General features: G+C 48.0%; 10 protein-coding genes and 2 long non-coding RNA genes across 17 annotated transcripts; 5 read left to right on the top strand and 7 right to left on the bottom strand.

Moving 5' to 3' along the window:
* The first annotated feature begins 8538 nt into the window (after window positions 1-8538).
* On the top strand, window positions 8539-18834 carry CALM3 (calmodulin 3). Its single transcript, XM_083516051.1, has 6 exons — window positions 8539-8681; window positions 14437-14467; window positions 14973-15116; window positions 15987-16093; window positions 16317-16452; window positions 17214-18834. The coding sequence occupies exons 1-6, from the start codon at window positions 8679-8681 to the stop codon at window positions 17240-17242; spliced, it is 450 nt and encodes a 149-aa protein (XP_083372177.1). The 5' UTR covers window positions 8539-8678; the 3' UTR covers window positions 17243-18834.
* A 24415-nt stretch (window positions 18835-43249) lies between these two features.
* PTGIR (prostaglandin I2 receptor) lies at window positions 43250-97377 on the bottom strand. The gene is made up of 2 exons (XM_083515951.1): window positions 95201-97377; window positions 43250-44259 (listed from the first exon to the last, which is right to left on the bottom strand). Exons 1-2 carry the CDS (start codon window positions 96041-96043, stop codon window positions 44008-44010), a joined length of 1095 nt encoding a protein of 364 aa, XP_083372077.1. The 5' UTR covers window positions 96044-97377; the 3' UTR covers window positions 43250-44007.
* On the top strand, window positions 49334-328366 carry LOC310712738. The gene is made up of 2 exons (XR_014528967.1): window positions 49334-49560; window positions 325714-328366. It is a non-coding gene; the product is annotated as an uncharacterized lncRNA (long non-coding RNA).
* On the bottom strand, window positions 113667-115737 carry GNG8 (G protein subunit gamma 8). The gene is made up of 2 exons (XM_083516080.1): window positions 115627-115737; window positions 113667-114389 (listed from the first exon to the last, which is right to left on the bottom strand). The coding sequence occupies exons 1-2, from the start codon at window positions 115708-115710 to the stop codon at window positions 114261-114263; spliced, it is 213 nt and encodes a 70-aa protein (XP_083372206.1). The 5' UTR covers window positions 115711-115737; the 3' UTR covers window positions 113667-114260.
* On the bottom strand, window positions 132174-175882 carry DACT3 (dishevelled binding antagonist of beta catenin 3). The gene is made up of 4 exons (XM_083515870.1): window positions 175565-175882; window positions 137771-137882; window positions 135573-135731; window positions 132174-134228 (listed from the first exon to the last, which is right to left on the bottom strand). Exons 1-4 carry the CDS (start codon window positions 175775-175777, stop codon window positions 132592-132594), a joined length of 2121 nt encoding a protein of 706 aa, XP_083371996.1. The 5' UTR covers window positions 175778-175882; the 3' UTR covers window positions 132174-132591.
* PRKD2 (protein kinase D2) lies at window positions 198713-258797 on the bottom strand. 2 transcript variants are annotated; one of them, XM_083515813.1, is made up of 18 exons: window positions 257212-258797; window positions 235542-235680; window positions 226869-227000; window positions 222183-222337; window positions 219458-219659; window positions 218944-219024; window positions 217994-218141; window positions 215389-215506; window positions 212393-212470; window positions 210351-210609; window positions 208967-209019; window positions 208741-208813; window positions 206680-206786; window positions 206387-206548; window positions 205595-205693; window positions 203122-203389; window positions 201883-201968; window positions 198713-200412 (listed from the first exon to the last, which is right to left on the bottom strand). In XM_083515813.1, the coding sequence occupies exons 1-18, from the start codon at window positions 257449-257451 to the stop codon at window positions 200194-200196; spliced, it is 2619 nt and encodes an 872-aa protein (XP_083371939.1). In that variant the 5' UTR covers window positions 257452-258797; the 3' UTR covers window positions 198713-200193. The 2 variants fall into 2 exon arrangements, with proteins under 2 accessions (XP_083371939.1, XP_083371940.1); XM_083515814.1 differs by lacking the exon at window positions 257212-258797 and adding an exon at window positions 252927-253094.
* LOC310712751 lies at window positions 246731-310368 on the top strand. The gene is made up of 2 exons (XR_014528983.1): window positions 246731-246866; window positions 309542-310368. It is a non-coding gene; the product is annotated as an uncharacterized lncRNA (long non-coding RNA).
* On the bottom strand, window positions 274952-303000 carry STRN4 (striatin 4). Its single transcript, XM_083515825.1, has 18 exons — window positions 302269-303000; window positions 296766-296869; window positions 296415-296488; window positions 295029-295107; window positions 294690-294890; window positions 292199-292358; window positions 289483-289633; window positions 289128-289241; window positions 288531-288646; window positions 288105-288280; window positions 285975-286022; window positions 285670-285791; window positions 284752-284922; window positions 282837-282977; window positions 280571-280669; window positions 280269-280355; window positions 278376-278565; window positions 274952-278265 (listed from the first exon to the last, which is right to left on the bottom strand). The coding sequence occupies exons 1-17, from the start codon at window positions 302653-302655 to the stop codon at window positions 278396-278398; spliced, it is 2400 nt and encodes a 799-aa protein (XP_083371951.1). The 5' UTR covers window positions 302656-303000; the 3' UTR covers window positions 274952-278265; window positions 278376-278395.
* On the top strand, window positions 301994-517473 carry FKRP (fukutin related protein). Of its 5 annotated transcripts, none has more exons than XR_014528953.1 (3): window positions 302106-302247; window positions 306856-309357; window positions 517455-517473. XR_014528953.1 is itself a non-coding variant. In XM_083515911.1 (2 exons), exon 2 carries the CDS (start codon window positions 306948-306950, stop codon window positions 308457-308459), a length of 1512 nt encoding a protein of 503 aa, XP_083372037.1. In that variant the 5' UTR covers window positions 301994-302247; window positions 306856-306947; the 3' UTR covers window positions 308460-310368. The 5 variants fall into 5 exon arrangements, 2 of the variants coding, with proteins under 2 accessions (XP_083372037.1, XP_083372038.1); XR_014528954.1 differs by lacking the exon at window positions 517455-517473 and adding an exon at window positions 417379-417478; XR_014528955.1 differs by lacking the exon at window positions 517455-517473 and adding an exon at window positions 357635-357664.
* On the bottom strand, window positions 324214-368610 carry SLC1A5 (solute carrier family 1 member 5). Its single transcript, XM_083515898.1, has 11 exons — window positions 367666-368610; window positions 348697-348739; window positions 344818-344928; window positions 342253-342419; window positions 340274-340507; window positions 339157-339351; window positions 332237-332371; window positions 326940-329103; window positions 325491-326534; window positions 324701-325256; window positions 324214-324329 (listed from the first exon to the last, which is right to left on the bottom strand). The coding sequence occupies exons 1-8, from the start codon at window positions 368196-368198 to the stop codon at window positions 328875-328877; spliced, it is 1647 nt and encodes a 548-aa protein (XP_083372024.1). The 5' UTR covers window positions 368199-368610; the 3' UTR covers window positions 324214-324329; window positions 324701-325256; window positions 325491-326534; window positions 326940-328874.
* On the bottom strand, window positions 390618-408100 carry AP2S1 (adaptor related protein complex 2 subunit sigma 1). Its single transcript, XM_083516063.1, has 5 exons — window positions 407952-408100; window positions 398675-398824; window positions 396782-396895; window positions 393866-393925; window positions 390618-391272 (listed from the first exon to the last, which is right to left on the bottom strand). The coding sequence occupies exons 1-5, from the start codon at window positions 407952-407954 to the stop codon at window positions 391171-391173; spliced, it is 429 nt and encodes a 142-aa protein (XP_083372189.1). The 5' UTR covers window positions 407955-408100; the 3' UTR covers window positions 390618-391170.
* Window positions 420383-511268, top strand: ARHGAP35 (Rho GTPase activating protein 35). The gene is made up of 7 exons (XM_083515718.1): window positions 420383-420841; window positions 450123-454017; window positions 467646-467790; window positions 499956-500033; window positions 500489-500620; window positions 504370-504475; window positions 505632-511268. The coding sequence occupies exons 2-7, from the start codon at window positions 450181-450183 to the stop codon at window positions 505993-505995; spliced, it is 4662 nt and encodes a 1553-aa protein (XP_083371844.1). The 5' UTR covers window positions 420383-420841; window positions 450123-450180; the 3' UTR covers window positions 505996-511268.
* Window positions 517474-518592: the final 1119 nt, after the last annotated feature.

The raw sequence follows: 518592 nt of genomic DNA, 5'->3' as shown, positions 1-518592 counted from the left end.
GTCTTTAAAATACAGTAGTACCTCGGGTTAAGTACTTAATTCATTCCGGAGGTCCGTACTTAACCTGAAACTGTTCTTAACCTGAAGCACCACTTTAGCTAATGGGGCCTCCCGCTGCTGCCAGAGCACGATTTCTGTTCTCATCCTGAAGCAAAGTTCTTAACCTGAAGCACTATTTCTGGGTTAGCGGAGTCTGTAACCTGAAGCGTATGTAACCTGAGGTACCACTGTATTATTTTTGGGTGTGAGTAATTCAGATCTGGGGTTTTTGTTTTGCAATTGGACAACATTTAGATTGGTAAGTCTGCATTTGATGAGAGGTGCTAGTAAGTTCCGGCTGAAGAAAAGCCCTGAATTTAACCAAAATCCCTTTTGAATTCCCAAGTCATGCTGCAGCTTCTTGGCACCCCTCATTTTTGGAATTTGAAAGTTGGAAAATTTGACACGCCCTCCTTTCCCCTGACCCCTGATGAGGCACGGCTACCCTACCACCCTCCGGCCCTCAGCAAAGAACCTCGTACCTACGGGACCGCCTCTCCCGGTATGCCCTTAAGGTCCATAAATAGCAACACCCTAGAGGTGCCCTAAGGAAGTCAGATTAGACTCAACCAGAGCCAGGGCCTTTTCAGCACTGGCCCCGACCTGGTGGAACGCTCTGTCTCATGAGACCAGGGCCCTGCAGGATCTGATTTCTTTCCGCAGGGCCTGTAAGACAGAGTTGCTCCGCTTGGCCTTTGGCTTGGAATCAACTTGATCCCCTTCCCTTCTATCCTTTCTCCTGTGATGGAACTCCTATTTGGGGACTTCCCTGGCTTTTTTCTGGCCCATGTAGAACCAGTCTGGATAGCTGGTCTTGGTGAAGACTTGACATTTTCATCCCCCAAAAGTTTTTGATTTGAGTTTCTACTGAAATGAGGCTGCATTTTAATGTATTTTAATCTTGTTTTTAAGTTGTATTTTAATCAATTGTTTTTATACCTGGTGTTAGCTGCCCTGAGCCCAGTCTTGGCTGGGGAGGGCGGGGTATAAATAAAATTTATTATTATTATTACTAAGGAGCGCCTGCAGGATCAGGCCTGGGTGTCCATCTAGGGCAGCATCCCGTACCCACTGTGGCCCCCCGGATGCCCTGTGAGACCTGAGCACAAGAGCTGCCCCCACCCTCCTGGGAGACCAGGGTTCAAATCCACACTCACTGGGGAGCCACGCACTGCATCTCTCAGCTTAACCTACCTCACAGGGCTGTTGTGGAGATTCAGGGAGGAGGAGGAGATTAAGGTGGGATATGAATACAGTGGTGCCCCACAAGACGAATGCCTCGCAAGACGGAAAACTCGCTAGACGAAAGGGTTTTCCGTTTTGGAGGCGCTTCGCAAAACGAATTTCCCTATGGGCTTGCTTCGCAAGACGAAAGCCCATAGGGAAATCTCCGGGACAGCGGGGAAGCGCAGCGCGTCTTCCCCACTGTCCTCGGACCTCCTCCCGCCGCCCGGCATCGGAACGAAGCTCCGATGCCCGGCGGGGGGGGGAACGCCTCCTCCCGCCACCGGGCATCGGAACGAAGCTCCGATGCCCGGCGGGGGGGGGGGAACGCCTCCTCCCGCCACCGGGCATCGGAACGAAGCATCGGAACGAACCGTGCTTCGCAAGACAAAAAACTCGCAAGAAGAAAAAACTTGCGTAACGAATTAATTTCGTCTTGCGAGGCACCACTGTACAGTGGTGCCTCGCAAGACGAAAAGAATCCGTTCCGCGAGTCTCTTCGTCGTGCGGTTTTTTCGTCTTGCGAAGCAAGCCCATTAGCGGCTTAGCGGATTAGCGGGCTTAGCGGATCAGCTGATTAGCGGCTTAGCGGATCAGCTGATAAGCGGCTTAGCGGATCAGCTGTTAAGCGGCTTAGCGGATCAGCGGGTCAGCTGTTAAGCAGCTTAGCGGCTTAGGATCAGCTGATAAGCGGCTTAGCGGCTTGGGAAAATGGGGGGGGGAGGAAAAAACCCCGCAGGAACTCACAAGACATTTTCGTCTTGCGAAGCGAGCCCATAGGAAATTCGTTTTGCGAGGCACTTCCAAAACGGAAAACCCTTTCGTCTAGCGGGTTTTTCGTCTTGCGAGGCATTCATCTTGTGGGGCACCACTGTAAATGAAACCACTCAGTCGCAGATGTATCGTCACGCTCGGCTTCTGCAGCAGCCAATGGTCCCGGGCCCTAAGGATGTCAGACTATCCTCCGCCAGGGCCAGCGCCTTTTCAGTGATGGCCCCCGACCTTGTAAGACAGAGCTATTCCGCCTGGCCTTTAATTTGAATTCAGCCTGATCTTTTATTCCCCTTCCTTCCCTCCCCTTTTATGAAGATTACCCGCTCTGAGACCCCACAGCTAATTCTCCCCGGTCTCCTCGCTGGCCCAAGTAGGACTAGTTCAGCCAGCTAGCCCTGGTGATTATCTAATGCTTACTGGATGGATTTCCCCTAAATTGATTTCTGAACTTTGAATTTTATTGTTATTCATGTTTTTATACTTTATTTTATGCTTTTAAATTTGTTGTTAGCCGCCCTGAGCCCGGTTTTTGAACCGGGAAGGGCGGGGTATAAATAAAAAAATATTATTATTATTAATTATTATTATTATTATTATTATTATTATTAATGCCCGTTTAAAAGCCATCTCAAAAAAACCACACCCAGCTTTATTGCAGTCCATAGAACCCAAATACACAGTACAGTGTTAGTACATATCAGCAGTTATTAAGGTTATCTACAAGAGGGAGAATCCCAATACAGTGGTACCTCGGGTTAAGTACTTAATTCGTTCCGGAGGTCCGTACTTAACCTGAAACTGTTCTTAACCTGAAGCACCACTCTAGCTAATGGGGCCTCCCGCTTCCACTGTGCCGCCAGAGCCCGATTTCTGTTCTCATCCTGAAGCAAAGTTCTTAACCCGAGGTAATATTTCTGGGTTAGCGGAGTCTGTAACCTGAAGCGTATGTAACCCGAGGTACCACTGTAGATTATTTTATTCATTTAAAAGCTGTTTTAATTGACTTTCTTTAAAATACAAGAAAATCCTTGTAAGCGGTGTACGAAATAGCATTAAAACAACATGATAAAAGGAAGAGTTCTGAAACATCAAGGTCCAATCTCTGGGGTCAAGCAACGCATCCAGCAGTTTAGAAACGGGCCCCTCTCACACCAGAAAGAGGCATTTTTGTGGGCAAAAATAGGTGTCTCTCTGCACTCTCTGCCCCCGCCCCCCGTTCTTTTTGGGGTTTTGAGTGACAGCAATGCCAGCCTCTGACAAACCCAGGCTGACGGGATCTCCTCTCTTGCTTTTCCCAGCGAGCGAAACCCCCTCCGGGCTGCTCCTGTCTTGGGCGCGAGGAGGATCAGTTTCCTTGGCACCCGATCCCCATCTCTGACCTGTTCTGCCTGGCTCTCTCGCTCTCTGCACCTCGCCACCTTCCTCGCAGTAGCCGCAGGAAGAACGGGTGGCCATTCAAAGTGGAGCACAGCTCATTCTAGATGGCAGTGATTTGGGGGCAGGCTGTGGCCTGCCCTTGCCTTGCCCTCGGCTCTCGGCTCCTGAGAACAGAGCGGGGCTGTGTTTCTGGGTTCCTCGGCTCCCAACCTGTAAGGGCAGGGCAAACTGTTTCCAAAACACATATAGACACACACAACGGCATCAGGGCTCACTGGGCAAACATATACACACCAGCTGCCGGCCCCAGTGGCTATAGGAGGGCGTGGGACTGGGATGAAGAAATCCCGGTGCGGTTGCGAATTTCCGACTCTTGAACATTTCAAAATAACCAGCCACCTGCAGCGTGGAAACAGGGGCAGCGCCAACCGTCGCTTTGGAGCGAGTTTCTAGACCTCATGGGTCCACACTGGGGTCGGCAGCTGAGGTCTCATGCATTTACATGTTACACTACAAGTCACAGGGAACCAGGCAGAGCGCCTTCTCGGTGGTGGCACCCGCCCTGTGGAATGCCCTCCCACCAGATGTCAAAGAGAACAACTACCAGACTTTTAGAAAACATCTGTTTAGGGAAGCTTTTAATGTTTGATGCATTGTTGTTTAGTTGTGTCCGACTCTTCGTGACCCCCTGGACCAGAGCACGCCAGTCACTCCTGTCCTCCACTGCCTTCCGCAGTTTGGTCAAACTCATGCTGGTAGCTTCCAGAACACTGTCCAACCATCTCGTCCTCTGTCGTCCCTTTCTCCTTGTGCCCTCCATCTTCCCCAACATCAGGGTCTTTTCCAGGGAGTCTTCTCTTCTCATGCGGTGGCCAAAGTATTGGAGCCTCAGCTTCAGGATCTGTCCTTCCAGTGAGCACTCAGGGCTGATTTCCTTCAGAATGGAGAGGTTGGATCTTCTTGCAGTCCATGGGACTCTCAAGAGTCTCCTCCAGCACCATAATTCAAAAGCATCAGTTCTTCGGTGATCAGCCTTCTTTATGGTCCAGCTCTCACTTCCATACAGCATTACTGGGAAAGCCCTGTTTAGGGAAGCTTTTAATGTTTGATGCCTTACTGTATTTTAATATTTTGTTGGAAGCTGCCCAGAGTGGCTGGGGAAGCCCAGCCAGATGGGTGGGGTATAAATAATAATAATAATAATAATAATAATAATAATAATAATAATAATAATAATTTATCCATGCATTTATTTGACAAGATATACCTGAGCGGTTTGCAATAATACATACGGCAGAAAGCTAAAAGCTGAAGCCGGCGATTGTGGAAAGATGTGCACTTAAGTGTCCGTACGAGGTTTCTCGGCGTTTTGAGCAGAAAAACCTTTCCTCAAAAGCCTTACATACGAGCAATATTCAGCATTGTAGAATAGGGGAGAGTTCCTCTGGGCCTGTGCTGAGCGACATCTGAGAGAAGGACCGCTTTGGAGAGAGAGGGGAGCCCAGGGAGAAATCATCCCCTCCGTGTCAGAGAATCCTATTTTCTGTTACTGATAAACTGTTCTTAATATGGTGTTGAGGGAGAACCGGGACATATATCTTTGGAATAGGGAAGAGTGGGGGGGAAATTAACCTTTATGTCTATTTGTACTAAGTGAGGCTGAATAACAGCCATCACGACAACATAGCGGCCTCTGCTGGCAAGGGGGCCACCCCCCCCAAAAAAGATGCAGTATGTGGGGCATTCTGGGAAAACAAAATGGCAGCCCTCAACAGCGGCTGCAAAAATTATTACAGCCACCACCAAACTAAAAAGGAATGTGAAATGCAGCAAAGCAGATGGGGAACTCGACAGTTTCATTTGTGAGAACGAAAATGGATAGAGTAACAAAAAGTCCTTTATAAACTTCTCTGTTCATGCGCCATTCCTGATAAGACCTGAAGCCGCATCGATTCTGGGTGGAATTAGAACCACCAAGGTCACTTTTTTTTTGCTGTAAAAGCGGCAACAGCGAAAAACAAGTTCGTCTTGAAAGCCGGGCACTCTCTGCCCTGCTTAGAAGGCTCCAGGGTAACATTATCTTCCCTGTTCAAGCTCACCAAAAGTCCATTACAGTCCATGAAAGGCAGGCGAGTCAGCGGGCGAGAGGAGGTCTCTGTTACAGGATCCATGGCCCAGAGCCATTTGCTCAATCGTTAATAAACTCCGCGCCAAGAGATCAGGATACGGACAGGCGCCAGGCCAGGTGTGTGTGTTTCTGGATAATCATTTAGCATTTAGGGGTTGGTGGAGAGGAGAATGAGAGACGAACCACCTCGAAAACGAAAATTGTGCAGCTGGAAAAGGGTTCAGGAAAGGGCGAGCAAAACGACCGAGGCGATGGAGAAAGGGGACAGGTTGCAACATTTGGGGCTTTTTAATTTAGAGGGAGGGATGCGGGTGGTGCTGTACGCCGTCTCCATTGGCCAATAAAGTGAGATGAGCGCTGCAACCCCAGAGTCGTCCGCGATTGGACCTAATGGTCAGGGGTCCCTTTACCTTTTAAGCTCAGTATGGGACATGGGTGGCGCTATGGGTTAAACCACAGAGCCTAAGGCTTGCTGATCAGAAGGTTGGCAGTTCGAATCCCTGTGACGAGGTGAGCTCCCGTTGCTCGGTCCCAGCTCCTGCCAACCTGGCAGTTCGAAAGCATGTCAAAGTGCAAGTAGATAAATAGGTACCGCTCCGGCGGGAAGGTAAACGGGGTTTCTGTGCGCTGCTCTGGTTCGCCAGAAGCGGCTTAGTCATGCTGGCCACATGACCCGGAAGCTGTATGCCGGCTCCCTCGGCCAGTAAAGCGAGATGAGCACCGCAACCCCATTCTGCTGTGTATTCTTTGAAATTCTTTAACGTACCCCTTATGGGTACATATGCGTGCCACACTTTAGGAAACACTTTGGGTGACCCGTGGTCTGGTTCAGTAGAAGGCAGCTTCCTAGGTCCTTACCTCAGCAATGTCTGGAAGGCCTTTTGTGTGTTCTCAGAGGCACTCTTGTCCCTAGGAGCACTTCATTTCATGGAGGCATGACTGGAAACAAAACGTTAGTTGCTTTCCATATGACCCCCTCCAGCAACGCGAGCCAAAGGTCTGTGTTGCCCGTGCATTTTAATGCCTGAGATCCTGTTCCCTATGCTTTTCCCACTCCAAGCAAAACTCCACTTAAAAAAAATTAATAATGAAAGGAAGGAGGATCAAATTCAGTGATTTCATAGGGAGATATTCTAGAGTTCCCGTCTACTGTACTTCCCTATAACTCCTTGTGAACATTTTGCTGACCACATTATTCCTCACCTGCCGAAAGATGGTATCTGTGGTTGAAAGGGGCGTGAAGTGATCTACATTTCATGCATTCAAACCGTTTTTAACAGGTAGAGAGAGCTGGGAGGGCCTGTTGTCTCAAACCCTGACTGGAGAATCACTGGCAGTCTGTGCAGGGAATACTGAGCTTAAGGTAAAGGGACCCCTGACCGTTAGGTCCAGTCGTGGCCGACTCTGGGGTTGCGGCACTCATCTCGCTTTATTGGCCGAGGGAGCCGGTGTACAGCTTCCGGGTCATGTGGCCAGCTTGACTAAACCGCTTCTGGTGAAACAGAGCAGCACACGGAAACGCCGTTTACCTTCCCACCAGAGTGGTACCTATTTATCTACTTGCACGTTGATGTGTTTTTGAACTGCTAGGTTGGCAGGAGCAGGGACCGAGGAATGGGAGCTCACCCCGTCGCGGGGATTCAAACCACTGACCTTCTGATCGGCAAGTCCTAGGATCTGTGGCTTAACCTACGGTGCCACCCACGTCCCATACTGAGCCTAAAAGGTAAAGGGACCCCTCACCATTAGGTCCAGTTGTAGCCAACTCTGGGGTTGCGGCGCTCATCTCGCTTTATTGGCTGAGGGAGCCGGCGTACAGCTTCCGGGTCATGTGGCCAGCATGACTAAGCCGCTTTTGGCGAACCAGAGCAGTGCATGAAAACGCTGTTTACCTTCCCGCCAGAGCGGTACCTACTTATCTACTTGCACTTTTATGTGCTTTCCAACTGCTAGGTTGGCAGGAGCAGGGACCGAGCAATGGGCGCTCACCCCATCGCGGGGATTCGAACTGCCGACCTTCTGATCGGCAAGTCCTAGGCTCTGTGGTTTAACCCACAACGCCACTCTCGTCCCAAATACTGAGCTTAGTGGACCTTTATTTCTAATGTGGCCAGATCAACAGACAGGAGAGAAGCCAGGGAGAGCAGCTGCAGCTTTAACTTCTTCATTGACAGGCTGCAGTTCAACAGGTAAAGCGCCATACCATCACTGCATTGCCCTGCGTGGGGAAAACTGCGGCTGTTAACACCCAGTCTCCTCCACGTAGCAAAAGGAAACGCACCAGTCTAGGGAAAAAATTGCAGGTAAAAAGTTTGGGAGCGGAAAGGGGCGGGGAAACATGGGGTGGGCGTGGTCAGGGGTGTGGCCTATCTGCGATGAGCGCGTGGCTGCATGAAGGAGGCGGGGCTATTGCCTGCCTGGTGGTTATTGCGGCTCCGCCCCCTATGCCCAGATTGATCTATTTGTGCTGGGAGTGGGGGGGGTTGTTGGCTTGTACCATTCGAAAGAGCGCGAGCGGCTGCCTTCGTCCCTGAAACCCACGAAGCAAGCAGCCCGCTGCCCCGCTGGCTCCCCTGCCTTTCCGCCCATTCCTCCCGATTTGGTTCCTCCCTCCACCCCCCCTCTTTCCCGCTCCAACATGGCCCGCTCCGATTTTGACGCATTGCAGGTGAGAGGCGACCAATGGCCGCGGCAGTCTCATCCTGCGCCTCGCTCCCCAGCCAATGGGGACGCGCGTCACAAGCGCGTCGTCACAATACTGTGTCCTTCCGCTGGAAGGCGGTTCGAGGGAGGGGCGGACGAGTGAAAAAGCGGCGACGGGCGGGAAAAAAAAAGAGAGGGAAAATAGTCCACCTCTTCTTCACCCCACCCCACCCCGCAAAGAGGCGGGGAAGTGGGCGGGGCTTGCGCGGCGGCCGAGAGCAGTTCAGGCGCGCGGAATGCGGGGAGAAGGAAGGGGGCGGGGCGCTTCCCCGGCGGCCGTTGGCGGAGGGATCCCTCTCGCGCCGTGTGTGTGCGTGAGGCGGCCCGCAGCGGGTTCCGGCTAGTGCTGCTCCCACCTCCCTTCCCCACATCGCCGCCGCTGCTCCGCGAAGCCTCTCGACGCTCCAGCTGCTGTCGCCACCCGGACCCGGCCATGGTGAGGGGCGCGGGCGCCTGAGGGGTTAATTGAGGGAGGGGGGTGGGGGCGAGGGGGGAAGGGGTTAATGGAGCGGGGTCTTCAGGGGGGCTGTATGAGGGGGGAGGGGGCCGAGGGTCTCTGAGGAGGGGGCTAGGTAAGTGCCCCATTGGTTTTATTGTGTGTGTGGGGGGGTGTTAATGGGGGGGCAGGGGAGAAATGGCGCCAGTGAAATGGGTGTGGGGGGTGCAGAGTCAAATAGGGGGTATTTGGGGTGCGTGAGACGGGGGGGGGGGGTTCACCGCACTGCAGGGCACATGGGGGGGTCAGCGCGTGCAAGTCCTGGGTTGCAGATGGGGGAGCACTGGTTGGGGGAGGTTTTTTTGGGGGGGGGTGAGTGAATGGAGCTGGGGAGGAAGCAGATGTGGGGAGGAGGGGGGCAGTTTGAGCGCAGGGTTTTTGGGGTGCCAGCTTGACTGCAGGGGAGGGTTTTTTTGGGGGGGAGGCTTAGGACGCCCCTCCTACGGAGTGAAGGGGGTGCAATGAGCATTTGGGGGCTGGGACGAGTGGGGCAGCGAGAGAGGCGAGGCGTGGGGGGAGGCTGATCTCATTCCCCCCTCTCTCTCCTGAGCTTTCCTTCCGAAGAAGCACGAAGGGGAGAGGCGAAATGTGATAAGATGAGCAGTGTGTGTGTGTTTTGGGGGGGAGTTGTTGATGCTGGGGGGGGGGTCCAGGGGGTGAGGCTGTGCAGAGCTGATGGGGGAGAGCTGAGAAGGGAAGAAAGCGCTGGCGTTGATTCTCAAGAAAGCTGGGAGGAAGTGCCCTGGATGCTGGGTTTTCCGGAATGGCTGGCTACCTGGCCGGTTAGGCTCTTGGGCAATTGCGGCAAGGAGCAGGTGGCAGGGTTAATGGGAGTGGATCAGAAGCGCAGGGCTCGGCTCAGGTGTGGATGTGGTTTCAGGGAGCTTGGCTTTTGGGGTGGGAGGTGATGTGGGGGTGGGAGCACCACAGGTGCTGAACAGAGGAGGTGATGGCAGCAGGGGCACTGGGCAGAAGGCCCACCTGGCTGGGGATGCCATTGGGCAGGAGGACGGGTGGGGCTGGAGAAGCGTGGTAGCCGAGTGTGCCAGCTGATCATCACAAGGCCTTTGGATCTGCCCTTCAGGAGTACTTTGGGTAGGGGTCTTGTTTCTGGAGATGTTCTCTTGGGTAACAGCGCTGTAAGGAGACATGATGGCTGCTGAATGATGTTGCTGAGAGTCGAGGGCCATGGGAAAAGGGCTGGAGGTGATTCGTTGAAGGGGATGTGTGGGAGATGGCATTTTGTAGCCCATTGTTCAGAAGCCGACAGACAATGAGCCTTTGTGGGAGGTGGCCATGTAGAGTATCTGGTGTGAGATGAGTGAATGGTGTAGAATTGGAGGAAGTGAACTGACAGGACCCTCAAAGGTCAGGCTGGTGTTTCTAGGAGTGGAAGATCTAATAGGCAGAAAAGATAGGGGGAAGCGTATTGAGAGAGCTTTATGATTTGAAGAGAGAATGCATGGAGTTGGTGGTCTTTTGAATGGTCTTCTCTTGTTGGGGCTGGAAATGGCGGGGCTGGGTTGCTGATGAGAATTCACTTTCCATCATCTAGAAGAGCAGAGAGGCTTGTCTTGGGGATGCAGGAGAACATGGGTGTGGATCCTGACAAATATGAGCTGTCTTCTTAATGAAGGTTTTATTGCATGCATGTCCTTCTGTTCTATGAGGCTCTTGGTGGTCTGCTTTCCAGGTTACTGTTTAGCTGCAGCATCTGATGTTCTCGTGCACTGGGCCTCAGAAACCCCTTTGATTTGCCTCAACAAGGAAATTGACAAAATCCGGACTCAAACAAAAGCATGGAAGTAACCATTCCACTCCGTGTCTCACCTCTGACTGGCTTTGGGGGGAAGTGGGGAAGCCATCCAACACGATAATTTGAAATGTAGTGGGGTAGTTCTGGTCTAATTGCAGCGTGACAATTTGGCAAGAGAGAATAGTGTGAAGACTACTTTGTAGTCTGGTGATGAGGCGAGGGAATCTTGGGGACCTTAGGGATGCTTGGAGAGGAGCCATAGTTCAGTAATAGAGCCACATGCCTTGCATACAGAAGGACCCATGTTTTAGTCCCTGGCATCTCCCAATAAGGCTGCAAGAGACTCCTGTCTGAAATTCTGGAGAGCCGCTGCTTGTCAGTGTAGACAGTACAGTAGCCCGGGTGTAAAGCACAAGGTTTGGTGTCTCAGTATTACAGGGTCACTTGTCTGTGGGTGGGAAGAGTGCTCACAATGGAGAAAGAATGCCTTTAAAAAGCCACCCTCCTGTAATGAAGCCAGGGGTCCTTCTAGTTTTGATCTTCCTCTCCCTGCTGCAGCTTCCGGCGCGTGGATGACGCACTAATTCCTTCAGTCCCTTGCTGGAGCCTCCCTCAGCCCGTTGCAATAGAGAAGAGTGGCTTCCTGTTTGAGTCTGCATTTCCCTCTGGCGGCTTGGCTTATCTACCAGAAGCTATTAGATTATTATTTTCATGCTGGCTGCTCTTGCCATGCTAACCTACTTTCCAGAGCATCTTTCCCTCAGGCCATCTAGATTGGCTACCCTGAAGGGCCACCATCTCTCTCTCTTTCTCCAGCAATTATTGAGATGTAGGCCATCTTAAGCAATGCTGAAAAGGCCAGTGAGATTGGGGGGGGGGGGTAAAGCATGATTTGATTGGGGAGGGGGATGAAGGCCAGGACTGTCCTTCCTTGATCTTACCACGGCCTTTGGTCTTCTGTCCTGTAGGGGAGCCATTATAAATGCCAAGCCACTTCTGAAGGCTGATTCTGAAGAGCAACGCAGTTCTTCTAGCTCTTTGCCTTTCCCTCTCGTCTAGCAGACCCTGTGTAGCTTATGCGATCTGACAAGTTTAGACAGGGATGTCAGAGTTCAAGCTTTTGCCCTGGAGAAATCTTTGGCCAAGATGGAAGTCAGGTGGCTGTTCTGACCCCCTCCTGCCCTGTCGCCCCTGACAGTTCTGTGCCTGAGCTCAAAATGAGGATTTTTTCCTCCCTTGGCTGAGATGTGGGTGGTCCCACCCACCCTTTCCTGCATTGATGTGACCCTTTGTGGTGCAGTGTATTAAAACCTTCCCCAGATCCTCACTTTCTGTCGCTGCATTGGAAGTGCTTTATCATCCTTGTTTCCTTTTCTGACAGTAGAGGGCTCCTAAGTCCACTGCAGTCTGTTTAACTGAGCCCCTGTTAATCCGGGGTAGCATTAGTTTCTCTGCAAAAATACCTCTAGCTCTAAAGCCTGAATGGGTCGTTCCCCCAAGAATGTGGGGCGTGGGGAGGACTTCATATGGCTGCATCTGGACTTTCATTGGGGGCTTTCCTTCTTCTCCCCCTCCCCCAGCGGACTTCGCCCTTCTGCATGTTGCACCCTTGGCAGTCCTTGGTGATATCTGCATTTTGCAAGGAGCGACTCTCAGGCGGTATCAGGTTTGCCTTGTATCTTCTGCTCTGGCTCTCGCTGTGCTGCAGTGTTGGACTGGCTGGGACCGCAGTGAAGGCTGGAGTCCAAGCAATCCTCGTGTTTTGCAGCTCTTACTTCCAAAAGCACTGAAGTAGAATGTTAAAACTCCTTTTTTTAAACAAGTGCACCGAAATGGGTGTGAGCTGCAGGCTGCTTCTTAGCCAATGCAGAAGCACGATGGAATGGTGCAGCCAACTTCAGCAAGGCCAGACAAGGGGGAATGCGGCAGAGGTGCTCTTGTCCAGGATGTCAGAAGTCCCATGATGTGGTAATACAAAGGTGGAAATGTGCCTCACTTCCCCTTGGAATCCACTTTACTCAGTACCTATACACTGCTGATGAACACCCTCACTTCTCCTTAGGCCATGATATTTGCATTTCTATTCCCACCATTCTTCTGAGATATATTAATCATTCTCACCACAATGCTGTGACATAAGGTAGGCTCAGATATTAACTTGCCTACGGTCACCCATTAAGTGCCCTGGCTGATTAAGGATTTGAACCAGTGTCTTCCCGATTCAGTTCTAAAGCTTTGCCCTTGTCATCCCAGAGCCCTACATTTCTGTAATAACATTCAGCCAGAAAACTCCCTTCTGAATGTTGCCTTATTTTAAGGAAGAAGAATACTGGTTGGGTTCAGCCATTGAATGCTCAGGTCGAGTCGTGGATCCCAACAGAAATGAGTCTGCAGTGTTGCACTGTCTGTCCTTTTTTTATCCTGCCTTTCCTCCATTCTGGGGCAGCTTAGCATAAACCCAAAGACAAAACCTTAATACGGTGCAAATAAAACATCAGTAAAACCACATATTTGCAATATAAATACAACGAAACAGCAGAGATAGGTTATCTGTGTCTGAAGGCATGCCATTTTGGGTTTCATTTCTGAAAGCATTGTAAATGGGAAATGGGAAGAAATCATTGCTTTGAGTTCTTTTTCCAGTTCTGTTATTTCTGGCTGTGTAAATGGCCACCAACATATCTTGTGGCAGTGAATTCTGTACTTGATGGTCAAACTAGCTAATGACCCCACCCCTGTGGTTTTTTTCCAGTCCTTCCTGCATGAAGCAGCTGGCACTGTTGGTCTCTGTCTGCACCTTTTGCGGTGCATCTGCTCTCTGGTCACGATACACTGTGGCTTAGATTGCAGAACCTGACTTGTGAGAGGCCAGCGGGTGGGTGGGTGCTGCCACCGCTCCTGAAACTGGCATGGCTTCAAGGGCCTTTTGGTGCCTCCTGTAAACATAGGCATGATGCAGAAGGGGGATGGGCGTGTCTAGCTCAGAGCAAAGCTTGGGGGAAGTGGGCTTGAGAGTGTTAGGCTTAACTTCTATGGTATTTCAGCAGATGTTGTAAGTTACTTGATGAAGAATCCAGCCACCTTAAAAAAAAAAAAATCCTCCTGACTTGCTCTTAATTGTTTATTTGCTCCATCCTGACAATTTTTGAAAGCCAGCAGAAAGAGGAAGGAGAATGTTATTTCACCAGGGTCATCCCTTTAAAGAGGACACAATCCACTGGGTCAGTGCTCAGCAAAGCAGGCATAGATTGGCTGTTGAGGGGTTTAATGAAGCGGTGTGGTTCAGGCCCCACCTATCCTGCTCTGAAACATTTAGGTTTCGGCACGTGACTTAAAATCATAGAACTGTAGAGTTGGAAGGGACCACGAGGGTCGTTTAGGAGAACCCCCTGCAATGCAGGAATCTTTTGCCCTGCTTGTTCCAATGATGCAGCTGTTGCCGTCCACCTGCAGTTCTTCTGCATTGTGCCATATTATGGGGGATGTGCATAGCTCCAGGTTTAAGACTTCTTGGTGAGAGCCAGGGTGAAGGAAGGCAGCAATGACAACCGTAGGGAGGAAGCAATAGAATGATGGACAGGCTTAGAGGCCATGGCCTGTCCTGGCATGAGGAGCGGTGTGCTTCGAAGCCCTTTCTCACCCTCTGTGGATTGGGCTGCTGCTACAATCTCAGCTCTGTAGCCCTGAATTGCAGAAATGAGACTGGGGGTTAAGCCAGCAGGTTGGCAGCAGGACACCCTTTGGATACTGCAGGTGGAGACTGCGTCCAGCTTGGTAGGTCACAAGGTGTGCGAACCTGAGCTGGGGGCTTACAGGTAATGTGGAAAATGGCATGGGCTCTGCTGCTTCCCCACCAGGGAGGCTGATAAGAGATGTAGAGAGGTTTGACTTGGGATGACTTTTCATTTTATGTGTGTTTTTCTGTCTCACTTCTTTCAGGCTGACCAACTTACCGAAGAGCAGATTGCAGGTGAGTCCTCAGCATACAGTGGCAGTAAATATTAACTCGACTGGCACTGAATAGATTTGCACGTTGAGGGAAGGCGAGCAGTACATCCCCTTGTCTATTGGCTTTGAAGCTGGGCTAACTACTGCTCAAACTGAGCCAGAATGCACATGGTGAGGGGCAGCTTGTGAGCTTCTTTGCAGAGAAGGAGGATTTTTTTTCTGGTAGTCCTTGAAGTGCAGAATCCTTACTACACTTGTTTTAGGAGAGATAATTTCCCCATCTGCTGGGTTTGGGTGGTGTGAGGGCAAGGCCACAGAAGATCAAAGCAAATCCCTGGGAAAATGCGAACAGGCTTGTGCTGCCACCAGCATTTTAGGCACTTGGGATTTCAAATACATCACCAGACTCACTTGGTTCCCCTCTCTCCCAAGTCTTTGGAACGGGGCTGGCTAGACTTCCAGGATAATCACTGGTTGCAAGTACATGATCTCTGTGTAGCTTACATCAACCCTGCTTCCCCCTGCAGAATTCAAGGAGGCCTTCTCCCTCTTCGACAAGGACGGGGATGGCACCATCACCACCAAGGAGCTTGGCACTGTGATGAGGTCTCTGGGTCAGAACCCCACTGAGGCAGAACTGCAAGACATGATCAATGAAGTTGATGCTGATGGTAAGTGGCCCCAGCACTAAGGGGGCCTGGGCAGAGTAAGTGATCCAAAACCCATGGCTTCTGCCAGTACTTTATGCAGAAATTCGGGGGGGTGTGTGCTTAGATTGGGGAGCAAGCTTTATTCTTGATAGACAAGAGGAACAGTTTACCTTTCCCACTGAGCTTCTCTGACTCCTGTGCTTAGACATCCACCCATCCCTGCTGTTTCCGTGCCTTTTGTGACTGAGAGGCAAGAGGTAGAAGCAAGAGGGATATTGATTTATTTGATCTTGCCAGACTAACATAGACTGGCCTATGTATTAAGTTGCCAATGAATGCAATGGTGGGGACTGGTTCTGATAGGGTACTAGCTGACAGTGGAGTGGGGGATGGGTCAAGGCTTGTGATGGACCCAGAAAGTCAATAGTTGTTGTAGTAGTAATAATAATAGCAATAATAGGAAGTAGCACCCTATTTCCTTCCAGGGATAACAGAAGGGCACAACATGAATGTCTTGAAAATGCCACTCACTTTCTTCAGTGCATATACTGCCTTCCAAGTTGCACTGTCCAAGTTGCTTAAAATAAAAACAAAATATCAACACTTGGGTAACACCTGCAGTATCTTGAGATATTATTTGTGATTGCTTCACAGGCAGACCGTTTAGCAGGCACTAGTTTCAGTGCTGGGGTGTGGAACTCCTTTTGTGCCATAATGTGTCCAACTCCAACACATTCCACCAGCTAGTTCGGTTCCCTTCAAGCGGGGCTTCAGTCTTCCCAGGCTGGCTTTGTCCTAGGGTGGCTATTTGGGATTGGTCTCGGCATCCCAGTCTGCAGCTGCTTTGGTTTCTGCTGGCTTTGTCTTACTGGTTCTCATTTCTGTTTTCAGGGAACGGCACAATTGACTTCCCAGAGTTCTTGACCATGATGGCAAGGAAGATGAAGGACACAGACAGTGAGGAGGAGATCCGAGAGGCTTTCAGAGTGTTTGATAAGGTGAGGAAGTGGAGAAGGACTTCTGGAGGGAGGGAGGAGAGTGGACAAAATACTGCCGTGCATCCCCATATACTCTGAGGGAGAATGGCAAGGAAACAGCAGTGTCCCTTTCCCTTAATCTGGAGCATACAGAATGGAGAAGGAAACACCATTTGCCAGGATAAAAGTGGAAGGTGCTGCCTAGCTGTGCTGCTCCCTGCTAAACTGATTCCTTTGCTTCCAGGATGGGAATGGCTACATTAGCGCAGCAGAGTTACGCCATGTGATGACAAACCTAGGGGAGAAGCTCACTGACGAGGAGGTGGACGAAATGATAAGGGAGGCAGATATTGATGGGGACGGGCAGGTCAACTATGAAGGTGAGTCGGGGATGGGATCAGCATCTTGCCTGCTGCCGTTTTGGCAGCCAGAACGTTGCATGAAAGAATTGAGGTTCTGCTTCGGCAGAGGGTCTCTAAAGAACTGTATGGGCCCTCTTCTGGTTTTCAAGGGCCGTAATTGTGTCACAGACTTCAGCCATCTGGGTGGCGTGGAAGCACCGTAACCATTTTTATATATCATTGTTGAGGGGGGGATGTTTTGAGCTGTGTGGAAATAACCCCAAATTTAATACTCCCGAGTCCATCAGCGAGGTCCACATATATGCAGAACGTATTCAAAGGCTTTGAAGTTTCCTTTTTTTATAGGCCTTGGCTGGATAGAACCAGGGCTTTCTTAGCCCTTCCCCTCAAATCTTGATGGTACTATTCTGGGGATTTTTCTTTGCTTCTTGAAGCCTACGGTAGTCTTCACACATTGTTCAATATAGCAGGGTACACATTAAGGTCGTGTTCAGTGGCGGGGGTACCCTTGACTTTCCCTCTGGTAGTTTTCTCTGGATGAAGGCATTATGAGAGTGGAGCCGACACAGTTCACAGCATTATTACAGCTCTGTTTGCTTTTATCTTTTGAAAACTACATCGAGTGTAAAAGTCGAATCATGTCAAGCCAAAGTAACTGTGACCGCTGACTGGGCTGATGTCTAGGGAGCTTTGCGACTAGGTGATCTCAAGTCTTCCAGCTTCAAAGGGTGTGGGCACCGCCGTACTGACTTTGCTTCCTTACACTGTGTCTCTTGCAGAGTTTGTGCAGATGATGACTGCAAAGTGAAGCCCGCAGAGTGGGTGGCTGGCAATGCCCATTCTCCTTCGATACTTTTCTCCAACACACTCTCTCTACTTAAGTAACCTGGTTCTCAAAGCAAAACAATCGGCTGTGGAATAAATCTGACCAAGCAATTAAAAAGAAAAAAAAAGAAACTCCCCAAGCTGCATGATTGCACTCATCTCTCCCTCCTCCTTCTTGCTCTCCCTCCTTCCCCCTCCCCGCCTTTCCTTCCTTCCACCTCTTCTGGTGCATCCCCCCCAGAAAAAACCTCCCCGAGAACCTCCAACCTTGTGGATGTCTTTTGTTTCCATCGGGTCTTCTGTTCTGCAGCCAGAGCTGGCCTGTCTCCCAGGGCGCAGATATCTTTCTCTTTCTTTCAAGAATCCACACGACGGGGGTGGAGAGAGCGCAAAAACCTTCTTAATCGTGTTGCATGTGTCTGGCACTGTGGTCGTGCGCATTGACATGGCGGTTGCCACCGAAGGTCTTGCCCCAGGGAACACCGAGGAGGGGTACAAGGAGGAAACTGGGTTGTTGTTGTCCCCCCCTTCGTTTTCGTGGGAGGGGGGGCGCTATCCCACCGCCGGGGTGCCTGTGGCTGAAGGCGGGTTCCAGAGAGCTCCGTCAGCATGATGTGGGGAGAAGAGGCTGTTAAAAAGAGGGGGAGGGGGGAGCGTCCGACAACTGTCCGATTGGCTCTTTAAAGAAAAAAAACACGCAAAACCGAACCAACCGCCCATAATTTTAACTTCTGTCTTTGTTCTTAACCTTCTTGTATAAATTGTAAATGTCCTTACAGTTTCCTAAGCATTGTGTCCAGACATTGGAGCTGCTATGTAAATACCTGATGCTACAGGCCCCTTTTGCGGGGAGGGGGGGTCGCCCCGCGTATGGCGACGGCGAATGCTTTTGATTGGCAGCTTGAGGGGTTTGGGAGGGGGGGAGGCGTCGGAACGGAACCGCAATAAAACAGTGAAGCCGCTGCTGAGTGAATGCCAACTGCGCCAGAACGCCCTCTTCTCCCTCCCTCCCCCTCCTCCCCCCCAGCCTTCCTCATGCGACGCTTCATTTTTTTCGTAGTGGCTCTCTCGGTTTTAATGCTTGTGCCGCACCTTTGGCTTCAGTGTCTCTGCTCTTTCAATGTTGCTTCCTTAACTCCGCCCGTCCCCACCCGCCCCCCCCCTTTTCTCGTGGCAAAACAGCATGGGCCGCAAACTTGCTTCTCTTTACTTTTTTTCACTTTTATTTTTTAATCCAAAAAAAAAATTAAATAAATAAAGAAGAAGAGAAAAAAAAACCAGTTTTGGAGGGGGAATCGAAACAGAGCTGCAGAATTTCCCTGAAACCGGGTGAAAGAAGAGTGCTTTGCGCAGTCCGTGGCGGATTTGACCACGCCCCCTCTTCTTATTATTTCCTGTCTTCTGCACTCCTGTGTTGAGCAGAGGTGGAGGGATCTCACCTGAGAACTTAGGCAGGGGGCGTGGGGAAGGTTGGAGCAAGAATGTCTTTGAAAGCAGGTGGTGTTGTGTTCAGTTCAAGCTGTGAAAATAAAATTATATCAATGTTTTCCAATAAAATGCAGTGACTACCTGAAATGGCTGTTTGCTTTGATATTCCCTGTCCCTTTAACTGGACCGCCTCGTTCGGTTGTTTTGTTTCACAGTTGCTGGAACAGCTTAAGATGTGAGTGTCTCTTTTCCCCATGGGCGAATGCAGCAAATTCCCCTTGGGGAAACTTTTTGAAAACAAATTAAATTGGTAAGAGCTTTCCTCTGAAGGTTGTAATCGCTGAGCCACTTCCATGGGCTCGTGGTATAAGCCTGGAGCTACTTGCGTTGGAAAGCATCATTTGACTTAGTCATTTTGAGCAGAAGCAGCTGTGTTCGTTATGCTGCTACCATTGATCCTGGGTGGGCAAAGGAAGGAAATGGAGGACAAGGGAGCCAAAAAACTGCGAAAGGAGGGTAAGGAGATGGCAAAGAAAGCTGAACGAATTCTTTGCCTCTCCACAACCAAAGATACAGGCAGATCCCAGTGCCTAAACCTAACCTTTGCAGGAGGCGAGTCTAAGGAACTGGGGCAGATAGTTGTGATGAGAAGTTATTCTCTAAGCCTAGTAGGCAACACAAAAATTGACAAATAGAAATACTTTATTGTCACTGTACCACTTGTTTACAGTAAGATTAATCACTGTGTCCAATGGCACCCACCGGGAGTTATAAAAGAACTCAAATGTGAAATTGCTGATCTTCTGTCTAAAGTATATAACTTGTCCCCTCCGTTCTTGAGGACTAGAAAGTAATAATAATAATAATAATAATAATAATAATAATAATAATAATAATAATATCTTTATTGTCATTGCCCCCTCTCGGGGACAACGAAATTACTTCCAATGTAATAACTAATAACTAGTAACCAATGTAACACTAGTTTTTTTAAAAAAGGATGCAGGGGGAATGCTGTTAGCATACTGTCTGCCCCAAGAAAACTGGTGGAAAGTGTTAAAGATAAAATAGCCAAGCATAGAGGAGAACAAGCCTCGCTGAAGCAGAGCTGGCATGGCTTCTGCAAGGGAAAATCTTGTCTCGCAATTCTATCGGAGTTCATTGACAGTGTCAACAAGTATATGGGTATAGATTGGTTAACACAGTGTACTTGGACATTGAAAAGCATTTTGACGAAGTACCTCATCAAAGACCCCTGAGTAAGCTTAGCGGTCAAAGAATAAGAGGAGAGGTCCTTTTATGGATCAGGAATTGGCTAAGTTGCAGGAAGTAAAGGAGGAACAAATAGACAATGCGGAGAAGTAGAAAGGATCAGTATTGGTACCTGTGCTATTTAACTTCTTCATAAATGATCTAAAGAGGTGAGCAGTGAGGTGGCCAAGTTTGCAAATTATACTAAATGGTTCTGGATCATTAAAGCAAAAGAGATTGTAAAGAGCTCCAGGAGGACCTCCCAAAGCCGAGTGAACGGGCGGTAAAATGGCAAGTGCAATCCAAGGTAAAGGTAAAAGGACCCCTGACCATTAGGTCCAGTCGTGACCAGCTCTGGGGTTGCGGCGCTCATCTCTCTTTATTGGCCGAGGGAGCCGGTGTACAGCTTCCGGGTCATGTGGCCAGCATGACTAAGCCGCTTCTGGCGAACCAGAGCAGCGCACGGAAATGCCGTTTACCTTCCCGCTGGAGTGGTACCTATTTATCTACTTGCACTTTGATGTGCTTTCGAACTGCTAGGTTGGCAGGAGCAGGGACCGAACAAAGGGAGCTCACCTTCTGATCAGCAAGTCCTAGGCTCTGTGGTTTAACCCACAGCGCCACCTGCGTCCCACAATCCACGGTAAACAAGTGTAAAGTGATAAAATACTGGAGCAAAAAATATTAATTTCATATGCTCACGGGGTCTGAATTGGCAGTGACCACAAATAAAAATTAGGGGTTGAAGTAGGTAGCTTGATAAAGGCATTGAACCAGTGCGTGGCAGCTGAGGCAATTTCCATGCTATGGGTCATTAAGAAAATGAATTGAAAATAAAATGGTTGATATAATGTCGTTACAAACATCCACGGTGCAACTGCATTTGGAATACTGTGTGTGTTTCTGGTCACCTCACCTCAAGCAGGATATTGAAGAGTTGGAAATGGTTCAGAAAACGGCAAGAGAAAGGAAGCAAGGTTGCAGCGTTCAGGACTTTTTAGTTAAAAGAAAAGGTGAGTTAGAGTGGACAGGATAGAATTTAATGACATAATAATACATGGCATGGAGAAAGTGCATAGAGAAAAGTATTTCCCATTCATAACACTGCAACTGGTAGACCTCCAATGAGACTGAACGTTGGAAAATTCAGAACAGATACAACAATTTATTCTCTACGCATAGTAGGAACTATGGAATTCATTCCCTCTGGAGTCAATGAGGGCCACCAACTTGGATGGCTTTAAGAGGATTCAACAATTTCATGGAGGAGAGGGCTATAACTTCTCTGGTAGCTTTGATGGCTTTGCTGTGCCTCCATAAAGGTAAAGGGACCCCTGACCATTGGGTCCAGTCGTGACAGACTCTGGGGTTGCGGTGCTCATCTTGCTTTATTGTCGAGGGAGCCGGCATACAGCTTCCGGGTCATGTGGCCAGCATGACTAAGCCACTTCTGGCGAACCAAAGCACACGGAAACGCTGTTTACCTTCCCACCAAAGCGGTACCTATTTATCTACTTGTACTGGCATGCTTTTGAACTGCTAGGTTGGCAGGAGCAGGGACTGAGCAACGGGAGCTCACCCCGTCGTGGGGATTCGAACCACCAACCTTCTGATCAGCAAGTCCTAGGCTCTGTGGTTTAACCCACAGCGCCACCCGTGTGCCTGCTGTGTCTCCATAGCTGGATGTAATAATGCTTCCAAATAACACTTGCTGGAAGCCACATGTGGGGAGAATTGCTCTCGTTCTCAGATCTTGCTTTTGAGGGTTTTCTACGGGCAACTTGTTGGCCACATTGAGAACATGATGCTGGACTAGATGGCCATTGGCCTGATCCTGCGGGCATTTGTGTGTGCCTGTGTGTGTCTGCATACACTTAGCTGCGGGTGACCCAGTCCCATTTGCATTTCAGTGCAACATTGTCTGCAAGACCTAGAGCTGTGCTGGCTGCGGACGATGGGAGCTGGAAGTCTCTAAACATCTGGAGCACACCAAGTTGGGGGCAGCTGCCCAAGAGAGCTGATCCGCGGCCTGCGCACATTCTACACTAGCTGCCAAAACCCTGCCCCTCTGGCCACCCAGTTCCTCTTGCATGCAATATTTATTTACAGTATTTATAGGCTGCCCTAGAACACAAGTCCTCTTGGTGGTTGTCAACAAGAAGAGAAATTAAAATCCGGGAACAGTCAGAGCAGCCAGAAACACAGGATAGAAACACTTAAATCTGCAGCTGTTAAAAGTATAGCGTGCACTTGGGGGGGTTTCTAATGCTTGTGGTTTTTGCAAGAGCGGAAGATGACACCCTCTGCTGTGGAACATGGCAGAGACCTCTCTTAAAGTTGAGGAGTTCTCAGAAATACGGGTATTTGGTTACAGCTGCTCAACTGATGCCAGCCTTTTTGCTCATAGGGGGTCAGTCATGAGCTGCTTCGAGGCAGAATCCCAGCCGGCCTGGATTAATAATAATAATAATAATAATAATAATAATAATAATTTATACCCCGCCCATCTGGCTGGGCTTCCCCAGCCACTCTGGGTGGCTTCCAGCAATATATTAAAATACTGTAATACATCAAACATTACAAGCTTCCCTAAACAGGGCAGCCTTCAGATGTCTTCTAAAAGTCTGGTGGTAGTTATCTTTGACATCTGGTGGTAGGGCGTTCCACAGGGCGGGTGCCACTCCTGAGAAGGCCCTCTGCCTGGTTCCCTGTAACTTGGCTTCTTGCAGTGAGGGAACCGCCAGAAGGCCCTCGGTGCTGGACCTCAGTGTCCAGGTAGAACGATGGGGGTGGAGACGCTCCTTCAGATATACTGGACCGAGGCCGTTTAGGGCTTTAAAGGTCAGCACCAACACTGGGAGCCAGTGTAGGTCTTTCAAGACCGGTGTTATGTGGTCTCGGCGGCCGCTCCCAGTCACCAGTCTGGCTTCCACATTCTGGATTAGTTGTAGTTTCCAGGTCACCTTCAAAGGTAGCCCCACAAAGAGCGCATTGCAGTAGTCCAAGTGGGAGATAACCAGAGCATGCACCACTCTGGTAAGGCAGTCTGCGGGCAGATAGGGTCTCAGCCTACGTACCAGATGGAGCTGGTAAACAGCTACCCTGGACACAGAATTGACCTGCGCCTCCATGGACATCTGTGAGTCCAAAATGACTCCCAGGCTGCGCACCTGGTCCTTCAAGGGCACAGTTACCCCATTCAGGACCAGGGAGTCCCCCACCCCCTATCCCCCCAAAACAGTACTTCTCTCTTGTCAGGTTTCAACCTCAATCTGTTAGCCGCCATCCATCCTCCAACCACCTCCAGATACTCACACAGGACCTTCACCGCCTTCACTGGTTCTGATTTGAAAGAGAGGTGCATCCATTCATTGCACTTAAACCCCACTTATGTGCTGGTCCAGGGGGGGAGGGTTACCGTGCGGCGTGGTCCGTGTCTGGTCCAAGGCTGAAGCGGGGTCCAAGGCAGGGAGTCGGGTGAGGTCAGGAACTCCGGCAGAAAGCAGGACAGGATGCCGGCAGGACTAGGTAACCAACGATGTTGCTCCCGCAACCTGGGACTGGGCGGACTGACCTTTATCTCCTCTGAGGCATAGGGCAGCCCCGGTCCACAGGTGACTCGCCTCTCCTTGCCTGGAAGTAAGCTCTCCGCCTTTCTGCCCTGAGGGCAGCTCAGGAGAGGCTGGAGGGTTACGGGACCCAGAGGCAACCCCACCTTCCCCTGACAGGGCTGGGAGAGGCGCACCTGCGGGCAATGGGTCCTCCATCACCTCTGGAGCCAGAGCAGATTCAGCTGGTGTCTGCTCATGAGGATCTGGCACAGGTGAGGACCCTTCAGGTTCAAGCCCCTGCCCTGGCTAAGCTGGCCCTGGAGGCGGGGACTCCTGTGCAGGCTGGGATTCCTCAGCTTCAGCCTCTGAATCCGATTCCCAGGCCATCACAACTTAGCTGGAGGTGTCCGAAAGCTGCTCTAACCACTTCACCATCCAGGTTCTCTTGGGGTCAAGTTTAAGCGTTCCTATACTTTGCTTTTATTCACATACATACCCACCCTTGCTGGAGCCCTGTGTTCTGTTGCTAAGGTGGATTCGTCTCCCAACTGGAATTGGTGCTGAGACGCAATGGGAAGCCGTCTCTTGAGAGAAGTTAAGATGATGCCTCTGATCATCACTTCCACTGTTCAAAGATGCAGCGGATTGACTTGCCTTGGAAGATGCTCTTTGGAAGGAGGTGGGGCCAGACCAGTGACTCTCAAAGCCTCCTTTGATGGTACCCTCTTGTGGGAGCCCCTGAGGACCTTTCAGCACACTTCTCAGTTGTATCCTTGGCAAGCCTAAGTCAGGGCGATGTCTTTTCTGCTCCTCCTTTTTAGTGGTTTGGTGTTTTCAGACATGGGGCCCTCTAGATCAGCGTTCCTCAAACTTGGGTTTCCAAATGTTGTTGGACTACAGTTCCCATCATCCCTGGCCATTGGCTAAGCTGGCTGGGGATGATGGGAGTTGTAGTCCAACCACAGCTGGGGACCCAAGGTTGAAGGACTTTGCTCTGGATTCTGATTCCCATCAGCCCCAAGCAATATGGCCTATAGTCAGGGATGACGGGGTCTGTCTTGCACTCAAAACACCTGTTGTGAAAATGAGTATTACAGTATTTAGAGATGGTTTCATTATGCAAACATCAAACTGGTGTAGGATAGAGCACAAGTGAACATTGGTAAGAATAGGATATGATAAATATAAATTCAACAGCATCCCAACAAAAAGAGAATGGTTGTGGAAACTTTGCGAGTACCTGGAACTAGCAAAACTGACGGATATAATAAGGAGAAAATCCAAAACCATGGTTATGAAGCATTGGGAGTTTTTAAATGATTATTTACAAAACCAGGGCTCGACTACAAAAATCTGGTTGTGTTTAGAATAATCTTGTGCGTAATATAAAAAATACAAAGTGAGACATTAAGGAAATCCAAAGGGAAAATATGAAGAACAGAGGATCTGACGAATGGATTATTAAAAATGCGTGAGGCAAACGGTGGAAGTCTTTTAAAAAACAACAACACTTTTTAAGGTAGATGAGGACAAGATGAAATTATACAATTGAATATAAATATAGATGGGAAACGGCTATGTATAGTGAATACCATATTTTTCGCCCTATAGGACGCACCGCCCCATAAGGCGCACCTAGTTTTTTGGGGGGGAAATAAAGGGGAAAAAATTATTTTCCCCCCAGGCGCGGGGCTGGGGCGGCCCGAGCTTCCCCCGACCCCATCCCCCAAACAGGCAGCTCTCTGCAAGCCGTGGGAGCCGAGCGCTGGCTCCCGCTGCTTGCGGAGAGGTCTGCGAAGCCTGGACGCGCTGACCTCAGCGCGCGTAGGCTTTGGCATGCCGGCAACTCTCCCCAAGCAGCGGGAGCACTCCCTCTGCTTGCGGAGAGGTCTGCGAAGCCTGGACGCACTGACCTCAGCGCACGCGGGCTTCGGCATGCCGGCAACTCTCCCCAAGCAGCGGGAGCACTCCCGCTGCTTGCGGAGAGGTCCACGAAGCCTGGAGAGTGAGGTGCGCACCGACCCCTCTCGCTCTCCAGGCTTCAGCGAAAGCCTGCATTCGCCCCATAGGATGCACACACATTTCCCCTTCATTTTTGGAGGGGGAAAAGTGCGTCCTATAGGGCGAAAAATACGGTACTTATCTGCTTTTAAAAATTTTCACCTATGATCCTTTTCTTTTACTTCTTTATTATTTCTTTGTTCTTTTTTCTGATATCTTATCTTTCATATCACTCCTTTATTGTGAATAGCATTTTATAGAGGTATAAATAACTGTAAATATGAAAAGAGGCAAAGTATTCTCTAATTTTTTTCCTTGGTTATATGTATTTTCTTTTTCCTTTGTATTTTCTTTTGTTGTAAATATGTATGTTTTCTAATTTGTACTTAATAAAAATTATTATTATTTATTTTTTAAAAAATTCAGCAGCGTCTAATAAATGATAACCTGTGGCTCAGTTCCTAGCGCTGAATTGTTTGGATCTATAGAAAGAAAAAGAAAAAAAGTTTTGGGTTCATCTCTCTCCTTCCTAAAGGTGATGGTTGCCTCTTTCACTTTTTCCTCCTACAGGACCCAAGCATTCGCCAGCTCCGATTGTCCTCCTGAGATTCTAAATAGGTTATAGAGGTTGATGGGGAAAGCTGACTTCTTTTTTCTTCTTCAAAATAGCCGTGGGCATCTCTGAAATCTCTGGCGTTTGCAGTTTGAAACAATGGGAGGGCAGATTTGGGAGCTCACTTGAAGACAAGCAAAACTGACGGCTGGCTGTGAAGTTGACGGGAGACAAAGTGTATCCGAATCTGCAATGTCTCCTTGAGCACAGCAGAGGGAGCCAGCCGCCATGGGGAGATGGCTTCTTGAACAGGCTTTCCTGCTTGGAAACTGTTGAAGCCCTGTCCTAGAATCATAGAATCATAGAGATGGAATAGACCACAAGGGCCATCGAGTCCAACCCCCTGCCAAGCAGGAAACACCATCAGAGCACTCCTGACATATGGTTGTCAAGCCTCTGCTTAAAGACCTCCAAAGGAGGAGACTCCACCACACTCCTTGGCAGCAAATTCCACTGTCAAACAGCTCTTACTGTCAGGAAGTTCTTCCTAATGTTTAGGTGGAATCTTCTTTCTTGTAGTTTGGATCCATTGCTCCGTGTCCGCTTCTCTGGAGCAGCAGAAAACAACCTTTCTCCCTCCTCTATAGGACATCCTTTTATATATTTGAACATGGCTATCATATCACCCCTTAACCTCCTCTTCTCCAAGCTAAACATGCCCAGCTCCCTTAGCTGTTCCTCATAAGGCATCGTTTCCAGGCCTTTGACCATTTTGGTTGCCCTCCTCTGGACACGTTCCAGTTTGTCAGTGTCCTTCTTGAATTGTGGTGCCCAGAACTGGACACAGTACTCCAGGTGAGGTCTGACCAGAGCAGAATACAGTGGCACTATTACTTCCCTTGATCTAGATGCTATACTCCTATTGATGCAGCCCAGAATTGCATTGGCTTTTTTAGCTGCCGCGTCACACTGTTGGCTCATGTCAAGTTTGTGGTCAACCAAGACTCCTAGATCCTTTTCACATGTACTGCTCTCAAGCCAGGTGTCACCCATCTTGTATTTGTGCCTCTCATTTTTTTTGCCCAAGTGCAATACTTTACATTTCTCCCTGTTAAAATTCATCTTGTTTGTTTTTGCCCAGTTCTCTAATCTGTCAAGGTCATTTTGAAGTGTGATCCTGTCCTCTGGGGTGTTAGCCACCCCTCCCAGTTTGGTGTCATCTGCAAATTTGATCAGGATGCCCTTGAGTCCATCATCCAAGTCGTTGATAAAGATGTTGAATAAGACCGGGCCCAAGACAGAACCCTGTGGCACCCCACTAGTCCTCTTTCCAGCTAGGTCTCATTTGTTAGGTACCTGCTAGGTGCAGACTATGTTCATTACATGGCTGCAGCTGCAGCCTCCATGCTTTCACATGCAGTCCTGCCTTCTTAAGAGTAGGAAAAAGCCTTCAATGCAGATGGTGACAGTAGTCACGAAATTAAAAGACGCCTGCTCCTTGGGAGAAAGGCAATGGCAAACCTAGACAGCATCTTAAAAAGCAGAGACATCACCTTGCCAACAAAGGTCCATATAGTTAAAGCCATGGTTTTCCCAGTAGTGATGTATGGAAGTGAGAGGTGGACCATAAAGAAGGCTGATTGCCGAAGAATTGATGCTTTTGTATTATGGTGCTGGAGGAGACTCTGGAGAGTCCCATGGACTGCAAGAAGATCAAACCTCTCCATTCTGATGGAAATCAGCCCTGAGTGCTCACTGGAAGGACAGATTCTGAAGCTGAGGCTCCAAGACTTTGGCCACCTCAGGAGAAGAGAAGACTCCCTGGGAAAGACCCTGATGTTGGGAAAGATGGAGGGCACAAGGAGAAGGGGACGACAGAGGATGAGATGGTGGGACAGTATGCTTGAAGCTACAAACATGTGTCTGACCAAACTGCGGGAGGCAGTGGAAGACAGGAGTGCCTGGCGTGCTCTGGTCCAGGGGGTCACGAAGAGTCAGACATGACTAAATGACTAAACAACAACAGCAGCAGCAGCAGCAGTATACTACACCTTCTCATCCAAGGAGTTCAAAGTGGCACATATGGTTCTCCCCCTCTCATTTAATCCCCACAACAACCCTGTGAGGAAGGCTAGGCTGAGAGGCAGTGACTGGCCCCAGCTTACCCAGTGCGCCTCATGGCTGGATGTGTCTTAGTTCAACACTCTAACACCCAGTAGATTGCTGTGGTCTCCCCTGTAAAGGTCTCAGAAGCCTGCTTCACAGTCACTCAGAGCAGGGCTTGTAATGTGGTTGCTCCTGTTCTGTGGAATAGCATCCCTGTCAAAATAAGGGATAATAAGATGATAAAGGGTCTAGAAACCAAGCCGTATGAGGAACAGTTGAAGGAGCCATGTTTAACTTGGAAAAGAGGAGACTGAGAGATCATCATCTTCAAATATCTCAAGGGCTATCACATGGAAGATGGAGAAAGCTTGTTTTCTCTTGCTCCAGAAAGTAGGGCTCTAACCAATGGATTTGAGTTACAGAAAAGGAGATTCTGATTCAACTTCAGGAAGGACTGTCTAATGGTAATGTGATAGGAATTTTGAAGTCTTAGATATATGGTAATGTTCATAACCTCACGTACATAGATCAGCACAGGAAGACCGACCTGAAGCCATTTTGATTCCTAAACTGAGCAAATGTTTTCTCTGCAAGGTCAAAGTGGAAAAGCCTCCCCATTGTCTTTTCCTTCACAAATCCTGTCTTAAGGGTATGTCTGTGTTTGAATAGGGTGTGAGCCTGTGACCTGGCCCAGGAACTAAGTATTTATCATTACAAAAGACTGGCCAGGCTCCCCAGGAAATCCAATCAAGTAACCTGCCAGACAGGAGATAAACAAGGACAGGAGAAAAACAACATTCAAATTTCTGTTTAGACTGCCTTTTTTGTGATGTAGGTATGATGTATCTGAGGGGTGGTCTTAGGTTACACCCCTTCTGTGATGTATGTATGATGTTTCTGGGGGTGGTCTTGATCTACAGGGTGGCAATTTCAAAAGTATTTATAAGGCCTTGCGCACCATTTTTCTGGGTCCCTCCTCTCTCCTGCGGGTGAGGGGAGCACCCTGTTGCAACAGATCAATAAAGGCCAAGCCTACAGGCTGCTGTTTTGCTCCAAGTTATCCTGGTTGGTGTCTTTGTTTTTGTCCAAGGGAGCCCTCGGATTTTTCCGTTAACAGTAAAAGCTGTTCCAGAGTGGAATGGACTCCATCGGGAGGTTGTGGATGGACTCTCCTTCCTTGGAAGATTTTAAGAAGAGGTTGGATGGCCATCTCTCATGGATGCTTTAGCTGAGATTCCTGTATTGCAGGGGGTTGGACGGGACGACTGTTGGGGTCCCTTCCAGGTCTAAGATTCTATAGTTATCTGGAGGGTGCTAGGCTGGGGAAGCCTGATGTCGATAATCTGCTTCCGTCGGCTCCCTGGGAAGGAATCATAGAGTTGGAAGAGACCACAAGGGCCATCAAGTCCAACCCCCTGCCAGCAGGAAACACCATCAGAGCACTCCTGACATATGGTTGTCAAGCCTCTGCTTAAAGACCTCCAAAGGAGGAGACTCCACCACACTCCTTGGCAGCAAATTCCACTGTCGAACAGCTCTTACTGTCAGGAAGTTCTTCCTAATGTTTAGGTGGAATCTTCTTTCTTGTAGTTTGGATCCATTGCTCCGTGTACGCTTCTCTGGACACGGAGGGAGGGATAAGTGTCGAGTGCGTGACATGCTTCCCTGCCTGGGTGCTGTGGTCTGTCTTTTGCTATCTCTGCGGGCTGTTCTGGAGGAAGTGGATGAGCTGCTCCAAAAAGGGACAGCTGCAAAAACAAAGCAGAAATGGCTAAAGCAAGGTACACATCTGACCTTAAGCAACCGCGGCCACCATCCTCTCCCTTACCCCCCCCCCCCGCATTGTAGCATGCTTGGATTTGTATATGCTAAGTGACTGTTTATATGTAGCTGTTTGTTCAGGCGGCAGCAAATTTAAGGCTTGCGGTCTTAGCCTGGGAGCAGCTGTATTCAGCACTCTTTCAAGAGGAAGTCCTCCCTCTTCAAATGGCTGTTGTGCGGTTCACTGTTTAACCGGAATGGTACAGCATGGAAACATCTGCGCTGACTCTGGTTGAGGGTGAATGCAGGAACTGAGCACTTCTCAGGTAGAGCTGCCGCAGAACTGGGTGCCAGGACACAGCCAACCGTCGAAATGTGTCCTTCTCTTGATTTTGCAGTGCAGTCCTCCAGCCAAGCAATGCATGCAAAATGCCATATAATGGAGGAAATCATCCATAAAAATGTGTATTAATGAAAATAATGCACTATTTCAGGAGAAATTGCTTTGCAGAAATGCATGCACATTATGAGAAATTAGCATTAAAAGGCAGAGAAGTTTTCATTAAAAAAACAAAAACAAAAAAGTCCACAAACTGATGTGAAAAAGTAGAGGACTGCACTTAAGATTTTGAAAACGAGAAATAGGGTGGGGGGAAGCTGAAACTGAGTGATTCATTCGTTTTTACTCAGGGCATGCCCAACAATCTTGGAAACACAAGGGCTGGTCTAACTTAAGGGTAGGTAAGTGGTGACTCTGCTTCTCCCCCCCACTACTCTAAAATGGGTTGAGAACTTGTGGTCCCCCAGACATTTTACCTTGAAGTGGGCTGGAAGCATATTGGCAGCCAGTTCTTCTGGTATTGTGTGGATCTTATATGATACTCTCTTTTTAAAAAACTTTTTATTTTGCTTTTGCAATATTAGCCATGGCAAACAATGACATCAAAGGTTTGGCAGGAAGAATGCATGATGAGTGAAAATAGCACTTAGATGTGATTCCTGCATTGCAAAGAGTTGAACTAGTTTACCCTTGGGGTCCCTTCGAGCTCCACAATTCTGTGATTCTATAAATCCCATGTGGGACGCGGGTGGTGCTGTGGGTTAAACCACAGAGCCTAGGACTTGCTGATCAGAAGGTCAGTGGTTCAAATCCCCACGACGGGGTGAACTCCCGTTGCTTGGTCCCTGCTCCTGCCAACCTAGCAGTTCAAAAACATGTCAAAGTGCAAGTAGATAAATAGGTACCACTCCCGTGGGAAGGTAAACGGTGTTTCCGTGTGCTGCTCTGGTTCGCCAGAAGCGGCTTGGTCATGCTGGTCACATGACCCGGAAGCTGTACGCCGGCTCCCTCGGCCAGTAAAGCGAGATGAGCGCCGCAACCCCAGAGTCGGCCACGACTGGACCTAATGGTCAGGGGTCCCTTTACCTTTTATAAATCCCATAATGCCTAACCATTGGCCAGGATTGCCGAGGCTGATGGGAACTGGAGTCCAACAACATAGAGAAGTCCACAGGCTCCCCAACTCTTCTCTAAAACGACTTTTTTGGGGGGGGGGGAGCTGAAATGTGTGGTCATCGCAAGCAGAATTACCGCTTCAGCTACCAGAAGTGTGGGGGCCCTTGGAGAGAAAGGTTTGCCTGCCCCCACCCTACTGCTTGAAATAACATTGGAAAAAGTCATTTCTCACCAATATGAGCACCTAACAAGTTTTTATCCACTTTTATGAATTCAGTGTGATTGATAGGTTGGGTGTGGGGTCTGCCTACCCACTCCTTCCTCCTATCTGCATGCAAGGACAGTTGAGATCTATGGGGTGCTCAGCTGATGCATTGACATTCCACCTTCGGATTGATGAGATGCAGGCACCGCTGTTTATTCGAAGGCAGCCGGGTCAATGCCTTGTTTGGCATTTTTTCCATTGCACCAGGTGCTTTGACTCAAGCATGCAGACGCGCACCCCCCCCCCCGCCACTTGACTTTTTGGAGGAGATGGCATGCAGTAGCAGGCACAGTACAAATGGACTCATTCTCGCTCCCTGAGCCATACAAGTGCCATTTCTGCGCACTCCTTGGAACTTCACCTAAAAGGTAAAGGTAAAGGGACCCCTGACCATTAGGTCCAGTCGTGGCCGACTCTGGGGTTGCGGCGCTCATCTCGCTTTATTGGCTGAGGGAGCCGGCATACAGCTTCCGGGTCATGTGGCCAGCATGACTAAGCCGCTTCTGGCGAACCAGAACGGAAATGCCGTTTACCTTCCTGCTGGAGTGGTACCTATTTATCTACTTGCACTTTGACGTGCTTTCAAACTGCTAGGTTGGCAGGAGCAGGGACTGAGCAACGGGAGCTCACCCCATCGCAGGGATTCGAACCACCGACCTTCTGATCGGCAAGTCCTAGTCTCTGTGGTTTAACCCACAGTGCCACCCGCATCCCTAGAACTTCACCTACTCGTTCATTAATTTTACTTGGTTGACTCTGAGTAAGGGCTCCTATGCACATTCTATGGTCCCGTTTGAAAAAGTGGCAATTCAGGTTTACCCCACATTGCCATTTGCTTCAATCTCTCACTAAAGAGTGGGTTTTCCCTTGGAAAGGAGCAGCTCGGGAAAGAAACTGCTTGAACCCATGCCCGGAAGGTGTGTTCAAGCGAAAAACCACCCATCCCTGTGCTTTCTTGGCACAAGCAGAAGTGTGAATGAGCCCTAAAACTTAGTTGAATACCACCCTTTCTCCCTCTGTCCATCTGCTACCTCTACTTGCAGTTTGCAAAGGGTAAAATTAAATTAGGGTGATGGCTGACGCATGCCCACCTAAGCCCAATTGTATACAGAGAGAGCCAGTGTGGTGTAGTGGTTAAGAGCGGTGGACTCATAATCTGGGGGACCGGGTTCGCGTCTCCGCTCCTCCACATGCATCTGCTGGGTGACCTTGGGCCAGTCACACTTCTCTGAAGTCTCTCAGCCCCACTCACCTCTCAGAGTGTTTGTTGTGGAGGAGAAAGGGAAAGGAGAATGTTAGCCACTTTGAGACTCCTTTGGGTAGTGATAAAGCGGGATATCAAATCCAAACTCTTCTTCTAAAGCTACCTCTTTTACACATTCAAAATCCTTGGTCCATCTTTGGTGGAAGGATCTCAAGGCCTGGGAAATATCCTGGAGAAGTACCACCAGCCAGATGAGACCAAATGGGTATGATGGACCAATGACTCTGTAGAACATGGACCTTTGTCCCTTCAGATGATGCTGAGTTTCATCTCCACCATCCCTTAAAAAAAATAAAGCAAGCTGGACCACAGTCTGTCTGAAGGAAAGGCAGGGGGGCCTTTCCTAGGTGACTGACTGCCCACCCCCAACCTTCTCAAGCCCCCACCAGTGACCAGCACATCCTTCTGGCCTGCTTTGACCAATTCCCATGTTACATTTGCTTTGTTCATCCTCCTAAACTCTTTGAAAAGGAAAGTCAGAAATAAGTCAGTGTCTCAGTTGCCGTTAAGATACATGTATATTTTAGTGCGCGCTAATAAAAGCACATGCTTTAAAACTGCGCCATCATTCTCCTTCCACAAATAGTCTTCCGGTGGGTTTCTCTGCCAGCATAAAGAACGAAACAGTGCAGCTTTGCAGAAGTCACATTCGAGCCTTAATGGCTGTCAATCTGACTTCAATAATGTGCTGTAATAATTAAGAGGTCCAGTGGGGGGGGTGGGATGGACCTAAAACCCTTTTGCGCCTTAAACTGCTCCTGCAGGAATGAAGTGTGCAAATTTCTGCAGTCATCTGGGCATTGTCTTTGCTTGCGAAAAATATCCATCTTTCGTTTGGGGTCTTGGACTTCTCTTTTTCCGCTGCTTTCTCTCTGACGGCGAAGAGATCGGGGGTTGAGCACAGTGCAGTTAACATAACAGGGAGTCAGGACATGTGGAGGTCCCGTGACCGATGAAGACGCCTCTTGCTGTAGCCTTTGTGAAGCTCACTACCAGCAGGGATGCAGAAATTGGCTAAAAATGGGAGAGCTGTGATTCACTAGAACTAGGGCCCATCTGGCCCAGGGCACTGTCTCCAACAGTGGTCAGCTGAAACTCCAAAGCTGAACATGGAAGACAAAAACTCTCCCCTGTTATTTGTCCCAGTGTCTGGCGTACACACCATACATTTAAAGCACACCCCCTCCCAAAAAGAATCCAGGGAACTGTATTTTCTTGTGGGTGCTCGTAATTGTAGTTCTGTGGGGGGAGGGACGACAGTTCCCAGGTATCTGGGCCTTTTGGGGGGGTGCTTTAAATATACAGGGCAGAATTCAACTAATAAGCCCCACCAGCAGAAAACCTGCACAAATGATTCTACAATGGGGCTCCCCCCATTTCCTTCCCCTGTGCGCTCCCTGAAATTGCCTTGGCTGGGGGTGCTGAGGGAAAAACAACTGGCCATTTTGCAGAAGCACCTCCCTAACTTTCCAGGGCTTTCTGGAACGACATTTTCTTCAGCAGCTAGAACCAAGGGCAGTATGTGCAGGCCAGTGACGTAGCATGGGGGTGCAGGGGGGGCCAGCCGCACCGGGTGTAACATCTGGGGGTTAGGGTTAGGGGGCGCAAATCCACGGGTTAGGGGGCGCAAATCCACAGGTTAGGGGGCGCAAATTACTTGCCTTGCCCCGGGTGCTGACAACCCACGCTACGCCACTGGTGCAGGCCACCTCTTGTGTGTTTTCCTGGGGGCGAAGCGCATGAAAATTTTCTGATGCTGACATGTACCATATTTTTTGCTCTATAAGACACACCAGACCATAAGACGCACCTAGTTTTTGGAAGACGAAAACGAGGGAAAAAAATTCTGAATCCCCGAAGCTAGGACAGCAAGCGGGATTGCTGCGCAGCGATCCCGCCGGCTGTCCTGGCTTATGGGATAGCCGCAAACAGCCTCTCTTGGGCAAGGGGAGCCTTTATCCCCTGCCTGGGAGAGGCTGCGCACGGCTAAGGCTCCCCCAAGAGCCGTGCTCCCTTTAAAGAGTGTGCAGAGTCTGTGTGCGGCTCTTGGGGACTTTTCCCCGAGGAGGGAGAAGGGCCCACGCTCCACGCAGCTCTTTAAAGGGAGCGCTGAGCAGAGCCTCCCACCTGCATTTGCTCCATAAGATGCACACACATTTCCCCTTACTTTTTAGGAGGGGGAAAGTGCATCTTATAGAGCGAAAAATACGGTACTCTGGGGTAACTCTGGCTTCTCCCCACCCACTGGTGTCGTTTCCTCCAGCCTAAGTAAGGGGTTGTTGCAAAGAAGCACAATTGCTCAAACCGTTGGCCCGAACCGCCCCTAGGGAAATGCCTTTGCATCCTGCGAACTCATCTGCCCTGCGGATGGCAATGACCAGGCACTTGCGCAAGGTGGGTCATGTGCACAGAAAGAGGTGGAGGGTCAGGAAAGTGGTGGGAACTTCTTGAACGTGTTGCACCAGACAGAGGAAGTCACCCCCTCCAGCATCCAGCTTCAATGGAAGTCTTCGGGTTTGAGAGTTAAGAGAGAGGGAGACAAAACTCTCTCAAAGTCGAGCATAATTCGGTAAACTTCTATTGTGTCGCCCTCTCGCTTGCCTTTTCTCTAAACTAAAAAGCCTCTCCTGCTGCAGCCTTACAGAGGAGCGGCTCCATCCCCTTAATCATTTCAGTCTCTTTTCCAAACCTTTTTCAACTCTGCAATCTCATAGCTGTCAACTGTCCCTTATTTGGCGGGAAACTCCCTTATCCCAGTGCCGTGTCCCGCTGCTGTCCCTTATTGATGATGTCCCTTAAATTTCCAGGGTTTCATGCTCGCCCGGCTCGGGAGGGAATCAGCGGCTTGGGGTCCTCCACCGTGAGAGAGAGAGCGCGCACGAGCTGCCGCGTCTCCGTCTCTCCCTTTTCCCCCTCAGGGGCGTGTTGTGAGGAGACGGGTGGCGGCGGGCGGGCGGGCAGGCAGCCCCTCTCTTACTGCCAGGGGAAGCCGGAAGTGGCAGTGGCGGCTGAGGAGGCGGCCTGAGGGAGGAGGAAGAGGAGGGGATGGGGAGGGACACAGAAGGGCGGCGCTTCAGCGGCTGCCACGGCGCCACAACCGTCTCATGCCGGGCTCATGGGCGGTGTGGGTGAGAGTCTCTCTCCCTCCCTCCTCTCTCGGGTGGGGAAGGGCCGATGGAACTCCTCACCCCAGGACGGCGGCAGCCGCGACGTGCTGCTTAGCATCCCCTCCAACCAGTGCAGCATCTTAATGTAGTGATTTCCCCCTCTGCATCCCTTTCATAACTCTATTTTTATAAATCATTTGTCCATCCATAGTTCAAATTTTTACTACAAGTGTTCTGTCAATCCTACCAATGTATGTAACTCTTTACAACAGCTTTTCAACTAAATTATAAACTTTCCCCATTCTTTATTAAAGAGGTCCTCTTCCTGGTTTCTAATTCTGCCTGTAAGCTTTGCCATCTCGACATCGTTCATCAGTTTTGTCTGCCACTCTTCCTTGGTCGGAGTTGTAGACCCTTAGGATCATCTAGTCCAGCCGCCTGCAAAACACAGTCAGTTGCAGCAAAAGCAGCATAGCTCCATCAGTGCCGGATTTCTGTATAAGCTCAGCAAAATCCCTTATTTGGGCTGCTGATCCCTTATTTTCGAGGCTGCCGGTCCCTTATTTTCAAATCTGTAAGTTGACAGCTATGTGCAATCTCTTTTCTGAGGTGGGCCAACCAGATATCTCTTTCCTCGCATTTCCATCCCGGCAGCTCCCTTTGCCGGTCTGCTGGAGGTTGCTAAACCTATTGCATCTTGCTTCGGTGAGGTACGGCGACCTGGTATCTCTGCTTCCCAGCAGAGGCATTAAGAGGTTCACGCTTGGCAGCAAAGAGCTTTTCGAAGCAAGGCTTAATGGTGCGTGGCCCCGCCGATTGAGCTAAAGATGCTGAATTTCCCCCCCAAAAAATGAGCTGGCTCTCGACTGTGCAGGGATAATGGAAGGGCTGAAACCATCCCTTTGTGCTGTACAAAGGATGCCTGTCTCTGCACTGGTCCTTAGGGGTCCAGTGCTTTGCTTCTCTCCCAGGAAAACTGGACGGGGCGTTACACCTCCCTGCTCCTGGGCAGCACCAGGGACAAACTCACTGCTAACTGGCCATGGAAGGTGGGGAGGGGGACAGGTTGAGTGCACGGGTTCTACCTTAATGTCGGAGATGGTATGCCTTTGAATACTAGTTGCCAGAAACCACGGCAGAGTTGCATTCAAGTCTTGCCTGCAGGCTTCCCAAGGCCATCTGGTTGGCCACTGTGGCTTGATTCAGCAGCGCCCTCTCCTTCTCCCCATGCGTCCCTATTTTCCAGAGACAGTCCCGGATTTACAGAAGCCGTCCCAGTTTCTGAATTTATCCCCAAAATGTCCCACTTTTCCTTAGGACATCCCTATTTTCACCAGAGAAATGTTGGAGGGTATGGTAGGATGTCCCTATTTTAATGGGAGAAGTTACAGATAGGTAGCCGTGTTGGTCTGCCATAGTCAAAATAAAAAAATTCCTTCCAGTAGCACCTTAAAGACCAACTAAGTTAGTTCTTGGTATGAGCTTTCGTGTGCATGCACACTTCTTCAGATACTTCTTCAGGGTATCTGAAGAAGTGTGCATGCACACGAAAGCTCATACCAAGAACTAACTTAGTTGGTCTTTAAGGTGCTACTGGAAGGAATTTTTTTATTTTAATGGGAGAAATGTTGGATGGTATGGAGTTATGCGACCCCTGAGCCAAAGAGATAAGTAACAATACAACCTCTATAAAAATGTTTTATTATATTTTTATAAATGTTGGAAGCTGCTCAGAGCAGCTGGGGCAACCCATTCAGATGGGCAGGGTATAATAATAATTAATAATAATAATAATAATAATAATAATAATAATAATAATAATAATTACTACTACAGTGGTACTTGGGTTAAGTACTTAATTCGTTCCGGAGGTCTGTTGTTAATCTGAAACTGTTCTTAACCTAAAGCACCACTTTAGCTAATGGGGCCTCCTGCTGCTGCCACGCCGCCGGAACACAAATTCTGTTCTTATCCTGAAGCAAAGTTCTTAACCCAAGGTACTATTTCTGGGTTAGTGGAGTCTGTAACCTGAAGCATATGTAACCCAAGGTACCACTGTACTACTACTACGATTACCATATTGCCCCAAATGTGCCTCACTTTTTCCCACATTCCGACCATGAAAAATTAAAGTGTGGCTTAAATTCGCAACCTTGCAAAAATGGGCTTTTGCGATATCGTTGCTGAAAGAGACATACATTAAACGGAACAGGTGTGTGTGCCTGTGGAATTTTAAGGGAGCGGCTTATATTCTGGTATTGTGTTTTTCTCTCTCTCATCCCCCGGTGATTTTTAAAGGTGCAATTTATTTGCGGGTGCGGCTTATATTCGGGCCAATACGGTATTATTATTATTATTATTGAATAGTGCTTCCCTATTCTCACTGGAAAAATATTGGAGGGTAGGCTTCTGGCCTTACGTTCTTCGGTCTCTTGCTTTCAAGCTTCTGAATGATTCCTACAAAAACTGACCTCCTTGTTAGTGTGAGCAGCTACTTTCCAGGTGGAGTCTTCTAAGGGGCGTGTGAGGGGTGGTGGGCAAAGGTTCAGGGACCAACTTCTCTCTCAAACAACTACAGTGGTGCCTCGCAAGACGAAAAGAATCCGTTCTGTGATTCTCTTCGTCTAGCGGTTTTTTCATCTTGCGAAGCAAGCCCATTGACGGATTAGCGGATTAGCGCTATTAGCGGCTTTTAGCGGCTTATCGGATCAGCTGATAAGCGGCTTAGCGGCTTAGAAAAAGGGGGAAAGGGAAAAAAACCCCGCAGGAACTCGCAAGACATTTTCATCTTGCGAAGCAAGCCCATAGGAAATTCGTTTTGCGAAGCACCTCCAAAACGGAAAACTCTTTCGCCAGCGAGTTTTCTGTCTTGCGAGGCATTCGTCTTGCGGGGCACCACTGTACTTGAAACCAGTGGCTTACCAGTTTTTGCTGGGCTCCAGCACCCATCAGCCCCATCCGGTGTGACCAAATGTCGGGAATAATGGGAATTGTAGTCTGGCAACTTCTAGAGGGGAAACACGTTCCCCACCCCTGTGCTAAAGCCATATTATCATAGTCTGCCGTGACTGCTAGAGTGTGCCTGAGTGGTACCGCCTGTGTGTTGCCTAGCAACCAGTGCTAGGATGAGTGTTGTGCAGTCCAGCCATCACTGTCAGAAGTATCAGGGTTCTGCTAAGTTTGGGCCGCAAAGCTGAATCCTCAGGTATCGGATTCCAGCTAAAGGATGCAAATGTAGAAATGAGTCACTTTATGCACAGATGAGAAGTTGGCTTTATTTCTCTCCACTGCTATACGTGTGCAAGGCTGTCATCACACTGTAGTTAGCGTGGCTGCTGACAGATGGCGCTGTCCCTGCAAACTGCAGCCTTATGGCAACTGGGAAGAGGGGAAAGCAGCACGACAGGGCAAAATTCTGCAGTTCAGTTTTCCAACAGAGTTTTATGCATCTACAATGGGCAAAGTGTGTGTGTTAAAATGCGTGCGCTTGTGAAAACAGCATATCAAATGCATGATATCAGGGGAAAGTCAAATGTCTGGGGAAATATGCTTTGCAAAAATGTGTATGTCAGAGGAGAAATTTGCACCAAAATGCTGGTGAATTTTCACGAGGACCTAAAAATTACAATTGCAGACTTGACCCGGGCTAATGGCAGTCATCTCCAGAACACCCAGGGGCTAAGGCCCTATCTCAAGTGCCATCTCATTCAAAGGAATCTCAGAACCCAGTAGAGTGCCTGTGGAACTTCCCACCACTTGAGGAAACAGTGAGGAATTCCACATTAAGTATGGGTGCAGGAAATTCTGGGCTATTAAGCAACCTCCTCACTCCCCCCTCATCAGGGTGTTTGGGCTGGGTGTTCATCAATATGTGGATGATACCCAGCTCTGCCTCTCTTTCAAATCAGAACCAGTGAAGGTGGTGAAGGTCCTGTGTGAGTGTCTGGAGGCGGTTGGAGGATGGATGGCGGCTAACAGATTGAAGCTGAATCCTGACAAGACAGAAGTACTGTTTTGGGGGACAGAAGGCGGGCAGGTGTGGAGGACTCCCTGGTTCCTGACTGGGGTAACTGTGCCTCTGAAGGACCAGGTGCGCAGCCTGGGAGTCATTTTGGACTCACAGCTGTCCATGGAGGCACAAGTCAATTCTGTGTCCAGGGCAGCTGTCTACCAGTTCCATCTGGTACGCAGGCTGAGACCCTCCCTGCCCGCAGACTGTCTCCTCAGAGTGGTACATGCTTTGGTTATCTCCCGCATGGACTACTGCCATGCGCTCTACATGGGGCTGCCTTTGAAGGTGACCCGGAAACTACAGTGGTACCTTGGGTTAAGTACTTAATTCGTTCTGGAGATCTGTACTTAACCTGAAACTGTTCTTAACCTGAAGCACCACTTTAGCTAATGGGGCCTCCTGCTGCTGCTGCGCCGCCAGAGCACGATTTCTGTTCTCATCCTGAAGCAAAGTTCTTAACCTGAAGCACTATTTCTGGGTTAGCAGAGTCTGTAACCTGAAGCGTATGTAACCCGAGGTACCACTGTACATTTAATCCAGAATGTGGCAGCTAGACTGGTGACTGGGAGTGGCTGCTGAGACCATACAATACCAGTCTTGAAAGACCTACATTGGCTCCCAGTACATTTCTGAGCACAATTCAAAGTGCTGGTGCTGACCTTTAAAGCCTCAAATGACCTCAAAGGCCCAGTATACCTGAAGAAGTGTCTCCATCCCCATCGTTCTGCCTGGACACTGAGGTCCAGCTCCGAGGGCCTTCTTGCGGTTCCCTCCCTGTGAGAAGCCAAGTTACAGGGAACCAGGCAGAGGGCTTTCTTGGTAGCGGCGCCTGCACCGTGGAACGCCCTCCCACCAGATGTCAAAGAGAACAACGACTACCAGACTTTTAGAAGACATCTGAAGGCAGCTCTGTTTCAGGAAGTTTTTAATGTTTGATGTTTTATCGTGTTTTTAATATTCTGTTAGGAGCCGCCCAGAGTGGCTGGGGAAACCCAGCTAGATGGGCGAGGTATAAATAATAAATTATTATTATTATTATTATTATTATTATTATTATTATTATTATTAATTAACACAGAGACACATAAAAATTGCAAACTCATGGGGAAATGTGGAGAACTGGACTTAAGACTAAGAAAAGCAAAAGAGACTGAGAGAAACGGAAATTAAGATTTACCTATAGACACTCCTGCACCCCAGAAAATGAAGTATATGGGAAAGTTCCCTTGGTGGCACTTTCAAATAGAGGGGGGATGAGGGATAGGTGGCAGTTCTGTGTGTACTTGCAGGTTGTCCATTTTCTCTCTTGCCCTATTTCCTCTCCCACTGGTGCCCCCAAATATTGGTGGCGGCAAAAGCGCCCTTCTAAATGACAGCTGTTCAGTTCAGCACATGTGCAGAGAGAGCTATGATGGGGGAATTCTAGTACTCCTGTCTCGGGACTTGGATTCCAAATATTTACACAGAGGGGATTATTGCTTAGTTGGATGGTGGAGTGGGGGCGGGGGATGGAGAGATCTGGAAGAACATGCAGGAGATTAGCAAGTAAAAGAAATATTTACTCTGGGACCTTAAGTCTTCCGGAGCTTCTGGCAAGTGTGGTGCAACTTGGGGGAGGAAGGACAGGAGCTACAGGTGCTTGGATGGGCAGAACAAATTTGCTCTCCCAAATCAGTCTACTTCCAAAAGCAGGCATTCAGAGAGTAACAATCTAAGCGGGGCTTGACACTGAGGCCCCATCCTGTCATGCTCAGCTCTCCCACTGGTCTTTAGCCTAAGGTTACCAGATTTTTTTCAATGAATCTGGGGACACTTTTCAACTTCAATGGATTTTGTATGGGGACTGATTTGTAAACCCGGGGACTGTCCTCGGGAAACGGGGACATCTGGTAACCTTACTTTAGCCATAGATTTTCAAGTTCATCCCGATAATCATATGGACTAGCAACCTGATTCTCTTTTGAGTGGAAAGCTGTAGGCTGGAGAGCAGAAAGGCGAAGTCAGCTGGAAAGAGGGATTATAGCTTGTAGGCTCACCCCACTTTGAGCCTCTGGGAAAAAGATTTTGGCTGCAATTCTAACCCTGCTTACCCGGGAGTAAGCATCATTGAATTCAGCAGGATTTATTTCTGAATAGACTTGTTTAGGATTGGAGCGTTAGCTGGCTTGTATTGGCTGAACAACATGGCAATAGAAAGTTGTGTACGCCTTGGAAACTTTTCCCCAACCTGATACCCTGGAGATGTTGTGGACTACAACTTCCATCAGACACAGCTGAAGGAGCGTCTCCACCTCCATCGTTCTACCCGGACACTGAGGTCCAGCACCGAGGGCCTTCTGGCGGTTCCCTCACTGCGAGAAGCCAAGTTACAGGGAACCAGGCAGAGGGCCTTCTCGGTAGTGGCGCCCGCCCTGTGGAACGCCCTCCCACCAGATGTCAAAGAGAACAACAACTACCAAGCTTTTAGAAGACATCTGAAGGCAGCCCTGTTTCGGGAAGCTTTTAATGTTTGATGTATTATAGTATTTTAATATTCTTTTGGAAGCCGCCCAGAGTGGCTGGGGAAGCCCAGCCAGATGGGTCGGGGTACAAATAATAAATTATTATTATTATTATAGCTGTGCTGTGCTGGCTGGGGCTGATGGGAGTTGTAGGACAGAGACTGGATGGCCATCGGTCATGGATGCTTTAGTTGAGATTCCTGCATTGCAGGGGGTCGGACTAGATGACCCGGTGACCCCTTCCAACTCTATGATCCTAGGTTGGCGAAGGTTTCTTCCATGCTGTGTTTAAAGGTAAAGGGACCCCTGACCATTAGGTCCAGTCATAACCGACTCTGGGGTTGCGGCGCTCATCTCGCTTTACTGGCCGAGGGAGCCGGCGTACAGCTTCCGGGTCATGTGGCCAGCATGACTAAGCCGCTTCTGGCGAACCAGAGCAGCGCACGGAAACGCCATTTACTTTCCCACCAGAGCGGTACCTATTTATCTACTTGCACTTTGACGTGCTTTCGAACTGCTAGGTTGGCAGGAGCAGGGACCGAGCAACGGGAGCTGACACCGTTGCGGGGATTCGAACCGCCAACCTTTTGATCGGCAAGTCCTAGGCTCTGTGGTTTAACCCGCAGTGCCACCCACGTCCCCTATGCTGTGTTTATGTGAGAGTTAAGCTGCAGACTCGCCAGGCCCTGTTTGAGCTCTGTCTGTGTGCATTTTAAAGTACAGTCGCGCAGGCGTGCTGGATAGAAACTTGCCGCTTTTTATTTCTACACCTTTGAAGATTCACAGTAAAAGCTTCACAATCGAACCCTGTGCGCTAATCGACGCCGGAAGCGTGAAACTGGACAAACTTAATATCCATTATCCGTTTTGGTACGTTAGCAAACAAGGCAGAGCAGGGACTGGCACAAGTTGCTCAACATGCAGGCTAACCCAAAGCTATACAGTCACATTTATCTTTTCTCTCTCTCTCTCCATCCTCTTCCTCTGTTTTGCCCTCTTGGTGCTTGAATTACAGACGCCCTTTTAATCTGATCTCCAGCCCTTTTTAACCAATGAGAAAACGCAAAGCAGAGCATCCCTATGGAAAGGGCCATCGCTCCCCAGATATAGAGCACCCGCTTTGCATGTTCAAGGTCCCAGGTAGCAGAATCTCCCGGTAGGGCTGGAATTGTCTCCTGTCTGAAACCTTGGAGAGCATCTGCCAATCAGTGTCGAGACATTCCTGAGCTGGACGGACCAACTGGGCACTTCCCGTGTCCTCCTGGAAATTTCCCTATGGGGGATGCGATTGTAGGGGAAAGAATCTCTCCCCTCCAAAGACCTGTTCCTTCGCCACCACCTGCACCTGCTCCAACCTAACCCCAGCAGTTCCTGGATCCTTGTGGAGATGCTCTGCAGGTGGGACCTCATTTCAGCTCCTCCTCTGAGTCGTCACCCCGTCCCTCTGCGCCCACTGCCAGGAAGCTCCCCGTCCGTAGGGTGGCTTTGGCTCTCAGCATGCGGAATAGTCTTGGAAAGGGATGCCATCCTGCGTCCCGTGTGTGGCAGATGCTTTCTGCGTCCTGGACCACCAGGGCCACCAGAACTGGGAGTAGAAAAAGTTCCGGATGCTGCGGAAGACGGTTTTGCGGAAAATGATGAAGAGCCAGGGGTCCACGATGGGGTTGAAGGCACTGAATCGGAAGGCTTTCATGTCCTCGTTCTCGATGTGGTCAGGGTTGATGCCCCCAATGTAAGCCCGGATCTGTGGCGGAAGAGAAGAGAAAGGGTCAGGAGAGGGGGAAAGCAGCACAAGGTCATAATATTGTGATGGAAGATTGGGGAAAATTATGGAAAACTGATTTAAAAATTTACAGATTGTTCCCTATTGAAGGAGAATTGCGTAAAGATGATGTACAGATGGTATATGACACTAGTGCAGTTAGGGAAAATGTATAAAACTAGTTCAAATATACTGTATTTTTCGCTCCATAAGACGCACCAGACCACAAGACGCACCTAGTTTTTGGAGGAGGAAAACAAGAAAAAAAATATTCTGAATCTCAGCAGCCAGAACAGCAAGAGGGATCGCTGCGCAATGAAAGCAGCAATCCCTCTTGCTCTTCTGGCTTCTGGGATAGCTGTGCAGCCTGCATTCGCTCCATAAGACGCACACATTTCCCCTTACTTTTTAGGAGGGAAAAAGTGAGTTATAGCGCAAAAAATATGATATGTTGGAAGTGTAAGGAAAAGGAGGGGACATTTTATCATATGTGGTGGGATTGTAAAGTAATTAAAAAATTTTGGGAAATGATATACAACGAATTGAAGAAAATGTTCCATTTGACATTTGTTAAAAAACCTGAAAAGCTGAAAAACATCTCCATGTATGTGACAAGGGCCGCAAGAGTTCTAATAGCACAAGGATGGAAGACTGAAGAAACTCCAACTAAAGAATCATGGCAAGAAAAATTGACGGACTATGCAGAACTGGCAAAACTGACATATAAGCTACGGGTCAAGGATAACTGTGACTTTAAAGATGAATGGGAACCCTTTACAAAGTATCTGAAGACGCAACAAAGCGAACTGGACTCCTTGGCAGGTTTTGAATAAACATTCACAAACTTTTTATTGATAATAATCAGCTAAATAGTTTGAGGATCTATACAACTGTGTAACATGCAGAAAACAGCATTCTTAGAGAAACCAAAGACTGGAAATGAGGGAAGTCGGGGGGTGGGGGTGGGAGGGTTCTGTGGTGTGAGGGAGGGAAAAAGGGAGGGGGAATAAGGATGATATGTTTCTGGATAATATGTTTTGTTTTAATTTTGAATTTAATTTTTTTTTTAGGGAGAAGGGGACAGCAATAGCTGCTTCCAGCCCAGTACCATGTGGGTGCCTGAAAGGAACCCCTGGCTGCTTTGGGCAATAATAATAATAATAATAATAATAATAATAATAATAATAATAATAATAATAATAATTTATTATTTATACCCCGCCCATCTGGCTGGGCTTCCCCAGCCACTCTGGGCAGCTTCCAAAAGAATATTAAAATACTATAATACATCAAACATTAAAAGCTTCCCGAAACAGGGCTGCCTTCAGATGTCTTCTAAAAGCCTGGTAGTTGTTGTTCTCTTTGACATCTGGTGGGAGGGCGTTCCACAGGGAAGGCGCCACTACCAAGAAGGCCCTCTGCCTGGTTCCCTGTAACTTGGCTTCTCGCAGTGAGGGAACCGCCAGAAGGCCCTCGGCGCTGGACCTCAGTGTCCGGGTAGAACGATGGGGGTGGAGACGCTCCTTCAGGTATACTGGGCTGAGGGCGTTTAGGGCTTTAAAGGTCAGCACCAACACTTTGAATTGTGCTCGGAAACGTACTGGGAGCCAATGTAGGTCTTTCAAGACCGGTGTTATGTGGTCTCGGCGGCAAGTTCCCTGCCTGCCCTCCCACCTCCTTTGCAAACAGCTTAGTTGGATCACAGCCAACTAATGCACACAGAGAGTCTTGGGTTCAATTTCTGACACCTCCAGTTGCACCTCAGGAGGTGAGTGGAGACCCCAGGAAGCCAAGACAAGCAAGCTATACCTGAAGGAGCGTCTCCACCCCCATTGTTCAGCCTGGACACTGAGGTCCAGCTCCAAGGGCCTTCTGGCGGCTCCCTCATTGCGAGAAGTGAGGGTACAGGGAACCAGGCAGAGGGCCTTCTCGGTAGTGGCGCCCACCCTGCAGAACGCCCTCCTACCAGATGTCAAGGAAATAAACAACTATCTGACTTTTAGAAGACATCAGAAGGCAACCCTGTTTCGGGAAGTTTTTTAATGTTTGATGTTTTATCATGTTTTTAATATTCTGTTGGGAGCCGCCCAGGGTGGCTGGGGAAACCAAGCCAGATGGGCAGAGTATAAATAATAAATTCATATTACATTATTAAGCTACTTGGAGAAAAACAATAAGTGGTTTTCACATTAAGTCTGTATTAGACTCATCCCAAATTGGCAAAAGACGTGGTTTGGAAGTTTAAAAGGACCAGTACACCTGGCATTTCAGGAATTTCCTTCCTTGCCTCTTCCTTCAATCTGTACACATGTTTGCCATCACCTGTGGCCAATGGGTTCCTCTTTCATGAGCCCCCTGCAGCGCATCAGGGAACCAACTCTATTTATATATCTGCAAGGCGGGCTGGAGTGAAGACCCATTGGCAGTCTGTTTTTAAGCAGTTTCCTCAAATATTTGCAGAGGCAGATCTAAAAGGGAGAGCAAGCCACAGCTTTCCCCACCACACATTAGTCAACATGTGTTATGTACTGAGTTGAATAGGATTCAGAATGCAGCAGTCTGATTGGTCCTAGAACAATGCAGCAGTATGATTGGTCTGCAGGAGCCACCCAATCCATCTCCAGATGGAAGTGAATCCACAACCTGATTGGCCAACAGGAGAATCCCGGAATTAGTCAATCACGTGCAGCCCATTGTGTAAATAATGTATATAAAGCAGATATTGTGGGGAAACTTCCATTCCTCCTCACCACTACGAGCTGAATAAAGAGCATGAAATCCACTCTAGACTCTGAGTATATTTCAACACGCTTCGAAGACCCAAGAAGATTTCAAAGAAGGGAGAGGCAAAAACAGATGGTTTAACAGCGAAGAGCATATAAAAAAGACAAGTTGTGTGTGCATTCTGGATCTAACCCAACCCTCGAGTGAGTTCAAATTCCTGGTGACCGCCTCCTGCGCTTCAGGCATATTTAGAAAATAGTGTAATTGCTGAATGTGTAAGATCTTGTTAACCGACCGAAAGCCCCTCTTCTGATAGAGGGGTTTTTTTGCCCATGAAAGCCCATTGTGTGAACACAGCGCAAGTGTCGTTGTTTTCAATTAAAAAGTTGGCAACTCTCACGGTGACCAAACACTGAGAGTTGTGAAATTGTTCTGAGAGGGAAGTGTGACTGAAACAGAGAAAGTCCCTCAGTGAGCTGCGTGTAGCAATTTGCTTGAGAGGGAGATTTCCTCATGCCTCAAGAATCTTAGGGGGCCAGCTGTGATCCTTTTGCTGTGGCTTCCGCAAGAGCTCAGTGGAGATCCAGGCGGATGGACCACCCCACTGATGGTTGCAGGCTTCTTCCATATCCCATTTCATGACAGAGAAGAGATGGGGTCTTTAGCCTAGTAGGAATACGGGCTTGCAAGCTCTTGTTGCTCAAACCACTGTGAATCAATTCTAGCTCTAACTGATTCACCACTGGGAGCATGTTTCTTTTTTCTTTTCTTTTCCTTTTCAAATAATCTTTATTAGTTTTTCAATTAGATACGCCACATACAAATACTGTATTACATTTTTCATTTATACTTGCTCTTCAGAGCTGACTTCCCTCCTTCCTTCTTCTGGTTTTTTATATCACATATAATTTTATCGCATTATTTTCTTCCATTTTATATATTGTTATTCATTTTCCATATTTGTCCATAGTGTATCTGTAAACAAATGAATCCTCATGTTTATACAATTCTTGTTGTCTGCCTGTATTCATTTACCACTACTGTTAGTTATAATAGTTTCCTTATACATTTTTTTTCTTATTATTTTCATTATGCTTCACTTTTCTTAATCTTTTCCGTTATGAGGTGTGTTTCCAATTCTACTGGTTTCACTATTTCATCTTATCTTTCCTATATACAACATAATTTCCCTCCATTCTTTATGAAATGTTTCCTCGCCCTGTTGTCGAATTTTCCCTGTCAGTTTGGCTGTTTCTGCATATTCCATTACCTTCTGTCGCCATTCTTCTACGGTTGGTAATTGCTGCTGTTTCCAAACCTGGGCTAGCAGTAACCTCGCCGCTGTTGTTGCATATAAAAACAGTTTCTTATCATTTTAACTATATCTTCTCCTACCATTCCTAACAAGAATATATGTTACATGTTTCAATATATGGGTTAAGAGTAAGAATCATAAAATTGTAGATCTGGAAGGGACCCCAATGCTAAATGTCATGATGCCATGACATAATTTAAACTACATTACTGTATTTTAAAGGAACGTGGGTGGCGCTGTGGGTTAAACCGCAGAGCCTAGGACTTGCTGATCAGAAGGTCGGCAGTTCGAATCCCCGTGACGGGGTGAGCTCCCGTTGCTTGGTCCCTGCTCCTTCCAACCTAGCAGTTCGAAAGCACACCAGTGCAAGTAGATAAATAGGTACCACTCTGGTGGGAAGGTAAATGGCGTTTCTGTGCACTGCTCTGGTTTGCCAGAAGCGGCTTAGTCATGCTGGCCACATGACCTGGAAGCTGTACGCCGGCTCCATTGGCCAATAAAGGGAGATGAGCGCCGCAACCCCAAAGTCGGCCACGACTGGACCTAATGGTCAGGGGTCCCTTTACCTTTACTGTATTTTAATATTTTGTTGGCAGCGGCCCAGAGTGGCTGGGGAAGCCCAGCCAGATGGGCAGGGTATAAATAAAAAATAATAATAATAATAATAATAATTATTATTATTATTATTATTATTATTATTATTATTATTATTATTATCTAGTCCAACCCCCTGCAAGGCAGGAATCTCAGCTAAAGCATCCCTGACAGATGGCTGTCCAATTTCTGCTTAAAAACCTCTGAGGAAGGAGAGCTCACCACCTCCTGAGGGAGTCTGTTCCTTTCTCTTCCCCCTTCTATTCCTAGGTCATGCTTTGCAATTGCTTCCGCATTCCTGATACGTTAGTGCAACAGTTTGCCAACACAGATTTTTTAAAAAAAACAAAAACAAGAAGTACTCTCAGCATGGGCAGTTTTGAATTGTTTTAGCTTGTCAAAATAATAATAATGTTACAGTGGTACCTTGGGTTACAGACGCTTCAGGTTACATACGCTTCAGGTTACAGACTCCGCTAACCCAGAAATAGTACTTCGGGTTAAGAACTTTGCTTCAGGATGAGAACAGAAATCGTGCTCCGGCGGCGCGGCAGCAGCAGGAGGCCCCATTAGCTAAAGTGGTGCTTCAGGTTAAGAACAGTTTCAGGTTAAGAACGGACCTCCGGAACGAATTAAGTACTTAACCCGAGGTACCATTGTATATGTAATGTATTGTAAGACTATTAATAAAGCTTGTTACATTGCAAAAAAAGAGAAAAAAGCGCTAGTTGCCAATGACCTTTTTACAATACCCGAATGACCGATTTACAATATTAAGTCTATCCACAGTTGGGGGTGGGGGTGGAGGGTGTTTTTGATTTTTTGCTGGTGGATGAGGAGAGCAGATCCCTCTTTGTGCTTCAGTTCACCCCCAGCCTTCCTGCATATAATATAATAAGTTAAATCCAGACCCCAGAGAGGTACCTTAATGATTCTTGCACCCTGGGATGTTATCACGCAGGAAACCCCCGGCTCCTTCCGCTGCCACAACCGTAATCATACCAGAAATAATCCCGCCGTGCTTTTATGACGAGGGGGGTTAATGAGATTGCTAGGTAATTGCAGACCTCGTCATAATTGGTTGGCACAAATTAAGGCTGATGACTCCAAGCCTTGGAGCGAAGCGAGGCCTCGGTGTCACCTCTGAGGCCGATGCTCCAGGAAATACAATATTGTATACTTAGTCAAATGACACTCGGATCCATTCAACAGTGTTTGAATTGGGATATGGATTTGTCAGGAGGGAAACATAAAATAGACAGTAAGATTTGCAGCCAGGACCAGAGATTCGGCCAACTTCCTTTCTAAACAAAGCGTCTCACAGTTGCCCTTATACATGCCATTTTATACTTTAAACTCACATCAATCAAAACATGTTCATTTCCCTTTCCCATTTATTTTCAAATTGTAAGGGCTGCCCTCAGTAGGACTGGGGTTTATTGCAGTGGTGTAGCGTGGGGGGTGCAGGGGGGGCTGGCCGCACCGGGCGCAACATGGGGGGGCGCTCGCACTCGCAGCTCTCTGCCCCTACCTGGCTCACTCACTCACTCTCACTGCAGTGCTGGCTGTGCGAATCTGATCCGAGCCGCTGGGTCGCCGCCCACTGTGGAGGGGGGGTGGGTGCCAGGCGTGCGGTGCGGAGAGAGAGCGAGGTGAGTGCGGGAGAGAACCACACCAGACCAGACCAGGCAGCAGCAAGAAGAAGCTGGCAGCGGCGGCAGGTTAGGGGTTAGGGGGCGCAAATTACTTGCCTTGCCCCGGGTTAGGGGGCGCAAATTACTTGTCTTGCCCCGGGTGCTGACAACCCACGCTACGCCACTGGTTTATTGTTCCCCTTAAGGTATGTCTACACTACCAATTTAAACCAGTTTCTGACCCATTTAAACTATACAATTCTTCATACTCAGCCGAGGAACTTTTGAAACTGAAGTCCTGTGAAGGGGTTACAGTTCTCAAAGAGCCCTCACAAAATTACGGTTTTGGTCAGGGAGGGGGAGCTGCGACAGTTATGAAGCTCGTTTACATTGGTTTCAAGCTAATTTAAATTTATCGGAAGATACACTCCCTTATCTACTGTGGATAAGATAAAAACTCATGCATTTCAAGTGGCAATTGGTCTGATCCAAGGTCCACGTTTCTGAAAGCACCGTGAACAAAGGTGGCTGGATCTGTTCCAGCTGCGGTTGCATCTTCACAGTCATGATGCGAGCTAGTCAGCGGAACTGGGATTTTAAATTATAAATTATTGGATGGATATACAGCCTTTCTGCCAAGTCTCCCGGCCCTCCCTGAGGCAGTGCACAGTTTTGTTGTTGCTGTTGTTTAGTCATTTAGTCGTGTCCGACTCTTCGTGACCCCCTGGACCAGAGCACGCCAGGCACTCCTGTCTTCCACCTTCTCCCACAGTTTGGTCAAACTCATGCTGGTAGCTTCGAGAACACTGTCCAACCATCTCGTCCTCTGTCGTCCCCTTCTCCTTGTGCCCTCCATCTTTCCCAACATCAGGGTCTTTTCCAAGTCTTCTCTTCTCATGAGGTGGGCAAAGTATTGGAGCCTCAGCTTCAGGATCTGTCCTTCCAGTGAGCACTCAGGGCTGATTTCCTTAAGAATGGATCGGTTTGATCTTCTTGCAGTCCATGGGACTCTCAAGAGTCTCCTCCAGCGCCATAATTCAAAAGCATCCATTCTTCGGCGACCAGCCTTCTTTATGGTCCAGCTCTCACTTCCATGCATCACTAGTGTACAGTTTTAATTCTTCCCAATTCTCTGCTAGATGTCAGATTTCATGTGGGACTCTGTGTGTGCCTGTGTGTGAGAGAGAGAGACTGCAGAAATCAAACAGCCCTCCTTAAATCTTCTTTCTTCTTTGGCGATCACTCGTAGCCAAGTAAGATTGTCTTCCATAAACATGGTTTTAACAATGAGTCCGTAAGTGACTATGAAGGCCAATTTTTTTCCTTAGTGCCACAGTTTCTATCTTTTCGCCAGCTCTGAAAGGCCTTCCTTTTCTTGTCACTCATGTGTTCAATCTCACTGTCATTCTCATCAAACCAGTCCTGGTGTTTCTTGGTTTGGTATCCAATAGTTTGTTCACAGGCTGCAATAATGGGTGTTTTTATCTTGGTCCAGTGTTCCTTAATGTTACCAGGGAACTCAGAAAGCAGATGGTTCTTAAGAGTCATTTGGAAGCAATCTCGCTTAATGGGATCCTGAAGGGCTTGAGTGTTCATTTTGCGCCATGGTTTCCTTCCTTGATTGGGACGCGGGTGGCGCTGTGGGTTAAACCACAGAGCCTAGGGCTTGCCGATCAGAAGGCTGGCGGTTCGAATCCCCGGGACAGGGCGAGCTTAAGTTGCCAAAGGTCCTACATACGTCTCACCTTGCATGAAAAAGAAAGGATGTTCTTGTTCAGATAGACCTTTCCAGAAGAACGTGTAGCCTCCTTTTTCTTCTTTCTGGTTGGCCACTGTGAGAATAGGACTCTGGACTCGATGGACCACTGGCCTGATCCTGCTGGGCTCTCCTTACAATTTATGGCCTTACTTTCTTTTTAGTAGTGTACCAAAGTTTCTCTGGATATGTGAGATCTGAGTGCCTTTTCCTCCTCATCTTTGAGCATCCCCACCTGAGCAGCTCCATCCCTTATAGATGTGAACCTGGGCAAAATTGTTTCTTAGTTTAAAAGAGAGCACAGTGGTACCTCGGGTTACATACGCTTCAGGTTACAGAAGCTTCAGGTTACAGAAGCTTCAGGTTACAGACTCCGCTAACCCAGAAATATTGTTGTTTAGTCGTGTCCGACTCTTCGTGACCCCCTGGACCAGAGCACGCCAGGCACTCCTGTCTTCCACTGCCACCCGCAGTTTGGTCAAACTCATGCTGGTAGCTTCGAGAACACTGTCCAACCATCTCGCCCTCTGTCGTCCCCTTCTCCTTGTGCCCTCCATCTTTCCCAACATCAGGGTCTTTTCCAGGGAGTCTTCTCTTCCCATGAGGTGGCCAAAGTACTGGAGCCTCAGCTTCAGGATCTGTCCTTCCAGTGAGCACTCAGGGCTGATTTCCTTCAGAATGAAGAGGTTTGACCTTCTTGCAGTCCATGGGACTCTCAAGAGTCTCCTCCAGCACCATAATTCAAAAGCATCCATTCTTCGGCGATCAGCCTTCTTTATGGTCCAGCTCTCACTTCCATACATCACTACTGGGAAAACCATAGCTATTACTATACGGACCTTTGTTGGCAAGGTGATGTCTCTGGTTTTTAAGATGCTGTCTAGGTTTGTCATTGCTTTTCTCCCAAGCCAGAAATATTACCTCAGGTTAAGAAATTTGCTTCAGGATAAGAACAGAAATTGGGGGGCGGCAGTGCAGCGGCAGCAGAAGGCCCCTTTAGCTAAAGTGGTGCTTCAGGTTAAGAACAGTTTCAGGTTAAGAACAGACCTCCGGAACAAATTAAGTACTTAACCCGAGGTACCACTGTATGGCATTTGGGTAAACTCCAGTCTCCGGGGTTTGGGTTAGAGGGGGTAGAGGGGGGTGTTGTTTATTTTGACAGCAAGGGAAAGGGAGGGTTGTCGAAAACAAGAGTTTGTAGGGAAAGCTTCTACTGTGTTGTGATCTTTGCCCCACTTGGGGTTATTTTAAGGAAGGCAATGAATCACAGAAGGGCAGGCCAGTACGCAAGGGATGGGGAAAGAGGGAAAGCATTGCAAAAGGGGGATGTGAAGATCAGACAACGTTCACATTTCAGCCACTCTGAGATCAGCAGTGAAGATGACAGAGAGCTTCAGCTGGAACCTGCTACCTAAGAACAGACGAAGAGCCACGAAAGAAGAATGGCAGACAAAATTAATGGACTACACAGAGTTAGACAAAACAACAGGAAGGATTCGAAACCTGCGGGATCAGAGATTTACAGAAGATTGGAAGAAATATACGAACTATTTGAAGAGCAACTGCAATCAACAAATAACGTTAGTAGGACTGCAAGAAGTTTTGTAAGGAGAAATATATGAAATATTGCCGAAGAGAGACTTTAGTTATGAAATTTAAATAGTGAAAGTAAGAAATGTATATTAAGTGAATAGATTGGAAAATTTTCAGACGTGATTGACGGAAGTCCAAAAAATTGTATAAGATGTAAAAGTATGTTTAATTATTTGAAAACGATATGTTAAAAACTAATAAAAAATCTATAAAAAAAAGAACAGATGAAGAGCCGGATGGATCAGGCCAATGGCTCATCTAATCCAGATGCCTGGGAGGATCCCACTAGCAGGATTGGAGCACAAAAGCGATCCTGTGGTTTCCAGAAACTGGAATTGAGATCATTGCTGCCTCTGACTGTGGAGCAGAGCCATTGTAGCTGGTAGCCATCAATAGTCCTCTCCTCCATGAATTTGTCTCTTTCTCTTGAGGATTGGATTTTTTTTTTTTAAAAAAAGATATTTTATTAAAGTTTCCAAATTATAACAGAACAAATGAAAAAATAAAGAAGAAAAAAACATAGAAAATAAAAACAATTAAAAACACATTAATTTTCATAACATATCTTCATACACTTATTTCCCCAGACCTCCTCATCCCTCCCTTTTTTGTATTCCAGTTCAATTTGTTAGTTCAGCAAATCCTTACCATCAAGTTTTTACCCTATTCTAATCTTTCGTTACATTACCTTACTCTATTCTCCTCATTGTCTTATAAAAAACCTTAACCTAAATCTTATTTTTGATAACTTCTCTTAACCATTATATTATTTGAGGATTGGATAAAATTAGGGAATTATGATTTCACAAAACTGGAAGACCGGAGAAATTCAGTGGTACCTCGGGCTAAGTACTTAATTCGTTCCGGAGGTCCGTACTTAACCTGAAACTGTTCTTAACCTGAAGCACCACTTTAGCTAATGGGGCCTCCTGTCGCCAGAGCACGATTTCCGTTCTCATCCTGAAGCAAAGTTCTTAACTATTTCTGGGTTAGCGGAGTCTGTAACCTGAAGTGTATGTAACCTGAAGCGTATGTAACCCGAGGTACCACTGTACCAACTAAAGAACAATGGCAAGAGAAGGTGATGAACTATGCAGAACTGGCAAAAATGACAGACAGACTAAGAGAAAAAGGCAACACTGACTTTGAAAAAGAATGAGAACCGTTTATATTATACTTGCAGAAACAAAGAAAGTCTATAGACTTGATGGCAGGATTTAAATAAACATTCACATTATTAGCATTAGAAAATTTGTGGAAGATAGAGAAATAGGATGGTGTGTTTTATTTGCAGGTTTTTAGGTTTTATGTTTTAAGGTTTGATGTTGTTGTATAAATATGTTACTAGTATTATTTTCTTTTAGGAAGTAGCAAAGTGGGTGAAACCAGAAACGAAAGTTGGGGGAAGTCCAGAAGGGGAGGGAGGAAGAAATGTATAGTAAATGTTATGGATATGAGATGTATGTAATGAATGAAAAAGGAAAAAGAAGAAAAAGAATTTGTCGCTTTTAAGCCACCTAGGTTGGTGGCCATCTTTGTCTCCTGTGGCAGGGAGTTCCATAGATTATGCACTACATGAAGAAGCACTTTCTCTTCTCTGAATCTTTCAACATTCAGCTTCACTGGAGCTCCATGCGTTCCAGAGAGAAGGGAGTGGACTTCTCTCAGTCCATCCTCTCTGTGCCATGCCAATTTTTTTGTAATCCTCCACCACTTGCAAAGTGTCTAACTTCTAAGGGAAAAAAGGAAGGTGCGGGGCCCAAGCCTATGCCCCCAACACGTCGCCCCATCTTTAATTTATTTACTTTCAGCACTTTCAGTCTGCTCTTTGTTGTAGCAAATGAACAACATCACAGCATGTCATACCAATGAAACAAGTTTAAAACAAAGAGGAAAAGAAAGGGGGGGAACCCAGCCAACCATATAACCCAATGGCAAAACATTGTTTATACAATTGCTTTAGCACCCCCCTTCTCGCAAACGCTGGGATCTGGATAAGCAGGTGCTGCTGGTCTAAACTGCGGCGGAAACTGGGCAGCAGAAAAGAATGCTAAAATCAGGAATGAACACATTTTGGAGATGTGGCCTCTCAGTGCAGCTCACATGACTCAGCTGCACATCAGTGCTCCCCCCCCCCGATCTGCACATGGCACAAGCCACATGCTTTAGTGCTCAAATAAAGGGACATTTAAGTCCAGTCGTGAACGACTCTGGGGTTGCGGCGCTCATCTCGCTTTACTGGCCGAGGGAGCCAGCGTTTGTCCGCTTCCGCAGACAGTTTTTCCAGGCCATGTGGCCAGCATGACTAAACCGCTTCTGGCGAAGACAGAGCAGCACACGGAAACGACGTTTACCTTCCCGCCAGAGCAGTACCTATTTAGCTACTTGCACTGGTGTGCTTTCGAACTGCTAGGTTGGCAGGAGCAGGGACCGAGCAACGGGAGCTCACCCCGTTGCGGGGCCTTGAACCGCTGACCTTCCGATCGGCAAGCCCAAGAGGTACAGTGGTTTAAACCACAGCGCCACCCGCGTCCCCAGTGCTCAAATAGCGCCTGGCAAATCTGTGGTTTAACTATTGTGTAAACACACTGTGGCAGCTGTGCTGTCTGGGGCTGATGGGAGTTGTAGTCCTAAACACCTGGCAAAGTCTGGCTTAAAGCATGGTTCTGTAGCTGGTAGACGCAGCAGTCGATTCACCCTGGAACATCCACCCTCTTGTTGGTGTTATGTATTGAGTTGAATAGGATTCAGAATACAGCAGTCTGATTGGTCCTAGAACAATGCAGCAGTATGATTGGTCTGCAGGAGCCACCCAATCCAGCTCCAGGTGGAAGTGAATCCACAACCTGATTGGCCTACAGGAGAATTCCGGAATTAGCCAATCACGTGCGACCCATTGTGTAAATAATGTATATAAAGCAGATACTTTGGGGAAACTTCCATTCCTCCTCACCACTATGAGCTGAATAAAGAGCATGAAATCCACTCTCGACTCTGAGTATATTTCATCCTCCCAGAACAAGATTGGTTGAGGAATGAGATGGTGGCAGATGGATGCCTCTCTGACCTATATGTGAACGACAGGTAGACACTACCTCACTTCCCTGAAACCTTTGGGAAAAGACGCCCAGATGATGCTGTCTGGGCTTTTTCTTGGTCTGTTCTGTTCTGCTTGCTGCCTAATTAATTTTCGGTTTCTTCTTCCTCGTTTCTCATTTCTACAGGGCTTTGGGTTCGTCTATTTTGTTTTTGTTTTTTGAACAGATGAGCTGCATCTTACGACTTATGCCTGAGGGTGGCTTCAGCAGTCAAAAGCATTGAAACAAATATATACTATCCTCAGATATTTCAGAAATAGGGACCGTTCTCTGGTGTATTTAGAAAATGCACAACCTTCTATGTTAAGGGATGGTTTTTCTCTCTCTCCCTCCCTTCCCCTCACTCACACACACCCTGCTGCTGAATGCTCTAGTAGAGTTGCGTGACTCTATTAATTTTGATTTCTCTCGATTTCTGGTTTTCCCAGTCTAAAGTTCAGTTCTCTACATCAGCTGCGATTCCGATTCCTGCAATGGCGGGGTTTGGGGCTAGATGACTCTTTGGATCCCTTCCAAATCTGCAATTCTATAATTCTATGAAAACCACACTTAGAAAAATGATAGCGCTTGAGCTGCAGCATGCGTGCTTTGTGCTGCCTTAGTGCCCATGCGCTCACCTGCATTTGCAGGCGCACTAAGGTCGAAACGCTTTTGGAGCCAGCGGAGGGGGTCCAAATGAGATCCCTTTCAACTCTGGGGGAAAGGAGGGCTACAAGCAAAGCATCCTGTGAAAATGTATTCCCCTCTCCTTCTCAAGCAAAGCAGGAACAAATTACAGGCAGTGTTTTAATCTGGGACAGGTAGCTCAAAATAGGGACAGTTCGAATGTATTTTAGAAATCCAAATTTAAAACGCACCGGTGAAAACAGCCAATGTAGCCAAGTAATTCAGAACTGCGCCAAACTCAGAAATCTTGCTGGAGGCAGAGCCGAGCCATCGTGACTAATAGCCATCGATAGCCCTGTCAGAACTGGACGAATTCTCCTTGAGGTGCTTTCTAAGTGATCCATGCGACGGTCACCTCCAGGCTTGACTACTGTAATTTGCTCTACGTGGGGCTGCCCTTGAAGCTGTCCCAGAAACTCCAGCGGGTACAGAATGCTGCAGCAAGGCTCCTCACGGGGTCTCTGCCATGGGAGCATATTCACCCAGTGCTTTTCAAGCTGCACTGGCTCCCGGTGGAGTACAGGGTCAGGTTTAAGGACTCTCAAGAGTCTCCTCCAGCACCAGAATTCAAAAGCATCAATTATTTGGCGATCAGCCTTCTTTATGGTGCAGCTTTCACTCCCATACATCACTACTGGGAAAACCATAGCTTTGACTATACGGACCTTTGTTGGCAAGGTGATGTCTCTGCTTTTTAAGATGCTGTCTAGGTTTGTCATTGCTTTTCTCCCAAGCCAGAAATATTACCTCAGGTTAAGAACTTTGCTTCAGGATAAGAACAGAAATTGGGGGGCGGCAGTGCAGCGGCAGCAGAGGGCCCCATTAGCTAAAGTGGTGCTTCAGGTTAAGAACAGTTTCAGGTTAAGAACGGACCTCTGGAACAAATTAAGTACTTAACCCGAGGTACCACTGTACGGCATTTGGGTAAACTCCAGTCTCCGGGGTTTGGGGTAGAGGGGGGTGTTGTTTGTTTTGACAGCAGGGGAAAGGGAGGGTTGTCGAAAACAAGAGTTTGTAGGGAAAGCTTCTACTGTGTTGTGATCTTTGCCCCACTTGGGGCTATTTTAAGGAAGGGAATGAATCACAGAAGGGCAGGCCAGTACGCAAGGGATGGGGAAAGTGGGAAAGCATTGCAAAAAGGGGGTGTGAAGATCAGACAACGTTCACATTTCAGCCACTCTGAGATCAGCAGTGAAGATGACAGAGAGCTTCAGCTGGAACCTGCTACCTAAGAACAGACGAAGAGCCACGAAAGAAGAATGGCAGACAAAATTAATGGACTACACAGAGTTAGACAAAACAACAGGAAGGATTCAAAACCTGCGGGACCAGAGATTTACAGAAGATTGGAAGAAATATACGAACTATTTGAAGAGCAACTGCAATCAACAAATAACGTTAGTAGGACTGCAGGAAGTTTTGTAAGGAGAAATATATGAAATGTTGGAGAAGAGAGACTTTAGTTATGAAATTTAAATAGTGAAAGTAAGAAATGTATATTAAGTGAATAGATTGGAAAATTTTCAGACGTGATTGACGGAAGTCCAAAAAATTGTATAAGATGTAAAAGTATGTTTAATTATTTGAAAAGGATATGTTAAAAACTAATAAAAAATCTATAAAAAAAGAACAGATGAAGAGCCGGATGGATCAGGCCAATAGCTCATCTAATCCAGATGCCTGGGAGGATCCCAATAGCAGGATTGGAGCACAAAAGCCCTCCTGTGGTTTCCAGAAACTGGAATTGAAAATCATTGCTGCCTCTGACTGTGGAGCAGAGCCATCAATAGTCCTCTCCTCCAAGAATTTCTCTCTTTTTCTTGAGGATTGGATAAAAAAATTTTTTAAAGATATTTTATTAAAGTTTCAAAATTATAACAAAACAAAAGAAAAAAGAAAAAAGAAAAAAACATAGAAAATAAAAACAATTAAAAACACATTAATTTTCATAACATATCTTCATACACTTATTTCCCCAGACCTCCTCATCCCTCCCTTTTTTGTATTCCAGTTCAATTTGTTAGTTCAGCAAATCCTTACCATCAAGTTTTTACCCTATTCTAATCTTTCATTACATTACCTTACTCTATTCTCCTCATTGTCTTATAAAAAACCTTAACCTAAATCTTATTTTTGATAACTTCTCTTAACCATTATATTCTTTGAGGATTGGATAAAATTAGGGAATTATGATTTCACAAAACTGGAAGACCGGAGAAATTCAGTGGTACCTCGGGCTAAGTACTTAATTCGTTCCGGAGGTCCGTACTTAACCTGAAACTGTTCTTAACCTGAAGCACCACTTTAGCTAATGGGGCCTCCTGCCGCCAGAGCACGATTTCTGTTCTCATCCTGAAGCAAAGTTCTTAACTATTTCTGGGTTAGCGGAGTCTGTAACCTGAAGCGTATGTAACCTGAAGCGTATGTAACCCGAGGTACCACTGTACCAACTAAAGAACAATGGCAAGAGAAGCTGATGAACTACGTATGCAGAACTGTCAAAAATGACAGACAGACTAAAAGAAAAAGACAACACTGACTTTGAAAAAGAATGGGAACCGTTTATATTATACTTGCAGAAACAAAGTCAATAGACTTGATGGCAGGATTTAAATAAACATTCACATTATTAGCATTAGAAAATTTGTGGAAGATAGAGAAATAGGATGGTGTGTTTTATTTGTAGGTTTTTAGGTTTTATGTTTTAAGGTTTGATGTTGTTGTATAAATATGTTACTAGTATTATTTTCTTTTAAAAGTAGCAAAGTGGGTGAAAGGAGAAACAAGCCAGAAACGAAAGTTGGGGGAAGTCCAGAAGGGGAGGGAGGAAGAAATGTATAGTAAATGTTATGGATATGAGATGTATGTAATGAATGAAAAAGGAAAAAGAAGAAAAAGAATTTGTCGCTTTTAAGCCATCTAGGTTGGTGGCCATCTTTGTCTCCTGTGGCAGGGAGTTCCATAGATTATGCACTACATGGAGAAGCACTTTCTCTTCTCTGAATCTTTCAGCATTCAGCTTCACTGGAGCTCCATGCGTTCCAGAGAGAAGGGGGTGGACTTCTCTCTGTCCATCCTAATGTGCCATGCCAATTTTTTTGTAATCTTCCACCACTTGCAAAGTGTCTAACTTCTAAGAGAAAAAAGAAAGGTGCGGGGCCCAAGCCTATGCCCCCAACGCGTCGCCCCATCTTTAATTTATTTACTTTCAGCACTTTCAGCCTGCTCTTTGTTGTAGCAAATGAACAACATCACAGCATGTCATACCAATGAAACAAGTTTAAAACAAAGAGGAAAAGAAAGGGGGGAAACCATATAACCAAATAACCTAATGGCAAAACGTTGTTTATACAATTGCTTTAGCACCCCCTTCTCGCAAACGCTGGGATCTGGGTAAGCAGGTGCTGCTGGTCTAAACTGCGACGGAAACTGGGCAGCAGAAAAGAATGCTAAAATCAGGAATGAACACACTTTGGAGATGTGGCCTCTCAGTGCAGCTCACATGACTCAGGGGCGCATCAGTGCCCCCCCCATCTGCACATGGCACAAGTCACATGCTTTAGTGCTCAAATAAAGGGACATTTAAGTCCAGTCGTGAACGACTCTGGGGTTGCGGCGCTCATCTCGCTTTACTGCCCGAGGGAGCCGGCGTTTGTCCGCTTCCGCAGACAGTTTTCCCGGGCCATGTGGCCAGCATGACTAAACCGCTTCTGGCGAAGCCAGAGCAGCACACGGAAACGACGTTTACCTTCCCGCCAGAGCAGTACCTATTTATCTACTTGCACTGGTGTGCTTTCGAACTGCTAGGTTGGCAGGAGCAGGGACCGAGCAACGGGAGCTCACCCCGTCGCGGGGCCTCGAACCGCTGACCTTCTGATCGGCAAGCCCAAGAGGTACAGTGGTTTAAACCACAGCGCCACCCGCGTCCCCAGTGCTCAAATAGCGCCTGGCAAATCTGTGGTTTAACTATTGTGTAAACACACTGTGGCAGCTGTGCTGTCTGGGGCTGATGGGAGTTGTAGTCCTAAACACCTGGCAAAGTCTGGCTTAAAGCATGGTTCTGTAGCTGGTAGACACAGCAGTCAATTCACCCTGGAACATCCTATGGCAGTTTGTTATCAGGCGTGACTCCCGCTAATTGATTTATGGCCCTCAATTAGCTCTTCACTGCCCGGCACACTTCTCCTGCCGCATGCTCTGCTCCGAGCTCTCCGTCACGCCATAGCAGAGTTTTGCACAGCAGTGTAAACTGTCACGTTGCTTGGCTTCCAGACAAACACACACAGAGTCCAGGTTTGTCTATTTACAGCTTTTATTCCGATATTTCTCAGGAATTTCCAGGACTAGTTGCAGCCATCACAGCACTGCATCCTTTCCCCCACAGAGTACAGAGTGGGACTGGCAAACTTTGCCCAAAGCTCCTCCCAAGCTTCCAAAATTGACGTCAGAATGGTGTGGCATCATGGGAAGAACTTAACTCGTTAAGTTCCAACTCCAACACCCCCCTTTGCCGCACCTTCTGACAAGACCCTTTTGAGTTCAACACCTTACCCTTTGCCTTGTGCTTCTTCCCAGCATCTTTCCCAGGCACCTGTTGAACCCCTTCAACACTCCCAGAATCACACTGTGCGACACTTTTCCACGCACCCGTGACCTGAAACCCCTCTGACCCACTTGAGCCAGCAGTTGTGTCTCCTCCGTCAGACTTTTCCCCCTCTGACTTGACAACCCGTCCGTGAGCTTTCTCCATTACGCTTACCGGAGATGAAGCCTCACACCTGGACATTCCTTTCACAACCCTTGGAGATGCCCAAACCTGCCCTGACCCCTGACCCTGGACCTGGTTCCCATCACCGGGTTCTGAACCCTGATTCTGGACTTGGTCCCCGTCACCGGGATCAGCCTCTGCCTCCCTCTCCTCCCTTTGAGGAGACTTTGCACCCGTCACCTGGTGACGTATTTCCTTTTCCTTGAAAACCTTCTCCAGAGCAGACCCAGTAAACTGTGACCCTCGGTCGCTCTTGAACCCTTGCACCCTGGTGGAGAACCTTTGTTCCACCTCCGCAACCCAATCCTGGATCAGTTGCGCCACCTCCCCCTGTGATTTGAGAGAGAAACACCAGCCAACCTGGCTGTGGTCACCTGTCAACGACAGCACATACCTGGCCCCACCCAGACTCTCAGACCTCTTGGGTCCTGACAGATCTGTGTGAACAAGCTCAAAGGACTCTTTGGTTACCCTCCCAAACCCGGGAAAACCAAGCACCTTTGCACCTTTGCATGCCCTGCACCCTTGGGACCTCCTCCCACATTGTGTGATTTTACACCCTTTTGTGCACCTGTGCAACTTTTGCACATGACTGGGAACCTTAGCACACTTCACCTGTGCTTTTCCAGCATTCCCACCACCCTCCAGAGGTGAATCCAGAACAAAGACGTTGTTCTCCCTCTGCATGTTGACCAGTTGTCTCCCTCCTCTGAAAATGGAACAGGTGTCATTTTCAAAACGAACATCGTATCCCTGCTTCATTAGAGCTGATACAGATAAAAGACAACACTTCAGTCCCGGCACAACGTAGACCTCTAGCTCCTCCTGTGAAGGAGAGAAAAACACGTTAGCCATACCACAGACTGATTTTTGTGTTCCGTCTGTGAACCTAACAGTCATCCCTGTTAAAACAGCCCTGCATTTACGCAGCTTCCCAGCAGATGTCTCTGGAATCAAATCGCAATTAGCAGCAGAGTCGATAACAAAACGAAGCTCTGCCCTTGTCCCACGGCTGTCTTCAGCCAACGCCAGACTAGCCGTGATCTGATAAGTCCCTTCCTGGCACCTGGCACGTTCACCAGCCTCAGTCCCATGCCTGGTTGTTCTCCCAGGCCGGTTGCCATGGAAACCCGACTGGTTCCCATGAGAGTTCAGCTGTTTGACCTTGGCAACATCCTGTCTTGCCTCTCTGCTCCGGTGGGGGCAATCTCGTCGCAGATGTCCCGGAGCTTTACACACGTAGCAACGACGAACTCCAGTGGAAAAACACTGCCTGGGGCTCTTTTCAGCTGGCCTGGCCCTCCTTCTTCCGGAAAAGCACTCCTTGCCAGATCCGCCCCCCTTGAACTGCCGCTCCACTCCAGCAGGTTCAGTGGAAAACTTTTCAAACTTGCCTTTTGGAACCTTCCGCCCCCCCGACTTGCTCACTAGCACTCCTTGAGGCTAAAGCATCAGGAACAGGGCTCCAGCCATCTCTAGGCTCTCAGCTTCCATCTGCCCTTGGCCTCCTGCTGAGCCTTCATACAGACGTTTCAGCACACGCCAAGCCTCACACGCAGATTTAACGCTTCCCAGGTGATGTTGCAACTTAGCATGCACACCTGCCCGCAACATGCAGATCTCAGCTCTCTCAGCTTTCTCTTTCTGCATCTTCTCCTTCAGAGAAACAGACTTCAGCTTTCCTGAATCTCTGACATCTCTGTCCACCAGTTGCACTGGTTCCCTCTGGGAAATGTCCCAAACTTCCGTGGCTAAAAACCACGCTCTCACCCTTTTTGTCCAGGTATTCCACGCGTGGACGGTGAGTTCCTCAAGCTGTTCAAACGGAGCTTGAATCACCTCCTGGCCATCTGCCATCTCCTTCCGTTCTCCCAAGGGGGCCCCAAGCTGTACTTACAAGATTTCCAGCTCCCCTGGCGTGGAGAAACGATTCTCTGCTGCTCTCAGCTCCTGGCTCCACAGCAACACAGGCAAATCTCTGCGTCTTGCAGCTTGCTTGTTTGCTTCTGCCTCCGCCTCCTGCCGTCTCTGCTCGACACCGCAGATCAAAGCCCCCGGCAGTATCTTCCGTGACAGGTTTACAAGCGATGATTTAGGACACCCATAACCTATGGCAGTTTGTTATCAGGCGTGACTCCCGCTAATTGATTTATGGCCCTCAATTAGCTCTTCACTGCCCGGCACACTTCTCCTGCCGCATGCTCTGCTCCGAGCTCTCCGTCACGCCATAGCAGAGTTTTGCACAGCGGTGTAAACTGTCACGTTGCTTGGCTTCCAGACAAACACACACAGAGTCCAGGTTTGTCTATTTACAGCTTTTATTCCGATATTTCTCAGGAATTTCCAGGACTAGTTGCAGCCATCACAGCACTGCATCCTTTCCCCCACAGAGTACAGAGTGGGACTGGCAAACTTTGCCCAAAGCTCCTCCCAAGCTTCCAAAATTGACGTCAGAATGGTGTGGCATCATGGGAAGAACTTAACTCGTTAAGTTCCAACTCCAACACATCCACCCTCTTGTTGGTGTTATGTATTGAGTTGAATAGGATTCAGAATACAGTGGTGCCCCGCAAGACGAATGCCTCGCATGACGGAAGATTTGCTAGACGAAAGAGTTTTCCGTTTTGGAGGTGCTTCTCAAAACGAATTTCCTATGGGCTTGCTTTGCAAGACGACAATGTCTTGCGAGTTCCTGCTGGTTTTTTCCCCTCCCCCCTTTTTCTAAGCCGCTAAGCCGCTTATCAGCTGATCCGATCAGCAGATAAGCCGCTAAAAGCCGCTAATAGCGCTAATCCGGTAATCCTTCAACCGCTAGACGAAGAGAATCACAGAACGGATTCTTTTCGTCTTGCAAGGCACCACTGTACAGCAGTCTGATTAGTCCTAGAACAATGCAGCAGTATGATTGGTCTGCAGGAGCCACCCAATCCAGCTACAGGTGGAAGTGAATCCACAACCTGGTTGGCCTACAGGAGAATTCCGGAATTAGCCAATCATGTGTGACCCGTTGTGTAAATAATGTATATAAAGCAGATACTTTGGGGAAACTTCCATTCCTCCTCACCACTATGAGCTGAATAAAGAGCATGAAATCCACTCTCGACTCTGAGTATATTTCATCCAACAAGATTGGTTGAGGAATGAGATGGTGGCAGATGGATGCCTCTCTGACCTATATGTGAACGACAGGTAGACACTACCTCACTTCCCTGAAACCTTTGGGAAAAGACGCCCAGATGATGCTGTCTGGGCTTTTTCTTGGTCTGTTCTGTTCTGCTTGCTGCCTAATTAATTTTCGGTTTCTTGTTCCTCGTTTCTCATTTCTACAGGGCTTTGGGTTCGTCTATTTTGTTTTTGTTTTTTTGAACAGATGAGCTGCATCTTACGACTTATGCCTGAGGGTGGCTTCAGCAGTCAAAAGCATTGAAACAAATATATACTATCCTGAGATATTTCAGAAATAGGGACCGTTCTCTTGTGTATTTAGAAAATGCACAGCCTTTTATGTTAAGGGATGGTCTCTTTTTCCCTCCCTCCCCCTCACTCACTCACACCCTCCTGCTGAATGCTCTAGTAGAGTTGCGTGACTATTAATTTTGATTTCTCTCAGGGTCAGGGTCAGGTTTAAGGTGCTGGTTTTGACCTTTAAAGTCCTTCTCTCCATTTGAATATAAAGGGAAAAGACATAGATTATTGAATCCAGAAGAGACCGGGAAATTCCTGAGGAAATATAAGGAACTAAGAACAGAGGAGGGTGGAGCAAGAGAAGTAGAGGAAGGATCACCTAGAAACACGAGAACAGAGGACGAACAAGAAGCGAACGGAAACGGATCAGACGAAGAAGAAGAAGAAGAAGGGGAGGAAGAAAACACAGAAAACCAATAAAGGAAAGAGAGAGGGAAAGAGGAGGGGAAAAAGGGAAAAGAGAGAAAAGTTCAGTGAATGTCAGGCATTATGGGGTTAAGAATTTTGAGTTGGAATGTTAATGGAATAAATGAGAAAAAAAAGAGGAATAAAATTGAGCAATTCTTGAAAAAGAAAAACTTGGATATCATCTGTCTCCAAGAGACGCATGTGGCTAAAAAACACAAAAAACTGCTAATCAATAAAAGACTGGGAATAGAATTTGAGTCCTCCGATAAAGAAAAGAAAAGAGGGGTTGTGCTGTACATTAAAAAAAGGATTGAAGCTAAACAAATATTCAGAGACGAGGAGGGGAGGATGGTCGCTATCCGAATCAGTTGGCAAGGTGAGAGTTTGATTGTGATTGGGATCTATGCACCAAATAATAATAAGACCGATTTCTATAAACACCTCGAAATGAAAATTGCAGAATATATGGATCAGAGAATCATTCTTATGGGGGACATGAATGGTGTAGTCTCCGTAGAAATGGACAGATTGAGGGAAGGTGTAAGTAAAGAAGGGAAATTGCCAAAATCATTTTTCTCAATGGTCAAAAACTGTAATCTGATGGATATTTGGCGTCTTAGACACCCATTGGATAAGCAATATACATTCCACTCCGAGCCACACCATTCGATGTCATGGATTGATCAGGTCTGGATATCAAATGAACTTTGTCCTAGGGTAAAACAAATTGATATAAAACCGAGAGTAATCTCTGACCATAGCCCGATAGAATGGGAATTGGAGAGCTATGATAGAAGAACTTTTAGATGGAAGCTAAAAGATTATCTTTTAAACGATCAAAGAATTGTAGAAAATGCACATAAAAAGCTATCAGAATACTTTATGGACAACCGAGATAAAGGTACAAATATTAATATAGTCTGGGACGCCAGCAAAGCTGTGATAAGAGGATACTTCATCCAACAGAATGCGATTAAAAACAGGAATAGAGAGAAAGGAAAAGAGGAAATTCTAAGGCAGATTATGGATAGTGAGCAAAAACTAATTCGGAAACCCAACTCTCAGAAAATAAAAGAAAACATAAAAATCCTCCAAGCCCAATTTGCTGCGATAATAAATAGAGAGATAGAGTGGAACATCAAAAAGCTAAGACAAAAGAGTTTCGAATTCTCAAACAAATCTGGAAAGTGGCTGGCGTGGCAAATTAAGAAGAGAAAAGAGCAAAGTACAATAAACAGAATTATAATAGAGGGAGAAGAGGTCACCGATCCAAAAGGAATCAGGAAAGAGTTTCTAGACTATTATAGAGGCCTTTACAAAAAGAAAGATAGAAACAACTCAAGGAAGATAGAAAGATTTTTGAAAGAGAAAATGGTGCAGAAAATCCCAATCGACAAAAAGCAACGATTAAATAAGCCAATTGAAACAGAAGAGATAGAGGAGGTAATTAAAGATCTAAAAAGAGGGAAGGCTCCGGGACCTGACGGATTCACATCAAGCTATTACAAAGAGATGAAATCTGTACTTTTGAACCCTTTGAAGGAAACTATGAATAATGTTTTAAGAAAAGGAGAAATCCCGGAGACCTGGAAGGAGGCGTTCATCACCCTCATTCCGAAACAGGATGCAGACCTAACCCAGGTTAAAAACTATAGGCCAATTTCGTTGTTGAATACGGACTACAAAATATTTGCAGGTATTCTAGCGAGAAGGTTGAAGTCCATATTGGCGGAAATTATCCATAAAGACCAGACCGGGTTTCTCCCAGGCAGGAACATGAGGGACAACATAAGAAATATAATTAATATGCTAGAATTCCTATCGGTAAGAATTGATAAACAGGCGATAATGATGTTTGTAGATGCGGAAAAAGCGTTTGATAATGTGGCATGGGACTTTATGATGAAGAACTTAGAACACCTGGAAGTGGGTAGGAACTTTTACAATGGGGTGAACGCAATATACAGAGAACAAAAGGCCAAACTGATCATAAATAATATCGTGACAGAGGAAATAAAGATACAGAAGGGTACAAGACAGGGATGCCCACTCTCCCCGTTGTTGTTCATAATGGTATTGGAGGTACTTCTGAACTCAATTAGACAAAATGGGAAAATTAAAGGAGTGACAATTGGACAACACGCCTATAAGACCAAAGCATTTGCAGACGATCTTGTTATAATGACGGAAGACCCAATAATTACAATAGAAGAAATTCTAAAGGAAATAGACCAATTTGGAGAAATAGCAGGCTTTAAATTAAACAAAAGGAAAACAAAGATGATGGTTAAGAATATAGATCAAAGAACAATAGAAATAATCCAAGAACAGTCACAGATACAGGTGGTTAAGAAAATAAAATATTTGGGGATTTGGCTCACGCCTAAAAATATAGATTTATATAAAAACAACTATGAGCCGGTGTGGAGAGAAATAAGAAAAGATTTGGAAGCATGGGGAAGACTGAAACTGTCCTTTTGGGGAAGGATCAATACTATTAAGATGAACGTACTACCGAGGGCACTATTTCTATTTCAGACCATTCCCATAATTAAGGGGAGTAGAGTGTTTAAAGAATGGCAGAGAGTACTATCAAGATTTATATGGCAGGGCAAAAAACCCCGTATAAAATATAAATTGTTGACAGATAAAAGGGAAAGGGGAGGCTTTGCCTTACCGGACCTGGGACTCTACTATGAGGCAGTATGCCTCTGTTGGCTAAAAGATTGGGCTAAGCTAAAGAACAAGGAGTTACTTGATTTAGAGGGCTTTAATAACAGGTTCGGTTGGCACGCCTATCTGTGGAGCGGTAAGAGGAAAATACATAAGGGGTTTGAAGACCATATTTTTAGAGGCCCACTTATTGAAGTATGGGAAAGGTATAAGAATATACTGGAACCTAAGATTCCACACTGGCTCTCACCCCTCGAAGTGATGAGCCTCAAGAAAATTAATATGAGTGAGGACTGGGCAACATATGAACAACTGCTAATGAAAGAGAATGGGAAATGGAAATTAAAACCGTATGAGCAGATTAAGGGGTATGTGTACGATTGGTTGCACCATTTCCAAGTCAACGAGATGTTTAGGAAAGAGGCTAAAGATAGAGGGTACGCAGATAAAGAATCAAAATTCCAGAGGGAAATTATAAATAGCGAGGAGAAAATAATATCCAGAATGTATAAAATGTTATTGGATTGGAATTTGGCAGACGAAGAAGTTAAGACAGTAATGATTCGATGGGCTAATGATGTGGGACATGCTATACAATTTGAGGATTGGGAGAATTTATGGAAAGAGGGTCTGGACTTCACCGCGTGTATAACTGTGAAAGAGAACGTCATGAAGATGTTTTACAGGTGGTATATAACACCTGTGAAATTGTCAAAAATGTACAAAGTAGACAGCAAATGTTGGAAGTGTGAGGAGAAGGAGGGTGTTTTCTACCACATGTGGTGGGAGTGCAGGAGAGTGAGAGAATTTTGGGAAGAAGTGTATACCGAATTAAAGAAGGTCCTAAAGTATACATTCACCAAAAAATCTGAAATCTTCCTGTTAGGAATATTAGGGAATGAAATTAAAAAGAAAGACCATAAATTTATGTATTATGCAACAACAGCTGCAAGGATAGTCCTTGCTCAGAAGTGGAAAAAAAAAGAAATGCCAACAATAGAGGAGTGGAGATCGAAGTTACTAGATTACGCGGACTTGGATAGGTTAACGGGAAAGATCAGACATCTAAGAGACCAAAAGTTTGTCAAGGACTGGGGGAAATATGTAGATTACTTGGAACATCTTAGTGAAGGTCAAATAACGTTAAGGGGATTCAGAGAAGCACTGTAAAAGAGGAAGAGGTATTGTCTAAGGAAAACAGAGGTAAAAGAGTATCTAATGACAATACATAATAGGTAATGTGTATCCTAGATTCTTATTGCGGAAGATTCACGGGCGGGCTGAAGGAAGTCCAGAAAGACATGACCATGTTAATTTTGTTAGATGGAAAAATTTTATTGTATATACGAAGTATCTGCTTTGTGCTGTTATTTCTTTTCTTTAACTTTTGATTCTTTTTTTTCTTTTTTTCTTTTTCTTACTTTTGGAAAATCAATAAATACTTATATGCAAAATAATAATAATAATAATAATTTTGATTTCTCTCGATTTCTGGTTTTCCCAGTCTAAAGTTCAGTTCTCTACATCAGCTGCGATTCCGATTCCTGCAATGCCGGGGTTTGGGGCTAGATGACTCTTTTGATTTCTTCCAAATCTGCAATTCTATAATTCTATGAAAACCACACTTAGAAAAATGATAGCATTTGAGCTGCAGCATGCGCGCTTTGTGGTGCCTTAGTGCCCATGCGCTCACCTGCATTTGCATGTGCACTAAGGTCGAAACGCTTTTGGAGCCGGCGGAGGGGGTCAAAATGAGATCCCTTTCAACTCTGGGGGAAAGGGAGGGCTACAAGCAAAGCATCCTGTAAAAATGTATTCCCCTCTCTTTCTCACGCAAAGCAGGAACAAATTACAGGCAGCGTTTTAATCTGGGACAGGTAGCTCAAAATAGGGACTGTTCGAATGTATTTTAGAAATCCAAATTTAAACCGCACCGGTGAAAACAGCCAATGTAGCCAAGTAATTCAGAACTGCGCCAAACTCAGAAGAACATAAGGAAATCTTGCTGGAGGCAGAGCCGAGCCATCGTGACTAATAGCCATCGATAGCCCTGTCAGAACTGGACTAATTCTCCTTGAGGTGCTTTCTAAGTGATCCATGCGACGGTCACCTCCAGGCTTGACTACTGTAATTCGCTCTACGTGGGGCTGCCCTTGAAGCTGTCCCAGAAACTCCAGCGGGTACAGAATGCCATGGCGAGGCTCCTCACAGGGTCTCTGCCATGGGAGCATATTCACCCAGTGCTTTTCCAGTGGAGTACAGGGTCAGATTTAAGGTGCTGGTTTTGACCTTTAAAGCCCTTCATGGCCTAGGACCCTCGTACCTACGGGACCGCCTCTCCCGGTATGCCCCATGGAGAGCCTCAAGGTCCATAAATAGCAACACCCTAGTGGCCCTGGGCCCTAAGGAAGTTAGATTAGCTTCAACCAGAGCCAGGGCCTTCTCAACACTGGTCCCTGCCTGGTGGAACGCTCTCTCTCATGAGACCAGGGCCCTGCGGGATCTGATTTCTTTCTGCAGGGCCTGTAAGACAGAGTTGTTCCACCTGGCCTTTGGCTTGGAGCCAATTTGATTCCCTCCCCTCCCCCTCTTTCTTTTTTCTTTTCCTTTCTCCTCCTGCGATGAGATTTCAATATTTTAATGTTGTATTTTAATTTTGTTTTTAAGTTGTATTCATTCAATTTGTTTTTATTATTGCTTGTTAGCTGCCCTGAGCCCGGCCTTGGCTGGGGAGGGCAGGGTATAAATAAATATTATTATTATTATTATTATTATTATTATTATTATTATTATTATTAAACTCCACCCAGGAAGTGGAGAGATGTGCCTCCTCTGTCAGCTCTCGTCCCAAGGCCTCTGGGTCCCTCAGACGACTTGTGGAAAAGCCCACAATATCTCTGATTGCTAAACGCACGCGAAAGAAATAAGGCGAGTAACCACAAAGCATTCTGAAGAATTGCCTTTCCCCCCCAAGTTATCATCTGAATCTAGAACAGGGAAGCGCTTTCAACCTTGGCCTCCCCTTGCCGTGTCAAAAAGCTGCTTTCTGCCCTGCTGAAATCTGAAACCGCACCTATGCTCGATGTGCAGAAATGAAGCAGGCGCAAGCCTCCATCTGATACCACGTAGCGCGGCCTCGATTCTGAACCCATGACACTTTGCTCCTTAACCGCCCCGGATTGGTGGTTAAGAGCGGCTGCGGCGGTTCATCAGCAAGCAGAGACGGGCTCTTTGCAACATGCCCAGAGACCTCCTTGCCCTTGCCGTGGCTTGGCACGCCAGATGTGGCGCTGAAACCAGGACGTGTGGTCCGATTGCTGCTGAAATTTGGCCCTGCTGCAGGGATGCCCCCCTGCAAGGTCTCCTCGAGGAACAGCAGCCCTTGCAAGCACAGCCTGTCCTTTGCCAGGCTGATGGCATAGAATCCTAGAGCTGGAATAGACCACAAGGGCCATCGAGTCCAACCCCCTGCCAAGCAGGAAACACCATCAGAGCACTCCTGACATATGGTTGTCAAGCCTCTGCTTAAAGACCTCCAAAAGAGGAGACTCCACCACACTCCTTGGCAGCAAATTCCACTGTCAAACAGCTCTTACTGTCAGGAAGTTCTTCCTAATGTTTAGGTGGAATCTTCTTTCTTGTAGTTTGGATCCATTGCTCCGTGTCCGCTTCTCTGGAGCAGCAGAAAACAACCTTTCTCCCTCCTCTATGTGACATCCTTTTATATATTTGAACATGGCTATCATATCACCCCTTAACCTCCTCTTCTCCAGGCTAAACATGCCCAGCTCCCTTAGCCGTTCCTCATAAGGCATCGTTTCCAGGCCTTTGACCATTTTGGTTGCCCTCCTCTGGACATGTTCCAGTTTGTCAGTGTCCTTCTTGAACTATGGTGCCCAGAGAGCACCCTTCTTTGCATTCTGCCACGTGGCACTAGCAAACTCGGCATTCGCCACTGGCATCTTGAGCCAGGGTCCTTGTGTGCCTGCAGGCCTTTCAGCCCGGGCTCCTTATCGCCCGCCTGTTGCACAACCCTCTGTCCACGCCCGGTTGGCATCCTCAGCTGTTTCAACAAAGCCCTGCCTTGCCCCTTTCTTGTTGCTACAGTAATGCAAAACAATCCTTCAACAACCCCGATTTGGGCCGGAAACCCCACCGTGGGTGGTTAGAACTGCCTGGCATTTTATGGGCGATGGATGCAAGCTGTCCTGTTTTCAATATATATATACATTTTATGGTTATTTCACATGTAGTATACGGCAGGCAACGAAAGTAGCAGCTCATCTGCCCTTTCTCAGAAAGATGCGTAACAGCAGTCTAAAGTTTACGATGCATACGAAAATCTCTCGGCCAATAAGTCTCTCCAGATATTTCTGTGGTTCGGGAGAGATGTTGTCTCCATTGATCGTCTCATATAGGAGATAAATGAATGCCGGGTGTAATAAAAGGGTATCTGACCGTGCTAACCTGGCATCTGAGATCGCACCGTGCGTCTGTCGACAGGCCAACATTTAGCAATTTCTAAATGAGCAGCTACCAGCAAAAATGTCAGCGTCTCCCAGTGAGATAATTGTTGATTCATCTATTATTCCTAACCCCGCCTGGTAAACAGAACCCGGGGTGTCTTCCTCTTTAATCCCAAATAGATGGGCAATGGTTTGGGTTGCTCAGCTGTGTGTGTGTATGCCAGCGGGGGGGGGGGGGGCGACACTCTGTACATGCTCAGTGGTGTTAACACACACAAAAATGTAATAAAAACATTCCTTAGAGACCAACTAAGTTTGTTACTGAGGTGCTACTGGAAGGAATTTTTTTATTTTCTTTCAACTACAGCACACCAACACGGCTACCGTAAAGGTAAAGGGACCCCTGACCGTTAGGTCCAGTTGTGACCGACTCTGGGGTTGCGGCGCTCATCTTGCTTTACTGGCTGAGGGAGCCGGCGTACAGCTTCCGGGTCATGTGGCCAGCATTACTAAGCCACTTCTGGCAAACCAGAGCAGCGCACGGAAACGCCGTTTACCTTCCCCCAGAGCGGTACCTATTTATCTACTTTGACGTGCTTTCGAACTCCTAGGTCAGCAGGAGCAGGGACTGAGCAACGGGAGCTCACCCCATCACGGGGATTCGAACTGCTGACCTTCTGATTGGCAAGCCCTAGGCTCAGTGGTTTAACCCACAGCGCCACCTGTGTCCCTACCTGTAACAAAAAAATGTGTTTGCTTTGCTGTTGCATCACTTGTTCCAAGACTGCTGCCCTGGGTATCTGGGAGAGGAAAGGTAGGTATAAATTCAATTGCTACTAAAATAATGTTTTGAACGGTTCCTATTTTTGTCTGTAAGCCACCTTAAGTTCTGACCGGGGGAAAGGAAGGAAGGAAAAGAAAGAAAGAAAGAAAGAAAGAAAGAAAGAAAGAAAGAAAGAAAGAAAGAAAGAAAGAAAGAAAGAAAGAAAACTACTACTACTATTATTACTGCAGAAAGATTCTCAGCTGATTCTTTATAATAATAATAATAATTCATTATTTATACCCCGCCCATCTGACTGGGTTTCCCCAGCCACTCTAGGCGGTTTCCTACAAAAGATTAAAAATACATTAAAATACATCAGTTATTAAAAACTGCCTTCAGATGTCTTCTAAATGTCACATAGTTGTTTATTTCCTTGATATCTGGTGGGAGGGTGTTCCGCAGTGCAGACGCCACCACCGAGAAGGCCCTCTGCTTGGTTCCCTGTAACTTGGCTTCTCGCAGTGAGGAAACCCCCAGAAGGACCTTGGAGCTGGACCTCAGTGTCTGGGCTGGACGATGGGAGTGGAGACGCTCCTTCAGGTATACTGGGCCTTTGAGGCCATTTAGGGCTTTAAAGGTCAGCACCAACACTTTGAATTGTGCTTGGAAACATACTGGGAGCCAATGTAGGTCTTTCAAGACCGGTGTTATTGTGGTCTTGGCGGCCGCTCCCAGTCACCAGTCTAGATTTGCTTTATTCAAATCAAACCACAGAAATCTCCAGGGTGATGACAGGGGTAGGTAAAACAGTTCAAATTCTCGGGAGCCACAAAGACTCAGTTTTTAAAGAGCTATCCCCATACGGACGAAAGACAAAACTAAAATTCCTGGTACTGGCCCAGAGGTTTTAAAGCAACCTGAATTTTCCCAGGCTGGAGAGCCCACTGTGACTGCTCTGGGGTCTAGACAACGCAGCTTAAAGCCGAGGCAAAAGCCCCATCATGGTTGCCCTGGGCAATGTCTTCAGCTCTGGTGATTCTCTCTGGAGATTCTCCTCGGGAGCATCCGACATTTTTCAAGCTTCTTTCACAAAAATAGAAGAAGAGCTTTGCTGGAAGAGAGCTAAGGCCCGCCAAGTTCAACGGGCCATTTCCCACATTAGCCAAGCAGATGTTTTGGGACGTGAGCCCAGTCGCTTTCTCTGCCTTCCCTCCCCCAGCAACTTTTACTCAGCAGTAGGGGTGGGCAGATCTGCCCAGTTCGGTTTCCATTGCTCATCCTTCCAGTCTTATATTCAGTACATTTGCACATCAGCTTCCTAACGTGGGGTTCTTAATAATAATAATAATAATAATTAATAAATAAAAAATAAAATCCTCATGAAAATTCCCCAGCAGTTTAGTGAAATTTCCCACAATGTACCATATTTTTCGCTCTATAACACGCACCCGACCATAACACGCACGTAGTTTTTAGAGGAGGAAAATCCGTAGGCATGCCACCCGTAGGCATTCCCTCCATAACACGCACAGACATTTCCCCTTACTTTCTAGGAGGAAAAAAGTGAGTGTTATGGTGCAAAAAATACAGTATATGCTTTTGAACGCATGTGGGGCTACCTTTGAAGGTGACCCGGAAACTACAACTAATCCAGAATGCGGCAGCTAGACTGGTGACTGGGAACGGCCGCCAAGACCATATAACACCAGTCTTGAAAGCCCTACACTGGCTCCCAGTACGTTTCCGAGCACAATTCAAAGTGTTGGTGCTGACCTTTAAAGCCCTAAACGGCCTCGGTCCAGTATACCTGAAGGAGCGTCTCCACCCCCATCGTTCAGCCTGGACTCTGAGGTCCAGCGCCGAGGGCCTTCTGGTGGTTCCCTCACTGCGAGAAGGGAAGTTACAGGGAACCAGGCAGAGGGCCTTCTTGGTAGTGGCACCCACCCTGTGGAACACCCTCCCACCAGATGTCAAAGAGAAAAATAACTACCAAACTTTTAGAAGGCAGCCCTGTTTAAGGAAGCTTTTAATGTTTAATAGGTTATTGTATTTTTGTGTTTTGGAAGCTGCCCAGAGTGGCTCGGGGGACCCAGCCAGATGTGCGGGGTATAAATAATAAATTATTACTGTAGTTGTTGTTGTTGCAATTTGGCCCAAAATGCAAATTTCAGAGACGTGCGAAATTTTGAAGGCTGGTGTTTATGGACTGGCTGCATGCAGAGGAATGGTGAAAGGCACCAGCTGGGGAACCCCCAAGGGAATCCCCAGGGTAAGAAGGGTTGGGGAGTGGTGGTGGGGTGACGATGAGAGGGAGAAGAGGGAGCAGACTGGTTGGAGGAGGTGTCAGAAGCTGGAGAGGCAACAAGGTTTAGTGAGCAGGAAGAATCTGTGGCAGAGAGCAGTTCAGAATCGGAGGCAGAAGCTGGAGAGGAGGGAGGCCAAGAGGCAGAGATGAGGCAGGCTGTGTCTCTCTCTCCTCGTCTCCCAGGACCAGAAGAGGGATGAAGAGGGTGGAGCAAAGATGGACAAGATGACAGAGTCTCAGATTGCTTGGGAAGGACTTGGGGGAGGAGGAGACTTAGGTTGAATCCTGACAAGACCGAAGTACTGTTTTGGGGGGACAGGGGGCGGGCTGGTGTGGAGGACTCCCTGGTCCTGAATGGGGTAACTGTGCCCCTGAAGGACCAGGTGTGCAGCCTGGGAGTCATTTTGGACTCACAGCTGTCCATGGAGGCGCAGGTCAATTCTGTGTCCAGGGCAGCTGTCTACCAACTCCACCTGGTATGCAGGCTGAGACTCTATCTGACCACAGACTGTCTCGCCAAAGTAGTGAATGCTCTAGTTATCTCCCGCTTGGACTACTGCAATGCGCTCTTCGTGGGGCTACCTTTGAAGGTGACCTGGAAACTACAACTAATCCAGAATGCGGCAGCTAGACTGGTGACTGGGAGCGGCCGCCGAGATCGCATAACACTGGTCTTGAAAGACCTACATTGGCTCCCAGTACGTCTCTGAGCACAATTCAAAGTGTTGGTGCTGACCTTTAAAGCCCTAAACGGCCTCGGTCCAGTACATCTGAAGGAGCATCTCCACCCCCATCGTTCTGCCCGGACACTGAGGTCCAGCGCCGAGGGCCTTCTGGCGGTTCTCTCATTGCAAGAAACAAAGCTACAGGGAACCAGGCAGAGGGCCTTCTTGGTGGTGGTGCCCGCCCTGTGGAACGCCCTCCCATCAGATGTCAAAGAGATAAACAACAACCTGACATTCAGATGACATCTTAAAGCAGCCCTGTTGAGGGAAGTTTTTAATGTATGACATATTAGTGTATTTTTGGTCTTTGTGGAAGCTGCCCAGAGTGGCGGGGGAAACCCAGCCAGATGGGCGAGGTACAAATAATAAATTATTATTAGGGAGCTGTTGGAACGTGGGGACCTTCAGGGCTCGCAACTGCCTCGTTGGGGCAAGATCTAGCGGGAAGAGTTGCTGTGCTCACTAGGCCTGGCTTCCTGAGCTGTTTCGTTTCTTCAAATAAAAAGTTCACTGAAGCCGTGTGAGTGGTTGCTGACCTGTTCCTGGCACCTGCTCTTGTCAGGTTCTGCGCTTCGGTTCACATAGCATTTTGGAAAGTGTGAATCTCACGGGCTCGCCTTTAAATGCAAACTTTATTGAATTGCTCCCCAACCCTCTTCAAAGGCCCCCTGTCTCTGATCCAGAAGGTTACATAGAGCCGTCATGACTAGGGAGGGGTGAATCGGTCCATTCTGGTTCTCTCCGCTTCTCATTTTCACAAACTTAAATTTGGTTTTCCACATTTCTGCAGCAATGTGCGAATTTTCTTTTAAGAAAGCACCCTCCTGAAAGCTCTCGAACGTGTTCATGTGAATTCCTCCTAATGCCATTTTGTCTGCAGATTTAACTTTTTAACATTTTTGCCCCAGATTTCTCTTAACCAGAGTACCTTTTCATTCCCGGTCTGTGGTGAGATTTTCATAGTGCTGAATTCTCAAACTTTCTACCCACAGGATAGAGGCTGAGCTCCACTAGTCACAAAATGGCGGTGCAGGGGCAGAGCCACTCACAAAATGGTGGCAAGCGAGGACAGAGTTTGGCAGAACCCCATATCAATTGCTGACATTGTTTTCTACTGATATCTGACCCATCTTTGGAAACCACCACACTCTTTCCCACAGCATTTCCCCTGTGGCAAGGAGTTCCGCAGCTCAGCTTTCCTTGAAACATGTGTAGATATTTGCTCCGGGGGTGTTATGACTCAGCCTCCCCGTTTTAGGCAATATTTGCTGATCCAGAGATTCTAAACAGAGATGGCTTTTTCTTTGATAGATTTCCCTTTCCACCCCCACTGCCCTCTCAAAGTCTTTTTACTTACCGTATTTTTTGCTCTATAAGACTCACTTTTTCCCTCCTAAAAAGTAAGGGGAAATGTGTGTGCGTCTTATGGAGCGAATGCAGGCTGCGCAGCTTTCCCAGAAGCCAGAACAGCAAGAGGGATTGCTGCTTTCGCTGCGCAGCGATCCCTCTTGTTGACCAGGCTTCTGGGATTCAGAATATTTTTTTTCTTGTTTTCCTCCTCCAAAAACTAGGTGCGTCTTGTGGTCTGGTGCGTCTTATAGAGCGAAAAATATGGAGTTTCCTCTCCTTTCCTGCTTTCACGCTTGATTTGTACCCCATTCTCCACTCCCCAAACTGCCACTTCCTTTGACCCCTCAGTCATTTCTTCCTCCTGCAACAGCTTCCCTCTCTTATCTTCTCCCATTTTGATCTCAGGTGGTTAGTTTGTTTATTCCTCCTCTTCCTAATATATCCATTTTTTATCTCCCATCCTGATTCCCTTCAGCGCCTCCCCTGGCCTGTTCTCATTAGAGGGAGAGAGATGTACCTCTCCCTTGAGCATCTCTGTCTCCCAGCCACCTTTACTCGGCGTGCAAACCACCTTTGGGAGTTGGTGGTACTGGTCAAATGAAGAGGCTGTTGCGGTGAATGACAATGAGCAGTTAGGGGGAAAAGAGGGAGCAAACAGGGAGACGGAGGCGTGGGAAGCGGAAGAAATAATAGGGTTCAGTGAGTGGGAAGAGGCTGTGGCAATGCGCTCTGTGTGGGGCTACCTTTGAAGGTGACCCGGAAACTACAACTGATCCAGAATGCGGCAGCTAGACTGGTGACTGGGAGTGGCCACCAAGACCATATAACACCAGTCCTGAGAGACCTACACTGGCTTCCAGTACGTTTCCAAGCACAATTCAAAGTGTTGGTGCTGACCTTTAAAGCCCTAAATGGCCTTGGCCCAGTATACCTGAAGAAGCGTCTCCACCCCCATCGTTCAGCCCAAACACGGAGGTCCAGCTCCGAGGGCCTTCTGGTGGTTCCCTCCCTGCGAGAAGCAAAGCTACAGGGAACCAGGCAGAAGGCCTTTTTGGTAGTAGTAGTAATGATAATAATAATAATTTATTTGTACTCCGCCCATCTGGCTGGGTTTCCCCAGCCACTCTGGGTGGCTTCCAACAAAGATTAAAAATACATTAAAATATCACACATTAAAAACTTCCCTGAACAGGGCTGCCTTCAGATGTCTTCTGAATGTCAGGTAGTTGTTTATTTCCTTGACATCTGATGGGAGGGCATTCCACCGGGCGGGCGTCACTACCAAGAAGGCCCTCTGCCTGGTGGTCTATGCCCTCTATGCTCGACTCGATATATAAAAGGATGTCACATAGAGGAGGGAGAAAGGTTGTTTTCTGCTGCTCCAGAGAAGCGGGCACGGAGCAATGGATCCAAACTACAAGAAAGAAGATTCCACCTAAACATTAGGAAGAACTTCCTGACAGTAAGAGCTGTTTGACAGTGGAATTTGCTGCCAAGGAGTGTGGTGGAGTCTCCTCCTTTGGAGGTCTTTAAGCAGAGGCTTGACAACCATATGTCAGGAGTGCTCTGATGGTGTTTCCTGCTTGGCAGGGGGTTGGACTCGATGGCCCTTGTGGTCTCTTCCAACTCTAGGATTCTATGATTCTATGATTCTATGACTCCGGCTCCTGAGAACTAGGGAATAGGAGTGTTTGGGGCACTGTGGCACACCTATAAGGGGCCCAGTGCCCACGAGAGCTGTAGGGTTAGAAAAGCACCCCCAACATGATCAAGCGGGTGGGGTGACTTCCCGATGAAGAACGGTTGCAGCATTTGGGACCTTTCAATTTAGCGAAAAGGCAAGGAAGTGGAGACAGGACAGATGTTCATAAAATTGCGTGTGGTGGGGAGAAAGTGGGCAAACTAAGGTTTTTCTCCCTCTCTTCGTGACACCAGAACTTTTGGATTGGTGATGAAGCTGAATGTTGGAGAATACAGGACAGATAAAAGGAAAGACTTCTTCGTGGTTAGACTATGGAACTCCCTGCCACAGGGAAGGCCACCAACTCGGAAGGCTTTAAGAGAGGACAAGTTCATGGAGGAGAGGGCTATCGATGGCTGCCAGGCACAATGGCAGTGTTCTGCCGACACAGTTGGAGGCAGCGATACTTTTGAATACCAGTTCAGGGCCTGATCCTGCAGGGCTCTTCTTACACTGCTGTAGGTGGTTTAATAAGATTGCTGATCTGCAAGTCAGGTGCACACATGACCTGGAAACTCTGACCTGAGGTCGCCGTCGCCTTGGCTTCAGAGCAACTCCTCTGCTGGGTCGACTCTCTGTTTCCTCTGACTGAACTCAGCTTGCGGCTTGCCTGCGTGGGTTCCCATCGCCCTTGTGCACTTATGCACAATATTGCAGTGCAGGCAGCATTTCCTGCAACAAGCCGTTCAGCCATCGGGCGTTCGGAGGGTGATTCACGGCTTCCCCTCCTCTTTTGCAAATGAAAACCGGCCTTTCGACTTCATCTCGGGGCCTCGTCTATCTCCAGGGAAATGTTTACAGAAGGAAGAAATGAGGACAGAAGTGGGGAAAGGTTATGGGGGTGAAGAAACTGCACTCTGCATATGGTCAGAGACATACCGTATTTTTTGCTCTATAAGACTCACTTTTTCCCTCCTAAAAAGTAAGGGGAAATGTGTGTGTGTCTTATGGAGCGAATGCAGGCTGCGCAGCTATCCCAGAAGCCAGAACAGCAAGAGGGATTGCTGCTTTCCCTCTTGCTGTTCTGGCTTCTGAGATTCAGAATATTTTTTTCTTGTTTTCCTCCTCCAAAAACTAGGTGAGTCTTGTGGTCTGGTGCCTCCTATAGAGTGAAAAATACGGTATTTTTCTGAGAGCAGGCAAGCTCCCAGATAATGCTGCCGCAGGTAATGAACCTACCAGTGAACTGTTTTCTCCCAAATGATCCTGTCGGTCCATTGTAATCTTCCGAGGAGGCTCACCTCCATGTCCTCCAGCTGCAGAAAACTTTGGCCCTCCAGCTGTTGCTGAACTACAACTCCCATCTTTCCTGGCCACTAGGCATGCTTCCTGGAGCTGCTGGGAGTTGTAGTCAAAAAGATCTGGAGGGTGCTAGATTGGCAAACGCCGATCTAAGCTGAATTAGGCTGGGCCCTCCCTGCCAGGGGACGCCCATTGCACCCATTTCCCCATGATTTTCCTACGCCACGCAAAGCGATTCATTTTCTAGCAGACGTTCAGCCTGCCCAGCTGTTAATTCTAAATAAATTTTAATCGGGAGGTTAAACGTTTTATCTGCTGTTTCCTCTCTCCCTCTCTCTCATATTGCTTTTTGTTTTCCTTATTCGTCTTTGTCTTTTATATTTTATCTTCCTTTTTAACGATTATTGGATTGCAAAGTGGCTTAGGCATTTCTTTAAGTGGAGAATGGGAGATAGAAACACTTTAAGTCAATTAGCAAGTAATGCCATATCATTTACGTTTTTTTTTAAAAAAAATAATACGGGAAACTTTTTATTTGTTTGTTGATATTGGCCGTGAGCTTCCAGAATCTTCTGGCTGGCTGGCTGGCTGGCTGCAGCCTCTGCGTGGGCCTCTGGTCTGATTCAGATGGGGAAATATTGAAAAGAGGTTGCAGGGAGGCTGCAGTTCAATTGGTAGGGTATCTGCTTGGCCTACGGAAGGTCCCGGGTTCAGTGCCCAGCATCTCTAGGTCAGTCTTTGAAAGACTCCTGCTGGAAATCCTAGCGAGTCCCTGCCAAACAGCGAGTCCCTGCCAAACTGAGCTGGCTGGAGCAATAATACTGAGCTTGCCAAAGCAATTTTTGTTGCTGTTTAGTCGTTTAGTCGTTTCCGACTCTTTGTGACCCCCTGGACCAGAGCACGCCAGGCACTCCTGTCTTCCACTGCCTCCCACAGTTTGGTCAAACTCATGCTGGTAGCTTTGAGAACACTGTCCCACCATCTCATCCTCTGTCGTCCCCTTCTCCTTGTGCCCTCCATCTTTCCCAACATCAGGGTCTTTTCCAGGGAGTCTTCTCTTCTCATGAGGTGGCCAAAGTATTGGAGCCTCAGCTTCAGGATCTGTCCTTCCAGTGAGCACTCAGGGCTGATTTCCTTCAGAATGGAGAGGTTTGATCTTCTTGCAGTCCATGGGACTCTCAAGAGTCTCCTCCAGCACCATAATTCAAAAGCATCAATTCTTCAGCGATCAGCCTTCTTTATGGTCCAGCTCTCACTTCCATACATCACTACTGGGAAAACCATAGCTTTAACTATATGAACCTTTGTTGGTAAGGTGATGTCTCTGCTTTTTAAGATGCTGTCTAGGTCTGCCATCACCTTTCTCCCAAGGAGCAGGCGTCTTTTAATTTCGTGACTGCTGTCACCATCTGCAGTGACCGCCAAAGCAATAATACTGAGCTACCTGGAGCAATAATACTGAGCTTGCCAAAGCAATAACACTGAGGAAAGACTCCTGCCGGAAATCCTGGAGAGTCCCTGCCAAACAGTGTAAATACTGAGCTAGCTGGAGCAATAATACTGAGCTAACTACAGCAATAATATGGAGCTAACTACAGTGGTACCTCGGGTTACAAACTTAATTCATTCTGGAAGTCCGTTCTTAACCGAAATTCTTAACCCGAGGCACGCATTCCCTACACAGGCCCTCTGCGGCCCCGGAAGCGGATTGCGTTCGTATCTCAGGGCAGAGTTCGCAACCTGGAACACTGCTTCTGGGTTTGTGGAGTTCGTAATCCGTGTTCATAAGCAGGACTGTTTGTAACCCGAGGTACCACTGTACAGCTATACTGCTCAGCTAGCTGGAGCAATAATACTGAGCTTGCCAAAGCAATAACACTGAGCTAGCTGGAACAGTTACTGGACTCAGCATAAGGCGCCTACCTATGTTCCTAAGTAAAGGTAAAGGGACCCCTGACCATTAGGTCCAGTCGTGGCCGCCTCTGGGGTTGTGGCGCTCATCTCGCTTTATTGGCCGAGGGAGCCGGCGTACAGCTTCCAGGTCATGTGGCCAGCATGACTAAGTGGCTTCTGGAGAACCAGAGCAGCACACAGAAACACCCTTTACCTTCCCGCTGGAGTGGTACCTATTTATCTACTTGCACTTTGATGTGCTTTCAAACTGCTAGGTTGGCAGGAGCAGGGACCGAGCAACGGGAGCTCACCCCGTTGTGGGGATTCAAACCACTGACCTTCTGATCTGCAAGTCCTAGGCTCAGTGGTTTAACCCACAGCGCCACCCAAGTCCCATGTTCCTAAGTAGATCTGGGGGGGAAAACCCATCCGTAACCTTGGAGAGCCACTGCCAGTCCCTGTAGACAACACTGAGCTAGTTGGACAAATTCTCTGACTCAGTAGAAGTCTTTCCAAAGGCCGAGGTAGACAGGATGACTTTATATCACCATGCATGGTTCAAAAATAAAGTAATATACCAGGTGTCTGGGGCAGGGCAGGCAGGCAGCAAGTTATATTGGAATTGTGGCGGAGGGGGAGCAGGTCTTTAACCCTTTGCCCCCTGCTGCAGTGCTGACCAAAAAGGGTCTTCTTCCCCATTTCTGGAAATGGAAAGACAGCTCACTTTGGCTCCCTCATGCGCCCAAGCATGGGGGACAGGTTCCATAATGGAGAAAGAGATCTGTTGTGATCAAATTACAGTGGTGCCCCGCAAGACGAATGCCTCGCAAGACGAAAAACTCGCTAGATGAAAGGGTTTTCCGTTTTTGCGTTGCTTCGCTAGACGAATTTCCCTATGGGCTTGCTTTGCAAGACGAAAACGTCTTGCGCTTTTCTTAAAAAGCCACTTGAAGAGGCGCAGTTGCGACGGACCGTGCTTCGCAAGACGAAAAACATCGCAAGACGAAAAGACTCGCGGAACGAATTCTTTTCGTCTTGCGAGGCACCACTGTATATGCCCCAAGCCCAGGACAGCCACAGACCATGTCGACAACACTGAGTGGCCAGAGGTCTGACAGGGGTACCCAAACTTCTTGGGCCTGAGGCTGGCACAGGTGGAAATGTAAGAAAATGTCATAGGCGCTGCAAAATACCCATTTCACAGAAGAAAAACGGACGCTGCACAGATTCTCCCCGGAAACAGGAAAAACACCTGCCCACCGCCACCCTGAAAACACAGGACATTTGGAGACTGTCGTTATTGGCTGGTGAGACGCAATCACATACAAGCAAATTCAGGTTACATGAATATTGAGGTTGGTTGGGAGGTTTCGCACTACAAACCCACTTCTCCCCAAAGATCAGACTGTTTACAAAAAGGAAAGTGATGCAGAAATGTAGTGGAAAGTGCCGGATAATATTTGCTGCAATGCGACATCATCTAACCTCCCCACAAACAAATCAGGATTAATGCTCATTAAACAGCCACTAACATCTATTCTCCTCGCACAGAAACCAGGCTCAGCGCTCAATAAACAACGTCATCTGGAAGGAGCTTTGGGCACAACCCTTCAGTTTTGCCTTCTCTCCGTTCCTTGTTTCCCCAGCCTTACATTCAGTTCTCCACATTAGCTTGCAATTTATTCATTTTATAAAGTGCTTGTGAACATTCATCCGCATTATAGTGCAAATTTCTCCTAATATATATTTTTATGTGCAATTTCCCTTAATACACACCCTTTCCCTTTTTCCTTTTGCAAAGCAGCTTGCCCTCTTATGATGCAATTGTGTATAATATTTTTTTTACTAGCATAAGCACACTTTGCCTGTGTATCTCTCTGCACGTTACTTGCCTAGAGAACTGCATTGCAAAATTTTGACGGGTGCAGATTTCCAAGGAAGGCTGTGTTTGCATTTGCACCTTGCTTCTGAAAGCGCAGGATTGTGCCTGCTCTGGCACACTAACCTCGGAAAGCGAGAATTGAGTTTGGGGCCCCTTAAGTGAGGTGAGCTCCCATTGCTGGGTCCCTGCTCCTGCCAACCTAGCAGTTCAAAAGCACGTCAAAGTGCAAGTAGATAAATAGGTACCGCTCCAGCGGGAAGGTAAACGGCGTTTCCGTGCGCTGCTCTGGTTCGCCAGAAGCGGCTTGGTCATGCTGGCCACATGACCCAGAAGCTGTACGCCGGCTCCCTCGGCCAATAAAGCGAGATGAGCGTCGCAACCCCAGAGTCAGTCATGACTGGACCTAACGGTCAGGGGTCCCTTTACCCTTTACCTAAGTGCAAACTGAACCTTTAGTTTCTCCTGAATTCCTGTCTGGAAGCAACCAGAGACGAGAAAGCGGACCGCCCCAGCCAAAACAATAGCAGCATCCACCCCCACTCCTCTGAATGTACGAACTCCAAGAAAACGACCCTCTCTTTAAAATCAATTTTTTAAAAAGTAATTGGAGGGGTCCTGGCAGATGCCATCTGTAAGCACCTTGAGGACCCCATAATTTGGAATAAGACAGCTTCCTCTGCTCCTAGGACCTGTGGCTTAGAAAGCACAGCTCCTTGGACTGGCAGCGTGTTTCACACCTGCTTGTAGGTATCTCTGTTTGCCTAACCCTTGTTAGGAGGCCTGCAGAGACACACCCGAGGAGGAAAGATAACAGGACCCGACTCTTGCCGCCACCTTTGGTCAGCCCACGGATCCGGATACGCAACCAGTTGCCCGAGGAGCCCCAGCAAATTCAGCTGCCTGGCACCCCCCCCTCCTTGCCCACCCTGATCTTGCCCTTTATTTCAGAAAGGCAAGGTGTGTTCTGGAAATTCCACCAGCTGAGGCACAAACAGCAAGCCTGCTGCAATACCCACCCTGCTCTCTCGGTGGCCCAGGATGTGGTCCAGGAGAAACCCAGATATTGTTGCTGTGTCTCGTGACACACATAACTCCCTGTTCCAGAGCCTCCTCCTTTATCTCAGCTTTCCCTAACTTGGTGCGCCTTCATACTACGACTCCCAGGAGGCCCAGGGGTACTTGTGGAGGTGGAACGAGAGAGGGTGAGAAGCATGTTGTGGTGGCGATCATGCCAAGCTTGCAGGTTTGAGCCCCGCTGTCTTCCAGGGGGTTGGACTACATGATCCCCAGCGTCGCATCCAACTCTACAGTTCTGTGATTCTATGTATGTCGCCTTGAGACCCTTGAAGCGAGAGGTGGGCTATAAGTATAAATCGGTGGAAGTCTGGGGTGGGGTTACCTGAGGGGAGCTGCTGAGCTGTGAATGACTACCAGGCTTCGGAAATCCGGTATCACTGGATCAAGGTCACCAGTTGTTGAATTACTTCAACTGGTTTTAATCGGATGTTGAACAAACGGCCCTTTCAAATTTCATTGCATTCTTATCTTCCTTAGTAAGGTAAAGGGACCCCTGACCATTAGGTCCAGTCGCGGACGACTCTGGGGTTGCGGCACTCATCTCGCTTTACTGGCCGAGGGAGCCGGTGTACATCTTCCGGGTCATGTGGCCAGCATGACTAAGCCGCTTCTGGCGAACCAGAGCAGCGCACGGAAACGCCGTTTACCTTCCCGCCAGAGTGGTACCTATTTATCTACTTGCACTTTGACGTGCTTTTGAACTGCTAGGTTGTCAGGAGCAGGGACCGAGCAATGGGAGCTCACCCCGTCGCGGGGATTCGAACCGCCGACCTTCTGATCGGCAAGCTCTAGGCTCTGTGGTTTAACCCACAGCACCACCTGCGTCCCTTAGTGGGAGCATGCAAATCTCTATTCTGATTAATGTTTTTTTATATAAAGTAGGGGGCACCGAGGATGAGTTTATGGAGCCAAGTGGCCCCAAAATTTTCTGGAATCACTAATGTAAATAATAAAGATTAAGGTCTTAGGGTAGCGAACTAGGTCACAAAAAAGCAACAGACCCTGGGAAGGATGTGGTCTGAGAGTTTACAGTATCTCTCCTTGCCCACCCTCTCCTGCTGGTCCTGAAACCATAAAACTCAATAGCTCAACTGATGCTTGATGATGGGGCTGCTGGAAATTGCAAGCCACATCTGGAGGGCAACAGGTTGGCGAAGCTTGAAACAGCACTAGGCCCATGATCCTGGCCTGCTGCACCTCTCCGGTGTTATCAGATAAAGGTCCCTACCCTCCAACATTTCTCCAGTGAAAATAGGGATGTCCTAAGGGAAAGCGACTTGCCGATCAGAAGGTCGGCGGTTCAAATCCCCGTGATGGGGTGAGCTCCCGTTGCTCAGTCCCTGCTCCTGCCAACCTAGCAGTTCGAACGCATACCAGTGCAAGTAGATAAATAGGTACCGTTCTGGCGGGAAGGTAAACGGCGTTTCCGTGCACTGCTCTGGTTCGCCAGAAGCGGCTTAGTCCTGCTGGCCACATGACCCGGAAGCTGTACGCCGGCTCCCTCGGCCAATAAAGCGAGATGAGCGCCGCAACCCCAGAGTTGGCCACGACTGGACCTAATGGTCAAGGGTCCCTTTACCTTTACCTTAAGGAAAAGCGGGGCATTCCAGGAACAAATCAGAAACCAGGGCGGCTTCTGTGCTGGAAAATAGGGACACTTGGAAGCTCTGGAAGTTTCTTTCGCTGGGAGTTTTTCTAAAACTAAGATACAATATTGGCAAATTGCGTGAGCTCTCTCAGCTCCCGGGCCAGGCATCCTGGAAGAGGTTGGCACCCTCAGGCGGAAACTGCAGATAGACTCGCCTCGACTTGGCTGCCTCTGCGGCAGGATGTGGGGCGGCTGAGGAGATGCAGGAAATCGGCAGCACCTCAGGGAGTCTGGCTGTTTTCCATGCCAATTCCGGTCGTGCCAATTTGCTCACTTCTGCAGTGTGGGCGGGTTGCGAGGCGGCGGGGCAAAAGAGCTTTGAGCCCGGGTTTTGGCATGGCTGGTTTGGGCCTGGACGTGGTTGGCAAACCAAAAGGTTTTGGAGGGGCGGAGGCAACACACTTGTCCTAGGAAGGCCCCATAGCTGTGGGGAAGGGGAGAAGCAGGGCTTGGGGAAGTAAGTGGGTCTTGCAAATAGGGCAAATGCCTCAGAGTCCCATAATAATAATAATTTATTATTTTTTATTTATACCCCGCCCATCTGGCTGGGTTTCCCCAGCCATTCTGGGCGGCTTCCAACAAAACACTAAAGTACAATAACCTATTAAACATTAAAAGCTTCCCTAAACAGGGCTGCCTTCAGATGTCTTCTAAAAGTTTGGTAGTTATTTTTCTCTTTGACATCTGGTGGGAGGGCGTTCCACAGGGCGGGTGCCACCACCGAGAAGGCCCTCTGCCTGATTCCTTGTAACTTGGCTTCTCGCAATGAGGGAACCACAAGAAGGCCCTCAGCGCTGGACCTCAGTGTCCAGGCAGAATGATGGAGGTGGAGACGCTCCTTCGGGTATACTGGACCGAGGCTGTTTAGGGCTTTAAAGGTCAGCACCAACACTTTGAATTGTGCTCAGAAACGTACTGGGAGCCAGTGTAGGTCTTTCAAGACTGGTGTTATATGGTCCCAGCGGCCGCTCCCAGTCACCAGTCTAGCTGCCGCATTCTGGATTAGTTGTAGTTTCCGGGTCACCTTCAAAGGTAGCCCCATGTAGAGCGCGTTGTAGTAGTCCAAGCGGGAGATAACTAGAGCATGCACCACTCTGCCGAGACAGTGTGCGGGCAGGGAGGGTCTCATCCTGCGTACCAGATGGAGCTGGGAGACAGCTGCCCTGGACACAGAATTGACCTGCGCCTCCACGTACAGCTGTGAGTCCAAAATGACACCCAGGCAACGCACCTGGTCCTTCAGGGGCACAGTTACCCCATTTAGGACCCAGGAGTGGCATGGACCTTGCTGGGAGTCGACACTTAATGAGCCTTCGTCACTCCCCCATGCAACCTGCCTAACCCCACCCACTTTTATCTTATACCTGTGTAAAGGTAAAGGGATCCCTGACCATTAGGTCCAGTCATGGCCGACTCTGGGGTTGCGGTGCTCATCTCGCTTTACTGGCCGAGGGAGCCGGCATACAGCTTCTGGGTCATGTGGCCAGCATGACTAAGCCGCTTCTGGCGAACCAGAGCAGCGCACAGAAACGCCGTTTACCTTCCCACCTATTTATCTACTTGCACTGGTGTGCTTTCGAACTGCTAGGTTGGCAGGAGCAGGAGCTCACCCCGTCGCGGTGATTCGAATCGCCGACCTTCTGATCAGCAAGTCCTAGGCTCTGTGGTTTAACCCACAGACCACCCGCGTCCCTATACCTGTGTACGTCCTGTTAAACTGCAGTTCCCAGGATTCCTGTTGTTGTGGGTGGGAAAGAGAGAGATGCTTTTAAAATGCAGTGTATGCACAGCTTACACTGCTCCGAGCCTCTTGGGGAAAGGGTGAGATGGTAATCAATAAGAATAATAATTGGTGAGAATAATTCTCCCTGTGCCTTATGGTCGTAGAAATGCAGAGTTGAAAGGAACCATGGGGGGGGGTGTAATGTAGTCCAACCCCCTGCTTAGGGAAGCTATTCATGTTTAATAGGTTATTGTATTTTAATATTCTGTTGGAAGTTGCCCAGAGTGGCTGGGAAGCCCAGCCAGATGGGCGGGGTATAAATAATAAATTATTATTATATTATTATTATCTTTTGCCCAAAGTGGGGCTCGAACCCTCAGCCCTGAGATTAAAAGTCTCAGAAACGGAAGGTACATTCTTTCACCTTTGGTGGACGTGCCCAAAGATTAAGGCTTTCTGGGAAATGATATATAATGAACTGGAAAAGGTATTTAAATATACCTTCCTGAAGAAACCAGAGGCCTTTCTCCTGGGCATTGTCGGCCAATTGGTGCCAAAGAAGGACAGAACTTTTTTTATGTATGCTACAACAGCAGCAAGAATACTCATTGCAAAGTATTGGAAGACACAAGATTTACCCACACTGGAAGAATGGCAGATGAAGGTGATCGACTACATGGAATTGGCAGAAATGACTGACAGAATCTGAGACCAGGGAGAAGAGATGGTGAAAGAAGACTGGAAGAAATTTAAAGATTATTTACAGAAATATTGTAAAATTAATGAATGCTAGAAGGATGTTGGATAGAAACTAAGGGGTTTCCAGCTGTAATGCTTTAGGAGATACGAAAAAAAAGGTTTACAAATGGGTAAAAGCTTAATTGTAAGGATTTGCTGAACTAACAAATTGAAGTGGAATACAAAGAAGGGAGGTATGAGGAGGTCTGGGGAAATAAGCGTAAGGAAGATATGTTATGGAAAACTATTTGTTTTTTAACTGTTTTTATGTTGTATTTTGTTTCTTTTTATTTTTCATTTTCATTGTTATATTTTAAAAACTTTAATAAATATCTTTAAAAAAAGAGAGAGATTAAAAGTCTCATTAGTTGCCAGCTTCTTATTATTCGTACCCAGGCTTGCTCCTGCGCCTTAATGCCCTGTAGGCTTTATCAGTTGATAACGCTTAACTCCCAGCTTTGCAGACCAGGATGCTCTTAAAAGCAGGGGAGGAGGCCTCACCCCCCTCCTCTTTTGCAACCTTGCCATTGCCCCATCTGCAAAGATCGGAAATGATGAAAGCTTCCCTTCTCATCAGAATCCAGCCTCGTCAGCTGCCGGCCCTCCAGAGTTTCTGAAGAGTCACGCTGTCGTACTATTACCTCTAGCCCACACATGCACCAGGTCCCTCACGCGGGAGAAGGGCAGGGCCCTTTCCAGGACTGATTCACATGTCTGAGGCCGGATTCTGCTCTGGCAGCGGCAGGGAACTGGGAAAGGCAGCAGGAGAATTTCTGGGACCGTTCTGGACACTGCTAGGAGGACGGGTTAGAGAAGAAAGGCGACGGGGAGGGAATTGGCAACTGCAAAATGTCTGCGACAAACGTTCCTGAAAGAAAGGGGCTGAAGGGTAATAGAATAGTTGGAAGGGAACCCAAAGGTCATCCAGTCCAACCCCTTGCAATGTAGGAATCTCAATGGTGGGTCGATGTTTGCTTTCAGGACATAAGAAGAGCCTGCTGGATCCGGCCAATGGCATCCGGCATCCTGTTCTCACAGAGGCCAATCAGATGCCTGTGGGGAACCAGTGATCAGGATTCGAACACAAGACCAACTCTTCCCTCCTGTGGTTTCCAGCAACCGGGAACCAGAAGCATTTCTGCCTCGAACCAAGGAGGCAGAGCGTAGCTAGGAGCCATCAATAGGCTTCAACTCCTGCCAGCTGAAAACGAAGAAATCATTGGTGCTCTGGTTCTAGTTTTCTGTATTAATACAGGCAGGTTATGTGTGAGCATCTGACTGTGTGTAGGGTAGCCAATTCCTTTGCTGGCTCACGCTCTTCTGCCTTGGTCCCGTATACCTGAAGGAGCGTCTCCACCCCCATCGTTCAGCCCAGACACTGAGGTCCAGCACTGAGGGCCTTCTGGAGGTCCCCTCATTGCGAGAAGTGAGGTTACAGGGAACCAGACAGAGGGCCTTCTCGGTAGTGGTGCCCGCCCTGTGGAACGCCCTCCCTTCAGATGTGAAGGAAATAAGCAGCTATCCTATCTTTAAAAGACATCTGAAGGCAGCCCTGTTTAGGGAAGTTTTAAATATTTAATGCTGTACTGTTTTTAACATTTGATTGGGAGCCGCCCAGAGTGGCTGGGGAAACTCAACCAGATGGGTGGGGTATAAATAATAAATTATTATTATTATTATTATTATTATTATTATTATTTTAACAACAGCTTGGTTGCCAGAAACCTCACAAGCAGCGGCGGAGCAGGCCGATTGGGCATCTGGGATGGCATTTGTGCCCCGTGCCCAGGGGCGGGGCCAGCTGCCTGCAGGGGTGGGGCCTCCGAGGAATCTGCCTGTCTCCTCCCACTCAGCTGACCTACAGCTGGGGGGAGGCGGCAGGCGGACCGTGTGGGGTAGCACGGAGCCTCCGGGCCCCCAAGCCCCCGCCTGGCATCTTGTCACCCCCCTCAGTGGTGACACCCGGGGTGGTCTGCCCCCATCGCTCCCCCCTTCCTCCACCCCTGCTCACAAGGTGGTGAGCTCTTCCTCCCTGGAGGTTTTTTCCCCCAGCAGAGGTTAACCATCAGGGATTCTTTAGTTGTGATTCGTGCATTGCTGTGGGTTGGGCTAGATGACCCTCAGGAGTCCCTTTCAACTCTGCAATTCTGTGTCTTGAAAGCCTTCTGATCCTAAGCTGCTGTGAAATGCTCCGAAATGGAGCCAGTTTTGCTCCAGCTGTTTAGCAAACCCTTTTTTTACAACCGAAACACTACGCTTTTCTTGGCCGTTGCGTTTCTTCGATTGGGCAAGCAGCAGGAAACGGAGGAAGAAAAGGAACAGGAAAGATATGGAATAGAAAGCAGGGAACGGGTGCGAGGTCTAACCTCTTATCTCAAGGCACACACATTCCTCCTCTGCTCCCAGCATTTTGCCTTGCTAGCTCTACACTGGTCTCGTCTTCTCCCAGGCTGAACAGAGATCTGCCATCATGGTGATGTTATAGATCAGCCTTCCCCCACCGGGCGCCCTCCAGATGTTTTGTACTACAACTTCCACTGGCCACAGCACTGCCAAGGCTTTTATAGTTCTTCCTGGCCCCAGTTAAACTTCCTTTTAGCAGCAGGAGGAGCAAGGCAGAAATACAGGCTGAATGTCACTGGGGTGCAGTGGCGTAGCGTGGGGGGTGCAGAGGGGGCCGGCCGCACCGGGCGCAACATCTGGGGGTTAGGGTTAGGGGGCGCAAGTCCACGGGTTAGGGGGCGCAAATTACTTGCCTTGCCCCGGGTGCTGACAACCCACGCTACGCCACTGCTGGGGTGTGCGTTTCAGGACCAGATCTAAAGGGCACGCTTAAACGACCGTGTGCCCCAAACCTAACAAGGAAACTGCTCTCTCTCTCTCTCTCTCTCTCTCTCTCTCTCTCTCTCTCTCTGTGTGTGTGTGTGTGTGTGTGTCATAGCTGTCAACTTACAGATTTGAAAATAAGGGACCAGCAGCCTCGAAAATAAGGGATCAGCAGCCAAAATAAGGGATCAACAATTACATTGACAAAATACATATTTTGTTGCGTGCAAATGGCTTTAGATACCTATTAGGTCCATAAATTACCATATGGCATATATTCAGCACACACAAAAAGCAACAATTTGTTGTTGACAAAGGACAGCTGGACATAGAAAGGGCCGCATTACCTTCAGTAGCTTATTTAAGGGACATCATCAATAAGGGACAGCAGCGGGACATGGCGCTGGGATAAGGGACTGTCCCGCCAAATAAGGGACGGTTGACACTATGGTGTGTTTGTTGGATTGACCTTTCTGCATCAGAGAAGCCCCAACTTTGCTTCCAGCAGAGCTCAGGTGGCTTCCAAGGAAGGCATGAGGACAATGGGCTTCCTCTGCTGTTCCTCTCCAGACTCTGATATTCAGAGATAGACTGCCCCTGAACCCGGAGATCCTTCATGTCATGTTATTTTTGTTTATGACAGCTATTGCACAGCAACAGGGGCCCTGGAATTCAGATCAGAAGCTTGGTCTCCCATCGTCCCTGGCCTGGATATCTGTCGTGGTTAAATAACTATTTGCAGACCCCTCTGCGTAACTGTCTAATCTCATGTGTGTGTGCATCTCTCGTTCGAGGAAGTCTGTGACATGCTGATCGGACCACATCAACCGCACCACGGATCCCAGCTTGGTTTTGACAGCTTCTGCGCAACGGCCTCTGTCACTTGGGGGTCTCTGTGAAGTCACTGTGTGCACAGAAAGACTGAGCCGCCTATCTCAAAGTTGTCTACACAGACCAACAGAGGCTCCCCCATGTCTCAGCCCTGCCTGGGGGAATCCCGGGGAAGGGGTTGAACCTGGGACTTTCAGCTGCTCTAACCACTGAGCCACAGTCCTTCCCCTACAGAAAGCAGGTTGCAGAAAGCTCCCAGCCTGGGACAGTCTTGTGCACCCTCCTCACTCGCACGCAGGCGGGAGATGAAAATGTGGCACAGCGTTTCCTGTTGTGGCCTTCGGCCCGAACCCGGTGCAGGATACGGCTGTGGAAAATCCTCCTGCAACAGCCACCTGAGGCCATGTGGAAGACCCAGGCAGTGGCAGGTCATGAGATGCTTGACTCTCCCACTGTGCTCACAGGTGAGCAGTCGCGGGGCTCCCTAGTCTTGAGATGGAGCCGATTGGCTCACGATTCTTGACCACCTCGGATGAAAACTGTGTTGTCTCAGTTGCAAACCTGGCTGACCCTTATCATGTCACTTCCTGTCCCCAAGACATTTATCATTATTGAGCCAAGGCATTTGCCACCACTGAGCCAAGACATTTGCCATTACTGAACCAAGACGTTTGCCACCAGTGAGCCAAGACATTTGCCTCCATTGAGTCAAGACATTTGCCATCATTGAGCCAAGACATTTGCCACCAGTGAGCCAAGACATTTGCCATTATTGAGCCAAGACATTTGCCACCATTGAGTCAAGACATTTGCCATCATTGAGCCAAGACATTTGCCACTATTGAGTCAAGACATTTGCCATCATTGAGCCAAGACATTTGCCACCATTGAACCAAGAAGTTTGCCATTATTGAGTCAAGACATTTGCCACCATTGAGCCAAGCTGCCCTCCCTCACCTCACCAGCCCCCTACTTTATCCCTCCCTGCCCCCCGTGACCCCCATGGCAGTACTTACCGTGAGGGGCAGAGAGCAGATTACAAAGATGACCGTCATGAGGGCCAGCAAGATGAGGTGGTCCACCTCCTCCTCGCCTTGGCCGAGCCAGCTCTTGCGGCGCCGCTGCTGGGCCACGTTGATCGAGCCTCTCCGCCGGGCCCTCTGCTTGCGGTACATCTGGCAGAGGCTGATGATGACCAGGCCGTTGCAGACGAAGATGGCGAGGATCAGCAGCGCCATCAGCGTGGCGTAGGACAGCGAGAAGGCCGCCTTGCTGCGGTCGCCCCCCGTCAGCTCCACGTCCATCTGGACAAAGCACCAGGTGCCCGGGCAGTACTGCTTGTACTTCCCAACGCCCAGGAAGGGCAGAGCGCAGAAGAGGGCGCTGAAGGCGTAGGTGGCGGGCAGAGAGAGCTTGGCCCACCGGCGGATGTTGTGCTGCGAGTAGAAATAGGGGTAGGAGATAGCTAGGCACCGCTCCACCGCCATGGTGCAAAGGATGAGCATGGCGGCTTGGCTGAAATACATCATCGAGAAGGCAAAGAGGTCGCATAGCCAGTGCCCTCCGTCCGCCAGGCCCAGCACGGTGGCGTTTCGCGAATAGGCCACAAAGACCACGGGGCTGACCACGCAGGTGCCCAGCAGGTCCGTGATGGCCAGGCCGGTCACCAGGATGCAGAAGGCCGAGCTCTTGGTCCGCAGCTCCTTCCGGTGGAAGCCCAAGATGGCCAAGGCGGCCATGTTGCCCACCACCCCTGCCGCAAACATGAAGGAGCTCATTCCGGGGTTGCCGTCCTTCTGCAGTCGGGTCAGGCTGCTGCAGTCCTCCGGAGGGGTCAGGTTTGCTTGCGGCGCTTGCATTGGCACGGAGAGGGGGCTGGAGGTCTCAGAGGGGGAAGGCCGGGAGGAGAAAGGGGGAAGCTTTGGGACTTCTTGTTCTCAGATGCGAGGCCTCAGAGTTCCGAGAAGGAAGGAGGCGGGTGGTGAGTTCAGATCCTTCTCCTCCTCCTGCTTTCAATCCCCAATTAATTCACGTTGGAGGGCAGCGCCTCGTCGCGACAGACGAGCCCGGAGTCCGGTTCCCAGAAGCTGTGAAAGACGACATCAGAGTCCAGCCGATTACGGAGCAAGAATCCAGCCGGCGTTCTGGGGTTAGGGTCACGACGGGGTCATGCCCCCTGGCTAAAGCAGGTGGAGCTGGGACCCCCCCCCTCCGAAAAGGACTGAGTGGTCCTGGGTTCTGTTCCTCCCAGCTCTAGAAAAGTCAGAGAGCAGGAAGAGGGGCTAAGCCGAGGCAGAGGCGTCCGGGGCTCTGTTTCCTCTGCAGCTCAGGAGTTCCCAGATGTGACAACTCTGGGCTGGTGTATCTGAGGACGGAGCCTTCCCCATCCCATCCCTGGCTGGGTGTGAAGAAGTCTGCTTGCTTCCGAATGAGTCGCCCAGCGTCGAAAGTGTGTCTGGCTGCTGCCGGCTTTGCGTGGGTGAACATCTGAGCTGTCAGGAGCTCGTAAGGGAGTAGCTTTCGACTCAAGTAGGCAGGCGGGGACTGGGGAGGGACAGGGTGGGTGGGGCTTGGCCTACCCACCCAATGGGTGCTGATAGCTTTCTTTTTTTCCAACCAGACTCCCACGCTTATTTCTCTCTCTCTCTCTCTCTCTCTCTCTCTCTCTCTCTCTCTCTCTCTCTCTCCTTCCTTCAATGACTGCAAACTGGCTCGTCTGCTGAGTAAAGGCACGAGAGCTTTCCCCGTCAGCGAGACTCATTCCTTATTATATAGACAGATCCCCCACCCACCCACCTGCTCTAATGCAATCCAGAGGAAAGTTTGCTGCAGGCTCCCCAGGGCTGCCTAGTAACAGGAACTTAAGTCATTTAACCACAACCAGACCGTAAGAATTTGCAACGAGGAACTTGCTCCCTCGGGGGGCAGCGATGGCCGCCAACTTGGAGGGCTTTAAACGAGGCTCAGACAAGTTCATGAGGAGAAGAAGAAGAAAAGTTTGGATTTGATATCCCGCTTTATCACTACCCGAAGGAGTCTCAAAGCGGCTAACATTCTCCTTTCCCTTCCTCCCCCACAACAAACACTCTGTGAGGTGAGTGGAGCTGAGAGACTTCAAAGAAGTGTGACTGGCCCAAGGTCACCCAGCAGCTGCATGTGGAGGAGCGGAGACGCGAACCCGGTTCCCCAGATTACGAGTCCACCTCTCTTAACCACTATAGGTAAAGGGAACCTTAGGAGGGAAGGCATAGTAAATGTTATGAATATGAGATGTATGTAATGAATGAAAAAGAAAAATGAATAAAATTTTTAAAAATAATAGATGACCCATGTGGTCCCTTCCAACTCTACAATTCTATGTTTCTATGACTAGGTGAGCCACTGGCATGATTCGGCAGGTTTTTCTGATGTTCTTAACTACAGGGAGGAGGAGTTGGCCAACTTGCCTGGCCTCAGGGCCGGCGCTGCCATTAGCCAGAGTGCGGCAACCGCCTCAGGCGGCAAAAACTGACAGCTGGGGAGAAACAGAGAGTGGCTGAAGGCCTACAAGGGCTCTGCTGCCACCCTGTTTCCTGGCCTTCCACTGGCAGGCTGGCCAGCTTTTGTGCATGGGGCAAGAAAGAGGTAGCGTCCTATCCTCAGGGTCAGGCAGCAAATGGTATTGATCCAGCCCTGGCCCTTCTCAGTTGGTTGGGAAGCTGAGCAATGTGTGAGTAGGATTGCCACATTTTCAGACCTTTAAAGGCAGCCCAAGGAACAGGGATTTTGCAGGCAAGCCCTTTCCCAATGTCGAGACAATGTGCGAGGGAATTATTACAGTTCCTGGCAACTCGGATGGACGGATATGTTTAACTGTAACTGAGACTACAGCTGGTTTTAGATATGGTTTTATTGTTATTGGATTGTTTTAACCGTCTTAGACTGTTTGTGCTTTGTTTTTGTCTTTGGACTGCAGATCCTTTGGCCGTCCTGGGCTCCTTGGGGAGGAAGGGCGGGGTATAGATACAACCAATCAATCGGTTGCTTAATTTGGGCTGGGCGGTAAAAGGCACAGGAGCGAAACCAGCTAAAAAAGTTGGCAACCCTTACTGCATTGAGGCAGGGCTGGAAAAAGAGGAGTGCTTTTTGCTGCAGCAGGGAGAAGAAGCTGGGTTCATTCTATGATTCTAATCCGGCACACTCCAGCTGTTTTGGACTACAACTCCCATCATCCAATGGGAGTTGTAGTTCAAAACATCTGGAGGCCACCAGGTTGGGGAAGGCCAGCTCAGATGACCTTTGAAAGACCTTCTACCTCTATGGTTCCATGAAATCAGGGCAACAGAATATGTTGTTGTTTAGTCGTTTAGTCGTGTCCGACTCTTTGTGACCCCCTGGACCAGAGCACACCAGGCACTCCTGTCTTCCACCTTCTCCCGCAGTTTGGTGAAACTCATGCTGGTAGCTTCGAGAACACTGTCCAACCATCTCGTCCTCTGTCGTCCCCTTCTCCTTGTGCCCTCCATCTTTCCCAGCATCAGGGTCTTTCCCAGGGAGTCTTCTCTTCTCATGAGGTGGCCAAAGTATTGGAGCCTCAGCTTCAGGATCTGCCCTTCCAGTGAGCACTCAGGGCTGATTTCCTTCAGAATGGAGAGGTATGATCTTCTTGCAGTCCATGGGACTCTCCAGAGTCTCCTCCAGCACCAGAATTCAAAAGCATCCATTTTTCGGCGATCCGCCTTCTTTATGGTCCAGCTCTCACTTCCATACATCACTACTGGGATGTATATATGCAACTGAATATATGCATCCCAATTGCCACTTCGGACGCACAAGGTTCTTTTGCACGACATCAGACAACATTCAGCATCCCACACACCTGCCTTCTCTCGCCCCCGTTCAACTGGCATCGTTTGCAATAATAATAATAATAATAATAATAATAATAATAATAATAATAATTTATTAGTTATATCCCACCAATCTGGCTGAGTTTCCCCCAGCCACCCTGGGCGGCTTCCAATCAAGTGTTAAAAACCATACAGCATTAAATATTAAAAACTTCCCTGAACAGGGCTGCCTTCAGATGTCTTTTAAAGAGAAAATAGCTGCTTATTTCCTTCACATCTGAAGGGAGGGCATTCCACAGGGCAGGTGCCACTACCAAGAAGGCCCTCTGCCTGGTTCCCTGTAACTTCACTTCTCACAATGAGGGAACCACCAGAAGGCCCTCGGAGCTGGATCTCAGTGTCTTGGCTGAACAATGGGGGTGGAGATGCTCCTTCAGGTATACTGGGCCTTTGAGGCCATTTAGGGCTTTCAAGGTCAGCACCAACACTTTGAATTGTGCTCGGAAACGTACTGGGAGCCAATGTAGGTCTTTCAAGACCGGTGTTATGTGGTCTTGGTGGCTGTCACCAGTCTAGCTGCCACATTCTGGATTAATTGCAGTTTCCGGGTCACCTTCAAAGGTAGCCCCACGTAGAGCACATTGCAGTAGTCCAAGCGGGAGATAACTAGAGCATGCGCCACTCAGGCAACCATTTGTGTGTCTTTTTCTCCAGCCTTCCCGTTCTCTCCATCTCCACCCATACTTCCTCCAGGGTTGTCAGCTGTTTTCTGGGAGGGTCCTTGGAGAGGAGTCCTGCAGATCCATCTGCGGTAGAGTGAGCAATGGAGACCGTCAATAATTTGCTGGAAAGGAAGACCTCAGCTTCCCCTGCTGGGCAGCTTGGGTAGTTGCACCCAGTGTCTGCAACAGGACACTAACCTGGGCTTCTTTTTCTTCTTGGACAATCACTTGTAGCTGAGTAAGATTGTCTTCCGTCAACCCGGTTTTAAAAGTGAGTCCATAAGTGACTGTGGAGGCCAATTCTGGACCCACACGTCCTTCCACAGTGGGGACATTGGTTTCCGGGCAGGAGTTGATCATGGTGAGGGGTTTGCTAAACTGTGCCTTCCTCTTAGCACATTTCTCTCTTGCGTCCTCAGTTCAAGTGTCTTCAAAGCCCATGGCACCTTTGTTAAAGGCTGTTCTCCAACTGGAGCGCCCGCAGGCCAGTGCTTCCCCGTTGTCTGTGTTTATAGTACTTTTTAAAGATTTGCCTTGAGACAGTCTTTAAATCCTCTTTTGTTGACCACCAGCATTACGCTTTCCTTTTAAAAGTTTGGAATAGAGTACAGTGGTACCTCGGGTTACATACGCTTCAGGTTACATACGCTTCAGGTTACAGACTCTGCTAACCCAGGAATAGTACCTCGGGTTAAGAACTTTGCTTCAGGATGAGAACAGAAATCGTGCTCTGGTGGCGCAGCAGCAGCAGGAGGCCCCATTAGCTAAAGTGGTGCTTCAGGTTAAGAACAGTTTCAGGTTAAGTACGGACCTCCGGAGCGAATTAAGTACTTAACCTGAGGTACCAGTGTAGTTGCTTTGGAAGGCGATCATCAGGCATCCGCCCAACATGACCAGTCCAACGAAGTTGATGTTGAAGAATCATTGCTTCGACACCTCCAGTGTAACCTGGGCACACTAAGACTGTGTACCCTATTGGATTTCGAATTGCAGTTGTGCATAATCATGCACATCAGCACAGTGGAATGTGTTTTCAGGTCTCTCCTCGCCAGCGCCTGGATATTTCCCTTACTAGTCATGATGGCTTTTGCTGTCTCCATGGTTGGAGGAGGGCTCCTGCGATTGGCTGCTGCTTGCTGGTTTCCACTGGCATCTGGTTGGACAAGGTGAGAACAACATGGTGCTGGACGTGGGTGGCGCTGTGGTCTAAACCACTGAGCCTCTTGGACTTGCTGATCAGAAGGTCGGCGGTTCGAATCCGGGCGACGGGGTGAGCTCCCGTTTCTCCGTCCTAGCTCCTGCCAACCTAGCAGCTCGAAAGCAAAGCATGCCAGCGCAAGTAGATAAATAGGTACCACTGCGACAGGAAGATAAACCCATCATTCAGACCAGACACTGAGATCCAGCGCCGAGGGCCTTCTGGCGGTTCCCTCATTGCGAGAAGTGAGGTTACAGGGAACCAGGCAGAGGGCCTTCTCGGTAGTGGCGCCCACCCTTTGGAACACCCTCCCTTCAGATGTGAAGGAAATAAGCAGCTACCTTCTCTTTAAAAGACATCTGAAGACAGCCCTGTTCAGGGAAGTTTTTAATATTAATGCTGTATTGTTTTTAACACTCGATTGGAAGCTGCCCAGAGTGGCTGGGGAAACTCAGCCAGATGGGCAGGGTATAAATAATAAATTATTATTATTATTATTATTATTATTATTATTATTATTATTATTATTATTATTATTATTATTATTAACATATCATTTTAGGGTTTCATCTTGTTTTTATTTTGAGTTATGTATGTGGGGGCCATAGCTGTCAAGCTTCCTTCCCCCCCCAGGAAATTCCCTTATTTCAGCGTCGTTTCCCGCTGCTTCCTGCTGCTCTCCCGGAGTGTTAGATATCCCGTAGACTGTCCCCCGGACAGGTGAGGCTGCTGATCCCTTACAGTGGTACCTCAAGTTACATATGCTTCAGGTTACATACACTTCAGGTTACAGACTCCGCTAACCCAGAAATAGTGCTTCAGGTTAAGAACTTTGCTTCAGGATGAGAACAGAAACCGTGCAGCGGTGGCAGCGGGAGGCCCCATTAGCTAAAGTGGTGCCTCAGGTTAAGAACAGTTTCAGGTTAAGTACGGACCTCCCGAACAAATTAAGTACTTAACCTGAGGTACCACTGTATTTTCAAATCTGAAAGTTGACAGCTATGGTGGGGGCCCACCACCAATTTAGGAGCTTAGGACCCCTGAAGGTTGTGACCTCTGTATCTAGAGACGCTTCTCACCTTCTTTGCCACACACCCCTTTCTCTGGCCTTTTCAGCCCAGACTCCTGGCAGTGCAACAGGTGGGAGATGTTTCCGTCCTTTGTGCCAGAGATAAACTCGCCTTTAATTGGCTTGCCCTTTCAAGGCATTCGGCTTCCAGCTGATCGTTTTGTCTTAACGCCGCTGGGAAGGCAGCATTCATTATTCAGCAGCCTCTGTTCCAGGCCCTTTTCCAAATGAAATCATCCATCCATTACTGCGGGACGATGATCTCAGGCCTTTCTCAACAGTCCTTTGCAACATTCTGCAACCATCCGCCCAGCGACACTGCGAGGTAGGTCAGTCACGCGAGGACCAGCTTCAGCAAGTCTCTCTTATGTTTTGTCTGCTGGGATCTGACCAAGGTTTTGTCCCAGAAAATAAAAAAAGGAGGCCTCTGAGGACTCGCAGATCTGAGAGTGACATTTTTTTACTGCCTCGGTTCTTGGCAGTGTGATGCAAAGACCCTGAGGTCACAGTAAGAAGCAGATAGCTCGATGATGATGTTGAGTCAATGCATGACGGGCGTGAAGAAGGCAAATTTCATGCCAGGGACCATTAGAGAAGGAATTGAAAAATAAAACTGCCGATATAATGCCATTATACAAATCCATGGTGCAGCTGCAGCTGGAATACCGTGTCCAGTTCTGGTTGCCTCAGTTCAAAAAGGATATCCTAAAGTTGGGAAAGGTTCAGAAAATGGAGCAATTCCTGCATGAACAATTTCAATGTTTGGGACCTTTTCTCTAAACTAAAAAGGTGAGGAAGAGGTTGCATGATAGAAGAAGAAGAGGAGGAGGAGGACTTTGGATTTGATATCCCGCTTTATCACTACCCTAAGGAGTCTCAACAGGACGCGGGTGGCACTGTGGGTTAAATCACAGAGCCTAGGACTTGCCGATCGGAAGGTCAGCGGTTCGAATCCCCACGACAGAGTGAGATCCCGTTGTTCGGTCCCTGCTCCTGCCAACCTAGCAGTTTGAAAGCACACCAGTGCAAGTAGATAAATAGGTACCACTCCGGCGGGAAGGTAAATGGCGTTTCCATGCTCTGGTTCACCAGACGCAGCTTAGTCATGCTGGCCACATGACCCGGAAGCTGTACGCCGGCTCCCTAGGCCAGTAAAGCGAGATGAGCACCGCAACCCCAGAGTCGGCCACGACTGGACCTAATAGTCAGGGGTCCCTTTACCTTTAGGGTCTCCTTAGGAAAGAAAGAAGGAAAGGACAATCCCCATGGGATTTCATTTCTCTGTGGCTACAGGAAACAAAATTATGCATGCAAAATACAGGCAGATGTGCTTGATTGGCATGATGTGTGCCAGCCTCGGAGAAGGGATTTTGTTTGAGCGTAGGAATTTCGCACGCATTCTGGGTGATGGTGTTTGGGACTCGAGAGAATGAAGAAGGGTCCTCGGTCGGTTGCGGAGAAAGGCAGCCGGTTCTCAGGGTCCTACTTGGACGCTCTCCATCCTCCTTGAGCAAGGCAGCAGACCGGGCACAGCTGCCGCATGATGGATTGCCCACCTCTTGCCAAAGGGATGCTTGGCGAGGGCTGCCAGCTACCGTGCCTGTAAAGCCTGTCTAAATCTCCATTTCTTCGGGGACGGGCACAACGCTCTCCCTTAACTTATTAGGAAACTTATTAGGTTTACAAGAAGTCAGGTCATTACTTGTGGGGCAGCTGAGGGGCCTGCACTCCTTCTCCCTCGCAGTGCTTGGACAGCTCTCCATGGCTCCTGATCCAAACATACCTCACCATCTCCCTTCATGGGGCTGGCCTGTCTCTCCCGATCCTTGAGAACTGTGGTGAAGCCCAGCCAGCCCAGCCGCCTGGTTTTCTTCCCAGTAATCTGGAGTTTATGTGCTCTCTAGCGACCCCTCCTGGTTTGCTCGAGGTATTACACCTTATACCTACACCATCCTTTGTTTCTTGAGCCCTGTCTGCCATCCTTTGGATTGTATCCTCCAGCGCCCTCTTCTGGCTGAATGAAGGATTGCACTTCACAACTCTTTTCTTCGGAACAGTTGGGAGTTGCTGATCGCTCCTTTTATTGCACCAGCAGAACTACATACACCAAAGGGAGCATGCGGGGTTGCAGCTTGGACTACTGCAATGCGCTCTACGTGGGGCTACCTTTGAAGGTGACCCAGAAACTGCAATTAATCCAGAATGCAGCAGCAAGACTGGTGACTGGGAGTGGCCGCTGACACCATATAACACCGGTCCTGAGAGATCTGCATTGGCTCCCTGTACGTTTCCGAGCACAATTCAAAGTGTTGGTGCTGATCTTTAAAGCCCTAAACAGCCTCAAAGGCCCAGTATACCTGAAGGAGTGTCTCCACCCCCATCGTTCAGCCCGGACACTGAGGTCCAGCGCTGAGGGCCTTCTGGCAGTTCCATCATTGCGAGAAGTGAGGTTACAGGGAACCAGACAGAGGGCCTTCTCGGTGGTGGCGCCCACCCTGTGGAACACCCTCCCTTCAGATGTGAAGGAAATAATCAGCTATCTTATCTTTAAAAGACATCTGAAGGCAGCCCTGTTTAGGGAAGTTTTTAATATTTAATGCTGTATTGTTTTTAACACTTGATTGGAAGCCGCACAGAGTGGCTGGGGAAACTCAGCCAGATGGGCGGGGTATAAATAATATATTTTATTATTATTATTAATTATTATTATTATTATTATTATTATTATTATTATTATTATTATTATTGCAGCAGAGCCTGTGAGACCAGGGTTCAATTCGCTGCTCGGTCATGAAGCTCACTGGGCCTCAAGTCTCTCAGCTTAACGTACCCCACAGGGTTGTTGTGAGGCTAAAATGGGGAGAACCACCTTATACTCCATGGAGGACAGGTGGGAAATAAATGTAATAATACATACATAAATTATTTTTAAAAATAGTTCAGTGCACTTTGAGTCCAAATATCTGGGTTCAAATCCCTGCTCAGTCGTGAAGTTTACTGGGTGACCTTGGGGCAGCCTCTGTGCGTGTCACTCTAGCCCACCTCACAGGGCTGTTGTAAAGGGAGTGCCACGACTTCTTTTTAAGAACAAAAAACATACCAGCTGAAATATACTCAGAGTCGCAAAGTGATTTCATGCTCTTTATTCAGCTCATAGTGGTGAGGTGGGATGAATGGAAGTCCCCTCACAGTATCTGCTTTATATACATTATTTACACAATGGGCTGCACATGATTGGCTAATTCCGGAATTCTACTGTAAGCCAATCAGGTTGTGGATTCACTTCTAGGTGGAGCAGGATTGGGTGGTTCCTGCCAACCAATCATATTGCTGCATTGTTCTAGGACCAATCAGACTGCTGCATTCTGAATCCTATTGTTCTAGGACCAATCAGACTGCTGCATTCTGAATCCTATTGTTCTAGGACCAATCAGACTGCTGCAGTTTGGATCCTATTCAACTCAGTACATAACACCAGCAATATTTCTCTCCTCTGACAGATGAAGCTTTTCCCTGTACGGGAAGAACGAAGTGATGGGAACATTTCAACTGGTAAATTTCCTGCTGGTAAATATAACAACGCAAGTTTTTTGTTGCCAAATTTAATTCTGATTCAAAGGCACAGCACTAATTTGTTTCTAGGTCACAACCCTTTTTGCTTCCCCTCTTCATCTGAAGCATTACAACAGGAGGCAATTGGGCTTAATTCCATTTCCCAGTCTCTAATGTTTTCAGCGTTGGATCATTATCTACCATACATTTCAATAAGGGAATGCCAAGCCTTAACCACAACAAACCCACATCTCAGAGCCACAGGAAGCCATAAAACGGGCTCAAATTTCAAGCATTGGAAAGCTGGTCAGGCTGGCGCTGCAGTTGTGGTTTTTCCACACACAAAAATACACATCATCATCTGAGAGAGACAGTGTGGTGTAGTGGCTAGAGTTCAAATCCCCATTTGGCTACAAAGCTCAGTGGGTGAGAGCTTGGGGGCCCATCACTGCCTCTCAGCCTAACCCTACCTTGCAAGGTTGTTGTGGGGATTAAATGGGCAGCGGGGAAACCATGAGCTCCTTGGAGGCAAAAAAGGGGGGGTTAGAAATGCTAAAAAAGCAGACACATCACTTTGCCAACAAAGGTCCATATAGTTAAAGCTATGGTTTTCCCAGTAGTGATGTATGGAAGTGAGAGCTGGACCATAAAGAAGGCTGATCGCCGAAGAATTGATGCTTTTGAATTATGGTGCTGGAAGAGACTCTTGAGAGTCCCATGGACTGCAAGCAGATCAAACCTCTCCATTCTGAAGGAAATCAGCCCTGAGTGCTCACTGGAAGGACAGATCCTGAAGCTGAGGCTCCAAGACTTTGGCCACCTCATGAGAAGAGAAGACTCCCTGCAAAAGACCCTGATGATGGGAAAGATGGAGGGCACAAGGAGAAGGGGATGACAGAGGACGAGATGGCTGGACAGTGTTCTCGAAGCTACCAGCATGAGTTTGACCAAACTGCAGGAGGCAGTGGAAGACAGGAGTGCCTGGTGTGTTCTGGTCCAGGGGGTCACGAAGAGTCGGACACGACTAAACAACTAAACAACAACAAGTTAGAAATGCAATAAATGACTAAATCATGAATGAGGCGGGGGGGAGGGAAAGGAAGGTGACATCACTATGCTGGAATCCAATGGGCTGCCAACAGCATCATGTGGGCAAAAGAGACACGTAAACAAGACCTGGCAGTTCCAGAGAAGAGGGCTAGAGTGAAAGCAGATGATCTGTCCCCAACAAGATGGAGCATGGCTCGTGGCTCGGTGGAAAAAACCATCTGCTTTGCATGTGGATGGTCACAGGTTCAAATCCCCGGTGTCACGGTCCGGTTCATGGGCGATCGATGTCCCCGCAGGGGACGTCGGGACCAGAGGCAAGATGGCGGGGTGGGAGCAGGAACGGGTGTCCAGAAGCCAGGATTCAGGAAGCCAAGGGTCTGAGGGTCAGGAAGCAAGGAGTCAAGAAGTCAGGGGTCTGAGGATCAAGAAGCAAGGAGTTACGAAGTCAGGGGTCCGAGGGTCAAGAAGCAAGGAGTCACGAAGTCAGGGGTCCAAGGGTCAAGAAGCAAGGAGTCACGAAGTCAGGGGTCCGAGGGTCAAGAAGCAAGGAGTCACGAAGTCAGGGGTCCGAGGATCAAAAAGCAAGGAGTCACGAAGTCAGGGGTCCGAGGGTCAAGAAGCAAGGAGTCACGAAGTCAGGGGTCTGAGGGTCAAGAAGCAAGGAGTCACGAAGTCAGGGGTCCGAGGGTCAAGAAGCAAGGAGTCACGAAGTGAGGGGCCCAAGGGTCAAGAAGCAGGGAGTCACGAAGTCAGGGGTCCGAGGGTCAAGAAGCAAGGAGTCACGAAGTCAGGGGTCTGAGGGTCAAGAAGCAAGGAGTCACGAAGTGAGGGGCCCAAGGGTCAAGAAGCAGGGAGTCACGAAGTCAGGGGTCCGAGGGTCAAGAAGCAAGGAGTCACGAAGTCAGGGGTCCGAGGATCAAGAAGCAAGGAGTCACGAAGTCAGGGGTCCGAGGGTCAAGAAGCAAGGAGTCACGAAGTCAGGGGTCCGAGGGTCAAGAAGCAAGGAGTCACGAAGTCAGGGTCCGAGGGTCAAGAAGCAAGGAGTCACGAAGTCAGGGGTCTGAAGATCAAGAAGCAAGGAGTCACGAAGTCAGGGGTCCGAGGGTCAAGAAGCAAGGAGTAACGAAGTCAGGGGTCCGAGGGTCAAGAAGCAAGGAGTCACGAAGTCAGGGGTCCGAGGGTCAAGAAGCAAGGAGTCACGAAGTCAGGGGTCTGAAGATCAAGAAGCAAGGAGTCACGAAGTCAGGGGTCCGAGGGTCAAGAAGCAAGGAGTAACGAAGTCAGGGGTCCGAGGGTCAAGAAGCAAGGAGTAACGAAGTCAGGGGTCCGAGGGTCAAGAAGCAAGGAGTAACGAAGTCAGGGGTCCGAGGGTCAAGAAGCAAGGAGTCACAAAGTCAGGGGTCCGAGGGTCAAGAAGCAAGGAGTCACGAAGTCAGGGGTCTGAAGATCAAGAAGCAAGGAGTCACGAAGTCAGGGGTCCGAGGGTCAAGAAGCAAGGAGTAACAAAGTCAGGGGTCCGAGGGTCAAGAAGCAAGGAGTCACGAAGTCAGGGGTCCGAGGGTCAAGAAGCAAGGAGTCACGAAGTCAGGGGTTCGAGGGTCAAGAAGCAAGGAGTCACGAAGTCAGGGGTCCGAGGGTCAAGAAGCAAGGAGTCACGAAGTCAGGGGTCTGAGGGTCAAGAAGCAAGGAGTCACGAAGTCAGGGGTCCGAGGGTCAAGAAGCAAGGAGTCACGAAGTGAGGGGCCCAAGGGTCAAGAAGCAGGGAGTCACGAAGTCAGGGGTTCGAGGGTCAAGAAGCAAGGAGTCACGAAGTCAGGGGTCCGAGGGTCAAGAAGCAAGGAGTAACGAAGTCAAGGGTCCAAGGATCCAAGGATCAGGAAGCAAGGAGTAAAGAAGCCGAGGAGTACTCAAATGCAGGCACATTTTCACGAGGATTTGAACAAATAATGCGGAAATCTGAACCCGAGACTGGAGAAATGAGAAAGCAGAATTGGCAGATTTGCCCATCCTGGGCCCCCCTGCTTCTATGGGCAAACTCTGCTGGTTAAAAAAATGCAGCTGTCTGTCATAATCAGTAACCACATGGGTGTCTGTGTGTGCTCACACTGGATTTAAATTAATAACTTAAGTGAAAAGTGAAAACTCCCTCTTTTGTATTCAAGCTGTACCCTCTGCCTGACTCACAAAGCCTTTGCAATCTTTCAACTTGTCTCGCTTATTGATCTTACACTTTTGAATTACCCTAATTGCCCTCTTTATTTACTTAAGACCAATTAAAGTTGTAATGTAAACTTTCCTTTCTTTTCCTTATTGTTCCTCCTGTAATAAGCTATTGTACCACTTTGCCCAGGCTCTGTTCTATTTACGTTGAAACAGCAATAAGCTTCTTTTCATTTTTTAAAATAAACCCACAGGTCTGGTTTTCAACGGATAAAATTCAGAGAGTCTGGCTACTTGCAGGGGCAGAACCACATCACACATTTGAATGATATTCAATGCACATTTAAGGCGTATGACTTCCCTCCAAGCATCCCAGAAACTGTAGTTCGTTAAAGATCCTGAAGGAAATGGTAGCCCTGTGAGGGGTAAACTGCAAGTCCCAGGATTCTTGGGTGGGTGGGTGTTTTAAATATGGAGTTGACCCCCCCCCCCAAAAAAAGCAGAGACATCACCTTGCCAACAAAGGTCCATATAGTTAAAGCTATGGTTTTCCCAGTAGTGATGTATGGAAGTGAGAGCTGATGTATAGAAGAAGGCTGATCGCCGAAGAATTGATGCTTTTGAATTCTGGTGCTGGAGGAGACTCTTGAGAGTCCCATGGACTGCAAGAAGATCAAACCTCTCCAGGAAATCAGCCCTGAGTGCTCACTGGAAGGACAGATCCTGAAGCTGAGGCTCCAATACTTTGGCCACCTCATGAGAAGAGAAGACTCCCTGGAAAAAACCCTGATGCTGGGAAAGATGGAGGGCACAAGGAGAAGGGGACAGCAGAGGACGAGATGGTTGGACAGTGTTCTCGAAGCTACCAGCATGAGTTTGAGCAAACTGTGGGAGGCAGTGGAAGACAGGAGTGTCTGGTGTGCTCTGGTCCATGGGGTCACGAAGAGTCGGAGATGACTAAACGACTGAACAACAACAGGCAAACTAAGGCCCGGGGGCCGGATCCGGCCTAATCGCCTTCTAAATCCGGCCCGCAGACTGTCCGAGGATCAGCGTGTTTTTACATGAGTAGAATGTGTCCTTTTATTTAAAATGCATCTCTGGGTTATTTGTGGGGCATAGGAATTTGTTCTTGTTTCTTTTTTCCTCAAAATATAGTCTGCCCCCCCCCACAAGGTCTGTTGAAAAAGTTTGCTGACCCCTGGAGTTGACCTTTGCTATCCCTTTGAGGAAGAGCCTGAGCATGTGCAGAGTGCACCTAAATATTCAACACTGCCTAGCTCATCAATCAGATTCTCTGGTTTCTGAGTCAATGTGGAGTGAGCTAGCTTCCCCCCTCTCCCCTTTTGTTATTCATAGCTTCCATCTGTCATTGTGATTCATGCAGATTCTTTCCCAGCTTCCTCACAGGCCTTTTCCAAAGGCTCCCTTGACCCTTGCTGCTGGGGTTTCCCCTCCTCTTTATGTATCGATGGGGTTATAGTGAATTTACTGCCTCTGCAGCCTGGAGTGCCAGAGGTCACAAGCCAAGTGGATTATGAAACATTTCTTAAAAGGAAGTTATTCCCCAGATTCATTCCAATTAATCCTGGGAGAGTCCCCATCCTAGCTGCAGTTTTCTTCAAAATCTCCGACACAGGTTTTTTATATACGAGGGGGGGGGGGAGAGGTCTTCTGGGATCATCTTTGCCGAGAAATGATGCTTTCTTGGATGGGTGGGTGAATCAGCCGAAGAGCGTGGGAGATGTGCTCCTTGCCATGGAGGGGAGTACTTTGTGGCTGCATTCTCAGATTCATGGCTGGTAGACGGCCCTTGTCTTTTGCTTTGCTGCCAGGAAAAAAGGCATATTTCCCACGGTGCCCAGTCAGACTACTTGCAGAAGTCCAGAAGTAGGCTTCAATACACCACTCAGCCTTCTTTGAACAATTTACCTGCTTTCTTGCTGCCTTGTTGTTCCATCATCACATCACCGCCCATTGGTGGCCACATGAACTACAGCATGACAACAGCATTCCAGTTTTCTTATATAGCAATAATATAAAATAATATAAAATAATATAAAATAAAATAAAATAATATAATATAATATAATATAATATAATATAATATAATATAATATAATAGGATGAAAGAGGAGAGTGCAAAATATGGTCTGAAGCTCAACATAACCCCCCCCCCTAAGATATTGGCCACTGGTCCCATCACCTCCTGGCAAATAGAAGGGGAAGAAATAGAGGCAGTGAGAGATTTTACTTTCTTGGGCCCCATGATCACTGCAGATGGTGACAGCAGTCACGAAAGGAAAAGACGCCTGCTTCTTGGGAGAAAAGCAATGACAAACCTAGACAGCATCTTAAAAAGCAGAGACATCACCTTGCCAACAAAGGTCCGTATAGTTAAAGCCATGGTTTTCCCAGTAGTGATGTATGGAAGTGAGAGCTGGACCATAAAGAAGGCTGATCGCCAAAGAATGGATGCTTTTGAATTCTGGTGCTGGAGGAGACTCTTGAGAGTCCTATGGACTGCAAGAAGATCAAACCTCTCCACTCTGAAGGAAATCAGCCCTGAGTGCTCACTGGAAGGACAGATCGTGAAGCTGAGGCTCCAATACTTTGGCCACCTCAGGGGAAGAGAAGACTCCCTGGAAAAGACCCTGATGTTGGGAAAGATGGAGGGCACAAGGAGAAGGGGACGACAGAGGACGAGATGGTTGGACAGTGTTCTTGAAGTTGCCAGCATGAGTTTGACCAAACTGTGGGAGGCAGTGGAAGACAGGAGTGCCTGGCGTGCTCTGGTCCAGGGGGTCATGAAGGGTCGGACACGACTAAATGACTAAACAGCAACAAATATTCTTGAAAGAAGCTTCATGCTCGGCTCATTCTTCCAGGCCTCCTCTCTTACTCTACATACATACTGTACATTTAAAGCACATCCTCACACGCAAAAAATCCTCAGAACTGCGGTTTAGCGCAGAGCTACATTTCCTCCATTCTACTTTGTGAGCTGAAATTTCTTAGATTTTCAGTTTACAGAATCACCAGCATGCATTGACTGGGACACCCTTTCACTGGCGTCACCTGACAGATGAGGACGCGATTTGTTCCTTTACATGCGCCCTGCTCAGTGCGTCAAAACACAGATGGAGGAACAAGGCTCTTTTGACGGAAGACTGGGAGATCTCAAGGAGAAGTTCATGGTCTAGACGGAGCCAGCAGTGCAGCTACTGGCCTGATCATCAAGAAAAATGGCAAATTAGCAGAACTTAAATCAAGACTTGTGGAATGGATTATAGACTAATTGAGAGAGCAGAGAGTTATTTGCTCATTGTGACCGACAGAAGTTAAACATTATGGTTATACTAATGCAAACCTTTGCTGGGGAAGGAAAAAGAGAACATAAAGCAAGATTAAAAGAGCAATCATTAGCCAATTTTGCTGATAAACCCTATTTTGCCTTTTGGGCGCCTAATGAAAAAACATGTTAGGACACCAACACATGCAATAATGAGGTAGAGTGGTTGTTGTTTAGTCGTGTCCGACTCTTCGTGACCCCCTGGACCAGAGCACGCCAGGCACTCCTGTCTTCTATTGCCTCCCACAGTTTAGTCAAACTCATGCTGGTATCTTCGAGAACACTGTCCAACCATCTCGTCCTCTGTTGTCCCCTTCTCCTTGTGCCCTCCATCTTTCCCAACATCAGGGTCTTTTCCAGGGAGTCTTCTCTTCTCATGAGGTGGCCAAAGTATTGGAGCCTCAGCTTCAGGATCTGTCCTTCCAGGGAGCACTCAGGGCTGATTTCCTGAAGAATGGATACGTTTGATCTTCTTGCAGTCCATGGGACTGTTGCAGTCCATGAGAGTGGTTAGTGCAGCCAAACTCCTTCCTGGTGCCTTCCAGATGTTTTGGATAACAGTTCTCAACACAAAATTCAGCAGAGCCAAAGAACACAAATGATGATAATTGCACTCCAAAGAATCAACTGGGGCCGGGGGCACCAGTTTGGGGAAAGGCTGAGTTATGGAGTGCTTAAGAAGGAGCAGGAAAACCCACTGATGGGATGAGTGCCTGACCACAGAGCCTAGGACTTGCTGATCAGAAGGTTGGCGGTTTGAATCCCCGCGACGGGGTGAGCTCCCGTTGCGCAGACCCTGCTCCTGCCAACCTTGCAGTTCGAAAGCACATCAAAGTGCAAGGAGATAAATAGGTACCGCTCCGGCGGGAAGGTAAACGGCGTTTCCGTGCACTGCTCTGGTTCGCCAGAAGCGGCTTAGTCATGCTGGCCACATGACCCGGAAGCTGTACGCCGGCTCCCTTGGCCAATAAAGCGAGATGAGCGCCGCAACCCCAGAGTCAGCCACGACTGGACCTAATAGTCAGGGGTCCCTTTACCTTTACCTTTAAGAAGGTGCAGGAAAAACTACTGATGGGATGAGTGCCTGACAGCATCGCTGTTGGCAAATTGGCTTCTTCTTAAAAGCCCCCAATGTTTTGGCAATGGCTTCTCAGCAGTACAATATTATGTTTCTCCCACTGAGGCCAGGGGTGGAAATCCGTCTCCCGCTTCGAACCGCATCAGCCACGAAACCGCAACAGATTTAAAAATTGGGGAGAGGGGCTGCTCCCTCTATCTAAGGAACTGCACCATTTCCCTAACTCTGCCCTCAAAAACATGTGTGTGATTGATTAAGCTCTGAAACCCGGCCGTGGGCTTCCGGGAACGTTTGCCTTCTGTCCTCCCACGTTTGATGGAAAGGCTGCTAAGGTAACTGTTCTGCCTTGCTGCTGTTCCGCAGAAAAGTGAGATAACCGTCAAAGAACGCCACCCCCATTAGGACATTTTGCCTCTTGTGGACTCGATGCCCCGAGAGTGTGGTTGGTGGAAACAGGAAAGAGGCGTGGAAATAATCAGTTCAACGTTTATTGGAAAGGAAAAACAAAGGAGGAGATGGGAGGTAGAATTCTCCTCTAACAGTACCCTGGGGGCGATTCCTTGAATGGAAGGAGATCATAGAACCATAGAATTGCTGAATTGGAAGGGATCATCAGGGCTCATCTAGATCAACCCATGTCGAGGTCACTTCCTCCCTCCCAGTCCCTGGGGCAGAAGGTTGCCAACTTTCTTGGGCCTGCGGGCACATTTGCCTAGCAGAGAAACTGTCATGGTCATCATGTACACATACCAGGTTTTATTTGTTTATCAATGGGATCAGGAAACAACACAGGCCGGACAAGCTTATTTTTGACAGCAATGAGGACCAGTAACTTGCTTTAAAAAAGAAGAAGCTAAGACACGTTTTCTCTACAGAATACACACAGTCCTGTTTTTTGTGGGGGTTTTTTTTGCTGGATGGAGATAGGACCAGGTTAGAAATGGGGATTTGAAAGGGGATCAGGGTGTACCACGAACATACAAGAGGAAGTTCCGCCCACCACTGCCCTGGTCTGGAAGTGGGAGGAGCCTGCCATTTGTCTCTCCCGTCCAATCCGCTTCCAGGCTCACAGCACGATGCAAAAGAGCCGTTTCTCGCGGAAGGGGTTCTCCGCAGATGGCACTGGGGTCACCAGTGGGTCCTCTTTGGCGTGGGCTTCGCAGTGGGCCAGGAGGTCAGCCGCTGCCTTGGACACCTGGAATGGAGGGAGAGAGAGTCAGCACGCCATATATATATACCGTATTTTTCGCTCCATAAGACGCACTTTTCCCCTCCTAAAAAGTAAGGGGAAATGTGTGTGCGTCTTATGGAGCGAATGCAGGGGGGAGGCAGGCGGAGAAAGCCCCCAAGAGCCGCACACAAGCTTTGCGCGGCTCTTGCGGGCTTTTCCCCAGGAGGGAGAAGGGACTGATGTGGCCAGCCAGTTCCTTCTCCCTCCTCGTAGAAAAGCCCGCAGGAGCCGCGCGCTCCTTAAAGGGTGCGCAGCTCCGGTGGGCTTTTGCGGGAGGTGGGGGAATTGCCATAGCCGCGCGCAGCCTCTCCTGGCCGGAGCGGCTGCATGCGGCTAAAGAAGCCAAGACAGCAAGCGGGATCCATCCTGCTCGCTGTCTTGGCTTCTGCCATAGACAGCTAAAGAAGCCAAGACAGGGAGCAGGATGCATCCCGCTCGCTGTCCTGGCTTCCTCTTTAGCCAAGTGCAATCTCTCCAGCCAGGAGAGGCTGTTCGCGGCTATGGCACAAGCCAAGACAGCGAGCAGGATGGATAATATTTTTTTCCTTGATTTCCCCCTCTAAAAACTAGGTGCGCCTTATGGTCCGGTGCGCCTTATGGAGCGAAAAATATGGTGTGTGTGTGTGTGTGTGTGTGTGTGTGTGTGTGTGTGTATGTATTTTAACATATCATTTTTAACAGTAATTAAACATACTTTCACATCTTACTCAATTTTTTTGACTTCCATATGTCCTGTCTGAATATTTTCCAATCTAATCTCTTAGTATGCATTTCTTATCTTCCCTATTACATTTCAAACTCATAACCAATATCTCTATCTTTTCCTACTTTGTAACACTTCATATCTTTCTCCTTACAAATCCGCTTGTAGTCCTACTAGCGTAATTTGTTGATTACAGTTGCTCTTCAAATAATTCCTATACTTCTTCCAATCTTCTGTAAATCTCTGGTCCGGCAGGTTTCGAATCCTTCCTGTCATTTTGTCCAATTCTGCATAGTCCATTAATTTCGTCTGACGTTCTTCTTTCGTCGGAACTAGTGAGCACGCCTTTTGCAACACTTAAGCTAGACTACCACACGGCAGGCCGGGCTGCCCTTGGGGACTGTTCGGCTGCTTCACCGCTCAGAACCGAAACATGGTGTTGTATACATGGAAGTGCACCTCATACAGTAGGTGAGGAGAGGAGATGGGGAAGCTCACCTTCATCCGGTCGATGTTCACTTCCAGTTTCAGCTGCTCCACTGTCTTCCGCGCCTCTGCAATCTTGGCCATGTTGTTAGACATTATCCCTCACCTGGCTGGAGTGGATTTGTGGTCAGCAGGTGGGCAGAGAGAGAGAGAGAAAGAGACAGGCAGATAGTAATATTCAGTGGAAACAACTGACCTCTGAGCCCTCTCCTCCCAGATTAATAATAATAATAATAATAATAATAATAATAATAATAATAATAATAATTTATTTATACCCCGCCCATCTGGCTGGGCTTCCCCAGCCACTCTGGGTAGCTTCCAACCAAATATTGAAATACAGTAATACAATCAAACATTAAAAGCTTCCCTAAACAGGGCTGCCTTCAGATGTCTTCTAAAAGTTTGATAGTTGTTTATCTCTTTGACATCTGGTGGTAGGGCGTTCCACAGGGCGGACGCCACTACCGAGAAGGCCCTCTGCCTGGTTCCCTGTAACTTGGCTTCTCGCAGCAAGGGAACTGCCAGAAGGCCCTCAGTACTAGACCTCAGTGTCTGGGCAGAACGATGGGGGTGGAGACGCTCCTTCAGGTATACTGGACCAAGGCCTTTTAGGGCTTTAAAGATCAACACCAACACTTTGAATTGTGATTGGAAACGTACTGGGAGCCAATGTAGGTCTTTCAAGACCGGTGTTATGTGGTCTTGGTGGCCACTCCCAGTCCCCAGTCTAGCTGCCGCATTCGGGATTAGTTGTAGTTTCCGGGTCACCTTCAAAGGTAGCCCCATGTAGAGCACATTGCAATAGTCCAAGCAGGAGATAACCAGAGCATGCACCACTCTGGCGAGACAGTCCGTGGGCAGGGAGGGTCTCAGCCTGCGTACCAGATGGAGCTGATAAACAGCTGCCCTGGACACAGAATTGACCTGTGCCTCCATGGACAGCTGTGAGTCCAAAATTACTCCCAGGCTGCACACCTGGTCCTTCAGGGGCACAGTTACCCCATTCAGAACCAGGGAATCCTCCACACCTGCCAACCTCCTGTCCCCCCAAAACAGTACTTCTGTCTTGTCAGGATTCAACCTCAACCTGTTGGCTGCCATCCATCCTCCAACCGCCTCCAGACACTCACACAGGACCTTCACCGCCTTCACTGGTTCTGATTTGAAAGAGAGGTAGAGCTGGGTATCATCTGCATACTGATGAACACCCAGCCCAAACCTCCTGATGATCTCTCCCAGCGGCTGCATGTAGATGTTGAAAAGCATGGGGGAGAGGACAGAACCCTGAGGCACCCCACAAGTGAGAGCCCAGGGGTCTGAACACTCATCCCCTCCCCACTTTCTGAACACGGCTCAGGAGGAAGGAGCTGAACCACTGTATAACAGTGCCCCCAGCTCTCAGCCCCTCTAGACGGTCCAGAAGGATATTATGGTCGATGGTATCGAACACCGCTGAGAGATCCAGCAGATCTAGGAAACAGCTAGTTCTAGATCCAGCGATGTTCACAGAAGCCGTAATTTCAGCAGAGCAAACCACATTCTGGATATTTATGACAACACTAATATATATGAAGGGATCTTTTTGTTTGTGTGCGAGAGATTCTTTTTGCAAATGCGACATTAGGAGAGATGCAAGTTAAGCGCTGGTTAATTTTTGTGCAGCTTTTAGAAACAAAATAAAATCACAAGTGAGGCTGCATTTTAGTTTTTTAAGAGTAGAAACTCAGAGAGGGCAAAGAAATAGACAAATTTCTCTCACCCTACTAGTCAGGGCTGATGAGAGCCACAGCCTTATAACATCTGCAGAGAGGCAGGTCTCCTCATCCCACTATAGGCAAAACACCTTGAATAGCACAGGACGGCTAAATCTTACTAAATTAAGTCCTTGGTGAGTTACACAATGTAGATAATGCAGCTCTGAGCATTTGCTTTCTAAAAGCTGATCCCTCTGGGAGCGAAGGCGTTCTTCAGTTAATGAGCCAGAATCAATAGCGGGTTGTTCAATGACTGCCATTTAACTACTCACGCTGGTAGGGGGCAAGGTGCTGTTTCGAAAGCAGAACAAATCCCTTGTCCAGAGAGCCTGCCCCTCTATGCCCCAAACTTATAAATACCTTTGGTGAGCAGCCGCAGAGTAGTATTTGGGGGTTTTGTGCTGGGACTTCTCCATTTAATGAAAAGATTGTGTGTGTGTTTCTGGTAAAGGTAAAGGGACCCCTGACAATTAGGTCCAGTCACGGATGACTCTGGGGTTCCGGCGCTCATCTCACTTTATTATTCCTCCATTCTGAAGGAAATCAGCCCTGAGTGCTCACTGGAAGGACAGATCGTGAAGCTGAGGCTCCAGGACTTTGGCCACCTCATGAGAAGAGAAGACTCCCTGGAAAAGACCCTGATGTTGGGAAAGATGGAGGGCACAAGGAGAAGGGGACGACGGAGGACGAGATGGTGGGACAGTGTTCTGGAAGATACGAACATGAGTTTGACCAAGCTGCAGGAGGCAGTGGAAGACAGGAGTGCCTGGCGTGCTCTGGTCCAGGGGGTCACAAAGAGTCGGACATGACTAAACAACAACAATTATTACAGTGGTACCTCGGGTTAAGTACTTAATTCATACCAGAGGTCCGTTCTTAACCTGAAACTGTTCTTAACCTGAAGCACCACTTTAGCTAATGGGGCCTCCTGCTGCTGCCGCGCCGCCGGAGCCCGATTTCTGTTCTCATCCTGAAGCAAAGTTCTTAACCTGAAGCACTATTTCTGGGTTAGCGGAGTCTGTAACCTGAAGCGTCTGTAACCTGAGGTACCACTGTATTATGGATGCTGCCTGCAGGATCTGTGAGATGGAGATGCTGGATGAATTTCGTTCAAATGCCTTAATTAACAGCGCTGCAACAATGGTGTCCACGCCGTCTGGCTCTGCCAGGTCCACCCGCCCTGAGAGTTTAATAGTTTAATAAAGGAAACAGACCCAAAGAGAGAGGCGCGAGTAGATGAAGGGGAAGCTGAACAGCTGGGCGTGACTGAGGAACAGCGGGAAGCCCAGAAGCTGAGCCACGATCCAAGAGAAAAGGGAATTAGCTACACGGCAGGAGCAGCAAGAGGGTCGTGGGGGGCAAATGCAACTCATTAGCCCCCTTCCTTCCACCTCCATGCGCTCCTGACCCCTCACATCAGCCATGCTCAAAGCCTTTGGCTAATTGAGAAGCCCCCTGCAAGGGAGAAGGGAAGGTTTGGGCACATGGAGATGATAAAAGTATGTGGGAACATGGGGGGGGGGAGCTCCATTGTGTGCAGGGAAAGTGCAATAGGGGAGGGACAGAATCGGTATTTAAAAGATCCACTACTGAGACCCTCCCTGCCCGCGGACTGCCTTGCCAGAGTGGTGCATGCCCTGGTTATCTCCCGCTTGGATTACTGCAATGTGCTCTATGTGGGGCTGCCTTTGAAGGTGACCCGGAAACTGCAATTAATCCAGAATGCGGCAGCTAGATTGGTGACTGGGAACGGCCGCCGAGACCACATAACACCGGTCCTGAGAGATCTGCATTGGCTCCCAGTATGTTTCCAAGCACAATTCAAAGTGTTGGTGCTGATCTTTAAAACCCTAAACGGCCTCAAAGGCCCAGTATATCTGAAAGAGCATCTCCACCCCCATCATTGAGCCCGGACACTGAGGTCCAGCGCCGAGGGCCTTCTGGCGGTTCCCTCATTGCAAGAAGTGAGGTTACAGGGAACCAGGCAGAGGGCCTTCTCGGCGGTGGCAGCCGCCCTGTGGAACGCCCTCCCACCAGATGTGAAGGAAATAAGCAATTATCTTATCTTTAAAAGACATCTGAAGGCAGCCCTGTTTAGGGAAGTTTTTAATATTTAATGCTGTATTAACACTCGATTGGAAGCCGCCCAGAGTTGCTGGGGAAACTCAGCCAGATGGGCGCAGTACAAATAAATTATTATTATTATTATTATTATTATTATTATTATTATTATTATTAACTACCTCTGAAGTATAGAAAAAGCCAGCAGTGCCTCTGAGCATGGGCAGAGTCATTCCGCTGCCCACCAAGCAACTCATGCCATGATTCAAGCCAGCCGGTGTACATAACCCGGGACAGGGTTGAAGAATGTGGCCCCCACACAGCCCAGCAAATTTGCTGGGGGTGGGGTTGGAGTCACGAGGAGTGAGGAATTCAGGATTTGCGGACATAAGGTGAGGGACGGGTTTGAGCCAAGTTGGTTTCCCAATGGTCGGCTGCGGAGCAGCCGAAGCACTAAGCAAGAGGGCCTCTGAGCATGTGCAGAGTGCACCTGTGAATGCAAAGGGCAGCTTACATGGGGAGGCCACGGGTGTCTCAGCCTGGTACCCTCCAGATTATTTAGACTACAGCTGATGGTGGGGCTTGTAGTCCAAAACATACCTGTAGGTTGGAGATGCTGCGATTCTTCACCTGCTTTTCCTCCCTCCCTGTGGAGGCACCATCTCACTGCAGTGCCCGCCCTCGCCAGCTGTGCCCAAAGCCCTTTTGAGCTTGACAGCTGCTGCCGAGGGAGAAAGGAGGTCCCTCATCTTAGATCTACACAGGTAAATATCAAGGAGGGGAATGAGCTCTTGTAAGGCAAGAAGGTGGACCCAGTCTCTCCCCGTCGTATCTCACGACCATGGTAAAACCACTTGGATTTTTAAAAAGACACAGAGATCCAGTTCACAGGCAGAGCGCACCATATTGCGGCAGGTATAATTGGCAAGTAATTTCCTGGATTCGGGTGCAAAATTCAGTGGGAAAATCCATACAGTACCGTGGCTCCTAAGAAAGGGGATCTTATTCTATGTACCAAGCCAGACCGTTAGTCCATCTAGTTCAATAGTGTTCACACTGACTGGCAGCATCTCTCTGGGGGTTCAGGAAGAGGTCTTTTCCTAGCCCCACATGCTGTCGGTGATCGAACCTGAGAACTTCTACCTGCAAGGCAGATTGCCTTCCTCCTTGAGGGCATCGCACTCTCCTGGCCTCAGTTCTACCACCTGTTAAATGGGCGCAATAGTGACTTAAATGGACATTTTGCATTTTAAAAGGGATCTCTGAGTATTAAGAGTAAAATCACAGCAACGGAGCATCTGTTAAATAGTTATAGCTAGCTGTTTGTGGTTCATTGCCCCTCTGCCTTATAAGAAAGCAAAAAGGCCCAAGAGATTCGAAAAGGAATCTAGCTCATGAAAAAGCCAACTTTTCAAACCCACATGGATGAACAAAGCCTGAGATATTTTGTTTTAATGCCGTTTGTAAGGAGAAGGAAGCCCTCTCTCTTTGCAGCCATGAACAGTGCAGTCCTGTGCATGCCTACTCTGAAGTAAGCCGCACTGAGTTCAACAGAAAATGTGTAGAGGATTGTAGTCTAACAGTACATTCCTAACCACATCTCCCCAGAAAGAAGTCTTGTTCAATTCAATGGGACTAACTCCTAGGGGCGCTCGGTGCACAATTATCAAGCATTGCTTGCATGCCATTTTGTATTCTGAATTCTGCCTCGTATACAGTATTGCAAATATTTTTATTTCCTGCCAATCCACACTACCCTGGTATAATCTGATTGCCTGCAAAAGAGAGAGAGAGAGCGCATGGAGAAGCATTGCGATTTTTGGTTCCAGCAGGGAATTTCAACTTGAAAAGTGAAATAAAAGGTTAGATGAGACAGGGAAGATCTACCAAGAAGACCTAACTTGGAGAATCAGATGCATTTGGGGGAGAAGCGAGGATTTAAAAAGTACCTCCTCAAAGGTGCAGGATCCCACCTACCTTGGCCAGATCCAACGCCAAGTCAATCCTCACGCGCTCAGAATCACTCCAGAGCAATAAGCCTCTCGCCCAACCCAACCCAACCCTTTGCCTTGCCTCTCCCCAGCCTGGGACAGCTCCGGGTTCGAAAGGAGGCAAGCGAGGGGGAACTCTGGCTGTTACCTGTTGTCCACGGCCGTCCTTGCAAAGTGGCTCCTCTCCGCTGTCTCTGGTCGGAATGAGCAGCTGCTGCCACCTGGGGCACGGGAGCCGCAGGAAAGCAGGCAGGGAGGGGAAGAAGGGAGAGAGGCGCCTCCCAGCCCACCCCTGGGAGACATGGTTTCAGAGGAAGGCGGCTTGTAGGAAGAGGGGGTGGGAGGGAAAGCAGGCCCAAGCGCTTCAGAGAGAACTGGCTTGGATTTCAGGTGTCTGAGGTCTGAAGGGCATCGGATGATCCTGCTGGACCAAGCCAATGGTCTTTTTGGTCCAGCATCTTCTTCTTGCAGCAGCCAGCCACATGCCTGTGGAAAGCCTGCAAGCGGGATTGGAGCACAAGAGGAACTCTCCCTTCCTGGGGTTTCCAGCAACTGGTACCCAGAAGTGTTGGTGTTGTTGTTGTTTAGTCGTTTAGTCGTGTCCGACTCTTCGTGACCCCATGGACCAGAGCACGCCAGGCACTCCTGTCTTCCACTGCCTCCCACAGTTTGGTCAAAAGCTGCAAGAACACTATCCAACCATCTCGTCCTCTGTCGTCCCCTTCTCCTTGTGCCCTCCATCTTTCCCAGCATCAGGGTCTTTTCCAGGGAGTCTTCTCTTCTTATGAGGTGGCCAAAGTCTTGGAGCCTCCGCTTCAGGATCTGTTCTTCCAGTGCGCACTCAGGGCTGATTTCCTTCAGAATGGAGAGGTTTGATCTTCTTGCAGTCCATGGGACTCTCAAGAGTCTCCTCCAGGACCAGAATTCAAAAGCATCAATTCTTCGGCGATCAAAGTGTTGGTGCTGACCTTTAAAGCCCTGAACGGCCTCGGTCCAGTATACCTGAAGGAGCGTCTCCACCCCCATCGTTCTGCCCGGACATTGAGGTCCAGCGCCGAGGGCCTTCTGGCAGTTCCCTCATTGCAAGAAGTGAGGTTACAGGGAATCAGGCAGAGGGTCTTCTCAGTGGTGGCACCCGCCCTGTGGAACGCCCTCCCACCAGATGTGAAGGAAATAAGCAGCTATCCTTTTATTCTCTCCTCCACATATCGAGTCACATTTATCATAAAGATTTTTTAAAACAATAAAAGACAGTCTGAATACAAGTTTCCTGGTATTCATTCCTGGTATATTGCACTCGAAAAGCAATGACAAACCTAGACAGCATCTTAAAAAGCAGAGACGTCACCTTGCCAACAAAGGTCCGTATAGTCAAAGCTATGGTTTTCCCAGTAGTGATGTATGGAAGTGAGAGCTGGACCATAAAGAAGGCTGATCACCGAAGAATTGATGCTTTTGAATTCTGGTGCTGGAGGAGACTCTTGAGAGTCCCATGGACTGCAAGAAGATCAAACCTCTCCATTCTGAAGGAAATCAGCCCTGAGTGCTCACTGGAAGGACAGATCCTGAAGCTGAAGCTCCAATACTTTGGCCACCTCATGAGAAGAGAAGACTCCCTGGAAAAGACCCTGATGCTGGGAAAGAGGGAGGGCACAAGGAGAAGGGGACGACAGAGGACGAGATGGTGGGACAGTGTTCTGGAAGCTACTAACATGAGTTTGACCAAACTGCGGGAGGCAGTGGAAGACAGGAGTGCCTGGTGTGCTCTGGTCCAGGGGGTCACGAAGAGTTGGACATGACTAAACGACTAAACAAAAACAACTTCCCTGAACTGTCAAGTTGAGAGGATACATTCAGGCACTATTTGTAACATTAAACTTTAAAGATCTGCCCCCCCCCCAATATCTATAACATACTGCTGCATCACACTGTTGACACATGTTCAGCTTGCAGTCCACTAAGACTCCTAGATTCTTTTCACATGTGCTACTGGCAAGCCAGGTGTCGTCCCCCCCCCCCCATATCATAGATCTGTGCAGCTGATTCTTCTCGCCCCCTCCCCCCCCCCAGCCACAGTTTCTGCAGAGGAACGGTGTAAAGGCTGGGAAGGATGACTATAACGTAAAGAACACGGTAGAGAAATGAGAATAAAGTATCTCTGGATTTTTTTGATTGCATGCAATGTCAACTTGCATCCATGTGGAGGCAGCATAAAGCAAGAGAACGATGCCATGGAAAATCCTAGACTCTTCAAGGTTCCCTCTTGCCACTGGAATTTGACACAAAGGTGCGGGTCAACCCTGTTCGCCAACCTGGTGCCCCTTCCAGCTGTTTTGAACTACAAATCCCGGGGGCTGGTGATGAGAGTTGTAGTCTGAAATATCTGGAAGCGGCACTGGGTTGCCGAAGGTTCTGCGAATCCCAAATCCTGGAGCTGGGTTTATTGAAATCTCCCCCTCCCCACCCGAAAAAAGCCAACCCAGACTCATATTTGACCAGGATCCTTTCCAATAATAAAACCACAAATGCCTGTGTTGGAATTGGACTAGTGAGAACTGCGAGATGAGCGCAAAACTCCAGAGTTGGCCACGACTGGACCCAACGGTCAGGGGTCCTTTTACCCTTACTGAAATATACTCGGAGTCCTGTAGTGATTTCATGCACTTTATTGCAGCTTGTAAAACAGTGATTGAATTGCCCCCCAAACCTCAGGCTTTTATTTACATTATTTACAAAATGAGTCCCGTCTGATTGGCTGATTCTGCTTCCCTCCTGGAGCCTGATTGGTCTTTTCCTGCAAGCCAATCAGTTGTTGCATTCTACGATCCACTTGTCTCTCACTGCATCCGTTGGATCAGCAGATGGAGCAAGCAAGGGTAATCTGCAGAGCGAAGAACCACCTTCCAGATCTTGCCACTGTCGCCGTGAAGTGAAAAACAAGATAAAGCAGGCATCCCCAACCTTTGGCCCTCCAGATGTTTTGGACTACAATTCCCATCATCTCTGACCACTGGTCCTGTTAGCTAGGGATCATGGGAGTTGTAGGCTAAAACATCTGGAGGGACGAAGGTTGGTGATGCCCGAGATAAAGGGTCAGATCCTTTGGGTGAGAGATAGCCAACTGCCACAAATGACTTCCTCGGGGGGGGGGGTGCAGATTCAGCTCAGTGGCAGCCAGCAGACCAGTCATACTCTAAACCATGGGTAGGCAACCTAAGGCCTGGGGGCCGGATGCAAGCCAATCGCCTGCTCAATCCAGCCTGCGGAATGAGCGTGTTTTTACATGAATAGAATGTGTGCTTTTATTTTAAATGCATCTCTGGGTTATTTGTGGGGCATAGGAATTCGTTCATTTCCACACACCCCCCCCAAAAAAAGTCCGGCCCACCACATGGTCTGAATGATGATGGACCAGCCCACAGCTGAAAAAGGTTGCTGACCCCTGGCCTAGGGTCTCTCTTCATCTAAATGCAGCCATGCATGGACCACTTATATATTTTTTTTATTAAAATATATTTATTAACTTTTCAAAGTTTATACAAAAAAGACAAAAAACAAAAATACAAAAATTAAAAACACATATAATTTCATTCACTTATTTTCTTTTGACTTATTTCTCGGACCTCCTCATACCTCCCCTTTTTGTATTCCAATTCAAATTATTCATTCAGCAAATCCTCACCCTCAATTTTCACTTAATTTTACACCTTTCTTTCTTCTTCCCCCCCCCCAATTATCTTTATCATTACAGCTGATAACCACTTAGATTCTATCCAACATCAAACTAACATTCCCTAATTTTATAATATTTCCCAAGATAGTCCTTAAATTTCTTCCAATCTTCTTCTGCCGTCTCTCTTCCCTGGTTTCGGATTCTGCCAGTCATTTCTGCCAGTCCCATGTAGTTTATCACCTTCATCTGCCACTCTTCCAAGGTGGGTAGATCTTGTGTCTTCCAGTACTTTGCAATGGACCACTTATAAACGCCATCTGCAACTCCTAGAAAGATTCCATCAATGGTGTCTCGGGAAGTCAGGCGAACTAATGCCAGTGTACTCGAAGAAGCAAAGATCGCCAGTGTCAAAACGATGATTCTTCAACATCAACTTCGTTGGACTGGTCATGTTGTGCGGATGCCTGATTATTGTCTTCCAAAGCAACTATTCTATTCCAACTTAAAAATGGAAAGTGTAATGCTGGTGGTCAACAAAAGAGATTTAAAGACTCTTTCAAGGCAAATCTACAAAAATGTAGTATAAACACCGACAACTGGGAAACACTGGCCTGTGAGAGCTCCAGTTGGAGAACAGCCTTTACCAAAGGTGTCTTGGGCTTTGAAGACACTCGAACTCAGGGCGAAAGGGAGAAACGTGCTAAGAGGAAGGCATGTTTGGCAAACCCTCACCGTGATCAACTCCCGCCAATGTCCCCACTGTGGAAGGACGTGTGGATCCAGAATTGGCCTCCACAGTCACTTACGGACTCACTGTTAAGACCGTGTTTATGGAAGACAATCTTACTTGGCTACAAGGGATCGCCAAAGAAAGAAGACAGAATTCTTGCTTAAAGTTATCTGCAACCAACCTGACCTCGTGAGAAACTGGCCACTCAGATGGACCTACTGAGACCAGTCTCCTCATTGGAGTCTTAGACCTTTCTACCTCAGACTCTAACCTCTGCAAAGCTGCCTCTTTGCAACGCTTTTGGCTCCGGCAAAATTGGTTAATAAATAGATCCGGGGGGGGGGGTTACTCTCAAGGGCATCTCCGACACTCTGCCCCTTCCAGAAGCTTCCAAATTTTTGAGGGTGGAGGAGGGAATGCAGACGACCTTTTCCCATCCCTGACAGAAGTGACTCCATTTTGAGAGGGGCGGGGGGTAACTTATCTATTTAGGAGACCTTGGGCGGCTTTGCTCCTTTGTTCAAGGGAACTTTGCCGGGCGATGTGGCATTTGATCGAATCCAGATGGGATTCCAGTTCCTTCGACCTGATGTCATGTTTGTGTGTGTGTGTGTGCATGCGCGCAGGGCCTCGCTCACAAACACGCACACGCAGACATGCTCGTGAGGTGGTCACCTCCTGACTCCGGTTTCGCCTGCCCTTCCCCGCCCCCCTTTGCGGCAGCTGCGATAAAGGATGCCGAGGGGGCTAAAATTAACCCCAGGAAAATCTCGGGCCAGCGTCTGGAACAGATCAGAATCATTCCAGACACCGAGAGACGGGGGGCGAGGCATGTGTCTGTGAGTGTGCGCATAGTTCAGCGCACTTTGGAGGAGGGCGAAGGAGGGATTGCAAACGGAAAGGAGAAACACACACAGAGTTAAGGTTTTTAAAAACCCCAGCCCTTTAAAGCAGCAGCTGAGCGAAAAAGTAAAAATTAGGGTCTTCAGGAACTTTGAGACCCCACCAGGCGAAGAGAAGGCAGTTTAAGTAGCACCACGGCAAGGAGAGTGGCCGGGCGAATAAAAGGAAGCAAGGAATGGGCTCGGGCTGCTCTGCACATGCTCAGATGCACCCCTCATTTATCTGCACGAGGGTTGACAACCAGCCAATGGAATGTAGTGTTTAGGACCTGGGAGATCAAGGTTCGAATCCCACCCCGACTCAGCCATGAAACTTACCTTGGGCCACTTGCAATATGCTACTATTCGGAATCCTCAGTAATTTTTCCATTTTAAGTGAGAATATCCTAATAACCTGTTTTGTTTTGTTGTCGTTTAGTCGTTTCCAACTCTTGGTGACCCCCTGGACCAGAGCACGCCAGGCCCTCCTGTCTTCCACTGCCTCCCGCAGTTGGGTCAAACTCATGTTTGTAGCTTCGAGAACACTGTCCAACCATCTCATCCTCTGTCGTCCCCTTCTCCTTGTGCCCTCCATCTTTCCCAGCATCAGGGTCTGATCTATCTGACTTTTTCTGGGGGAATCTCCTTTGCCTTTCAGCAGGAACGTTTCTATCATGGCCGAGTGTCCCGTGAATTTCACATGTGTTACCTCAGCCTTCCTTACGAGCCCCTATAAGGTAGGCCTGTCCCAATTCTCCTGACGTTAAGGACTGGCAACAGGATGAGGGAACGTAACCTGGCCTCCCAGTGACTCCAAGGCAGGGGCGAGATTTGAACCCGGGACACGGTATTGCCCAGCTCTCTACCCCTGCTTTGCCCCGCCTCTGCCACCATCTCAGTTCCTCGGCTCCTAATTAACCGACTTGGGCGATTCGAGACGCCCGTCTCTCCTCTCAGGCTTCCGGTATAGGGACCGGCTGGTGCCGTTGCCATGGCGACTCTTCTGCAAGCGCCAGCATCCTCCGTGATGCGGGCAAAGGAGACGATCACCTTAACCCTTGCTGGGTACCATCCATCTTGTGCGTTCTCTCACATATCGCGGAATCATGGGATTGCAACGCATGTTCTGGAACTTTCCGCCGTGGGCAAACATCACCCGCTAGCCGCCAACTTTGGCCTGGCAAGGCTTCAGCGAGCCCTCCTGTCTTTCCTGCCTGCCTGGGGCTGACGAAACAGGGGGAGAAGCATCTCTTAGCCCCCCAAATGTGGCCGCAGGTTGTGTCGACTCACTTCCCAGCATCCTCTTATCGGTTAACCTATTCTGGCCTTTGGAGAGGGCTAATTTGGGTCATCTTTGACCCTGTTTCTGGCACTGTTTTTAAAACTCGTACATAAACGATTCAGCTGCTTCCTTTAGCACTTTGTGTTCTCCAGAAAAAAATGGATGGTCCTTTGGCCAGGGTCTCAGGCTTAGCTAAGGCCTCACTCACATTTAGACACTTTCTAATTGGGGGGTGGGTTTTGGTAAGTTTCGCAACTTGTCTTGATGCGCATCACACCAAAAATGGGACACACGTTCTCAGCTTTCCCAATTTAAGCAAATAAGAAGATGCTATTTGATTAAAGAACCTTTTTTTTTTTGTTAACCAGTACGGTATATATACATACTAATATATATACATACTAAAATGAGCCTAAAATGTTCATAAATATTAACAAGCATATGCTACTATTCGGAATTCTCAGTAATTTTTCCATTTTAAGTGAGAATATCCTAATAACCTGTTTTGTGTTTTTGCTTTGCTTTACAAACCTTTTAAAAGCATTACTAGCCTTCACAATACCAATATTTTTTCCCAGGGGATGTGAAACAGTCAACTTATTCTCTCTCTCTCTCTTTAATAATATTTTTATTAAAGATTTTCCTCGTTTACAAAAGCACAAGCATTGTCTCTTCCTTCAGGTTGTTTTTTCTCTGTGTGTGTGTGTTTGATTTTAATTCCCCTTCAACTCAATTGCTTTCCTTTACTCTTCCATGTCATCGAAGCATATGCCCTTGTTTAAACAAATAAAATTAGATAAATATGAATGCAAATATATAGGCTCTGGTGGCCCAGGATTAGATCGTGATGGACAGAGTCCTCTCGGATCAGCAACTACTTTAGCACAGCTTAAAGCACGCTTCCTCAACCTCGGCCCGCCAGATGTTTTTTTGAGACTACAATTCCCATCATCCCTGGCCACTGGTCCTGCTAGCTAGGGATCATGGGAGTTGTAGGCCAAAAACTTCTGGAGGGCTGAGAAAGCCTGGCTTAGTAGGCTTCAGAACCTGGAAGTGGCCTGGGGATCTCACGACCTTTGAGGGTGCTTGCTAAAGAGCACTTTGCCGCCGAGTGCCGAGTGCGAGAGAGGGGCGACAAGGGCCTTTCCCCACCAGCAACGCAAATCTTCGTACAACTCAGCAGCTGGTGACGAGCGCCAAAATCCAGGCGCAGAGTAAAAGGGAGGAAAGGGAGGTGGGGTCTCGTGTCTCTCATCTGGAACACATTAGGAGAGGCCCCGTCCACGACATGAGTTTTTCTTTTTTTTTAAGTCAGCCGCAGCCTAGACGAAAAGGGACTCCAAAAGACTCCCTTCCCTCACCTCCCCCATGCTCAGGTTTCCATTACGAGCCGGTGAGATATTCAGATGGTACAAATTAGCCACGCACTTCATAAAAGAAGCCTTCCCCCCCCCTCCATGCCTGGTTCCAGCTTAAGTTTCTACAATTCCCTAACCGTGCGTCAGGCGAAAGGAGTAAATCAAATTGTGAACCCAAAGGACTCGCCCAGAGGGAGGAGGTTCCCTGTTGCCCTACTGCATGAGTCGCTGATCTGGCCTGGGAGACACATGATTCTGCTGCGTCTTTCCTTTGGGCCCATCAACACCTCCACCCTCGATTCAGGGACACAACAAGGACTCCAATGTGGGCCAATAAATAGCCTTTCTCCCAAACAGGTTTTATAACCAAGGTTGCTTCCACACCATACACTTAAAGCACTATGATACCGCTTTAAATGGTTGTGGTTTGCCGCAAAGGATCCTGGGAGCTGTAGTTTGTTAAGAGCGCAGAGCGATCTTAGGAGACCCTCCCCCATCCCTCTCTCAGAGCTACAATTCCCAGATTTTTTAAACAAGAAATCCCCCTTCCCAGGTACTCTGGGGTGCAAATATAAGGTAAGACTGACCATTAGGTCCAGTCGTGACCGACTCTGGGGTTGTGGCGCTCATCTCGCTTTATTGGCCAAGGGAGCTGGCGTACAGCTTTCTAGTCATGTGGCCAGCATGACTAAGCCGCTTCTGGCGAACCAGAGCAGCACACGGAAACACCGTTTACCTTCCCGCCGGAGCAGTACCTATTTATCTACTTGCACTTTGACATGCTTTTGAACTGCTAGGTTGGCAGGAGCAGGGACCGAGCAACGGGAGCTCACCCTGTTGCAGGGATTCGAACCGCCAACCTTCTGATCGGCAAGTCCTAGGCTCTGTGGTTTAACCCACAGCGCCACCCGCGTCCGATCTGCAAAGATGGTGCTCAGCAATTTTTTTTTTTTTTTTAAAAAGGGCACAGGAGTGGTGAATTTATTTCACAGGGGGCTGGGAAGAGAATCCAGATGTCAACCCTCGTGAACACATCTGTATGCTTCTTAGGAGACATAGTTTTGGGGAGCTGAAATGGGTTGTCCGTGTGCCCCTAAGCGAATGAGGCCCTTTTATCTGAAAAGGATCCCCTGTCCCTGATCTATAGAAATCACGGGGAGCAAAGGATCCCGTTCCAAACACACAATGGCCCAGTCTTTGGGACCCAGGTTCAAAGAGACACAAAAGTCCCTTTTTGGAGGAGGAGGAGTTTTTGGAGCCAAGGAGGCCACGGGCTCATTTCTCTGGCTCCCGCCTTGCAGAAGCCGTTGCAATAATTTAGCTGAGCCAGGATTGCTTGGAGGGAGGAGAAGGGCTGGCGGAAAGGAGCCGTGCTTTCCCCTATATTGGGGGCAGCTGGGGGATGGGAGGAGTGCCGAGCGTTCCTGGGGAAGGAATTTGGAAAAGCAGAACCCGCCTTCCTGGCTGCGCGGAGAGCATCTGGTTTTCATAAGGGGCTGGAGCTCTGAGCAAAAGGGAATATATATGAGAGAGAGCGAGAGATGGACCTCAGATAGCAGTGCGGAAAAAGCAGAATTTTGTCCCGAGATGCCCAGCGGTTATAGGACTCAAATGGGCTCGCAGGATCCAAGGCATAGCTGTCAACTTTTCCCTTTTCTTGCGAGGAATCCTATTCGGAATAAGGGAATTTCCCTTAAGACAAGGGAAACGTTGACCGCTATGATCCAAGGATTTCCTGCTGCTGCTTTAAAGGGACGGTCCAGAATTGGAATCGCTTGGGCTGGTTTGCATACTACAAGGACAAAAAGAATATATATAAAAAGCTTGAGGCACAGCCCCGTTCTGCAACCAAATTAAAAGCTTCCTCTGAGCAAGTGCAGAGTGCTTTTTCCTGAAGCCACACGTTAAGCTTCAGGAACGGGGAGTTTCCAGAGAGGGGATACTATTTTTAAGCAGGCTTGAGGCCTACTGCAAAAGCCGTTTTTCTCCCCATTTCAGAGTTTTGGCTCTTGTTCCATCCTACTAGGCTGGACTTTTAGGTATAGCTTCATTCCACAGCCCATACTTGCTTACTTTCCCCCAAAGGAGATACAGTAAAGGTTTTCTTTTTCTCCTTCTCTACCCTACCACACCCCTCATTGTCAAATCCTCCTTTTTTTCTCCTCTCTCTCTCTCACACACAAATGCATTGCTGCAATGAGAGTTATGCAAACCAGAAACGCACTCTGTTCTTGCCGTCAGTTAAACAGATTTTGCAGGTTTTGGAAGCCAAGCAAACCCCTACAAAATCTCTTTTTCCTAAGTCAGAAGCGGGATGTGTGTGCAATCATCGCAGGCCCCTCTTTCAAACAGCCTTCAGCTCGCCAAATAAAACTATCACCTGGTTCATGAGACGAAACCTAGAGCCCATGATGTGCCCCTCTAGGTCCCTCAGAAAACCTACGCAGCTAAGCGTTTAAGCTTCATTGGCTTCTCAGCTTTATATCTGGATCTCGGCCACAAAACTTAAGCTTTCAGGGCTGATTCATACTGGGTTTCGCCGGGATTTGGCCAGCGTTTGAGGCAGCTAACTCGTAAAATGTGAAGGGGAGACGCACGTCTCTTAAATAAAAGGAGGGGTCGGCAGCTGGACTGTTCAAGGGCCCCATTCTGCCCCCCTCCCAGTATCACCAGTGGCCTTCCCAGCTGCCGACCCAGAGACAACATAAACATGGAGGGCCAAAAGCCTTTATGAAAGGGGGGAGAGTTCCCTCCCCCGTCACCATCTTTAAAGCAATCTTCCTTTACAGGCAAGTCGTTGACATCATCCACAAAAAACAACCCCCCCAAGAAACAAAACACTGAATTTTATTTACACAGAGAGAAAGGATATCTTTACAGGAATACAAGATTGGCAGTGTCAATGCAGACTCCAGAGTTTTGCAGCGGAACCCGGACTCCTGAGAAGTCGACTGTACAAAAACCATAATAAATACCTCTCCTTTAAAAATGGACGGGATTAGAAAGGGGTGGCAGCAGGGGGGGGGCGAGAGGGAGGGAGACCATTTTAGCGGTTTTTCGTGCAGCTGGGGAAAGAGAGTTAAGAATCATGGGCACCCCAAACTCTGTTCAAAGGCAGTGTTAACTTCCCCAGGTTTTCCCTGGAGGATGAAAATGGAGCAGATCACACAGTCCTGGGGTTGGTGCCGGACCGGATGTTGGGGTGTTGGGAATGCCAAAAGAGGGACAAAATGGCCGCCCTCCTTCACACAGTCGTCATGACTTTGAGGGAGCCCGAGCGGAAGCGCATGATCTTCTTCTTCAGCGCATGCGAGGCCTTGATCTTAACGAAGACCTTGGGCTGCCCGCCCGCCGCCTTCCCCGGCCCAGAGGCCGATACGAGCTGCGGGGAGAGCTGCTGTGGCCACACCAGGCCGCCGCTCTCGTCCGTGTCGCTGGACGCCCCGCTGCTGTAGGCCGGAATTGAGTCCCCCTCGCTCAGGCTCGACTCGCTGTCGCCGTAAACAAGGCCTTCCTCCAGGCGGCACATGGGCGCTTGCCGGGCTGGCTCGGCCGAGCATTCAGAGTCGCTCCCGGCGTAGCTGTACCCCACCGGCCCGGCCCCCCGACGGCTCCGGTGCGGCTCGGCGGCGCTCCCGCCGGCGGCCTCCTCCTGGCAGATCTCCGCCGTCGAGCGCCACTTGCGGTAGCCGCTGGCCACGTTGCCGTGAGGCCGCCTCGGGCGGGCCGGCTTGCTGGCGGCCTCGTCCCGCTCAGCCGTGCCGTACTTGACCCCCGGTTTGTTGAGGAGGCTGTTCTCCGACTGCGAGCGAGCCGCCTTCCTCGACCTGGGGGAGCTTTTCCGGCCACCCCCTTTCCTCCCCGCCGCCTCGCCGCTGCCCTCCTCGCTGAAGCGGCATTTCTTGGGGAGCGCCGACACCCGCGGCCGCTCCCTGGGCAGCAAGGGGGCCCGTTCCGGCGACAGTTCCACGGAGCGCCCCTTGGTCAGGGGAGGGGGCTTCTTTTTGCCAGGCCGCAGGGCCTGCTGCGCCCGTGGAGGCTGCTGAGCTGGGATGTAGTGGGCCTTGACCATCAGGCAGGCCCCGTCCTCAGACTCGTAGGAGGCCAGGTCCTGGTTGCTGCCAGGGGCCACTCTGTCGTCTCTATCCAGCAGCGGGGACGATGGGTAGGCTGCTTCATACTGGTCAGCGGACGGAGGTCTCATATGGGCCAAGGCCTGCAGCTTGGGGGGCTTCTTGAGGCTGGCGTGGGGTGGGCTGTAGTCCTCAGAGGCTGCTTTGGCCGCCAGCGTCCTCTCGGCAGCGGCATCCCAGGAGGACCAGATCCGCGTGGCCGCCGCGGCCCCCCCTTCATGGCCGCAGGGCGAAGGGGTGCTGCTGCCCCTCTCCACGGCCGGAGGGTGTTTGCGTTCAGCCGGCGGGGGGAGAAGCTCCAGAGGCCTCTTGCACAGGCTGTTTTGCCTGGCCACGCCGCCCTTGGCGGGCGGCTCCGAACCCAGGCTCGTCCGGGGCTTGCTGCCCCTCACCAGCTGGCTGCGGCGGCGGACGAGCCGGGAGATGTAGCTCTCCACTTTGTGGCAGTGCGAGGCGGCGGCTTCCGAGTAGAACTGGAACTCGCCGCCGTAGGCGTCCAGGCCCCCGTCCTCGTCTGCTGGGTAGGCCTGGGAGGCGGCCGAAGAGAAAGCGGGGTCTTCGTAGAGGTGGCTCCGCAGCAAGGGGTTTTGCAGGGCCACAGCGTGGAGAGGGCTGGGGTACAGGAAAGGGTCTGGCGGGTAGCCGGGGGGCTCTTCGGCGTAGTCGTGGGAACTGGAGTAGGGGGCAGAGAAGGAGCGGGGCACTGTGCTCCGATGGGGCCCGTCTTTGTTGCTGTTGCCCACATCGCCTGGGAACCGAGGCGGGAAGAAAAGGAGACAGAGAGAGAGAGAGAGAGAGAGAGAGAGAGAGGTTGGCTGAAACTCTCTGGCCACATTGCCGTCCTACATTTAAAAAGTGGCATGGCGCCATTTTAAACATGGCTTCCCCCAAAGAATTCTGGGAGCAGTAGTTCGTTGAGGGTCCTAGCAGCTGTTAGGAGACACCCCCACCCAACCACCATTCCCCTCCCAGAACTTCAATTCCCTGCTCCATATGAAGAGGGATTGCTTGCTAAAGCACTCTGGGAATTTAAGCTCTAGCGGGGGGGGGGGTCTCCTAACCGCTCTCAGCACCCTCAACAAACTACTGCTCCCAGAATTCTTTGGGGGAAGCCATGACAATTTAAAGTGGTGTGATTTCGGACGTGTCACCTGCCTTTTTTTAAATTTATGATTTTCAGTTCTATACATTTCCATAGTTTTACAATCAACATTTTAAAACTTGACTTCCTTCCCCCTCCTCCTGCGGTTCCTTAAATTTATTTTAAATATTCTCTGCATATCCAAATTAACTTAATTAGCTCATTTATTCATCTACTTTAAATATATACTCTTATAAAACTGCAGGTTATTACAATAATCCTGTCAATGTTCTTATCTGTTTACAGTTTGTAAATATTCAATAAACCATTTCCATTCTTTTATTAAAAGCTTGTTATCTTGATTTCTTATTTTTCTGGTAAGTTTTGCCATCTCTGCATATTCCATAAGTTTTTGTATCCATTCTTCTTTTGCTGGGAATTCTTCTTCTTTCCACTTTTGAGCAAGTAACATTCTTGAATAAATTTCTATACAGTTTGGGTGGTTCTGTCCCTATACTTCCCAAAAGGAAAGCTTTTGGGCTTTTTTTTTTTTCTTTTTTTTTTACAAACGTTATTTTAAACATCTATTTCAGTTCATTATATATCATTTCCCAGTAAGCTCGTGTCACTGGCCTTGGACGTCATCTACGCTATACCTTGTACCACTTTGAACAGTCCTGGCTGCCCACCCCCCAGAATCCTGGGAGGGGTATGTTTTCAGGGTGCTGAAAACTATTAGGAGACCCCCATATTATCCTCAGAGGGGTACAATTCTCAGAGTGATTTAACAGTCAGTCCCCCTTTGCAAGGAACTCTGGGAATGTGGGGGTGTCTCCTTGCAACTCTCAGTCCCTTTAACAAACTACATCTCCCAGAATTTCGGGGGGGGGGGAGCCAGGCCTGCTTTAAAGTGGTATCATGGTGCTTTAAAAGTCATGACCTGACTTCCACACGGGTTAGGACTCAGGACCCCCACCCTCCAATACCCTCCTTCCGCTGCCCCTTACTCACCCACGGACTTGGGGCGCTCATTGGCGTAGCCCAAACGGGACTCTGGACGGCCGATCCGGGAGTAGGACCCCGAGGCTGACGGGAAGCCGGAAGAGGAGTCCCCAAACCCGGAGGCAGGAGAATCGGAGGCCACCGCCGACTGCGTCCCCTCGTAGAAACCTGGCGGCAGAAACAGGCATCTAGGGTTATCTTTTTGCCTCGCACCCCCCCCCCCAATGTCCTCTACTTGCCAGCCTAGCAGAGGGGCTGGCTGGCCTTATTGCAAGCAGGCCCTTCACGGCCTAGGACCCTCGTACCTACGGGACCGCTTCTCCTGGTATGCCCCGCGGAAGACCTTAAGGTCCATAAATAGCAACACCCTACAGGTCCTGGGCCCTAAGGAAGTCAGATTAGCCTCAACCAGAGGCAGGGCCTTTTCAACACTGGCCCCGACCTGGTGGAACGCTCTGTCTCATGAGACCAGGACCCTGCAGGATCTGATTTCTTTCCGCAGGGCCTGTAAGACAGAGTTGTTCCGCCTGGCCTTTGGCTTGGAATCAACTTGATCCCCTCCCCCTCTTTCCTTTCTCTTTCTCTGATGTAACGCCTATTTGGGGACTTCCCTGGCTTTTTTCTGGCCCACGTAGGACCAGTCTGGATAGTCGGCCTTGGTGAAGACTTGACGTTTTCATCCCCCAAAAAGTTTTTGATTTGAGTTCCTACTGAAATGAAGCTGCATTTTTATGTTATATTTTAATCTTGTTTTTAAGTTGTACAGTGGTACCTCGGGTTAAGTACTTAATTCGTTCCAGAGGTCCGTTCTTAACCTGAAGCACCACTTTAGCTAAATGGGGCCTCCCGCTGCAGCCATGCCGCCGCCACGTGATTTCTGTTCTCATCCTGAAGCAAAGTTCTTAACCCGAGGTACTATTCCCGAGTTAATAATAATAATAATAATAATAATAATAATAATAATAATAATAATAATTTTATCTATACCCCACCCTCCTCAGCCAAGGCCGGGCTCAGGGCGGCTAACAAGCAATAATAAAAACAAGTTGAATGAATACAACTTAAAAACAAAATTAAAATACAAGATTAAAATATTGAAACATTAAAATATTAAAATGTAGCCTCATCACAGGAGGAGAAAGAAAAAAGAAAAAAGAAAGAGGAGGAGGGAATCAAATTGGCTCCAAGCCAAAGGCCAGGCGGAACAACTCTGTCTTACAGGCCCTGCGGAAAGAAATCAGATCCCGCAGGGCCCTGGTCTCATGAGACAGAGTGTTCCACCAGGCTGGGGCCAGTGTTGAAAAGGCCCTGGCTCTGGTTGAAGCCAATCTAACTTCCTTAGGGCCTGGGACCTCTAGGGTGTTGCTATTTATGGACCTTGAGGCTCTCCGTGGGGCATACCGGGAGAGGCGGTCCCGTAAGTACGAGGGTTAGCGGAGTCTGTAACCTAAAGCGTATGTAACCCGAGGAACCACTGTATTTCAATCAATTGTTTTTATACCTGGTGTTAGCTGCCCTGAGCCCGGTCTTGGCTGGGGAGGGCGGTGTATAAATAATAATTATTATTATTATTATTATTATTATTATTATTATTAACTGTCTGTGACCAAGAAGAGAACATTTACCGTATTTTGCGCCCCATAGGACGCTCCGGCCCATAGAATGCACCTAGTTTTTTGGGGGGGAAATAAAGGGGGGGAAATTATTTCCCCCCCAGGTGCGGGGCTGGAAGAACCAGGTCGGGGAACAGTGGGAAGGCACGCTCTGCCTTCCCGCTGTCCCCTGAGCTTGTGGGGCTGACGATGGGGAGAAGTGCGCTGATCCCGGGACGGCAGGCAGCTCTGCGCCGCCATCTGGAGCGGGGCGGGACTTAGCGCCCCGCTCCCGATGGCCGCGCAGAGCTGTGCTGAGCCGGGGACTGCAAGCAGCTCTGCGCAACCCTCGGAGCCGGTCTCCCGAGGGTTGCGCAGAGCTTCCTGAAGCCTGGAGAGCGAGAGGGGTCGGTGCGCACTGACCCCTCTCACTCTCCAGGCTTCAGCGAAAGCCTGCATTCGCCCCATAGGACACACACACATTTCCCCTTCATTTTTGGAGGGGGAAAGTGCGTCCTATAGGGCGAAAAATACAGTATTCGGGGAGAAGCAACAGGCCAACAATAGGGAAGTGACCAGGGGGGCTGCAGTTGTGGGGTGGGGCTTTTCACTTACCTGAACTGGGCCAGCTGTCCGTCTCGCCTGCCTCCCCGCAGGTCTTCTCAGGGTATAATCTCAGCAGCCCCAGCTGCTGCTCCAGCTCCCACATCAAACCGGGCAGGGCATCCTGCAAGAAAAGCAGCAGCAGAGAATATAAAAGTGGCTCAAAGAATCAGGGATTTAGGATGCACAAAAAGTCTGCCCCACCCCTCATCTGGATCTCTGCACAACTGCCACAAGGCCACAGACCAAGACACGTGATGTGGTCTTTGTGGAGAAAACCACGGCATGCTTTCCCTTAAAAAATAAATAAACACAGCGATCTAGTCCTCATTGTTGCACACAAACAAGGAACAATAAGGGTTGTGGTTTTTTTGCGGGGGTATTGCAAATGTGTACAACTGATGGAACAACTGATTGGTTCAAAATTGGGAAAGGAATACAACAAGGCTGTATATTGTCTCCCTGCTTATTTAACTTATATGCAGAATTCATAAGGTTGGGTTGGATGAATCCCTAGCCGGAATTAAGATTGCCAGAAGAAATATCAACAACCTCAGATATGCAGATGACACAACATTGGTGGCAGAAAGTGAAGAGGAATTAAAGAACCTTTTAATGAGGGTGAAAGAGGAGAGCGCAAAATATGGTTTGAAGCTCAACATCAAAAAAATGAAGATCATGGCCACTGGCCCCATCACCTCCTGGCAAATAGAAAGGGAAGAAATGGAGGCAGTGAGAGATTTTACTTTCTTGGGCTCCATGATCACTGAAGGTGGTGACAGCAGCCACGAAATTAAAAGACGCCAGCTTCTTGGGAGAAAAGCAATGACAAACCTAGACAGCATCTTAAAAAGCAGAGACATCACCTTGCCAACAAAGGTCCGTATAGTCAAAGCTATGGTTTTCCCAGTAGTGATGTACGGAAGTGAGAGCTGGACCATAAAGAAGGCTGATCGCCAAAGAATTGATGCTTTTGAATTATGGTGCTGGAGGAGACTCTTGAGAGTCCCATGGACTGCAAGAAGATCAAACCTATCCTTTCTGAAGGAAATCAGCCCTGAGTGCTCACTGGAAGGACAGATCCTGAAGCTGAGGCTCCAATACTTTGGCCACCTCATGAGAAGAGAAGACTCCCTGGAAAAGACCCTGATGTTGGGAAAGATGGAGGGCCCAAGGAGAAGGGGACGACAGAGGACGAGATGGTTGGACAGTGTTCTCGAAGTTTGACCCATGAGTTTGACCAAACTGCGGGAGGCAGTGGAAGACAGGAGTTACTGGCGTGCTCTGGTCCAGGGGGTCACGAAGAGTCGGACACGACCAAATGACTAAACAACAACAACATCTCTCCTTGGTTGTGTTTTAGCACTAGAGGGACACCATGGCAGTCTTCTCACCAAACTTGGCACAACCCAAACAATTGGTCCCCCGCTGCCGTTTCTCCTAGTGAGATTTTTTGGGGGAGTCTCAGGCGTTTCCCCCAAGCCTTGTTGCAACTGGGCTAATCCCTGCTGCCCGAAGCAGCAGATGTGGGGTTGGTGGAAGGGAACAGGGAAGGGTGGTGCACGCCAGGGGAAAATGTCGCTTTTCAGCAAACAAACTCTTTGCCCTGTTTCCAAAGCTTGATGCCTACGCCAGGCCGGGCAAACTCCCCTACCAAATCCTCATTTTCTGGTCTCTGTGTAGCACTGCGTTCCAAACCTAAGAAGTAAGGAGAGCTAAGAGTACCCCTGAGCAGGTGCAAAGTGCATTTCCCTAACCATGCAACGTCTAGACAGGTTTCAGTGGCACAGCAACTGCTAAGGTCGTAGAAGCAAACCTGGCTTTTTCCATTGAATGGTCAGGTAGCGTTTGATTTGGGAGAACTCTCGCTTTTTAAAATTGCATTTTAACCTGTATTTTAAATTGGGGTTTTTTTCCTATTATGTTTTTTACTGTAATTTTACTGGTTAGCTGCCGTGAGCCCGGCTCTGGCTGGGGTGGGTGGGGTATATATAAAATTTATTATTATTACTATTATTACTATTATTATTATTACCCAAGACCTTGGTGCCATGCTCAAGGGAGACATTGTTGAGCTAGATGAAGAAAGTGCAAGACAACGTCTTATGCTTAGACCTCCTTCATTGCAGCAAAACAGTGAGCGGGCTGAACTATTCTTCCTTTTTCCGAGCACGTGACTTCTGGAGTGCGTGTTCCCCTCCTTCGAGAAAAGAGACAGATCTCCTCCCGAATTCGTGCAGCAAAGGGTGGAATCAGCAAGGGGGGACCCCCCGCTGCCAACAAATGGGGTCAGAAGTCCAACTCCACACACAAACACGCCACCTTTGTAGACAGCTGGAACTTGAACCCCAGGCACCAGGAGAGGGGGGTGTGTGTGTGTGTGTTTGTGTATAGAAGCATAGGCTGGGAAGAAGAAGGAAATTGAGTGGGCTACAGTGTGACATTTGACCGCTAGGCAGATGGGTGCGCAGGGGACAAAAAGGACTCATTTAAGATCGTCACTCAAACTCCGGTCTGGAAACAAAGGGGCAAAATTCTCACCGCGCCAAAGGAAAAGGAGAATGTTTGTGTGTGTGTGTGTGTGTGTGTGTGTGAGAGAGAGAGAGAGAGAGAGAGAGAGAGAGAGAGAGAGAGAGAGAGAGTGCCTTCACACCATTCATTTATACTTCAACTAGTAGTTATGGCTTGCCCCAAAGAATTCTGGGAGCTGTTACTTGTTTAGGGTTCTGCTGAGAGTTGTTAGGATACCCCCCTGCTCCCCTCTCAGAGCTATAATTCCCACAGTTCCTTGTGAAGAGGGATTGACTGTTAAACGACTCTGGGAATTGTAGTTCTGGGAGGAGCGCAGGGTTCTCCTTAACAACTCCCAACACCCTTCACCAAAGACAGCTCCCAGAATCCTTTGGGGAGTGGGGAAGCCATGGCTGGTTGAAGTGGGATCACAGTACTGCAAAATAATAATAATAATTATTATTATTATTATTATTATTATTATTATTATTATTATTATTATTAATTTATTATTTATACCCCGCCCATCTGGCTGGGTTTCCCCAGCCGCTCTGGGCAGCTTCCAACGAAACACTAAAATACAATAACCTATTAAACATTAAAAGCTTCCCTAAACAGGGCTGCCTTCAGATGTCTTCTAAAAGTTTGGTAGTTATTTTTCTCTTTGACATCTGGTGGGAGGGCGTTCCACAGGGCGGGTGCCACCACCAAGAAGGCCGTCTGCCTGGTTCCCTGTAACTTGGCTTCTCACAGCGAGGGAACCGCCAGAAGGCCCTCAGCACTGGACCTCAGCATCCGGGCAGAACGATGGGGGTGGAGACGCTCCTTCAGGTATACTGGGCCTTTGAGGCCATTTAGGGCTTTCAAGGTCAGCACCAACACTTTGAATTGTGCTCGGAAACGTACTGGGAGCCAGTGTAGATCTTTCAAGACCAGTGTTATGTGGTCTATTATTATTATATTTGTATGCGGCCCACCTGACCGGGTTGCGCCAACCACACTGGGCGGCTCCCAACAGAATATTAAAAACATGATAAAAGTGTTTTACGTGGCTTGGAATGAGGATTAAACAAATGAATGGAGAACTCTATGCAAGAGTGCTGTGGTTTTCTTTTGCCAACCATTCCACATGCCAACACCAAGCGCAAGGAATTGTGGGGCAATAAGCCACAGCACCCTTTGAGTTCAGGGAGCACTTTGGCACCTGTGGTTGGTTGGATGGGGGGGTGGACTAGGGGGAGGTTGAGGTTTTGTTTATTTGCTAATCAGTGGGTCAGAGTATTGCTTTGTTTAAGGTAAAGGTAAAGGGGCCCCTGACCATTAGAATCATAGAATCATAAAATCATAGAGTTGGAAGAGACCACAAGGGCCATCGAGTCCAACCCCCTGCCAAGCAGGAAACACCATCAGAGCACTCCTGACATATGGTTGTCAAGCCTCTGCTTAAAGACCTCCAAAGGAGGAGACTCCACCACACTCCTTGGCAGCAAATTCCACTGTCAAACAGCTCTTACTGTCAGGAAGTTCTTCCTAATGTTTAGGTGGAATCTTCTCTCTTGTAGTTTGGATCCATTGCTCCGTGTCCGCTTCTCTGGAGCAGCAGAAAACAACCTTTCTCCCTCCTCTATGTGACATCCTTTTATATATTTGAACATGGCTATCATATCACCCCTCAACCTCCTCTTCTCCAGGCTAAACATGCCCAGCTCCCTTAGCCGTTCCTCATAAGGCATCGTTTCCAGGCCTTTGACCATTTTGGTTGCCCTCCTCTGGACACGTTCCAGTTTGTCAGTGTCCTTCTTGAACTGTGGTGCCCAGAACTGGACACATTAGGTCCAGCTGTCGCCGACTCTGGGGTTATGGCGCTCATCTCGCTTTACTGGCCGAGGGAGCCGGCGTACAGCTTCCAGGTCATGTGGCCAGCATGACTAAGCCGCTTCTGGCGAACCAGAGCAGCGCACGGAAACGCCGTTTACCTTTCCCGCCGGAGCGGTACCTATTTATCTACTTGCACTTCGTGCTTTCGAACTGCTAGGTTGGCAGGAGCAGGAACTGGACAACGGGACCTCACCCCGTTGTGGGGATTCGAACCGCCGACCTTCTGATCGGCAAGTCCTAGGCCCTGTGGTTTAACCCACAGCGCCACCCGCGTCCCATCTATTGCTTTGTTTACTATTTAATAATTCCTTGGTACTATTTGTAGGGGTGGTATTTCCCCCCCCCCCATGAGCGTTACGTTATATGTTATCTTTGACAGCTCGGTAGAGCAGGAGGCTCTTAATCTCAGCATCGTGAGTTCGAGCCCCACATGAGGCAAAAGGATTCCTGTGTTTCAGGGGGTCTGACTATTGTCATCTTGTCCAGTGATGTCATGTTCAGCCAGACACACGAAAGGAGGCGGGGAAAGAACAGGTTTGGTGGGGGTGGGAAGCCCTTCACGCTTTGCGATGCAAGTTTGGAAGGGGAGGGAGAGCGCCCTAAATGTAGCTCACCTAATCTGCATGATTGCAGCAGCCCATTTTGAACGCTGTGCAAATTAGCTTGGAGGCAGATTTCAGAAGGCCACAGATACAGCAAGCCAACAGGCCAATTTGAAATCTGCATGCATTTGAATGAATTAGCACATATGTATTTTGAACCACAGACAGAGGAAGTCGTCTTACTATGCATGGTAGACCATTGGTCCAATCCTACACCAGGGAAGAGGTACCTCAGACCAGGGGAATAAATGCTGGCCTTCTAGGTTTTACTGTCTGGGTCAGGGGTCTGCAACCCGCGGCTCCGGAGCCGCATGTGGCTCTTTTACATCTTTGCCGCGGCTCCGGGGCGGATACTAGCGAGGGGAGGAGGCGCATTGTGCGCCCCGACACTCCTCACTGTGGCGGGCGCTGTACTGGCTGTGACGTCACATGGGGGCGGTGCGTGCGTTAGTCACGCACCGTCCCGACGTCACCTTCCCGCCCGCTGTCAGATCGTGGCTCCGGAGATATATTTGTTTTAAATGTCGCAAAGGTTTTGCGGCTCCCAGTTGTTGTTTTTTCTTCGGAAACAGGTCCAAGTGGCTCTTTTTGTCTTAAAGGTTGCAGACCCCTGGGTTTTGGGTCTCTGCCCCAGGGCATGCAGCTGGCAGCTAAATAAATAACCACTAAGAAAAGGCAAAGGTGGCGTTAAACAGCAACTTTTACACCTTGCCAACTTGCTCTTGCCAACCTGGGGTGGCAAGAGCTTTCGGATATGCTCTGTCCTGGGGTGAAATTCAATTTGGTTTGCATTTAAAGGCAAATCTACCTATTCTGCCTTTTCCAAAATGATATGCAAACTGGAACACAATCCACCCATCAAAATTCACACTTCTCTGAATTTTGCAGTGTCATTCTCCAGCCGGGTAGCGTGTACAAAAACCCATCTGCCAGGGTAAAGCGCTCATATTTAAAATGTATATATCAGTGAAAATAACATCAAAAAATGCATGATGTCGGGGGAAATGGCTTTGCAAAAATGGGTAAATTAGGAGACATTTGCACCAAAATGCTGTTGACTTTTCATGAGGACCTGCTGATGCGGAAACATGAAAAATTGAACTTAAGACGGGATAAATGAGAAACCAAGAGAAACTGAAACTTACAGATCTTCCCAATGCCAGGTCCCACCTCAAATGAATGGGGTACCATTTTCTGGTAGGCTCACATACTGGCAAAATCAGACTGAATAATAAAAACTGTGATGCAACAAACGTATTCCCCGTCCCCTGCAAAATTGGAGTTTTTGCAGTAAGGAAAGTGATGGGGAAACCCGCTGAGTAGTGTGGCCTAATATTTGCTTGATGCGATGTCAGTGTATCTGGCTGTTAACCAGAATCATAGAATCATAGAATCATAGAATCATAGAATCATAGAATCATAGAATCATAGAATCATAGAATCATAGAATCCTAGAGTTGGAAGAGACCACAAGGGCCATCGAGTTCAACCCCCTGCCAAGCAGGAAACACCATCAGAGCACTCCTGACATATGGTTGTCAAGCCTCTGCTTAAAGACCTCCAAAGTAGGAGAAGACTCCACCACACTCCTTGGCAGCAAATTCCACTCTCGAACAGCTCTTACTGTCAGGAAGTTCTTCCTAATGTTTAGGTGGAATCTTCTTTCTTGTAGTTTGGATCCATTGCTCCGTGTCCGCTTCTCTGGAGCAGCAGAAAACAACCTTTCTCCCTCCTCTATGTGACATCCTTTTATATATTTGAACATGGCTATCATATCACCCCTTAACCTCCTCTTCTCCAGGCTAAACATGCCCAGCTCCCTTAGCCGTTCCTCAGAAGGCTGGTGGTTTGGGTTCACCCAGGGATGGCTTGCAGTTCCACAATTCTATGATTTCCCACCAACAAATCGTGATGAATGCTAACTAAAGAGCCAACATTGCATGAAGTCTGAGGAGAGGTTAGACAAACAAATCAGGATGAGCGCCCAGTAAGCAGGTTGTGTGGAAACAGCCCCTGAAGTCCCCTAACATTGAACCACTTATTCACAAGGGTCTAATCCGTGACCACTGACAGGTTGTGCCTCCGTAGCAGTGACCAGAGGAGCAGTGACTGCTGGGAGAAGATGCGCCCTGGCGCACCTGCGGCGGCACAACCAGACGCCTTCATTTGCCCCTGCTGCCACAAAACATGTCTCTCCCACAGCCTTCAAAATTCGCCAGCCGCATTTTGCATCTGGCTATCGGCCACTGGCGACCAAGTGAAGTTGCCCGGGCACCAGGATGGCACCTGATGTCTCCACCACCTGCAGGTTGCGTGCCTGGGGATCCTCGGATCCGGACTGTTTTTACACACGAGCAACCCGTCCCATAGAATTCTATCCATATGATCTGCCCAGTCAAAACGAATTTCAGGAACCGAAAAGTCAGGTTGAAAAATACGACTTCCAAGCGGTCTGTCCCCCAAATGACAACTGGACATTCCATTTTGGCGACCGTAACCCTGGTTTAAGGAGCCTTTTGGCGCCTAGCTTATATATCTGAGTTTCTAACACAGCTCTGCCGTTTCAGCCTCTACAGCCACAGCAGGCGCTGTGATTCCCCAACGGTTTGACTTCACCCCCAAAGGCGAACTCCTCCATTGTCTCCCAAGACAGACGGATGCCAGCCAAGCTACCAATGGTCCAATGGGCAGGCCCTTGAAGTCCTTCTGTCAATCAACACCAGCTACCAACAATCAAGGAACCTCAATGAATCTCACCGGATACAGATGACGACTTTTGGTCCCAACGTTCCCCAATAGCGCAGCAGTAGTGGAAGCCTGCCTTATTCCCCATAGCAAATGGATTTCCACCCATGTAAAATTTATTTTCCTCTGATCTCCTCTCGCCTAGCCCCAGCCGCTGTTCTTATGCCTATAAATTTCTAATCCCTCCTGGAATCCTGTTAAGCTCAAAGCTATCTGGCTGGTAAGACGCGCCAATACACACAAACATTTAAATCTGCGCAAAGGAGGTTTTGCACAAGCCAATTGCCGGCGGGGCTTTGCACGGAAAACTCTGCGTGAAAGCTGCATCCCATAATGATCAAGACCAGAGGTCAGCAAGCTTTTCCAGCTGTGGGCCGGTCCACCGTCCCTCAGACCATGTGGGGGGCCGGACTATATTTTGGAAAAAATAATAATGAACAAATTCCTATGCCCCACAAATAACCCAGAGATGCATTTTAACTAAAAGGACACATTCTACTCATGTAAAAACACGCTGATTCCCGGACTGTCCGTGGGCCAGATTGAGAAGGCGATTGGGCTGGATCCGGCCCCTGGGCCTTAGGTTGCCTACCCCTGATCAAGACCCTTTTTCACGGCTGGATCTCTGCCAGATCTTTGCAAGCAACAAGGCTCGGACCACAACGTCGCCGGCTGGACTTGGGAACTGCCTCCATTGCTCTCCTTGTTTGGAATATCAGAGCAGATATTAAAACAATGGACTGCTTCTTGGCCGCCAAGTCATTTAGGCCCCAGAAACAATTGGGATCAGCTGGAAAATTAAGCAGGCTACTTAATATCATGGCCACTGGTCCCATCACCTCCTGGCAAATAGAAGGGGAAGAAATGGAGGCAGTGAGAGATTTTACTTTCTTGGGCTCCATGATCACTGCAGATGGTGACAGCAGTCACGAAATGAAAAGACGCCTGCTTCTTGGGAGAAAAGCAATGACAAACCTAGACAGCATTTTAAAAAGCAGAGACATCACCTTGCCAACAAAGGTCCATATAGTAAAAGCCATGGTTTTCCCAGTAGTGATGTATGGAAGTGAGAGCTGGACCATCAAGAAGGCTGATCGCCGAAGAATGGATGCTTTTGAATTATGGTGCTGGAGGAGACTCTTGAGAGTCCCATGGACTGCAAGAAGATCAAACCTATCCATTCTGAAGGAAATCAGCCCTGAGTGCTCACTGGAAGGACAGATCCTGAAGCTGAGGCTCCAATACTTTGGCCACCTCATGAGAAGAGAAGACTCCCTGGAAAAGACCCTGATGTTGGGAAAGATGGAGGGCACAAGGAGAAGGGGATGACAGAGGACGAGATGGTGGGACAGTGTTCTAGAAGCTCCCAGCATGAGTCTGACCAAACTGTGGGAGGCAGTGGAAGACAGGAGTGCCTGGCGTGCTCTGGTCCAGGGGGTCACGAAGAGTCAGACACGACTAAACAACTAAACAACAACAACAATTTTAGCCCATTCCAAAAAAAAGGTATTGCAGTTCTGGGAGAGGTGAGATGGGTACTGGAATTAGGGTGAATTGAGGAACTGAGTGGCACACAGCTGCCTAATTTAAAGCGACCATAGGTTATGCGTTTCCCGATTGCAAAAATAAATATAAAAATAAGAGGGGGCCGCAAAACACCCACACACACCCCACACACTTTTGCCCGCCAGTCAAATTTAAATCTAACCTACTTTTCACCTAGCACAGTTGTGGAGATTATTCCAGCTGCAGCTATTATAATCAGGCGAACATCCCTCAAGGGAAAGGACTGGATAACTTCAAAGCCAGAGACTTTAGAGGCGGCGGGGGGGGGGGATCCTATTTTCTCTGCTGTGAGTTTATTGCTCTTGGCAAGGCAAGCCTAGTATTAGACCAGTCTCTCTCTCTCTTACAATCTTGCCGTAAAGTGGTCATATGGCGTGCTCTCCAATATTTCGAATAAAAGATGGACATTCTGGTCTGTATCAGGATGTGTCCTATACACATCAATATTGGTCACTTTGAGCCAATTGCAACCTCTCCGCTGAACCACCCTCACAGGATTGTTGTAAATAAAAAAATGTGTGAGGGGTTGGGGTTTATGTACACCACCTTCCACAGATAAATGGAATGAAATAAAATGGTAGCTGGAAGCTGCCTTGAGTCCTTGTCAGGGGAAAATGCAGGAGATAAATTATTATTAGGGACGCGGGTGGCGCTGTGGGTTAAACCACATAGCCTAGGCTTTGCTGATCAGAAGGTTGGCGGTTCGAATCCCCGCAGCAGGGTGAGCTCCCGTTGCTTGGTCCCTGCTCCTGCCAACCTAGCAGTTCGAAAGCACGTCAAAGTGCAAGTAGATAAATAGGTACCGCTCTGGCGGGAAGGTAAATGGCGTTTCCGTGCGCTGCTCTGGTTCGCCAGAAGCGGCTTGGTCATGCTGGCCACATGACCCGGAAGCTGTATGCTGGCTCCCTCGGCCAATAAAGCGAGATGAGCGCCACAACCCTAGAGTCGGTCACGATTGGACCTAATGATCAGGGGGCCCTTTACCTTTTAAAATTATTATTATTATTATTATTATTATTAAACTGTGAGAATGAACAGGAACATAGAGAGTAAATCCTATTGAACTCAGTGGGACTTAGTTCTGAGTAAAAATGCTTAGTAGGCAGACCTACTTCATTCCCCAAAAATATCAGAACCGAAACAAAGCCATCTTTGGACATCATCTGAATTTTGCAATGAAGTTCTCCAGCCTCGTAATGTGTCCAAAAAATGTATGTATCATGGTAAAGTATGCATAAAAGTGCATATAATAGTGAAAATAGCATCCAGAAATGCACTATACTAGGAAAAATTGCTTTGGAAAAAAAAAAGAAAAAGAAAAAGTGTGTCTTAGGAAAAATTGCATACAAACATGAATCTGTTAGGAGAAACTTGGGCTAAGATGTGGGTGAATTTTCAAGAGGACTTATTTATTTATTTATCTATCACAAACGGATGTGGAAATGTCAGCAGCTGAGCTTAAGAATGGAAAAACGAGAATCTGAGTGAAAGCAAATTGGATAGCTTCGCCCTTCTAAGAAGTTCCCTGCGAAGATTGTGGCTGCGGGGGGGGGGAATAACACCTCTCTGCACCCTAACGAAAAAACTACAGTTCCCAGAATTCTTTGTGGGAAGCCATGGCCGTTAGAACTGGTATCGTAGTGCTTTAAATTTATGGTGTGAATGTGGCCTTGCACCACTATCTTCGAAATCCGAAGTAGGCAACAGCACCCCAAATTCAAAACCGTGAGGGACAGAACCTTGGGCATTTGATTTTTGTAAAAACGGAAGGCGACGTTTTCCTCCAATTTGTCGCGTTTCGCGCCAGGGCCTTGCACAGCAAACAGCCCCTGCGGCAAGAGCCCAGAGTTAGTGGCACACAATTGGCACAATGATGGCAGTTTCGCCTCTGTGCTTCTCCTAATGAAAGGCGCTATTGGAATCGCGGCTGAGGGAGCTGCCATCCTTTGCGACCCACTGCCAAGAGGAGGAGGCGGGTGTTGGTGGGGAGAGCAGAAAGAGGGAGAAAAGCCCATAAAATCTTGTTGGTTAGAAGCTAGGCTCCTGGTTTTGTTTTTTTTCCTGAAGGAAAGTAATGCTTGAACGGTTACGTCTGGCTTCCTGAGCTGAAAGGCAAGGAGATGGAAAAGAAAGAGGCAGCAAAGATTTCTCTCTCGTTCTCCGTTTAAAGACCTCACAGACTGTTTTGCTGTCGTCGTCCCCCATCGCCATTTCTGAAACATTCTTATTTCTGAGTGGTTCAGAAGAACAGGAGCCTGGAATTGCACACCAAATTAAGTCAGGAACAGACATGAAAAACGGTCCTATTTTCATAGCTAGGACTCTACTTCTACCTGCTAGATTAAGAGACTCAGCAATAGGCCTGTTGTCCAGTTGATTTAGAACCCAAGGTGGTATTCTTTTCTTTAACAAACAAACATAGGGGAAAAAAGGACCCACAATTTGAGGGGTTTTGCCCTGTGTGGTGCCTTAGATCCCAACTGCACTGTGCATTTAAAGAAGGACTGCACCGCTTTAAACAGTTGCGGTTTCCCCCAAAGCATCTTGGAGAATTGTAGTTTGCTCAGGGCGCTGAGAGCTGTTAGGAGACCCCTGTTCTCCTTGCAGAGCTATATTTCTCAGAGCGGTTTAACAATCAAAGCTTCTTTGCAGAGAACCATGGAATTTGCAACTCTGTGAGTCGAAAGAGATTCTTTCAAAGACTAGAAGGAGAAGGAGGAAAAGGAAGGAACAGGGTCGGGAGGCAAGAGTTTGAGACCAAAGCAATGCCCATCTCCCTCCCCCTTGAAAAATAAAAACAACCACCCCAGATTAGTTTTGAAAACATACATCCTTCCTCTGGAGAAGCGTCATAGTTTTGTCAAATAATATTCTGGGCTAATCTTGACTACCGTATTTTTCGCTCTATAGGACACACCGGACCATAGGAGGGGGAAACGGGGGGGGGATCTCTCCCTCTCTGCTCAGCGCCCCTTCAGCGAAGCGGCAGGAGAAACGGAGCCCCTTCCATTTCTCCTCCCGCTTCACGGAAGGGGCGCTGCGCAGCTCTCCCTCTCTGCTGAAGCCAGGAGAGTCTTGCTCTCCCAGCTTCAGCAAAAGGAACCCGAAGCCTTTGGAGCGCAGCGCGAGTTCCCTCCGTGCTCCGGAGGCTTCAGGCGGCTATCGCTGAAGCCTGGAGAGCGAGAGGGGTCGGTGCGCACTGACCCCTCTCGCTCTCCAGGCTTCAGCGAAAGCAACGCGAAGCCTCTGGAGCGCTATTGAAGCCTCTGGAGCGCTATTGAAGCCAAGGAGCCTGCATTCGCTCCATAGGACGCACACACATTTCCCCTTAATTTTTGGAGGGGAAAAAGTGCGCCCTATAGAGCGAAAAATACGGTAATTGCCAAGTAGATGGAATTGCTTAGCATGCAGCAATAGGAAAGTCAGGATCTACACACACTTTGGCTGATCGTAAGACAGGCCTCTCCAAACATAGCAAAGGTCAGACAGAATTAAAAACAAGACCATTTACAGGCAGGCAGGGCTACACTTCAGATTGCTGGAGACTCCAGTCCCGAGAAGATCATTAACCACCCTCATTCAGAAATGCCAGCCAGGGACATTTTGCCGCTTGAGGCAATAGCTTCTGCCCGCCAGACCCTCCAAGTGTCCCTATTTTCCAGGGAAGTCCCGGATTTATAAAAGGTGTTCTGGTTTCTGATCTGATCCTGGAACATCCCGCTTTTCCCTAAAAGGTAAAGGGACCCCTGACAATTAAGTCCAGTCACGAACGACTGTGGAGTTGCGGCGCTCATCTCGCTTTACAGGCCAAGGGAGCCGGCGTTTGTCCGCTTCCGCAGACAGTTTTTCCAGGTCATGTGGCCAGCATGACTAAGCCGCTTCTGGCGAAACCAGAGCAGCGCACGGAAACGCCGTTTACCTTCCTGCCAAAGTGGTACCTATTTATCTACTTGCACTATGACGTGCTTTCGAACTGCTAGGTTGGCAGGAGCAGGGACCGAGCAACGGGAGCTCACCCTGTCGCAGGGATTCGAACCGCCGACCTTCTGAACGGCAATTCCAATGGCACAGTGGTTTAAACCACAGCACCACCTGCGTCCCTCGCTTTTCCTTAGGACGTCCCTATTTTCATCACCTTTCCAACAAAGGTCCGTATAGTTAAAGCTATGGTTTTCCTAGTAGTGATGTATGGAAGTGAGAGCTGGACCATAAAGAAGGCTGATCGCCGAAGAATGGATGCTTTTGAATTATGGTGCTGGAGGAGACTCTTGAGAGTCCCATGGACTGCAAGAAGATCAAACCTCTCCATTCTGAAGGAAATCAGCCCTGAGTGCTCACTGGAAGGACAGATCCTGAAGCTGAGGCTCCAAGACTTTGGCCACCTCCTGAGAAGAGAAGACTCTCTGGAAAAGACCCTGATGTTGGGAAAGATGGAGGGCACAAGGAGAAGGGGACGACAAAGGACGAGGTGGTGGGACAGTGTTCTCGAAGACACCAGCATGAGTTTGACCAAACTGCGGGAGGCGGTGGAAGACAGGAGTGCCTGGCGTGCTCTGGTCCAGGGGGTCACGAAGAGTCGGACACGACTAAACAACTAAACAACAACAACAATTTTAATCAGAGAAATGTTGGAGGGTATGCAACCACAACCGCCATGTCCCTGCAGGAGACAGCACCCTCCTTAGCGCAAGATCTGCCCAAGGTGAATGGTTCTCCTTGCCTCATAGGCGGGCCGGCCTTTTTATTTTTATTGTATTTTTATTTATTTTTTTATTAGATTTATATGCCACCCCTTATCAAAAGATCTCGGGGCCGTTCACAACATAAAGACACCCAAATTTGTGTGTGTGTGGCAGGATGCGCTCATAGTGCCCATAGGCACAATGCTCCCTGTAAGGTCTTCCCCTATTCTAGACGTGGAGAAACTGTGGTCCTCTGGGCCTTGCTGAACTACAACTCCCATCTTCCCTGGCCATTGGCCATGCTAGCTGGGGCTGAGGGGAGTTGGAGTTCAGCATCTAGAGGGCCACAGATTCCTTGCCAAAGCTGCATACATTTAAAGCAAAACGATATCGCTTGAAACCAGCTATGGTTTCCCCCAGAGAATCCTGGGAACTGTGATTTATGGGGGTTTTCTGTATAATTTTTATTAAGTTTTTCTGTTTTACATTATAGAATATTCACTTAAACAACCTTAAAATGTCAGCGAATTCCCTTCTTCTCTTTCCATGGTTCAGTTTGCATGCCATAAATCCCTGCACATTTTACGTAAACCAAACCATTCAGTATTCCATTATTGCATCCGTCAAAATTTATTTACACTGCCGAATTTATCTCAATGCCGCCCATGTTTCAGATGCACATGATTTCCCCCCATATATTCAATAAACATTTCCCAATCTTCTTTAAACGTATGTTCTTCTTGTTTTCTTATTCTGCACATATTCCATCAGCTTAAGTTGCCATTCTTCTTTGGTTGGGACCTCGCTCGCTTTCCATTTTGGGGCTAATAACACACAGGCCGCAGTAGTGGCATACCTAAATAGCCTTTTTTTGACACCTGGGAATTTCCATCTGAATTATCCCCAATATAAAGGACTCTGGGGGGGTTTTTGGGGGGGAAGTACTTTTGAAATTTTTTTTCAATTCATTATAAATTATTTCCCAATACACTTTTACCCTTTTTCAAGTCCGCCACATACGATGGAGTGTACCCTGATTTGCGAAGGGTGCTGAGAAGGGTGTTAGAGGTAAAGGTAAAGGGACCCCTAACCATTAGGTCCAGTCGCGGACGACTCTGGGGTTGTGGCGCTCATCTTGCTTTATTGGCCGAGGGAGCAGGCGTACAGATTCTGGGTCCTGTGGCCAGTATGACTAACCAGAGCAGCGCACGGAAACGCCGTATACCTTCCCGCCAGAGTGGTACCTATTTATCTACTTGCGCTTTCACCCCGTCGCGGGGATTCGAACCGCCGACCTTCTGATCGGCAAGTCCTAGGTTCTGTGGTTTAACCCACAGCGCCACCCGCATCCCGAGAAGGGTGCTAGGAGACCCCTATTTCCCTCACAGAGCTGCGGTTCTCAAAGTGAAGAGGGAACTGTTCTGCGAACTGCGAACACCCGTAACAAACCACGGCTCCCATAATTCTTTGGGGGAACCCATGACTGTCTAAAGCAGCGCCATTGTGCTTCAAGGCCCACAAAACCTCTCAGCCCCCTCCCCGCTTCTGTGACGGCAAAAGGTGCTTTCACCTTTCTCTCCGCGCTCTCCCACCCAAGAAATTCAGTTCATAAAACGGAAGGCAAGCCAGGACAGCAAAGGTCTTCTTGACTCTTAGCCATGGTTTGGAGCACTGCTTGGAGATCTGCTGCATCCCACGGCCCTTTATTGTACCGTATTTTTCGCTCTATAGGACGCACTTTTTCCCCTCCAAAAATGAAGGGGAAATGTGTGTGCATCCTCTGGAGTGAATGCAGGCGCCTTGGCTTCAGCGCTAGCAACGCGAAGCCTCCGAAGCGCAGAGGGAGAGCTGCCCCTGTGCTACGGAGGCTTCGCGTTGCTTTCGCTGAAGCCGCCTGGAGCCTCCGGAGCACAGGGAACTCCCACTGCGCTCCAGGGGCTTCAGGCAGCTATCCGCAAGCCTTCAGAGCGCAGCAGGAGTTCCTGCTGCTCTCTGAAGGCTTGCAGATAGCCGCCTGAAACCTGGAGAGCGAGAGGGGTCGATGCACACCAATCCCTCTTGCTCTCCAGGGTTCGCTTCGCTGGAGAGGCGCTGCACAGTTTTCCCTCTCTGCGCAGCGCCCCTTCAGTGAAGCGGGAGGAGAAATGGAAGGGGCTCTGTTTCTCCTGCCGCTTCGCTGAAGGGGCGCTGAGCAGAGAGGGGGAGAATTCCCCCCCCCCCCGTTCTCCCCCTCCCATGGTCCGGTGCGTCCTATAGAGCGAAAAATACGGTATGTTTGAAGTGCCCCTTGCAAACCACACTGGGAGGAAATTTATCCCAGAAATCCATATGCAAATAGATTCAATAAATAAAGCACAGGCTACGCTTCTGTGAGGCTACAGGGTCGGGCAGAGGGGGTTTAAGAGGGACGCTGCCGGCTGCAGTCGTTTCCACCCTTCCTGTCGAAATATTTGGGAATCTGAATGCTCCAGGCTCCTCGAGTGCCGAAGAATTCCAAACAAATACTGCTCAACGGCAGCAGCGCCACAGCACCTCTAAGCCTTTATCCTGGCACGGCGCCATGAACATTCGTCAGAATAACAGCCGTCCTGGAAAGGATAACACTCCCATTGTCAGCCAAGGAGATGCACCAAGGCCATTTTTAATATATATATTTTTTGTATGTGTGCAGAGAAGCCGCCTCCGCTGAGCACCGAAGCATCTTGTGCGAAGCCTCCCACCTCTGCTTTTGTCTATTCCGCCCCCCCCCCTTTCTTAATTACGGAGGATATTTGCATTCCCGCCCCCTTTCTAAATAGAGATCCTTTTGTTCCTTAACAGCTGTTTTCCTACCAGAAGCTTAGAGATCAGCTTTTTTTGGGAGAAAGGCCAATAGAACAAAATCTTTGCCGGTGGGGATGGGAATGCTTGCCTTTGTCCCGGCACTCGCGCATCAGTCTGGAAGTGTGTGATAAAGCGGTTATCTTGCAAACACGGCTGGGGGTGGGGTGGGGGAGTTTCTTTCTAAGCTAGGGGCTACACCTGACTGTTGAGCTAAAAATCGTACACAGAGAGAGAGTTTGGAGAGGTGAGAGTTCAAAAACATGTGCCAGAAACACAGATTAAGGATTGCAGACTTGGAGATGTGCCCAGGGCAAAGGTATTGCAGAGACCACACCTGAAGCTGCCCTCGCATACACCAGATCCTTCAAGTGCCCCTATTTTCCAGGGACATCCCCGGATTTACAGAAGCCATCCCGGTTTCTCATTCGATCCTGGAATATCCCGCTTTTCCTTAGGACGTCCCTGTTTTCCCAAAGTCTTTGTCGGCTCTGCCAACATCCCTTTTAACAGGGGATTCGTCCAGAGACCCTCTGCATGCAGAGCACACACTAATTTTTTATTTGTTTTTTATTATTATTATTATTATTATTATTATTATTATTATTATTATTATACCACCCTATACCCAGAGGTCTCAGGGTGGTTCACAGAACAAAATCAAAATGTAAAACCACAAAATATACAGTCATACCCTCGGGATGAATACGCTTCAGCTTAAATATTTCCAGGTTGCGCTCTGCGACGACCCGGAAGTAATGGAGCACGTTACTTCTGGGTTTCGCCGCTCGCGCATGCGCGGACACTCAAAATGACGTCATGCGCATGCGCAGAAGCGGGCGAAACACGACCCGCACATGCGCAGATGCACAGACGCGTCTTACGTTCACTTCAGGATGTGAACGGGGCTCCACTGCCAAATATCAGGGCCGGCCCAAGAGATTTTGCCGTCTGAGGCAAAGGACAAGGTGATGCTCCTCCCCTCCTTATTCCATGTGCAGAAGTTGACTGGACAGGCAGTTCCGCTCAGCGTCCTCCACCACCCCTAGTGTACAAGATCTGCCCTCCAACAAAGGAGAAATGGCCCGGGGAGGAACAGCTGCTGCCATTGACCTCCTAGAAACAGCAGCCTGAGGCAACCACTTCCCTTCGCCTAATGGTAGGGACGGTTCTCTCCATATATCACCCAGGATGGAAAAGGTTGGGTTTTGTCAAGAGAGGAACAAATCACTATAGAACAGATTGGACATTTTACAGAGAGGAGCAGCAATACCCAAAGGACAGTACCTTCTTAAAGCAGGCTGGGAAAACATACATTCATTCCCTGGGAATCAGTTTTGCTGTGAAGGCCACTGGGGCAAGCAGAGGCAATCTATGCCAGTGCGCTGTCGTGGCTGGAGTGTCAGACTACGACTTGGGAGAGCAAGATTCGAATCCCCACCTGCCCACGAAGCTCACTGGGCCCAACAACATCACACATACCATCTCGGGACTATTTAATTGCTCATCGTCTAACATTGTGTATGCCATCAAATGCCAACAGTGTCCTTCAGCTCTCTATATTGGACAAACAGGCCAAACCTTACGCCAAAGAATAAACGGACATAAATCAGACATCAAGAATCACAAAACAGAGAAACCAGTAGGGGAACACTTCAATCTCCCAGGACATTCTATACAAGATCTCAAAGTAGCTGTTTTACTACAAAGGAATTTCAGAAATAGACTGGAAAGAGAAGCTGCTGAATTGCAACTCATTACCAAACTTAAAACCATGGAGAGACCTGGTCTGAACAAAGACATTGGATTCTTATCCCATTATACATGACTAAGCCATTTCTCACCTTCTCACCCCTTGCCTTTTCCTGTAAGACCTATTGCAGTCGTTAAGAGTCGTCAACAGGCTCATCTCAGCTATCTGCCAATCTCCCATTCCCACCACCCTTCTGAGTAATACCCCTCCCCACCTTCTCACTATATAGAAGGGTCTGGCAACTTCTGTTTCAGTGTATCTGAAGAAGTGTGCATGCACACGAAAGCTCATACCAAGAACTAACTTAGTTGGTCTTTAAGGGGCTACTGGAAGGAATTTTTTTATTTTGGGCCCAAAAATGGTGGGATATAAACGTGATAAATAAATGAAAGAGCCAAATGCATTTTCCTAGCAGCATCTTGCAAATCCAGCTTTCAAACCTGCGCAGAACCATAAAGAGATTTCTGGTGATTATCTAAACGGATGCAGAAACTTCTACATTTTTATCAGTAGAGCAGAGCTTTCAGCAAACAGATATCCTTTATACTGTTCCGCCGCCACCGTTTATTCCTGGCTTGCACAACTGGAAATTTTCTAATGCATGTATACAGAATGCATGACTCCCATATAGTAATCTTCTCCTTCCTGCATGTTTCCAATCACGAGTTCTTGTGGGTAAGGCAGTTTAGTGGGGGAAAGGAAAGGGGTGGGGGGAGCTGATGACATGAACAAGTCAGTTCCTTCAGGGTAACAACACAGAGAATTGGGATGATCTGAGCCTTTTGCAAATGGTTATGATTTTACACATTGATAAAGGCTTCAGATCTCGTATTTTTAGCACGGCATTCCTGTCACGCGTGCTGTCTGGGCTTTTTTTTTTTTTGCAATTGAGGCTGTGCCTTTAGGACAAGAGAGGAGGAATTTTTAAATATAATTGCCAAATACATGCAAGGCGCTTCCCTCTCTCTGGAAACCAACAAGATTCGTCAGCTGTGAGCAATATAATTAGAGGGGTTTGCAATTAGAGCTTTGCATATTTTTGAGAGCCAGCAGAGATTGGAATTCGGTGCCTGCTTACCTGGGAGTAAGCCTGATTGAACTCAGTGGAACGGGCTTCAGAGTAAACACACGGACTGCAGTTCTTACAGAATTCCCTATTCCTGATCCTGGCCATTCCCCAACCACCCTAAATCAGTTTTCAATGCTTACCTACCTCAGTTCACAAGAGGCAGGGTGGTGTAATGGTTAGAGTCTTGGACTAGGACCTGGGAGTAAAGGTAAGGTAAAGGGACCCCTGACCATTAGGTCCAGTCGTGGCTGACTCTGGGGTTGTGGCGCTCATCTCACTTTACTGGCCGAGGGAGCCGGCGTACAGCTTCCGGGTCATGTGGCCAGCATGACTAAGCCTCTTCTGGCGAACCAGCGCAGCACATGGAAATGCCGTTTATCTTCCCGCCAGAGTGGTACCTATTTATCTACTTGCACTTTGACGTGCTTTCGAACTGCTAGGTTGGCAGGAGCAGGGACTGAGCAACAGGAGCTCACCCCGTCGTGGGGATTCGAACCGCCGACCTTCTGATTGGCAAGTCCTAGGCTCTGTGGTTTAACCCACAGCGCCACCCACGTCCCAGGACCTGGGAGACCAGGGTTCAAATCCTCACTCGGAGATGGAGGCAGTCACTCCCTGTCAGTCAAACCTACCTCACAGGGTGGTTGTGGGAATTAAATGGGGAGGAGGTGAATCATGTACCTTGGGCTCCTTGAAGGAATGGGGGAGGGGGGATAGAAATAAACTAATAAGACTAATTGAGGTTTCAAAGAGCAGTTTTTGAGTCGCAAGAATACTTTGCGGCTGGGATTTCAATGGCATCACTGAAAAGTCAAACCTAATCCAGCTGAAATAAAAACATTCCTTCCAGTAGCACCTTAAAGACCAACTAAGTTAGTTCTTGGCATGAGCTTTCGTGTGCATGCACACTTCTTCAGATACACTGAAACAGAAGTTGCCAGATCCTTCTATATAGTGAGAAGGTGGGGAGGGGTATTACTCAGAAGGGTGGTGGGAATGGGAGATTGGCAGATAGCTGAGATGAGCCTGTTGACGACTCTTAACGACTGCAATAGGTCTTACAGGAAAAGGCAAGGGGTGAGAAGGTGAAAAATGGCTTAGTCATGTATAATGAGATAAGAATCCAATGTCTTTGTTCAAACCAGGTCTCTCCATGGTTTTAAGTTTGGTAATGAGTTCTCCCATTCCCACCACCCTTCTGAGTAATACCCCTCCCCACCTTCTCTCTATATAGAAGGATCTGGCAACTTCTGTTTCAGTGTATCTGAAGAAGTGTGCATGCACACGAAAGCTCATGCCAAGAACTAACTTAGTTGGTCTTTAAGGCGCTACTGGAAGGAATTTTTTTATTTTGACTATGGCAGACCAACACGGCTACCAATCTGTAACTAATCCAGCTGAACGTTCAGAACTTTGTACCTCTATATATATGCAAAGGGGAGAGAGAGAGTCGTTTGAACTTCCGTAATTCCACCAAATCCGATCTGAAGTTCCAAACCCCTGCTCTGTCCCTAAACACACAGTGGGGGTGGCTGACCCACACCCCTCCTTGTTGCTCAACTACCCCAGTTGTGAGAAAAGAGCCTTGGGTGAAACTGCAGAGAAGTTAACAGGCCTGGCATGTGCGTGCGACAGAATCAGCCGGCCGAGTCCCGGACCCAAATTGCCGCTGCAGGTGAAAGAGACCACTTCTGAACGCTCCCCTATGTACAGTGGTACCTCGGGTTAAGAACTTAATTTGTTCTGGAGGTCCGTTCTTAACCTGAAACTGTTCTTAACCTGAGGTACCACTTTAGCTAATGGAGCATCCCGCTGCCGCCTTGCCACTGCTGTGCAATTTCTGTTCTCATCTTGAAGCAAAGTTCTTAACCCGAGGTACTATTTCTGGGTTAGCGGAGTCTATAACCTGAAGCATCTGTAACCCATTTTTCGCCCTATAGGACGCACTTTTTCCCCTCCCAAAATGAAGGGGAAATCTGTGTGCGTCCTAAGGGGCAAATACAGGCTTTCGCTGAAGCTTGGAGAGCGAGAGGGGTTGGTGCGCACTGACCCCTCTGGCTCTCCAGGCTTCAGGAAGCTATCAGCAAGCCTGGGGCTTCCCACGCTGTGGATAGCAGCCTGAAGCAGAGCGCCCCGTGCGCCGGGCAGACATCTGCAGTCTGGGGAGCCCTGCGGAAGTTCCTGCAGGGCTCCCTAGGCTGCGGATAGCAGACTGCTGCACGGAGCGTGGGGCGCACTGAAGCAGAGCGCCCCGCGCTTCGGGCAGACATCGGCCAGCCCCACAAGCTCGGGTGACAGCGGGGAGGCGCAGCGCCACCATCCCGCTGTACCCTGACCTGGTTTTTTTGGGGGGGGAAATAAAGGGAAAATTTTTCCTTTATTTCCCCCCCCAAAAAACTAGGTGCGTCCTATGGGACGAAAAATACGGTACCACTGTACAGTGGTACCTTGGGTTACATACGCTTCAGGTTACATACACTTCAGGTTACAGACACCGCTAACCCAGAAATATTACCTCAGGTTAAGAACTTTGCTTCAGGATGAGAACAGAAATCGGCAGCACAGCAGCAGCAGGAGGCCCCATTAGCTAAAGTGGTGCTTCAGGTTAAGAACTGTTTCAGGTTAAGAACGGACCTCCGGAATGAATGAAATACTTAACCTGAGGTACCACTGTATTGAAACAGCCACTCTCAAATCCCTGCCCATAGAAATCTAGCACAGCCAGAAGCAGACAGGCTAAAAATGCCCTCCTGGTGTGCTAGATTATTATTATTTTTGCTTGCAGGGTTTGGGGTTTTTTTTGTTCCATGGGGCAGGCCGCACAATTTGTCAACGCTGAAGGTGACAAAGCAAGTCTCCCTTTGCAAGGGGGGGGGGGGGAGAGAGAAAGCAAAAAAACCTGACGTCTCTTCCCAGATTAACAAAGTGAATTTCTGTTCCAATGACTGGCTTGTGCAGATGCCAGAGGGTGGACGTTCTGTTGACACACACACATGTAGCAAAAAAAACCCTTTCTGTGGAAACCTGGTCCTTTCTTTGGACTTTTCCGAAGACCAAAGAAGCAAAGAGCCCTGTCCCAGTAAGTGGGGTGCAAAATGCAGAGGCCTGGGTCAAGTGAGGCTAGGGGGTCTCTGAGGCCTCCCCCCACATCTGCTGATCCAGTTTCTTTCCCTTGGCTGTGCCTGGCAGGGAGGCAGTTTTGGAAGAACACGGTTGCCTGCATGCCTCCCGTTCATAAATCCAAAGATAAGAATCCAGACAGGAGGGAGGAGGGAGGCTGGCGGAGACTCGGCCCAGGACTGTCCATTAGGAAGAAATCAGATCAGCCTTCCTAGGCTGAGCAAAGCCAGGATGCAAAGGTGGTTTTGACAAGCGGACGACAGCGACACAACTCCCTTTGAGAGAGAGAAAGAGAGAGAGACAGCAGCTTTCCTACAAAGGATGAAGAGGTAAAAAGTGTTACGATTAGATGGCCCCAGGATTTGGGACATCATATTGACTTTGAAAGGTGGGGGAAATTATGGACAAAAACAATTAAATTTACAGCATGTGTGTCACTTAAAGAGAATTTAATGAAGATGATGTATCGCTGGTACATTACACCGACTAAACTTGCCAAAATGTATAGAAACCAAGATAAAAACTGTTGGAAATGCAAGGAGAAAGAGGGGAATTTCCTTCATATGTGGTGGACTTGTACCAAGACGAAAGCCTTCTGGGATACAACATATAATGAGTTGAAAAAGGTTTTTAAATATAATTTCAGTAAAAAACCAGAGGCATTTTTGTTAGGGTTAATTGGAGAGGAAATTCAGAAATAAAGATGTAAGTTTGTTTATGTATGCCACAATGGCTGCAATAATACTCCTGGCTCAGAAATGGAAGCTGCAGGGAATTCCTACATTGGAAGAATGGCAGATAAAAATGGTAGAATATGTGGAGATGGCAAAGCTGACGGGGAAGATCCGGAATCGGCGAGACGAACTGTTTCAGAAGAACTGGAGCAAATGTATATTTCATATGAAAGAAAATTGTAAACATTTGAAAACGTTTGTAGGTTTGATTTGAAATGCTTTGTGATGTGAAAATAAGGAACCGGTTTACATATAAGGAGGTGATTTTTAAAAAAGAAAAGAAGATACAGTATAAGTTAAAAAGTGGCTATAGAAATGGGAAGAATTTATTAAAAGATGTTGGGAAGTCAGAAAGAGGGAGGGAAGTCGATGCTCTGTTGGAGCAATGCTTTATGTTATAGATTTGTGTAATGCAATGTAATTAAATATGGAAAACTCAATAAAAATCATTATAAAAGAGAGAGAGACAGCAGCTTTCCCCGAAGATCGGATATGTGTGTTCTATTTCTTCTCCAATTCCATGAACCTGGGCTGCATCTCAGGGGCAGAAGGACCCAGATTCGTTCCTCAGTAGCATCTCCCATGAGGGATGAGGATATTTCCTCTCTGAAACCCCAAAGACCTGCTGCTGCCAGTCTGTGTAGGCGACACTGAGCCAAATAGGGCAGTGGCCCGACTCAGTAGAATGCAACTTCCTCCATAACACAACAAAAAGGGCACTTCCCGCAGATTTCTGAGAAATCCGCCTGCAACTGCGTTGTGCCTTCGAGGGCCGTCCCCTGGTATCCAGCGCATAGCTGTCAACTTACAGATTTGAAAATAAGGGACCAGCAGCCTTGAAAATAAGGGATCGGCAGCCAAAATAAGGGATTTTCCAAGCACAGGTATGTTCAACTTCTGAGACCCTCCCAGCCAAAGGCAGAAAGCCCAGCCAGCAGCCAAACGAAACCTCAAGTGGTGGTTCCCACAGCGCAGCAACCCGGCAAAGGGATGCAGCAAGGAAAACCACCGTCACCTCTCCGCTGGGAAGCGCTGAGCAAAGGCGAGTCCCCAGGCAACGCGGCCGATTTGATCGGCACAAGGCATGCAAGCTCCACCCCCCAGTCGTTCTTAGACTCCTTATTGGGTGAGCAACGCAGCCAAGCAACACAGTTGGAGCCTCCCTCCTCCCTGGCCGGCAGGGAGGGAGGGAGGGAGAGGAGCTGCTTCCTTTGAAACCCGGGAAATTTAAGGGACATCATCAATAAGGGACAGCAGCGGGACACTGCGCTGGGATAAGGGACTTTCCCGCCAATTAAGGGACGGTTGACAGCTATGATCCAGCGCCCCACACAGATCTTTGCTCCTTTAGATAAACACGTCCAGAAGGAATAATCTCCTAGAGCTGTGCTTGCAAGCGCTCCAGGCGTTGGGGAGTTGCAATCCAAAATATCTGGAGGTTGGAAGACGCTGTCGGTTGGGGAAATTAAGGCATTAAACACACACAGTCCGGATCCCTGACCCCGGGGGCCTGCATGAGATCACTGGAAGTGGCAAGGAGGAAATAAATAATGGAAGAACATTTGAGCGAGGGCGGCTGCACAGCTTTTGCTGAACAAATCTCCTGCCCCCTGTGCTCTCGAAAGATCTCCCTCCCCTCCGTCAACCTTTACCCAAATTACATTGTCCCACCATAAACCGCCAAAATGCCCCTCCTTGCCCCATGACACCTCTTCCTCCCCCCTTTATCTCTCCTGTCGTCAACATACCTGCCATATTTTTTAGTATTTACCCGGCTCCTCGCACCGTTCTGAGTTTCAGTAATTCGCCCACCCCACCCTCTATTAGAGCAAAGCTTCAAGCGTTTTATAGTGTTTGCCTGACCTTCCTGCTGGACTAGTCATCTTCTTGGCCCGGCCTATTGTTCACCCACCATCCCTGTCCACATGTGACCAGACTGTATTGAAATAGTCCGGAACACTCAACACTCTACATGGGGCTGCCATTGAGACTGACCCAGAAACTCCAGCGGGTGCAGAAAGTCGCAGTGAGACTCCTTACGGGGTCCTCGCCGCAGGATCACATTCACCCGGTGCTATACCAGCTGCACTGGCTCCCGGTGGAGTACAGGATCAGGTTCAAGGTGCTGGTTTTAACCTTTAAAGCCCTATACGGCCTAGGACCCTCATACCTACAGGACCGCCTCTCCTGGTATGTCCCACGGAGGACCTTACGGTCTTCAAACAAAAACATCTTGGAGGTCCTGGGCCACAGGGAGGTTAGGCTGGCCTCAACCAGAGCCAGGGCTTTTTCGGCTGTGGCCCCGATCTGGTGGAACGCTCTGCCACAAGAGACTGGGGTCCTGCGGGACTTGACATCTTTCTACAGGGCCTGCAAGACAGAGCTGTTCCACCAGGCCTTTGGCCAAGGCACAGTCTGACCCCCTCTCTCCTTCGGTAATCCTCAAAGCACTCTAGCCCAATGGTTGCCATTAATTTGATTTTGAATTGATTTTAAAATGAATTGATTTTAGAATGCTGTGTTACATTTATTGTTGTTAGCCGCTCTGAGCCCGGCTTCGGCTGGGGAGGGCAGGATATAAATAAAAATTTATTATTATTATTATTATTATTATTATTATTATTATTATTATTATTATAAGAGAAAAGGCAAGTCAGAGGAGACAAGTTTATAAAAGCACGTCTGGCATAGTGAAAATTGGAGGGAGGGAGGTTTTTCTTCCTCTCTCCTCATAACACTAAAAATTGTGCGCATTCAAGGAAGCTGAACGTTGGAAGATTCAGGGCAGATAAAGGAAAAGGATTTCTTCGCACAGTGCAAAGTTAAACATTGTGTTGCAAGGGGTTGGACTAGATGGCCCCCAGGTGTCCCTCCCAACTCTCCTATTCTATTCTACTCTATGGCACGGCGCAGAAATAAAAGACAGCAGCAACAACAAAAGAAAGCCACCTTTTCCCCACCTCCAACCACGAGATGCTTCCAATCCAGATTCCAAAAGTGGATATTTCTAAAGCCTTTGTGATGCATGCTGTGGAGCTGTACAGTGGTACCTCGGGTTACAGACGCTTCAGGTTACAGACTCTGCTAACCCAGAAATAGTACCTCGGGTTAAGAATTTTGCTTCAGGATGAGAACAGAAATCGTGCGGTGGCAGCAGGAGGCCCCTTTAGCTAAAGTGGTGCTTCAGGTTAAGAACAGTTTCAGGTTAAGAACGGACCTCCAGAACGAATTAAGTTCTTAACCCGAGGTATCACTGTACTCATGCGTGTTATCAACCCCCAGCCAAGCTCAGAGCCGGACTGTGGAAGGCGAGGACATCAATATGGCGGAAGGGTAAACACAGATGACCCCTCTGACACGCACAAACACACCAGTCTCCGAGACAAGAAAACGCAGGAGACCTGGCCAATCCAAAAAGATGACTCAGCTCTGTCGACTGCACCAGGGTCTGACTCAGCAAGTCTGTGAAGGCAAGGAGGTCTGGAATGTCAAAACAGCTCTTACTGTCAGGAAGTTCTTCCTAATGTTTAGGTGGAATCTTCTTTCTTGTAGTTTGGATCCATTGCTCCGTGTCCGCTTCTCTGGAGCAGCAGAAAACAACATGACCCAGAAAGCTGTCTGCGGACAAATGCCAGCTCCCTCAGCCTGAAAGCGAGATGAGCATTGCAACCCCATAGTCACCTTTGACTGGACTTAACCGTCCAGGGGCCCTTTACCTTTTTTTTACCTAGACAGGGGGTGAACAGTCAAGGCTGGTCCCCTAGGGCTGGTGGGGATCCTGCCAGCCCCCTTGTGCTAAAATTATGGTTTTTAATGGGGATGCAGTTTAAACAGGTGGGTGCTGTTTATTGGGGGCATGTTTAAAATTGTTCTTAACTGTTTTATGCTAATTTGTATTTTTTCGTTTTACAAGGCTGAGTAATATTTACAGCCTTTTAAATGCGTATCGGGTTATTGTTTTGTTGTTTTCATTTTAACTCTTGTGTTTCCACCTTGTGTTTTTAGCCTGTGAACCGCGCTGAGATGAAGGGCAGCATATAAATCTAATTGATAATATTTTATTGATATTTTACTCAGGGAATTTCATTCATAAATAGAGGGGGAAAGGAAAGGGGGGGAAAGCAAACGAGAAAGAAAGAAAGAAAGAAAGAAAGAAAGAAAGAAAGAAAGAAATGATGTAGTATTACCAGACATTAAAATACAGATGTGTATATTCTTATTATCCTAATACACATATAATTGTCAGTAACCTAATATATCTGTGTAAACTCATTCCAAATTAATAGTGACTGGAGGCGATTGGAGGGTGGATGGTGGCTAATGGATTGAGGTTGAATCCTGACAAGACAAAAGTACTGTTTTGGGGGGACAGGGGGTGGGCAGGTGTGGAGGACTCCCTGGTCCTGAATGGGGTAACTGTGCCCCTGAAGGACCAGTTGCGCAGCCTGGGAGTCATTCTGGACTCACAGCTGTCCATGGAGGCGCAGGTCAATTCTGTATCCAGGGCAGCTGTCTACCAGCTCCACCTGGTACATAGACTGAGACCCTACCTGCCCGCGGACAGCCTTGCCAGAGTAGTGCAGCTCTGGTTATCTCCCGCTTGGACTACTGCCATGCGCTCTACGTGGGGCTACCTTTGAAGGTGACCAGGAAACTACAACTAATCCAGAATGCGGCAGCTAGACTGGTGACTGGGGGCGGCCGCCGAGACCACATAACACCGGTCTTGAAAGACCTACATTGGCTCCCAGTACATTTCCGAGCACAATTCAAAGTGATGGTGTTGACCTTTAAGGCCCTAAACGGCCACTGCCCAGTATACCTGAAGGAGCGTCTCCACCCCCATCGTTCTGCCCAGACACTGAGGTCCAGCACCGAGGGCCTTCTGGCAGTTCCCTTGCTGCGAGAAGCCAAGTTACAGGGAACCAGGCAGAGGGCCTTCTCGGTAGTGGCACCCGCCCCGTGGAACGCCCTTCCACAGATATCAAAGAGATAAACAACTACTTGACATTCAGAAGACATCTGAAGGCAGCCCTGTTCAGGGAAGTTTTTAATGTGTGACATCTTAGTGTATTTTTGGTCTTTGTGGAAGCTGCCCAGAGTGGCTGAGGGAACTCAGCCAGATGGGCGGGGTACAAATAAATTATTATTATTATTATTATTATTATTATTATTATTATTATTATTATTATTATTAATAATATAAGAAAGATAACATTTGCCCGCCCTCAGCCAGGCCCCACCTGCCTGAGAAGACATAGGGAAGTCATCCAATTCATGGGAAGATATTCCCCCTCAAGCTTTTTCTGTGGCTAGGAGATCTGCTGCCCAGCTTAGGCTGGCTTTCCATGATGTCTATGCTTGTTTATTTCATAAAATGCACACACCGTTTGCTTGTTGGAAGAACAACTCAAAGCAATATACTGAAGAAAATGAAGAAAAGTAAAAAAAGAACTCTGTAAAGCACTCAAAAGATAAAACCAGCCATAAACGAAGAACAGATGAAAGCAAACACTCTGTTGCCTAAACGAAAATGGTGCCAAAAAGTTCCCCTGCCTGGTGTCAAGAGGCAGGGAGTTCCAAAGGGCACAGTAAAAATTCCGCAGTTCTATCTGCATTGCAAGGGGTTGGACTCTCTGCCATGGGAGCAGATTCACCCAGTGCTTTTCCAGCAGCACTGGCTCCCGGTGGAGTACAGGGTCAGATTTAAGGTGCTGCTTTTGACCTTTAAAGCCCTTCACGGCCTAGGACCCTTGTACCTACGGGACTGCCTCTCCTGGTATGCCCCACGGAAGACCTTAAGGTCCATAAATAGCAACACCCTAGAGGTCCCGGGCCCTAAGGAAGTTAGATTAGCCTCAACCAGAGCCAGGGCCTTTTCAACACTGGCCCCGACCTGGTGGAACGCTCTGCCTCATGAGACCTGGACCCTGCAGGATCTGATTTCTTTCCGCAGGGCCTGTAAGACAGAGTTGTTCCACCTGGCCTTTGGCTGGGAGCCAATTTGATTCCCTCCCCCTCTTACTTTTTTCCTTTTCCTTTCTCCTCCTGTGATGAGGCTGCATTTTAATATTTTAATGTTTCAATATTTTAATGTTGTATTTTAATCTTGTTTTTCAGTTGCATTCATCCAACTTGTTTTTATTATTGCTTGTTAGCCGCCCTGAGCCTGGCCTTGGCTGGGGAGGGCGGGGTATAAATGAAAATAATAATAATAATAATAATAATAATAATTATTATTATTATTATTATTATTATTATTATTATTATTATTATTAGATGACCCAACTCGACAGGTCTGTGATACTGTCTCCAATGTCTGAAGCAGTACGTGGGTGAAGACCAGTTGCTGTGGGTCACAAAGTGGCTGTGATGCTCAGATCTGGCTTGCAGGCTGGCCGCCGAGAGACCAGGATACTGGACTGGATGGGCAACTGGCCGGATCCAGCCAAGCTCCTCTATGCTTCAGAGACTCTGACAAGGGCGCGGTTTCTCTCCTGCCATAAAGGAAAGGAGCAGGAGGGAGGCGATTGTACCAGAACCAGCCAAGAGGAGAAGCCGCGTGACTTTTTCCTTTTTACTGGACGCCAGGGACGGTCGAGAGCACTGCTTGAATTTAACGCTAGTCAGCGGACCAAGAATACAGGCCCTCTTTGTGCACAGACAATGGATTTCTAGTTAAATACCGTGATCCTTATGCACAAATCAGCAAGTGGCTTCTGTGACCTGTTAACCCGCCATTGGTCAAGCTTTTGTCATGTGAGGTCATCACGGACACTGTCACCGTACAGGGTGCCTTCAACGGAATGCTCACCAACAGCGCAACTTCTGGGAGGGGGGTGAAAGCACACCTGGAAGGAGTACAGGGCAGGTGGGCAGGGTTTGGGGAGAGGGGTACAAAGGCAAAATGCTGAAGGGAAGGGGGCAGGGGGCACAGGGGGCTGACCAGAGCTCCTTTGCACTCCAGTAACTGTGTCATGTATTTGGGTGGAGGGAGAGGGAAGTAGCTTCCAGGACAGAGGGTTAGGGACGCCTTGCCAAGCTGAGATTCTGGCTGTGTATCCGTAACCAGCTTGTGTACACATTAAAAGGTAAAGGGACCCCTGACCATTAGGTCCAGTCATGGCCGACTCTGGGGTTGCGGCGCTCATCTTGCTTTACTGGCTAAGGGAGCCGGCATACAGCTTCCGGGTCATGTGGCCAGCATGACTAAGCCGCTTTTGGTGAACCAGAGCAGTGCATGGAAACGCCGTTTATCTTCCCGCCAGAGTGGTACCTATTTATCTACTTGCACTTTGACGTTCTTTCGAACTGCTAGGTTGGCAGGAGCAGGGACCGAGCAATGGGAGCTCACACCATCCCGGGGATTCGAACCGCCAACCTTCTGATCTGCAAGTCCTAGGCTCTGTGGTTTAACCCACAGTGCCACCCGCGTCCCTGTGTACACATTACAGGCTTCAAATGCAGCCAGGTCATTCTCAATTAGGACCAAAGCTGGTTTGGGGGGAAACACATCGAAACAACAAGATAGCTATGGACTGCGACCAACGTCACATTATCGCCGCTTCCCAAACTGGCAATGGGAGCGTGTGGGATGCAGAGCATAAGAGGAGTGCACAGGCTGTCCCCGTCAGTCTTATTTTAGGAACTGGGAGCAAAGAGATTCGCCGAACCAGAGGGCTGGTGTTCGCTGGAGCTGGTAGGGCAAAAAGTAGGGAGCCCAACAGCAGGTGGCGCCAGTGCCAACGACAGGCAGAAGCTTTGTCCCCATGCTTCTCCCTGCAGAGTCCTGCAAGGGCAACACAGAAGGAGACTAAAGGGGGAAGCTGGGTGCCAGTGCCACCCCCTGGACTGGTTGTTAAGTTAAAGGTAAAGGGACCCCTGACCATTAGGTCCAGTCGTGACCAATTCAGGGGTTGCGGCGCTCATCTCGCTTTATTGGCCGAGGGAGCCGGCGTACAGCTTCCGGGTCATGCGGCCAGCATGACTAAGCCGCTTCTGGCGAACCAGAGCAGCGCACGGAAACGCCGTTTACCTTCCCGCCGGAGCGGTACCTATTTATCTACTTGCACTAGTGTGCTTTCAAACTGCTAGGTTGGCAGGAGCAGGGACCGAGCAACGGGAGCTCACCCCGTCGCGGGGATTCGAACCGCCGACCTTCTGATCGGCAAGTCCTAAGCTCTGTGATTTAACCCACAGCGCCACCCATGGTTGTTAAGTTAGAAGGCAGGTAAACCGGGGCTAAGAGCAGAGGCTGGTGGGGCAGGGCCCCATTTTCTTTAATGGACCAGCCTCTTCTGTGAATAGCCTTGTTTTGATGCAGGCACAGTCTTAAGATTTTATCACCACTGCAAAAACAGCCATCGCCAATCTGGTGGCCTCCAGATGTTTTGGATCGCAACTCCCAGCCGTGCCAGCCACGGATGCTGGGCGCTAGGTTGGCAAATGGCTGAGGCAGAACCGCAAATAATCTTAGAGCGCCTTAAAGACCAGCCCATCCATCATTTTGTGGACCAGAGTCTATACCATCCGACGCACAATGCAGATATTCTGGCAGGCGTCTTCTTGTGTTTTTAATTAGGGTCCCAAGATGATGAGGGGGTTTTTATTATTATTAATCAGTTGTTCCTGCGGTGCTTTATTGTACCGCTTTATGAATGTTCCTGATTGTATTTGAAAAAACGCATGGTACTCAGGCAGGGAGAGAGAGAAATATATCACAGAAGCGCTGGGTGGATGGGTTTTATTGCACATTTATAATCAAAATGAAAACAAAGGATATGATGCTAATTTAAAAAGAATGGCGTTGCGGAGCATTCTTTTACCAGTGTTTAGCTTGCAAGCCATTCTCGCTTGCCTTGGGCTGTTCAGACATTTGGGAAATATCTATACCAAAATTGAGGTGTTTCAGCTGTGGAACAGGTCAGTCCCAAGAGCAATGGGAGGCAAGTGCTTGACCAAACATCAGATTTAGGGGACGCGGGTGGTGCTGTGGATTAAACCACAGAGCCTAGGACTTGCCGATCAGAAGGTTGGTGGTTCGAATCCCCATGACCTTTACCTTAGGCTTTTCTATTCCCGCCCATCAAACGCGGTCAATACAAAAGCTTCAAGGGTACATTTTAATTCTGCCGCGAAAAAACAGCAGAATAACATATAGCTGCTGGGATCAGGTCATAAAGCATTTCGCAAAGAATTCTGCTCTTACAGTGGCCAGCCAAATACTGAAAACAGTATCTACCATATGGGAAAAGAAGGAAGCGCGTATGTTTGTCTAAAGGAGATTCCGGGCCTCAAAAGATTGAATTGGCAGGGTTGAGGGGCTTCTGTGGTCATCTGTGGGTGAAAGAACGAAAGCAGGTGGGAGGAAGCTTTGACCCTCCAGATTTTGCCAAACTACAACTCCCTTCAGCTCTGGCCATTGGCCACGCTTCCCAGGGATTATGGGAGTTGTAGTTCCGCAATGTCTGGTTCCCCCACTTCTGAACTAGAGGACTGGCTTCCAGGAGCAAGGATAAATAAACAAGATATCTGAAGTATCCGAGGCATCTGGAGAAGTGTGCATGCACGTGAAAGCTTATACCAAGAATAAACTTCGTTGGTCTCTAGGGTGCTACTGGACAATTTTTTTATTTTTATATATATTTAAACAAGATATGTAGTTCTTTGAGCCTCTTAGCCTCTGTTTACAAGTTACCGTATTTTTCGCTCTACAAGATGCACCAGACCACAAGACGCACCTAGTTTTTGGAGGAGGAAAACAAGAAAAAAAATATTCTGAATCTCAGAAGCCAGAACAGCAAGAGGGATCGCTGCGCAGTGAAAGCAGCGATCCCTCTTGCTGTTCTGGCTTCTGGGATAGCTGCGCATCCTGCATTCGCTCCATAAGACGCACACACATTTCACCTTACTTTTTAGGAGGGAAAAATGCGTCTTATAGAGCGAAAAATATGGTAAGTGCTGGGGACATCTTCCTTCATCAACTACTCCCCAGGACTCTGGGCTATATGCAAACACCTCTCCGAAGAAGAAAATAAACCAAATCACCCCCCGACTGTCGCCATTTTGCAGGCGGGGTTCAGTCACATGCTGGAAATGTTGGTTTGTGCAACTGAGGTAGGTTAAAGTGCTCTGTCGCAACAAAGAGGAGTTTTTGCAGTTAGGAAAGTGACAGGGGAGGCAATACAAAGCGTGGAATAGCAACTGATTGGCAGGAAGTCATATACCTCCCCACAACAGATCAGGGTGGAAGTTCCTTGGCGTACAACCTCCCAGCAAACAGATCAGCAAAGAGAGAACTTGAGTATGACCTCCGAGCAAACCACTCAGGATGCATGGTCCATAATCTGTTTCCCTGCAGGAACCTGAAGTTTGCAACCAGTATTAAGGTAAAGATAAAGGGACCCCTGACCATTAGGTCCAGTCGTGACCGACTCTGGGGTTGCGGCGCTCATCTTGCTTTATTGGCCGAGGGTGTTGGCGTTTGTCCGCAGACAGCTTCCGGGTCATGTGACCAGCATGACTAAGCCGCTTCTGGCGAACGAGAGCAGCGCACGGAAACGCCGTTTACCTATTTATCTACTTGCACTTTGACGTGCTTTCGAACTGCTAGGTGGGCAGGAGCGGGGACCGAGCAACGGGAGCTCACCCCGTCGCGGGGATTCGAACCGCCGACCTTGTGATTGGCAAGTCCTAGGCCCTATGGTTTAACCCACAGTGATTATGCGCTGATAAATCAGTGCATGCATACTTTATTCCCATCACGCACAATTGCTAGACCTCTGTGGGCTATGCATCTGCCACAATTTTAACTTGGAGCTGCATTGATATATATTTTTATTTTAAATAAGACAGAATTCTCCTCCGGCATTAATATTTCATGCTTAATCACCAAATAGCTGCCATTTCAACCACAGGCGGTGAAAGATTTAAGAACTTTACTCCAATGAAATAAGCATTTACTTACCATGGAGAGAGGAGAACCAATGGCAGTTCTCTTTTTTCCACCCCCAATCTCTTCCCCTTTTGAGTCTCCTCCCAGTTTACTGGGGGTGGTGTCCTCAGCAATCTCTCTACCCCCCACCCCCCCAAAAAGCCTGGCTTTCTAAGTAAAAATGGTGCATCTACAGCAGCACAACCGGACGCCTTCCTCTGCCCCGGCTGCAACAAAACATTTCTCTCCTCTATCGGTCTCCACAGCCACAGCAGGCGCTGTGATTCTCCAACGGTTTGACTTCACCCCCAAAGGCGAACTCCTCCATTGTCTCCCAAGACAGATACCAAACAACCACAACCAACAAGTTACTGGATGCATTTGGAAATGATAATGTTCCTTTTGGAGTGAGATTGTATTTTATTTATTGCATTCACACCCCCACCTTATCCTGCAAGGAGCTCAAGGTGGCGTACACGAATCTACACCGCCTCATGTAACCTCCACAACAACCCTGTGATGTAGGCTAGATCGAGAGGCAGCGACTGGCCTAGTGAGCTTCACGGCTGAGCGGGGATTTGAACCCAAGACCCAGAGGTCCTAGTCTGACACTCTCACCACTTCACCACAGGGATGCTCAAAGCTCAGATGGCAAGCTCATAGGTATTAAAACACCCTGCGCTTGTCGCCTGAGACCTTTCTCTGTGTCCCTCCTGCCCAAGAGGTTTGGAGGGTGGTAGCAAGAGAACAGGTCCTTCTCTGTGGTGGCTCCCCATTTTGCGGAATACTCTCCCCAGAGAGGCTCACCTGGTGCCATAATTACACGTCTATAAGCGCCAGGCAAAACGTTTCCTCTTTACCCTGGCCTTCAGCCATTAAATAATCTATGGATTGTTAAAGGTCAGGTGGACAGCTGTTATTATGATTTTTTGATTACTGTGCTTTGTTTTATGTTATTATTATTATTATGCTCTGTAAAATATGTTTTTAATGTTGCACACTGCCCTGAGGGTTTTTTTTATAATGGGTGGCATATACCGTAAATCTAATAATAATAATAATAATAAGCAATCAATTTGACAGTGCTGACTTCAACCTCTGCAATGGGAAAGGAAATCGTTGTCTTGATTCAGACCTCAGTGAAGAGAGTTGAACTGCAATTCAGGGGTTTCACACGGAGCCCTGCTTTTAAGTTTCTTTCCCCAAGTATGGCCAGTAACTGGGGGCCTGGTTTGTGAACCCCTTGTACGCTCATTTAATTCCCCCTCACCCATGAGTTGCCCCACACGCTCTCCTCCTTAATCCCATAGATTTTTGATGCAATCGTTGCAGTTCTCCTGTTCCAGTTTTCAAAGACGACAGAGGGCGAGATGGTGGGACAGTGTTCTCAAAGCTACCGGCATGAGTTTGACCAAACCACAGAGCCTAGGGCTTTCTGATCAGAAGGTCGGCAGTTCGAATCCCCGCGATAGGGTGAGCTCCCATTGCTGGGTCCCTGCTCCTGCCAACCTAGCAGTTCAAAAGCAAGTCAAGTGCAAGTAGATAAATAGGTACCACTCCGGCAGGAAGGTAAACAGCGTTTCCGTGCGCTGCTCTGGTTTGCCAGAAGCGGCTTAGTCATGCTGACCACATGACCCGGAAGCTGTACGCTGGCTCCCTCGGCCAGTAAAGCGAGATGAGCGCCGCAACCCCAGAGTTGGCCACGACTGGACCTAACGGTCAGGGGTCCCTTTACCTTTGCCTTTACCTATCCCCAGGGAAACCCAGGATTTTGTGGGTCTGCAATGGGCATGGATAGCTCACGAGTACAGGGAATTCCTTGGCACCTCCTAGTAAAGTACAGTTCCCAGAATGCTTTGGGTAAAAAGCTGATATCAAGTCCGTATAAATGTAGAATGCAGACACATCCGAAATTGTGGGCGTGTGAGATTCAACAGGTAACTTCCCAAATCACTTGGTTCAGAAGGCCAGGGTTGCGAGGCCGGAGCTAACATTGGCTTACTGAGATTATCAGTCTTCCGTCTCACTCCTTCTTAAGATGAACACACTGTAAATAGACTTTCAGATTTGGCAACAGAAGCCAAGAATCCTCTGGCTGGATGGGACCAGTGGTGCTCATCTAAGCCTGCATCCCCCTTCCAACAGCAGCCAGCAGCTTATGGAACACAGAGCTCCTGGAGAGAGAGGTTCTATCACCAATAAGAGTATTTTCCCACAGGTCTTCAAAGCCCCTTCTCACCCCCCTTGCAAAGCTGAAGCTGGATTCTTTCAGAGCATCGGTTCCAAACCTGGTGGCCGTGAGTTCCACTGGCGCACCGCCTATATCTCATGATTTGCACGCACATATTGTGAGCAACGCACTGTTTGCCCAACCCAAAATCCTTCCCACCCTTTCTTCCTCCCCCGCCCCCCCCCAAAAAAATCGTCCACAGACCAAAAAGCTGCTTCATCTCCCCACTCCCGGGCGTCAACACTAACAACCCCCAACCACTCCCCGCCGCCTTCCCTAGCCGGCGCTCCGCACTCACAGAGTCCCCAAGCCCCAACCTCAGAAGAGAACCCAGGAGTCCGAGCATTGCCCTCCCCGCCCCCAAGAGTGTAACCGACCAGAAGGACCCGGGTGGACGGGCCAGAGGGGTGGGCGCGTTGAAGTTCAAGGGCTGGGCTGGAGAGGGGAGCGGCGACTCATCGGTTGCTCAAGACGAACCGGCAGGAGATAAAAACGGCGAGGCGAGATTCCCCGGGTTTCGAAGGCGCACAGGCAACGCTCCTCTGGCATTTCTCGCAAACCCATTAATGAAACCGCAGAGAAACCGACTCGTCGGTCTCCCGATCCCTTTACAGCCGTGCTCGGGCTTATTTAAAAAAATGAAATAAATCTTTGCTCTCTGGTGGACAACGCAAGATATGGGGGGGGGGGGGAACAAGAAACACAGGCAGACGATACAGAAGCCCCCCCCTCCAGCAACGTCGCAGAAGGACCCTTCCCCCAAGGGCAGCCACGCGTTTACACCGCTGCAACTCGTCCGGTGCAGCAGGATCGCAGCCTTGATGCGCGCGCCCCGCACCCCCCCAGAACCACACTAGAGAAGCGGGGGAGGGATAATCGCGGCGGTTCGCCCCCTCCTCCCCATTTTAACCCTTTCACGCCCACCAACAGCACCACGGTGCGTACGGACCTTTCCCCTCGCGCGAAGACCCCTCCCATCGCAAAGCCCCCACCGCCACCATCTCCCCGTGAATGCAGCCTCGGGTCTCCTTAGCCCCCGAACCTATTGGATAGATCAACCCAGCACCTCCCCCGAGCAGGATCGGACCGGATCCCCGCGCAGGGGTGTCCGGCAAAGGCCCCCGCCAGGGCGGACAATGAGGCTCCCTCTTTCTGTCTCTCACCAGCTGGTCCTCCGGAGCCGCGTCGCCGCCTCCAGCCTCGCCATCGCCCTGCTTGCTCGGGGACTCGGCGGCCAGGCGCAGCGCCTGCCGGACCCGGCGCTCCTGCCGCTCGCGGAGCAGATGCAGCTCGCACAAGCCGGCCAAGGTGCCCTCCAGCCAGCCGCGGAGCCGGCTCCGCTCCGGGCTGGCGGGGAACGAGAACGCCCGGATCATCCTCCTCCGATGGAGCGCGGCGCCGGGTGCGAGTCCTGCTCCGCCAAGCGCAGCAGCGCTAAAGCGACCCCCGGGCGCGCTCCGGCCGCTGCAGCTCCGGCGCTGTCACCGCCTCATCTGCATAGCAACGCTCATTGGCCGGTCTGCCGGGGATGATTTGCATGCGCAGCCCTCCATTGGGCGGCCCCGGGTTCCGTGGCCGAACCTCCCATTCAAACAATTGGACCCTCGCTCACCCTGCTGGGCTTTTTTGCATAATAACCCTTCCAAAGAAGCCATTGGCTCGCCGGGCTCCGCTTTATTTTACAAAGCCACGCCCCTCCTGCCCGGTCTCTTCTTGGGACCCCGTGGTTGAGTTTCGCTGGCCTGGCCGCGCCCAGTTAGAAACCCCGGCCTACCTGATGGCCACGCCCTGAAACCGAGCTATTGGCTGTGCTCCCTTGGTTTCTGCACTTTGGCCCCGCCTTCGAGCCAAGCCATTGGCCGGCGGGCAGAAGGCGATCTGCATAGCCCCGCCCCGGAGCCGAGCCATTGACTCACCTGCGGTGCCTTATCTGCATGGTAAACCCCGCCCCAGGAATGTTTCAGCCGTCCGCCATTGGTTCGCCCAACCCACCTTATCTGCATAGTCACGCCCTTCCACTCGCTCCATTGGCTCGCTGGTCTTAAATTACCTACGCAGCCACGCCCACGGTTCAAGCCATTGACATTCTAGAGCTCCCTCGCTGGAAATGTGGTCAGTCATTGACACTAATTCTGTTTCAAAGCTTCTATGAACTCATCTGTCGTCTCGAAATTCCATTTCCTTTTCCTTCTTCATTCCAACTCCCTGTTGCCGAAGTGTTACATTTGTTCATATGCCTAGCCCCGCCCCCCTATATTAATATTGCTTTGCAATTAATGGGCAGGATCTCCGTCCTGACCATGTCCCGCCTCCTCATTCATAAAATAGTAACTTGTGCGCTTTGAACTCTGCTTTGCGCTCCCGCCCATCTAGCAGTACCCCCCGCCCCCGCCCTACCCGCCATGAATGGAGGAAGCGCTGGGAAGCCCAGATTCGTTTTCCTCCAGGGCTTTCGCCCCGCCAACTTTCCTCGCCCATCGGCCTCAGACCCGTTTCTCCCAAGATTTGCAGAAAGTGCAATTTTGCACCAAGTGTAAGAGGAGGAGGTGAGACGCCGAACGCCCCTGGGATGGGTGGGGGAGTGACTGTTATGGGATGGATTCTCTTAATCCCTTAAAAAGACGACGGGCGAACACGTAGGGAACGCACAGTTTAGCAGGAGACTAACATCTAGCGCACACATACACAGACACATCCCTCTCTCCAGAAAAATTAAGGAATTGCAGAGTTGGAAGGGACCTCACGGGTCTTCTAGTCCATGGGCAGTGGCGTAGCGTGGGGGGTGCAGGGGGGGCCGGCCGCACCGGGCGCAACATCTGGGGGTTAGGGTTAGGGGGTGCAAATCCACTGGTTAGGGGGCGCAAATTACTTGCCTTGCCCCGGGTGCTGACAACCCACCCTACGCCACTGTCCATGGGTAGGCAAACTAAGGCCCGGGGGCCGGATCCGGCCCAATCGTCTTCTAAATCCGGACTGTCCGGGAATCAGCATGTTTTTCTATGAGTAGAATGTGTCCTTTTATTTAAAATGCATCTCTGGGTTATTTGTGGGGCATAGGAATTCGTTCATTTCCCCCCCACAATATAGTCCAGCCCCCACAAGGTCTGACGGACAGTGGACCAGCCCCCTGCTGAAAAAGTTTGCTGACCCCTGATCTAGTCCAACCCCCTGTATTGCAATCCTTAGGGAGCAAAGCAAGGCCAGAAGTGTCCTGAGGGCCTGATGGGAAGAGCGGGAGGGCCGCATCAGCCCTTTGGCCTGAGGTTCCCTGCCTCTGGTCTGGTATCACTCTTAGCTGGGTGAGAGAGGGGTTTCCCCAGCATCCCATCCGCTAGGGTGGAGATCTCACACACAATCCTCTCCTAATCTTCCTAAGTGTGTTTGGCTGGGGGGTGCTAAATTGTAGTCCAAAACATCTAGAGGCATCTCATAGGCAAGTGCTGGCTTATACCGTCCCATTTTCACAATCCTGGCTCAGAGGAGATGGTAAACCAGGAATAAGATTTTTATTTTATTTTTCCCTCCCCTATTCTGGATATTGTGCCAACTTTCAAGAGGAAGCTGAGTCTTGCAGTTCAGATAGGCAGTTCAAAAATAATATATATATATATACAGTGGTAGCTCGAGTTAAGTACTTAATTCGTTCCAGAGGTCTGTTTTTAACCTGAAACTGTTCTTAACCTGAAGCACCACTGTAGCTAATGGGGCCTCCCGCTGCCGCCGCCCGATTTCTGTTCTCATCCTGAAGAAAAGTTCTTAACCCGAGGTACTATTTCTGGGTTAGCGGAGGTGTAACCTGAAGCGTATGTAACCCGAGGTACCACTGTATTAATAATTCGGGATAACTTGCCCAGTGGATGAAGTGCAGAATGGTACCTAGTCACAACTTGCTCTGCTTGCGTCAGTCTTGCTCATGCAGTTTTGAACACTACACCTTTCACTGGACACAGGGGAAATTGCGTTGGTATCAAGGCCTAGGTGAGCTCCCGTTGCTCGGTCCCAGCTCCTGCCGACCTAGCATTTCGAAAGCACATCAAAGTGCAAGTAGATAAATAGGTACTGCTCCGGCGGGAAGGTAAACGGCGTTTCCATGCGCTGCTCTGGTTCGCCAGAAGCGGCTTAGTCATGCTGACCACATGACCCGGAAGCTGTGCGCCGGCTCCCTCGGCCAAGAAAGCGAGATGAGCGCCGCAACCCCAGAGTTGGTCACGACTGGACCTAACGGTCAGGGGTCCCTTTACCTTTACAAGGCCTGTTCTTAGCAAGCAGACCCTTTCGAAAGGCTGGCTACTAGATTTGTAGTGAACCTGTGTGAGCCTTGGACATCGCCCCCCCCCCTGCTGCTTTGGTGGTCCTGGTCTTAGCTGACCATCTTTCCGGGAGGGGCGGGTCGGTGGGTACAGGGAAGAGTCCTAGCCATCTGAGAATGGTCCTAAAAATACGGAGGGCACAGTGGCGATGGCTCAAACCTCGGGGAGAAAGGGGCTGGCAGATGTGACAGTGACGGGGGAAAGGAGCGCAACAATGGTTTATAAATGGTTGTGATAATAATAGTGCGAGGATGGTAGCCATGGTGATGGGGACGGTGGTAGCCATGACAATGGGAGGTGGGGGTGGGGGTGGCAGCTGGCAACAGGGGCAGTGAAAAATAGCAGAGTCGGCTGTGGCGAATTTTAAAAAAAACACCACACGCACACAAAATAATCCTGCGGTAGCTGCAAGGCCAAGAGTGGCTCCTCGTGAGCTGTGGTGAAAGGGGGGAAAACGCACTCCCCTTTTCCACCACTTCACGGTGAGCATGTCTTGCTCTCAGTGCGCTGGGAAATCATTCCTGCGTTTTGCTTTTGCTAATTTTATCAGCTGCGGGGAAGGAGGTCCGTTCTTAACCTGAAACTGTTCTTAACCTGAAGCACCACTTTAGCTAGTGGGGCCTCCCACTGCTGCCGCGCTGCCGGAGCACGATTTGTGTTCTCACCCTGAAGCAAAGTTCTTAACCCAAGGTACTATTTCTGGGTTAGTGGAGGCTGTAACCTGAAGCGTATGTAACCTGAAGAGTATGTAACCTGAAGCGTATGTAACCTGAAGCGTATGTAACCTGAAGCGTATGTAACCCGGGGTACCACTGTAGTTGTTTATCTCCTCAACATCTGATAGGAGGGCATTCCACAGGGCGGGCGCCACCACCAAGAAGGCCCTCTGCCTGGTTCTCTGTAACTTGGCTTCTCGCAGTGAGGGAACCGCCAGAAGGCCCTCGGAGCTGGACCTCAGTGTCCAGGCAGAACGATGGGGGTGGAGACGCTCCTTCAGGTATACTGGGCATTGTCCACGCAATCCACACATCAGTTCTCGGTGGGCTTCTTTCTTTAAAACCTCAAGAATCATGGAATTGTAGACTTGGGAAGAAACCCCCATTTAGTCGAACCCCACACATGTGTGGGGCCACCCTCGAAGCAAACTTAGAGGTTTTAACGCATGAAATGTGGGGCGACTTTGCACACACATTGTGGGCCTGCGGTATCATTTTCATTTATTTTACTTGGTAAGATTTACGTGGCGCTTTCTTCATAAGCCGCCGCTTTGCGGTTTTATCACGATGGGGTGGAGTTTACAGGTTGCAATATGAACAAAAAATAAATCTACAAATATTTCCATGTGGTTAAATGAAACGATATCCTGTATTCGGAATAGAATCATAGAATCATAGAGTTGGAAGAGACCACAAGGGCCATCGAGTCCAACCCCCTGCCAAGCAGGAAACACCATCAGAGCACTCCTGACATATGGTTGTCAAGCCTCCGCTTAAAGACCTCCAAAGGAGGAGACTCCACCACACTCCTTGGCAGCAAATTCCACTGTCGAACAGCTCTTACTGTCAGGAAGTTCTTCCTAATGTTTAGGTGGAATCTTCTTTCTTGTAGTTTGGATCCATTGCTCCGTGTCCGCTTCTCTGGAGCAGCAGAAAACAACCTTTCTCCCTCCTCTATGTGACATCCTTTTATATATTTGAACATGGCTATCATATCACCCCTTAACCTCCTCTTCTCCAGGCTAAATAAAACGTGGGTAAACATGTAGACAAGGTATTTATCGAAATATTTAGGTTGTTAAATTTGTACGCAGCTTGATTGTAAAATAAAATAAAATGGGGGAAGCCTCAAAGTGGTTTATGAGGATACAATTAGTAATAAAAGCAGAGTAAAAAACAGAGACATCACCTTGCTGACAAAGGTCTGTATAGTTAAAGCTATGGTCTTCCCAGTAGTGATGTATGGAAGTGAGAGCTGGACCATAAAGAAGGCTGATCGCCGAAGAATTGATGCTTTTGAATTCTGGTGCTGGAGGAGACTCTTGAGAGTCCCATGGACTGCAAGAAGATCAAACCTCTCCATTCTGAAGGAAATCAGCCCTGAGTGCTCATTGGAAGGACAGATCCTGAAGCTGAGACTCCAATACTTTGGCCACCTCATGAGAAGAGAAGACTCCCTGGAGAAGACCCTGATGTTGGGAAAGATGGAGGGCACAAGGAGAAGGGGACGAGAGAGGACAAGATGGTTGGACAGTGTTCTCGAAGCTACAAACATGAGTTTGACCAAGCTGCGGGAGGCAGTGGAACACAGGAGTGCCTGGTGTGCTCTGGTCCACGGGGTCACTGTTAAGTTGTGGGTGCACATATCCAGGGACGCGGACTTATAAAAAATATTGGGGGGGCCCGGGAAAGCTCATGAATAATAAATAAGCTCATGAATATGCAAATAAAGTGGCTCCGGCCCTAAATAGGGCAAGCCACGCCCCCCAGCCAGCCGATTGGCTGGCTGGGAGGTGTGGCCAGTCGGGATTCCCCTGTTCTCGAGGGGGCTGAAACCGCCAGGAGGAAGGAAATTCCCCCCGGCAGTGCCTTGGCAGTGGCGGTGGTGCTGCGAAGCAGCGAGGCAGGAGCCCCCGCCCCCGGGGATTCCCTAATCTCGCGGGGGACGGCCGGGGCTCTCTGACTAGGGCGCACGGCTGGCTGGCTGGCTGGCGAGGGAGCAGGTGGGGAGGAGGCGGGGGACGGCGGCGGCGCTCTGCTGGAAGGGCGCCCGAGATTATTGGGGGGGCTGAGCCCCCCAAAAAAAATTTTTGAGGGGGCTCGAGCCCCCTCAGGCCCCATGGAGTCGGCGCCTATGCACATATCAGACGACACAGCGATTCTTCAAACAGCTCATGTTTATTCACAGGCCAGAACAGAACTGAACTGAAGTGTTCAGCCAGCCTGCTTATATAGAGCTCCAGTACAACGCAACTGTAACAATTTTCTGTAACTATCCAATCACTGAACGTCACTTTCAATCCTTTATTTGCATATGTGGACCTGAGTGAAAACTATCTACAGCATGCTCCTGCTGGCGCAGGGTGAGAACTTCAGTACATAACAGTTACAAAGAGTCGGACACTACTAAACAACAACATACATAATAAAATTACATATCTGGGTAGGCTTGCCTAAACAAGTTTTTAGCATGGACCAGAAATAATACAGCCAAGGCCTATATAAATGGGCAAGGAGTTTTAGAGAATTGTGCTGCCACAGTGAAGGACTGACTCACTGCAAGTTTAATTATCTAATTAAACTGCAAAAGTGACAGTCCTGCGGTCCTGGTGAATTTTTGCACGCAGCCTAGACCTCAACAGTGCCCTTGAACGCATGCAGAGTGCATTTGTCCTATCGCTGCATATCTGCTGCCCCACACCAGGGACCGGGTATGGTTTCAAATCTGCGGCAGTTTCTGCAGTAACTCTGAGTGACACTGGTTGGTTTGTTGGAATCCCGCAAGCAATATCTTTCTAAAACAGCTCAGCGCCTGATGGACTGCAGAGCCACAATCAGATTTTTTAAACAGATGCACACAGTGCCGGTAAAAAGCACACAGGTTTTTTTCCCTAAGCCTTGCAAATGTTATTATCTGTGTTCCACCGTTGCTATAGCCACACAAGTCGCAGCAACTCACGCTACTCCAGAGTAGCCACATTGCCATCTATGGAATTGTTCCTGGAGAGCTTGGCAGATCACACGCAGCCACAGAATGCTAAAGGGCTGGATCATTTGTGAAATATATTCGGAGTCAAGAGTAGATTTCATGCTCTTTATTCTGCTCATAGTGGTGAGGAGGAATGGAAGTTCCCCCAGAATGTCTGCTTTATATACATTATTTACACAATGGGCCCCACGTGATTGGCTAATTCCGGGATTCTCCTGTAGGCCAATCAGGTCGCGGATTCACTTCCACCTGGAGCTGGATTGGGTGGCTCCTGTGGACCAATCAGACTGCTGCATTCTGGAGCCTATTGTTCTAGGACCAATCAGACTGCTGCATTCTGGATCCTATTCAACTCAGTACATAACAATTCACTTCAACACAGCCTCCACCAACCAGCTGTTTGGGACTACAACTCCCATCAGCCCCTGTGTGGTAGCCAAGGCTCATGGGAGTTGTAGTCCAAACCAGCTGGAGCAGGCCAGCTTAGCAAAGCCTAGCTTAACGTCTTCTCTCTTGCACTGCGATCCAGTGCCGAGGGCCTTCTGGCGGTTCCCTCACTGCAAGAAGTGAGTTCAGTAGTAGATAGGTAACCGTGTTGGTCTGCCATAGTCAAAATAAAAAAAATTTTTCAGTAGCACCTTAAAGACCAACTAAGTTAGTTCTTGGTATGAGCTTTCGTGTGCATGCACACTTCTTCAGATACACTGAAACAGAAGTTGCCAGATCCTTCTATATAGTGAGAAGGTGGGGAGGGGTATTACTCAGAAGGGTGGTGGGAATGGGAGAACTCATTACCAAACTTATAACCATGGAGAGACCTGGTCTGAACAAAGACATTGGATTCTTATCTCATTATACATGACTAAGCCATTTCTCACCTTCTCACCCCTTGCCTTTTCCTGTAAGACCTATTACAGTCGTTAAGAGTCGTCAACAGGCTCATCTCAGCTATCTGCCAATCTCCCATTCCCACCACCCTTCTGAGTAATACCCCTCCCCACCTTCTCACTATATAGAAGGATCTGGCAACTTCTGTTTCAGTGTATCTGAAGAAGTGTGCATGCACACGAAAGCTCATACCAAGAACTAACTTAGTTGGTCTTTAAGGTGCTACTGGAAAAAAAAAAATTATTTTGCAAGAAGTGAGGTTACAGGGAACCAGGCAGAGTTTGTAACCTGAAGCGTCCGTAACCTGAAGCGTCCGTAACCCGAAGTACTACTGTAAAAGGACACATTCTACTCATGTAAAAACACGCTGATTCCAGGACCGTCTGTGGGCCAGATTGACAAGGTGATTGGGCCGGATCCGGCCCCTGGGCCTTAGTTTGCCCGCCCCTGCTCCAGGGCTTCCAGAAACGTAGCCCTTTGAATGTGCCAATTTGGCACAACTTGCTGCGGTGCCTGCTAGCCAGCATGAAGGCAGAAGAGTTCTGCCAAGCCACCCTGTTCCTGGAGGAAGCCCTTCTTAAGACGCCATGGCACGTGCCTTGATGAAAGCAGATCAACCCCATTCCCCGTTGAGGGCTAGAAACTTGTGTTTGAAAATAAACAAGAGAGTGAGAGAAATGTGAACACCTTCGGCAAGGTGTGGCATCGCTAGAGTTTTCCCTTTCTGTTGTCACGAGGCCACAAAGTCCTCTGCCAAGTGAAGTCTGGTTCCCCAACCTAACAACAACAACAACAACAACAACAACAACAACAACAATAATAATAATAATAATTTTATTATTTATTATTTATACCCTGATAATCTGGCTGGGTTTCCCCAGCCACTCGGGGCGGCTCCCAACAGAATATTAAAAACACAATAAAACATCAAACATTAAAAGCTTCCCTACACAGGGTTGCCTTCAGATGTCTTCTAAAACTCAGATAGTTGTTTATCTCCTCAACATCTGTTGGGAGGGCGTTCCACAGGCTGGGTGCCACTACCGAGAAGGCCCTCTGCCTGGTTCCCTGTAACCTCATTTCTCGCAGTGATGCAACCGCCAGAAGGCCCTCGGAGCTGGACCTCAGTGTCCGGGCTGAACAATGGGGGTGGAGACGCTCCTTCAGGTATACTGGGCCGAGGCCGTTGAGGGCTTTAAAGGTCAGCACCAACACTTTGAATTGTGCTCGGAAATGTACTGGGAACCAGTGTAGGTCTTTCAAGACCGGTGTTATATGGTCTCAGCAGCCACTCCCAGTCACCAGTCTAGCTGCCGCATTCTTGATTAATTGTAGTTTCTGGGTCACCTTCAAAGGTAGCCCCACATAGAGCACATTGCAGTAGTCCAAGCGCGAGATAACCAGAGCATGTACCTCTCTTGTGAGACAGTCTGCGGGCAGATAGAGTCTCAGCCTGCTGACCAGATGGAGCTGATAAACAGCCACCCTGGACACAGAATTGACCTGTGCCTCCATGGACAGCTGTGAGTCCAAAATGACTCCCAGACTGCACACCTGGTCCTTCAGGGGCACAGTTACCCCATTCAGGACCAGGGAGTCCTCCACACCCACCCCGTCCCCCAAAACAGTACTTCTGTCTTGTCAGAATCATAGAATCATAGAATCATAGAGTTGGAAGAGACCACAAGGGCCATCGAGTCCAACCCCCTGCCAACCAGGAAACACCATCAGAGCACTCCTGACATATGGTTGTCAAGCCTCTGCTTAAAGACCTCCAAAGGAGGAGACTCCACCACACTCCTTGGCAGCAAATTCCACTGTCAAACAGCTCTTACTGTCAGGAAGTTCTTCCTAATGTTTAGGTGGAATCTTCCTTCTTGTAGTTTGGATCCATTGCTCCGTGTCCGCTTCTCTGGAGCAGCAGAAAACAACCTTTCTCCCTCCTCTATGTGACATCCTTTTATATATTTGAACATGGCTATCATATCACCCCTTAACCTCCTCTTCTCCAGGCTAAACATGCCCAGCTCCCTTAGCCATTCCTCAGGATTCAACCTCAATCTATTAGCCACCATCCATCCTCCAACTGCCTCCAGACACTCACACAGGACCTTCACTGGTTCCGATTTAATAGAGAGGTAGAGCTGGGTATCTGGCCCTCACAGGGTTGTTGGAAGGAAGAACACCATATACACCACCTTGACGTCCTTGGATTGGATGAAAGGGGATGGCTCAGTTGGTTGAGCATGAGACTCTCAATCTCAGGGCTGTGGGTTCAAGCCCCACGTTGGCCAAAAGATTTCCACGTTGGACTAGATGACCCTGGGGGTCCCTTCCCACTCTATGATTGTGTCTCATCAGGGCAGGAAGGGCTCTTCTTTTCCTCCATGTCTGGGATAGGGGACCTGCGGCCCTCCAGATATTGCTGTGTTCCAACTCCCAGCAGCCCCTGCAAGAAAGCGTAACCGATGGACAGGGGCATGATGGGGGATGTAGTCCAGAAACATCTGGAGAGGCATGGGCTGTCCATCCCTGGCTCTGTGCTCTCTAGGCTGCCAAGACTAAGTGGCAAGGCAATGGGATGCCATTTTGCGATTTCAAAGGATGTCGGGCATTCTGGTCTGCTGGTTCTTTCAGAAAGTGTGGACTATGGAGAGATAAAATCGGATATGGAAACATCATGAGAGGCAGGACTGAGATTTGGATATGCTTTGACGTTCTGACTGTGGGAAGTCATAAAATCAAAATTACAATCCGGGAGACAATTTGATCTTTTTTATTTTTATTGGATTATGATTTGATACGTTAATTGGATGTTTTTTATTGGAAAATTAATAAACACTCTAACAAAACAAAAATAAAGTGTGGATTTAAGGCTGTGTGGAGATAAACTTTCAAACCAAAGCATGTTTTAAGAAGAGCGTGGAATGTATAAGAGCTTTCGAATGACGCAGTTAAAAATGCCGTTGCCATATTGGAAAGTTCTGTCGGAGGTCTTGAGTCTGGGAGGAGAAATCTGTTTGGACTGATTTGGACTGATTTGGACATTAATGCAGTAACAGTGTGACGCGGCAGCTAAAAAAGCCAATGCAATTCTGGGCTGCATCAATAGGAGTATAGCATCTAGATCAAGGGAAGTAATAGTGCCACTGTATTCTGCTCTGGTCAGACCTCACCTGGAGTACTGTGTCCAGTTCTGGGCACCACAGTTCAAGAAGGACACTGACAAACTGGAACGTGTCCAGAGGAGGGCAACCAAAATGGTCAAAGGCCTGGAAACAATGCCTTATGAGGAACGGCTAAGGGAGCTGGGCATGTTTAGCCTGGAGAAGAGGAGGTTAAGGGGTGATATGATAGCCATGTTCAAATATATAAAAGGATGTCACATAGAGGAGGGAGAAAGGTTGTTTTCTGCTGCTCCAGAGAAGCGTACACGGAGCAATGGATCCAAACTACAAGAAAGAAGATTCCACCTAAACATTAGGAAGAACTTCCTGACAGTAAGAGCTGTTTGACAGTGGAATTTGCTGCCAAGGAGTGTGGTGGAGTCTCCTCCTTTGGAGGTCTTTAAGCAGAGGCTTGACAACCATATGTCAGGAGTGCTCTGATGGTGTTTCCTGCTTGGCAGGGGGTTGGACTTGATGGCCCTTGTGGTCTCTTCCAACTCTATGATTCTATGATTCTAAGAAGATGATCAGAATCCCCCTTCGGATCTTGAAATATGGGTCCCCCCAACAAAATTTAAAATTCGGCTTTGTAATTCGGAATTTATGTGATGTGATTTAATTTGATTTGATTGGCCGGTTAATAAAAATTATTTTAAAAAAAGAAGAAAGTGTGGGCTACACAGGTTTACCATTAAAATGTGAGCTCAATCCTAGCTATAGGGTTGAGCTGAGAATGTGGGGGTGCTCAGTACCTTGTGCATCCCCCTAAAAAGCCCCAAACTTGTCAGGTGGTGGTTTGGGATGTGGAGAGCTATTTGCTGGGTTAACCACTCTCAGTTTTGCTCAGCTCTGCTAATTGTTAATTCAAACAGCGGCTGAGGCAGATTCCTTCCCTTTCCCTTGCTCTTCCCGTGCCAACCGCTGCAGCCAGCTGATGGATGCCCCGCAAAAGGGCCATGATTAACTGCCGGGGACTCAATAACAGATACACCAACATCCCTGTGCCACCCGTTCCCTAGAGTCCCTTGCCCTGCCAAGTTGGGAAAGTTTAGTGGCCAGAGAATGGGAGCCAAGATTTCTTGGGGGTGTCTCAAGATTAGGACGCTAGTAATATTATCAATGCTGAAGAAAGCTTCCCTTTAAGGAAACTCACTGGGTGACCCTGGACCAGGCACCGGCTCTCAGCCTCGCCTACTTTGCAGGGTCGTTGTGAGGATAAAACAGGAAAACAATGCATGCCTCATTGAGCTCCTTGGAAGAAAGGCGGACTATAAGTAGAAATATAATATGAAGTATAAAACAACAAAAACTAGTACTAGCTGCCTCTAAAGCCTTGGATAAACAGGAGGGTCTTAACCAGGGGTAGGCAACCTAAGGCCCATGGGCCGGATGCGGCCCAATCACCTTCTCAATCCAGCCCACGGATGGTCCGGGAATCAGTGTGTTTTTACATGAGTAGAATGTGTCCTTTTATTCAAAATGCATCTCTGGGTTATTTGTGGGGGGCATAGGAGAACCAAGGTACCACTGTATACACGAACACAGCTTCTCAGGAGCATCAGGTCCTACTGGTCAATGCCAGTGTCTGGATTTAATGCAGCCCAAGGTTATTTTTTCATCTTTTTCAAGATAAAAATTAGTTGAGCCCACAAACCCATTGTAATTATAGATGATGCATCCTTCTTCTCTTGCTATGTTTTACTTGTTGTATTATTGTTGATTATTATTATTGTCAGGGGCTCAGGGACGGAGGCACAGGGGAGAGAGGAAATGGAGAGCGAAGGGGAAGAATCTGAGGGCAGCGTAGGGGAGTATGACAGTGACCCGAGAGATTCCATGAGCTTCTCCAGCGAATCAGGAGATTCCCAGAAGGAGGCGCCGATGGTCAGAGCAAGGGGGGTCCCAGGGGGGACACACCAGAAACAAGGGGCCAGCGGGGACTCCCAAAGCAGCAGCAGGAGATCAGGACCAGCTTCCCCACCAGAGCGTAGTGGGGGGGAAGGGTCCCATGTGTCAGGGCCAGCGTCTCCTCCAGCAGGGAGAGAAGATGAGTCAGGGCTGACCACGCCTCCATCGGAGAGTGGGGGAACGGAGGGGAGGTCAGGTCCAGCTAGCCCCCCCCAAAGGGGGAAGCAGTGACAGGAGCAGTGTAACGGTCAGGAGGAAGGTTGCCGGCTGGGCGCGCGCGCCAAGTTCAAATGTAGAGGCGTGTGGGACAGCAGAAAACCCGGATTGGGAACCAGGTCCTAAAGCCCGCCGGAGGCAGGGGGAAGACTCAGGGGAATCAGCGTCAGAAGAGTCTAGGAAGGGCGAGACCCCAGCTGACAGGCGGAACCAGAGGAGGAAAGAGCAGAGGAAGAGGTGGGGCAAGGCTAGAGTCTTAAACTGGTGTCTGGGGGGAGGAGACTCAGACAGAGCTTCAGCGGTCTAGAGTTTCAGACGTAGAGCTGCACGCTGCGGCTGTGAAAGCGAAACTGAACTTCAATAAAGACTTTTGTATAAAACAACGAACTGGCGTTGGTCCTTTGGGAGCTGGGACCTAGGGCAGCTCTGACAATTATTATTATTATTATTATTATTATTATTATTATTATTATTATTATTATTACTACTACTACTACGTGGTCGCTCGGGTTGTGAACGTGATCCATGCAGGAGGCATGTTCGCCACCCGCCCGTCTGCACACGCGCAGGTTGTGATTCAGCGCTTCTGCGCATGCGCAAAACGCGATTTAGCACTTCTGCGCAAGCGCTGAAACCTGGAAGTAACCCGTTCCGGTACTTGGGGGTTTGGCACGGTGTGCAACCCGAAAGCGCGCAACCCAAAGCATCTGTATTATGATCATCTTAGTAAATCACATAACTGTATCCTAGGCTTCTTCACTGGCAATTGTGAAAACTTTTCTTATTCTTTTAAAAACTATTTCTCCCCTTTCCTCTGTTTTTTCTTTTGATATTAAAGTTCTGTAAATTGGTGTGTGTGTGTGTGTGTGTGTGTGTGTGTGTGTGTGTGTGATCACGTACTTACCACTCAAAAGTGGTGCGTCTGGGGAGCTGCTGTTTGCCCCACCTGAAAGGGCAGGGCTGGCATTGGTGTAATCCAGACACATCTTTGGGCTCCCCTGAAAGAAGAGAGGGTGCCCAGGAGATGTCCGCACTGGGAGAGCCAGTGTGGTGTAGTGGTTAAGAGTGGTGGACTCGTAATCTGGGGAACCGGGTTCACGTCTCCGCTCCTCCACATGCAGCCGCTGGGTGACCTTGGGCCAGTCACACTTTTCTGAAGTCTCTCAGCCCCACTCACCTCACAGAGTGTTTGTTGTGGGGAAGGAAGGGAAAGGAGAATGTTAGCCGCTTTGAGACTCCTTCGGGGAGTGATAAAGCGGGATATCAAATCCAAACTCTTCTTCTTCTTCTCTTCTTCTCGCTTTCTGAGACACAGGCAGTTGCACCCGACTCTGCGATAGCAGCCAGCAGACAGAGAGATGAGAAAGAGAGAGAGGGAGAGGGAGAGATAGAGAGAGACTACTGCCACTATTAATAGTTGAGCTGGTGAGATTCTAAAAGCTGAGATTTTCACACACACAAATGCACGTCATTTGCACTGCGGAAAGAGGGACTTCCCAGAGGCCCGTGACGCACTCAGCTCCACACCTGATAATCTGTGCGCTGTCACTGACATCTGCAAACATTGTCAGCCCAACGTGAGGTGAACCCAGGCAGTGTCTTGAATTTAGAGCCAGGCTCCAGGACTCAGCCAGGAAGACCGGCCCTACTATTAGCTAGTGTGAGGCATCTGCTTCAGGCGGCGGATGCTGGGTGTTGGCCGCCCCGAGCCCTTGGCCATTCGCCTCCATTGGAAGGTGGAGCCGTGTGTGAGTCGCATGGCCTGCCCACCAACTGGCAGCCCTCAGGTATGCTGTCCTTACAAAAGGCTGCTGCCTGTTGAGTTGGCTTCTCTGCTGGCCGCTAAAGACCTGCCCGTTTTCAGAGAGTCGCACAAGTACCTCGTAGGCGAGCTGTGGTCGCCTCGCTGTGTCGCAGGAACCCTTCCCCCCATCATTCAGTTTGTACAAACTCGACACACACACACACACACACACACACACACACACGACATACGCTACGCTTCTGTTATAAATTCATAGAAAATCAACCATACATCGGATCTGCACCGTTCCACTTTTATTTTACTCCATGAAGGAAGGACTACAAAATGGGGAAGGTTTGATAAAGGGCAGCCATAAGCCCTTGAGCATACCAGCACATACACAGGAGGCCCTGCCCAGTTGGCATGACAACCTTGATGGTCCCAGACAGAAGACCATCAAGGTCACAAAGGACTTGCATATGGGAGTGGATTCAACATGGACTGGAACATGGACAATGATCAGATCTTCCCTCTGGGGGCAGAAAACTCCCATCTCCCCTTTGTCCTCTGGAAATGACTCATGGGGAGGGGGAAAGGAGGAACCAGCCAGGTGACAAGATACTCAGGTTACCTCCACAACTCCTCCCTCAACTCCTCCTTTTGTGATGTGTCAATGATGTAGTCATGATGTAGTTGTGATGTAATTCTAGGGATGTAGTTTGGGGGATTAGTAACTAATAAACGGGGTCTTCTTTTGTTCTGGGCTTCCATCTTGTTCCACCTTGTGACAGGTGGGAGTCCTGTCGCGACAGTCTTCAATAAAGACCAAGCCTACTGGCTGCTGTTTTGCTCTGGTATTCCTGGCGTGTCCTTGTTTTTTTGTCCAAGGGAGCCCTCAGATTTCTCCTTTAACAGTTGGCCCTGCAGGAAACAGGCCAACACTCACCCCTTAACTGATGAGCGATATCCCTCTAAAGCATGGGTAGGCAAACTAAGGCCCAGTGGCCGGATTCGGCCCAATCGCATTCTAAATCCGATCCGCGGATGATCTGAGAATCAGTGTGTTTTTACATGAGTAAAATGTGTGCTTTTATTTTAAATGCATCTCTGGAGAATAATAATAATAATAATTATTATTATTATTATTATTATTATTATTATTATTATTATTATTATTTATACCCCGCCCATCTGGCTGAGTTTCCCCAGCCAATCTGGGTGGCTCCCAATCGAGTGTTAAAAACAATACAGCATTAAATATTAAAAACTTCCCTAAACAGGGCTGCCTTCAGATGTCTTTTAAAGATAGGATAGCTCCTTATTTCCTTCACATTTGAAGGGAGGGCGTTCCACAGGGCGTGCCCTCTGTCTGGTTCCCTGTAACCTCACTTCTTGCAATGAGGGAACCTCCAGAAGGCCCTTGGCGCTGGATCTCAGTGTCCGAGCTGAACGATGGGGGTGGAGACGCTCCTTCAGGTATACAGGTTGTTTGTGGGGCCTGCCTGGTGTTTTTACATGAGTAGAATGTGTTCTTTTATTGAAAATGCATCTCTGGGTTATTTGTGGGGCATAGGAATTTGTTCATTTCCCCCCAAAAGATATAGTCCGGCCCCCACAAGGTCTGAGGGACAGTGGACTGGCCCCCTGCTGAAAAAGTTTGCTGACCCCTGCTCTAAAGGAACCGCAGGGTGGAAAAGCAGAGAGGCAGAAAGTGAGAAACTGCCTTTGTGGAACTTTCTAGAATGATTCAAGCCGAGAAAAAAGCCAATTATCCACTGGGGCTGGCATGCAAGGAGAGCTGCCTAGGAATGACTGAGCGGACATGAACGGCAACCGCAGTCTCTGAATGCATGTCTTGGAACAGGCAAATCTGTTCCTTTCAGCGCCTCTCGCTTTCTAATTTCGCCCTGCTCCCTGTCTTAAGATCAGTTTTCTGCATTTCCAAAAGAGCTTGTGGTTTTATTTTGATTTTATGAAGTCCTGGTGGAAGTCCACCAGAGTTTTCACTGGTTGGGGAGGAGGTTAAATGAGGAAGGGGCACTGGCAGAGGAACAGGGGTCAACCTTCCCTTATTTGGCGGGAAACTCCCTTATCCCAGCGCCGTGTCCCGCTGCTGTCCCTTATTGAGGATGTCCCTTAAATTTCCCGGGTTTCAAAGGAACCAGCTCCTCTCCCTCCCTCCCTGCCGGCCAGGGAGGAGGGAGGCTCCAACTGTGTTGCTTGGCTGCGTTGCTCACCCAATAAGGAGTCTAAGAATGACTGGGGGTGGAGCTTGCATGCCTTGTGCCAATCAAATCGGCCGCATTGCCTGGGGAGTCGCCTTTGCTCAGCGCTTCCCAGCAGAGAGGTGACGGTGGTTTTCCTTGCTGCATCCCCTTTGCTGGGTTGCTGCGCTGTGGGAACCACCGCTTGAGGCTTCGTTTGGCTGCTGGCTGGGCTTTCTGCCTTTGGTGCTTTGGCTCAGAGGGGCTCTACTGTGTGTGTGTGTGTGTGTGAGAGAGAGAGAGAGAGAGAGAGAGAGAGAGAGAGAGAGAGAGAATGTGTCACTTAAGCTGATAGTAGGAATGCTGTAGCTTCACACACTTACCTTCACACAATGTGCAATTAACATGGGATTTTTTTAACACGGGATGTGGTGAGGTCAGTACTTCACAAGCGGATCTGAGAGCTTCACAAGAGGATATAAGATATGAATGGGAGATATGGTTTGTCAGTATTAAAAGGTAAAGGGACCCCTGACCATTAGGTCCAGTTGTGACCGACTCTGGGGTTGCGGCGCTCATCTCGCTTTATTGGCCGAGGGAGCCAGCGTACAGCTTCCGGGTCATGTGGCCAGCATGACTAAGCCGCTTCTGGGGAACCAGAGCAGCGCACGGAAACGCCATTTACCTTCCCGCCGGAGTGGTACCTATTTATCTACTTGCACTTTGACGTGCTTTTGAACTGCTAGGTTGGCAGGATTTATTGTCAGTATTAATATAGTTGTCAGTATTAATTGACAGCTAAATCGAAACTTAACCCCAGAAGTTAGGACCAAGATTCAAATCCTGACTGGGTAACTTTGCTCACTAGTAACATTGAACCATGAGGACGAGATGGTGGGACAGTGTTCTCGAAGCTACCAGCATGAGTTTGACCAAACTGCGGGAGGCAGTGGAAGAAAGGAGTGCCTGGGACAGGTGAGGCTGCTGATCCCTTATTTTTGAGGCTGCTGATCCCTTATTTTCAAATCTGAAAGTTGACAGCCATGACTCCCCTGCAGGTGGCGCACCATGCCCCCGGGACGCTCATCACGGCCAAGCGAGCAACACGCCATGCCCCCCGGGATGCCGCCAGCCATGCCCCCACCTGCTCTCTGTGCTCCGCCCCCGCCAGAGCTTGAAGCTCCGCCCCTGAGAAGGGGAGGTCCTTACCAGAGTAGAATGGCAAACCAAGCTGACGGACTATGCCGAAATGGCAAATCTGATTGGAAAACTCAGGAAGCCAGAGGACAAAAATGTTACAAAAGAATGGGGAATTTTTTAAGGTTGTCTAAGAGACCATTTCCCCCTCTTCTTCTCCCTCCCCCCCTTTTTTGTGCCTCCTTTCTTGGTCTTTCTCGTTTCGATTTGTAAAGAAATAGATAAAAATGTAATATGAAAACTTCAGCAAGTTAAAAGTGATGTTGTGTAATTTTTCTATTTATATGTTGTTGAAATCAGTTAATTGTAATGAATTGATGTAGCAATTACTGTGGGTTTTTCCCCTTTGTTATTGTTGAATTCTAAATAAAGTATTATTCTGTAAAAAATAAATACTACAACAAAAATAAATAAATAAACAAGAGACCACTGTAAGCAGATGGAAACAGTGGCAGGATTTTGATTTCACTTGTAGTGTAACAATTACCATGGAAAATATGGGTTAGAGTTTGAAAGAAGGTGCACTTTTAAATGTTCAAATTGAGACTCCAGGGAGGGGGTGGGGAGTCCTGAGATTTGGAGGAATCTCTGTACATGAATATGTATTTGAATTTTTAAACTAATTTTGTATTGGAAAATCAAATAAAAATGATTTTTTTTAAAAAATGAGGAAGGGCCGAAGCATGTACACCAAACCTTAAGCTTGGGGTATAAATGGAATAAAGCGAATAAATAAGCAAAACAATAAATGATTACTCAAAGACCTAGGCTGCAGGGTGCGCCTACTTTCAGCTTGGAACAGGTACAAACAGAGTCAACACCTGTGCTGATTTCTAATGTAGCAAGTGTGGTTTTCTGGGGGTATTTAAAGCACAGTCCAGCTCCCCAGTGCAGGAACAAATTTGGCACAGTGGTACCTTGGTTTAAGAACAGCTTAGTTTATGAACAACTTGGATTGAGAACGCTGCAAACGCGGAAGTAGGTGTTTTGGTTTGTGAACATTTCCTTGGAAGCAGAACATGTTTTGCTTCCTTTTGAGTGTCTTCCATTTGTAAATTGAGTCCCCCGCTGCCAGTCAGAGGCTTCCTGTTGAGTCTGTTGGCTGTGGAGTCCTGAGAACCCACACAACATACAGGTGATATTTGGAGCTTTTGTTTTTGCTATTTTTTACATTTTTGTTTGTGTGGCTTTTTCTTTTTTTTTTACTGTGACTTGTTCTTCATTTTATAGGACTGGCTTGTGACTTCGTTTTTGTGACTGTGGCTTGTGACCTCATTTTTGTGACTTGTTTTTGTGACTGTTCAGCTACTGATTGATTGTGTGACTGCGGAAATGGATAAAAGCCCCCCCATCCAAACAATGACTATCATCAGTGCACGTAAGGGAAAAAAATAAATTTTAATTTTTATCATCTACAATAATGTCTTATTTATTTTATAGTACAGTGGTGCCTCGCAAGACAAAAATAATCCGTTCCGCGAGTCTCTTCATCTAGCGGTTTTTTCGTCTTGCGAAGCAACCCTATTAGCGGCTTAGCGGATTAGTGCTATTAGCGGTTTAGCGGATTAGCAGCTATTAAAGGCTTAGCGGCTTAGCGGCTAAAAGGCTATTAGCGGCTTAGCGGCTTAGAAAAAGGGGGGGAAGCGGGGGGAAAATCGGAACACTCACAAGACGTTTTCGTCTTGCGAAGCAAGTCCATAGAGAAATTCGTCTTGCGAAGCAGCTCAAAAACGGAAAACCCTTTCGTCTAGCGGGTTTTCCATCTTGCGCGGCATTCGTCTTGCGGGGCACCACTGTACAGTATATTGATTATTGCCTTCATTTTATGGATCAATGGTCTCGTTAAGTTGCTGTTTTAGGGGTTGTTTTTCATCGTCTGGAACGGATTAATCCATTTCCCATTACTTTCTATGGGAAAGCGCGCCTTGGTTTAAGAATGCTTTGGACTTCCGGAACATATTAAGTTTGTAAACCGAGCTACCACTGTACTTTAAAAGATGTGGGCTCACAGATAACATTTGCATAAAACTGACACACGCTCGTTGCTGTGTCGATGCGCGAATGTGGAATTTAAAAGTCACAAAAGGCGAGCCAGCCAATTCCCCACCCAAATTACCCAATTAAATTGATTGTTAACCCCACCCCAAATTAGCTCTTACTTCATTCATTTAACCCCTAATTGAGCAGGACATGTTGCGACGCCAAACCCGTCAATTAGCCCCAGTCATTATCCCTCACATCTCCTCCGGATAAAGTGGCTTCATTTATTTATTATGTAAAATTTATACACTATTGATTGTTTAAAAAATCACACCAAACAAACCTCAAAGCGGATTACAAAAAAAGGGGGGGTAGAGAAAAAGCAAGAAAAATCAACAACCCTCCTTTAAAACACACAGAAGTTAAAATACTAAGGAAGATTAAAAGTTACATCCACTTTCTAAGCATTGGCTTTCTAAGCCAAACCTGAATGTTTTTCGCAGGCACCAGAGAGAGTACAGTGAATGATGGCCATGATGTTAATTTATATCCTGCCTTTTGGCCAGATCAGGACTCATGGCAGCTTACACAAATTGGAACAAAATATTGTTTATTCCTCTCCAGGCTCCCCCAAATACTAATACAGTGGTTCTCAAACACCTTGGTTCCCAAACGCTGAAAATCCAAAAGTGTTCCAGTTTTTGAACATTTTTCAGAAGCCACTCTTGGCGGCTTCCAATCGAGTGTTAAAACAATACAGCATTAAATATTAAAAACTTCCCTAAACAGGGCTGCCTTCAGATGTCTTTTAAAGAGAAGATAGCCGCTTATTTCCTTCACATCTGGAGGGAGGGCGTTCCACAGGGCGGGCGCCACTACCGAGAAGGCCCTCTGCCTGGTTCCCTGTAACCTCACTTCTCGCAGCGAGGGAACCGCCAGAAGGCCCTCGGTGCTGGATCTCAGTGTCTGGGCTGAACGATGGGGGTGGAGACGCTCCTTCAGGTATACTGGGCCAAGGCTGTTTAGGGCTTTAAAGGTCAGCACCAACACTTTGAATTGTGCTCGGAAACGTACTGGGAGCCAATGCAGATCTCTCAGGACTGGTGTTATGTGGTCTTGGCGGCTGCTCCCAGTCACCAGTCTAGCTGCCACATTCTGGATTAATTGCAGTTTCCGGGTCACCTTCAAAGGTAGCTCCACATAGAGCGCATTGCAGTAGTCCAAGTGAGAGATAACCAGAGCATGTACCACTCTAGTGAGACAGTCTGCGGGCAGGGAGGGTCTTAGCCTGTGTACCAAATGGAGCTGGTAGACAACTGCCCTGGATACAGAATTGACCTGCGCCTCCATGGACAGCTGTGAGTCCAAAATGACTCCCAGGCTGCGCACCTGGTCCTTCAGGGGCACAGTGACCCCATTCAGGACCAGGGAGTCCTCCACACCCACCCGCCTCCTGTCCCCCAAAAACAGTACTTCTGTCTTGTCAGGATTCAACCTCAATCTGTTAGCTGCCACATTCCATTTCAAACCAGAAGAACAGAGCCGGCTGGGTCCGGCTAATGGCCTTATCAGTCCAGCATCCTGTTCTCACACCGGCCGATTAGATGCCTGTGGGGAAAACCCCCAAGCAGAATTCAAGCACGAGAGCAGCCTTCCCCTCCTATGGCTTCCAGCAGCTGGGATTCAAAGCGTTAGAATCATAGAAGCATAGAATCATAGAGTTGGAAGAATCATAGGGTTGGAAGAGACCACAAGGGCCATCGAGTCCAACCCCCTGCCAAGCAGGAAACACCATCAGAGCACTCCTGACATATGGTTGTCAAGCCTCTGCTTAAAGACCTCCAAAGTAGGAGACTCCACCACACTCCTTGGCAGCAAATTCCACTGTCAAACAGCTCTTACTCTCAGGAAGTTCTTCCTAATGTTTAGGTGGAATCTTCTTTCTTGTAGTTTGGATCCATTGCTCCGTGTCCGCTTCTCTGGAGCAGCAGAAAGCAACCTTTCTCCCTCCTCTATGTGACATCCTTTTATATATTTGAACATGGCTATCATATCACCCCTTAACCTCCTCTTCTCCAGGCTAAACATGCCCAGCTCCCTTAGCCGTTCCTCATAAGGCATCGTTTCCAGGCCTTTGACCATTTTGGTTGCCCTCCTCTGGACACGTTCCAGTTTGTCAGTGTCCTTCTTGAACTGTGGTGCCCAGAACTGGACACAGTACTCCAGGTGAGGTCTGACCAGAGCAGAATACAGTGGCACTATTACTTCCCTTGATCTAGATGCTATACTCCTATTGATGCAGCCCAGAATTGCATTGGCTTTTTTAGCTGCCGCGTCACACTGTTGCTGCCTCTGATTATAGATTCAGAGCAGGGCCTTTATATGCAGTATCCATCCACAGACCTCACCTCCTCTGTGAATTTGCCCAGTCCTCTTTTAGGACCCTCGTACCTACGGGACCGCCTCTCCCGGTATGCCCCGTGGAGGCCCTTAAGGTCCATAAATAGCAACACCCTAGAGGTGCCCTAAGGAAGTCAGATTAGCCTCAACCAATGTAGATCTTTCAAGACCGGTGTTATGTGGTCCCAGCGGCCACTCCCAGTCAGCAGTCTAGCTGCCGCGTTCTGGATTAGTTGTAGTTTCCGGGTCACCTTCAAAGGTAGCCCCACGTAGAGCGCATTGCAGTAGTCCAAGCGGGAGATAACCAGAGCATGCACCACTCTGGCGAGACAGTCTGTGGGCAGGTAGGGTCTCAGCCTGCATACCAGATGGAGCTGGTAAACAGCTGCCCTGGACACAGATAATAATAATATTGTGAGAGGGAGAAAAATATTTGCCCACTTTTCCCATGCCATGTGCTACCTACCCGGAATTGTGCCCCAGGCTAGGCAACCCTCCCCCCCCACTCTCTGATCTAGTAGATCCGTCAATACATGGATATAATTGGAGCACGCAAACCCATTTGCGCAATACAAGAGCCTCACTCTGCGCATTTGGTTTTAAGCTGTGCTTCAGGTGCATTTTTATTTACAATACAACATTTGGTGGTTCCCACCCCGTTTCCCCCCAAACGAGACATTCAAGGCGTTGCAGATGCCCAGGTTAAGGGAGTCCAGAGCTAAGGCAGGACTGATATCCTTGCAGATCTAGAAGGAGGCGCCTTGTTTTTGCCGGAAAACCCAGGAGCATAGTCCAGGAGACACACGATGTCCTCTGCCAGGGGAGGAAGGCAGCCAATCGCAAGGGTCTGGGGAGTCGGATGTGGCTCCAGACCTGTCAATATTGGGCAGGCAAGGACTTTGTCCCAGTTGGGAAGTGTGTGTGTGTGTGTGAAGACACCACAATAATCTAGGCTGACTTTTGTCTGCGGCAAAGACACACAACATGTGGACAGGGTCATCTGAAGGCGGAAGCTTCACTCGCCGCTGTTCTGTAGGTGATTCCCTCCCCTCTTTCAAAACCCCCGGAAACTAAATCAGGTTTTTAATCCTTGGTTTCACTTGAGCCTCGCAAAAGACAGCTGTCATTTCAGAAGAGGCAGACACCAGGGCTACACACACACCACACACCCCTTTAAGAAGTGAGTGAGAAGCTGGAAACCACCTCTTGCGATTTCCCTCCTTTCAATGAATCGCCTCTGGCTGCTGCAAAGGTCTTGGGTGCCAAGATGTCCGTCCTCAAGGCTGGCCGTTAACTCTGGGGCTGGAAGAAGAAAAGTCGGCTTTGTCTCTCTCTCTCTCGTGCACAAGAGACTAGTCTTGTTTCCTTCTGGGTTGTTTCAGGCGGCAAGTTTTTAAACAGGAATGGAGCGGGAGGGACGTTTTGGGGGCGGGGAGGGGGGCAGAGACCGGGGGGGGGGGTCGGAGAAAGAAAATAATCCAGGTTTGCCGAGCAGAACAAGGTTTTGGGAGCAAGTCGCTGGAGAGAGGTTTTCCAGAGCCCACCTCTTTTAAAAGCTGAGGATGGAGGTAGTCTTTTTGCTCCACTGGAATATTCAAAGTCAGTTTTGTGGCTGACCCAAGAGACATAATCCTGTTCCAAACTGGAAACCAGTCCCCTGACAGTGGGAGAACAAGATGATGTCAGAACCTAAACACGCCCCCACAACCTCTATGGATGGGGCTCCCCAACATTTATTCCTGCGTCAAGAATTGCAACGCCCTCCTTAGGCACCTGAACAATGCCCAGCTCATTCCCCCGCCCCGCCTGTTCCAAGACACCCAACGTTCATTCCCTCTACTTCGGCAGCTTCTGATCTCTCGCAATGATGGCCCCCCGAAATAAGGGAATCGGAGAACTTGGGGTGTGAAGCGGAGCAAAGTTCTGAGAGCATCTTCCCTGGCACTGCCAGCAGGGGGAGCTGCCGCCTCCTTCAGATCAAGGCCCCGCCCCCAGGGGGCGGAGCCGACGGCATGTGCAAGATTCTGCGTGCCTGTCCATCCTTCATTTGAGCTTTCCATAAGCAGGAGGCGCTCAGAGCACACTGACCCTCTCGGTCAAGCCCTTCATGTCCACCTCTGGCTGCTGCTCGTCCTCCTCCTCTTGCAGCCGCCGGACCCGCAAGTGGTCAGGATATGGCACGCTGTGCTCGGCCGCAAACTGCTCCCACCGGGCGTCATCGCTCTCGTGGGTGATGTAGCGTTCGCCCATCCTGCTTTCCAGCTCCCGCAGGTCCAGCCATGTTTGATAATCCTGGGAGGGGAAGGAAGAAGAAGCTGAAATGTAAATCTGTGAATTGAAGGGGATGCTTGTCGGTGGCTCTCTATGCCTGTGGCCCTCCGGATGTTGCTGAAATGCAACTCCTGACACCCTTGACCGTTGGCCACGCTTGCTGGGCGCTGGGAATTGTAGTTGAGCAACGCCCGGAGGGCCAAAAACTCCTGCCGCCCCTGCTCTGTGCACTGCCATGGGTTACACCGAAGGATGGGGAGATATTCAGAGGCAAATTGCTCAATCCGTGCTTCCCGAAACGAGACGGGAACTGCAATATTGCAGCCACCTGTTGAAATTTGCACCGCTCTGAATTTTGCAATGCAGCACTCCAACCGAGTCAGGGTTACCTTGGTTTTCGAATGTAATCCGTTCCAGAAGTCCGTTTGACTTCTGAAACGTTTGAAAAAAGGGGGGATCAAAGGGAGGGCAGCAAATATAATTGGAAAAAAAAAATGAGAAATGTGTTGGGAATCTGCATACGTGCAGCTACACACACAGAGTCAATTAGGGTTTGGCCGACAGCCAAGGCAATGTGAAGGAGTAAGTCTGCCTGGTGATACAGAGGCATGGAGATAGCTCCCTGATTGGTCAAGCTCTCTCACAGGAATGATTAATGGCCTTCTAATTGTGTTAGTACGAGTCAGTGTAGGAGTTGAGAGTCGTGAGTCGTGTGAGAGCTAGTCAAAGATCCGTGTTCTGTTCTGTTCCTGTAAATAGTCCACTGTATATAATAAACACCTAACTACAAGTTCCTGGTTCCTGCTTCGTCCATCCTGTCTGCAGCCAAGTTGCCAATTGCTTTCGTGAACTTTGCGTTTACTCTGCTAGGTCTGGCTAAGGTCCTGCAACTAGTCAAAAAGTTGCAAAACACCAATAGGTTTGGTGCACCTCAGAAGCTGTTTGGGTTCCGAGGAACGTTCAAAAACCAAAGCAGTTACTTCCAGCTTGTCGGCGTTCGGCTTCCGAAACATTCAGCAGCCAAGATGTTCGACAGCCGAGGTTTGACTGTGTAACACAGGCTTCCTCAACCTCGGCCCTCCAGATGTTTTTGGCCTACAACTCCCATGATCCCTAGCTAGCAGGAGGAGTGGTCAGGGATGATGGGAATTGTAGTCTCAAAACATCTGGAGGGCCGAGGCTGAGGAAGCCTGGTCTAACAGGTGCGCTGAAAAAATGCAACGGACAAAATTGCTTCCTGTTAGTGCAAAATTGCTTTGGGAAGACATATTAGGAGAAATTCACATTAAGAACACAAGAAGGGCGAAGAACGTAAGGAGAGGCTGCAGGAACCAGAGCAATGGCAGCAGCAGGAATGTCAGACCAGGTGGCCCTGAAATCAAATACTGCAGCTACCATGGTGCCTTGCAGATGTCTAGGACTACAAAGCCCATCATCCCTAGCCAGCAGGGTCCACGGTGAGTTTGGACCGCATCCGCAATCTCTGCATACCTGTAGCCAAGAGTGGCTGAGCGATTTATCAACGCTGTAACGTTTCCTCATCTTCACCTGGAGGAGGTTGTTGATCAGATCAATGGCTGGGCAGGAGAAAAGGGAGAAAGGAAATGCTATCAGAACCTGAGAAGACCCTTCAGGATCCGGCTGGGAATCCAAGTACAGTGGAACCTCGGGTTGCGGACGTAATCCGTGACAGAGGCACGTCCGCAACCTGCAGCGTTCACATCCTGAAGCGCCGTGTCTGCGCTGGCATGATTTAGCGCTTCTGAATGGGGTAACTGTGCCCCTGAAGGACCAGGTGCGCAGCCTGGGAGTCATTCTGGACTCACAGCTGTCCATGGAGGCGCAGGTCAATTCTGTGTCGAGGGCGGCTGTCTACCAGCTCCATCTGGTACGCAGGCTGAGACCCTCCCTGCCTGTGGACTGTCTCGCCAGACTGGTGCATGCTCTGGTTATCTCCCGCTTGGACTACTGCAATGCGCTCTACGTGGGGCTACCTTTGAAGGAGACCCGGAAACTGCAATTAATCCAGAATGTGGCAGCTAGACCGGTGACTGGGAGCAGCCGCCGAGAGCACATAACACCGGTCTTGAAAGACCTACATTGGCTTCCAGTACATTTCCGAGCACAATTCAAAGTGTTGGTGCTGACCTTTAAAACCCCAAACAGCCTCGGCCCAGTATACCTGAAAGAGCGTCTCCACCCCCATCATTCTACCCGGACACTGAGGTCCAGCTCCGAGGGCCTTCTGGCGGTTCCCTCACTGCAAGAAGCCAAGTTACAAGGAACCAGGCAGAGGGCCTTCTCGGTAGTGGCGCCCGCCCTGTGGAATGCCCTCCCACCAGATGTCAAAGAGAAGAACACCTATCAGACTTTTAGAAGACATCTGAAGGCAGCCCTGTTTAGGGAAGCTTTTAATGTTTGATGTAGTATAGTATTTTAATTTTTTTTGGAAGCCACCCAGAGTGGCTGGGGAAGCCCAGCAAGATGGGCGGGGTACAAATAATAAATTATTATTATTATTATTATTATTATTATTATTATTATTATTCGCATGCGCAAGCGGCGAAACCCGGAAGTAACCCCTTGCAGTACTTCCGGGTTTCCCGCGGTCCGCAACCCAAAAACACGTAACCTGAAGCGTCCGTAACATGAGGTATGGCTATAGCAGAAAGCCAGCCAATTTCCGAGGGCAGACTCTCCCCATCCCACCAAGCTCCTTTGGATAGTTACCGCCAACTGAGATCTGGCGCCAGGGGTTCGCCGGGTACATAAAGGCGGCGTTCTGGATCTGGTCGTTAATGTCCTCGTCTTCGTTGAACGGGAAGGTGCCGCTGAGGCTGACGTACATGATGACTCCCACCGACCACATGTCCAGAGAGCGGTTGTAGCCTTGGTTCAGCAGGACCTCGGGCGCCAGGTAGGCCGGGGTGCCCACGACCGAGCGGCGGAAGGACTTCTCGCCAATGATGCGGGCAAAGCCAAAGTCGCACAGCTTCACCTACGGGATTGTAAAGCAAGGAACCTTACGATCCACAGGCAGCCATGCGACGCAGCAAAACACATTCCGATGTACAGTGGTACCTCAGGTTAAGTACTTAATTCGTTCCGGGGGTCCGTACTTAACCTGAAACTGTTCTTGACCTGAAGCACCACTTTAGCTAATGGGGCCTCCCGCTGCCGCCGCGCCGCTGGAGCCCGATTTCTGTTCCTATCCTGAAGCAAAGTTCTTAAACCGAGGTGCTATTTCTGGGTTAGCGGAGTCTGTAACCTGAGGTGCCACTGTATATTTTTATGCTGTGAACCACCCTGCGATCTTTGGATGAAGGACGGTATGCAAATTTAATCAACATCATCATCATCAACAACAACAACAGGATAATGGCAGGGCCTTCTCGGTGGCTGCTCCCAGACTTTGGAACTCCCTCCATAGAGGAGTTAGACATGGCTCCCTCCTTGTTGTCCTTTTGTCAGCAGGTGAAGACTTTCTTATCACAGCGCGCTTTTGGGAACTGACGGCTTTTAATGAATAGGCTGGTGTTGTGCGGTTTCTATTGTAATTATCTGCATGTTTTTAATAGCTCTTTTATATTTATATGTAGTGGTTTTTTGTGTGGCTCACATTCTATATATATATATATATATATATATATATATATATATATATATATATACACACACACACAATTTTTTTGTTTTACAATTTAAAATACTCATTTTACATCCTTAAGATATAAATGACTTCCCTTCTTCTCTTTCCACGGTTCATTTTACATATCATAAATCCTTGCAGATTTTACAAAAACGATACCATTCAGTATTCCATTATTGCATCCACCAAAACTTGTTTACACTGTCGAATTTATCTTAATGCTCCCAGCGTTTTCAGCTATACACAATTATTTCCCATATACTCAATAAATGTTTTCCAGTCTTCTTTAAACGTATGTTCTTCTTGTTCTCTTATTCTATATATTAAGTCTGCCAGTTGTGCATATTCTGTCAACTTAAGCTGACATTCCTCTTTAGTGGGGACCTCACACATTTTCTATTTTTGGGCTAACAAAACATGGGCCGCAGTAGTAGAATACATAAATAACCTTTTTTTGACACCTAGGAATTTCAATCTGAATTATCCCCAAGAGAACGGACTCTGGCTTTGGGGGTGGGGGTGGGGAGAAGTACATTTTTTCCAATCCATTATGGATCATTTCCCAATACTCTTTTAGCCTTTTACAAGTCCACCACATATGAAAGTACGTTCCCTCCATAGCGATCCATGCGACGGTCACCTCCAGGCTTGACTACTGTAATTCGCTCTACGCGGGGCTGCCCTTGAAGCTGACCCAGAAACTCCAGCGGGTGCAGAATGCTGCAGCGAGGCTCCTCACAGGGTCTCTGCCATGGGAGCATATTCACCCAGTGCTTTTCCAGCTGCATTGGCTCCCAGTGGAGTAAAGGGTCAGATTTAAGGTGCTGGTTTTGACCTTTAAAGCCCTTCACGTCCTAGGACCCTCGTACCTACAGGACCGCCTCTCCTGGTATGCCCCACGGAAGACCTTAAGGTCCATAAATAGCAACACCCTAGAGGTCCCGGACCCTAAGGAAGTTAGATTAGCTTCAACCAGAGCCAGGGCCTTTTCAACACTGGCCCCGGCCTGGTGGAACGCTCTGCCTCATGAGACCAGGGCCCTGCAGGATCTGATTTCTTTCTGCAGGGCCTGTAAGACAGAGTTATTCCGCCTGGCCTTTGGCTTGGAGCCAATTTGATTCCCTCCCTCTCTTTCTTTTTTCTTTTCCTTCTCCTCCTGTGATGAGGCTACATTTTAATATTTTAATGTTTCATTATTTTAATGTTGTATTAAAGGTCCATAAATAGCAACACCCTAGAGGTCCCGGACCCTAAGGAAGTTAGATTAGCTTCAACCAAAGCCAGGGCCTTTTCAACACTGGCCCCGGCCTGGTGGAACACTCTGTCACAAGAGACTAGGGCCCTGAGGGACTTGACATCTTTCAATGGGAGTTGCAATCCAGCAAAAAAATCTGGAGGTCCATGGGGACCCAGCCCTGCCCTAAACGAATCTTTAAGAAAACCACTAAGGGACACTGCCTGGGTCTCTCAGTTTTGAGCGGTTCCGTTCTAAAATCCCGAACGCCATTTGGGATGCATCCATCTCTTTCTCAGACGCAGAACAGGAAGCCTTACCTGAGGGAACGGCTCAGCCGAAGCCAAGAGGACGTTCTCGGGTTTCAGGTCGCAATGCACGATGTTCTTGAAATGCAGATGCCGCAAGGCCACCAAGATCTGAGCGGAATAGAAGGAAACAGGAGGGGCAAAAGGCGGCAAGGAGCAGAAAGCCACCAAATCCTGGCCGGTCAGGATTCTACCCACGTCAGCTTCCCACAGATTGCATGACATGAATTATCACAGAGGTCCCTGGGGTCTCTTGCCCACTGCAATGTTTTACAACAGCCTTCCCGACACTGGTGCCTGCCAGATGTTTTTGGACTACGACTCCCATCCGCGCTGAGGCTGATGGGAGTTGTAGTCTGAAATTTGCTGAAAGCTGGTCTCTGTTTGCTGCTGGCTGGTCACACCTTCGGCTTTCAGAGCCCCAGGCAAAAGCTCCTCTTTTGCCCTTTAGGCATCGCTAGCAAATATCAGATTTCCCAAATCCCGAAATTTGTAGGGGAAGCGCATCCTCAGGCAAGGCTCTGCTGCCACCTGGTGGGTGTTGGCTGACTTGCACCTTCTCTGGCTTTAGAAGGTGTATGTTTAATAATAATAATAAAATTTTATTTATACCCCGCCCTTCCTGGTTCAGAAAACAGGGCTCAGGGCGGCTAACAGCCAATTTAAAACACTTAATTGATGCAACAAAAAACAGCTTAAAATACAGTATAAAATGTGAATATTTAGAATTCAAAAATCAATTTGGGGAGAAATCCATCCAATAACCATTAGATGATCACCAAGGCTAACTGGCATGTTCCTTACCTGCGTGATGAGGAACTTGGTGAGTCTCTCGGGCAGCCGGCCCTTTTCCGAAGACAGGATCATTTCCAGCATGTCTCCGTGGAGCTTCTCCATCACCACAAAGACTTTCTCCGGCGTCTCGAACATGCACTCCAGGTTCACGATCCCGGCGTGCCTCAGGCTCTGCGGGGTGGGGGACGAGAAGAGAGACAAGGTGAGGTGTCAGGATGAGGCTCAGAGGGACTTAAGGGACCCCTTTTCCCACCAGCCCTCCCGCGACAACACCCACAAAATGGCCGCCGCCACTCGCTCACCTGCAAAATGGCGACCTCGTTGCGCAGTTGGCTCTCCTGCTTGGTGGGGAAGCGGAGCTTGTCAATCACTTTCACCGCCACGTCCCGGCCCGTCTTCCGGTGTTTCCCTGGGGGCGTCAAGAAGGGAAGCCAACATTTTAGGAAGGGGCTGTTGCCGGCTGGCAGAAGGCAGATGGTACCGGCCCAACCATTGGGTTTAGGTCAGCAGCAGCCGCCCCTCAAACAAAATGATGGCTAAAACTCCCATCATCCCGATGGGCTACGACACTGGGAGTCCGAGCCCAATAACACCTGGCTGTCTCTGTGTGACGGACAGCTGAGGTAGACCAGAGTCTGGTAATACAAGGAGTCCCTCAAAATTCCTTTTTCTATATAAATTTTATTTTTCAGAAATATTTTGACATAAATACAGTCCAGCACAGTGGTACCTGGGGTTACATACGCTTCAGGTTACAGACTCCGCTAACCCAGAAATAGTACCTCGGTTTAAGAACTTTGCTACAGGATTAGAACAGAAATCGCGCGGCAGCAGCGGGAGGCCCCATTAGCTAAAGTGGTGCTTCAGGTTAAGAACAGTTTCAGGTTAAGAACGGACCTCCGGAACGAATTAAGTACTTAACCCGAGATACCACTGTATTTTCCAACAAATATATGTATTTTAACTTCTCCCCCTCCTTTTGCAGTTTCTTACATTTTTTAATTTACAACAATGCATCTCCTTCATTACTCCAATTAATAATTACTCCCTAGTTATCTTTTAACATTAATTTTAACCATTTTTAATCCTGCTAAAGAACTTTTATGTATACAACGACATTTCAGATAATCCATGACTTTTCTCTCATCTTTTATAAAAGTTCCACCCACCCCACCCTTGGTTCCTTATTGCTTCTGTAAGTTCTGCCATTTCGGCATCCATTAATTTAGTCTGGCGTTCCTCCTTGGCGAGTACAGAATCTTATTTCCATTTTAATAAGCACAAATAATCCTGGCTGCTGTCGTGGCAGTACTCTGAAATTCCACCAGAGGGCTGTAGCCTCTCTCTGATTGGCTACCAAGACAGTGAGTCAGAAGGGGGTGGAGCCAGCACTTTGGGAGGGAAAATAAAAGGAGCCGTTTCTGGGGGAGTTTTCAGAGGGTTTAAGAGAGAGCGGGAAGGAGAGGAGAGTTTGGTTCTGGTCTGTGTGTGGAACATCCACTCTGAGGAAAATATTTCTGAGTTTACATAGGAGGACAGTGTTTGGTATCTTGCAAGGGCATTTAGACAGGAGTGAACTGGAGGGCTGAGTTTGAACAAAGAGAAGTAGAAGCTGTGAGGATAAAGTCTCCTTGGGTCTCCTTCCAGTTAAGACGGATCTTGGCTTGAATTTGTTATTGAACATTTTTCAGTTATGAAGAAATAAAGTGATACAAAGAAGAAAAGAAAAAGGCACCAAAATGTGCAGAGGAAAAGAAAACAATATATGAATATATATGGAAAAAAACGGATGCGGTGATCTGATTGGTAGAAGACTGGGAAATTGACAGAAAGTACCACCTTGTTTAAGATCCAAAGTAATAAGCTGTAACACCTATGAGTTAAGGAACCAAAGTGAAATAACTCGAAATAAACTGAGCAATTACCATTTAGAAACCTGCAACATGTGACTGAAGAGTAACAACTGAAAATAAGCAATCGAAGCTTAAAAGAAGCTGTGCGTTTGCTATAGAAGCCAGTAGATTTAGTATAATTATAAATTAGTTAACTGTTTCCTAAAAGAACTTGATTTTGCCAACTTTGCTCCATCAAATAAACCTTTTTTTTTATTGGTTCACCTTCTGCCTGAGTCTCCAAGCATCAAAGTTTTACCTCACGCAAAAAAGTGAGATAACCTGTGGTGGTTATAGAGTTTCGGATCCGCCACAATTGGTGGCCAGAGCGGTGGGATTCGCTCCAACCTGCTTTAGAGGCCAGACTAGATTAGCAACCAGCGCCCTCTAGAGGTGGAGAGGTGTTATGGCATCACCGCTCCAGGTAGACTCATATCAGGGAAAGAGTGTCTAGCCAAGTTCTTAACTCACCTCCGTAGACGACGCCAAATTGCCCAGAGCCCAAAACTTCATCCGGGAAGATCTGGTAGACGGTGGCGATATCCTGCAGTTGTACAAATGGATTGTGTTTTGTTTTTTTAAAAAAGCAACTTTTGTGGGCGAAGGACCCCCTCCCCAACCAAAATTAGGGGTGAAGAGCAGGCAAGGAGAAGGAGCAGGCAAGGAGACCCGTAGACCCAGTGCTCCCAGAACTCACCACGTTCTCCTGGATCTGGCTGTTGGACACAGAGATTCGTAATGACGCTTGCCCTGGAAAGAGGAAGGCAGAAGGTAGAAGTCAGGGCTGAGCCCATCTCCCGATGTATCACATGCCAATGCTGTACAGGGGACAAGGCCCACCTGGGTAAGGTAAAAGGATAATGGACCCCTGGACGGTTAAGTCCAGTCAAAGGCAACTATGGGGTGCAGCGCTCATCTCGCTTTCAGGCCGAGGGACAGACAGCTTTCTGGGTCACGTGGCCAGCATGACTAAACCACTTCTGGCACAACAGGACACCATGACAGAAGCCAGAGCGCTGTTTACTTTCCCGCTGCAGTGGTACCTATTTATCTACTTGCACTGGTGTGCTTTCGAACTGCTGGGTTGGCAGGAGCTGGGACAGAGCAACAGGAGCTCACCCTGTTGCTGGGATTCGAACCGCCAACCTTCTGATCGGCAAGCCCAAGAGGCTTAGCGGTTTAGACCACAGCGCCACCCGCGTCCCTACAAGGCCCACCTAGGCCAGTACTGTCTGGGGCTCTCCAGATATCATGGACTGGGGCCAGAGAGTGAGGCTTGGAAGGGCGCAATCAGGCATCTGGGGTTAAAGGTCCCCACCCCTGCGTGTGAGGGGGAAGGCATGGGTCGGACACTGTCAGAAGCGAGTAAATTACATGGAGTAGATGAAGTTACTTTGCTTTCGCTGAAGCCAGGAGAGCAAGAGGGATCGGTGCACAACAATCCCTCTTGCTCTCCTGGCTTCGCTTCGCTGAAGAGGCGCTGCACAGCTTCCCCTCTCTGCGCAGCATCCCTTCAGCGAAGCGGGAGGAGAAATGGAAGGGGCTCCATTTCTCCTGCTGCTTCGCTGAAGGGGCGCTGAGCAGAGAGAGGGGGAAAAAATTATTGTTCTCTCCCTCTAAAACTAGGTGCGTCTTATGGTCGGGTGCATCCTATAGAGTGAAAAATACGGTAATTGACCGTAGTGAAGTTCCTCCTTCCCTGATAGCTTCCCAAACAATCTGAGGCACCACCATCTTGCCTGTCTTTGATTTGCCTCTTCCTACCTCTTTGGGTTCTGGGAGACCAGCAGGGAGGGGAGACCCCTTGGCCCCATCACCAACCTATCTCTGCCTTTCGGCCTCCCTCCTCTCCAGCTTCTGCTTCCGATTCTGAACTGCTCTCTGCCACCGACTCTTCCTGCTCACTAAATCCTGTTACCTCTCCAGCTTCTGACACCTCCTCCTCCCAGTCTTCTCCCTCTGACTACTGATTGTCACCCCACCACCACTCCCTGGGCGATGAGCCTTCTTCCCTCGGGGGTTCCCCAGCTGGCGCCTCCCAGCACACCTCTGCGTCCCACCAGTCCAGGACAGACACTCACTGTGGGGCGCCTCTCCTTGGGCGCTCGGAGCCCCTTGGAGGACGACCGGCATGAGGGCCTGCCGGATGGCATTCTCCCACGTCCTGGCGTTCTCCAGGCTGTCCCCGGCATGCTGGTGGTTGCTGGGGGCGCCGCTTTCCCCCACGTAGTAGGTAGCTTTGGCCGTGATGATTTCAAAGCAGTGAGGGTTGGCGCCCGAAGGCAGCAGGGAGAAGTCCTGGGCCGGACCCACGGCCAAGATCTCCGAGAGCGGAATCTCCTACAGGAAAAGGAAATGGAAATCAGCCTTCATTGCTCAGCCCCCTGATCTCATGGCGATCAGGGAAGACCAACAAGTCTCCCCACTTGGCATTTCCAGCAACTGGCGTTCAGGTGGTGTTCTCCATGCCAGGCATAATGTGATGAACTTCTATCATGTTGCCTCTTTCTTGCCTTTTCTCTAAAGTAAAGGTAAAGGGACCCCTGACCATTAGGTCCAGTCGTGGCTGACTCTGGGGTTGCGGCGCTCATCTCGCTTTACTGGCCGAGGGAGCCGGCGTACAGCTTCCGGGTCACGTGGCCAGCATGACTAAGCCGCTTCTGGTGAACCAGAGCAGCGCACGGAAACGCCGTTTACCTTCCCGCCGGAGTGGTACCTATTTATCTACTTGCACTTTGACGTGCTTTCGAACTGCTAGGTGGGCAGGAGCTGGGACCCAGCAACGGGAGCTCACCCCGTCGCGGGGATTTGAACCGCCGACCTTCTGATCGGCAAGTCCTAGGCTCTGTGGTTTAACCCACAGCGCCACCCGCATCCCTTTTCTCTAAACTAGGAAGTCCCAAATACTGCAATCTTCTTTCACGGTTTCCTCGCCCTAAGCTGATTTCATGAGAACACCACGCATGCCATCTGATGCCAAGTCACCGGTTCTCAACCTGTGGGTCCCCAGATGCTGTTGGACTACAACTCCCATCATCCCTGAGCGCTGGCCTTGCTAGCTAGGGGTGATGGGAGTTGTAGTTCAGCAACATCTGGGGACCCACAGGTGGAGAAAGGCTGTGCTAAGTGATGAAGTCATTAAGCCAAGCCGGAGCAAGGGCAAAGTCTCCTGCTTTCACTTCAGCGCATCTGTTGGTCAGCGGCAGGGAACGCCATCTTGGCTGCGATCTAGGGCCAGTGGTGTCATGGTCCGGGGTCACGGAGGTGGGGGACAAAGACCCACAACTATTTCTGCTGTGGGGTCCCTGTCTCCAGCACCCCTAGAGCGTGAAAGGGGAGCTTTTGAGCCACGGTGGGTATTTAGGAGCAATGAAAGCACAAGGCATTCAGGAGAACGGCGCACGTTCTTTTATGTGGCTCTGGGATAGCTCAGTCAGTAGAGCATGAGACTCTTAATCTGAAGGTTATGGGTTTGAGCCCCACACTGGGCAAAAAAACAAACAAACTGCGTTGCAGGGGGTTGGACTAGATGACCCTCACGGTCCCTTCCAACTCTTCATTCTATGATTCTATGTGCAATGGAAAACACAACTCAAGCCACTCCAAAAGAAGATATTGGAGCGCTCCTAATCGTCTGCCCATGTAAATGCACAGAAAATAGCAGATCTGGCTGAAAGATGCAGTTTGGGAGAGATGAATCAATCGTTGCAATGCCTCCCTAACTATAATTATAATTGCATAATTATAAGATTATCACATAATCTTAGAAGAGGCACGGCTGTGAGCAGGTGTGACTATCATGCAAATTTCTGAATTTGCAACTGCACTATTGTCTCGGACTGCAAAGGAGGAGCAAAGAAGAGGTGGGGAGCCTTTGCCAACCTGGTGCCCTCCAGATGTTTGGAACTACAACTCCCAAGAGCCCCACAGCTGTGGATCAATCAAACCTTTGCCCCCCCCCGAGCCTTCCTTGCAGGCAGAGTTCTTTCTTCCCCCTTAGGACATTTGGCTCAGCTTCAGAAATATTTGCAAGAGTTGCTGTCCATAAATCCCACCTCCCACTCCGGCTTCCCCATCTTCATCAACGCTGGGGACCCTGAATATTAGGGGATGGCTGATTTACCTTGTAGTAGCGACTGCTGGTGTTGTTTTGGAAGAGAGTGAGGCATTTGCTGTCCAGTCGCCAGTAATGGCGTTTCCGCTGCAGGAATGGGGAGAGAGAAAATGAGTGTTTTTACAGGTTGTGGCATTCCAGGGGTTGAAGGAGGCATTAAAAGCACCTTGGGGGCCCAATGCAAGACTTTCACACGCATACTTACACACACAGAGCATTAATTCCATACATTGACATGCGCCATCCAGTTATCTGCCGCCCCAGATGCAATGAGCTGCAGGAGGGGCTCTGTTTGCAGCTCCAACAGCACCTAAGGTCTGCTGTGGAACAGCACGGAGCGGGGCCTTCTCTGAGGTGGCACCCCGGACATAGGAGTCCCTCCCATTTGAGAGACAGTTGTCCCCCACCATGTTCTCAGATCTGTGACGTCAAGATGCAACGTTATCTTTTCCCTCACGGGCCTACGGAGGTGAATAATTGGTTTCTCTGCTGCTAGATGGCCGTTTTAAGATGCCTGCTGTTTTATGGGGCTCTTATTTTAGGTTTCATTGCATTGCATTTTAATGAAATTCTGGGTACCGCCCCCTAGAGCCTCCAAGAGGGAATGTGGGTTATACAGCAGGGCTCACTTCATCAGCTCGTCCAAAAGCTCAGCTATCCCTAGTACTTCAAGACTCCCATAAAAGTGCCTGGCTTAAAACCGTCTATCAAAAACTTCACTCTTGTGGCCTATCCCCACAACACCGACTCACTATGGGCCCTACTAAAGTAAACAGTCTAATTGGTCAACGTCTAAAAGATATCGAGGATCAGAACAACCTGGCCACTATAAGGAAATTCTGTCCTTGGTATGTTCATTTTCTACCTTTCCATTTTGATTCTCTGGCCCCATGTCTGCACAAACCTATTATCCCAAAATACAAACGTGCTTTTACACTTGCAAGACTGGCTGTTTTGCCATCTGCGGCACTTGAGGGTCGATTCCAAAAGATCCCGCCTAAGAAACGCCTTTGCCCCTGTGGAGATGGCAGCACCGAAACAGCGGCACACGTCCTCCTGTCTTGCGCTCTCTACAAAGACCTGAGGAACGAGATCATCACCCCACTCGTCCTAACCATCCCCGGGCGCTCAGTCACTGCCACAATGTCCTTTCTTCTATCAGATCAAAATGAGCAGATAACAGCAAAGGTTGGTAGGTTCATAGCAGGGGCAATCAGAATTAAGGGCCACTAACTGACGGCTGATTCAGGACTTTAAATTGTGCTCTTATATCAAACTTCCTTTTCTGCGTATACTGTAATGTTTTACTGTTGCTATAAAGGTAAAGGGACCCCTGACCATTAGGTCCAGTCGTGACCGACTCTGGGGTTGCGGTGCTCATCTCGCTCTATGGGCCGAGGGAGCCGGCGTTTGTCCGCAGACAGCTTCCAGGTCATGTGGCCACCATGACTAAGCCGCTTCTGGCGAAACAGAGCAGCGCACGGAAACGCCGTTTACCTTCCCGCCAGAGCGGTTCCTATTTATCTACTTGCACTTTGACGTGCTTTCGAACTGCTAGGTTGGCAGGAGCAGGGACCGAGCAACGGGAGCTCACCCCGTCGCGGGAATTCGAACTGCCGACCTTCTGATCGGCAAGTCCTAGGCTCTGTGGTTTAACCCACAGTGCCACCTGTGTCCCGTTGGCTAATGCAAATAAAGTTTTATCTTTTATCTTAGCTCAGCTCCACCAGTTACCTCCTTACCCTTACTGGTACTTATAGGAACAGCTGTTTAGAAATTGGTACCCGAGTCTCGATTTTGATCTTCGTCTTCCTCTTCCCTCCCTGTCCCTTTTTCCTTGCGTGCTGTGCCATGTCTCCCCCCCCCTTTTTTTTAGATTGTAAGCCTGCAGGTAGGGATTTATCTTGGTTGACTCTGTGTAAGCCACTCAGAGATCTTTTTCGGATGAAGGTGGGGACAAGAAATAAATAAGTAACAATAATCAAGATCAGAGCAAAAAGCAAGATAGGAAGGCGCCAACTCTTGTCGCTTGCATCGCTCCATCGCTAGAAGCAGCAAGCGAGAGAGAGAGCAAGAGTGCTCTGAATAATAGAAAGGCCCATGCCCCAAGGAGCTTACAAAACCTGCATTTTGCTGGAGGAGCGAGGATAAGCATAAGCAAGCGTATGACTGATGGTGCTATGAAATAAAATCAATCCAATGCCCTTACCTCTCTCGCCCTGACCTAGCCACTGTGATCCATGCGACGGTCACCTCCAGACTGGATTATTGTAACTCGCTCTACGTGGGGCTGCCCTTGAGACTGACCCAGAAACTCCAGCGGGTGCAGAATGCTGCAGCGAGACTCCTTACGGGGTCTTCGCTGCGAGATCACATTCACCCGGTGCTATACCAGCTGCACTGGCTCCCGGTGGAGTACAGGATCAGGTTCAAGGTGCTGGTTTTAACCAGCCCTATACGGCCTAGGACCCTCGTACCTACGGGACCGCCTCTCCTGGTATGTCCCACAGAGGACATTACAGTCTTCAAACAAAAACACCTTGGAGGTCCCAGGCCACAGGGAGGTTAGGCTGGCCTCAACCAGAGCCAGGGCTTTTTCGGCTGTGGCCCCGATCTGGTGGAATGCTCTGTCACAAGAAACTAGGGCCCTGCGGGACTTGACATCTTTCCGCAGGGCCTGCAAGACAGAGCTGTTCCACCAGGCCTTTGGCCAAGGCACAGCCTGACTCCCTCCTTTGGCAATCTTCACAGAACTCTAGCCCAATGGTTGCCATCAATTTGATTGGAATTAATTTTATAATGAAATGATTTTAGAATGTTGTATTATTTTTTTGTTGTTAGCCGCCCTGAGCCCAGCTTCAGCTGGGGAGGGCGGGATATAAATAAAAAAAAATTATTATTATTATTTCTGTGCGGTACTCAGAGGCTGGGGTTTGTTCCAGAGGCCCGGCCTCAATGCCCACCCACCCCAGTCTCGCCCCACTCTCCCCACACCTCCAACTCACCAGGGTGTCCTTGTTGCTGAAGTGAACCACCCAGCCTTCCTTCAGAGCCGTGCTGGACTTGCGGGTCGTTTGCCGGACTGACTGGACCACTCGCATCAGGGGAATGTAGCCCATGGATCTGGAAGAAGAGGCCGCAGGTGCGCTTTAAATTTGGTGGGTCTGAAAGCGCAGGGAGCGGGGAAAGGGCCACAACAGATGCAACTAAAACTGGGTGCGTGTGCTCATGGGAAGCCCCTCGGGATTTTTTAAACAATTATTTATTGAACTCGTGTTCCGCCTTCCGTCTGAAGACCACAGGGCAGTTCACAAGGCAAAAATGCAAAATGAAAACACCATAAAAGAAAAATACAAGTAAAAGCAAAACAGTAACTCCTCCCTCCCACCCACAGTTAAAAGGCAATAGAACTTTTTTTAAAAAATTGAATTTGTATACCTCCCTTCATCCGTAAACCTCAAGGGCGTCCGCAACATAAAAATACAAGATAATAAACACACCTGAATGAAGAAAAACATTTTTGCCTGGTGCCTAAAGCTATGCCATGAAAGCAGGAGGTGAGGAATGGGAGATAATGACTGTTCCTCAATTTTTTTTATCCTGCCCTTCATACCGTGAATTTTTCCCCAACCCCAATTTGTCTTCCTTTTCTTTTTTTTAATTAACGTTCTTATGTCACATATGTACACATTATCATATTACATTACAGGGCATATTATAATATAATTTCCAACTCTTATGTACTCTATATACGTTCTTATGTAAAACTCTCATGTACTCTATAATTTAAGTACGCATGCCACCCGTATTGGATGTCATGCCCTTCTATATCTAGTACATCCGTATTGCTTAAAAGGAACCAGTCCTTCATCCATGAGAAGCAAGCAGCCTCATAGTATAATTTTAAGTCGGGGAGACCAAAGCCTCCCCTTTCCTTAGTATCATTAAGACCTTATGTTTTATTCTTGGTCAAAGGCCTGGAAACGATGCCTTATGAGGAACGGCTAAGGGAGCTGTGCATGTTTAGCCTGGAGAAGAGGAGGTTAAGGGGTGATATGATAGCCATGTTCAAATATAGAAAAGGATGTCACATAGAGGAGGGAGAAAGGTTGTTTTCTGCTGCTCCAGAGAAGCAGACACGGAGCAATGGAGCCAAACTACAAGAAAGAAGAGTCCACCTAAACATTAGGAAGAACTTCCTGACAGTAAGAGCTGTTCAACAGTGGAATTTGCTGCCAAGGAGTGTGGTGGCGTCTCCTACTTTGGAGGTCTTTAAGCAGAGGCTTCACAACCATATGTCAGGAGTGCTCTGATGGTGTTTCCTGCTTGGCAGGGGGTTGGACTCGATGGCCCATGTGGTCTCTTCCAACTCTATGATTCTATGATTCTATGATTCTCCCTGACCAAATGATCAATTTTGTCTTCCTAACAAACCTGTGAGGTAGGGTAGCCTGAGAAATGGTGACAAGCCCACAGTCACCCTATTGAGCTTCCCTTCAAGGTGGTTTGGGTGGCATGTGTGAGATTTGCCCCACCACAGTTTATCTTCCCCCCAACCCTGTAAGGTAGTGTTAAGCCTGAGAATTGGTGACAGCTTCACGGTCACCTAGTGAGCTTGGCGGCTACGTGGGGGATTCAAACCCAGGTCTCTGAGTCTTATGTCAACAAAGCCCTCTGGCGTCACCAGCAGTACGAGCGTTCAGGACATTCTATACAAGATCTCAAAGTAGCTGTTTTACTACAAAGGAATTTCAGAAATAGACTGGAAAGAGAAGCTGCTGAATTGCAACTCATTACCAAACTTAAAACCATGGAGAGACCTGGTCTGAACAAAGACATTGGATTCTTATCTCATTATACATGACTAAGCCATGTTTCACCTTCTCACCCCTTGCCTTTTCCTGTAAAACCTATTACAGTCATTAAGAGTCATCAACAGGCTCATCTCAGCTATCTGCCAATCTCCCATTCCCACCACCCTTCTGAGTAATACCCCTCCCCACCTTCTCACTATATAGAAGGGTCTGGCAACTTCTGTTTCAGTGTATCTGAAGAAGTGTGCATGCACACGAAAGCTCATACCAAGAACTAACTTAGTTGGTCTTTAAGGTGCTACTGGAAGGAATTTTTCATTTTTATAATGGACATGAACAAATAAAATACTAGAAAAAATGGGATTCTTGGGAACGCCAGGGGAGAAATTGCTATGCCAAATATTTTGGACTACAACTCCCATCACCCCCAGTTTGTTCTTATGGGAATTGTAGTCTTAGCACTGGTAGAGGACAGAGGTTGTGCTAGAGAACTTTTCCTTTTGAAGGAAAAAAAAAGGGGGGAAGTGTAATGAAATCATGGGAGAGGTGGACGGTGAAACCGAGAAAAACCTTTTCGAGAGAAGATGCGAGTTATCTTTGCCTTATAGCCTTGTGAAGAAATCTAGACCATGAAAGCCATTCATTCTCAGTGCCAGATCAGCAGCAACGGAACGTTAACAAACACTGCAGCTTCTGTAAGGGGAGTGAAGGGTTGGATCCAGCCATGAAGGGAAACCCCATACAGGACCCAAGGAAAGAAAATGAAGCTGTGGTTTCAGGGCTGGCCCTTCCTCACCCCCGGGACTTGCTGTCGTCCGAGTCCTCGCCCATCCTCATCTCGTTCTCTGAATGGGAGCCGGGGATGATTCCAGAGTCGTCCGATTCATCCATGAGCGAGTTCTTGTCGGCCTCACTGAGGTCGCTGGCTTCTTCCATCTGCACATCTGGGAGGGTCATAGGAGAGGAATAAAATATATCCAAGACTTCTCCAATCATTGGGGCAAGGCCGTAGCTCAGCAGTAGAGCATCTGGCTTTGTGTGCAGAAGGTTCCAGGTTCTATTCCAGGTAGGGTTGGGAGAGACTCCAGTCTGGCACTCTAAAGAGCTGCTGCCAATCAGGGTAGACCAGGGTTGGGGAGCATCCGGCCGTTGGGCCAATCTTGCTATGCCTGGGTGTTCAATTTGGCCCACAAGGCTATTCCCCCTCAAGGCACACCCACCTGTCAATCAGCCGGCATCACTGGTGATGTCAGATGATGGGTGAGAAGACACAATGGTTGTTACTATAATTAATTAATTAATTACCATCCTGTTTTCAGTGGGGAACAGGATTGTGCAACCAAGTAAAGATTTAATCCCCACTCATCAGCTGATGAGCATGGAGGTTAAAGCCCTTTGCAAAAGCGCTCTTTGAAGCAGCTCCACGCTTCTGCTTTAAGCAAGTAAGCAGCAGTGGCGCGGGGTGAAGGAGAGGAGAAAGACGCTTGTACAATTCAGGGTTTCCTTCTCCTCTCTTTGCCTCCTTGGCTACAAAAAACTTCTTCAAAGAGTACTTTTGCAAAGAGCTTTGAGCCAACCCAACCTTTCTGTTTCAGCTTCTGGAGGCTCAAACAGAAGCCTTACCCAGATGATCGACACACATTGAAATGGTGGGTCCTAAGCTAAGCCACACCCATCTCAAGAGTTAAAACCAGGTCCCTCCCCTCCAGCCACCTCCACGCAACGAGAACAGCGGCCGTCACTCACCTCCGCCGTTAAACAGCGTCTCCCCCAGACAGTCATTTGGCACCCGAGTCGCGCAACGTTTGTGGCAGTTGAACTTGCAATCTGGAAGGAGTTGGGGAAGGAGGCAAGGCGGGGTGGAAGATCAGCAGCAGGTTAAAAAGTTTCAAGCAAAGGATTCTGGTCTAAATGGACCAATAGCCAGACTTGGAATAAAGGACCTGCAAATGTCCTGCCTTGGTGCTACTGGACTACAACTCCCATCATCCCTGAACATGGGGCAAAGCTGGCTGGGGATGGTGGGAGTTGTAGTCAAAGAATCATAAAAGGGACCCGAGAGTCATCTAGTCTGACCCCCTACAATGCAGGAATATCAAGGCAGTCTCCCACCCAATTTGGAACTACACCGGACCCTGCTTAGCTTTGCAAACGTGCTGGAAGTTTTATTGCTGCAGTCCAAAAGTCCTGGAGAACCACGGCTGAAGTTCCCCAACCCGAGGCAGATGGGAGGCCCAGATCCCTCCCTCGGGGTCCTCACCTTTGCATTGGAGGCCCTGGCGGAAGAGGCCTTTGAGGAGCTTCTTGCAGTACTGGCAGACGGTGGGCCGGGTATAGGAGTGAATGAGGAAGGTGTGGGGCACTTTGACCTTAGAGAGGAAGAGCTTGTCTAGCTCAATGGGGCGGCCGATGTAGGTGGAGGAAGTCAGCCGGCGGGGGAAGGTCTCTATCAGGCTCCGAGTCTGTGAGGAGGGAGGGGGAGAAAGGGGAGCCGGAGGGAGAAGGATCAGCTCTGAGCAAACCACCAGGGCATAGAAGAACACCATCTCTACCCTGAGGCATTATGTTTGGGACCCACCCGATTCACTGAGTACCCTGTTCTCAGTGGGGAATAGGATTGTGCAGCCAAGGCAAGATTTAATCCCCACTCATCAGCTGAGGAGTATGGAGGTTTAAGCCCTTTGCAAAAGGGCTCTTTGAAGTAGCTCCATGCTTCTGTTTTAAGCAAGTAAGCAGCAGTGGCGTGGGGTGAAGGAGAGGAGAAAGAAGCATGTATAATTCAGGGAAGGTACCCCCCCCCCAAGAGTTATCTAGTCCAACCCCCTGCAATGCCATCCTTCTGTGGGCTCGAACCACCAACCTTCTGGTTAAATAACCACTCAGACTGATCCATCGCACCACAGCCATGACTGTGCTTTGCTTTACACTGTTTTTAATGTTGTTTCAAATCGTCGTTGTCGTAGTACAGTGGTATCTTGGTTTAAGACAGCTTAGTTTCTGAACAACTTGGATAAAGAACGCTGCAAACCCGGAAGTAGGTGTTTTGGTTTGTGAACTTTGCCTTGGAAGCAGAACGTGTTAAGTGTGTTGCATCTGTAAATTGAGTCCCCCACTGCTATGGGAAAGCATGCCCTGGTTTAAGAATGCTTTGGTTTAAGAATGCTTTGGTTTAAGAACGGACTTCCGGAATGGATTAAGTTCGTAAACCAAGGTAAAGGTAAAGGGACCCCTGACCATTAGGTCCAGTCATGACCGACTCTGGGCTTGCGGCACTAATTTTGTTTTATTGGCGGACGGAGCTGGCGTACAACTTCCGGGTCATGTGGGCAGCATGACTAAGCCGCTTCTGGCGAACCAGAGCAGCGCACGGAAACGCCGTTTACCTTCCCGCTGGAGTGGTACCTATTTATCTACTTGCACTTTGACGTGCTTTTGAACTGCTAGATTGGCAGGAGCAGGGACCGAGCAATGGGAGCTCACCCCGCCGCGGGGATTCGAACCGCTGACCTTCTGATCAGCAAGTCCTAGGCTCTGTGGTTTAACCCACAGCGCCACCCGCATCCCAAGGTACCACTGTAATAATATTTATTTGTTTGTTTGTTTGTTTTGCTGCCCCTCTGACGGGTTACCCCAGTCACTCTGGGCTGCTTCCAGCAAATTAAAACACAACACGACATAAAACAACAAAAACTTCCCTGTACAATTTAAAACGCACCGTCGAAAACAGTTTAAAGCAAATCATGTCTCCACCCTGGAGGTGCACTCCATTGTCTCTCGAGGCAGACATAGCTGTCAACTTACAGATGTGAAAATAAGGGACCAGCAGCCTCGGAAATAAGGGATTAGCAGCCAAAATAAAGGATTTTCAGAGCACAGGTATGTTCGACTTCTGAGCCCCTCCCAGCCAAAGGCAGAAAGCCCAGCCAGCAGCCAAACGAAGCCTCAAGTAGTGGTTCCCACAGCGCAGCAACCCAGCAAAGGGGATGCAGCAAGGAAAACCACCGTCACCTCTCCGCTGGGAATCGCTGAGCAAAGGCGAGTCCCCAGGCAACGCGGCCGATTTGATCAGCACAAGGCATGCAAGCTCCACCCCCCAGTCGTTCTTAGACTCCTTATTGGGTGAGCAACGCAGCCAAGCAACACAGTTGGAGCCTCCCTCCTCCCTGGCCGGCAGGGAGGGAGGGAGAGGAGCTGCTTCCTTTGAAACCCAGGAAATTTAAGGGGCATCATCAATAAGGGACAGCAGCGGGACACGGCGCTGTGATAAGGGACTTTCCCGCCGAATAAGGGACGGTTGACAGCTATGGAGGCAGAGGGATGCCAAGGCAAGTTTGCCCCAGAACCAGGTGGGGAGGCGGGCAGGGCAGACCCACTCCCAGCCACATAGCTGTCAACTTACAGATTTGAAAATAAGGGACCAGCAGCCAAAATAAGGGACCTGCAGCCTCACCTGTTCTAGGCACTCCAGTCTTCCTGCAGTCTGGTCAAACTCATGCTGGTAGCTCCGAGAACACTGTCCAACCAACTTTGTAACCAGAGGTTCAACTGAATAGAATCTGAATCACATGCACCACAAGGCCTATGCAGCCTCAACTTAAGATGGCTCCCCGGCCTGGCTTTGCACTGCAAAGTTTGCAGCAGCACGTGCAACAAAATGGCGTCCAGCATTCAAAAAACCCCTCAGCTTGCATTAACTAGCCACACACAAGGCATGCAAGCTCCACCCTCAGTCGTTCTTAGACTCCTTATTGGGTGAGCAACACAGCCAAGCAACACAGTTGGAGCCTCCCTCCTCCCTGGCCGGCAGGGAGGGAGGGAGAGGAGCTGCTTCCATTGAAATTTAAGGGACATCATTTAAGGGACATTTAAGGGACATCCATCAGTAAGGGACAGCAGCGGGACATGGCGCTGGAATAAGGGGCTGTCCCTTCAAATAAGGGACGCTTGACAGCTATGCAGCCAGCAGGGGGCGCATGTGCACTCACCAGATCTTCGGAGCTGGAGGGCAAGGAGTCCGTGATGGAGAGGCGCAGGGACTGAGAGTTGGCCAAGGAGGTGGAAGAGAGACGGCGCTTCCGGGCTCCACTGCAGTTGTTGGGGATGCTGAAGGCGCAGCGCTTGTGGTAGTTCAGCCCACAGCCTGGGTGGAAGATTAGGAGCGTCAAAAATGGCAGGGTCACGAGGTTGGCAGCAGAAACAGCACAGAGAGGCAGGAGAGAGCTACAATGCCCTGCGGCTGAGGTGCCGGGACTTCCGGGCAGAGGAGCTGTCCATTGCCAGCACCGTGGGGTTGCTGGAGTTCCTGGACCCGGTCGGCGTCCGGCAGGTGGACCTGAGGTTTAACAACCTTCTGAGAGCAGAGGAACACCAGGGAGTTCATGGCAGCGACTGAGCAGACGGCAAGCCAGAAAGCCGGCCCCCGCGACCACTCCTCGCTCCTTCTCTCGGCGACGCTCCGCTCTCCCCTCAGGCCATCCCGAGGCAGCCCTGAGACCCTCCTGCGCGCGCACCGCCGGCCGTCCCCTTCGCCCGTCATCATCAATTATTCTTTTTATTATGTATTTGTTTACAATGACAAGGGACTCAAGGTGGCTTACAGATAAAGAAAATAAGAACAGCAAGAAACATGGGAAGCAGGGACAATCATTAAAGAACAATTAAATGCTGATATAATTGAAATTTTATGTACAGTGGTACCTTGGGTTACAGACGCTTCAGGTTACAGACTCTGCTAACCCAGAAATAGTACCTCGAGTTAAGAACTTTGCTTCAGGATGAGAACAGAAATTGTGCTCCGGCAGCGCAGCAGCAGGAGGAGGCCCCATTAGCTAAAGTGGTGCTTCAGGTTAAGAACAGTTTCAGGTTAAGAATGGACCTCCAGAACGAATTAAGTACTTAACCCGAGTATAGTTTTATACTCCTGCTTGGACTACTGCCATGCGCTCTATGTGGGGTCACCTTTGAAGGTGACTCGGAGACTACAACCAATCCAGAATGCGGCAGCTAGACTGGTGACTGGGAGCGGCCGCCGAGACCACATAACACCGGTCCTGAAAGGCCTACTTTGGCTCCCAGTATGTTTCTGAGCACAATTCAAAGTGTTGGTGCTGAGCTTTAAAGCCCTAAACGGCCTCGGCCCAGTATACCTGAAGGAGCGTCTCCACCCCCATCATTCTGCCCAAACACCGAGGTCCAGCTCCGAGGGCCTTCTGGCGGTTCCCTCCCTGCGAGAAGTGAGGTTACAGGGAAGCAGGCAGAGGGCCTTCTTGGTGGTAGCACCCGCCCTGTGGAACGCCCTCCCGCCAGATGTTAAGGGGATAAATAACTATACAAATTTTAGAAGGTCACCCTGTGTAGGGAGGTTTTTAATGTTTGAAGTCTTTTTTAAAATATATATTTATTAATTTTTACATGAAATTAAAAAAAACAAACATTTCACTATTACTTTTAATAGTCCTTCACTAATACAGCCATACCTTGGCATGAATACGCTTCGGGCTAGGCAAATTCGGGTTGCGCTCCGTGGTGACCCAGAAGTAACAGAGTTACTTCCGGGTTTTGACGTGCGCGCATGCGCAGACTGCCAAAGTGATGTCACGCGCATGCAGCAAAACGCGACCCGTCTTGTGTTCCATTCGGGATGAGAACAGGGCTCCAGAACAGATCCCGTTCGCATCCTGAGGTAACACTGTAGTTCTCTGCATACTTTTCTCTGCAATATTTCACATAGTCCTCCTTACAAAACTTCTTGCAATCCTACTAGCGTAATTTGTTAATGTTTGAAGTCTTGTTGTGTTTTTATATTATGTTGGAAGCTGCCCAGAGTGGCTGGAGCAACCCCAGTCAGATGCGCGGGGTACAAACAACAACAATTTAGTTATTCTGATAACAAAGAGAAGAGGAATTGGGGGCTATGTAGCTCCCTATTCCCTACACGGACTGGCAGCGGCCCTTGATTCCAACCCTGGCACCTCCAGGGCTGGGGCAGGCTCCTGAAAATCCCAGAGAGCTTTTGCCAGTCAGTGTAGACAAGATGGAGCCATATGGACCAGTTTTCTATGTTCGGATGCGGGGAAAGGCTCAGGGCAGGATGTCTCCTTCGAAGACAGAGGTCCTTTGGTTGGGTCAGGACGATATGGGATTGGGGGGGGCAACTCCCATCTCTTGCGGGGGTGCAATTAGTGCCAGCACCGTCCGTTAAGAGTCTGGGTGTAATCTTCGACACCTCCCTTTCCATGGAGGTGCAGATTGCAGCTATAACAAAGGCGGCATTTTTCCATCTCCGCCAAGCTAAGCAGTTGGTTCCTTACCTCTCTCGCCCTGACCTAGCCACTGTGATCCACGCGACAGTCACCTCCAGACTGGATTATTGTAACTCGCTCTACGTGGGGCTGCCCTTGAGACTGACCCAGAAACTCCAGCAGGTGCAGAATGCCGCGGCGAGACTCCTTACGGGGTCCTTGCCGCGGGATCACATTCATCCAGTGCTATACCAGCTGCACTGGCTCCCGGTGGAGTACAGGATCAGGTTTAAGGTGCTGGTTTTAACCTTTAAAGCCCTATACGGCTTAGGACCCTCGTACCTACGGGACCGCCTCTCCTTGTATGTCCCACGGAGGACCTTACGGTCTTCAAACAAAAACATCTTGGAGGTCCCAGGCCACAGGGAGGTTAGGCTGGCCTCAACCAGAGCCAGGGCTTTTTCGGCTGCGGCTCCAATCTGGTGGAACGCTCTGTCACAAGAGAGTAGGGCCCTGCGGGACTTGACATCTTTCCGCAGGGCCTGCAAGACGGAGCTGTTCTGCCAGGCCTTTGGCCAAGGCACAGTCTGACTCCCTCCTTTGGCAATCCTCACAGAACTTCTAGCCCAATGGTTGCCATCGATTTGATTGGAATTAATTTTATAATGAAATGATTTTAGAATGTTTTATCATTTTACTGTTGTTAGCCACTCTGAGCCCGGCTTCGGCTGTGGAGGGTGGGATATAAATAAAATTTATTATTATTATTGCAGGTTTGATCCCCGGAGAGGTAGGCCTTGAAGAGAACCCCCCCCCCCCCCGCCCGTGTGAAATCCCTGGGGAGCTACTGCCAGCCAGAATAGGAAATACTGAAGTACGTGACTCGGTATAAAGGCAGTTCCCTGCGTTCCCAAACGCTTTGCAAACCGCATGGGAACCGAGCAGTGGAAGGGGCTGGTGGGAGGGAGAGGTTTTCCGCCTTCGATTAAGCATTAAGCAGCGTAATGGCCTAAAACCCCAATGCGTCGTGTCCTGCCAGGGCCCCGGGGGCAGCTGCAGAGTAAGAGCATGTGGCTCAAAGGCTCACGTGGTTTTGGAGGTCAAAAGCAAGAGCCCAAGGGCAGCGGCCCCTGCGTGGGAGACTGGAACGCTCCGGGCCGCTGCTCCCAAACAGCAGGCCAAGTGGCCAAGCTGCGTCCGGACTGCGCCACTAGGGATGGCAGGAGGGGGCACACTTAACAGGGGGCAAAACAAACCTAATGTTTCAAGGAGAGGGTGTCCCCCGTCCTCTTCTCCCCGATATGTCATTTTTCTACAGGTACGAAATATTTTATTGTATTTTATTTGGGCAGCAGAGATTCTCAGCTGTCCTTTTTTTCTTTTTTAAAAGGACGTTTCTAGACCTCATGATACCCTTGGAAATGTGCCAGCGAGAAAATTGCTGGGCGTCTGGCAAGGCACGCAAATAAGAGAAGGCTCCCGGCCGTCGGGGGAAAGTCTTGCCTCGCCTTCCACTCTAGGTAAAGGTAAAGGGACCCCTGACCATTAGGTCCAGTCGTGACCGACTCTGGGGTTGCGGCGCTCATCTCGCTTTACTGGCCGAGAGAGCCGGTGTACAGCTTCTGGGTCATGTGGCCAGCATGACTAAGCCGCTTCTGGTGAACCAGAGCAGCGCACGGAAACGCCGTTTACCTTCCCGCCGGAGCGGTACCTATTTATCTACTTGCACTTTGACGTGCTTTCGAACTGCTAGGTTGGCAGGAGCAGGGACCCAGCAACGGGAGCTCACCCCGTCACGGGGATTCAAACCGCCGACCTTCTGATCGGCAAGTCCTAGGCTCTGTGGTTTAACCCACAGGGCCACCCGCATCCCCGCTTTCCACTCTAACAGCTAACAGAAGCAGAGTAGAATATGTGAGGTGGGAAAGCAAATATTTTAAAAGTGGCTCAGTTTCCACAGTTTAATGCAGAGTTTTCTTGCAGTGAAATAAAGAAATAAAAAATAAAAATCGACACGTGTATTACTCTTGAGGGAGCCCATGACTCCAAATCCCATCATCCAAGAACATAGCCAGGATTTATGTTGGGGGGCAAGGGGCAAAACTGACATGATCAGTTAGTTAAGTATTTCTATTGTTTTGCTTCATCTATGGGGGGCAGCTGTCCCTCCTACCCCCCTCTTGGCAACGCCCATGCCATCACCATTGGGCATAGGCCAAACTGGATGAGCCTGATGGGAACTGTAGTCCAGCAACATCTGGGGAGGGCACAGATGTTCCCCACCCCCAGGGGAGAGGTCTTCAGGGACAAAATGGGCAATTGATCCAAATAAGTCTTTATGCCTTGGGAGGAAATGCCAACCCAGGTCTTGGCAGACAAAAACCCCTCCGCCTTCCCGCAAAAATATTCAAATCAAAGAGGGAGCCTTACCATCACACTTGAGACCTTGGCGTACCAATCCGAAGAGCATCTCGCCGCAGTGGTCACAGAAAGCCGGAGCACGATAGGAGTGCACGTTGAGGGCGTGTGGTCGGATCCGGAAGTCCTCAAAAGTGGCGGAAGCTAGGAGAGGAGGAGGAGGAAGGTGCTTAGAATAACACTGGAAGAGGCCTACAGGATCAGGCCCCTGGCCCATACAGTCCGGTATCCTGGCCCCGCAGTGGCCAGATGCCCTGAAAGGAAGCACGCAGAGCAGGATCCATAGCTGTCAAATGTCCCTTATTTGGCGGGAAAGTCCCTTATCTCAGCGCCGTGTCCCGCTGCTGTCCCTTATTGATGATGTCCCTTAAATTTCCCGGAGTCTAAAAACGACTGGGGGGTGGAGCTTGCATGCCTTGTGCCAATCAAATCGGCCGCGTTGCCTGGGGACTCGCCTTTGCTCAGCGCTTCCCAGCGGAGAGGTGACGGCGGTTTTCCTTGCTGCATCCCCTTTGCCGGGTTGCTGCGCTGTGGGAACCACCACTTGAGGCTTTGTTTGGCTGTTGGCTGGGCTTTCTGCCTTTGGCTGGGAGGGGCTCAGAAGTTGAACATACCTGTGCCCAGAAAATCCCTTATTTTGGCTGCTAATCCCTTATTTTTGAGGCTGCTGGTCCCTTATTTTCAAATCTGTAAGTTGACGGCTATGGCAGGATCAGAGTACTAGAGTACTGCATTTAATACTATTCTTCCGCATAGATTGGTGACCAAATTATTAGACCTGGGACTTCCACCGTGTTTGTGCAGGTGGATATTAGATTTTCTATCGAACCGTTCCCAAAGGGTCAGATTGGTTCCCAGGTCTCTGCGGATCTCATCATGAATACGGGGACGCCGCAGGGGTGCGTGTTGAGCCTGCTTTTATATACGCTCTGTACAGCTGACTGTGCCCCCAAATACCCCAGGAATAAGATAATTAAGTTTGCAGATGATACAGCGGTGGTGGGTTTAATCACTGCTGGAGAGGGGGAGGCGGCCTATAGGAAGGAAGTTGAGCAGTTGGGGGAGTGGTGCAGGAAAAACAACTTACTCCTTCACTTAAAGAAAACAAAAGAGATTATTGTGGACTTTAGGAAATGTAAATTGAATATTCGGCCACTTATTATTGAGGGGAAGTGCGTGGAACAGGTCTCGGTGTTTCGATTTCTGGGAATGGAGTTGAGAGATGACCTAACCTGGGGAGAAAACAGCAAAGACCTGGTGAAGAGAGCACAGCAAAGGTTATATTTTCTGAGAATCCTCCAGAAAAACAATCTCTCAAAGGACCTGTTGATGGCATTTTACCATTGTACTGTGGAGAGTGTATTAACTTATGGTCTGTTTGTGTGGTTTGGGAGCTGCACGGCCAGGGAAAAAACAATGCTGTCCAGGGTTGTAAAGACTGTGGAGAGAATAACTGGGTGCACTCTTCCCACCTTGGATCAAATCTATGCTTCCAGGTGCCATAAGAAAGCTGCAGAGATAGCGCAGGATAGTGCGCACCCCGGAAATGATCTCTTTCAGCTTCTGCCTTCTAGAAGAAGGTCCAGGGTTATAAAGACCAGGACTAGCCGCCTGAGAAACAGTTTCTACCCAAATGTAATTCTGGTTTTAAACACAGTATAGGTAAAGGTAAAGGGACCCCTGACCATTAGGTCCAGTCGTGACCGACTCTGGGGTTGCGGCGCTCATCTTGCTTTATTGGCCGGGGGAGCCGGTGTACAGCTTCCGGGTCATGTGGCCAGCATGACTAAGCCGCTTCTGGCGAACCAGAGCAGCGCACGGAAACGCCGTTTACCTTCCCACCGGAGCGGTACCTATTTATCTACTTGCACTTTGATGTGCTTTCGAACTGCTAGGTTGGCAGGAGCTGGGACTGAGCAACGGGAGATCACCCCATCGTGGGGATTCAAACCGCCGACCTTCTGATCGGCAAGTCCTAGACTCTGTGGTTTAACCCACAGCGCCACCCACGCCCCTAAACGCAGTATAGGGAGTCTCTATGGGAGAATATTGTATTTTAAAATGGGGTTTCAGAGTTTTTAGGGGTTTTTGAATGTCTTATGTAGATTTTTCAATTTCATTGTTCTGTATGGGTCAATGACAATAGAGATATCGTATCGTAGAGCAACTCTCCCACAACTTCCAGAAACTGATATTCAGAAGTGTTCGCTCCCTCTGACCGTGGGGGCAGAGTCAAGCCGGATGAGGAACGGTTGAAGGAGCTGGGGGTGTTTAGCAGGGGAAAGAGGAGACCAAGAGGAGGGCTGGCACATTTGTAAAAAAAAAAAAAAAAACAGAAGCATTTTTGTTAGGGATTGTAGGACAAGACCTGCGAAGAAAAACCAGGAATCTATTTATGTATGCTACAACAGCGGCAAGAGTCTTGATAGCAGAAGGACGGAAGAATGAGGAAATCCTAACGAAAGAACAGTGGCAAGAAAAATTGTTGAGTTATGCAGAGTTGGCTAAATTGACATACAAATTGCAGGACAAGGACAACTGTGTCTTTAAGGAAGAATGGGAGCTTTTTACAAATTATCTAAAAAGGCAACAAGAGGAACTGGACTCCTTGGCAGGTTTTGAATAAACATACACACAATTTATTGGTTGATAACATGATAGACAGATAACGTAAGGATATGTATAATTTTATAACATGCAGAGAATAATATGTGCTGAGAAATCAGAGAGAGGAGCTGAGAGAAGTCTCTGGGGGGGGAGAGGGATGGAAGGGGGGAAATAATGTAAGTGATTATATGGCTTGATAATTTGTAATGTTGAAATTGCTAATAAAAATATTTTTAAAAAGAGAGAGAGAGAGAGAGAGAGAGAGAGGAGGGCTGGCACATGGATGAGGGAGCAAGCTTTTCGCTTCCTCTGGAGGGTAGGACTCGAACTCATGGCTTCAAGTCACAAAAAAGGAGATTCCGACCAAACATCAGGAAGAACTTTCTGACAGTAGGAGCTTTTTGAAAGTGGAACAGACTCCCTTAGGAGGTTGTGGACTCTGCTTCCTTGGAGGTTTTAAAGCAGAGGTTGGACGGCCATCTGCCAGGGATGAGATTCCTGCACTGAAGGGGGTTGGACTAGATGACCACAGGGGTCCCTTCCAACTCTACGAATCTATGATTCATGATCCATGGTACGTAGCCACAAATTCTTGAATTTATCTGATCTTCTTCTAAAGCCATCTTAGCTGGTATCCACTACAGTGGTGCCCCGCAAGACGAATGCCTCGCAAGACGGAAAACTCGCTAGACAAAAGGGTTTTGTGGTTTTTGAGCTGCTTCGCAAGACGAATTTCCCTATGGGCTTGCTTTGCAAGACGAAAACGTCTTGCAAGTTTGTTTCCTTTTTCTTAACACCGTTAATACAGTTGCGACTTGACTTCGAGGAGCAACTCATAGAACGCAGTGTACATAGTAGCCTTTTTTGAGGTTTGTAACGACTTTGGTGATTTTTGAAGCTTTTCCAAAACTTCTTTTGCAGCCATTTGGTAAGTTAAGCTTTTAAAACTTTTTTGGGGGGTTTTGGATTTTGGGTTGGGGTGTTTGGAATTCAAGTACTTGGTGTTGGGAAGGGGTTTGCAAGAATCTGGAAGCTTGTTTTTTTCTGCATTTTTATGATTTTCTGTGACCATTGGGCCACTCTGCTGTTTTTTTAAAAAAATTCTGGATTTGAATTTCTGTGTGCTGGGTGGCTGGGGGAACAGTTGGGGAGGGGTTTGCAAGAATCTGGAAGCTTGTGGGTTTTTTTCTGCATTTTTATGATTTTCTGTGACCATTGGGCCACTCTGCTGTTTTTTTAAAAAAATTCTGGGTTTGAATTTTGAAATGCTCTTTACAGTATGTGTGACTTTAAAGAGAACTTAATAAACTCTTGTTGTACCAAATTTGGCTTTGTTTGGACTTTTTTTGACCATAGGAACGCATTAATTGATTTTCAATGCATTCCTATGGGAAACCGTGCTTCGCAAGACGAAAAATTCGCTAGACGAAAAAATCCGCGGAACGAATTAATTTCGTCTTGCGAGGCACCACTGTACTGTCTCCTGCAGGAAGGAGTTCCGTAGGTTCATGTGTGAATAAGCCCCTTCTTTTATCTGCCTTGATTCTTGCCATGTTCAGAAGGTGAGAGGGGTTTTTTAAAAAAGGGAAGCAGCAATTCAATTTCAAGGATTAACGGAGCACAGTGGAGCTAGGGGATTTCTTTTTTTCTTTTTCTTTTTTCAATATTTTTTATTAGAAATTTCGACATAACTATTTATCAAAAACACATCATCCTCATTCCCCCCCCATTTTTTCCCTCCCCCCTCCCCCCAAAATAAAAACTGCCCTCCCAACCCCAACCCCCAAACTTCCCTCAGCTCTGGTTTTTCAGCACATGTTATTCTCTGCATATTCTAAAATTGTAAAGACACTTAATTTATCTATCTAAATATTACCAGTAAAAAGTTTGTGTATGTTTATTCAAAACCTGCCAAGAGGTCCAGTTCATTTGTTGTTTCTTTAATTACAGTGGTGCCTCGCAAGACAAAATTAATTAGTTCCGTGAGTTTTTTCGTCTAGCGAATTTTTCGTCTTGCGAAGCACGGTGTCGGAAAAGTTTTGGAAAAGCTTCAAAAATCACCAAAAACCTCAAAAAAGGCTACTATGTACACTGAGTTCTATGAGTTGCTCCTCGAAGTCAAGTCGCAACTGTATTAACGGTGTTAAGAAAAAGGAAACAAACTTGCAAAAAACGCAAGACGTTTTCGTCTGGCGAAGCAAGCCCATAGGGAAATTCGTCTTGCGAAGCAGCTCAAAAACCGCAAAACCCTTTTGTCTAGCGAGTTTTTTGTCTTGCAAGGCATTCGTCTTGCGGGGCACCACTGTACTTTGTAAAGTGGAGCTAGGGAATTTCAAAGCAGGGAGGGGGGAAATAAAGCCCTCCCATTATCACTGCCGAACATTCTCCCTGGCCCTTCGCAAGGGCTTTGGAATGAGGCAAAGGGAGGAGGCACATCAATTGCTCCGCCCACTTTTGTCCCAGGCCCCACCCACCTGACATATGGCCCCCGGGAGCTTGCCCAGGAGGGGATCTGGCCCTTGGGGTGGAAAAAGCTTTTGCACGCAAGGCAGATGCTGTAACGCTGAGCTATGACTCTTCCCCTCAGAGTTATCAGTCTTCTGATAATCTGCCACAGAACGAGAAGATAAAAGTCTACAAAAGTGCCAAGGTTTTATTCTCAGCTGAATGCGGTTTGTTTAGGTCAGCAGCCTGGTGCCCTCCAAATTTTTGGGACTACAACTCCCATCATCCCTGACCATCGGTTGCACCGGCTAAGGCTGATGGGAATTGTAGTCCAACACATCTGGCGAAGGCTTCTTTAGGAGCTTACCATTGCATGAAAACAGGCATAGGGTGTGATTTAGCGCCCTTCAGGAAGTGGGGATTCTAGATTGAGAGGCTGGAATAGTGCTGGTTATCTGACGGAACTGCATTAAATCATCCGTCCTGGGAGACCCGGATTCAAATTCTGACTCCAGGCACAACGCTAGCTGGGCGCCACTGACTGAACTCCACTCCCAGTCTAACCTGGTATCTCACAAGGCTGTTGCAAATCATTTTATCAAGGGCTGCCAGGCCAGGCATTTAAAAGCGGACAGGGAAACAAGGCACTCTGCACTCTCTCAGAGACACTCTTGTCTCAGGATAGCCTGTCCCTGTTTAGGAGCCCATCCCACATGCCCCAGCTGAAATAGTTTAGAAATGAGTGGCCTCTGGGAGACCTTGTCCAAGTCGCCATGTTTCAAGCCCGGCCTCCATCACAGGGTTGTTGTGAAGTGGAAATGAGGGAGCAGCGGGAGGCTAACCCACCCTGGGCATAGCTGTCAAGCGTCCCTTATTTGGAGGGACAGTCCTTTATCCCAGCGCCATGTCCCACTGCTGTCCCTTATTGATGGATGTCCCTTAAACTTCCCAGGTTTCAAAGGAAGCAGCTCCTCTCCCTCCCTCCCTGCCGGCCAGGGAGGAGGGAAGCTCCAACTGTGTTGCTTGGCTGCCCGGCCCGCCCCCCTCCAGCCTCCTCTCACCAGCCTCGGCCCCCGGGAACCCCTCCCCACCAGGACTGGCGGGAGCCTCAGGCCCTTCCACCACCATCCTCCTTGCGGCCGCCGAACTGAGTGTCTCTGCCTGGGGCCTCCCCTCTGCCCGTCACCGCCGTGCCCGCTCCCGCTAGGCCGTACTGCGGCTGTGCCGCTGAAGGAACCAGATGAGATGGGCAGCCTATGAATTGCTGAGGAGCCTTCAGAGGAGAGCGAGGGCAACCATAGAGAAAGCAGTTCAGAGAGAGGAGGAAGAGGAGGAGGCGGAGGCGCGGACAGGTGTTCCAAGGGCTAAGCATAGAGGGGGAAAGCGGAGGAAGGACCGCAAGCGCTTCTCCCATAGATTTGCAGTGGTAGACTAGCATAGATGGTCTGATCTGCGGGTTTACTTCGGGCGCTATTTCCGCCCCCCCCCCTTCCTCCCGCCCCGCCTGATGGAACTGAGAGCTGCAGATGGAGCACGAGAGAAAAGATACAGTGGTGCCTCGCAAGACGAAAAGAATCCGTTCTGTGATTCTCTTCGTCTAGCGGTTTTTTCGTCTTGTGAAGCAAGCCCATTGAAGGATTAGCGGATTAGCGCTATTAGCGGCTTTTAGCGGCTTATTTGCTGATCGGATCAGCTGATAAGCGGCTTAGCGGCTTAGAAAAAGGGGGGGAGGGAAAAAACCAGCAGGAACTCGCAAGACACTGTCGTCTTGCGAAGCAAGCCCATAGGAAATTCGTTTTGCAAAGCACCTCCAAAACGGAAAACTCTTTCGTCTAGCGAGTTTTCCGTCTTGCGAGGCATTCGTCTTGCGGGGCACCACAGTACAGAACTGCAGCAGCATCTTCGTAGCTTGGACTTCGTTTTGCGCGAAAAGTGGTTGCTGCTTGTAGTTATTTAATTGCAGTGTTTCATCGGCTGGTGTTTTGAGCAGCAACCTCTGGAAACGAAGGGCTAAAGACCGGCGCTGCTCTCCAAAATTATCTGGTCCCTTTTAACTGGTTGACTAAAATCCCTTATTTTGGCTGCTGGTCCCTTATTTTCAAATCTGTAAGTTGACAGCTATGACCCTGGGTTTCTCTGATTTTGAGCCTTGTGGCCACCCTTTTCGCCCCAGGCAGAAGCAGCTGTTTCTGGGGGGCTTCCCTAGCCCCACCCAGGTAAGCAGGAAGTGCCCCGGGTCCCTCGGGTGCAAGAGGAGATCCGCCAGGAAGCACCTTCCACCGCCCTTCCCCCAAGCGGAGGAAAGGGGTTGTCTGTACCCAAAACCCACATCCTGCTCCGTTGCCTGGGCGTCGGATTCAAAAAACATCACCTGCCGCCTTCAGCGAGCGAGAGATCTAGGCCAGGAGAGAGAAAAATACAGAGAGACAGAGAGATGGAGGACTGTGCCAGCCTTTGCTAAGGAACCAGCGTGGCGAAACGGTTGGAGCACTGCACCAGGACTTGGCAGAGACCAGGGTTCAAAACCTGCCATGAAGCTAACTAATAATAATAATAATAATAATAATAATAATAATAATAATAATCAATAGCCGCAAGGCTATTGATTGCGGAAAATTGGAAAAGTGGTATTATACCAACAAAAATAGAGTGGCTTGCCAAATTATTGGAGTACTACAATATATCCAAAACAATGGGATAAATTGGAAGGATCTCAAAAGAGAAGATAGACAGGGACTGGAAGGTGTTTAAAGGATACTTGCAAGACCATACTGAAAAATCAGAACTCCTATTAGAATAAACAAGTTCCGTTTTAAATACTGAAATACTAAATAAGGTGGATAACAATGTGTAATAGAAAAAGAAGCATGAAATTAGGTTAAAGGTGTGTGAAAGAAAGTAATAGAAGTGGAAAGAAATTGAAATCGAGTAGATTGGAAGTCTAGCACAAAGGTGGGGTGAGGGGTGAGGGATGGCAGTGGGAAAAGGAATTATCTGTGGGACTGAATGTAGGTATGTTTGTGTATATTTAAGGATTGTATGAAATGTCTGTTTGTATGCTTGTATATTCGCAATATGTGTGTATTAATGCTGAATTATTTTAACAATAAAAACTTATGAAAAAATAAATGGAAAGTCCCATGAACCAATGGAAGCAATAGTGGGGGGGGAGGACTTGGCAGAGACCAGGGTTCAAATCCTGTCATGAAGCTAACTAATAAATAATAATAATAATAATAATAATAATAATAATAATAATAATAATACCTTGCCCTCCCCAGCCAAGACTGGGCTCAGGGCGGCAAAAACCAGGTATAAAAACAATGGATTCAAATACAATTTAAAAACAAGATTAAAAGACAACGTGCAGCATCATTTCAGTAGAAACTCAAATCAAAAACTTTTGGGGGATGAAAACTGGGCGGCCTTAGGGGGCCAGCCGCCGCCTCTCAGCCTAGGCTACCTCCCAGGGTTGCTGTAGGAAGTAAACGAGGAGAGGAGTAAATGCATGTTCCCTTCAAATCATAGAATTTTCGAGATGGAAAGGGAGACCCCCAAAGGTCATCTAGCCCAACCCGCCGCCATGCGGGACCCGCAGCCGAGCCAGTTCATGATTCCGCTAAGGCAGCTCACCTGAGAGCACCACCTCCACCAGGTCGCCTTCCTGGATGTCGCTGGCGGCTCGGACCAGCTGCAGGATGTTGGCCGAAGACGGGTCGTGCTTGAACAGCAGAATCTTGTCGTAGAGGCAGTAGAAGCCGCACTCTGGGAACTGCAGAGAAAGAGACAGAGGTGGATAGGGAGAGCCAGGGAAAACAACTCCATGGCACTCTTCGTTTTTGCTCTATTTATGTTGTGTTTGTGGCACTGTGGGTTAAACCACAGAGCCTAGGACTTGCCGATCAGAAGTTTGGCGGTTCGAATCCCCGCGACGGGGTGAGCTCCCGTTGCTCGGTCCCTGCTCCTGCCAACCTAGCAGTTCGAAAGCACATCAAAGTGCAAGTAGATAAATAGGTACCTCTCTGGCTACACCACACCACTACACCACACAGACCCCAGCCCAGTTCATCCCTCTCCCAACTTTAGGAAGTCCCACCAGGATTGGGTTTAGTTCGCAAACGGTATTAGGATTAGCAAGGCTCCTGACTCAGTCAAAGAAACAGACAGCCCTCCCCTTTCTTTCTTTTTTCTTTTTATTATATTATTTTTACATATAATTTCCAAAAATCATATAATATATTTTCTTATCTTATGCAATGTTTTGGATCAACCACATCTGAAGATTTTTCAATCTTTATCACTTAATCTACATTTCATTAATTTCATTATTGCTTTTAATAATCCTTAACCAATAATTCTCTTCATAATTTTCTCTGCAATATTTCGCATAGTCCTCCTTTCAAAATGTCTTGCAGTCCTGCTAGTGTAATCTGGTTATTACAATTGCATTTCAAATAGTTCAAATATTTGCTCCAGTCCTCTGAGAATCTCTGGACCCGAAGGTTTCAAATCCTTCCTGTCATCTTGTCTAATTCTGCATAGTCCATAAATTTCGTCTGCCATTCTTCTTTCGTCGGTAATTCTTCTTGTTTCCATTTCTGTGCCAATAAGACTCTTGCTGCCTTTATTGGATATAAAAACAGTTTACTATCCTGTCTGTTAATATCCTCCCCTACAATGCCAAGTAAAAATGCTTCTGGGTGTTTTTTTATAAATGTATATTTCAACATCTTTTTCATCTCATTATATATCATTCCCCAAAAGCTTTTCACTTTCTTACATTCCCACCAGATGTGATAAAAAGATCCTTCTTTTTCTTCACGTTTCCAACATTTATAACTTGTTTTGTACATTTTATTTAATTTCAATAACACACCCTTCCCCTTTCTATGCACTTCAATGCACTTGGGCGTTGCTCAGTTAACTCCAGCGCAGTCGGAATTCTGTTTGAACAGGGTTGCGGTGAAAGAAGCAGGTTCATTCCTGGGACACCCCAGGGAGACGGGAAAGAGAGACAAGTCGCTGCAAGTTGGCGGTGGTTTCAGGTTCGAGCCCTTTGTGTACCCGGAGGTCAATCGCAGCAGCGGCAAATTTTTAAAATCCAAAGCAATACTCTGCGCTGACTCTGGCTACAAACAGGGTTGCTCCCCAGTGAGTAACAATGTGCTCTGGGCAGCCAGGCGGGGAAACTTTCAGAAACCGAAAGACAGATGGTCCTTTCTTCGGGGCGAGTCACTGATGCGTCAGGACTCGAGGCAGGTCTTAAAAATGCGGGCCGACGAGATTTCAGCTCGCCTGGCCTCCACTGATTGGGCAGCGGCTCGGCTGAAGCAACGGGTCGAAAGCATGACAGTTTGGTTAGGCGGAGAAACTTTATTGTGTGCCAGCGGGCCGGATCCTCATCCGTCGCCACCCCGCAGTCTGGTTTTGACAGGTGAGTGGGGCAACCAGTCACCCAATGTCACTATGAGGCCATGTGATTGATGGGTGGGTCGTTCCACCCGCAGTGAAAGTCTGCCAGCAGCACGTCCCAAGCGCCCAGCAGCCAGCTGGTTTGTCGGGCGCCTGGGAACCGCAGCGCAAGGCGCTGGGCTGCTCCTGTAGCACCAAGCAGTTTCCATGGAAAAACTGTTGCTAAAACAGAGCTTTTCAGCTCATGGAATCATATAGTCGGAAGGGAACTCCAAAGGTCAACTAGTCCAACCCCCTGCAAAGCAGGAATCTCAGCTAAAGCATCCATGGCAGATACGATACAATAATCTTTATTGTCATTGTCCCATACAGAACAACGAAACTGAAAAAATCTACATGAGACATTCAAAAAGCAACAAGCCTGCTATCCCAGCCTGGCTGACCCCCTAAAAACTCTGATACCCCATAACTGAATACAATATACTCCCACAGAGACTACCTTCCACTGCGTTTAAAACCAAAATCGCATTTGGATAGAAACTGTTTCTCAGGCGGCTAGTCCTAGTCTTTATAACCCGGCGCTGTGGGTTAAACCACAGAGCCTAGGACTTGCCGATCAGAAGGTCGGCGGTTCGAATCCCCGCGACGGGGTGAGCTCTCGTTCCTCTGTCCCTGCTCCTGCCAACCTAGCAGTTCGAAAGCATGTCAAAGTGCAAGTAGATAAATAGGTACCACTCCGGTGGGAAGGTAAACGGCGTTTCTGTGCGCTGCTCTGGTTCGCCAGAAGCGGCTTAGTCATGCTGGCCATATGACCCGGAAGCTGTACACCGGCTCCCTCGGCCAATAAAGCGAGATTAATGCCACAACCCCAGAGTCGGTCACAACTAGACCTAATGGTCAGGGGTCCCTTTACCTTTACCTTTACCTTTAGGAAACATGGAGAAAGAAAATGCCCACCCCCCCTAAATTGGCTGGTACATCCCTTCCAGTTCTCTTATATGCGGATGACGCAGTTCTAATTTCCTTCTCCAGTGCAGGCATAAGAAAACTTCTAAGATCTCTCAATGTTTATTGTACAGTGGTACCTCAGGTTACAGGTGCTTCAGGTTACATACACTTCATATTACAGACTCCGCCATCCCAGAAATAGTCCCTCAGATTAAGAACTTTGCTTCAGGATGAGAACAGAAATTGCGCAGCAGCAGCGCGGCAGCAGCAGGAGGAGGCCCCATTAGCTAAAGTGGTGCTTCAGGTTAAGAACAGACCTCCAGAACGAATTAAGTTCTTAAACCAAGGTGCCACGGTAATGCTGAACAATTAACAATTAACCCTCTCTCTTTCTGGGGTAGGAGGTGGCGCTCCTGGCACTCGCTTCAAAAATCCAAATATAGCCATATTTCCTAAAAAGACTGCTGCTCTCCTGGAGTAATTCATTGTCAGAGGCAAGGAATATATACACATGCACGCATGCATATATTCAGGCACTAAGAAAACGTTTCAGGTGTGGCTCATCTCAAATGGAGGAGTCCAGTCTGTCAGACAACAACAGACAAACACCTGTCTTGCAAAGATGGATGGCATGTGTGTGTGTGGTTTTTTTTTTTAAGGGAAGGCAGCCGAGGAGAAGAGACGTTTCGCGCAAGCTCAGGGAAGGAGCAATGTTCAGCCTTTCAAGCTTTCTGGTTGTAGTGAGACGCTATGCAAATCCCGGCAGTTATTTTTAACTCTCAAAGGTACCCCATCTGAAACGCTTTGTTCGTTTCAGTTGACCTCTGAACTCCTCCTTCCTTCCTCCTTAAAGCGGAGAGATCTTTATGATTTCATCGCAAGCGAGAGGAACTGGCTCCTCTCCATGCTCCCTCCCCCCCCCCAACCATTTTTTTTAAAATTCATGTGCATAAGAACGACCCTTATCTGGACTATATGGAATTGGCAGAAATGACTGGCAAAATCCGAGACCAGGGAGAAGAAATGGTGGAGGAAGATTGGAAGAAATTTAAAGACTATCTGCAGAAATACTGTAAAATTAATGAATGTTAAAATGATGTTGGACTGAAAAGAAGTGGTTTTGGTAATAAGGTTAATAAGAATAGGTAAATATAGATAGTTATACGGATGAAAATGTATAGTTATAATAGGTTAAGTATAGAGCAAAGTCAAATGAAAGAGGGTAAGGATTTGCTGAAAAGACTTGGAAAACGGGAATACAAAAGGGGAGGTGTGAGGAGGTCAAGGAAATAAGCAAATGAGATCAAAGATGCTGAAAAATGGATGTATCCTTTTTTTTTTCCTTCTTTTTCCTATTTCCTTTTTTTCCTTCTTTCTAGCTTGCCTTTTTGTCAACTTTCTTGTTAGCTTGTGTTTGTTAGTTTTTGTTTGTTTTTTCTTTATGTGTAATTTTTTTGTATAATCTCAATAATTATTATTTTTTTAAAAAGAAAGAACGACCCTTATCCTGGGGAGCCTATGGAATTCACTGCCACAAGATTTTCACTTCGGATCCTCTGAAACAGTGCAAGTGAGAGTCAGCATGGTTCAGTGGTTAGAGTGCTCGACTAGGACCTGGCAGACCAGGGTTCAAATCCCCACTTGGCCATGAAGATCGATGGGTGACCAACATCCCTCTCAGCCTAACCTACCTCTCAGGGGCGTTGTGAGGGTTAAATGAGGAGTGGCAGAACCACCTTGAGCTACTTGAAGAAAAGGCAGGATAGAAATGCAATAAACAATAAACAAGAAATGCAATAAACTTGACATGAGCCAACAGTGTGACGCGGCAGCTAAAAAAGCCAATGCAATTCTGGGCTGCATCAATAGGATTATAGCATCTAGATCAAGGGAAGTAATAGTGCCACTGTATTCTGCTCTGGTCAGACCTCACCTGGAGTACTGTGTCCAGTTCTGGGCACCACAGTTCAAGAAGGACACTGACAAACTGGAACGTGTCCAGAGGAGGGCAACCAAAATGGCCAAAGGCCTGGAAACGATGCCTTATGAGGAACGGCTAAGGGAGCTGGGCATGTTTAGCCTGGAGAAGAGGAGGTTAAGGGGTGATATGATAGCCATGTTCAAATATATAAAAGGATGTCACATAGAGGAGGGAGAAAGGTTGTTTTCTGCTGCTCCAGAGAAGCGGACACGGAGCAATGGATCCAAACTACAAGAAAGAAGATTCCACCTAAACATTAGGAAGAACTTCCTGACAGTAAGAGCTGTTTGACAGTGGAATTTGCTGCCAAGGAGTGTGGTGGAGTCTCCTACTTTGGAGGTCTTTAAGCAGAGGCTTGACAACCATATGCCAGGAGTGCTCTGATGGTGTTTCCTGCTTGGCAGGGGGTTGGACTCGATGGCCCTTGTGGTCTCTTCCAACTCTAGGATTCTATGAAGTAAGCAAACAAGCCATGTCTTGTGCCGGGGAAACTGTGGAATCCGCTGCTGCAAGATCTTTACTTTTCAAAAATTCAGTGCCTCTCAAACAGGGAGTCCTTAGAGGCCAGAGCATTTTGGGGAAAGCCACAGGGAAATTGCACTGGTATGGCACTCATTAGAGGCGCACCAACAAAAGAGTTAAAACTTAAAAACCCACCACCAAAAATTGCAGTTGTGAATGCAGAAAGAACCACGGGGTCCACTCTCAGATGTGCAATCTCGGGCTTTTGCCAGTCTGTTTTGGACTACAACTCCCATCACCCACCACAGGCTAAAACTCCCAATTGCGCTGGCTGAGGGTGATGGGGAGTTGTAGTCCAAGGCGCCTGGAGGGTCCCATGCTCCCTTAGACAGACTGACTACAGATTTCAGTATGTCTTGCTTCCACACGAAGCCAGCCCAGCCATTAGACAGAGCGAGGCAATTGCCTCAGGCGGCCGCTTTGGGGAAGGTGTCATTAAAAGAGCGGCAAATACTTTTGTTGTTGTTATTGTTTAGTCGTTTAGTCGTGTCCGACTCTTTGTGACTCCCTGGACCAGAGCACGCCAGGTACTCCTGTCTTCCCCTGCCTCCTGCAGTTTGGTCAAACTCATGCTGGGAGCTTCGAGAACACTGTCCCACCATCTCGTCCTCTGTTGTCCCCTTCTCCTTGTGCCCTCCATCTTTCCCAACATCAGGGTCTTTTCCAGGGAGTCTTCTCTTCTCATGAGGTGGCCAAAGTATTGGAGTCTCAGCTTCAGGATCTGTCCTTCCAGTGAGCACTCAGGGCTGATTTCCCTAAGAATGGATCAGTTTGATCTTCTTGCAGTCCATGGGACTCTCAAGAGTCTCCTCCAGCACCAGAATTCAAAAGCATCAATTCTTCAGTGATCAGCCTTTTTTATGGTCCATCCATCACTACTGGGAAAACCATAGCTTTATCTATACGGACCTTTGTTGAGGTAAAGGACCTCTGACAATTAAGTCCAGTCGTGAACGACTCTGGGGTTGTGGCGCTCATCTCACTTTACAAGCCGAGGGAGCTGGCGTTTGTCTGCAGACAGTTTTTCCGGGTCATGTGGCCAGCATGACTAAGCCGCTTCTGGCGAACCAGAGCAGCGCATGGAAACGCCGTTCACCTTCCCACTGGAGCTGTACCTATTTATCTACTTACATAGGTGTGCTTTCGAACTGCTAGGTTGGCAGGAGCTGGGACCGAGCAACGGGAGCTCACCCCGTTGCGGGGATTCGAACCGCCGACCTTTCGACCGGCAAGCCCAAGCGGCACAGATAAACACACTTAAGACCGCATTGTAAAAATTACATGGGGGGAAAACTCTCCCAGAAGTCAGTTTCCAAGCCATAAGCCAAGAGAGGATGTATGTGACAGGAAATAGGGGTTTGTGGAGGCATCCCAGAAAAAAACACTCTTTGCCCAGAAAGCAAATCCCACCTATCCCTGACAAAGCAGGCACAAGATAATTTAATTTACTAAGAGTATTGTTGGCACAGAAATGGAAACAAGAAGAGTTACCGACGAAAGGAGAACGGCAGACGAAATTAATGGACTACGCAGAATTAGGTAAGATGACAAGAAGGATTCGAAACCTGCGGGACCAGAGATTCTCAGAAGACTGGAATAAATATGTGGACTATGTGAAAAGCAAGTGTAAGCAACAGATGATGCTAGAAGGACTGCAAGAAGTTTTGTATAAGGAGGAATAGATGAAATATTGTAAGGAAGGCTATGATGAGAGTCAATAGATAAGATAATTAAAAGCAATAGTGAAACTAAGGAATGTAAATGAAGTGAAAAAATTGGAAAATTTTCAGATGTGGTTGATGGAAGTTCCAAAAAAAACTGTATAAGATGTGACCTAAGTTGAGTGACTGTTGAAAATGATATATTAAAAAATGAATAAAAAATATAATAACAACAATAATAATTTAATTTACTACTATTATTATTACTATTACTATTATTATTTACATCTTGCCCTTTTCCCAGTCACCCAAGGCGGCTTACACAAATTAAAACACAAAATACAAAAAAAGCTAAAAACACATGAATGATAATAGTTTAAAAGTCTAATTGTATTAAAACATTTTTTATTATTATTATTAACAGCAGTCTGCTGGGATAGTTCAGTTGGTGGAGCATGAGACTCTTAATCTCAGGGCTGAGGGTCTGAGACCCACATTGGGCAAAAATGTCCCTGCACTGAAGGGGGCTGGACTAGATGACCCCCGTGGCCCCTTACATCCCGAGCAATTCTACGATTTACTAAATTTGTACACCATCCTCATCCAACGATCACAGGGAGGTTCACAACAAAACATAAGAGGATGCGTGAGGCGGCGCCATGATTTCACTGACATGAAGGAAACACTAATATATTCCATTATGCAAATGAATTCAAAGCTGTTCCATGACTGATCAGCTAGAAGGGACATAATGATTTATAATTCAAATAACTGAGCCTTAGCATCAAATCGAGCTGAGATACTTCTAAATATGCAAGCGCGGAATGATTTCTAAAATAATGCAGAACAAGACAGCAATACAAAACGCTTGTTGCCTCTTTTTGCTTAAAATGCCCCCTATATATTTTTTTTCTCTCTCTCTTTTGTCTAATCCTTTCTAAAACTGTAATTTAAAAAATAGTTACCGGAAAAAACCCTTACGCATTATAAAAGATAAGTTCCAGTTTTAAGGAACGTGCAGCGCTTGATTCTGAAGCAAAACTACATGCATATGAATGAATTTAGTGATCAGCAGGCATTTAAATTAAGCTAATTATTTTTAGCCTTTCAAATTAATCACAATTTAATGTGCCCTGGGTGCGGGAAATGGGGCCCCTGGATGGCTTCCCACACCCAGGGCACATTATATTGAGTTATATATATTGAAAATCTAATCCTCAACCTACCACAGCGGCATAATCCTCATCAGACTGAGAAAGGATGAAGCAAAACAAATATACTAAAATTCAGATATTGGTCTTATGCCACCAGGAATGGAAGCTCCAGGTACAGGGGCAGTGTGAGAAACTCAAGCTATATAATCTAATCGGCCTACTTTGGGCCAGGCATCCCCAACCTTCGTCCCTCCAGATGTTTTGGACTACAACTCCCATGATCCCTAGCTAACAGGACCAGTGGTCAGGGATGATGGGAATTGTAGTCCAAAACATCTGGAGGGCCGAAGGTTGGGGATACTTGGTCTAGGCGCTGTTGGGTGGTTGCTTTTTTGCAATGTAATGCAATTTATTATTAATATTTCTACACCGCTTTGTCTTTTAAAGAACAAATCTCAAAGCGGTTTACAACACATTGAAACCATCCGGAACAAAACAAATCCAAGCTTCGAGGAAAATATTTCAGATCCCTTCTCCAGGTGACACACTTGGCCATGGGTATGCAAACTAAGGCCCAGGGGCCGGATCCGGCCAAATCGCCTTCTAAATCTGGCCCACGGATGGTCCAGGAATCAGCGTGTTTTTGCATGAGTAGAATGTGTGCTTTTATTTAAAATGCATCTCTGGGTTATTTGTGGGGCCTGCCTGGTTTTCCCCAGTCGCCAGCCCGGCATCCAGAAATCTCGGTTTGGTCGCAATGGGACCTGTGCTAGCCCCAAAACTCACCTGGCTGATGTCTAGCCCCGTACAGGGGCACCCTACCACCAAACAGGGACGCGGGTGGCTCTGTGGGTTAAACCACAGAGCCTAGGGCTTGCTGATCAGAAGGTCGGCGGTTCGAATCCCTGCCACGGGTTGAGCTCCCGTTGCTCAGTCCCTGCTCCTGCCAACCTAGCAGTTCAAAAGCACATCAAGTGCAAGTAGATAAATAGGTACCACTCTGGCGGGAAGGTAAACGGCGTTTCCGTGCGCTGCTCTGGTTCGCCAGAAGTGGCTTAGCCATGCTGGTCATATGACTCAGAAGCTGTATGCCGGCTCCCTCGGCCAATAAAGCGAGATGAGCGCCGCAACCCCAGAGTCAGCCATGACTGGACCTAATGGTCAGGGGTCCTTTACCACCAAACGCCGGGCAAGAGGGGCAGGCAGGAGGGCGTAGCTGCTGCAAGGAGTGCGCGGAGACGGGCTTTCCCACCCAGCTCTCCAGCTGCGGGTCATGTGCCCAGGTTGCAGGGCAAAGGATGCCCACCCATGAGTTGGGCACAACATCCGTACAAAGTTTTGGGGTGGTGTTAAGCATTGCCTCCAGTTTTGATTCAGATCAAGGCTGCATCAAGCTTCCAGGAAATGTTTGATCGAGGGGGTAGAGCGATTCCCCTATTAACAAAAGTCGCAGCATTTGGGATTTATTTATTTTTAGTTCTCAAAAGGTGTGGCAGGAAGATTCAGCCACGGAGAAAAGTGGCATTTAATCCTTTCAGTATAGTCTAGTATCAAAATGTGTTTGTTGTTTTTTTTAATTTGCCAAAAATGGATCAATAGCTTTTCAAAATGAGGGCAAGAACATCAATGGATGATACTGTTGAGTTTGTATAGATATTTAAGGTACGTATGTAATAGGCTCACGTATCGTTTTCTTATAAAGCAGTTGCGCTCTAGGTTGCAAATCAAGCACAGCTATTGATTGAAAAAGAAGTGTGAAGAAGTGTATCTGAAGAAGTGTGCGTGCACAAAAGCTCATACCAATAACAAACTTAGTTGGTCTCTAAGGTGCTACTGGAAGGAAATTTTTTATTGAAAAATGGGTGTGGTTGGAGTAAAAAAATCACCGTATTTTTCCGTCTATAAGATGCCCCCATGTATATGAAGTTCCCTATTTTGGGGGGCTCTGATTTAAGAAAATGGGGGGATATGGCGTGTATAAGACGCCCCCAAATTTTGGACATTATTTTTTTTGGGGGGGATGAGAACCATTGGTTTGGAGAGACGGCAAGGAAGAAGCAACAGAATAGAAGTTTATAAAATTGTGCCTGGCATGAAGAAACTGGGCAGAGGAGAGTTTTTCCTCCCTCCCTGTCAACGCTAGAACCTGAGGGCATGCAATGAAACGGAACGCTGGAAGATTCAGGGCAGAAGTCCTTTTTCACACGGCGCATGGTTAACCTATGGAACTCACTGACACTGGAGGCAGTGATGACCACCAATCTGGATGGCTTCCCATTACGGGCACCTGGCTGGCCGCTGTGAGAACAGAAGACTGGCTTGAACAAGCTGGGTCTTCTTATTCTGCGATTCTCTTTCGTTGCGATTCCAGTGCTGCAATGGTTGGACTGGGGGCAGGCGGGTGTGGAGGACTCCCTGGTCCTGAATGGGGTAACTGTGCCCCTAAAGGACCAGGTGTGCAGCCTGGGAGTCATTTTGGACTCAATACGATATCTTTATTGTCATTGTCCCTTGCGGAACAATGAAATTGTCCATGGAGGCGCAGGTCAATTCTGTGTCCAGGGCAGCTGTTTATCAGCTCCATCTGGTTCGCAGGCTGAGACCCTACCTGCCCACGGACTGTCTCGCCAGAGTGGCACATGCTCTGGTTATCTCCCGCTTGGACTACTAGAATGTGCTCTACGTGGGGCTACCTTTGAAGGTGACCTGGAAACTGCAATTAATCCAGAATGCAGCAGCTAGACTGGTGACTGGGAGCGGCCGCCGGGAGCACATAACACCGGTTCTGAGAGATCTGCATTGGCTCCCAGTACGTTTCCGAGCACAATTCAAAGTGTTGGTGCTGACCTTTAAAGCCCTAAATGGCCTCAGTCCTGTATACCTGAAGGAGCTTCTCCACCCCCATCGTTCAGCCCGGACACTGAGATCCAGCGCCGAGGGCCTTCTGGCGGTTCCCTCACTGCGAGAAGCTAAGCTACAGGGAACCAGGCAGAGGGCCTTCTTGGTAGTGGTGCCCGCCCTGTGGAAAGCCCTCCCACCAGATGTCAAAGAGAAAAACAACTACAGTGGTACCTATGGTTACATACGCTTCAGGTTACAGCCTCCGCTAACCCAGAAATAGTACTTCAGGTTAAGAACTTTGCTTCAGGATGAGAACAGAAATCGTGCTCCAGCGGTGCAGCGGCAGCAGGAGGCCCCATTAGCGAAAGTAGTGCTTCAGGTTAAGAACAGTTTCAGGTTAAGAACGGACCTCTGGAACGAATTAAGTTCTTAACCCGAGGTACCACTGTACCAGATTTTTAGAAGACATCTGAAGGCAGCCCTGTTTAGGGAAGCTTTTAATGTTTAATAGGTTATTTTATTTTAATATTCCATTGGAAGCCGCCATGAGTGGCTGGAGAAACCCAGCCAGATGGGTGGGGTATAAATAATAAATTATTATCATATTATTATTATTGTTCAGGTCTGCAAGGGGTCAGACTACATGGCCTTTGGGTACCCCTTCCAGCTCGAGAACTCTATGCCTTTATGAAACTCTGCATGAGCTCGTCTACCCAGTATGCTCAGGTATAGCAGGGGCAGGGAAACTCCACCCCGGGCTTTTTCCCAGGTGAGGGGGAAGGGCTGGGAGGAAGCGGCTCTCGAATCCGCCACCCTGGGGCACCTGGGCCCAGCGAGGCAGCAGTTAAGGGCCTGAGTCACGCACTTCCCTCCTGAACCTCCTCTCCCGGCAGCCCAAAGTGTTCCTGGCGGGCAGGAAACGGCCTCAATAATAGCAGGCAATAAAGGCAGCCAAGCTAGGCCAGGGTGAGCCCAAGAGAAAGAGCTGCCTGTTTGTGAGTCACGCTAGAGGGAACAGCCCTCTATTCAAAGCGAGAGCCAAGATGGAGCAGGACAAGGCGGCCCCAGGTGCGAGGAGGAGGAGGAGGAGGAGGAGGAAAAAACCCCAAGGCCTTCCCCGCATCTAAGCAACAGGTAGCCAGAGCCAGGGGGCAATGTTATTCCTGCACAGCCCACCCCCCAAATTAAAAATACCCTGCATTATTGCTGACACAGGGTCCTTGGCAGTGGCGTAGCGTGGGTTGTCAGCACCCGGGGCAAGGCAAGTAATTTGCGCCCCCTAACCCGTGGATTTGCGCACCCTAACCCTAACCCTAACCCCCAGCTGTTGCGCCCAGTGCGGCCGGCCCCCCCTGCACACCCCACGCTACGCCACTGGTCCTTGGTGCACATGGAACCAGACAGAGCAATGCAAAGGAACGGAAACAGAGGGAGAGAGACATAGGTCTCTGCCCCAAGGAGTTCACACGCACTATTATTTCAGCAACAATTTCTCTACAGAAGAAAACACTCTAATAAGTCAGTTCTGGTCATTCCCGTCCTCAGTCCAAGCTGAAATTCTAGAAAAACGAGAAACATGAAGAAACAGACTGGCTGGGAAAGACGCATATTATTTCAGTCTTGATGGCAGAAAGTGAGGAGGAATTAAAGAACCTTTTAATGAGGGTGAAAGAGGAGAGCGCAAAATTTGGTCTGAAGCTCAACATCAAAAAAGCTAAGATCATGGTCACTGGGCCCATCACCTCCTGGCAAATAGAAGGGGAAGAAATGGAGGCAGTGAGAAATTTTACTTTCTTGGGTTCCATGATCACTGCAGATGGTGACAGCACTCACGAAATTAAAAGACGCCTGCTTCTTGGGAGAAAAGCAATGACAAACCTAGACAGCATCTTAAAAAGCAGAGACATCATCTTGCCAACAAAGGTCCGTATAGTCAAAAGCTATGGTTTTCCCAGTAGTGATGTACGGAAGTGAGAGCTGGACCATAAAGAAGGCTGATCACCAAAGAATTGATGCTTTTGAATTATGGTGCTGGAGGAGACTCTTGAGAGTCCCATGGACTGCAAGAAGATCAAACCTCTCCATTCTTAGGGAAATCAGCCCTGAGTGCTCACTGGAAGGACAGATCCTGAAGCTGAGGCTCCAAACCTTTGGCCACCTCATGAGAAGAGAAGACTCCCTGGAGAAGACCCTGATGTTGGAAAGATGGAGGGCACAAGGAGAAGGGGACGACAGAGGACGAGATGGTTGGACAGTGTTCTGGAAGCTACCAGCATGAGTTTGACCAAACTGCGGGAGGCAGTGGAAGACAGGAGTGCCTGGCGTGCTCTGGTCCTTAGGGTCATGAAGAGTCGGACACGACTAAACAACAACAACATTATTTCAGCAACAATTTCTCTACAGAAGAAAACACTCTAATAAGTCAATTCTGGTCATTCCCGTCCTCAGTCCAAGCTGAAATTCTAGAAAGAATTAAAGAAACAGACTGGCTGGGAAAGGTGCATATTATTTCAGCCATCCTAAAGAGATGGAGGCGTCATGTTGTCATAGGGGTGCCGTATCCCAAAATAAACGAAGGGCACAGGAACAGGAACATTGCCTCGGTGGGTGAAACTAAGGCAGCGTCCACAGCATACAGTTATAATTCACCTGGCTTCTCCCCCCCCCAAAAAAAATCATAGAATTGTCGAGTTGGAAGGGACCCCACGGTTCATCTGGTAGCAATCTCAGGGATCCTGGGAATTATAGTTCTGCAAGAGAACTGTGGTTGGTCAGCAGAGAAGACAGTGGAGAAGAAAGGCGCAAAAGGGTCACAGCTACAGCACACATTTAAAGCTCCCCCCCCCAAAAAAAACCCCAATCCTGGGAATTGTAGTTTCTTAAGGGCACTGAGGATTGTAGTTCTGGGATGGGTGAGCTACAGTTCCCAGGACTAAGGGGAGACTACATGCTTTGAAACATGGGGTGTGGGTGTGCTCTGCGGGTCCACAGCGCCAGGAATTATTGCTCCCAAGACAGTACAGTGGTGCCCCGCAAGACGAATGCCTCGCAAGACGGAAAACCCACTAGACGAAAGAGTTTTCCGTTTTGGAGGTGCTTCGCAAAACGAATTTCCTATGGGCTTGCTTCGCAAGACGACAATGTCTTGCGAGTTCCTGCTGGTTTCCCCCCCCCTTTTTCTAAGCCGCTAAGCAGCTTATCAGCTGATCCGATCAGCAGATAAGCCGCTAAAAGCCGCTAATAGCGCTAATCCGCTAATCCGTCAATGGGCTTGCTTCGCAAGACGAAAAAACCGCTAGACGAAGAGAATCACAGAACGGATTCTTTTCGTCTTGCGAGGCACCACTGTACCTGGAATTCAGAGGTAGACTGCCTCCCAACTTGGAGGTTTGACGTGTAGCCAAGCTGTCAGCGTTAAAAGCAGCAAGACCGCTGTTGGCAGACGCCATCTCCCTTCGATTTTAAACGCTTCCCAAAGCCCTCCCAAAGGAGGACAGCCACACCTCAAATTTAAAGCCCTCTTACGCCACTTTAGGGACACGGGTGGCGCTGTGGGTTAAACCACAGAGCCTAGGGCTTGCCGATCAGAAGGTTGGCGGTTCGAATCCCTGCGACGGGGTGAGCTCCCGTCACTCAGTCCCTGCTCCTGCCCACCTAGCAGTTTGAAAGCACATCAAAGTGCAAGTAGATAAATAGGTACCGCTCCGGCGGGAAGGTAAACAGCGTTTCTGTGTGCTGCTCTGGTTCGCCAGAAGTGGCTTAGTCATGCTGGCCACATGACCCGGAAACTGTACGCCAGCTCCCTCGGCCAATAAAGCGAGATGAGCGCCGCAATCCCAGAGACAGCCACGACTGGACCTAATGGTCAGGGGTACCTTTACCTTTACCTTTATGCCACTTTAGCTGTCGTGAAGAATCCTGGGAACTGTAGTTTTAGGGTGCTGGGAATTGTAGCTCTGCAAGGTCACATACGGATCCTAGGATTCTCCACAACAGTTTAATGCAGGGCAAGAGTGCTTTAAATGGATGGTAGGGACGCGGCCCTCCCAAATGATATATGGGGAAGCAGGATTAGAATTCGCTTCCCGCACGTTCAGGGCTCAAACAGATGTGAATTGGGCACACAGCGACTGCAGATCCCTGGCTCTTTCTCCTGAGTCCTCCAGAAGAAGAGAGCCAATCTGTTGGGAGATCAGAGCTCTGCACATGCTCCACAGCCTGTTGGGCACCCCCTGAATAAGCCTGCCTCATTCGAGTGTGTGGGAGAGGACGCTGCCGAGGCCAAAAAACAGACCAGGACAGTTTGTAAACCTCTTCCTGCCCCTCGCTATTTCCCCAAAGCCTAGCCCTCCAAAATTCTGCACATGCTCAAAAGCGCCTTCTTCTGTGTTGCCGCTTTGCTTGCTTCAAAGCAATGATCAGGACTGAAGAACAGAGACACTGGCTTTTGCCCGGGTGAACCTGCCATGGTGTTAAGATGAGCTTCTAAGGCCCTCCTTCCTGCCCTGTCTCCGCTGGAGATATGATTGACAGATGCTGGCGACAGGGCCTTTTTGGTGGTGGCTCACATTTACAGAATGCTTTGCCTCCCTAAAATAGAGATTGCAGAGATGGACCACGCAGAGAATGAACTAAGGAAGTTTAGTTGTCTGCACGGCTTTAGACGAGCCCAGAATGTGGCAGCGGAGACAGGATCCAGCTTCCCAAGAACCTCAGCCTCAATTCAAGCCAACAAGAAGCAGGTTTCTAGTCCTCATGGAAAGCTGATAGACGTTGCAAAAGCCGGGAAGGAGATTGAGCAAGTTTTAGTAGTAGCAAGAGGTGCCTTCTGCTCTCCCCATGACAACTACAATCAGAATTGAATGAAGGAGAAAAAGGGAAGTTAACATGCAAAATAGAAAAGATTATGCAAATTGGCTCTCAATCTGCCTAACCCAGAGTTCAGATTGCCTAAGGGCGGAACTTTGATATTACTGATTTGAGATGGGGTTTTTTTTAAGCATGGAATACAGCCCAGTGTTAGGGAATGAAGTTTACGGAGCAAAAAGACCAGAATGGACATTAATAACGTAGAAGAGCTTGCAGTACCCAAGCAAATCTCCACTCCCTCTAGTTTCTAGAAACTGGTGCAGAGAGTTCCACAGTTTATCTGCTGCAAATCTGCAGTTTGGGATGGCAGAGGGGTCTGTGTGACTCGGAGAAGGAGGCTTGCCTGTTTCTTAATACCCGGCTTGACTTAACTCTCCCTGGCAAAGATGCTTCCAAGTTTCCTCCAGCCCGGGCCTAAAGGATGTGGACGAGGGACGCTCCCATCCTGGAGACATCCCAAAGATTATCGCTCGGCCTCTCGGAACCAGGGACACTTCCCTTTCCTGCTCAGAGGGGAGAGAGGCAGCCAGCGTCTTGGCTGCTGTTTCCGCTCCTTTGCTGAAACATAAAATATCTGTATATATAGCACGAGGGGCCCTGGACCGGCTGGGAGAGGAGGGGAAAGAGTCCAGGCAGTGCAGTGGCCAGCGGTGGCGCGAGCCACAACATCGCCACACCACCCATCTCTCAGCCACAGATGCGGTACGTGGCCTTTGGAGAAACCGCTATTCTCGGTATGAGTCTCACGTCCCCTTCGCTTCGGGAACGATAGCACGCCTGACCCTATCTTGCAAGACCGTTGCAAAGATTACCGAGATCGTTTATGCAAAGCGCGACTCAAAAAGAGCTATGTAAATATTAGGGCTGCGACGAAAGGGAACTGCGACAGAATGTTGCAGTGCTGAGTTACTGCAGGATTCCAGCGACTCCATTGCTTGCTCCCTTCCTCCCAGTTTGAGGTTTTGTCCCTCTTTTGGGTGGTTCCCCCTGCAAGAAAAAGATTGCTCAAACCCCAGTAAGGTAAAGGTACCCCTGCCCGTACGGGCCAGTCGTGTCCGACTCTAGGGTTGTGCGCTCATCTCACTTAAGAGGCCGGGAGCCAGCGCTGTCCGCAGACACTTCCGGGTCACGTGGCCAGCGTGACGAAGCTGCTCTGGCGAGCCGGCACCAGCGCAGCACACGGAAACGCTGTTTACCTTCCCGCTATAAAGCGGTACCTATTTATCTACTTGCACTTAAGAGTGCTTTCGAACTGCTAGGTGGGCAGGAGCTGGGACTGAAAGACGGGAGCTCACCCCGCCGCGGGGATTCGAACCGCTGACCATATGATCGGCAAGTCCTAGGCACTGAGGTTTTACCCACAGCGCCACCCGCGTCCCTTCAAATCCCAGGGGTCCCCCCAAATTTGCAGCTGTCAGCCTCGTATGAATGGAACGGTGGTGCTCTTTAGGCCTAGGAAACTAGTGGTACTTACCCCCTGAAGATTATAAATTTGTATTTTACATCTATTTATGTAATGGGTTCACCGGGATTCCACACACAGCTCAGAACTAACTTCTGCCTCATCCAGCCTTGAGAGCATGCAAAACAAGAGTGCCTCTGAGCATGCGTTAAGGTCCCTCTCACCTACCTCAGAGAGACCCATCACCAATCTCTGCCTGTCTGAATTTTGAAAGAGGGCCTGTCAGGCGCGGCCTTAAGCCCCAGCACCTCTTATTTTAAAAACTGGGCTAGATTCTGGCCACCTGCATTTAAAGCACTGCAATAACAGTTTAAACAGTTTGCCCCAAAGGATCCTGGGAAGTGTAGTTTGTTAAAGGAGCTGAAAGGGGTCAGGATTTCGCAGAGCTACAATTCGCAGAGCGGTCTATCGATAATTCCCTCTGCTCCGGTAACTCTGGAGACTGTGAATACAGGTGATCTAACAACTCTCAGCACCCTTAAACTACAACTCCCAGGATTCTCTGGGGGAAGCCAGGGCAGTTTAAAGTGGTACATCAGGGTGCTTTGAATGTATGGTGTGAACATACATGGTTTCAGTGCAAGTCTGGCCAGGCAGGAGGGCTGTCAAAGGAAGGGTTAAGAAGCGAATGGTACTCAAACAGCTCTGCCAGATGGGAACTGTAGTCCAAAACATCTGGAAGGTACCGTGTGTGTGTGTGTGTGTGTGTGTGTGTGTGTGTTTGTGTGTGTGTGTGTGGACAGGGGGAGGCTGCCTCAATATACCGTATTTTTTTATCTATAAGACTCACTTTTTCCCTCCTAAAAAGTAAGGGGAAATGTGTGTACGTCTTATGGAGCGAATGCAGGCTGCACGGCTATCCCAGAAGCCAGAAGAGCAAGAGGGATCGCTGCTTTCGCTGCGCAGCGATCCCTCTTGCTGTTCTGGCTTCTGAGATTCAAAATATTTTTTTTCTTGTTTTCCTCCTCCAAAAACTTGGTGCGTCTTATGGTCTGGTGCGTCTTATAGAGCGAAAAAGACAGTATGTCACGCAAACAAAACTTCCAACATCTGCAGCAAGACACATGTTGACCATCAATTGGTTCTTATCCTCCCCTCCCCACAGCTCAGGGCGGCAGAAATATAGGCCTTCCTCCATTTTCTAGCTACAACAGCCCTGCGAAGTAGGTCAGGCCAGGAGAGGGGGACTGCCCTGAAGTTCAGCTGGTGGCATTCGGGATCATTCAAGGACTCCTAACTGGGTTTCCCCCAAAGGCTGCCAACATCATTTTATGACTTTATCGTTGCATCGATATCCTGCCTTTTCTCCAGAGAGCTCAAGGTGACCTAGATGCTTCTCCTCCTTTACATTTTATCCTCCCATCAACCCTGCACAGTAGATTAGGCTGGGAGAAAGTCATCTGGCGGGCTTTAGGGCTGAGAGAAAACTTCTTTTAGACTTGATTACTGTAACTCACTCTACATGGGGCTGCCCTTGAGACTGACCCAGAAACTCCAGCGGGTGCAGAATGCCGCAGTGAGACTCCTTACGGGGTCCTCACAGCGGGATCACATTCACCCGGTGCTATACCAGCTGCACTGGCTCCCGGTGGAGTACAGGATCAGGTTCAAGGTGCTGGTTTTAACCTTTAAAGACCTTTACAGCCTAGGACCCTCGTACCTACAGGACCGCCTCTCCTGGTATGTCCCACGGAGGACCGTATGGTCTTCAAATAAAAACATCTTGGAGGTCCCAGGCCACAGGGAGGTTAGGCTGGCCTCAACCAGAGCCAGGGCTTTTTCGGCCGTGGCCCCAATCTGGTGGAACGCTCTGTCACAAGAGACTAGGGCCCTGCGGGACTTGATATCTTTCCGCAGGGCCTGCAAGATGGAGCTGTTCCACCAGGCCTTTGGTCAGGGCGCAGCCTGACTCCCTCCTTTGGCAATCCTCACAGAACTCTAGCCCAATGGTTGCCCTTAATTTGATTTTGAATTGATTTTAGAATGAAGTGTTACTTTAGTGTTGTTAGCTGCTCCGAGCCCGGCTTCGGCTGGGGAGGGCGGGATATAAATAATAAAAAAATTATTATATTATTATTATTATTATTTTACTCGGCCTGCCCTTGAGAAACAGCTTGATCAACAGACATTAGCACACGAGGCTGAGGGAAACCGGTGCCTCCCCTCCAGTCATGGCCAGTCATGGTGGGAGTCCAGTGCCACCTGCAAGGCCACAGGCTTGTTTTCTCCTGCTCCGGAGGGTAGGACTCGAACTCATGGCTTCAAGTTACAAGAAAGGAGATTCCGACTAAACACCAGGAAGAACTTTCTGACAGTAAGAGTCTCCCTCAGGAGGTTGTGGACTCTCCTTCCTTGGAAGTTTCAAAGCAGAAGTTGGACGGCCATCTGTCATGGCTGCTTTAGCCCAGATTCCTGGGGGTTGGTCTGGATGACCCTCGGGGTCCCGTCCTCTCTACGGTTCTACAATTCCAATTGCAACTCTTGTTCCCGAAAGACCTTTGCGGGGACAAACTAAGTGTGTCTGTGCACAAGGCCTCCAACGTCGTACACATACAAACAGCAATGTTTACCTACAGATAAACACACAGCTGGATATGAAGCGTACACAAACAGCCTCCAATATACACAAAGGGCTGGGCAGACACACACAATAAAACACACACACAAATCACCACACCGGCGATGCCGTGTGAGTAATGAAATCACAGCACCCACACTCAGGCCCTTCAGACGTGAGGCTCCCTTTTTATTCATCTTACGCAGCACATCTGCCTTTGCAGAGTAAATGCACTTAAAAAAAAAAGCCTCCCGAAGGTCTCTGCCCCAAGGAGCCTGCATTTTATTTTGCTGCTAAAGAATACGAAAGAGAGGGAAGCATGACCAGAAGGGTCACAGTCAAAATGCATAAAGCGCATGGCTTACCCCATGGAACCCTGGAAACTGTAGTTTGCCGGAATTGCAGAGCTACGGTTCCCAGGATTCTTGTGGAAGGCCATGCACTTTCAGTGTGTCTCTGGCTGTGGGTTGGGAAGGGCAGCAAAACTGGTGCCCCCCCCCCATACAAGCTCCACCTTGGCACTTTATAGCTTCTGCCCGCCCCGGTGCCCTGCAGCCAGTCTGGCTCCCTGCCAGTTGGACCAAGGCGCACCAATGGCTTCTAAGGCTGTGCTCGGAATGGAAATGAAAGGGAGCAGCGGCTACCGGTCAACTGGCCACTCCCTGGCCACTGGCACTTGGCTGAGCTGGCCAGAGCCCAAAGCCAGGCAGGAACTGCTCACAGACCGAGAGGGGAGGGCCACCCCATAAGTGGCAAGGCTTCCCCCTAGTCTTCAGAAGGCGCAGAAAGAAATCTCGCGAGACTTCATCCAGTCTCACGAGACTTTGCCACAGGCTTGGTGGTGATGATGTTCTGTGGCACCTGTATCAAAGCAGGGATGGATTTACAGTGGTACCTTGGGTTAAGAACTTAATTCGTTCCGGAGGTCCGTTCTTAACCTGAAACTGTTCTTAACCTGAAGTACCACTTTAGCTAATGGGGCCTCCTGCTGCCGCACCACAATTTCTGTTCTCATCCTGAAGCAAAGTTCTTAACCCGAGGTACTATTTCTGGGTTAGCAGAGTCTGTAACCTGAAGCGTCTGTAACCTGAGGTACCACTGTATTTATTTTTTTTCAAAGCAGAAGCAGCCCCCACCCAGCAAACTGGCTTCGACCTGCGCCAGGAGAATCTGCAGGGAGGGAGGAACTGCAAACAGATGCCATGCCATGTACCACGCTTCCCTTTTGATGCCAAAGTACCACGTAATTCTTACCACGCTTCAGTGCTCACCAACTGGAGAGGAATAAAAAGTCCCCACACCCTGCTCACTGCCTTTTCTACCAGCACAAAACTTCAGGAACGGAAGACAGGGCCACATTCGCGGCCGAAAACTGCAGTAGCCAACCTGGCGTTCTTTCAGTTTTTAAAAAATATTTGTTACGCTATAATAAGCAAAGCGGTCCATTATCTTGCATACATGACCCAACAAGGGAACACGTGGATAACATGTTATCCAAAATATTGCCTTAGACCACTGAGGTAGAATCACAGAATTGTGGAATCGGAAGGAACCCCGAGGGTCATCTATTCCAACCCCCTGAATTGCAGGAATCTTTCACCGAACACGGGGCTAGAACCCCCAACCCTGAACTCAAGCCTTCTCTACCGACTGAGCTGCGCACAGCCTTTGACCAAATACAAAACCTAAAGCAGCCCAAAGCATCCACGCAGCCGCGATAGGCTCGCCTCTCCAGTTAATCCGGAGTTACTAACCCGGAGTAAAGATAAAACAACAACAAAGGCACGAGTTACGCATACACGATCCCAGACCCCCAGGCTTTGGAGACTTCCCCCGACGGAGGTCTCTTGCTCTCCCCCCTACCACAACCCCCTGCCCCCCCCTCGCCTTGCGCACCTTCTGATCCACGATGGAGCACGCCAGTTGCTTGACGTGGGCGAGATCGGAAGATGCGGGTAGCAGGACGAACTCGCGGGTCAGCCCGATCTGGATCTGGAAGGAGACGCCGTGGCAAGGCGAGGCGCCGGCCAGGGCGCACGACGGAACCGGCGCCGGCTCGGGGGCTGTTGCTGCTCCCGCTGCCGGGGACATTGGGGCTGGAGAGCAGGACGAGGAGCGGCCGGGAGGAGAGGCCATCGTGGTGCTGGTGGTGGCGTCGGGGCGGCGGTCGCCGGAGTCTCCCCGCCACCTCCCACCCCGCAAAACGGGGAGGGTCTCACATGGATGGAGGCTGGAGCGCCCGCTTGCCTGCCCGACGGTGCGCCTTGGTGCGCTCTGCGCGCGCGTCTCCAAAGGCCACCGGCGAAACCGTGCGCTCCTGATGCGCCAACAAACTTTTCTCTCCCTCTCTCGCTTTTCTTTCCCCTCGCCTTCCCCCCCTCCGCCCCGAGAAGGAAGTGCCTTGAGTGACAAGGCGCGGCGCCAATGGCGGGCGGCGGCGATGAAGTCACGACACCCCGCCCCGCCGCTCCGGAGTGGATCCGGAACGGCTGGCGAGGCACCGGGGAGCGCGCCGGGAGGAAGGAGGCGAGATGCGGCGCTGGCAAGCGAAACGGGGGCTCAGCGTGCACTGCGGGGCAGGGAGGGGGGGTGTCCGGAAAAACCAGCCTTGGGCGCATGGGAGAAAGAGTGCCCCTGAGCGCGTGCAGAGTGCATGTCGGCCGTCTCTTAGTCAACTCATTCGGGGGGGAAAGATTTGGTTTGCAGGTTAGTTTGAACCCCTGGCTCGCCTCTCTTTAAAAGGTGACTAGCTGATGCCTTTATTTTGTCCGCCGTTTAAGAAGTTGGAGAGAAAAGATGACGGTCTCTGCTCCGCAGGTGTTGCAGATCCTTCCAGTTTGCATTGCAGTGCGCTGGTGGGGAATCGGGGCTGGAGGCAGACCCTCTGTGCTCGTAGTTGGTTTCCAGGAAGATCCGGACTCCTCTCTCCAGGATTCGGGAAAGGCTGAGCGGAGTCTCTGCCCCGTAGCCATTACAAACCTCTCCAGCTGTGGCTAAGGGCGTGGAAGCCTCTTCCTGTCTTTCGACACCGTGCCAGCAGGTGTCAAACCTAATTGGGAGACGACGACAGCAGGGATGAGGAAAATCCCAAAGTTCCCTCGCTGCTGGAGACGACTCCCCGGAGGCTGCCCTGTTTTCTTCGCCGGCTACACTCATTCCATCAGCACGTCGTGCAAGAGCGCTCCCTGCTGGCAAACCCCGGCCTCCAGCCTCTCCTGTTTCGGTTCTTTATGCCAAAACCCAACCCTCGTAGGAAGGCGGGGGTTAAAAAAAACCCAAGAGAACCTCTGAGCCTGAACAAAGTGCTCACTTTTCACCTGAGTTAACCTCACCTGGTCCCCACCCAGCGAGGAATTTCCAGGTAGATTTTCACTATGCCAATCTGCATAATGACAGGGCCTCAGAACAAGGTAGAGGCTACCTTAGAGAAGGAAGTCGCAGAGGACTAAAAGCTTGCAGTTTGCAGGGGGGAAAGTATTATTATTATTCGACAGTGGAATTTGCTGCCAAGGAGTGTGGTGGAGTCTCCCTCTTTGGAGGTCTTTAAGCAGAGGCTTGACAACCATATGTCAGGAGTGCTCTGATGGTGTTTCCTGCTTGGCAGGGGGTTGGACTCGATGGCCCCTGTGGTCTCTTCCAACTCTATGATTCTATGATTCTATTATTATTACCTGACAGTACCAAACTATTGAAGGCTTTTCACCAAAACCAGACTAAACGTTTTTCCTTCTGCAGTGTTGGATGGCAGGTTGAGAGGAGTTCCCTTACCAGGACAGACTTTACTCGTGTGCGCAAGACATCGATTCTATAAAACATATTTTGCAGCACTGTGCGAAATATGAGGAAGCCAGGGCTGAACTGATATTACCCTTGCTGGTACCTTTCTTGGGAAAATCAGAGGCTCACTATGTCAGGTTCCTATTGGAAGACCGGACAAACGCTAGAACATTAGCAAAATGCTTGTTTAACCCGGAGGTAGGCTGTATGAATTGTGTATTGCTTTGTAATGATTTGTTGGGTCTCTGGACCGTAATAAAGATTGTATTATTATTATTATTATTATTATTATTATTATTATTATTATTTTAATGTACAATGCTGCCACCAAGTTAACCAGAGGTACTTTTGCAGTCAAGATTCTCTCTCTCTCTCTCTCTCTCTTTCTCTCTCTCTCTCTCTCTTTCTCTCTTTAATGCACTCATTCTGCACCGGGATGGAGAGCCTGTGATGGTATGGTGCTCAGGTTTAATCCTGCCATCTCCAGGTACGACTGGAAGAGACCACCTGCCCCAAACCCTTGAGAGCTGCTGCCAATCATGTAGACAATACTGAGAAAGATGGTCCACGATTAATAATAATAATAATAATTTATTATTTATACCCCGCCCATCTGGCTGGGTTTCCCCAGCCATTCTGGGCGGCTTCCAACAAAACACTAAAATACAATAACCTATTAAACATTAAAAGCTTCCCTAAACAGGGCTGCCTTCAGATGTCTTCTAAAAGTTTGATAGTTATTTTTCTTTTTGACATCTGGTGGGAGGGCGTTCCACAGGGCGGGTGCCACTACCGAGAAGGCCCTCTGCCTGGTTCCCTGTAACTTGGCTTCTCGCAGTGAGGGAACCGCCAGAAGGCCCTCGGCGCTGGACCTCAGTGTCCGGGCAGAACGATGGGGGTGGAGACGCTCCTTCAGGTATACTGGGCCGAGGCCGTTTAGGGCTTTAAAGGTCAGCACCAACACTTAGAATTGGGCTCAGAAATGTACTGGGAGCCAGTGTAGGTCTTTCAAGACCGGTGTTATGTGGTCTCGGTGGCCACTCCCAGCCACCAGTCCAGCTGCCGCATTCTGGATTAGTTGTAGTTTCTGGGTCACCTTCAAAGGTAGCCCCACGTAGAGTGCATTGCAGTAGTCCAAGCGGGAGATAACCAGAGCATGTACCACTCTGGCGAGACAGTCTGTGGGCAGGTAGGGCCTCATCCTGCATACCAGTTGGAGCTGGGGGACAGCTGCCCTGGACACAGAATTGACCTGCGCCTCCATGGACAGCTGTGAGTCCAGAATGATTCCCAGGCTGCGCACCTGGTCCTTCATTAAGGCAACTTTCTGTATTCCTGTGTTCCTAAGTGCTTGGTGATGTACTGGCAAAGGGAGCTCAGGCAGTTAGAGCGTGCAGTGCTGATAACGCCAAGGTTGCAGGTTTGATCCCCACATGGGGCAGCTGCACGCAGGAAAGGAGGAGGACCCAAAATAAAGGTGTGCCTGCCCTTTAAATTGCCCGCCCTGGAGTCCAAGACCACCCCCAGAAACATCATACATAAATCACAGAAGGAGTGTAGCTCAAGACAACCCCCAGGCACATCATACCTACATCACAGAAAAGGCGGTCTACAACAGAAATCTGAGTGCCTTGTTTAACTCCTGTCTGGCAGGTTACCTGTTAATGCTTACTTGATTGGATACCCTGGGTAGCCTGGCCAGTCTTTTGTAATGATAAATACTTAGTTCCTGAGCCAGGTCACGGGCTCACCCTATTCGTACACAGACATACCCTTAAGACAGGATTTGTGAAGGAAAAGACAATGGGGAGGCTTTTCCATTTCCCTTGAACTTGCAGAGAAATCATTTGGTCAATTTGGGAGAGACAAAATGGTTTCAGGGCTGTTTTCCTGTGCTGCTTCAGACATGAGGTTTATATATTTATGTATGTATGTATGTATGTATGTATGTATGTATGTATGTGTTTGCTTGGTACATTTATGAACATTTATTATATATCTATAAGACCTTACATTTTTTTATTTCACCCCGATGGCGACCTCTTTTGCTCTCTCGCTTCTTGGCTTTTTCCTCCTCCTCCCCTCTCCTTTTCCTTAAAAACTGGCAGAGTTCTTCAGGAGGCTGGTGTGGTGTAGGGGCTAGGAGCCTGCCATGATTTGGAAAGCCTGGAATTCCCTTCGGGCAGGCCTCTTCCTCTCCCGCATCTGCAAAATGGGGATAATGACACTCACATGCAGCACAGCCCAGGCTTGTGGCTGCCACATCAAGGAACTCGGAAGCACGAAGGGATTTATCCAACATTAGTCATGCTTAGAGTAGACCGAACAAAACCCATGCAGCTAAGCTAGTCGTGCCTGTTCATTTCATGTATGAGTAACACGGGGCACAATCCTAATTATTTCCCCCACTGCTTTAAGGAGGGGCGGCGGAAGCAGAGTACACATTCTGCATGCAAGAGACTCTTGGTTTGAGTCCCTTGGTGGCTCTAGCTGAAGAGGATCCCAGCGGAGGGGCTCCCTTGCCGAAATAATAATAATAATAATAATAATTTATTATTATTATTATTAAAGCAGAGGCATCACCTTGCCAACAAAGGTCCGTATAGTTAAAGCCATGGTTTTCCCAGTAGTGATGTATGGAAGTGAGAGCTGGACCATAAAAAAGGCTGATCGCCGAAGAACCTATGCTTTTGAATTCTGGTGCTGGAGGAGACTCTTGAGAGTCCCATGGACTGCAAGAAGATCAAACCTATCCATTCTGAAGGAAATCAGCCCTGAGTGCTCACTGGAAGGACAGAGCCTTAAGCTGAGGCTCCAATACTTTGGCTACCTCATGAGAAGAGAAGACTCCCTGGAAAAGACCCTGATGTTGGGAAAGATGGAGGGCACAAGGAGAAGGGGGCGACAGAGGATGAGATGGTTGGATAGTGTTCTCGAAGCTACCAGCATGAGTTTGACCAAACTGCGGGAGGCAGTGGAAGACAGAAGTGCCTGGTGTGCTCTGGTCCATGGGGTCACGAAGAGTCGGACACGACTAAATGACTAAACAACAACAACAACATTTATTATTTATACCCTGCCCATCTGGCTGGGCTTCCCCAGCCACTCTGGGCAGCTTCCAGCACAATATTAAAATACAACAATGCCTCAAACATTAAAAGTTTCCTTCACATGTCTTCTAAAAGTCTGGTAGTTGTTTTTCTCTTTGACATCTGGTGGGGGGGGGGGTTCCACAGGGCGGGTGCCACTACCGAGAAGGCCCTCTGCCTGGTTCCCTGTAGCTTAGCTTCTCGCAGTAAGGGAACCGCCAGAAGGCCCTCGGAGCTGGACCTCAGTCTCTGGATAGAACGATGGTGGTAGAGACGCTCCTTCAGCAAGCCACTTTCATAGGTTTCATACGTTTTATATATCCTTCCCTTTTTTGCAGGAAATTCCCTTATTCCAGCACCATTTCCCGCTGCTTCCCACTGCTGTCCCGCATTGTTAGATATCCCGTAGACTGTCCCCGGAACAGGTGAGGCTGCTGATCCCTTATTTTCAAATCTGAAAGTTGACAGCTATGTTTATATTCCTGATGGGGTTACCTGCCATGTGAAGCACACTAAAGGATTGCAATCTCCATTTCTTTCCAAATAAGTCCACAAGGAACTCGCCCTCAAAAGCACTGAGTGTGCCAGATGCCCCCATGGATCTCAGTTATCCACTTGCGGGGGAAAAAGAACGATCCACACCCAACTCTCTTCCACTTCTTTGCCTAGCTGCCTGGCGGGCGACTCTTGCTACCCATCCAGCGGCGACCAGGCTAGCGGCTGTTTACAAGCCTGAGTTAATCTGATGGCGGACATTTAAGCAATTGACAATTACTTAGAAAGTTGACAACCCTTGTTAATAAATTTATTTTTTTGCTGCTTTTCCGGTGTGTCTGTGTGGATTTCCATGCCGTCTCCAGGGTTTTAGACTGCTTGGCTTCAGAGAAAAAAGTATTTTTCCATGCAACGGCTGCAGCTCGGACTTTGGTGGCAAAGGGGTGGAAGGAAGAAGAAGTCCCGACAATAACGGATTGGCAGAACAAGCTACAAGAATTTGCTGAAATGGCGCAGTTGACAAATACCCTGAGAGGCAATTCAAAACAAAAAATTATGGAAAAGTGGGATAGATATAAGATATATCTGTATTCAAAAATACAGTAAAGGTTCGCTATCTATGCTAGCATTCGATTGACATTGGAGAGAGACTGAGTTGAGAAATAGGACCAAGGGTACATAGTGATACAGGAATGTATTAGATAAAATGTAAAGAAATATACAATAATAGGAGTACATTCATTTGTAAAAAAAAAAAAGGAATATACAACGGGATAGACAGGAAGTCCAAAGTGTTGGTACATATATTATTTTGGAGTAGTTTTTTTGTCCTTGTTTTTTTCCTTTTAGTATATAAACTTTGTATACATGTTGAAAATTATAGTATAATAAGCCTTGTGATGTAATAGGATAATGTTTACCGATGTAACATAAGAACTTTAATAAATAAATAAAACTCAAAACAAGAGAGAGAGAGAGAGAGAGAGAGAGAGATCACTATGGTGTTATCTTAGAAAACAGCGTGGCTGCGACTGTGCTAAAGGAACCCTGCATTTTGGATTTGGCACCAACCTACTATTGATCTCGCTGCTGTGTATTTGCATTCGCCTAGTACCAGCTCTCCAGGGTTTCAGGCATGAAAGTCTTTCTTCCAGCTGTGCTGGAGCGATGAGCCGATTTGAACTTGGAACCTCTGGCATGCAAACCAGGTGTTCCAACACTCCAGCCCTCTCTGAGCTGCCTTCCTGTCCCCTACCTCGGCTGGCAATATTCAGAAAGCAGGTGGAGTCGCAAGAAGCGTATCCTCTCTCGGCTCCCTTAGGAGGGGCCGATTCGCTCCCGCCTTCCTGTCGCTTGCGCCTTGCAGAAACATCCTGTTGGAAGGGAAAGGCACTCCAGGATAAGCCAGCCACAACTTCCCCCTTGGTGTAGACCGTGGGTAGGCAAACTAAGGCCCGGGGGCCGGATCCGGCCCAATCTCCATCTAAATCCGGCCTGCGGATGGTCCGGGAATCAGCGTGTTTTTACAGGAGTAGAATGTGTCCTTTTATTTAAAATGCATCTCTGGGTTATTTGTGGGGCCTGCCTGGTGTTTTTGCATGAGTAGAATGTGTGCTTTTATTTAAAATGCATCTCTGGGTTATTTGGGGGGGCATAGGAATTTGTTGGTTTTTTTTCCCTTCAGAATATAGTCCGGCCCCCCACAAGGACTGAGGGACAGTGGACCGGCCCCCTACTGAAAAAGTTTGCTGACCCTTGATGTAGAGGCACATAGAGAGCCCAGGAGTCGCAGTCCTCAGAGATCATTAAATGCTTATTCTGAAGGATGCACTACGTTGAAAGAACCAAGGTGGGCATTGCCTTAGCATCTTTTTGCGAATAAGCAACCAGGTAACTGTACTCTTCCCAGGTAGAACGCCTCTGAACCTGAAGCTTCCATAAAGCTATTTGTTGTTGTTTAGTCGTGTCCGACTCTTTGTGACCCCATGGACCAGAGCACGCCAGGCACTCCTGTCTTCCACTGCCTCCCGCAGTTTGGTCAAACTCATGCTGGTAGCTTCGAGAACACTGTCCAACCATCTCCTCCTCTGTCGCCCCCTTCTCCTTGTGCCCTCCATCTTTCCCAACATCAGAGTCTTTTCCAGGGAGTCTTCTCTTCTCATGCGGTGGCCAAAGTATTGGAGCCTCAGCTTCAGGATCTGTCCTTCCAGTGAACACTCAGGGCTGATTTCCTTAAGGATGGAGAGGTTTGATCTTCTTGCAGTCCATGGGACTCTCAAGAGTCTCCTCCAACACCAGAATTCAAAAGCATCCATTCTTCGGCGATCAGCCTTCTTTATGGTCCAGCTCTCACTTCCATACATCACTTACTGGGAAAACCTCTTCATGGATCACTGCCTTGCCGTGGCGAAGGGGCTTGAACAACTCAGAGAAGCTATGAACTATGCCATGCAAGGCCACCCAAGATGGACAGGTCATAGTGGAGAGTTTTGACCAAACGTGATCCGCCTGGAGCAGGAACCGGCAAGCCACTCCAGTATCCCTGCCAAGAAAACTCCATGGAGAAAGACAACAGGCATAAAGCTATTGTCTATTATTAACTTCTATTTACACCCTGCCTTTCAGCGTCCTCATAAGTGACGTACAAAACCAGCTAGGATCCCTGAGGACGTGGGGCTTCCAGCACCAGCCAACTCTGAGCTACAAAGATGTCTGCATACACGACGCAAAGGCTGGCAGCATCAACCCTGCTATGTGAGAATCCCTTGCAGACGACCGCAGTGCCCGGAGACAGACTGTCAGGTTGGGCATCCATAGCAGGGACCAGAGGAGGAATGACCTCTGGGAGGAGCACACAGAGAAGAAATGCCACGGTGCATCTGCAGCAGCACAACCAGACACCTTCCTCTGCCCCGGCTGCAACGAAACATGTCTGTCCTGCATCAGTCTCTGCCTCACGCCTCCTTGCCTCCTGAGACAGACGTATGCCAGCAGAGGCTCAGTGGTGAGGCCATCTTACCCACCATTACTCTTTCATGTATCCTGGCCCTGAGAACTGGGGTGTTGGGGCTGAAGGCTAGTGTACCCTCACCTCAAATGCAGTCTCAAAATGACCGCGATCGCTCGTTTAGTCAAACGAAGCTGCTTCTCCCCTTGATGGATGATGGGCCTTCTGGAGAGTTGATGAATGGGTTCGCAACCCAGAAGGCAATTTGTACCAGCGCTGTAGAAGTGATTAATAACATACCCATGCCTGTGTTAATCAGGGCTGTCAAAAGCTTTTAATTAACTGCCTGGCTTTTGTCTGATTAATGAATGAAATTAAAGTACATTTACCTAACTGAAAGGTTCAGCAGAGCGCCCTTTCTTGAGGTTTGGAGGCAGCACAGAGTCTCGTCGGCGTGCAAAACATAGCTGACGCAGAATCGACGTAAGGAATGAGCTACTGTGGAAAGGCAGTGCCTCTCTAAAAAATCCCCATCTAATTAGGGAATGTGGAATAGTTCCGATTATGCTCACACGCCAGAGTCACAATGGCGCCCAACCTCTTTTGTGACAGAAGTTCAAGGCCCATCAGTGTTTCTGAAAATCCAAGATTTGAAGATATACCAAGGTGGGTTCCTAGGGAGTGCTATGGCTGTAAGGCAGCAACTACTTCCCTGGGAGTAAGCCCTAAGGAATGACGCTCAATTTGTCGCCGCAGTTCTCTGCACGGCAGCCCATAATATTATGTACATTTCTTATCTGGCTTTCACCATAAAGAGTGGGCTACAGCAATGTAAAAATACAAGATTACAGTGGTACCTCAGGATAAGTACTTAATTCGTTCCGGAGGTCTGTACTTAACCTGAAACCGTTCTTAACCTGAAGTACCACTTTAGCTAATGGGGCCTCCTGCTGCTGCCGCACCGCTGGAGCACAATTTCTGTTCTCATCCTGAAGCAAAGTTCTTAACCTGAAGCACTATTTCTGGGTTAGCAGAGTCTGTAACCTGAAGCGTATGTAACCTGAGCTACCACTGTATTGTTAAAACAATTTGCAATGGGTCCTTAAAAAAAATCTATGTCAGGGTTCGGGTTGTGTCTTCAGCAACTGAAGAAAGCTATACAAAGCTAAGCCTCTCCCCATGTGAACAGACCCAGAGTGTGCAATGGTCATCTGAGGCCTTTCTACATGTGTCCCCGCCTTGGGAGGTCCAGAGAGTGGCAACATGAGAACAGGGCCTTTTCGGTGGTGGCTTCCCACATGTAGAATGCTCCCCACAGGGAGGCTCAGCTGGAAGCATTGTTACTTATAATAATAGAATCAAAGAGTTGGAAAGGAACACGAGGGTTATCTAGTCCAAACCCATGCCATGCAGGGACCTCAACTATACCTGACAGATGGCCATCCCATCTCAAATGAAACCTCAAATGAAGGAGAGTTCACCACCTCCCGAGTCCACTGTCAAACAGCTCTTCTCAGAAAGATCCTGATGTTTAGTTGGAATCTCCTTGAAGCCATTGGTTCGAGCCCTAACCTCCAGAGCAGGAGAAAACCAACTTGTTCCATCATCCATGTGACAGCCCTTGAGATATTTGAATGTGGCTATCCTATCTCCTCTCAGTCTCTCCTCTTTTCCGGGCTAAGCATGCCCAACTCCCTCAACCGTTCCTCATCAGGCTTGGTTTCCAGACCCTGGATCATCTGGGTTGCCCTCCTCTGCCCACCTTCCAGCTTGTCAATATCCTTCTTAGATGGTGGTGCCCAGAACTGGGCATAGTATTCCAGGTGTGGTTTGACCAAGGCAGAAGAGAGCAGTAACCAGGTAATCAGAACGCAGGTAGCACATAAAGTGTTACCTCGGGTTAAGAACTTAATTCGTTCTGGAGGTCCGTTCTTAACCGGAAACTGGTCTTAACCTGAGGTACCACTTTAGCTAATGGAGCCTCCCGCTGCCGCCGCTGTGCAATTTCTGTTCTCATTTTGAAGCAAAGTTCTTAACCCAAGGTACTATTTCTGGGTTAGCGGAGTCTGTAACCTGAAGCGTCTGTAACCCGAGGTACCACTGTATAAACCGCTGAGCCTATTGGACTTGCTCCCATTGCTTTGTCCCAGCTACTGCCAACATAGCAGTTCAAAAGCATGCCAGCACAAGTAGATAAATAGGTACCAGTGCAGCGGGAAGGAAAATGGTACTCCTGCTTCCATCACGGTCCTGTGTGTGCCAGCAGAGGTTTAGTCCTGCTGGCCACATGGCCCTGAAATTTGTCTGTGGACAAACGCCGGCTGCCTCGGCCTCAAAGCAGGGGTGAGCGCTGCACCCCATAGTCTAACTTAACCATCCAGGGGTCCTTTACCTTACCTTACCTTGAGCAGTAACTATTAATGTGCAAAATAAACTACCAACACCTTCTGCTGTTCTTCAGATCCAAGGTCTCTGTACGGAAAATTGCTTTCCTTCAGATATTTGGCTCTAAGTTGTTTAGAACTTCAAACGCTCATGTGAGCCAGTAGGATAGGCAAACAGGATGCAGATACTTAAAAATGGTCAGGAAGCGAGGTTCATTTGAGAAGCGATGGCAGGAGGCAGGTGGCCCTGGCTGCTGCCCAGAGGGCTCCTTTACAGGAGGGCAGCAGAGATGCCCACCTCTTGGCCCCAAAGAAGCCAGAGCAATGCCCCCCTTTCCCTGCCCCTCATGCCCCCACCTAGTTCTGCGACCTGGCTGGCCCCACAACATTTCACCACGAGCTGCCCATGCAGAACAGTTGATGTGCCACCCAGCAACTCCCTGAGCCCTGGGGCACAGCTTGGTTTCTGGTCCCATGCCCAAGTGAGCAGGACGGCAGGTGTGGGCATTGTTGACACTGAGGTTGCGCCAAGTTGGGCCGCAAAAGGCTTGGCTTGTTGAAAGAGAGCTGCTGGCACTTAAGCCGATGGATTGCCAACTGCGCTTGGAGGAAGGAGGAGGTAACTGGCGAGACCCAGGTGGCAAAATGGGGCACCCTTGTTAAAAGCATTTGCAGCGGCTGCCCACCTGATACCGAACCAGGTTCAAGGTGCTTGTATTAATTGGCAAGGCCTTGAACAAGTTAGATTTGAGGGGACCACCTGAACCCTTATATCCCAGCCCCGGCAGCTACCTTCTGTTTTAGAATCAGGGAGTTGGGACCCTGAAGGCTCTCTAGACCAGTGTTTTTCAACCACTGTTCCGCGGCACACTAGTGTGCCGCGAGATGTTGCCTCGTGTGCCGTGGGAAAAATTGAAAAATTCGAAACATTTTTTTAAAAAAAATATTCAAATTTTCGCCCACTAGGTGGGCGCCGGACTGTGTCCTGGGTATGGGTGGGGTGGGGTTTTTGACCCCACCCTCGGCCAGCAAGGGCGCCGATTGGCGCTCCTCAGGGCGACACCCTCCACTTTTCTGATGATTGGCTGTGATTGGTCCAGACTCCAGCCTGGACCTATCACAGTAGGACATCATCTTCCGACTTCCTTCCAGCCCGAGCACAGTGTGCGCAGCAGCGGAGAGAAGAAGACGTCACGACTTGAGTCACCAGGAGGACCAGAGAAGTTATCATTTTATTTCTCTTCAGTCTCCACTGAATGCCTTGACTGGGTTAGGGACCCTTATAGCTCAGCATCAGTTGATGGAAAGGACATGACTTTACAGGAACAGGAGGAACTAACTGAACTGAGAGAAAATCGTGGTTTCAAGCTAAGATTTGCTGATCTGCCTTTGGACAGTTTTTGGTTGGATACTGCCAAGGAGTTCCCCCTTCTGGCAAACAAAGCTATTTTGACATTGCTCCCATTTTCCACTACACATCTGTGTGAGATGAGCTTTTCAAGCATGATTGCTATAAAAACTAAATACAGAGAGAGACACAGAGCTGTGGACGAAGAGCTACGTGTGTGTCTTTCTTTGATTCCAGCCAGAATATCAGCTTTGTGTTCAGCCAAACAGGCCCAGGTTGCACACTGAATAAAGTATTTTATAATTTTTCATATTTCTGTTTACTTACTATTTCATAATAAAGTAATTATAAAATACTTTCTTTGTGTTTATTTGATTCCTATTCAAGAGAATTACTTTATATATAGTCAATATAGGCACAGAGTTAAATTTTTTCTAATGGTGGTGTGCCTCGTGATTTTTTTCATGAAACAAGTGTGCCTTTGCCCAAAAAAGGTTGAAAAACACTGCTCTAGACCAACCCCTGGCAATGCAAGAATCATTTGGCCCAACGTGGGGCTTCAGCCCACAATCCTGAAATCAAGAGTCTCATGCCCTACCGACTCAGCTATTTTCTAACCTTCAAACAACTGCCGGAAACTTTTCTATGCTGCCAAGCTTACGCAAGCAATTAAGACGTCTTTCTGGAATTGTTGATCTCATGTAAATTTTCACGCGTTTGTTGTTGTAAGCCACTTTGAATTATTCTGTTGTTTTTTTAAAAAATGAATTGCCTATGCAAATATTTTTAGACATAACAGTAAGGCGGAGGCTTGATTATGAAATTAGGGACACTCAATTCAATCCCCTTCCCTGATCAATTTGGCATACACAACACTTTCTTCTGCATGAGCCAACGTGGAGGAAAACTAATGCTCATCCTCCCAGGGGGAGCAGCAGAAACAGACAGAATTCTTCTCTCATGCAAATAGGAATCAGCAGTCAAGGTGCCATATAAAGGATTGCCCTTTGCCTATCTCTTCGTTCATGTGTGAGTGATCTGCCTTGGTCCAGTATACCTGAAGGAGCGTATCCACACCCTTCTGCCCGGACACTGAGGTCCAGCGCAGAGGGCCTTCTGGCGGTTCCCTCATTGCGAGAAGCAAAGCTACAGGGAACCAGGCAGAGGGCCTTCTCGGTAGTGGCACCTGCCCTGTGGAACGCCCTCCCGTCAGATGTCAAAGAGATAAACAACTACCTGACATTCCGAAGACATCTGAAGGCAGCCCTGTTCAGGGAAGTTTTTAATGTATGACATATTAGTGTATTTTGGGTCTTTGTGGAAGCTGCCCAGCCAGATGGACGGGGTACAAATAATAAATTATATTATCTATTATATCTGGGGGGTGGCCCCTCGTAGCTTTGCTCAAGCTCGTTTACTGCAACCAGATAAAGGGAATTAGGTCCTTGCCCCCCTGCAAAGTCTCTCAGAAGCTACAATTTTCCCTCGTTTGTGTGGGGGGGGGGGAGCCTAGCCAAAGAGAATCAGAAATCAATGGACCTTCAAGGAGAAGAGGTGGGCATACAAATGTTTTGGGGGGCTGACCTTTCGATGGGAGGAATGGTGAGAAGCCAGAGGACTTGGGGACGTTTTGCGTTGGGGGCTGTTTTTATGGGCTGCCGAGCAGAGTCCCTCTTAAGAGGAAGCAGGCTGCGGCACGATAAGGAAGAACAATTGGTGACAGCTAAGCCGTACAAAGCAGGCAGCCTTATTTTCCTTATCTGGATCGTGTGGGAAATAGCAAGTTCTCTTACATAAATGCATCCAGAGCAAGGTTGCTTGAATGCCCTAACTCCAAAACCCCAACTTTTGGGCCACATCATCTTGACCAGCCAAACCAAAGCACCACATTTTTATTTCAAACACTTATTAAAAAATATCATCGCCCGACATAAAAATTGCCTCCACTCCAGGGCAGTTTTCACCATAGCCTGTGATTAAGCTGGACTGAATATAATTTACTTACCACCAAACGGTGCAGAGGATAGATGTATTATAGTATTTTAATATTTTTTGGGAAGCTGCCCAGAGTGGCTGGGGAAGCCCAGCCAGATGGGCGGGGTATAAATAATAAATATTATTATTATTATTATTATTATTATTATTATACTGCAAACCTGCTTCTTTTACCTATGGAGAAGTGCGAAAGACTTTCCTTTGCAATCTTTTAAGGAATGGAACCTTAAATGGAACCTTAAACCTTAAAAATGGTCAGAGGCAGCTGAATTCCATAGGCTCGTGCCGCATTGAATAGCGGCTGCATAGGGAGAGTATTCATGCAGAATTGCAAAAAATGCTAAAGATCTCTTTTAATAAAAAACCAGAGGCCTGCCTCCTGGGAATTACAGATCTGGATATTCCGCAAAAGAGGAAGGGTATCTTTTTATACGCTACGGCGGCAGAAAGTGTTCTTATCATGGCAAAATGGAAGAGTAATGAAATCCCCTCTATACAAGATTGGATCCAAAAGCTGACAGAGTATGACAAATTAGACGGTCTATCAGAAAAAATAAAGAATAAATCAAAACAGGAATTTGTCTCAAAATGGGAGGTTTTCAAAGAATGTTTGAAACATATAGTAGTTTAAAATCTGTTGCATCATTCGAGGAACTTCAGTAATAGTTGCAAGGTAGATATAAGAATTAAGATATATTGAGAAAAAGTTTAAATAAGATAAAAGTGTGTATTGGCAATAAGTAATATGAAATCGAAATATGGAATAGATGGGAGGTTGGGTCTTTAGTGTTAAGACCACTTTCTGTATTATCGTTTGTTAAGAAAATTATGTGTCTATGGTCATTCCTGGGTGTAATTTGGTATTTGTGTTTTTTCTTTCTTCTTTTCTTGTTGTATCAATAATTTTTTTTTAAAAAAAAGGAGATTGTAGGAAGGAAATTAAAAAAAAGAAAGAATAGCAGTTGCATAGGAGGCTGTTCCCTCTTAAAACTACGGTAAAAGGTAAAGGGACCCCTGACCATTAGGTCCAGTCGTGGCCGACTCTGGGGTTGCGGTGCTCATCTCGCTTTACTGGCCGAGGGAGCCGGCGTTCAGCTTCCGGGTCATGTGGCCAGCATGACTAAGCCGCTTCTGGCGAACCAGAGCAGCGCACAGAAACGCCGTTTACCTTCCCGCTGGAGTGGTACCTATTTATCTACTTGCACTTTGACGTGCTTTCGAACTGCTAGGTGGGCAGGAGCAGGGACCGAGCAACGGGAGCTCATCCCATGGCGGGGATTCGAACTGCCAACCTTCTGATCGGCAAGTCCTAGGCTCTGTGGTTTAACCCACAGCGCCACCCGTGTCCCCCAAAAACTACAGTAGTGCCTTTTAAATGAAGCTGCACATTAATACGTCCTCACTTATGTCACTTTCTTGGGAGAATAAGCCACCCTTTGACAAAGTGAGAACAAAGCGTGCCCTGGGATTAGTTCGTTTTCAACGTACGGTAATTTGATCAGTAAAAGTCAATGGCGTTGCTCGGCCAGCTGCTAGCTAAACCACTACCCAAAGTGGGAAGAGTGCATGAACTTTGGGTTCCTGTGTTCAGAAAGGTAGCACCTGGGCCGGCTATTGCGCTCCGGGGCTTCCCCTCCCTGTGCCCTAGATCTGCTGTGGGGCCTGGCTCTCTCTGTTCCACATCCTTGGAGCACAGAGCAGCCGTGGTGAAAAGACCTGTTGTGTCTCTCGGCACAAGAGGAGCTTTGTTCAAAGCTGAAGCTGCAGGTGTTGGCCCTGGCAGGCGCTTTCTCGTTCCCGGCTCTCTTTCCGCACTCGCAACCCTGTGCAAACAGAGAACTTCGCTCGGCAACGGCCACCGCTGTAACTGAGCAGCTCCCTGGGGTCTAGAAGGAAGAAGAGCAAGGAGCTAGGCCGAGAGGGGAGAGGCGATGGGAGGCAGTCCTCTGCAGAGTGGAGCCTGTCTTCCACTTCTCTGCACGCATTTACGAACAGGAAGCCAGTGTAGTGATTCCCCCAGTCAATTCAGCCTGTTGCGCCCATAGGAGAGAGTGATGCCCGTTGGCCTAAATGGTTTTAAAAGATTAGACAAATTCATAGAGGCGTATCGATGGCTGGAAGGCTTCCAAATACCTGTTGCTGGAAACTGCAGGAAGGGAGAGGGCCCTGCTTGTGGGTTTTCCTACAGGTTGGCCACTATGGGAACAAACTGCTTGGCTGGCTGGGACATTCATTACACCCAGGAGGTTCTCAATCCAGAGTTCCTATCCAGGGACAGAATTGGTACCAAATAACTTGCATGGCCCTCTGATGTTCAGTTAAAGGGACCCCTGACCATTAGGTCCAGTCGTGGCCGACTCTGGGGTTGCGGCGCTCATCTCGCTTTATTGGCCGAGGGAGCAGGTGTACAGCTCCCGGGTCATGTGGCCAGCATGACTAAGCCGCTTCTGGCGAACCAGAGCAGCGCACGGAAACGCCCTTTACCTTCCCGCTGGAGCGGTACCTATTGATCTACTTGCACTTTGACGTGCTTTCAAACTGTTAGGTTGGCAGGAGCAGGGACTGAGCAACGGGAGCTCACCCTGTCACGGGGATTCGAACCGCCGACCTTCTGATCGGCAAGTCCTAGGCTCTGTGGTTTAACCCACAGCACCACCCGTGTCCTGATGCTCGGTTAGGAGAAAGGAAAACATTTCCCCCATGGATTGTGCCCAGGCATCGCTTCCACAACTGCACCCCTTCAAAGGCACCCATTTAGCGCCAGGCCTGGCCTGCTGCTACACCCCTTGCCCTCGTTCCTTTTATAAAGCACCCCGGGGCTCGTGCAGAGTGCTGCCCTGAGCTCCTGGAGCAGCCCAACTGCAATCTGTCCCCAGCACGTTTAGAATGAAGCAGCAGGGTCTCCCTGCAAGGCAGATCGCAGGTTCAGGCCTCAGTACCTTTCTCTTCAAAAGTTAAGGATGTTGCGCCCCAGAGAGCAAGTTCAGTTTTGAAACTTTCCTCTTCCCACCACGCTTAATGCCGGGAGGCAGTCAGTGATCGTTAAAGAGGCTGCAAGCACACATACACATACTTCTCAGAGTTACCCTTGAAAGACCACCCCCCATAGCAAATTTGGGTGAGGGGCAGCTGCCAATGTGGGACCGAGTTACCTCTGACAACGCCTTAAACTTGCCCACTCCTGCCCAGTCACTTTGTTCCTTAACAGTGGCATGCTCCCATTTTTTGCCATACATCCAACAAGACCAGGGCCTTTTGTGTGGTGGCACCCGATCACTGGAATGCGTTCCCAGTGAACACAAGGCTGGAGCTGACATCGCCAGCACTTAAGCTTCAAGACTCACCTGTTCACCCAGGCTTTCCCCAAGTGATCTAGCGACCGTTGCTATATTAAGCGAATCTACTGATTCGTGCTGTATTTTATGCTTGTTTCATGAATGCCGTTTCCTCAACTGATTTTATGCTCTTCACAGCCCAGTCTGCCGTTTTCTCCTGAGTGCTGGTGGCGTGCAGATTCGCAAAACAAATAAAACTTCACGGTTGCTGGTTTTTTAAACCACAAGATAACTAGTTCTAGTTCAACTTTGTCAAGAAACCCACATTTATGCCAAAGGATTTTTTTTATTATTCTTATTATTATTATTACCACCGAGACAGGTTTGTTTGTTTGTTTTGTCCCACATACAATTCAGTCTTGTGATTAAACAGGACAAAAAAAAATACAAATAAAAAGAGAAGATGGAGTTCAAATAAATATACAATAAAAAGCTAACCGGCATTTAAAAAGGCAGGAGTGCTCTCAAGTCTGGATAAATACAGCACACAGATATGTTTGGGGACAAAGGGGACGGGTTCAGTGGGGCAGGGAGAGGAATAGGCCAAAGTTTCAGAAGTGCCTTGTGATCGGTGGTGCAGGGTGGGCGGGCGTGAGCCCACCCAATATGCTCATGAGATTCGGAGAGAGCACCAGTCTTTTGGAAAACAGCGTCCTTCCTCGCCCTCTCCCCCTTTGCTTTAGGCTCAAACTCCGCACTGTTTTTTAAAAAAGACCATGGCTCGTAGAAACTATCACACAGTGATAACGTGATCGTGGTTACTTCAGCATCAGCCCTTTGGGTATGTCTTGGGTTTCGTTTCGTTTTTTCAAATACTATACAGAATGTACAAAAAGAAGGGAAGGGGGAATTGGGGTGGGGAAGGATGCAAGGTGCTAGACAGGGATATCCAACGCAGCCTTAGCTGCAAAAAATAAAATACAATTGCCCCAAAGGGAGCTCGGGAGCTCCCGCTGCTTTCCAGGACAGCCACTCCCTGTTTGCTGCTGAGCTCGTGCAGGCAGGTGCTGGTGCAACGTGGACTTGCCCCCTCTCACCCTGCTCCACAGATGCGGACAGAGCCTCCCCAAAGGCCTCGCTGGCCCAGAAGGCGGAGGCAACCCATGTGGAAGAGGAGAGAGACCAACCCTGCTCTCTCCGACTGGCTGATTCAGGCTGGAGGGCGAGTCCAGCAGTCGCCACCTTGCAAGATGCCAGGGAGAGCCGACTGTAGCTGAGCGGCTGCAGCTTGACCCAGTCTCCTTGCCTAAGCCCCCTCGGTAGTGTTTAAAGGCTGCAACAGCGAGCCGGCTAAGGTAGGATCAGGTGCAGCCAGGGTCTGCAAGGAACAGTGGAGCCCCAAACCCCACGCCCCCGATCCTATTTGTGCTAAGAGCTGCCCCAGCTGGCTGCTGAGGGGAGGCACAGCAGACCCTTCCCCAAAGAGCCCTCCTAGGAGAGGGAGGGGGGCAACATAAAAGAAACAAAACCCGTGCCCTAAAGAAGGCATCGCTCACCAAGCTCCCATGCAACAGATTCCCAAATTCAGTAAGGATCTTTTTTTTTAGTGTTTTTTCTTTTCTCTTTTTTTAGTAAAGATTGCCAACTGCTTGGGTCAAGTTACAACACACGCAAGAAGAAAAAGAGTGAAATAAAAGCAAAGAAGCAGCCCCCCCCGGACGCAGGGTGGTTAACTTGAGACGCCCCAGAAGCTCCAACTCCCATCAGCCCCAGCCAGCAGGGCCAGGAGGGAGGAGTCGTAGCCTAGCAACACCTTGCAGGCCACAGGTAGCCCAACTGGTGCAGGAGGGTCCGGTCTCCAAGCCCCTGGATCTAAAGGTTTGGTCCCCTTCCTGGATTTGGCCCCTTCACCTGACAAGCAAGCCCCTCTCTTGCCTGGCCTTTGAAACCCGCTTCCGGGGAGTCTACCTGGGTGCAGGACCAGGCAGAACCTTCCCATCTCCGTTCTGCCACGCTGGCCCAAGCGTTACCAGCCCTGCCAGAGTGATGGGAGAAAAGCCGTGCCTGTTGGTTTTTAGTTCGCTCCCTATCCCCCAGGCTGCGATTCAGTCTCGCCTGGGAAACAGGGAAGCGAGAGAGCCCAAGTGTTGTGGGGCTTATTGCTGAGATGAAAGCTCCACCCCGCCCAGGGCTAGCATCTACGAACAGGCTTCTAAGGGTTGATGGCTTTTTCTTTAAAAAGGGTGAATTGGGGAACTGCCAGTTATCCAATAGACCACACTGCTTCTTTGAGTGGTGAATAGAACCTGTCCACCTCTTGCTCAGAATGTGAGCAATCCGAATGTTAGATCTTCCACAGGCTCAAAAAGCCTGCCCAGCTTAAACAAGGCGATTCAGGTTGTCACAGAGCGGGGGGCCTCCCTTGGCCACCCCCCACTTCCTAATTTAACCAGAAACTAACCCCCGCCCCATGACTCATCCTTCTGCTCCCCTTTCTCTGGCTCCTTCATCCCCCCCCCCAGACCCTCCTCCCACATTCGCAGACATGTTTCTCTTCCCTGAACGAGTGTCAGCAACTACGGGCCCACCGGCCCATGTCCGGCCTGCGGGCGACAACTGGCTGGCTTCCCAAATCGACACGACTCCCGCCCAAGCATCCCTGTTTGCTTACCTGCGGTCTTTTCCTTCTGTCTCCTTTTGCCTCTCCCCTCCCCCCTTACCTGTGGCCTCGCGTCTACAGTATCTGAAAGCAGAGAAGGAAGGCCCTCGTGTGCCCTCCCTCCTGGCCCATTGCTCCTCTGCTGGGTCCGCCTACGTGGGGAGCGTTAACGGTGAGAAGTCCTCATCGCCTGTGCGTTTGGAGTCAGGAAAGGGCAGGGGAAATGTGAAATTGAAGGAAGCACAAGGGACGGGGGGAGAACCTGCTGAACCACACACAGATGGCACGTGATTTGCAGCCCCCCCCCCAAGAAGTCTTTAACAGTTAGCGAAGAAGTGAAAGCCTTTTGTGGCTGCAACTGGCTGGTGCGAGAGTAGTGGGTGGGTGCCGTTCTGCTTGCATCTCGCTCCTCTTTTGGCTTGGGACGAGGGATCGTGGCCAGGAGAGAGAGAAAGCTGCTTGGTCCAGGGCTGCTCTGGTCAGGAACGCTGCTGTGTGTCCTTTTCACACACCAGGAGGTTGTTTTTCCCCAAAGGAGTTCCGACGTCAAAGTCGCAGGTCCAAGGCGGCAGGAGGGGAGGTTTCGAAAACCCTTGCCCAAGATGGCAAGGAGGCAGAGCCCTTCCCAGACACAGCGGAGCATCCCAGTCCAGGCCCGTGCTCTCTCTCTCTCTGCTCCCAAACTGGGAAAAACGTTTCCGCTCCCTGAGCTGGGAAAGAAAAACCAGATGACCTTGAAAGGAGCGGGGAAACTGTTTCAGTGCTGGTGAAGGTGAGTCCCAAGGTCAGGGAAGCAGCTGCCTCTTCCCCCAGTTGCAATGCCCCGGCCACCGCTGTCCAGCAGGGGTCAGTCCTGAGCTTGGGTGGGGATGGCAAGAGGGGCCCGTGGCGAAGAGAAGAGTTGTTAGCACCACTGGCTGGGCCAGAGAAAGAAAGAACGGACAAGGGGAACGAGAAAAGAGGGGGCTCCTGGGGACGCACCTGTTGGGGGGAAAAGAAAGAGAGAGGCACTATGAAATGAGAAGGAGGTGCAAGGCCGGGCCCCACAAGGCTGCTTCCTCCTGCCCAGCCCCCTCCTGGGCCTGCCTTACCTGTAGGCCCCGCCCTCTTTTCATACAAAGACCTTGGCAAGGGCATCGGCCCCAGCGCTGGCAATCAGGGCCTTGCTGGGATGGAAGGCCACGTCGTGGATGGCCTCCTCGTGCTTCTTGCGGTGAGCTGTGATCTCCTGCGTGCAGGTCTTGTTGTCGAGGTTCCACAGCCGGAGGGAGCAGTCGTGGCCTAGGAGAGGCGGAAGGGCCAGGGGGGTTAAGCAAGGAAGCCCACGTGCCCAGGCACGCACGAGGCTTAGTTAAGGGGTAATAATAATAATAATAATAATAATTTTTATTTATATCCCACTCTCTGCAGCCAAAGCCAGGCTCAGGGCGGCTAACAACAATAAAATAGTACAACATTCTAAAATCATTTCATTATAAAATTAATTCAAATCAAATTGATGGCTAAAGTTCTGTGAAGATTGCCAAAGGTACCAGCAGACCTCTAAGCTGTCGAAGGAGGGGACGGTGCGAAGCCACTATGGCGAGGAAATAGGGTGTCAGACTAAAGGCCAGTCCATCCCACAAGCAAGCAAACTGGGCCAGTTGCCAAAGTCCCAGGGCCACAGGGACTGGGAGGTCACAGAGGAGTGGTGGGAGGAGCTGGCTGGGCAATCCCCAAGGGAAGAAGGCTCATGAGCCTGGGGAATGATGGTGGGATGATGAGTGATCAGAGGGAGAAGACTGGGAGGAGGAAGTGTTGGAAGCTGGAGAGGTGACAGGGCTTAGTGAGCTGGGAGAGTCCGTGGCAGAGAGCAGTTCAGAATCAGAAGCAGAGGCCAAGAGGCAGAGATGAGTTCAGGCTGGTGAAGAGTCACACTGGTCTCCCCCTCCTGATGTGGCAGGCTCCCCTCCCCGACTCCCAGAAAGAGGTATGAAAAAGGAGGAGCAAAGACAGACTGTGCATGCGGGCACAGTATCCGGTTGCTGGAAAGATGCCCTGAGGAGGAGGACAAATAGGCTGCGGGGAAGTGGGGAATTTCAGCAACTGGTTTCATGGAGTAAGACCCACAGGGGATGAACTGCTGTGCTCATGAGGCCTGAAAGTCTGTCCAATCTGTGAAGATCATGTTTTGCTGATAAAATGTTAACCCCAGCATTGAAAATGGTGTGATTTACTGACTGGCTGGCTCCGTGACATTTACAGACCTGAATTTGCACCTTTAAGGGGTGAGATTGGAAGGCCAACTCACGCCCTTCACAAAGGATGGATTAAAACCCAGCAACTGCCAGTTCCTGATGCCAAGGTCAAGACTGTCTAGAATAAAGCTGAGGACATTCACGGGAGGAGCCTGACATTCTGCTCTGCCACTGGGGGGGGGGCACCTTGCAGACTGGGGTTCTACTGTGCACATAAGAGAAAGCTCCCAGTAGGAAGGCTGAATAAAAAAATTCCTTCAAGTAGCAATTTTTTTATTTTGACTATGGCAGACCAACACGGCTACCTATCTGTAGTAGGAAGGCTGATTGCTGAAGAATGGATGCTTTTGAATTCTGGTGCTGGAGGAGACTCTTGAGAGTCCCATGGACTGCAAGAAAACCAAACCTATCCATTCTGAAGGAAATCAGCCCTGAGTGCTCACTGGAAGGACAGATCCTGAAGCTGAGGCTCCAAGACTTTGGCCACCTCATGAGAAGAGAAGACTCCCTGGAAAAGACCCTAAAGTTGGGAAAGATGGAGGGCACAAGGAGAAGGGGACGACAGAGGACGAGATGGTTGGACAGTGTTCTCGAAGCTACGAACATGAGTTTGACCAAACTGCGGGAGGCAGTGGAAGACAGGAGTGCCTGGCGTGCTCTGGTCCATGGGGTCACGAAGAGTCGGACACGACTAAACGACTAAATGACAACAACACCACATATGGAGATGGAGGAGGCAGCACTTACTTCCTGATATAAGGAACACTCCGTTGGGATCTACAGCGAGACAGGTAACAGCGTCCAGGTGTGCCACCATGGAGTGCACAGCTTTCCCTGCACAGAGAGGAGAACATTTTTCCCCTGAGTTACAAAATGTAGACATGTACGCAACTCCCGTTCCTGGGTTATTTGGAAAATCGTGCTCAGAGGGAACCTGCCAACTTAAAACTGTGTTTGAGAAGCAAGTGCTCTTCTAATCACTGCGAAGGAGGCAGAGGTTACAGGTTTCTGCCAACTCATCCATTCTGGCCCCCAAACAACAGCCCTACCTGTGCGATTGTCCAGGAAGCGGATCCCTCGGTCGTCATGGGCTGTGATAGTGATCGGCTGGGTTGGGTGGCTCACAACTTGGTTGATCTGACTGGATCCTGTTCAGAGAGGAAGGGAGGAGAGTTTAAGGACAGTCCTAGGACAAGCAAATCTTTGCTTGGATAAGAGCAGAGATGTGGAAAAGGAGAAACCTCTCCAAGGAGGCAGCCTCAAACTTTTGCTGAATTTGCACTCGGGAGACCCTGGAAGAGAATGTGAGGGCCAGGTGCCATATGTTACTTATTTCTGCCAAGTTTTTAAACAGACTAAACATTATACCAGCCCTTCCCACACCTGGGGCCTTCCAGAGGTTTTCGGAATACAATTCCCATCAGCCTAAGCCAGCACAAAGCTGCATTGTATGAATGATTTATTTATTTTGGCTTGACACAAAAATGCGCCCAGAATTAACTGGACAGAGTTCTAAATTAAAAAAAAATAAAAGTACAATGTAATAGAGGTATTCCTCCTTCTATGACTCAGGAGGGGGTGCTGTTCCCAAGATTATGCACACAATTGCACCTAATTAATTTTTTTGCTTCTGCTCATTTGTAAACTTAACCAACCCAAACTCATTCACTTAGTTAATGCTACAATCACTTTATGTATTTCACTTGTCAGTAGAAATAAAATTCACAGCAAGTGCGTTTCACTCCCAGCACCTTCTATTCTTGGACCCAAAAGCCCCTTATAGCACAGTTCCAATTCCAAAATTTTATCTTCTCTGAATGTTGTCGAGGCACTTTGGTTTCCCCCCTCTCTCCTCTTCTAGATTCCTCAGAGATCCCCTTGCCTATCCCATCTCTGTCCTGTCCACAACTACACCCCGGCAAGAGCTCAGTCGGTAGAGCATGAGCTTCTTAATCTCAGGGTTGTGGGTTTGAGCCCCGTGTGAGATAAAGTGGAAATGAAGTGTAATTGTCAGGGAACTGCCATCAGAGCTAGAGGCGGAGAAAAGGCTCCAGAGGGATGCCGGAGAGGGTCCCAGTAGGGAGAGAGGGAAGGAAATCAGCGTAACACCAGTAGAGAAGGGGGGCAGATGGAGGAATCAGAGAGGAGGCTCCAAGACTCCTCGCCGGAGACCAGCGGAGAGAGTATGGGTCCTCCGCTGCCCACACCCTCCCTGCGCAGAAGGCTTCCGCGCAGGGAGAGTAGGAGGAGACTTGGCGTCAAAGAACTTCTATGCTGGAAGAAGTTCAAGAAACGCCCACTGACGGATTCTGCCAGCGACTGAGACAGTCACGATGCTGGAGGCTGTTCAGTCAGAAAGGGTTCAACCAGGTAACCTAGCCAGGAGTGGCGGCAACTTACGCACGAGCAACCCCTAAACCCATTACAGTAATGTTACCTTGAAATTATGTACACAGTATTCCAATGGTCACACACACACACACACACACACACACACACAACTACACCCCAGCAAGAAACAAACCCACTCTTGGGGAGTCTCTAAACAAGGGACCTGTAAACGCTGTTGCTGGTTTATCATCATAACCCCTGGTCCTAAGCAACCCAATATAACTCGCCAGGATGACACTCCTGCTTGGGGAAATGTCCCACTTTGTGCAAGAGAACAGAAATGCCACCAATATAGGCAGGTTTCTGACTCATTTCAGACTAAACAGAACCTTTATCCTCTTCTTTTTTCTTTTTTTAATTTCTTTTTTAAATTTTATTGGAATTTTATTTACAACATAACACAAACCCCCCAATATACAAATCCACCTTCATTAGACGTGAATATAACATACAGTAAACATAACATACAACAATACCAACAACCAAATAAAAGACTTCCATTATCCTGTATCTGGCCTCCTTATTTACTTCTTATAAACTGTTTCCTTTATGAATAATTATTAAGATTTTTCTAATTATAACTTAAATATCCACAAAGTCTCCTGCAGACATTAATCGAAACAAGTCCAGGTATGTATTTTATGTATGTGTTTTGTGCAGTATTCTCTGCATTTTATTCTCAATAATGGCAGAAACTCACAGATGGAGAAGACTTTTAATTTTCTACATCATTTTTATTTATAAAGGGATTCTTTGTATGAGCCAATGCTTTATTATCCCTTTGGAGCTGTGGTGCCTTCTTGTTGTTGTAATTTTGTCCTTTTATGTTGTCATGCTTTATGGTTAACATTTTTGATTCTCTGTTTTTGTTATGTTTACACTTTTTTTTTTGCTAGCCCCACCCCACTCTCAGCCCCAACTCACCGCTGGCTGGCCTGGATTCCAGGGTCAGGACAGAGCAGTTGGCTTCCACATCATAGAGAACTGTGCATCCTGTCTGGAAGGCTGCCACGACGTGTGCAGGGTCGGTACCGGAGAAGGTGATGGAGGTAGGGATTCCGTTCTCTGCAGAAGATGGTAGAGACAAGCATCTGGGCACTGGGTTCTGGAGATGGTCCAAGGGTGACCACAGCAGTCGGAAGGATTTGGAGAGAACTGGAAGTTGCTCTGCCCAAGCCATACTGCACAGAGTTGATGAATCTCCACCTAACCTTGAGGATTTATATACAGTGGTGCCCCGCAAGACGTATGCCTCGCAAGACGAAAAACCCGCTAGACGAAAGGGTTTTCCGTTTTTCGATGCGCTTCGCAAGACGAATTTCCCTATGGGCTTCCTTCGCAAAATGAAAACGTCTTGCGAGTCTTGCGATTTTTTCCGCTTCCCCCCCCCTTTTTCTAAGCCGCTAATAGCCTTTTAGCCGCTAAGCCTTTAATAGCCGCTAAACCGCTAATAGCGCTAAGCCGCTAAGAGGGTTGCTTCGCAAGACGCAAAAACCGCTAGACGAAGAGACTCGCGGAACGGATTATTTTCGTCTTGCGAGGCACCACTGTATCTCTAATCTTTGTTTCGACTCTTCTCAGAGCCACTGCACCTTTATCCCTGTTAAGAAGCCCTCCCTCCCTTTTTGGAGAAGCCCTGAATTATCTGCTGAGGGTATGTGAGGTTTTCAATGCTCCAGATGTTATTAACTTCTAGCTGCTACGAGAGATTGAGCGCCCTAATAATATTAATAATAATAAATAATAATAATAATAATAATCCCACCCATCTGGCTGAGTTTCTCCAGCCACTCTGGGCGGCTTCCATCAGAATACAGTGGTGCCCCGCAAGACGAATGCCTCGCAAGACGAAAAACTTGCTAGAAGAAAGAGTTTTCCGTTTTTTGAGTCGTTCCGCAAGACGAATTTCCCTATGGGCTTGCTTCGCAAGACGAAACGTCTTGCGAGTTCTTGCGAGTTTCCTTTTTCTTAAAGCCGCTAATAGCCGCTAATAGCCGTGCTTTGCAAGACGAAAAAACCGCAAGACGAAGAGACTCGCGGAATGGATTAATTTCGTCTTGCGAGGCACCAATATATTAAAATAAAGGTAAAGGGACCCCTGACCATTAGGTCCAGTCGTGGCCGACTCTGGGGTTGCAGCGCTCATCTCGCTTTACTGGCCGAGGGAGCCGGCGTACAGCTTCCGGGTCATGTGGCCAGCAGGACTAAGCTGCTTCTGGCGAAGCAGAGCAACGCACGGAAACGCCGCTTACCTTCCCGCCAGAGGGGTACCTATTTATCTACTTGCACTTTGATGTGCTTTCGAACTGCTAGATTGGCAGGAGCAGGACTGAGCAACAGGAGCTCACCCAGTCGTGGGGATTCGAACCGCCGACCTTCTGATCGGCAAGTCCTAGGCTCTGTGGTTTAACCCACAGTGCCACCCGCGTCCCTCCCTATTAAACATTAAAAGTTTCCCTAAACAGGGCTGCCTTCAGACGTCTTCTAAAAGTCTGGTAGTTGTTTTTCTCTTTGAAATGTGGTGGGAGGCATTCCACAGGGCGGGTGCCACTACCGAGAAGGCCCTCTGCCTGGTTCCCTGTAACTTGGCTTCTTGCAGTAAGGGAACCGCCAGAAGGCCCTCGGCACTGGACCTCAGTGTCCGGGTAGAACGATGGAGGTGGAGACGCTCCTTCAGGTATACTGAACCAAGGCCATTTAGGGCTTTAAAGGTCAGCACCAACACTTTGGGGTCTGAGCTTGAGAGGGAAGGGCAGAGCAGGTTCACACCACGAACGAATGAGAAGCCCTTCGGCAGGATCCAAGGGCCCAGCGTGATCAAAAAGAGGCAGAGGCTCACCACTGTCCGCAGTGTAGGTGCTGAGGCAGGAGGAGTTGCTGCTGCTGGGGTCCCATATCCTCACCGTGCCATCTGCAGAGCACGAAGCCAAGCGGTTCTTCGAGGGGCTGAAGGCCAGGCCCCAAACGGCGTCTGTGTGTCCGTCCAAGACGTTGCCGAGCACACTTGGGTCTGGGCCAGGAACAAGGACAAAAGCAAAACCTAGCGCTGCCTGCCTCCCTTTCAAGCTTCGCGCAGCAGTGACAGGTGGCCTAGATCATCACATATACTTCAGAGCCAAGGCCCAAGCAAAGTTATTTATTTCATGCATTTAATATTTCCCCCTTCGACACGTGTATTTCTAGGGGTGGCTAATAGAACTGCAAACAGAACCCGACGCTCAAAAGCAGAAGCATCATGCAGCAAACATCCAAGTAACATAAATAAAAGAGAGCCTGGAAACTTTAAATGCCCGTGCCAGAGCAGGCGCCATGTGAGCCTCCCTGTACTGGCATGGAGCTCCACAACTGGGGAAGCTCTCTCTGCGTGCGTCACCACAATAGGTGCATCGGATTTAGCCCTCTGGCCAAATGGAGGGCAAGGGATAGAGAAGAGCATGAGCTTTGCTTCCTGGTCCATGCACACGAGAAGGCCAGACCCCACAAACGCTCCGCCCTCCAAGGCGCAAAACATGCAGGGAGTCACCGTCGCAACTCGGCAGTGAATGGTTTGTGGAGGCTCCAGCCTTGCAAAAACCAGCAGTCAGCAATACTGCCACCCCACCCAACCTGGTCCCCAATTCTAAACTTGCAGGGTGCGGCGAGGCACCCCCAAATCTTGTCCATGTAATGTCACTGTGCTGAAAACAGCAGTCATCCCTAGATCAAAGAATGCAAGCAAGGAGACAAGATGCAGCAGAGTTGGGGCAGCTGTCCCTACCATAGCCATCGTAGGGGTCCATGCCAAGTTCCGGGATCCTCCAGCAACGGATCCTCGTGTCTGCGCCTCCACTGTAGCAATATTCGCTGTCGCAGCCCATGGCAACCGAAAGCACCGGGCCCCTAGCAGGGAACAGCAACGGGTGCATGAAAAGGAGAGGAAGGAACGAGGGTGGGGCTGTACCCACTAATGCTCCCCCGACACCCACCAGGGGGAATCCAACAGACAGTTCTGCTTTAGGGCAGCTGACAGGTTAGCTAGGGATCAATGCCTTCCCCTTGCGCCTGCTCGACTCCTATACACACCTGTGCGCCCTGAATGCATAGACTGGCTCCACGTCGAGCGCTGCATTCCTGTAACAGCAAAGAGGGATGACAAAAGAGTCAGATGGGTGGCCTACACATCTACGTGTCGTCTTTGCTTTTCTCACTTGCAGGCTGAGCTTACGTGCAACAACTACCATTGTGTCGCAGCTCTTTTCGTCTCCTGTGACTGGTTATTTTTGTATGCTTTCCTCATACAGTTTCACAGAATCTATCACTAGGGGTTATTGCTTTCTTTCCGTTCTTGTTTTTATTATGCATTTTGTATTTTTACGTTGTGAATTGCCCTGAGGTCTATGGATAAAGGGCGGAATACAAATTTTATTAATAATAATGGTAACAGATTTAGAGGGAGTTGGAAGGGACCCCCCGGGGGCGATCTAGTCCAACCTCTTCCAATGCACGAATCATCTCCTGGGGGCATCTCTCCCACAGGGACGCTACAAGTTTAAACCACTTTGTGGATCCCATCTCTCCCCTCTCCCCACAAGAACTCTGGGAAATGGAAGAAGAAGAAGAAGAGCTTGGATTTGATATCCCGCCTTTCACTCCCCTTCAGGAGTCTCAAAGCGGCTAACATTCTCCTTTCCCTTCCTCCCCCACAACAAACACTCTGTGAGGTGAGTGGGGCTGAGAGACTTCAGAGAAGTGTGACTAGCCCAAGGTCACCCAGCAGCTGCATGTGGAGGAGCGGAGACGCGAACCCGGTTCCCCAGATTACGAAACTACTGCTCTTAACCACTACACCACACTGGCTCTCCACCACACTGGAGGGTTAAAAGACTGTACAACTCTCCACAGCCCTACAGCATTCCTTGACTGGGAGCCATGGCAGGCGGAGACAAAAAAGCGGGCATCCATCTGGCACACAGAAATGCCTAAAGCAGTTTCTTCCCTGTAATGAGAGACCTGCTGGGCCGGACCACAGAGCGACCTCCTCCAGCATCGCATTTCCCACAGTCACCAACCAGATGACTACAGGAAGCCTGCAAGGGCAAGGACCCTTCCCTGCCGCTACTCCTCACTAACTGGCGATCGGAGGCATGCTAAGCCACCTTGCCCTTCTCCAGGGAGGGAACCAGATAGCTCCAGCTCTAAAGACATTAAATAAGTTGGAGTTCTTGTTATTAAATATGCCAAGAAAAAAGCACACCAAGAACTCAGGCCAATATACGTTTCAATAGTGGGAGTGGTCCCTACTCGCAAATCAGTAGTCAATGGTATCTGATCCATAATTGACTTCTGCCCAATGATTGAAACTAAGACCTTCATGACCGAGATGACTGGCAGAATCCGAGACCTGGGAGAAGAGGCGGCGGAAGAGGACTGGAAGAAGTTTAAAGACTATTTACAAAAACATTATAAGCTGTATGAGTGTTAGGAGAATGCATGACAGAAAATAATATGGCATCAGTAATTTAGTTATAAGAGATATGAGTAAGCGATGTTTAAGAAAATGATGATATTTGAGGTAATATTATGCTTAAGTTAATTGGCTTAATATATGATAAAAACATTAATAATCGGGGACATAATATTCGAGAACTATTAATATGATTTGAAATAAGGTAATAAATTGCTGTTTATAACTGTATGACTGAGAACGCAGGAAAAGGTGATGTGAGGAAGTCCAAAATTTATGGAAATATGATTTATGGATAAATTGATTTTTATGTATTTTTTTCTCTTTCTTTTTACTTTTTAAATCTTTTCTGTTCTTTTCTTGTTGGACTGTATGGTGATGGTACTATATATGCTTGTTAATCTTTCTTCTGTTTAAAATGCGCAATAAATATTTTATATTAAAAAAAAGAAACTAAGACCTTCACATCAAATCTGACTATGGACTAACATGAACTTACTAGTTTCTGATCCATAATTGGATATACATATCCTTATGAGTTTGAGTTTGTAGTCTCTGTTTGAGTTTGTAATCTCTGTTTGAGTTTGTAATCCTTGTCAGAATATATACTTTTGAATGGATTAGTTTTTGTTACAATTGGCTATTGATTTGCGAGTAGAGACCACTCCCACTACTGAAACTTATATTGGCCTGAGTTCTTGGTGTGCCTTTTCCCAGCTCTAAAGACAGCAGGTCCTCCCTGCGCTCACTTTTTGGCGGCCACCGTCTTCTGAAGGTTCCACAGCTTCAGCGTGCCGTCCTCCGAGGCGGTGACCAGCGCGGACTCGGAGTGATGGAAGACCAAGGCCCGGATGCCATCGTAGTGACTCCGTAGGGTGAACTTGGGGTTCCACGTCTTCTTAAAGGCATCTTTGCTGTCCGAGAGCTGAGGCAGGGGTGGAGGAGAGGAGGAGAAGGAGAAAGAATAGAGGGGCTGCTTAGTCAGGTGCCCCTCCCCAGCCCGAACCTCCCCCGCTGCTACAGAGCTGCTTCCTCACACCTCCCACTCATGGAAGATTATTTCCCAGCTCAGGCTGCCCCCGTGGCAGTAGCCAGAGGAGCAGAAGAGGGCTTGAGGAGGCAGCGAGGGGCGGGAATGGAAAGCGACGACTCTCAGAACTCGCATCACAACTCACATCACAACTTAGCTCATTGTCGTTGGTGACGGTCAGGTCCGCGAGGTCTCCCAGGCTGACCTCTCCTCCGCCAATGGTGTCCATTATAAAAACATCCGAGGAGAAGCCCAGGGAACCTGTTCCGGGGAGGGGAGAGGAAAGCTTACGAGTGTGGCAACGCGCCAGCTACAGGACAAAGGAAACGGGGCAGGGTGTAGGTTGTTTTGGATGGCAACAGGGAAGTGTGGCAAACAGCGCTTGTGGGAAAATTATAATAAAATAAAATTGGCACAAGGCTTGAAGCAGACTGAATGGCACGACTTTATTACCCACAAGGCTAAAACTGAAAGTAGAGGACTTCCCCACACATTAGAAAACTTTCACTGGGTAACTTAAAATGTTCGTTGCTTTCTATACAAAGAGCAGCCTGGGATAATAACTTGTTTGGTTGTTATTTTGCATGCATTGCCCGAGTACCAGCTTCTGGGTTAGTGGGGTGGGGTATTTCATTATTGACCTGCATGGTGCTGTGATAAGGTTGGGCGAATTTAATAAAATCAAAAAACAAAGCCCAAAGGAAAGGGGGCGGGGCCTAAAGGACAAACCAAGCCTTTGCACCTTCGTGAGATCTGGGTTGACTGGAGATGGCTGCCGGCATGGAAGGTTTCGGGGGAAGCCCATCCACATCTTGGAGGTCGGCTAGCATGCCCTGCAGCTTCACCCGGCGGCTTTCTGCAGAAGAGGGGGGGGGGGCGTTAGAGAGGGGGAGGTCAAGGCTGCCTCTGGCCACTGCAAACTGGTGATGACCCAGCTGCTGAACCGTGGTCAATCGTGGTAAAAGTGCCCAGGTGTTTTCCCCACATCTCCACCCCGATAGCTGAGACACAATCAGGAGGAACTAATCAGGAAAACCCCATGTAGCCAAGGGGGCATTTCAGATGCAGAAGAAACTTAGATGCAGCTCCGTAACTACCAAGTTCATTGCCATCTCCAGCTCGCCGCATGTCCCCGGACCCCTCGCCGTTCTCCCCCGAGCCGAGGAAGTCGAACTCGCTCAGTGCATCCTCGGAGTCCTCGTCGTCGTCTTCATCCTCCACTTCGGGCATCAGGGGCTTGTTGGTGAGCTGCCGAGAGGGACAGGGGCAAATCAGAGCTTGGATGTGCATTGTGGCCACATCTGCATGGGCAAGCACCAGCCCGACAAGAGAACCTCCCCGCCTGAAACTAAGGAGCATGACCGGGCCAGTTTATGGCCTACTGCAGGTGGGTTTTGTAGGTATCCATGTCCCTTTGTGTCCTCAGAACAGTAGCTGGGGGGGGGGGGAGCACAGAATGAAAAGGCCCAACCCCCAGGCCCACCGTTCCTAACAAAGAGATTCCTGAGACCACTGTGGACTTACAAGTCCTTTGTGGGCATGTCGCTGGGCAAAGACTGGCAGGAGAAGATTTACGCTTTGCTTTTTCAACTTGAATACAATAATAAAGAGTATTTAAAGTGTGGCAAAATGGCAACGCAACAGCCTCAACTGTGAATGGGAGCCACAAGCCTAAAGGGGGGAAACCAATGGACTAATGGATGAGATTTCACTGCCCTGGCAGAGCCGGGGATAGCAGCTACAATCCAAAGGCCTGTTTTGCCTTGCTCTTGCTTCCCACAAAGGGAGAGGAGATGGCGGACCATCCCTGGAGGAGTATGCTGATTTGGAATAGCTGGCCTGATACTAGACTTCTGGGTGGGTGCGGTTATAAGGGGGGTATTAGTGAGTGGGAGTATTCTCTGTTTATTATTTGAGCATAGTTAATGCTTGTTTGCTTCCATGAATGTTATATTAAACAACAGATTGCTGCATTGTATGACACCCCCTTTTCTTATACTCTGTGGGTGTGTGGGTGCATATGTACACACACACACACACACACACACACACATGCGTGATATATAAATTGCTGAAAGACACTTGGAGAACTAAGCTAAGAAGTTTAAGAAATAAGTAAAATATCTGCAGCTGCAGATAGCTCAGTTGGTTAGAGCAGTGTTTCCCAACCTTTTTTGGGCAAAGGCACACTTGTTTGATGAAAAAAATCTCGAGGCACACCACCATTACAGCCCCGTGACGTCAGCGCGCAGCGTCGCGCCGGGAGGGACGCACGAAAGTGTAAGTTTCAATTTTTTCCCTCCCCTCCTGTGTAAAGGGGAATGCACTCTGCTAAGTAAAGGCACTTGCCACAGCAGCGTCAACGTCACAGCACCCACCGGCACCCAAGAGAGAAGGGGTCTCAGCAGCCCTTTTGCCAGGAAGAGGAGCAAGAACGAGAGGAGGAGGAGGAAGAGGAAGAGAGTCCCCCCCAAAAAAACATTCTCCTTTTGATCTTCCTTATTTGCAATTCCTCATTGCAAAACAGCGGTTGATATACAGCTGATTTTTTTGTTATTACAGTCCCCACCCCCTCACCTAGAAAAACACCACCTGTCAATTTTTATTATTATTATTATTATTATTATTATTCCCCGCCACTCTGGGAGGCTGAAGCCCTTTAAGGCTTCCTTCTGTCCACTCTCTGTGAATTACCTGCCCGGAGCGGGTTTCAGGGGGGGGGGGCGCTGCTGCCGGTGTCCTCCCCGTCGAGTCTCGCCTTGCCCGGCGCGTGGCGGCCGCCCTTTCCCACACTCTGCCGGCTGCGCTGCCAAGCCCCGCGGCTCGGCCTGTCAGCGTTACCGGGCTCGGCGGGCGGTAATTCCCAAAGAAAGCCGGCGGCGCTTGAAGAGCTGGCAAGCCCCCATTTGCATGTCTGTTTTCCGCAGCCCTTGGAGAGGATTAAGTTCCCTCCTTCCTGCCGGGGAACCTCCAAGCTTTGGGGGTGGGGGGGGAGGAGGCAGCAAAGAGAGGCAGGAAAGAGAGCGCGGCTTGGCTGGGTGAGCTTTGGTAGGGGCAGGGAATGAGAGCTGCGAGGCGGGCGCTGCGGACGGAAGCGCTGCCCGCCGAGCTCGCAGGCAGCCAGGCAGGCAGACGGCGAGAGCCCCGCGCTGGGCGGCCTCTCCTCGCCGCCGCCGCCGCCCCGCCTCTCGCCGCCCGCCTCGCCCGCCTCCCTCCCACGGAGGTAGGCTGGTGTGCCGTGGGAGGGAGGCGGGCGAGTCGGGCGGCGAGCACACGCGGGGCGGCGAGCGAGCTTCCTCCCACATCCCATCGCCGCTCGCTTCGGCCGGCCTACTGGGCTGTCGCAGGCGGAAGGCCTGCGCATGCGCGAGGTTTTCGCGCCTTCCTCCAGTAGGCCGGCCGAAGCGAGCGGCGATGGGATGTGGGAGGGAGCTCGCTCGCCGCCCCGCGTGTGCTCGCCGCCGCCGCCCCGCCTCTCGCCGCCCGCCTCGCCCGCCTCCCTCCCACGGAACACAAGGCAACGTTCTGCGGCACACTAGTGTGCCGCGGAACACCGGTTGGGAAACACTGGGTTAGAGCATGGTGCTGATAACACTAAGGTTGCAAGTCCGATCCCATTGCAGGGGATTGGACTAGATGGCTCTCAAGGGCCCCTCTCAACTCTGCAATTCTATGATTCTGACTCCCTGCCCTCTGTTCTATATTGCTAAAAAAAACCAATTCCCTTCAAGAAACCTAAGCTCAGCCCCCTTGCCTCCATGATGCTAAACTAAGTCCTCCATCTCTTTGCTAGGTTCATGGACAGGAGGATACCTTTACTCGCTGCTTCTTGTGTTGCCGCTGCGTCTCCAGGGGCAGGCTTTCCAAGTCCTTCTCCTCATCACTGTCGTCTTCTTCCTCGCAGCCCTGCAAGAAGGGAATCTTCTCCATCACGGAGCCGCCGGTCCGGTCCTTTGCCTCCTTCCCAGCATTCCTGCAAGTAAGAAGGGTAAGGAAGAAGAACTGACACTGGGGTCTAGGGTTGCCTCACGTGAAAACAGAAAAGCATGCTCATTATCAGGAGAAAAGAAGCAGAAAACTGTTGTATGGGGAGTATGAACTCAGCTCCAAAACAGGCTGGAAATATATTCACTGAGGGATCCCACACTCCCTCCTCTAACCTGATTTGTGTAGATCCATTCCTGGATCAGCCATTCCTGACAGCCATCAGCACAGACACTTATGACTTTATGGACCTCCACAGTGCAAGGCTATGCAGAACCTTCCCTGACCAGGGTTTTTATTTTATTTATTTATTTCCCACCTTTTGCAAGAGGCCACAGGGAGGTTTACCGCATATTGAACAATGTAACTACCAAACAACAACAACATGATAAGAAGAAGAAGAAGAAGAATTTTTATTTATACCCCGCCCTCCCCAGCCAAGGCCGGGCTCAGAGCGGCTTACAAGCAATAATAAAAACAAGTTGAATGATTACAACTTAAAAACAAAATTAAAATACAACATTAAAATAATGAAACATTAAAATATTAAAATGTAGCCTCATCACAGGAGGAGAAGGAAAAGAAAAAAGAAAGAGAGGGAGGGAATCAAATTGGCTCCAAGCCAAAGGCCAGGCAGAATAACTCTGTCTTACAGGCCCTGCAGAAAGAAATCAGATCCTGCAGGGCCCTGGTCTCATGAGGCAGAGCGTTCCACCAGGCTGGAGCCAGAGTTGAAAAGGCCCTGGCTCTGGTTGAAGCTAATCTAACTTCCTTAGGGCCCGGGACCACTAGGGTGTTGCTATTTATGGACCTTGAGGCTCTCTGTGGGGCATACTGGGAGAGGCGGTCCCGTAGGTACAAGGGTCCTAGGCCGTGAAGGGCTTTAAAGGTCAAAAGCAGCACCTTAAACCTGACCCTGTACTCCACCGGGAGCCAGTGCAGCTGGAAAAGCACTGGGTGAATATGCTCCCATGGCAGAGACCCCGTGAGGAGCCTCGCTGCAGCATTCTGCACCCGCTGGAGTTTCTGGGACAGCTTCAAGGGCAGCCCCGCGTAGAGCGAATTACAGTAGTCAAGCCTGGAGGTGACCGTCGCATGGATCACTGTGGCCATGACACAAATTCAACTCAGAATTGAAACAGCTGCATCAAACTGTTAATAAATGCAGCCTGACAAATTTCCCTCATCCAAAAGCCTGGCAAAAAGGGTGAATCTACACGTGCTTCCTTAAAAGAATACAGATGTGGGGCCACCACTGAAAAGTCCCTTCCACAGGCACCAGCACTACACCCTTTGTCCTATACAGGGGCCACTGCCAGCCCAGTCTCATCCCCTGGCCTTAAGGAACCTGCTCTTCGAAAGGTCTCCTCTGTACATCCCCTGGGTGTTTCATTCCCTACTGCTAGCCACAGACCACAGAAGTAGGAAAATATCAGAGTAACGTAGACTCTGAACATCTAGTTTAAAAAAATGCAAACTCTGGGGAAAAGAAAACTGGCCATGACCCTCAATGAATGTAGATACGGGAGCCACCCCCTCCTTGCAGCTCTATGGTGAAAGTCCTATGTACCCTGCGCTGGCAATCAGAGCAGCGATATAACACAGAAGACACTAGTAAGGCCTGGAGCAGGACTGTACCTGCCCTGCCAGAGCTTGGACCACAGTTCGTTCCTTCAGGACATTTGCCGAAGAGAAGAGAAAGAACGTGCACCAGATGGAACAATCACACCCAGTGTAGTAGGCGTGGCTCATTCGAAGGATGAACCCCCCCCCCAATGTACTGCTTCTTTTGAAAAATGTAAACATTGTTGGTTTTTTTTGCTGCTCTTATATTTCCTCTGCTGTGATGCCAAAAGGTTTTTTGTGGTCCTGAAAAATGTGTCGCTTTTAAAAAATAATCACTGACCACAGATCCTCTGCTGAGTCTACGGTGCCAGAAGGTTTTTTGTGAAAACCCTCCCCCCCACACACACTAAAAACTGTATTTAAGAAGGAGGGAAAGTTACAATTCCCTGTTTAGGGAAGTTTTTAATATTTAATCCTGTATTGTTTTTAACACTTGATTGGAAGCCGCCCAGAGTGGCTGGGGAAACTCAGCCACATGGGTGGGGTATAAATAATAATAATAATAAATAACAATAAATAATTAATTAATAATAATAATAATAATAATTACAATTGCCCATGCATACTCTAGGCGTGTGGCTTCCAGAGGGTTGACAGCGGGTCAAGGTGGCCCTCTGCTGTGAAGGGGGGGGCAAGGAACATGGAGAACCTTCTCTTCCTCGCTGCCCTATGGCCAAAGTGACTGATAACGTACCTTTTGATCTGCTCCTCTATCTGCTTGACGAGAAGGGACTCGCCCCCATTCAGCCCAGCAGGTCCCGGCGCAGGCCCAGTCCCCTGGCCGCTGGGCTCGGAAGCACCGTTCAGTTCCATGGAGCAGCGGCCGAGCAGAGAGCGGACTCGCTTGGATCGCATGTCTAGGATGGTGTCCGTGTAGCCCACTTCCTCCAGGTACCTGGGGAGGCCGATCAAAAGGGGCCTTCAGTATAGGGCTGAGCAACTTGGCAGGCCCCGGGACAAGCCTGCCTTACAGGGAGGCTGCCAACAGGGCAGAACCTCTTCGCTCACCCCCAGGAGCTCAGTTCCTACTCACTGGCGGAGGAGTTGGCGCCCTTCCTTCCACATGAACTGGTTGCTCTCCAAGGAGATCGGTTCCGCTGGCCCGTTGGAGACTAGGGGCGAAAGGAGGAAAGCTTTCCATCAGCAGCTGGCAAGGAAACTACAGCCATACCTCGTGTTACTTTTGCTTCATTTTACGTTCTTTCAGGTTAACGTCCTGCAGCGTCTCGGAAGTTCCAGAAAAGGTTACTTCCGTGTTTCGCTGCTCACGTATGCGCAGAAGCGCAAAACGACATCACGCGCATGCGCAGAAGCGGCAAATTGCAACCGGCGCGTGCGCAGACATGCCGCTGCGGGTTGCGCTCTTTTCATGTTGCGAACGGGCCTCTGTAGTATGTTCTCAGCCTTGCAAATGGCAAGGCCAGAATTTGCTATTTAAAAACCCAGAAAAACTCAAACCATATGGATGGCCTAGAGCGGGACTAGGAAAGTCTTCCAGCGGTCAAGGAGAGCAAATTTCCTCCCCTCTTCCAGGTTCTCTGATCTTTTGCCCCATTCAGGCCAGCTCTGTCTCCTCTGACTGCCACTAGGACAGCTCCAGGGCCTCAGGAAGGTTTTTCTCTTCCAGACCTGCTATGCCTTTTAAACAATAACTATTTTCCTCCTCCCAATCCCTTTGCCATTTTGTGCAGTGAAAGCCTGAAGGCAGGGATTGTCTTGTATTCTTAACTGATCTGAAGGCCACTGTAGGACTATCTTTAGCTAGAGAGAGGGTTAGAAAATGCTTTAATTACATTATTTATTGATAGCTTTACCCGTGCACACGAAGCACAGAGTCTGAGAGGACAGCCAGGGAGTGAACTTCAGTATGCAAAGCCAAGCCTGAGCTTTGCCACTGAGCTAGAGCCTCTTCCCTGAATCTACCCTCCTGCCCTTTTCCTCCTTCCCCTCAACGCAAAAGGGAGTCTATTGCTAACGAAGCACCGGCCTCAACATTTATTTAAATACTTATGGGCTGCCCTTCCATTTGTTTTGGCACCTGTGGCAACTTCCAGACAGCAAACAAAAAATGGAAGAAATCCAAGCTCCAAAAGTTGGAAGAGTGAGATTTCACTGGACATAGCCTGGAATGTCTGGAAGGTGAGGGAGTCTGTGCAAGATACTACTTAAGCAGGAATGCCCAGCTCTCATTCACCAGCCGCCTGAACCTAAAAGAGCAGTGGACACATCAGAAGACAACTGCAGGAGCAGGTTCCTGGAGGTCTCTCATTGTGAGAGGATGTCATTGCCATTCCAGGGGAACAACAGTGGAAGCACCTGTTTAGGCCCTGGCAGGTGGCTCAGCGAAGGATAAAGGAACATCACAGGTGCAAGTGAGCAGGTGCCCAGACACCCGAGGGTGGGGCGGGGAGCACAATACCTGGTTCTGACATATCTGCTTTCTTTTCCCCCTGGTTCAGTTCAGTGCCAAATTTCAGCTTGTGGTACTTTGACCTGGAAGAAGCAGAAGAAACCTTAGGAGCAAAACACCGGGAGCAAATGAGCACGTGGCATGTTCCTTACAGCGGGTGATGGGTGCAGAATGCAACGGTGAGGCGACTGTCGCACAAGGATACCAGGAGTGGAAAGAAGAATCCAGACTGTCTCTCCCCACTGCACTATGAGGGAAACTCCACCCTCTCCCGAAATGAGAGCCCAGCAGCGGCAGCAACCCAGAGGTGCCCACTCTGCCACCACAAAGGGGGGCGCACTGGTGTGTGGCATGGCTCACCTCTCCTGCTTCAGAGCGTATTCCAGCATCTTTATCCTCCGTACAAGATCTGTCTTGAGGTTCTCTTGGCCCTTCCTTTCCCCCTGAAGAAAGGCCACTTGCGCCTGGAGGGTTAAGAACCGGAAGTCAGAGGCACTGAATTCTGACAGCACACAACAACCCCGTTCCTGCCCAACCCAGGATTATGAGGGAATTATAGGCTAAAACCCAGGGGCAGGCAACCTAAGGCCTGTGGGCCGGATGCGGCCCAATCGCCTTCTCAATCCAGCCCACGGATGGTCCGGGAATCAGCGTGTTTTTACATGAGTAGAATGTGTCATTTCATTTAAAATGCATCTTTGGGTTATTTGTGGAGTATAGGAATTTGTTCATTTCCCCCCCCCCCAAAATATAGTCCAGCCCACCACATGGTCTGAGGGATGGCGGACCGGCCCATGGCTGAAAAAGGTTGCTGACCCCTGCTAAATCCCATCTCAAAAAATATTAACAGAAGTACACACACACAACTTGATGTATGTAAATAAGTCTTCCCCTGATGCTGAGTTCCCTCGTCTCATTGGTTGAACTGCTCTGAGGTCACAGGATTAATAAATGTCATTGCAACAGCTTGAAGGGAACAGGAAAGGGCATCTGGTTACAAAGGGCCCATGAACAGGAGGGGCTGCATGCTGCAGGGAGGTTGGAGAAACAAAACAGATAAGGCGGCAAAAGAAAGGGGATGGAAACCCTCTAGGGACAAGGGCTGTGTGTTGATAGTGCAAAGAGGGGCAGGATTTTATATGACAGCTCCCTTATTAAACCAAATCCCGATCCTCCCTTCATCCCCAACAGTGACCAAGTGGAAAAGACTGGGAACTAGGTGACTCTGTCCTATTCCATGTTTTCTCTCAGCAGGCCATGAATTCAAAATAATATGCAGAAGTTCTGCCCTTGCTGTTTAACTGCTATAACAACTTTACAATGTTGATGCGATAAGCTGCATGTGGCTGAAAAAGCGACATGGTTTGTAAACTGCAGGGGACACACTCCTGGTACGATAAGCAGGTTCGATATTCTGTCTTAGCTGAACAGCAGTGGCATCTGTCATGAGAGGGTAGGAAAATTGTAAGGGGTTGCAAATTGGGCCATTTCACTGATATGAAGCCATGTCAAAGGCTCACTGACTTGCCTCCATCAGTACATGGATTGACAGCACCGCAGGAAAATCCAGCCACAACCTCACAGGTTTAACAAGTTCATGTTTACAGAGCGCTTTTGAAAAAACTGGACTGCACTAAGTATGTAATTAAACATGCAGCTGAAATTCCCAGGAGTTTGCTTCTGTACATATTGCTTGGACTGGGCAACTAGTTTCCACTACAGTAATAAGAACACCTCAAACGGAAGACAAAAAAATATGCTCTTTTCCAGAATTGAAGATGGCTTGAAAGGGAGATTCTCTTTAGTATTTCCATTTCTCTGCTGCTTTCCCAGCACTAGGATTTCAAGTGGGTTTGGTTGCTGCCCACAGTGCACACAACTCATCCCACTTTCCCTGCAGGTAAACAGATTTTGCAAGTTTTTGTATTGTTCCAAAAACTTGCAAAACCTGTTTGATGAGAGGTAGCAGCAAGACAGGAGGAGACCGTGTTCATCATGGGAAGCAAAAACACTTCGATTCACTCAAGATCCATTTTTCATCCTCAGTGTCCACTTCTCAGGTGCGATATTAAGACTGTCAAATGTCCCCACTGGTAGGAAAGTCACATACTGACTTTAAACAGCTTCCCTTAACACAATTCCCAGCCACACGGAATCAGTTCTTGTTGAACAGATTATCTGAAATTTGCCCTTGACAGGATCAGCTGCGTGCACCCCAGGGAAGCTCACAAACGAGCAACAGTGGGTGGCTCTTGCCTTTGTCTCCAGCATTTACAAATCAGCTGTTTACTGCCTCTGAATACCATTTTAAGCTAATTATGGCTAGCCACCTAAATCTCTCTGTGAACATGCCTAATCTATCTTTAAAGCTGCCTATTATGATTACATCTCTATTCTGCCTTTCCTCCAAGGAGCTCAAGGTAGCATGTGTGGTTCTTCCCTCCTAGTTTTATCCTCACACCAATCCTGCGAAGTAGGTTAGCTGAGCAGCATAGCCAAGGGGGTATGTGCACTGGGATCCTGGCTGCTAGCCGGTCAGCTGAATGTACCGTATTTTTTGCTCTATAAGAGTCACTTTTTCCCTCCTAAAAAGTAAGGGGAAATGTGTGTGTGTCTTATGGAGCGAATGCAGGCTGCACAGCTATCCCAGAAGCCAGAACAGCAAGAGGGATTGCTGCTTTCACTGCGCAGCGATCCCTCTTGCTGTTCTGGCTTCTGGGATTCAGAATATTTTTTTCTTGTTTTTCTCCTCCAAAAACTAGGTACGTCTTGTGGTCTGGTGTGTCTTATAGAGCGAAAAAGACGGTAATTCCATTTCGCAGTGTTTCAACATACTGCCGATTGGTTCTACTAGATGGCCCCAAGTGCCAGTTTTTAAGAGTGAACAATTGCTTCCGATTTACGCTCCCTTATCATTCTGGTGGCAGATAACCATTTGGTTTTTAAGAAAACCGAACCTGATTTGTGAGAGGCAGAGCTTCCCATGGGACGTGCACTGTGATTTCAGGGGCTGCGTGCTACCTCTGGTCAAACAGGTTTTCAGCACAAAACAAACAGTGGTTCACCAGAGGGAAAAAGAAGGATGGGCACTTATACTATGAGCAGTAACTTCTGGCTACAGCCCTTTCAAAAGATAGCCAGTGTGGTGCAGTTCTTAAGAGGGTCGGACTAGGACCTAGGAGACCAAGGTTCAAATCCCCACTTGGCTCACTGCGTGGCCATGGAACTAGTCACTACCTCTCAGCCTAATCTATCTTGCAGGGCAGTTGTGCAGATTAAATGAGGGGAAGAGACCCATATACAGCACCCTGAGCTCATTGGGTAAGAAGCCAGGATGTAAACACAATACAGTGGTACCTCGCAAGACGAATGCCTCGGAAGACGAAAAACTCGCAAGACAAAAGAGTTTTTCGTTTTTTGAGTTGCTTCGCAAGACAAATTTCCCTATGGGCTTGCTTCGCAAGACGAAAACGTCTTGCAAGCTTGTTTCCTTTTTCTTAAAAATGCTTGAAGAGGTGCAGTTGCGACTTGACCGTGCTTCGCAAGACGAAAAATTTGCAAGACGAAAAAACTCGCAGAGCGAATTAATTTCGTCTTGCGAGGCACCACTGTAAATAAATAAGAGCACACTGTCCGTCTCTTAACACAACCTCTGTTCAGCCCCCTGCTCTCTCTACCGCCTTTGCATCCATGCTAAAATACAATATGTTGTTCCATCTCCCTTTGTGCCAGTTACTATGGCAGTAGGGACAGCTGCTTCCCAACCACCTGGGAGACATAGGTGTCAGCTTCCTCCTTCCTCTTCCCATACACTCCCCATTTGCTATGGAACAGGTGGCAGCAATATCCACCCACTCACCCCCCACTCTGTCACCACAGAAAGCAGAGATGAAATCCTTTCACAGGCTTCCACTCACGGTTGGCAATACATCAGTTACTTTCAACCTTTTGCCTTTCTGAGGTAATGCAGATATATTGCCCAGGTCACTCATTTCTTTCCACATCCCTACAAGGGGAAGGGACCAACTATCCACCCCCTTTAGTACATCCAGCCTCAAACCTACTCAACACCCAAGACAACTTTAGAATAATGTGCCTCCCTGCTTTAATCGATTTCACCCATTTCACTATAAGCGGTTATTTGGACTGAGATTTGCCATCCATCTCCCTGTTCCCATTTCCTGTGCTAAATCTCTGGCAGCCAGATAACATTGACCTGAAGTGATTAATATTCTCTAAACACTAAACAATGAAGCAAGTTTCACTGAAATCAGTGGGGGATGCTACTGCTCTTGTGTTCTTTGAGACAAACAGAATTCTACACCGTAATCATAAATTGCTTTGGGTTTGAGGGTTCGCTGACTCCATCCCCAAAGGCTCACTCTCCCTATGCGTATCTTCCCCACTGACTATGCATCACTGGCGGTGGTTGAGACAGCACTGAACATATTCTCCCTGCTGCCCTCACCTAGTATGATGTGTGTTTAAGTCCATAGTTCAGAAGGGAAGATCCTGCTTTGCATATGGAAAGTTCAATGCCTGGTGTCCCCAGGTAAGGCAGGGAGAGACCCCTGCTGGAAACCCTGCAGAACCACTGCCTGAGCTGGGTGGACCAATGGTCTGGCCTGGTATAAGTCCACTTCCTACATGCAAAAAAAATCCACAACTAGCAGCTCCTAAACCCTCTTCTGTGGGAATCAGCCCACCATCGCAACATATGGCATCTCTAGAAGGGCGGCAAAATTGGGGGAGGGAGGCGGAATCCAGCCCCCTCAGATTTCCCTTTTTAACAGAGTACAGTAGGAGAAGCATCCTATTTGCATAGGGATATTCCTGTTGGACTGAAGAATGGAAAGGAAGGCCTCAGGAGCACAGGAAGCGGACACAGATCATCTAGCTCAATATTGTCTGGGCAACCGACGACAAGAGTCCTTCTGGAATTACAGTCGCTCTTTCCCATTGATTTAAGCACATCTTCCGCCTTGGCATCCTGGGCCTTGAAGTGGAAGCAGCCGCCTTCTCCACCGAGTAGTACTTGAGAAGGTGTCCAGAGTGAGATTAGATGGGAAAGCTTAGAGTGAACACCTTCTGGAAGGAGGGGAAGTATCTCTTCCCCTCCCCGCCAAACCATAATTTTAACTGCTACACGAAAGGAGCCCAAAACACTCTTTGGGGTTTAGCCCCCCCCGATCCACCTTCTACGGGAATAATCCCCACAGCCTTCCTCAGGGATGCGGACCCTCCAAGTGTCCCTATTTCCAGGGACAGTCCTGGAATTACAAAAGCCGCCCCAGTTTCTGATTTGATCCCAGAATGTCCCATTTTTCATCGCTTTTCATGGGAGAAATGTTGGAGGGTATGGAGTTATGTGACCCCAGAGCCAAGGAGATAAAGAACTATGCAACCTTTAGAAGACATTTGAAGGCAGCTCTGTACAGGGAAGTTTTTGAATGTTCAGTGTTTTAATATATGTTGGGGCAAGCCGGTCACATATTTATATATTTATCATATATATATAGACGATGGGATAGGAAGCCCCTAGAGAAATCTTGCAGGGCATAGGGATGGCTGGGGGCAGTGTTGCCAGGCCTTGCGGGGCTATGCAATGGGGGGTAAGAGCGCCTTCCTCTGGCAGGGACTCCCCCGTTTCGTGGCCGCAGCCGTGACCCCCGGAGCTTGGGGGGCGCCGCGCCTGCCCCCACCCCCGCCAGTCCCGTCGGCCACCATTTCCCACCAAGATGGCGACGGCAGTGGCAGGAGCAGCAGCGGCGGGAGGAGGAGGAGGAGGAAAGAAGAGGCGACCCCGCGGCTGTCCCCGCCGCCCCCGCGCCCTCGGCTCCCGGTAACCGCCGGCCCCTCTCACCTGCAGCTCGGCCCTCTCGGCCTCCCAGCGGCTCTTCTCGGCCTCGAAGCGCGCCCACTCGTGCTGGATGAAGTGCAGGATGCCCGGCAGGCTCAGCTCGCCGCGGCCGGGGCCGCCCTGAGAGGCCGCCGCCGCCGCCGTGCCTTGCTGAGGCGGCGGCGGAGGGGGCGGCTGAGGCGGCTGGTCTCCCGCCGCCGCGGCCAGCGCCTGCTGGTGCAGCTGCTGGGCCCGCGCCGCCACCCGCTCGGCCTCCATCGGGGATCCGGCCGGCTGCGGCTGAGGAGGCGGCGACGGGGAGGAGGAGGAGGAGGAGCACGACGACGACGACGAGGAGGGCGGCGGCGGCGGAGGTGGTGGCGGCGGCGGCTGTTGCTGCTGCTGCCACATAGTGAGCCCGCCGCGCGCGGGGGGAGGGAGGAGGAGGGCGGGCGGCGGGAAGCGGGTCCCGGTCTGCGAGGGGAGGAGGCGGAGGAGGCGAGCGAGAGCGGGGGACAGAGAGGACGTGCGGGAGGGAGGAGCGGGGGCCACTTCCTGCCAAATAGGGAGCCGGCCAGGAAATGCGGCCTAGGTCGGCTCGGGAGGCGCTCGCGGCTACTACGCCGCAGAAGAGTGTGAAGCCGGAGGGAGAGAGAGAGAGATTGAGAAGGGAGGGAAGGTGTTTCCATGGTGACTGGAGGGGTGGGCCGCATCCTCCCTCTCTCTGATCTCCGCCGCCTCCTATTCCTGCTCCTCTCGCAGAATTGGGGGGGGGGGCGTTGCCGTGGTAACCGGAGTAGGGTGGGGGGAGCGCGCGCCGCTCTATCCTTCCCTGCGCGCGCAGGCTGCTCCCCACCCTCGTGCAACGTCCGCGCGCAGGGCCCCGAATCTAACCGCCCGCCCGTTCGAAAGAGAGCGGGCGAAGTCACCATGGCAACGCGGCCTGCTACCTCGGGGCCTTCGGGAAAAGTCGCCCCCGAGCAGGGCGCCCACCGCCAGCACCTTAGCAACCGGCTGCTGCCGTCATCCCTCCTCCTCCTCCTCCTCCTCGGGAGGATAGACAGGGTGGCAACATACCCTCCCCGCCCCCCCGCCCCATGAAGTGAAATTAAATTTAAAAGGACGTGACAGACCTGAGTGGGATTGCATTGGGGGCACGCAGAAGCCTATTTGGGGTGCGGGGCGGGTGTGTGTGAAGGGTAAAGTAGAAGAGGGACGGTGTGGTGTAGTGCTTAGAGGACCCAGACTGTGGCATGGGAGACCAGGGTTCACTGGGAGAGGCCTGGCGAATGAGGGGGTGCCCCTCTCAGCCTACCTCGCAGGGTTCTTGGGAGGATGAAGGCTGTGAGTGCCGCCTTAAGCACCTTGGTGGAAAGCTGGGGTGCAGTTGCAAAAGGTAAAAGCACCCCTGACCATTAGGTCCAGTCGTGACCCACTCTGGGGTTGCGGCGCTCATCTCACTTTATTGGCCGAGGGAGCCGGCGTACAGCTTCCGGGTCATGTGGCCAGCATGACTAAGCTGCTTCTGGCGAACCAGAGCAGCGCACGGAAACGCCATTTACCTTCCCGCCGGAGTGGTACCTATTTATCTACTTGCACTTTGACGTGCTTTCGAACTGCTAGGTGGGCAGGAGCAGGGACCGAGCAACGGGAGCTCACCCCATCGCGGGGATTCGAACCACCGACCTTCTGATCGGCAAGTCCTAGGCTCTGTGGTTTAACCCACAGCGCCACCTGTGTGCAATAAATAAGCCATATAATAAATAAGCAGGTTGTTGCCAAGGAGTGAGGAAGGTGTGCAAGTTCAGCCAAAGTGTCCTGTCAGAAGGGCCTGTGGTTATTTCTGCTGTTGCCACTGTATTAAATGTCATCATCATTGCCATTTGTTATGGTTATCTTTTAAAGCAACATCCATGCGCACAGCGCTTTGCAGACTAGAAGAGGGCAGGGACATGCCCAAAGGTCTCCTGCTCCCTCAGTCTGAATTCATTGCATATTCCTGCCCCTTCCTCTCTGGTCTCCATTGCATTGTGACAACGATTAGACTCGCCACCAGCACCACCATAACATAACAACACCCGTCCTTCAGAAGTGGTGCTTTCGTTGAGATTCCTGCCTTGCAGGGGGTTGGGCTGGATGACCCTTGGGGTCCCTTCCAACTCTGCAATTCCGTAGTGAATTGATGAGTGCTGCAAGTCCCGTTCCCTTCTTACAGAATGGTTTGTGAAAAAGGCTGCTGTCAAATAATCTTTAAAGTGCCTATAAACCCTCCATGCTTTCCATGTTTGCTTTCAAAATGATAGCTATCAGGACTGAAGTGTGCCTGAACGACTCCCAGATGCCTGGGGGAGTAGGGTGTGATGACACTCTGCACATACTCAGAGACATTATCTTCCTGCTTCCTCTGCCTGTCTTTGCATGGAAAACAGGAGCTGGGCTCAAGGAAGTGGGGGGGGAGGGGTTCCTGTTATTCTGGGGACCCCACAGTTTGCTAAGGGTGCAGCCTGATGTGAATTTCATAGGTGTGTGTCTTTTTAAAAAATCATTACTACACTCTTCCAGTACACTGGAATAGTACCTGAGCTTGATAAAATGGGGATGGGAAGGACCATGTTTGCTGCCCCTTGATTTCCTTGGAGGACATAAAATAAAATGGCAATCATTTACCAATGTGGGAGAAAGTGAAGGGGCATACTCTTGGGGTTAGCATTGGACCAGTGACCAAATTTGTTCCCTGCACCCCATTCATTGAGAATCAAGCCTCCGTCTGCACAGCATAGCAAGTTGGTGATGAGTGTTAACTCTGCTATTATGGAAAACCTGATCTTTTTTGTTTGTGTTTTTTCTCCTTCTGAGTAAGCAGCCTTCCCCCAAAGGAAGCTTTCTTGTCCCAGCCCCCCCCCTTCATTGGTCTACAGAGGGAGGAGGGTTACAGAGCAACGATTGTCCCTTTACAAACACAAGCCTTGATCCCTCCAGGGAAATGAGCAAGCTTGATCTAAATAAGATTAAATAAGGCAGCCCCCTCCTGTTCTCCTGGCCCATCTGCCACGCCAGGAAGATTAGTGGGTTTAAAAATAAATAAAAAAGACATATGTTGAGGGGTTGCACTCATTAGCGCTACTCTTTTGTTGGCTTCCCTGCTGCTGGTGGTTAATGCCCAGCACGAGCCTTGATGCTTGCACACGCCTGAAAGCATGTTGGCATTTTCTGGTGGCGCTACCGTTCTCCAGGCGGCGCTGTTCCCAACACACCTCGCCATGTACCCGGCTTGTGAATACTACTTATGGCATTTTGCAGTTCTTTTGGAAGGGCTGCTTGCAATTCATTTGCAAAGACTGGCTGTGGAATTCACCAGCCCTCATCCATGAGATCTGAATGTGTTCCATCTCATGCCAGGTCACTTGAATCCATATACAGTGTTACCTCGGGTTACATATGCTTCAGGTTACATACGCTTCAGGTTACAGACTCCACTAACCCAGAAATATTACCTAGGGTTAAGAACTTTGCTTCAGGATGAGAACAGAAATCGTGCAGCGGCAGTGGGAGGCCCCATTAGCTAAAGTGGTTCTTCAGGTTAAGAACAGACCTCCCAAATGAAATAAGTTCTTAACCCGAGGTACCACTGTATGAAACCAGAGTCTAGATAAGCACTGCATGCTTTGGCCAGCAGAAACAATCCAAAGTCTCAGGCAACTCCCACCGGAGTTGCCAGGGTTTGAATCTCGGAATTCCAGAGCATGGGCTCTGCTACTGAAGTTGTCTCCTATGAATGGCTATGTTCTATTGTTGGAGGCAGTATGCTTCTGGAAACATCACGAGAGGAGAGTGCTTTTATTCTTGGGTCCTGCTTATGTGCTTCCCATAGGCATCTGGCTGGCCTGTGTGAGAACAGAATGTTGGACTATGGTGGCCTAATTCAGCAGGGTCCTCTGTTGTTCTTACGTTTTTCTGGATAAAATGGCTCCACAGGTTCCCCATCCTTCATTCAAGAACACTTCTTCTTTGTGGTGGTGGCACGCCACAGTCTGGATTGCCTAGAGCGCTGCATTCTGGGGCGCAACAGTTTGTGTGTGTGTGTGTGAGAGAGAGAGAGAGAGAGAGACACAAGCTAAACTAATTCAGTAATGAAAGGCTGCTGTGTACCCACAGAGTTGGCTGCCCGTTGCTTCTCTGCATGAATTGTTCTGAACTTGCCTCCTATCAAACATTTGTTGTTCTACGGTGCAGAGGAATTCTGTTTCAACTATGCACCAGGTGCAATTGGATCATTGGTCATGCCTCATAAGGAGGAACCACAGAATGACTTGCTCTCAGAACAGCCTTCCCTAAATGTGTCTCCATCTTGACATGCGCCCCGGTGCCATGACCCTTGCAAAAACATAGAGGTGGGTTTCTCTGCGGGAAGACAGTATGACCCTCTAAAAGGAAATCATTTTAGGTAAAAAGTTTGCTTTTGGTCTCAGAAGTTTGGAGTAATCTCTTTGTTTAGTCGTTTAGTCATGTCCGACTTTTCGTGACCCCATGGACCAGAGCACTATAGCTGGTGGTAAAATGGTATTTCCTAAATGTACGATCTTTTGATTATTTCTTCTCCCTGGTTTCCAGGTAAACTAAATTTGGATGGATGAATCTGGAACTGCGAGACACTCCGTGGGCCAGAGACGAGAGCTCTTCCAAACTTGCCCTGCGCTCGCAAGATGCGCATCACCTTCTGCCAAGGCGTGCTTGCTGTTGCCATCGCCATAAACCTACTGATCCTTTTCTACATCTCGAGGCTGCAGCAGCGTGTCTTGCACCGCCACAGGGACCACCCGCACCCCAGTGCCCACCAGCCCCCTGGCCTGCTGAGGTCAGGCGTGACCGTCCTCATCAGGGAGTTTGAAGACTTTGAAAACTACGTCCCCGATGTAGTGCATCTCTTCGTGAAGCACAAACCCGAGCTGCCCGTCGTGGTGGCGGCAGACCGGTTGCCTTATCCTCCTATGGTTCTCCCCAGCACTCCCAACATCCAGGTCGTCATTCTCAAGCCGTCCCCTGACCAGCCTGCCCACGTCTCCAGGCCCGAGACCTACGTGAAGACGGAATACGTGGCGCTGGTGCCAGATGGGCTGAGGGTGGATTCCGCATCCCAGCTGGAGCGAATGCTGGAGGAGTTCAAGGCCAGCCAAGCTCAGGTGCAGATGGTGGCGGCTCCAGTGCAGTCGCTAGCTCCCCTCCAGTGCCTGAACCTCAAGGTGAACCTTAAAGAATGGACGGCTGACTACACAGCAGCTCCGCCTTCCTCCAAGGTGTGTGCGGCCTTGAAAGGCGAAGCCGTCGTCCTCCTGCGCACCAGGGACCTCTTCAACCTCTCCATGCCCCTGGCCAAGCCCTTGCTGACTTCCCTCTTCATCCAGGCCTCCCTGCGAGGGTGGGCCGTCCGCCTGCTTGACGTTTCCTTCTCGGCGCTCCACCAGCCTCTGCTCACCTCCTCCCACAACCAGTGGAAAGCTGACAACCTGGCCAAGGCCAACCGCCTCCAGCTCTTCCGCGACTTTGGCATCAAGCGTGTGGTCCTGGAGGACGGCAAGGAGCAGTGGTTTGGCTGCGGCAAGGAGACGCCCCGCTGCTTCGGCACCATCCGCGATGACACGCCGGAATACCTCTACCAGAACCGGTGGACGCCGCCTTGCTGCCTCCGGGCCCTGAGGGAGACGGCCAAGTACGTCATCGGCATCCTGGAGGCGTCCGGAGTGCGCTACTGGCTGGAAGGGGGGACGCTCCTGGGAGCCGCTCGCCACCAAGACATCATCCCGTGGGATTACGACGTGGATCTGGGCGTCTACCTGGAAGACATCCCCAACTGCGAGCTGCTCCGGAGTGCAGATTCCGGCTCCATCGTGGACGAGAAGGGCTTTGTCTGGGAGAAAGCCATCGAGGGGGACTTCTACCGGGTGCAGTATAGCGAGCGCAACCACTTGCACGTTGACCTGTGGCCCTTCTACCCCAAGAACGGCGTGATGACCAAGGACACGTGGATGGATCACCGGCAGGACATTGAGTTCCCGGAGCATTTCCTGAAGCCCTTGGTCCCCATCCCGTTTGCCGGCTTCCTGGCTATGGCGCCCAATGATTACTGGAGCTTCCTGGAGCTGAAGTTTGGAGAAGGGGTGATTGAAAACCCAGAATATCCAAACCCAGCTGTGAAGAGCATGGAGAAGGGAAAGTGAAAGAGCCCTGGTGAAGGCCCAAGCCTTAAAAGGAGAGGTTCTCAAGTATCTCAGAGCTGAGAGCTTTCCTTCCTTGAACTCTTGATGCCATGCAAATGATTATGCAGTCAGGTGACTTACCTGCCCGTTACAGGTACCTCGGTGTCTTGTCCATACTGGAGGAGATGTTTGCAACAGTGAATTGTTTCACGGTAGCAGCACTGAATGTACATTCTGCCTTTCTGGATCAGATCAAAGGCCCTTCTAGCCCAGTATTCTGTTTCCGATGGCAGCCAGACAGCTGCGTCTGGATAGGTCACAGTCAGGGCATGAAGGTAATGGCTCTTTGCTGTTGTTGGTTCCCAGCAGCAGAAGTAGACTATCTTGGTGCTTGAAGGTTTTATTTTGCTGATCCATAGCAAACAGAACCCTTTGAAAACGGAAAGGCAAGGGAGGACCATTGTTGCAGTGAGTTGCAGCATTGCCTTTCAAAGTACAAGGGTCTCTTACGTCACCCCAGGAAGAAAAATCCCCCCCCCCCGCTGTCGACAGCTGGTTGTTTCAGCAGGAGTCACGCAACAGAACAAGCAGCTGCAGTGGCTTTCACAAAGCAGTCATTTTCCAGAGAGGTAGCTGTGTTAGACTGTTGCTGCAAAAAAAAAAATCAGTGAGTCTTGTGGCACCTCAAGGACTAGCAAATTCAGTGCGGTCAGTTATTTTGTGACTGAAAAATGAGACTGCTTAGGATTCAGCGTCCGGCTTCCTCAAAACTGTCCAGGAAGAATTTGATAAGGAGATCATACCAACAGCCAAATAAGGAAAGCATTACAAGCAGGTTCTACAGGAGAAAGTCAGATGCTGAGAATCGGACAGGCAGCTCCTATGAGTACAGTGGTACCTCGGGTTACAGACGCTTCAGGTTACAGACTCCGCTAACCCAGAAATAGTACCTCGGGTTAAGAACTTTGCTTCAGGATAAGAACAGAAATCGTGCTCCGGTGGCGCGGCAGCAGCGGGAGGCCCCATTAGCTAAAGTGGTGCTTCAGGTTAATAGTTTCAGGTTAAGAACGGACCTCCGGAATGAATTAAGTTCTTAACCCGAGGTACCACTGTATATGAAGAGCCCTGCATCCTATTTGTACCACAGTGGCCAAGGCCATCAAGATCCCTCTGGGAAGCAGGCAGAAAGTAGGTAGAAAATAAATGGCCAGGGCTTCAGGAAGGGAAAACAATTAGCACTGCTGGTGTGATACACCCTTTGAAGTCAGACAGAAAGCATTCACAGAGTCATGAATTGCAAATTCTAAGTCCTCATATTCTGCCCATTTACTGGTAGATTGGAATGCAGGAAGCGCCTGTCTCACTGCAGCTGCTGCTCCTCACTGAAGCTAGGCTGGCTGTAGCACGAGGGGGTCAGGTTTTGAGGGGCACCAGTAGACTTTTATTTCAAACAAGATGTGGGGGACTAGATCACACTGTTTTGAATGCGCAAGTGAAGTCAGCGGGGCATACCCCAAAGGAGGTAAGCTGAGGATTGCAGCCGCGCTCTGGCAGCCCTCCTGCAGAGATGCCATTGGTGCAAATGCAGCAAGGAGACAAATGCAGCATAGATGCGAGGATCTTGCCTTGTAGAATTCAGAACTTGGGGTGGGGGGGCTATCCCTCTTTTACCACTGCTTGGTTCTGCTGCTGCAAACTGATCATTTATTGGGTGGATTAATTGGATTTTATCTAACATACGTTTAAACCGCCTTGAAGAGGAAAAGCCACCTCAGAGCAGCTTATAAAACAGAACACAGCAAAACATACTTAATAATAATTTATTATTTATACCCTGCCCATCTAGCTGAGTTTCCCCAGCCACTCTGGGCGGCTCCCAATTGAGTGTCAAAAACAAAACAGCATTAAATATTAAAAACTTCCCTAAACAGGACTGCCTTCAGATGCTTTTTAAAAATACGATACCTGCTTATTTCCTTGACATCGGATGGGAGGGAGTTTCACAGGACGGGCACCACTACCAAGAAGACCCTTTGTCTGGTTCCCTGTAACCTCACTTCTCGCAATGAGGGAACTGCCAGAAGGCCGTCTGCGCTGGACCTCAGTGTCCGGGCTGAACGATGGGGGTGGAGACGTTCCTTCAGGTATACAGGACAGAGGCCGTTTAGGGCTTTAAAGGTCAGCACCAACACTTTGAATTGTGCTCGGAAACGTACTGGGAGCCAATGTAGGTCTTTCAAGACAGGTGTTATATGGTCCTGGCGGCCATTCCCAGTCACCAGTCTAGCTGCCGCATTCTGGATTAGTTGTAGTTTCCGGGTCACCTTCAAAGGTAGCCTCATGTAGAGCGCATTGCAGTAGTCCAAGCGGGAGATAACTAGAGTATGCACCACTCTGACAAGACAGTCCGCAGGCAGGTAGGATCTCAGCCTGCGTACCAGATGGAGCCTCCATGGACAGCTGTGAGTCCAAAATGACTCCCAGGCTGCACACCTAGTCCTTCAGGGGCACAGTTACCCCATTCAGGACCAGGGAGTCCCCCACCCCCTGTCCCCCAAAACAGTCCTTCTGTCTTGTCAGGATTCAACCTCAATCTGTTAGCCGCCATCCATCCTCCAACCGTCTCCAGGCACTCACTCAGGACCTTCACTGGTTCTGATTTGAAAGAGAGGTAGAGCTGGTTATCATCCACATACTGATGAACACCCAGCCCAAACCCCCTGATGATCTCTCCCAGCGGCTTCATATAGATATTAAAAAGCATGGGGGAGAGGACAGAACCCTGAGGCACCCCACAAGTGAGAGCCCAGGGGTTTGAACACTCATCCCCCAACACCACTTTCTGGACACGGCCCAGGAGAAAGGAGCAGAACCACTGTAATAAATAAAACCAGCAATGCACTATAAAATACCGCCCTCCAAATGTTAAAATCTGGCGACAAGATATGGCTAAATCCTTCCGTCCACCAAGAACCCCTCAAGAGAAGGCCAAGGAAATGGGGATGGGCTGTGGCCTAGTGGGAGAGCACTTGCCTTGCATGCAGAAGGTCCCATGTTCAGACCCCTGCCTGAAACCTAGAAGACCTGCTGCTGCCAGTCAGTGTGGACAAGGCTGAGCTACATGGACCAGTCGTCTGATAAGGCATCTTCGTTATGCTCCTAGGTGCATCTTCGGAGCTTTCTAAAGGGCCTCTGGTGATGGGGTTTGTTGGGTTGAAATAAACGACAGTCAAATGACAAGTGTCATATGGGAGGCATCTCCCGAGCATGTGTCGGGGAGTCCCTTTTATTGAATATTACAGCATTGCCACATATGTGCTTGTTGCTGATTGGTTAACACAAGTACAATGCAAGGGTTGCATATAGGGTTGCATATAGGCATTTATCATCAATAGATTAAAGGTTGGGAAAAGGAACACAGAATTGGACAGGCGTGAAGACTTCATATTAAACAATTACTAGTGATTGATATAGCAAGACTTAAAAGAGCATGACCATCGTATTCCGTAGATGTGGTCAACTATGCATTAAGAACAGGTCAGTGTACAATGTTCCATGAACTCAATGTGAACTAAACATTCTAGGAAGGAATGTTTCAGCTCAGAGCAGTTTGCCAGACTCATGTGCAGAAGGAAAACTTCCCATCAGGGGTTTGCCAGGCCTTCAATGGTGGCCAGATAATCTAGAGACAAGGGGCCGTTGCAAAGACATAAAGGCAACTCTCCATTTACGTGGGGGTTACGTTCTGAGGCATCGTGCCTTTAATAAGTGAAATCACGTACCGTATTTTTCGCTCCATAGGGCGCATCTAGTTTTTAGAGGGGGAAATCAAGGAAAAAAATCTCCCCCCCCCAGCCCCAAAGAGCAGCATACAGGCTGCGCGCAGCCTCTCCCTGCCGGAGGGGTTGCATGCGGCTATGGCACAAGCCAAGACAGCGAGTGGGATGGATCCCGCTCGCTGTTTTGGCTTCCTCTTTAGCTGCATGCAACCTCTCCCTGCTGGAGGGGCTGTGTGCGGCTATCCCTGAAGCCTTCCGAGCGCAGCGCAAGTTCCCGCTGCGCTCCTCAGGCTTCAGGTTCCTTTTGCTGAAGCCGGGAGAGCAAGACTCCTGGCTTCGGCGAAAGGAACCCGAAGCCTCCAGAACGCAGCGGGAATTCGCGCTGCGCTCCGAAGGCTTCAGGGGGCTATCCCTGAAGCCTGAAAAGCGAGAGGGGTCGGTACGCACCGACGCCGCTCGCTCTCCAGGCTTCAGCGAAAACAACACAAAGCCTCCAGAGCGCGGAGGGAGCGCTCCCTCTGCGCTTCGGAGGCTTCGCGTTGCTATCGCTGAAGCCAAGGAGCCTGCATTTGCTCCATAGGACGCACACACATTTCCCCTTAATTTTTGGAGGGGAAAAAGTGTGTCCTATAGAGCGAAAGACACGAAACACATTGAAAAAGCCTGCAAGTACCCCTTTCTTCTTGCCCCTTTCCACGACGTTTTTGTGGCATTTTCAGGTCAGTTCTGCGTTCAGCGCATATATGTGATCACACATATATTGAGCGTGCATAAATGGGGGGGGGGGTTGCCTGTATACCCTTGCCTGGCAGGGTGGGTGGTGGCAGAGTTGCAACCCACCCATTCATTCCCATAGGAAGAAGACTCATTCTTGCAGTCATTTGTGCAGACACCTCCCTTCCCCTCGCTGAAAGTCGTTGACAGGGCTGGGGTGGGTGGCAGCAGGGTGTTGCATAAATTTCGCCTCGGGGATGCGCTTTATGATTGCAGTGTTATTAAATTTTTTAAAAGAAAGAAAAAGAAAACAAACCTTGTGCCACTCGCGTTTAACTTGGCAATGCTTCTGTTGGTTTGCTTCTTATACTTAACAGCATTGTAAAAAGTAAAAAAAAATTAACCCTCCTCAGGGGTTGTTGGATTAAGCCAAAGAAAATACCAGAAATGTAGGAAAACTCTAAAGGAAGGAGAAATAACATAAAGAGTCCCATTGTGTTTTTGCTTTTGTTTTAGCCCGCTTGAACTGCCTGGGGAGGGTGACCAGCGGTTTTGAAGGTGGTCAGGTAATAATAATAATAATAATAATAATAATAATAATAATAATAATAATAATTTATTATTTGTACCCCGCCCATCTGGCTGGGCCTCCCCAGCCACTCTGGGCGGCTTCCATAGAAACCAAAAATATACTAAAATATCACACGTTAAAAACTTCCCTGAACAGGGCTGTCTTAAGATGTCTTCTGAATGTCAGGTAGTTGTTTATCTCTTTGACACCTGAAGGGAGGGCGTTCCTCAGGGCGGGCGCCGCTACCGAGAAGGCCCTCTGCCTGGTTCCCTGTAGCTTTGCTTCTCGCAATGAGGGAACCGCCAGAAGGCCCTCGGCACTGGACCTCAGCGTCCAGGCAGAACGATGGGGGTGGAGACGCTCCTTCAGGTATACACTTTTGGGCTCTCTGCCCCACCTGCCCACGTGACCGCAGCCCACTCTTCCACAGCACAGCCATAGCAATTGTGGGCTTGTCTGGGGCCACGCAGCGTCTGTGGTAGGTGTCTCACTTAGTACGGGTGCAAAGGTGCCTGTTTCGTTGTCCCTCTCCGGCTGTGTGCTAGTGTACCAAAAGTCGTACAGACAATGGTCACCTTGTTTCACCTCCCTGCAAGCAGTTTCCTTATAGCCGTGAATGCATCGTCAGAAGCACAATTTACAAGTTCACATGCACAGCTTGGCAGCCTTCAATCTCCAGGGTCACTTGAGGAGAGGCTTTGTAGCTAATTGCAGACCTTCGGCATGAAAGCAAGAGCCCGTATCCTGACTGCCCCGAAGATGAAAGAGCCAGTCTTCAGATTTTCAAACTCACTTTCAACCCGAACCCACAGCACCCAGATTTAATTCTTAAAATGCCTCTGCCCCTCTTTATGTCCTCTGTTTCTCTTCCACCTTTTCCCTAAACAACACTGAGGATTGGAGTTGAAAGGGTGGGATCATATAATTGTAGGGTGGGAAGGGACCCCGAGAATCATCTAGGCCAGGGGTCAGCAAACTTTTTCAGCCGGGGGCCAGTCCACTGTCCCTCAGACCTTTAGGGGGGGCCAGACTATATTTTGAAAAAAAAAAAATGAACAAATTCCTATACCCCACAAATAACCCAGAGATGCATTTTAAATAAAAGCACGCATTCTACTCATGTAAAAACACCAGACAGGCCCCGCAAATAACCGAGAGAAGCATTTTAAGTAAAAGGGCACATTCTGCTCATGTAAAATGCTGATTCCCAGACACTCCGCGGGCCAGATTTAGAAGGCGATTGGGCCGGATCCAGCCCCCGGGCCTTAGTTTGCCTACCCATGACCCATGCATTGTAGGAATCACAGTGACAGGCATCTATCCGCCCAACCAACCTCTGCTTAAAAACCTCCAAGGAAGGACAGTCCATCACTTCTTGTGGGAGTCTGTTATACTGTCGAACAGCTCTGTCAGAAAGTTCTTCCAGATGCTTAGTGGAAATCTCCTTTCGTGTAACTTGAATTCGGAAGGGAAACAGAGAACTCTAATGTAGAATTATTACCTGCCCCAAACTAGATTTCCCGGGATATCATGGATGAAGGGCCATGGCAGTGAAACTATTATAGACCCAGTTTATGGTATTGACAATCCTGCACTTTCAAATTTTCTTTTTGCACACGTTTGGGTGTCGGTAATTCTGGCGTCATGAGACTCTAATGCCTCGTGGACCTTTGGTTTATTCATGTTAATGATGCTCGCCTAGTGTTCTTCAGAAAGCGGAAGAGATATTTTGAAATCAAATGTCCCCTGTAGACAACATAGATGTTCCCCCACCCACTTCACACCACAGACGCAGGAAAAACAAAAGCGGATGTCTGCTTTCCAGGACCTGAGATTTCAGCTGATAATCTGCCCTCCCAATTACTGCCGCCTCTGAAGTTTACCCTCTCCTAATAATCCTAGAGTTGTGGGGTTTTTTTTAATCCTGGCTCCTGCCTGGCCTTTAATACAGAGGCAGCAAATGTATCTGTGGCTTGCATTTACCACATAAATTGTGTACAGAGAAGATGGAAGGCAGCAGTAAGGAAAGAAACAAGCCGGTGAGAAAGGAAACATCATTGCTGTTGCAGGAAACAGACGGGCCTGAAAAGGAAGTGGGTTTTCCCTGAGCTGGAAGTGAAAATGGGCAGGGAGGGCTGCAGTTCCTTTCCAGCCAAGGACTAGATTTCTACAAATGCAATCTGGGATCTAATCCTTAGCTAAACGTCACAGCTCAGAGTTAATGTTAGGGGTTAGATCCAGAACAGGCTTCCTCAACCTCGGCTCTCCAGATGTTTTTGGCCTACAACTCCCATGATCCCTAGCTAGCAGGACCAGTGGTCAGGGATGATGGGAATTGTAGTCCAAAACATCTGGAGGGCCGAGGTTGAGGAAGCCTGATCTAGAACAGGGGTCAGCAACCTTTTTCAGCCATGGGCCGATCTACCGTCCCTCAGACCTTGTGGGGGGCCGGACTATATTTTTTTTGGGGGGGGAACGAATTCCTATGCCCCACAAATAACCCAGAGATGCATTTTAAATAAAAGCACACATTCTATTCATGTAAAAACACCAGGCAGGCCCCACAAATAACCCAGAGATGCATTTTAAATAAAAGGACACATTCTACTCATGTAAAAACACGCTGATTCCCGGACCGTCTGCGGGCCAGATTGAGAAGGGAATTGGGCCGCATCTGGCCCCCGGGCCTTAGGTTGCCTGCCCCTGATCTAGAGAGCGTCTCTACCTCACCTGTTGCCCAGCTTTTTGCTAGGTTGTGTGAAGTTTTTGCCAGAAGAGGGCAGCAGCAGCCTGCCCTCAAACTTCCTTAGAAGACAGTGCCCCAAAACACTGAAGCTACAAACCTCCACTCTTCCAGCCTGCCAGCTGCCGTCACCCTCGCAAGATCCAGTTTCACTGGATGGGCCTAAGATTAAGGACAGACAAAAAAGTCTCCCCATTCCTAGTTAAAGAGGTAGTGATGGCTGCCAAACTGGATAATAATAATAATTTATTATTCGTACCCCATCCCCAGCCACTCTGGGCGGCTTCCACAGAGACAAAAAAATACACTAAAATGTCTCACATTAAAAACTTCCCTGAGCAGGGCTGCCTTAAGATGTCTTCTGAATGTCAGGTGGTTGTTTACCGCTTTGACATCTGGTGGGAGGGCATTCCTCAGGGCGGGCGCCACTACCGAAAAGGCCCTCTGCCTGGTTCCCTGTAGCTTTGCTTCTCGCAATGAGGGAACTGCCAGAAGGCCCTTGGCCCTCAGCGTCCGGGCAGAATGATGGGGGTGGAGATGCTCCTTCAGGTATACTGGACCGAGGCCGTTTAGGGCTTTAAAGGTCAGCACCAACACTTTGAATTGTGCTTGGAAACGTACTGGGAGCCAATGTAGGTCTTTCAAGACAGGTGTTATGTGGTCTCGGCGGCTGCCCTCAGTCACCAGTCTAGCTGCCACATTCTGGATTAGTTGTAGTTTCCGGGTCACCTTCAAAGGTAGCCCCACGTAGAGCGCATTGCAGTAGTCCAAGCGGGAGATAACCAGAGCATGCACCACTCTGGCGAGACAGTCCGCAGGCAGATAGGGTCTCATCCTGCGTACCCGATGGAGCTGGTAAACAGCTGCCCTGGACACAGAATTGACCTGCGCCTCCATGGACAGCTGTGAGTCCAAAATGACTCCCAGGCTGCGCACCTGGTCCTTCAGGGGCACAGTTACTCCATTCAGGACCAGGGAGTCCCCCACATCAGCCCGCCCCGTCCCCCAAGTCCTCTTGGACGGCTTTAAAGGAGGGTTAGAGAAATTCATGGAGGATCTTTTGCTATCAATGGCTACTAGTCACAACGGTTATGCTTTGCATTAGCAGTGGGAGCTGTTAGGCTTCTGAATATCAGTATCTGGAAACTGCAGAAGGGGGAAGAGTCCTGCTTGCAGGCTTTCCACAGGCCTCTGGTTGGCCACTGTGAGAACAGGATACTGCCCTAGATGGGTCGCTGGCCTGATCCAGCAAATCTGTTCTTGTCTTCAGAATTTGCATGAGACTCCAGATTTCTAAAATGAGAAGGGTTGAGTTTCAGCTCAATCAGTGAAATTCTTTATGCCCATTGCAGCTGCACACAAGGCAAATTGTAGTGAGTCACTGCAAGGAGGGGCAATAAATTCCTGAATGTTGTTTGGAAAGCCACACAGCGCTGTTTGGGGGATTATTTTAGCTTGTGAATAAGTCCTCTTGCTGTCAGGGGGCGGGATATAATTCGGAGCAAACATGCATGGGATTGGGCCACACTTAAGTGAGGCAAAACCCTATGTGATTGTTCTCCGGCGGCAGATTTTGCATCAGTTTTATGGTTTATGTAAAACTATCCATGTGAGCTTTTGTTCTTCTTCTGAGTATTTCAACACAAATCAACAGCTAATCCCCGTTTCTGGGCGACAGTCACGCAATTGCCAAAGGCACAATAATTGCATTGCCAGAATGTGTTTGTTTTGTTTTGTACGACACTCAAACCACAGAGCCTAGGACTTGCCGATCAGAAGGTCGGTGGTTCGAATCCCCACGACGGGGTGAGCTCCCATTGCTCGGTCCCTGCTCCTGCCAAACCTAGCAGTTCGAAAGCGCGTCAAAGTGCAAGTAGATAAATAGGTACCGCTCTGGCGGGAAGGTAAACGGCGTTTCCGTGCACTGCTCTGGTTCGCCAGAAGCAGCTTAGTCATGCTGGCCACAAGACCCAGAAGCTGCACGTCGGCTCCCTCGGCCAGTAAAGCGAGATGAGCGCCGCAACCCCAGAGTCGGCCACGACTGGACCTAATGGTTAGGGGTCCCTTTACCTCTTACAGGGTAGCTTATAGCATGGCCCTCCCAATGCCATTGGACTCCAGCTCTCATCATCCCCTACGGACAATCTAGGAAATGGGTACAAAACAACAGGGAGTTTATCATGTCAAACCATTATTCCTCCTAGCCCAGCACTCTTGATGTCTGGCTGTCAACAAGGGAAGGCCTATGGCTCAGATCAACTGTTTTGCATGCAGGTTCAATCCTCTGTATCCCCAGATAGGGTTGGGAGATCCCTGCCTGCAGAGCTGCTGCCAGTCCGTGAAGACAATACTAAGCTAAATAGACCCAACAGTCTGACAATATAAGGCAGCTTCCTATCATTCCCAAGCTCTGGCACAGAGCTCTGTCTTTGCTTCAACTAGGCTCTTCCCTTGGGAGTAATAAACGGAAATCTGCCCTTATTCCCTTATGGGGGACACAAGAGCCTTTATAGAGTCCTTTGCAGGTTCTCCATCGGTCGGAGAAAAGAACAGAGGCCAACCAGAGAATATTGAGAAGCAAAGCAGCTCGTAAGCCTGATCTTTATTGAACTGTTGCAACAGGGTGCTCCCCTTGCACGCAGGAGGAGGAGGACGACCCAGAACCCAGTTGTGCCCACCCTGGAGTCCAAGACCATCCCCCAGACACATCATACCTACATCACAGAAAGGGCGGTCTACAGCAGAAATCTGAATGCCTTGTTTATCTCCTGTCGTCGTTTAACTCCTGTCTGGCAGGTTACCTGTGAATGCTTACTTGATTGGATACCCTGGGGAGCCTGGCCGGTCTTCTGTAGTGACAAATACTTAGTTCCTGAGCCAGGTCACAGGCTCACCCTATTCATAGACATACCCTTAAGACAGAATTTGTGAAGGAAAAGACAATGGGGAGGCTTTTCCATTTCCCTTGACCTTGCAGAGAAATAATTTGGTCAGTTTGGGAGCCAAAATGGCTCCAGGACTGCCCTCTTGTGCTGCCTCAGACATGTGACCCATACATTTATGTATGTGTTTGCCTGGCAAATCCATGAACATTTATTTTATATATATATATGTAAAGGTAAAGGGACCCCTGACCATTAGGTCCAGTTGTGGCCGACTCTGGGGTTGCGGCGCTCATCTCGCTTTATTGGCTGAGGGAGCATGCGTACAGCTTCCGGGTCATGTGGCCAGCATGACTAAGCCGCTTCTGGCGAACCAGAGCAGCACACGGAAACACCGTTTACCTTCCCGCCGGAGTGGTACCTAATTATCTACTTGCACTTCGATGTGCTTTTGAACTGCTAGGTTGGCAGGAGCAGGGACCGAGCAACGGGAGCTCACCCTGTCGTGGGGATTCGAACCGCCGACCTTCTGATCGGCGAGTCCTAGGCTCTGTGGTTTAACCCACAGCGCCACCTGCGTAAAAGACCTTAATTTTTTATTTCATGGGAAATAAAAACTGCAGCCTCGCAACCAAGCAGTGTCGGGTCTGTTCCTCCCCAGCCAAACCTCCCTCTCCCTTTGTGCACACAGCTTCCCCTTGTTACACACCCAGCCGTTTGGGTGTGTCGTGTATGTGCCAGGTGCTTCAACCTTGCCAGGTACCAAAAGGGCAGAGTGGGAAGCAAGCTGCAGCAAGTCAACAGAGGACAGAAGACCGTGTTCCCTTAAGGTCTGTTTTTCCTTGTACCTCAAGCCCTGTGTTTCTTTGTTCAGAGGCTGGCGAGCACCCAGGAGCTGCACCCACGCAGCTATTCAGCCCAGGCACGAGCAACTTCTCAGAGTTTGCCAGGGCAGGCCAGGATTTGCAGGATACCTGAACTCGCCTTGAGCCTAATGCAGCCCGCAGAGACAGCAGGCTCCCCTTGGCTTTCATGCAGTTGACTGTGGTTCCGACTTCCACAAAGAGAAAACTTGCCACCGGAAAAATGTAGCTACAGTCAGTACATGATGTGGCTTGCAATGTTCCCCTTCAGTATTTGGAATGAAGATACAGGAGAGATTGTTGTTGTTTAGTTGTGTCCGGGTCTTCGTGACCCCGTGGATCAGAGCATGCCAGGCACTCTGGTCTTCCACTGCCTCCTACAGTTTGGTCAAACTCATGTTCGTAGCTTCGAGAACACTGTCCCACCATCTCATCCTCTGTCGTCCCCTTCTCCTTGTGCCCTCCATCTTTCCCAGCATCAGGTCTTTTCCAGGGAATCTTCTCTTCTCATGAGGTGGCCAAAGTATTGGAGCCTCAGCTTCAGGATCTGTCCTTCCAGTGAGCACTCAAGGCTGATTTCCTTCAGAATGGAGAGGTTTGATCTTCTTGCAGTCCATGGGACTCTCAAGAGTCTCCTCCAGCACCATAATTCAAAAGCATCCATTCTTCGGCGATCAGCCTTCTTTATGGTCCAGCTCTCACTTCCATACATCACTACTGGGAAAACCATGGCTTTAACTATACGGACCTTTGTTGGCAAGGAGATGTCTCTGCTTTTTTTAAAAAAGCAGAGACATCACAGGAGAGAAACAGATGCCCAAGTCTTGGTCCTGATGCAATAAGAAAAGCAAGCCTCTCGCGGCAGGCAGGCAGGCAGCTTTAAAGCACACAATTAAGAGGCTGCCAGATCAGGTGGGCACCTATTCCAGAATCCTGGGCTCACCATGGCCAACCACATGTCTGTGGGAAACCCACAAGTAGGACCCGAGTGCAGGAACACTCTCTCCCTTCCACGGTGGCATCCAGTCCAGGGGCCTCAGTTTGGCGGCAGAGCATCTCTCTGCCTGACACTTTGGAGAAGGTAAAGGACCCCTCAACGGTTAAGTCCATTCAAAGGCGACTATGGGGTTGTCCGTATAGTTAAAGCTATGGTTTTCCCAGTAGTGATGTATGGAAGTGAGAGCTAGACCATAAAGAAGGCTGATCGCCGAAAAATTGATGCTTTTGAATTATGGTGTTGGAGGAGACTCTTGAGAGTCCCATGGACTGCAAGAAGATCAAACCTATCTGTTCTGAAGGAAATCAGCCCTGAGTGCTCACTGGAAGGACAGATCCTGAAGCTGATACTTTGGCCACCTCATGAGAAGAGAAAGACTCCCTGGAAAAGACCCTGATGTTGGGAAAGATGGAGGGCACAAGGAGAAGGGGACGACAGAGCCTGGCGTGCTCTGGTCCATGGGGTCACAAAGAGTCGGACACGACTAAATGACTAAACAACAATGTGGTTGCAGCGCTCATCTCGCTTTCAGGCCGAGGGAGCCAGAGTTTGTCCACAGATAGCTTTCTGGTTGATGTGCCCAGCATGACTAAGCCGCTGATGGAAACCAGAGCGCATGGAAACATTGTTTACCTTCCTGCCGCAGCGGAACCTATTTATCTACTTGCACTGGCGGGCTTTTGAATTGCTAGGTTGACAGGAGCAGTGAGAGAGTAAGAGAGCTCATCCCGTCGTGGGGATTTGAACCGCCGACCTTCTGATTGGCAAGCCCAAGAGGCCCAGTGGTTTAGACCACAGCGCCACCCGCGTCCCACTGCCCATTAAAGTACTGTGCTGAGTTAGATGAACAAATAGACCAGGTGTAAGGCAGTTCCCATGTTTCCTTCTCCCTAAGGTAGGAAGGCTACCTTAGGGTAGCATCACTTCCACTAAACTCAGGAACTGCAAATAAGAGTTGGGGGGGGGGGGAGGAAGAGGACAACCGTGCAGGCAATGGCTTATAAATTTCCCAGAGTCTGTTATTTATTTATCATGGAAATTCCTGTAATAATATGACAAAAAAATTGTTGGAACAATTCTCATTTTAGTAATTTATAAGCCGTTGCTTGCAGTGGACAGCATCACTGGCAGGGGTTGCTTTTGGACTAATGGGCAGAAAAAACTATTGCGGACACCATTCTTACACACCGCCGAAGATTCTATTGACTACAGACGATGCTGCTTGAAACCTAATTTCATCAGCAGAGGCCCGTGGAAATCTGGGAAGCTGCAGGCAACCTGCTGGCAACTGCTGCGCCACACATTACATCGGGAGCCTCAAGCGTTAAAAGTGATAACGCAATCGCCTTCCGCGGGGGAAGTGCCACAAAAACGATTTAACATTAATGAAGAAAACAAACCGACACGCATTGCTTCCAAATCTCTTTTTATTATCTTGTGCGATGTGGCAATTGCACATTTCCACCCCCCCCCAAAATGTAGGAAGGAGATTGTGTGCAAATAACAACCAACCTGATTTATCACCCCCACCCCAAAAAAATCAGTCTCGCCACCACTTTGGGGGGTCGCTAGCTCACCAGAAACATGACAGGCCTTGCCTGCATCTTTTTAAGAGCAGCTTGATCTGCAGGTCCAACTTTAAAAGCACGGAAAGCAGCAGCTCCCTGCAGATCAGGCTGTTACTAAGGACAGAAGAGAAGGACATGGTTTGAAAAAATGCAAGCCTACCACCACCCCTCTGCCCCCGCCAAACACCAGCAGGTTCAACATCGGAGAAAAATGCCAGCTGGCCCAACAGCCCATCCTGCTCCTGTTCAAATATTGGGAAGGAAGTTATCATAGCTGCTTCCTAGGGAAGTCAGCTCTTAACCCAGGCGTCAAATACGCCCCCGACATACAGAGATGGTGCCGTTCTGCACCCCTGTTGACTGTGAAACAGAAGCTAAAGCAAGTGCACCACTCAATAACACTTAGCGGTATAGGCAGCCTGCAGGCTAGGCTCTCTTCTGTACAGGATCGGGACTGAAGCTGGGAGAACTGCAATAGCAGCAGAAGCAGATGGAATGACAGAGGGAGGCTGTGCCCATCTCCTGCTTTCACTGAGCAGCTGAGAAGACTTAGCAGCAAGTAGACGATCCTCTCTCTGGGCAAGCAGCAAGGCCAGATAACCCCGTAGGCTCCCTTCCCAAATTCTGTGGATCAGGATCATCGAAGTGTCAGCTGTCATGTGCACCCAAACCCCTTTGCAGATGGGGGCTTATTAGAGAGCCCCAATGGTCGTCCGCACTTTGCCTCTTTGTGGGTTGAGGGCAATTCTGAACGGCGTTCAGCAACGGAGGGTACTTTTAAGCAACAGGAGGTTGCACCTACAGCTTACCACTTGGAACAATCCACCTGCATTGGCTCTCAACACAGCTTGTATTAGGAACTGCCACCTCCTGTCAGAATACAGAGGGTGGTATATTTGGCACTAAAACAAAACCCATGTTTATTTTGAAGTGCCCGCTGGATACCAGTCACTAGTATAAAGTAAGCAGCACACAAAACACTAAAAAACCATTCTACGTTCTAAATCTTATATTAATAATCCAAAAATTGAGAGAGCTATGTACAAGATCTACTACAGAAGCCACAAACAGAAAACTCAAATTGTGTCCAAAAGGAAGATAGTCTTTGAACGTTCCTTTAGCCACGCTCCTGTAGATATCAACAAAGGTAAGTTGGATCAAACAAAGTGTCGGTGATGTTACGCACACAAGTGAAACAGGGTGCCGACGTTTGTCACTTGTTTTGCCCATGAAGTCTCGGGCTTCTTCAATAAATTCTCGCTCACGGTTTTGATATATCTATAAACATTCAAGTCCATGTGTTACATTTCTTCTTAGATTAAGCTACAATATTTAATTTCTTTCTTCAGGAAATTCTCCCTCAAGATTTTGGTGTATTTACATACATTCAACTAGTGTTGTGTGTGCCACTTATGTGCTGCTTACTTTATACTGGTCTACTATGAGAATTGGCAGCATAGGTTCATTTCTTCAGTACTTGGATACCAGTCACTGGCATTTGAAGGTTTACCCAAAGTGGAATGTGGAACGAGGGGTACAGGAGCCAGCCTCCTAAGATCACCCAACGGCAGGGAATGCATGCGTTCTGCGCTAAAAGTAAAAAATCATGTACCAAGGAAAACCACATCCTGTATGTAAATCACGGATAAAACTGGCGCCGTTTCATGTTTTGTACAATTTATTTTGCAGTCTGTGCACAATTTCATTTTGGCTTTGCTAGCCATGGAAAGGAGGAAGACCCTGGAGCCCCACACCTAAGGGCTGTGAACGTTAACTACCGTATTTTTTGCACCATAACACTCACTTTTTTCCTCCTAGAAAGTAAGGGGAAATGTCTGTGCGTGTTATGGAGCGAATGCCTGCGGCTGGCGGGGGGGATCTGCTGCAGTCGTGAGCAGAGGATCCATGGTTCCCCTTCCTTCCCTCCTCCGTGGTTACAAAGCATGGATCCACATGGATCCTCAGGATTTTTGCATTGGGCTACTCCAAACTCACTGTCAGATCACATGTCTGTGGCCACAGCATGAACCACAAAAATCATATATCCACGATTTCGTTTAGAATATTTTTTTTCTTGTTTTCCTCCTCTAAAAACTACGTGCGTGTTATGGTCCGGTGCGTGTTATAGAGCGAAAAATATGGTACTTATCCGCTTTGAATTGTATCGTTGAAGCAATGAGGGATGGAACACACAGCCCTGCCAGAAGCCTCTGCTTCTTTCCCCCATACCGGAGTCCCACACTTCTCTCTCTCCGTTAAGTCACACCTGGACTTGCTAGAACCAAAAGTTCAAACCCTGAAGCTTGCAGGCTCCGGGCTTTGATGTAGTACACCCCCAAAAGTGATGGCAGATGTTTCCACCCCTCATCTGGAGATCTGATCTCAACAGGCATTATCATAAAAGTTGCTTTGGCAGGGGAAACCTTGGCACAAACCCGTGCGGAGGTGCAATCTAGAGAGCTCCCGTTTAATGCCAGCGGTCTCCACCCACTCAGAGAACACTTAAAACACCATTCCTACCCAAACAGGTGGGGAGCTCTGTTGGCACGAAGGGAGAACTCCAGAATTCTCACCAGGAGAACTTTGCACATATTTGGACATTATGTGCTATTGCATGCAGGTGGCGAACCAGTCACAAAAGAGTAGCTTTTATTTTGGAGAAAAGGGAAGTTCCTAACTCTTATTGCTTATACAGTGGTACCTTGGGTTAAGTACTTAATTCGTTCTGGAGGTCCGTTCTTAACCTGAAACTGTTCTTAACCTGAAGCACCACTTTAGCTAATGGGGCCTCCTGCCACCGCCGTGCTGTTGGAGCACGATTTCTGTTCTCATCCTGAAGCAAAGTTCTTAATCCGAGGTACTATTTCTGGGTTAGCAGAGTCTGTAACCTGAAGTATATGTAACCCGAGGTACCACTGTATAAGTACAGTGGTACCTTGGGTTACATACGCTTCACGTTACATACACTTCAGGTTACACACTCCACTAACCCAGAAATAGTGCTTCAGGTTAAGAACTTTGCTTCAGGATAAGAACAGAAAGCGTGCTCCGGCGGCACGAGGCAGCAGTACGCCCCATTAGCTAAAGTGGTGCTTCAGGTTAAGAACAGTTTCAGGTTAAGAACAGACCTCCGGAACGAATTAAGTACTTAACCTGAGGTACCACTGTATTTCAGAAACTACAACTTTCAGCAGTCAGAGGTGAAAATACCTACTAGTGTCGTCCTTGCAACATTATTATGATGTTCACCAAGTAAATACACTTAATTCACACATTGTCTACCAATCCAGCTTTTCTGCTGTGCAGAACTGCGTTTCTCTGCAGGGTGCACACAATCCTGTTGACCACTTCCTTAAGTCTGCTTTGCACAACCACAAGAACTTCTAAAGGAGAAAGTTGCTAGATGGAGGAGCATAAACCCGTCAGAGATTATGATTATTTAAATTTGTATACTGCTCTTCATCCAAAGATCACAGGGCGGTTAACAACAGATTGATCAATTTTGCCAACAGATGGCTCTCCCTAACTTCTTATATGCTTTAGAAGAGTAACTAAAGAAGGGGACTAGGCAGCCCTTTCTCTCGCACATCCACCAAGTAACATTCCAGGAAGATCTTAAAGGAGCATGACCAGAATATCTGCTTCCAGTGCACTGTGAGACCAAAACCTAATTGCCCCATGCAGCAACTGGTGTTTGCCTAGACCCCACTTGAAGCCTACCTCCGAATTTTGACACACAAAGCCTGCTAAGGAGTCCAGCATGGCCAAAATGGAAGAGACTGCATCCAACTAAACAATAAGATCTACAGTTCAAAACACGGAAGTCGGATTTAAAAGCTCTGACATTCTACTTTTTTATTTTTATTTTTTTAAGACTGCAAAACATCTCCACTGATATGCTTCAGGCAGCTATTGGCCAGGTTATGAGCGCCTGCGGCACAAACCCAATTTGCATCAGCAAAAGGTAGTGGCGCCTGCCCTGTGGAACGCCCTCCCATCAGATGTCAAGGAAATAAACAACTCTCTGACTTTTAGAAGACATCTGAAAGCAGCCCTGTTTAGGGAAGTTTTTAATCTTTGATCTTATATGTGTTTTTGATATTCTGTTGGGAGCTGTCCAGAGTGGCTGGGGTATAAATAATAAATTATTATTATTATAGTATGCATTCTGGATCTGTGCAGGGCATTGTGGAGGCATAAGGCACCAGCATCTGGAAGGTATGGAAGTAGATATGCCCCGGTAGAATCCTATGTCAATAATAATAATAATAATAATAATATTTATACCCCACCCATCTCCCTGTGTTTCCCCAGCCACTCTGGGCAGCTTCCAACAGAATATTAAAATACAATAATCTATTAAACATTAAAAGCTTCCCTAAACAGGGCAGCCTTCAGATGTCCTCTAAAGTCTGGTAGTTGTTTTTCTCTTTGACATCTGGTGGGAGGGCGTTCCACAGGGCGGGCGCCACTACCGAGAAGGCCCTCTGCCTGGTTCCCTGTAACTTGGCTTCTCGCAGCGAGGAAACCGCCAGAAGGCCCTCAGCGCTGGACCTCAGTGTCCAGGCAGAACGATGGAGGTGGAGACGTTCCTTCAGGTATACTGGACCGAGGCCGTATGGGAGAATCAGACGATTCTCAGCTAAGTTCCCAGTCCTCAAGATTGCAGACACTTGAAAAGGTACAAAAGATTCCATCGGTCAAAGTCTAAGCCTGCGTGTGAGAGAAGGACAAGGCTGCAGGCCCGGCCACGGTTTCCAAGTGACCCTGTGTGTGCATAAGCATATATTTGCTTTAAGTTAAGGCCCTGCAGTTCTCTGTGGGGGTGCTGCCAGGCCTTTGTCAGCCACTGCAAGGAAGGCAGAAGGGCTCTGGAGGTTCACCTCCTGCACGCACACCTATCCAGATTCCACCACTTTTCCTACTCTGTCCCATCGCCGGTGGTACTTCCTCCCTTTCTACCTCACAGCTAATGTCTGCTTCAGCGTCTGCTGGGCTTTGGACAGGCCAGGCAGCGCTGAAAATTTGGTCCAGGGGGGCCACCACTCACCAGCTCCTGCAAAGCCTGCCCACTTGCACAGCAGCGGCTGTTCGGCACAAGACTGGAATAAAGGTGATGGGAAACGGAGCCCCAGAGGTTATCTCTCACCTCTGAAGCTACTCCAGTCTCGCTCACTCTCTTTGACCTCCTAACGTTGCCCTGCCCCTTTAATTCCATCGTGGAGAGAAAAAACACCGTTCGGATCCTTTCAAGTTCCAGAAATAAATTAAATTACATCACAGCTGCTGGAACCAGGAGTTGCCACTTCAAGAGAGCACTGGAGTACTGTCTAGTTTTTGCACATGATGACCCAAGCAGGGAAGAAGGGAGGAAAATATGTAGGTTTTAAGCAATTCAAGGAACGTTGGCTTTGCAGGGGATGGCAGAAATCCCAGCGACCCAGCGGTGACTCTCAGTGTTCAATTGCACATCTCACAACCTTGGCATTAGGATTCGTAGAGAAATTGTAAAAGGCAGAAAAGGCAGCGAAGAAAAGGCAGAAAGAAATTCTCTCTCCCCCCCCCCCCAATTCCTGTTTGACGATAGGTATTTATAGGTTCAAGCGGTGCACTGCTCAAGTTATTGAATTGTGGGGTGGGCCAGGGGAGAATAAATCTGTCCGGAAATAAAGCAGACTGCTTCCTCTTCCTGCAATGAAATGTAACTAAAAAGGGGGTGACGACAATGGGAGGGAGTCAAAGATACTAGACACAGAAAGGACAACACCCACCCCCCTTGCTTGGTCCAAAACACAAAATAAAACAAAATAAGAAGCAGCAAAGGTAGCTAGAGATCTGGAAGAAGGAAAAGAGTGATATTAAGAGACCTCCAGAGTCACTGCTACCAGTTTCCACGTTGCAGATTTAAAAACTTAAGGGTTCAGCCTGGAACGTGCAAAGTATTGTGCCTCTGAGAATATCCAGAGTGCCCTTTCTCCTGAGCAACAGCACCCCCAACCCTCATCTCCTTAAAGAGGGAGAGGCTTCCAGCCAAGCAGAGCTATTTCCAGGCAGCATCAAGCCCCCAACATTGACATTTTTCAGGGGGGAAAGTCGCGTTTGAAATTTTAAAAGCACTGTGTGAAAAATCAGTCATTAAAAAAAGGTGGAAAGGAGTGTGCTGGGTGAAAATCAAAGAAGCTCCCCATCACCAAACCGCCTGCCCTTGCTTCTTATGGGAAACAGAAGTCTTTCAAAGGTGGGGCAGATTCGGGAGCTGTCCTTAAAAATGGAACCCCAACTTTAAAAAAAAAGAAGTCTAGCCTCTTCGTAGGCTGCTTTACATCACGGATTCTTTATCGCAGGAGTTGATGCCCTCCAAGGGGGCAGGCCCGTCCCTCTTGATCAGTGGGGAGCCTTCTTCCGCCCCCACTTCCTTGCCGGCGTCCGTCTTGATCTCCATCAGCTCCTCTGCCTCTGCCTTGCCTTCCGTCCTTTCGGTGTACACCTGCAGGAGCCCAGCGCCAAAAGCATCACCTTCCACGTTTAGGACGGTGCACGTGCGATCCCTGGTGCAAAAGAAAGAGGCAATGACTGAGGTGCTCGGGGTTAAGCAATAAAGGTTGTTAGCAACATTCACTGGACACAGAGCCTCCATGTTCAGGAGCAATCTATCTCTGAGAACCAGACAAACAGCAGGGAATAATAATAATAATAATAATAATAATAATAATAATAATAATAATTTATTATTTATACCCCGCCCATCTGGCTGGGCTTCCCCAGTCACTCTGGGTGGCTTCCAAAAAAATATTAAAATACTGTAATACATTAAACATTAAAAGCTTCCCTAAACAGGGCTGCCTTCAGATGCCTGGTACAGTGGTGCCCCACAAGACGAATGCCTCGCAAGACGGAAAACTCGCTAGACGAAAGAGTTTTCCGTTTTGGAGGTGCTTCGCAAAACAAATTTCCTATGGGCTTGCCTCGCAAGACGACAATGTCTTGCGAGTTCCTGCTGGTTTTTTTTCCTCCCCCCCCTTTTCTAAGCCGCTAATCAGCTGATCCGATCAGCAGATAAGCCGCTAAAAGTCACTAAAAGCCGCTAATAGCGCTAATCCGTCAATGGGCTTGCTTCGCAAGACGAAAAAACCCTGTAACTTGGCTTCTCGCAGGGAGGGAAAGGCTGAGACCTTTGTGCCCCGCTTAAGAACACGCAGAGGCATGTGGCTGCTGAACCAGGCAAGACCTTTAGGCCAGATCCAGCCGGGCCCTTCCTGTATTCTTGCGCCACGTGCAGATTCCCCCAAGCGACAGGAGGAAAAGCTAAATGCTCAGCTGCTTTTAACCTTTCCTCTGAGCCCCCCCCCCCCCCGGGACCCTCAGCACACCTGTCCAGCCAGCCATACTGGACAAGTCAGTTGGACAACTACACCCCCGGCTGCCACGAACAAAACAAACCACTCAGCGGGGAAATGAGCATCCCGGGGACATATTGGAGGAGAGTTGGAGGAGAGTTGGAGGAGAGGCCTGCTTGATTCCTCCCCAGAGCGACTGGGTTAAAAATAAATAAATGCATGATAGACTACATGGGACTGGCTGAAATGACTGGCAGAATCCGAGACCAGGGGAAAGAGACGGCGGAAGAAGATTGGAAGAAATTCAAAATTTATCTTAAGAAATATTGTAAAATTAATGAGTGCTAAAATGTTGAGGTTATAGAAAAAAGGGGACTACAGCTGTAAAAGATTAAGTAAAAGAAAAGAACAAGGGAAAATTAGATAAACTCAAGGGGGAGGATTTGCTGAAAGAAATTTGGAAATTGGGATGCAGAAAGGGGAGGTACGGGGAAGTCGGTGAAGTAAGGTTTAAGAAAAAAAGGATTTGAAATTATACATGTTTGTTTATGTGTTTGTTTGTTTGTATTGTGTATTGTTTGTGTTTATATAAATTGTGAAAAACCAATAAAAATTTTTATAAAAAATAAAAATAAATAAATGCAAGGCAAGTGGCTCGGAGTCAGAAGGTTCCACATTCAACACTGCACCTGTGCTTGAAAAGACCTCATCAGGCAGCAAAGCTGGAAAAGACTCCTGCTTGAATCTTCGGAGAGCTGCTACTTCCACTCTGATTACAGGGCTGGACAGACCAACGGCCTGACTCTGGCCACATCTGCACCATCCATAGAAAGCGCAATGATACCACTTTAAACAGGAACAGCTTCCCCTGAATAATTCTGGGAGCTTTGGTTTGCACAGAGTGTTGCCAGGAGACTCTGAATGAACTACAATTCCCAGAGTAGTTTAACGACCAGTCCTTCTTTACAGGCAACTCTGGGAACTGTAGCTGTGAAGGGGAATAGGGGTGTCTCCTAACAACTCTCTGCACCCTGAATAAACTACAGCTCCCAGGATTTTCTGGGCGAAGCCGTTGTTTAAAGCGGAATCATAACCCTTTAAATGTATTGATTTTTATTATTTCATAAAACCTATACACAGCTTGCTTGTAATTTTTTTAAAAAAACTTCAAAGTGGTTTACAAGAAGAAGGAAACAGTAAAATTAACGGCAAAAACAGCTGAAAAAAACTATTTAAGAATTAAAATCAGCAATAAACTAAACACAGATCAAAACGCACATCAACGTACTATGCATCTGGGTAGCCTTGTCTGATCAATGAAACAAAATTCGGAAGGTGACAAAAAGAGAAGAGTGTGGGAGCACGGGTGATGTCAACAGGCAGCGAGTTCAAGTTTAGGTGTTGCCACGCTAAAAGATCGAATTCTTATAAACGCAGAATGGGCATTATATGGCATCTTTTAACAGTGTATGGTGCAAATTGTTCAGTTTCTGTTAATTGATTCTCATGGGAAACTTACAGATTCTGGCTTCACACAATTAACTCAAGGCAGTGTCAATTTACTCTTGGCAGAAAGCCCAGGTCTGCTTGACCTAGAAACTACTTACTCTGATTGGTTAACGACCAGCACTCAACTCTGCTATCTAGGATTGCTAGCACAGTGTGATGTGAGGTGTGTTAGGAGAAGGAGTAGAAGTGCTGTGTATGGTTAAGAGAAAGAGAGAGAAAGAAAGGATTTATTTTGCTTTGATTTGTATGCAGAAACTCTGCTGGTTTTATTTTTCCTTTTAATAAATCCTGTAAATAGTTATTCTGAGTCTAGCTGACTAGTCATTACCGCCGCAACTAGCTTCCTCGCTGTGCAGGAAAACTCTACTACGTTTGGGCTAAAGCCAATAGGGCTATGCCTGACACTTCAAAGTTCCATGACAAATGTGGCCTTGGTCCAAGGCAGGTTTGTCCAGCCAAACGCCCCACCCCAAAAAATTGTCCTTTGAGGATTATTTGCAGAAGATTCAACTGGTTACCTAGCACCTCCTTTCAAGGCAGCGACTCTCTGCAATGGCTTCTGCTTTCCTATGTGAACCTGGGGCCTTTTCCTTGAGCCACTTGCTGCAAACGTCTCTCCTCTCTGCTTGCGGAATAAGGCCAACACATGAGGAAGAGGACCTGAAGGTCAACTAGCAAGGAGGTGGGAGGGAAAAAGATCCCATCTTTTGATGGGGAAGTTGGGACTAGCCAGCCTGCTGCCAACCCTGCGACGCTATGAACATCAGTCAGGGAAATCGCTGGTCGCTCCTGACCGCTGAGCCTCTCCCTCAAACTTTGCCCTCACGCTACTTACACAAGCCAGTCCACTGCCAGGATGAGGGAGATGTCGTTGGTGGGCAGGCCGACAGCTTCCAAGATGATGGCGAGGGTGAGGACGCCACCCGCAGGAATCCCAGCAGCTCCGACGCTGGACGCCGTCGCAGTAATTCTGTGGGATGGAAGGGGGCAGGTTAAGAGATGTGTCCTTCTTGATGCTGAAGTGCAGGATTTGGTCTTTATCTGGAGAGTGTGGGGGAAACCCAAAGCAGCAGGGAGAGAGGAAGGCACCGCATTTTTTGCGACATAAGACGCACCTGACCATAAGACGCACCAAGTTTTTAGAGGAGTAAAACAAGAAAAAAAAAAATGCTGAACGAAATAGTTGTATGATTTTTGTAGCTCATGCTGTGGTCACAGACCTGTGATCTGATGGTGAATTTGGGGTGGCCCAATGCAAAAATCCTGAGGATCCATGTGGATCCGTGCTTTGTAACCACATTTTAGCACCATTGCAGCCCCAGGAAACAGTGGATGCGTGATTTTTTTGGTGCAGGCTGTAGCCATGGACATGCTATGTGATCTGATGGTGAATTTGGGGTGACCCAATGTAAAAATCCTGAGGATCCATGGGCTTTTACCTCCCCCCCCTCCCAGGCAGCCTCCGCTAGCTCCCTATCTCTCTTCTGATCCCACCGATCAGCTGTTTCCTTTCAACACTCCCTTTCCTCTTGTTTGCCTTAATGTCTTTTCCTTAGCTAGAGCAGTTTTTTGCTCCCCCTTTTCTTCTAATTTCTCTCCTTATTGCTTTAGTCTTCCTGTTTCCCCCCTTTGCAAGTTTGCTGTCTTTACCTCCCCCTCCCAGGCAGCCTCCTTCATCTCTAGTGTCCCTTATCTCTCTCGCCAATCGACAAACGATCAGCGGCTTTGTTTCAACACCCACTTCCCTCTTTCAAAAAAAAAAAAAGCATGATCTGCTTTTTGCCCCCAGGCCATTCAGCTCCAGGGACAACACATTCGCTCCATAAGACGCACAGACATTTCCCCTTACTTTTTAGGAAGAAAAAAGTGTATCTTATGAAGCGAAAAATACGGTAACTTTTGCAAATCCGAAGGCACCAGCCAGATTTTGTGGCAGTCGGTTTGGAAGGACAGCAGAGCCCCAAGTGGGCCTGATCACCCACCCACCCACCCACCCTTCCTTCCTTCCTTCCTTCCTTCCTTCCTTCCACACACAGCTTAGCCAAGAGAGGTCCCAGCTCTAACTGGGAAACCCTTTCTCCAGGAAGTGGCTACTGGCTGAGAACAGGACAAGGCAGCCACCAGATCCTAGACAGACCAGCATAAATTCAGTCATAGTGATGGGTAGGGAGAGATCAGCCAACTTCTGGAAACTCAAGCATTACTCCAAATTTTAGTAACCAGTGGCAACTGGGTGCCTGGGTTCTTGGACCCTTGGCCAAATAGTTCCTCCTTCTAGGTTCCTTATTCAAACTATGACCTGTTTGTGCACTCGAGTTCCTCTCTACACCACCCTAACCTTCACAATTTATCGTTTCTTGGCATTCTGGAGAATCATGCCTAATAATAATAAATAATAATAATTTATACCCCGCCCATCTGGGCAGCTCCCAACAGAACACTAAAAACAGAATAAAACATCAAACATTAAAAACTTCCCAAAACAGGGCTGCCTTCAGATGTTTTCTAAAAGTCAGATACAGTGGTACCTCGGGTTACATACGCTTCAGGTTACAGACTCCGCTAACCCAGAAATATTACCTCAGGTTAAGAACTTTGCTTCAGGATAAGTACAGAAATCGTGCTCTGACGGCGCAGCGGCAGCAGGAGGTCCCATTAGCTAACGTGATGCTTCAGGTTAAAAACAGTTTCAGGTTAAGTACGGACCTCGGGAACGAATTAAGTACTTAACCCAAGGTACCACTGTAGTTGTTTATTGCCTTGACATCTGAAGGGAGGGCGTTCCACAGGGCAGGCGCCACCACCAAGAAGGCCCTCTGCCTGGTCCCCTGTAAACTCACTTGCTCGCAGGGAGGAAAACGCCAGAAGGCCCTTGGAGCTGGACCTCAGTGTCTGGGAAGAACGATGGGGGTGGAGACGCTTCTTCAGGTATTAACCAGATTAGCTGGCAATTGGGGAATACAAATACACACCACTAGGCAGGGTCAAGAATGAATCAGGCACTGCACCCTGGATTAAAGAGTCCGTCTCTTCACCCTAGGCATGAGAAAACCAGTGGCACTGTCTCCCATAGAGCCACAAGCCTGGCGAAGGCTGCCTTCAGCTCCTCCCTGATGCTGCAACAAGGCGATCTCCTCTGTGGCGCCTCTTACAGGTCTTCCTACCCAAGCCAGCTGGGTAGCAGTAGTGCGCTCTCACCCCATGCTCAATAGCCACCTTCACCAATTCAGGGCTCTCCAGATGTTCTGGACTATGACTGCCATTAGCCCCTCCAGCACAGCTGTATGATGCAGAGGTGGGTGGGAGCGTGGCCTTGCTGGCTGGGGCTGATGGGAGCTGTAGTCCCAAACATCTGGAAGGCACCAGGTCGGTGAAGGCTGCTCTGCAATAGCCAAACCTACCGTATTTTTTGCACCATAACACTCACTTTTTTCCTCCTAGAAAGTAAGGGGAAATGTCTGTGCGTCTTATGGAGGGAATGCCTATGGGTGGCGGGGGGATCTGCTGCAGTCGTGAGCAGAGGATCCATGGTTCCCCTTCCTTCCCTCCTCTGTGGCTCGCTTTGAAACAGCAAAGCGGGAGAAGAGCCGCTGCCGGGGATGAGCGGGGAGGAGGGAGAAAAGCAGAGCCTGCTCGCTTTAAAGGAGCAAAGTGGGAGAGGAGAGGAGCCGTCTCCCCTTATACCCCTCTTCTGCATTATTAGCAGCATCCTTCTCCACCCACCCCACGCGTGTTCCTTCTCCCCTTAAACCCCTCTTCTGCATTATTAGCAGCATCCTTTTCCACACACCCCACACGTGCTCCTTGTCCCTTGAGTGCTTTTCCTTCCCTCCCCACTTAAAACGTGGTTACAAAGCATGGATCCACATGGATCCTCAGGATTTTTGCATTGGGCTACTCCAAACATCCAGATCACATGTGTGTGGCCACAGCATGAACCACAAAAATCATACATCCACTGTTTCATTTAGAATATTTTTTTTCTTGTTTTCCTCCTCTAAAAACTACGTGCATGTTATGGTCGGGTGCGTGTTATAGAGCGAAAAATACGGTAAGTCCACATTGCAGAATAAAGGAGACCCAGAGGCCTCCTCATCACCAATTTGTAATCTGCTTCTGAGAGCACTTTTCCATCCTAACAAAGACCCCTAAAGTAGTCTGCAACACAGATGAACTTTCAGTTTTAACTGCCTGCCTGCCTCAAGACCATCGGTGATGGGGCTAGTCACTGCAGTTGTCTCCCCCGCGTCAAACGACAAATTGAGAGCCTCTCCCCCCCCCCCGCATTTATGGCACTGTACAGCGAACGCTTGGGTTGCGAACGTGATCCGTGCAGGAAGCACGTTTGCAACCCGCAGCGCTGCGTCTGCGCACACGCGGGTTGCAATCCAGCGCTTCTGCGCATGCGCCGAAACCCAGATGTAACCCATTCCGGTACTTCCGAGTTCGAAGTAGTGCGCAACCCGAAATTGCGCAACCCGAAGCGTCTGTAACCCAAGGTATGACTGTACAGTGGTGCCCCGCAAGACGAATGCCTCGCAAGACGGAAAACTCGCTAGACGAAAGAGTTTTCCGTTTTGGAGGTGCTTCGCAAAACGAATCTCCTATGGGCTTGCTTCGCAAGACGACAATGTCTTGCGAGTTCCTGCTGGTTTTTCCCCCTCCCCCCCTTTTTCTAAGCCGCTAAGCCGCTTATCAGCTGATCCGATCAGCAGATAAGCCGCTAAAAGCCGCTAATAGCGCTAATCCGTCAATGGGCTTGCTTCACAAGACGAAAAAACCGCTAGACGAAGAGAATCACAGAACGGATTCTTTTCGTCTTGCGAGGCACCACTGTATAAAGAATGAATGAAAAAGAAAACCACACTGGTCTAGACTCCAAAGAACTACTTTAGGGTAAACACACACTATTATTATGATGATTATTATTTAATCTCTTAGGTTTTATGTGTCCCCCACCCCTTTCGGACAGCAGTCTTGTTAAGGGGGGCAATGCTGAGAGGTTCATCTGCTGTGGGATCCTTTGCAATGCAACGGAGGGTGATGGGGGGCACATCTCTCCCTCTGTTTCCTCAGCACCCCTAAAAAAAACAACACACACACGGCAACCCCAACGAATTGTTTGGGTTCCTCGTGGCCGCCACTCAGTGACAAAAAGCGTTCTTGAGAATCCCCTCGGGGTCCAAAAGCAGCTTGCCACATCTGCGGCACGTGATGCTGTTGACCGAGACACACAAACTGGACTGGAACTTGGTTTGCAGAATGCAGATTTGGATCTTGCGGGGGGGGGGCAGGGAGGGCCTGCACTTTTAACCCAAGACAGAGGAACAAACACGGACGGATGACCAGCCAGAAGCAAAAACAGCCCCAGCTGAAATCCTGCCTCCAGCAGAGCAGAGGTCACTTGAGCAGAACCTCCCAGCTCCCTCCCGGACCCCTTCTAGTCGCAAGTTCTGCCTAAGCCTGCAGTTTTCTTACTGCCCTATTCCGCAACAAAGGGCCTCAGACACAGTTGATGATTAAGCACCTCGCGGCCAGGAGGGACAGGTCCACCTCCTGAACTGGAGAAAACAATGTTTTACTTGCAATTGCTTTTTTAAAAAAATTCACCCAAAAAACAAGCTGCAAGTGTTTTCTGCCCTTGACACTTCTGCTAAAAAAGCAAAATCTTGTGCCAAGAAAAGTCTCTAGCCATTCCTTGGTCAATCTAACTGCTGACCCCTATTTTATTCCAACCTTGATAGAGGAGTTTTAAAGAAGAGTTATCATTCTGATAGGGGGAGGAAGGGGATGAGAAGCGCAGCAGGAGAAGGGCTCGAGTGGCAAATCCAAGCAGAAGCTGAAGCAGCCTTGCTGAGTGCACCTCTTTTAGTCATGAGGACTAGAACTTTGTCACTGACAAAAGTGGCAATGGCTCAGGACGCTACACTAGCTGCAGGACCCTTCTCTAGATGCTACCTGAATGAATTTAAAGATATATTTGTAAGTTTTAAAGCAGGGTTGTACATTTTTCTAGGTTTTGCTGTTTAGTCTTTTGTAAACTGTGAGTGTTTTTTTTATTATTATTAAAATCAAGCAGCGCATAGAGTGTGTGTGAGATATTTAGGGGTGAAGCTAGAGATGTACAACTCCACAAACCACCAGCTATTCACCCCTCAAAATTCTGCATTATTAAACAGTATTGATGTAGAGGAGCATTTGTGCTGGTGCTCGACAATTTAGTCCAGCTGATCATCATCATTGTAGGAATTGGGTATTGACGTGGCAGAAACAGCAGAAGGCTTAAAGATTAGAGGAGCTTGGAGAAGCGGCAGGTGTCCAGTGTTTGGCCTGGCAAATAAAACCCTAGAGACTAGAAAAGAGTTTCTGTGTTTGCCGCATCAAGTCCTGAAGAAGATCAGAATTTGGTACTGGGTGCAGAACCAACCCACTATATGCTGAATGGCCTCAATTTTCGTCCAGGTTCCTAGTCCTTAAGCTTTACAGAGGCAGCCTGTCAAGTCAAATGCTCAGCTACACTGGTCTGCCCAGCCGGTCAATTCAGTGCACACCAAACTCTGCTTGTTCCTGCCACAATTTTTTTTTAAGGTTTCATCTCCCCAAACCCCCAGTCCATCCATTCTGGGTGGCCCAAGGCTACCTCCCAGCATAAATCCCCCCTTTGTTTCTGCAGCGGCCTCATGATCCCTTTTTCTGCAGCCGACTTTATATCCCACTAAAGCTGGGGTCAGCAAGGTTTACCTTGCCTGGGCCAGTTCACTCCAGCAGAGATCCTTCTGTGGGCCAGACCGTGCCCGCGATTTCCGGCGCTGCGGAAGCGAGTCCCCGTGCCATGCTGTGCTGGTTTAGCGCAGCACACGGGGACTCGCCAAGCAGGCAGCTAGTGGGCCAGTTAAACGACCCCCGTGGGCAGCTTGTGGCCCATGGGCCTTAGGTTGCCGACCCCTGCACTAAAGCATCAAGGTAGCACGTGCCCTCTGGCAGACTAACACTCATTCTACCAGGAAGGAAAGGGCAGAGGGGTCTTAGAACTTGTGTGGATTATCACCACCCACTTCACCAGCAGGAAGTTGAAATTTTGGGAGCTGGTTATCTGAATGGGCTGGACAAACCCACTTCCTCGTTCCCAAAGCTCACTTCCTGCAGCTCTAGGACAAGAAATCACTGCGAGAAATTTGTGCGGGAACCATCATTTCGGGAAAGGAAATCTCTTCTTTGTTTTCTTCAACCTGCCCTCTTGCTTCCCCTTAATTCCCAGGATGTGGCAGGGGCTACCAGCCACCCGCCCTCCGCCTTTCCAAATTCTACATTATTAAACTGTGCTGAGGTAGAGGACTATTTGCCCTGATGTTTATGCTCAACGACTTAGTCACGTTGCTGCTGCTGCAGCTTCCGTCCACTCCTTGTCATGGTTGGTAATGTGCTTGCTGTTTGCTTGTGGCTTGTCTAGCCTCTGCTCCCCACCCAAAGTGCAAGGAGTGGAAGGCCCACCTGGTGCAGATCAGGTAGGCTGGTTTTGCAGAAAAGTCTTAGGAGAATGTGGGTGTTTGAGCAACCCCACAGCGAACAGCGAAAGGAAGAACGCAAATCACACACAGCGAAGGGAGCCTGCCAGCAGCTTGGCAAGGTGGGCCACAGTCTATGGGTGGTGGGCTTTGTCTGTTTGGGGAAAGGGGAGGGAACAGGTTGTGCAACGTGCGTGGGCTTCTAAGGACCACCCTTTGAGTCCGAAGGGAGACTGGTCGGAATACTCACAGGATGGTGATGACTTGGATGAAGTTGAGAGGCTTGTTGTTGAGCTGGGCGATGAAGACGGCAGCTACGCACTGGAAGAGGGCAGCCCCGTCCATGTTGACCGTGGCCCCGATGGGCAGGATGAAGCGGCTGATGTGCTTTGAGACGCCGTTCTTCTCCTCGACACACTTCATCATCAGGGGCAGGGTGGCAGAGCTGCGAGGAGGAAGAGGTGGCTTGAGAACGTGGGCAGAGAGAGAGTGCTCCTGAAACAGCTCACAGGCGCAGCACAACTCCCACCAGTTCCAACAGTGCAGGACCCCTTAAGGTGAGCCTTCTCAGTGGTGGCACCCAAGCTGCACAGTTCCTTGCCTTCAAGAGAGCTCCCACCCACCCACCTCCGTTAATTCTGTGCCCATGAGCTTTCCAGGGGATGGTTAACACAGACTTTATATGCCTTTGCTTTTTTATTATTATTGCTGAAACTGTTTCCTGACGTTGTTCAGGTAGAGATATCCCAAAAAATATAAGAGAAATCTTATACGGAACAGCCGCCACCCGATTACTAATTGCATCAAACTGGAAAGGGGGAAAAGTACCAACATTAAGGGAGTGGCAGAACAAATTACTGGATTACACAGAAATGGCTCTATTGACAAATAAACTAAGGGGTAATACAAAACAACCATTTATTCAAAAATGGGGTATGTTCAAGAGATATTTACAAATTTGTAACAGTGATATAATATCTATGGCAGCGTTCGAATGACCCTACCTCTTGTGTAAAATAAATATTAAGAAATATGGGGGAAATGGTACATGTTGTAAGAAAGTATTAGAAAATATATTAAGAGTAAAGTAGGAATTGTAAGTACATTCAATATTACAAACGTCAATTACATTGGGAAATAATGGGGTTTACTTTATTTTATTTTACTTTAGTTAGAAAATGGAAAGAGTAAATTTATGTAAGGTTATTTTTTTCCTTTGTATATGTGGATTTAAGATACTGTATGATATCTATGAATTTCAATAAAGGATTTAATGGGGGGGAAGGTGGGAAGGAAGCAGAGATTCAGCCGACCTCCCTGCCTGACATTCTCCTGGCTTTCTGGAGCTGCAACCAGCTCATAAATACCTGGAGGAAGTGCCGAAGGCGGTGGCCAGGGCAGTGAAGATGCCCCAAAGGAACCGGTAAGGATTCTTGCGGGTGAAGATGAAGTAGATGGCTGGCAGGACGATGAGACCGTGGATGGCATGGCCCACCAGGCAGCAACAGATGTACTTGCCCAGGCTGGTGAAGAGGACAACCACGTCCTCCATTTCCACAATCTTGCCAGCTACCAGGAACATGATACCCAGGGGGGCATACCTGGAAGGAGAGAGAGAGGAGGATCAGCAAGAACAACGCCGAGACCTCTGATGATGATGATGATGATAATAATAAATTTGTACTTATATCCCGCCCTCCCCAGCCGAAGCCAGGCTCAGAGCAGCTAACATCAGTAAAATAATACAACATTCTAAAATCAGTTCATTATAAAATAAGTTCAAATAAAATTAATGGCTAGAGTTCTGTGAGGATTACCGAAGGAGGGGGTCACGCTGTGCCTTGGCCAAAGGCCTGGTGGAACAGCTCTGTCTTGCAGGCCCTGCGGAAAGATGTCAAGTCCCGCAGGGCCCTAGTCTCTTGTGACAGCACGTTCCACCAGATTGGGGCCACGGCCGAAAAAGCCCTGGCTCTGGTTGAGGCCAGCCTAACCTCTCTGTGGCCTGGGACCTCCAAGATGTTTTTGTTTGAAGACCGTAAGGTCCTTCGTGGGACATACCAGGAGAGGCGGTCCCGTGGGTATGAGGGTCCTAGGCCGTATAGGGCTTTAAAGGTTAAAACCAGCACCTTAAAGGTTAAAACCAGCACCTGTACTCCACCGCGAGCCAGAGCAGCTGGTATAGCACTGAGTGAATGTGATGCAGAACAGCAGGCAGGACAGAAAAATAAGAAAATCTCCACACAGCTACAACACTTGCCATGAGCAACACCTGGTGAAATTTCAGAAGCTGGAGATGTTCTAGGAGTCATGAGGCAGGACTTCAATGCCTCCCCCTGCACTGCTACTAGCAAATACAGAATAACTGATGCATCTTTCTAATTTCCTTAGTCTGCATAACATATACACCGTCGTACCTTGGTTTTCAAACTGCTTAGCTCCCAAAAGTTTTGGCTCCCGAACATCGCAAACCTGGAAGCGAGTGCTCCAGTTTGCAAACTATTTTTGGAAGCTGAATATCCAACAGGGCTTCCACAGCTTCTGATTGGCTGCAGGAACTCCCTGCAGCCAATCAGAAGCCGCACTTTGGTTTTCGAATGTTTTGGAAGTCGAATGGACTTCCGGAACGGATTCCGTTCGACTTCCAAGGTATGGCTGTACAGTACGATTGCATCTTACAGGCGTTTAACTCACGAGATTTCAACCATATGCAATTGAGGGCAGACTGTTTGAAATTTCACAAGTTAAATTCAAGCGAAGCGGAGAGCTTGAAAGTTCTTTTTGTGCCAGGTTTGCTTGGGGTTTCCCGGTGTAAAAAGAGTTTTTTAACAGTCCGTCTTGCCTGGAGGGCAAAGCCTGCTTGATGTGCAGACTCTGGGGATACCGGGGCTTCTCCCCCCACCCCCCCAGCTATGGGGTGGCTCCAAGGCTTTGGGTAGATGCGATTTTCATGTATACGTGGAACCCTTAGAAACAAACTTCCGCGTAAGATGTGACTGCACCACATATGTGTACAGTGGTACCTTGGGTTACTCCACTAGCCCAGAAATAGTACCTCGGTTTAAGAACTTTGCTGCAGGATGAGAACAGAAATTGTGTGGCGGCGATCAGGTTAAGAACAGTTTCAGGTTAAGAACAGACCTCCAGAACAAATTAAGTTCTTAACCCGAGGTACCACTGTATCAGAAATCAGCTTTTGCTACATCAGTTTGGCAGGGAACTTCACAGGAATGCACAAATCCCAGCCCAAAGGCCTTGAAACAAACTCTTCTGTGTTAACATTTTATCCCCACCTGCGCTGTTCCCCTATGAGACTCCTGGGGAAACGGGGATAGGATGGCCTCCTTACCACATGATCCAGGAGACGAGCACCATCGTGGCTTCATTGAAGGAGTTGAAGAACTTGATCAGGTTCTCGCCTTCCGGCCCGAGCTTCCGCAGAGCAATCCCAAAGACGATGGCGAAGACCACCAGGCCCAGGATGTTCATCCCTTCCACCTCTGTGCCTGTGGGGATCTAAAGGGACGGCAAGAGGGAGGAAAGGCTTCCGTCACAAAAACAGCCAGGGATTTGAAAAGCGGTCGAGGGTTTCCCTGCCCTCAAGGCAGACGTCTGCACACAACATCCATATCCTTGTGATTACAGGAAGCGAATCATTTGCCCTTTGTCAGCGGTTGGGGGAAGGTTTGCAGAAATGGGAAAACAAGACGTTCTTACCAAAGTATTTTATTCAATATTCACAGAGAGATGTAGAGATGTCGCCTCTTGGACAGTGGTGTTGCTCAGAATAAAGTCCCACCCCCTCCATGTCTCTCCTATTATACATCATTCCTACATCAGCTAATCTGTGCTTTCTGCCTCTGAGCTTTCTGCTCTCCTACTCTCAATGCCCGCCAGTCTGGCGCGCTTTCCAAAGACACTGAGTCTGTTAGCTGAATTTCCCCTGCTGCTGTTTCTTCCTCCTGCTCCTCTCCCAGTATTTTCCAGCTTCTCCCCTCTGCAGCCTCTGATCTGTGACCTTCTGCAAACCACTGTTCTAAATCTATACTGTCTCCCTCTTCTCTGGGAAGTGCGGCAGGAGAGGGAGGCCGGTCTCCACCATTCCTCCTCAGTCCAGTCCCTGCCACCAAGTCAGCAACAACTGGGGGAGAGCAGCAACTGTTACCTCCCCCAGCTGCTCCTGCCACCCTTTTCTCTATCTGTGGCACCACCGATTGAGGCGTAACAGCACCAGCTGCCACCTCACCCACAGGGAGTGCCTCTTCTGTATCCTTCCACGACAACTCCCTGGGCCACAGGAAAACAAGGCCCAGCAAGTGCTTTTCAGAAAGGAAATACTTCTCCCGGAAGAGGGAGAGCCTCTTTATTGCTTGCCAGAAAAAAATCAACAATTAAGGCCACTTGGGCAGATTTAGAGTCCTAAATAGAGTCTCTCGAATCCATCCATCCTGCTGTTCTGCTCATTATTGGTGGAGATTTCAACGCACGCATGGGTGCTAATGATGACAGCTTATACACCCACTACAACCAGTTTCTGGACTCTGACATCCATTTAGATACAGGCACTGCCCGCCTTTCTAAAGATCTTAGATGCAATTACCCAGGGCTTTGCTTAGCCCAGGCTGCAAAGCAGAGGGACCTGCTGATACTAAACGGCAATATAGAGGGGGATTGCCCTGGGGAATACACCCACTCCACAAAGTTTGGCCTTAGTGTCATAGATTATATCCTAATCTCAAGATTTGCATACAAGTTTGTCACGGAGTTCCAAGTGGGCTATAACATTGAAAGCGACCACTTAACCCTTAACTCTGGCTTTTGCAGGTCCACTCCTCAACAATTCTATGGTAAAACCGCAATATATCCCTAATGCAAATCTTGACATATCCGCAGCTAAAAGAATCAAATGGTCCCCCCTACTCAACGCAGCCCTGACTCCCCTTTTTCAAACAGCTGAGCTAAAGGACATCCATACTTCTCCCGGCTTCAAACTCCTCAGAGAACCCGGTAGCACGTGGTCACTAAGCCAGAAGAGGCCCAGTGGCAGCTGAGAGGCCCAGTGGCAATGAGGGGACAGGCCTTTGTGGCTGGTCCCATGGCCAATAGCAAAGAGGAGACCCATAAAACGGCCTGTGTGGGAAATTCTTGCGCAGTTCAGACAAGCAGGGGTGTCACCTGCTAAAGGCATGGCAGAAACAAAAGCAAGCCAGTGTTCATTGCTAACTTTCGTGAGCCATGGGTAAATAGTGGAACAACATGGCCCCATTCATACCATACTCTGAAAGTGCTATGATACCACTTTAAACTGCCATGGTTTCCCCCCCAAAGGATTCTGGGAGCTGTTGTTTGCCAAGGATGGTGCTTGAAAATGAACCCAACATGCTTCAGGTTTCTTTTCCAAGGCAATGTCGGAATTCTTAGCCGCAGTCAGAGGTAACTGGCCTCACGCCAGACATTCGGCTTGAGATCCTTGTTGACCTTCCCGTCTGCGTCTCCCGGCAGGATACAGGCAAGGTCACAAATCGGCGATCCTCCTCAAACGTGAGAAGAACACACCATCCTCCCTCCTCCCTGCTTCCCCAGGGAGGGGAAAGAGACAGACAGGAGTCTATTTACATGTCTTTATTACTGTCATTCCAGCAGTACAGAGAAACGTGTCTGCACTCTCCAGACTCCAGCAGTAGAGTCTAAACTCCACCCCTGTACTTCCAGTACAGGTCAGATGACACTCTGAGCTAACATCCGGTGCTCAGTGCAGTGAATAGACTGCCCCTTTTTTCCAATAGTACAGTCCCACACATCAACATCCTGTTTTGCATTCCAGACACCTGCAGCTGGCTTTCGCATTGCTGCTTTTTCCTGACAGGCAACACATCCAAATATATATGTTCCAAGTGCATCCCATTCCTCTTACCTTCGTCTCTATGATGGTTTCACCAACTGTTATGTTTTCACCAAACGTGATATTCTCGCTGAGTCCTGTACTGTTCTTCTTCTCTATCACCAGTTTATAACTGGTTGCGTACTGGGGAGAAACACAAAGAGGGAAAGACAATGTCAGCTGTGGCTGAAAATAAATTCACTTCATACTTGCATGGGGTTCTGTGGATGCTTCCAACACAGACAGGAAAACCTCAGGCTGTTAAGTTCATCCACCTCCCCTTTCAGAAGGTGCAAACCCTGGTCACTCCCCTGCAGCTGGGGAAGAACAGATTATCAATATATCCCACTGCAATCCCAATCCAACTGGCAAGATGATGGTTCGGTGGCAAGCTTTGCTTGGTAAATCAACCAACAGTGGGTGTTGATTAATTGCTCAGTGGAGCCGAGATATTAAGGGCACCCTTTGGAGACAATGGGACGCAGGTGGCGCTGTGGGTTAAACCACAGAGCCTAGGACTTGCTGATCAGAAGGTTGGCGATTCGAATCCCCGCGACGGGGTGAGCTCCCGTTGCTCGGTCCCTGCTCCTGCCAACCTAGCAGTTCGAAAGCACATCAAGTGCAAGTAGATAAATAAGTACCGCTCCAGCAGAAAGGTAAACGGCGTTTCTGTGTGCTGCTCTGGTTTGCCAGAAGCGGCTTAGTCATGCTGGCCACATGACCCGGGAGCTGTACACCGGCTCCCTCGGCCAATAAAGCGAGATGAGCGCCGCAACCCCACAGTCGGTCACGACTGGACCTAATGGTCAGGGGTCCCTTTACCTTTACTTGGAGACAATGGTTCTGGGAGCGTTACTGTCCTAGGGAGTTTGAAAATGATTTCTTAAAGGGGGCTTCTCATTGAACCCTACCAAGGCCACTTGGGTAAAGGAGATGAACAACTGGCCAATTATCTCAAAAAGACACTGGTATGGAGTTTTTTGACAAGTGGGAAGATTAACCGATCGATTTATCTGTTAAGAATTCAGATTATTCATCCACCAGACATTCAGCCGTGGGGAAGCAGACCTTACAGGGATGTGCCAAGAGTTCCAAGCTGAATGGGTGGGAGATGCAGGCAGAAGCCGTCCTTCCGCCATGTGCTGCCTGGATCTGTCCCCTGCGATCTGACCTGGGAATTCACCTTTGTTCCTTTAACAAGGCTATTAAAAATTAAGCCAAGCTGGCTTCGTTGCCCATACCCTGCCTGCGTCCTAAAGAGGATTAATGCATCACAAAGAACAGTCAATAAAAAGCAGGGGAACATTAATGTAGGGTATTGTTTTGTAACCACACACAAAAGGCCTCTCTCTTTTTTTAAGCCTCTGGTGGAAAGGAAGATGTTTAATTAGCACATTGCTAGGACAGTAGCATGTGAGAGTAAGTAGTAAGCAACTGCTCACTGCAGATAGGGAAACTCGTAGCTTCTAGGTCACTGTCTTCAAAGCAGCAAGCAGAGGAGCCAGAGGCATATTGATTGACAAGTCTGGGAGAGACCCCAGAGACCTCCTGCCAGACATACCAATTCTCCAAGGCAGCTCAAAACGCATAACCTGCTTGCAGGCTTCCTAGAGGCATCTCCCTGGCCACTGAGAAGAGGGGGCTGGACCAGAGGTGGGCTTTTAGACTGATGCAGCTGTGGGGCTCTACTTGTTGTTGTTGTTTAGTCGTTTCCGACTCTTCGTGACCCCATGGACCAGAGCACGCCAGGCACTCCTGTCTTCCACTGCCTCCCGCAGTTTGGTCAAACTCATGTTTGTAGCTTCGAGAACACTGTTCAACCATCTCATCCTCTGTCGTCCCCTTCTCCTTGTGCCCTCCATCTTTCCCAACATCAGGGTCTTTTCCAGGGAGTCTTCTCTTCTCATGAGGTGGCCAAAGTCTTGGAGCCTCAGCTTCAGGATCTGTCCTTCCAGTGAGCACTCAGGGCTGATTTCCTTCAGAATGGAGAGGTTTGATCTTCTTGCAGTCCATGGGACTCTCAAGAGTCTCCTCCAGCACCATAATTCAAAAGCATCCATTCTTCAGCGATCAGCCTTCTTTATGGTCCAGCCCTCATTTCCATACATCACTACTGGGAAAACCATGGCTTTAAGTATACGGGCCTTTGCTGGAAACGACTAAATGACTAAACAACAAGAGGGAAGTGAGGGGCAGGTGGGGCTCATCAACCTGGGAAAGAAAACTCTGATCCTAAACCTCTGCTACCTTGTGAGATATCTTCGGGAGAAGCAGACACTACACAAACTGTTGAACTGTTTCACCTATCTCTGCCATCACCCTGGAGATTTCTGTGGTTTGATTTGAATAAAGCAAATCTAGACTGGTGACTGGGAGCGGCCGCCAAGACCACATAACACTGGTCTTGAAAGACCTACACTGGCTCCCAGTACGTTTCCGAGCACAATTCAAAGTGTTGGTGCTGATCTTTAAAGCCCTAAACGACCTCAAAGGCCCAGTATACCTGAAGGAGCGTCTCCATCGTTCAACCTGGACACAGAGGTCCAGCTCTGAGGGCCTTATGGTGGTTCCCTCACTGTGAGAAGTGAAGTTACAGGGAACCAGGCAGAGGGCCTTCTCGGTAGTGGCACCCTCCCTGAGAATCACCCTCCTATCGGATGTCAAGGAGATAAAGAACTACACAACTTTTAGAAGACACCTGAAGCTGTACAGGGAAGTTTTTAATGTTTGATGTTTTACAATGTTTTTATATCTGTTGGAAGCCGCCCATAGCGGCTAGGGCAACCCAGTCAGATGGGTGGGGTATAAATAATAAAATTATTGCTATTGTTATTTAGTAGTAGTAGTAGTAGTAGTAGTAGCAGCAGCAGCAGTAGTCAGGGCAAGGTGTTTACAGGGAAATCGTAAGAATGCAAGGAGTCCAACGGGATGAAATGAGAAGGTCCATCTAGTCAAGAATACTGTTCCCCACAGCCAGCCAGGTGCCTCTTCCAAACACTGACCCCACATTTCCTGGACGGCTGCTTTCAACAGAAAGCAGTATTGGGCCGCTTTCATCAACCAGCCACGTTGGCTAGGTCTGTCCGCAGGTTGGGAAAGGTTTGGTTAAGGAGTTTTATAGCTCTGTAGCAATGCCATATTCTGCTGAACGCTGGGAAGGGTTCCTTTGAGATCTGGCCAGCACGTTGCACTTCTCCCCGTGGAAATTATTTCAGGTTTCCAAAGCAAAGGTACGCTTTGTGTCCCAAAGTGATTGCGTATCCTGGCAACTGAGCAGCACGGGCTGTTTTGTAACCGAAGCAGTTGCCTGTTCTAGCTTCCTCCACTCTGGAAAGAAGCACCCGCTCCCCGGTTTTCTTAGCCTCCCACTCCCTTTTCTGGAGAGAATCACAACTCCTGAAAGGGCTCTCTATATGGCTTTAAAAGAGGATTAGACGAATTAAGCTATCTAGGTTGGTGGTCTTCACTGCCCACAGGAGTCAGTGAGGGCCACCAAGCGGGAAGACTTTAGAAGAGGATTTGGCGAATTCATGGAGGGCCACTATCCATGGCTAGGCTCTGCCTCCACAGCTTCTGAATACCAGTCGCAGGAAACCACCAGACGGAGAGCGCTCTGGTGCCTGAATCCTGTTTCCAGGCATCTGGTTGGCCACTGAGAACAGGATGTGGGCCTAGATGGGCTACTGGCCCCATCCAGCGGGCCCCTCTTAAGAGCCCACAATGCAAATGGGTCAAGCTTTGTTAGAAAAGCCAATCAATCGATTGTGAAAGCCCCTTCTGGGATCACAAGTACTCAAATGCTTTGCTTCGTGCAATGTAGTGTTTGGTACAAAATCCAGCACTGCCTGCCTTGGGTTCAATGGGGGGGGGGGAATTGGGGGGGGGGAGGTTGGCAGGAGTTAAGCAACTCACCGATCGGAATGCAGCTGACACCAAGTTGGAAGGGAAGATGTTCCTGCAAGGAAAAAGAGGGAAAAAAAACATGAAAAACAGGGTTCCAGAGGGAAATAGCCTCTCTCAATCGACAGGGTACTCTCAACCCACCCTCTTCACATTCCCAAACCCCTGTAGCCCAAGTCCAAGCTTCGCCCTCAGCAGTTTCTATTTTCAGTGTCCTGCATACACCCCAAAGTCAGCTAGGGGTTCAAGGGTGGCCCTTCTGTGGTACTCCAGATGTTGCTGGACTCATCATTCTCCCTAACAACTGGCCATGTTGACTGTGGCTGGTGGAAGCATCTGGAGCAGCGGTTCTCAACCTGTGGGTCCCCAGATGTTGGTGGACTACGACTCCCATCATCCCTGAGCTCTGGCCTTGCTAGCTAGGGATGATGGGAGTTGTAGTTCAACAATATCTGGGGACCTACAGGTTGAGAAAGGCTAATCTGGAGGGTCCCACAAGTTGGTCCCCCCATGCACTGGTTGCAGGCCTCCAAAAATAACTTCTCCCAACTTAAAGGGTGCTCCCAAAAACTGTTCTCGAGACCAAAACACACAAATCAGCAGAAGCTGAAAATCCACACATACACACAGAAGCGTTGACTAGCTCTTGCGTATCGGTGGCAAAGCTTGTAAACATTGTGTGTGTGTACGCACGCATGCATTTTGGGCTTGCAGTTTTTGGAGACTCGTTTGCAAGGCTGATTTGCCTGAAAGCAAATTCCAACTCCTCCCTGGCAGATAACCACAAGGTCGATGATGGCGACAAAAACACCAGTCTCCTACAGAGCTCTCCAGGACGCTACCTCCATAGCGCTTCCCCAAATGCAGTAATTTTATTTCATTAGCTACATAATGAGACCTTTTCTCCCAAGGAGTTCAAGACGATGTACGTGGTTCTCCCTTCTCCTCAATGAATCCCTACAACAACCTGTCAGGTAGGTTAGGCTGCGAGACACTGACTGGCCCAAGGTCACCCAGTGAGCTTCATGCCTGAGTGGGGAATTCGAACCCTGGCCTCCCAGGTCCTAGCCCAACATTAACCACTACACCACGCTGCTTCTCATAGGAATGTCCGGGCTCCACTGGGTCAAACCAGAGCGGCTCCTTTTATTCCAGTATGCTGTTTTCACTGCTTGTTAACCAGGTCCTTCCAGGTAGCATCCATCGGTCTTGAGACACAATGGAGTGCGCCTCTGAGGGTGAAGTCAACTACCGCATTAGCAGCACGGAAGTGACCTCCCTGGGATGCAAGCCTGGGCAGAGTATCTGGAGGTCCTGGGCTGGGCTGCCAAGACAACAAGACTCCCCTCTCGGCCCCACTGATGTGGCCAAAGGAAAGCAGAACAAGACGTTTGGCCCCAGCCTGGCTGCAGGAGTTGCCTGAAGGAGGATTGCAAGGCACCATCCAACTGCCTTAGGGACCCCCCTCCGGATTTGTGCAGGGATTCCTCCTAAGCCTTTTCTTCTCCCAAAGATTTCCCATAAGGCAGCAAAGATATGGGATCACAGTTTCCCCTGTATCCTACGGGACCGCCTCTCCCGGTATGCCCCACGGAGAGCCTCAAGGTCCATAAATAGCAACACCCTAGAGGTCCCGGGCCCTAAGGAAGTCAGATTAGCCTCAACCAGAGCCAGGGCTTTTTGCTACGGGATATGAGGAGAGCTGGGTAGCCATCACTCAAGAGCTGAGGAGCATAAAAGTGCATCATTACTTCATAAATTGTAGGAACTTAACCCATAATTGAACAACACTGGCCCCAGCCTGGTGGAACGCTCTGCCTCATGAGACCAGGGCCCTGCAGGATCTGATTTCTTTCCGCAGGGCCTGTAAGACAGAGTTGCTCCGCCTGGCCTTTGGCTTGGAATCAACTTGATCCCCTCCCCCTCTTTCCTTTTTCCTTCTGTGATGGAACTCCTCTTTGGGGACTTTGCTGGCTTTTTTCTGGCCCACGTAGGACCAGTGTGGATAGTCGGCCTTGGTGAAGATTTGACGTTTTCGTCCCCAGAAAGTTTTTGATTTGAGTTCCTACTGAAAAGGCTGAATTTTAATGCTGTATTTTAATCTTGTTTTTAAGTTGTATTTTAATGAATTGTTTTTATACCTGGTGTTAGCTGCCCTGAGCCCAGTCTTGGCTGGGGAGGGTGGGGTATAAATAAAATTTATTATTATTATTACGTGCCAGTGTGCTTATTATCCCTACATTTTGTAGCCAGTGTCTACCTAGGGCTACCCAGAAAGCCCGTGCCCCAAGGGGACTTCCAGGTTCCCCACTGCTGAGTCGCTCACTTCACTTCTCTGGGTCATCCGAGCCTTGGCCGAGAATAACCTACTCCATTGCCGTAACTCCTGGATAGATCGGATATCACAGTCTTCACCTTTGCTCACTAGGCTCCTGAATTTCCCCGCACCCTAATGCCCTCTGGTTGCCACTTTTCTCCCCACGCCATCAATTCAGGGCTTGGAACTGCCAGAGGATTAACTGGGCAGCACAAACAAGACTAAGACTCCAATCCCGGGAGCGAGTGGCTGGCTCCATAGAGCAGAATACTGACCCAATTTGGAGAGCGGAGACCCCGTCAGCACTTAGGGGGCCAGCCCTACTTTATCCTCTTGCAGCACAAAAAGGGGGGCCCAGGGAGTGGCATGTCAGATCAAGGAGAAGCCCCCCCCCCCAGCCCACAGGGAGCTACGGAAGTGCAGACCAGCCCCTCACTTTCCCAACTCGTCCTGCTATAATAATAATAATAATTATTATTAATTCCCTGCCCATCTGGCTGGGTTTCCCCAGCCACTCTGGGCGGCTTCCAACAGAATATTAAAATACAATAATCTATTAAACATTAAAAGCTTCCCTAACCAGGGCTGTCTTCAGATGTCTTCTGCTATTTGGAACAAGTGACTTCGGATGCAGTTATTTGGATGCAGCAAATTGTTCCGTCTCCCTGCACCCCAAATTCTATTTCAGAACAAGCTCCACCCCACTCACCCCGGCACAAGGAAAACAAAACCAAGGCGCAGCAATCCACATCGCCAGCATTGTTATTTCTCCGTCGTTTTTCATAGAATCATAGAATCATAGAATCCTAGAGTTGGAAGAGACCACAAGGGCCATCGAGTCCAACCCCCTGCCAAGCAGGAAACACCATCAGAGCACTCCTGACATATGGTTGTCAAGCCTCTGCTTAAAGACCTCCAAAGGAGGAGACTCCACCACACTCCTTGGCAGCAAATTCCACTGTCAAACAGCTCTTACTGTCAGGAAGTTCTTCCTAATGTTTAGGTGGAATCTTCTTTCTTGTAGTTTGGATCCATTGCTCCGTGTCCGCTTCTCTGGAGCAGCAGAAAACAACCTTTCTCCCTCCTCTATGTGACATCCTTTTACTGTATATATTTGAACATGGCTATCATATCACCCCTTAACCTCCTCTTCTCCAGGCTAAACATGCCCAGCTCCCTTAGCCGTTCCTCATAAGGCATCGTTTCCAGGCCTTTGACCATTTTGGTTGCCCTCCTCTGGACACGCTCCAGTTTGTCAGTGTCCTTCTTGAACTGTGGTGCCCAGAACTGGACACAGTACTCCAGGTGAGGTCTGACCAGAGCAGAATACAGTGGCACTATTTCAATAGCCACCTGACAGGCTGGAATTCAACAGGGGCGGCTCACTACAAAGAGCCAAAACACCAACCCATCAGCAGAGGAAGAACAATCAAATCAGCACCCTATAATCAAATCAGGAGCGGTGGAAAGCAAAGAGAAGCAGGAAACAATCCAGATCAGGACCAGAGACAGAAATAACAAGGTTAAATAGCCTCCTGTAGCCTCCATAAAGAGGTGGGCTGTTAAACCTGGTGCCCGAAGGCTATTTAGCTGTCTTTTGGGACGCCAGATGCAATAGAGGTTTGCTACAGGGCGTGAGGAGAGCTGGGCAGCCATCACTCGAGACTTGCGGAGCATAAAAGTGCATCATTACTTCATAATTGAAGGAACCTAACCCATAATTGAACAATATTAGCATAAATTAAATTATCAGCCGGCTCACAATGACCGTGCAAGGTAGGCCAGGCTGGGAAACGGTGACTGGCTACTGGGGCAAACAAATTTATTGCTTCCCAGGTCAACTATGTTGGTTAAAGCCATTATGTCAGATGGCTGTGGCAGTTTCTTTCAAGCTTTTAAGCGTCTCCTTTTCTCTCTCCCCGCCCCCCATTTCCTTCTTTGCTAGATCTCTTCGCTTTCCCTCACACTGCTCTTTCCCAGCGCCAACAATCCTGCTTTTAGTGGACTTTTTCACTCCCGTGCCCTTCCAAATTTACTGCAAGGGAGGAGCAGCCCTTCCCATTTTGGGGGGCCGGTGGGAGCATTTGGAATTTTGAGAAAGTGGCAAAATGGCTGCCATTTGGGGAGGGGGCCGCTGCATGTCACAAAATGGCCGCCCCATCTAAAAATGCAAAAAAGAGGGCCGCAAAAGGATGTGGCTGCGCCCCATGCCCATATTAAACAGTGAGGGACTGCGTGAGCCACTGCCATGTTTGCGCATAGAGAAGCGCTCTGCAACCTCTCCTCAGCTCAGATGGGCGGGTGGGCATGTCAAATCCTGGCCTCAAGAGAAATGTGGGCATGTTTCAGGGAGAGATGTTCCTGAGAAGGAGAGGCCGAACCTCGGGAACTGAGAGGCAAGTGTGATGGACTCTCGCCTGCTGTGGATTTCAGGGGGGAGAATTTACTAAGACCTTTCACAGGACGTTCTGTCGGGTGCGCCACATTGGCTGACCCCACCCCACATGAGAAGAGCATTAGTGGGCCAAGGCCTCACGTCCGAAACATAATTTTTCAATTCTTCATGGCTGTCATGTGTAATAAACAAAAAACTGCCCTTATTTCCTTATTGGGAGCACAAGAGCCCTTATAGAGTCCTTTGCAGGTTCTCCATCGGTCGGAGAAAAGAACAGAGGCCAACCAGAGAATATTGAGAAGCAAAGCAGCTCGTAAGCCTGATCTTTATTAAAGAACCAAGGTGTGCCTGCCCTTATATAGACATTTTAAATTCCCTGCCCTGGAGCTCAAGACCACCGCTCCATACATCATACCTACATCACAGAAAAGGCGGTCTACAGCAGAAATCCGAGTGCCTTGTTTATCTCATCTGACAGGTTACCCGTTAATGGTTGGATACCCTGGGGAGCCTGGCCAGTCTTTTGTAACGATAAATACTTATTCTTGAGCCAGGTCACTGGTTCACCCTATTCATACACAGACATACCCTTAAGACAGGATTTGTGAATGAAAAGACAATGGGGAGGCTTTTCCATTTTCCTTTGACCTAGCAGTGAAATATTTGAGGTCAATGCGGGAGGGACAAAATGCTTTCAGGACTTTTTCTGTGGGGTTTCAGACATGCGGTTTATATATGCAGTTATGAACATATTATATATACCGTATTTTTTGCACCATAACACTCACTTTTTTCCTCCTAAAAAGTAAGGGGAAATGTCTGTGCGTGTTATGGAGGGTATGCCTACGGGTGGCATGCCTACGGATTTTCCTCCTCTAAAAACTACGTGCGTGTTATGGTCGGGTGCGTGTTATAGAGCGAAAAATACGATATATATAAAACCTTATTTTTTTATTTCACATAAAAACAGAACTGCAGCATATCAACCACAGGCAAATGGGTTATCAGACCACGATCAAACTTCTCAGAACTCTGCGTACTGATCTGCGGAGCACGCGCCATTCTGTTTCATGCTTGGAAGACATGGGTGGCCACCCATGGGTGCAGCACTAGACGCTAAACTTAGAGAAGCAAAAAAATTATGCAGAGAACTGTGCCGTTACATTGACTGAAAGCTGCGAAGATGCCATCGTGAGATATCACAGTTCCCGCAAAGCACTTAACAGAAGCATCCTATGATAAGATGGATTTATTTTATTTTAATGGGGGGGGGGGATATTACTGAGAAACACAAAAGGGGAGAAACTGGATACCAGATCAGAAAGAAAACCAGTGTGGTATCTTTTGCAGCCTCAGTGCCCAGCACACCAGCTGACTTCAACCAGGCAAAATGCGACTGGCGCCCAGCTAATTTCGAACACTGATATATGTATGTACAGTGGTGCCTCGCAAGACGAAAAGAATCCGTTCTGTGATTCTCTTCGTCTAGCGGTTTTTTCGTCTTGCGAAGCAAGCCCATTGACGGATTAGCGGATTAGCGCTATTAGCGGCTTATCTGCTGATCGGATCAGCTGATAAGCAGCTTAGCGGCTTAGAAAAAAGGGGGGGAAGGGGAAAAAAACCAGCAGGAACTCGCAAGGCATTGTCGTCTTGCGAAGCAAGCCCATAGGAAATTCGTTTTGCGAAGCACCTCCAAAACGGAAAACTCTTTCGTCTAGCGAGTTTTCCGTCTTGCGAGGCATTCGTCTTGCGGGGCACCACTGTACGTCTAACATAGCTGGATACAACCCACATGGAGATTTCATCTGAACCTCTCTTACAGTGAATCTGAGCCACCACCTAAAGGAATTTGACCTTCCCAACTCGTCGCTCCCTTTTATCTCATGCCTCCATTTATGAGAAATTCTTTCTTCGGAAACCCAAGGCGACTGCTCTACACCAACCAGGCTATTTTCTACTTGCAGGTATGTCAGGTTTGAGAAAGGCAGGTTACGGCCCTGCTCTGCACAGTGCTCATTATTGAATGAAGGGTCGAGTCTCTTCTTATCTCTTTCCGAAAGGCACAATCGTATCTGAAATGTTGTCTGTTATTATAACTGAGCAGCTATTTACCCTGGGATGAAGTCTTCCATTTCCTCTTCCAGCAATCTCCTGAGCTTCTTTCTCCTCCTCAGTTATCACCCTTACAGCTTTAGGGAAGAGGACAAAACTAACTCCATTTGCTCCTGCGTAAGTCTTCCAACCATCTTAAAAAGTAGAGACATCGCCTTGCCAACAAAGGTCTGCATAGTAAAAGCTATGGTTTTCCCAGTAGTGATGTATGGAAGTGAGAGCTGGACCATAAAGAAGGCTGATCGCTGAAGAATTGATGGTTTTGAATTATGGTGCTGCAAGAAGATCAAACCTCTCCATTCTGAAGGAAATCAGCCCTGAGTGCTCACTGGAAGGACAGATCCTGAAGCTGAGGCTCCAATACTTTGGCCACCTCATGAGAAGAGAAGACTCCCTGGAAAAGACCCTGATGTTGGGAAAGATTGAGGGCACACGGAGAAGGGGACGACAGAGGACGAGATGGTTGGACAGTGTTCTCGAAGCTACCAGCGTGAGTTTGACTAAACTGCGGGGGGCCAATGGAAGACAAAAGTGCCTGGCATGCTCTGGTCCATGGGGTCACGAAGAGTCGGACACGACTAAACGACTAAACAACAAGTCTTCCAAATTATTGCTCCCAATGCCTCCATTAACCTTTCCACATGCCTCCCAGATGTTTTAGGCTACAAACCCCTATTGGCCTTGCTGACTAGGACTGGTGGGAACAGCAGTTCAAAAGTTTGGAGGGCACCAGGTTGGAGAAAGACGATTTAAAGTAGTGCCACCCGCTCTGCCCCCTTTCTGTAGTTTTTATATCCCCTTGAATCTCACCAATTCCACATTCTGGGATCTCAGGCATTCCAGCTCGCCCATCCAGATTTGGACGTCTCAATCACTAGCAAAACAGACACAGTTCCCCTTGCTTTAACCATGGTTAAGCCGTATGCCTGAACCGTGGCTGAAGGCTGGTGATCAACCGACATGGGGAACCACCATTTAAAGCGGTTTGCATTTGACCGTGGTTATGCCTGCATAAAGCCAGCAATGTCTGAGGCAGCTTCTCCGAAGAAACTCCTGGCACATGCTCTCCAAAATCACCTCTTCCGCCCCAGCCCAGAACAAGTACATCTTTGTTAGACTGCGGCCACAAAGGACAAACAGCAGAAAGGTTTGAATTCCAAAACCTTCCAAGCGCCCTCCCGTATAATGACTATCATTTTAGAAAGCTCAGGAACCCAAAGACACCAAGCAAGAGAGCAGCAGTCCTCAGTATAAGACTCATTTAAGAAACGCTGGTTTAGATCACAGAATCATCTTTGGCAATCACCCATAGCCAAGTAAGATTGTCTTCCATAAACACAGTTTTAACAAGGAGTCCGTAAGTGACTGTAGAGGCCAATTCTGGACCCACACGTCCTTCCACAGTGGGGACATTGGTTACCGGGCGGGAGTTGGTCATGGTGTGGATTTGCCAAGCGTGCCTTCCTCTTAGCACGTTTCTCCCTTGCGTTCTGAGTTCGAGTGTCTTCAAAGCCCATGAAACCAACTGGAGCACTCGCTGGCCAGTGTTTCCCAGTTGTCGGTGTTTATACAGTACTACACTGTTTTAGATTTGCCTTGAGACAGTCTTTAAACCTCTTTTGTTGACCACCAGCATTACGCTTTCCATAGAATCATAGTTGGAAGGGGTCCCAAATATCATCTAGTCCAACCCCTTTGCACGAATAAATGTCACAGCCATACTGTAAAACTGGGGTCCATGCAGCCCACAAGATAGCACCCCCCCAATGTCTGTCAAGGCCTCTGTTCCCAGCTACCCCTGTTCATTTTCTTGTAACTGGGAGGTGGTTTTTATCCTAAATGTTTGAGGGTTCCCATCTCCTTTTGCACCAGGAGGGGCAGTGTAAGAGCTTTGCCTTTTTTATTTTTCCGGGAGATTCCTGCAGCCAATCGGAAGCCACGACGGACGTTCAGGTTCCAAAGAACATTTGCAAGCCGGAAGAATCACTTCCGGGTTTGCGACGTTCAACAGCCAAAACACTCGACTGGCAAGGTATTTGACTTCCAAGGTCCGAATGCGTTCTGTGGTGCACATGTAAGCTTCTTAGACTTATATACAGTGGTACCTCGGGTTACATAAGCTTCAGGTTACATACACTTCAGATTACAGACTCCACTAACCCAGAAATAGTGCTTCAGGTTAAGAACTTTCCTTCAGGATGAGAACCGAAATCGTGCTTCGGCAGCGCGGCAGCAGCAGGAGGCCCCATTAGCTAAAGTGGTGCTTCAGGTTAAGAACAGTTTCAGGTTAAGTACGGACCTCCAGAACGAATTAAGTACTTAACCTGAGGTACCACTGTATGTCAGCCTGGGGCTCCCAGGATTTTGGACCCCCGATCTAAAAAATAGGGTGTGTGTTCAACTAAATTTTACTCTGAGTAGACGCATTTAAATTCATGAGCATGACTAAGTTAGGCCCATTCATGTCAATACATAGTAAAACTTGGCTGAATGCCACCTGGGGCTCTTGAGAATTTCCACCCACCCCTAATTCTCAGGAATTTGGAATTTTCCTTTTGCTCTCAGCCCAGAAATAAGTCATCTTTTTAGCCTAAATGAACTGTTCTTTAGCTCTCTTTTTTTTAGGGGGGAAACACACAAAAAACCCAACCTCACGACATCAGCAAGGAAACTCAACACCCGATGCATGTTGCATCAGATTTAGGAAGACAAACCCATCCTTGTCCCACCCCCTTTTCAGAAAGAACAGAGTCAAAGAAACAGACGGTGTACAGAAATAACTGCACGAAAGCATCGTTGCAAACTGTCTCTCCTTCCCTACCGCGACAGTGCCCAAGCTCCATTATAAGCAGCCGAATTGCTGGAAGACCCTGCGCAAAATACCCCTGCACAAAGCTCTCTGAATTAGCTCCTCTCTCCCATCTCTTTTCAAAGCACCTTCCCTCTAATGGCAGATGTTTAAATGTCAGCTCTCATGACTCAGGATTCCATGCGACTCATAAACTACAGGCGCTTCTGACTCTGCGTGTAAAGATCATCGCCACCGCAAGGATCTCGTGGTAGTGAACTGTCTGGAAATAAGCAGAGAGGTTTATTCCCAGGGTTGATGAAGTTCAGCAAGGTGTTCTCTGCCTATCTGTTTTAAAAAGAGCCTGATGGTCGGGAAAACCAATTTTTCTTTGGGGGGAAGAGAGAAATGAGGGGTGATGACACATTGCGAACAACGAGAAGGAAATGGACCACTCTGCCTTTCTTGAATTCTCATGGTATTCTCAAGAACCATTTGCCGTTTGTCTAAAATAACAAAACACCGTAGGCAAAGGACGCTCGATTTATTATTGTGTTTGCAGAAGGCCAGCTGAATCTCACAATTCTAAGAAGTGGAATAGCCTGTCCTCCGATGACCACATGGTCATCTTCTGACTGCTTCTGTGAATAGGCCACTATGGCTGTTATGGGCAAGATAAACATAGAATTGCAGAGTTGGAAGGGACCACAAACGATCATCTAGACTAACCCCCTGCAATGCAGGAATCTTTTGCCCAATGTGGGGCTCAAACCCACAACCCTGAGACTGACAGCCTCGTGCTCTACTGAATGTGGATTAGGGGGTACATAAGCTCAGGGACGCGGGTGGCGCTGTGGTCTAAACCACTGAGCCTAGGGCTTGCTGATCAGAAGACTGGCAGTTCGAATCCCCGCGGCGGGGTGAGCTCCTGTTGCTCGGTCCCTGCTCCTGCCAACCTAGCAGCTCGAAAGCACGTCAAAGTGCAAGTAGATAAATAGGTACCGCTCTGGTGGGAAAGTAAATGGCGTTTCCGTGCGCTGCTCTGGTTCGCCAGAAGCGGCTTAGTCATGCTGGCCACATGACCCGGAAGCTGTGCGCCGGCTCCCTCGGCCAGTAAAGCGAGATGAGCGCCACAACTCCAGAGTCTTGGGCCACAACTGGACCTAATGTTTACCTTTACCTTTAAGCTCAGCAAGAAAAGGACTTGGCCATTGGAGGCTGACACAACCCACCAAAGACAGGGTTTTCAAAAGTCTAGTGGAATTCAAATGCAACAGCTACAACCATGGCTTGAGCACCAGCACCCAGCCTCAGACTTGCCTGCTGCTCCCTTCACCCCCAAATACGCTCCAGTTCAATCCAATTTCCTGGTTCGGGAAGGGAGCTTGCTGCTTGCCTCCCAAATGGAAAACAGAGGCACAATTCGCCAGCTGGAGGCCAGCCGGCTGCTCAGAGCCACTGAAGGTTGCAAGTTCAAGGCTGTTGTGCAAGAGAAGCAGTGGGACATGCCTCTTTAGGGCAGTCCCAGAGCTCAGTGGGAGAGCAGAGAAATTAAATGCAAAAAGGTCCCAAGGTCAGTCTGTGCTATTTCCATGTAAGGATGGAGAGGGGGAAAGCTGCCAGTCAGCATAAGCAAGATGAACCAATGCCCTGGTTCTGACTTGGAGGGCAAAGCACAGCATTGTTCACCAAATTTGGGTGTAACATTACAGTTTTCCGGGAGAACGGCAGCTCCAGTTCTCTGGAATCAGCTCCCGGCTGAAATTAAGCAAGCCCCAAGAATTCTTGCCTTTAGGCAGCAACCGAAAACTTATCTTCTTAAAGGGCCTTCCTTTGAGAGTGACTCAGCAACTTTTGTTGTGTGGTGACTCAGCAACTCTTAAACCGGTGTGTGTACAGCGTTCCATTTTCTGATACAGTCATACCTCGGGTTTCAGACACTTCAGGTTGCGTTTTTTCGGGTTACAGACCACCAAAACCAGGAAGTACCGGAATGGGTTACTTCCAGGTTTCGGCGGTCACGCATGTGCAGAAGCGCTAAATCGTGCTTTGCGCATGCGTAGAAGCGCAACCCGCACGGATCACGTTCGCGACCCGAGCGTCCACTGTCTTTATTGTATGCAAAAAACAACAACCCAAAACCACGACCCTTCCAGAGACATGGGGGGGAAAGAGTTCTATCACAGTCTTCATCAACTTGTTGCTCTGCAGATGTTTTTGGGGTACAGCTCCCATCATTCTCAGCCAGCTGCACCAGAGGGCACTAGGCTGTGTTAGGATCTCCCAAAAGCATTCCCGCTCCCAGGAATGCCTGGAGAAGCCCACCCCTTTCGCTGAGCGGTCTTCTCTGCCCCTGGAAAGATCCTGTTTCTCTGCAGGCAGAAGCCTTTACGTCACCGCTGCCAGCTTGCTCCATCCGTCCACAATGCCTCGATTCAGAGTTGCTCAGCATTACCCCAGGTTCTGGAAGGTCACAGCAGAAAACTGGATTCCCACTGGTAGGTCACAGAGGAAAACTGGATTTCCACCCACAGCAGTAATCAGTCGACACGGCTCCACCCACAAATGGGGAGCCCCGGATTGAGGTCAACCTGAAAGACACCCTCTTTGTTCCCCCGGAGTGGCAGAGGACTAACCCGGATCAAGCTCAATGTCAGCATTAATAAAGCTCTCCCTCCCATCTCTGCCTCGTATAGCAAGGGGTTTAGCTCTCCTGGAGCTCAAGCTTATGAAAAGCACAAGTGACAAGTGTATTATTCTGCTTTATCACCAGCTTAGACCAAAAGTGAACCCAAGGCCAAAGTAACTTTATTTGCAGATATTTAATTCCATGCATCTCTTAACTCCACCGCTTCTGATGCAACGGACTACAGCTGTAGCTTGGAAGTCGAACGGAATCTGTTCCAGAAGTCCATTCGACTTCCAAAATGTTCAGAAACCAAAGTGCGGCTTCTGATTCACGGCAGGAAGCTTCGGCAGCCAATCGGAAGCCCCGCTGGGACGTTTGGCTTCCCAAAATAGTTCGCAAACCGGAACAGCCACTTCCGGGTTTGCGGCGTTTGGAAGCCAAAACGTTTGAGAACTGCGGTGTTTGAAAACCAAGCTGCGACTGCATCGGGGCGCCTCTTCTGGAAGCTGTTAAAGGAGAAGTTTCCAAATTTGATGGCGGCAAATTATTTTGAAAGAGCTGCAGCGTTCGAGCTCAGAAACAGCAGGGACTACGCAGAAATGGCAAAGCTGACGGGGAAATTAAGAGATCAAAATGATGAACATTTCGCAGAAGAATGGAGGCCTTTCTTGGGCTATTAAAAAAAAATACTATAGTCAAACGAAATCGCGGTCAGGTAGGAGATAGAAGCAATGGAAGCAAAATGACAAAACAACTGTAACAGAGAAACTTTGTGTAATAAAGATATAGTGCCGTAGAAAAGGTTTGAGTAAGAAACACAGCTGAAGTGGGAGTGGGAAGTCAATTTACGAAACTATTTGATGTGAAAACGTTAGGGGAAAGTTAATTTAAAAAATATTACTAAAAGAAATGGGGAGCAGAGCTTCCCCCCCCCCATACAGAATTTTGGCAAAATTCTGAACTAAACTGTTTTTCTGGGCTTATCACCAGGGTGATGCAAGCAGCTGTTTCGGAGGGTGGACGCACCAATCGGATTGTGGCCAATATAACAATTGAAACGGCATGACCTCTCTGGTCTTAAGGCAGGGCGAAGTCAATAGCCTATTTGCAAGCAGGCAGGGCAACCGTCTTTATGAGATCCTCTCTCCTTCAACTGGAAATGGTCCAAAGGGAAAAAACCGGGCATGGGTCACATCTTTGACTCAGCAAAGGTGAGCAAAGGTAGAGAGAGGAAGCTACCCCACTTGTGTGAAATGCCAGGTAAATTGATAAAAGCAGGGGAACTGCCCGCCTCAAGGTTTGTGCTTGCTAGAGCATTAGAAAAGGTGCAATTTTTTTAAGCGGGGGGAGAAGCACACACAGTAAAGAATGCAGTTGACCTCCCACCCAGGCATCTTCAACCTGGTGCCCTCCAAGTGTTGCTGGACTCCAATTGATGGGACTTGTAATACCCAGAGGGCACCAAGTTGGCAAAGGCAGAGTTCACATGTATCATATGCAGTGTTAGAAACTCAGATATATAAACCAATGGCCAAACGGCACCTTAAACCGAGGTTACAGTCACCACAACCAAACGTCTGGGCACCCTTCGTTTTTAAAAGGCAGTGGAATTTATTCTTATTCTTAACTCCATTTCTATGCTGCTTTATACTGTAAAAAACAGATCTCGAAAAGACTTACAGCACATTGAAACGTCAAGCCAAACAATTCAGAACAAAAAAAGTCAAGCTTCGAGGGAAATATTTCAGATCCTTCTCTATGCGATGGTTGGCTTTCCCCAGTCCAGCATCCAGAGACCTCCACGTGGTCGCAATGGGACCCGCGCCAGTCGCAAAACACGTCTGCCTAATTTCTAACACTGGTTGTATGTGGGAGCTGTGAAATGCTTCTGTGTTTGAGACCCTAAAGAGGTGCAACCAAGGTTAACTGGTAGCCAAGGTACAATTTTATTAGATTTTCTCTCTTCGGCATTAAGACACTGCTTGCGGAGGCAATAGCTTGATGCTGTAGATCACCCTGCTAACGCTCTCGAGCCTTCCAGATGTTTTGAATTCCAGCTCCCATCTGCCCCTGCCCAAAGGTTGTGGAAAATGAGCTGAAATCCCATTATCCTGGAGGCAATTCAACTAATCCACATTCTCCTGCAACAGTCTAGTTTGTGGTTGTTGTTACATGCACAGAGGGGTTTTTTTGGGAGGAGGTGGAAGAAAGTAGGGGGCAAGGGTTACCAGAATACCAAATTTGGTAATGGGCAGGTGTATAAAAAGGCTTCTATACCCCCCCGGGGGGGATGTTAAAACCCAGCCAGCCCTGAAATTAAAAGATTCCCATCTTGGAGAGGGTAGAAATTATCTCTACGTGGCACCCACAACTCCAAGCTATGCGGAAAAACGGTCTTGCAACAGATCCTGGACTGGGAACATGTGTCTGGGCAGAGGAAGTGGGGGAACTGGTTCTTGTTATTTCTTAGCTTTCCCCAGCTCCTTGGAACTTTGTGTCTCAGGGGCACAGCGCCCGGGCAAAGTGCTTTGTCGTGCCAGGTGCCCAAAGATTGCAACAGTGCGGGGAAAACTGGAAGAGAACAACCCACATGATCACAAAACATTGGGCCATCTATTGTGCATGCAACACATGGGGTGTCAGTTCCAGCTGGTAGGCTGGGCTGGGAGCAGGGGTCTCTACGCAAGTTCTCAAATATTCTGTAGCCAAAAAAAATCCGTTATATAAATACTGTATTATGTTATGGTCTGGGTAACTACAATAACATTTTCTTGTAATTTATACACCTGTTGCTGTTCTGTTCTGTTTTCTACTACGTATTTCTTTTCTTCCTTTCTTCTTTTTTGTGTCTTATCTTACCCTGTCTGCATGTCATTATGTATCTTTCAATAAAGAATATGAGATAAAAAATAAATCTGCTTTATGCATGGACAGGATGTTCCAGCGCTTCCAAGATCCAGGTCAGATAAAGAAAAACAAGGTGGTTCTCGTAATTTTCTATCCGGGGTGGTGACACAAACACACCAATATTGCAGCTCTTCAGGATCTCAGGCAGAAAACATCTTCATCACCTGATGCTCGATTCTATTTTTAACCAGCGATACAAAGACTGAACTTGGGTCCTTTTGTGAAAGACTGTTCTATTCCATTGAGGATCTGTGCTTCCTCGAAACAATTCTAACCTGGCCTGTGTATGACCAGAATGAGGTGATGGAACAGACTGCAGCAATTGCACATTTATGGGGCTTTTTGTTGTTGTTAAATCCCTCTGCAACAGAAAGCCAGCCCAGTTGGCAGAGGCCTTGGACACGCCACAGCTACCTGCCAGGTTTCAATCTGCCAGGTGAGTGTTGATGTCGGCAAGCATCCCAGGAGATGCTCACCCCTCTGCCTGTCGGGTTCCCACAAGAGGAAATCTGTCTAGAGGACCTGGAGATTAGATTACAGTCCCGTATTATCTTTGCACAGCTATCATTAAACCTGCGGAAATGAGCGTTGCATGGTTGCCACAGCAACCAGCAGCACAACTAGCATTGGGCAGCAGGGGGGGGGCAAGGAGGGGAGAGGATTTTCAATAAAAGGCAACCTGCAACGTGGACCAGAATCGCCTCCCCAGGGGAGGCGCATTCAAAGAAAGCACTGCTTCGGCAGGATGAGCCCAAGAGGGAAAGGCTTTTGGGTGATTGCTATTACTCCTGGGAGGCATTTAACCAGTCGATGGATCTTTGGACTAACCCCGCAAGGTACTCAGTACAAAGCTGGCATGCTCTGGGTTATGACATCTTCAGTCCACCAGCTCTCCTGACCTGCAGATGAGCACCAGTGATGGAGACGTAGGACTTTTAAACCAGGCGCATTTTGCATCTGGCTTTCAACTAAAGTGGTACCTCGGGTTACATACGCTTCAGGTTACAGACTCCGCTAACCCAGAAATAGTACCTTGGGTTAAGAACTTTGCTTCAGGATGAGAACAGAAATAGCACGGCAGAAGGAGCCCCATTAGCTAAAGTGGTACCTCAGGTTAAGAACACAGTTTCAGGTTAAGAATGGACCTCCAGAACGAATTAAGTTCTTAACCCGAGGTACCACTGTACTTGCGACCAAGTGAAGATGCCTGAGTGCCAGGAGCAGTCACTATTAAGAAGAAGAGATCAGGAATAGGCCAATATATACGTAGATTATCTTGGGATCAAGTGACTTTTCTCGAAGTTCTCGAAGGTCTTAACCCAACTGAAGGTTGCCCTTTGAATTAGCCAGATGTTTAACTGAGAATCAACCGCAGTCTGGCTTTCCTTGGAAAAATAAGACTTAAGAGCCGCCCAAAAATGGCAGCTAGACATTCCATTTTGGTGACTGTAACCTTAGTCTAAGGCACCTAGCTTATATATCCGAGTTTCTTTCTAACAGGAGCACTGTATGCTAAAAGAATAAGAATGGGGTCCACAAATACAAGGCCTGCATCTGTTGAAGACTACTAATCTAAGACCGCCATCTAGTTTTGCCAAAGTGGCCCATAATCAGAAATGGCAATTCAATACCTTCAAGTTCCTTTTCCAAGTGGGGCTGCCAGCCAATTGTGCATAATGAGATGTTTTCTGCCACCAAATAAAACCGTGTACCAGCCGTCTCTTAAGCTGGTGCTACTCCAGATGTTTTGGACTACAACTCACTGTGCTGGTTGGGGCCTCAAAGGGAGTTGTAGATGAAAACATCTGGAGGGCATGAGGGGAAGAGAAACCTGACGCAAGGTCTCCGCATCCCTCTGCAATAGAAGCAGCTGTTCCTTGCCATGGCCCTCTCTGCCCTGCCAACGTATTTTTCACACTTTTCACACCACCCAGAGAAGGCCGGCAGGCCCACCACAACCACCCTGGATTCAGCAAGAAGATGCAGACGCCACCCTAATCCCGGCACATTCCAGGCCTCCCACGCCTGAACCCGTCCAAAATTTCCATTTTCGTCAGGAAGGATGACATTATTTCAAAAACTGCCAGGAAGGGAGCAGGAAAAACAGCCACGACGGAGCAGGATGACCATCTTAGAACATTCTGTACCCCCATCGGTGGAGGGGGGGGAGAGGAGGGACTCAAAACCCTGTGACCAATGGCCTTTCTGGAAGGGCGTATTTTAGCCCGGATTGAGACATTTCGGCCCTTTTCTCTGGCTCTCTGGAGGGGGCAGGGGAGGCTTTCCCGTTGGTTGGGAGAAATGCGATCCTCTTACACCAGATTATATTCCAGCTCATAAAGGCATGCGTGACACGGAGGGTGGAATAAACAGATCCAAGAAAATGCGAGAAGACAGAGAGGCAATGTTTGTCCTCGCATGACACACCATCCCAGGGTTTTTTAAAAAAAGAAGCATTCCAGGGCCATGTCCCACAAACAAGAGGGAGGAGACGCATGAACACATGCTCCTTCTGTTTCTACTAATGTAATGCATATTTTGGCCAACAGGAATACAGTGGTACCTCGAGTTAAGTACTTAATTCGTTCTGGAGGTCCGTTCTTAACCTGAAACTGTTCTTAACCTGAAGCACCACTTTAGCTAATGGGGCCTCCTGCTGCCGCCGCACCATGATTTCTGTTCTCATCCTGAAGCAAAGTTCTTAACCTGACGCACTATTTCTGGATAAAATAAAAAAATTCCTTCCAGTAGCACCTTAAAGACCAACTAAGTTAGTTCTTGGTATGAGCTTTCGTGTGCATGCATACTTCTTCAGATACACTGAAACAGAAGTTGCCAGATCCTTCTATATAGTGAGAAGGTGGGGGTTAGTGGAGTCTGTAACCTGAAGCGTATGTAACCCGAGGTACCACTGTAGTTGAAATACAGCACCCTTTTTTTTAACCGCCTGCCCTGCAGAGGAAGCATCTATTGCTTTAGGCACGGATGTAAGGGTCACAGAAGCTTCCCCCCCCCCCCCGCACACCTCATATATGAGCCTCAAGGGGGTTGCTCTTCTCTACCCCCAGTCTTAATCTGAGCAAGAATTGGTCATTTTAAGCAATAAAGAGACAGCACCCTGAACACATCCAAATCACAAATTGTATAACTAGCTACCCACTGTAAGGCTTGATGGCTCTTGGTTAAGTGCACGAGCTACTATATGGTCAAGATTTTATGGCTAGTGATTAACATGCAAAGCCCTAAAAAAAGCCTTTGGTATTCACACGCCAGTCAGCCTGCAAAGCAACCACGACTATCCGCTTTCAGAATGCACTACTCATGGGACATGGCTTTCTCAGGAGGATCCGCCTAGGTGGCAGAAACGAACCGCGTCACATTAAGATGCAGTTAACTGCTCCTGCCACGTGTGGCTTTACCCCAGGGTTCAGCCTTGACGGCGTTCCTCCTGGAGGGTGGACGACAGGACCAACACTGGACAAACAGGAGTGGCTATGGGGAAGCGCTATCCCGTTCCTCGCACTGGGTTTTCGTCGCTGCCATCGATGTACAGGTGATATTCCCTTTAAAATTAATTGCTCCTTTCCAGAGTTACATGACTGCTTTGGTTTGCTGAAATGTGCAATTGTACAAAGCATAAAATGCAGTGCAAGCTATACAACAACAAGGTGCACGTCTGGCTGTTAACCAGAAGGTTGACGGATCGAGCCCAGCCAGGGGCAGTTGTGCGCAGGGTTCCTGTTTTGCAGGGGATCCCTTCCAATTCTACGATTCCAAGAGTGCCTCTGAGCATGCGACGCCTGCAGAAACCCGAATTCCCCTTCCCCGCTCACCTGATGAGGTCGAGGAAGGAGTCGACCACTTGCTTGGCCTCGGGCACGGCCGCCTCGTCGCCGAAGAGCTTGGGGGCCGACGCCCCCTCTCCGGGCTTGATGATGAAGGCCAGGGCGACGCCGATGGAGGACGCCAGCAGGGTGGTGAGCAGGAAGAAGAGCATCGCCCAGCCGCCCAAGCGCCCCAAAGCAGCCGGGTCCAGGCTGGCGGCGCCCGCCACCAGGCTGCAGACCACCAGGGGCAAGATGATCATCTTCAGCAAGCGCAGCAGCAGCTCCCCGGGGAAGGAGAAGAGCAGGATGTCCACGCGGCTCAGCCCGCCGCCCGGCAGCTGCCGCACCCCGAGCCCCACCACCACGCCCGCCACCACGCCGGCCACCGTCAGCAGCACCAGCAGGTTGGCTCGCAGGCAGCCCCGCAGGCGGGACGCGCCCAGGCTGCTCTTGCCGCCGCCCTCGGGGACCTCCACTCCGACGTGCGCCGGAGCACCGATGCTGCCGTTGGAGGCGCCGGGGAATTTCTCCGCCGCCATCGCGGAGCAATTAAAAGCACGCACGCACCAAAAATAAGAAAGGAAGGCGGAAATGGAAAGAGATCTAGTAAAAATGCACCAAATAAGGAATTTCTTAAGGAAGAAGCTGCAGCTGCGGCCAAGTTCCCACGCGTAAAGCTCCCAAAATCAGGATGCGATTTGGTGCACAATGGAATAAGCGCCACGCGGAACCAGGTGGGGGGTTCCCTTGGTGGCCAAGCGTGATCCAGTGGATTCCTCGTGCTGCTGCTGCTGCTCCTGCTGCTTCAGTCTCCTCCCCAGGGAAGTTCCTTTAAACCACTGCCGGCTCCGATTTCCACGTGGCCGCCCTGACCCCCCGGCTGAACAGACCCGGCTCCGCTCTCCGCCACGCGGGAAGTGCCGGGGCAGTGCCCATGCGGCTCTTCTCTTTGCTGGGAGGAGGACACGCCCCTTCTAGGCGGGGACGTGGGCGGTGGCTCCTGGAATTCGGCACCGGGTTGGCTGAAGGGGATGTACGTCATGAAGGGCGGGGCGATATAAAGTGTTCCCTACAACTGGCGGCGGGGAGGGGAAGGGGGCGGGGTCTCTTTGACGTCATGTTCTTCAGGAGGGGGAAAATATGGGCGGGGATTGGTGGGGATGGGCGGTCCAATGAGCCTCTGACGGTTTCCCGCCCAACAGGCCTTTTGCGCTTCTTTTTACCTCAGGGTGAAGGGATGTTGCCTCAGCCGGCGGTTAGACCGCGCAAAAAAGGAGGCCCCCCTTCCCGGAGCTCTGAGTTAATTAACTTAGGCTAACTAACTACCTGGCCTACCCACCCCGCATACCAGAAAGTCATTAATGTGAACAACAACATTTCTATAAACATATTGTTCAAAGGGTGAGGGAAGCTCTCTCCTCCAGGGACAGGTTTATCAGTTGCACGTTTAGCATAAGGGCAGCCATGTTGGATCAGGCCAAAAACCTGCCCAGTCCAGCATCCTGAGCCCACAGTGGCCAACCAGATGCGTGTGTGAAACCCGTAAGCAGGACCTGAGTGCAACGCTAACACTTCCTCACTTGTAGTTCCCAGCGACTTGTATTCAGGGGCATAATGCATAGCAGTCATGGCTAGTAACTGTTATATACTGAAGTTCTCACCCTGGGCCAGCAGGGGGATACTATAGATAGTTGTCACTCAGGTCCACATATGCAAATAAGGGATTGAAAGTGACGTTCAGTGATTGGATAGTTACAGGAAGTGGTTACTATTGCATTGTAGTGGAGCTCTATATAAGCAGACTGGCTGCTTACATAGCAGTTCTGTTCTGGCCTATGAATAAACAAGAGCTGTGTCATCTGATATGTTCACCCACAACTTGACAGTAACCATTGCGGATGGGATATAAATGTAATAAATAAAAACAATATCATAGCAAGGATTTTGTATACTGATTTTCCAGTCTCTCCGGTATGCAGAGAGTCCAACAAGCGAGTTGGAAAAGCAGCTCACCGGAAATTATTGAAACTTTGTCTAGTGGCAATACTAGCCCACCCACAGATTTTGTGAACTACAACTCCCATCGTCCCTGACTGCTGGCCAAGCAACCTGCGGAAGTTAGAGGAGAGCCAGACAGTATGGCGTAGGAGAGAGGCCATGCGGATGAAGTGACCCTGGGTGGGATCCCCAGGGCAGAGTGAAGCTGTGGAATAGCCATCAATGCCAGCGGTCAGGGATGATGGGAATTGTAGTCCCAAAGCAGCCAGATACCCTGTGAGAAGTGGGTCCTAAAACCTTTAATCCCGCTCCTTAAAATGCAATCTGAACAAAATGGGTGAAGCAGCAAAGAGTTTATTGACTACAATACGTTCTCCCTTCTCAAAGTTCCCCCATTGAGTTTTCTGGAAGGTCAGCACTGACGCGGGCAGGAGCTGCTGTCCGGCCTCCTCCCACAGGATGGCCCAGAACATCTTGCTTCACCTGGCTCCCAGACAGCAAAGGAAAGAGCAGCCCTATGGCAGCGCCTCTGTTGCAATGCAAGAGCCCGACTTCAATGCTCCAGGCTATGCTTGCTGTTCTCCTCCTACATTGCAACATTTTCATTCAGCCTTTCTTCCTCGGTTTCTGCAGAAACGACGGACGTGAAACTGCACGGGTTCATAGTTTCCCCGTGTTTACCCTTTGCGTCTCTCTCCTTGCCTTTTGGTGAAATTCGGATTGTAAGCTTTCGAAGGCAGAGGCCTGTTTTTCAAGCCAGCCTGGATAAGTTGGGGGTGATAATGCCCACTTCCGGGTCGGAGGAGCACCGGAATAGCTTGTGCGCATGTGGCAAGCATTGTGCGCATGCACAAGCGTTATTTCTGGTGCACATCCGGGTCGGAGGAGGCCTGTGCACATGCACACAAGCTATCTCTGGTGCTCCTCTGACCTGGAAGTGTGCCAGAAATAGCATGTGTACATGTGTATGGGTGCGCGCTCCCCCGCCCTCCAGCCCGCTGCGCAATTGGCGCTGGAGACACCGGTCTGAGGTGCAGTAAGTTTGCTGACCCCTGGACTGGGTCCCCTCGGGGTCCCTTCAAACTCTACAATTCTATGATTCTAAGTGTCATGTCCTTAATCGATCATGGCAATGATCCAGGCAAGGTGAGGCTGCCTCAGGTGGAGTTGGGGTATAATTAAGGGCAGTAGGAACATCCAGTTTGGAGACTACCATGATGGTGCCCACGGGTGCCCTGAGAGGAATTTCCTGGTGAGTTAAGCTTGAAAGAAGCATTCTGTTGTAACCCAGAGAATAGGACGTGCTTAGATGTGATATGTATGTTTGTGTGGTACCCACAAGAGTGTCTCTGGTTTGCGTATCTGCACACAAGCCCAGAAAAGTTGGCTCTTGTTTATGGGGCATGTTGTTGTTGTTGTTTAGTCGTGTCCGACTCTTCATGACCCCATGGACCAGAGCACGCCAGGCACTCCTGTCTTCCACTGCCTCTTGCAGTTTGGTCAAATTCATCCTGGTAGCTTCAAGAACACTGTCCCACCATCTCGTCCTCTGTCGTCCCCTTCTCCTTGTGCCCTCCATCTTTCCTGACATCAGGGTCTTTTCCAGGGAGTCTTCTCTTCTCATGAGGTGGCCAAAGTATTGGAGCCTCAGCTTCAGGATCTGTCCTTCCAGTGAGCACTCAGGGCTGATTTGCTTCAGAATGGAGAGGTTTGATCTTCTTGCAATCCGTGGGACTCTCAAGAGTCTCCTCCAGCACCATAATACAAAAGCATCAATTATTCGGCGATCAGCCTTCTTCTTCCTTCATGGATCACTGCCTTGTCATGGCGAAGGGGCTTGAACAACTCAGAGAAGCTATGAGCTATGCCATGCAAGGCCACCCAAGATGGACAGGTCATAGTGGAGAGCTTTGACTAAACGTGATCCACCTGGAGCAGGAACCGGCAAGCCACTCCAGTATCCCTGCCAAGAAAACTCCATGGACAAAGGCAACAGGCATATGGGGCATGTACCATCCCACAAAGTGCAAAGCCCACTGATATGAAATTTATAGGAGATGCACAAAAGCACATGAAGGCCCCATCGTGCCACTTTAAACAGTTGCAGCTCCCCCCACCCCAAAGAATCCTGGGAAATGTAGTTTGTTAAGGGTGCTGAGAGTTGTAAGGAGACTCCCTCCCCCTCCTCACAGAGTTACAATTCCCAGAGTGGTTTCACTCTGGGAATTGTAGTTCTGTGAGGAGATGTATCAAAAAAAGATGTAGGAGGTGGAACCTAACTGCCTGTGGAGTTCTAGCCAATCAGGAACAAAAATGGGCCAAAACTTTTTGATAGGCTGCCATCTAGCATCATGGTGATGCTAATGAAATTTCTTATTATAAATTCTCATTGGGGGCGGAAACCACACACACTTATGGATTGTTAGAGACTCTTATTGTTGTAGCGGAACAAGATTGAATCATATGGATGAGTTTGTCAATAAGTACTGTGCTAAACATTGTATAATCTATTTTCTACCTGCTACCTTTCTGAAAAGTTATTATTTGCATATATACTTTGCATATACGGTATATAGTAAAACTAAAAAATTATAATTCTAATTCCCTATATACATCTTGTACAGGTTAAATCATATTGAAGCCATGTGCTTCAGCTAGGACTCATTTCCCTTCCATATATTACGCAACCACCTCCTTTATATAGCTGGTAATCTTAGACCCTGACTTCTTGGTTATCTATATCCTTCCGAAGAGGAGTTTACTTGTGAACTCAGCAAGAGGTACTGGAAAATAATCCCCACAAGCACAAGGCTGCAATAACCTCTCTTCTGCCAACCCAGGCTGAACCCTCCAATGACAGCTTTCAGTTCTGCATTCTTCTCAAAAAAATTCCCATTTTGAATTGTTGAGGCCATCGGAAAGGAACACACCTGTGAGTTCTGGAGGAAAACATGAGCAATTGGGGAGACTGAGAAGCAACTGTTTAGAGGAGGGATGAAGAGCTGGCAGAAGAGAGGGACAGCAGCAGCATCGTGAATATTACACATCCTGGGTTACAACACATATGGCCATATCTAAAGTATACAGTACATCTAAACTGAATTAATAAGCATTCATTTCCCTAGGAAATGCTGGGAACCATATTTCAAGGAGGAAGCATTAGTGTCTCTTTTTAGCACCTTCACCATATTATAGTTAAACCTTCACCACATTTCATTAAACTAGCATTCAAATGAAAGAATTTGATCTGGATATGCCACAAGTCAGGGTTAGCCAATGTGGTATCCTCCAGATGTGTTGGGACTACAATCATGGCCGTGCTGCCAAGGGAAGAAGAATGAGAAGCTTTTCTGGTAGTGTTATTCCATCTCCCCTTTCTACTCTGCCCCATTTTCCTGCAGAAGAAAATGTAGTTTGATTCTGGGATTCCTGCTCTCTCGGCAGTACAGATGAACTATGTCTTCAGTCAGCAAGTCTCCTCCCTTTAATCCTGGGGGAAATTATCACAGAACGGTGGGGTGTGCTGGGTGCACTTTCTGAAAACAGCCTCGCAGAACACTGACAGGTCAGCCTTCTGATTTCTTATTAACGAGAAACATCCGTTGCTTGTTAATTAAAAGCTGCAGAGTCCTTGCCAGGTGGATGCATTCCACGCACGTAGCTTTTGCACGGCGACCTTTTCTGTCCTCCAGGCTTGGCCAAATCCAGGGTCACTCACAGAAGACACTGGACCCTGTGAACCTCAGCCTGTAAATGAGAAATTGGAAGGGTGAACTGGCAACCTCATACCTCATTAAGCGACACGTTAAGAGGCTTACAAGTGCCTTCGTTATTCTCTCCAGAAGGAGTTCCCCAGCATGGCAGCTTCTGATCTTGCAAAGAGGTCTCTTGTGCTAAATCCAGGCACCTGGTTGGCCACACTGAGGACAGGATCCTAGAATACTTGGGCCACTGGCCTGATTGAGCAGGGATGGTCTTCTGTTAAGAAAATAAGGTTTTGGTTCCCTCCAGATTGGTGAATTTTTTGGTGGGTGTGTTATGCAACATGTCATTATGCTGTACCAGGCATCCCCAAACTCAGCCCTCCAGATGATTTTGGGACTACAATTCCCATCATCCCTGACCACTGGTCCTGTAAGCTAGGGATCATGGGAGTTGTGCAGAGTGGTGCATGCTCTGGCTATCTCCCGCTTGGACTACTGCGATGCGCTCTACGTGGGGCTACCTTTGAAGGTGACCCGGAAACTACAACTAATCCCGAACGCTGCAGCTAGACTGGTGACTGGGAGCAGCCGCCGAGACCACATAACACTGGTCTTAAAAGACCTACATTGGCTCCCAGTACGTTTCCGAGCACAATTCAAAGTGTTGGTGCTGACCTTTAAAGCCCTAAACGGCCTCGGTCCTGTAGACCTGAAGGAGCGTCTCCACCCCCATCGTTCTACCCGGACACTGAGGTCCAGCGCCGAGGGCCTTCTGGCGGTTCCCTCACTGCGAGAAGCCAAGTTACAGGGAACCAGGCAGAGGGCCTTCTCGGTAGTGGCGCCCGCCCTGTGGAACGCCCTCCCACCAGATGTCAAAAAGAACAACAACTACCAGACTTTTAGAAGACATCTGAAGGCAGCCCTGTTCAGGGAAGCTTTTAATGTTTGATGTATTAGAGTATTTTAATATATTTTTGGGAAGCTGCCCAGAGTGGCTGGGGAAGCCCAGCCAGATGGGCGGGGTACAAATAAAAAATTATTATTATTATTATTGTAGTCCTCAAACATCTGGAGGGCCGAGTTTGGGGGTGCTTGTGCTGGACCGTCCACACATCATTAGCTGTTCTTCAATGCTTCACCAGTGGTACTGCATTATTGCCATCCAGAGGAGCACTCTTGCGCTACAGCACAACAAAAGCAAGAAGAAGAAGAAGAAGAAGAAGAAGAAGAAGAAGAAGAAGAGAAGGAGGAGGAGGAGGAGGAGGAGGAGGAGGAGGAGGAGGAGGAGGAGGAGGAGTTTGGATTTGATATCCCACTTTATCACTACCCGAAGGAGTCTCAAAGCGGCTAACATTCTCCTTTCCCTTCCTCCCCCACAACAAACACTCTGTGAGGTGAGTGGGGCTGAGAGACTTCAAAGAAGTGTGACTGGCCCAAGGTCACCCAGCAGCTGCATGTGGAGGAGCAGGGAAGCGAACCCGGTTCACCAGATTACGAGACTACCACTATACCACACTGGCAAGACCAAGAAAACCCCAGGAATATTTATAGAAGGCTTCCTCAAACTTGGCCCTCCAGATGTTTTTTGGCCTACAACTCCCATGATCCCTAGCTAGCAGGACCAGTGGTCAGGGATGATGGGAATTGTAGCCTCAAAACATCTGGAGGGCCGAGGTTGAGGAAGCCTGATTTATAGTATAAAAAGTTTCAGGAGGAAGTCGCAGGGCACACACTTGTTGGAAACTTTTGCAGGTGCAAAGAAGATTGAAAGTGAGACTGCATATGACATACGGAACACCATCATGAACACGTCATCACGAATGCCCAAGAGAAAGGATGCCTGGATGGAATTTTTTTCACATTTAGCTCAAGGAGACTCCAGGCTTTGGTACTGGCTGGATCTCCTTCCCTCCTGATTCACCTGCTGAGCACCTAAAGGGCTTTGTTGGAAGAACCCTGAAATGTGAAGCATTCATTCAAGCAGAGAGAGGAAGAGAAGGAGGAGGAGGAGGAGGAGGAGGAAGAGGAGGAGGAGAGGTGTCTTTGGGACATCTTCTCCCCAGCCCATGGTCAGCCTTGCCAGATCATTCCCTCGAGGCGTGAATGTCAGGAACTCCAGAAAGGCCTGCGCTTGCCTAATTGCCCACATTCTCACGATAATTACGCCATAACTTCATAATTACCGGCTCTGCCCTAGCTCCAGGGACAAGGAAATTTTCTCCGCAAGAAGAAAATTCATCTCAATTATGCCTTGTTTAAACAGGAGAGGCGTGTTTTTTTTTCGGGGGGGGTGCCCACCACTAGTCACACAACAGTGGCAAAGCTCCTTCCCTGATAGCACGCCTCTCCTTCTGCAACTGATTCTTGTTGTTCCTGGCCTTCTGCCTTCCCAGTGCTATGGCACCCACAGGGATGGAGAGATAGAGGAAATTAAACCTCAGACATAGCCTTTCATCATCAACTCAACTGTATGTTTTGCCCCTCTCTTATAAAGCTATTATACTAGGGTGCTTGCTCTTGCAAGATTCCTCTTGAAAAACATGGATGTTGAGGATCCTTTATCACTTGAGAACATCAGTCTCATCATGCCCCGCTTGCCAAGCTGTGACTTGCTTCGCTTCTGAGCGGTGGGGTGAAAGAGGTGGATAACGATCCACAGGACCTAAATGTCTGGGAGGCCTTGGAACGAGCGCTGATACAATTAAGAATATAAGAGCTCCATTCAGGGCTTAATTTTGAAGGAAGCGTAAGCTTTGGATCACGTTGAAGGCATGCTTCTGAGCGCGTGCAGTGTCCCTGTCCCACTTGGGGCAATAACAGCAAACTTGCATGCCCCACATGCTATATATCAGAGTTTCCACAACGGCCAGCATGATGACTCCTGTTGGCCGAACCTCCAGTAGAACTGAAGCAAATAACAAATCCTTGTTGAAGAGAATAACAAGTGCAGACAACTGCTGGAGATGTGGGAGTAAAAATGCGAACTTAGTACATATGATTATTAACTGCCCGATGATAAGATCATTTTGGTGTGAGGTGATATTTATAGCAAGAGTAATAATGCTGTTTACCTTCCCGCCGGATTGGTACCTATTTATCTACTTGCACTTTGACGTGCTTTCGAACTGCTAGGTTGGCAGGAGCAGGGACCGAGCAATGGGAGCTCACCCCGTCGCGGGGATTCGAACCGCCGACCTTCTGATCGGCAAGTCCTAGGCTCTGTGGTTTAACCCACAGCGCCACCCGTATCCCAAATCCAACTTACTTACAATTCAATCCTAATTCAATCCTAGGCCTATTTGGTGCTTTCAAGTGACTTCTAATTATTTATATTTGGCAGACCCTATTAAATGGCTCTCTTTGGGCAGAGTGTTTGGACAGGGAGTTCCTCTTTCCAGGGAACTCTGGGAATTGCAGCTCTGTGAGGGTCTCCCTAACAACCCTTTAGCAAATGACAGCTCCCAGGATTCTTTGGGGGATGCCATGACTGTTTAAAGTGGCGTCAATGTGCTTTCATCGTATGGTGCAAATGTGCCCCAAGAGCTTTTCACCACCACTGATAACGCTACCGAACCAGCAGGGAAGAGGGGGAACTTTGCCCAGCTTCCTTCCTCTGGTGGCTTCCTACAAACACCAGTGCGCAACATGTTGCAGTTGAGCTGCCTTGACCTCTCTACTGCTCTGGTGTAAAAATGTCAGCCTTCTGCGCCCTGTTGTCAGCGCACTGTTTGCTCAGTTGCCTTTGTTTTCATAATGACTCAGGTTCTTTTGTCTTTGTTTGACTTTGGCTCCGAGCTGCAGAAAAGGTGTTCGTCACCTTGGCGTTTTCCTCCTCGGGGTCTCGATTTTCCATTGCACATGCATTTATCTGCCTGATAAAGGGTCCAGGAGCTGAGCTCAGTTTGCAGGGTGCACAGCGAAGTACCTGCCTCTGTCTGCTGCTACTGCAGAGGCTGCTGGCTGTGCAAGCGGCGGCTAGTGCCCATTGTAACAGGTAAGGTGGAAAGCAGAGAGAGGCTAAAAGCAGGCAGAGCTGGAGGCAATGACGGGCAGGGCCAGAGTCAATGGCAGGGTGGAGCCACCTACCGTATTTTTTGCCCTATAAGACTCACTTTTTTCCTCCCAAAAAGTAAGGGGAAATGTGTGTGCATCTTATGGAGCGAGTGCAGGCTGTGCAGCTATCCCAGAAGCCAGAACAGCAAGAGGGATTGCTGCTTTCATTGCACAGCGATCCTTCTTGCTGTTCTGGCTTCTGAGATTCAGAATATATTTTTTCTTGTTTTCCTCCTCCAAAAACTAGGTGCGTCTTGTGGTCTGGGGCGTCTTATAGAGCGAAAAATACGGCAATTCTCCCTCCCTGCTGAGCACTACAACGACAAAACTAAGACAAAAGGGGAGGAAGCAACTGGGATTCCGAAGCTTCTCTGCCTCTAGCTATGGCGGCAGAGCACAGCCATCGTGGCTAGTAGCCATCTTACCACCATAGAACAGGGGTCAGCAACCTTTTTCAGCCGTGGGCCGGTCCACTGTCCCTCAGACCTTGTGGTGGGCCGGACTATATTATGAAAAAAATAATGAACGAATTCCTATGCCCCACAAATAACCCAGATATGCATTTTAAATAAAAGCACACATTCTGCTCATGTAAAAACACACTGATTGCCGCACCGTCTGCAGGCAGGATTGAGAAGGTGATTGGGCCGCATCTGGCCCCCGGGGCCTTAGGTTGCCTACCCCTGCTGAGGAGCATAGGAAACTTCCTTATACAGTATAGAGTCCATTAAGCTCAGTATTATCTGCATTGACTGGGAGCAGAAGGAAGCATTCCCAGCCCTATCCAGTGTCGCCAGAGGTTGAAGCTGGGACCTTCTGCACAGCAGGTGCTCTGAGCTACGGTACCCTCCTTCCTGCAAGGAACTCAGAGCGGTTTAGTCATGCCGGCCAGATAACCCAGAAAGCTGTCTGTGGACAAACGCCGGCTCCCTCGGCCTGAAAGTGAGATGAGCGCCGCAACCCCAGAGTTGCCTTTGACTGGACTTAACCATCCAGTTAAGTATGTATGATGTACGGAAGTGAGAGCTGGACCATAAAGAAGGCTGATCGCTGAAGAATGGATGCTTTTGAATTATGGTGCTGGAGGAGACTCTTGAGAGTCCCATGGACTGCAAGAAGATCAAACCTCTCCATTCTGAAGGAAATCAGCCCCGAGTGCTCACTGGAAGGACAGATCCTGAAGCTGAGGCTCCAATACTTTGGCCACCTCATGAGAAGAGAAGACTCCCTGGAAAAGACCCTGATGTTGGGAAAGATGGAGGGCACAAGGAGAAGGGGACGACAGAGGACGAGATGGTGGGACAGTGTTCTCGAAGCTACAAACATGAGTCTGACCAAACTGCGGGAGGCAGTGGAAGACAGGAGTGCCTGGCATGCTCTGGTCCAGGGGGTCACGAAGAGTCGGACACGACTAAACGACTAAACAACAACCACCATCCAGGGGTCCTTTATCTTTTTTTACTATTATGCAGTAGTGTAGATCGTCATGCAGCAGGGCCATGAGTTAATATTTCAAGATCCTGTATTCTGTCCATGCAAATATTTGCCCTTCACTGCCTCTCTTGCTGCTGCTTCTGCTGCTGTTACTTCCCACACATGTTGCATCAGCCAATCGAGGAAGTGAGAGATCCGGTAGCGATGGTGGGGCTGGGCTACTTGAAAGCAGAACGAATGAGGAGTGGAAAGCCACCAGTGGCAGAGGGAAGATGAAATAGCTGGCCCAGTTGCGTCAGATTTTAGTACAGTATTTTAGATACTAAAATGCATGCCTATTAAATGCATGCCTATTATAGCTGCATGTACAGGGTGGCGCATCTTACGGTGGCGCAATGTGTTGCCATTTGTGGAATAGAATTTCATTCAAAACGCAGTCATCTGCAATGGCCTTGATGTTGAAGAGCAGCACTCACTGAGACTAGGAGACTTACATGGAAGTCCGTTTCTGTAGGAAATGGTGCAAATTCAGTATGTAGGTAATTACGCACAATGAGGCTACATGTGTGCAGATCTCTGCAGACACACATATTCCTGCCTGGAAAGCGAATTCCATGCAAAAGCTTTGTAGTACGTTAAACCTTCTTTAGTCTGAAGAAGACAGAAGCTTTCTCTGACGAAAATACGGATGTCCTAAGGGAAGTTAGGACATTTTGGGATCAAATCGGAAACCGGGATGGCTTTTGTAAATCTGGGACTGTCGCTGGGAAATAGGGGCATTTGGAAGGTCTGGCCTGGTATTTTCAGTGTGTATGAATGTGGTAGTTAGCTCTGCATCCTCTCCAGTGGCGTAGCGTGGGTTGTCAGCACCCGGGGCAAGGCAAGTAATTTGTGCCCCCTAACCCGTGGATTTGCGCTCCCTAACCCTAACCCCCAGATGTTGCGCCCGGTGCGGCCGGCCCCCCCTGCACCCCCCACGCTACGCCACTGATCCTCTCCCATGTGCTAATCCATTCCAGCTCCTCCTACCTCTTGCATTGCCAGCACTGTACCCCAATATTTCCTTCTTGCACGATCCCACACTAAAATCTATACCACAGATTCAAAAAATCAATGTCAACATAGTGGAGCCAGGCAGAAACATTCCTCTTCACCCAGGCCTTTACTGATTAAACAATCAACAGCCTTTTAAATGGGCTGGTTGGTTTTCTTGTTTAATAATAAAATTAATAATAATTATTTATATCCCAATCTCCCCAGCTGAAGCCGGGCTCAGAGTGGCTAACAACAATAAAAGTAGCACAGTTTACATAAAATCACAATCAATTAATTGAAATGCATTCTAAAATCAATTCATTCTAAAATCAATTAAATTCAAAATCAAATTAATGGCAACCATTGGGCTAGAGTTCTATGAGGATTACAGAAGGAGGGGGTCAGACAGAGCTCTGTCTTTTAGGCCCTGTGGAAAAATGTCAAGTCCCGCAGGGCCCTAGTCTCTTGTGGCAGAGCGTTCCACCAGATCGGGGCCACGGCCGAAAAAGCCCTGGCTCTGGTTGAGGCCAGCCTAACCTCCCTGTGGCCTGGGACCTCCAAGATGTTTTTATTTGAAGACCATAAGGTCCTCCGTGGGACATACCAGGAGAGGCGGTCCCATAGGTATGAGTTTGTTTGTTATTACATCATATATTATGTGTTTTGTACTGCAAACCACCCTGCAATCTTCGGATGAAGGCCGGTATATAAATTTAACAATAACATAAAATAAATAATAACCAGCCTGTCTTCTTCACACCCACAGCCGCGATCGTATGTGGTCTCGCTTTCAATACTATTCGTGCCTATGAGAGTTTTGGGGCGGCCACAGTGCTTCACTTCCAGTTAGTGCACATCCTGCAACTTCCTGGTGAAATATTGTGACTTGGCATGCCACAAATGTCCAGATCAGTAGGTGGGTGTGGTTGTCTGGCTTTTGCTGGACTGTTATGTACTGAAGTTCTCACCCTGGGCCAGCAGGGGGATACTGTAGATAGTTATGCAGATGAAGGATCAAAAGTGACATTCAGTGATTGGATAGTTTTAGAAAGTTGCTACAGTAACGTTGTACTGGAGCGCTATATAAGCAGGCTGACTGAGCCCTTCAGTTCAGTTCTGTTCTGGCCTCGGAATAAACAAGAGCTGTTTGAAGAATCACTGTGTCATCTGATATGTTCACCCACAACTTAACAGGACTGAAGCCCCTCTGGACAGCGACGATGTGCTAGCGTTGGGGAAAACATTGTGGTACAAGCTAAAGCAGAATGGATACTCCATGAATGCGCAGAATACATCCACAAAGTAAGAGAGCTCTGGAGGAGTCCTGGGGCGAATAGCACCTTCTGTTAATTATTGCTTTTTACTGCCCTGCCCCTCACTTACTACGGAAGGCTGGCACGCTGCTGTTGTACATTTGAGCAGAAATTAAATGAATAACCCTCCCATGCACCATCCCCATGCCAGAAAACCAAGGAAGCTTCAAGGCTATTAACGTTGCAGGAACAGGGCTATTTTTAAAAGTTGGAAGCCTAAATGCTAGTGTTTAATATGTTAGGAAAAAAGCTTTCAATTCAAAAATGTGATTGCAAAAAAGGTGGCAATCCTACGTATGAGCTCAGTTCTCATCTGATGCCCTTGAATGGCCATGCTTGAAGGGCTTGTAGATGTTTACACGGTGTCGGGATCGCCATCTGTTTGTTTCCTCTGGCCTTGCTCCTATGCCTTTTCATCTGCAGCCCGTCACGCTACAGAAATCAAGCTGGCGAAACTATTTCTGCTCTGCAGCGGAGAAACGTCGCCAACTTCCTTTCTGTATGCTGTTCGAGGAATGAAAGCGACATAGCTGTCAACTTACAGATTTGAAAATAAGGGACCAGCAGCCTCGAAAATAAGGGATCAGCAGCCAAAATAAGGGATTTTCAGAGCACAGGTATGTTCGACTTCTGAGCCCCTCTGAGCCAAAGGCAGAAAGCCCAGCCAGCAGCCAAACGAAGCCTCAAGCGGTGGTTCCCACAGCGCAGCAACCCGGCAAAGGGATGCAGCAAGGAAAACCACCATCACCTCTCCGCTGGGAAGCGCTGAGCAAAGGCGAGTCCCCAGGCAACGCGGCCGATTTGATCGGCACAAGGCATGCAAGCTCCACCCCCCCAGTCGTTCTTAGACTCCTTATTGGGTGAGCAACGCAGCCAAGCAACACAGTTGGAGCCTCCCTCCTCCCTGGCTGGCAGGGAGGGAGGGAGGGAGAGGAGCTGCTTCCTTTGAAACCCAGGACATTTAAGGGACATCATCAATAAGGGACAGCAGCGGGACACGGCGCTGGGATAAGGGACTTGCTTGCCAAATAAGGGACGGTTGACAGCTATGGAAAGCGGGGCCAGTAGAAAAGAAGAAGAAAAAGGTGGCCACTCTCATTTCATTACTTGCTTGAACTGTTCCCTTTACTTCCTCCTAGGATTGCTTTCCTCTGAAGCAGGGGCAGGAACCTGACACCCAGGGGCCAAATGCCTCTGCTGGAGCAAGCCAGCTCCATCAGGCCTCCTTGTCCCTCAGCTGTCACCTGGGGGTAGCTGTTGCATCAGGCTGCGGTAGGCAGAGACACAGGAAGCAGGAGGGCTCATTTCATCAGCTTCGCTGGAGGCCCACGAAGCACCTCCTTGCCCCTGAACTGTGCCAGCTGGCTTTTATAGGGACAGCTGTTTAGAAATCCATGCCTAGGTTTTGATTTTCCTCTTCCCTCCTTCTCCCTTTCCCCTTGTATATCACGTACCTACGGGACTGCCTCTCCTGGTTTGCCCCGCAGAGGACCTTAAGGTCCACAAATGACAACATTTTGGAGGTCCCAAGTCGCAAGGTGGTTAGATTGGTCTCAACTAGGGCCAGGGCCTTTTCAGTACTGGCCCCGACTTGGTGGAACGCTCTGTCACAAGAGACCAGGGCCCTGTGGGACTTGACATCTTTCTGCAGGGCCTGCAAGACAGAGCTGTTCCGCCTGGCCTTTGGTTTGGACTCAGTCTGACCCTTATGTTTCTCTCCTCTTATGGTCTTGATTTATTGGCTACTTTAAAATGAGGCTGCATTTTAAATTGCATTTTAACCTGTATTTTAAATTGGTCCCCCCCCCTTTCCCCTATTATGATTTTACTGTGATTTTATTGGTGTTAGCCGCCCTGAGCCCGGCTCTGGCCAGGGAGGGCGGGGTATAAATAAAATTTATTATTATTATTATATAGATGGATGGATGGGGATAGATGGAAATAGATGGATAGATAGATTGATAGATAGATAGATAGATAGATAGATAGATAGATAGATAGATGATAGATAGATAGATCCTTTTGAGGCTTTCCCTCCTTATGGAGGGTCTCATTCAAAGAGCCCGAAATTAACAGGTCCGTGGCAAAGTACTGTTACATTTCAACAAGAATAAGACGAGCAATGATGTCTACAAAGGAGTCCAAACTGTAAACATCGAAGGAACGATATTAAACAGTAGCGACACCTGAATTGAATTTTAAAAACTTAAAACTCGAAACCTGGTCATAAATATAAGCACCAACTCTGAGAATTGGCCATATTTTTACTGCTACTTCTAGCACAATACTACTCTTAATGTCATATTTTATAAATTGCTTCCTGGTCATTGACCATATTAAAGATATTTGATTTGATTTGGAGGGTCTCATTGATGGCTTTCTGCACAACTGTCAGGTCAGCAGCCTTCCCCATGATTGTATTTCCCACTGAACTAGACTGAGAGACCATTTAAAGGCTCAGGAAACCATTGCAGTTGTTATGGATTGAATAGCTACTGCACCTTTTCAAAATATTCTAATTCTCTGAGATTGTTAATTTGTGGGTTTTCATCAGCTGTACGCCATAATCATCACAATTATAACAAATAAAGGCTTGACATATCTCGCTTTGCATGTCATGAGTCTATCTCATATACAGTGGTACCTCAGGTTAAGAACTTAATTCGTTCTGGAGGTCCGTTTTTAACCTGAAACTGTTCTTAACCTGAGGTACCACTTTAGTTAATGGGGCCTCCCGCTGTCACTGTGCCGCCGCTGCACGATTTCTGTTCTCATCCTGAAGCAAAGTTCTTAACCCGAAGTAATATTTCTGGGTTAGCGAAGTCTGTAACCTGAAGCGTATGTAACCTGAAGTGTATGTAACCCATGGTACCACTGTATTAGTTTCACTTTTTAAGTTGAATTACTGAAATAAATTAACTTTTCCACAATATTATAATTTTTCAAGTTTCACCTGTAGATAGATAGATAGATAGATAGATAGATAGATAGATAGATAGATAGATAGATGCTCTGGGAGCCTTCTTGGCTGAAGAGCTGGGTACTAGTGCTCCAAGTACAGTAAATAAATGTAGCCATCTAGCCGCATCTCATGGACTAAGGCTCTCTTTGCTAGTGGGGCTTTAGACGCACAAAAGCTCAAGCTCCAATAGATGTGTTTGTCTGTGGTCTAAATCAGAGCCTTTTGGACTTGCTGATCAGAAGGTCAGCAGTTTGAATCCCTACGACAGCTTGAGCGTCCATTGCTCTGTCCCAGCTCCTGCCAACCTAGCAGTTCAAAAGTACACCAGTGCAAATGGATAAGTAGGTACCACTGCGGCAAGAAGGTAAACAGCTTTTCTGTGCGCTCTGGTTTCCGTCACAGTGCCCTGTTGCGCCAGAAGCGGTTTGGTCCTGCTGGCCACGTGACCCAGAAAGCTGTCAGAGGACAAACGCCGGCTCCCTCGGCCTGAAAGCGAGATGAGCACCGCAACCCCTTAGTCACCTTTGACTGGGGTCCTTTACCTTTTACAGTGGTACCTCGGGTTAAGTAGTTAATTCGTTCCAGAGGTCCGTACTTAACCTGAAATTGTTCTTAACCTGAAGCACCACTTTAGCTAATGGGGCCTTCTGCTGCTGCCGCGCCATCAGAGCCCGATTTCTGTTCTCATCCTGAAGCAAAGTTCTTAACCTGAAGCACTATTTCTGGGTTAGCGGAGTGTGTAACCTGAAGCATTTGTAACCCGAGGTACCACTGTACCTTGCTACAAGAGACCTCTGCTGTTCTTTCTGCAACACTAACACACATGCAGAAGGAATTTGTGGATTGCTTGGCATTGCGGTCCTAAGTGAGCAAGATGAGCCCATTCAGTTCACGGATGACTTTTTACAAGAGACCTTTGGCATTACCTGAAGATGACCGGCTAGATACAGAGCCGGCTCACCGAGTGTCGGTCAGCCCCTTCTTTCGAAGCTGCTGAAAAACCTGACCCACATATTGTGATCTTTCTTCTTTTGCGTTAAGAGCCAGAATGTTTCCGATCGCAACCGCCCGCCCTCTTCCCAAGACGTCACTTTTACAAAGAGTTGCATCTGCAGTTGTTTGCGGGGAAGTCACCTGAAGAGCCGGTTCTGCTGAGATCGTGACGCTGGCTTTGTTGACTGAGCACACCAAGCGCAGGACAAAAGGTATAACCTTCAAAAAGACGCCAGACGTGGCTCTGGGAAGGTGGTGGAAGGAGCTTCCTTTCTGTCTCTCCCCCACTGCAGGGGGAGAGCAGCCCTCCAGGATCATGCCAAGACAGGGTCTTGCACCCAATGCTTGCAAATATGTTTGCAGAGGGGTAGCAGGCCCCAGAGGCCACTAGGGAGCTGGTGACTGTCCCTCAAGCGATGATGTTTAAAATCAGCTTGGAACTTTCTTCTTCTTCTTCTTTACTTATTTTTTATCATTATTATTACTATTATTTTATTTTTTAATCCATTATTATTATTATTATTATTATTATTATTATTATCATCATCATCATTATCATCATCATCATTATTTCTCTTTTCCTTTTAGTCCCCTCTTAGTTTCTTAGTTTGTTTTTGAGGGGAGAGCCTTACCTCCCTCCATCGTCCTGCTACTAGAAGAAGAGTTTGGATTTGATATCCCGCCTTTCACTCCCCTTCAGGAGTCTCAAAGCGGCTAATGTTCTCCTCTCCCTTCCTCCCCCACAACCAACACTCTGTGAGGTGAGTGGGGCTGAGAGACTTCAGAGAAGTGTGACTGGCCCAAGGTCACCCAGCAGCTGCATGTGGAGGAGCGGAGACGCGAACCCGGTTCCCCAGATTACGAGTCCACCGCTCTTAACCACTACACCACACTGGCTCTACCATCCTCTCTAAAAATTAAAATAAAATAAAAAACATCCCCCCCCATATCAGTGATATTGCTACTGGTGCCTTCCCCCTTCCCTTTTCCTTTTTTTTCTTTTCCTTTCCTTCTTCCCCCTCACCTCCCTCTTTCTCTCCCCCCCTTTCCCCCTCCTTCTCTTTAAAAGAACACACACACACACACTCACACATACATACACACATATAAGTAAAGTAAGTAAATAAATGTAGCCGCCTAGCCACACCTCATGGACTAAGGCTCTCTTTGCTAGTGGGGCTTTAGACGCACAAAAGCTCAAGCTCCAATAGATGTGTTTGTCTATGGTCTAAACCACTGAACCTCTTGGACTTGCCGATCAGAAGGTCAGCAGTTCGAATCCCCGCGACAGCTTGAGCTTCCATTGCTCTGTCCCAGCTCCTGCCAACCTAGCAGTTGGTAGAAAGCACGTCAATGCAAATGGATAAGTAGGTACCACTGCGGCAAGAAGGTAAGTGGCATTTCTGTGCGCTCTGGTTTCCATCACAGTGTTCCGTTGCACCAGAAGCGTTTTAGTTCTGCTGACCACATGACCCAGAAAGCTGTCTGTGGACAAACACCGGCTCCCTCAGCCTGAAAGCGAGATTATGTTTGCCCCTCTCAAAAGGGCTCTATACATATTTTCATTTCTACATTATTTCTTACTGTTGGCATTTGATATACAAATACGACTCCCAGGCATCACAATCTTGACATCTTCAGATCCCTCATCTCCTTCCCTCCCCCTTTCCTTCTTTGATTTAATCTGCTTTTCTAGTCCCTCTTACCCTCCTAACCCTAAAATCTACATACACATACCTCCCCACACACTTTCATTAGCAATCCTCCCTCCCCAGTGGTTTTTTACCTCATACTAGAACTAGAACTGGGACGTGGGTGGCGCTGTGGGTTAAACCACAGAGCCTAGGGCTTGCCGATCAGAAGGTCGGCGGTTCGAATCCTCACGACGGGGTGAGCTCCCGTTGCTCGGTCCTTGCTCCTGCCAACCTAGCAGTTCGAAAGCATGTCAAAGTGCAAGTAGATAAACAGGTACCGCTCTGGCGGGAAGGTAAACGGCGTTTCCATGCGCTGCTCTGGTTCACCAGAAGCAGCTTAGTCATGCTGGCCACATGACCCGGAAGCTGTACACCGGCTCCCTCGGCCAGTAAAGCAATTTGAGCATTGCAACTCCAGAGTCGGCCATGACTGGACCTAACAGTCAGGGGTCCCTTTACCTTTTTTATAATTAGAACCACCACTGCAACCAAGTACCGTATTTTTCGCTCTATAAGACGCACCAGACCACAAGACGCACCAAGTATTTGGAGAAGGAAAACAAGAAAAAATATATTCTGAATCTCAGAAGCCAAAACAGCAAGAGGGATCGCTGCGCAGTGAAAGCAGCGATCCCTCTTGCTGTTCTGGCTTCTGGGATAGCTGTGCAGCCTGCATTCGCTCCATAAGACGCACACACATTTCCCCTACTTTTTAGGAGGGAAAACATGAATCTTATAGAGCAAAAAATACGGTATTTTCATCTTTCTTTGTCTCTCTCTCCCTCTTTCTTTCTTTCTTTCTTTCTTTCTTTCTTTCTTCTCCTTCCCTCCTTTTCTCTCTCCCCTTTTTACTTTAGAATCAGCTTGGAAGCCACACTTGCCTCGGCCACATTCAGAAAACCCCCACCCCCCATTCAACCACAGACCCTTACCACCTCTGCTTTCCTACTGGCACCAAGATTGTAAGGCAAGGATTCCACCCTTGGCAATACTGGCCAATGGCCTGACTTGGTGGGAGGCTCTCCATGAACCAGGTGCAAAAGCCTGCCCCCTGGTGGCCTTTGACAAAAACAACACACAGCTCCATAAACTCTGCTGAACTTTGCAATAGGTCACCAGAAGCCACACTGGGACACTTGGCTCCGATCCATGTGGGGCCGAGGGCAGACTTCTGTAGGCTTGGCTCCGGGCTCAATTCCTCATGCTCCTGTGACAGTCATATAAAGGCAAATAAGGATGCAATATACAAAATCACCTGCCCTTCGGAGAGGCAATCAAGGTCTATCTGCAGCCTCATGACCCTCCTGTTTAAATACTGCTTTCAAATAAAGACGCGTTGCTGCTGGGTTGCCCTTACATTTAGAAGGCTCTAGGGTTGCATGCAAAACCACCAAAGGTGTAACCAAACCCTTCGCATGAAGGGCGCATGGTGGAGAAGTCCTCTCTCTAGCATGCGGGAGTGTTCAGCTACTGGGATAAATGCTAAACCCTGATAACTCATCACATGTGCACACGTCTGAAAAAGTCTGCAGTTCCCCTCTGCTTCTGCCAAGAACCTCTGATGCTGTCCGTGCTGGGAAGGGGAGGCAGGGAAAAGGGGGGGGGAGTTAAAACTTTGATTACAGATAACAATCGTCAGTGTGGTATAGTGGTTAGAGGGTCAGAGGGACCTGCGAGACCGGAGTTCATCCCTCTCCCTCTCTCTTTGGCGATCGCTCATAGCCAAGTAAGATTGTCTTCCATAAGTGACTGTGGAGGCCAATTCTGGATCCACACGTCCTTCCACAGTGGGGACATTGGTTCCCGGGCTGGAGTTGGTCATGGTGTGGATTTGCCAAGGGTGCCTTCCTCTTAGCACGTTTCGCCCTTGCATCCTGAGTTCGAGTGTCTTCAAAGCCCATGACACCTTTCGTAAAGGCTGTTCTCCAACTGGAGCACTTGCAGGTCAGTGTTTCCCAGTTGTCGGTGTTTATACAGTGGTACCTCGGGTTAAGAACTTAATTCGTTCTGGAGGTCTGTTCTTAACCTGAAGCACTTTAGCTAATGGAGCCTCCTGCTGCAGCCACACCACTGGAATACGATTTGTTCTCATCCTGAAGCAAAGTTCTTTACCTGAGGTACTATTTCTGGGTTAGCGGAGTCTGTAACCTGAAGGGTCTGTAACCTGAAGCGCCTGTAACCCGAGGTACCACTGTACCACATTTCTTTAGATTTGCCTTGAGAGAGTCTTTGAACCTCTTTTGTTGACCACCAGCATTACGCTTTCCATTTTAAAGTTCAGAACACAGTAGTTCATATCCCCACTTTGCCCAGAAGCTCATTGGGTGATCTTGGGCCAGAGGCACTACCTCTCAGCCTAGCCCACCTCACAGGGCTGTTGTAGAAATTAAATGAGAGAGCACAAGATCTACCCACCTTGGAAGATTGGCAGATGCAACTAATAGACTATATGGAGATGGCGGAAATGACTGGCAGAATCCGAGACCAGGGAGAGGAGTCGGTGGAGGAAGATTGGAAGAAATTTAAAATTTATTTGCAGAAATATTGTAAAATTTTTGAATGTTGAGGACATGGAAATGAATCGCAGGGGCTTTAGCAACAAAGTAAAATGTAAGATTGGATTAACAACAGATAAATTAATAGGATATGAATTTGCTGAATTAATTTCTAAATGGGATACAAGAACGGGAGACGTGAGGAAGTCGGGAAAATAAGTTAATTGAAGATGAGAAATTAAGAAAGAGGGAATTTCTGTTTTTTGTTAATATATGTGTTCTTATCTCTTTTTTCTTCTTTTGATGTGTTCAATGTTTGTATTTTTGTATTGTATTGTTTTTTTGTGATTTTGTATTTTCTTTCTCTTGGTATATTTTCTTGAATGCTTTTCTATTGTGAAAACTTAATAAAATATTTATAAAAATAAATAAATAAATGAGAGAGGAGCCACACACACCCCCTTGATCACCTGGAAGTCAAAGGTGGGAGGTGAACACCACAAATAAATAAGTGTTCTGGATGCCCAAATAGTTTGTAAGGCTGAGGTACCCCCCCACCTCGCAACGCCTGTTCTCAGTGGCTGGCCGGATGCCCATGGAAAAACCCCCAAGCAGGATTTGAACACAAGAGCGCTCTGTCCTCCTGTGGTTCCCAGCAACTGGAAACCTGCCATTACTGTACGCGGCTTCTTATTAACCTACGAAGTGTATTTGGTGCCAAGGCTTCCAAGTGCCAGGTGAAACCATCCTAAGGCTCCAGGAACGCCCTCCACAATTCAAGAAGGACACTGACAAACTGGAACGTGTCCAGAGGAGGGCAACCAAAATGGTCAAAGGCTTGGAAATGATGCCTTATGAGGAACGGCTAAGGGAGCTGGGCATGTTTAGCCTGGAGAAGAGGAGGTTAAGGGGTGATATGATAGCCATGTTCAAATATATAAAAGGATGTCACATAGAGGAGGGAGAAAGGTTGTTTTCTGCTGCTCCAGAGAAGCGGACACGGAGCAATGGATCCAAACTACAAGAAAGAAGATTCCACCTAAACTTTAGGAAGAACTTCCTGACAGTAAGAGCTGTTCGACAGTGGAATTTGCAGCCAAGGAGTGTGGTGGAGTCTCCTACTTTGGAGGTCTTTAAGCAGAGGCTTGACAACCATATGTCAGGAGTGCTCTGATGGTGTTTCCTGCTTGGCAGGGGGTTGGACTCGATGGCCCTTGTGGTCTCTTCCAACTCTATGATTCTATGATTCCTATCAAACATACACGAGACTCTCTTGGTGGGGGTTTAAGTGTCCCATAGATGCTTTATTTAATCGGTACATCACTTTACTGGCATTACAAACACTCATCACGCACGCTCACACACACTTATGGTCCCTCTTCTACGGCAGACGCGGCACAACACGTTTTTTTCTTATGTGAATGGACGGGGAGGGGTGGGCAGCAGGCTGGTGACACGGAGGGCAGAGACAGAAGGTTGTGTTGGGATGGTAGCACAGGGAGGGTGGGGTGACGGCAGCTATCTCCACTTCCCCACTCCCACCCTTTTCCAGAAAAGCAACCCAGCCCCAACCCGCGGCCTCTCCGCCCCCTTCGCACGTTCGGCCCATGCAGGAGGAAGCGCGGCTAGGAATCCGAACTAGGAATGCCCATTCAAGATGTCCCCCTCGCTTCCCGCAAACCTCCAGCTACAGGTTAAGTGGCAAAAATTTGCTCCGGGCAAGTCACTGATTCAGGGGACGGGGGTGAAGAGAGATGAGCCCTGGAGGGGGGGGGGTTAGCGGCAGGATCTTGCCAGGGGGAGATCCGAGGCGATCTACTTCACTGCTCCTCATTCCAAGGATTGCAACATGAGGAGCTGCTTCAGGACCTTCGTCTGGCTGGTCTCTCGGATCTCGCCGGCTAGGAACATCTCGTCTACCACAGTGTAAACCTGCAGAGAAAATAAATGCGTTCCTCCTCTAAGAAAGGGGGCGCTGTGGGGGAATCCACTAGAAAGAATCCAAAGCAGTGTGTGTCTGGACTTCTGGGCCACCTTTCCAAAAGGGAGCAAAGGAAGTTTTTAATGTTTGATACAGTGGCACCTCGGGTTAAGAACTTGATTCGTTCCGGAGGTCCATTCTTAACCTGAAACTGTTCTTAACCTGAGGTACCACTTAAGCTAATGGGGCCTCCTGCTGCTGCTGCACCGCCAAAGCACAATTTCTGTTCTCATCCTGAAGCAAAGTTCTTAGCCCAAGGTACTACTTCTGGTAGTACTACTTCTGGTAACCCAAGGTACTATTTCTGGGTTAGCGGAGTCTGTAACCTGAAGGGTCTGTAACCCGAGGTACCACTGTATTCTTCTCTTTTTTATATACAGTGGTACCTTGGTAGTGAAACTGCTTTGCTCTCGAACAAATCGTTTCCCGAACACCATAAACCCGGAAGTGAGTGTCCTGGTTTGCGAACGTTTTTCAGGAGCCGAATGTCCGGTGCAGCTTCCAATAGAGTGCAGGAAGTTCCTGCCGCCAATCGGAAGCCACACCTGGGTTTTCAAACCCTTTCGGGAGTCGAACAGACTCCCGGAACGGATTAAATTTGAGAACCAAGGTAGCACTGTATGTTGTAAGCTGCCCAGGGTGGCTGGGGAAACCTAGCCAGATGTGCGGGGTATAAACAAGAACAATATTATTATTAAGGGGTACAAGGCACAGCCACCCTCTGGTAGCAGATGGCCCAAGTGAAGGACTCAACACTGCTCCGACCCCACCCACCGGGGAGGTACCAGCAAGGTCCAGGTTTTGCCCAGCTGGTTGTAGCTTCCTAAACGTCCGGACTGGGCCCCTCTTCATGCCTCCTGCTCCACAGCAAGGCCTTTCCTCCCCTTGGAAGCTCTTCCTTGCTCCACACTCCTTGTGGTGCATGAATTCTGGACCTCCATCTGGCAGGGAAATTTGGCCTTTTGCACGCTGGGTACGTCTCAATTCCCACCACTGTTGGATGTCTCACTCCTAGGCCTCACCCTTCCTTGACCCCTTCTCTGCTCCTCCTCTCAAGGTGCCAGAAGCGAGGCCAGGAACACAGAAGCTTCTTTCAGCGGCCGCTGAATCAGATGCAACTTCACAAAGTGCAGCCTTAGGCAGCTGTCTAACACCACCTTGTGGGCAGGGCTGGCACCAGCAGGTCACCCTGCCCCGTTCTTTGCTGGCGCTGTGCCCTGACTGTCTCAGAAACAGCATTTCCCTCAATTATTTATTTTACTTTTATAATAATAATAAAATGTTATTTATATCCTGCCCTCCCCAGCCAAAGCCGGGCTCAGAGCAGCTAACAACAATCAAAGTAACACAACATTCTAAAATCAATTCAGAATCAAATTAATGGCAACCATTGGGCTAGAGTGCTATGAGGATTACCAAAGGAGGGAGTCAGACTGTGCCTTGGCCAAAGGCCTGGTGGAACAGCTCTGTCTTGCAGGCCCTGCAGAAAGATGTCAAGTCCCACAGGGCCCTAGTCTCTTGTGGCAGAGCGTTCCACCAGATCGGGGCCACGGCCGAAAAAGCCCTGGCTCTGGTTGAGGCCAGCCTAACCTCCCTGTGGCCCGGGACCTCCAAGATATTTTTGTTTGAAGACTGTAAGGTCCTCCGTGGGACATACCAGGAGAGGCGGTCCCGTAGGTATGAGGGTCCTAGGCTGTAGAGGGCTTTAAAGGTTAAAACCAGTACTTTGAACCTGATCCTGTACTCCACCGGGAGCCAGTGCAGCTGGTATAGCAGCTTTAATTTAATTTAATTTAATTAAAAAGACTATGAACACATGACCCATGTAGGTGCACAGACTTAACCAAGCACAACACCCCTTTTCTTTAAGGATGGCAAGAGTGTGTACCAAACCGGCAGTCTTCCCTTTTTATTTCAGTGGCCCTTTTCAGTCAATTCCAATCTTATGGTTAGTTTTTCATTGAATTTACTGTATTTTTCGCCCTATAGGACACACTTTTTCCCCTCCAAGAATGAAGGGGAAATGTGTGTGTGTCCTATGGGGCAAATGCAGGCTTTCACTGAAGCCTGGAGAGCGAGAGGGGTCGGTGCCCACCGACCCCTCTCGCTCTCCAGGCTTTAGGAAGCTATCCGCAAGCCTTGGGAGCCCGCGGGAGTTCCAGCCGGGCTCCCACGGCTTGCGGAGAGCTGCCTGCATCCCGAAGCCTGGGGCGCGCTGAGCAGTCATGCCCAGGCTTCGGGTAGCCCTGCGCAAGCCGTGGAAGGGCTCCCACGGCTTGCGGAGAGCAGCCTGTTCTGGGGGGGAAATAATTCCCCCCTTTATTCCCCCCCAAAAAAACTAGGTGCCCCCTATGGGCCGGTGCGCCTTATGGGGCGAAAAAAACCTCTTAAGCTCACTGTGCAGTGCCTGTAATCATGCGGCATATGGATTGTCAGGCTAAATAAAATAAACGAGAGCCCCAAGGTTTTTTTTATCCACAAGCGTGGTTTGTTTTCCTTCCTCGTTCTGCCTTATTGGAAAAGGGTCAGGGAACAAAAACCCACCTTGTAGAAGTTGAAGACGAGGTCGAGCTCACAGACGTTGTGGAAATATTCATTCAGCACCTGGGAAGAGAAGAGGAGGAAGGTAGTCATGATTCTGGGGGGCCACAGCCATGCGCAAGGAAGGTGCCTAATATTTGCAAGGCCAGTCGTAGCTCAGGGGTGGAGTGCTAATTTTGCACAGTTCCGGCATGTCCAGTGAAAAGGATCAGGAAAAGACCCTTATCTCTGCCACTTTGAATAGACAATACAGTGGTACCTCGGGTTAAGTACTTAATTCGTTCTGTAGGTTCGTTCTTAACCTGAAACTGTTCTTAACCTGAAGCACCACTTTAGCTAATGGGGCCTCCTGCTACCGCCGCGCTGCCGGAGCACGATTTCTGTTCTCATCCTGAAGCAAAGTTCTTAACCCGAGGTACTATTTCTGTGTTAGAGGAGTCTGTAACCTTAAGCGTCTGTAACCCAAGGTACCACTGTATTTGGTTGGAAGCCACCCAGAGTAGCTGGGGAAACCCAGCCAGGTGGGCAGTGTATTAATGATGATGATGATGATGTCACTATTCCAACTTTCTCCTTCAGCTGCATGTGCTTTCCAAGGGGGCAGGCAGGAAGGGAACTGCCCTTATCATCTCAGGATGAAGGAGGCAGCTAGGGGTGGGGCAACTTCCTGTCACCATCTAGCAAACAGATGCAGTTGTCTTGAGAGGGTCTTCTCAACTCATCTTAAAAGAGTGCAATGGGGAGACACAGGGGCCCTCCGTGGTACCCAGAAAATGGGATGCTTTGGGAGGTGTTGGCTAAGCTAAGGCCTGCTTCCCCAAAAGACGATGGAGGAACTCCTTAAACTGCCCCTTGGCTCCGTTCCCTCAGACTGCAGGTACGCGCATGTCCTGGGGAAATGGCATTGCAGGAGATCTCCCCGTGGTGGGGTTGCGGGGGAATATATGTATCCATAACAGTAATATATTAAGGAGATAGCCTGTCTAGGAGAAGAGTTCCTGGCCTCACACTGCGCAGGGAGATTGGGGCAATTTTTTATTTTTTATTTTAATGTAAGGAAGCAAACAACTAAAGTTTCTGACATGTTTTATATGGAGAAACAAACCCATCAAAGGTTGAGTTTAAGTAAGTATAAACCAGCGGCAGTAAAGGGCCCAGTTTCACACATGGTGATGCTATCACAATAGCAGAATTTTGGGTATATTGATCTGATTGTTTTATATAAACAAAGGATTATGTCTCTTCAGTTCTGTCTCAATCAAATCTTCCATGATTGTAACTGGATCCCTCCCTTTATTGTTTCATGTTTCTCTTTTAAAATTTAAGGTAGCTCTTGTATTTTCAACGACAGTGGTTCCCTTGGTTCTCAAACGCCTTGGTACTCAAAGAACTTGGAACCCAAACACTGCAAACCTGGAAGTAAGTGTTCCGGTTCGCAAACATTTTTCGGAAGCCAAACGTGCTCCATTTTGAGTGTTACGCTTCCGATTTGAGTGCCACACTTCCGCTTTGAGTGAGTGTTACGCTGATGTCTGTCTGTTTTAGCTATTTATTTTGCGTTTTTGTGGCTCTTCTTTTCGTTTTTGTGACTGTGTGGAACCAAGTTCAGCTACTGATTGATTGTGTGACTGCAGCACATTGATTATTGCTTTCATTTTATGGATCAATGGTCTCATTAGATAGTAAAATCCATGTTAAATTGCTGTTTTAGGGGTTGTTTTTAAAAGTCTGGAACAGATTAATCCATTTTGCATTACTTTCTTTTTTCCCCCCATAAATTTTTATTCATATTTGCACATATATACAGGAAAAACATAAACAAAAAATCCACCACATACCTTATACAAATTATATCCACTTCACAAATCATAAATAAAATATATAACTGAGTTAGTCTCAACTGAGCCTTGGACTTCCCTCCACTCCTTTGGTAAGTATCGAATAAATTATATAGTCGCGTACTTTTTAACTCTTTCACATAGGCCTTTCCCGCTGTTAGAGTTATTTCAACCATTTTGCATTACTTTCTATGGGAAAACACACCTTGGTTTTGGAACGCTTTGGTTTTGGAACGGACTTCTGGAACGATTACGTTTGAGAACCAAGGTTCCGCTGTACAGGTCCCATAATTCTTTGGGGGGGGAAGCTGTGGCTGTTTAGAGTGGAATCATAGTGCTTTAATATTTGTGGTGCAAACGTAGCCAGAGAGACTGTCCTGAGCAGAGCCCCTGACAGATGACACCCAAGGGAATGTGGCCCCTGATGAAAGCATAAATTCCCGTCTCCGATCAGAGTACAGAATGGGTGTCTCCTGCACAGAATCAAAAAAGTTTGAGAACCAAGGTATAGTGGTACCTCTGGTTGCGAACGGGATCCATTCCAGAGGCCTGTTCGCAACATGAAAGGAACACAACCCGCAGCGGCGCGTCTGCGCACATGCGGGTTGCGATTCACCGCTTCTGTGCATGCGTGTGATGTCATTTTGTGCGTCTGCGCATGCATGTGATGTCATTTTGCACGTCTGTGCATGCACGAGCAGCGAAACCTGGAAGTAACCCTTTCTGGTACTTCTGGGTCGCTGCGGGACGCAACCTGAAAAAACGTAACATGAAGCAAACGTAACATGTGGTATGACTGTAATCTGTTTCCGTATTCCTAATTGTGTGGGGTTTAAAAAGTAAAATAAAAAAGTTTCTTACTCAAGAAGGTATGGAGGAAAAGGCATAGGAGCACTTGATCACACAATCCTCCACCCGGGGTCTAAAGTGGTACCGTTCAGAAATAATTTACCACCTCATCTGCACAGGGGCGCCACTTATCAAATGCATACTGTACATATTCATACACATGCCTGGGTGTGAAAGCACACATGCGTGGGCATTCTTAGGGCACAAACTTAACCCTGCAGGCACTACTCACCTCCACAAAGTTGTGAATGGCTTCTAGGTAGGCGAGGTTGTTGTCGTTCACATCCACACAAATGCAGAAATAAAGCCCTGCGTAGCGCCTGTAGATAATTTTGAAGTTGCGGAACTGGGGGGGGGGCAGGGGGAGAGAGAGAAAAGGTGGTGAAAATAGCGATCACTGGATAGAAGCACAAGATGGTGTCTACTGCAGGTTAGGGTAGGACTGTGGAGGCTGGAAAGGGGAAAGGCTCCTATTGCTATCCACCTATAATTGAAGGACTATACAAAAATGACCTCAATATGCAGAGGTTCTAACCTTTAGCTGGGATTCCCGCATTGCAGAGGGCCGGACCAGAGCCTTTGGGCTTCCTTTCAACTCTACAGTTCTATGATTCTATGGTTCTATGACCCATTAAAAAGGTCTTTATTCTCGCTTGCTGTGCAACTGCAGGTGCCAATACAAGTACAGTAGAACCTTGGTTTCGAGCATCTTGGAAGCTGAACAATTCAGAACCCGAACACCAAAAGCCCAGAAGTAATTGCTTCCGTTTTCGAACGTGCCTCGGAAGTCAAACGGCTTCCGAGGCGTGTCTCTCAATTTTTTTCCAATGGATTTTGCCAACCGCCCATTGATCCTCGGGTTTTCGAACGTTTCGGAAGTCAAACGGTTTTCCGGAATGGATTACGTTCAGAAACCGAGGTTCCATTGTAACAGAGTTTGGCATTCAGAGAATATGCACTTCTAAGATTACTTTAGATTGTAATCCTGGTGGTTTTTTAACTGCTCCGAGAGCCTTTTTAGCCAAAGAGCAGGATAAAAAATACTTCCAATAAGTAAATAGCAGTGTGTTCTTCCCCTTGTCCTTCAAATTCCTAACTGGCATAAATACAGATAGATACAGTGGTACCTCTGGTTAAGAACTTAATTTGTTCTAGAGGTCCGTTCTTAACCTGAAACTGTTCTTAACCTGAAGCACCACTTTAGCTAATGGGGCCTCCTGCTGCCGCCGTGCCGCCAGAGCACGATTTTCTGTTCTCATCCTGAAGCAAAGTTCTTAACCCGAGGTAATATTTCTGGTTACAGATAGGTAGCCGTGTTGGTCTGCCATAGTCAAAATAAAAAAATTCCTTCCAGTAGCACCTTAAAGACCAACTAAGTTAGTTCTTGGTATGAGCTTTCGTGTGCATGCACACTTCTTCAGATACTTCTTCAGGTATCTGAAGAAGTGTGCATGCACACGAAAGCTCATACCAAGAACTAACTTAGTTGGTCTTTAAGGTGCTACTGGAAGGAATTTTTTTATTTTTAATATTTCTGGGTTAGCAGAGTATGTAACCTGAAGCGTCTGTAACCTGAAGCGTATGTAACCCAAGGTACCACTGTAGAGGCTTTTGCTGGTGTTTTATGCTGTAGTGGAAGCTGCCTCCAGGACTTTGTGACACCTGGCAAAACACATGGTAGAGTGGTACCTCTGGTTGCGAACGGGATCCGTTCCGGAGCCCTGTTTGCAGCCTGAAAAGAACGCAACCCGCATCTGCGCACGCACAGGTCGCAATTCGCCGCTTCTGCGCATGACGTCATTTTGTGTGTCTGTGCACGCGCGAGTGGCAAAACCCAGAAGGAACCCGTTCCATTACTTCCGGGTCGCCGCGGGATGCAACCTGAAAACGCGCAACCTGGAGCAAATGTAACATGAGGTATGACTGTACTCAGGAACACAGAGATCAGGCAAGAGGGTGCTCACACAGCAAAGGATGGCGGGTAACCCAAGCCATGTTACAGCTAAAGGTCCTAAGAGACTCTCTGCCCTTCAATCCCCTCCGCCGAAGCCAGTTCGGCCTGCGGAAGGCAAAAGCACGACAGCTTCCTACGCAAAGGAAAGCTGCAAGCAAACAGAAGCATTACCTCGACAAAGTTGGTGTGCTTTGCATCCCGCACAGTCACAACAGCATGAACCTCCTCAATGAGCTTCTGCTTCTCGTCATCGTCAAACTGCATGTACCACTTGGCCAGACGCGTTTTGCCAGCACGGTTCTGGATCAGAATAAAGCGAATCTGTAGAAGGGGGAAGAAAGCAGCGTCAAAGATACCTGGGATTTAATAAGCACTCTCCAGACTACTGGGACGCGGGTGGCGCTGTGGGTTAAACCACAGAGCCTAGGGCTTGCCGATCAGAAGGTCAGTGGTTTGAATCCCTGCGATGGGGTGAGCTCCCGTTGCTCGGTCCCTGCTCCTGCCAACCTAGCAGTTTGAAAGCACGTCAAAGTGCAAGTAGATAAATAGGTACCACTCCAGCCGGAAGGTAAACAGTGTTTCTGTGTGCTGCTCTGGTTCGCCAGATGACCAGGAAGCTGTATGCCGGCTCCCTTGGCCAATAAAGAGAGATGAGTGCCGCAACCCCAGAGTCGGCCACGACTGGACCTAATGGTCAGGGGTCCCTTTACGTTTACCTTCAGACTACTGATACCCAGGACATGCTTATTAAAAAACAAATTACAGCTTAGAATAACCTTTGCTCTTGGGTATTTGTTTGTAAAGTGTGCAGGGGTAGAGAATTGCCTATGGTCACTGTCGGAGTATCCGTTCTTATCAGGACACAAGCAATGTTCGAAATTCCCCAGGCGCCAGGTGCGTTTTGCAACTGGCACAGGTTCAATCGCGACCATGTGGAGATCTCTGAATTCCAGGCTGGCAAATAATCTCCGATCTCTCAGGCCCTACTCTGACATTCTAACCACTGCACCAGACTGTCTTCCTAGAGTACTTCTGCTATGGGGCAGCTATATAAATTAAATAAGTAAAGAAATATGGGGAAAGCAAAATATCACTTAGAGAAGGCTCTGAAATATTTTCCTGGAAGCTTGAATTTGTTTTATTCTTTTAATGTGTTGCAAACCGCTTTGAGGTTTTTTTCTTTAAAATATAAAGCGGTATAGAAATGAAATGAGGAACAACAACACAAAAATTACATTGCCAAAGAAAGGCGCCGAGACATTTCGCAGCAACCGTAACCTAGCTTTAAGGTGCCATTTGGCAATTAGCTTATTTATCTGAGTTTCTAACACTGGACATAAGCCAAGAGCTGCCGCTCACTCAGAGATAAAGGCCTGCCTACCTTGGGAACAAGCCTCTGCACCGTGTGAATGGCTGGGCCAAGCGTAACTAATGGACACACACATTGTGGCTTCACCCCCCCCAAAGGCTGAGTGGAAAGGAGCAAGGACAGAGCAGGCACTCACACAAAGAAGCAACAGGCCTCCTCCTCAAGGCATGGGATGCCTTGGGACAGTTGTTATTCATTTCCCACAATGTGGGAAAATGGTCAAAGACCTGGAAACGATGCCTTATGAGGAACGGCTAAGGGAGCTGAGCATGTTTAGCCTGGAGAAGCGGAGGTTAAGGGGTGATATGATAGCCATGTTCAAATATATAAAAGGATGTCACATAGAGGAGGGAGAAAGGTTGTTTTCTGCTGCTCCAGAGAAGCGGACACGGAGCAATGGATCCAAACTACAAGAAAGAAGATTCCACCTAAACATTAGGAAGAACTTCCTGACAGTAAGAGCTGTTCGACAGTGGAATTTGCTGCCAAGGAGTGTGGTGGAGTCTCCTCCTTTGGAGGTCTTTAAGCAGAGGCTTGACAACCATATGTCAGGAGTGCTCTGATGGTGTTTCCTGCTTGGCAGGGGGTTGGACTCGATGGCCCTTGTGGTCTCTTCCAACTCTACGATTCTATTACAGAGCCTCCCAAGAATTACAGCTTATAGTTTAACGCTCACTTTAAGCTCCGCAGGCTTTATGCCCAAGCAAGCCTGTACAGCAGTGGTGTCCAAGCTTTTTTCAAAGAGGGCCAGATTTGATGAAATGAAGGGCCGTGAGGGTAGGCCAAAGGGCCAACCAAGGTTTTTGACCTTTTTTTTAGGATTGAAGTTATCAAAGTTTTTTTAGGATTTCCCCCCCCAAGAAATAAACTGACACAGGGGGCCGGATTAAACCAACCGGATTAGGCCTCCGAAACGCCTTCACATTCCCATTGAATGATCCCCTTCCTTTTGGGGGGGGACATTGTGTTGTCCTATTACTCGGAGGCTTGCAAAGATGCAAATCAGAGACCACACCTGAGATCACCCATTTTCCAAATTAGCCTGAGGGCCAGTCTAAGGGATAACAATCACACAGCCATGCAGATTTTAACTTTTTGTAAAATGCAAACATTCACAGGGGTTCCGAGTCTTCCTCCCAACATGGGGGCGGTTTGATGCTGAAACTCAGCCTTTGCCAACCTGGTGCCCTTTGGACGCACTACAACACCCCTCACATTTTGGCTAAGGCTGGTGAGAGGGAAACTGGACTGTTGAAGGCTCTCCTGACCAGAACAGTGGCGTAGCGTGGGTTGTCAGCACCCGGGGCAAGGCAAGTAATTTGCGCCCCCTAACCTCACACCTGGCACCCCCTAACCGCAGCGCACACCTGGCACCCCGCCCTCCACAGTGGGCGGCGACCCAGCGGCTCGGCTCGGATTCGCACAGCCAGCACTGCAGTGAGAGAGACTGAGTGAGCCAGGTAGGGGCAGAGAGCTGCGAGTGTGAGCGCCCCCCCCAGATGTTGCGCCCTGTTTCCTGCTTGGCAGGGGGTTGGACTCGATGGCCCTTGTGGTCCCTTCCAACTCTATGATTCTATGCCCCCCCCCTGCACCTCCCACGCTACGCCACTGGTTCCTGCCTCTCTTGCCAGATCTCCCAGCTGCTTCCTTCCGCTTTCCTCCCCCGACTTCCTTTCGCTGTGTTGTGCATGGATTGTGCTTGAGGGTGTCCCTAAAGAACAGAGCAGCTATTTCTGGTCAGCCTCCATCCATGCATTCTGGGCATGTTTAGCCTGGAGAAGAGGAGGTTAAGGGGTGATATGATAGCCATGTTCAAATATATAAAAGGATGTCACATAGAGGAGGGAGAAAGGTTGTTTTCTGCTGCTCCAGAGAAGCGGACACGGAGCAATGGATCCAAACTACAAGAAAGGAGATTCCACCTAAACATTAGGAAGAACTTCCTGACAGTAAGAGCTGTTTGACAGTGGAATTTGCTGCCAAGGAGTGTGGTGGAGTCTCCTCCTTTGGAGGTCTTTAAGCAGAGGCTTGACAACCATATGTCAGGAGTGCTCTGATGGTGTTTCCTGCTTGGCAGGGGGTTGGACTCGATGGCCCTTGTAGTCTCTTCCAACTCTATGATTCTATGCCTCTTCATGCCTAGTGTGCTCAGGAGATAGGAAAGGGACCCACCCTGTATCGAGAAAGCCAGCCCAGCAGAATCAGCAAAGACAAACAAGGGATGGCTGGCTATCTGTTCCAGCATCGCATGATGTTGCTTTTTCAAAAAAATAAAAATAAAAAGAGGCTGAACAAGCATCCACGCCAGGAGTAGGCAACCTGGGGCTTGGGAATTCATTCATTCCCCCCCCCCCCAAAATATAGTCTGGCCCCCCACAAGGTCTGAGGGACAGTGGAGTGGTCCCCTGCTGGGAAAGTTTGCTGACCCCTGCAGAAGTGATTCCTACATCTAAAGAAGCCCAATAAGGCTGTGGTTTGTAGCCAGTGCAAGTTCTACTCAGAGTAGACCCGCTGGAATGCATGGTGGTAATAATAATAACAACAATTATTATTATTATTATTATTATTATTATTATTATTATTATTATTATTATTATTTTATTTTATGTATACCCCGCCCTTCCCGGTTCAAACAGGCTCTTGCACATGGGTAGGCAAACTAAGGCCCGGGGACCGGATCTGGGCCAACTGCCTTCTCAATCCGGCCCGCAGACGGTCCGGGAATCAGCGTGTTTTTACAAGAGTAGAATGTGTCTTTTTATTTAAAATGCATCTCTGGGTTATTTGTGGGGCATGAGAATTCCTTCATTATTATTTTTCAAAATATAGTCCGGCCCCCCACATGGTCGGAGGGACGGTGGACCGGCCCACGGCTGAAAAAGGCTGCTGACCCCTGACCCACACCATCCACTTTCCTCATCACAGAGGCGGCACGACAGCGGTGGCACACCTCCCGAGAGATCTGGTCCAAAGTATGACAGCGCTGTCCTAATGCAGCCTACAGGATATACAGAGCCCTGTCACCTCCCAAAGGATACTGCCTGGGCATAAAAGCTTTCAGGGAATGAGCAAGCTACAGGGAAACACAGGGCACTGCAAGTCTGGCGCTACAAGAATCTTTGTGCTCCAGCCCAAAGTGCAGGCACGCATGGGTCACACTCTCCTGAGCTTCTGTCTCCCACAGCATGGGTCACTTCTGACACCATGTGGCATCCTGCGATCTCCACCAGGGGCCAATGTGGTCCATCAAGGCGCTGGGAGGGACGCGGGTGGCGCTGTGGGTTAAACCACAGAGCCTAGGACTAGCCAATCGGAAGGTCGGCGGTTCGAATCCCCGCCATGGGATGAGCTCCCGTTGCTCAGTCCCTGCTCCTGCCAACCTAGCAGTTCGAAAGCATGTCAAAGTGCAAGTAGATAAATAGGTACTGGTCCAGCAGGAAGGCAAATGGCGTTTCCGTGCACTGCTCTGGTTCACCAGAAGCGGCTTAGTCACGCTGGCCACATGACCCAGAAGCTGTACGCCGGCTCCCTCGGCCAGTAAAGCGAGATGAGCGCCGCAACCCCAGAGTCGGTCACGACTGTACCTAATGGTCAGGGGTCCCTTTACCTTAAAAGGTATAGGACCCCTGGATGGTTAAGTCCAGTCAAAGGTGACTATGGGATTGCGGTGCTCATCTCACATTCAGGATGAGGGAGCTGGCATTTGTCCGCAGACAGCTTTCCGGGTCATGTAGCCAGCAGGACTAAACCGCTTCTGGCGCAAAGGAACACCGTGATGGAAACCAGAGCGCACGGAGATGCAGTTAATGTTCCCGCCGCAGCAGTACCTACTTATCTACTTGTACTGGTGTGCTTTCGAACTGCTAGGTTGGCAGAAGCTGGGACAGAGCAACAGGAGCTCACTCCGTCGCAGGGATTCGAACCTCTGACCTTCTGACTGGCAAGTCCAAGAGGCTCAGTGGTTTAGATCACAGTGCCACCCGCGTCCTGGCTGTAACATCCCCTTGCACTGTGAAACACCATGCCTGAATTGAAGCTTCCGCTCCTTCGATATGCAGACGTCAGCGATTATTCTGTAAGCAGAAACACCCATGGAAAAGACTCTGCTTGGCTGCTTGCGTTTCTTTGCATTAAAAAAAAATAAAATGCAGACACCCAAATTAACAGATAGTGCCCCTTGTTATCCAACGAGCTTGTGTAGCGGATACACGTTTCCACGGAAAAGCCACAAGGGAAATGAGAGTTGCACAACTAACAGACAGATCCTTCCCTTTAGAATTTCTCCTCCCGCAAGAATTGACTAGAGAGGAAATGCCACAGATCCGCAAGCATATGAACATGTTATCTCTCCCCAGAATTCTCAAGGACAGATGCTTGCAAAGAATACTGTGTTCAGGCCCGAGCATAGGCTTTTTAAAAAATAAATAAATTATAAAATCAGATCTTAATGCACATATTTATGAGTGATATTCAAGATCTGAACCAGAAAAAAGCAGGCTATGATTTGCATGTTATTCTAGTATCAAGAAACCAAAAAGAAATCTACTTTGAAGCTACACCACAAGCTATTAAGAAATGTAAAGATTCCAGGTAACTCAAGCAAGCAAGCCAAGCCACAGAAAGAGGCCAGTCCCCTCCCCACTCTAATGAAGTGGACCACTTCCAAAAAGGATTTTCACAATATCCAGCTCGAATAACTTGACAAGGAACTCTTTATGTGAACACAAGTTGTAACAAACTCTAATGAACTCAAGAATCGCTGTGTGTTTGCAATATTTAGTTAATAAATCACAACCACTCTTTTCACAAATCAAAAGGTTTGGATGGCTTGTATCAGGCAGCACAACTTACTTTTTCTAAAAGGTTTGTTTTTATTTTAAGTGCAGGTGGGAAGCAAAATAACAGAATGCCTTTTCTAAAATGGTTTTCGCCAAGATAAAACAAGTATATTTTTGCCTGCAGAAATATCATCTTATTCATAGGCAAATGTAGAACAGTTTAATCCTCTTACAACTATGATTCCTTGATTTATGTGATCGACCAACCACAAAAGAACAGACTCGCTCTGGAGACTGTGAAGTCTCCTTTCAGGGAGGTTTTAAAGCAGGGAGGTTTTAAAGCATGGCCATCTGCCATGGATGCTTTAGTTGAGGTTCCTCAAAATGCAGAGGGTTGGACCCCTCCAACTCTAAAACTCTATGATTCTATTAAAGGCACACCATAATACTGAACCCACTGTGTCTGCAATGCACTACACCAGGGGTCAGCCTGGTTTGAATCCCTGCGACGGAGTGAGCTCCTGTTGATCTGTCCCAGCTTCTGCCAACCTAGCAGTTCAAAAGCACACCAGTACAAGTAGATAAATAGGTACTGCTGTGGCGGGAAGGTAAACATCCTTCTACTCATGTAAAAACACCAGGCAGGCCCCACAAATAACCCAGAGATGCATTTTAAATAAAAGGACACATTCTACTCATGTAAAAACACGCTGATTCCCGGCCAGATTGAGAAGGCGATTGGGCCGGATCTGGCCCCTGGGCCTTAGTTTGCCAACCCATGCACCACACTCAAGTCACTGGATTACAAACCATAATATGTTGCAGTGGAAATATTGGCACTTCTGGATAATTCCACTTGCTGGGTTTCCTAGAGAGCACTTGGTGATCAGGGGAAAAGGGAATAGGAAGGAGAAAAGATGCAACTTCCATGAGCATGGACTGCTCTCTGCCCTGAACAACAACAACAACCTCCTCAGCATGTGCCAGTCAAATGGGGCACTACCACCATCTCCTGTAGGCATCTTCTAGCTACAGTGGTGCCCCGCAAGACGAATGCCTCGCAAGATGTTAAACTCGCTAGACGAAAGAGTTTTCCGTTTTGGAGGTGCTTCGCAAAACGAATTTCCTATGGGCTTGCTTCGCAAGACGACAATGTCTTGCGAGTTCCTGCTGGTTTTTTTTCCTCCCCCCCCCTTTTTCTAAGCCGCTTATCAGCTGATCCGATCAGCAGATAAGCCGCTAAAAGCCGCTAATAGCGCTAATCCTTCAATGGGCTTGCTTCGCAAGACGAAAAAACCGCTAGACGAAGAAAATCACAGAACGGATTCTTTTCGTCTTGCGAGGCACCACTGTACTTTCCAACTATGGGCAGTACTTGCACATCCTTCCTCCCAACAGAAAATCCCACTAAGTCCATGCACGCTCTCCAAGTTGCGCATCAAGAGGAGGATTCCGGTTGATTGTTATTTATTTTGCAAATTTATAAACTGCTTTGCAGCCCCCAAGGCAAAAGTAAAGCACATGTTCTAGAAACAATGAAAACAATATAAATGATACAGAACGATAAAGCCAGAGATGTACAGTTAATATTTTATAAATGCCTGGATCAAGCGCAGGGAAAGCCTACTTAAAGCTTTACTGTTATCCCACCAAATCCTTGCTTCTGACAGTGAAGGCAGCGCATAGCCCTTATGACTAGCAACCATTCAAAGGCTTCTCCTCCACAAATACTCTCTCTCCCCAACCCACATACCCCTTGCACACTTTGGGCAAAAGATCATAGAAAGCTGCCTTATACCAAGTCAGAAGAACCTGTGCGCTGTCTTGCTCATGTACTGCCCACTCCAGCCTTTGCTCCACCTTTGGTCCCCAGATGCTGTTGGACTACAACTCCCATCTTCCCTAACCATGGCACCCTATCAGTGGATGATGGGAGTTGCAATCCAACGACGAGGACAACGGCCTGGCAAAATAAAAATAAAAACCCTTCCAGTAGCACCTTAGAGACCAACTAAGTTTGTTATTGGTACAGTGGTGCCTCGCAAGACGAAAAGAATCCGTTCTGTGATTCTCTTCGTCTAGCGGTTTTTTCGTCTTGCAAAGCAAGCCCATTGACGGATTAGCGCTATTAGCGGCTTTTAGCGGCTTTTAGTGGCTTATCGGATCAGCTGATAAGCGGCTTAGCGGCTTAGAAAAAGGGGGGGAAGGAAAAAACCCCGCAGGAACTCGCAAGACATTTCTGTCTTGCGAAGCAAGCCCATAGGAGATTCGTTTTGCGAAGCACCTCCAAAACGGAAAACGCTTTCGTCTAGCGAGTTTTCCGTCTTGCGAGGCATTCGTCTTGCGGGGCACCACTGTATGAGCTTTCGTGTGCATCTGAAGAAGTGCGCATGCACCCAAAAGCTCATACCAATAACAAACTTAGTTGGTCTCTAAGGAAGGTCTGCTACTGGAAGGATTTTGCTACTGGAAGGATTTTTTTATTATTATTTTGTTTCGACTACGGCAGACCAACACGGCTACCTACCTGTAATGGCCTGGCAGTAGTCCTCTGGGATTTCAGGCAAGGAGCCTCTCCCAGCCCTACCTGGTATTGAACCGGCGACCTTCTGCTTGCAAGGCAGGTGCTCTAACCACTGAGCTATGGCAAGGTTGGCGCGGCACGCCAGGTGATTTAAAGCTCTGGACGCGGGTGGCACTGTGGGTTAAACCACTGAGCCTAGGACTTGCCGATCAGGTCGGTGGTTCGAATCCCCGCGACGGGGTGAGCTCCCGTTGCTGGGTCCCTGCTCCTGCCAACCTAGCAGTTCGAAAGCACTTCAAAGTTCAAGTAGATAAATAGGTACCGCTCTGGCGGGAAGGTAAATGGCGTTTCCGTGCGCTGCTCTGGTTCGCCAGAAGCGGCTTAGTCATGCTGGCCACATGAGCCAGAAGCTGGGCGCCGGCTCCCTCGGCCAATAAAGCGAGATGAGTGCCGCAACCCCAGAGTCGGCCACGACTGGACCTAATGGTCAGGGGTCCCTTTACCTTTACCCTTTATGCCAGTGGCCTTAGCAAGGCCGGCTTCAGGATGCGGCCACGTTAGGGATTTAACAGCGCTGACTTGAAGCATTGCAGCAAATGCTAACACTGAAAACTGGCATAATTGGAATTATCATTATTTCTCCCACCAGCAACCCCTTTCCCTCCCCACACCCAACACCCTGGACCCCTGGATTTGGGGGCCCCCATTGTTGACCCTGCCTCCCCTCCCCCTCCGGCTGAGCCCCATATTTCAAGCCCTTCCCCACCCCATTCTTACCATGGCGATCCCCTGCCCTAAATCCTCTTTCCACGCAGAGCTCGGGGCAGCTGCTCCGACACCCCTCCCCGGACCCTCCCTTCCCACCGGATATCCGGTGAGGCGCGCGCCCCGGCCCCCCTCGGGCAGTCGGGAGTTGTAGTCTTAAGAACGGCTGCAGGAGGAGGAGGAGGAGGAGGAACGACATCGAGAAGGCTAAAACCCGCCCCGCCAGGGCTATGCGCTCGCTTTGCATGCCGGGGGTTGTAGTTCCTCCGACCTGAGCGGTTAATGGGAGTACGGAATGGTCCCCTGAATCAAGAAGGGCAAGGCTGCCTCCAGCAGGGGGAGACCGAGCTACGCGGCGCTCGCGCCAAGCCGGGGACTTGTCGGGAGGAGGGAAGCCCAGCGCTTCGTAGGGCAGGCCCCGCCAAGCCGTTACTTGAGCCCCTGGCTTTGGCAAGGCCTGGTAGGCCCTGTGTCGGGCTGGGGCAAAGGGGGCGCCACAGAAGGGGGCGCCCTCGCCTCAGGGCAGGTTATTGGAAATGGGGGTTGTTGGAAATGGGTGCCCTTCAAGAGGCGCATAAAATAAATTATTGTTGTTTAGTCGTGTCCGACTCTTCGTGACCCCATGGACCAGAGCACGCCAGGCACTCCTGTCTTCCACTGCCTCCTGCAGTTTCGTCAAACTCATGCTGGTAGCTTGGAGAACACTGTCCCACCATCTCGTCCTCTGTCATCCCCTTCTCCATGTGCCCTCCATCTTTCCCAACATCAGGGTCTTTTCCAGGGAGTCTTCTCTTCTCATGAGGTGGCCAAAGTATTGGAGCCTCAGCTTCAGGATCTGTCCTTCCAGTGAGCACTCAGGGCTGCTTTCCTTCAGAATGGATAGGTTTGATCTTCCTGCAGTCCATGGGACTCTCAAGAGTCTCCTCCAGCACCATCATTCAAAAGCATCAATTCTTCGGCGATCAGCCTTCTTTATGGTCCAGCTCTCATTCCATACATCACTACTGGGAAAACCATAGCTTGAACTATACAGACCTTTGTTGGCAAGGTGATTCCTCTGCTTTTTAAGATGCTGTCTAGGTTTGTCATTGCTTTTCTCCCAAGAAGCAGGCGTCTTTTAATTTCGTGACTGCTGTCACCATCTGCAGTGATCATGGAGCCCAAGAAAGTAAAATCTCTCACTGCCTCCATTTCTTCCCCTTCTATTTGCCAGGAAGTGATGGGCCCAGTGGCCATGATCTTCGTTTTTTTGATGTTGAGCTTCAGACCATATTTTGCGCTCTCCTCTTTCTCCCTCATTAAAAGGTTCTTTAATTCCTCCTCACTTTCTGCCATCAAGGTTGTGTCATCTGCATATCTGAGGTTGTAGATATTTCTTCCGGCAATCTTAATTCCGGCTTGGGATTCATCCAGCCCAGCCTTTCGCATGATGAATTCTGCATATAAGTTAAATAAGCAGATAAAATAAATAAAACGCCCCAATTTGCGTGTGAAATATACCTTCTCTCCTCCACTCCACTGTGAAGCAGGGGCAGAAGTTGGACCAGGATCCCATAGCTGTCAAGCGTCCCTTATTTGAAGGGACAGTCCCTTATTCCAGCGCCATGTCCCGCTGCTGTCCCTTATTGATGATGTCCCTTAAATTTCCTGGGTTTCAAAGGAAGCAGCTCCTCTCCCTCCCTCCCTGCCGGCCAGGGAGGAGGGAGGCTCCAACTGTGTTGCTTGGCTGTGTTGCTCACCCAATAAGAAATCTAAGAACGACTGGGGGGTGGAGCTTGCATGCCTTGTATGTGGCTAGTTAATGCAAGCTGAGAAGGTTTTTGAATGCTGGACGCCATTTTGTTACATGTGCTCTGCAAACTTTGCAGTGCAAAGCCAGGCCGGGGAGCCATCTTAAGTTGAGGCTGCATAGGCCTTGTGGTGCATGTGATTCAGATTCTATTCAGTTGAACCTCTGGTTACAAAGTTGGTTGGACAGTGTTCTCGAAGCGACCAGCATGAGTTTGACCAGACTGCAGGAGGACAGGAAGACTGGAGTGCCTGAAACAGGTGAGGCTGCAGGTCCCTTATTTTGGCTGCTTGTCCCTTATTTTCAAGGCTGCTGGTCCCTTATTTTCAAATCTGTAAGTTGACAGCTATGGGATCCAGGGTAGAGCTCTTGGTCGTTTATAGGGGTTTCTGATTCCCAAATGTTGAACAATGGAGACAACGACTGGGTCTTCTCCCCATTCCTTCTGAGTTAGGCCGCAGAAACAAAGGAAGCTTATTCATTTATTTTATTTATTTAAAGCATTTTTATCCAGGTCTTCAGCCACTAAGGCTCCCAGATGTCAGGCTTGCAAAAGAATTGGGAGGACGGAGGGAAAAGATCGTCCAGGGACTATTATTCCTCAGTTACAGAGTTTTCAAAACGACCAGTTGGAATGGAAAGATTTATCTTTTTAAAAATGGAATGGGGAAAATTTATAGACTATTTGAAGACACATTGTAAACAAAACTAAAAACATCAGTGGGACTGATATACACACGTGCTGAAGGAGACAATTAAGGGGAAGATAAGGAGAAATTTGTGAATACAGTGGGACCTCGGGTTACATACACTTCAGCTTACAGACTCCGCTAACCCAGAAACAGTACCTCAGGTGAAGAACTTTGCTTCAGGATGAGAACAGAAATCGTGCTCCAGTGGCGCAGCAGCAGTGGGAGGCCCCATTAGCTAAAGTGGTGCTTCAGGTTAAGAACAGTTTCAGGTTACAGGTTTCAGGTTACGAACGGACCTTCGGAATGAGTACTTAACCCAGGTACCACTGTATATTTGAATTGGATACGCAGCAATAAAAAGATATGAAATAAATAACTGCAGAAAGGAGGGGAGGGAAGTTGAGAGGTAGGTAAATGAAGATGTGTAAAGATTCGGTTTTTCTTGTTTAAGGTAAAGCTAAAGGGACCCCTGACCATTCGTGGCCGACTCTGGGGTTACGGCGCTCATCTCGCTTTATTGGCCGACGGAGCCGGTGTACAGCTTCCGGGTCATGTGGCCAGCATGACTGAGCCGCTTCTGGTGAACCAGAGCAGAGCACGGAAACGCCGTTTACCTTCCCGCCAGAGCGGTACCTATTTATCTTCTTGAACTTTGAAGTGCTTTCGAACTGCTAGGTTGGCAGGAGCAGGGACCGAGCAACGGGAGCTCACCCCGTCGGGATTCGAACTGCCAACCTTCTGATCAGCAAGTCCTAGGCTCAGTGGTTTAACCCACAGCACCACCCACGTCCCTGATAGATGAGAGAGAAGACTGCTAAAGCTGGCCTTTGAGCAGAAAAGATGGAGGGGCCCTGCAGATCCATCTGTCTTTGCAGCCTGATGGACAGCTTAGGTGGAAAACCAGGAGTGGATTTTTTGTGTCACAGGACCGTGAGTGTAATTCTGATCCTGGAAGACAAATTCCTGACCTTAACAGGTGCACAGACAGTGGCACCCTGTTGCCCATGTACTTTTAAGTATGTTTGAGCCACAGTTTGGGCTTCGGTTGGTGCATCTCAGAAGTTATATTAAAAGGGGGGGAGACCCCAAGGTAGATCTCTTAAGCCTGATGTCTGCGCTCCCCTACCATGAAGCCCACGAAGTTTGAAATGAGCAAGAGAGGAGAAGGAAGTCCCCGGGGACTGTGTGATGTAAAGGCAGTGACTTTGATTCCCAGCCTGTCACCCTGAAGCTAGGAAGTCTGGGTGTTGGCTCCTGCAATGAGTCAAACGCTGCTAATTGCTAGCTCTATTTATGTATCGTGTCCTGGCATGGGGCTGGCATTCAGAGCAGAGGTGTCTAGGATAAACGTCTGCTCCCCAGCGTGGGCTGACAGCTGCCTCCCCCCCCCTTGCTCTGGTGGAGCATTTCCAGAGGAGCAGAAAGCCAGAAGCGATTCGTAGGTCTGCCTCGCTTAGCAAGAAAAAAAATGTATGGCTTATGATACAGATATGATTTTTTTCCTTTTCTTTTCTGGTGGTGGGGAGCAGCATCAAAATATAGCACCATTTCAAAACTTGGGTACCAATTGGTCCTGGGACTTTCTCACCTCTAGTTCTCGTCAGCTACGTGTTTTGGAGAGGCTGTCATTCTCTGGACAAACACATCCTTTGCTTGCACAATGTCCCAACCGCAGTCTCTGGCATCTCCAGTTGAAAGAATCTCAGGCAGCAGATGATATAAAAGATCTGAGTATAGGACCCCAGAAAACCTGCTGCCTTCCTGGGCTAGATGGGAGGAGGAGCCTCTGACCTATGTTTAAAGCAGATCGAACACAATTTTAAAACACCAGGCTTTCCCCAGAGCATGCTGGGAATTGTAGTTTGTTGGGGTGCTGGGGACTGTAGCTTATGTGAAGAGTAAACTACGGTTCCCAGGATTCTTTGGCATAAGACCTGTGCTTTCATTGCTCAGTATCCAAAATGCTTTATGAAATATACTCGGAGTCAAGAGTGGATTTCATGCTCTTTATTCAGCTCATAGTAGTGCAGAGGAATGGAAGTTGCCCCGAAATGTCTGCTTTATATACATTATTTACACAATGGGCCCCACGTGATTGGCTAATTCTGGGATTCTCCTGTAGGCCAATCAGGTTGCGGATTCACTTCCACCTGGAGTTGGATTGGGTGGCTCCTGCGGACCAATCAGACTGCTGCATTCTGGATCCTATTGTTCTAGGACCAATCAGGCTGCTGCAATTTGGATCCTATTCAACTCAGTACAGAACATTTTACAATCCCATCTCATGTTGGAAAAGTGACCCATTACTTTGGTGGTCCCGGAGAACCGAAGGACTCCTCGCTCTACTCCCAAGGACCTCCGTGGGAGCAAAACCTCCCAGGCCAGCAGCAGCAGCAGCAGCAGCAGAAGAAGAAGAAGAAGAAGAAGAAGAAGAGTTTGGGTTTGATATCCCGCTTTATCACTACCCGAAGGAGTCTCAAAGCGGCTAACATTCTCCTTTCCCTTCCTCCCCCACAACAAACACTCTGTGAGGTGAGTGGGGCTGAGAGACTTCAGAGAAGTGTGACTGGCCCAAGGTCACCCAGCAGCTGCATGTGGAGGAGCGGAGACGCGAACCCGGTTCCCCAGATTACGAGACTACCGCTCTTAACCACTACACCACACTGGGAAGGAGTCCTAGATGCGCCTTAACTTGATGTTGTATGGAGTTTGCATGGAGCGTTTTGGGGCACCCCCTAGAACTAACCCAGACCTCCACCCCTTGTGCTATGCCTCTCTCTTGCTCTCAGACTTCCCTAGATCAATGGGGAAGCAGGATTTGTGCCCTCTCCTCTTTCCCAGTGGAAGCCTCTTCTCAGTTTGTAAGACTGCAGGGCTCCATCAGGCAAAATCCTTGGGGAGAGTCTGCAGCCATTGCCTGGACCCCCTGCCCCCATATAAGAAGCTGTTGTGCTTGTCTGGGTGCTTGTCTCGATGGGAACCTTCAACCCTCCAGATGTTTCTGGACTACAGGGGGAAAAAAGGAACCTCCCCTCTTGTTTCCTCATTGGCTGCTTGCTTATTTCCTTCTGAAACATGTCTGGGCAAAGTTCTGGTCTAGGAAGGAGCAGAGTTCAAATCTCAGTGTCCACGATGAGCCTGGATGAGAAATATTGACACAAGCCTTTGCAGCAGTAAAGGTCACCGCAAAATAAACGGCTTTAGTTGAAAAGTAACAAATATTATAAGGGCCGTTTGCTTCCCCTGTGACTCTCACCGGCTCCTCCCCACCTCCACCTTTGCAAAGATCTGCTCTGAGATGGTCACACAGCTGGACCCACCTTTCTTCCTAATCTAAGACCAGATGCGGAGATATAGGGCATTTAAAGGTCATTTGACACACATTTGAAGCACCTGGCTCCCTGCCCGAAATTCCTGCAAACTACAGTCTAAGGGTGCGGGGACTTGTAGCTCTGTGCAAGGGAAACTGCAGTTTTCAGGACTCTTTGGGTGAAGTAAGTAAAGGTAAACGGACCCCTGACCATTAGGTCCAGTAGTGGCTGACTCTGGGCTTGCGGCGCTCATCTCACTTTACTGGCCGAGGGTGCTGGCGTACAGCTTCTGGGTCATGTGGCCTGCATGACTAAGCCGCTTCTGGTGAACCAGATCAGCGCATGGAAATGCTGTTTACCTTCCCACCGGAGCGGTACCTATTTATCTACTTGCACTTTGACGTGCTTTCGAACTGCTAGGTTGGCAGGAGCAGGGACCGAGCAACGGGAGCTTACCCCGTTGCGGGGATTCGAACCACCGACCTTCTGATCGGCAAGCCCTAGGCTCTGTGGTTTAACCTACAGCACCACCCGCATCCCTTTTGGGTGAAGTAATGTGTTTTAAATGCAGTGTGGATCTGAATTTAGGCACCCAGCGCCTTTTCTCCAAGGGATGAAGGAAGAAAATTTGCCTCCTTCCTGCCTCCCACCCGGTAATGTGGGCAAATATTTAGGCACCCAGGACCAAAAACTCCTGTGAGTTGCTGCTGCCATCTGGTGCCCCCTTCCAAAGGCCTTTCCTCATGCAGGAGGGGCTTCGGTGTATGGGAGGGACTTGGGGCAGCATAAACAACAGCTGAGGAATTCTAAGCACAAGGCTTGTTTGCCCTCCTTGTTAATTATTATTACGGTTACATTCCATGCTGTTGCCACCTGTTTATAGAGCACTGGTGCTTGGCACTGTACAAAACGAGGCAGTTGATCTTTGTATGACAGAATAAGGAGGCCTGCCAAAGGTCCCATCTAGTTTATTACATTGCTCTCACCAGCGATGGGCGTCTGCAGGAAGGATGGAGATCAAGGTGTGACACAAGCCACACTGCCCCCCCCTTGGCTTGGTGACCTGTTCCAAGGATCTGAATATAGGAATTGACCTTCTTTCAAGTCAAAGCATTGGTCCATGATTGGCAGCAGCTCTCCGGGTGTTTTGAGCGCTCCTACTTGGGCATACTGATTTTATTTTATACTGATTTTATTTATTTGTTACATTGCTCAAGACCGCAATACCTCAAGGACCGCCTCTTTCCATATGAACCTACCCAGACCCTGATATCATCTTCTGAGGTCCTTTTTGGTGGCAACACGAGAACGGGGCCTTCTCTGCAGTGGCTCCCCGTTTGTTGAATGTTCTCCCCGGGGAAGTTCGCCTGGAGCCTTCATTATACACCTTTAGGCACCAGGCAAAAACGTTCCTTTTTAACCAAGGCCTTTGGTTGATTTGACATCTTATGCCATTTTAAAATGGGGGGGGTTGTGGAGGGGGGTTGTTTTCATGTTGATTATATATTTTGTGATCAATGATTCTTCAACATTAACTTCATTGGGCTGGTCTTGTTGTGCGGATGCCTGATAATTGTCTTCCAAAGCAACTACTCTATTCCGAACTTAAAAATGGAAAGCGTAATGCTGGTGGTCAACAAAAGAGGTTTAAAGACTGTCTCAAGGCAAATCTAAAAAAATGTAAAAACACTGACAACTGGGAAACACAGACAACTGGGAAACACTGGCCTGCGAGCGCTCCAGTTGGAGAACAGCCTTTACCAAAGGTGTCGTGGGCTTTGAAGACACTCGAACTCAGGGCGAAAGGGAGAAACGTGATAAGAGGAAGGCACGCTTGGCAAATCCACACCGTGATCAACTCCCGCCCGGAAACCAATGTCCCCACTGTGGGAGGACGTTTGGATCCAGAATTGGCCTCCACAGTCACTTACGGACTCCTTGTTAAAACCATGTTTATGGAAGACAATCTTACTCGGCTAAAAGGGATCGCCAAAGAAGAAGATATATTTTGTGGTTTTATATTTTGATTTTGTTCTGTGAACTGCCCTGAGACCTCTGGGTATAGGGCGGTATATAAATTAAATAAATAAATAATATTAAATAAATTTCCATACCACCTTTATCTACCAAGGAGCTCATGGTGCGCTGTACATGGTTCTCCTCCTCCCCGTTTCATCATCGCAACAACCCGGTGAGGTAGGCTAGGCTAAGAGACGGTGACTGGCCCAAGGCCACCCAGTGAGCTTCATGGCAGAGCAGGTTCTGGTCTAGCACTCTAACCATTGCACCACACTGTCTCTCCAGGGTTTGAACCCGGGACCACGTAGAATATGCACTCTGCTACCGTGGAAGGACTCCACATAGCCTCTGCTCCTCCGTTAATTTATCCACTTAATTAATTTATCGTATAATCTGCCTTGCTGGATCAGATCAGGGGTCCATCAAATTCAGCAGCCTTTTCTTACAGGAGCCAGACAGATGCAACCAGGAAGTCTATAAGTCGGGTAGACTGCCTCTGAACTTGGAGGCTTAATAATAATAATTTATTATTTGTACCCCGCCCATCTGGCTGGGTTTCCCCAGCCACTCCGGGCGGCTTCCACAGAGAGCAAAAATACACTAAAATGTCACACATTAAAAACTTCCCTGAACAGGGCTGCCTTCAGATGTCTTCTGAATGTCAGGTAGTTGTTTATCTCTTTGACATCTGATGGGAGGGTGTTCCACAGGGCGGGCGCCACTACCAAGAAGGCCCTCTGCCTGGTTCCCTGTAGCTTTGCTTCTTGCAATGAGGGAACCATCAGAAGGCCCTCGGCGCTGGACCTCAGCGTCCGGGCAGAACGATGGGGGTGGAGACACTCCTTCAGGTCTACTGGGCTGAGGCCATCATGACAAACAGCCATTAATAGAACTCCGCATTAATTTGTTGTAAAGCCATTTACGTCAGTGGTCACCAGGTCACGTTATACTCTGATTTGGAATTCCCTTATTTTTAAGAAGGCCATTGGAAAACCTTTGCTACCCATTAAGCCCCAGAAGGTCTTTAAGTGAGCTGACATTAGCTTCTGGTCTGTGTGATGTGATCATTTTCTGGGGCAGGCTCTGTACAGGGCAAAGCGACTCTGCATTATGCAATTAGCATGCGGGTTATCTATATTAAGAAGCCACATCAATAGTTATGATACATTTACTGCGCTCGTTGTGGCAGAAAGGATTTTAGCCCCAGCTGTCTCGCCAGAACGCTAAAAGCTGTGGAGGCTGTGTCATGGATGGGTGAGGTTCTGCCAGATTTCTAACCAATGCCAGTTTTTAAGTGCAGACAAAGGGATCTTGGTACACTGCGCAGCTGAGAGTTTGTTTTTAAATAAGAGTTCTTTCGGAAATTTTGATACCTTGATGTTTTTATCAAGTCACAAAAATTGTGAATGATTAAGTGGGCGGATCAGTTTCCAGAAGCACAGAATTTAAATCTCCAGGAAATTCAGTTTTGGAGCATGAGGCTTTTAATCTCAGGATCGTGACTTTTTGCTCCACGCTGGGCAAAAGATTCCCGCAGATTCCCGCATGCCGAGGGGGTTGGACGAGAAGACCCTCGTGGTCCCTTCCAAGTCTACAATTCTGTGAAAATAAATACAGTGGTACCTCAGGTTACAGACACTTCAGGTTACAGACTCTGTTAACCCAGAAATAGTGCTTCAGGTTAAGAACTTTGCTTCAGGATGAGAACAGAAATCGTGCTCCGGCAGCAGCAGGAGGCCCCATTAGCTAAAGTGGTACCTCAGGTTAAGAAGTTTCAGGTTAAGTACGGACCTCCGGAACGAATTAAGTACTTAACCCGAGGTACCACTGTATTTAACACCCTGATCATATGCACGTTGGTTTGTCAGTCGCACAGTTCAGTGAAGGTTACTCTCAAGTAATGTGCATAGGACTGTGCTAACAGTGCTTATGTGTGTCTTCTTAGACGTAAATCCAAACAAATTCTGTTGGGCTTACTTCTTAGTAGGCGGGCATAGGGATTGCAGCCTAAGTCTAAATGCACTTACTGGGGTGGGTGGGTGAAGCCCCAGTGAACACAGTGGGATTTGCTTCTGAGTAAACAGAAGATGTTGGTGGTGCTGTGGTCTAAACCACAGAGCCTAGGGCTTGCCGATCAGAAGGTTGGCAGTTCGAATCCCCGCGACGGAGTGAGCTCCCGTTGCTCGGTCCCTGCTCCTGCCAACCTAGCAGTTCGAAAGCACGCCAGTGCAAGTAGATAAATAGGTACTGCTCTGGTGGAAAGGTAAACGGCATTTCTGTGCGCTGCTCTGGTTTGCCAGAAGTGGCTTAGTCCTGCTGGCCACGTGACCCGGAAGCTGTACGCCGGCTCCCTTGGCCAGTAAAGCGAGATGAGCGCTGCAACCCGAGTCGTCCACAACTGGACCTAACGGTCAGGGGTCCCTTTACCTTTTAAACAGGCATGGGGTTGCATCATAAGACTCCAGTTGGGGAGGGGGAAACTGTTCTTCAAAAATGGAAAAGGCAGTAATAATGGCAATTCCCTCCCCAACTGATTATTACATTTATATCCCACTTTTTCCTCCTGAGATGCAGAACATATGCCTTGCATGCTGAAGGTGCCATCATTTCCAGTTAAAACGGGAGGGTGGGAATGTTGCCTGGGACCCCGGAGAGCTTTTGCCCATCATGATATTGGGTATGATGGCTTGATAGGAAGCTCACAGGCTTCCCTTGCAGGCATCCAGTTGGCCTCAGCGAGGTTGCTCAACCAGACGGGCTGCTGGTTAGATCCAGCAGTCAGGCTCTTCATGTGTATAGTTTAGGAAGTTAGGCCAAAAGATACAGTACCTGGGATTCTATTCCAACCCTGCACAAATCACGTATGAGCATGTAATCAATGTAATAATCCAGGCATGTCCAACAGGTACATCATGGTGCTCCTGGTAGATCTCTTGTCCCTCAGCGATCTCCTTACAAAAAAGCCCCCCCCCCGCCAACTTTGCCTTTCCTAAAAAAGCTCCACAACTTTGGCTTCCTATAAAAAAAGCCCCACAGCTTTGGGTAGATCACTGCCAGGTTTTTTTTATATACAGGTAGGTAGCCGTCCATAGTTTTAGTTACAGGTAAGAAGCGTGCATGCACACAAAAGCTCATACCAATAACAAACTTAGTTGGTCTCTAAGGTGCTATTGGAAGGAATTTTTTTATTTAGAATTATAGAATCATAGAGTTGGACGAGACCACAAGGGCCATCGAGTCCAACCCCCTGCCAAGCAGGAAACACCATCAGAGCACTCCTGACATATGGTTGTCAAGCCTCTGCTTAAAGACCTCCAAAGTAGGAGACTCCAACACACTCCTTGGCAGCAAATTCCACTGTCAAACAGCTCTTACTGTCAGGAAGTTCTTCCTAATGTTTAGGTGGAATCTTCTTTCTTGTAGTTTGGATCCATTGCTCCGTGTCCGCTTCTCTGGAGCAGCAGAAAACAACCTTTCTCCCTCCTCTATGTGACATCCTTTTATATATTTGAACATGGCTATCATATCACCCCTTAACCTCCTCTTCTCCAGGCTGGGATGCTTCTGTGTCACAGATAACTTTTGCCACTATCGTTCTTTCCAGACCTGGTGCCCTCCAACTGCTTTGGACTCCAACTCCCATCAGCCCAAGCCAGAAGTGACCAGGGGAAGTTGCTTTGGCCTAGAGCAGGACCGGCTGCCTCCCCTCGCTATGTCATCTGCCCCCCCCCGCCACAGCTGCTGACCCTCTGATCTAGAACACAGCGGATGCTTCTGTTTTATTGCTGCTGGTTGTTGTTGCTCATGTATCACATCCTTAAGGAAGGGGGGGCGAGCGGCACGAGCCCCTGACTTCCGGATCCTTGCATTTGGTTTGCAAACCGCCCGCAGCAGCTGCTGCACTTTCGGCAGCCCTTGAATATCCGAGGCGCACCCTGCGCCAGGATTCGCGCTGCTGCGAGGGATCGCCCGCATCTGCCTGGGCGACCACGTTTGGCAGGGAGGGCGCGGGCGCGCGCCGGCGGGGTTCAAACGCACGCCAACGCAGAGACCCCGCGATCCTAGGGACGCCTCCCCAAGAGGCATCGCCGCGCCTGGCAGTGCCGGGCACCCGCTGCAAGCGTCGCGCTCCTTCCCTTCGCCCCGTGCCAGAGGGCTGCGCTGCATTTTCCGCCAGGGGCGTGCGCGGGTGGGGTGGGTTCCTTTGCAACCCCGCCTCTCTCCCCCCCCCCCCCCGATCTTGGCTACAAGCTCGGGCTCGCGTGCCAGCCTCTTGCAGCAAGCGCTTCTCCCCGTTAGCCGCCCCGCCTCTCCTCCTCCTCTTCTTCCCATGCATGCATGCAAAAATAAAAAAAGAAAAAGCCTTAGCCGGTGGAACGCCCCTGCGCGCGCAAAAGCCCCCCCCCGCGGGGAGGAGGAGGAGGTGACCCGCGCGCGCGCGCGCCTCTGCAAAGTCCTGTGTATCGCTTCTGTGCATGCAAACCTGCCTCGCATGCCTGCATGCGCGCGCGCACTCTCCGTCTCTCTCTATCTGAATAGAGGTTCCGGAGCCCCGCCCACTTCTCCCCCCTCGCGCCGCAGCCTGCCCCGCCCACTTCTCTCCCCTCCGCCGGCGCGCGCACGCACGCCGCCAGCCGCAACAGCAGCTTCTCCTCCTCCTCCTCCTGTCTCTCCCCCCCTCCCGCCCCGCTTGCTCGCTGGGCTCGGCGCGCGCACGCGCAACACACACACACAGGCGGTCTCGCGCCCTGTCTCTCTCTCGGTCGATGGTGCCACTGCCGCCGCCGCCGCCGCCGCTACTGCTCCTTGTGAGGGGGAAAAGAAGCCGCCTCAGCCGCCGCCATTACAAGGCCGCTTTTCTTCCCTCGCTTCACCCCACCCACCGATACCCTCCTCCTCCTCCTCCTCCTCTCACCGCGCCGGGGGAAGGAAAGGAAGGGAGGAAGGAAGGAAAGGAGAGGGAGAGAGGAAGGAAGGAGGGGAACATGGCGCCGCCTCCTTCTCCTCCCGCTGCCGCCTCGGGTCCTTCTCCGCCCCGCCCCGAGAGCCCGGCCAGGACCCGCTGCTGCTGCTGCCGCCGCCGCCGAGCTGGTAGGTGCCTCCGCCGGGAGCCTCCCCGCCCAGACCCCGCTCGCCTGCCTCGCCTTCCCCGCCGCCCTCCGCACCCCGCCCCGGTCCCCACTGAGGGGAACGAACAATGAGGCGGCGGCGGCGGAGGCGCCCCTCCCCCGATCCTGCCTCATCCCGAGGGGGCAGGGGCGAAACCCCCCCACGCCCCCCACCGCCGCAGTTTACCTCAGGCGTGGAATGGGGGGAAAGGGGGAGGGGAGAAAGAGCCTCCCCTCCTTTCTCTCTCTCCTCCCCCCCTTTTCTTTCGGAAATGGAGGAATCCCCTCCCTCCCCACTGCACAAGCACACATTGCGCGGGGAGGGGTGCGGTGCGAAGAAAAGACCCTTGCCTGCGAGGAGGTTGGGGGGGGGAGAGAGAATGAGAGACGCCCCTTCCTCCTCCTGCTCCGTCCCCCACCAATACATGTCTCCCACCCCCGTTGAGGTAGCGGAATTTCGGGGAGGGTCGGGGGTGTGTGTGAGTGGGAAGCCAAAAGGCAAAAAAAAAAGATCTTTTTTTTTCCTTAGGTATGTGGCGGAGGAATAATACAAGAGTCATCATCTATCTCCCCCCCCATTCCCCCCCTGTTTCTCAGCCATTTAGTTTGGGGTTGGCAAACTTGACATGGATAAAGAGGATCTGCCCCTACCTGCGTATTTGCAGGGGGAAAGATGCTTCCCTGCATCCCTGGCTGGGGGGGGGTGATGATGATGGGGGTCCCTTCCATAAACTGCTCCAGTGTTCAGAGGGGCGGGGATGGGGGTTAGAAGCACGCATGCGGAGGGCCCTGGCAATGGAGCGCAGGCTGAGCTGAAAAGGGGGGTATTGTGGCAAGGGGAGGGGGAAGGAGCTTGAGTTTGGGGAAGGGCACATGGGGTGCCCCTAGAATAAAACCTAAGGTGGAGTCAGTCACACCAGCAAACAAGTATTATTCTGTCTTTGACCACCCCCAGTGGCTGATAGACATTTCTGCTGTATTGCCTGGAGGGAAGCCCTAGTGTTGCCTTGTGGGGTGGGGTGGGGAAAACTATGAGGCTCAGGGAAGAGAGACGCAAAGAGAAATTCTTGTCAGCATCTTCATCCCTGAGTTACTGTTGGACAGGGACCAGTGGTAGTCTTCCTGCTGATTTCTGTTGGGTGGTTCTGCCTCCTCGAAGCATGATCTGAGGTGGATGGCTGGGGTGGCAAATGGCTGTTTCTGCACTGTACGCTCTGATAAACTCCAGATTGAATTATTGCCATGCACACTGTGGGGCTGCCCTTGAAGACAGCTTGGAAACTTCAGTTGGTCCAAAGCACAGCAGCCAGGATACTCGCCGGTGTTCCATTTAGAACTCAAATCACCCCTGATTTGAAACCACTGCACTGGTTGCCAGATATTTTCTGGGTCCAGTTCAAGATGCTCATGTTGGTGTTTGAAAGCCTTAAATGTCTTGGGCCCCAAATATCTGAAAGACTGCTTCCTTTCCTAATAATACTCAGATATTAAGATTGGCAGAGGGTGCTCTCTTGGCAGTTCTCCTGCCCTCTGAAGTATTGGGGATGGTAGAGAACACTCCATGGCACCCCCTATATTCTGAAAACCCCATTCCAAGCTTCTGGTGTTTTGAGAGAACCAATTGGGATATTTTCGATAGTTCAGACCTGGAGGAGCACACGGCGGCAGTTCTGTGCTATATCAATCACTGCACAGACACTGTCACAGTAAATAAATCCATCCGGTTTTACCCCAATCAGAAACCCTGGATGAATAGAGAGGTCCAGTGCCTGTTGCGGGAAAGGAACAGGGCTTTCAGGTCAGGCGAGGTGCAGCTTTACAGTGTAGCAAGAGCAAACTTGAGGAGGGGTATTCGACGGGCAAAATTGGATTATAGGCTGAGGATTGAGGATAATTTAAGGAGCAACAACACAAGACAGATGTGGCAGGGGATTCAGCATATTACCAACTACAAACCTAACCTTGGTGCTGTCGACGGTGACCCCTTGCTGGCAGAGGAGCTTAACCTCTTCTTTGCTCGCTTCGAGAAGGAGCCACCTGAGACGCCGGTATTACAGCCACCAGCCCATAGGGGCCCCTCATTCACGGTAGAGGAACATGAGGTGAGACAGGTTTTGAGGATGGCGAATCCGAGGAAGGCGGCTGGACCTGATGGCATCACTGGAAAGGTGTTGAAGGGCTGTGCGGATCAGCTGGCGAGGGTCTTTACTAAGATCTTCAATAAGTCCTTACACCAGTCTATTGTCCCACCCTGCCTGAAGTCGTCAACTATTGTCCCTCTGCCTAAAAAATCCACAATCAGTAGTTTGAATGACTATAGACCAGTTGCACTGACTCCAATCATCATGAAGTGTTTTGAGAAACTGGTGCGCCGTCACATTATTTCCTGTCTTCCATCAACTTTTGACAACTACCAGTTTGCATACAGAGCAAATAGATCCACAGAAGACGCCATCAATACCACTCTCCATGCTGCTCTGTCCCATCTGGAGCAGCCGGGGAGTTATGTGAGGCTGCTGTTTGTGGATTTTAGCTCTGCTTTTAACACTATCCTCCCCCATAGACTGGTGTCCAAGCTAGAGGCGATTGGACTCTCCAACTCCACCTGTCTCTGGGTTTTGGATTTTTTGTCAGAACGTTCCCAGAGGGTTAGAGTAGGGTCACACATGTCCACAGCCCTTAGCCTTAACACCGGCTCACCACAGGGTTGTGTGTTGAGTCCCCTGCTCTACACTCTCTATACGTATGACTGTACAGCCATCTATTCCAGCAACAAAATCATCAAGTTTGCTGATGACACTACGGTGGTAGGGCTCATTTCAGGAGGGGATGAGTCCGCCTATCGGGACGAGGTGGAGCGGCTCTGTGTTTGGTGTGGAGAGAACAATCTGGCTCTTAATACGGCTAAGACCAAGGAATTGGTGGTGGATTACAGGAAAAAAAAGGCGGACATTCAGCCCTTGTATATCAACGGGGAACGGGTGGAGAGGGTGGCGGAATTCAGGTTTTTGGGAGTAGCTATCGATCAGGGCATGACTTGGAGCGCACATACCACTGCTCTGGTGAAGAAGGCCCAGCAGAGAATTTATTTCCTCAGACTTTTAAAGAAGAACAATCTGAGTGAGAGACTGCTGGTGTCCTTCTACCGAGGCTCCATAGAGAGCATTCTTACATACTGTATTTGTGCTTGGTTCTCCAGTTGTACAGCTAGGGAGAGGAAGGTGCTCCAGAAGGTCATAACCACAGCCCAAAGGATTATTGGTCATCCTCTCCCATCTTTGGAAGAACTGTACGGTTCCCGTTGTCTTAGGAAAGCAAATAACATCCTGCAGGATTCATCTCACCCGGGACACGGTCTGTTTGCACTACTGCCTTCTGGCAGGAGATATAGAAACATCAAGTCAAAGACAAATAGACTGAAAAACAGTTTCTATCCAAGAGCTGTGGCCTTTTTGAATGCTGGAACTCGATAGTGTGACCTGGGAGTTTGATGGGTGTGGTGTGGGTGTGGCTGGAATGTGGTTTGTTTGGTTGTTGTTGTTGTTTTGCTTTTGTTGTTTTAAGGGATGGCATCCAATTTCGTTGCACTTTGTGCAATGTTGCACTTGTGTAATGACAATAAAGAATCTATTCTATTCTATTCTATTCTAGCATCCTCAACATACAGCTTCTTCTGTATGCTGAAGACATTCCTCCTTATGTTGGCCTCTTACAGTTTTGATTTGTGTGATATTTGCAGGACCATACCTGTATATTTGATTTTGATTTTTGTTATTGACCTGTTTTGTTTTAATATTGTCTTATTGTAATATTGTTGTAACCTGTCCTAGGCAGATAGGAAAACTTCTGAATAAATAAGTGCCACCAGCTTTCCTCAGCTCAGTTCTTTGGGATGTGGAGATTCTCCTGGTTTTAAAGGCATTTGGATAAGTTGAGAAGATGGCATAAGGGGAAAGTGACTTTTCCCTTAATGCACTACTGAGGCTGAGAAATGGTGCCTGCTGTCCTGTTGTGCATGCCTCCAAACTCTGTAAGTAAAAATGGGGCATAATTTTGACTTCTCATTGTGTGCATTATCTCCTCCCTGGACTTCAAAAGTCCGTCTTTTGTCTTGTAGGGGGAAAATAGGCATCTATTCTTGGTTTCCACACACACCCCTCTCTTTTCCATTTCTCTGTGCTTTTTGTGTAGAAAAAGTGCAACATGCAAAGCAGCCCCCAGCTTCTCTAGTTATTTTTGATAGGTAGGATTGTGGGATATGTCTCAGTGTTTCTTTTTCTTGTCCATGTTGCTCTCCTGGGACATCTCCCAGGTTTCTGAGGAATGGCATATTTCTGACATGTGCAGTCATCCTAATTACTTAATCCTATGAAGGGTAATGGAATTTCCAGTTTGTTAATGTGTGTTGAAACTGTGTGTTTTTTTAGCAAGACTTTATCAAGATGATGATAATTAAATTCAGCTCTTGAAGATGGTTGGTGATACTGGAGAAGAAGGTAGAACAAGGTGTATCTTGAGAAACAAGGACCCTTTTCCTTTCACTATGCCTAACATTGGTTGAGGGCATATGGCTCCATCAAAATACTTTTTTCTTAAAAGTCATTCAAGATGGAAAGAAAAAGGAGAGAACATTTTCTTATAAAGATTGCAAACTCCTGGGAAACTCTTCCGTAACATTCCTTTATTTTTTCAGACTCTTTTCCTTCCATGTTATTGAGATACCTCAAGGCCTTTTAAAAAAAAAAAAATTAAGCAAATGTACATACCACTTGACTGCAAGACAACCTCTAAGGGGTTTACAAAAATATAAAACAAAACATCAAAATTATTGGTAAGAATACAGTTAATAGTCTGGAAGTCTTGAACCTCCTGGTAAAGTCACAGATACCCCCTCACCTTTGTGCTTTCTTGAAGGAAAGATGGGGTTGGCTAGTTGAAAGCAATGGTTTTTTTCCTTGAGAATTCTTTTTAAATTATTTTATTGGGAGAATTTTATTCTGTAGCTTTGTGATGAGCTACATAACATGTTAGGACACCATCTTTCTCCCATTTCAGGATAGGGAATTGTCATGGTGGAACTCCTTTACCTTACCCCGGTTTTGACCTTCCCTAATAATCAGACAGCAGAAGACTTCCAAACCATGAATGCCTCAGATTATTTCCGTACAATATTTTCCATCTTACGTCTTGTCCCTGTTTGGAGGCATCACCAAATAATATTTTTATGCAGGCAGTTCTGAAATAAGTTAGAATGTGCACAGCTGAAAGGCAAGTGATGGGTGCCCAGTTTACTAGACGTTATCTCTTTACTTTTAGTGACTGATTAAATTGCAGGGACTCAGCCCTAGACTCAAAGCTAGGCCAGCATTTTATCCTTATGGATGACTCTGTTTTTGAGAACTGGATCATGTTCAGATAATTAGAAGTTAGTAAAGACTGCCTGCTATATAAGATATCTTAAACCATTAATTCTAATAACAGGACAGGAAACTGGGGCTTACAGTGTTGTTGGTCTAAAGCTAATTGAATAAAAGTTCTCTTGGATGTTTTGAGAAGTTTGAAGTATATTTTTGTAGCTGTAGTTCTGATTCCGGCCCTGTGTCAAATTATAGCTTTCTACACCCCCAGTATTGACACCCATATAGTCTGACCATTAGAATTATTTTGCAAAGGCAGTTCTCCAAATGATAATTCAGTTCAAAATTACTACTCAGCCCTTGTTTAAATGAGTATCCACATATAAGTAATCATGTGAATCAGTCGGTGATACAAGCAGAAATGTTCCCTTGTGATTCAAGTCAAAATAATTTTGATCAGTGGAACAGCCATGAGGTTTTAATTGTACATGGTGCTGGAGAAATCTTAGCAAGGACTCAGATTATGCATACCATTAGCTGAGGAGGGGTTTTTTTTTTTTGAAAGGCTGGTTAATTATATTCAGTAGGAAATTAATTTGATCCTGAAAGGGCTTTTAGATTCATCTGCATCTGAGTGTTCAGTTGCAGAGAGTTCTGGTCTCAAGCATTCAAGTTTGTTCTTTTAGTGAGGTCTGAAAATATTGCCAGTAGCAGATTTTCAGGATGTGGCAGTAAATAGCTAGTCTCCCCCCCCCCGCCTCCCCCCCCCAGTGTGGACTGAAGCCTTGTTCCTGGCTTCTTACCACTATTCACATTCTTAGAGAGAAATGTTAGTGTGTGTTCCTCTGTGAGAGCATTTTATATAATAGAATGAGTAGACAGCTTCACTGAGAGCTGATTTTCCCTATGCTCCCGAGCGATGTAACTGCTTTGCTAGGAGCTGTTGGAGATGCTCTTGTTCCATGCTGAGAGCTGACAATGAAGGAGGAAATTCAAAGCCAGTGATATATTTGCATCTGCTTTTGTTCTTATATTTATGGCTTCAAGAATCCTTGGAGGTAACATTTTCTGTGATAGTTCTGAGTGTATGCCTGTTGCTGAGGTTCTTTTGTCTCAAAGAAGGTACGTGTTCTGCAAAGGTTAAGCATTTTTTCTTACTCTTACCACTTGGGTAGGTAAAACTGGGGTGCTAGGATGTGTTGAGCCAAGGGAATAAATAGTAATATTTCAACTATTCTTTGTATAAGAATAGCTTAGGATTCTGTGCTTGAAAGCCCAGGAGTATTGGTAAATTGACATTTGTCTTGTAAAAGATCTGATATTCTCATGTAATGCAACTGCATCTCCTTGAGCCTAGTTCAGATAGAAGAATGTATGTTTAAAGGAGAGAGAATTGATCCACCCTGGCACCTAAACCTTTAAATGTTTACTTGGAAGCAAGTGCAGTTGTTTTGCTTATGTTACCATTAATCATGTTTTAGAACTATATAGCTTAAGAATGTTTTTTAAAATGCATTCAGTGCTCAGTGTTTCTTATAGTAATTTTTGACCTTGTCCTCAAATAACAACTGAATGAATAGTTGAATTGCTGTGTCTCAGGAACAAAGTAGCACATTGGTCTGTTTCTAGTCCTGTTGATTTAGTATTTTTAGCTAAAGAACCAGCTACTTGCCAGTTTATAACAGCAGATATATTTTTGAAATCTCTGTAATTCCACTATTAGGTTCTTATTTTGAAGGATGACGAGGTATTTTTAGTATTAAGTATCCTCTTGAGTCATTTTAATGTGATTGCCTGAAATATCCTGCTTTTCCCAGTCTTCCCACCTTTCCTTTTGTTCAGATTGAATTCCTTTCCTATACGCTTATCAAAAAAACCTCTTGATTGCAGCTCCCTTTCTAATTCTGACATAGCATAGTCATTGTGTGCAGACAGATAACTCTCAAACTTTTCCTCTTGTCTTTGTGGTTAAAAAACAAATTGAACTGCTTGCATTAGTATAGTTCCTTCGAGTGATTAAAAATCGCTGCCACTTAAAGCCATGTGTATATTTTTATACTGTGGAATAAGATTAGAGATATACAACTTGCTCACTATGTGGGGACACATTTAGGAAGTATTAGGGATTGGGGCGTGTTTTAAGTACACATAACAGAAATGGAATTGGCACTACTACAGGTGCCACATAATACCCATTCCGCATTTGTAAGCACTCAGTGGTTTAGTGTGACAGCCCCTACAGTTTGGATCTCCCTGCCTATTGAGATAAAGCAGATGCCTTCACTGTACTCTTTTTGTTGCCTGCTAAAGACATTCTTATTTAGACAAGCCTACCCAGATGCTTAGGAAGTTGAGGTAATTTTAATCTGTTTTTGTATTTTAACATTTGTATGGTTTAAAGTAAGGTTGTAAATTTTTCTTGATTTACTTCTTGTATCTTTTTGAGGCTTTTTACAATCAAGTGGTTGATTATTTATTTCAAAAAAGGCACCTTGCCATGGTCACTAATTGGCTGGTCAGTAGTCTGACCGAAAGGTTTAGCATTGCTTTTTCTAAATATTTTGAATCATGGTGAACAGTGCTGCCTCTACCCTTGTAGGGTTTTTTGTTTGGCACTGTGTGAGCAAGCTCTGTGCTCACACACATTCTTCTCTCATGCATTCTGATGTTTCTCCCTTCTGATTTAGTGGAAGCCATAGTTTACTGTTACCTCTAAGCCAGGCAAACTATGACTTGTGCTAGAATGTCAGTGAGAAAGAAAATCAGATTGCATGAGGGGAGCACCAGAGTGCAGGCCTAGTTTTGTTGCTGTTTAGTCATTTAGTCATGTCCGACTCTTTGTGACCCCATGGACCAGAGCACGCCGCAGGCCTAGTTTACATAGTACCAGACCCTGGTTTGGTGTTGGATCTGAACTGTTGCAGTCTTCTTAAGAGGTTTGCTGACTAAACCTTATATGTAAACACTTCTTTAACACATCACACAAAACCATAGCTTAGCACAAGCCAGAAAAGCCAGACTGAGCTGCAAGAAATCTCAGGGTCATGCACTCAGCTTCCCTTTCACCCTGAAAGGAAGAGTTTGGAAGGTCTTGTTTCTGCTTGTTATTAATCACAATTTGCCATGTTGTGCAGACCTGGAACTGAGGTTAATCTTGAGTGTGGCTAGTTTAAATAATCCTGCTTCAGTAACTGTGGCTTAGTTCGCTTCTTGCTTTAAAATTAACCATAGATAATGTTAACCACAATTTGTTGCTGTAGATGACACAGCAAATCATGGTTAAACAAAAGCTTCCAAGTTCTTCCTAGCCACACAGCCAGAGAATAGTGAGTGCATGAGACATGCTGCAGCAGCTCATTCTGGCTTGTGCAGACTGTGGTTTGGTGCAGGGGTGCTGAACCTTTTCGGCCCTTCTGTGAGCCAATTTTGACAGATGTGCAGGGCAATCCACCTGGCAATCACAAACCGTTATTGTGACAACACATGATTGGCAGCCAGGTTGCCCCACCCATCTGTCAAAATCCCTTGCATTCCCTATATTCCTGTCCAAGGATGGGTGTGTGTGTGTGGGGGGGGGTGAATCTGAGAGTTCTTTGCAGCAGTTTCTCCCACACTGGTCTGGTGCAATCTTTGAAAGTGTGGGAGAAAATGCTGCAAAGGGCTCCTACTTTAAGTGAGTCCCTGCTCTGAGTCTTAGCTATGGGGAGGAGGGACTGTGTGGGGGGAAAAGCACCCACTTCGTCATTGCTGTGCAATGGAGTAGTCTTGTTAGTGCTGGTGTCAAAAGCAGACCTTGGCTCTGGCAAGGACTGCTCCATCGTGAAGTGATGAGTAAAAAAACTGGGCCCACTTGTTTTCATTGCATGCTTACGGAAAACAAGCAGACACCTCTCCCCTTTTTAAAGTCCACCCATGCAAAGTTTGGGGAAAATGACCTTATGGACCAAATTGGGCCCATAGGCCAGAGGTTCCTGTCCCAGTGTGTGTGAGGTGCTGATGAGTCATTTTGAACTTTTGGATAGGGTCTGAAAGCAAAACTTTATTGATTGCTTAGAAAGACCGCTTGCCAAGGTGAGGATTAAATTTTTTATTATTTATGTATTTTGACTTTTGTATCTTATCAGATGAAACAGAACAGTGGTTTTAAGGAACATAAAAATAAGACTAACTGGGGCTGATGCTAGTTGGAACCCAGCAACAAGTGAGGGCCAGAATTTCCTCACACCTTAAGAAAGTTTTTTTATTCTTTTTGGAAAGGTGTGTCATTCATTTCATTTTAGAGGGACACATATGAGAGAAAAAATAATTATGGAAGTGATAGCAATTTTGGACTAACTTCAATTAATGCGGAATAGAGTAAGACATGTCATAGGGCATTTCATGTTTCTATGAGTACAGTCATTGACATCTAGAAATAGGTAGGAGGGTCAATCAAGGTGATTTAAATAGTTGATTTAAATCAGGCTTCTAGCTTTCCAAGTCATTTGTTTCCTGAGCAAATGTGCATACCAAATGGTTGCTGTATCATTTAAACCAGGGACCACCAATTCTTTAGCTTCTGCACATGCATAGAGGGAACTGAAGGGTAGATGGGAGAAATCAACCTGGACAGGTAGCCCATCTAGCAGAAGGAAAACTCTGATCCTAAACACCCACTGCTTTGCAGGACATCTTCAAGAGAATAGGCTAAGGAATAAACCCTACACAAATCCAGAGTGGAGTCCCTAAGATGATCAGATGGTGCCTTGTACGCCTCCTTCTAGCAACTCCTGCAGCCAAGCTGGTGCCAGTATTGCTCTTCTTTCTTTTGGACTATGTCAGTGAGGCCGGGGGGGGGGTCTTGTCATCTGGGCACCCCAGGAGCTCCATACACATTGCCTAGGCTTGAGCCCTGGGGAGGTTGCTTCGGTGATGCTAACACAGCAGTTTGACTTCACCCCCAGAGGTGCACTCCATTGTCTCTTGAGACGGACAGATGCCAACAGTACAGGAAGAAGTCCATATGAGATTTTTGCTTGTGCATTCCCCTTTTGTCCTTTTCACTTAGAAAGATGAATTCAGAAGCTTTTAGGTTCTGCTTTTGATTAAACACAGCTCTTGTTGTGACCCTGTTAATCTTAGCTATGGTTAATTTAAACGAGTCAAATAGGATTTGAAGTTGGTTGGTTTGAAACCATAGTTGGTATTAACCACTGGACAACATGACAAAACATAGTGAGACAGAAGTTTTGTTCTCTTATTAGCTTTGGCAGTGGAGGCATGTAAGGGAGCACGTGAGCCTGAAGCTTGCTCTGATTTGTTCATGTTTTGTCATCCTAAGCCATAGCATAGCACTTGAATGCACTTATTGGTTTGATAAAGGGTAATAGTTGAGTGTTGTCCACAGTTGCACTGAAGTAAAGTTCTATTGAAGGTTATTAGACTCACATTAGCCATGACTAACTTCACCAGGATTAGAGCCCATGGATATATAATTAAAAATTTTTTTATTACATTCACATATAATTTTCAACTAGGTTAAGGGGCATTTTTATTACTGTGGTTTCTAGCCCTCATTGGTGTGTAGCGAGCAATCTGGAAATGTGGTGGTGAAAATGCTGAAGGATGTGAATTGAAGCAATTAGAAGGGAGCCATTAAGATATTAGCTGTATAGCATGATTTCTTCATGGCCTGAGCCTGGGCAACAGTATAGTTTTAGACTGAAGGAAAGTGTATATTTTTCAGTTGGAAGCAGCTAAAATACCTCCCACTGCCCCCACAATGCTGAACATACTGCCCAAGTGTAGATATTTCTAGATAATGATGGTTATAGTAGCCAGGTAGGAGTTCTCTAAATGCCTTGGTGATAATTGTCACTATAAACTGATAAGGCATGATGCAAGCATATGCTTCTCATCAACAGTTATTTATTGGCAATGTGATGCTGCTGTTGTGATAGTTTTAATGGGTTGAAACCTATTGATTATTTTTTTGAATCCTCTGACCAACAGGCAATGCAAACAAAACAACATAAATAAACAATTTGATAAATTTAATATAGAAGGCATTTGTGTTATCGCCAAAAACATGGAAAAATGAGTATGCCTCATTGTTCTGTCTGCATGTGTTTTTCAAAGACTACCTGTTTAATAAGAATAGCTTCTTTGCTGGATCAGAGCAAAAGGTTCACCTAGTCCAGCATTTTGTTTCCAAGAGTAGCTAGCTAGATTCCTCTAGAAACTCAACAGCAGAGTTGTTTTGTTGCTTGTCCCCATCATGTGATACTGTTTCTGAACATAAAGGTTCTGTGTTGATCCCATAGTTATTAGCTGTAGATAGATCTCTCCTCTACTCCAGCTCATGTCCAGGTAAGATCTGAAAGATTACACTGTGCCAGCACCATGAGATTAGAGTGGTATGTAGCAACACCTGTAACAGGCACAGAAAAGGTTACCCTGACATGACAGCAGTGTTATGCCTGTGTCTATGTGAGCAAAAAGGTTTAGGATGAGAGATGCCGGTGTGCAAGGAATGCATCCTGGCGATTGTTTCATTCCTTCCGTAGTTTGAGATCTTGCACAGGAGGAGGGGAACACAAGAATGGACCTTTTTTGCAGTGGCTCTCTGTTTGTGGAATGCTGTCCCCAGGGAGGTTTGGCTGGTGCCTTCATTATACACCTTTAACAGGGCCTTTGGCTGGTTGATATCTAATGTAAGGTTACCAGATTTTTTTCAATGAATCCGGGGACACTTTTCAACTTCAATAGGAATGATAGGATTTTCTATGGGGGCTGATTTGTAAATCCGGCGACTGTCCCCAGGAAACGGGGACATCTGGTAACCTTAATCTAATGCTCTTTTAAAATGTGATGTGGGAAGTGGGATTAGTAGCTTGTTTTTATTTTTATTATGTGTTTTGTGTTTTTTTTATACAGTATTGTGTTTTTATGTTGTGAACCACCTTAAGATCTACGAGTATAGGGTGGCATACAAGTTTATTATTTTATATTGGGGACACTATGTAAACAATGTTATTGTAGAACAGCTTGGATTTCTCCCCCTACTAATCCTCTTCTTCCCACCAAATCATTACACATTTTCTTTTATTCATATTTGAAATGGGCGTGGTAGTGAATAGAGGTTTTGATGATGTGACATTCTAAAAAAGGTAAACTTTAACAGGTGAAGTAACATTTACAGTCCCTGCCTATAATATTCTAGTTTTGTATATCATACCTGACAAAATAAAGAAAATTTACTTTTGTCCATCACATCTATGATGTTTTATTTTTCCCCTATGCAATGCAGAATGTAGCAGGCACACTTACATAATTAAGCTTTCATTCCTTGCCAGTTTCGTAAATGAAAGCAAAGGGGATTTTTTTGGCGTTTGTTTAGGACAGAGCAGTGAGCGTCAGGCCCAGGGTCCAAATATTGCTCTCCAAGCCTCTTTACATGCTCTCTCTCCCTTGTCTGCAGTCCTTGCTAGCTCTGCTGTGCACCCTCCTTGAGTACTTTCGCCTCACTGGAATGTGCCCTTGAACTATGATAATGTCTCTTGCTTGTCTAGATGGAGAGATAGGGGTGTGTAGAAACTTCTGGCTTGCACATGTAGCCTACTGTACAAAGGTAAGAGTCATGTTCATTGCTCCAGCCTCTGTTGCCTCTGGCTCAGCCCACCCTGGCAGGCAGCCCCTGGAAGTTTGCCCATGAAGCATTGTAGCCCTGGGGCTGAAAAGGATTCTCCTCCCCTAGTATAGGACATGGATGGAATCCTGTTCCCTGAATTGGATATCATCATGTTTTTATGATACAAGGCTGCCTTGAACCTCGGGGACATTCCAACTCACTGAGAATCAGCGTGTCTGCTTTAGGAATTGTTTCATCGTTTCCAAGTTTAGGGACACAGATTCCCATAAAAGACTTTTTGCTAAAGTTGGGGTAAGCAGTAAGCAGTTCAATACAGTGGCACCTCAGGTTAAGTACTTAATTCGTTCTGGAGGTCTGTTCTTAACCTGAAAATGTTCTTAACCTGAAGCGCCACTTTAGCTAATGGGGCCTCCTGCTGCTGCCGGAGCATGATTTCTATTCTCATCCTGAAGCAAAGTTCTTAACCTGAAGCACTATTTCTGGGTTAGCGGAGTCTGTAACCTGAAGCGTATGTAACCTGAAGCGTATGTAACCTGAGGTACCACTGTAACGTCATTCTTAGATATTATGCCTCTGTTAGAAACAGTTTTTGGGGGCTTTGTACAATACTGAAAGAAAGTGGATTCTTTCCCAATTTTCTCCAGTATTTGACGTGGTCACATCCATGCTGTGTGATGGGTACTACCTGTTTTGGGTGCAGACTGGGCAGAGCTTCTCTGAGCAGGACTATGAACATTATGCATTCAATAGTATGGGATACTGGTTAGGGCTTTGGTATATTCTTGCTTTTTCCCCTCTATCCCAGGGTCTGTGTTCGACTGTTTGAAATACACTCAGTAATGTAGTGTGTGTGGGCTCAGAGGTTGTCAGCAGGAGACAGGAACTGGCCGTCACTCTTGTCTCCTGTGCAGTAATGGGTATGTTTCTTGCTGTACCAGAGTCAACTTAATTTATGCCTGTCCAATGATTTGGCTGTCTTGCACTGTGGGTAGATAGAGAGAAATGCCAGGTAATCTCATGTAGGTGCTCTTGTATCCTGGTCTCATTAAGGCCGATGGTTTAGAATGAACTTGTACAAAAACGTATTTGCACGTTTCCTTTTTGGGAGAGGGCTGTTTCTCATCGATAGAGCATCTGCTTTGCACACAGAAGGTGTGCAAAGCACACATCCTTGGAGAGGGCACTGCCAGTCAGTGTAGACAATACTAGATGGATCTGATTCTGTATAAGGCAGCTTGCCAAGTTGCAGTGTTCCTATTTCCTACCTCTGGTAGTTGTAATGTGCTTTTAGGTAAATAAGGGGAAAAGGATATGTGGGACTTGACAAATCTTGAGGAAAATAAAGTATCCGTGGATGATCTTAATGTTGTTACGTTTCAATCTGTCTTTCTGAGTCTTTTTTTTCGTATACTGTAACAAACAATTCTGCCACTTTGTATTTTCTGTTGACTTACTTGAGTGCAGTATCTCATTTAAGTTTGGATTTCCCCCTCTTGTTATTTATTTTTAAAATCATAGTTGTTTAGTGGGCAGCCCTTTAAATTGATTAAATTCTCGCAAAAGAAAAGTATTCATTACTCATACTCTTCCATCTCCTAAGTTTTTGAAGATTTTGCCTTTATTATCCCAAGAGGTTTTGGTTTAGAATGGCATTTACTCGTGCTGTTCTTAGCTGATCAGTTGCTAGTTCATACTAGCTGTATGTGTAATCCTTACAAATGGGTTGGTTCAGCCCAGTAGTGGGGAGCTAGAAGGAGGGAATGGAAGTTTGTTCTGCAGTTGAGCCGAATAATATTTTTGGACTCTTATCTTGTGTAAGCTGCAAATTATACATTTGCCATTTGCTGTGGTTATCCCATCCCTTTGGGACTAAAGCTTTTTGCAAAGAAGCTGCTCTGAAGTGTCCAGCACCTTGATATTTCTTTGGACTTAGAGGGTCTTTTGCCTCTTAAGTTTTACTCTGCTTAAGCCCATTAGGACCCACACAGGCAGAGGTTACATATACAGATGCCAGAGTGAACAAATGTTGGAGGATCAGAATCAGGCTAGCTTTCCCCCTCATAAGTTGTCTTATTTGATCTCATATTGGGTGTAAGGTTTGAAATAGGGCCTTAGTAGCCCCAAAGGATTTAGGTCCCAGTCACTGTATGTTACACTCTGGTTTAGTGGTGTACATCTCTTGTGGTTTGGTCCTTCATAAGCATCAGTGGGCAGCAAGGGAATGTGGGGTGAGCTGGTGTGAAACCGATCACCCACTATGGTTTTGCTTGAGTATTTGCATAAAAGGAGGTTTATATGAAATTCAGAGAGGATCACAGATCAGGTCCACTATAGGGTATATTCATCTATAGCATTGAACCCTACAAAGCTTCTAATACTTTTACATGGGCTGATAACACAGCTCTGTATCCCCCCTTTTTTTTACATTTCAGAAGCATTTGATATACTCCTTAGACCGTGACATTGTCAGCTTATTCAAATTCAGCATGGTTGCATGGTAGGGAGTGCATTACAGTGTGCATGTAGAGAGGTTAACCAATAAGCCACTAGAGTAGGAAGGTTTCAGATATAAATATACATAAATATCTATTATATTTTAAATGTATTTGTGGAAGGGGGGTTATTGGTTTGTTTTTGTTTTATTATGTATTTTGTGTTCTCATTTTGCATTTTTATGTTGTGAACTACTATGATCTTCGGCTGAACGGCGGTATGCTAATTACTTAATTAATTAAACACACCAGTATAGGAAAATATGTCCAGCCAGTATTTTGACTACTACAAGTAACTTGGTATGAGTAACCTATATATGAACTTTGAAATTGGGATCACTGAATAATTTTTTTTTTTAAAAAAATTGCTATATATTTTCACATATTTCAACTCTGATAAATGTTAAATTAAATATAGGGAGTGAAATTCAGTGGTGCTTGCCCACTTGCACTACAGAAATCTTGACTGCTGGAAAACATCAGACTTTTACTACTAACTCTGTTAGTAGTTTTAAACTTTGGTTCACTGTTTCCTGTAAATGGTTTGATTTTGAATTCCTCTGAAATGGAACAGAAGTGAGAGCTATACTCATGAAGCACCTATTAATTTCACTGGGGTTTGTGATGGTAATGTTCCTCAGTTGATGGCCCCTTTTTCTGTAGCTGTAGTTTTGGAGGCTAAATTCTAGCTTTTAGCTGCCTAGTTATAATTGCAGAAGCCTTAAACCATTATTTTTAACAGTAGCTTTACCTTTCTCTTTTGAGAATATCTTTGTCCACTGAACAGATCCCTGGGAGTAGGGAAGGCAGGCTGTGATGACCTGTGATGAGCCTGAATTCCTCCCCCCCCCCTTTAGTTGGATTTAATGACCCAGCTAGGGAGGTGGTTTGGCTCCTGTCCAAGTCTTCAACTATGTGAGCTGTTAGATGCTTCAGAGTGTTCTGATACCACGGTGATAGGGCTTTGGCAGTGCTCAAACAAGCTATAGAGTGTCTCACATTATTTGTCTAATTCTTATATGTTTGAAGTCTGCTCCCTTAAAAAATTATTTGACGTTAATAATAATCTATTTGAATAATGATGCCAGAAGAAGGTCTTTACATTTTCTCTTGCAGCTTGAATATTGAGGGGGAAACTAGGATTTCCCTTTGCTAGTGACTGATGTGTTTGAGTTGATAACCTCTGCTTGCTTAATTTTTCTTAATACAGAAAACAGAAGAAAGACCTTGTTCTTATAGTCCATTGAACTGCAATGGGGCAAGGTAAATCTGTAGATGAGGGGGGAAACTGTGTGCATTGCTTATAAATCACAGAGAGAAAGAGTATAGCTTTAGTGCAAATAATGCACTATATAGTGCATTATTTGAAATAAGCCTGATTAAAATGAATAGATGTTATACAGTCTTGCACTCTTAAGTTGTTAAGCACAGTGAGAAGAGTTGAGGAGTACAGAGTGATAACGAATGAGCCTTAGAGCTTGGGGTGTGTGCAGTTGCATCCTAATTGGCATCTTGATATACCCAAGCTGTACGGTACAAATTCTTAACGTGCTTATTCGGTGTTACAAATAGATGTAGGAAAACCATCTTAGTAAAAATAGTTTTTTATAGATTGCAAACCAATTCATCCCACTGTTACAATGAATAAGAAAACAGGTAGAAAATATTAAACTTTATACCCTGTCTCTTTCCCTGAACTTCATACTGTTCCCAGGTTTCATACTTGTAACATCCCATAAAATATCCAACGCTTTATCTCAGGGCAGTAAGGTATAAGCAATAATAATCTAAACATGGGCAGTGACATCATACCAATTAGTAGCTCTTAAATTTAATACAATTGGCTGCTAAACTAAAAAGGGGTGTGTGCATTGGGGTGTGAAAATAAGAGAACCCACTGAAACAGCAGACAGTGTGATTCCTTTTAACTTTGTTATAGGAATGCTTGGACTTCTTGACACCTCATAATCCATCAAGGGTTGATGATATAGGCCGGGGGTAGGCAACCTAAAGTCCGGGGACCAGATGCGGCCCAATCGCCTTCTAAATCCGGCCTTCAGACAGTCCGAAAATCAGCGTGTTTTTACATGTGTAGAATGTGTCCTTTTATTTAAAATGCATCTCTGGGTTATTTGTGGGGCCTGCCTGGTGTTTTAACATGAGTAGAATGTGTGCTTTTATTTAAAATGCATCTCTGGGTTATTTGTGGGGCATAGATTTGTTCATTTATTTATTTTCGAAATATAGTCCGGCCCACCACAAGGTCTGAGGGACGGTGGACCGGCTGAAAAAGGTTGCTGACCCCTGATTTAGGCAGTTTCAGTTGCACCTCTTTCAACAGACCTAAGAACTGTGAAGGCTGCCTGGTTCTTCTTAAAAGAGGGTACATGGAGTTCACAGAGGTAGACCCTTCCATGTGTGGAAACCCCCAGTAATGGTGGGGGGAAGTAGAAATGCTGCTAGCATAGATATTTCCCTTTTTTGTCTCATTTATCACTTTTAATTAACAGCTGGCAAAGACGGGGAGCTTTGTTGCTTGAGGAACAAAGCAGTCAGACTGCATCCCATCTGCTGCTCTAGGAAACTAAAGCAGAAAGGTGAGAGAAATTGCCCCTCATTCCCTTTTAAGAGCCAATCCAAGAGAGCACAGTTCTCTGGCTGGATGGGAAAGGGAAGCACAGCTCTTTTTATGTGGTAGCACAAAAAGTGGTGGAGTAGTGATGCTGTGTTTTATGAGAGATTCTGAGCAGGCCTAGAGAGAGGTTATTGCGAGAACTGGACTACTTTAAATGTGGCAAAGTTTATTTACCCATACTCCCCCCTCCCTTTTTGTGGTGAGCAGACATTGTTTGCTCTCTATGCTGCATGGGAAATCACCTTTGAACCTGAAGGGAGTTTCCAGCACAGCCTTCGATACAGGAATATGAAGGCCTTTTGTTTCAATGCAAAATTTCAAGAACTTTACTAGCTCTTGCAGTTAGTAGCCTAGCTAGTTTTTGGATCTTTGGCCCTATAAATTACAAATGCTAATAGCCAGTTTTGCTATTGGTTTAAGACAGGGGTGGGCAGCCTTCAGCCCAAAGCCCTCACTCCCTTCTGGGCAACCTTCTGAGACCAGAGGCATAAGTGCATGGAGGAACTAATGTTAATTTTACATTTGTACAGTAGGCTTGTTCCTGCCATCCAATCAAGCGAGAGGCACGGTCAGAGTTCAAGGCCACATTCTAGCCAGGCAAAACTACTTGGGCTATGAAGCAGGGCCAGCGAGGATGTGGCCTGGGGAGACGTTTGTGGCTTGGAGAGAGATCTGAAGGCCAGTAGAGAGGCCTAGAAAGGGTGCTCCCCAACCAAAAAATGCACATAGCAACTCTTTATTGTCAAAGCTGACACTGAAGAGTAGTTTGTATGGCTCCGAATACCCATGCACACCAGTCTAATGTCTAGGCAGCTATTCCTAGGTCTGCACTTTGTGCCCTGTATCAGGAGGTTTTTAACACTTGATGTTTTTATTACGTTTTAAGATACATTGTAAGCCACCCAGAGTGGCTGGTGAACCCCAGCTAGATGGGCGGGGTATAAATAATAAAATTATTATTATCATGGAGCAGTTGTAGCAACAAGGGGCCACTCCACTTCCACCAGTACCTCCGCCCTACAGGCTGTGCGCATGCAGCCAGAGACTGTGCCTGCATGCCAGCTTCCTTTGCTCATCCCTCTTCAATTCCCTACTGGTGCTGGGAGACAGTGGTGCAGGAGGAGGCAGGGGGGACACCTGGCCCTTTGCTTGCCTGACCTTCCTCTTTTTCTGACCCATTCTGTGCTCCACTCTCCAACTGTGAAGCTTCGCCTTGCCCTGACTCTTGCCTCCTGACAAGTACAGTTCCCCACAAATCACTGCCCCCCCCAAGTCAAACTCCAGGCCCCCTTCTCCTGGTGCACACTCATCACTGTCCTGCCAGTCCCTGACACTTGATTTAAAATCTAGTTATTTTACTCACTCATTCTGATTTAATAACCAGTGGGGCTATTGCTTACTAATTGCTGGGATGCTGAACAAGCTATTTTCCCTTTTAAACCTCAGTTTTTATGCTGAGGTGTGTATTGGCTTTCCAGTCTCAGAACAAGCTGGTGAAGGTGTCCAGCAGATGGACTTAATTGACAAATCCCATTTTAAGATTAAACTTGTGGGGAGATTCCTATGTATTCTATGTATCAAATACTGGATATTTTTGGAAATTCTGAGTTGTGTTTTGCGTTTCCCCCTTTAATTTCATGTCTGCTTTCTAAATGATTTTAACAACAGACTTCCTCTTTATAACTAAATAGAGAAGCCCATTGTTCCTAAAAGCTGAAAGTAAGAGAGATGGTAAGACATATAACTAGTACTGTTTGTCGAGAGAAACTCTCCCTATGTTTCATTTAAAAAATACATGTGACTTTCTGGTTACAGATTTGCTTAGATGCTGTGCAACATTTTTTGTAAATCTCAAGAGGCAAAGAAACCCTTTTTCTTTACCTGTGCAGCACCCCCTGTGCCAGTTCAGGCTTAAGGGTTTTTTTAGGCACCATGGACTGCTGTCTTTCTCAATTTTCATACCCCTAGTTAGGCATATCAACAGAAATCCCTCCTGCTGTGTAGGGCCCAGAATGTTTTTCCTGGCCAAGAAGCAAAATTAAGCCTTTCTTGCTCTTATACAGGGGGTGTTTTCTGCAATATTTCAAGTGGAGATAAGAATACAGCATCTTATATATGTTTAATTTTATCTGTCTATCCATCTATCTATCTGTCTATCTATCTAGAAGCACTAGGCAAGCTAAAATGAGGGTGCATTTGTACAGTAGGCTGTACATGATGTATTTATAATCTGCGTGTGCATATTAATCTTTCGCCTAACATAGATTTTGTGATAGCTAATAAAAGTTGCTGCTTGAACACTGGATTCTTTGAGTACATTCTCTGTTAGCAGAAGGTTTTGGTATGCAAGTCTATTGAAGTAAACAGAAAAGAGAGAACCTTTGCCTGTCCAGCTAGGAAGAAAAATGAGATCTTTTAACAATAATAGTAAAAACAAAACAAAAAGCAAATGTAGCCTTTCTTTTAATTTCTTTCACATAAGTAGCAGACTTAGGTGAGATCTAAATTGTTGAGTGACAGGTTGTACTCCATACACCAGGATTTCTGAAGGTCATCCCTTTACTTCTGCAGTTCCCCATCTTTAACTTGAAAAGCCACCCCCCAAAATCAAGGGAACCTCTGGAGCAGCACTTGACGCAGCTCTAGGATTTCAGTACTTGGTAGACACAACTGTCAGCAGCATGCACAAAAATCTTTCCATCTCAGTCTCATTTTATTGAAAGAACTGCAAGAGAATTATGCACATTCTTGAAGTGGAAGGAGGATTGTCCATCTTAATGTCCTCCCTTAGGGATGGCGGTGAGGTATGCTACTAATGTGTCATAATTGAAGTTTTACAATATGCCTACTTATCTGCTTTGCTTCCAGGGGATTGTGCTAATCTTAGATGTGTCGTGTTGAAGGAGTAGTGTTTTGGAAAACCACCTCTCATAGTGGGCCTTTACCCATGCAACTGATAGTGGATTTTATGTGCTGAGGAGAATGCATGCGGCTAGGCAGGACTCGAGTGTATTCATCCCAGCTAGTAGCAGTGCCTGCGTGATTTGTGCACATACTTGGTTCCTCTCCTTGTATCAGTAAATTTCCGAAGGGACCCAGAGGGTGATGCTGGGGTTGGTGTGCATGGCCTGTAAGCTCATGTACACCCTTCATCTAAGAATAGCCCATCTGTTGCCTGAGATTAAATGTTTCAGATCCAGATGGTTAAAAGCTTAAATCAGCCTTTCCAAAGATACAAATGACCCATTTCAGAGATTTTCTACACTTGAGCCACTGTGGTGCAGTGAGAAAATTTACGACTCTGTGAGGAAATCCTTTCCCCATTGTTACACATACAGTACGGGCAGTGGACTGAAGCGGCACCCCTTGGGCTGCTGTGCTTCAGGGTCATTCACCATTTGCTTTATTAAAAGTGATTTTAAACAGTGTGTAATTCTGAACACTAAAACCACACTAAAATGGAAGTTAGCATTAAATATAAATAATGCACATGTTTGCAGCAACAAACACCCCTTAAATTAGGTTAATTTGAGGGTATGTTTTAAAGAGAGTGCTGACTTGGGCTGTGCTTAATTTTGCATAAGAAACGGTACCCAGCAAACAGGGAAGATAATTTAGTTGCGCTACTTGCAGCAGGGAAGCATTACTATACCAATAAAACATCCTAATGTGGGGCTGTATTTATTGTACCTAATGCAGGGTTAACCAGGGTTCACTCTAGTATTGTGTGGCTTCTTTGTTAACTAGCTTTCTGTGCTGAGGAGTCCTGCTTTTCTTACCCCTTTTTGTTGTTTATTACACTGCATTTTCTACAACTGTGATGGGCAGACAAAATCATCAAGATTTGGGTGAATGAGGGCAACATTCAGTGAGGTCTGTGGGCCAGTTCTTGGAAGTGTTGAAGGTTAAATAGTAGAGATGTAGATCATGAAAATACATTTGTTTGTCTAAAACAGGAGTCAGCAAACTTTTTCAGCACGGGGCCGGTCCACTGTCCCTCAGACCTTTTGGGGGGGGGAGGCGGACTATATTTTTGGGGGGGAAAGAAGGAATTCCTATGCCCCACAAATAACCCAGAGATGCATTTTAAATAAAAGGACATGTAAAAAGATGCTGATTCCTGGACCGTCCGTGTGCCAGATTTAGAAGGTGATTGGGCTGGAACTGGCCCCCGGGCCTTAGTTTGCCTACCCATGATCTAAAATGTGCCCTTACTGATCAGGCAACCAATTTTATATTGATACTTCTAAAAACTGCAGGGTACCATCCCAGAAAAGACATATTCTCCTTTTCATGAAAGAATGCCTTTTCTAAGATGGTACATGTTGCCACAAACACATCAGCTAAAAAGTGTGCTTTCTCCTTACATTGATTTGAGAAATTTGATCAAATCATCGGTTAAAACTGCATATGATCCACTAAGGCTTGATCTTGAAAGCAATACACATTAGGGATGCATGTGGCCTACGATGCAAGCCTTTCTTTTCTCCACTAAAATGAAGAGAAGGGCTGATAACAGGCTATGGAACTGTATATACTGGGTTCTAAGTACAGTGGTACCTCAGGTTACATACGCTTCAGGTTACAGACTCTGCTAACCCAGAAATAGTGCTTCAGGTTAAGAACTTTGCTTCAGGATAAGAACAGAAATCGGGATCCAGCAGCGCGGCAGCAGCGGGAGGCCCCATTAGCTAAAGTGGTGCTTCAGGTTAAGAACAGTTTCAGGTTAAGTACGAACCTCCGGAACGAATTAAGTACTTAACCTGAGGTACCACTGTATATGCATGGATTTCACACTCTACTGAATTGGCATTTTTTTATTTAATATTTCTCTCATAACTTTATCTGGAGCTGCTCGCTTGTCTGGTAGGGAAATTATTTACTAGACAATTAATAGAAAATTGAAAAGTGTGTCTGCTTTGCTGATTGAGAGAACAGCAAGAATGGCAACACAGAGAAAAGCATTGAGATTGTGGAGCAGGAAGAGTCAGTATGGAGCTGGTTGTATGGCTGTTATATGTTGCGACTCCTATCTTTATCACTTGTAATGTCTTTTGTTCCTAGTTTTAAAACTTTACTTGGTAGAAAATTTGCAGGCACAGTCTTATATGTTTATAGTTTCACTCTTCGAAACATAGCAGTTCAAGTCCAGTTAAAAGAAGAGCCAGTATTGCGATACCCCAAGCCACAGGGCTTCATTAAGTACAGTGGTACCTGGCGTTAAGTACTTAATTCATTCTGGAGGTCCGTTCTTAACCTGAAACTGTTCTTAACCTGAAGCACCACTTTAGCTAATGGGGCCTCCTGCTGCTGCTGCACCGCCGAAGCACAATTTCTGTTCTCATCCTGAAGCAAAGTTCTTAAACCCGAGGTACTATTTCTGGGTTAGCGGAGTCTGTAACCTGAAGTGTATGTAACCCGAGGTACCACTGTACAACATATTTTAGCAAATGCTCATCGCCCATAGGTAAAGGTAAAGGGACCCCTGACCATTAGGTCCAGCCGCGACCGACTCTGGGGTTGCGGCGCTCATCTCGCTTTACTGGCTGAGGGAGCCGGTGTACAGCTTCCGGGTCGTGTGGCCAGCATGACTAAGCCGCTTCTGGCGAACCAGAGCAGCGCACGGAAATGCCGTTTATCTTCCTGCCAGAGTGGTACCTATTTATCTACTTGCACTTTGACGTGCTTTCGAACTGCTAGGTTGGCAGGAGCAGGGACCGAGCAACGGGAGCTCACCCCGTCGCGGGGATTCGAACCGCCAACCTTCTGATTTGCAAGTCCTAGGCTCTGTGGGCGACTAAAGTTTCAGTGGTAGTGAAGTTCAGTGTGTAACAATGTTTTTTGTTTTAAAAGTTGTACTTAACAAGGATTGTTTACCTGGCCAGTTTCCAAATCGGAGATACTGCTTGTTCATTTGTATCATCAATTTGTTGCACGTGTCATTTTGCTGTTCTGTTGAATGAAAAGCCTCCCACAGGTTTTCTAGTGCTGAGACAGCCCCCTGCTGCCTTTCTCCTCAGGCACTTGGGCATGCCACTTTGCTGGTTTGTTTTGGTATCCTCCTGCTCTCTTTCCAAGCCGTCTCAATCTCAATCTCTGGCTCTTAATGCTTTCCATTATGGTTTGCTTGCTTTCAACGCATCCCAGGAGTTGGAACTTACTAGTATTTGATGCCTAGTATGGAGAAGACTGTTCTTAGTTTATCTTTGGACTTTGCCATGCGATATTAGCTGGATTTGCTGCCATGTGTCTTCTCCATATTTTGCCTGGTGACAGATCTGTTTCTGCTTTTATGTGAGCATTTTTCCCTACCTGTAGTGTGTTGCAGGACACATTATTTCTACTACATTCCAATCCATCTGTGTTGGCTATGAGGACCAGCTTCCATAAGTGGCATAGTTGTGCATCTGTGCAGGCAGCCCACTGAGCTTGCTCTTGAGATTGCTTCCTACTTCTCACTCTGACCCAGGCACCAGTGGTGGTGAGAATGATTAGCCCTAAGAGCCACTGTCTGCTTGCTCATTGGCTTTCTGCGTAGCAAGCAAACAGGTGGTAGTAATTATGAGAAAGAGAAGCATCAGAAACAAGGTTTGAGAATAAGAGTAGGGTTGCAAGATGCTGGGCTTGGTTTCATAGACTCTTGGAGTTCGAAGGCATCTCAGAGGTCATCCAGTCCAACCCCTAATCGGTGCAGGATCTGCATACAGAATGCAACTACAGCACCCCTAACTGCGCATCATTCTCTTCTCCAGTCTAAAAACGGCCAGTTTCGAGATCCTTTACCATCCTGATCATAATCCTTGGACACACTTCAGTTCAATGTTCTTCTTAATGTGTCAGTGTGCTTCTTAATGTGTGGCACACAGAACTGAGCAGCAGCAAGGAGGTGCCATTTTACACAGAAGTGCCAGGATTTATCTGTTCGTTTCATTCAAGAATCTCTTCCCATAAAATATCCTAGAGCAACTTGACAACAAGTATCAACAATAAAACATTTATAAATAGAATTTGAAGTACAGTACAGACTGGAATAAAAATGTCCATGTAAAAGGCTTGTTGGTTAAGGAATATTTATATGTGTATATTTACATTGAGGAGAAAGCTGCTGATCAATCCTCTGTCATTATCTTTCTTGGACTGCAGCATGAAAGGGAAATAGATAATCAGTCTTATAGTCAGGGTACTACATTGTACACCAGAAGGATCTGATTCTAAGGCCCCAAACCCCTTATGCTGACACTGTGATAGATGTTGTCCTGTGTGAGGTAATTGTATAATCAAGAACGTTGACTGTGAATCTTTTAAGTTCAAATTTGAGGTGCCAAGCCCTGAAAGTTGCATGCAAAAAACTATTCTTGGTCTGAGCGCCATTGGCTGTAAAGATGCCTTTAACTGCTAAAGCTAGTTTACTATGAAAATTCTAGTAGAATTATGTTCTTTCAGGGTTGAGAATCTTGTTGCCCATTACTTTATATGTGAGAAAAGCCCAGCCCAAAACATTCCAGCTGCACCAGCTGCACTGAATGGACTTGGACTTAGTAGAAAATCTTTGATTTATAACTGTAAAATGAAGATAAAATATCCAGTTGGCTGTAGATTCAGAGCAGCCCTCAGTTTATAGTACGTGTCAACTTCCTCTATCCCACTTTTTTTGTAGTAGTCCAAATACTTAATCTGGTGACTCAGCTATTTTTTTTAACTACCTCTTAGAAAAGTTGAATGCACTTAAGATCAAATGTTCTAGGTTTCCTTTTCTAACTCAAGCGTACAATAGCATTTTCAAACGTACAGCAGCCTTTTGTCTTGTGTAATTCATTCCAACTGAAGAACTAGTTAAACTACATTATTCAGCCATCAAAGCAAAGGATTAATTTATACTGGTTGCGGATTCAAAGTCCACATTCTCTAAAAACAGGCATGTTGTAACTATGAAAGCAAGCAATGCCATTTGAATGCCTCCCCCCAAGTTTTAAACGATAGTGTCAGTTTTAACATGTCACTAAAGCAGTATGATTGAGACTGCTGATTGTTTCGTAATTTAATTTAATAATTTAAATTTTGTTTCATTTTTTAATAAGAGTGTTTTTAGGGTGCCTTGTAGGGATGAAGCCTCCCAAGGTGGATTATGTAACAGTATTTTAAATATTTTTAAATCACTAAGCAAATATTAAAACAGTTCTGGGAAGAAAAGAGCCACTTAAAAGCAAGTAGTTACGATACCACAGTAATATTACTTAAGAATTTACTTGGGTCTTTTCACATTTTTAACTGGTTGTTATCCTATTAGACTGAGCCTGTGAGTTCAGGGAGTTCAGTTCATCCTGATGAATGGAATCATCAGCTGTTAATCTGGTACCATTCTTTACATTAAAAAAAAACACCAAAGAGGTCTTTGGCTTGGTGCATTTGGTGTTGACAACGTTGTGTACATAAACATTAAATATGTTTGAGTAGAGGGAGAGTAAGGAGTGTATGCTTGTAGTAGTAGTTTCATTATTTCTGTCTCTCTAAGACTGTGTTTTAAGTAAACAGCTTTTCTTGCTGTTCTCCAGGACAGAACTTTCTCACTCTCATTGTTGGTGATGGACTATTTCAACTGAGTTTTGTAGCGAGGTGGCAAAGAGAGTTTATAGTTTGCGGACATGCGGCTAGTACCCACAGACCACATGGTGTGGCAGTTAATAGGTAGTTAGTATGATTTCTCATTCATTGTGATTAGTGCTTGGTTAGTAACCGCTGCCAGATAAACTGCAGAAAGTAGAAACACAGTTGTCCATCTAAACCTTTATTGGCATAACCTTTTGCCTGATGGGTAAGAGTTGCTCTCCTTTTCTAAACTAGCTTATCTGCTCAGCTTTCCTTGCGAAATTTCTTGTTTCAGGAAATCTGGAAGTGGTCTTGCCTCATGTTCCCATACGTGTCCTGTGTCTAGAGCATGCACCCCTAAACTTGGCCCCCCAGCTGTTTTGGGACTACAGCTCCCATCATCCCTAGCTAACAGGGCCAGTGGTCAGGGATGATGGGAATTGTAGTCACAGAACAGCTGGAGGGCCGAGTTTGGAGATGCCTGGTCTAGAGTATTTGAAATCACCCCAAACAAGAGATACCTAGATGCACTGATAAATCTGGGCTGAGTAATGCAAGAATTTTTCTCCCTCAAGGAAACTTTTGGAGCACTTTGGGAATATTGCCAGCTGGATTTTGCAGTAGGTAGCAATTGCCAAAATTCAAGTGTTGCTAAAACCCCCATATTGTCACAGTGGAAAATATTAAACTGTAAAACTAATCACATTACTGTTCATGACTGGGGACTTCCAACATTTTTAAAAGTAACCAAACCTCAATATTCTAACGCAGGTAATGAGCAATTGTGGTCCATTGCAAGGAATGTTGGGTTTGGGAGGCTTCAGTTAAAAGTCCTCTTGTGTTTTAGTGGCCTTGGCCAATAAGTTCCTCATGGATGCAGTGGCCATTTACTTTAGTTAATTTGAAGATGAGCAAGAAAAACTATTAAGGCAACTTACACACTTAAAATACTATTTTTTTAATTCCATGTGTCTCAAGGCAGCATACAAAGCCTATATATGTACATTTGCTGGGGGCGGGGGAGCCCCTGAAATGTGACAGTGACAGAATATATTGTTCATTAGAATGCTCACTTTGTTCACAGCTACATCGATTTCTGTTTTGTCAATTGCTATGGTGCTTTGGATACTGCCTAGAACAAGTGTTCTGACTGCACCAGTCGAGCTTTGGTACATAGTTCACATTTTTAAGCTTCTCCTAATAGCATGAACAAATTCAAACAACAAAGTGATAGTCCTCTTGCAAGGGCTTACTGACCTTGAGCAATATGAGTAGATGCCAAGGAAAGCTTCAATTGTCAATATCTGCCTGTCAAAAAACCATTTAAAAACACAGGACTTTTGCCAAGAGAAGGTGACTTCAATATTATATGGGATAATTGTCCACACAGCTCCTATCTTGTGTCTCCATGGTCCCCCCTTCTGTCCCTCATTCTGCTATCACTTCTTTGTGGCCCCCAATGCATTCCCCTCCCCCAACTGGCAGAAGCAATGAGAGACAAGCAATGGACTTATAGTACAAGGCTTATCTCAAATGCAGCCCTCCATGATGCTTCCCCTGCGTTAAAACAGGGCTGCATTGTAGAGGCTGTGGGTGGGGTTTTCTTCTTGCTTCGTACCATGAAGAAAAAAAATTCTTGGAAGGGTCAATAGAGCTACTTCCTAAAAGCTGTATGCAAGTCTTTTTCCTTTCCATCCTTCCTAAAATCAATAGAACTGCACTAGCAGCTTTTGGGGTATTGCATTGTTGGGTCTTCCAAGTGCTTCCTCTTTCTTCCTGGTACGAAGCAAGAAGGGCAGCATTCCTGCCTATAGAGACAGTGCCTTGGAAGCTGTTTGTAATACAGTGGTGCCTCGCAAGACGAAAATAATCCGCCCCCTCTTCCTCTAGTGGTTTTTCGTCTTGCGAAGCAACCCTATTAGCGGATTAGCGCTATTAGCGGTTTAGCGGCTAGTAAAGGCTTAGCGGATTAGCGGCTTAGAAAAAGGGGGGGAAGCGAAAAAAATCGCAAGACTTGCAAGACGTTTTCGTCTTGCAAAGCAAGCCCATAGGGAAATTCGTCTTGCGAAGCGCATCGAAAAATGGAAAACCCTTTCGTCTAGCGGGTTTTTCGTCTTGCGAGGCATTCGTCTTGCGGGGCACCACTGTATAGAATACTTATTAGCATTACTGTACTAGCATTCAGGTTTGCACCCCATAACACTGGACCCATTTCCTTTTCAGGAAAGAAAGGGGAAGAGGAAAAATGCCTGTGGAACCGGCTGCCCCCCCCCTTTATGCTGCTTTTAAAATGAGAAAGGATATTAGGGCTGTAAAGACGGTTGTAGAAGGGGTGTTCTTTACTTGTTTCCTGGTAGTGTGTGTGAGAGAGAATTCCAGGATCAATTTTCAGAACCCAGCCTCAAAGTCAGTTTCTACTTTAATATTTGTCTTCGTAATACTTTTAAAACGTAACTTGTCTTTTTATCATTTTATCTCATGTTTGTGCTAAAGATCTTTCTTAAAACCATGCTAGCGCTGTCCCTTTAATCATCCTAAGACTGTGTTTGTTTTCTTTTCTCTAGGGGGGAATGCTGTCTATCCAGTGCTGAGGATCAGTGACAACTGAGCTGCTGATGGCGCATGCAGCAGGGAAATAGCCACCTTCGCTGTCCTGGAGATGATTCACCTGGATCGCCAACAGCCACCCAGTCATTTTTGATATTGCATGGGAGTGCGGCAGACTCTAATACTCTAGGAAGAAGCCGAGTGTGGCAGGATGTTTGGATGATGATGATGGCAAGGAAGCAAGATGTTCGCATTCCCACCTACAACATCAGTGTGGTGGGGTTGTCTGGGACAGAAAAAGAGAAGGGGCAGTGTGGCATTGGGAAGTCTTGCCTGTGCAATCGGTTTGTACGGCCCAGGGCAGATGACTTCCATTTGGACCACACTTCGGTTCTCAGCACCAGTGACTTTGGAGGAAGGGTGGTTAACAATGACCACTTCTTGTACTGGGGGGAAGTTGTGCGTTCTTTGGAGGACTGTGTGGAATGTAAAATGCATATTGTGGAGCAGACTGAGTTTATCGATGACCAGACTTTTCAGCCCCACCGCAGCACAGCCCTGCAGCCCTACATCAAAAGGGCGGCTGCGACAAAACTCGCATCAGCTGAAAAGCTCATGTACTTTTGCACTGATCAGCTTGGGCTGGAGCAAGACTTTGAACAGAAGCAGATGCCAGATGGGAAGCTGCTGGTGGACGGCTTTCTCCTCTGCATCGACGTCAGCAGGGGAATGAACAGGAACTTTGACGATCAGCTCAAGTTTGTTTCAAACCTGTACAATCAACTCACGAAAACTAAAAAGCCCACTGTGGTGGTTCTGACAAAGTGTGACGAAGGAGTGGAGCGGTACATTAGAGATGCGCACACTTTTGCCTTAAGCAAAAAGAACCTCCAGGTGGTGGAGACGTCTGCCAGATCCAATGTGAACGTTGACTTGGCTTTCAGCACTTTAGTGCAGCTGATCGACAAAAGCAGGGGCAAAACTAAAATTATCCCTTACTTTGAGGCTTTGAAGCAGCAGAGCCAGCAGATTGCTGCTGCTAAAGATAAGTACGAGTGGCTGGTGAGCCGCATAGTCAAAAACCACAATGAGACTTGGTTGAATGTCTCACGGAAGATGCAGTCCTCCCCTGAGTATCAGGATTATGTGTATCTGGAAGGGACGCAGAAAGCCAAGAAGCTCTTCCTGCAGCACATTCATCGCCTCAAACAAGAACATATAGAGCGCAGGAGGAAGATGTACCTTGCCTCGTTGCCCCTTGCTTTTGATGCCCTTGTTCCAGACCTGGATGAAATAAACCACTTGAGCTGCATAAAAATGGAGAAGCTGCTGGAGACAAAACCAGACTTCTTGAAGTGGTTTGTTGTTCTTGAAGAGACCCCCTGGGATGCCACCAGCCATATAGATAACATGGAGAATGAGCGCATTCCATTTGACCTGATGGAGACCCTGCCTGCTCAGCAGCTCTATGAGGCCCACTTAGAGAAGTTGAGGAACGAGAGGAAAAGGGCAGAAATGAGAAGGTCTTTCAAAGAGAATTTGGAGACTTCCCCTTTCATAACACCAGGAAAACCTTGGGAAGAAGCTCGCAGTTTCATCATGAACGAGGATTTTTATATGTGGCTTGAGGAGTCTGTCTACATGGATATTTACAGTAGACATCAAAAGCAAATTATAGAGAGGGCCAAGGAAGAATTTCAGGAACTGCTTTTAGAGTACTCAGAACTGTTCTATGAACTGGAGCTTGATGCCAAACCAAGCAAGGAGAAAATGGGTGTCATCCAGGATGTGTTGGGTGAAGAACAGAGATTTAAAGCACTACAAAAGCTGCAAGCTGAGCGAGATGCCCTGATCTTGAAACACATTCATTTTGTTTACCACCCAACAAAGGAAACCTGTCCCAGCTGTCCAGCTTGCATAGATGCTAAAATCGAGCACTTGATAAGTTCTAGGTTTATCAGGCCATCTGATCGCAATCAGAAAAATTTGCTTTCAGATTCCAATATAGATAGAATCAATCTAGTCATTCTTGGTAAAGATGGACTTGCACGTGAGCTAGCAAATGAGATTCGAGCTCTTTGCACAAATGATGACAAGTATGTGATAGATGGGAAGATGTATGAGCTCTCCTTGAGACCTATAGAGGGTAATGTCAGACTTCCTGTTAATTCTTTCCAGACACCAACATTTCAGCCGCATGGTTGCCTCTGCCTTTATAACTCTAAGGAATCTCTGTCTTACGTTGTTGAAAGTATTGAAAAGAGCAGAGAGTCAACCCTTGGCCGAAGGGACAACCACTTGGTTCATCTTCCTCTGACTCTGATTCTGGTCAACAAGAGAGGAGATACCAGTGGAGAAACACTACACAGTTTAATACAGCAAGGACAGCAGATTGCCAGTAAGCTGCAATGCGTCTTCCTCGACCCTGCTTCTACTGGCATTGGATATGGGCGTAATATTAATGAAAAGCAGATCAGTCAAGTTCTGAAAGGCTTGCTGGACTCAAAGCGAAACTTAAATCTCATGAGCTCAACAGCAAGCATTAAAGATCTGGCCGATATCGACCTTCGGATTGTCATGTGTTTGTTGTGTGGAGATCCTTTTAATGCAGATGATATTATTCTACCTATTCTTCAGTCCCAAACCTGTAGGCCTTCCCAGTGTGGAAGCAGCAATTCTGTCTTACTTGAATATCCCATAGGACCACACAAGAGGCGTATAGAACTCTCCTTGCTTTCATACCATTCCTCTTTTAGCATTAGGAAAAGCTGGTTGGTCCATGGCTACATTTTGTTTTATTCAGCTAAACGCAAAGCATCTTTGGCTATGTTACGTGCCTTTCTTTGTGAAGTGCAGGACATTATCCCTGTTCAGATAGTGGCACTCACTGATGGCTCAATAGATGTTCTAGACAATGATTTAAGCAGAGAACAGTTAACCGAGGGAGAAGAAATTGCCCAGGATATAGATGGAAAGTTTACAACCATACCTTGTAGTCAACCTCAGCATAAACTAGAGATTTTTCATCTGTTTTTCAAAGATGTGGTGGAGAGAAAAAACATCATTGAAGCTACCCACATGTACGATAATGCTGCCGAAGCGTGCAGCACCACAGAAGAAGTGTTCAATTCACCCCGGGCTGGCTCGCCTCTCTGTAATTCAAACCTTCATGATTCAGAAGAAGATATTGAGCCTCCGACCTACAGCCCTTTCAGAGATGACACATCCATGCCCACTTTGTCCAAAGATCTTTCTAAACTGTCCATGGAGTTGGAGGGGAATGATGGTCTTTCTGTCTTTTCTGCTATGAGCACTTTTGAAAGCAAATTGAACAACAAAGTACCTCCGCCAGTGAAACCAAAGCCCCCTGTCCACTTTGATATTAAGGGGGACCTCTCCTATTTGGATCAAGGGCATCGGGATGCACAGAGGAAGTCCATGTCTTCGACCACGTGGCCACCTACAGATGGCTTTGACCCTTCCGATTATGCGGAACCCATGGACGCAGTAGTCAAACCAAGGAACGAGGAGGAAAATATCTACTCTGTGCCTCACGACAGCACCCAAGGCAAAATCATCACCATTCGTAACATTAACAAAACCCAGTCCAATGGCAGCGGCAACGGGTCGGACAGTGAAATGGACACAAGCTCCTTAGAACGAGGCCGGAAGGTGTCCATCATTAGTAAACCAGTGTTGTATCGGACAAGATGCACGAGGCTGGGGAGATTTGCCAGTTACAGGACCAGTTTCAGTGTAGGGAGTGATGATGAATTGGGGCCAATTAGGAAGAAAGAAGAAGACCACGCTTCCCAAGGATATAAGGGAGATAACGCTGTCATTCCATATGAGACGACTGATGAAGATCCTAGGAAAAGAAACATCTTACGTAGCTTGAGGAGGACAACAAAGGTAACTTAATACTTTCAATGTGTTTTTAATTTTAATTTTCAAGGTTTTTTACTAAGATAATCAGGGTTACAATACGAGTGCAAACATTCAAATTGTATGAAATACGAACAGCTCTCTTACCTATTAAGCAGTCTGTATATGAGAGAAAATTGTAAAGGATGCCATCAAATTCTTTCCAGAGTTTATTTGGAAACTGAAAACAAATGTGCATTTTCCTTTTGGGTTTTTTTTAAAAATATTTTTTGATGACCTTTCCTGATCAAGATGATAGATTAGATGCGTCTGCTTTATAAGGGTGGAAAATGTGTTGTAATGAAAGGTTATAAATTGTTTTCCCCTTTACATTCCATTTTTCATTTTCAACTCCAGCTTCTAAAAGCAAATTGGGAACAAGTAGCAGCTGATTCCTTCTTATGGAGTAGAGAATTTTGAGGAACATTTGTCTGGCATGCAGTGTGAAGCTTGTGTTTAAACTTACTATTTGGGAGCTTCATTGTTGTTCTAAAATGGAATGACTTGAAATATCCCATCCAGAATGTGCAGAGAAGCCAGTCAAACTGCAGCTTTTAATCTTGTAAATAGGATATGTGGAAAGCTATTTTTCATGTAAGATTTATCTCTTCGTTTCAAACTTTTCTTTCACTGAGTTATTTTCTTAATTTGGGTTTTTTCCATTGCAACACAAACAGCTACTGAACAGAAGTAGGTTCATTTCTTTTATGCAAAGACTTTTGTCTCTTTAAACAATGTCGTGACTGCTTTGCAAAACAGTGGTGATTTCATACTTGCAGCAGCTGTCCTCTTGCCAGCAGGGTATACTTCTCTTCATTGGCATTAGAGCCCTGTTCCTGGAAGAGAAAAAAAACACAAAGGCAGACTGAACTGGTAAAACCCCTTTTGAGGAAGCTTCAGTAGTAGCTTGGAGCTTTCTTTTTCTTGCAGGTTTTTTATATATTGATATATATTTTGCTTCAGAATTCTGTAATGGCATAATACAGTGGAAGCTGGAAATATAAAAAGTTAAAAGCCTAATTTCCTCTTCCTGAATCCCATGACGGTTTTCTGCAATCTCCCAGTAGGAAAGCAAATGTTAATAAGAAAGAATATGAATGCCGTTAACTTTTCTGTTCTGGTGTAGACTGTGTGTGCATAACACAGCACCTATTTGAACTCCCAGTAAAGAGAGAGTAGACTTGGACGTGCAAAGGAGAGTGGAGGTCAGCCCTCTAAGCATTTTCATGAAGGTGTAGAAGCAATATCTAGAAGTGTTAGCTTACCCCTCAGAACACAACCAAAAACTGTGACTGGAATGCATTCAAAGGCCGAGGGGAAAGGCTTGGGAGGTGCTAACCTACTGCATAGCCAGCAGAGGGAGCACAAGTTAACTGCCAGACATAACTTCCAAAGCTCAAAAGCTGATGCAAGAACAGTAAATTGAAAGCTTTTGTGAATTTCAAGCCTTGTTGGCAGTACAGAGAGAGCATCTCAAATACTTGCTTAATAGAAAAAAAGACAAATATGAGGGAGAGCTGTACTTTTAGGGAATAAATAATGGCGTGGAGTGGGCTCTTGGTGGCACCTCACTTTTTAAATAGCATATTCGTTCAAGTTAGGAGTGTTAATATTTGAGCTCTTAAGGAAGGTATCATCAGGCAACTTTCTCCATGGGTCTTAAAACACGAGGCTCTTCAGTGTTTTCATGCTCTGAAAAGCAGCCTTGTTTAAGCAGCAGCACCTATTCACCATTCTGCTAGGAAAGCCTGGAAGTCAGCACAGACATGCTTTCTCATCACCCGGAGTGGTTTGTAGCTTCAGCGACACTAACAACTATGCAGATCTGCAAGTGGTAATCACAATAAGTTTAATGCTAAGTTTGATAACCAAGTAAGGTTGGTACAGACATACAGTACTTTAATATTTTTTTTAATGAATAGTTATTCCTTCTCAATGTGTTGTGAATCGCCTTGAGATGTGTGGATGAATGGCGTTATACAAATTTAATTAATAATTTAAATAATAATAATTATTATTATTAATAATAATAATAATAATAAAAGCCAGCATGTCAAGCAGTGTTAGAAACTGAGATACAAAAGCTAGGAACTAAATGGCACCTTAAACCTAGGTTTTGGGCGCAGCAACAGAATGTCTAGATGCACTTTTTTATAACAAGCAGTGCTGAAAATGAATGAACTGCAGCTAAAACATTATGTTCATTTTTCGCATGGTCTAGTCCTTCCCCTGCTCACCGCCCCAGTATTCTTAAGAGGGTCTCTTCTCCAGTCTTCAGAGAGTAGCTGGAAGTGGGGAGGGAGAAAAAAGCCCTCCTTTCCTTCCACTCTGCAGTTTTAATCTGAAATCTTAGGCACAGTACTGCGCCCAGAGCTCAGAAACTGCTTGCATTAATGAAATTCCCTGTCACAAAATGCACTTAGAACAACGGGAGTTTTGAGCACTGGTGTTCTGCATTTCCCTCCCTCCAAATTCTCTATCTCAGTTGGTACTTAACTTAAAATTCTCCCCCATCTTGCTTTGCTGGGAGCCTGGTCCAAAGCATACGCAGCAACAGTTGCTTTTTATAACAGAAAAAGATGCTGAAAGATCTATTCACAGAGCTCCCATCTCATATGTAGTTTGACTCTCCATCTTCTGCCTCAGTCTCGCATGTATTTTCACTGTTAGTCTAGAAAGTGACTTAAATTTAGCAGACATCTTCTGAGTACATTTTTGTCTTCGAAGAGCAATCTGTAGAGCTTAGGCTCCAAATTCTGCAGATTATTTTCTTAACATCTCATCAGATAGTACAGCTTGCTCCAGGGCAGATTATATTACTTGTACTTCTTCAAATGTGTTGGAACAGCAGCTTTCTTTCCTGGAATCTTAGATTGTCCTAATGGGGCAAAATGTCTGTCAGGAGTGCAGAACCTTTTCTGGCTCCCTACCCTTAAAGGGGAAAATTTACAGGTGGGCAGGGCTGCTCACCTGTCAATCACCTGATGTTATTATAGTGATGTTGGGTGATGTTGCAGTTGGAAGTCCCAAGTGTTGGGACTTCAAAGTGCAGCTCAGGACTGCTTGAGAGCTCTTTTGCAAACAGTCCCGGTTTGCAAACCAGAGGTTTAAAGAGCAGTGCAGGTCTGTTTGCAAAACTGTTTCTGAACAACTTTTTGCTTCGTTACCCTGTTTCCAGCAGGGGAACAAACACATGCTGCCAAACAGCAGGATTGAACTCTTTGCTCACTAGTTGCTGAGCAGAGGGTTCAATCTTAATGGCAGCAAGGATCTGGTTTGCCCAATATGTTCCCAGCAAGGATTGAATACTACCCTCCTGCCCATCAGATAATGGCACCCAGTGACATTAGCTAATGAACAAGTGGGGATTGTTTAAGGAAAATTGCCTTGTAGGCCAACTTGGACCCCTTATGATCATGAGTCATTTGTGGGCTGGAGGTTCCTCATCTCTGGAGTAAGTACATGTTCACAAACTCTTGGAAGGGATATGTTGATAGAGATGATGGCAAAGTTTCAGATTGTAAGCTTGGTCTGTTTTCTGGCTTAATTTATTCCTCAAGCTTTGTACATTTATCAGTGATGCATTGCATCCTTAACAGCTCAGCTGTGTTCTGTTGATATCTTTACACTTTCCCTCCCCAAAAATCATTGTCTATATTTGCACTAGGCAGTGTTATAATCTTACTATAACACTGTCCCTGCTACATGGGTAGATTCTTTAATAGTAATAATAATGATAATAATAATAATAATAATAATAATAATAATAATAATAATTTATTTATACTCCACCCATCTGGCTGAGTTTCCCCAGCTACTCTGGGCAGCTTCCAATCGAGTGTTAAAAACAATACAGCATTAAATATTTAAAACTTCCCTAAACAGGGCTGCCTTCAGATGTCTTTTAAAGATAAGATAGCTACTTATTTCCTTCACATCTGGTGGGAGGGCGTTCCACAGGGCGGGTGCCACTACCGAGAAGGCCCTCTGTCTGGTTCCCTGTAATTCTCGCAATGAGGGAACCGCCAGAAGGCCCTCAGCGCTGGATCTCAGTGTCTGGGCTGAGCGATGGGGGTGGAGACGCACTTTCAGGTATACTGGGCTGAGGCCGTTTAGGGCTTTAAAGGTCAGCACCAATACTTTGAATTGTGCTCAGAAACGTACTGGGAGCCAATGTAGATCCTTTAGGACTGGCATTGAATGGTCCCAGCAGCTGCTCCCAGTCACCAGTCTAGCTGCCATATTCTGGATTAATTGCAGTTTCCGGGTCACCTTCAAAGGTAGCCCCACGTAGAGCACATTGTAGTAGTCCAAATGCTCTATTGCCTCCATCAGGTCCCTGTATCACAGATTTCTTCTTTTTTCAATCACATTGATTTTTTAAAAAGTTTTTTTAGTAATAAATCTCTTCCCCTTTCTATCTGCATTCTTAGGCTGCAAGTTTAGTAGCTGACTCAGCATATGGTCTTAAGCCAGTTGTGTACAGAGACAGTAACTTAATTTTATCTAGATTTCTCTGTTAATGGCAACAAAATAATACTGCATTTTTACAATGAACTATAAACTGCTTAGTCTAGTAGGTCAATCGGACTCTGCTGTTGATCACAGCAAGAATGTTACCAAATTTCACTGTTCCAAAATTAACAAATTGGCTATGGCCCAGATCATTATTGAAGCAGGTTTGTAGCACACACCTTCCCATTGGCACTAATTGATCCTCATGTTGGCAGTCTCATTAAGTTGACCATGAAAGCTTTATTTGGATGCTTAGCTCACTTAATCTATGTCAAGATAGTGAAAACCCAGAACTTCGACATTCAGTATCATCCAAAATATATTTTAGCTAAGAACATTTATAGCATAGAACAGGCGTTTATTTCCTTTTCTGTACTCTAACCCTGCTGAAGATAGTTCCTCCTACTAGAATGTGTAAAACTAAGAATATAGTCCTTTTGAATAGAATGTCTCTTGGAACCATTCTGCATTTTTTAGAATTATGTCATCGTAATATGCTGATTGCACAGTGTAGAATGGTAGTTAAACTGGGTTTACAGCTCCCAGTTGCCTTTGACATGCAAGTCACATCTATGTATTGGTTATGAGCTTCACTGTGTGAATTGCTCTTCAGAGTACTTTTTGAAATTGTTACAAAGTGATCTAGTGTTCTCACTGCCCATGTTAATACATAATAAGTCAGACCTTCTGCCTTAACCATAGTTTACTGTGAACCATTACTGTGCTGGCGCACATGCCTCAACAATTCCTGCTCTGTTTGCTCTCTGGTGTGAGCATCAGGATCAAGAAGCCTTGGCTTTCCACTAGGTCTGAACCACAGATAGTTGCTTGTTGCTCCCTAGCAGGCCAGTATCAGCAAATGAAAAACAAGCCATGGTTTAAGGTGAGCTAGCAAATGTGGTTTGTTAGGAAACATAAATGCTGTGTCAAATTTCAGGCAATACTCACACACTTCTTTTTGTCCCCCATCCTCCTGTCTCAGTCAAATCCATACTTTCCCCCCAAGCTCCTCCTTGAAGAATTAAGACAAAGAAGGGTATGTGAAATGGCCAACCTCAGTGGTTCCCAATTAGCTAAGTACAGTGGTGCCCCGCAAGACGAATGCCTCGCAAGACGGAAAACTCGCTAGACGAAAGAGTTTTCCGTTTTGGAGGTGCTTCGCAAAACAAATTTCCTATGGGCTTTCTTCGCAAGACGACAATGTCTTGCGAGTTCCCGCTGGTTCCCCCCCCTTTTCTAAGCCGCTAAGCCGCTTATCAGCTGATCCGATCAGCAGATAAGCCGCTAATAGCACTAATCCGTTAATCCGTCGATGGGCTTGCTTCGCAAGACGAAAAAACCGCTAGATGAAGAGAATCACAGAACGGATTCTTTTCGTCTTGAGAGGCACCACTGTACTGCGGATCCCTTGTTTTCTCAAAACCCAAGCTATGAACCTCCTACTTTTGAAAAGTTTAATACATCTGTGGTAGTTTTTGTTATGTGAATGGTGCCACAGACCCCCTGGGTGGGTTACCACCAATTGGGAACCACTGGTCTACCCAATTAAACATTTGGTGGATATTTGATTGTAAGATGACTATGTTGTGTATTCTTTATGCACTGTTTTCCACACCCTTTTCTTCTTGGCTATGAACCAGGAAGCAGGAGTCCCAAGGCAGGTTCCAAATGAGTCTCTAACATATTGATAAATAATAAACAGCATTCTCTGCAGTCCTTTTGCTGCAATCCTTTTAATGCTGGGTTGAGGTTCAGGCACCTGCTGCTTTATAGAAGCTATAAGCAGGCAAGAGGAACTGGGAGGCCTGCCTGCCATTTAAAGACAATGCAGTGAGTATGAAGAAGAGTTCCATTGTGTTGGATGGTCACAGATCTTCAAATGGTTCTGCTTAGTGCTTCAGTAGTACTGGTGGTGAAATCTATGATCTGGCATATGTGACACCCCCCCCCCCGAGCCAACATACATGTGTGTAAATGTGTAGCGCAGAGGACTCCTTAATGTTTTTTTCTAGCTAAGAATTCGCTAGGCTAAATGAAGGTAAACTCTGGAATGGTGTTGCTTTCTCTTCGCTGGACTGCTTGCTGCTGCTGTGTAACATTTTAATGGCTCCCTAATGACAGACACATGCCTGGCTGAGGGTAGCGGGCTCAGACATCTGGCAAGCACTGATGCGATGGTATTTCCAGCAGGGACTTCTTGCTTTTAACCCTTTTGATGACTGAAGCATTTGTTAGGTCCCTGGTTGTGATTATGAGAGTTTAGGAAGTTGCCTCATACAAGGTCAAACTCTTGGTCTCTGTAGGCCAGGGGTGACTAACCTGAGGCCCTCCAAATGCTAGTGGATTCCACCTCCCAGCAGCCCCAGTCAGCATGGGAGCTGTACTCAACAACATTATTGGGGGGGGGGCAGATTAGCTATTCCTGATCTAGGCTCAGTGTTGTCTACTCTTGACTGGCAGCACTTCTCCAGGGTTCCCAAGGAGGGGTCTTTCCCATCACCTGCTTCCTGTCCCATTTACTTATGCCAATCCAATCCAAATAAATTTATTGTACTAGCCATTGGCCATGACAAATCTGAATAAAAAATAAACACAGGCAGAAGCACAACTTATAGTCTCTATTTAGATCTCTGCCTCTCCATTGCAGTTCACGGCTATATTGTCCAGGGTCTCCTTTCTGATCCTTCTGGCTGCCAAAACCAGTATTTTTGCCCTCCCTACTAACTGAAGTTCTTGAGGCGGCTTACTAGATATTTGAAATGCAATAAAATAGATATTGACACAGTAGTCACTGCAGCAGGGCAAAGGTGTATGTACGTAAAAAACCCCCACCCCCGTTCTCTGATGTTCAAACAAATTGCATTTTGCAACCGAGTCTCCTGGCTTGGAACTGACTGTTGAAGATGCTACATGTTAGTCCCACACAGGCCAGGACTTCCTTGCTGGGTGGATGGTGCTGCTGCTGTCTTTCACAGCCCTGGGGGCTGATGGAAGAGCTGCTGGAGGAGCAAAAATGTTACATGCCTTCCTGAAGTTGTTGGGGATTGAATGTGGGACACTTTCTCTGCCAGGCATGTGCTCTGCCACTGAGCTTTCAGCCCTTCCTTTATTGTGATGTAGTGTGCATTTTTATTAACATTTTGACCTGTTTGGCTGGGGCCTCAAAGCAGAAAGCTGTGGGCAGGTCTTAAATGTCCAGGAGCAGGGGGAGCTTGGCATATATTCTGGTGGCTGCATGCCATTTTTGCCCATGCCTCCGTTTTGGTCAAGTGTGTGGCTAGAAAAGGTCATAGCTAGATTGAGCCCTTAACACTAGTTCTGTGATTTGGTCTAGGTTTTCATTCCAAGTTAGATAGTTGTGTCTTGCTCCCTTGGGCAGCTTGGCCAGGGAAATGAGGCTGGAATCCCAAGCCCCTTTCACTTTATAGTCAGCCTTGAAGTAAAAGCTGCAGAGCACTAGGTATTCCATCACTTTTCTACTAATGCTTCTGTCGGCGAACAGAGAGAAATGTTGCCAGTTGATTGAACCCCCATGCTTTTGGCACTTAATATTGCATCCCATTTACTACTTTAAGAAGCAGGGGGGAAGTCATAGCTTTGAGATTTGTATTAGGCTTTCCTCCTGCTGTGCTGTACATCATTAAAATGATGTACAGTGTGAAAGCTTTTCACTGATTTGAGTCATCACAATTATACTCTCCTATCTCATCTCAGCGCTAGATCTTTTTTCTTTTCTTCTGCTGAGGTGTTGATTGCAAATCATCGGTGCTTTTAAAAGGTATGTTTCCTTTTGCTGTTTCTTCCTTTTGTTGTTTCTTCAGGCCATGATCAAAATATACAGTCCTGTTTGCATTGCCTGCTGGATTTGTTTGCGTTGGTGGGGGAACTTCTGTAGCTTTAGGCAGTACATCTTTGCATTAATGTGGGCAGCGTCCTAAAGGGCATGTGCTGAATTCGTTTAATCTTGATACATAATCTGCCATGGGGGACTTAACTTCTGCTCAACAAAGTTTTTTATATGTCCAGCATGAAAGAATGAGCAAAAAAGTGTGTGGCAAACTGGAGGTGGGCCAACAAATTGAAACTGAATCCAAACAGGATGGAGGTGCTGTGTCTTCAAAGTTCCTGAGACCAGGAATACCACCTGTTCTAGAATGGGTTGCACTCCCCTGGAAAGAGCAGGTGGAGGTGCACCTTGATCCCCCATTGCTTGGGAGTGCCTATTTCAAGCTACAGCATTTCCTGGACAAAGAGTAGTTTGCAACAGTGATCCATGCCCTGGTAACCTCCAGATTGGACTATTGTAATGTGCTGTTTGTAGGCTAGCCTTGAAGAGGGTTCTGACCTTTATTTAGACTAAATAACAACTCCCTTCTGCTGTATTGCCATTCCTGGTGTTTCTTGGTTTGGTATCCAATGGTTTGTTCACAGGCTGCAATAATGGATGTTTTAACTTGGTCCAGTGTTCCTCAGTGGTATCAGGGAACTCAGAAAGCAGATGGTTCTTAAGAGTCATTTGGAAGCAATCCCGCTTAATCTTGAAGGGTTGAGTGTTCATTTTGTGCCATGGTTTCCTTCCTTGAAGCCTGTGTTGAGGTATAATCTTGATAGCCATCATGGAGCATATTACCATATTTTTCGCCCTATAGGGTGCACCGGCCCATAGGGTGCACCCAGTTTTTTTGGGGGGGGGGGATAAAGAAAAAAAAAATTTCCCCCCCAGGGCTGGGGCGGGGGAAACCCGAGCTTCCCCCAACCCCAGCCCCCAGAACAGGCTGCTATCCGCAAGCCTTGGGAGCCCGGCGGGAAGTCCCGCCAGGCTCCCAAGGCTTGCGGAGAGCTGCCCAAAGCCCGGGGTGCACCCCGCTGCGCTCCCCGGGTTTCGGGCTGCAGGCTGCTGTCCGCAAGCCTTGGGAGCCCGGCGGGAACTCCCACCAGGCTCCCAAGGCTTGCGGATATCTTCCTGAAGCCTGCATTCGCCCCATAGGACGCACACACATTTCCCCTTCATTTTTGGAGGAGAAAAAGTGTGTCCTATAGGGCGAAAAATACGGTAATTGGTGATCTGTCCAGCATGAATGGTGATGAATGGTGTATCCATTAAGAAAGGATAGGGCATAGGCTCTCACTGTTAAGTTTCAGTTACCTGGTTTATTTTCTTAATATGCTCTCTAATGTCTTTGGCAGAAAAGCTCTTTTCTGTCATTGGTGTCTGAAAATAAATTGCCACCCCTCCCCCTGTTGTTGTATTGTTCTACGTATCCTTCTGTCACCAGAGCTCTGGAGGGAGGAAGTTATATGGAAACAGACTAAACAGGAAGTGATCATATTTTAGCTAGGAATGGGTTATAGACAATGGAGGAGGGGAGTTGGGTGGGTGGGAAGTTTCCTGGGGCCACATGGTTCAACAGATGTCTTCAAGAGAAGCTGTTGGCTAGGAGTGAGTTAATCTCCTCTCTTGAGCTCAAAATAATAGAACACCTGCCCTTGTATAGCCCTTTTTATCAAGCTGGAAACCTCCTTGCAGTTGAGTCATACACTACATATTGTGACTTTTCAATTAGCGCAGCGCGTCCATCTTCCCCAGGTTTCCTGCCAACTTCCTCATCTGGAGAGAATATTATGAACAACTATTTTTAAGATAAAGTGAATTTTAAAGAAACCTCTTTTTTTAAAAAAAATTATCTGATAACCTGACATTGATAGATAATGCAATATATTTTTAAATATTGATATCAGGGCTACCCAAATGACATTGCATGGCTTTCATGTGATGTCCCAGAACCCAAATAGCAATAGCATCATTAGGCATATTCCAGAGCTAATTCACGAGGGAGTACTCTGACTGCTAATTCCTCCTTTTGGTTTTGTTTTTTTAATGCAAATACTGATGACCGAACTACAAATGGCAGCCATAGCAGGATCAACCAATATTGTTGTATGTTTTTTCCTTTAGCAGAAGTGGGGGATTTGGATTGAGGCTTCAGCATGGGGAGTTTAACCCAACTGTGTTGACTACGGATTAGATTTCGGGCTCAGTTCAAAGTGCTGGTTTTGATCTTTAAAGCTCGGGACTACAGTAGCTCATAGACTGCCTCTCCCCATATGACCCAACCGGGACTCTGCAGTCTTCATGAGAGGCCCTTCTCTTGTGTTCCCCACCCAAAGGAGAAGTGGAGGATGGCCAAAAAGGAAAGGCCTTTGTGGTGATGTGCCTCCCCCAATGCTTTTCTTAAGATGATTTGCCTGGTCACTGGCGGAGGAAGAGGAGTGCGCAGGGAGCGCACCGCCCCCGGCAGCAGAATCCCAGTAGGGGGCCATCACGGCTGCCCCCCCCCTGCAGGCGGCGTGCCCCCCATGATGGACGCTACGCCCCTGCAGGCAGCGCGCCACACCTCTGCGGGTGGTGTGCCCCGCCCCCAGGATGCGCGCCAGCACCGCCCTGCTTGCTCTCCGCCACTGTGCCTGGTGCCCTCCTTGTCCATTGTTATATTTTTTGTTCATTTCTTAATGTTGGTGGCGCACATCTTTTAGTTTGGGTAATTTTAGTGTGGTTTCTGGATGATCACTTTCTGTTTATTGTGTTGTCATGGCTTCCAAGTTTTTCTTTTTAATTGTTTTTATGCATTGTAATTTTATTGTCGTGTCACTTTGAATTTTTTTATTGTAAAATGTGACAGATAAATGAAATAACGTATTTTTCTGTGTATAAGACACCCCTATGTATAAGACACCCCCTATTTTGGGGACTCCAAATTAAGAAAACACCCCTCAGCACTACCCATGATAAGAGGAGCCCCAATTTTAAACCTAATTTTTTGGTTAAAAAAAAACCTAGTCTTATACACAGAAAAATACGATAAGTAACTCTCCTGCATGCAAATCTCCCAAGTCATGTGTGAATCTGCTTGCTCTTATGTCTACCTGCAATAGCGAAACAGCACAAAAAAGTGATTTTTTAAATCAGAAGTATTTCAACCTTGCCTTTTTTGCTGAAAGCAAATCACCCTGATTTCAGGCTTATGATAAAAAGACAACACATAAAAGGAAAATGGATTGGGTGGGACAAGGGGGTGGGGGAGAGGAAGCAATTTCATATTAAAATTTGGAAAGGAAACAGCTTTGGGAACTTCCCACACCCTATGCTGGCACAGAGGCGCGTAATTCAAAACACACACATACACACTGACGTGTACGGCACATCTCACTTAACACTCCTTGCCATTCAGGGATGCTTTGCAGCTGGCAAGGCATCTTGGCTGAGTGGGGCGCGGTTCACAGAAAGAGCCAAAATTTGCTGATCTAGCAAAGCCAGTAGAATGACTCTGCTTTCCTACTTTCCATCTCTGCTACAGAGTGGTGTAATAGTAATATCTGTTGTGTCACCATAGGTCATAGCTACAGGAAAAGAGAGCCCCTTCAGTTTCTGGAGCACAAGTCTTAAAGGAAAATTAGCCATGGAAATCCACCTAGGAAAACAAATGAAGAATCCAGCTGAGACCTTTAGGTACCATGTACCTTAAGTGTAATGCAGAAAAATGGGAATTGAAAATATAGGGAAACTTGCCTCCCACCCACATCTAATACCTTAATGGAATTATGACTTTTTCCAGACTTTGGCTAGAATGGGAATGCACAAGTGAGAGTGTAAGAGCAAACTGTGGCGGGGAGAAATTCAGGTACTCCACTAACCAAGGATTCTAAAACGTTCTGAAGTATAGGGAAGCTTTTAATGTTTAATAGGTTATTGTATTTTAGTGTTTTGTTGGAAGCCGCCCAGAGTGGCTGGGGAAACCCAGCCAGATGGGCGGGGTATAAATAATAAATTATTATTATTATTATGGCATTTAACACTTTTGCAAGCCCTACAGTACTAGTATCTAAAAATTAATTACTTTGACTGCTATAGTTTTTGAAGTAACACTTGTCTTTCTGCTGTTAATTGAATTTTATTTGATAAAATGAATTTGATGGGAGGGTGGATAAATAGTCTCATGAAAAATGAAACAAAATAATTTTGCAGCCTGGAAAGGACCATAGACCTGCGGGATGGCTCTTGTTCTAGTGTCTGAGGTTCTAGCTAGCAGGGAATAGCCAATTAAATGTTGCTGGGTTACAACTCCCGTCGTTCCTGATCATTGGCCATGCTAGCTGGACCTGATGAGAGTCTAGAAGGCACCACACTGGCTACTCCTTCCTTAGGGGGAGTTCATCCATATATTGAGAAGATACATTTGCCCTTCCATCTCTCCCTAAGCCGGCCATTCTGTTTTTCTTTTTGCTGCTTGTGGTTTGTTTTTCCTGCTTTTGAAGTAGAAGCTTTTCCTTGGTACTCCAAGTAAACTTCTATGGAGCCACACTCTCCCCCCCCCCCCCCATATCACACACTTTTACTCAAAGGCTCACCCGGATAGAGTTTGTGAATCACTGTCACTTGACCTGAGGCTTTGTGCCTTCCTTGCCTGTTGCTCTTAGCTGTTCTTGGCACATTGTTGCTTGAGAATAAGACTGGTTTAGATGGAAACAATCCTTATTTGTTTGCTGTTCTTTATCCACTGTGGGAAGAAAATACCTGTTGGCTTCAGAGCATTTTTTTTGTAAGTGAACAAAATGTAGCTTGCACCATAGTATTTTGGATGAGGAGGTTCAGAAAGTTTCCTTGCTGGATTTTGTATTTGCTTCTATTTCACTCCCTGCCAGTCAGGTGTAAAAGGTATCTGGTGTTCAAATTGTTTTTATTACTGTGTAGCATTTGCTGTGGCAGGTGGTATCATTCCAAGTAGTTTAAAAATGTTTCCTTCTAAGCTTTATTTTTAAATGTTTCCTTTTTATTTTTAAAGCGTTATATATAGTTGTACGAACTCACATTCTACTTACGTAGCAATAGCAACCATAGCTTTATAGCAAATTGAGCGCATATGTATAATCAGAAGTACGGCTTGTTTTTGACTAACAAGTTAAATTGTGTCTTTTATCGTCCCAGTTTCTTATATTATTGACCTTTTGGCTACTTAAGTAAAGCCTCATTAAATCAGTTGCTTCATTATTTATAATGATTTATGTTTCCAACAATATTAACTCTGGTAAATTCTTCTCTACAGAAACCAAAGCCTAAGCCTCGGCCATCTATCACAAAGGCTACATGGGAGAGCAACTATTTCGGGGTGCCTTTGTCCACTGTAGTGACACCAGAGAAGCCCATTCCCATTTTTATTGAGAGATGCATCGAATACATTGAAGCAACAGGTAAGATCTTTGTAGCAAGAGATGTTGTTGTTAGTTTATTCCAATGCCACTTCTCATCTACGAAGGCCCCTTGGTTGGTCCAGAAAGAGTATATGGCTCTATTTGCAGTTTGTGGGTGGGTGGGCAAAGGTGGGAAACGTACAGTTTAGTAGCTATGAAAGCTCTTGCATGTACCGTATTTTTCGCCCTATAGGACGCACTTTTTCCCCTCCAAAAATGAAGGGGAAATCTGTGTGCGTCCTATGGGGCGAATACAGGCTTTCGCTGAAGCTTGGAGAGCGAGAGGGGTCGGTGCACACTGACCCCTCTTGCTCTCCAGGCTTCAGGAAGCTATCAGCAAGCCTGGGGAGCCTGCGGGAGTTCCCGCCGGGCTCCCTAGGCTGCGGATAGCAGCCTGCTGCACGGAGCGTGGGGCACCCTGAAACAGAGCACCCTGCACTTTGGGCAGACATCGGCCAGCCCCACAAGCTCAGGGGACAGTGGGGAGGCCCAGCGCCGCCATCCCGCTGTTCCCCGACCTGGTTTGGTTTACCCGACCTGGTTTTTTTGGGGGGGGGGAAATAAAAGGGAAAAAAATTCTTTATTTCCCCCCAAAAAAACTAGGTGCGTCCTATGGGACGAAAAATACGGTGCCTTAGTGTAGCAGTGTACCTTTGGTCAAACTTTATTGAAGATCCTTGGTAAAATGTCATTTCGGTTGTGCATTGAATTCTGGGTAAAATGAGCCCGCAATGGATTTCATAGAAAAATGTGGCGGCGGCAAATGATTGCTTTTAAGAACAAAAATAAACTCCAAACATTATTTATACTAAACACTTTCTAAACATCATTTTCTCTTATCTGTATTGGTTTTAAAGAATTAAAAGGGAATGTTCTACAAACAGATTAGCATCTGCAGAGAAGTGAAACAGTTTATTGTTTCAACAGTATTTGAAGGATATGCCTGCTGTGCTTTGGAGGCTTTTAACTTAATGTCGTTTATGCTTGAGCAGTCTATAGATGAATTGCATGCTGTTTTATTTTATTTCCTGTTATACCGTCTATATTTAAATTCTCATGCCTTCATTTCTGCCAGATCAGAACATACTTCTCCCTCTGAGTAGGTACCAGAAAGTTTAGCAGTAGTAGTAATAATTATTTTATTTTATTTCTTATACCCTGCCCATCTGGCTGGGTTTCCGCAGCCAATCTGGGTGGCTTCCAGCAGAATATAAAAACATAATAAAATGTCAAATATTAGTAGTAACTTGAAATTGCCTGTAGTGGTATTTATCAGGTGTAAAGTATTCCTATTTGATGCTTCTGCATGCCTCTGACAAGATGAATCCTTTCCCACAATGAAGGGCTGCTGTTACTCTGTTGTACTATCAGAACATTTTAGCTAAAGCAGAGAGCAGCTGCCTTTTGCAGTTCAGCAAGTGGAGAAAGCTTTAAGGGCCTTCAGTTTCTTGCTGTGTCTGTAAAGTTCCTGTATCATGGAAGTTGATGGTGCAGTTTTGGTAGCTCCATTTTGCTTCCCGCACTAATACTGTGAATGCAATATTTCACTCCCAATATTTATTTTCACTCCCATCATTTGATTTTTTAGCCCCTTTCAATAATTTGAGAGAGTGCTTGGTTTTTGCTTTGAAATAGTGTGTACGTACAAAAGCATTATGATTTGGTTTCAGGGTACTTGGAAATAAGTCACTGCAGAGTGAAATGGGTGCATTCTGCTCTTTATTATCCTAATGAGAGAATAGACTTTCCTTTTGCCTTTGCAAACAGCTCATGTTACTGCAGATAGGAGCAGCGCTTGGGCAGAGTCCAAGATGCACCTGTCCTGTTAGGTGCAACTTCAGAGCTATGATCGGAAAGCCTTGACTACAAGACACATTCATTCTTACTCAAGATTTTACTACACAAAGAATCTGCCATGTGATTTCTCTACCTGAAATGAACACTGCAGCTTTATTGAAAGTTCTCGTGCCTTAGGGTTGAGCTGCAGATGATTCATCTGAGTGGAAAACCTGTCCTGTGTATAAACATCTTTAGTGTTTTTTAACAATGCCAACTTCCCAGAAGTCGATTCAGACGAAATTAGTAAAGTGCTGATTTGTGGTACTGTTCATACTAATATGAGTTATACCAAAGACCTGATATACCTGTTAATGGAAATCTCATATACTCCTAGTGAACTTGGTTCTCAGAGTGTATGGATCATTGTGAGGAAGGACTCAGGAAATTTTGGGGGAGCCTCAAGGTTTGCAGAAATACAAAAAATGTTGGGGCTGACTTGGAGAAAAAACATAAAATTGGGGTGGTGTGGGGAGGAAAGGTGGGAAATAGAATGGAGTATCCTGGGAAAAGGGCATGAATCATGGAACATGAGTTCTCCAAATGTTTTGTTTTGGGCCCTGGAGCTTGTTTGCACAATCAGAGATACCAGACATACTTTGGGATTTCTGTCCTGAATTAGCACCCTTGTTAACATAGGGTATATCTCTAGTTTTTTTGCTTCCTCCATTTCTCAGGCTTTCAGAGTCACTGGGGTAATTGTGTGGTTGTTTGGAATTGTAGACTGTGTTCCCTTCTGCATAATTGTGATAATGAATATGTTTGCATACTAAAAACTAAGTCAGGAGTTCCTAATTGGCCAGAGGCATTTCTGCTTTGCTTGTGCCTGACTGAATCCTTTAATAGCCAAAGATAACAGAACAAAATAAGGGGGTTTATAATTCCTTGTCTTGGATTCTCAGAATAGATAACAGTGCATCATTAGAGAGAAACAAGTAAGCTTTATTATACCATATCCTAACCTCAACACCCAACCAGAGAGGTCCTAGCATTTCGTTTTCAAAAACCAGCCGAGCAAGGGCTGTAGCAAATCTGCATCTGAAGGGAGTTTCCCTATGACTTTGGACAGGCTACCAAGCTTTCATGCTGTTGATCTTGGTTCTTAGGCGGTGTTAAGAGGATGTGCTCTTACTGGTCTTCAGCAGTCACAAAGAAAACTTAGGAAACATGTCCTAAGCTAAAATAGAATTTCTTTAAAAAACCAGAAGGATTTACCCATATTGCTACTAAATTCATCATTGACTAAAAATGCTTTGCAGTTGCCATGTTTGTGGGTTTCTGTCCCGCTGGTGTAACTGACTGCTTTGTGGTGAAAATGAAGAGATAATGGATTTAAAGGGCCATGGTTCAGTGGCAGAGCATCTGCCTTGCATTCAATCTCTAGCAGCGTCAAGTAGGGATGAGAAAGTCCCTTGTATGAAACCTTGGAGAGCCATTGCCACACAGTGTAGACAGTACTAAGCTGGATGGACCAGTTGTCTGACTCTGTACCAGACAGCTTCAGTCCTATCAATCATTACTAAATATATAAAAGTTCAGCTGTGAATATTTGTGGAAGTTAGGGGAGAGAAAGGGGCTGGGGAACTCATACTCTCTGCACATATGCAACTAGCCTGGCTGTCTCATCGCTTACATGCTTCTTGGGTGCTGTGCTTGAGGCTTTAAAAGCCAGTAAAGTTCTCATGCAGGAGTGCAGAGAGTGGAGTTAAGCTGCAAGCAGGTACCGTCCACCAGTTGCACAGATCAACGGACCAGCCCTGCTCTGTTGCTTTGCCCATTAGCCGAATACAGACATCTCTCCCTTCCTGGAGAAGTTCTTATGTTCCTTATTTACAAAGGCAGGGATTTCTGGGCCCTTCTTTTTTGTCCCATGTGCCAGCTGTCACACTGGTCCTTTGAATCTGAAGAAATATGAACTACATCATACATAACATGATTTTCACCCAGGGAGGGTGAAAAGCATGCCCATTCACAGGCAGCTTGGACAGCGTTGAAGTGTTCCTACCCAGCCTCCAAACAGAGACTGTATGGTGTGGGACAAGGCCTTTTATAGCATCTCCTATAACACGGGTGGCGCTGTGGGTTAAACCACAGAGCCTAGGACTTGCCGATCAGAAGGTCAGCGGTTCGAATCCCCGTGATGGGGTGAGCTCCCGTTGCTTGGTCCCTGCTCCTGCCAACCTAGCAGTTCAAAAGCACGTCAAAGTGCAAGTAGATAAATAGGTACCGCTCCGGCGGGAAGGTAAACGGCGTTTCCGTGCGCTGCTCTGGTTCGCCAGAAGTGGCTTAGTCATGCTGGCCCCATGACCCAGAAGCTGTACGCCGGCTCCCTCGGCCAATAAAGCGAGATGAGCGCCGCAACCCCAGAGTCGGCCACGACTGGACCTAATGGTCAGGGGTCCCTTTACCTTTACCTTAAGTCCCAGTCTCACAAGGCTAATAACAGGCATTCTCATTTGGTCTTGCAATGGCCATGAAATGCTGGCCACTCCAAGACCATACCGGCCCAACATCAGACACTAGCCCTCAGACGCTACAGCAGTCCACCTCTTCACTGCTTCCTGCATTTTGGGGAAGGGAGGGTGTCTTGTGAGATCAGAAAGATGATTCTGCATTGCATGTAAAGCTGTTCCCTTCAGCTGCTTTTAACATATTTAGTGGTAATGTATTCAGACAGTACTGTATAAATAGCTATGAGAACACGATTTTTTTTTTAGTGCTACCGTATCTTGTAGTCCCAGCAGGGTGAAATACCCTGTGGATAGCACCACTGTTCTCGCTCTCCCAATGCAGACTTCCAAGTGCTGCAATATTCTCCTTTAATCCTGGCTGTGTAGAAATAGAGACCCACCTTTGAAAGTTTGCATTATCAGGACCTCATCCAAGGCTGAAAGACAACTGGATTAGAGTGGGGTATGGAGAAAATGACCTGAATTCTTCTTATTTGAGGAAGTGAGTTTCAGATTGCTTGGCACCACCCTTGTGCTTGGCTGAACAAATATTTCAGATTCCTTGTTGTCAACATAAAATTTGAAGAAGCACAGGCTTCTGTGTGCCTGGGATTTTCCTGACAAGCCCAGGAGCAGGGAGCAAACAAGGCTCATAGTCCAGGTCCATGGATCTGTACTAGTAATTTGTTGTTGTTTAGTCGTTTAGTCGTGTCCGACTCTTCGTGACCCCCTGGACCAGAGCACGCCAGGCACTCCTGTCTTCCACTGCCTCCTGCAGTTTGGTCAAACTCATGCTGGTAGCTTCGAGAACACTGTCCAACCATCTCGTCCTCTGTCGTCCCCTTCTCCTTGTGCCCTCCATCTTTCCCAACATCAGGGTCTTTTCCAGGGAGTCTTCTCTTCTCATGAGGTGGCCAAAGTATTGGAGCCTCAGCTTCAGGATCTGTCCTTCCAGTGAGCACTCAGGGCTGATTTCCTTCAAAATGGAGAGGTCTGATCTTCTTGCAGTCCATGGGACTCTCAAGAGTCTCCTCCAGCACCAGAATTCAAAAGTACTAGTAATAATACTAAGCATTTAATATTGCATTTCATAGTGCTTCACTTTATTATCTCATTCTAATCCTGAGAGGTAGGCCAGGATAATCTTTCAGATGGGGGGGGGGGTGAGACAAAGAACAGTGGCTTGCCTAAGGAAAGCATCATAGAACTTTGGCTTCAAGGCCCCCACCCTCTGGCCACAAACAACCCAGCCTCCTACGCCAAGACAGGATCTGTGAAGAAAAGGAAGTTCTAAAATTAGACGCTTTAGGTTGATGCTGCAACAGGGCACCCACTTGCAGGTGGGTGGGTAAGTTTATGCAATGGTCCAATCAAGATAATCGTTGTCTTCTGGCTGACTCCAAAGCCATCCAGATTGGCCTCCACCGCGAAAGCTTTCATGTGGCTTGCCAAGGTAGTGTTGTGTACATACCTGGGGTTTTGTGGCAGGAAAGATGACACACCTATATTCTAACCTTGCTGCTTGGTCACATAATTAGCTATTGCATGTTTTTAATTGTACACCTTCAGACACTTTCATTTTTGTTGCCAGGACAGTGGTTTTTTTTTATACTAGGGCAGAGGTTTTCAACCTTTTTGAGTCCACGGCTCCCTTGACCAACTACATTCTTTCTGCGGCACCCCTGTCGGGCTCAGAAGCCCAATTATGTCACCCCTTGTCTGCAGAGCTGGCAGTTTCTCACCCTTTTTTGAACACCCTCCCTTGTGGAGTGTTCACTCAGCCTCCTCTCCTCTCCCCTCTCATTGGGAGTCCTCTGGACAGCTGCTGCTCCTGCCCCTGGTCTCTGAGCTAAACTCCCGCCATGCCCCAAGACGAGGTGCCTCCTCACCCTGCCCCACAGGGGCTTGGGACTTGTCTGTCTATTCTCAACAGCAAGGGCAAGCGGACTGGCTCCCTTGCCCGCTTGCTTCCTTCCTCCGAGGCTGCTTACTCCTGGCAACCAGCCCCAGAGGCAGCATTTGCCTGGGGAGCTTATAGCCAGGGCTGCTGCAACAAACAGCTGTGCAAACCTTCGGAAGACAGAGATGTGAGAGGGCAACGGAGGAGGGAGGGAAGGGACAGAGGCCAGTGTTGCCCGTGGCACCCCTGGTCATCATTCAAGGCATCCCAGGATGCCATGGCACACTGGTTGAAAACCACTGCACTAAGGGAATCCTTCAGATCAATTTGTTTGCTTTTGCAGGGGATTCTAGGCCATTATCTGGGCTTGCTTTTTGTTCCAGTGGGGCTTTGCCATCATTGTGCATGAATGTGATCCAGAACACACCTCATATTCTCCTACAGCTACATGTTGTAGAGAGAAGATCAGCAGTGATGCACAAGCTGCTTTTCAGGGAATCCTGTCTACCATTGCTGATTTTCCACCTGAGAAAACCCTAATAAGACAGTATGAAGCCTTAGAGTTATCCAGAACACCACAGAGTGAAAACCACTAAACTAAATGGCACAGCGGTTAAAATGTGTTTGCATCAGGGAGCCTAGCTTCAGTTTCCTTTTCAGCCATGAAACTCACTGGGAGACCTTGGGCTAGTCACGAACTCTCTGCTTAACCTACTTCAAATGGTTATAGTAAAGAGATTGGTAGGTGGGTGGAGAGAAATGAATACGTTGCCCTAAGTTCCTTGGAGGAGCATAAATTATGATATCAATAATACGTAAGCTTATTGAACCGGTATCATGAGTCCAGTGGAATCCTAGTTTTCAGTGATGGCTTAAACCTAATTCACTAGTTTAAAAACCTACCTCATCTAAGTGATAGTCTTCCAAGCGTCGCTCCTCATCAGCTCACCTCTTTGCTGCATCAATAATTGACATAATGTGCCTGACTGTGGAAGTTCAAACAGAATATGGATTATTTTTATACCTGGAAGCAATGGTAGGTGAAATTGGATAACATCTGTGGACTGTTTTAATATTTAATTATTTTCCAAGTTGATATTGGAGCCTTAAAAGAAATCCTTGCATATGTGTCCCCCCCTAGGATGAATGCTCTGTGAACCTTGGGGCTAAAACTGCAAAAGTATACTTTTTAAGTGAAAGATCTGCTCTCTCCATCATAGCAAAAATGAGAAGAGTCTTGTTAGCTACTGTGTGGACTAAACTGCTCCCTTAGCCTTCCAGCCTGGGTCCCCCACTTCCTCCTTATAAGGAGGGGTCTTGGCTGTGGTTTCACATTGTGGTATGAGTGGCATTCGCTTGTGGCTTCATGTGGTCATTTGTTGAAACAGTTCATTCCTCGGTGGTTGGAGTTCTGCTTTGTTAACCCACCAAGCTACAAGCAAAGTTGCTGATATTCTTGATCATGACTAATAACCTAGAAGTTTTTGTGGGGATGAAGCATCAGCAGGCATTCTTGTTAGGGCAGCATTACAGCACATAGAATCATTTATTTTAATGTGCAGGCTTCAGTCCATCAAGATGTCACTGGCAAAAGATACAGAGCATCTCTTCCCACCAGAAACAGGCATTTCACAGCGGAAGTTAAAACCTGAAGTTGCAGATAAATGGCTGCTTTATATCAGACTGTGTGTGTCGTTTCTAGTTCTCATTTTATCCTCTGTTATTTTCTGTTGTGGCTGAAAAGTTGGGCTTTTAAAATTTTATCTATTGGTAGTTGAGATGCCTTTTTCTTGGCCACACTGATTTGGTAAAACAGCTGAAGGCTTTTGAGTGAGCACATGAATTTATCACTTTTAATTTTCTATACCTGTGGAAGTTTCTCTTTTGAAAAACATTTCTCCCTGCAGATCGATAGACCTTTAGAAAGCAGATTGGCAGCGAAGCCTCTGAACCCAATTTATTCTCGGGGAAACTTGATTTATTCTCAGACATGGTTAGTTGCCTTGTGGCATGTAGCAGGGCTAAGAAAAAGTTCTGAATGGAGAGAGTAATCAAGAATGGCTACTGGTCCCCAGTGGTAAAGTATTGCTGGACATAAAATCTAAGGTCCCAAGGAAGCAACGGTTTTGAAATTGGATCACAGTCCTAACTTCCTGTTTTCTCACTAACAGGTTTTCCTCGAAATTTAATAACTGAATGACAGGTCACAAATTTAGCCTGAGTCATTGCCAGATTTTCCTCCTTTCTTTACATTTGTAACCAACATTTTCTGTAGACTGGAATTTATGTTTGGATAAGCCAGGGGTGCACAAATTGCTCCCCTCCAGATGTTTCTGTACTACAACTCCCATCAGCCCAGCCAGCATAGCCAGTAATTGGGGATGGTGGGAGTTGTATTCCAGAAACATCCGGATGGCCGTAGGTTGCACATCCCTGCAAATACAGTTCTACAAACCTTGTGTATTTAAGATGCTTCCATATGAACCAGAATTACCCTCATCTATTTTTTTTGTAAATAGCATGGCATATTTGAGCAGATTCTGGTCTGGAAGCACCCCCCCCCCCCAACTTCCAAATGAGCTGACCTGGAACAGGTTTTTGTAATTCTCCTCCCGCCTCCAGGGAATTTATGAATGCCTGCTATATGAGGGAAAAGTTATGTTGAAAGCTCTCTTCCTTCCCGCCCATTCATCTAAACCTGGATTCCTACAGAAGCAAAGTATGTCTCCTATCCTCACTTAGTCCAATGTTCCTTCTTGCTTTATACCCTTAATACTAACTTTCATTTGTTACTTGGGTTTAGATAGTCAGAAGTGACGTTTATAAACTTGATGGCTGTGCATGTGCTCATGTTCAGTAGTTCCCTGGCAGTATCCCAACACAGAATGCATCTAAACTGTGGATGAGGCAGCCTATGGTTCGTTTGGATGCTTTTTCAGTTCTACCTCAGGCCAGGGTGTGTGTGTGTATGGATCATATGTGGGCCTCCAGGCCTCTGTCCCCGGGGACTTTCCCCCGGTCACATCCATCACCAGCCTTGCTTCAAACTCTCCTTCAGCGTTTATACCTAGCTATATTGTTATATGCAAATGCGAACCATTAATGCCTCTTGCTTTTCTGGATGGAGAATAGAGGTGTGGGTATAGAAAGTAGCCTGCTGTACCATGATAAACCTTACACTCACTTCTCCACTAGTTTTCCTTAGTGCCCCCACTCTGAGAATGTGGTCGCTGGAAGGGAATGCAGCCCTCTGCTGTAAAGGGTACCCCACCCATCTTAAGACAGAGAACCTTGCAAAACGTCTCTTGGTAACAAATGCTAAGCAGGTAATAACGTTGCTTGAAATACAGAAAACAATTTAGAAATTTACTTTTAATATATTAGCACACATTCAGAATGCTGCATCAAAAGATTTGGACTGAATTAGTATGGGCCATTTGGTTCATACACACAGACTTGGTGCTGCCTTAAGTTTTGAATGCCAGAAGACTGCATTGAAGAATAATTTTATGCTGCTTGGCAGTTCCTGCTTTTTCCTAAACCAGCATCCCTTTCTCTGTTTATCTGCAATACTCAGTTACGGTGCTAACATTATCAGCATGTACTGTATTCTAAAAACAGTGTAGTAATTTGAGAGTACAGTGGTACCTCTGGATACGCACACCCCTGGTTGCGTATCCTTCAGGTTTCACCGCACATGCGCAGAAGCGTTTTACCGCACAGTGCGCATGCGCAGAACAGGCACCTCTGGTTGCGAATTCCTTGGGATCCGACGAGCTCCGGAACGGTTCCTTTGCACAACTGAAGGTACCACTGTATTACCCCTAACCACGAACTTCAGTATCTCTTAGGGTGCTTCCCAGCAACACACATGAGCCGATATCCAAACAGCTGTGCAATCAGTTTCATGTGTCTAGAGGACTTTCGACTTCTGTCTCTGAACATCAGTCGTCTGTGCCACATGGCAAAGCACCTTATTGATTTTGAAGCAAAATTTCTAATGCAGTTTGCTATGGCTGTGAGAAGCTGTCTGCTTCTCAAAAGAAAGAAAGAAAGAAAGAAAGAAAGAAAGAAAGAAAGAAAGAAAGAAAGAAAGAAAGAAGCTCTTGGGTTCCAACTATATGCTGTTGCTTTTCCTTAGCTTGCATTAGGCGAGTTTGAATAAGTAGGGGTCTGGTCTTGACGTAAGTAGCTAAGATTTTGGGGACTGTGTTCTTGTTTCAGTACATCATGAATGAGTGTAATATAATGCTTGTGAAGCTCTGGTTGGACTCTGTAGATCCACAGCTGCAGAGTTTGATACTTGAACAGCTGTGTGTACGTGGAAAGCTCTGTGGAAGGTGCTGGGACAGGTACTTTATTACCTAATAGCTTAAGAATGTCTTTATGCTGTTCTCAAGAGGTTTTAAAAAGAATTATAGGAATCTCAACTTCATTCTACAAACCCCAGGCACCCCTTTTAAGTGTTTTGTGATGAGGTAGCGGTGGTGAAAATGTGTAGGCAGGTTCCGCTTTGAGGGTCAGATTTATTGCCCAAATCCCACATTTCGTCCTTGAGGGAAACGCAGAGTAGCTAACAGCAAAACAGAAAACGAATTTACACAAAGCATAAGAATGAAAGTCAGTTTGACGAAGCATACAAATATCTGGAAAGTCAAATCTCAATTGATGTCAAAAAATGCAACAAATCTGTCCAATTTCTAGCAGGAGTTGATTCAACAACAAAGGTCCTCCTTCTGTTCTTAATGTCACCCCCCCCCATGTCCCCATACTTGGTCTCCTTTGTATGGTGGTGGGAGCTCCCTGGTATTCTTCTGACCATGTGACCAGTCACAGAGGTCTTTCCCACCTGATCAGCACCCCAATCCTCACTCTCCTGGCTGCTACACCTCCTTCAGGCAACAGTGTTTTGACACTGCCTTCAACTTCCAGGACAGTGGCAAGCCCTTTTCCTGCTACTCACGCCAACTGCTGACACTATAGTGGCGGGCACAGTGTAGCATTTGGTGGGCTTCTTTTTCCCCCGCTGATGAAATTTGTGTGGCTGATTTGTTCTGTGAAGCTTCACTGAGCACATTTGACTTAATGTTGAATGCATATTTGACTTCTTGTGTCTGCTGCAGAAAGCATTCTGCACATAACAGCTTCTCTCTCTTTTGAGCGGTTGCCTTTTATTTATTAGAACATTTCTCTGCTGCTTTCCATTTACAGAGAGAAATACCAAAGCAGTTCACAATAATAATAAAGCACAATAAATGCAGTAAAATCAGTTAAAAAACACCAAACACAGTGTTAAGGATTGATTAGCTGCTTGTGCGTAAAAGTGCTCCCTCAGAGTTTGTGCGACCCCACAAACCTCCGTGTGTGACGGAGCTCCTCAGACATGTCTGCTCTAGTCACTAGTAGAGTCCGACAGTGGCTGTCTGCGGAAGCGTTTCCAGCAAAGGAGCTCCTTAACGGAAACGCGTCTCCTGGACTCACGGCGTGACAGTTTCCGGCGAGGTGTGGGTCTCCCTATGGGAGACTCAGATACCTCCCCACTGTTCTCGCTGGAAGCGTCCCTGAGCCCTCCCTCCTGCTCGCATTCCCTCAGAGATCCACTCCTCCCCCTGCTGGTCCCTGCTTCAACTGTTGAGTCTCTTTCTTCCTCCCTGAGCCCCTCCACCACCTGATGCTCCGATGGCAGTTCCCTGACATCCACCTCCCCTCCAGGGCCCCCCTCACCCCCTCCCATTTCCTCTCCCCTGGGAGGTGAAGGGCTAAAACCCCGAAAAGAATCTTCCTCATCTTCCGACGTCTCGAACAATTCCCTCCATCGATCGTCGTCCTGGCTCGCTGAATCCTCTTCCTCTTCAGAATCTGGGAACCCCTCCAACTCCTCTTCCTCGTCGGTGGTGGCAAAGTATTCCCTTCGGAACCTCGCTACAGGCTGAGGTTTACGTGGGAACCTCTGATGAAAAGTCTCTATTAAAACTTCGTCATTGACATCCTCTGCCCTAACCCAGGTGTTTTCCGACTCCGGTTCCCCTTCCCACATTACCAAATACTCTACTTGATCTCCCTGCCACCTGGAATCGAGGATCTCCGCTACATGGTAGCTGTGTTCCTTCTCCTCCATTGCTGGTCCCCTAGTGACCCTCCCTTCACTGTCTCCTCTATACGGTGACAGCAACGACCTGTGAAAAACTGGGTGCAGCTTCATGTGGTTCGGTAACCGGAGCCTGAAAGCCACTGGATTGACCTGCTGCATGACTTCAAACGGACCCAGCCTTTTGGGTCTTAATTTCTTACAACCTCCTTTGAACGGCAACCCTTGGGTTGACAGCCACACCTGGTCCCCCACCCTGATGCTTTCACCTTCCCTTCGGTTTTTGTCTGCCTGCCTCTTATATTCCTCCTTAGCCCTGTTTAAGTTGAGTTGGAGCTGGCGATGGATCGCTTCCATTTCTTCAACGAACTGTTCAGCAGCTGGAACGCTCCAGTTCTCCCCCTCCCCCCCTGGGAAGGCTCTGGGATGGCACCCGTGATTAGCCAAAAAGGGGCTCATCCCCGTGGACACGTTCTCTGCATTGTTGTAGGCAAATTCTGCCAACGCCAGCTTCTCCACCCAATCATTCTCTCTGTCATTAACATAACACCGCAAATATTGTTGGAGAACCCCATTTGCTCTTTCCGCCTGCCCGTTGGTTTCTGGATGACGGGCCGTTGAAAAATTGACCTCTACATGCAGTAAGCTCATGAGCTTCCTCCAGAACCTGGAAGTAAATTGTTTTCCTCGGTCCGAAACCACCCTCAAGGGGGCGCCATGCAGCCGAAACACATTCTCTACAAACAATTTGGCTGTTTCTTCGGCTGTGACCGCATGTGAGCAGGCTATAAAGTGGGCCATTTTAGTTAACAGGTCTACTACAACCATGATGGCTGTTTTCCCTCTAGACCTTGGCAGATCAGTCATGAAATCTATTGCCACTGCTTCCCACGGTCTTTCAGGTGTGGGCAGTGGTTCTAATAAACCAGCCGGCGCCCGCCTCTCCCCCTTGGCTCTTTGGCATTGTTCACACCCTCTCACATACTCCCGCACATCTTCCCTGACCTTGGGCCACCAAAATTCCCTGGTAACCAGCCACATGGTCTTGTGTTGCCCAAAATGCCCTGCTGTGGGGCTATCGTGCAGCTGCTTGAGTACCTTCTCCCTCAATTCCCCTTCAGGTATATATAACGCTCCCTTATAATACAATGCCCCGTTTCTCTCCTCAAAACCACCGGATTTGTCTTCCTCCCTCCTGAGACCCCTGAGTTTGTCCTGGGCGTATGCATCATGCACCGTACCCTCTACCAATTCCCTTTGCCCCACCAAAGTCGCCCCACACACCCAGCGGTCCTCTGGAATGATATGGGTTTCTTCGGGTGCTCCCTCCCCCTCCAAATATTCAGGTTTGCGTGAGAGAGCGTCCGCCCTAACATTCTCTGGGCCTGGCACGTAACAAATCTCAAAGTTAAATTTGGAGAACTCCTGGGCCCATCTCAACTGCCTTTGGTTGAGCACTGGCGCAGTTCTCCAGTACTCTAGATTTTTATGGTCCGTGCACACTTGCACCTTATGTTGTGCACCAACTAGCAGATGCCTCCATCTCCGGAACGCCTCATGAATAGCAAGAAGTTCTCGGTCGTACACCGTGTAGTTCCTCTCGGATTTGTTCAGCTTTCGCGAAAAGAAGGCACACGGTCGCCACTCTGACTCCTCCTTCCCCGGCTGCAGAAGAAGCACCGCCCCTATGGCTCTGTCAGATGCGTCTGTTTCAACCCTTAGCTTCTTTCGTAAATCCACATGCAGAAGTTGTTCTTCAGAGGCGAAGGCCCTTTTCAGCTCCTCAAACGCTCGCTCCGCCTCCGCCGTCCATACAAACTTCTTTTTACTGCTGAGACAGTCAGTGATGGGCGCCGTCAGATGGGCGAAGTTGCGGATGAACTTACGATAAAAGTTTCCAAACCCTAGGAACCTCTGCACATCCTTCTTGGTTTTGGGTGTTTTCCATTCCAGCACTGCCTGTACCTTGCCGGGATCCATGGCCAATCCCTTGTCTGACAGGCGGTACCCCAGGAATTCCACCTCCTTGGTATGGAACCGACACTTCTCCAGTTTCACCCACAGCCTGTTGGCTTGCAGTCTGCTCAACACTTCTCTGACGTCTCTCACATGTTGCTCCTCATTCTCCGAATACACCAACACATCATCTAGGAAAGCAACGCAATTCTTGTAGAGCAAAGGGCCCAGTACGTGGTTCATAAAAGATTGAAAACACGCTGAGCCTGCTTGTAATCCAAATGGCATAACGAGGTATTCAAATGCCCCCAAAGGGGTAAACATGGTGGTTTTCCATTCATCCCCTTTCCTTATGCGTATTAGGTTGTACGCCCCCCTTAGATCCAGCTTTGTAAAAATCTTTCCCTTCCTCACCCTGGTCAAAATATCATCAATCCTGGGCATAGGGAAAGCCACTGGTTCAGTCACTGCATTTAACCTCCTAAAATCACATACAAGTCTCGGCTTGTCCGCGTTTTTTTTGTCCACAAAAAACACTGGGCTACCCCCTGCTGCTTTGGACTCTCTGATGAAGCCTCTCTTCAGGTTCTTGTCAATAAACCCTCGCAACTCCTGCATTTCTCTGTCTGACATGGCATACAACTTGCCCACGGGAAGCTGTGCTCCAGGGAGTAAATTGATCTGGCAATCAAAGGGCCTATGAGGTGGTAGTTGGTCAGCTTCCTTCTCGCTGAACACGTCGCTGAGATCTGCATACTGTGGTGGTACCTTCACCTTCTCCATTACTTCAGTCCCTGCTAGGGTGGCTTGGGCCCCTGCTGAACCCTTTTCCCCTTTGCAGTGTTCTAAGCAATGTGCTGAACCAAAGGACACCACTCTTTGATGCCAGCCAACCAGCGGATCATGTAGAGCTAGCCAGCTCATTCCCAAAATAATGGGAGCGCCTCCCAGGGTGGCCACATTAAACGCTATCAGTTCTGTGTGCCTTGCCACCCTCATTATCATTGGGACAGTCTGCAAGCTGACTCCTCCTCCCAACAACTCCCTGCCATCAATCGTGGTCACCTGCAGGGGGTTGCTTAAAGGGATAGTCTGTATCTGGTGTTCAGCAGCAAACTCCTTGCTCATAAAATTGCAGGAGCTGCCTGAGTCCAATAGCGCCTTTATTTTTAGGGGGTGCCCATTTTGCAGCTCTAGTGACACTTCAATCACTAGAGCAGGTCGAGGAGCTTCTGGCACGGGCACTTTCACTGCTCTTTGGCCTGGCTGCAGTGCCCCGATTGTGGCAACCAGGCGTTGGCTTTTACCTGCTCCGTTCCCCTCTGTTCTCCCCCCTCAACAGCTCCCACCATCCCTTGCCATTCCTTCCTCTGGGGGCAGACTCTGGCAAAGTGGCCTGGCTGTTGGCAGAGATAGCATTTCCGGGCGCCCTTTCCCTCCTTCTTAGCCCCCTCGCTGGTTTTTGAAAATGCGCGCGCGCTGTTCCGATTTCCATCGGCTCTGCCGGCGGGAAAGCTGGCTCAGGAATGTCTGGAATGCGGAACTCCTTCCAACGTTCCCCTCTCCCTTCCCGCCTCTCCAAGGCTCTTGCCTCCTGCCGCGCTCCTATGGTCAGCGCAGATTTGGTCAGCTGATCCATAGACCCCGCCCTGGGGCTCCGTGACAGCTCGTCTTTCACCGCCGAAGAAAGACCTTCTTCAAATAGCATCTGAATGGGTGGCGCCGATAAATCCCAACCCAGTCTGTGAATCAGCATGGTAAACTCAGTCCAGTACTCACGGACAGATCGACTTCCCTGCTTGCAAGCCATTAGCTGTCTGCGCACCACCCCTTCCTCAATATCGCTGGAAAACATGATATCCATTGCACGAAAGAACTTCATCGTGTCCTTTAGTACGTCATTGTGCGTTGCCATTAGGGGTCGAACCCAGTCTCTCGCCCCTTTCTCAAGATGCCCAATTACGAAAGCAACTCGCGATTCCTCATCAGGGAACTCATCGAACTGCACATTAATGGCATATTGCATCTCTGTCCTAAAGGCATGGTAATCCTTGGGGTCCCCCCCAAATTTCTGCACCAATCCTGGTACCTTTCTGGGGAACTGAGTGGCTCTCCCCTTCTTGTCTGCATCCTGAGCCCTTCTCTCCTCCAGCCTCGCCGTCTGCAGCGCCAGTTGGACCTCCAACGCTCGGTATCTATCTTCCAAGCTTGGACCAGCTCCAGCCCCCGCTCCTCCGGTTCCGGTTGGTTCGCTCATGATGCTTTCTCTTGCACAGGCAGCGTACAGAGACTGTCGGACTGCTGTTAAGGATTGATTAGCTGCTTGTGCGTAAAAGTGCTCCCTCAGAGTTTGTGCGACCCCACAAACCTCCGTGTGTGACGGAGCTCCTCAGACATGTCTGCTCTAGTCACTAGTAGAGTCCGACAGTGGCTGTCTGCGGAAGCGTTTCCAGCAAAGGAGCTCCTTAACGGAAACGCGTCTCCTGGACTCACGGCGTGACAGTTTCCGGCGAGGTGTGGGTCTCCCTATGGGAGACTCAGATACCTCCCCACTGTTCTCGCTGGAAGCGTCCCTGAGCCCTCCCTCCTGCTCGCATTCCCTCAGAGATCCACTCCTCCCCCTGCTGGTCCCTGCTTCAGCTGTTGAGTCTCTTTCTTCCTCCCTGAGCCCCTCCACCACCTGATGCTCCGATGGCAGTTCCCTGACACACAGTAACTATTATTATTATTATTAATAATAATAATAGTAGGCCCTCCTTGGACAAACAGGCATGTCTTCAGATATGTCACAAAGCACTGTAAATGTATTGACAATCACATGTCAAAAACATCCTGAGCCAAGAATTGTTTTTTCACTGGGGAGTGAGTATTTTGCTAAGCTTGGCTAGTCTGCCCCTGAACTGTCTTCCCTAAAAGAAAATCTGCACCACTCCTTAACACTATAAACCCCTTTAATCAGTGTATTACAAGCACGCTGCACTATATGATATGTCTAAAATTTGGCATTTATTTTTAGTGTTAAATATTTCTATCCCGCCTTTTAAAAAATAGAATATATAAGGTGATTATCAATACTGTATATAAAATAATAAAATAAAATAATAAAACCCTATTTAAGAATGATAGTAAGGGAGAGAAACAGCCAAAAAAGGACCATTTTAAAAATTCATATTTGGAAAACTAAAATGCCTGGGAATATTAAAATTTATTACCACAGTAGCATGTATTTGAGGATAAGCAACTTTCCATTCGCTTAGTGAGGTCTTCTTCGTGACCTGGGATACCTTTAGAGCAGTAGCCGCCAATGCTCCGTGGCTTCCGGTACCTGCCATGACACTTGCAAAAGGTCTCAATAAATATCCCCTCCAAAATACACAATGCACCAGAAACAGGTCCCCCCCCCCTTGCTCAGTTCTTACTTGAACTGGCTCAGCCTCTCCTACATTGAACATGCCCCATTAAACATGCCCACATTGCATTGGATGGCAGGATTGAATCCCTTTCCTTCCATCCATTCTGAACAGAGGAGAGATGTAAATAACTCTATCACTGTGAGTAAGGGTGGTAGTGGCTGATGTCGGTGTCTTTTCCCACACTGACGGCTTGCTTTAGGGGGTGGGCTATGTCCGCAGCCTTCTTTTGTCCTGCCTCTTTTTCTGCTTTTATTTGTGGTAACCATTTGGCCATGTCCCCCCACCCCACCCCACCCCACCCCAAGCCATTTTATGCCTAGCTTTCACAGGATTTTCTCAAAATTCCAAATGCTTCCACTGGCACAAAGTTTGGCAACCCGGCTGTATACCAGCAAAGTATTGGCCCTGTGGCTTCCGTAATGAAAAGTGCAGGTCTCAAAAGACAAACAGAAAAGCCCCGTAACAAAAATAGCACTATCAGACTTCTGCAAACATGGTTTTGGACAGTTGATAGGAAATGGAAGGAGGGAACTGAGCAGATGGTTTCCATTTCCACAGCCACCAGCTGAAAGAATGTGCACGAGTAGGCAGATAAGGAACCGGACAGCATAATTTAGGCTATAGATGAAGACTTTCAAGTGAAGACAAATCATTGGCTCACTGTCCAAGGGTTATCAAGGCCCATTTTGAATTAGATTGTTTCATGATCATAGCAATCCTATATATTCTTATTGAACTCAAGTGAATCCTTGTAGCAATAACCACACGTGATGGGGAGGGGTCTCGACAGAGATTTGCATAAAAACACCCAAGGGATTGGGGGTGCTAAATGGGTATGAAATGCTAACAGTTGGGGGAGATGGAAGATCTGGGGGTGCTGTGAAGGGAATGCCACCAACTCTACTGGAAAAATGGTATGGCTGACTGGCTTAAATCCTTAACAGGAGTGTTCTACACTGAAACATTTTGTTGAATGTCCCACTTGTCAGGCTAAATACCTGTGTAAGGCTTTCAGCTGGAAATTTAGTTCTGTATTTGAGTGTGTGTTTTGAGATTTCTGTCTGGGGCCTATTTGACCAGAATTTATTGTGAATTGTTCTGATTCCAAGAGTTTGTTCAAGCAGTAACTGGTTAGAGTAACTGAGCTATTTCTTTGGCCGTGTTCAAATAACTAACTCCAGCTGTCCAAGAAAGATTGTTTTTAAACGGGGATATTCCTAGAGGTTGCCCAGAGGTGCCCAGGCTGCTGTGTAACACTTGCCTTGGCCAGCAATCACACTAGCCTAATGGATGGGCAAGGAAGAGGCTGAATTCTAACATCATGATAACTTTGCAAGCTCATGTGTAGCCTGGATTCTTTAAGAGATTTCTGCAGGAACTTTAGGAAAGGAAGGAAGTCAGTAGTTGATGAATCTCTTGCTTCTAGAGATAACTGGTGAAGTCCTTCAGATTCAGGCCCCAAAAGGAACTTGGTGTAATGCTCACTTCAAAGGAGAGGTAAGTACTAGAAAGGGACATGGGTGGCGCTGTGAGTTAAACCACAGAGCCTAGGACTTGCCGATCAGAAGGTCCTCGGTTCAAATCCCCGCAACGGGGTGAGCTCCCGTTGCTCGGTCCCTGCTCCTGCCAACCTAGCAGTTCGAAAGCACATCAGAGTGCAAGTAGATAAATAGGTACCACTCCGGCGGGAAGGTAAACGGCGTTTCCGTGTGCTTCTCTGGTTGCCAGAAGCGGCTTAGTCATGCTGGCCACATGACCCGGAAGCTGTACGCCGGCTCCCTCAGCCAATAAAGTGAGATGAGCGCCGCAACCCCAGAGTCGGCCACGACTGGACCTAATGGTCAGGGGTCCCTTTACCTTTACCTTAAGTACTAGAAGCTCCCAGATTCTTCTCTGACCACCCACATTGTTAGACCCATAATAGTTCAGAGCAGGGGGACAGGGGCTAATAGCAACCTAGAATTGAAGACCTTGGAGCAGGAGGCTGAAAAGCAGTGGGTTGCTGTTTGCACTCCACCCAGTCTTTCTGGTTGCCTTTCTCCAATGGTAGCAATAAGATTATATTAAAAGGCTGCCTGCTCACCCACACATCCATGGTGGTGGAGGGAGATAAAGCCCACTCACTGCATGAGATCCTTGAGGATGGAAGAGTCCCCTACTGGAGGTAGTTTTTCCAAGATGTACTCTTGTACACAAATCAGGGAATGGCATCTCCATTCTTAGGGGCTTGGAAAACAGTTAGTGAAAATGGACTTTGGGTGAAACAGCTTCACTTGTCTTTGATCCAACCCCAAGTGCTTCACTTTGGGGAAAGAGATGGGCGGGTGGAAGACTCTCACCTGTCTCTGCTCAAAGGTTAAGTAGTAAGTTTCATGACACCTCAAAATCAGTCTTGAGGAAACCCTACAGATGTTGTACCTGATCCTTGTAATACAGTGGTACCTCGGGTTAAGTACTTAATTCGTTTCGGAGGTCTGTACTTAACCTGAAACTGTTCTTAACCTGAAGCACCACTTTAGCTAATGGGGCCTCCTGCTGCTGCTGCGCCGCTGGAGCACAATTTCTGTTCTCATCCTGAAGCAAAGTTCTTAACCTGAGGTACTATTTCTGGGTTAGCGGAGTCTGTAACCTGAAGCGTATGTAACCCAAGGTACCACTGTAGGTAGAAGTTCTGTTTTAGTCGAGTTGATTGCTTGCTTTAAGTGGATTTAAAAGCAGAAAATAGGAAACTTGGGCACTTTGAATCATAGAGTTGGAAGAGACCACAAGGGCCATCGAGTCCAACCCCCTGCCAAGCAGGAAACTTATTGTGCATGTTATCTGGCAGCGGCCCTCCTTGGTTTCCCCTGTATGAGACATTTTAATTGGAGATGTGGGGATCTTCTGCAAGCAGAGTGTGTACTTCACTATTGATCTGTGGCCTCTTCCCTGATGTACAGTCCAGATGTTCCACCAGGACTGTTGACAAATCATTTCCCCGTGCCAATTTAGCATCTCTAGTCTCACTCTAGTTTAATGTAGCCAGAATCTGTTTTAGTTCTTAAGCCAGGATTAATCTTCATCCACCCCATCTTGTAAATGGATGAAATGGTAAGTAATATTGCAGACTGTTAGTGTTTCCTTGGTGTGTGTTGGAAATGAATTAAGCTTGCTGTTGGCTCCATTTAGTGCTACTTAATGTAATAGCCGTTACCCAACATGGTCAATTTTGACTGGGTTAAACAAAGAAAACAGTAAGGTGTATTTCAAGGCAGTCTCTACCTGTAGAGTGGGAAACTATTAAAAACAGCTAAAAATAGGTCTTATTTGTAGTGCCAAGCCTAGGGATAAGAAAATGAATGGCTTGGGACTACTAAAAATGTGGCTTGCAATTCTGTAAGCTCATGCGCCATCTCCCTTCTCCCCCTCACAGGCAAATTACAGTCTCCCTTCTGTCATTCGATTATTGTTATGTTGGTTTTGGCAGAAACACAATTGAAGCTAACCAGGATTGTCCTCAAAACAATGGTTTGAATTGGGCTTGCAAGCTATGGTTCTTAGAGCAGTCTTTGTTATCTGTAGCCATGTTTATCCTAAGCTGGTGTAATGCTAAACCACGGTTAAAGCAAACCATGGGGGGGGGGGTTCCTGGTGATACCTTTGTGAACTATGATTTGAAGGTGACCCTATTTTGTTTGTTCTGGGCCAGTACTCTTCCTTTCCTAAATTATTTTGGTCTAGTCCTTTCTTGGATAAAGCCTCCTAGCTCTTTTTGTTGTTGTTAAGTTTTAATTTATAACATGTAGAACTTGAAAGTGGGTCCTTTTCATATTGAAACTGACAAGGTGGTCCAAACAACCGTGATTCTGGTTGTTTGCTGATTATGTGAGTAATTTTATGTGAGAAAGCCTCCTCCTTCCAGTCAATAACTGCCGTCACTGAGACAACAAAGGCTTAGGTCAGGCTTCCTCAACCTCGGCCCTCCAGATGTTGCTCTTTATTTAATTTTTGGACATTGCATTTCAAAGGATTTACTTCAACAATGGATGGTGGATGTTACCTAACAGTGTTGGATGAAAACATGGTTAAGTTAAACACCAGTACCCCATAGTTATTTCATTAAAAACTGGCAATGTAAAATGTGAGCATAATGTTCCAAATTTCCGAGGTGTACAAGCCACAGTAATAATTAACTTGGCTTCATCATTCCTGATTCTGACCACGGCTGAGGGGTGATCACCATCCAGTAATTAAATGTTCTACTTAGCCATGTTTAATAAGAGTATGATGAATATGTTGTGAATAATGGCACCAAAATGGTGTTCTTCCATGTCACTGGTGGCCTCATTTGTAGTTGATTTTAATTTAAAACAGTGTTGAAATTGAATAATTCCAAATTTATGTGTAGCTTGTAGATTTCTGCACTGTCTACATCTGAGTAAGACTGAATAGCAAGTATGTCTCGAACTTGGTGCAATATCAGTCTTGCAGCTGGTCCACTCAAATGTGATTTATACATTTTTCAACTTTGACATTTCTAATATCTACAACCTGCTTTTTCTTTAGTGTACAAGTAATACTTGATCTGATTAGAACACATTTTAAATTTACACCTATTGGCTAGGATGTCTCATCTGAAACATAAATTTGTTAGTTGACCTGCCCTGCAGTTCATTGAGCAGAAAATAATGCATAATCTTGTGTGTGTTTTTCCTTCTGCATCTCTTCCCTTGGGTTTTAATGTTAGCCTGAGACAGAGAGGGGAAAGGGTCCTTTAGGACAGTTCATGTTTGTTTGTATCCCATTTCTTGAGAAGAAAATTAGCAGGAATATTTCCAGGTAAAGGATCAATTAGCTCTTACAGGAGAGCTCAGTGGTTGAAGTAGAGAGAGAGAGAGTTTAACTACCTATTTGCTCTAACACTAGCATGAATTTAAACAGTAGGAGTAGCTGTTTATAAACAAGATAGCAATAAACTGTTGGGCTATTTCTGTGAGTTGCCATCTTTGCTTTCCACCAGCCACTGAGTCCACCTGTATCTCCTCTGGAAGATGATCCTGGAACTGCCAGGGGCTAGAAGACACTGCCATACACAGCCCCAAGAGACAGACATCCTTTTCCTCTTTCTCTTCCTCTTCTTCATTGAATTTATATACTGCCCTATATCCGGGGGTCTCAGTGTGGTTCACAGAATAAAATCAAAATATAAAACCACAAAATACCTAATAAAAATAAAAACAACACCCCAATAGCCCCCCTCAAAAAAACCACATTTTAAAAGGGCATACGATGTAAATCAGATCAGCCAAAGACCTGGTTAAAAAGGAATGTTGTTGTCAGGCACCTAAAGGTGTATAATGAAGGCGCCAGGCAAACTTCTCTGGGGAGAGCATTCCACAGACAGGGAGCCACTGCAGAGAAGGCCCCGTTCTTGGGTTTCCACCCTCTGGACCTCTCACAGAGGAGGCACGCGAAGGAGGGCCTCAGAAGATGATCTCAGGGTTCGGGTAGGTTCATATGGAAAGAGGCAGTCCTTGAGGTATTGCGGTCCTGAGCCATTTAAGGCTTTATAGGTCAACACCTATATATATGAAGTGTGTGTGAGAAAGAATGTGAATGAACGGTAGATAAAAGCTTTGTGTGGATTTTCATTGTAAAGCTCTTGAGAGTTAGTGTGGCAGGGCTTGTGGAATGCTGGACTGCAGAAACCTACTTCCATATCCCTGCTTGCCCATTAAACTCACTGGGTGCCCTTGAGCCAGAATATCTCTCAGCCTAACGAATGTGGAAGTGGCTGCGAGAAGTAAATTGAGCGATTATGGGGAAGAGCCATATACATTGACTTGCGCCCTATCAAAGAATTGTGGGATATAAACATAATGAGCTCCTTTGGGTGTCGATCTTGACTCAAAAAGTGGAATATACATATAAGACAATATAATTGCTAGTGTTATTGGCTCCTAGTTAATTGCTTTGAATCCTGGATGGTGATGGTGAGGGGCTTGTGCTGTACATAATAGTCACGCATCTAGATGCTGAGTATTGCAGGGGGGAAGCATTTGTGAAATCATCAGAGCATCATCAAAATGTAAATTCAAAATGGGGTTTGGCTTGGAAAGCCTTTCCTGCTTGTTAGCTGGCTGGGGATAGGGAATTACTAAGTTGACAACGTCCCCCAGTGGCTCTTAATGTTCCTGAAGTTACTTTTTTATGTGTTTGCAATTATGCTTTTTGCCAGCCAGTGACATTTGTCTTGCTTTATCCAAGTACTTTGATACGTTGAGACAAGAGAAACCATAGTCCTGATGGCTGATTCATTACACATCAGCAGAACTATCAGGAGGAGTCTTTGTCACCAGAAAGTTGAAAAGGAGCTGGCAGCTTCATGAAGCCCCATCAAAATATCTGCATGCTGTTGTAATTTACTTGGAATGCATTTTGCAGAAACAGATGCCGTGACATGGATCTTTTTATTAAGGGATATGTATGCTTTTACATACAGTATATATATTTTTAAAAGCCTTGATGAAAAACCAAAATCTTGGGTTTTTGAACCGAACCCCCACAACCACCATTATGGGAATCCCCAAATCTGTGACTGAAATTATACAAATAAGACAACAGGATCACTGTTTTGGTTGGTTTTGGTGCAAAATATATCACTTCGTTTGGAGCTCTGTTTGGAGTAAGGAAGGATAACAAGTGTGGGGTATTGCAGACAGGCAGTTGGTCCATTGGGAAAGAGATGAAGAGTGAAGACAAGAGATTTGGTGAGTTGCTGAGAGCCAAGGAAAGTGTTTTCCAAGAGTGTTACCCCCCCCCCCATGCTATCACAAATGGCATATACCAGGAGAGCTCCCTATTTCAATATAATGGAGGGGGGAGTTGGGAGGTGATTGGGTTTTGACTTGGCTTTGACTTGGTTTCTATTCCTTTATTGCAGGTTGCTTTGAGGGCCCTGGGGGCCAAAAAATGGCCTGTGTGTTACATAAAATGCTCAGCAGGTGCCCTCTGTCATTTATTGGCTGTGACTCCAATAAACACTTGTCAGGATTGCTTAAGAAGATGTGTGGGGATGAGTGATTATTGTTTATATTGGCTGCTGGGTACACAGGCTTATTCTGGGAGCCCTTCCTACTTTGTTATTCTTAGAAACTAATTAACTTTATTAGAACAACAAAAAAGATACCTTAATCATCAACAGGTGATTTACTCATTGATGCTTTTTTTTTAATTAAAAAAAATTAACCGTTACAATGGAACAATAAAATTCAACTTTTGAACAAAGCTGGGTAAGGTTTCTAAAGAGGTGGATCCTTCACTGAACAACCCTTATCTTTGTCATTTATCCTGAAACACCAAAGTCAGCACACAGGTGAACAGTTTAATGCTGCTGTTTTTCTTTGTTGGAGTTACTGAATCATTCTTATTATAACTGGTTTGTATTCTATTATATTTGTTCTATATTTTTATTGATGTAAACCATTCTGGAGCTTATTGATCAAGGGTGGTATACAAAACTAATAAACAAAATATAAAGCAGAAAATTGTGCCCCCTTTTGGAGAAGCCTATAGTTACAGCTTATAGAAGAAGCTTTCCATTCTCATTGACTTTCACTCAGCTGCTTCAGGGCTGAGGGGCAAGCTTCCTTCACTTATGCCCTTGGACACCATGTTGCAATGAAATAGTTGAGCTGCCACCTAAACAATGGCATGATTGACTTTATGGGATCCATATATGACCAGTCAATGGCCAGTGTGCCAGTCCTCTTTGTCCTCCTGCTTCCCATTCCATTTTGCTGTCAAAAGAGGCACAAAAGAATCTACAAAATAATTACTGTGATGCTCCAGGCGTGGCGTGAGATTTCCACCTTCCTTTCCTCCTAAACCTGAGAATGTTATGGTGCAGCTGGCTGTGTCCATAATGACTCCATAAATTAGTAGAGCTGGAGCATCTGGTCCTTGGGCTTGCGCCTATCAAGACTGTCACAACAGACCATATAGATAACGTGTCTGGTGGTGGTGAAAGCCAGTGGCTTACGGCCAGCAAGACACACTTCCTTGTTACAGAGATTTCTATTGCCAGTTACCCAGTGAAGGATGCAAGGTGTAGGGCAATTGTCTCTTTGTCTGACACCTTTTCTCAGTATTGAATCTAATCTGAGAAGGTGTGAAGCATAGACAACCCTTGGCTATGCTGTGGCAGAAGATAAATGGCTTGAAGTTCAGAGCATCAGAAACACTGAAGGTTGGGAGAGCTTATTCTGTGGTTGTCATTTGAGATAAAGTTGCAACTGTTGGTTATACCACAGAACCTTGGATCTTCGATTTAAACAGGTGGTTATTGTTTGCCATCCACCTAACTCAGGAGGCAATGAAAGAGTGCACCTTTGGCGGATAAGTCAAATCGTTGGAGAGTTACAGCGCCTGCTGTGGCTGTAGAGACTGATATAGGAGATACGTGTTTTATTGCAGGTGGGGCAGATGAAGGTGTCTGGTTTTGCTGATACAGTTACACCATGGCATTTCTTCTCTTTGTGCTCCTCCCTGCGGTCATTGTTGTGGATACGCAACCTGACTGTCTCCAGGCACTGTGATCGACTGCATGGGATACCCATCTGGCAGAGTTAGTGTTGCCAGCCTTCATGTTATGTTTGCAGACTTCCTAACATAGAGTAGGTCTGCCAACAGGCCTGGTGCCTGAAGCCAGCTCCTCACAGAGCACATCCATGGGGATCCTGCCATCTTCCATCTTAATCTTCAAGAGTCTGCATTCAGTATATCCAAAGCGCCATAATCTTGGTTGCTCTTTGCTGTTATGAAATTTATTTTTAAAAATGTAATGAAGTCTTAAAGATCCCCATAGATGGGTCCAAGAGCTTATGCGCCTGCCCTGGGGCACTTGAGTGCTTCCATTCTAATTTCAGTAGCTTGTGCTGTAGGGGAAGTGCTCTGCATGGTCCCTCCAGCTTTATAAAACACACTTTATGGTGGGGGTAGGGTATAATCTGCTTGATTTGGAGGAGGGATAGGAGACCTAGAGCAGCTTAGTGACCTCCAGATGTTTGAGACCACAGTTCCCATCAACCCCAACTAGCATGGGCAAAAATTAGGGATGAGGAGAGACATAGTCCAAAATATCCAGAGGGTACCAGGTTAGGGAAGGTTAACGTAGAGCAGCCTTCATTTATTTGTTTGTTTTAATGAAATTTTATTAAACAACAAACATCGGCCCAAATAGAAAGACAAATAAAGTAATATGAATTCAACATAAGGAGCTTTTGATGACAAAAGTCAAAAGAAAAAGAAAAAATCAGGAGTAAGTGCGATGCGTACAACTATAAAATTACACATGGGGTATAAGAATGCACTGATCCTTCTGGTTTCATCTCTGCCTGAGGGTTATTTCTTAAATATATGACAGTGCAGTCACACGGGTGATGACTCCCTTCAAAATATGATTTTATTTCTTGACGTTTGTAAACAGGCAAGGCTTCTTTCTTTTTTCATACTTCGTTCATTCTACAAAGAATCATTGCAGTTGAAGGACACGCTCCGGACAGAAAGAAGCGCTCAAGGAGGGCATAGAACGCAACTGGTGAAGGTGTGGTCTGGGGAGAGTCCTCAGGGCCAGATAGAAAGGCCTAGCCGGACATTCCCCACCCCTACTCTGACATGATCTTATATGCTATATGTCTTGGCAGTTGAATTTGTTGGAATAGAACTTGAGCAAGACTGGGTAATATGGATTTTGGGGTCTCATTCTCCATTTGATCAAGAATAGTGGAAAGAAAGAGGCCACAGTTCCAAGAAACACACTTTATGTGCCCCTTCCACAACAGAAGACTGTTGCTTTACCTTGGAGATCCCTGATGAATAAGTTGTGTGGGTTTGCATGGGAAACATTGGGGGATCTACAAGAGCATTAGCTATAATTTATTATGCCAGGTGTTTCTATAGTTGCAAGGAAATGACTATAGAGTCTATGGAGTTCGTATTTGGAGAAATCTGTTGCTGTTGTGGTTAAATAGTTTAAGAAGACTCATCTCCTTGAAAAAAGAGATCCATGGTGACAGTGTGTATCTAGGTTTTCCCAAGCTAGTAGAGAAATCCCCAAAGCACAGATACTTTTCTCAGCTTCTGAAATTCTGTCTGCCTTGAGGGACTTTGGGCAAGCGCTCAGCCCTTACACCTTCTGGTTAGTCTGAAGTGCCTTCAGTATTTATATTTGTTATATCTAGAAGTGCAACTGTGACAGGTAGCAATGTGTTCCTGGGATTTTTGTGGGCCTGGAGACTTTGGTTTCTGCTGCCGGTTGAGTTCTAAAATACCGAAAATACAAACGTGAAGTTCTAGTCATCTACTCCTTATCCAGCCTGGTGCATTTTCTCTCAGCTATGAACCTAGTGTCATTTTAACATAGGAATAAGACTTTTCCAACCATTCCAAATCTTCTTACCCTCTTCCTGTTCTTCCTATAACAAATTTGATCTTCCCCACATTTATGTTTATTCATAGCTGAACATTTGCTATCCCGTGGGGGAGATGTTTATTTTGAGTTGAGTTTCTGAAAATCCTGGTGGGAAGGTAAGTGCTTCTGTCTGCAACTGGAATATTGAATCTCAAATTGCTAGGAACGTTGGTTCAGAAGGCTACTGACAATGAATGATCAGAGGTCACAAGCCATTAGCGAAGAAAGTTTACCTCTGAATCAGTGGATAAGGCAGGCATGTTAGCCCTATTCAGACAAATTTGTACTTGTGTGGGTATGTATTTCTGTGCAATATATATATAATTTGACTCCACCCAGACGGGAGTAGGCACTTGATGAAAAATGAAGGCTGCTCTTAGTCATGCTTAGAGTTAGACCCATTGACATCAAGGGGACTAAGTCTGGATCCAACCCAATATTGGCGTCTATTTTTTCCTGCATTTAGCAGTTAATTTAATATCCTTACTTCTCTTGTTTGGTAAATAGCAGTTCTGAGCATCTTCCATTTCATGCAGCCTAGCTTACTTGCACTGTTTTCAAAATAATGCAGCGGTACTAGGAGAAAGACGCGTGAGAACCGAAGGGCACATTCTTAAAAGCAGCTGCGTGATGGGGCTCCAAAGTGGAAATGAGCAGTGATGTTAGGGGAAGGAGTAGATTAACAACCCCACGCCATTTCCCTTATCAAAATTTCACCCTTTCCCCAGGTGCTGTTGCCCCACTGGGTCCCATTCAGATTTCCCTGCTTCTAAGTGGAAAAGATGGAGAAACTGGGTCACAGATTGCCTGCAAAATGTGTCATTTTGGTCCCTAGAGAGTGGAACAAGGGCTGCAGTTGCCATTTCAACTGCTTGCATGTGCTAGACCTACTTTTGAGTTGGGCTTGGTGTGGTTTGATCTTCTCAAATACACCTGGCAGCCAAGCACACATCGTTTCTTGTGTTCTGCAAAGTCATTGCTCGTTCTTCCTTTCTTTGTTTTGGCACATACACAAGCCTATTATATTAGCTCACATGTTAGTGTATGAATCCTGCATACTTTTGCGTGTGACCAGGGTGGGTGTAAAACAGGATTTTGTAACGTAAACATGGAAGTGGATTGCAGGAAATATTGAGCCTGTTATTAAACACTGCTTCTTTCTGTGTGTTGAGCGCCTTCTGCAATCGTCTTGCGTTGATCTCAGTTTGCTGTATGGTTTGTAAGCCGTCTCTGGCTTATGCCTCTCCTCTCAACTCAGGGGTGATTGATGTCCTGTGTGTAACTGATCATGGAGAGAAGAAATAGAGCGACTGCGTCTCAGTGAGAATCTCTCTTTAACATTCCAGGAAAGGGGGGGGGGGCAGATGGACGCAGCATTAATTGGGTGTTTATTGTAAAGCCATCTTGCAGACCTTTCTGCCCCAAGGTGTGTTTTGTTTGCTATGTACACCTTCGCATAGCCTGACTCTTACGGACAAAAATTACTCTCGTGTCTCATTTTGATCGCTTTGTGTAGCGCATCAGTCAGGCATGTACCGCGTAATTCTGCAGCACCCATGTCCGCTCCAAAGAAACGAGGCTAGCTTTGTTCAGTGTGGCGCATCAGGGAGCATTTGGGGTCAAGCTTGCTAACTAGAGCGCAGAGCTTGCAGAGGCTTAATGACTGCGTTAGGGTGTTCAAGCAGCCCTTCATGTCTCTTTCTGTCTCTTTTCTTCTCCTCCTAGTTTACACACTTGCCTTTTGATTTTCTGCGGGGCGGGCGCCACATAGGAAAATGGAACCAGCAACCAGCGTGGGCTGTTGCTTAACTAGCTCCCTTTTGTCGCAGAGAGGCGTTAATGGTGCGCTCTGAGACATCCTAATGACAAGGAACCACAAAGCGGCTGCAAGTAATGCAGCAATATGTGATGTGTCTTAGGACGCACAACCGGACGTGGAGGAGCCTAGGAGTTCCTGTTGATGGCGCCTTTGCTGTGCAGTGTGGTCACGCTCAAGTCTAGGAGCTTAAGTGGGAAGGGGGGAGATGGTTTGAGAAACGCTGCTGCATTTTGGTGTAGTGAAACTGGCCCAAAGGATAGTCATGCCTGAGGCGGGAAATTTCTGAATGGCACAACCCACTAGAAGTTCACTTGTGCAAGCCCTTGCAGAGTCTCCCACTCAGCTGTCTTAATGGCACCCTCCTGTGGTGCAGTGGGTCAGTGCATCTGGGTGTTGGTGGTTCAAGCCCACTGAGGACAGCTGTGGGTGCAGAATTCCTGCATTTCAGTGGGTTGGTCTAGATGACCCTCGGGTCCCTTCCGACTCCAGAATTCTATGGTTCTACTCAAATGTCACTGCTGAGGCACCCACCTCACCTTGCCGGTCAGGGCTGCTTCTGAGCAGGCAGAACAGGTACTTTGCGTGTTTAATCTATCCTGCATTGTCCATTGACAAGTTTGTTTGGATTCCAGGCAGTGGGAAGACAAATGGCAGCAGTGGCAGCTGCTCCTTTCCCTCTCCCCATCCATGGGCACAGTGGCTCTTTTGTTCCAGGCTTGGAATTATACAGCCCTCTGGGCTGGCCCATTAACCCAGTTTCCCTCCCTGATGAGGTGAATTGCTTTCTATGAAATGAGGTCCCTATACAGACAGCCTCTGTAGCAATTAAGAGCTTTTAAGCCATGCGATTGATGACCTGTGCTCTGAATAAATCCTCTTCACTCCAGATTCACCTACCATCAATCTATCCCTGGACTGGGTCTCAGCCTGGCCTTTTGCTTTTATCTCACCAAATACGAGCTTCTCAGAATGTGACAATTAAAACAATTACTAAATTGAGACATTCATGCTCCCCCTCCCATCTTACAGTTTTCACTGAAGAAGGCCATCCTTCTAGCGAGACGGACCACCTTTCTCCTCTTGTGCCCTTGGCCTTTTTATATTTACTTTGTAGATGTAATGCTAGTTTGCTTTATTTTGCAGTTCAGAGATCCTGCGAGCAGCATTTAAAATAGCAAACAACTTATTTAAAAGAATATCTATTAAGAATATCTATTAAAGTGTAACTTATGCCTTAAAAATGACGCGACAACCTGCAGCCTGCATTGTAATAGCAAGACTTGGCATTTATATAGTTAAAGGGTTTAAAATTCTTAATGATTTTTATATTGATGTGATCCTCAACAGCCCTGTGAGATGGACACATCTGGAGGGGAGAGAGAGAGAGAGAGAGAGAGAGAGAGAGAGAGAGAGAGAGGCTTCCCCAAAGGCAAGCTTGGATTCTTAACCACTTGAATTCACTGTACCTTAGAACAAATGGGCAACTCCTTTTTCCCTGTGGGGGTAATTGTCAGGCGCTGCATGCCAGCGGTACAAGGGGCAGGGGCAGGAAATTGGTGAGGTCACCCCCCACCCCTCTTCCTACCCAGGAGGATCAGATGGTTCTTGCCGGAAGTCTGAACTTTTCATTTGCAGAGGCTTTTAAAATTGGGCTGAGGGCCACAGGGCCTTTTCCCAATTCCTTTGAGTTCAGGAGGCCCTAATAGATGGGAGAAGTTTAGATTTTCTTGCACAGAGTTCTGTTCATTGTATTTGTCTTGTTTTTCTTGAAAGTGGTTGTCATAACATCACTTTATAAGATGTTAGAGCTGCTTAGGTGTGTGGAGAGAGGAGTAGAAAGGGAGATACTTCCATATCACAATTCTAGCTCTTTTTTCTTCTACCTTGCATTGTGTGTAGAATTCTATTACTTCTGGAACTCGAGCTGTACATTCCTTTTAACAAATTACTGTACTGAGAGAAAATAAAAGTCAGCTGTGTTGTGTACCCCATCTGACTTGTTCCTTATGTTTATATCCCCCACCCTCTTTTCCATTATGGAACCCAAGGTGGTGTTCATGTGGTCTCTAACCAGGCACTAGACATATCCAGGACTCTTCAGCAAGGGGGAAGCCTCACATGCCTGGGGTGCATTTGCACAATTTTATTTTCTCGAGGCAAAAAAATTCTATTCCTCAACACATTTCTTCTCTGTTGAATGTTGCCTTTAGGTTCGCTTTTTTGATCCAGCGCAATTTCTTTCTCTTTTACCAGGGTTGGGTACTGAAGGTATCTATCGGGTGAGTGGAAACAAGTCTGAGATGGAGAGTTTACAGCGGCAGTTTGATCAAGGTAAGTCTCGTCCATTTTCTCTGAGGTAGGATGGAGCAAAGCATCTTAGAACTATGCACATGTGTGTTTCTGGATCTCTGCACAACAGTGGAAGAAGTGCAAGTCTCTGTGTTGATTCTCCTAGTCATATTAGCGCTAGTTACAAATCTGAAGTGTTAAGTGGTGTGCCCTCATTGACTATCACAATGGTATCTGAGTTTGTGTGCACTCAGTATGCAGTTGCTAGAAGTTCTAGATGTCTCACTAGTCCCAAGTCCTAACCAGCACCCTACGAACACAGACAGATGTACCTCTGCTGTACTACAGTAGTTGACATAATTCCCTTGGTAAATACCTAGGACCATCCTCTTTCACTAATTAATTAATTGATCTGATCCTTGTAACAAATCTCAGAAATGTGTTTGCCTCCGTGGCAGCACTTCGCAAGGTGTAACCATTAAATTTGCTCCTTGTAGATCACAATCTGGACCTTGCAGAGAAGGACTTCACTGTGAATGCCGTAGCTGGAGCCATGAAGAGCTTTTTCTCAGAACTGCCTGACCCTTTGGTACCTTACAACATGCAGAATGAACTGGTGGAGGCCCACAGTGAGTATGCAACAGTTGGTGATGAAAAGCATTGTTTTTCCCGAATTAGGGAGCCTTTTAATCTTCCTCCACATTTCTCACTTAGCGTCAGATTTGGCATTCCTTCTGTTTGGGAACCCATGTTCATAACTGCTGACTCATGTACGCAGCTTTTAATTCCATATTTCTCCATCTTATTTCACTTCTGTGATGTTGCCAACATCATGGGTGCTTATGGCAATTATGTTAGGAAATGGTTCTGAAGACTCTTGCTGTCCTATAAATCCATCCTTTTTGCTCACCAGTCTTCTATTCTTTAGACTGTGATGTAATATGGGGTGCTCTTGTTGATAAAATATTGGCAATCCTTAATAGGCTGCCACCTTAATAGTTGTGGGGGGGATCACAGATGATGGGGGGGGGGAGAAAGACTCAGGGTCTACATTTTAAGAAAGTAGGCTGATGGAGTTGCAGAATTTCCTTTGAGTTCTGTACCTCCCAGTGCAGTGAGTACAAAATCCTTGGAGGACCACTCTTGACTGCTGGACTCTGATGCCATCAGTGAGTGTGCTGTTTAAAAACTTAATTTCTGCTTCATGTTCCTATTTCAAAATCAGGTGTAATGCTGTGGTTCTTTCTGAGTTGCATGCACAAATTATGCGGGGGAGGGGGGTAGTGGATTGGCTTTAAACTTGACCCAAAAAATTTTTTCTCCCAAAGAACTGTAGTTCACTATTTCTGACAGGGCTATTTAAAACATTTCCTTTAAAAAGAATGCTTTCTCCCTAAGGGGATTTAGTGAATGGATGTGAGCCTTGCCATGGCGACATCTAGAGCGAGAAAATAAAATAGCATGGAGAAGAGTTCCATTGTGTGTGTGAGAATGCCTGAAGCAGCACCTTCTTGATTTCTTCCCTTTTTTTAAACCAGTCTGAAGAAGAAATGGTTGGCGCTTGGTTTTTGTCATGTATCCGTTTACACAAGGGGTGGCCCTCCAGATGTGTTGGGACGCCGACTCCCATCAGACCCTGTGGCCAGCATGGCCAATGGTCAGGGACAGTGGGAGTTGTAGTGCAACAGCATCTGGAGGGACACAGGTTTCACATCCCTGGTTTGCACTGATTTAAAACCTGAGGTGTGGTTGCTGTATCTTAGACACTGCATGAAGGGCTTCAGAGCAGAAAGGCAACGACTCTGAAATGAGGAGCTAATCCACTTAATAAATTCTCCTGTGTGTGCCCCTTTGCGATGAATGGGATATTTCAAAAATTAACCCCACCCCCAAAATAGCCTGCCTGACGAATGTCTTTTCAAGTCCGTTTGACACATTTTGATAACATGATAAAATGAGCCTGCTGGGGCATTTGGCAGCCTGCTTTGAACATGCTTGGGAATAGCAGGGTGTACGTTATTTAAACCTTTTAGCACATATATAAGCCTTTGCTAATATTATTAAGGTCAGCAATGCTGAGCTGCCCTAGCACAGTCCTGTTGCACAGTCTACAGCAGAGGAGATGCCATGGTCAAAATATTTTTGGAAAGTGAGGTGGGGTGGGAGGGGAAGGTTAAAGCAAGATGGCTTCTGATACTTCATGGGGCTGTCCCAAAGGAGAGAGCGTAGCTGTTAAAAGAGAGTAGCGGGTCTGAATGACTGCTGGGTGACATTTTACTTCAGGCCTTTGGATGCAATTACCGTATTTTTCGCTCTATAAGACGCACCAGACCACAAGACGCACCTAGTTTTCAGAGGAGGAAAACAAGAAAAAAAAAATATTCTGAATCTCAGAAGCCAGAACAGCAAGAGGGATCGCTGCGCAGTGAAAGCAGCAATCCCTCTTGCTGTTCTGGCTTCTGGGATAGCTGCGCAGCCCGCATTCACTCCATAAGACGCACACACATTTCCCCTTACTTTTTAGGAGGGAAAAAGTGAGTCTTATAGAGCAAAAAATATGGTAGTTTAGAGGGCAGTAACTATTAATTGGTTGCACAGAGTCCCATGTGGTAGCACTTGTGGAGGAGAAATTGAGATACTTGTTCGCTTAAAACAGAGCCTTTTACACCTAGTGAGAAATGCGAAACCTCTCCCCAGTAACACCATTGTATGGACTGAGGTTACAGGTGTGTCACAGGTCTCTGCCGGATGTGTTCATTGGTGTAAATAGTGGCCTGTGGCTGTATTTCGCTATAAAAATATGAATAAGTTTCCATGGCATGGATGCCTTCTGACTGGATGATTCCGCGTGACAAAAACAGATATTTCTACCCTATTTGGTTCTGTTTCAGAACATGCTCGGTTAATTAACAACACACTTTGAAGCAAATTGGCTCAGCTATTAAGTGTCCAACCCAGAGTGGTTTTCACAGTAGAACCATCAAATACAGTAATTAAAAAATGCAGGAATAAACAAGCAGTTTTACAAATACAGTTAAAACCCACATGATACAAAATGAGCAGAAAGTGTGCAAAATTCAGCAATTGATCAAAGCAAGCCACAGCACCAGATTAGTAAACCAATAATACGTATGTGCATTCTAGAGAGGTTTCCCTCATTTGAATTTAACACAAGCAAAAGCTGGGCAATTCCTCATGGCTTCCCACTCCAGAGATTTCTCTTGTGAAATCAGGTTTTACACAGACCTACTCTTCTGATTTATTTTTTTTAAAAGATGGGGCAGAGACCAAAGAGTCACATTTGAGTCACAGAAATACTTTGAAGAGCAACTTCTGCAGGACTCAGCTTGGTGCAAATCTAAGACACTGCCTTGGGTCTGAAATGTTTCTTCTGTCCATTTCAGACGCGTTCAGAGTTTGGGAAAGACTTTGTACTGAGCTTGCTTTAGTCTGTCGAAGTAGTGTGAGGTTTGGGGCCCTTTGCTTTAGAAGTAACTTCCAGAGGATTTCTGAGAGATGTTGTTTGCCCCTTTCTTATTGTGGCATTATGACATGTATAAAAGTAATAATCTTCTCTTTTCAAGTAAATTGCCCAGCTGTTAGATTTACCCCTGTGATGCTTGCATACCATAAGAGAACCAAGGCCTTTGTAGGAAAGTTTGCTACCTGTGTAGGAAATTGACATAGTTATGATTCCATATTGGAAACCAAACAGGAAGCAGAGATTTTCTTACCAGTATTTGGATCTTGAAGGAAAACATATTTAAAAAGATTGATCTGTCAAACTGTTTAATGTTAAAAGAGTCTCTCTTTAGAATAGGAATGAGTAATAGCCCCGTGGGCCTTGGTTAATACCCTGATTATCTCATCTTTCATTTCTTTCTTTTTTTAAAAAAATGTAAGGTTCTAGCCTTTGTGGTTTAATAAAGCTGGTTATAAACTGAGGCAAGGAAAAGGAACCTCAGTTTCATTGTATTTTAACCCCCCAGCAGTTATCAGCCCCAAATATGAATAACTTGGTTCAAACTTAATATGAAGATAACAATTGAAAATGGAGACTGTTGCAGAAGAAAAGCAACTTGGCATAATTGAATGTGGTCTGGTACCTGTCATGGTAAAATAAAAAGAAATTATTTTAATGACCTGCATATCAGCTGTGATCCTCTACCATGAATCCTTCTGTGCTCTTTGGGTTTGATGGACTGTTGAGTGCCGTTGGTGGTGGTGGTGGTTGGGCTTGTGGGATTTGTGTTCCTGCATTTACTCCTTAAACATCGGTTGCAGGCTTTTTGAGTTTGCACTTGGGTAGTTGGAGATCATGAATGCCTGTTTGCACCTTGTAAAATTGTGAATTCTGGTCTGTTTCCCTTTTAAACAGAGATCAATGACAGAGAGCAAAAGTTGCATGCACTTAAAGAGGTGCTGAAGAAATTTCCCAAGGAGAACTATGAGGTCTTCAAATACGTTATCTCTCACTTGAGCAAGTATGTTCAACGCATGTTTTTTCTGTCCCTCTGAGATGCAAGGGGGAGGGGGGGCGGATCTCACCTTAGTTTTAGCTGTTGGTTTCTTAACAAGCTCTGGAGCTGTGTAAAGCTAACGTTGGGTCATTTCACAGCCACAATGGGGCAGTGGAGCCTGCCTGAAGTGAATCTGTCCCCTGACGTTTCTCCCAATTAAGCAGGCCTCCATTTATCAGGGGTCTCATTAAGTTTGGTAAATCCTGCTCCTCCAGAAATTGGCAGCCGTGCTCTGGCAGAGGCAGTATTAGGCCTGCTGTCTCCCCAGTTTTCATTAGCCATGGCCAGGGGGCATTTGCTGCTTTTCAGAGGTCATATTCACAAGGCTGCGCTCTTAAGAGTCCCAGTTAATGAGCCCAAATCACCACCAGCCCTTTGGTTCGGTTCTCACAGCCACTGATACAGATCGTCGTGGCCCTATAACACTTGAAGGTGCGCTCTTGGCAGCGCTCTTGACAGCTCACTACTTCGGGGGAAACAAGATGACTAAAGGATTTTGAGGTTTTCCGCTCTTCTTGTATAGCTTTGAGAGTATCTTTGGAGTCCTGTTTTAATCTGAGTGTGTTTCAGTTCTGGAGTGATTTTGTAGTCAGCCCTGTTGTACTCTTAAAAGAAAGGAGGCAAAATAATCTCATTGCCATTTTTTAAAACCTTTCTGACTGGCATGAGTAAAAAGTGATTAATGTTTAGGACCCTCTTAGTTTGCCAGCTGCAGCAAATCTACCTGTCACCTTCAGCCAACGCTGTCTCATCTCTCCCCCTGCCCCTGCATTGCTCCAATAACTCTCCCTCCTGTTCCTGGTCACTACCAGCACCACACTCCTTGCTGCTGTGTTTCCTTACCTTCCCAAATATGTGCAGTAATATAAGAGCATAGGAAGATACCAGGAGACACACATGCAGCCAGGAAGGCAGTTGTCCTGCAGCAGAAGGTTGGGTTGAGAGTTAGCCTGCCCCACAACTTAGTCCCTGATGTGTGCAGCTGCTGCCTAGACCCTTCTGTCCCTGCTTCAGGAAGCGTAGAGTGTACCTTCCGCTTTGCCCAGTAGCCCACAGCTCCCCTGTGGTTTTGAGCAGGCCTTGCTAACCTTGTGCGTTGGTGTCTCCCGTGTCTTTCCAGAGTAAGCCACAACAACAAAACCAACCTGATGACGAGCGAAAACCTCTCCATCTGCTTCTGGCCCACCTTGATGAGGCCCGACTTTAGCACCATGGATGCTCTCACTGCTACTCGTATTTATCAGACAATCATAGAACTCTTCATCCATCAATGCCCTTTCTTTTTCTACAATCGGCCCATCATTGAGCCTCCTGGGGCTATGCCCAGCTCTCCCTCCGCCATTCCTGCCAGCACGCCTTTCCTGTCCTCCACACCTGTGATGGCCCAGCCGTCCCCTCCACAGACTCCTCCTCCCCCCTCGCCGCAGTCTCCCCTCCAGCCCCTTCTCGCCCCACAGCTTCAGGCTGAGCAGCACACACTGTGAACCCTGGGCACAAGAGGACATCGAGGTCTCCTCCTGTTCTTCCACGCGGAACAGAGACTGGAAACTCAACCCCGTCATCTGTCGCCCTCCCCCCTCCCCCTCCCCTGCCACTTGGTTGCAAACTTCAGCTGGGCAAACTTCAGGGGCGAGCTGGAGTATTGGACACATGTGACGCCTTGGTTCTGCCTCAGTGCCTGGCACGGAAGGGCCTTCTGCGTCAGGGATGACGTCGGACATTCCTTTGAGCAGGAGGGGTCTGGACCTCTCTTTGAATGCTGGATCCGATCAGTTCCGACCGGAGCAAACCTGTAGAACTCACGCGAACACTGCTGCGATCAGCTGGGGGGGGGTGTGGATTTGGACAAGTGTTTGGGGATTTCTCCTGTACACAGACAGAGAAGACCTGCTACGGCCTGACGAGATGTGGAGTCCCTACCCCCCAAACACATTCCACGATCTGCAACCAAGGGCCTGTTCTGCACCGCTGGGCACCTCCTCGCCTATTTTGGGGAGACCACCATTTCACCTTAGACCAACTCTCACCATCCCAGCATAGCTGCTCAGAAGGTCTGGACCAACACATCTGCAAAGAGAGGCTTTTTATGTTTTGGCAAAGGTGGAATGTAAATTTCTCCTGACTTTTAAGTGTCAGCCAATCGTAAAGGGGGAAGGAACGAACCTTGAAAACAAACAAATGGCGAGGAACATTAGAAGAAATGAAAACATCGCCACCATCCGCTGGTTGGGTTGTTTTTAATCTGGCAAAGTAGCAGTTTGGGACAATGGCTCCTTTTTACTTGAGCAGAGAATTTGTGTGTGGCAGAGGCTCCCTGGCAGGGTGGGGGGGGTGAGGGCAGTCCAGGTTTGGTCTGGCTGGTTCTGCTGTCTTTATTTGACAAATCATTAACATATCTCTCACACTACAAACACACCCACACTTTCCGCCTCACGCAAAATATTGGTGTTTGCACTTAATTGAAGGGAGAGTGTGAGGCAAGGGCATGTGTGCGCGCGTGTGTGTCTTTTGCAAACACAAACGATGATTTGCTGTCTGACTTGGGATTTAATTCCTCTAGAACACTATGTTGACAGAAACACTGTTGTTAATCTTCATGCGTGAGTGTATGTGGTCCGTATGGGGTTGGAAGCAAGTGGTGCGGCTATAGAACAGTGGCTTTTAAAAAAAACAAATGTTGCTGGTGGAGACATTTTAAAGGATAAAAGCTGGTGCAGGAATGAAGCGCAAGTGAATTTCACCCCCCTCTCCAAACCGAGAGTCAGAGGAGGCAGGCTAACAGAAGAAAGCCCCGCACTGCGGTCTCCTGGAGTGGCTGGTCCAGTCACTCCTTGCGGGTTCGGTTCACTCATTTCTGCGGTTTGCTGCCATTATAAAGGTGGCTTGAGACGTGACCGTGCCATGGGATGGTAGGATAAATCTGACGGCAGGTTCTTGAAACCTTCAGGCGCAACCTTAAACCACCAGAATATGTGCCGTTCCAGCATCCCTGAAAATGGCCACGAGTCACTATCGCCATGCCTTGAGCCTGGACCTTCGTTGTCGGCTGTCACTGAGCTGCTTCTGCCCGCCTTCCCTGCCCTGCCTCTCTCCATGCGGTGTGTGTGTGTATGTGTGTGTCTCTGCCCTGGCTCTGCTGTTTGGTGCATCCTGTCTCAGTGCACGTCCCCTTGTCCTTTCCCCACACCTGGAGCCACGGTATGCTCATATCAACCCTTAAACCTGTGGTCTTTTCCTAGCCGGGGTGCGTCTTGGGCATGCAGTGCCCCCCAGCTTTGCTACTGTGTGACCTCGGCTTCTTTCCTTGCATCGTTGCGGGGGGGCGTTGTGCAGGGAAGTGGCAAGAAGTGAAACCACTAGGGATAACCAATCAATATTTCCTGTGCAGGCACCATTGAGAAGAATGGTGGCTGTACATCAGCAGTGCCTGGTAAACTGTCCTGTAGAGTGAGTGTGTGTGTGTGTGCATTTGTGGGGTGGGGGAGACGGAGGAATCTACTTAGTCACAGGGCAGTTTTAACTGGAGTTTCCACGGTACCCCTGGGAGGTCACAAGGGAGCAATCCCCTACGCCCCCCCTTTCTGTCTCTTCGCACTTTAAAGCAGAACCTGTGGTTTATTGCTAGTTTTAGCATTTCAAGGATGTTTGTGTTAATTTCAGTAGGATGGGGAGGGAAACCCCAGTTCTCCCCCCCCCAAAATTTGTTAAAAACCACAACCCTCCACCTTTATCCCGCCTCTTTCCGGCACCCAGAGCCCAATCTTCAGCAAACTGTCTCCCTCCTATAAATAAGCTGAATTATGTACTCCTTATTTTAGAACCACATTTAAAATTTGTATCTATGTCAGGATTGTGTGCTTGAAAGCATCCCTTGCGAGCATCCCTTACGAGTTTTTTCTTTTTAAGAAAATATTCTCATGCGTTAATGAAGCTTTTGTGTAAATAACAAACTCTTTTTGGTTTGTTCAGACTGTTAAAAGGAAAGCAGACTGTTTTGCCATCCTTTATGCATGCATAACCCTAAAGGGCTGGGGAAGATCCCCTCCAACCTTCCACCTTGCTTCCGCCTTGCTTTGCTGTGGTTTTGGGCTGGGTGAGCGTTGACTCGTTGCAACTAATACTGTAGGCTTTCTACCTGGGACAGGTTGGTGATTTTTGCTGCGTATGCAGTGTGTTTTCCTGTGCCTTCTCTTAGGGTCTAATGCCAAACACCTCTGTCTGAAGGACCTCTAATTAACAGCTGTTTAGATCCAGGGTGCTCTTCCTTGCTATCTTCATCAATGAAGGGTGGCTTAACCCACCTCAAACCCCATCAGTTTGCTGCACCTTGAAACTTCCGATACAGCCTCATTATTGCTTGCTCCTGCAGGAGGATAACCCACATGCTGCTGTTTTGTGAGGACAACAGCACACACAGAATTGAAGCGGACGGGGCAGGCACAAAGGGTTGCAGTGTGCTGGTCGGCGCCCTACCATTGTTGATCTGGCCTTGTGATTCCACCCTCAGTTGCTGCTCTCAAAAGGGTGGACAGTAAGAAGAGTTGTGCTTTCCCCTGATCCTGCCCCTTCCTCGTGTAGAAGGGAGAAAATGCCCGTCGTTCTTTTTGGGCGGCGGCGGCGGCTTCCCCCATAGGATTTACCATTCCACAATCCATGAGGTCATCTTAAAAGTCTGCTGGAGGTTGGTGGTGCAGCCCACTGGAAGGCATGTAGACTGCAGAACCAAGAGCCAGTTTTTAAAAAGTCCAGGCGGCCCCTGCAGATCTACCCAGCAAAGTGCTTCACCTGTTGCCATTTCTCCTTTTGAGATAAGTGATATCTAGTTCCTACTCAAACTACCTGTGTAAGTCTCTTTGGTTACAAGTGATGGGTTTGGGGTTTGGTTTTTTTGACTGGTAACTTGCTAAAATACTTGAGATTCTACCCCCGACACCCCTATTTTGCCTAAGCTGTGCCATTCCTTTGCACGCACTCGTGCCCCACTTCGGTGTCCAGCATCATGCCACGCGTACGCAAATATTCCCAGATTTTTCTGCAGTTGAGACTACATGCCTGCTTGGGCTGTCGTACAGGCGGAGAGGAGCAGTCGTGAAAGGATTGGGAGTCTGTAGGTGCGTTTTCAGTCGCAGTCTTGGTAAATCCAGCTTTCTCGTGACAGCATTCTGCCCAAGGCTGCAAAATACGGTCCCATGCCTCTTGAAGCCCTCTTCTTTCTTCCCAAGCCTGTCGCTCTCTGGATTGCAACCTCTGTGCCAATTGGCCAGGCTGGCTGGGGGCTGATGGGAGCTGCTGCTCAAAACCCCCAGAGGGCGCTGGGCCAGGGAAGGTTGCTCTGAAATGTTCACCTGCCCTAATGGGAGGGTTTTCGTGGAAACTCGCCGGGATCTGCTTTGGAAGGCCACACTTTTGGTGCCAAAGGTTACCCCGCTGTACCCCCCACCCCCTTGGAGAGGATTGCTGGGCTTTGCTGTTCTGTGATTATTTTAAGTGGGAGACAAGCGGCAAAAAAATTGCGCCACTCGCCCTTCATTTCAAAACACACACAAACACTAAATCCAGCTGCTCCTGTGGTTGAAATGACAAACATTTCAAGGCTGCCAAGGCTCTGCTATCGGCTAACTTACCATGTGCGCTTTTAATTTTTATTTTTACATTCGCTAAAGGAACCCCACCGGGGAATTCTTTTTTTTTGTTCTTAATCGCTTGTCCGGATCTTTCCTCCTTAACTTTTGTGACTCAGCAGCCAACGTTCTAAGCCTGACTTCGCGTTTTTGTACACCTGGTCTTGGTTTCTGCTCCTCGGTTTCTGATGCCTGGCCGGTGGGATACGCTTTGGTCTGCAGACAAAACAGTGACCCCCAGCAACCCACAATATCTGTCTCTGTCTAAAACTCTGAATAGTCTTTTGTAGAGGTCCAGGGGAGAGGAGGAGCACCGCCTCCCCCCCTCACTGCCTCTATCATAGGTCCTAGTTTAACTGTTAGGTTTAACTCTTCCCCACCCCTTGTTCTGTAAAATCAAAATACGATAGAAATATTGTATTTTTAAATGTAGTTTAAGGCAGGGCATAAGTTATTGTTTAAATAAATAAAAAACTTTTTTTCTCCCTGTGTACATTAAAAAAAAAAAAGCCCGATCTGTTTCTCAAATTGTATGGGAATTAAACTTGTCCTGAAAAGTTGGGTTTAGTTTCTGCACTCAGCTTATATAATTCCCCCCCCCCCCCGGTACTTGTATTTTCACATGTAAAATTACCTCTATATATGTTGAATTAACAATTTTTTGGAATCGGAAGAGGAAGGAAAAAAAATATTAATGGTAATAAAATGTGTAGTAGTTCCAGCTAAGTATGTGCCCAAAACACTCTTCACAGAAACAAACAAGAAATATTGAAAGATCTGTATGTAAAGAAAAGTATAATGCTTATTTCTCTGTATTTTTAGGAGCCTAACAACATCCTTTAGTTATTGGTGATAGAATATTTCCTTTTTATGCTTCTTTTAAAAGACATTCTTAACAATTTGTGGTTCTTTTTCCCCAGGCCAATCCAATTAGTGCATGATAATGTTGAAAGCTCTGGGCAAAAAAAGAAAAAGTAAAAAAAAGAAGGCCCTTTTTCTGCTGAGTTTAAAGAAAAAAAAATCATGTATTTGCTACAGAGTATTGTATGTGTCTCAATGGGAATGGTGTAAAAACTTAAAGGCCTTATGTGATATGTATCATAGTTAATAAACCAATCTTGTAAAAAAAAAAGAAAGGGAAATACTCCCTCCAAACCGTGTCTCTCGGCAGGCGCCCATATACACATGCAGGCACACAACATCACATGCACGCATCCTTTGTTTTGCTCCTGCCTCTTTGTCTCTTGCAGAGAAAATCTTGCTAGCTGCAAGCTGTCTTTCGGCACAGTAGGGGAACCTTCGCGTTTGCAGAGAGGGGCTGGCAGCATTGAATACAGCAAGTGGTTTAAGGCGTCCAAAGGAGGAAATATCAACTCCTGGCGAAGGAACAGGTTTCACCCACCTTCCTTTGTTTGGTCCCACCAACCCCTTCTATTCAACTGGGTGGTCCTGGTTTAAACGTGGGTCTGCTAGATGCATGCCTAACATGTGGCAGTGTGTTGTTTTGAGGGCCAGTGGTAAGCCTCTGCTCTCGTATCTTTCCCAGAAGAGTGCTGAAATTTGCTATTAAGAGGTGGGTCTCTAGCCCTCATGGTTGTAAACTAAAGGAAAAATGCTGTTTGCAATTCTGCCCCAAAGTAGCTTCATGCAGAGCTTAAATTGCTTAGCTATAATTACTTTTCTGGAACTGTGGAGATGGGGGAAGGAATTGAACTCCCACCCATTCTGATCTCTTGGCTAACATAAAGGTAAAGGGACCCCTGACCATTAGGTCCAGTCGTGACCAACTCTGGGGTTGTGGCGCTCATCTCGCTTTATTGGCCGAGGGAGCCGGCGTACAGCTTCCGGGTCATGTGGCCAGCATGACTAAGCCGCTTCTGGCAAACCAGAGCAGCGCACGGAAACGCCATTTACCTTCCCGCCGGAGCGGTACCTATTTATCTACTTGCACTTTGCCGTGCTTTCGAACTGCTAGGTGGGCAGGAGCAGGGACCGAGCAACGGGAGCTCACCCCGTCATGGGGATTCGAACCGCCGACCTTCTGATCGGCAAGTTCTAGGCTCTGTGGTTTAACTCACAGCGCCACCCGCGTCCCTTTACTTGGCTAATATAAGTGCCGTCTATTAACAAGTTCCTGTATGTTGTGGGAAGTCAAACAGGATTGACAAAAGTTAGCACCAAATACCTGCACAGAAAATTACTGAGCCAAGCTGTAGGTTCCAAACACAGTTTCTGATGGTTTGAGGCTGCTGTCTGCTGAGCTGGAGAGATGATGGTGCTCGCTGTCTAGACCAGCCTTTCTCAATCTTGGGCCCCCAGGTGTTGTTGGACTACAACTCCCATCATCCCTAGCTAGCAGGGGTGATGGGAGTTGTAGTCCAGCAACACCTGGGGACTCAAGGTTGAGAAAGTCTGGTCTAGAGTCTCGACTTTGGGTTTGAAGAGCTAATGTCAGACCTAAGAGTAAATGCTACAGACCAATTGCCTTTGTTAAACTGCTTCAAGGTTTTACTTACAATTTAAAAGGTAAAGGGACCCCTGACCATTAGGTCTAGTCACGGACGACTCTGGGGTTGCGGCGCTCATCTCGCTTTATTGGCCGAGGGAGCCAGTGTACAGCTTCTGGGTCATGTGGCCAGCATGACTAAGCCACTCCTGGCAAATTAGAGCAGTGCACGGAAACACTGTTTACCTTCCCGCCGGAGTGGTACCTATTTACCTACTTGCACTTTGACGTGCTTTTGAACTGCTAGGTTGGCAGGAGCAGGGACTGAGCAACGGGAGCTTGAACAAGTGACAGATAATTTGCAGCCTGTTTGATGATCCTGGATGCGTTAGCACCGAAGTGTGCCTGAACCAAAGCCTGTTTGTTTTCTTCTACCCAAAAGGTAGCAGGTGTGGGTGCGAATCCTACCTTTGAGGGCTAAACAAGCCTGTGATGCAGAGAACTATCTCAGGAGCAGAGGCTGGATATGCAACAGTTTTCACTGTCAAAGAGGAGTGATATAAGTAATGCCCTCTAGCCTTAAACATCCAGAGCAGGATCCTGCCCAGGAAGGGCAGCTGTTTCTCCCAACACACAACTAAGCTTTACTCAAGAGTAGGCCCAGAGACATTAATGAGCACGACTAAGTAAGACCCATTAATTCCAGTAGGTCTGCTTGAGTAAAACTTAGCTGCATAACCTGTTCCCAAAGCTCTGATTCTGCTGCTACTAGCCCTGAAGTGCTTATTTTTAAAACGTACGTAGAATATCCTGAAGTGTATGGTTCTTTTGAAAAGGACCTGTGTTTTGACAACCATAACTGGGAAAGCTGTTTTGGGCTCCTGGTGGCTTGCTGTAGATTGTTCCTACGAGGCTAAGTTGGGGCTGGCTCCCTTTTAAAAAGAATTTTAAAGTTACTTACTCGAAGCATTTTTTACTTCCCTCTAAAGCCAAAGAGATGCTGACAGATTAATACAAAAACAAAGGCGGACCCTGTCTTCAATCTAAATGGCACAACACGAAAGGAAAAAGGGATGGGGAGGGAGGAGGAAAAGAAGCAAACCCAGCCACCAGTTCTTAAAGTGACGGAGCTCTTACGCAGACCAGCTGGAAACGGGTTCAAGGAGAAGAGGAGCCAAACAGCTGAGCGTGTGGCCTGCTTCCCTTGAATTGCAGGTGTCCTATTTTAAGTTTCCTACGCAGCGTTCTGTGTGTGCAGCAATTTCTGCTTAGCAAGAAGATGTCTCTTAGGAGGTTGAGCTCTTCCTGTGAACACTGAACAAGTTCTTCTTATGGCTTCTTCACTCCTTGCCTGGTGAGTATTCTGTAATACAAGTGCTGCCCCCTAGTGTTCAGCATACAGCATCTGTCACATACAGGAATCAAACCGGCAACCTTGGCATCATTCACACCACCCTTTAACCAACTGAGCTACTCAGGATGGACTAGGGTAGTGCAACTAGTAATTCCTCTGCCTTGGGCCACACAGGAAAATGTCAGGCAATTCAACTGTCAAGAAAACTTGCATTTAGGGGCTGAAGCCTGTTATTACGGTTCTTCATCGCTGATTAAATATTTTTTCGCTGATCGGTTTGTTTAAGGACAGGTGACTAATCACTTAATTGATTGCGCATTTAGCAAGCAGCCCGTGAAGGTGCGCTTTAAAGAAAGATATTAAAAGAACAAGATAAAACTTAACAATTTGATAAACCAAAACTCCCCTATTGCGTCTTTATGAGACTCTTAATCTCGGAGTCATGAATTCAAGTCCCACGTTGGGTACAAGATTCCAGTGTTGCAGGAGGTTGGACAAGATGACGCTTGCGACCCCTTCTAACTCTACAATTATATGAAAGCAAGACACTATCCCTAATTTCAAAGAGCTAGAGGCTGATGTGAGCCCAGTGAGGTACATTAAGGCTAAATGATTGGGGATGGAGGGTGAACTCACTCTCCGTGGGGCTGCCCTTGAGACTGACCCAGAAACTCCAGTGGGTGCAGAATGCCGCAGCGAGACTCCTTACGGGGTCCTTGCTGCGAGATCACATTCACCCAGTGCTTATACCAGCTGCACTGGCTCCCAGTGGAGTATAGGATCAGGTTTAAGGTGCTGGTTTTAACCTTTAAAGCCCTCTACGGCCTAGGACCCTCGTACCTACGGGACCGCCTCTCCTGGTATGCCCCACGGAGGACCTTACAGTCTTCAAACAAAAACACCTTGGAGGCCCCAGGCCACAGGGAGGTTAGGCTGGCCTCAACCAGAGCCAGGGCTTTTTCGGCCATGGCCCAGATCTGGTGAAATGCGTTGTCACAAGAGACTAGGGCCCTGCGGGACTTGACATCTTTCCGCAGGGCCTGCAAGACAGAGCTGTTCCACCAGGCCTTTGGCCAAGTCACAGTCTGACCCCCTTTGGTAATCCTCATAGCACTCTAGCCCAATGGTTGCCATTAATTTGATTTTGAATTGATTTTAAAATGAATTGATTTTAGAATGCTGTCTTATTTTTATTGTTGTTAGCCGCTCTGAGCCCGGCTTCGGCTGGGGAGGGCGGGATATAAATAAATTATTATTATTATTATTATTATTAACACTGGTCTTCCTAGCCTAACCAAGCATTCTGTTCCCTGAACCACACTGCCTGGAAGAAGGGACTAAGATGCCGTAAGTGAAGACCAGAAAAAGAGAGGGGTTGGAGAGAGATAATCGGGGTGTTGTTGGTTTTTTGGCAACTGGCTAAATTGTGTAGATTCTTGCTTCTGCAGCACCGTCAATTCACATTATGCTTTTTAGGGCATAAGCACAAAATAAAAAAGAAAAATGAAAGCAATCTTCATTGCCCCTGGGAGCTTACAAAGTAAAATACCCTTCCCTAAGCTTGCCCCCTCCAGAGGTGGACTACAGTTCACATGTGGCAGTGCTGGTGGGAATTGTTAGAACTCCTGGCAGGCAACAGGTTGGGGGAGGCTGATCTAAAGTTTGATGGTGACAGGAGGGCAGAGAGAAGAGATGTGAAGGCACTTTGGACTTTGGGGCATCAATGGCAGGTCTTGACACCCTGTACCTGTTTTCCTTCTCTTCCTTTTAGGGCTTTTGGCTCTCCCACAAACTCCTGGGCATCTGGCAACCTGTGCCTGCTTTTTACCTTCTCAGATCCTCAGGGAAGAATTGCAGGAGCAAACCCTCCCCGTTTCCCAAAGTTTGCCCTATATCAGGCACGCCCGACTCCCAAGGACAGCGACCTTCTCACAGTATAAAAAGACCGGCTGTGATCTACCCATTGTCATTGCCAGGAGATGTTGAGCTTTTTTTAGGGGAGACTTGACCTGTTGGAGGGCACGGGTGGCGCTGTGGGTTAAACCACAGAGCCTAGGACTTGCCGATCAAAAGGTCGGCGGTTCGAATCCCCGCGACAGGGTGAGCTCCCTTTGAGTTCGAAAGCACGTCAAAGTGAAAGTAGATAAATAGGTACTGCTCCGGCGGGAAGGTAAATGGCGTTTTCGTGCGCTGCTCTGGTTTGCCAGAAGCGGCTTTGTCATGCTGGCCACATGACTCAGAAGCTGTACGCCGGCTCCCTCGGCCAATAAAGCGAGATGAGCCCCGCAACCCCAGAGTCGGGCACGACTGGACCTAATGGTCAGGGGTCCCTTTACTTTTATGACCTGCTCTATGTAAATACTTGGCTGCAAATGTTTTAGAGTCCAGCAGGTGGCAGACAATCCCCACATTCTCCCCACCTGTCTTGATTGTTTTCATTTTTTCAGCTGTCTTCCCTTTCTCATTTCCTCCTCTGCCAAGGAGATCAACTTCTGGGAAGGAGGGCTGGGAGATCTGGGAGATCTTTGTGCGCACAGTCTGAGCTCTCTTGGCAGAGTTGGCCATGTCATCTAAAAATCAGCTGCCGGAGCATGGGCATAGCCAAGATTTTTGTTTGGGGAGGCAGCCAAAGTTGTTGAGGTTTTCTTGGGAAATCACGGGTAAATATACCCTGTGAATAGGACATTGCAGGGGGCAGGCTTCTGCGGGGGGGGGGGCAGATGATTGTGTGCAGTCATACCTCTGGTTACAGATGCTTCAGGTTGCGTTTTTTTGGGTTACAGACCGCCGAAACCTGGAAGTACCGGAAGGGGTTACTTCCGGATTTTGGCGGTTGCACATGCGCAGAAGCACCGAATTGCAGCCCGTGCATGCGAATCACAACCTGAGCGTCCACTGTACTTTCAATGCTTTTCAATATTCATGGATCTGGGGGGGGGACTACTCCCCACTCCCCGGCTATGCCCATGCACCCACAGAGCTGCTCCTGACACTGTTGTTTAGTCATGTCCAGTGGCGTAGCGTGGGGGGTGCAGCCGCACCGGGCGCAACATCTGGGGGGGCGCGCTCGCACTCGCAGCTCTCTGCCCCTACCTGGCCCACTCACTCTCTCTCACTGCAGTGCTGGCTGTGCGAATCCGAGCCGAGCCGCCGGGTCGCCGCCCACTGTGAAGGGGGTGGGTGCCAGGCGTGCGGTGTGGGTTAGGGGGCGCAAATCCACGGGTTAGGGGGCGCAAATTACTTGCCTTGCCCTGGGTGCTGACAACCCACGCTACGCGACTGGTCGTGTCCGACTCTTTGTGACTCCCTGGACCAGAGCACGCCAGGCACTCCTGTCTTCCACTGCCTCCAGCAGTTTGGTCAAACTCATGCTGGTAGCTTCGAGAACACTGTCCAACCATCTCGTCCTGACATGCTCCTGACATTAGGCAAAGTGAAATGACTGCCTCGGGTGACGGGGGTCAGCAGCAGCGTACACCTCTCCCTGTTCATCCTCAGCTCTCAACTACAGTGGTACCTCAGGTTACAGACTCTTCAGGTTACAGACTCCGCTAACCCAGAAATAGTACCTCGGGTTAAGAACTTTGCTTCAGGATGAGAACAGAAATCATGCATCGGCGGTGTGGCAGCAGTGGGAGGCCCCATTAGCTAAAGTGGTGCTTCAGGTTAAGAACGGACCTCCGGAACGAATTAAGTACTTAACCCAAGGTACCACTGTATTCCCTTCCATTGCTGTGTGGTCTCTCCTGGGCCCTCAATCTGGTCTGAGCCTCAGGTGTAGTAGCACATGTTTTCATGCCACCAGCTGCTGCTGCTGCTGCTGTTGTCATCTGTCCGTCTCGGGAGACATTGGAGGAGTGCCTCTTCGGGGGTGAAGTGAAACCATTGGAGAGTTACAGCGCCTGCTGTGGCTGTAGAGACCGATGCAGGAGAGACATGTTTCGTTGCAGCCGGGGCAGAGGAAGGCATCCGGTTGTGCTGCTGCAGATGCACCTTGCCGTTTCTACTCTTTGCGTTCTCTCCCAACGGGCGTTCCTCCTGTGGCCACTGCTATGGAAGCACAACCTGACTGTCTCCAGGCCCTGCAACCGACTGCAAAGGGTTTTCATCTGGCAGAGCTAATGTTGCCAGCCTTCATGTCACGTTTGCAGACATCTTCGGAACGTAAGAGTTGGTCTAGTGCCTGAAGCCACTATCCTTCCATCTTAAGATTCAGCTGGCAGTCCAGTTGACTTTTGGGCACGCAATGGAGAGCCGGGTGCCGTCTTGACTTTTGCCTCTGGCGGCAAAGTACGTTAGGCCAACCCGGAAGCAGCTGCTTAATGGTAAGGCCTGAGATAATAAAATAGATTACGGGCTGCAAAGAAGGGGTTAGGTTGCCCCCTTAACTCACCACCACCACCAACTGATCACCACTGAAACCTTGCAGCAGCCCCATATTTTAAAACAAGTTTGCCTCCATTGGTGGATTAATTTATCAAAACTTGCTGAAGCCCGGAGAAATAGCTCGCTGCCAATCATCTCTGCAAACGAGATCCTTGTGGGGCCTGCCTTTTCTCCTAGAGCAGGCATAGGCAAACTCCGGCCCTCCAGATGTTTGGGACTACAATTCCCATCATCCCTGACCACTGGTCCTGTTAGCTAGGGATGATGGGAATTG

Source organism: Podarcis liolepis, assembly GCF_965112155.1.
Source record: "Podarcis liolepis genome assembly, chromosome: 7".
NCBI classification, from domain to species: domain Eukaryota; kingdom Metazoa; phylum Chordata; class Lepidosauria; order Squamata; family Lacertidae; genus Podarcis; species Podarcis liolepis.
The sequence above is the reverse complement of the archived record's forward strand: the minus strand, read 5'-3'. Positions and strand labels throughout refer to the sequence as shown.

Excerpts from the sequence above, each read along its gene's own strand:
- SLC1A5 (XM_083515898.1), bottom strand. The coding sequence starts at position 368,198 with ATGGCGGCGGAGAAATTCCCCGGCGCCTCCAACGGCAGCATCGGTGCT. Across the intron at positions 348,740-367,665 it reads TCCTTCCTCGACCTCATCAG|GAACATCTTCCCTTCCAACT; the intron begins GTGAGCGGGGAA and ends TTTTCCTTGCAG. Across the intron at positions 344,929-348,696 it reads TGTCAGCTGCATTCCGATCG|TACGCAACCAGTTATAAACT; the intron begins GTGAGTTGCTTA and ends GTTTCTCCCCAG.
- DACT3 (XM_083515870.1), bottom strand. The coding sequence starts at position 175,777 with ATGATCCGGGCGTTCTCGTTCCCCGCCAGCCCGGAGCGGAGCCGGCTC. Across the intron at positions 137,883-175,564 it reads CGGCTCCGGAGGACCAGCTG|GATGCCCTGCCCGGTTTGAT; the intron begins GTGAGAGACAGA and ends CTTTTCTTGCAG. Across the intron at positions 135,732-137,770 it reads GGACAGCTGGCCCAGTTCAG|GTTTCTACGAGGGGACGCAG; the intron begins GTAAGTGAAAAG and ends TTCTGCCGCCAG.
- ARHGAP35 (XM_083515718.1), top strand. The coding sequence starts at position 450,181 with ATGCAGCAGGGAAATAGCCACCTTCGCTGTCCTGGAGATGATTCACCT. Across the intron at positions 454,018-467,645 it reads GCTTGAGGAGGACAACAAAG|AAACCAAAGCCTAAGCCTCG; the intron begins GTAACTTAATAC and ends TCTTCTCTACAG. Across the intron at positions 500,034-500,488 it reads ACAGCGGCAGTTTGATCAAG|ATCACAATCTGGACCTTGCA; the intron begins GTAAGTCTCGTC and ends TGCTCCTTGTAG.
- STRN4 (XM_083515825.1), bottom strand. The coding sequence starts at position 302,655 with ATGTGGCAGCAGCAGCAACAGCCGCCGCCGCCACCACCTCCGCCGCCG. Across the intron at positions 294,891-295,028 it reads GGGCGCCAACTCCTCCGCCA|GTACCTGGAGGAAGTGGGCT; the intron begins GTGAGTAGGAAC and ends CGGCCTCCCCAG. Across the intron at positions 292,359-294,689 it reads ATAGAGGAGCAGATCAAAAG|GAATGCTGGGAAGGAGGCAA; the intron begins GTACGTTATCAG and ends TCTTACTTGCAG.
- GNG8 (XM_083516080.1), bottom strand. The coding sequence starts at position 115,710 with ATGTCTAACAACATGGCCAAGATTGCAGAGGCGCGGAAGACAGTGGAG. Across the intron at positions 114,390-115,626 it reads TGAACATCGACCGGATGAAG|GTGTCCAAGGCAGCGGCTGA; the intron begins GTGAGCTTCCCC and ends CCTCCATTCCAG.
- PTGIR (XM_083515951.1), bottom strand. The coding sequence starts at position 96,043 with ATGCAAGCGCCGCAAGCAAACCTGACCCCTCCGGAGGACTGCAGCAGC. Across the intron at positions 44,260-95,200 it reads TCTGCTCTCTGCCCCTCACG|ATCCGGGCTTACATTGGGGG; the intron begins GTAAGTACTGCC and ends CTTCCGCCACAG.
- FKRP (XM_083515911.1), top strand. The coding sequence starts at position 306,948 with ATGCGCATCACCTTCTGCCAAGGCGTGCTTGCTGTTGCCATCGCCATA.
- PRKD2 (XM_083515813.1), bottom strand. The coding sequence starts at position 257,451 with ATGGCCTCTCCTCCCGGCCGCTCCTCGTCCTGCTCTCCAGCCCCAATG. Across the intron at positions 235,681-257,211 it reads GCTCCATCGTGGATCAGAAG|TTCCCAGAGTGCGGCTTCTA; the intron begins GTGCGCAAGGCG and ends CTTTCTCTGCAG. Across the intron at positions 200,413-201,882 it reads TCAGCCACTCTTGGCTACAG|GATTATCAAACATGGCTGGA; the intron begins GTATGCAGAGAT and ends TTCCCCTCCCAG.
- AP2S1 (XM_083516063.1), bottom strand. Across the intron at positions 396,896-398,674 it reads AGCACACCAACTTTGTCGAG|TTCCGCAACTTCAAAATTAT; the intron begins GTAATGCTTCTG and ends CCCCCCCCCCAG. Across the intron at positions 391,273-393,865 it reads TCGTCTTCAACTTCTACAAG|GTTTACACTGTGGTAGACGA; the intron begins GTGGGTTTTTGT and ends TTTTCTCTGCAG.
- CALM3 (XM_083516051.1), top strand. Across the intron at positions 15,117-15,986 it reads CAATGAAGTTGATGCTGATG|GGAACGGCACAATTGACTTC; the intron begins GTAAGTGGCCCC and ends TTCTGTTTTCAG. Across the intron at positions 16,094-16,316 it reads CTTTCAGAGTGTTTGATAAG|GATGGGAATGGCTACATTAG; the intron begins GTGAGGAAGTGG and ends CTTTGCTTCCAG.